General features: G+C 42.8%; 28 protein-coding genes across 69 annotated transcripts; 14 read left to right on the forward strand and 14 right to left on the reverse strand.

The window, feature by feature from the left end:
• Positions 1-41,831: 41,831 nt before the first annotated feature.
• LOC117216372 (transcription factor Sp3-like) lies at positions 41,832-43,971 on the reverse strand. Its single transcript, XM_033463032.1, has 2 exons — positions 43,039-43,971; positions 41,832-42,966 (listed from the first exon to the last, which is right to left on the reverse strand). The coding sequence occupies exons 1-2, from the start codon at positions 43,096-43,098 to the stop codon at positions 42,088-42,090; spliced, it is 939 nt and encodes a 312-aa protein (XP_033318923.1). The 5' UTR covers positions 43,099-43,971; the 3' UTR covers positions 41,832-42,087.
• A 7,990-nt stretch (positions 43,972-51,961) lies between these two features.
• On the forward strand, positions 51,962-55,894 carry LOC117216554 (endoplasmic reticulum resident protein 44). 2 transcript variants are annotated; one of them, XM_033463326.1, is made up of 7 exons: positions 51,962-52,250; positions 52,740-52,821; positions 52,911-53,066; positions 53,160-53,460; positions 53,656-53,703; positions 53,984-54,279; positions 54,359-55,894. In XM_033463326.1, exons 1-7 carry the CDS (start codon positions 52,194-52,196, stop codon positions 54,703-54,705), a joined length of 1,287 nt encoding a protein of 428 aa, XP_033319217.1. In that variant the 5' UTR covers positions 51,962-52,193; the 3' UTR covers positions 54,706-55,894. The 2 variants fall into 2 exon arrangements, with proteins under 2 accessions (XP_033319217.1, XP_033319218.1); XM_033463327.1 differs by lacking the exon at positions 53,656-53,703 and having other exon boundaries at positions 51,966-52,250.
• A 1,159-nt stretch (positions 55,895-57,053) lies between these two features.
• LOC117216555 (neo-calmodulin-like) lies at positions 57,054-141,248 on the reverse strand. 7 transcript variants are annotated; one of them, XM_033463329.1, is made up of 9 exons: positions 140,564-141,248; positions 117,484-117,510; positions 88,462-88,503; positions 73,727-73,972; positions 68,668-68,701; positions 65,754-65,855; positions 64,246-64,381; positions 64,019-64,167; positions 63,703-63,734 (listed from the first exon to the last, which is right to left on the reverse strand). In XM_033463329.1, the coding sequence occupies exons 1-9, from the start codon at positions 140,600-140,602 to the stop codon at positions 63,703-63,705; spliced, it is 807 nt and encodes a 268-aa protein (XP_033319220.1). In that variant the 5' UTR covers positions 140,603-141,248. The 7 variants fall into 7 exon arrangements, with proteins under 7 accessions (XP_033319219.1, XP_033319225.1, XP_033319220.1 ...); XM_033463328.1 differs by lacking the exons at positions 117,484-117,510; positions 140,564-141,248 and adding an exon at positions 93,599-93,685 and having other exon boundaries at positions 57,054-63,734; XM_033463331.1 differs by lacking the exon at positions 117,484-117,510 and having other exon boundaries at positions 140,564-141,247.
• On the forward strand, positions 77,160-82,861 carry LOC117216557 (troponin C-like). Its single transcript, XM_033463336.1, has 5 exons — positions 77,160-77,294; positions 77,625-77,643; positions 78,655-78,798; positions 81,222-81,470; positions 82,567-82,861. Exons 1-5 carry the CDS (start codon positions 77,292-77,294, stop codon positions 82,593-82,595), a joined length of 444 nt encoding a protein of 147 aa, XP_033319227.1. The 5' UTR covers positions 77,160-77,291; the 3' UTR covers positions 82,596-82,861.
• Positions 141,249-147,122: 5,874 nt separating the features above from the next.
• LOC117216280 (broad-complex core protein isoforms 1/2/3/4/5) lies at positions 147,123-203,445 on the reverse strand. Of its 17 annotated transcripts, none has more exons than XM_033462882.1 (7): positions 188,593-190,245; positions 184,694-184,895; positions 184,331-184,522; positions 183,277-183,859; positions 182,833-182,880; positions 157,509-157,784; positions 154,141-154,313 (listed from the first exon to the last, which is right to left on the reverse strand). In XM_033462882.1, exons 2-6 carry the CDS (start codon positions 184,877-184,879, stop codon positions 157,522-157,524), a joined length of 1,272 nt encoding a protein of 423 aa, XP_033318773.1. In that variant the 5' UTR covers positions 184,880-184,895; positions 188,593-190,245; the 3' UTR covers positions 154,141-154,313; positions 157,509-157,521. The 17 variants fall into 17 exon arrangements, with proteins under 17 accessions (XP_033318769.1, XP_033318767.1, XP_033318773.1 ...); XM_033462881.1 differs by having other exon boundaries at positions 182,833-182,892; positions 188,593-190,244; XM_033462867.1 differs by lacking the exons at positions 154,141-154,313; positions 157,509-157,784 and adding exons at positions 173,196-175,086; positions 201,276-203,445 and having other exon boundaries at positions 182,833-182,892; positions 188,593-188,938.
• A 34,610-nt stretch (positions 203,446-238,055) lies between these two features.
• Positions 238,056-308,224, reverse strand: LOC117216625. 5 transcript variants are annotated; one of them, XM_033463496.1, is made up of 10 exons: positions 307,829-308,224; positions 307,361-307,524; positions 298,395-298,582; positions 294,271-295,437; positions 289,721-289,820; positions 286,560-286,722; positions 250,360-250,548; positions 243,226-243,415; positions 242,556-242,848; positions 238,056-242,491 (listed from the first exon to the last, which is right to left on the reverse strand). In XM_033463496.1, the coding sequence occupies exons 4-10, from the start codon at positions 294,509-294,511 to the stop codon at positions 241,940-241,942; spliced, it is 1,728 nt and encodes a 575-aa protein (XP_033319387.1). In that variant the 5' UTR covers positions 294,512-295,437; positions 298,395-298,582; positions 307,361-307,524; positions 307,829-308,224; the 3' UTR covers positions 238,056-241,939. The 5 variants fall into 5 exon arrangements, with proteins under 5 accessions (XP_033319387.1, XP_033319386.1, XP_033319384.1 ...); XM_033463495.1 differs by having other exon boundaries at positions 307,361-307,607; XM_033463493.1 differs by having other exon boundaries at positions 307,361-308,224.
• Positions 289,814-293,419, forward strand: LOC117216626. Of its 2 annotated transcripts, none has more exons than XM_033463499.1 (6): positions 289,814-290,705; positions 291,366-291,704; positions 292,440-292,637; positions 292,696-292,774; positions 292,839-292,906; positions 293,027-293,419. In XM_033463499.1, exons 1-4 carry the CDS (start codon positions 290,325-290,327, stop codon positions 292,744-292,746), a joined length of 969 nt encoding a protein of 322 aa, XP_033319390.1. In that variant the 5' UTR covers positions 289,814-290,324; the 3' UTR covers positions 292,747-292,774; positions 292,839-292,906; positions 293,027-293,419. The 2 variants fall into 2 exon arrangements, with proteins under 2 accessions (XP_033319390.1, XP_033319389.1); XM_033463498.1 differs by lacking the exon at positions 291,366-291,704 and having other exon boundaries at positions 289,814-290,105; positions 290,176-290,705.
• A 1,780-nt stretch (positions 308,225-310,004) lies between the features above and the next one.
• Positions 310,005-324,991, reverse strand: LOC117216494. 2 transcript variants are annotated; one of them, XM_033463212.1, is made up of 16 exons: positions 324,560-324,991; positions 323,798-323,936; positions 323,495-323,628; positions 323,130-323,370; positions 322,919-323,035; positions 322,113-322,342; positions 320,804-321,013; positions 319,376-319,619; positions 318,634-318,908; positions 318,231-318,552; positions 317,498-317,974; positions 316,346-316,476; positions 311,581-311,732; positions 311,208-311,470; positions 310,458-310,751; positions 310,005-310,374 (listed from the first exon to the last, which is right to left on the reverse strand). In XM_033463212.1, the coding sequence occupies exons 2-15, from the start codon at positions 323,931-323,933 to the stop codon at positions 310,471-310,473; spliced, it is 3,213 nt and encodes a 1,070-aa protein (XP_033319103.1). In that variant the 5' UTR covers positions 323,934-323,936; positions 324,560-324,991; the 3' UTR covers positions 310,005-310,374; positions 310,458-310,470. The 2 variants fall into 2 exon arrangements, with proteins under 2 accessions (XP_033319103.1, XP_033319102.1); XM_033463211.1 differs by having other exon boundaries at positions 310,005-310,751.
• Positions 324,992-325,739: 748 nt separating this feature from the next.
• On the forward strand, positions 325,740-327,170 carry LOC117216501 (partner of Y14 and mago). The gene is made up of 3 exons (XM_033463222.1): positions 325,740-325,899; positions 326,173-326,269; positions 326,346-327,170. The coding sequence occupies exons 1-3, from the start codon at positions 325,869-325,871 to the stop codon at positions 326,869-326,871; spliced, it is 654 nt and encodes a 217-aa protein (XP_033319113.1). The 5' UTR covers positions 325,740-325,868; the 3' UTR covers positions 326,872-327,170.
• Positions 327,171-327,334: 164 nt separating this feature from the next.
• Positions 327,335-328,579, forward strand: LOC117216500 (GATA zinc finger domain-containing protein 1). The gene is made up of 3 exons (XM_033463221.1): positions 327,335-327,902; positions 327,981-328,183; positions 328,263-328,579. Exons 1-3 carry the CDS (start codon positions 327,627-327,629, stop codon positions 328,474-328,476), a joined length of 693 nt encoding a protein of 230 aa, XP_033319112.1. The 5' UTR covers positions 327,335-327,626; the 3' UTR covers positions 328,477-328,579.
• A 353-nt stretch (positions 328,580-328,932) lies between these two features.
• Positions 328,933-330,994, reverse strand: LOC117216502 (AP-3 complex subunit sigma-2). 2 transcript variants are annotated; one of them, XM_033463223.1, is made up of 3 exons: positions 330,510-330,967; positions 330,051-330,434; positions 328,933-329,250 (listed from the first exon to the last, which is right to left on the reverse strand). In XM_033463223.1, exons 1-3 carry the CDS (start codon positions 330,576-330,578, stop codon positions 329,128-329,130), a joined length of 576 nt encoding a protein of 191 aa, XP_033319114.1. In that variant the 5' UTR covers positions 330,579-330,967; the 3' UTR covers positions 328,933-329,127. The 2 variants fall into 2 exon arrangements, with proteins under 2 accessions (XP_033319114.1, XP_033319115.1); XM_033463224.1 differs by lacking the exon at positions 328,933-329,250 and adding an exon at positions 329,343-329,649 and having other exon boundaries at positions 330,510-330,994.
• Positions 330,995-332,725: 1,731 nt separating this feature from the next.
• Positions 332,726-336,542, forward strand: LOC117216499 (beta-1,3-galactosyltransferase 1-like). Of its 3 annotated transcripts, none has more exons than XM_033463218.1 (5): positions 332,726-333,087; positions 333,736-333,976; positions 334,537-334,802; positions 334,874-335,145; positions 335,225-335,648. In XM_033463218.1, the coding sequence occupies exons 2-5, from the start codon at positions 333,736-333,738 to the stop codon at positions 335,646-335,648; spliced, it is 1,203 nt and encodes a 400-aa protein (XP_033319109.1). In that variant the 5' UTR covers positions 332,726-333,087. The 3 variants fall into 3 exon arrangements, with proteins under 3 accessions (XP_033319109.1, XP_033319111.1, XP_033319110.1); XM_033463220.1 differs by having other exon boundaries at positions 332,727-333,087; positions 333,736-333,919; positions 335,225-336,542; XM_033463219.1 differs by lacking the exon at positions 332,726-333,087 and having other exon boundaries at positions 335,225-336,542.
• A 978-nt stretch (positions 336,543-337,520) lies between these two features.
• On the reverse strand, positions 337,521-339,577 carry LOC117216498 (G patch domain-containing protein 4). 2 transcript variants are annotated; one of them, XM_033463216.1, is made up of 3 exons: positions 339,414-339,577; positions 339,253-339,324; positions 337,521-339,073 (listed from the first exon to the last, which is right to left on the reverse strand). In XM_033463216.1, the coding sequence occupies exons 2-3, from the start codon at positions 339,299-339,301 to the stop codon at positions 337,644-337,646; spliced, it is 1,479 nt and encodes a 492-aa protein (XP_033319107.1). In that variant the 5' UTR covers positions 339,302-339,324; positions 339,414-339,577; the 3' UTR covers positions 337,521-337,643. The 2 variants fall into 2 exon arrangements, with proteins under 2 accessions (XP_033319107.1, XP_033319106.1); XM_033463215.1 differs by lacking the exon at positions 339,414-339,577 and having other exon boundaries at positions 339,253-339,407.
• Positions 339,578-339,817: 240 nt separating this feature from the next.
• LOC117216495 (peroxisomal targeting signal 1 receptor) lies at positions 339,818-342,949 on the forward strand. 2 transcript variants are annotated; one of them, XM_033463213.1, is made up of 8 exons: positions 339,818-340,133; positions 340,440-340,815; positions 340,910-341,354; positions 341,439-341,982; positions 342,054-342,222; positions 342,300-342,457; positions 342,521-342,688; positions 342,765-342,949. In XM_033463213.1, exons 2-8 carry the CDS (start codon positions 340,468-340,470, stop codon positions 342,802-342,804), a joined length of 1,872 nt encoding a protein of 623 aa, XP_033319104.1. In that variant the 5' UTR covers positions 339,818-340,133; positions 340,440-340,467; the 3' UTR covers positions 342,805-342,949. The 2 variants fall into 2 exon arrangements, with proteins under 2 accessions (XP_033319104.1, XP_033319105.1); XM_033463214.1 differs by having other exon boundaries at positions 340,445-340,815.
• A 62-nt stretch (positions 342,950-343,011) lies between these two features.
• Positions 343,012-348,734, reverse strand: LOC117216493 (Hermansky-Pudlak syndrome 3 protein). Its single transcript, XM_033463210.1, has 3 exons — positions 344,806-348,734; positions 344,601-344,715; positions 343,012-344,530 (listed from the first exon to the last, which is right to left on the reverse strand). The coding sequence occupies exons 1-3, from the start codon at positions 348,028-348,030 to the stop codon at positions 344,349-344,351; spliced, it is 3,522 nt and encodes a 1,173-aa protein (XP_033319101.1). The 5' UTR covers positions 348,031-348,734; the 3' UTR covers positions 343,012-344,348.
• A 407-nt stretch (positions 348,735-349,141) lies between these two features.
• Positions 349,142-350,378, reverse strand: LOC117216504 (borealin). The gene is made up of 2 exons (XM_033463227.1): positions 350,251-350,378; positions 349,142-350,154 (listed from the first exon to the last, which is right to left on the reverse strand). Exon 2 carries the CDS (start codon positions 350,152-350,154, stop codon positions 349,288-349,290), a length of 867 nt encoding a protein of 288 aa, XP_033319118.1. The 5' UTR covers positions 350,251-350,378; the 3' UTR covers positions 349,142-349,287.
• LOC117216505 (leucine-rich repeat-containing protein 51-like) lies at positions 350,334-351,573 on the forward strand. The gene is made up of 3 exons (XM_033463228.1): positions 350,334-350,515; positions 350,878-350,951; positions 351,041-351,573. The coding sequence occupies exons 1-3, from the start codon at positions 350,376-350,378 to the stop codon at positions 351,520-351,522; spliced, it is 696 nt and encodes a 231-aa protein (XP_033319119.1). The 5' UTR covers positions 350,334-350,375; the 3' UTR covers positions 351,523-351,573.
• LOC117216503 (cyclin-L1) lies at positions 351,516-355,166 on the reverse strand. The gene is made up of 4 exons (XM_033463225.1): positions 354,828-355,166; positions 354,543-354,727; positions 352,491-353,075; positions 351,516-352,407 (listed from the first exon to the last, which is right to left on the reverse strand). Exons 1-4 carry the CDS (start codon positions 355,056-355,058, stop codon positions 352,161-352,163), a joined length of 1,248 nt encoding a protein of 415 aa, XP_033319116.1. The 5' UTR covers positions 355,059-355,166; the 3' UTR covers positions 351,516-352,160.
• A 543-nt stretch (positions 355,167-355,709) lies between these two features.
• LOC117216367 (polycomb group protein Psc-like) lies at positions 355,710-366,781 on the reverse strand. Of its 4 annotated transcripts, XM_033463027.1 has the most exons (7): positions 366,093-366,781; positions 361,611-361,762; positions 361,440-361,530; positions 361,243-361,346; positions 360,617-361,041; positions 359,887-360,318; positions 355,710-359,820 (listed from the first exon to the last, which is right to left on the reverse strand). In XM_033463027.1, the coding sequence occupies exons 2-7, from the start codon at positions 361,723-361,725 to the stop codon at positions 356,776-356,778; spliced, it is 4,212 nt and encodes a 1,403-aa protein (XP_033318918.1). In that variant the 5' UTR covers positions 361,726-361,762; positions 366,093-366,781; the 3' UTR covers positions 355,710-356,775. The 4 variants fall into 4 exon arrangements, with proteins under 4 accessions (XP_033318918.1, XP_033318915.1, XP_033318917.1 ...); XM_033463024.1 differs by having other exon boundaries at positions 355,710-360,318; XM_033463026.1 differs by lacking the exon at positions 366,093-366,781 and adding an exon at positions 365,491-365,834 and having other exon boundaries at positions 355,710-360,318.
• Positions 366,782-373,501: 6,720 nt separating this feature from the next.
• Positions 373,502-386,395, reverse strand: LOC117216578 (polycomb group protein Psc-like). 2 transcript variants are annotated; one of them, XM_033463378.1, is made up of 4 exons: positions 386,346-386,395; positions 380,685-380,825; positions 379,620-380,221; positions 373,502-379,396 (listed from the first exon to the last, which is right to left on the reverse strand). In XM_033463378.1, the coding sequence occupies exons 1-4, from the start codon at positions 386,359-386,361 to the stop codon at positions 377,624-377,626; spliced, it is 2,532 nt and encodes an 843-aa protein (XP_033319269.1). In that variant the 5' UTR covers positions 386,362-386,395; the 3' UTR covers positions 373,502-377,623. The 2 variants fall into 2 exon arrangements, with proteins under 2 accessions (XP_033319269.1, XP_033319270.1); XM_033463379.1 differs by lacking the exon at positions 386,346-386,395 and adding an exon at positions 382,695-383,823.
• A 1,132-nt stretch (positions 386,396-387,527) lies between these two features.
• Positions 387,528-391,841, reverse strand: LOC117216577 (116 kDa U5 small nuclear ribonucleoprotein component). The gene is made up of 8 exons (XM_033463377.1): positions 391,824-391,841; positions 391,297-391,567; positions 390,970-391,241; positions 390,210-390,898; positions 389,907-390,136; positions 389,108-389,826; positions 388,435-388,715; positions 387,528-388,109 (listed from the first exon to the last, which is right to left on the reverse strand). The coding sequence occupies exons 2-8, from the start codon at positions 391,540-391,542 to the stop codon at positions 387,604-387,606; spliced, it is 2,943 nt and encodes a 980-aa protein (XP_033319268.1). The 5' UTR covers positions 391,543-391,567; positions 391,824-391,841; the 3' UTR covers positions 387,528-387,603.
• Positions 391,842-392,337: 496 nt separating this feature from the next.
• Positions 392,338-397,958, forward strand: LOC117216579 (ras-related protein M-Ras-like). The gene is made up of 4 exons (XM_033463380.1): positions 392,338-392,499; positions 392,771-393,092; positions 393,220-393,536; positions 393,641-397,958. The coding sequence occupies exons 2-4, from the start codon at positions 392,903-392,905 to the stop codon at positions 393,728-393,730; spliced, it is 597 nt and encodes a 198-aa protein (XP_033319271.1). The 5' UTR covers positions 392,338-392,499; positions 392,771-392,902; the 3' UTR covers positions 393,731-397,958.
• A 2,741-nt stretch (positions 397,959-400,699) lies between these two features.
• Positions 400,700-481,345, forward strand: LOC117216528 (transmembrane protein 132C). Of its 3 annotated transcripts, XM_033463287.1 has the most exons (11): positions 400,700-402,004; positions 451,889-453,002; positions 461,080-461,223; positions 467,004-467,259; positions 471,505-471,648; positions 471,720-472,553; positions 472,856-473,294; positions 474,013-474,458; positions 475,179-475,459; positions 475,558-475,846; positions 475,918-476,109. In XM_033463287.1, exons 1-11 carry the CDS (start codon positions 401,908-401,910, stop codon positions 475,969-475,971), a joined length of 4,098 nt encoding a protein of 1,365 aa, XP_033319178.1. In that variant the 5' UTR covers positions 400,700-401,907; the 3' UTR covers positions 475,972-476,109. The 3 variants fall into 3 exon arrangements, with proteins under 3 accessions (XP_033319178.1, XP_033319176.1, XP_033319177.1); XM_033463285.1 differs by having other exon boundaries at positions 400,702-402,004; positions 475,558-481,345; XM_033463286.1 differs by having other exon boundaries at positions 400,703-402,004; positions 474,124-474,458; positions 475,558-481,345.
• On the forward strand, positions 437,004-439,003 carry LOC117216533. The gene is made up of 2 exons (XM_033463292.1): positions 437,004-438,056; positions 438,420-439,003. Exons 1-2 carry the CDS (start codon positions 438,027-438,029, stop codon positions 438,924-438,926), a joined length of 537 nt encoding a protein of 178 aa, XP_033319183.1. The 5' UTR covers positions 437,004-438,026; the 3' UTR covers positions 438,927-439,003.
• On the forward strand, positions 439,652-443,300 carry LOC117216536 (phospholipase A2-like). Its single transcript, XM_033463293.1, has 4 exons — positions 439,652-440,477; positions 440,921-441,080; positions 441,978-442,136; positions 443,041-443,300. The coding sequence occupies exons 1-4, from the start codon at positions 440,303-440,305 to the stop codon at positions 443,117-443,119; spliced, it is 573 nt and encodes a 190-aa protein (XP_033319184.1). The 5' UTR covers positions 439,652-440,302; the 3' UTR covers positions 443,120-443,300.
• Positions 448,872-451,377, forward strand: LOC117216532 (phospholipase A2). Its single transcript, XM_033463291.1, has 4 exons — positions 448,872-449,124; positions 449,478-449,637; positions 450,538-450,696; positions 451,165-451,377. The coding sequence occupies exons 1-4, from the start codon at positions 448,980-448,982 to the stop codon at positions 451,241-451,243; spliced, it is 543 nt and encodes a 180-aa protein (XP_033319182.1). The 5' UTR covers positions 448,872-448,979; the 3' UTR covers positions 451,244-451,377.
• A 147-nt stretch (positions 481,346-481,492) lies between the features above and the next one.
• On the reverse strand, positions 481,493-482,787 carry LOC117216531 (39S ribosomal protein L16, mitochondrial). Its single transcript, XM_033463290.1, has 6 exons — positions 482,748-482,787; positions 482,612-482,680; positions 482,372-482,529; positions 482,166-482,297; positions 481,999-482,109; positions 481,493-481,907 (listed from the first exon to the last, which is right to left on the reverse strand). Exons 1-6 carry the CDS (start codon positions 482,785-482,787, stop codon positions 481,692-481,694), a joined length of 726 nt encoding a protein of 241 aa, XP_033319181.1. The 3' UTR covers positions 481,493-481,691.
• A 937-nt stretch (positions 482,788-483,724) lies between these two features.
• Positions 483,725-486,689, forward strand: LOC117216530 (cyclic AMP-dependent transcription factor ATF-2). Of its 2 annotated transcripts, none has more exons than XM_033463288.1 (7): positions 483,725-484,108; positions 484,267-484,360; positions 484,448-484,593; positions 484,650-484,975; positions 485,056-485,272; positions 485,358-485,694; positions 485,769-486,689. In XM_033463288.1, exons 1-7 carry the CDS (start codon positions 484,058-484,060, stop codon positions 486,170-486,172), a joined length of 1,575 nt encoding a protein of 524 aa, XP_033319179.1. In that variant the 5' UTR covers positions 483,725-484,057; the 3' UTR covers positions 486,173-486,689. The 2 variants fall into 2 exon arrangements, with proteins under 2 accessions (XP_033319179.1, XP_033319180.1); XM_033463289.1 differs by having other exon boundaries at positions 484,451-484,593.
• Positions 486,690-487,587: the final 898 nt, after the last annotated feature.

Below are 487,587 nucleotides of genomic sequence, written 5' to 3' on the forward strand. Positions count from 1 at the left end.
GCCGGTAACTGCGGTAATTGTCGGTGATTAGAGGAGTCATAATTACCGGTCCACGTATAACGTTACCAAGTCCATTCATTCTCCGCTCGATTCCTCGCTGTCTTTTCTTTCTCGTTCCTTGCTCCCAAAGCTGCCGAGATTCGTCGATCTTTCGCCAGATACAATGTATAGTAACTATACGCGATACATTCGAAATCGTTCGATGGCGTGATCGTTTCAAGCATCTTTTTGTTCCTCGAAACAAATATCTAATTGGAGCTTGCATTCGTGAAACTGCGAACTGTATGCAACGAGACGGTCTGACGGTCCGACGTAAAGAAACGATTTTCAGACTGTCTCGGCCGGTTCCCACGTGCAGAATGAAGGAACAATTAAAAGATACTTTAATAACACCTCGTCGAAGTTGCCTATTATGGTGCACGCGAGACGATCGCGTCTGGCCCCAAGGGCCGAAAACTCTTTCGAGTCTCGGACGGCCGAGTCTAGCGCAAGATTTTTTTCAGTGACGAGGGTGCTCAGTCATATATCTCCCTCGTGGCACCAGCATGAGTTTCGACGTTTGAACGGCCCACGAAATTATACGTCAGAGGCGGACTTTTCAACGTTAGGTTTCAGTCTAAGAACAAAATCGCGTACGTTCGTTGACGAAGGGAAATACTTCGATACTCGGCATTGACAAGCGCCACCTTAGGCTTTTCCGATCCTATGATCCTACAATTTGTATAATCACATAAATGAAATTACCGATCTTCCTGATTAAATTTCTAATTAGTTCTAATTAATAATCATTCTCATATACTCTGATACTCGGATATCGTATTAACGTTTACTTCAATACGATAATTTTACGTAATATCGGGTTCCGAGTCCTTGCACGATGAATATATCTTTAAGAATATAATAAATGCAGTATAAACACAATCGACGATAGTTTGTCGACTCTGAGATGGCGTGTGTATCGAAGTGCGTGCCATGAGAAGCGAGATGCGCGTCAAGATATGTCGAAAGCCATCATGTAGCTTAAATACCACACGTTCGTAATTAACCCCCATAACAAGTTACTTTTCTTTCAACGTCAACGATCCAAAGATCGGACTCAACACCTACCGTGGAAAACCACAATTACCATCATAACCGTAGGAATATCGGGGCGAGCGTATCGTACGTGTCAATGATACCGCTCAATTTCCACGATAATTAGAGCCGATACGTGAAAGTACATGGCAGTTACATTCCCGCGAGAGTCGACCCAATTAGGTATCGATCTTCTCGATAGATATGCCTGCCCATTAACTCCTATAGCTTCTATAACCGTACGAGATGCGGCTTGGATAAAGTGGCCGGCGTGGCTCGGCTGCTTTAGCATCTCAATTATCGATCTCACGGATGTACGTTATCAATCACTCAACGTGTCACTGTGTGAAGACGATTTCCGCCGCGGTTTCATCGCCAGTCAAACTGCCAATTGCTCGAGAACACGGAATGCCAGCCGAATACGATAAAACCAGCGTGGCAAAAGCAGAGATAAAAAAGAGCGCGGATAGACACACGGATAGAGACCATAATCGAGAAGAAATGGTCACAGATAATTATAATCGCAATAAGGGTTAGCTGCGTGTGATTCGACAATGATATCGGATAATTCCTTCGATAATTAGATACGATAAAAGCGGCGGAGGGTGAATGCGCCGAGGTTGGCCGATGCGAGCACTATGCGTGCAACCAACAGACCAGATACGAACGAGTCGTAATATCGTTGGCTCGAGCAAAAAGGTGTTCTCCGGTCGTCTAGCCGGTGAATTACACGAGGCACGATGCTGTTAGCGAGTGTCGTACGAGCTGGCATCGGGATCGGAGCTCGTCGTTATCGTCGATGGTCAATCGATAAGGAGGCTGCTAGGACGCAGCTGTTTCCACCGATCACGATCCATCCTTAAACGTTATTGGCTGATACAGCTGCCGTTTTTAACTCGTTGCCGATTCGTTTGCTCGTCTTCTTCCCTACGTGTATATAACCTGTCGCGAAATCCTCTTTACGCAATCGATACGGGACGAGAAAAAGGGGAATGTTCTCGAGAGCAAGAACGAGTCCCGACGATTTAACGTATTACGATAAGAGTCTATTCGACTAATAGCGGCGTTTAAGCGAATCTGCCCGGAGGTCGATGCCGATAGACCGCGAGTCGGTGAAAGAAGAATGGCGGGAGAGAGAGAGAGACTCGTGACGTCAGTGGTACATGCAAGATCGTCCGGTTTACGAGCCGGGGAGATAGCACGGAAGACGAAGAACACAGAGAAGAGGGGAAAAAAGTAGAAAAAGAAACGAGACAAGCTGCAGGGAGGAGGTAAAAAGCGAAAGGCGCGAGAAGGGGAAACATTATCCTCCCACGCAGCTCGGGACGGACCTCGAAATTCCGCAGATAAAATCGGCGGTTCGCTCGGCCGACCAATATATCCATAATGGCCGCCCTCTCGGCTCTATTTCCAGTTCGATCTACGCGCCTTTCGTCGGTCGATAACGATATTTCGAAATTAGAGACCGGCCGAGATGGAAAGCGAAGAAAGTTCGACGCCAGAAAAGAACTTTGGCTCCGCTTCCGAAAGGTATCGGTTGCCGATCCGGATCAAATTTTCCAAGTATTATTGGCAGCAGCGGTGGATCTGCGTTGCGAAATTTCCGCTTCGACTAATCGTTCGTTAATTCGTCATGCTCCTCTGATAAATCTTACGAACGATGATTTTTATTCTTCGTTTTTATTCTCTACGAATGTGGGATTACGATCGGTTACTCGTTTCTTTCGTAATTCGAGACAATTATTACGACAGCAAGACGTGTTCCGACACTTGTAAACGAAGCTGTGTACGTTTTACCATTACCTGTACCCAGGATGTTCACCAAATTCCATCTTGATCGGCCATCGGTGCCAGCAACGCGATCCAAAACTTGGAAATCGACTTTTGTTCGGAGGTACGTCGCACACTGTGGTCGTGGTAATAACGGGGCGTTAATGAACGAGGGAATGAGCGATAATTAGAGATTCGCACGGTGCGTTTCCGCGTGGAAGGCGGCTCGGAGCGTCGCGATCGAACCGACGACCGAGCAGAGACCTTTCGCAGCCGAAAGGAAAATGGGATCAGATAGCAGCGAGGCCGTTTAGTATGCAGCGATGCATTCATATCAATCGGGGCATGCATATGCAACATCCCGTCCATGCTTTGCCGGCGCGGACTTGACGCGTGTGCGACGAGGAAAGAGAGAAAAATACCGACGCATAAATTTCGTGCGTGTAGGCATGCGTGACCGTGCGATTGTTAATCGTCGTCGTTCGATTACCGAAATCGCGAGTCGATCGACCAAATCGAGGTCGCGCTACGAGATCCAGTTTCTTCTCGATACGCTCTCTTCTGCTTCTTTCCGCCAGACTTTTCAGAAATCTGAAGATCTATTCGTTTATTCGGCAAATCACAGGCGCAAGCTCTGTGCGGGTACAAGGAAGCAAAGGAGTTGCAACGATGAATAAGAAACGTACGACGAAGAAGAGAAAATAAAAAAGAATATAAATACATAAGGAAGAAGATGGACGAAGGAAGTTACATTATCAATGCCGATCGATTTAATTTATGGTAATATCCGGAGAAGAGATCGACTCGTTCGGAGATACTGTTTGCGTAGTTGCATATACCGGAATCATATAAAATCGGAGATCGTTCGCGAAGATGTTAACCTGGAAGACCAAAGTATCGTGAACAAACGCTGAGATTAATTCGTCGAGGTAACAGAGGACTGCCAATGTGATTATAAGTCCATCCAATGACCAAGTCTTATTATTGAATTGCGTATTTTTATACACTTACGGCAAGTTAAAAAGTACACAAGTGTCCAGAATGCATATAACGTTTAAAGTAATATTTAGAGGAAAGTTGAGATTATTTAGTGTCTACTTGTCGCAATATTTCATTTGGAAGCATCTAACGACACCAAGAAAATAATTGATTTTCGATCGCTCATTCGATGAAACGATTGATATTCGATCACTTAACGTGGATTGCGTTTTACGAGAGGACGAATAGAATTTGGTTTGTTCGACGAGTTCCGCAAAAAGCTGAAGAGCCGCGTGGTTCGCACGCAATCGCAAACTGCGACATCCTGCATCGCTCGCGGCTGTAATTATGTTGTAAGTATTTCCGCGAAATATTGCGTGCGAGACAATTTTCCAACGCGTTCCTCTGTAGAATTCTTCGACTCGACGCTAAGGAGTCTGCATAAGACGCGTCGTTGAATATTTTACGTGGACAAATCAGTGGTCAGGTTGAAAGTAGTTCCCGGGAAATCTTTCTCGTCGTGAACGGTGAAAAAAAAAAAAGACAACGCGACGCTTCGTGTTGGAAACGATTGATCCACGGGTTTAACCCTTCTCAACCCTTCTCAATTTTTTTCCCCTCTCTTTCTCTTTCTCCGTCAATTCGTCAATTCTACTTTGTATCGCGTATTTCTTTTTTTTTTCTTAGACGAACTCGTCGTGTATCTTCCCGGATGCGTTGCGATTTCTGCGATAACGCAATTTCGCTGGGTCTCGTTCGAGTGGCTCGCGATGGCGCTTAACCGGCGAACCATGCTATATCATTCGTACAGGCATGAATATTCACGGGCCGGCACGTATGTATAAATATGTGCCGACGTTTTGCATACCTGAGTACCATAGTTTTCGTACCTTGCACGCCGGAAACGCGATCAACGATCAACGAGTCTACTAATTGGCGTGACAAGAAGTAATTGCGAACGATAATCTCCCGCGTGTTTATATTATCGATCGAAATCTAACTTGATTCCGTATTAATAGAGAGATATTTTAAAACCTATACATACTGGCAACGACACAGGCTGTGGCAAGGTTGATTTACTCACCGGCTGAAACAGAAATTACGTTAAATTAGTATTCTGAAGGAAATGCAAACATTTGTCTTATTACTAATTTTAAGTAGACATTAATTTCAATAGTAACTTAAACAAATATAACTCAACGCACTCGATAATATTACTAGTCGTTAAGCAACGTGTTAACTCTTTGCACTCCGAATTTTATTTTAATTTCATTACCAGCAGCTGCCAACGCTTTTAAGTGTTTTGTTTAAAATTTACGTTAACTACAAAATAACACTATTTAAAATTTATTTTAACTACAAAATAAGACAATTTAAATAAATAAAGGAAGAAACAAATCCAACCAAATATCAGTTTTATTCACACTATTGTCGTATTTTGTAAGTTTTAAGTGTATGATATATCTTGAAACAATTTCCAGGATACAATCCTGGTTTTCTTTCGCACGTTTCATAAAAAAAAGCTGAGACTGAAAGAATGTGGGACTCGACAAAAGAGCTGCTGAGATAAAAACTGATGTCGAGTTACGCTCGACATAGGAGTGCAAAGTGTTAAACGTAAAATCGTCAAAGTAAAATGAATGAAAAAATTCCAGTGCTCGAAAACACCAAAAGCCTGACTTTCATATATCCTTCCTTTTCTCTCTACACTTTATCCTTAAAATTAGCGTTGCGCCAGAGTAACGTTGGTAGCTAAAAAATGAAAATAAGTTGACCGAAGAATCGTCTGTTACTCGCTCGAAAGCTAAAACGCTTAACGGGGATATCGAGCCGGCAGTGGTTCAAGTAAGATCGCTTCACGGTATTTTTCTCTGCAAATCCCGAGCAAAGTGTAGCGAAAGCTGGGTTCCTCGGTCGTGGACGGACGAATGGATGGAAGGGCAGAATGTGTCGGGGTCTCTCGTTGTGCAGGAGAGGGAAGCGGGACCGAGAGGGGTGGCGAACGTTCTAGTACTCGTACGTGTACGTACACGTAGGAAGGTAGGTGCGCGTAAAGTGTACACAGGCGCGGTACGATGCGGCTGGTAAGAGGAAGACGTGATCGATGCCCGTGGGATGCGAGGGCGTTCCTGGTGCGGGAGGCGCACGAGACAAATGGACGTCGCGCGTCTCCCGACCACGCCTTCCCGCGGGAGAAGAAACTCCGTTGCGTGTACCCTTGCCTTTGCCTCGATTCACGATGCCTTTCTCGAGCTCCTGCGTCCCGACTCGTCTCGTCTCGTTACCCAGCTGGGGGAAGGTAGAAGCGAAACTGCGCCAAGGGTAGTCTGCGCGCGGTAAATTTTTAGCTGGTGCGCCGCGCCAACGCTCCTCCCGGGATAAATTCCGCGCAATAATTCCGCGGTTTACGCGACCATGTTCTATCTCGTTATTCCTCCAAGAGTAGAAAACGGATGCGTCAGTGAACCAATTCCTGCCGTTGGAATTTTAGTCGTTAAAGGACCAAGCGCTTCCTCGCCGGTTTAAAGGGCAGCGTTTCTGGAAGAGGTTTCGGAGCTTTGTTCAAGAGCTTTCAGGACGGAGGGTCGATGCGGCGGTGCTTTTACGGTAAATGATTTCCATGACCCTCGAAAAGCGAGGAAAACGTCGACGAAATTGTTGAAACGTTCGTATCGAGTTTGCTAAGTACGTGCAGATTTTACGGCGATTTACGATAATGTCCTTTGGCAATATCCAGTGATTTCACGATTGGTTAGTCGAATTGGATAATCGAGTAATTCAATTCGGAAGGATCCTATTTGTTTAAAATGTCGTTCGGTTCTGCAGAAATAAATTTATCGGGATATCTCCTGAGGTGGCTCAAGCGATCAAATCTTTTCTCACTTTACGAGAATACGAAACAGCGGATGTGATAGAAAGCAATGAAATAAAAATTCGAATTTATCGACGTCGCGATGGTTTCATTTGCGTTGTATGTATTACGCTCGATCGCAAATAAATACAGACGACGTATGTATTATAAGTCACGTGCACCGACGATACGTTACATTGCACCGAGAGATTTCTAAACATAGCTGGACTTGTCAGCTTGTTATTCAGGCACACGATGTTTTCGCGATTTTTCTTTTACTAGAAGAGAGCCGGAACGTTTCTTGGCGAACGGCACACGCACGCCGTGCCTATAAATAATACTAGCTGGCGAGTACCAGTCGAGGAAAAATGGAGGCGAAGAAGGAGACTCGCACACACGGGGAAAGCTACGATATTTAAATTCAAGCAAGCCACGACGAACTACAAACAAGACGAACGTCGATAAATATTCAACGGGCCCAGGAAGTGAACTCGGACGATGGTCGTCGTCCCTGCGGCTACGTACGTACGTACGTACCATTTGCTTGCCGAATCGACTGCACCTGCGACGTTCGCACGCGTCGATTCTCCAAAAACTGACGCCATTAAATCTTACGTAGTGACGTTCCTCCATTTAAAAACTCTCAATTAACCAAGGAAACGCAAGGTGAACGTATCTTTGCTCGTCAAATTTCATCGATACGAGTGAATTATTTCGTCGTAGTTCCTTCGTAATTGACGACGTATACTTTACGGACATTTATGTATTTATGGGAAATGTAAAGGTGCACAGATGTATGAAATATATAACACGCGAAAATAAACAAAGCGTGCATAGTAAAGTATTCGACGTGATGTAAGAGGGACGAATTTCTCTATAGATTCCATTTCTTCCATAGACTCAGCAGCGTTTTACCACGAAAATATGAATTTCCATACGCTTTCTCGGTTTAACGACGAGCAAAAATTTGCTCGGTGGAGGATTTTTGTGAATTTATCAAAAATTTGGAAACGTAAAAGCGCGTAGAGTATGTGTAAGAAATATTCAACGAATTGCTGGAATTCCTTCTAATAATCTTAATGTTAAAAACAAGATCGATGATTAACGAGTTGATCAATGGTAATGGTAATAATCGAAAAATGAACGACACAACTCGAAAAGACATCTTTTATAAAATTCCCATGATAAAGGGACAAGATTTTGTTGCAATTTTTCTTGCATGCACGGCTTCCTTAGTAACATCGAGACGGCGTGCTTCCTACATATAATTTAAAAGTATAATATTGTCCTCTAACAAATTGTTTCTAGAGCAACGATATCGGCCGAACGATAACGCGCGGTATAATTAACACGGACGTAGATGTCAGATCAATAAGATGAAGGTGTGCGTGTCGTCGTCATGGGGGACGACAAGGGAGAGCCGGAATTCAGAATCGTCGCTGATATCGATCGTCAATCCCGCGACAGGGGACGCTTCAACGAAGGAACACCGTTAATTACTTCCGTTTTCGCGAAAACGTGTCGCTATTAAAGCGGAGCCTTTCGAGGGTCTCCAAACTTTTGGCTGAACGTCGTAAATACGAGAGGGTACCTCGAGAACCTGGTTCCCTCCCTTTTGCATCAGCCTAAGGACGAATTGTCTCAATTAGTTTTCCTGCCGCGAATCCAAAATCGAGTGAAAGAAGAAGCAGCAATTATTCGGAATAAGGTACACTTCGCCGATTTCGATGGCTTTGGAACGTATCGTCCAGCTTGACAATTTCTGCAATTGTTTCTTATACGACAAAAGTTGATTTATCAGAACCGAGAAACAATTCGCTAGAATTTAGCGTAACTAGAATTCATATGGTAGGAGCTCGATGATTCTGGATGATGATTGATGGAGTGATGTTTCGTTTCATATAATATTAGATCGGTGCATGTAAAATGTCGTTTTATATAATAAAATTTTTATTGCTCGTAATTTCTCCAAAATATCGTAGATTCAAAAAGTTTTAGAACGAAGCTGTTGTAATTTCCTTATTCATACATCGTTTTGAGATAATTTGCGCATTAAGAAAGTGCTAACCTTTCCTAAATGCAAATTTCACGTTACCAAAATTACCTTACCTCTTCCCAAAGCTGCGTTCGCGTAAGGAAATCGCGCGAATATTCTGGTCGTGGATTAATGTCACCATAAGTCTAAATCTTCTTAACGTCGAATATACCGATTTATAATCTTTTTCGATATGCTTGATAATTAACGATAGGACGAAGCTGAATCGTAAAAATAATATTGACAAATTCAAACTCCAATGAAACCACGTTTCATATGCTAATAAGAGTAGAAACCTAATAGGAGTTCACGTTCGGATAAGGAAGGCTAATTAATATTCCAGAAGTTCGTTTAATAAGGCAGCAACTAAAATTCGGTTTAAATTAAATCGAGTTTTAGTTTTAATAGATAGGTACAACTGCTACAACTGCGTGCCTTAGTTTTCAAGATCTTCTAAAAAAAAATCTCGATTAAATTCCAGTTAGAATTGCGCTACGTTGTTGTAGATGACTGTCCGACGAGTAACGATCGAAGAAGCGATCACTCGAAGTTGAGGGAAAAAGGAAGAAAGAAGCAGGATTCGAATTTCGGTTCGTTCAACGTGGGATGAGTCGTAAGCTTGGTCGACAGTGAGACACGTCGTTTACAATGGCAGAGGAGGACGCGTGAGACGCGTCAAAGTTGCGTACCATTGACCGGGAGACCACCCAAAGCGATGGTCCCGGACGAACACCGACTATCATCGAGGACGGCTAACGATAGCGAAAACCTGTCCTAACAGCGGGATCCGCGAGATAAGGTGGTGAATGCAGGTGTTTAGCGCTCAGCCAGTCATCGCATTGTCATTACTTACGACTGACACCGAACCCAGTCAACCCTGGGAGTGGTACGTCGCTGGACTCCGCGGGTGTCGAACACCCTTTTAAAGATCGACCATCAACGACGGTAAACGAGAAGAAAAACCTTCGTCTTTGGACAAAACGGGAAGAAATTCGCGATTTTCAACATTGTAAATGTCAGTACGCTTTCGGACCATGAAGCTTCAAGTGGTCAAGTTCAAGTGGTTTGTACCATTTGAAATTAAATGACTTGATTAGAAGAGGATGAGAGTAGAAGTTCGAAGAAATATTTCGAATCAAGCAAATAATTAGATAAAGAATTGATGTGCACGAAGATTAAGAACCCAGTGTTTTTAATATCTAAAAAGGAACTGGGATTTCTATAGACTAATTTACGAAACAAGGTGTGTCGAAAGATTTACAGGCGCTTGACGGGTCGAAAGCACCTGTGTAAGTTGAATAGGCACGCGTGTTCCACGCAAGTCGAGTCATAGTTGAAGAGAAGAGTCTTCGATGGTACAACGTGGGCTTGTACGGTCGTCGAGACGTTCGTTCGATAAAGATCTCGATTCTCGCGTACTTCGCTGCGTGGGTTCTTGGTTTTTCATGGCTTTTCGAACCGGATATGCAGGATCGCGAGTAACAGTTTCGAATAAAGCGTTTTCGCTTAACCTAAGCGAGTGGGTACGACGGTACATAGGATTGGAATTTTTTCCTAAAAAGTCGTCGAAATAAAATTGTACTCCAAGCAGATTCCCAAGCAGAAGTAACGGATTTATTCGTTTAATTTGAGGAGGGTTGTGGTATTCCTTTGATGCAGCGATTTACGTGATTTACGATAGCTGGTATTTTTTTTTTTCATGCCTCACGAGCATCTCCAGTCCAGCGTGGGACGATAATTTTCCATAATTATTCTGCCACTAGTGGGGCATGCACGTTAGGGACTCACTAACGAGCTTACGTCACGAAACGAACGAATCGACACTACGTTCTTATACCGTTACTACAGAAATTGCTTTTCGTGTCAGTGGGACAATTACTACAAACACGTCCAGAGACGATCACGGCGATACGCATATGGAAGTAACGCGAAGAAGCATCGTTATCAGAGAAACGTTCCCTTCTACAGAGAAAATGTCCACGAGATGACCAAAAATCTGGCAAATCTCGCTGTTTTATCTTTAATGCGTCCAAGGATTTACGCGCGATCGGTAATGACGCTTTTTGCCCTGACAACGACTGAATTTATTAAGTTCGTCACGCGTCATCATCACTCGGCGATTTTAAAAGAGAATTGCCAAGGTTGAGTGCAAATCACCGGTCATCGAGCTCACTCGGATCGCGAATTACTTTGGTACGCGTGTAGCTTCCACAGGATCGCCTCGACAAACTACCTCTAATTGTCCGTGTCTAACCTGAGTACGCGTCAAGAGACTTCCTTTTCTCGCCTGAGGGATGCAGATTAACTGCAATTTTTCGGAAACTTCTATCCGTCTGACAAAGATCGTATTGCACAATGTGGACTTAAACCCGCAGCATATAGTGACATTATGACCAGATTTCATGGTTCCATGTAAATACATATTTCGTAGTGCGTATTCCGATTTAAAAAAAGAGCGTCAAATGTTGGAAATATACACGTGAAATCGTGAAATTGGCACAAATCAATTCGTTTAAACTGTTCGTACACTTAAAGAGATACTGAAGTATTAGGTTGTCCGAAAAGTGTCTTTCTTTTACAGACGCGTCTTTTCCAACATGAAAGCTAATCTGTCGAACGTTGTGATCTTTATTTTGATAGAACAAAATGGGTCATACGGTAATTCGATAAAATAATATAAAACGGAAAATGTTGTGCATCCAATATTTCCTTATAAAACGAAAGAAACTTTTCGGAGGACTTAGCTCTCATATCTTCTTATATTTTCGGTTATTCTAAGATCATCTACAACCATTGACAACCCAGCGCATAACTCTGACAAGTCTTTAAATTCGATTTTCTCGCGATCAGAGCTCCCAGCGCGACTTTATTCTTCGTACAATTCGATTTTCATTTAACTTCGATTTAATTCGATTTCCATTCAAATTTTAAGTCGAAGAATCCTTCTCACTTCGATTATATCACGAATATACACGAATTTAGGCGTACACCGTGTACGATCTTGGAAAAGCAACGAACGAACGCGAAGTGGACGCACGCGCCACAGATGCGTATATATAAAACGTGTCCCGTGTCATGCTCGTGCCCGTGCTCGTGTGTACGCGTGCGTGCGTGCGCGTGAATAGCGTGTGCTCGATGCGTCACGGTTCTCTGACTGCGGGCCACCACGCCCATCGCGACCGCACTCGTTCGTCCATGACGCGGTGCAAAGACGCCGATGTCGGTCGTCTTGCATCGCAAACATGTCCAAAGGGTGGATGCACCCCGGTGCCAGAAATACGTGCTAAAGAAAAATCGCCACGCTTCGTTGCCGGGAAACATCGGTGGAACGTCACGCGTACTTTCAGCGCCGTTTCCACCGAGCAATTAGATATTTTGTTGATCGTATTTTACAGCGAAGCGGGAGCGAACGTTTTAAGGGACTCGATACTCGAGCGAATCTTGCGGTTTCGAGCCGTTGAAGATCCTGAGAGAACGCGTTAACTTCATTCAGCGACGATTAGAAGCGTCAGACCGTGACCAAGAAGAAGAGAAACTGTCGACGAACACGCACGCTAGACCGTAAAGATACGCCATGGGAGAAATTTTCCTTTTTCATCGGCAGTGAAATTTATCCGAGTATTTAAAGGATGCGATTGGAAATTACCCGACCTAACGGTGGAAGGCGATTAAAACTCGATTGAGCCATAGAAGTATAGGCTAAGATAAGGTTATTTGTGTCAGTAGGATATTTGAAATAATTAAAAAATAATTCAAGCAATTTGCTTTGCACTTGAAGGGTTCCTAAGAAAGATGACTCTCGTCCATGTTTTTCCTTTTACAGGTAAACAAAAGAGTACCAGAATATCGTTCAATTTAAGATATTTGGTTATTATTTTGTAACAGTTTAATATATCATTATTTAAGATAAAAAAAACACATGAAATTGATGGAAAAAGTGCTAGACAGGATATTTCAACAAAGTATATCGAAGTTCAGCTAACTTAACCAGCTAGCTGTTTTGACGAGTATACTCGTCACGAAGAAAAGGAAATATTTTGTGTTATAACATGTCAGTAGTAAAATTAAAAAACTAAACAGTCACTTCGCTACAGCTTAATTCTATCTTATAACAGCCTCATATACTCTGTGTTTAACGAGTGTACTCGTCGTTGCTTGCTTTTTCCCGACACACTTTAGGTACGCGCTGTTCAAAATTTTCAAAGTGGTCGCAACAGCTAACTGGTTAAATTACCATATCTCACCCTACCGCGATAAAACGATGCGATATTTCTTAAAGTACACAATATTCTCTCGCTCCTTCGTCATTATATTAAAGACCAACAACGCCCCATAATGTACAACAAACAGCATTTATTCTATGCAAAGTTCAAGGTTCGATTTAAAGATATCAAAATCTACCTGCCTCGTCTAACCGTAGCTTATCCCAGCGTGGTGAAACGATGGAATATCTCGCAATCGTATCGAGATTTATCTTCGGCCGATCGAGCGAGCGAGCGAAGGCGGAAAACGAGTGCTACGTAAGATCAAATACCGGGAGCTCCTTATCCGTACGCGCGTGCACGTTATACCGGGGCAGGAAACTCGGAATCAGAGATCCCGTCGGATGGCGATGGGGAATAATTGCGCGTTTGCGCTCGTTGCGGGAGGAGGATTCCATGGCCGCCTCCACGACTCCCGGTAGTAATTATCGAATCTCTCCTCCTCCTCCTCCTCCTCCACCTCCTCCTTCTTTACCCTCCTCTTTTGCCCTACTCGGTCGGTATGGCTCCTTCGCCCCTTATTTCTCTCCGACTCGTGTATTATTATTCGGTGTGTGCACCTACTGGCTAGCTAAGCACCGTCGGACTCCACGGGTATCCAGCATCGGTACTCTTCGGGCCATCCGGCCTGGATCAGAAGCCAGTCTGACACGAAGATTACTGGAATTAAGCCTTTAATTCCCAAGCAACGCGACTCTCGCTCCAACAACCAATCGCCTGGGATTTTTTTCCCCTCGTGCCCCAGCACCGTCCGACCAGATACATTCTCAAAGTGTCCGATGCCAATTTCGATGATACATCGTGCGTGCAATCGTTGTAGATAATCGTACAGCGGACAAAATTGTAAAGCTGGCAAGAGAAATGTAAGTACATTTGTCCCTCGAATTTCAAACACATTGAATCCTAGTAATTGCGTAATATGTTCGGCGGTGTACGATTGATTCGACCGAGTTCGCTCGCACTGTAATGACGCCAACGAGCTGGATATATGACAATTTAATTGCGTAATTGGCAAGTTCGCGCCAAGTGGAGCTCCACCTTCTTGGGCAGGGCTCCTATTGGTACTGTTGCGTCGACGAGAAATGAAACTGTCCCATCGCTACAAATCGATCGGACGCCGTATCGAGATCATCGACGATGTCTCAATCGAGAGGAGACCGCCGGCGATAATATCGATCCTGTACCACGCGCTCTATTAAAATTTCTCTGCAAGGTGACAGGTAACATTTTCGCATCGCCTCTGCTCGTTGCTAGCGATTAAAATGCAAATTAGTGCTCTCGCTTGTAAAAATACTCGAACACTGCGATATGCTCGGTTAACTCGTTTCTCGGAAGACGCTACGATCGTAGTCGTGGAAAATATCGCCGGTACGATTCAGCGAAGAGTAAAACACAGCGAAAGTAAATCTTCCATTTTCTCGTGGATAACTTTGCCAGTTTCTGTTGATCGTTCTATATCCGCGTACTAGCCGTATCCTTTAATGGCTACACTATCGTGCAGCGTGGAATACCAAATGAGACTCGGTATACCCTGGAAGTCGACTACTATGACAACTTGGTTCGAGTCTGAGAAATACTAGCAGGTGTATGACGAACTAAACTACAGACTTTTTAGCCTACTTCGAGTCTAAATACGATTCAGGATTTAAATGTGCATGTATTACCATACGCTTCCAAGAACAAAGTGTCAATTAGACACAGAGTACAACACGGAATATATTATTCCCTTCGTTGCTTACGAAATGTTCGTCAATGCTGAAACTTAACCCTTTGTATTCAGACAAACTTTTCTTTTTATCAACCCGCCATTTGATGCATCGCAGTTGTGTCTCGCCTTGACTTTGTCGCGGTCAAACTGGTAAAATCTACTCGCGATACGTTCACTTTTAAGTTCGGACAAAGAGTAAGTGTTTTACGAACACAGGATCTCGTTTGTACAAAAAGATCTTACCGCGAACTGTGAAATGTGTGAAAGTGGGAATGAACCACTTGAAATTGTTCTTTTCATCGTGTTATTTCAGCAACGCAGTATTATTAATAGCAAATGAAATATTTTTATTCTTCAGATCGATTAGCAGGCTTGTTAGGTTTACTTCGACTCAGAAACATTCGCAGGTGTATGCCGAAGAAAGGCGGTACCTTTTTATCCCACTTCGACCCCAAATACTGTTCCGCGGTTGGAAACCTGTGGAAAAACGAGAAGCCCACGCGCCAAAATTTGTATCTTTGGTCGGATCCTCGTACCGCCACCGCAACCTTTGGTAATTACCTTGACAGAGATACCGATCTACCGCCCCGAGGAACTCGGGAAATTTTTTCAACGAAAACCTACCACAACCACCACCCAGGTTGCCCCCGTGTTCGACACAGGCCCGGAATGTTTCAAAAGCTACGTACACGTTTCGACAATTTTTCTTTTGCGGAATACGAAGTTATCTCGGTCGTTTCAGAGTAGGTCGAATATAAAAAATAAATGCATTCGTTTTGCGATGACAGCTCGATGCGCGGTGTCTGCAGTTGGCCAGTTTTATTGCACATAAACGCATGTTGCACGATATTCCGAGCGTCGAGGAAACGCAGCAACGTGTCATCAATGATGTTGCGACGATCGTATGGTTATCGGGCAGTCTGTAAATTTGTGATTCCCGATGGAAATCGCATGACGCTAGAACCGCGTGTGCTTCGATTCCAAAATTGTTGCGGCGATGTTGTTGCAACGAAAAACGATATCTCGAATATGATTGCACGATGTTCGGTTATCGAGCTTCATCCCTCGCGGCACCTTTATCCCTTCGAGGATTAAATATTTTGTACGTATCGAGAAAGATTTATCATTGTATATTATTTGTTTTCTACGAAACTATCAAATGGATTTTTTCCACCTATTTTCAAAATTACCGAGTTATTTTTTCTCTTCGATTATTTCAGTTTAATATCGTTTGTTTCTTAGACATCGATTCAGAGAACGTCGAAAGATCAGCAAAAATGGACTCGCGTTTGTTCCGCGTGTCTTTTATACGTCTCAGTACAAACAAGTAACAAATACACCGACTATAACTGCACATATCATGACTCTTCACAGATTGATCGTTTCTGCGTATTATTTTTATGTGTCACGAACGTGAAAATTAAGGGGTTGAATAAATATTTCCGTAGGATACTCGGGTAAAGTAACTACAAAGTCTGGAACATTAAAGCAAAGGCCCGTTTCGAAATATACGCAATATGTCTCCTTGTCCACGATACTTTTCACCGCTTGTCGCAATTGCAAGTAGCTAGAACTGTCAGTGTTCGAGCTTAGTCATTTTTACTCGAGGACAAAGTCTCGTAACGTATTATCTGCAAACTGCAATTGTTGATCGCGGCCGGAAGTCACACGTGACGCATGCATTTTTTTTCCTTGCGGCAACCTGGTCGCCGTTGACACGGGGTATTACGTGGGCGTGTAAAGTTGGCGATACGTGGGTCGCGAAACTTTTGTGGGCCGTACAAACGAAAGGAAGCGAACTTTGCTCTTCGTGTCGATCGTATCACCGTTAATTTTCTTTCATCCTCGATACTCCTCGCTTCAAACTTTCTCGTGCATTTATTCGACCGCTCGTTTCGCTGACGCTGGCCTTATCTATCCCGCAAATTGTTTGATAGTCCCTTATCACGATCCGCGAAACGGAAATCCCATTTGAGACCGATCAATTAACGCGAAGTTTCCTCGACCCTGTAACCACCGATCGACAAACCGGTGACTTTGTTTCGCTCCTAAACCAAACGTTAAGAAAACCAACGTTTAACATCCCCTGGGGACACATTAGGGTGGCAGAGAAAGAGAAAGAGAGAGAGAGAGAGACTGAGAGAGTAGATTAGGGATCGAGTGCTTACGACTCGTCCCTTAATCGCAACCGGAGTCAATATCGTCGCCAAATTCGAGCTCCATTGGCGCAAATAGAGTGCCTATAAATAACGAGGCCACCCCGAGTGTTGTGATTATATTACCTACGTCGACGAATCGAACAGGCGAGGAGAGAGAGAGAGAGAAAGAGAGAGAGAGAGAACGTACGAGCAACGACGATACCAATGACGCCGCGAGGCTTTCAGGATCGTGGTGAACGAGGAAACGCTTTGTGGGTAGGGAAAACCCGGGGGAGTCTGTGGTAGATTAAATCTCCGCTGGTTAGCGTTTGATTAAACTTGGGAGTGAGAGCAATGTTAATGCTTGGTCTGCGCTTGATTGCGCGCCAACGAAATTGACATGGCGAGTGCGACACGCGTCGTAAAACAGAACCTAGTTTTTGATTTCCTCTTTTTTTTTTCTACCCGAGATTCGCTTTCGTGTTTTATGGCCGCGTAGTTTGTCTGTCACTTCCACTGAATTACAGCTGCAGCTTGACAAAAATTCTGCCTTTCCCATCGAACGAATATATACTCGCCGCTAGTTGCTTGGCAGCTGTATACAAAGACGTAACAGAGAGTTGTTGGATGAAAATATCGTACGCCATGGTACACGATGTTTCTACCTTTTCAACCTACAAAGACGCTCACGGGCGTGCGTCCACTCATTCATAACGCCTTCGACAGATTTGTTTAATTACTTAATTGCCTGCTTCGGGCCGGCCGATACATTCTGCCAATGTAGCTGGCGCTGGCAGATGTCGAAACCCTTTGGGCGAAAGGAAGAACGAGTACCCGTCTTATCTGACGTCCCCTTGGAAATAAATTTACGCAACGAGCGTTCAACGTGGACGACATCGGAAAGATACAACCGGCCAACGAACGATCTTCATCTGCAAGATGGAATCGATCACTCGCGCACCAACGACAGCCACGCGATCGAGCAGTCCACCGCGCGTCTTTTCCTGCTCTCAAATTGAATCGCAGTCGATATTAACCTTCTTGAGGAATCGCGCAGTGGGGAAGAAAAGAAGAAAAGAAGAGAAACACAGTGGGGAAGAGTTCGAGTCGGAGCGAAGGGCCTCACAATTAGCGCATACATCACTGGTTGAGAGGCCGCGAGGGGTTAGGAGAGGGCCCCGTACTGGCAACCTGTTATTATATACGCGGCCCGAAATACGCATGTATCACTCACGCACACACGTTTTCGCCGTGGAACACGTACGGCCCGTCGGTGGATTAATTCGCACGCGGCCCGATCGCGAACGACGATGGGAGGCGCGCCACTTGTACGACGAAACTCGATTTACGACCGAGGATCTTCGTCTTTCTTATCCTTAGCCAGGATCCTTATCGTAACACGTCTATGCGCGATCGTCCCTATCAATCGATAAGCGCGAACGTTTGCGAAAATATTCCGCTTTATTTAAATATCTCGCTGTGGCCAACGACCGTTTAATTAATATTTAGATAAACGTCCGTGGAAATGATTTATCGAGATAGTAACGCAAATCGATGTACACGTGTAAATCAAATAGACGAGAAAAATTCGATCGCGTAGGCTGCGAAAATCGCGCGAAAGAGATATCGCGTAGAGGTATGTGTATCGAGTCGTCTAACATTTTAAAAGAGGAAACACCGCCGGATAACTAACGGCCGAATCGTTGGCCGATTAATAGCAACATTTTTTTACGGATACACGTAATTGATAGCTTCGAATAATGAACGTTCGTGTGTGCGATCGACTCGAGAGATACGGGCGGAAATAATTAATGCGTCTCCTGCGACATTAATAATCGATGATGCAATTGGAATCTACTATACAATGATCGTTCCTGCGAACTGATAATATTTCACCTATGGCCGGTGTACATTAAAGAAACTTCAAGTAATTCTCGTGTACGGCGTTCGCGATTTCGAAATACGCATTTTATCGCTAGAATTATCGAGTTAGTAAAAATGTCCGATAATTTTCTACTGTTGTAGTTAATACAAACATGGAAATGTCTTTAGTAATATCGATGATTAATGATATTCACTTTCATTGAAACAGAAATATGATTTACATACGAAGGCCATGGTTGAAGAACGTAGCAAAATCACATTCTTCTTATCTTTTATAGAAGAGCAAGCTTTAGATTAAATCCGTAGAAGAGTATCTTTAAAATTCCATTCCATGTCACCAAGATCTACATACTTGATTTATTAGAACTATGCGTACGTTAAAGTATTTCTTGCCTTTGCCTTCCATAAAACTCCTTCAACTCATCAATTATTTTTAAAAGACATTCCTAACAGCTTGTTTCATTTCCATTTCTGGAATTCCCAGACATATGTCATATTAAAATTCCATTTAATTATGAACAGTGACATTAAAGTCACAAAGTAAAGAAAAATATATTTATTACGTCTTCCTCTTGTGATCTTCGCGTACTTATTGATCCTCGTCGTATCATTTTAATTCCAACTAACTATGAACAACGCATTTGTATGAGCATATGAGCGTATTAAAGGACACTTCTAACGTTAAACGTGGAACGAAAGAAGAAAGATATTTTTGGCAAGTCATTGGAAGAAGTAATTTGACAAGGATCGTATCATAAATAATTGATCGGCAGTTCAGGTATTAATAACAGCTACAGCATCCAAGTACCGGGATCGTGTCAAGGACCACCCGCGGCGAGTTGGCCCGACAATGCCGGGGACAGACGACACGACACAATCAGGGACTCCCTGTTCCGTTACCAGGCTTGCTAATAAATTATTAAAGGGACACCCTCTGGAAGTGACGTCGGAATATTACGGTAAGAATGAGTGTCCCGTTTCTCGGTGCTGCTTCATATCGTACATAGCGTATCTTTGCAAAAAACTTATCTCATCCCGGAGACTGAGCTAAATCCGTGGCTCGTTTCTTTTTCCATTTGCGGAAAAATGTAGTAACCCTGACATTACGGCGGGTTCTTGTCAGCCGAACATAGCGCTACATAAAGCGATCATAATTTTCGCGTCTGACACGGGCAAGATTAATTGCCGTATTAATTTTGCTCGTGTATATTTTTCATTCGAGCTACGTGCTTGTGACAGGTAATTAAACAGCATTTAAACCTGGCCACGCTAAAGTGAAAATTGAGAATCTCGTTCGGCTATCGAGTCTCCTATAATAAGAGATTTTCGTCGATAAGAGGCGTGTTTCGCGGGAAACCGACCCAACTATCAGGTTATTGTGAAAGTCGTATAAAGTATGTTTTAAGTCGTTCACGCACTGCCGATCAAAGAATATTAGAACACTGACTCGTTATATTTTTTAGGAAATTTATAACAGATTTATATAGTGCGAATGAAATAATAAGTAGATTTCAGCTAACTGGAAAATATAACTGTGTCTTTTAACTGTTACTTCAACCATATTCGCATGGTATTTGAAGCGTTTCCGTAGCGTTAAAGTTAAGTACGATAAAATTTGGAACGCCATATTAACCGTGAGATAATGCCCTTTCCTTTGCCTCTTCGTCTTATCGACAGCGATATCAAAACCAACCTCATTATCGATCCGAGACGGGCCCTGCCTTCTCGAAATGCGTGCTGCGCGCCGCGAACTATTTACAATGAAAGTCCAAAACGCGGAAACACAATAGACACCGGCACGCTTGATAACGCGGGGCAAAGATTTGGAAATTTTTTCCTCCTTGAACCAGGTTAGAAAAGAGTGACTCGCAGTTGGTAGTGGAAATATCCAATAATTCTTCGTCTTTACCTTGAAGTAGAACGTGTCACGATAAATTTCCAATAGCTTGAAAGAGTTCATTTTCCTCGTATCGAACCCACGAAAAGTCACTTTACAAATGCACATACTCATAAGCAAAGAATGAAAAATTCGTGTCAGTATATATCGGATCACAGTACATGAAATAATTACGAGTTACCTAACTAACGATAATTATCGCGACTTTCATGTGTAGCTAATTTCGTGATAACGGCACGTGTCGTTATCTAAGCCTGTTGGAAAGTGTGCGCAATTTACGCAGCGCTAATTCGGAGAAGCTTCATTAGGCCGACCTCGAGGCCCGTACTTAGACGACGCGGGGGGTATAATCATAGTTTAAATTCGGCTCCCATCCATTGAAAATCAGTGGCTCTGACCCGCTTCGCAATCAGGATACCGGTTAGGGAGATGGTAGGTGGGGGCTATCATGGGGCATTTGATCCGCGGCGGGTCATCAATATTGCATGAGGGGACCACGGACGCGCGTACGATCATGCCAAATGCTGGGAATCAAAATAGTGACGGAGTTTATAGTTCGAGAGAGGGAACTGCTATTCCCCTCGTTGGTGAGCACGAGCCGGAGTCACGTTGCATCGACACATGCGGAAGATGCACCTTGCAACGAAAAAAATGTCACGACTTTGTGCCTCGCTGGGGGCTCAATTCTTTATCCGACTTCCTTTCGATTCCCAGTTTGACTCTTTGTCTTAGCCTACGTAAGATCTCTTATTCGTCATATCGAAACTGGAGAAAATCAAAGTTCTATCGTAATGGTCGGTACTTGCAAAGAAACTTTTAATATTTTCTTGAATCGTAAGAAATTCTACGATAGACGAATGCTATTCTTATCCTAAAGATCGTCGGAAGTGACCTAAAGAACGTACAAGAATTAAATTTCACAGGAAGGCGAGACTCTCAAAAATACTTTACGTACTTTAAAATTAATTACCAGCTGTGTAAGAGTCGAATGATTGATGCCTTCGGTTAATCAGCTTAACAGGAAATCGCAGAATACCGATGCGAATGTGAGTCTTTTAATACCATCTCTCTGTTCTCTTAAGCAAGCCAATCCTCGGAGGTACAAGATTTTACGAAGAGAAAATCAAAGGCAAAAAGAAGGGATGGGACGAGTCTCGAGAACACGTTCGACTCGTACTTCATATTACGGTACGATACATCTGTGTGCGCACCGAGTCGGCCACCAAGGTGGAAGGCTCGCAAAACGGACGTGGATGAGACGCAGAAGACTCGAACAACAAGAAAGAGAAGCAGAGAAAAGGAAGGAAGAACGAGTATGGGAAGAACGAAGAAAATAAGAACGCAAACGAAGCCGATATTCTATACGAGCGGAAAATCTTGAGAAAATAAAAGGGAAAGAGACGTACTTGAACGATAGTCGTATCATTGCTGCTATCACGATGGTGGAATACGAGAACGTTACCGAATTTCCAGCAATATCGTGCGCTCGTACGTCGTCGGAACGCATTCGCAAAGTCGACGCCCACATCGAATCAGTCGGATCGAGAATCGACCTGCTTACCCTCCATCTTCTTCATCGTTCTTCCCTTCCTTCGCGTTGGACGCAATGGCGCGGCCTGCGTGGTATACGTTCCTTCTTAATGGCAAATAAAGCAGGTGGAGTGGAGCGGAGAACCGCTCGTGATTGCCGGATTAATTGGCTGTAGCGTGGATGCAGCAGTAACGGAGAATGTACATGGCACACGGATTATTATCCGTTCGTTCGACGAAGAGTTAGTCTAAACGTTTCTTCCGCGCCTTTCCTTCCTCTCTCCTTCTCTCTCTCCTTCGAATCATCGACGAAGGATCGGCGAACGATGGAAAATCGTAGGCTCACCCCACGCCGAGGCGTGCAAGTCCGCGATTACGAACGATTACAATTTTTTCTTATAGAATTCTTGCCTTTTATCGCGGCAACCGAACGGAACTCGAACATTTTCTGGCTATTTAATTACAATTATAAGAAGAACGAGCTGCTGAAAGCACGGACGAACGCGTAATTAGAGGCCATAATCGTGAACGAAGGTGCTAATTGAGACTCGATTGTTAGACCACGAACTAAACCTGCTACATTCTTCTAAACATTTCCCGCCTAATTATATTTTCCTAACGTTAAAAAGTGTTCTTCCGTTCGGACAACTTACGAAACACGATTCGTCGTTTCAATTTTATACCAAACATATTACATCGTTACGATAGCCTTAGTGTTTGCTGTTATAAAATCAAAGGAAGATTGAAATACAAAAATTCGAGGACCCTAGCAGAGTTAACATTGTTTCCAAATCATTCGCTTTTGTTATTTTTAATCCAATCTTCGAAAGAATAATGTCGACGAAACCACTGGATGTTAAAGCACATACCGTGTCACCCCTGGTATACCGAGAGCGGAGGTACAACGACGAACGAGGGATGAAACGACGTTGAAGTGCTGACGCGGTAACCATCTTGGTTTCCCTGAGTGGCACTGTCGGTAAATGCCGCGGGATTCGAGGGTGAATGTGAGAGAGGAAGAGCTGGCAGCGAAGGAGGACTCGATTCCGTGGGGTGGAGAGAAGGAGGGTTGAAAACGGGAATGGTTGGAGAGAACTGTGAGCGACGTGACCGCAGGAATCGATGCGGACGTTGTGGAAAATCGTGCGCTCGGATGCTGACGCGGTGTTTCCGTAATTCGCAAGTCTTTCACGCGACGTCGGATAACCGTTTTATATTATCGTTTTCCAGCGTTGCTTTCCAATCGCCGAGTTTACCCGTATCTCGAGATCCTAGCATGAGACCCAACCGTCCTCTTTCTGGTGCACCCTATTTTAAGATCGTTGTACACGTTAGAAAGGAAGGAGTGAAGGAAAATAGTGGGTCATAGAAGTAGAAAACCGTCGTCTGGCTGTAACTAGCCGAAGAGAAATCGTAGGAAGAGCAAAAGTGCAGAAACGACGTAATAAATGTCCCTTTTCACGGTGGCGAGCGAACACGCTTATTCCAGAGGGGAGCACGCGATCGAATTGGCGAAAAGAAACAAAAAAATGAAAATGCACTTGAATCCTTAAGTGATGTACAGCAGCTCCGCCACGGCAGTCCACTTTATCCTCATGAATTTCATTAACCGAACATTTATCGCCCTCGTATTTTATTCTACAAGCGGTACGTCGAATCGATCAGACTACGGAGACCAGATAAAACCGGAGTTTTATGTAACTTTTTTTGGAAATGTTCGGTTACACAACCGAAGCAATCTCGTTTGAAAAATCTCGTGCGTGAACTGCTTCCAAGTAAACGCGAACTTCGATCGGCCAATTTATCATTGCAAATGAGAACTGTTCCCTTAGCCAATGACCATGGCAATTTCGGGGACGTTAACACGCTTAACATCGTTATCATGGCACATTAACAAATAATTGTATCCGCCGCCGGAGGAATAGGAAGATAAACACTCTACAATGAGTAGATATAATTATTCGAAAACGTTTTGCAATTCTGATCCAGGCTAGTTATATCAAGCTAATAACAAGTTGCGATCGTAATTACGATATTGAAGCGATTATCCAAACATCAAGCCCTCTATATATAAAGAAAATAATAGTATAGTGTCGCAGATTTACGTGGAATTAATTCAACAACCATCTTTTTCATTGAGTTATTATAATTTTAATTCCCTGTTAATTTTAAACAACTTCTTCATTCGAGCTTTCTTTCATTCCAATTTTAATTTTCAGTTTTTCATCCCGACATTGTCTATGATTCTATCGTCGAGGGATCATTATTATGAGATAATACACGATTTTCAAGATGCGCGTCTTTTGATTGTTACGCATGAATCTTAAAACTTTTGTACAGCCTCATACACATACCGAAGTTCAGGAGTTCAAGACATAATCGTCAAGATTAATGATGCTACACATTAGTTACGCTGGCATCTATCTTTTTACGTGTCGCAATATTTACTTTCCGATCCTTCGTCATTTATCTCAATCATTCGATCCATGTCAAAGACAAATTGACGGAAAATTAAATTACACGTCGTAAAAAGTTTTTACAGCCCTAAGCGTTTGAAAGTAACGATGAGGTAGTCGTAGGTAATTACGAACACCGGTAAATACCCTATTTACTTGTTAACCTCAAAAAAAGAAAAAAGACACGGTTAAAAGATCACACGAGCTTTGCTTCAAAGTTCTATTTCCTTTCCTGTTAACTCCGAACAACATCCGCTAACGTGCTCGTCTTTCCTGCGTGTTCCTGCACGCAGAGATCTTTTATATAATCCATCGATAAAAAAAGATCTAACTAGGAACTGGTGTTCTATTTACTATAAGACGATGATTGTGTAAAGGTAAAAAAGGCGGATAAAATAGAAAAAGAAAGGAAACGAACGAGCAATAAAAATAAGTATTTCCGACGCTCAGAGGCCATACGTCCCTAAGCATCTTTGGCGCCATGACTCAAGGTCGTGGCGCCATGGTAAGAAATCCGTGGATCGCGTGCTGAATTTAAGTTTTCGCTGGTCTATGTGTATGCGAGACTTTAAGACATATAATAACGTTATTTTCTGTCGGCTCCTCGCAAAGAGTCACGATTCGTTGGTAGCTGTGTTACGCGGAAGCCTGCCAGCTAAACGTTTCAAAAAGGATTCGATTGCCCTGTTTTCCTTATTTTTGCGTTCTTTTCCGCTTACTCGATTTCCAGCCGAGCTTGATAAAACGGACCTAGCGAGCCGATGAACGTAGAGGAACGGGCGATTTCCTCGAGACGCGTTTTGTTCTCACATTCGATCGAATTGAAACGAGCAAACAGAGATTACATTAATCAAGAACAAGGTAATCTCATGTGGTTCGCCGCGAAGAGTGACCGTTCGTTCGCATTCCCGTTTCTCCAAGTATATATTCGTTGGTCGAAAAAAATGACTGCGTAAACCAGTTCTCGGTGGCGATAAAGCTACGACTCTCCGCAGAAATCGACAATTAATTATGGTTCGGCTTATCGCGAAACGTTTTGAGACGAGCATTCTCAATTAAGTTTTCACCGAGAGATCGTAAGCTGATACTAGCTACGGAACTTCCTAATTCTAATATATATTTTTTTCGTTATTTCTAAACTGTTACTGTACGGACGAACAAGTTTCCGAGCGATTAATCTCCAGTGCTAGGTCGATTAACCCTGCAATTGTGTAATCAAACTGATCGCATTTCCTTCTCTCTCTCTCTCTATATATATATATCTATCTTATATATATAATATATTATAATACATAGAATATTAGAATAATAAATAAGCGTTTTCCCAGACGGAACTTCTATCTCGCATCATTTGCATGTTCAGTTTTTACGTAAAACAAGCGCTGGCACATAAATTATCGGGTAAACAAATTACGCATATCTCCGCTGCAAAGTACAGTGGGTGAAAAAAGTATATGTACACCTAGTCTTTCTTCGAATAAATAACTGTTTCCATTGATAGTTTCGATTATTAATATTTGGTCTGCATCCTTTTAGCTTGTATAATGGTTTCTAGTCTTCTTCGCATAGACTCGATCAGTTTCTAGTTCAATTCTTTCGATATTTTTGTTCGCACTTGGAGAATCTCTCGCCGTAGGTCGGTGCTGTTAGATATTTTTCTTGAAAGTAGCTAGAACCTGGTTGTACAAATACTTGTTTGATCCACTGTGTTTCAACCGTTGTCAATGACATGCACGAGTCTACGAACATTGTTGTATTCGCGTGCTTCGGTTATCGCAATTCTATTCGTTTATTATCTTAAAATGTTTAAATTTACTGGCTAATTATTCCACGAAGTTACATTCGAGTTACTCAACAATGAGCAGTCGTATTCATATTGAACACACGTGGATGTATTTCTGAAGGGTAAACCAATTGCAAAAATGAATTATTATCGGCGAAAGATAGTCAAAATACAGAAAGTGCAACATTCTTGCTGCAAGCAAACAGAGACATAAATTAAAATATTCAACGTTCCTTTTTTTTTCTTTTTCGCTCGTCCGAAGTGCCCGTGTTTGCAAACCTGTTTCCTCGGGCAAATAAGACGAAATAAGATCTCATTATTCTTAATTACGCGTGTTGTAATTTGCGGTATAATTAACCTCAATTAAGCTCCATAGATCCATATGACATTTCCAATTAAAATACAGTCGTACATTTTTTACTTACCCCGCAGTGGGCAGGTCTTCGAAAACTCTGTGTGAATTCAACCCATTCGCGACACCGATTAGGCCAAGCCTTCTCCAACGATTTCGATTTCAATGTAGGATACGACGATCCTGGTGCATTCGGTATCGTGATCGATCTGACGAGCGCGATTATAATCATCGTGCGTACGTGTCGCGCGAATGGCACAAAGCTCGATACACGACCGATCGATCTTACAGGAACGTGCGTAGCATCGAGAAATCAGTTCGGCCATGAATCGTTAGGTCAATTTGCGTAATGACTGCAATCAACAGTCCTTTTTATCCGATTTTACAATTGATTCAATATAACCAGTTGACACTTCCTGTGTGTTTGCGAAGAAAAAGAATGACAAATGATTGGAAATAATAGGTTCGACATTCACATTGTTTCTATTAAATATCACTCCATTATGTTTATAACTCTTATAAGTAATTAAGATAAATACTATATTTACTTGGAAAAAATGAGATAGACTTAAAAGATTATTAGATAGATTACGTTAATGATTCCAGTTCAGACCTACCATATACTATTATAAAACAATAACGTAAAGTCACTTCGACTTATCGCATATTTATTTGATAAAAAAAATTACTTATACAAGTGAAGTCTGCCTTCGTTTATAAATAGACTGCGATGTAATCCGATACAGCCTATTAATGTATTCGTGACAGATTTAGGTATGCAAAATGCACAAGATACGAGCAAACCATAAATGTATATGAAATATTCTAAGTATAACATCTTTTATGATATTTACTGAATGAAATGGATCTCTGTTCCATTTAAAAAATACGTAAAATATCCAAAGTTATATAATATCTAACGCATCTCATATTCTACGTTTGGATTCCATTTCTTCGATTCTCCGGGAAAATAGAAATTTGCATAAACGCTCGGGACCTGATGAGGAGCTGTATATCGGAAGCTTTTTATTAAGCAAGCTTATCGAAATAGGAAACAAAGATTTAGTAAGGAAATCGGTGACTGCAATGGCGTGAAATTGCACCGAGCCAGATCTGCGGCGGAAGTGGATATCTGCAACGTACACAACTGCCGCGTACAATTACCTCGTTTTCTACATGTTGCGCGAAGAGAGGAACGATTTCTAAACGGACTGACGTTGCCACGAACCAACGGAGGAGCTAATATGCGCGCTACAACTAGCTGTACAATCTATGTACGCGTGTACGAGCAGCACGCTGGGTATTAAGTAGCGGTATTTACGAAGCCACAATTATCCCCGTTTTCATGCCGACGATCTCTGGAACGGCGAAGGTTCGGACGTGGACTACGTGGGAACTTCTCTTCCAAAGCTAGTCGTGCGGGCTGCGAAGTAACGATTCTAACGCTTGCTTTTAGGAAACGCTACGAATACCCAAGAGAGGTGGCCTTTTAAGATGGTTCGCGTGAAAGCGTTCTGTACAGCCGATGCCTGATAATTAATCAAACACGTTTTGTCTCGAATTAATGGGAAACTTATCTTTTTTCTGAGAAACTAGGTTTCGCCATGGCCGAAGAAATTTGTCAAAAGAATTTTTAAACGATCCGTGATAGGTCGGTGGATAATCGTGGGATAATTTCCGACTTGTACGAGTTTCGTGGAAGAAAGAAATAGCCAGCGAACATGAACGGATTGAAAAAGTCACACGAAAGGATTTAGACCTCTCCGTCGGTTTAATTTGAATCGTTTCAAGGTCCTCGCGATAGAAGAACACGCGATCAGGTAGATTTTTCAGACAGAGCGACGAATTTCGTGTCGGCGAATGTTTAAACGGTGCGCACGTTTAGGTGGATTATTCCTCGCGAGCTAAGTTTAGCTAGACGGAAGAAGGTTTCTTTCTGTAAAAAGAAAGAAAAAGAAAAGGAAGTAAAGAAGAACACGGTGATCACGAAAGATGCCTGGTTCGACGAGTTGCTCAAACGCTGAAATTCTTGGTCAAATAACGCGATAGGGACACTTGTTGCCGTACTATGAAATCTCAGGAAACACGCTAACAACTCCATGTGTTTTTGCCGGTTACGAACGAGGGTACAAAGTTCGCGACACGCACTCGACAATCAATTCTAGCTAATAAAGTTAGAACGTTCGAAAGAGCGATCACCTGGTTATCCAGTGTTGTTATCTGCGCTGTTATCGGCGCCGCGAGCACTGCGTCGTTCGTATTTGCATTGGGTCGTGATTAAGAGAGGGGCGGACTGAAAAACTGGCGAAGCTCTTTTTACATGCGGTCAACGCTCCTTCGCGCCCTCCCTTTCTCTCGTACTCCTCGTCACCCCGGGCATCTTGATGTCATTCTACATTCCCCGCGATGCGGCGAGTAATTAAAACGTAGTCAGTGCTATTTGAGATCCCTCGACGGTGATTAAGCTTTCCTAACTGATGCACGTATGCCCCGGCCGGCGAACTGTCCTGCATCAGCCTATCCTCGTTATTACGTCCACCTGAAGCAACGAATCCTTTGGTTATGAGAAAGCTCGGCAAATCCGCTCGAGCCTCTTCGATCGACCGAGTAGAGACGTTTTAACGCTGGTTTCGCCAAGTGATCCTTTCTTAAGAGACGGATAATCGCTGACGAGCTCACGATCCGTGATAATATCTGCCAGACGACTTTCTGATTTTCTCTCCCTGGCCGTTTCCCGTAATTTCAACTGGGTTGTTGTACGAGATCGTTAAGAGGCTAAGATCGTCTTTGTTTTGCGTTAGCCAGCGCGATTACGCGGAAGACGTTCGAGGCGCTAATCTCTCCCGTTTCCGGAAAGGGGATGTCAGACTCGGTTGAAGATATGCTACGTCGCCGCTTTGTTCAATAAATTCATTGCGTTAACCAATTAGCTCGGAGCGACAACCTCTGAATTCCAGAAATCCAAAGGCTGCAACCCGACGGTTGCAAGTCTTCCCGGAATGCATCCTCGTAACGAGACATCAAGCTAATAATAAACGACTGTTTGGCTGCGGCGAAAATAAACTATACAGTGGCTGCGATAAGCGTTGCCACATACCCTTATTTTCCAAAATGCTGCTTATTACGTATGTAAATGTTCGAGTAATTATCATTTATTTAGGTATAGATTTATGAGTATTCGCGGCTTCTGATTAGATATATTATTAAAATTCTAACCGAGGTATAGAAAGGAAAGGGCAATCTTGGAAAAGGTGGCACGTATTTTAAAGGAAACACGAAGTTTCGACAGACCCACGATTCCCGTACATTCGATATTCGGCCAACGTATTTAGAAAATGGCGGATAGCGTGCCTTGGGCCTGACGATTACTCAGGAATGAAGGGATACCGGTATCGCCACGCCAGAAACACGATCCAGCTGTAGCAAGAGCTGCTGGCGCCTTCCACACCCACGTTTTACGCGTGTGCGGTGTTCTCCAAGCGATTACGGAAGTCGTATCACTGCCATTTGTACCGACAAATTGGATCGAATAGAAAGCGGCAAATTACCTTCGACACGCTAGCTCCGCAATTTCGAATTTTAGCCGTTCTTAATTTTATCGGGGCAAGAAAGAACGATAGCCATCGACGCAACGGGGACGCGGACGCCAGTTTCTCCGAAATAAATCTATTACGTCCGTGCCGGGAACGAGGTTGCCCCGGAGAACGCGAACAACTTCAGCATTTTATACGCGTTACTGCACACGCGAATACTTTATGCACGTATTACGCGGAGCGTAATGCGAGTTTTATTGCGGTTACGCGTACTGCCACTTTTCTTACGGTGCTTCGGGCGTACCGCGAGCGTTAAGCCAAGTACCAAGAGAACTCGGCTTAAACAAAACGATGATATACTGTGCCGAACGATATTAAAAACTGGCAGATGTTGATGTACTGCGCGAAAATTACCGGCTGTCGTGTCCGCGGTATGAGTCGCGATACTTAACCACCACCGATGGGTAATGCGTCATTAATTGAATCGCACGTAATTATGTCGAATTGTTGCGTAACTATCGCCATTATCGATGAAAAAGATTAGACTAAATGGACCTCGAGCGGGTTAAGCTAATTACGTTTCGAGTGGATCGCTTCAAAGTGAATGGAAAATCGAGATAAACGAGAGAAGAATGAGAAGAAGAAGCGGTGGAAAAAAAAAGAGAAAGGGGTCAGAGATGGCGAAGAAGCTCACGGTTCTCGTGTATGTACGAGCTTACGTGCCGTTTCCGAGATTTCCAAGAAACCAGCCGGAAATGACAATAAAAATAATCACTTCACAAAACTCTGAATCCAGACTCTCTCCAGGCCGTATACCCGTTACCGGGATGCGGTAATGACACCTAATTACTTTCCACCGCTCTGCACAGAGACTTTGCTCGATTTCGAACAGTAGCGTCGCTAATTTGCACGTGGCCGTTGCGTTAATTAATTCGAGCAGGCGAAACGGCCAAGTTGTCGCGGATGCAAACGCGTACGGAGAGTCTACCGCTCGTAAAAAGGAATGTCGGTCATAAAATTGCATAACATCGTCGAGAGAACAGAACCTGTCGAACCGTATTTCTTTCGACTCTTCCACTCTCTGGTCCGAATAACTTTCTACTTCTTCAATCTACGCACGCTCGTCGAAAGATCGTCTATCGGTTGTTGGTCGGATCCAACGTAAAACCGCATTAACGACGGGAAGAGGATAATCTTTCCACCGTGGGTTCGTTGTTGGAAAATGATCGACATGCTTTTCAGTCTCATCGGTTTAATACGGTTCGCGAAGGAAGCAAACGATCGATAATTCATGGAACGTTGCAGAGTCCGATGACACGAATTGATATGGTGGCGCGATCGTTCGTCGATTTTATTTATTTTACACCGATCCCCTTACACGGGAGTCGATGAACCGCGAGTTTGTATCACCAGGCGCCAAAAGCAACCCTGTTCAGATTTTTTGCATCATTTTCAATGGAACTGTATGCTTGAGAAAATTTCTTCCGATCGCGCGAAAGAAGGGCAATGCGAAAAATGAACGTCAATGCATTTTTATTCATCTAATTTCGATGTAACTTGGTAGCTGGTTTCTTAATAAGAAACGGCCACGACATTTCAGGGGTGAATGTTACGCTCGATCTCTATTTTACTTTCCCGTCGTTTAACGACGATTTCCAAAAACTTTTCTTGTTCGTCAAACCTGGAGTAACAATTGAACCTTTGTACATAAATACTTACTTTCGCTGGGGCAAAGCGACAGTGCTACTGACGGGCCACCATCTGCGAAATTGCTTCTTGTCGTGGCCCGTCCTCTTCGTTAAGGTCGCGGTCTCACGAGATACACTTAACGCTTTTCCACGAACTGGACTCGCCGCGTTCGCGAACTCGGCCAATTTTCGAGCTGGCTCGTTCGCAGATGCGCGTCTTTCAAGAAAATTCCGTAAATACGTCTTTGTGTCATTCGGCGATTACATCAGTCGACGAAAGCGAAAGAAAAGAGCAATGTGCGTGGATTGGGATTTTTATGAAACCTAGCTAATAAGGGACTACAATCAGATATCGCGTTTCACGACAGTTTCCACTATCCTGATTTTCCTGTTCCCTCCACGAATACAATTGTGCGACATGTGCGTCATAATCACCTAACGATTATATTTTGTGTCTACTTGTTTTTCCTCTCGTCTATCGGTCTCCATTGGTAATTTCCTTTCTGCTGCTAGTCGTGGGAACACGATGGATCGAATCGACAGACGCGAACAGGTTCCGCGATACTTTTAAAAATTATTCCCCGATGTTACATTGAATTCCAATTGGCTATAGGCTAAGCAAGAAACTCGAGGTGTTGTATGCGACAAAAAACTACACTCTCACAGTCCAATACTTCTAGTACCATGCGAGAGCGGTTGAGAAAAAGAAAATGGGTAAATAGATGAAGTATGTTTTTGCCGTCACGATAAAATTGTAAAATTAGGTCTTCCCGTAATTACCATGACTATCGTTACTTGTTTGCGATATGTATATGTGTCTGTGTGCATATGCTACTTTGTTGAAGCAGCCGGTCAACTGGTCAGGCAAAACGTAAACGACAAAAATATGCTCGTTTTTTGCAATAATTCAATACACGGTTGTACGATACAATTTTAATTATTAAAGAGGATAAAAGCGGATTGCACTCAGTGATAAGCCGAAGATTGACATTCTTTTCATTCGAACGCTGAAAACATCATCGTTCCCGTGACAATTATAAAGTCAGAAAAGCTTGGTCGTTGTGGAAAAAAGAAAATTCTCCGATCCACGTTGCTTAACGTGGATTCTTTCTCGTAACTGGTGCGAACTTAGCTGCCTCAGCGATTATCGCGCACTACTGGCACGTCCAGTAATTATCATCGGTCGTTTATCCGTATCCTCGCTCCGTCGAGATTATCGTAGCGTTGGCCGTTTCGCGAAGCAACAACAGCAGCAACATCGAAGCAGACTGCCGTTTCTCTGGATATTCTCTGCTCTCCGTTCTCTCTTCTACGGTTTACCTCTCTCTTTCTCTCTGTTCTACGCTCGAAGGATCCTGGAAGGATCTCGGAAGGCCTCGTGGAGAGTCGGAAACTGTGCTGGCTGGCACACACGAAGTCGAAAGAGGCTTCGCAGGTAATTGCTAGGCCGACGGGTCGATAATGAGCCCTGGCTTCGGGGAACCGATTACACCCGGCCCAAGCCAAAAGCAAAGTCAGAGCCGAGAAGCAGAGAAGAAGAGGACGAGGACGATCGAACGGAGGGAGAAAGTTAAGAAGAAGGGAACGAAAGAACGGGAGAAGAGGGCGAGTTCCTACGCTTGAGACGTTTTGTTCAATCCTCCATAGGATATACTCGCGGTTAATCCCTTCGGGGATTTTGCGTAATCAACTGATACGTGTGACTTGGTATTTGGAAGAAAAGTATTTATCTGAGAAATTTTGAATAACAGCTGCGATGTCCATCTTTTGCATCATTCGTCGATTATAGTATTGTCACGTTATTATTCACCGTGATCTTTACGAAACTTATTCGACAAACATAAAGAAGAAATCGAATACTTCGGAATGTAGAAACCTGTAGAAGCTATTTGAAGAAATTTCTTATCGAAAAATCCGATTCTAATGAAATCTTTCTTAATCTTCGCCGCAGATTTCCAGAACAATACATATTTATCTACGTATTTAACAATAATTCAAACGATCAATTACCACTTGCCATTGTAACATGGTGTGTGTATATGACACATGTCAGTTGGAATATAGGATTTCTGTATGCGGCCCTAATTCAATGGCCAGGTACTGTAATATATTATACTTGGCTCCTGTCTAAGTTTAGCAGCCGCTCCGTTATACGTATCTTCATTTTGTAATATTGTTGGGAAACAGTTAAGCGCCACGATAATCCCGGGGCATCAACGTGGAGCAACAAGCTGCTCGATGAACGTCGATAACGGAACAAGTAAGTATAACGGTCGAGAAACGCATAGAGGATAAAGGAGTTGCATAGGGAAAAGAGGAATAAGAAATTAAGCGATACAACGCAAAAACGTATCAGCACGAAGGGGGGTTTATCCTCGGTGAGAAAGGTAGGGAAAAATCGTGACTAATAGCTAAATTATCAGCGACAAGCTGTCGATGAGAGGTGAAAGACGAGGAGAAATGGGAGGACAAAGAAGAAGAAGAAGCTCTTCCTGTATCGTGCGATGAAACCTGCCTAGATCTCTCGCTACCGGGATGAGAGGTAGGTGATCTAATTTCCCGCGCAGTCGTGCAGAAAATGATCCAGGCCGCGATTACGAAACGGCTTCCAGTCTTCGCCGGGGGCAACGAAGGCGCCGTTTTTACCGCTCTCTTTTCGTTTCCATGCACCGTGTGTAATAATCGCGGCGTAGCGTTATCCGCTTCCCGTGGAACAGTCGCGCCGTTCCAAATACGCGGAAAATTATTAGTCGAACCCGTGGCACGAAACGCTTCGATGTGACCTCGAGAAGTTCTAAGCTCTAGAAGGTGCTCTTGTTTACGCGCTACTCCGATCCAAATGCATCCGACGTCAACCATACTCCGTCATCCGATACGTTAAACCTTCATCGCATTGCTACTTCTTAAGGATGTTCGTGTGCTAAAACGTTCGCAAGATAATTACCTTCGCGCGTCCACGCTTTTGTATCGGCTTTGAACGTCCTTCAATGAATAGATCTATCGACGTCTATCTATGGAATTAGGGAAGAACGACAAGGTACTCGATCGAGGATTCGATTACTCGATTCGACTCGGTTATCACCGCGGTACGATAAATGGAAAACATCTGGCAGATTGCTTTTCCTTCGTGTTGCGAATTTCTTAATCGTCCTGAGCAACGTATTCCTTGTAATTAGAATTTGTTGAATAAATTCTGCAATTTATCAATCAGGTATTCGAATGAGAAATATTTCGAACGATGTTCAGACTCGTGCATGTACAATATGTAATGAAAGGAGGAATACACGAGGAGTACGCGTTTGGTACAAGCAGCGTGGAGGCCGCGGTGATGCCTTTTTCGTGGCCTCGAGGGCCGCTGGTCCCGCTATTATCATAATGAGGTAGAAAACGTAGATATTAACGCGAGGTTAGTTAATAGTACACTTATCCGAGGAACGCAAATAGTTGGTGGTTGAGGAGGGATTTGCCTACTGTAGAGAAATTTCTTCCTCCGCGATAACTCTTTTCTGTTCCTTTCCTCTGTCCCTCGCATATCTTTGAAGCAAGGCGGCCGTAAATCAAAAGTGACAGAATCGGATTCTCATCTGCATAATTCGCTTATTTTATTCCATCCACGCGCTCTCGCCGAGCCGTAAATGTTTGAAGGCTCATCAGCCCTTTGCAAATTATTAATCTCGCGTATCCTATTACGAGTAGAGGGGTTGATTAACTTTTCGCCATTTCCTCTCGTTTCTCCCTAATTAAAAGTAACGTCGTAATAACATTTTCCGTGTATTACCTTTTCCCATAACAAATTTCCCGGAATATAAATCGTATTTTTGATTTTCGTGCAAACGTGTTAAATATGCAACGTAAACAGATTAGGCGGCAAGACCCTAATTCAACGTTATAGTGTTATCGTGTTCGATCGTCGTTTGGAGACCGTGTTTTTTCAATAACGACCAGCGAAACTACCCGTGTCTTCGCCGTCAAAGAAGTGGACTCGATGTCTTTATTCTCTCGACAGTGTTGCATAATCTGTAACAGCTGCGGCGATTTGCTCGGTGGTTGTCCGCGAGGTGGATCGTCTGCATCTGGTGCCACAGTCCGATTTTTTAGCCGGTAGGCAACCGTGCTAGTCACTCGAGAAATGGGCAGACCGAAATGGAGGATACACACACAGTTGGATCGTGGTGATCCGGTGGCGTTTCGCGCGCGGCAAAACAGGGAGGTGCCAATTTGCAGGTGCAAAGTTCACGCGACGCTCGGGGTAAACCGCTAATGAGGGTTCGAGTGGTACGTGTGCGCGACGCGTGTAGATTTTCTAGGGGGCAGGTTAATTACCCCGCTGTCCTGTATTATGGCGTGTGCTTTTTCGCGTCTGTTCCATTCTATAATTCCTGCCAGCTTGACAATGTAACCAACAGTTATTTAGAGCGATGCGGTTGTTGTCAAATGCTTCAAAGTTGCGCGTTCGTTCTCTCGATTAATGATAGCTCGTTAGTCGTGCAACATTATAATTATACTTCCCTTTTTTTTCACCTCTGGAAGCGACAATCTATGCGCTCTTTTGCGGATCGTGGAATTTTAAAGTGTCGTAAAATGTAAAATTTAAACCCTGTTATTAACTTTTACGATGTCGATAAGAATTACAGCGTGTTGTAATAACTAACAAAGAAGAAAACTTTGTCCGTCTAAAAAAGAAAATCGTTTTGTACGAGTTTTACGCATAGTTATTTATCCGTTGGTTCAAAAACAATTTTAAAAACATTGACATGTAATCATAACGTTAATCATAGTTTTAATTATGACATCAGCTATTTGTATAGAAATACATAGTATTATATTTCTGGATCGAACAAATCGTTTTCTTTGCCAATTGCGCTACATTCAGGTATTTCATTTAGCTATTATCATAACAATTGGAGAACCGAAAGAATGTAATTATTACGTCTTTTGCAACGTAACCCTCAATTATAAGAACACACTTTATATTAGCATTTCTCAAGTAAGTATCATAATTTATCGTTTGTTAGAAAAAAAAAGACATATTGATGCTTCGACGAAAAACATTGCAACACATTTCCAGCTTGTTCTATATAACTATAATTATGATATTATCTCAAAGCTTTATATTCGTCACAATGCTCTATTAAATAACTACCGATATGTAATTGCAACGACGAATACGTATTAATTACAAGGTTATATAGTAATTATAAACTTACTAGTTGTAAAACTTAACAGTTTTCCGCCCCTCGTAACACACGCCCCTCAACAATGAAAAAAGCTAACCCCATTCGCGATGAAATAAACAAGAATACGACGAATAAACAAAATTTTAATTCAGGAAATAAAAGAAGTTGATATATATTGCCTAGATTATTTAAAAGAAGGATTTCTTGGCCGTAAGAAAGGTAAGATCTTTGATTCCTGTAACTCGTAAGAAGGGAGAGCCGATACCACGGGTACCTTTCCTTTTACTCGTCTCTTTTTCCTGTCGGGCTTAGCATCCCTAGTGGCGCCTCTCTCAGGATATAAATTAATTAGATTTGTGTGGAGGTGTGTCAGCAAAGTGCCGGCACTGTGTTTCTTGCCCTACGACTGTCTGCTCTGCCGCGCATTTCAACTCGACCGAATGGCCTACTCTCCGCTATCTACAGATAGTTTCATAACCCTTCGAATATATTTATTCCTTCGCGTAAAAGTCCAGCCGGTTTCCTTTAAATTAGTCACGCTAGTATCTAATCGACTCTACTTCGAATATCTAAAATTCGTTTATGCACCTAGTCATGAATTATTAAAATATAGAAAACAGTAGATATCCACGTCCATTTTATATCGCCATTATGTTTAAGTCAATGATAACATTTGCAAATAAGATATATTTTACAAAAGCGACGCTGGAGGTAAAATAACCTTGCATGGAATTCTTACGATGGAAATTTATCAAGAACACGTGTAACACCTTTGAAGCAACGTATACGTCGACAGGTAGGTCTGAGCATAACGCATGATGTATGGTGGGCGTGAAACGGGTGTAGCAACATAGTAACGTTTACTATATCGGCCAGGATTGTCTAGCGGTTCTCCAGACGAATTCGTGCAACCAAACCGCAGCTGTAGAATTAACTTTGGCGATACCGCCAATATCGATCTTCGCTCTAACGATTAAATCTCGAGAGAGTGCCTGGTCCCAACAAAAGTGTAACGTTTCACGCTTTAACAGGGATAAATAATGGAAGAAAACACGATAATAATTCCTTTGCATCGTATTGTCATCGCATGCATTTCCCTCTCGATAATTATCTGTCATCAAATAACCCTCTGTCAATCTGTCATTAAATAACCCTTTATGCTGAATCGTTAAACGATGAGGGCATTAAATCATCGCGTCGTCGTCTTTTCCTTCTTAGTTTTACAAGCTTGTACTTGTCATAAGTCACGAATTGACACGATACATGCGTAGAAAGTGTGCAAAGAGTTAGAATGGGATAAAGGGACGTACAAATGTCATTTATTATGCATCATTTCGAATAACAAGCGCGATTAAAGTAAAAGCGAGAGAAAATATATGTACGTGGGTAAATATCGTCGATAAACGGATGATCGATGTACCTACGCGGATAAGTTACCCGCTTTATAATACGTTCACCGTAATTGCAAGCTTGTTTTAACAATTCCACCTCTGTACACGTGTCTTAAACGATTACATAATAGCGAAAAATGTTAGAACACAAGTAATAAATTGTAATAATCTTTTGAGTATATCTTGTGACTAAACTAACGTCAACGTTTATAGTAATAATGTGGCACGATAATCTTTTAGCCATACAATGTATTCCAAGAAAATTCATTTTGTAAATTTCGACATACTTATTCTAATTTATACGAGAAATATCAGCTTAAAAAGATTAAATGTATTGTGTACATTCCCGTTCATAAGTATTACGACACTTACTGATATCGTATAGGACGCTATAATTGATACAGATTATTAGAGAAGAGATTAGAATGCCAGGTTTTTATATTCATGCAAGATAATCATTTAAAACACGCAATTATATTTACAAGCACTAATTTGTAACTATTATGAGATAGCGATGAATAAAATATTTTTTGCCCATCACAATTTTGTGATCTAAATCCCACGAATATTCAAGTTCAAATTAAATCGAATAAGAAATTCTAAGTATATCGAGCATCTGAATTTGATTTATGAAATCACTACAATAAACGTGATAAGAGAATCGATAAATTAAATTACTGATGGAAAGACGCGATAAACATAAATGATAGAAAGTTCGTAGTATTTTGATAAATACGTTTGAACAGATTACTATAATATCCGATAGTATCGATAGTATCGATAATAATCTTTATATAAATATAAATAAGAATAAGAAATAAGATTTCAGAAAGTATGTATAGTAAAGTATATATTTGGTTATCTTAAGTGTCCTAATACTTATGAACAGGACTATATGTGAATGGTGAAATAAAAACTCACGTTTATGTTGCCGAGGTGTGTTGGAGGGCTGATACCCCTGCGGCTTCCGCCGCCTCCGACCTCCGCGTCCAGCTTGCCGGTTCGACTGACCTCGTGGATCCAAAAAATGACGACAAAAAGCGTGGATGCGGTTCCGTTGATCTTCGTGTAACTACGTTTGTTCTTCAGAACGGTCTGTCTATGCGCCACTGTCCACACTGAGCAATAAAGAACACTATGTCACAAACTTGAATCACTAACCGGTTAACAGAATACGGAAACATTCTTTCCACGAGTCACTGATATATCGTGCCACTGCTTGTGTTCAATTGGACGAGAAATTTTCCACGTCGCCCTTCGAAACTACGAAGAGGTAATATCGAGCCAGTAAAAACAAAGTGTGCGTGGCTTCTTGTTTACAACGCGTGTGTTTTAACCTCACGATGTGTTATTCGCAGTTTAGTAAACACAGCGACTACGACACCGAACATTTCTCAGAATTCGTGCACTAATTGGTTAACACCACAACAGAATTGCGAGGAAATCGGATAAAGTACAGTTCAGGGTTACCAAACACGTAAAATTTATAACGAAGCACTGCTCGTTTGACATTTACCGACATGTTTGCGAGATATCGATAGATCGACATAGAGGCCGCGTTTCGAAAGGTTTACGACAAATACGAGGGTTGAACGATTCAAATAGCTATACACGCGATCGTGGCTCGATAGACAGCAGCGAAGCGGTGCGAGAATCGCGAAACAGATCGGTTAAGAATCGAGACCGATCTCGGTTCGATCGGTGACATGCGCGCGGCTACGAACCTGTTCGTCCATTCTTCGCCCCCTCGACGGGATTAGCGCGTGCATTCGTCCGGTAGCGATGGTGAAAAGCGAGCATTCACGGATATGGACAATGACGACGACGACGACGGCGACGAGTCGGCGTGGTGCGTGTCCGCCTTAAGGGCCGTCCGTTGCAGACGCATGCTCGCGGCACGTTGCAGCCTCTCGCACTGACCGCGCGTAACACGTAAGAGAGAGCTGCGTACCGTGTACTTGTCTCTCTCTCTTCCTCTCTCCCTCTTCTCCTTAGAGGAAACTGTGCAGCTTTGTCACGCTCTCGACAAGCCGTTCAGCTCGCGCGTGTGTCTCTTTCTTTGGCGATCGGTGCGCGGTTTTGCCGTTCCTCGTGGTGGTCGCCCGGTTGAGAAGGCGGTAAACAGGAGACACGGGTCTCGTCACTCTGGACTCTGTTTGAATCTCTTGCGTACTAACTTCGCGGCTATCCGCGGTACTCCACGGCGAACGTTGAACGCGAGCCTGGAATTGCCGTGGCGCCACCCCTCCTCCCCTCCTCCCCTCCTACCCTTCCACCCATCCACCTGATCGTCTTCCTTCGTGAGTGCCACACCACGGGGCTTGTGTTGCCTCCTCTGCCTCGTCCCTCCCTATTTTTCCCTATAATTTGCTCCGCGGCTGCCTCCTTTTTGTTTTATTCCATTTTCGTGACCCCCCTTCGCCCTTCACGCGCCCTCCTTCGGCCACCGTCTCGCTTTTCTACCTCTTGAACCGCCTCTCTCTTTCTCTTCTGGCCATCTAGCTTTCCCTCTCTCGCGCTACTTCTACCTCTATCATCGCGTCTGCCTCTTTCGCCTCTACCTCTACGTGCCAGCCATGAATCCTTGCCGGGGCAACGGGGCTACGGGGCTACGGCGCGCCGCCCCTTTAATAGGGCTACGCGGGCTTTTTCCATTCACAGTGCAGCCATCTCTTGGCTGGAATACGAATGAAACAACCCGTTACAGTACCGTACGTGGTTCAAGGATTTCCCCCAAATGCCACGAAATTGCCTCGAAAACTTTTGAATGGGAAAAGTGTCGCGTGGCTTTGTCACGGATCTCACGCATCACGTCCAAAAATTATATTTTCCGCTTGACACAAAATGTAGGTCTCTTCGTTACGTAGAGTTGATCGTTATATTCGGGGTAGTTTCCGTGAAATGATTTTTTTTTCTTCACTGGACCACTTGTCAGGTAGAAAATCATCGAGGACTGCGAAGGGCTGGATTCTGAAGTACCTACATCGTATTATGCTCGTTGGGTGGGATTTGGGATGTATCGTATGGCAGGAAGATGTCAAGGAGGAACCTGATATACGACAAGGGGATGATTCGTTATTATGTGAATTTTCACGGTAAATCGAGGCTTCAGTCCGCATAAAATTTACTATTGGCTAGCTTTAGATCGTGCAGCGGTAACGACTGGTATCGTCGAATTTAAAATATCAGAAGGTACAAACCATTGTTATTATATTATTTTTGTTTATTCCGATTACACAATTTAAATATAGATCTACGATATGTTCTGTACAAAAATATATCGTTTTTCTATATACAATAATTAGTATAGTAATATATACAACAGTAAGGAACTGATCAAACGACATTATTTACAAAGAAGGACACAATTGTGACACAGAGCTGAAAAGATGACTAACCAAAGTGATAAACCCAATACTAAATGTAGACTGCGAAAAAGTAGATTATTAGAAAGTATCAGATATTGTCCTTTACTCCTGCTCCATCCTATTAGTCACCTTTCCAGTTTTCCCTACATTACCACGTAGGAATTATATAGATAACAAACGTCTACGTACAACAATTGTACAAATCTATAATCCTAAATCATAGTATATTGTACTCCAGCCGGAGGATACAAATTCTGTTCAGTTACAGCGGGCGACGAATTCTCTTTATTCGACTCCGTTTTATTCGTAGAACTTCTCCTTTTCTGGTTCTCGTGTGTTTTCAGATGTTTTGTCAAATGATCGCTCCTCATGAACCTCTTTTCGCATACAGGACACACGAATCTCTTTTCGCCAGTATGCGTTCGGAGGTGACGCTGCAATTCGTCGCTCCTCGTGAACCTTTTGCCGCAGAACAGCCAGTGACAGACGAAAGGTCGTTCGCCGGTATGCCACCTCAAATGCGCCTTTAGATGAGAAGTTTTGCCATACACTTTACCGCATCCTGAAACGTGACAAAGGTGTTGTTTCTTGCCGTCGACCCCAATCTGAGCTGCGCCGTCTGTTTGACAATTTGGACATCTACATCTAATACATTTTCTGCCAGATTTTCCAGGATCCTCCGTATTCAGGAAGACATGTTCAGACGGCGGTGTGAGAGGCCATTGATAAGGCGGAGAGTGATTTTGTGGACTGGGTGGTAGATCTGATGGACTCGGCGGCAGTGAATAATGTTGTATCGCTGAGATATTCGTGAGCTGAGGTTGCGCAAGATGAGTCTCTGTTGTCCACGAGGTCGTACTGGTAGCAACATTTGCCATCGTGTACGCCGGCGGCGTTAACGCCTCCGTGATTTGACCGTGGTTCATGGATCCAGAGTACCAGTAGCCCGATTGGCTAGTTTGATGGTGATGATTACTGAACGTCGGATTGTACGGTTGATAACGAATATTTGAACTTCTGTAATCGATCCCAGCAGGTTGGTGCATCGGCATTGGGAGGCTGGACATGGGCGCCATCGTCGGCATGCACATCTATAACATAAACAAAATATGAATAATTGAACACTTTATAAAAACCGTATTTGCTAAAAAAATTCAGTTTACAGTATCGCTTCTTGTTCCTAAATGTTGCAAGCGAATACTCGAATAATTTGATGATAGCATGATGCAGGAGCGGTCACTTCTGAATAAACGTTTTCACAGAACTGATCGAAAATAATCTTCACGTTTGACACTAGAATTTCACCGATATGATACGCTATATTTCCACGAATGCGTTGTCGCGGACCTGTTGATACTGTATCACTTGTGCCATCACTTCACTTCCTGGTATCCATGGTACTGTCCTTAGAAATGATATTAAAATCCTCTGCTAATTTTGGATAATCGTATGGTGAAATGGAACACAAGGTATTTCCGTGATTTTGATCACTGCCACCACGCTCGAGTAGAACAAAAACGAAAATGAGAATGAAAAGAAAACTGAGAAACGCTGTATCTGGCGGATCGAAGCGTGCGCGGCTTCGAAGGCTCGCCAGATAATTGCCGGTTGCCCGTCGTGTCGCCTCGGTTTTAATAACCGAGTGGACAAGGAACTGACGAAGAAGGGAGGAGGCTGAATGCTCTGCCGGGTTTTCTATGGAGGTGGGGATAGACCCCAGTGAATCTCGCAGCCTGGTGCGCATGCGCCCTCCCCTCCACTCGCTCATAAATCAACCCTGCGGATAGAGGATCGAGGATCGAGGCTACGCACCTTTTGTGGTCGTCCCTGGGGGCTGCCTTATGCCACCGAGAAAAGTCTTCGTGAATCCTACCGTATACTCTTGAGACCATCTAGTTTCTATGGTTCGCCATGTTTTACAGTAGGCACGTATAATTGTTTATTTCTGATGGGCAAACTCGAAGAAGACTATAGATGTTTTCTACGTAACCTGATTCCATTCTTTCTATCTTATCTTGTTTGTTTGCATTTATCCGTTTTATTTTTATATACCTATAACATAAATTCCGTGTTATATCAAATATTGTTAAACGAGATCGCTAATTTGGTTGGTTAAAGAAACTTTCTTTAATTCTTGAATTCGTTCACGTAGTTCCAATACCGTTCTGGCTTTTTTCGTACTGCACTGCTTAAATAGCAATCGACCTCCAGGTGAAATCATTGCTTCGACCGCCCAAGATTCGAGGAGCAGTCGATCTGCAGGGTAATAATTATCGGTAGAAATGGTAGGAGGAATAAGCTTAATCGTTCAAGTTTAATTAGTGGATAAGGAATTTGGGCTTAATTAGCGGTCCTGCGTGCCGACGTCTCTCCGTGTCGAATGCGATGCACGTTGTCGCAATTATATAATGGCAAATTGTCGGACACAGAAGTCGTATCTTACTTTATATAAAACAATTATATTCCGATGAAATCATTCAATTCTTGAATTACCTTTTTATCAAGTCCATTATCCTTTTGCCATTTTAACATTTACATATTGACAATTGGTAACAGCGTAGGGCTGTGTTGCAAAGAAACTTGCGCAAAGAAATTGTATTTCTTCAGGGAATTCACAAAATCATTCAACTTTTCAATTTCCTTTTCAACATGTTCGTCATGCTCGTGCCGTTTTAACAATAATTGAGAGCGACGTAGGGTTGTCTCGCAAAGAAACTTACGCAAGGACGACGAAATTCTGTAGAATCAAGTGGTTGAGAAAATCAAAGCGTTGCACTTAGATGAAAGAAGTCAAAGTAAAATTTTTACGGTATTTAAAGGTTCTTTGACCGCGTTGAATGGAGGCGGACAAGATTTGCAAAGACATATCAAAGCGTGGAGAGACCCGCGACGACCGCTCTGATGCACGGAAGCGCGCGATAACGAAGACCAGTTTCCTAAGATCTCGGTGCGCTTTGTGGTTTACGTCGTACCATAAATCTATAAAAGGTCTCAGTCAGTGTTGGAAGACCGCATTCATAATACATCGTATCAATTGTAAGTGAGCTATGTGAGCTGGTCAAAGTGTCGGTTTATGGTGGTCGTAAAGCGATTATTGGCAGGACCACGTGATGAAACTTTTGCGTCACTGGTCACTGCCAGGTATATATAATGATAGCTATCATTATCACGCTTTGGCGAATGTACAATGCCTACAGGAACCTTTTGCAGGTACTGTGACAAATCTGCTGGCGCAAGAATGAGGACAAAACGTTGCACTTGGCGCGTAAAAGATAACTCTCGCAAAGAAAGATATTTTCTAGATCTGTTGACCGACCCGCTGTCTTCTGTCAACGTCCTATTCAATCGTTTTAAACATAGGTACGGTGAATTTTTATCGAATAATCTTTCCTTGACTTCCTTAGAATCTTGTTTATTCAGCTTCAAAGGAACAACTTGTCTCGATGGTATCGATGCTTTTGTCAGTTGACGTAGGACGTTGTTATCTACGAGAGTAACGCGTCTCTCCAAAACAACATAAATTTAAACCAAATACCGAATATATTAAAGCTTTATCGCGAGTCCATAGGTCCTTCGCTATTTTTATACGGCATTCGTCCAACTTTGATGAAGTCTCCGCAACGACATGGTCATGTTACAATGATATTAAATGCATGAGCGATGCGTCAGACGCATACCGGAAAGAGATTATTAATTTCCGGCGTCGAGGAAACATTATCTGATGTCACGTGTACAGAAAGATGCCAGGCCATCGATCTTCTAAAATATTTTCCAGTGACCACAAGCAGATTCTCTGGGGACTTGTCATTGTTTGTCATATTCACAGAAAGCATCGTATTGGCAAAAAGCATAGAAATTGAACAGTACTGTCTGACATGTGTCCAACCGAATGCTGGTGAAGTTATAACTGCAATATCATCGTAAATCTTGTGGTGATGTCCCAGTGAAAGAACAAAAGAGAGGACGGGAACACCCCGAACAACCCTTTACGTTCCTTTGCTCAGGCTCGCTATTGTGCCCTAATAAGCCGCTTAGCATCGTAGCTAGAAATAAATTGTTCTACCAGTAAACAGTACTCCCACGTGAACGATCATCCCTTGAGGACGAGAATTTTTCTAAAAATTCACTCTCTCTCTCCTCTCTCTCTCTCTCTCTCTCTCTCCCTCTCTCTCTCTCGCTATGTATTTATTCTGTATTCATGCAAAATAATCGATTTTTTCCTGTGTACATTTACAAACAACATTTACAAAACGGAACGATGAGGTTTACACGCGAAAATGATTAAAAATTCAAACGATCGTGTATCACTCATTCATTAAAGCTAACACATCGCTCGAAAGAAATGTTTCATTCTTAACTATTTTTTGTACTTCATTGTTCGCAAGGATTTGCCATTCGATCGTCTCTTTTTTTCAATTGAAATATTTTCTCAATGGTAGGTCGACGTGTACGAAATGTTCCTTCAAATAAAATTTTAACTTCGCGTAGTTTCTTGAAAATATTTATCAGCGAGTAGTATGATTGAAAAATTCTTAAGATAAAACTACTGCAATTCTTTTTTTAAATAATTCACGCATCAAAAAAATGCCCAAGTAGAATGTCTTTAATCTTCTATGAGCCCGTTCTTTCTGAAATCCATGTTTCACGCAAAATTTAATGAACACTGTTGGCCTATCAAATTCAAACGATCTTTTATATTCGTGAACCTAATACACTATTCGATATTTTTACTGTCGATCACCAAAGAAAGTCGGACATCTAGTTGACTTTCTTGAAAATTCGGTTCTTAAACTAACGATCAAAGGAGCAATGATCGAAAATGCAACGTGGACACAGTAGTGTGTGTCCAATCGGTAAACGGAGGGAACTGCGGGGGTGTAAAGTACGCTTTGTGCATTCGTTGGAACGTTCGATGTTTCTGCGAAAGCCGCGCATTTTTAAGAGACATTCAGAAGCGATGGACCGATGCAAATCGGAAGGACGACGCAGGTCAGATTTCGCTTGTCCGCAATAAGAACTCGCTTGTCCCCGATTTCTTATATTCTCTTCCGAGATTTATGCCCGTATGTGAAACAACAGCTTCCACTTCTTTTTCTCGATATCGATATTTTTTCTCCACTTGTCGATCTCACGAAGAATCGAAATGCTCGCGCGAGTTTAAGAAAATAACGACACCGTTATTTTGTACAAAGACCTCCAGGTAAATCTCGATATATTTCTTTTTGGGCAATAATAGTCTTCGACGCTCTTTTGTAAAAGATTAAAGGCTCGGGGTAAGCTATCGCGAGCTACGAAATTTAATATTCTCGAAAAGGAAAGGCTTTTTACATTTTATTACAATTCATAAACCAAATAACCGTATACCATATACAAGAATTAATGTTTATTTCTACCAAAAATACTTTTTTTCTCAATCCCATACAAATCCGAATGGCACCTACACGCTGAATGATGAGTGGAAGGCATTTTCCTGATAATGGCCTGTTCGTGGAGACGTCATTAGGAATCGAACCTTTTCTTTCTCGACTACGGGCCAATTTTATACGCGATTTACCTGACCGAAGGAGGCATCATCGGGATCAGCAGGTCACTAGTCTTGACGGGTTTCTAACTTATGCTCGGATCTGGAAGAAAACATAGAAGAGACGGTATAGGAGAAAGGAGAAGGAGAAAAAAATGAAATAGACGACGGCGAGGGAAAAACGAGAAAGAGAAAGAAAGAGACGGGCCACGTTCCCCGACAATAGACCCGACAATGGAACTAGTCTTCGCAGCTAATGGAGCGAGACTTTGCAGTTTTCACACGATGATCGGCGTAACGTGGTCGCTCACGACTTCTCTGTAAGAGAAGAAAGCCCATTTGAGACTGACCAGGATCATGTAGCTTGCTGCAGAACAAGATTAGTCGGATCTATCTCGCAATCTGACATATAGCTGATAATCGGGTTAGGATTACAAGGTCCTAAACAAGAGTCTAGACTTTACCAAAGATCTGTAAAAATCTTATACGTAAACAGGCTAATTCTAACAACAGACAATATTTTCGTATGATCTAGCTACTGTTAAATATTTGGATAAGTATGTCTAATATTTGTTTATTTATTATTAAGTAGTCTATTCTTGAAAGAATGGATCGATTCTAATAAGTTCTTACAATCCGATTAGTGTACGAGTTCATTGTGGTCTGCTCAGGTTCAGACAAATGGATACCAAACAGTGCTTCGTCATTAATCACTTGACGAAGAGAGAACGATTTTAGTAGCTTACAAGGAGGTTCTTTTGGTCGCGTTACGATAATCATTTATTACGGATCGTTTGCAGATAGACGCCGATAGATTATCAATATTGATATAGATAAAATAGGCTGTAATCGAAAATTACAACTGGAGTTACAAGAGTATTATTCTCTCAAACTCACGTATTTTTCTGATATTGTAGAAATCATAACGATTTAACATTGGAATAGGTAATGCCAAAATTGTCGATCAAGATAAAAAGTGAAAATATGTATGCAACTGAATTATATGCAAGGAATGAAACAATTATATTCATAAAGAAAGAAGAGACTTAGAAATGTAGGCAAATTTACTCCTTAAAATATTTCATTTATTTGTTTCGCGCGTTGTTACTTCCAACCCCAGTCCACCCCATACTTGTTTCCAAATGATCAAAGATGCCGAAAACGTATTTTCGTGGGGACGAATTAACGATGTGCAAGGTGCGAGAACAAGAGGAAAGCATGTACCTGTCTCAAAACGACGATCCCAAGTCCATAAATTTGTGCTTCGTTCTAGAGACGGAAGAATCGAGCTGTAGGGGTCACTCACGGTACTCCCGTTCGAAGGGAATAACACCCTCGTCATAATACGACCTGTTGCGTTTGAGACGAAGAAAGAAGGAAAAAGGAAAGAAACGGCAGAATAAAAACTAGAATCAGGGAGCAACTTCGGGGTACCATGGGACCCGTGAGAATATCTACCGTTCAAAGGGAGCCGTCACATTATACGCGGATTCATTACGCAACACGGCATTTATGATCGCGCCGTACCAAAAGAGCAGTTGTGTCAGTGCACAGGTCAGAGTTGGGAAAGTTGCAAACGACTAACAGAAAGTTTCCGACCCATAAAGACGGAAATTATGGTGGAAACGACAAGGGGTGGAAGAAATATTATGAGGCTATGCAATTAAAAAAGGGTAATTTTTCGAGAAAACGATTGAAATACGATAGGAACGAAGGATTCAAGTGTACATTTAGCAGCAGTCCAGAAGCCAAAGAATTAGCTGGTCTTAGAAACATTTGCGCTGCAGTCAAAGTGGCCAGTGTAAATTTCAAAAGGGACACCTTGGAGGAAAGCGACGATAGTTGAAGAAAAAAATGAGTCGGCGTTCACCCTTCATCTTTCACCGATAGATTTTAATTAGTAGGCCACAAGTCCTGGTTTCTCTATTGTCTCAATCGTGCCGACCGACCGCTTTTGTTGCAAGGATGCAGGTCAGGGGACGATAGGCGAGGATCGACGAAAGTTAAAAAAAGAAAAGACAAAATTCTGAACTACGACTGACTGAATATGATTTGTGTGCCAACCTCCGGGAACGAATCAGGAGAAACCCAAACGACTTCGGATGGCCGGACTGATCAAACAGTCTAACACATCCGTGTACACCCCATGTCAAGTCAACGAGGAATTAAAATGGATAATTGCTTCTTTCCAGAGTAGACCCACGTTGTTCCAGGTAGGATCGTAAAAAAGATTTGATATAAAATTAACGACCTCGCAGATATGCCCTGGCTTCTTGTAGATCTTTTATCCCTCCAATTTTATGAACGGCTTACCGAAGAAAGGTTCTTACAATTGGTAGTATTACAGTAGAACTCCATTTACTTATACTCATGGCAACGAAATGGAATGGTTCAATGGTTTAATAATTAATAATTAATTCGGCTATAAATATTAATTAACTACGAATTTATCGCATGAATTTATATCAGTCGCGAACAAAAAGTACAGTTAATAAAGTTTCCCAGTTAAAAGAGCAATGTGTGTCCAAACGAGTATCGTTCTGTTTAGGGAAAATTCGGGACATTTTGTCGCAGCAGAAGTCAGTGCTGCCCACCGGAGTTACGTCGTTTACCTGTTTAAGTAACGAGTTGAATATTAACGACTGGGGCTGAGTACGAGCAAAAGGCAAAAAATGCTTAGTAAACTAATTTTTCAAACGATCGCCTCGTGTCCTTTTCTACATGTTATTCGGCTGGACTCTATATGCGGTACGTTTATATTATATATGGTTGGAAAAACATTTGTAAAAATAAAAAAATTAAAATAAACAATTGTATGTTAAAACTGTATATTAAAATAAATTGTATTTTATATTTACATAAATTTATTTTATTTCAATATCCTCCCTTCTACCCCGTTTTTCTACGAAGGGGGTCATCGCGGCTGCATCAATAGTCCCGATTTTAAAAACGTTAATTCGGCCCTGGTCGTGTCAGTTTTTCTCGGAAAAGAAATATTCGTCGGATGCAGAGTCCCTTGACGCATTGTGTGGTTTTATCTTTCAACAGACTCGTTTGTTCAACTAGTATCCAGCGGTGCAGCAGATCCAGTATCAAAGAATGCCGGCAAATAAGTGTCGCCGTTACGCGTTAAAGTTAATCACGATCTACATTAAGTCAATTTGTACAAACACTCATGCTTATACCCATAAAAATGTAGAGTTGAAATTTTTTACTTATCGCGAAAGCTTAAAGAAAATTCACCAGCAACTGTTTGACAGGCTGTTATGGACGTGCGGCTGGTCTATTCAGGTACAAGATTGACATCGGTACATTCGAAATACATCCTGCAGAGAGGACTAAAAATGTCGGCAACGCAAAGGCTCCTATGAATTCAAAGTCATTCCGACTGCCATTCTAACAAAGCTATTGACGGAAACTTATGTCAAGCGACTGCGTCTAACTATACCTGATTTAACTGCGTTAAACTAAGTCAGATATGTCGACAAGATTTCATCACATCAGTGCAACCTGTGTTGTAGCCAGTACAGCTATAAAATAAATGCAAAATTAGGAAAATTGGATTTTATTGTAAATTATGGTTAATCCGTGGTATAACCATAACGGCAGTATAAACAATTTTGCTACGATCTTGTGCAGTCATAAACTATTGTTCAAGCAAGTTCCCGGAGAGTCTTCGTACCAGTTCAATGGAAATTTAGTCGAAGACCGAAGACTCACCCAGCTGTAGTTGAAATTTTGTCGGGAAATAAGAGAATCTGTGAAGTCATGGTCGTACAACGAATACTCGGCGAACGTTATTGTCACTTTCTGCGTGCCCAATTTTTATACGGGGATTAGGAATATACGATTATTTTAATCCATTTCCGCAACGAATCCTGTTATGTATGTTTGTTACGGTCGAAAGAATAGTTGACCCTTCTTTGGGATGCGGTTGTCAAGGAAAAGAGTAAATTAAAATGTTTAACCAGTTAAAGTTTACAAAGGGGGAAGATTCTAAGGGTTTTATATAAAAGATGCTTTCAAGATTTTCCATAATCTACTGAATTTATCTTTCGGTTTACGATATAAAGTGTTTTTAACTTTCAATTGATTTTTGTAAATTAACCATCTGATTAAATTTTGTATAAATAATGTATGGAAATTTTACAAAGTTTATAAACCAGTAATTTTATAATAATATGCATCATATAGTTAGAAGTACTTTTCGTATTTGCTGAAAAATATAAGTCATATAATATTTTTGTATGAAAGAAGAAACACATACGTAAGAGAAATTAAATGCGTCACATATAAAATTAGTTTTCTGTGTAAGCACTCATTACTAGCATTTTTCTATACTTTTTAATTCAAGATTGTAGGAAGCACAAGATATGATATCACGGTAGATTCAAATGATCTAGAAACTTTTAATATAATGTGTACGAACGTAGTAAAATACGATTGGTCAGTTTATAGGAAAATATAACAATGCTTCCAACAGTACGAAAAGTTCCTAGACGCATAAATACTAGGATACTAACTAGAGAAAATGAAGATAATGAAATAAGAGATTAGTATTGAAATGGGACACAATGATAGCAGCTAGCACATTAAACGAAGAAACGAAACAGGCATAACCTTGACATAGAGAATTTATGCGATACCTGTGCCATCCCTGTTGAATCGATGCCTCGAGAATATTTTACTAGGCATCGATGTACCGCAAATTCGTGGCATTTGATACATAGACAGCTGCTTACTGATGGTTATTCAAATAGGTGTTGCTTGATCAAATTTATATTATAAGATCATATCATGTTGGTCTTCTGTGATATTTTGGATTTCAAAGTACTTATATTTACTTGTTTAATGGTGAGTATTAATCAAAATAATATATCGTACTGTCTTAAAGGAACGGGTACAAATTTTTTGAATACCGCTAGGAATACGCAGTGTGACACGTATTTAAGAACCTAAGGATTTTAGAAAGTCCATTTCCCGTTATCATAACCCATTATGTTTGGTATTATTTTAATGTCATCGAACCTAATTTCATTGTTTATAAAGTGGTATAACCTGTATACATACGCATAAAATAACCTCAAAAATTTATTAAACAAACTTGCTGAAACTATGTACAAGTATAATAATTGTACATATTTCTTATGAGTGATTCAAATTTTAAAAATACAAGATATAATGTACGAAAATCAAAATCTAAGGGATTATTTTAATAAATCTTTTCCAATTTGAACTACCCTATATATATCATGTGATATATTACGATGTATATTTCGATGTATCTTAAGATTATTATATAAAGTGATAGTGTGTATAATTATAGAGTGTTGTATCTTTTAGACGTTTTTGCCAAACAATTTAGCAAATAATGCAAACGAAGGCGCGGTATCTCTCACTCAACAAAATATCGATATGACGCTTGGTAAGTTGTTTCGATAAAGATCTAAATAAAAATTTTTTATAACTTCTTACAGCGGCGAAAATATTACGATTTTATATGGCGTGTTTCAGCAACAAACGAATTGGTATTAATAAATTTTTATGCACAATGGTGCCGTTTTAGTAATTCGTTAGCTCCTATTTTTGAGGAAGCTGCAAATAAAATAAGAAATGCATTTCCTGAACCAGGAAGAGTTGTTATGGCAAAAGTAGATTGTGAAAGAGAATGTGAGTAGAATTGAAAAAAAATAATATACATATGAAATTAAAATAACTTTATGTGTATAGAATTTATTACAAAATTAAAAAACTATTTTCTAGCTGGTATTGCATCAAGATTTCACATTACTAAATACCCAACTTTAAAAGTAATAAGGAATGGTCAACCAACCAAACGAGAATACAGAGGTCAACGATCAGTAGAAGCTTTCGAAGAATTTATAAGGAAACAATTAGAGGATCCTATTAAGGAATTTTACGATTTAAAGGAATTAACCAACTTAGATGATAAAAAGAGAATGATCATTGGATATTTTGATAGAAAAGATGTTCCTGAATATGGGATGTTTAGAAGGGTTGCTACTAATCTAAAGGATGATTGCCAATTTCATGTTGGGTTTGGGTAAGAATCCTAATGCTATATACATTAATGCTATATACATTATATATATATATATATATATATATATATATATATATATATATATATATATATATATATAAGTGATTCGCATATGTTGACTCTTGTTCTCCAAGGAACTCTTTTTTAATGCTTCTATAACATGTGTGTAATTATTCTATTCCTTTCTCTAACAAGCACATGCTCAGCTCAGAATTGTGAAATTGGGGAACATTTTCACTTTTTGTAAGTAAAATATTGAGCATGATTTAGATGACTTTACCTTTAAATTTTTATTCACAGAATTGTATTTTTTCAGCATTTTCCTCTTTTTTCCCCCTTTTTTCTTCTTTTATGTTTTAAAAACCTGTCCTATTTCTTTGTGTTAAATTCTGCATAATATATACATATACAAATGTGAATGTTTAGTAACCTATCCTCCAAATATTTTACTGTATAATCTTATTTGATAAGTATATACAAATTAAAATACAAAACAATTTTTAACTGTTGGGAATACAACTAGGAATGCAAGCAGAGCTATGCACCCTCCAGGAGAACCTATAATTGTCTTCCGATCTGATAAGGCACTTTCTAATGATGAAGATGAAACATACCATGGAAGTTTGAATAACTTTGATGAATTAAATGTTTGGGCACAAGAGAAATGTGTTCCCTTGGTGAGGGAAATTACATTTGAAAATGCTGAGGAATTAACAGAGGAAGCTTTACCTTTCCTCATATTGTTTCATGCTCCTAACGATGTTGAGAGTGTTAAAATGTATAAAGATGTAGTAATGAGGACATTAATTGATGAAAAACGTAAGTAAAGTATTAGTACTGATATTTAAAAAGGTAATACCCAAGTGATAAGCAAATACAATATTTTATCTTATTTCAGAAAATGTAAATTTCTTAACTGCAAATGGGGTGAAATTTGCTCATCCTCTCCATCATCTAGGAAAGACTCCAGCAGATTTGCCTCTAATTGCCATAGATAGTTTTAGACATATGTACCTGTTTCCAAACTTCCATGATATTCATATAGAAGGAAGATTAAAGGGTTTCCTACAAGATTTATATTCAGGAAAGTTACACAGAGAGTTTCATTATGGGCCAGATCCTAGTAGTAATGAAGTACCACAAGTTGTTGGACAAATTAAGGTGCCTACATCCCCACCAGAATCTACATTTAAGAAACTAGCACCTAGTAAAAACAGGTACACATTACTCAAGGATGAACTGTAATGATAGGTTTAATATTATTCAGGATATTGAGATTTCTATAATTTCGGTTATCCAATTTGTTAGTTATTCACAGTTATTTACAGTAATGGAATCCAAATTTGATGTATTATTAAATTGAAAACCTAATCAATGTTATAGTAGTGATAATATCTTTTTTAAATCATTTATACAGTATTGTCATAAAATTAGATGCTTATTTGGTTTATTTTAAATGGGGAAAAGAATTTTCGCGGTCAACATCATATTAAGAATTTCAAAGAAAGAATATAATTCTACCAAATGTTATATACAATACATTAAAACCCTAACTTGTAAAAAAAATTATCCACGATATATATAATTGGAACCTTTGTACGGGTTTCATTGCAGGAAATATATATAGTAGATTTTATTCTATTTTTACATAACATGTGCGTTTTGTATCATGATTCTTTCATTATTAAATATAACAAAAAACGGTAATAATTCTTAATCGAACTACAAATCAACGCCAAAGATCTAAGTATCTCCCAGTGTCAATATTCGTGTAATAGATGTTATATTTCAACTTGCAACGCGGTTTATAGAATATCGTTAAGAAGCAAAAAAGAATCACCTGATTACAATTAATGTAACTTTTGTTATAATCAAATTTATTATGTTTCTGCATTATTGAAAGTGTTGTTGACACCATGGCTGCTATAACGGTCTTTATTTCGTATCATTTCATACTTTTCAGTTACAAGATTGATCTGCAGATTAATTCTCAATAAACGATACGAAAGTAATGAATCATTACACTTAAAACGCGATTATCTTTTGATACGTTTTCATCACTTATCACGAAGTACTTTCTAGCACAACGTAAAATCGCAATAAGATAGTTGCGTGTATGTCACAAACGCCGAATGAAACGCACGGGAACATTCGATCGCATTAGATTTTCGATAATGCCGCGATCTCGGTATAGAGCGTGAGTGAATGCAAATTTGAAACCCATCATTTCATTTAGAAAAAAGAGTCGCTTTTTGCGTAAAGTATTTTAGAATCGACACATCGACGATTTTTAACATTTGAAGTACTTGGATATGAATAAAAATAATAATATTTCATACGATATAGCATTAAGATATTATTAAGAAGCTAATTTGTATGGATGATGGTATTAACTTTTCTGTTAATAAACAATTTCTAAGTCAGACATCTAAAACTTCTGTTTAAATATCCCGTGTTGTGCATCTTCTTTTCATATACTTTTAGCGTATTCTACGTAAAAATAGTGAAGGGAGTGGATCTCAGATAAACATCCATTATAAAATGGCTGTATTTAGGGGTAACTCGATACATGTATTACATTCCAGCAGTACACGCCATCACCATTTTATGATGTATTCTAATCTTACAGTACATAACATTACACGTAACATGATTTCATACAGCTAACACCATACATACTGCACTCTCGCCACAATTTCCAGCGCTTCCATTTTTTTCCACTTTACGACGAAACGTGAGTGGAGCAAATCTGATTAAGAACCATCAATCGCAGGTACCGCAGGTAGAGAACAAAATACCTTCTATGAAGATATAAAGGAATATTCGAATAAATGGTCGTAGTAGATTGACAGTAAAGTTAAAAGACGTATAATAACGTTTTATAATAACTAACTGAGAATGTTCTCGTCTTTCATGTTACAATGTTCTTTTCTTTCTATTCTGTGATGGCAAATTTTACCATCCTCTGAATGTTTTAATCAAAGAATCTTCATAATAGAACTTTTTTAATATGAGCTCGAAATTAATCACTGACAATGACACTTTAAAAAGATCAGGGAAATATAATGTTCTCGTAACTTTAGCGATAAATAATAGCCACCTATCTATTAGTCGTATAGAGGTACTCACTCATTCCTTCAATTTAAACGTAAATAATATTTACAGCAGTAATATTGTAATGAACACCACGAGAAATACATTAGTTGTATTGTACGTGCACATTCCTTGTGAGCACTCGCGACGAGATTTAGAGAACAATAGTAATTGTTATAAGTGTAATATATATATATATATATATATATATATATATATATATATATATATATATATATATATATATATATATATATATATGTATAATATATAATATATATATCCTGCTGCTTATAGAGACATTGTAAAGATAATGAAGTAATCGAAGCAAACGCAATATTTACAATGAACGAATAATGCACTGTATAATAATAGATCTCGCTTGAGAGCACGTTTCGTCATAACATAATAATAAGCATTCAGATATTTACTCTAGAAAAATAACGTTATGAACATTCCTTATCGGATGGGAATTAGACATTACAAACGTTATTATAACATTTTTCTAAGTAAAAATATAAATATTCTCATTCACAGTGCGATATCTCCGGTGTAACCTCGCTTGACTTAGTTTTTACGCTATTTTTTTTCTTTTTTTTTTTGATACATCTCAAAGATAATTTTCATTCTTATTACATCTTAACGCATTTCCACGCCGTATCCTCTATCCTCTAAAGTTATTTGCACCCCACGAAGAACCAAAGACCTATCGAATGGCTCTCCCTTTAACTTGCTTCTATATTGGATATACACACGTATATTCGTTTAACTAGCACGACTTGTACTCGTGATCGTTTAATAAAGTAATGAAAGACATTTTCTTATTACAATAATTATTCTTGACCGTCATTGTGTTTGGGTCGGAGTTCCAACGATATATTGTACTGCCTAGCTGCAATGCTACTATGTTAGCTCGCTTTATATTAGGCGAACTGAAGAATACATACGATAGCAGTAGCGAGTGTACGAGGGAAGAATTACAATGCGTGTAGTACCTGGACACCTAAGGAAATTGTTTTAAAATTTGATTCTTCTTTTCGAAAATTTCAATTTTGATCGATACGGTTCGTAAACTGAAGATCGAATAAAATAGATGTAAAAATCTATCTTTTTTGCTGTTGTAAAAAATTCCTTAGATGCCTCGGAATTAACGCGTATAGATGGTAAGGCTTTGCGCCTATTTCGTATGCAAACATAATGTTGGCAAATCAAAGGATTCGCGATGCGATGATTGAGTATCATTTGGAAGTCTCTGTCATTATCTCTGACACTTTGATTAATGTCATTTGCTCCTGACCGTTTTTTATGTACCCTTTAAACGATGGCACGTAACGAACTCCGAACCTAGGAAAAGCGTTGCACGATCATGCAATTCCAAATCTTCTCGATCAAGAAATTCTCTAATCAACGAATCGTGAATCTTCCGGGCTTCAACGATGCAATCGGTATCTAAACGCTTCGATTTTTATAATTTTTTGCGAGTAATGCACGCAATCGGTTCACTTGTCTTTTTTTTTTTTTTATTTAAATCATTCTTCATAATCTTTCTCGATCTCATTGCGAAGCGCGGGTACTTTTACGTCAGCCAATGGATGAAAAATATATATATTTAATTACACTAACAAACAACCGATCCGAGAAACCGCCTCGTCGTAACAACAGTCCGAATCTCTCGAGTACAACGACTTACTGTTGCTTATCAAGATACGAGACGGTCTCATGACTAGTACAACATAGTTACACTTATTTAACGATTACAATTATTATACACCTAAGTTAATGAGGTTTCTTTTTTTCGTATCTAGCAATGTACATATATTTATTTGATTACCTTTGCATCATTCAACTCGTTTGATATCAACTAGTTTTCGTTTCCCCTGTTCTTTTACGCGGTCCTTGATCATTCTTCATGTGGCTCCGGTTTCACATTGTTCGTAAAAAGCCACAAGCACGCGTTCCTTAAGTTCGATTACGGACATTGTTTATAATGTACTGCGAGTATTGAACAAACTTTTTGAGAAACTTTAGCAAACTTTAGAACAACTGGAATCAACCAAAGCGAAGGACTCGAAGAAATGCATAGGATTTTAGGAAGAGGACAGATGAAATTAATCCATAGAATCTGGATCTTTGAGATTCTCTCGATCTTTCTGAAACAAAGGGATCCTATGCAACTCTCGACTATAACAATTTTAACTTCGGCTGTATCAAACCTCTATGAAAATGTTACGGTTCGCTCGCAGTCTACTTCCGACGTAAACGCAACTACTCGTTTAAAATATAGACACATGTTCACAATATAAATTATAACACACAAGCGTATCTATTTCGAACATCTCGTGTTGCCACGCCATTCTCAAATTCTATTAGTACCATAGGATCGATACGAATAAAACAAGCAAAGATAAATTTTTTATAATTTCCTAAAAAAATTTGTCAAGTATAAAATGAAGTGGAACTTTTACAATTATTCTTAGAATTTTCGAAACGTTCATCGTAAAACAAAACACGGCTTATTCAGTTAGATTAGTCTTCGAGTATTTCTCTAACGTGTCGCGGCTCTGATCTACAGATTTACACGACCACGATTAGGCGAATCAATATTTCGACTTATCGGGTGTTCAAAAAACACACAGAATATCGTCGTTGAGCGATTTTATCCGGAAATAATTTCGGGTAGAAGTAACACACACCCTCAGAGGACACAACGCAATCAGCAGGTACGCCGTACAACTAAATCCTACGAACATCCTCCAACTTCGAATAGTGCAGATTAAAATGAAGGAAGACTTGCATATTCCTCTTAAGGACGATTTATATATAATCAATTTAACGCATAATTGCCGTCTCGCGACGAATACAAACGTTGCCGGCTCGTCATTCGGACGCATAATAACTACAATGAAATCTGCCAGCAGAGTAGGATGATATAATATGATATACAATTTGTACACGCACGTATACATTGATGTTAATGTAATATAATATATAGAATAGAATATAACGCGATGTAAATATCTGGCTCGAAGAGTATTCTATAAAAATACTTTTCGGTAATCATGATAGGGTTGGGCTGTCTGTCGTTATAATACTTGTCGCCACTCCCGCGTGAAACAAATATTTTAACGCTTAAAAGCTATCATTGATCAAATTTAATGACCATGCTAGTTTCTGTATCTCGCAATGTTATTTATAATCGTTATGAACAATAATCTTTTCCCTTTTTTCGTCTAACATCGAGTAATCAAAAATTATCGATTTACTAATTTGTATCGTTGAATTTATTGATTCTTAAAATAAAAAAGATCTACAAGGGTGAAATTTTTCTTTAATAATAATAGCTTTTAAGGGTTAAAGGCATATCAGAAACAGCTCTGTACTCGGAGGTTTAATCAAAAGGATTTCTTGCATAGTGCGATTTGCAAAGCGGAGTTAATGCATCTTCCGGGAGGGGGAAAGTAGGATATTTATTGCCACAGAGATTTATGGCGAGATAAGTTCGCAAGTAAAAGAACCGTACAGGCAATCAGAGACCTAGTGAGACCGTGAGTGATCTGTATTAATGAAAGAGGTACCTATTACAGCGCGCGTGACAAGTGTGCGTTTAGTGTCGCCTTGCAAACTGAAAACACTCCGAATGGAGAATTGCAAGTTTCTCTTTTATTCCATGCCCGAACCAATGTGGCGATCGACCCAGCGATCTCAAGGTCTCTGATTCGGCTACGATTTTTGGGAGTGATATATACAGATATTGACGATTCCTTGTACTTGTGTTCAGCATTTGTTGATATTCTTATAGATAATTTTCCTCTAAGACGGAAAGTCGAAATAATAACTCATGGGGTGCAGTGAAATTTCGTGCATCTCATAAATCCAAATGAACCGATCCATTCGTCGCAATCTTTCAACAAAAATATCATATAGTCCGTGAAATAAGTGTATAATGAACGAAGTATGTAGAGAAGTTAAAAGGGAAAGGATTTGAGTGTTTGCAAAATAGATGTAACAGAAAGTGCACTGATTCAAGTAGGATAAAAGTATAATAATTGTAAAGGAAAAAGATCGACAATGTTTAAACTAAACAGCACCTTTCTCGTAACTCCTGCATCATAAAACTTCTCGTTTCTCTATCATTTCATCCTCGCTCTCACCCTTTCTCTCTCTCTCTCTCTCTCTTTTTCTTTGACAATCTTTCTACAATCTATCGTCTCGGACACACGTGGCAAAACGTAGGCCTTCTCTCGAGGTAAATCTCGAATAGCTTCCTTTAATAAAATCGTTAAAGATATTGTCTTCGGGACGTTATACATTACTATTTTTTGTCGACTTATAGAGCTCTTTTTATGTTGTAACTGTCGAAGCGTCTTGTTTTATGTTTGCATGTTATAGTTTCCTTATATCCTCCTTTTTGCAGTTTGCATAGTCCGCGGCTTTTTCAATTACGTTGTGCGTAGCTTTGCATCACGCCAATGTCAGACGGTTGAAAACGTAGATCGAACGTATTCAACCCAGAGGAGCTTAACTTTCATCGGCAATAAGGAAAGATGAAAGAGCCGAAAAGGGGAAAAATATTAGACAAAAATGATGAAACTTAAAATCGAAGCAATCGAAATGTTAAGAAGCTGCAACGTTTTATGAAAATTTCCCTTTTTTATGGCAAATATTAATCTTTTCACCGTAAGGCAACGGCATGAGGCAGCCAAAAAGGACGATCGCATAATTAGGTAAGCACATCGAGTTCTCTGAAAATAACCTTTCCCAAATTCTAATCGCGTTATATGGTGTTCGCAGATCTGTAGCTTACCTACCCAGCGGTCGAGCCGAACAACGCAATGTAACTATATGCGTGTTACTTAATTAAAGAACAGAATTTATTGTCTATCTCTATGTGTATGTTGTGTGTACGTTTGTGAAATCACCGCTTCGTGTGACCAACGATTACCAACGATAACAATAGTAATATTCGCATACCATCCTTCGACACGCATTAAGGATAAAACGAATCACCTTTTGTAATAACACGCTTATAAGAGCTCCCCTTATTTATTTTATCCCGTTTATCCGTATCTTCCGTTTCAATGTTTCGTTTATGTACACGCGCTTCATTTTTCCGCGCTTCGACCGACCAACCGATATTTCTTTCTCTCGCTCTCTTTCACTCCTATTTCTCGCTCACTCACGCTCACATTTTCGCTCTCTTTCGTTCTGTCGCTCTTTCTGACACTAATATTTGTTCTTGTTGTTGTATTTTTTTTAAAACCATAAAAATATCAATGCCAGTATACCACCGACGTACGTCGCTAACGTGTATATGTATATATAATATATGTACGTACGTATGTATGTATAAGTATATACTAAATATATATATGAATATCCATAATAACGTTACTTCAAGTATTTCCGGTAGTAACACCATGTATAGGTATATATAATAGGTATGTGTATAATGCATCATTTATTAGGTGTACTTCCTCTATGCGCTAATTAACTATCCTGTATCGCGATCTACGGCTGTGGCTGTCCTACCTTAAGGATCTAAAGGTGCACGACGTAGTACAGTTGGCCTGTGGGTGGGTGAGAATGTCGAGGTTTCAGGCGGACGGTGTTTGGTATAGGAGAGCCGACATGGGTGAAAATCTAGAATTCGGGACTAACAACAAGAGCGGTACACTCACGAGATTCTCAGCTCTTTGTTCGAGCTTAAAAAAAAAAAAATGAAAAAAAATGAAAAAGGAAAGAAGAAACGAGAGAAAAAGGAAAATGAGAAAGATTTGGTACAAAAGTTTCTTCGACAAAATTAAGGATCGAGGAATCCCTACGATTGGTGTTTTACATTTAAGGAAAATCCGCTACTGTTGCTTTGATTCTTGCTTTCCAGCGACTGTTTTGGCATGTCGCCATAACATGCGTCTAAAAATTCTGCCATCGAGAGTATATCATCGTTAAAACTAATCTACTTGCCAACGACACTCATCTAAATTTGAAGACAGATCGTTATAGAGCTATCTCGCGTCGAGTCCCGCGGCCAGAATGTTTATGACAATTAATGTTTAAAATCCGACTCGACAACGAGCCGGGAGGATTCGTCTCGTTTACAAGCGAACCTACAAAAATTGGAGGAACAATACCGATCGAACGACAGAAGTGAAGAGGAATGACGAGTTACTCGATCGTTTCACTGTGGTATTCTTCGGTATTCAAAAACTTCGCTACATTCCAATCCCGGCACACGTCCATATCGATCGAATGCGTTACGTTAAAATTGTCTCGACCGATGCACCCCTCAAATATCAAGTTAGCAACATGTAGCAAATATGTCCCAACAGCGTAACTTCTTTTGATGTAACGAACAAGACGACTTCGGTCTAATACCGTTTGTACTTTTCGATGCCACGTATCGCATCAACGTTGCGTGCGATTCTACGGTACAATTTTTAGGCCATCGATAGCGATTCGCTGTTGAACGAGATCGTCATGCCAGTAGTATCGTGTAAATGAGATCGGCGAAGGATGGAGAAGGATCGATTGATTCCTAACAATATCAATAACGACGTTGTATAGCATTAATAGAGAGTATAGATAGTAGGTAGGTAAACGCTAAACGAAGCTCAGTTGATTGTTTCGGGAGCGAGCACCTCACTCGTTTTCACGTATAATGTCATTTCGCTAACTTATACTTGTAAAATTAATTCGAAGGAGCGAGGTGTGTATGCGTGTATGCGTGTACAACTGCGGAAGTCACATTGCTGTTTCCTTTACTCACACTCTCTCCACCTTTCTTGCAAACTTTCCACCATCGTCAACCATCGCTCATTACTCCATCGCTCGAGACACAGTTTTCATCAGTCTTCCGATATGACTTACCCTCATGCGGGAAAAGAGCTGCGAGCCACGTGAATCGATTGAACCCGGGCTTGCTCGTCTTCCTTGTCGAATCAAAGATACATCGATATTTTATATTTTATGAGCTTCGAAGAGTTTTCAGCTACTTTCCCACATTGTTAGTTTCACGACTTTTCATCGACGCCTCCGATGGCGGAGTTCGAGAGGATGACCATCTTGTTACGATTTCGGGGATTTGATTCTATTCTTCGACGAAGACTTCCGGCAGCTGGATAGCTTCTTGTCCGATCCATGGCCATCGAACTAATTCTTCGACGTCAGGATTGTCACAAATTCTGTGAACACATCGTGTCTTTGCGAGCGAGACGATTTCGTAGACGATAAAATTGAATTCATTTCAAAAGTCGATGATTTTATGATGAGTCATGCGATATATTACGAATATAGTTTGTGGCCATCGAATTATATTTTCTGGATACAATAGGCTATACATGCATACACGTACTACGTTAGATAAATGGCAGACTGTATTTGATTAAATATTTGCTAAGTAGATTTAGCTAGATACGGTAGAAAACGAGTATGAATAGCTTGTTAATATCGAAGGAGAATAAATTACCTTCATAGTTCACCATTCCGTCGCCATCCAAATCCGCTTCTTTGATCATATCATCCACTTCTTCCTCCGATAATTTTTCTCCAAGATTCGTCATTACGTGTCGCAACTCCTTCGATGAGATCAGGCCGTCGTTGTTTTTGTCGAATACTCTGAGACACACAAGTTTCACTCTTAATATTCACATAGGCCTACAAGAGTATTTTCAACCTTCTAGAACTTTGAAATACCTGAATGCCTCGCGTAATTCGTCTTCTCCATCGGCACCCTTCATCTTTTTTGACATCATCTGCAGGAACTCGTTGAACTCGATGGTACCATTGCCATCTTGATCCACTTCGTTCACCATATCTCGTAATTCTGTTTCTATAAAATCAGAAATCGGTCAAATATAAAGTTTCGTGAACGTTCTTTTGATACCAAGAAGTTATCTCGTTGAAAAATTTAAAATAATTGCTGATATTCTCAGCATGATGGAATAAGCATATTATGAAAAATAATCTATGTCCAAGCTTATCATCGAATAAAAATCAAGTGATTCTACGAGAACTAGTTTTATTAAGGTTTCAGCATTTCACGATTTATATACAATTCTTCTGTAATATAATTATAACTTATAGCAGTTACGCAATATGACGAAGAACGGTTTGTTAGAAAAGTTGAGCAATTCCAGAGTAGCCTTTTGTTTTCTTAAAAAGAGACAAACATAGACATAGATCATTCGTGTTCTAAGCTCTTTAATTGTCGCTTAAACGCGACATGCGATTTTCTCCATGTCCTCTTTCTAATTCCTGCGTGTAATGCATTCATCGTCGTCTCGTGGAAGACATTTAATTTCCCTTGTAGATCCGGCGAGGAGCGGAGACAGAAGAACTCGACGTGTAGTTAATTACTCGCGTCTGCACGTGCGCCTAATCGTTACAGTTTCTGACTTAGGATCGGCCGAAAGGTAATTTTCCCTAAGCTCTTGTCACAGCCTAGTTTTCGGGAATTCTACCATTTAACTCTCGTCGTCTTTAGAAAACCTTCAAACTGTCGCCCGGGATATTAATTTAGCAAGAACCGCTTTCGAGAAGTTTGCGTTACGCTTCAAACTCTTCGTGCCAGCTTCGCACTCGTACAATTGACAAGCGTTTAAAAACCACGTTACTATTCCTAATATTAAACGTTCATCAAGAGCTAAGTGCTATTTTATAAGATATATTGCGATGATAGCGGGATATATTAGAATTAATTGTCCCTAGAGTTTTGTTCTTTTTAACATATATCGAAACATGTACCATCACGAAAAAATATTTTATCATTGACAAGATATATTTTAACTAGAAAATTGCATACCATATTTTATGTTATGTTTTATATAAAACTAGAGGTTGTAATACACGTGCTGTACCCCACTGTGATAGAAAACTTGAAACGATACAAATGAAAGAAACTGTGAAGCGACACATGTTGCTCACACTTTGTATTTCGCTGCTCATAATGTCAAAACAAAACAGTCATTGAATTGACTGTATAGAATTTCATGAAGCATCTTTTTGCGTTACTAGCTAATAGACAATACAGCGGTTGGGTTGGCGGTTTAGATTACCGTTATATATTTCGGCCGCGAGTGGATAGCTTTTCGTCAGTTCGTGGCTTCTAGCCAGATCGTGTCTACCTTGATACACGTGGATGGCACGTGGTTGATATTGTACCGAATATTTCCATTCTTCAAATAACGTAACGATTCACTTACCAGACGGCCTCTGTCCCAAAGATCGCATAACCACGCCAAGTTCCGCCATAGTGATAGTGCCATCTTCGTCCTTGTCAAAGAGCATGAACGCTTCCTTGAATTCTGAAGTAATAAATCGCGCGTTAATTCGTCGTTGATGAAAATTGATCGATCATCGTTTATCAAACGATCTGATCTCGATCGTTTTCCCTTCTTAATATTAAAACTGTCAGCGCAACCGAGAGATCAAGTGTCATCTTCGACGCGTTGCATTTCTCTTTAACAGATTCAGTTTGATTGAATCGAACGTTATACATGCTTTTAGTCTCGTTTTCCTACGGCACTTTCGAGATTGGAATGCATCTGGAATTCAGTTTTCAAGCACGAAAATAATTTCTCTCTCCCTGCCTCTCTCTCTCTTTTCCTGCGTTTTCGATGCGACGATTTCTGTAGAAATTCCAGGGGTCGTCCAACCGAGCCGTAAATAACGACGGACGAAAAACTTTGGCGGAAATTTGGCAATAAAACGATATACAACAAATGCTTTTCCCTGTCGTCGTATTGTTGAGAAATCGTGGATTTAGATGTCTATTAATCAACAGCGGTCTGTATGTGTATGTACGTGTGTATGTTCGGTCACGCGTTACAAGTCGTGCAAAGCTAGCTGAGATCGCGCGAGCTTCGGGCAAGTGGCCAGCCACGGCGGACTCGTCGGAGATGTTATAAATTTTCACAACGTCCGGACCGGGCACCGTGTGGTAAAAATGTACGCGCGACAAGAGGGTCGTGAATAGTTTACGAGTCTATGCGTTCGTTAAAGTAGTCTTGTTTGATTCATCAGCGCATCTACGCGAGACAATGCTTCCATCGCCATTGTTGCGCGTTTACCTTTTATCCGACCCATTTCGTCTATTTACTGTCCCTTTCCTTTCTCGCATTCATTCATCAAGAGAGTGTTTGCCTCTGGCTCGATACACAGCCTTTCTATCTGCAGATGACAACGGCATATCGAACTTCCACATTTTTCTAGCGGAAGTTGGAAAATCAGGAAACTCGAAGGACGTCGAAATGAAAGCAAGCGTATCGCGAAGCTAAACACGAGCGACCGTGTTCCTCGTGTTATTTCTTCTTTTTTCGCTGAATGTTTGTCAAACAACAAGCGGATTTAAAAGAGTGTCCTCGAATCTCGTGGATGTTAATGCACATCCTCGTCACCGATCAAAAAACAGCTCTGTGGTTCTCTTTAGCTCGTGCTCTTTTTATTTCTTTACGTCGAAATTAATTAGTTAGATTTCTTCGAGGACCAAACTTTCCACGAACAAATTTTATTCCACGTCTCCGAATCTATCTGTTCGGGTAAAATCGTCTTCTTGTCGGTTGTATCGTGACTAGCGAGACACCCGATATAAAAATGGACCACGAGAAAAACCACGATCGTCGTCTGACATACCGATGGAATCCAGTTTGGGAAAATGGAGTTGGTAAACGTCGGGTTCGCCGTTTAATTATAGAGCGAGCGATTGCTCCGTTAGCTGCACGATAAATCACGCGAGGAAACAAATACGTATCACGATTCATAAAAGTCCGGCAGATTATAGCTGAAGTAGGCGAGAACGTGTATGCAGCCGGCAAATAAGAGTTTCTAGACGTCGCCGTTTGATCTTATCGTTTGCCGCATAGATCGGTCTGCATTCACCTTGCGTTTATCACCACGTAAACACCAGACGATACATTAATGTGCATAAACGAGTGGGCAATTTCTCTTTCAGTCGTTTCCCAGGCGCCGCAATCAACGATATCTCGCTCGCGTGCCATCGCAAAAAATTCTAAAAGCTCCTCGTCGCCGAGGAATCAACCACAAGGCCAATGATCGCAGTCACGTGAGACCAAAATACGATCTTTTATGCAACACGTACCAGCTCGAGTGACAGGATATGTACTTACGTAAGGCTACTTTCACAAATTAGACCCGTGGCTTTATACAGTCTACCGCTCATAACTATTTGCACACTTTCGAATTACTGTGAATACGCGATTAAAGAAATTGCTACATCGTCTTCGTTTAACGCGATTTCAAAATCGCTTTAAAAGACTCCGTACACGTGTATATGACACTAGGATTAGATACAAATTTCGTTCCGCTAAAACCTTCCTTGACATTTATCCAAAAGCAAGTCGATTTCTTAATCCGAGGGAATTTGTATAATTACGTCGATCCTAATTAATAACTAGGATCCGTAATAATTCGTTTATAAAAGCTAATACAAATAATAGTAAAAAATAAGATTGATGAAAGGACTAAATTAGGCCCGGGGACGAAATTTGAACCCCTTGAAATATTGGAGGTGCGGAAACATATCGTCAATAGTAATTGGAACATACGAAACGAACAAGAGCAGATTTAATTCAGTCGTGACACGCGAATGTACGCACTCCTACTATATACAGATAAACTAAACTACATTCTGATTCTACAAGAAGGTAGCAGTGCTTCCAGTTATTAATTTGCGAAAATGAGGAAAATGTGGGCATTTTCGAGAATTACGAACGACAGCATAGACGTAAAATACTTCGGTACAGATTAATTTAATAGCCGTGTCACTCCGAGGCAAGATTAAACCACGCTTTTGTATACAAGCGAGTAATTTTTCACGTTCCCTGGAACGGAAATCATCAACAGCTTCTCTAATTTGTGAAACGTCGAGTGCCGGGGAAACGCATTATGCGTGTGAAAAACTCCGTTCTACTCGTTAACGTACGGTACGTTCACAGACACTTGAATTCTCGGTTGGAAAGTTTTCGAAGCACGATATTAAACGAACGAGAATATCTCTCGCTTTCACTTTTGGTATTCAGAGGTACGAAGCGTTAAAATCATTTTACTACGCGATAAGGAAAGCGTGAATGGTAAAGTTGATATCGAAGATCCACTTACCGGCCACTTGATCCTCCGTGAGTCCATATTCAGACTGAAAAGGAAAAAAAAGACACGGGGTAAGTTAAATTAGAGGATCGTCAAAGTAGTTTACGATCCGGTGGCGTTTATGTTTGATGTTAATTGAATGATTAACACGGTTTAAACTTCAGCGTAATGTCCCATCAAAACTTAATATGTACTGGTGGCAGCCGCCATCGCATGTTGTACTCCTGTTTGCAGAATCATACCAATTTCAGTCGAAGTATCATTAATTTAATCAAATTAACGGCGGCATAGCTTCCTCCGCGGTAATTGCCGTATTGGCTTATTAATTTTTTCTCGAATCGTAGTGCGTAATGAGATCGGATTATAGAATGCCATTTGATTCGTCAAAATGTCAATCAACTGTTTAAAAGTATCAATCGAGAACTGTCGAATAGAATACAGGAAATTTCACATTCTAAGAATCATCGTACGTAACGCAATTATCAATAGGCCGCGTCAAATATAATATTAGAAATTTTATATTTCGAATGTCATCAAAAAGTAGTTCTATCCTTTTTATCTTGTTTTTTTTTTGGTGATAAAATCACATTTTGAAGGAATTACGTTAAAAAATGGCTGTCTTTTCTCACAAAGTCGAAATAAGGTGGTTCTCGTGACTTGAAAGTGGTTTGCTGTTTTTCTTGTCTCAAACCACTTTCATGGCTATTTTTTTCGTCCATAGTCTCCTTTCTTGCTGACTTCTCCTTATTCTAGAAGGACTATCTTATGTGTCCTAGTATCTTATAAATAAAATAACCTATAAGAAAGAAGTGATCTAAATATGAAATATTTCATAATTAGATTACTACTGGGTATCTATAATATATTTGGAATCTTACAAACACGATGTTCGGCTCATAAATATTTCACTCGTCAATTATCACTCGCAAGTAAATATATCAGCAACAACAAAAGACACAAATAAGTATGATAAAATAGTAACAAATGCGAAAAAACACGTCAAATTTACACAACGCGTATACCGTTGAAAGATTTCGAACAGAAACAAGATAAAACGATCCTACCACATCAACGTAAGATCGACTTATGAAACACAACGTGTGCCGTACTAAAACGAATGAGTGACATAGTCGCTTATAGCCGCTTGAAAGATATTCATCTGTCAGATTTAAAAAGATAGCCCCATTCCATGTTAAGTGCACTATTCCATATTAGAAAGATTACCCCACATTTAGTCGCTTTCCTCTAATGAAAGTATCTCATAGCTATAAAGCCAGCCAACAATTTTCGGTTCTTATACAGCGACTATAGTTCAAGTGGTTACGTTGCTTTTAAGCGTATGTTCGATCAAGTAAACATTGATAGGGGTAGGTATAATTCGCACAATTAACAATCCTGTCCTAACTAATGGCCTGATCTGCAGTAATACCATGCTGCTGGCTTATCCGCCTTCTACAGACGACTGTGCTCCGACATTGTTAAATCAGCATTAATAGACAGCAGATTAAGGAACATATGCCGTTAACTCGATTAGAGGGACATTGACTTAGCAGCAATTCTGCGAACCGCTATCAGCATCCGCACGTTCATTCTAGTATAAGTGACTTTGCCAATGTAAGGCCGTTTATGCCCCAAATACAACTTGACAGAGACTAACGGGTTCGCTGAACAGAATAGTCGAGAGAAATATTTCTTTGTCTGCGTGTATCCTTTGAATCGTTTCCTTCGCATCGTACTTTACTCGATTCTAAACGACTTACAATTAGAATTACATTTATCAAAATATATTAAATATATAAGAATGAATTATTCTATTGATTCACGTTTACGATTATAAACGATTACAAATTAAAAAGAGAGCAATTGCAAAAAACAAAATGTAAAACGAGTATACATTGTTGAAAACAATTAGATGATCGTCTTCCGTGCCACTTTGACTTTTATAACAATTTCTCGAATCTGTGCATGCTTCGTTTGTTTCTCCTTAACCCCATCCCTAAGGGATTGCATCTGGACTGTGTATCTCAACAAGAAAGATCGACCGCAGTCTCATTTGAGAAATAACGCGAGTACTTAAGCAGATGAAAATGTTCGACGCGATTGCTACGTGCTGAATATAATCGCTTTACGATGCGCTCGAAGCAGAAATCCCCCGACGCTTGCGGTTGCTACGGTCGTCTTAGAAATGGTTTCCACGAACCGAACGCTAATGAAGCACGCTATAAGCAGTATGGGTCAGTTAAGCTCGGTTGTAAGTTAGCTACCGAGTGATTTACAACTACAGTCGAATCGACGATGTTGCAATTTTCACCGAAATAAACCGTTATATTCGAAATATCCCATACAGTTTTGCCAGACAAAGTAAGATCAGCTGCTCGTTCTGTTTCGCGACATATGGTTTCGCATTAATTGAGAATTCCAGGACGAACAGGTTGTCTATTCGATATTCTGGAAACGTTCAGCGATGTCACTTCGAAATGACTTTCACGGATTACGTTCGTGGATATCCTCGGTAATCGTAAGCACTGTGGGACAGGAGAATCTGTCGAATGGACCCGTCTTAGCCGAAAGCTCTTGCTTCGATGCTTCGAAGCTCTTTCGAAGCAAATAGAGTCGGTATTCAACTGGGTCACGTCCTTTTTCAACAGTTCCGAGAGCGGTTCGCATAAACTCGTGAAAAGTCAGCTGGATTTTACGAGTGAACGTGCCTGCATTTATATATTTACCCGACTCCTTTGAATTCTGCGCCGCCGACTCTAACACGCGGCTAATAGATAACAGTTCGACAGATGCGATTTAATGCAAAGATAATGCGTGTCGAATGCTATAGTTGCGACGTATCAAAAGTACATTGAACGTATCAAAAGTAAATTCAAGTATACGATCGATCAGAATAATTTTTTAACTCTGTTTCATTCTTTTCAACATTTACAATGTCGAACAAGCTCGAAGAAAATGCGATATTAAGATAATAAGTTATTCCTTTCCTGAAAACTGAACATTAATTGCGTACTTGAGCGATGAAGTTGAGAAATTTGCAAGAAGTGGAGCGGATCTTTGATTTCTGAGAGCTTCGTTATTAATATGTATTACTACCCGTTCCAATTCCGTGTTAAAGATTTTCTTAGAATACTAATAGTTCTTTCCTCTCATTAAAATGAAAGCAAGATCGAAGCGTAATAAATTACAGGATCGCAAGGTTCAAAGCGTAGTTCGAATGCAATCGTTACTCACGCTTATTTGTCGAATCTGACCATCTATAGTACTCGTCAATCTTCGCAGTTTTCCATAGGCGGTTGTGTACTTTTCTTCCGCGTCTGCCATATCGAGGACGATCACGTGCACTAATTTTACCGATTAACACGATTACACCTGGCTCTGTACAAGGCACTTTTTAAATTTACATTTGTCCCCGACAATGGACGTGTTCCGTGAACGATGTTTCGTTTTTTCAGATTCTCTAAAGAAACTCTTTAATTTCACTGGTGCCTTTTAAAATAAGAAGCGCAGAAACAAAGCCTCGCCCAAGCTTTTTCTCGTCGCACGAATAAATTTCCGTCTCTCGCTGCGAAGAGGCTGCCACGCGTCAATCGAACTAGCGCGACTACAGGACCGAACACAAATAATATTTATGGACTAGCGAGCGGTAACGTCACCGCTTGTTGGTGCTGCCGGGTCCTTCGTCTCGTCTCGAATTCATTCTGATTCTCCCCTCCCGAACGACATGTCACGTGCAGTCCTACGCGAACTTAATTCTCTCCGCAGTCAACTTTTCAATACGCATCCGTGATAAATCATATTCCGAATGACAAACGAGTGGAGTAGAGTCAAAGACCTCAAGCTGGCCATTCGTGTCAGCTCGAACGAACCACAAAACTGATACTCGTAATTATCTACGGTCGTATTATTCGAGTTAGGGCAGAGTGCGAGCTTTTCGACAACCTTCGGCTGTTTTTAACTTGTCAGTGGACTCCGACCATTGGTTGGCAGTTCTTTCCTTGTTTACTTCGCAGTCCATCCTTTTTTCTCCTTCGTCCTGTTTCGTTAATGGCAAGTTGCTCGCGTTGGTGGCACAGTCTGCCAAACGATGCGCGTTCCCGAAAACACGATTGTCGAAAATGGGGAAGGATGTATGCTCGTTCGTAGTCGCGAAGGCGAGTACCTTTACGCGCGACTCGCTTTACACCTGTTCGCGATTGCTCGACTAAAAGGACTCTAGTAACGCTGGTTGCCAATAGTAAGGCACGCCTAGTCTACTGAATCAACAATGATTTAAACGGACATCGACTGCAATTACAGAGATGGCGGCAAATATTTTGCAGGATCTAACTTTGGACGATGTTGGTCTTGCATAATCGGACTGTTACAGTGTTCCGTTTGCCAATGAGAATCAAGTTTCTTGAACTCAAAATAATGCCTGCCTATTATCCACAAACGTAATCGATATTTCGTTAATATGGCATTTGTCTTTTTCCACGAAAGTATAGTTTCTCGAGGAAGAAGGTGAAAGTGTCTGATACTATTTCTGGGGCGTCGCGACGAAAAATCACGGACACCCTGACCTGCTTTGTCGCACGTGTGAATCTCTTAAAATGCAGCCGCAATGGTTATTTTTACGGACGTTCCGTATTGATACAAACACTGGCGCCCCGCGTTTGAAAATAACGATACACGAAGGCAATTTAGATAATGGAAAACTCGTTCCGCGTTCTATTCGATCGTATCTCTTGCGTCAATGAATTAACCTTTGCTTGCGACACGCGCGGATGTTAAATGACCACCTATTTCTCAATTCTATCTGCTTATAAATAAAAGAAGATCCACATACAAGATACGATAGCGTGATAGAAATACAGCTTTTTCGACACGTTTTTCTTCTACGACCTGTGCTACCATCTAATGGAGGAGGAAGGTCTAGATCAGACGCGTCTAGTAGACGACAGTCCGTTTCTACTGCACGCTGTCTAGTCGGTATTAGAGTAAAACGAGGCGCGTCCGACTACGACTACCCGTTTCTACTGCAGCTGACGCTTGCAACTAAACGCTCCGGAGAGAAATTATTCTTACTCACCAGATTTATGGTGACGATAAGGTCGTACTGCTGCCTCTGGCCCTTCTTTTTATTCTTGCCAGTCTTCACGGAAGCTGCTTTCGGCGTAACCTTAACCTGTCCCTTTTGAGCAGAGGGTTTCTGAGCTGGTTTCGCTGCAACTTTCGCACCAGGCGCCACCTTCTGCCCGGCTGTCAATGGCGCTTTTTGACCTGTCGAGCCCTTTTGATTCACATGGCCTACTCCATCTGCTGGTTTGTTGCGAGCCTATTATCGGAAATAAAACACCACTGTTAGATATCTTGACTATCGATAACAAAGATACTTCTATTGGACGTGTACCGCGCTTTTCTTCCCACTTAAACGAATCGCTGGAATTTCGAGGGTAATCAAAGCGCAGCATCGTTCGAATTGTTCCGCTCAGTCGTACCGAACGGGAATTAAATTATCGGGAAGCGAGGTCACGCTGAAATTCATCTTCTTCTTTTTTTCTCGCTTTGCTCCGCGACTTTTAAACGAATGTTATTACGTGCTTATATAATTCCTCCTCCGGGTTTAATTACTCGGACGTGTGAACAACTCCCGCATCGACCTTCAACTGGACTGCAACGAGAGCAATCGCGAGAATATTCTGTGGTGAATATTCTCTTGCTGAAACAGGCGATATAATTAGAAGGATCAAAATTCTGTAGAGCATCGGCTCGAGGGACAGTCTCGAAGACGGTCGTTGGCAATTGCGTTTACTCGCGGGGAAACACTTCGTGAATTTACGAGCTCCGCCAGGACGCGGACAAGATGAACATTAGGAATTGCAAAATAACGGTTGTTTATCGAGCACACAGTTCGCTGTTATAGCCAAAAGCGAAACTGGGCCATCGCTGTTCACGAATCTCTTTTGTCCCGTTCACAAAGTTATCTCTGATGCCCTTCACCTCTCTATCTACCTTTCCGATCTGTTTATACAAAAATATGCGGACTGCCCGATCAGTCTGAATTTTTATGCGTTCACTGAAAAATCTCTTTTCGAGACAGAACTTCTCGCGAGATGCAATCGATGCAACTTGCATATACATCAAAGTCGAACTATATGGAGCGTCTTTCGTATCACAGATCGAGCAAACCGTGATTCGTAATTATTGCAACCTTTTGTCCACATTTTACAATTAGTCGTTTAATCTGCGAACAAATCTGTCTCTCAGTCTTTCGGTGAAATGATTTAATCGAAAAAAGGTTTTCCAATACGTTCGGACGTTCGGATAGTTGTGGCACAGAGGTGGAAAATACGGGCGACGGCTAACGAGAAACGAGCTCTGGAATAATCGAGGAGTCTGCAATTCTCTCTGATCCGAATAAAAATTCGTTTTTTCCCGCCGAGATAAAAATCTAAAGTCTCAGGATGAACAATATCCTTAATTACCGGCAAAGAATTCGACTAAGCGTCGAGTCAACGTTTCGAGGTCGAGGTACATCCCATGCCATTGTTCTCGGATTTCTGCTAATGACACGCAATAGAACGATCCATGGTACTCTCCGAGATTTCGATCATCGGCGCCAACGAGTCTTGCCTTTAGTTTCTTGCCCGCTTTTCCACTGGGAATTAATTAGCTGACGCGTTTCCGTTTATCCGTTTGATCGCAACATCTCGATAGGAATTCATTCCCTTTGTTCCCGTTTTACGCCCTCTAATAAAGATCGCCGGCGTAACAATCGAGCCAGCAACGATTGATAAATACGTACACAGACAGAAATGATCGCCGATGGTACAATCTCGTTCGAAAAACCTTCGGGGAGACATTGCAAGAGCGATAGATCGAAAACGGATCGAATCTGTAAATCGAATATCGTCGTTATCGCGGAATAAACGGACGATAGGAGCCTGCAAACTGCCCCTTCGTTCCTGTGACGAACAATCGAGCAGATTCGAATCTCTGGAACCAAGTCGGATTCCGATGGCGCGGATGTCCGCCAGCAGAAAATAAATCGAGTTAGTTGATACAAACTGCCGATCGAGCTACGCGTAATGCCCCATCGAGGCCAAGAGGAAGAACCTTGGTCACGTTAAAAGGAAGCCGAAAAAAATCTGGGCTACACGATCATTCAGAACGAAAGGTTGAAAAACCAAAGCTGAAATAAAAATAAATGTAGAAGATTCGCCGAAGAATTCAGATATTTTTTAATAGATCGAAGAATGTGAACGATCCATAGGGACCACTTAACGAAATGAAAGGCTTAACGCAAGTTCGTCGACCGTTCGCCCAATTACTCGGTAAGGTAGGCTCAGGTATAAATATAGAGCGACTCTCAATTGGTATTGGACATTCTAAAAATATCGCCAGTTTATTCAAATAATAATTCAGTGGAGAGATGGCATGCCCTGCGTGGGTGGGACTGACAAGATAATTATAGCGTTTGCCGTCTACCGCGTTCTTACGAAAAGCACTATATCACTGGCGAGGGCAGACCGAAAAAACGCAGTAAGAACTGCACTTTGCTACCGTTTACCATACTCGACGTGAAATAATAAAGTTCTTCTCTACGATACGATGCGTCAGGTTACACTGTTACGCAATCTTTACTACAGGCTGTTATACGTCGACGAAGAACGATAATAAATATCATTGGCCGCTGAATGAATTGTACCATGAATTTTAACGAGAGGAATTTTAATCATCTTCCGGTCGATAGCACAACGTAGGTCGGATACAATTTCGTTTACTGCCCAATTTCGTTCGATCGCATAAGGCGCCAGTATCGGATAATTCTTTCGAAGAATAATTCCATGAATTCACGAGGTCTCGAGGATATTAAATTTCTTAGTAACCAGTAAAAAGAATCGGCGATATATTGCGTCGGACGATGTGGTGGTTGAATGGAAAGCAGTAGTATCATAGTCTGGAATGTTTTGAAATAGCAGCACCCCCACTTCTTTGCACTGGCTGCCGCTGTGTTCTCGGCCGCCTCCTCGCAACACGTTCGCGGTCTACGAAAATTTTATTGCTTTTTCCCTCAAACTTTTTGGCAGGCCTTCACAACCATATAGAAAACAATCGTATAACTGTGATTTAAATAATATTCCTTGCGTTATATATCGCGTATCCTACATTCTATCGCACGTAGTAAATTTTTTACAGGGAACGCTTTAACGCAAATAACACGGATAACCCTGTTTTTGATTTCAGGCAGTCTCGAGTAGTTCCATTTGATCAGAACGAATGAAATATTTTTCCTCGTAGACGCGCGTAGAAATTTTGACGTAGAGGAACGCGCAGATGATGGACATACGATCGAACACTTTAGGGTGAATGATAGACGGCCTTGAAATTAGCGGTGATTTCAATCATGTTACTTAACCGTTTACACGGCGAATCGTAGGTAGCATTATAGCAGTGAGAATTGGCGTCGTCTGTCTGCGCTGTGAGAAGCTGTGAATTTCGATAGTTCGCAGGAAGGGATGAGAGAAATTCTTCACCTCCCCTACCATGCGTTCTAGCTGAGCTTATAAAAGATATCCAGTGCGGATAAACCATTAGTGTGGAAGAACGAAGGGACACACGCATCGTGTTCAGTTTGCTTGAAACCGTCGAAGATGGTTAGTCAATTTGTTAATTTAGTGGGGGAGAAACGAAATCGCGGAACTTAGTGACGTTTGTTGCATGGGCACGCATTGATTGGAGGATTCTGTATCGAAACGGCAGAAAATCGAGCAGTTTGGCGCAACGCCAGCGATTCTATGATCGATTTTCCATATCGGAAGTAATTGACAGACAGAGAATTAAATCTCCAACGAGAAACTCTATCAAAATTCGTTCGATCGGCCTGCCGTTTCTGAAGTGAATAGGATCCAGTTAGCGAAAAGTGCTTCTCTCGTGTATCATCAACAGTGAAACTGTATCGAAACGTTATTTCTTCTTTGTTTCAGGATGACGAACAGCTGAAAAGTAAGTAAAACCGAGCAGGCGAAACTTCTCGGCCGTAACTGGCGAAAATGAAGCGGAACGGAATTCCGCTCGCACAAATAGACACTGCGCATACAGCGCCGGCATTTCGTTAAATCCCAGACGCGTCAACAAGTATGGTTTATTCGTCGAAAGAAGGTCGAGAATGTTTAAGATTTAGGTCGCAGCTGGTCTGTATTTTACATTGGCGAGGCATCGGAACTTCAAAGGACCATTTCCCCTTCCAGTGTACGGTTGTTCATTAAGATTTGTCGCTTCAACGTGGCCAGACCGGATTACGAACCTCTGCCAAATCGAATCGATTTATCGCGGCGACGACCGAACAACACCGTAGTCCATACGCGAGAATTTCTTAAAAATGTTACACCTCCTGTCTTCTCGTTTCCGCCCACGCTTTTTCCCTCGTTCTATCCACAGAGTTTCGGAACGCGTCACGGTACTACGTGGCGCTCCGATTGCGCAATCCAACTCTGTATCGCGAAATAAACCGCCGATTTACTTGGCCTCGTTATTTTAATATACGCCGTTGGCATACCGTGTAAATAAATACAGCTAAGTAAATAGAAGCATCGATGCCTTTCGATTACGCGTCCAGAATCTTTCAGGAGATGTGAAAGATGCCTGAAATTTTGTTCTCCACTCCTGCATTCAACATACAGTAGCTCACGGATGTAACGTTCGTACGGTACGAACATTCGTAGAAACCTCTGATGAATTATATTACGTGTGAAATTTCATTAGCACTGCAATAAGATCTGATTACAGATCAAACAGAGTTTGAAAGCTAGAAGATATTTGCTACAAATATATTTAAAATTACACAAGTATATAAATTACCATTATATCGACAAGGGAAAATATTCAACGAAATTAATTTGTACACTTAATTTCCTACGGTAATCGTATGAATACTTTCAGCTACTGTACGCCAACAAAATAACGGCGAAGTAAACGATAAGCGATACAGAAGCAGTGATTCGTTATATTTTACAGTGCTCAGGAGAGCCTTCTCCATGTTCGATTCAACGAAGTCTGGTCGGATCGAGAAGGAAAAAGTAAGAACAATCCTCAACACCCTAGGGCACACTTTCGACGATCACGAGCTCGAGGTGCTACTCAAACAAGAAGATGAAGAAGGTACTTATATATATATATCGCGATTTTACGAATTTTTACGTAACGGGCATTTGGGACGCAGCAGAAGTTCCGATTCTATTGCATTTTTCGCGAGCTTCATAGCAATTTTTGGAACGACATTGGTACTCCGCGGATCGATGCCTTCGTTCGACCGAACGGGGCCAAATAATTCATGATATAATGGCTGAGAAAACGGCGAAACACGTGTGTAGGTAACGAAAGCTAAGTGACGCGAACGCGTGGAAACTTTTCCCAGGGCTCGGCGGTTTCGGTATTTGTTTCACGCAGCGTTTAAGTTTTCCTAATCCATTTTAATGGCACTGCCTATACCCTAGCCCCTATTTCTGTGCCGTCGTTTCTGGGCGATTGCTTGACGTTATGGACTCGTACTAGAGCGAAATAATCGAAAGAGACTACCTGGCGATAATTTCCTCTTTTATCAGCAGGCTTATTCAAACGGCGGATATCATACGTTGATATCTACGTTAAGATTTCTTTTGACTAGTTTTTCAAAAGGAAGAATGGTCCCTTTCAGGATTTCTACGGAGATATCTTCCACCAAGTCTCGTCGTAGGCTCCTTTTTACAGCAAAAAAGAATTGGGTCGAGGCGGAGCTTCCTCCTACAGCCTACTTTTTCGTATTTCGCTATTCGCGTATATATCGAGTCACCGCCGGAACAAATCAGACAGTGCGTCCCTCAAAGAATTCTTATCCACGCGTGCATATCCGAGAGAAGATTCAAAGAGCCGACTAACTTAAAAGTAGTGGCCGGCCTTTTGGTCTGGCATTATGGAAACGAATTACACTCTCGCTGGAAAGTAGTAAGACGCTTATAGAACAACAAAGTAGAGCTGAGAAGTTGTTAGGAAATTGTTAAAAGCTCTACGGATTATTGGTGGGAACATTAGATCGTAAAGAATTTATACCGTTGGATTGCAAGAAGAGTAAACTATTTAAAAACTCGTTCATTTTGTTGTATCTATAAAAATTAACCTCCGAGTGATATTAGTACGCTAAGTATGTCTTTAACGTGGCAAAGTGTCCAAGGTGTTGCTCAAAAATTGTAATGAGCAAAGTTGCATGTCTTTCATCAACAGATGTAAGTTTTTACCCAAAATCACGATATGCTGTTTAAAAGCCTATCGGCAGTCTCAATTGCCAACGAGCAAACTCTTGCAACAAGCAATGAAAAAAAAAATATTTGCAAATTGAATCGTTGCACGAGGACTTACGTTAATTGTATCTCGTGCAAATAGAACTTGGCCAGTTCCCTCCCGGTTGCCGCCACGATACAGGCAAAAGTTGCCGAAGAAAGCCACGATCGAACTATTCCAGCCACCGTGTTTGCCTCTACAACGTTCGAACGAAGTATACTCAACCGTAACGTCGATCTGTGACACCAAGTCACCCGAAAGGAATTGCTTTAAGCTCGTCGAATTGCCTCGGAAATCGAGACAATGCTCGTGGCTGACATCGCATCCTTTATCCTAGCTTTATCAGCACGCATTATTATGCAGATATCGTTCGCTCTGTACGATTGTACGTCGATGTCGACTCCAAATACTCTGTTTATGCTAAGGGATGTTAAGGGCTTCGACCGAATGATTTATGGTACACGTGGAATAATTATTGTTTCTAAGAGATAGAAATTTAGTGCTTTCGGATGTCGGATGCTATTCATAATTAAACTGGCAATTATACAAATTTCAGTGTCAAATCGACGAAGGGAATCAAATTTAGATAGAGGTTCGTTTTATCCATTGAGAGTTGTGACTTTTTATTCGTTGGTAGGTTTTCAGATATTCCAAAAGATATGTTTACAACCTGGAGTCTCGAAAGCTACTTTCCCATAGCCAGTTCTCGTAGATGAAAGTTAAAAGAATTTATGAATTTGCGAAATTTGATCAAAATCAGCGTGTCGTAATTAAACGATGTTCTCTGTTGGCAGTGATTCATCGAATATCAACTTTCATTCTAGTTTCTACGTATTTTTTCAATAGCTGGTACTTTGTCATAAAACTCGGAAGAAGGCAACCAACGATCACCACATGCAGCTCGAACGTTGCGGAAGGTTGCATGAAAGTTCTATGAAATGAAAGTTGCTCGAACTCCCGTCCACCCCCATAACAAAAGAGACCGCCGCTCTCTTTTCTCTAAATCCACGCCCACAAACTTAGTCGATCGATGAGAATTATATTTCGATGACCGATATAAATTTGAAATTTATTCCCGGCAAGCGTTTGGAAGACTACCAAGTATATCGTGTCGGATATTTTTCCATCGATGAAAAAGCGACCGCGGAACGGAATCGGAAAGGAGGCTGAGAGAAGCTTGTTTACACTGTCGATGAATTGCCTCGAAGGAGAGAACAGTATCTGGAGATGGATTTTTTTTTTAATCGTGGCCTGGGTTGGGCTTTCAGGCAGCGGAAAATTAGATTTCGACTCCTTCTATCGTGTGGCCTGCCACTTCCAAGAGGAGGACGACGAGGCCCTGCAGAAGGAGTTAAAAGAGGCTTTCAGGCTTTACGACAAGGAGGGTAACGGTTACATTCCAACGAGCTCTCTCAGGGAGATCCTCGCAGCTCTGGATGATCAGATAACACCTGATCAAATGGACGGCATGATCGCTGAAATAGATACCGACGGCTCTGGCACAGTTGACTTTGACGGTGAGTATCACGTTTCCTCAAATTATCCTATTCCGTCGTTCGCGTGCCCCTTGACACAAGAAACGTTACATCGCGAGTCAAAACTTTACTACCGCTACTTGTTCCGTACAATCGAACAACTTAAAAAAGTTAGATAAGAACTATCCTGTTGGTTTAGACAATTTTTCTATCAAAATTCTGTCGAAGTTGAGGGAATTACTATTGCAGCAACGATTTCAAAATAATAGCACCATTAGGAGATTTAATACGGGGAAGTGATTACCAAATTTGTAAAATTGTTAGCCATAGAATGTTTTAATTACACGTGATACTTTTTTTTTTTTACAAAAAAAATCTGCCAGTGCGATTCGAAAAAATGGTTACGATATTGGCAACGTGAACTTTTCGACTAGCTTCTCCTATCTATGGAGCTCGTTACGATGGCTTGCACGAGGGCTTGATTAAACCTTGAACGTCTTAATACCAACGTTCCAAAGCTTCTTTCAAAAAACTGCGAGGAGGCCGTATAAAGGATCAAGGATACGACCTACTTGCTTTCCAGGAGAAGCATTTTCTTGGCGCTGTGACGAAATGAAAAGGACTACCTCGCAATAATATTTCGGCTTATCCCGCGTCAGTCGACCATACGAACTCTTACCGAAAATAAGATTTGTAAAGAGGTATCAGCTGAACATGATCTCTCTCCCTTTCATCGAACCAACGTTCTTGATTATCTCTGCTGCGTAATTAATTTCTTCGATTATACCGAAAGAAATACGTAATGGAAAGGCATCCGTCAATTTTAAAAGAAAAAGAACATTCTTTAATTTTTAATGTTACCGCAAAGCAATTCTGCCGACGTTCAATTCAAATTGAACGTAGTTAATATTTTTTATCCTTTAGTTATTCCCATTCCCCTCATACTATAAAATATGAAGAGTAGAATCGCATCGAAGTATTTATGACCGAAGTGTATATCATCGTCAATCTCTACAGCGAAGGAAAACAAATTTTAATAGCAAGTGGATCAAAATGGAATTTTTTAATCACCACACACGTAGCATCGTTCGACTACATCGTAGCGCGAAAGCTAATCTTATTAATTTTTGTGTTGCAGAATTCATGGAGATGATGACCGGCGATTAAGCTCCACCAGAAAATTCACCATCTCGCGTGAAAGGAACGCCTGCATTTTCTTCCTACGATACTCTCATTAATCGTGGACGAGGAGCTCTCTCTCTCTTGAAATTGAAATTCCACGGGAGAAAGTCGGGTACACATTATTCATTTCGGTCAAAAACGAGCAAGGGATCAACGAGACTTCATCGAACATCATTTTTTTCCCGCGCGTTTGTTCACTCACAGTGTACCGAAATCATTAAGTATCCGATTAAACGTTGCCTTTACCGACCTCACGAGAAGACCATTTTTATTCCGCTCCAATCGAAAACGGCGAAACGCTATTCGAGTTTGTTTGATACTCAACGTCAAGTGATCGACGTAAGTTATAGCAGCACACAGGAATCGGTGAACGGCCATTATTCTTCAGTTCGTATGATGAATGGACATCTGCTAAACCGTGAAACCGATTCTTTTTAAGGTTCAGGGCTCTCTTGCACAATTGAACTAATATTATTAGCGAGATTTTACAACTCATAAATCACTAGCATCGATAGATCTTCTTATATAACAACAATAAGCTTTATAATAAATCGTATGAAATTTTACAACCAAGTTTCACGTGTGACAAATTATCCTGTTATTCCACGTGAGATAGAAATTTGTAAAATTATAAAGAAACAATTCTCTAACCTCTAACCTGTGGCTTATCGATTCGCTAACGTTATTAGCTGATAGATTATTGTGCAAGAGGACCCGAGTCGCTTAACTTGACCGATCTGACTGAGGCCCTGCTGAACTTTAATAATTCGCTTGAAAGCACGTCCACTGAAATGACAGCGCCTTTTCCAAGTATAATTCGCGTGTCATAACGTGTCATGGCACGAACAGGTCGTATTTCTAAATTTTAACCGACACCCGTTAGATACTCGTAGCTCGACGCGCCTAATAATTTCCTGTCTCCTTAAAAGCGGCAAACTTGTATGGGATATTCATCAAGGATCTCCGGCGAGCAAATCGCTGAACGTGCAGTAGGATCGTGTTCGAATTCCGTGAAGGCCACTTATTCGATCAACTCGGGCATCGACTTGCTGCAAGGTCGAGGTCTCTATACTTTATAGCTTCGCGTTCTGCATATATCAGCCGGACTATCGAGGTTATACAGTATAGGCAATGGATACGATTTCACCGGTGTTTACGATTACCTAGCATTTCGAACCTTTGGTTTTTCCAGCTTGGAAATTGGTGATGGTAGACTGACCTTTACGGGCTACTCCAAATGAATGATATATGAAAGATGACATTTGCAGTGAGAGAAATTGAAGAGTTCATTGTCAAAAACAAGCCTCGATCCTTTGATCTTTTCTTCGGCTGTGCATGCCATCTGAAATTAAAATATCCAACAATTTCAGTTTTCCATTAAATCGATTCATAAATCATGAAGTTATGAACTTTGAAAAGTCAACAACCTACCGTCATTTGAACTACGTTTCCTTCAAGCGCTGTTATCAGAGTAAATTACGTCGATACGTGTGAACGCTTAAGAAAACATCGATTCCGTATACTTTAAAATAACTATCTTACCAGTAGGAATAGCTCTGTTCATTTGAAAAAAAGCTATTACGACAGGAAGCAACTTTGAAGGTTGTTTGTATAAAACCAGTTAATTTTCGTTCGACAATAAGTCAGGATATAGATAGATCCCACCGTATGTCCTATTTCTGATAACCAGAAAGCGTTACGTAATTGACGAAGATCGTTTTTATTAGGAGCCACCGTATTATCATAATCCTCGATAGTTTCTCATTAAGAAAGCCAATGTAATAGGCATCAAGACAAACCAATGGAAACTGAGGTTATAGACGTCAGAACAACGAAGATAATCTGGTTTCTTGACAGAGCAATTCTGAACGATCGATCTCGAGATCTGGAAGTCAGAATTGTCTTCAAAAGATTGGGAAAAGCGTGAGAGCGAGGAGTCGAGGATCCGCTGAGAACGTTCAGAGACACCCATTGCCACCCGTCACTCATGCTCCGCTTTCAGCTTTTGCCCCTTCGACTTCCTTCCTTCCATTTTAGTCGGCTCTCTCGTTCCTCTCTCCACACAGGACTCCACCACGGCTCCAGGTCCGGCCCCGGCTGTTTCACCCACTCAAGTTTTGTCCGAGTGTTTGCGAGCGAGACCCGGAAGCCGCTTTCAAAGGATCAATAATTGGGGCCGACTGCAACCGTCCTTGAAAAGCTATAACCTAGCTAGTAGCTGATCCGGAGGATTGGTAGGTCGCGTAAAAATATATCGAAGATTCAAAGGAGCGATGCAGATGTATCGACGGGCATCGAAGGTGGTTCAAAAGCAAGTCAAACAAGGCGGAGCTACAGTGGAGGTTTGGTTATCCGGATTTTTATTCTGGACCCTTCGTATAGGCAACCCACAGAAATTTCATTCTCAAATCTTTGTCTCTTTCTGAGAAACCTTCTTAATATTTGACTGAAAATTGGTTGCACGATTCAGTAAAATATCGAATCAGTGTACACCCATTTTCTCTGACTTTTTCAAACCCTAAAACGGTAAAAGCTTAAACGTGGACATAAACAATTCAGTTTGCGCACATAGGATTGATACGAAACAGGAATAAAAATGTTTCAACAAAGATGTTACAATTTCTTCTAGTTTCTAGTTAATTGATCGTTTCTTTAATATGTATTCTCCTAAATCAATTCTCCTAAAGCGAAATTTTGGTCAAGTCGACTGTACTACGTTTGCGTACATTTTTTCGAGGTTAACCGAAGTTAAAGGCGGTCGTTGAAAGCGCTTGCGAACGTTTAAAGTTCACGTGAAAATCGTTTGCAGCGCGTTTTGCTGCGAAAAAGCGCCGAGTCTCGTTACACGGGGCAACAAAAGGAAAAATATAATGTAACCCTGAAGAGCAATTACAATAAGTGCGACCTAGATTGTGTTCGTATACCTCGGACGCCGTTACGTTTCTATTTTCAGTGTTTTATACGACTTTTCCACGTCGCTGCTCGCCGAACGACGTGTACTATTTCAAAGTGAAAGAACATTTTTGTAGCCAGCGTTCACGGGTGAGCAGTCATCGAGGCGTGAAGAGTAGCAGTCGATTAAATCGTATCGATAGATTGACGCGTGTCATCGAGAGTGATGGGTATTCGACATATTCCCGAGGGAACAGCCCCGGTGTACAGCAGGTGCCAACTCACGGCTGTACGTTTGGTTTATCAAAATTATAGAGGGAAGCAACGTTGGAGCAACGTAGAATGAATTTCCAGAAACGCGTTTCAATATTTTGGAACACTTAGCGAGAGCATTACAGTAATCGTCGAGTATGTCGGATTTACAGTGGCTCGTGAAATTATCCTAACAGTTCTAGAAATCTTTTACGAACGTGTGTATTATGCGCGTTATACGAAACAGTTTGATATTTCATTAGCGCTATAACGAGATTCGACTATCACGGTTATACTAATTAAGTTTGAAAGCAATCTGAAAATGTACATATTCTAGAAGTTACGAGAGTACTGCTTGAACTCTGTTCGTTGCTTCATTCATATAAGTGAACACTATAATAATCACGACTCGTGTCTCGTAACTGTTTCAATCAAATTTCGAAACACTTTATATAACACTAAATGCTTATATATATATATATATGTCTATCGTTAGAATGTTCAATGAGGTTGAAGCGATGAGCATCGACAAGAAGCGCGCAAATACCGCGCGACAACGTCGGAGGTAAGTGTAAAGGCTTGTACGAACAGACGAAGAGAGGAGGGGAATCGAGTGAATAAACATGGGGATTCGTGACCTTGGAACGTGTCACTGCACTTACGATACAGCAACTAGAAGTAGGTGAATGCAATTAATAATTAAGGAATGGCCACGACAACACCGACGACGAGGGTGCAGGCAAGCTATCGATCGTCCTTCTCAACCCGAACCATCCTCAACCCAAACCTACTGCCTTCCCGGCTACATTCAAAGACTCTTGCCGCCAACTCTTATTGCTTTTATATCCGAGACGACTACTTGTCGAGAAGGGTGCTCCGAACGAGGGACCTAAGATGCCATTCACCCGATTTTCTTCTCTTAATCTACGATGCCGGGGCTTTTTCGGGCCATTTGTTTCCAAAAGAGATCTCTTCCCGCTCTCTCGTGAAAATGGGTTTGTTCGAACGACACCGGCACCCGTATATTTTATCGGGCGAAAGGAATTCGTTGCCCTGCCGGTTTCAGGCTTCACGGAAACGATAGATCGGCCCAGCCGTGGATGAGCCATGAAATGCACCGACAAATATCGATGACACCATCGACGGTATACCCTTGTTCCGCTTTAAGCGGTTTGTCGATATTCTTCTCTCAGTTTCAGTAGCAAGAGTTTCAGATTCCAAATTGTGAAGAGTCGTTTCCCATTCGAAATGGAGCGACCAGGTATCTCGCGAAGATTCGATTCGCGTCGAAAAGCGCAGCCGTGGCACCACGCCCCGTCGCTCGCATTGCAGTCCAGTATTTCCGAGATAAAACGATTCCCGTTTAAATAGCTCGAAGAGGCGCGGTTCGCGTGATTAATATGCAAAGTCGAAGAGAAACGCTACGGGCGGACCGACTCATGACTGAAAGTCGAGGCAAGAATAAATTACGAGCCAAAAGAGCGACTGGGAATGAGAGTAAAAGGCGTTAGTCAAAGACTTACGTCCCCGGTTTCTTTGTTCTCCGAGCTCTCAATCTACTCGAGAACATCGAAAGAGTCTTTCGAGAAAAATTATGTAATTGCTCCGCCATCAGAGCAATTGTTTTAAACTTCGCTCTCGGGGAAGTAACGAGCGCATACTACGGGATTAACGCGGCGTGTAAATCACGATGCGTCGCGAATAAGGCCGCGAACATACGGAGCGACGAAACAAGTAATGGCACAGTTAATGCCGATGTTCCAAATGCCAATCTCGCCGTTCACTGCTTGCCGTATGTTCACGACCTAACACACTCCGCGTCGCCGACTCGAGTCGTCCGTATTGAGCAAGGCGACGCAGAGTCTGAGAAGTTGAAACTCGCGTTCGTCGAGAAACATCCAATTCTACTTGCAAATCGAGCGCCGTTGCACAGTCATGTCGCAATACCGATCGGATTATTCCTTTTTTTTTCTCCTCTATGTACTTACGTTAACTCCTTTTATAAAGATCTCCCGGCGAATTGTGTCAAGAAGAAGAAGAAGAAGAAGAAGGAAAAGAATGAGAAAGTGAAAGAGAAAGAGAGATTAAGAAAGAGAGGGGATGCACGAATAGATCAGTGACCTACGCTAAGGCAGGCGAGTTAGACATGCATGATCTACTGAGTGGTGTTCGGTGAGGAGTATCATATATATACATATACGTAATAAGTATAGAAAGGGTGTGCGTGTGGGCGGCAAGCTTCATTCACCATTCCTGCGGCTCTGTGTGTAGGAAGACAAAACAAACCGTCAACATGCATGTACCATACATGACCGTGTACTAAAGTTGGATATTTATCTGGAAAATGTGATTAGAAGGGTCTTTAAACCATGTCATAGTCCAGCCTAATGTTTACACTGTCCCGTAGTAAAGCGTTCGTTTATAGTCGATTAATCGCGCAACTAGGGCCGACCACGCGTTTATTCGTCTCGCTGTAAACGTTAATCGGTACGACGATGATCATGATCGTAGTAATAGAATGTAAACTGGACAGTTTAATCGTCGTGTTCCACGAAATTGGAACGCGAGGATCGCGCGCACTCTACACATCTACGCACGAGCATGTAGTGTCTAGATTCTAAGTGTCTAGCTATTTCCAGCTAAAAGTAATAGCTAGTAATTAACTAATTTCTCAGCTATATGTGGATTATGTCATTTTGGTATGTACCTGGCTCAGGCTTCTAAAGCTACTTGTACTGGCGCTGCGGGCCTGTAAACACAAGTACAGTACAGGTCACCAATCACCACACACTGCAGTTGGAAAAGTACAAATAGAGATATGCTATAGAATATAGATACATAGAATAGTAAGGTGGTTACATATAACATGGAATGGTATAGAGAGTAGAATAAGAGTATGACTGTGACAATTTGCAGAGTTACGGGTACGCGCGTATACTTTTGGGTCAGTTTGTTGCGTTACACCTAGACAGGGGAAAGAACGTTGTTACGATAAAAATCTTTGGTTCGACGTGCAAGCAGGGAAGATGTCTTTGTGACAGAGCTAAACTTTTCAGGATGTCTCTTGTAATATACCGAATAATCTGTAATTACAAATTACTGGTGAATTGCTTGTTGCGTCCAAAAAATGGTCCCAAGAAAAATTAATTGGTTTCGAAGAAGATACGATCTGGTGTTATTTTTGTAAATGGTCACGTAGAAGCCATATAATAGTCATATAAATAAAATTAAAACTAATTGCAGCAGATTGTGTCTTCTCGAAAGCATTCGATCGTTTTTCCATACATCAAATAATTTAGGAGTAATTTGTGATTATAGATTGAAATAAGACATTCCATATAAAAGGTATAAAGTTATTTCTCGAAATGGAATCTTCCCTGCTGGTACAATTACGTGAACTGAGCTCGTGGACATTTGTCAAATTCGCAAACACGGTATCATGGTAGTACAGCGTATTAACAGCAGTGCACACTGAACATATACGATAGCATAGCGTGGGTTCTCAGTGTTGAACAATTACGAGGCCAGTTTTCGTGTTTTTCACAGTCATATGTAGCTCGTTTTTCTGTACAATCAAAGCGTTTAGGAGAAGCGAGAAAGATAGTATCTCGTGAAAAAATAGAAAGTAAGTGGTTCGTGTCGATCGTTTCGTGAAACGTGTGCAGATTAAACTTGCCGCGTACTTGCAGCGTTTTCACCACTGCCGCGTTCTCCGCATGAATCTCAAACTTGTGAAAACTGTCGCACGCGTTTCTTCCTGCCAGTTTCCTCGATGTTTACGGGCCAATTAGCTTAATACGTGCCTTGCGACCGATCCCAATTCTGATAATTATACCGTCCTTGATAATAAGTTCTCGACCAAACTCAACAGTATTAATTTAACTCCAAATATCTTTTACGATGTAAAACGTTACGATATGTATATCATATCGCTCTAGTGGCGTGCAAATGTTTTCGATCGGACGGATCTTTCACTTTATAGTCCAAAAGGGGCGTCTAAAAGAATTTTAATTAATATCGAATCAAAGAATACGGCGAATAAAAAAGGACGGTAGAAGATTAAATTTTCTATGAATTTGTCTGTACTTGCTTCGTGGCAACTTACGCTGCGAATATAAATCGCAGATAGTATGCACGTATTTTTCGTGGACAGTTATGAGCAATAGTTTCTCTCGTCTCGGAAAAGAAAAAGCGAAATAAGAAGAAAGGCAACGTTTCGTTGCCGCGACTTACTCGGTTGCTCGAGAGTTGGCATTGTCGTTTTAATTGGACAGCGGTTTCGTTCGTCAAAGGTAACGAGGCGGTACGCGCGACTGGTGAAAGACTTAATTTGCTGGTTTTACAGAGCTCTCGATTGCATTTCTGCTCGATATGAAACCTTCAGAATACCTTTTTAAAATAGTGTCCTGTCAAATGAGTTAATTGGATCGTCGAAACGCAATTAATCTGCCCCATCTGTCCTAGTAACGAAACGACGAATGAGATTTTAACGTTCGTATCTTTACACGCTTATTAACTCTGTGAAAATCGTAGTTTCATTTTTCCTTCTTTCTCGCTCTTCGTTTCCTCATTCCGCAAACATCACCATTCGTTTGTTTTAATTTTTATCTCGCGAAGGTTCGATCATTATCGTCACGAACGTCGAATATTTTATTTCACAGCGATAAGACGAAGGGTAGATTGAAAAGATTTCTTATTTCTACGTAATATCTAAGTTTCGTAAAACAATGAAATCGTACATATAGTTTCATAGAATAATAACAAATGTAATTTAAAAAGTAATAAACGTGTCTGCACGAAAATATTTACACGAAAAAAATCGTGCCAGTGTTCATTGTGTAACGATTAAAATATTCATAAAAGGATTTCACATTTATCCATAAAATTATCGGAGTGGTCTGTACAAGATTAATTTTTAATGATTTCGGGTTATGTAGCCAGTTTCAAAAGCACAAAGTCGAACTCGTTCTCGAGCACGAGTTAAATTCGACGAGTGTGACCGATCAAAGAGCAATTACTCAAATCTTTTTCAAAGTTGTTCCAATTAAAGTTCTGATAGAAAGGGTCGTGCGTGATGGTTATTCGTCTGGTAAGTAGAGACGATTGACATTGAACGCTTTAAGATTCAACCTGACTAGATCTTACGAACATCACGTAATTAATATTCGCTTAATTATCGGAAAATTGAAATGCGCTGATTAATAACGTCATGTCGAATCGTACGGTCGAGAAGCATTTTGACATGTGCCGAGTTTTATTAGTCTTTTATTAAACTTCGTCGATACATTTTAATTAAGAAAATAAATAAATAAAAGAATAACTTTATATACACGTGCCGTTTGAAGTTTTATTAAAAAGTGAGCAAACGTGAAAAAAACCGACCCACGATACTATCGATTTCTAATAGTATTCATTTGGTGCTGGAACAAAATGTCTTGGGCTACTTTGTTACTCTGATGCACACTATATTCGTTATTCTCGTAAACGACATTTTCAGTGTATCCTTTGCAAAGATTTCTTAACACTCTGCTTTTCGCGTAAATCTACTGATAACTTCAATCAGTAGCCGATGTTCGCTTAGTAAAAAATTTCAAGTATACTTTACGTAACGAGCGACTTGCGCGTGATATCAACGTAGTGTCACCGGACATTACCATTCGGTCTGCATTTGACAACACGTTGGTGCAACCGGACGTGAAAGTGTTAATTATTCTTAATTATTCACGAGAAGCTCATACGTGAAACTCGTTTAACTTCGAGACAGGTCGGAGTTGTTCAACAATCATAGCCCACCGAAGTCCATAGATCATTAGAATTCCAGTCAGCCGTAAATGTTCGATAATTGGATATTCGCCGTGGGAGTCAGCGATGGACACGCGGAATATTTTCACGGATGAGCCGAGCGAAAATTTGCAAAACAATTACGCAACTAGGGAATAATTTGTGGCGCGTGCTACGTGCCGTGTCCGACACGAGCTGCTACGAATAAATGTATCGCCAGCAACGTTGTTAAATAATTGAATTATTAACGACGTCTCATTTTACGTTCGCTTCTATGCGAGCCGCTCGATAATTTGTTCGCGTTGCTTCTTTGAAAATAGACGCGTGGGATCCCGACAGTGGGAAAATACGTATGTATAGCGCGCATATAGAGTTTCTACAAGCCGATAACACGAACGACAGTAAGTTACGGCGAGCAAAACGACCTAGTAACGTAAACGAGACATAAACGAGATAAAATGGAAGACGCCACCCCGTCGAGATATGCCAGCCTGGTTTACACGTTGTTGAAGGCTTTAGGGCTTAGCGTTTTCAAGAGGATACGCTGGCTAATCCACCAAAAAGTCATGCGGAGAAACTCCGATAAGGCCTGATGCAGACGAGCGGCTTTCCTCTTGTGCGAGCACGCACGGTTATTGGAAGATAAGCAATGCGCTCGCAGTGACAAAATGATGCCCGTTAACAGATGCGCGACAGTCGTGTACCTACATATAAATACACGGTGGCTACGAAAAGTATTCGTACTAGTAGCATTTTGATCTAAACTCTTCCGAGTTGTCTACAAACTGAGAATTAAGAAATTAGCGACATGTCTTTCCTGTATGGTTTTTATAGACAAACGTACTTCATCGTCAGCGCACGATATAATTGCAATGGACCGTTGAAACACGGAAAATTCACTCGTCTGCGTCAAGTTCAACCCTTAACTGTTATCCTTGGCTCATATAAGTAATTACAATTTACATTATTTAATATCAAAATATATATCATTTTAGATATAGTTCGAGAAAATGAAACACTTGAAAAATAAGTACTTTACTGCAACGATATCGGTCAAGGGTTAAGAATACTAAGAGCCACAGCTGTCTGTAGATCGGACAGTGAAGAAATCGCGTTTTGTGTTTCGTGTCGACTGCCGATTTTTCGACAAACTTACAAATGATTGGCATAACGCTGCCAGTCGTCGATAGGCTCTTAATTAGCGGCGACAGCAGGAAGCGGAAAAAGGTCGAGTATATTCGAAGGGAAGAGCACTTGAACAACGGGTTTAGGAAAAGTTCGTCGTCCGGCAAAGGGCGGATTTAATTTCCGGTCCTCGATAGGACACAACCTCGTAATGAACTTTCTTATCGTTCTCCTGCTTGGCTCTGACTCTATCCAATGCCCATTGGTTGCGGCTGAACTTTGAACGGTTAGACGGAGACCGCCATTTGGCCGCATCTACGTGCCAAAGACGATAACGTTCGATAAGATTTTTTTTTTAAATTCGTCTGTAATTTTTCCTCCGACGCGAGGCCTACTTTTTTATCTCATTCGCCTAAATGTTCTCTTTGCTGTTCTAACCGCGTATCGTTTCACCAGGAATGACGCGAAAAGCTCGGAGAAATGAGAAACATTTCAACTAAACGTCGCGAATTTGATACACGGTCGACTTCGTTGGTATGCACCCTATGCTCGCAATTCTTTCGCACTGTTCGCTACGTTTTCCCTGTGTTTTCAATGTTTGCTTTGCTTTCTCGCTACTTTCTATCGTCAATTGTATTCAGGTAATACGCAATGACGAGATTCATGCGGACGATATGTGGCTCGAGTGCGAAATATGACATGCGAAATCCGAAGCTTTACATTTCGCTGATTATTCTCTTCCAAACTGCAAAAGATTCGATTGCGATTCTTTGGACAAAAAGGTTCTGATTATTTGATTCGATCTTGTGCCATCAGCTTGTTACGTACATATGTATACTACCGTCCAAAGTTCCTGAACACACGTTTATCTCTGATCAGATGTATTTCAATTACGTAATTAAGGATAAACTGCAACGATAGGATCACGTGGATATTACCTTGCTCCTATTTCTTGGCGCGAAGTCTTCCTTGCTGGCCTTCCGCCGCTTGTCTTTCAGGATCATTCTCGCCGCAGCGAACGCCATTCTGCCGATGCACTTTCTTCCGTCCCTTTAGCAATTTCGAATAAGGAACACGAAACTCGTGCTCAACGATTGATCACACGCGATAATGCACAGCCGAACACCAGTCCTCGTACTTACGAATTAAATTTCCTTTTTATTTTTATTGCTTTTTTTCATCACACGGATTATCGTTGAATTAACGAGAATTTACCACTACGATTTAATCGACACGACATACGTATGAATATGTATACGTGAATTGAAATTCGCTACGTTTGTACTACGCGATATCTACATGACTCTCCTTCCCTTCTCTCCTCGTATATATCACTAGACTATAACTAATATTGACGTCGTCTTCTCGGGCCGGGCGTCCTTGTTGTTGATTCTTCCCTTTGCTTATTCTACTCGCTTCTTGCCCGGTTTCGATTTTTCTTCGACTGGTTTCACACGCGACCGGTCTCGAGAAGGCGAAAAGATCGCTGAACACTATCGTTTACGATTTTGAGGATAAACACAGCCAGGGGTTATCGCGGATTGACTAGATTCAGCTTCCTCGTCTTTGGAGTTTTATCGTGAAATTGACCGTGCGGTGTAGCGACGCCTGGCGTCGCCGTCGGTGTCTCTGTTTCCTGTCGCTTCTCGTGAGTAGCTCGTCGACGGGCTCTCGCGGAAGCTCGACGAGGACATTTGCCTGTCGCGATGTCACCGTTATTTCCGGTGGATTCTTCGTACACGACGTTTCTTCGATAAATATACGCGACGTTTCTTCGATAAATATACGCAACGTTACGCTATCTCTATCTTCCACTTCTTTCTTCTTCTGTTTCCTTTTCTTCTTGCGCGTATTATTCTCCTCTAAACGACTACATACCAGGCGACACGAGCCGCAACTGATGCGTCCTCATGGCTCGATCGATCTGTCATTAGTTGCTATAATTATGGCCATGGATCTGAAAAGAAACAGGTTCGTTGCGGACGACTCGCCTACGTGTCTCGATCGATCCTCGAACGATGTTTTCAAACCCAAGTAACGAGGTGCACAGCCTGCCCGTTTGAATAATTAAACACCCGCCATCATCTTGTCGGTCATTTCGTCAGGCTATTTTCGCGCGGTCGCCCGTCTAAAATAACCGGAAATTATGTCTTAAAAAAGGACTTAACTTTCTCTCTGATTTGTTGCCAGTGGACGTTAGCCTCGATATGGCTCAAGGACTAAATACAATCAACAAATGATTATAAAATATCGAAATAATTACAGCTAGCTGTTTCATTGAAAGTGGCCCAGTGTAATTGCAATTAACGTTCGTGATAAACGATTTATACACAAAGCTCAGAAAGCTTTTTGATCAGACCACGTACAAACGATGATCTCTTCACCTGCACGGTTGTTCGTTTTTGCAGGCAAAACGCTCGAACCACCATATAACGAAAAAGAACGGCTCAACTCTTCAGCAAGGCGAGTTTTTGAAGAGGCGTCGACAAGCCCTATTGGAGATGACGAGAAACGAAAGTAGAATGGGCCGTGTTTGCGTTTGCTCTGAACCGCGAAACTTTTCTAATTAAATTCGTTCGCCTAACGCCTCGATAGATTTCGCAGGGGAACGTGAAAGGCAAAAAAAGGAAATCGAGGAGAGCTCGAACGAAACCTTTTCACACCGTATGCTTCCGCGTTTTACACGAACATAAAGATTCCGTGGAAAAACGTAGCGTCAGCCACTTGCGTAAATCTTGCGCGCGCTTTCGACCCTTTTGCCGTAAAAAAAATTCGGCTCATACCAAAAGCCCACTCGTCGTAAGAGTATAAAATATTTTCCTTTGCATGATAATGGCGGGGCATTACACTGCGTATAATTTATCCAGTTATTTACAGAGGAAAACTCGCTAGAAAAATCCGTACACTTCTGCTCGTAAGTATCAGAATACATAGTGGTTTTTTCATTTAAATTCATTTGTAAGGCTAACGAGAGGCACGCGATGAATTAAAAATCATACTTTTATAATTATTCTTCGAACTTTCGTAATTCTCTAACCTAACTCCTATTGAAATCTTTTCATACAAATTAAATGCACAACTTGGAGAAGTTTTCTTAAGATCTGGCTCGAAGTTTGGTATTAATAAGAACAACTGCAATGGAAAAATTAAAATAACACGAGTGCTAGAAATATCTAAATAGCCAAAGTAAGAGAAACATAGCGGATATAGGCGAGAAGAAATTTAAGCACAGACAATACCGATTAAGTGATTTAGAAATTCTCTGAATAAGTTCCAAGAATGTAAAGGTACGAAACATGGTATTTTAATTATAGGTTTGCCTAAATTTGTCGACGACAGGATAAGGCCAAAAATTGCTCTCGTATTTCTTCTCGTGACGCGTGTCTTCCGACCGTTTCCTGATGGACAGCGAATACTTCTTCGTCTCCGGGATTCTACGAGTGATACATGACTCCTGTTCCACGATTCCGAGGTATCGCGTTTAAATCGTCCGGTTCGCGTAATTTGCGTTTTGCTCTAACGAGATGAAAATTCCACGATAAATTCACATCTCGAGCAAAACATGCCACGAAAATGGAGCAAGTTTAAATCGATGCAACGGGTCGCGTTATTCGTGCCTAAAACAGGGCCCACCGATGGTAAATCATTTTACCTTGAAAATTCGGCGCTCGATATCGTTCCACTTGGAATTAATTTCCATGAAATTCCATGTATCCGTAAAAACGTTTTTAGAAACGTTCAAGTACTTTCGTGATCTATTATATATACGTATTCCTTGATGATCACTTATTGCAGAAGATTTCTCAAACAACGTTTCGCGTTACGTTAAATAACGAGATGCGATATTGGCGCGAAGCGACAAACGTTTTAAAAAGTACGTACGATAATACATCAGCTAATGACGAGGATAGAATTGAATGGCGTCAAGATAAGAAAGCAGAAAGCTCAAAGTACGACCTCTTACGATTATAACGAGATGATATAGTACCTGAGGAATAACGTAAAAAGTCCCGTTAAAAAGTGCTATCCAACGGTGTGCTGTTACAGATTACCTTTCGAGGTGTGGCCGTGCAACGTACGTCTGAATCTACTTAATCGATTCCGCGTGCAAACCCAGCTGCACAGAACCTATCGAATTTTCTATAGAATATTCCGAGCGAAATAACTGCAACGAATTTTGTCGAGATCGCGTATACAATGTTCGTTTAATTCGTAGTCACGGTTACTCGGTGCACGTGTAACGGTTAAATAAATTATATCCTTTATCGATTGGGCCATTGTAATCTAAAATCAGACACGCGCGAACGTGTTTCCGCGAATCGTATCTGATCCGATTTCTGTCCTGTATGACACGTCAATATCGACAACGTGTACGACATGTTTCACAAAAAAAATATGCTTCCACCTTTTATAAAAAGAAAATTTCGGCTGTATTTCAAACAGACGAATCGTTCTTCCAGTGATTAAAAAAAAAAGAGAACATTCAGGAATATTCCCATCATTTTCTTCCGCGTTATTTTTTCCAGCAAGTTTTCTCGTTTTTTTTTTTTTTTAGTTTCGACGAAGTTTATCGTGGAGAAGAAAGAGATTCGATTTCCCCCGATGAAACGGCAGATGGTAACGATAGTTCGAACGACAGAGTAATAACGTCGATAAGAGCAGCCCATTGAAACTCCAATGAGATTTCTCGAGGATCAGTTTCAGTGAAAAATTGCAATTTCTGCTTGTCCAGGGCTAACAGGTTCTCGGGGAAGCGAACGATTTTAATCGGATGCGTGTATCGACCTGGACGAGAGTCATTTTCCTCTCGAAATCAAAACAACGGATTTCATCCTTTTACGTCTCCTGGAAACGTATCGGACGTATCTCGCCAACAATTCCTTCCGATCCATTGCCGATTTTTGCTCCCCTTCTAACTAGATCGTATCCGGGTCATTCCGTTCGATGACGTCCACGAAAAATTCGACAGCCAAAATGAGGGAACCGATACGATAAATGCGAGCGACCAGCCGCGAAATCGAATCGTCGATAACGAACTCTCGATGCACAGGGATCTTCCAGCAATTCCGAAGATTATGCGCATCTCGAATGGGAGTCTCGTTTTCAACGAACGAAAAATTATGTCGATTTTGAACGAACGACACGTCCACGAGGAAAGATTAATCTAACAGTGTGGCCTACTTCACGCAAAATAAAACAACGATATATTTCTTTGTAAAAGAAGACGGTTCAATGCTGTTTACGCGAACGCCGATAAACGTGATCGACGTCCCCGCATCTCCTATCGCGAGGCTTTTGATTTATCATTCGAAAAGTTTCGACAGTGTGTCCTGAGGGGTAAAAACGAACACAGTGAGAAATCAACGTGTTTCGCGATACCTCAATGTGCTTCTAATGAGAACGTATTGCCGTGTTATCTCGTCCGAACGATACAGACTGAATTTACAATTAGTTGCTACTCCTGTCACGAGCCGCTCGTTTCAGGCTTGTGTGTCGTGGCTGACGTTCCGGCCTCGCCTCCGGCGGAAGCTTAAAACTCGATTAAACGACTACTGATGCAATGTCAATCGGACGAGAAGCCGCGGAAACTGGATTAACGTCTGTCAGTGTCGCGTTGTTCGCGTGCATTCGAGACCGAGCGTCGCGTTAAATAAGACTGACAATTCGCGAAGAAATCGAAAGGAAAGTACAGACAATGATCCTTTCAGTTAAGTCAAAGACAATGCTGATAATTCCATCAGGCAACTATAACGATCTCTATACTGGTATTAATTAATCAACTAATTAATTTTCAACAGCTCTTCCAAAGAGTCCTTGTTAATTTCTATCTAAAGCTTAATACTACGGAGACGCGCAGGTTGCACATACGAAATTTATGAAAGTACACGAAACGTGCACACAGCACGGTGCTTGTTCTAATTTCTAATATACCGTACTTTGACTCTCGCGATATCATCCTATTGCAACGCTTTTAAATTAACCAGTAAGAGGATCATCTATAAAATAGGAGAGCGCGATAGTCTATCCTGCGAGTAACGTGAATGGTGACCGAGATCGGAAGGGCGTGACATCGGATAAACGGTAGCGGACGTTACCATCCTTTCTACGTCGCGTTTACATCGCAAATTGTCGTGCCCATTAACCTGCACCAGCAGTTATAAACCTATCGTTGTAAAAATAGAATCGAACCCGATGTTCGATGGATGTTTCAGTTTGTTTTTCAGGCGTCCGTATGTCTGGCGATGAAACAGCAAGTGTGTATGCACGTTGCTGGTATGCAGAGAAATGGAGTCACTAGGCTATCGGTGGCGTGGCTCGTTGTTTAGGTTAACAGCCCCTAGTCACGCACGACCGAACGGATCGCGGCTACATCGTTCTGGATACACGTCCACTCTGTCCTTCCTTTTTAACTCGCTTTATCATTCTAGATCTCTGCGTAGCCCAATGGCCACGCCGTGTCCCTGGCTTCGATCCGCCAGACCCGCTGCCACCAGCGAATCAAATTGCAGGACACGGGTCTTCACCTTCCGCTGTGATGTACCGGTGATTAAAATTCCTCGTTACTGCGATCCTTGGCTTCGTCTCCCGCCGGGACTCGTCGTTGCAATAGATTTTTCGCTGCAGACGAGCTACACCCGTACGAGATGGCTTAACGTTTCATCCAATCCATCTTCCTAGAAATTGTGCGGATGTAGGCCGTATTCTCGGTATTCTGTGCGCAGCTATCTTCCGCTTAAGCATCCACGTACGAGTTTCCAGTACTATAAACCGATATTAATTCTTTACCGGGAACGAGAAACGTTGTAGAATTCCCTCCCATTAACTTTCTAATTAAAAGCAGGATTTACAAGGAAGGATTTATCGAATATCCGGGAAAAATTCATCCGTGGGCACATTCAAAATTGATTAATTATTTCCTAGCATAAAACGTCCCATGAATTTCTTATCGAGGAAATCAAGGTTGAATTGCTTCATATATAATTTGATGTTTGTTCTCTTTCTATAATCGTAATCGTAGAATAAAATAATCATGGGAAAATATTCTTCAGAAAACGGAAATATCTTCGAATACAGATTTCGTGGTTAGTAATTTTGTAATATACGTTTATAACACTGCCATTTATAACGTTGGAAAAATCCTGTCTGCAGAGCTAAAATCCCGAATGCAAAGGATTGATATTGGCCAAACGCGATCAACGACATTGGCTATCTTAATAAATACGAAACAGTATAAATCGTATAGACAAAGTTGCGGTACGCTCAGCGTTTCATAACGTGCATAGTGAAGATTATCTGTCAGAGCTTCGGGGCATCGATGGGGTCACGTAGTTGGAGTTCGTTAGAGCGTCTAAACGCAGGGTTGGTTATCGGAAGCCAAGGATGGCGAAACTTCCATTAACATTGCTCGAATTATCAATCTGTAGCGCTTTCATTAAGCTTTCGCAGTTCGGAATCGACTTACGCGGAAAACGGTCACTGGAGAGAATCCTTTCCCGAAATCCTATCTTTCGTGCGTCCCGGTCCATCTTTGTTACTCCCGTGGGAAGTTGGTGTGGAGGTAGTATTGATCACTCCCATGCTGCGCCCACCTCCACCCTCTACGTCCTCCGACCTCTGTTTTCCATCCTCCGTTCTGCATCCTCCGTCCTTTATCCTGCAGCCTCTTCAATCTGCCACCTTCCACGTTTCGTCTTCACGCTCTTCGTCCCTTTGTTCAATCGTTATTCCTTGATCCATCGTATCTTCCGCGAAATAACATCTTACGAGAATATCTACGAGATGTTTGAGAAAGTTGGGCTCAAACCTCGAGAAGAATATGTAGCACACATCGAAACAAGCAAAGGGATCTTAATTAACACGGGTACGAATGTTAACGAGTTTTAAAGTTGCAAGACGTTTTCAACTGTGAGCTTGCAACGACATATTACAACTTTTCGCCGTTAGATTAATTATGTAATAATTAATTATGTAATCGTACTTTGATATCGCTTAATAACAACGATAGAAGAATATATAGTTTATCACTTTGGGGTTGTAGCGTTCGTGTGCATGTATTGAGTTATTCGCCAGTTATTTGTCACTTTTACATTATTTAAATAATGGTTCTGCGAGGAAACGCGGCGGAACGTATGTTGAAACGAATATAAAGTACTGTAAACGGAGCTAGTTAATACCGTATCGATGAAAACGTTTCGCAATTCCGAAGCTAATCATGCTTGAACGTTTATTGAAACGTTTTTATTTATTTCGATCGATACTAGGTATATCTTCCTGAGGTTCGATCCCAAATTTTTAAAACACCCTATATAGGCATCAGTCTATTTTCTGGTTCGATTAACGTCTCAATTATGCGGGTGTTAAACCAAAATCAAGCGGAATTAACACGTCGGATTCTCATCTGACGTCATGTTTTTCACTAGACCAGATCCGACAAGGGAACATCCGGTAAAAGCTGTACCAACCGGCTACCCATAAAAGGGATCGTCCTTCTAATAAAAAAAAAAAAATCTGGTAATCCCGGTCTGAATGGCGGAGGCAAGAATTTCGCTGCTTTTTCGCGTCTGGGCTCGCATTTTTTGTAAGCCGCCCCCGGCACTTCGCAACCAACAGCGTGGTGCGCGCACGCTAAATCCCTTTTTCCGGGGAGAACTTTTCACACAGGCTGCCGTGACTGTGAAAATAGCAGCCGTTTCGAATCGCTGCGAATATTACGCCGAGGATGGAGGATTAACGGCTCCGAAACGGCAAAGACTGCTTTCCGTTGCGTAATCGATACACCACTGTGCGATATCGTTTTGCATTTCCATAGCTCGACCGCCGTGATTTACGATACCCCGATTATTTCCCATCGGGATGAACGCGAAAAACATCACTCGTTGTATCTTTTAAACGTTACTTCCGAAGTTGTATGACGCTCCGTTATTTCGGCCAAGATTCAACCAGAGTCGCAATCGTTGTTTCATCATTGTTCAAGGCTTGTATAATATATATATATATATATTTGTGGTATGAGACAGTTGATTTATGGGAATCGTCAGCGTGGAACAGACTGAAGAAACGTAACGATGCTTACGACACTGGATCGTCGCCAGACTCGACGCCAGGCCACAGACGCAGAATTTCCGCGCTACGTATCAATGTACGATGTAAATGAAATCCTCGTTCACCTTGAAGGGGATGAACAGCGCTTGTTCCACGAGTAAAAAAACACCAGAGCCAGAACCCTTGACGTCACGTCAAGGAAAATTGTATATGTCTCGAAGATTGCGATCGAACATGAAGAAACAATTTGCTCGCGAGTGTATTAAAAGTAACACGCTCGAAGACAGTGCATACCTGTTGCCACGTATAAGCTTGCTGAGATCAAATTTCTTGCTATTTGTATCTTCTCGTGCAATGGAAGAATGACACGTTTCGCGATGTATCGGAGATTGCTAAGCTATCAAAAGCTACGTTCAACTATCAAAGTTACGTTTAACTTCTCCAAACGCCTGCACGTAGTCCTGCGTTTCGCAGAGGAGGCAATTAACCAGCTGAATTGCAAAGTGGTACTTGATGATCCTTTGAAATTTTAATCAAATAACCTAAGAACAAAAGCGCTAACATAGCCGAAAATTTAGATACAAAGAGGTAAAGGTTCTCCTACATTAGCACGATTTGAGTATTCGGTGATATTTAGACAAAGCGTGGGCCTCGATTGTTTGCCCTCTTTCAGGCGCCTTATGTAGCCTAATAGCCTCTCGACTTTAATCCAGCTACGCTATCGTCTATGAGTATTTCGACACTTCCAAATTATTGGGAATATATAAAATACAGTTGAAAGAAGCACGCATATATTTCTACGATGAAATCATCACTGCTAATAAACCCTTTTTTACTACGTACCAAATACAGTAATGATTTAAATGTAATTATATATATATATATATATAAATTTTACAAATTCGTAGCAATTGATAAATTCCATCTGTAAAATTGTGAAAGGTAATTCTATAACGTACAACTCGTAATTTGTTAATTTACAGTATTGTGTGTAACTTGATAATTTACTAATATATTATTAATGAACTAACAAGCTACAAAATATAATTATTTATTGATATAATAATTATACAATTCTCTTCCATAATTTTACGATTCTACGCCAACTAGGATAATCGAATAATAGATAATTTGTAAAATTGACTTCTAAAATTTCATTTCTTCGATTATTATCAACCTTCTACTAATCCCATATAATGATCCATTAATAGTGCTAATAATTATTCACGCGTATCTTCCAAAACTTCAGCAAGAAGTCAGTTGTGTAAGAGATCCCTGATGACTAAATACTTCTAGACTTTCACGTAGATCAGGACAAGGTTCCTCTCTTGGAAGGTTGGCATATCCAGGACGAAAGAGTGACGGCTCGAATTTGGGGCAACGTCTTCGACGTGTCAGGCCGGTGTCGGCCAGGAGGAATCTCGCGAACGGTCGCCCGCTCCGGAATATTTACCCAGCCGGGTTTACGTGCCGAAATCGTGCACGTGCGTACGCGTGCGCACGCTACCGTCCAGGTTCACGTCCTACTTACGATATCGAACTGCGGAAGGGCAGGGCACCCCGCAAAACGTTTCTGTCATTCACTATTTATCTGTGCACGCTCGAGCGGACGCGTGTTTTCGCACGCCTTTGTTCCGCCATCGTTCTGCCTTCGTTCTGCTTTCGTTCGTCAAAGGCCTGGTCCGCGAGGGAAATTCCTCGGGAAAATCGTTCGACGGTTTAAGTGCCAGCGAGCAACAGATTACGGATTGAATGGGCATTCGAGAGTAATCACGATAATGAGAAGGGATCCGTTCGATCGTCAGCCTGAAGGTAAGGCTGGGATTGTCGGCCAAGTAATTTTGTAATGTCTGTCGCGGTGGAAGCTAATGACGAAAAGTACGAATGGTAGGTTGGAGGGTTTGCTCGTTGAGAAAATAATCGAAATAATTGCGCCAATTAACGATAGGCGCATCTCTAGCAGAGCAACGGCGTAATGCTTCTGGGAGAAATTGCTCGTCGAAGAGGAGAGGCAGTTGAACGATGGCCAAGTGCAACTGTATGGCTATCTCTGTTACGGAAAGAGACTCTGTAATCGACTGGAACGTAATGGAAAGGGTCGCAACACGGAAACAGCAGCTCTGGAAAAGCGTTCACCCATTTACTAAGTAAAGAACTGGAAAGCTTGACGAGACAGTCTAATCATTCGGAAACATCCTGGGAGAATGCGTTAATTTTCGGATCTTCGTGTCTTTCGGCGGTTGAACAGAAGTATTTCAACGTGAAATGATCGACGAATGGAACAACCCGATAGATTCGAAACTATGTGTCTTTAGAAAATAGTAGAAACGAATAATATCAGTTTAGTTTTTACGTCGATATAACTTGACTAATGTTTTATATTTTACGTGAAAACGACCCTAGCTTTTTGAATTGTCCTCGGCGCAATCGTAGCGATCGTATGGGTTTCGATTAGATGAAAAATCCGAGTTGTTGGTCGCGTGACTGAATGGTCGAGAGAGTTTTCGTGCGCCACGAAATACGGAAGAGACGCGGGACAAGCGGTCAGGGGTCCGACCGGCGAAGACGGTGCAGACAACGAACGGAAAACCGGGCAGGAAACGAAGGGGTAAACGACAAGGAGATACATCGCGAGGAAACACGATTGTCGTTGATTATCTGAATAAACCGAGCCTATTTCACGCGAGTCGGTCTCTTTCGGCGAGCGATATCCGCCCAAAAGCAAGATCGCTTGAAATTTCACCGAGGTCGGTCGCTCGTTTATCGCCACCTGACAACCTTCGCGCTCTCCTCCGGGAATAACGAAAAAAATCCTTTCAAATCGCATACCAAGCTCTCGGGAATATCGACGTATTCGTCACTCGCGCCACTTCTATTTTCTCCGAACGTGATCTCGAGAACCTCTTATAAAGAACATCGCGTTTCGTTCGTTGGTTTATCAAGACGCCATGAAATCTTAGAAGGATGCTTAGGATCCTTAGAAGGAGGAGGGATATTATTAGCTCCCTGCTTTCCGATATATTAAACGAGATTACTTTAATTTTAGAACGTTACGATTAACACGAAAGTCATCAAGATACTATAACTTAGGATAAGATCGGATTGTTTGAATTAATCTAATCGTGGTCCTTGCATAGAGTAATCAATCTTGCGTATCATGCAAACAATATTACTTTATCTTTAACGTAATCGTGAAAAAATGAGAAAATTCTTCTTCCGTTTATCGTAGCCACTATATCGAGCCATAAGTTCCTTCTTCGAGAGCGAGAGTTCTTCAGATTTTCAAGTTATATGGCTTGATGTCGCGTGAGACCGTCTTTCAGACAGTTGACTGAAATATCAACGACATTTGTCAAGCAAGCGGAATATTTCTGCGAGAATTTGCGAGCCGTCGACGTAACAGCTTTACGCAAATATCATTTGTCAGAGTTTCGTTTCACGACTATGTTTCATGGTCTCGCGTGAACAACGCTCGCGTGTAATTGAACGAAGCATGAGTCGCTTAAGTCCCTGCGATCTTATTAGGCTCGTTTCGTGGCTTAAATACCTAGAAACCAAACGTTTTTTTTAGAAATACACCAACAGGCTGCACGGATTTAAACGTTAAAAACTTTTCTCGTCGTTTCTCTCCTCGTCAATAATTCCCTTCGACCAAGATCATCGTTGAAAATGGAGGAATGTTATCGAGGGTGCAACGACTTGGCGAACAATAAGCCTTGAAATCTCTTCTCCCTGTGACCGATCTACACCAACCCTGTGTTGACGAGAAATAATAACTACGTAGCCTGTCTGTCAGAAGTTTCTAAAAATAATTTGCTATCGTGAATCACTTAGACCTTCGAAAATGATAACCGTTGGCAAAAGAAGATCAACCCTTGCCACTCACGCGACTATTACAGTTCGACTAAATCGATATACAAAGTATCTCGATAACTATATAATAGACAGAGGGGTATTTTTACATGAAAAAATAAGCTGATAACATAGAAGATAGAATTTGTTCATACGTCAACCTACATTTCCTATGTTTTACGTTAAGGTCGATTACCTCAAAACGCGATCAATGACCATCGTATACGTTTTTCGCGTCGACACGTTACTCTCTAGATGCTTATCTATCTGCTCGATCATATTGCCGAATAATTAGAGTCCTGCAACCGCAATTTCTTCGCGGTTGTTCCGAAGGCACTGTGCGTTTCCCTTTCGTCGTGACAAAATTAATAGCCGTGATCGTTTAGAAAGTGGATCTTTCGCACATGACACGAGGAATTACTCTCGCGATTTCGTTGCTACTGGTAGTTGCTATTTACAGAAACGTATTCTGTTCGAGGGCGTCAATTTAGAAACAGGCATAATTGGTAAATTGAGGAAAATTATTGGAGGCGCGCGAGCTTTAACAACGTTCGACACGCAATACGGATATTAATTGCAGTAATTTGAGCGAATGGGCAACAGGTTTGATCAGTGACTGGTTCACTTTCGTCGTGTGGTTCCTCGAAATGGAAAATGCGTCAGACGATTAGCATCTTTTTCTGTGCGTGGAAATTTGAAGAAAATGACGGAAGGAACGCGACGCGATAAGATAAGCTAACACCCAAAGTCGTTTTATAGGTTTACGGGCTTCCATAACCTGGTTATCGATTCGCCGAGCGAAATGACAATGTAATATTTCTTCGCTCTGCACTGTTCTATTCGGCGTGCACGTTTTAACATAACCTTGTTACGTGATTTCGTAATTCGTCGATATTACATGTTATCTAAAGCAGCTCACGAAAACATTCGAACAAGTAGAAAGTCATATTTTTCATAGATATCATAAATTAACGATTTAGAAACCTAAGAATAATAGATTTTACTGCCTATTATATGTATCATTTCGTAAACCTACCATTTAGTTTATTATTAATTGTATTGACATTTTTCTATATTTCGAAAAACTTAGAAAAATATTTTATCTAATCTGAAGAACATTAATCTGATCATAATTCTGATTCCATTTCTAATTCAGAAATTAAGAAATCTAAAGATAGGGACGAATACGATTTAATCACACCGTAATATCCTATTATAGGTAATTACGATGATCACGAGCAACGAAATCATATCAATTCGATTTATCCGTAAATTAGTAATATTTTATGAAATATGAACAGTTATCCGGATTATAGAGAATTTAATCATGACATGCCACATTCCAGATTCAACCTTTACTGTGAATTATTAATTCGTCACACTTTGACGAAATCGACGTGCCGTTGCAACTGTGTATAATACAAGAATACTATTATTAAAAATCATCGATGAAAAATCTGCGGTTGTATAAACCGTCTTTCGTGGTCACTAAATCGTACGGCCACGAGCTGCCCGTAAATGACAGAATATTATGCGATAGAACAGCCAAAAAGTTTCCAACGTCGGAATTCAATTCTGCAAATGCATACTTCCGTCGCTCGCTTGTGAACGAGCGTCGCGGATACCAAGGCGAAAATTTCAATCGGAACACTATCAATCTTGCGCGGACGTGGTTTTATCGTTCGTTCGCAGGGATGCCTGTATCCCTCTGATTACACCTGTCGCGCGTCCGGATTCATAACGTTCCGCGTTAAATGCACGCGAACGTGTTTTTCATTCAGCTTTTTCAAGAGCCGATCTTCGAAACACTTTGATACAGCACTGGCAACAAATCAGCATTAACAAAGAGCGAGCTCTGGCGCTCGTTCGAATCCACTACTGTGATTGAACGCGCCGAGTCGATCGCCTGTGCAACGTAAAATGGTGAACGTGTGGAATGTTTAAGCGCCCGGGCCAGACGACTGAATAATAGTCGGCCACTATTATTCCGCGAAACGAGACAGGCAGCACGAGATCCCTCGTTATCGAGTGATCCTGCTAGGTATTCCGTTTCTCAGGCTTTCGAAATGTACCTTTCGATCGGAAACACCGGTACAGAAATGGTCCAGTCATTGGACTGGACTTTACGGCAACGTTAACCTCGACGATCGATCGTATCGATTTATATAAAGTACCGTAAGGTTCGAAAGAAACGTAGGGAACGTGGATTTCGGGAGTAGGATAGAAGCGAATCTGTCTAACTTTGATCTTTTCTACAGTGGTTAAAATCGTTTCTACGTTAAGCGGAAACTATAATAAAAGCACTAACAGCTGTTTCTACCGTCCGATTCCGATATTTTTTTTATCATGTGGATGAAATCGTTTCTACATTAAAGGAAAGTAGCAAGGACTGCTTCGTTTCGTACTTTTCATTTATTTTAGGAAACCAATGAAATGCAAATCCCGGTAACAAAGCGAAGTTTGCTGTAAAAGAATTTTACCTGTTAACCGGGCAAACTCGTTATTCAGATTGCCGGTTTTTCAGACACAGTGATCGAAGAGCTCGTAACAATACTACGCCTAGCGAGTTTTAGGTTTTCACTACTGGAATGCGTTATTACCTAAAAATGACAAATAATTGACAAGGCTTGCTTTTCTTACGAGTCTCTTAATTTCTTTATTTATCAATCTAATATTTGCCAAAGATAGATCATATTATATTTTCATGTGCGGAAATTAAAATCAATTTAATTGAAATTAATACGTTTCGATTTAATATTAGGAACGTTTCTGGTTAAGAAACGAGCCGGTTAACAGGTTAAGCCTTTCTTCGATCGACAGTCTACGTATTGGGAGGCGTACAGGAAGCTCGTCTTTGTCTCTGATTGCAATGCACGTGGTCATATTTAATCATGTTATTTAATCTCGTGAAAGAAACAAGTTGACCTTGCGTGAGACATCATGCATACGTCTAATTCAATTGGCCAACGGACAGCGGCGAGAAAAGCGTTTGTCATCGCGTTTCACTTTGAAAAATTAATCGAATGCGTATACGACACGAAAACGAAAACAATCGTCTAATGAAACATCGCACACCTTTAAAACAGCGTTTTCGTTATTAACCGAATTATTAATAGCTCTATGAATAAGGCGTAGTTATTTGCAGGATTGTTGCCGGCAGAAGAGCTAATTTTTTATGAGAAATTCGCTGCGGAAAATTGAACGTGTCACGCGTATATCACGTGTTACGTTGACACAGGGGAAATCGTCGACGAGCGTGAAATTTTGAAGCCACCTTTTTTTCAAAGATTCACGCGATTCCACCTCTTGGAAGAACAATTCATTGAGGAACGTTACGAAAGAATGGGAACCATTTAGAAGTAGCGCGATAAGAGATTCAATTTTCGGTCAACTAAACGATCGTCAACGATCATCGGAAACTGCTCAATGGAACTTCGATGAAAAGTACGTTTCTAAAATTTCACCAAAAATTCGTTGAAAAGGACCGAGAAAAATGACAGGTCGGAGGAGCAAGTAGTACGAGTCAACGATTCGTACGAGTGGGCAATCACGCTACGAAAAGAAGCACACGGTGCGTGGAAAAAAGTTTCCAATAAACGATTGAAACAACCTTTTTATCGAGGATTTTAGCGAAGAAAAAGACATTCGATGGAGGAAATCCATTTCCTGCGGAACGAGAAGAGAGAGGGCACCTTACTTCCGAAAACCGTCTCACTCGCTCGACGGGACGTCGATTCGTTTCGACAAAAAAAAAAAACGGTCCGCGCTTAAGGCGGCCACTTAAACGGCACAAAAGAAACCGCGAGCACTTGTTCCCGACCGAGTCTACCTCCCTGGAGACTTTCAGAAGCTGGTGATTGTCACGGAATCGGCCAACGGTACCCGCCATTTTTGACATAATCACTGAGAAACTGCCGGCGGATGGATCGTTCGCCGTGGCTAGTGCGTCCTTTTTTTACACACTTCCGGGAAATTCCATTCTCGCCTTTCTGTTCGTTGGCCGTTGCCTCGAAAAAGCTAACTGAACGAGCTTCAAGGTCGTGATGGAGATAATTCGAAGTTGGTGAATCGGACGTTGTAACAGGGGTCGAGATGACAGAAGATCACGGAGAAAAGATCGAGTCGTTGAAAAGGGGGTGACTGAAAGATGAAAGGAAATAAAGTAGATAAGAAATAGGTTGAGAATAGGGATACAAAGGATGCAGTTTGACAGAGGGGGGAAAAAAGTAACCGCTTGCGGACTTACGTGCTCGATGGTAGGCAGATGGGCCGTGACTGACACCCCCGGTGCCGCCACGCGCCCCTCGCGCACCGACTCTGCGATTTCGAAGACAGTGCGCAAGCTCGAAGCCCCGCACGACCGCCACGATCAGAGCTTCTCCGGAGCTTGTCCCGACCCCCGAGAGCATCATCCGTGTTGGTCTACGGAACCAACGACCAATGTGCTCTAACGTGTATCTTCTACGTTTACGTACGCCATCCTCAGGGTGAATGTCTCTCCCTTAGCTTCCCACTTATCCTCGTGTTTTCAACTCGTGTCCAAACTACACGTTATCTCGTGTCAAGGTACATAATCGTTATCTCTGTCAAGATTTATCTTCGTATGGTTTGAAGGGCATTTAGCCTGTCCACGGTTATCGTGTCAAGCGAAGATTCTCTGACTAAACATCGTCCTCGTAATCTACGTTACCGAATTCAGGCTCTTATAGAGTTTCATTGAACCAATGCTGGGATCCATTGACGAAGCACTTCTATTTCTTCCTGAAATAGCTTCGAACGACACGCTGAGAGGCAAATTATCGGTGACAAATTTAGTAGAAAAACGTGCACGACGTTGGAGAAAACGTTGTCACGTTGCGTTGTAGCGGAACGTTCGAAATTCCACGAGATTCCATTCAATTCCAGGGCTCGCTACGTTGGATTTCTTACGAGCCAATCCTGGAAGATCTATCGAACGTAAAAATACGCAGCGGTTTGTCTTTATTGCACAGCTAGGGATCGATCGATCGATCGAAGCGGCGTAGTCGTACACTAGCGTTGTAATTTTGCCCGGTGATTTCGCTTCATGGGATCGGAGAGCCATGTACTTCACTGTGCTCTCGCTCTAGTCGAATAGTTTCCGCTTGGAAATTCTCATTTTCGAAAAATATGGCGCTGACAGCGGCTGCGAGTGACGTTCGTCTTCGACGAACACGTGAGTCATGAAACAGTTGCATGCAACTATTACACAAACTGTTTCGTAAGTATCTTTAGCTTATGTCCCATTTCGTGATTCTGTAATATCGATTGATGGTCGTTACATCGTTTATTGATGAACAAATTCTGTTTCGCAACGATGAAAGCCAGATAATAAACACAAAATGCGTAATACACGATGCTAAACCAGAAATTATTAAACAGTGCTTCTATGTGAAACTAAATCCCATTTATGTACGCGTTTATGGCAGATCTAATCTCCTGTCGTAGTCTCCAATTTATATACGTATTTCAACCTTGCTGTGATTTTAAACGAGGATATGATAGATAAGAAGATGGCACGCGAAGGTTCTCCAAAAAATACGTCTACGAATATCTGAATACGACATACTTTCGAGAAATTTTGAACAGCGAATTTCTCGAGAACGAACCGAGGTTTTTGACCGAAATTGGTATTTTATATTGGCAGAACATGACTAGTAAGGAGGTGTAACGCCGAAAAATTTCGCTTATACTGCAAATTCGGAGACACCCTGTATCGATCTATTGGAAGCAATTAAAAGGTTGAAAGCCAGGTGGGAAGAGGGGGATCCGTAAAATTTTACGCCGCAAGGTAAGAATTCGTAAAAGCAACGCGGCTCGTGATCTTTGTAGCTTTATAATTTCTCCTCGAGCCCCTGCCAACTTTAATTACTGTTACAAATCAACAACCCGGGCAGACCTCGGGGCTAAATCTTCCACGTAAGCGAGGGATTGTGTATGACTAAGGATCCGACGTTCCAAGAATTACGGCATCTTAAAATTCTGGAGAATCTGAGAAGGGAGGCTAGCTGCGTGCTTAACGACGGCTCGCCACGTTACGAAACGCTTGTTCCATTTAAACCACTCTTTTTCGCCTGGTAAGTTTTTCCATCGACCAATTTGTCGACGTTAGATCGTGGAACTAATTGGGATTATCGCGAAGTTAAAACGAGTTCAATGGTAAACACGTTTTCCCTCGTGATTGAGAGATTTTCGTTTAAAGGATAAAGTCTCTGTGGAGAGGAAAAAAAATATACAGAAGAGTATCGGCTGTCAAAGGACTGGCGTGTTAGCGGCTACGAACTGTCCTTTCGTGCTGCTGAAACTTTTGTAAAACTTCCTTTGGAAACTATTGACAGGTGCCACCGGCGCGTTTGCCTGACGTACGTTACACAAACGGTCTCGAAGAGCCACGAACCTCTCCAATGCCATTATTCCCCGACGTCGAATGAAATATCTCTCGATTTCCTTTTCTCCACAATACTATGGCGAAACAAGTAGAATTCAGTTAAACGTCAGTCGATGTATCGGAATTTCTGACGCGTTCCTTTCGCATGTTGTTTAGCGCGCACGATTTTAATCATCTTTGCATCGTGCAAGCTTTCAGACGCTTCATTGTTCGTACATGTAACTACAATGGCTCACTATTCGAACACTGATCATAGTGGTATTTAATATCTTTTCCCAAAAGGGATTGTTTTCGAGATATTTTGGTGGGAAGCTTACCAATGAACGTTCTCCATAGTAAATAGTAAAATATCGTATAATATCGTTACGATTACTAATAGATAATTTTAATTTATAATCTGGTGATACCATAAAAAAGAAATAATTCGTCATTAATCGTATGCTTTGATCAAATTCGCATATTTTGATTACAAATCGATCAAAGTGTCCGGATACTTATGAGCGATGCCGTACAATATTTTCCACGTATCGACAGAGACTTTGCAAAGAAATGACAAAGCTCTAGAACGAAAAGTTTCATCCGAACATAACTCTTGGTTCGTATAATAATATCGTATAATATTCGTATTATATAATAATTCGTATAATAATGATCCTCATGGTAGAAAATATTGATAAATATGGTTGGCTCGCTATATCGTCGAATAAAGTCGACGTTTCGCGACGATACAGCGAGCTGTCGCAACTCGGAGAACTTCACCAGCAACACTGGCGAATTTGTATTCGAGTTTGGAATCCATTCGCAACGAGGTTGCCTTGCTGACATCAATAGAAGTCGTTTAATCCTTGTGAAAAGGGACGTTGTAAGGTGTCATTTTCCACGTGTTTGCGAAATTGAATGGAGAGGGTGGGATAAAGAGGTGAGGGAAGTTTCTTCATTTTCCTTCGACCTGCTCATCTCCTGACCTTGATTAAAGGAAAGTAAAGCAGATAGCTCAGAGAGCATCACGTTCTCGGGGATAATCTGACCAAAGCGCTTGCTCGTGCTTCGTGAATCCGAGCGAATTTGCATGCTTTTATCATCAGCGCGGCGGGAAACACCGGAGAAGGCAGCAGCGAAATAAATACCTTTTCGCCCCTCAGCATCAAACATTAAAACGACTAAAGATCTGTGTCGAAATCTGCCTCGAGTAATACGAATATTCCCTTGACGAGAATATTGCGATGTTGATAGTAATAGTTAGAGAGACAAGTCAAATCCGATCAAAGATCAAACCAGCGTAATTCATACAATCGAATTATCTATCCTTTGTCTTCTCGAAGACGACTGATTCTATTTACGTAAACGAGGTTTGTAATTAAAGCGTCGTTTACGAATTAACCCATCGATGATACGCCCATTATATTTTCACAACGCGTAGGCGCTGTTCCAGCGGGTCAACTTCCGCTGACAACTTCTCTCATGAATCTAATCCGAGAATCACATTGGAATTAAAACGCCTGTTTAGCTACGAGAATAAATTTCAAAGCAGCGAAACAACAAAGATGTCGGTGAAATTAACTATTAACTTTCCTATTCCATTCGCGAGGCGTTTACGTAGAAACAATGGCTAGGGATACTTTTACGGTTTCCGAGAGATTACAGTAGAAAGCGAAAAATATTAAAATTGGGGATACCAGTGGATCATAAACTCTTTCACGAATTGAAAAGTGGTCGCTTTAAACTACCTCGTTATTGTGGAAAATAAAATTCTCGGCCACGTACTCATATGGTACGCGGTAGAGCCCGTACAACTTCATCATAAATTCAATAAGAGTGTGGTTAAACCGAATGCAGCTGTGTCTTTGGGAAAAAAAGTTTCGTTTATCTAATCCTCGGATAAGATGAATGCAACGGAACGTACAATTTTTATGCTCGCAATTGATACATTAATATTCCCTTGGCTTATACACGTAACAATGTGCAGTGCAAAATGATTACAAGAGAATAGAATCAAAGGTAAACGGTCTCTCAATTATCTGACGTCAAAACCACTAGTAATTCTCGCTCGGTGTAAGATTATTGAAATACGATACAATTCCCCTTTTCTAAAATAATCTCTCTTCTTCTCAACAGGCAATTAAAATATTAAAAGCAAATAGCGAAGTTTAAAGTACAATTTATGATTGATATACAAAATATATCCCAGACATAAAATCGCAGAGACAGACAAATACAGTGATTCGTTAAAATGTTTGAACATGTATATGAATAGCTTTTGTGCATATATTGTATGCACGATTGTAAAACATTTTGATACTTTATTAACAGCGTAATGAGATACGTCTGTGATGCCTGTATTGGTGGAATTCGAATGAACCTAAAAATATATATAAAAGCTACATTTATTGTAAACATATATTTAGACATCTTGTTAATATAATAAATAATTGACCGTTTAAATATGTATTTATGTAATCTCGATGAAACTCGTTTCGATTCAGACTTCACCAATACAATGACAATAGTCTGGTCTCGTTATAACGTTAACGAAATATCGAAATGTTCCGCGCAACACGCACAATACATTCGCGAAAGGTTTCTACAACTGTTCGAATACTTTTGCGCTTTGAGAATTCGACAATTCGATCGCGATTCTAACGCGGAGTAAACGGTAGAGATTCCTCGCGAATTCTAATTGACCGTTCGAACGACACCTCTGGAAATTCTATGCATGTTGAACGCGCAGCTTTCCAATAATACCGGTGCCAGCTGCGCTTGGAATAATAGCTCGGTGTGCTCCTCGGAATGTTCTTTCTGCTGCGCCGTGCTTCTGGTGCGCTCCACTAGCCGCTCGGATTTGAAGCCGCGATAAGAAACTAGGAGAAAGATCACCGGCCCCGCTGATTTATACGGCGTGACTTTATCTAAGGAGGCACGCGAGTCTTCGTGGCGTTTATCAAAAAATTTTTTTAGCCCCGCAAAAAGACGATCGTCTGGCTCAACGACCTAACGCAATTCGGCTCGAGCGGTTGCTCACTTTTTCTCGCGTCTGCCCGCCCGATCATGCGAATCGCGACGATCGCGCGCGTGTATATCTGTTGAATCACATGAAGAAGCGCGAGACCATCGTTGAACTGACCTGGCACGCGACCTTGGCACGGAAACGCTTTTTCCTCTACGCAGAAATGAATATTTTATGTCGAGCGACACGGTGACAGTAGTATTAGCCCGCGATGGTCAGACGACCGCATGGTTACTACTTGGCTTGGTATATTCGTACGATCCGTTTTGTCCAATTCAATAGAACAAAATGGATCATATCGTAATGTTCTATCAATGAACGTTCTATTGGTTTGGACAAAACGGATCATACATAATTCAGTAGAATAATATAAAAGAGAAAATGTTGTGCATCTATTATTTCCTTATAAAGCGAAAGAAACTTTTGGAACAGCCTAATATATACACTTGGGACAAAAACAAGTGGGCAGATACTGGAAGTAGGTATCAATGAAATTTAATCGAACTAGTAGTACTATACTTTCATACATATGGTTAGCTTCTAAATATTACACATCCTTATAGTGCATAGGTTATTTAATAAATAATTGGAATTGATATTTAGTTTTATGTATGGAAGCTGTATTCAAGAGAACTTTATCGATATCTATTTCTACTACCTGTCCATGTATTTTTATTCACGACTGTATTTGATTGCATTCTTTTGAGAATATAACATTAATCGTATTATTTACGTTTTCTCGAATTCCATCGACTGTCGCATCGACGCATAAATGTTAGGTAAAAGGAATACAGGTTAAACAGAGCGGACCTGTATCGACTTTTTCAAATCGATATGTAATAAAATATCTGTGACTCGTGTCGACAACAGTTATTTGTATAACATGCCTGTCGATAGTCAAGTTCGTTGAAATCGCTAAATTATCCATGGTGATTTTCCGGGAACGTGAGCGAACACGAAGCAAGTACAGAGAAATACGATCATTTACGTTCTCTATGTATCGATAGGAAATTTATCTCTTTTTCATTTTGTGAAATTTGCATACATTTCGTTTCAATCTATATATGTTCAATTCTACATACTTAAGCTCGTTAACTAAATACACGATAAACCTGTCATAGAATCTCGCGTCTTACGTTCTGGAATATCGAGCTTGAAAAAAATCAGAGTGTTTCTTACGCCCTCTGCGATTTGCTACTAAGGAGTGCAAGGGATATATTTAATTCAATCGTCGAAAAGGATAAAAATGGACTTGCCGTCTACTGAACATCGTGGACCTATCGCAGGACAAGTAGTTCATATAATAAAATCATACCGATTCCTCTTACTATTCACAATTTTTCGCTTATATAATTGTAGTTCAGGCAAATGAATTTAGTCGACAGAAGTTTATTTAATCGAGCACTAACTGGTTTTGTTTAAATAAACGAAGCGTGTTCAAATCGCCTAATTAAAACCTCTGAATGGTCGGTATTTGTTTTCTATGGATAAGATTGTATATTTTGATTAAGTCTTCCTGCTATTATTAGCGATTATTAAGCATCGGTGCATGGGAACAGCCTTCTTGAGGTCGCATGAAATTACTAAACATATCGTCAACGATCATGGCAGGAAACTAGTAAGGAGTTCGGACGATAAATACGGCGCAAGTAGTGTAGATCGAGCAAAGTACCGACGCTGTCGGTATACCATTGGACGGAGCTTTCCGACAGCTCTGTTGTACCGACTACAAGCGCATCGAGCTTTCGCGTGAACTCGTAAAGTTTCCAAGAAAAACTAACTTACCGATCGGATTACTGCTTCATCGAGCGAGCGGCTCACTTACCTACAAAAGAGAATGGTTTAGGGTTAAAAAAATTCTGCTCGAACTTTCTCGAACTTGTTCTTGCATCGCACTAAAGTGGCGTTTCGTGGTACTAACGATAGTAAAACGCATCGAACACAAACGAGACATGCGGACTAGGTGAAAAATGTTCATGCATCATCGAATTTTTCATGCTGTACGCGGGATCAACGAAACGTAATCTTTCTAATTCGAGAGACACATCGGCGAGTCGGAGTAACTCGTCGATACGAAATTGCCGATTTGCAATGAACAAAATCTCCAATCACCCTACCGTTTTTTTTTCTTTTTTACTCTTCTTTCGCGTGTTAAATTTGAATACAATTTGAAAAGATCCGAATAAAACGTAACGCAAAAACACTACGCATTCAGTGTTTCAGCTATCGCAATAGGTGTCGAATGAAAGCGATCTATCTGTAAACAGTCTTGCTAATAGGATATCTCGATAATGTTTAGTTGATAAATAGATAATTGATAATGCTAAGAAGCTTTGTTTCGCTCTCTACTAACAGCGAGACAGGGATGAACGTCTTGCGACGTCTACGTAACTAAGTAAGTGCTACTGATCCCCCGAAGGGACGCATTCTAGCTGAAAGAGACTAACAATAAGATAAACTATAGACGCCTAAGGTGTCTTTGTGCAGAGAATTTGGAATTTTTGCGTGGAAATTTGTACCTGCACGACAGCCGGCCCGCGATGCGCCTGTGCAATAGAAACACAAGAAAGAATATTATACAGACAGGTAGAGATAGAATCATAAAAGAGAATGGTATGTATGAATGCGTGTTAGAAACAGGAAAAGACCGTGAGAAAAGACAAACAAGTGGAAGGATGTCGATCGTCTGCGCGCGGCGCATGCAGAATGACCCAGCTTCTATTCTTTTCCAGTTTTCAGTTTGTATGTGTAAAATCTCTAAGAAATTCTGAACGTCGTCGTTTCTCGAACAAATTTACATACGCTAGCTCACGAGAATATTCCAATTGTTGGAAAAATCTTTTGTCAATATATGTACATTATACGAAATATGTACATTTCGAAATTTCACGATTATTGCACCATTATAATTGATAATTGGTATATCGAGTACAGTTTATGGTCCAATATATTTTTTTCAGATTATGAAAACGTATCTCGGCAGACAGAAAAGTTATGACTCAGTTAACTACGAAATTGAGTGGATAATGTTTTTAGAAGTTGAAACGCATAATCGTGAGAAAGAGCATAATTAAGTTCGAGTTCTCGAAAGACCAATTTACAAGTATCGACATACTTTCGTGAGTCATGTAAATTCGTCGAGACATCGGCCTCTGTTTGGAAAATCGCGTGGCGTCCTTAAGATTCTGTCTTTCCTGCAAAATTTGGCTGACAAGCTCGCAAAGTAACGCGAAGGAAACGCGACGCGATCTTCCGAACTTTCGACTACTCCACATTTTGCCTGGATTCGCGGTAATTGGATAAACCGCGAGCCTTGGCCCGCGTAGTTAGTGTTGGTATGTCGAAATAGTACGAAATAGTAGTGCGCACGCGTGTTCTATTCGAGATTGGCTTGTACATGTGATGCTGCATTGTCTATTATATGAGACTGCATGCATACAAATGCAGCCAGCTGACGGGGTCGCGTGAATCACCATAAATGCAAGGGAAAATATGGTCGCCGTTTAATCCCGATAGGATTTTCAACAGCGTGGCCGACGTGGTTGACAGAGTCGTCTAGTTCTTTGCTGCGTTCAAATCTCTCGAATACGCATTTATCTGGTAGTCCTGTTAATAAAAACAAAAAAAAAAATCTTTGGAAGCAGAGAGGCGTGGAAAATAAGCGAAACATGGAGCGAAAAGAGGCGCTGATAAAAGTGTTCATATTTCACTGCTACTCGTCTCGTCTCGTCTCGCTGAAAAGAGAAATTTTTCCGGTATCTTGATTAACTTCACTTGAATTTTCTCTTCGACCCATCATTATTCAGGTTTGCGCGCGATTACCAATGAATCCAGCGATCAACAGGAAAGCCAATTTACTTTCAAAGCGGACGTATTAGCCCCAACCCTCTGGCGGTCGTCGAGATTAAAATGTAAAATCGCGCTTTTATTTGCCCCAGAGCTCGTGAACGAATCGACTGGTCCAATAGCTATACAATAAGGGGTATAAAAAAAAGAGGTGAAAAACAAAAAAAAAAAAAATGAAGTTGGTTCAAAAAGCGACCCTATTTCCCCGCTAACGAAACAACTTTTTGAAACACATCGAACGGGACACACTCGATAAATATCCGCGTAAAGGAGACCGTCATCGAGACCGGCCTAGAAAAAAGTTTAGTCCGTGCAAATCAACTGATTTCGTTGTTCCTGATACCGTAATTACTTCCAGCCGACTACCGGTCGCTTGACTTCGTTCCATTGATTTTACGAGCCGCTTCATATCCGGGAATCACCATGGAAACCGGCTGATGTCGTTTCAATGGAAAACCGAGGCAAGATACACGATACCCGTACGACCATGAAATTTCCGTGTGACGCCAGTCGGCAGAGCGCGAAATCTCGTTCAACGGGGCAATAGGACGAGAAAATTTCGCGAGACGAGCAAAGAAAAGCGACCCTTAACGCGCTCCTTTCGCATTTCTACCACGTTTTGCGCTCTTGTCAAGGAAATACTGAGTTTTCTCACATCAACGTTGTACCCGTGAAAACGGAAGAACGAAAGAAACCCGAACCCCCTTTGCCTAAGAACGAAGTGTAAAATAAAAGACTTCGGCTATCAAAAGGAATCTATCTGCGACCATGGAAGGTGGAAAACACGAAATGTCTTAGTTTGCCGGACTTGTCGTGCACGGGATACGTGTTTCGAATCGGCGGTGAATTTATTGCGAAACGAGTTCCGCGTTATTACCTTCCGGCGAGCTTTCTGGTGTGCTAGTTTACTCCGGGGAGATGGGGAGATTGAGGGAAGAGAACGCGATCGCGGGAGAATGAAAATGAATCCCAGCCACGAGCTTGTTTTTGTTTATCGAGCTTTCGACGTTTCCTCCCTGGTAAATCCTACCTTAAGCCTCGTTCGGATTAGTCGAGTTACATTGTTTCAGCAAAGTAGTGTTCGAGCACTTTTTGCGTATATGTATATCGTATGGGTTATACAAAACACTTTGAAGCAGCATTGTAACGAGACACAATTATACATAAAGCATGAAACTAATTTGAAAGAGTATATAAAAGCTACAAGATAGTTTGCTTCGGTATATGTTTCGATTACGTGAACTCGAGTTTCTTAACTTCAAGTTGCTTTCGAATTAAAGCAGTTAAGCTTAATTAAAGCAGTTCGTTCGAATTAGTCGAGTTTCTCGAATGCAAGAGACTCGACGATAAACAACTAGACTAACGAGAACAAGGGTAGAAACTTGAAAAAATATTTCGATTATAAATATATTAATAGTCGAAATAAACAAAGCAGCTTCAGGTTGTTTGACGTAATTCGAACGAGACCTTCTAGCGAGATTTAAAGGAAGACGCGCAATTTCACGTATTCCCTTTGTATTCGACGTTTCGATCGACGAAAGAGAATTACAAGCAAGTGGCTCGGTCAAGAAGTAAATTCTCACCATCAACCGGCTCCCTTGTTCGCGCAAACGAAATTCTTCCGAGAAATTCTCCCAAATAAATTGCGTTAAGGGAGACCCTAGAGAGTTGCTCTCGACTTTGGGATTCCTTCTCATGGAATTATTAGCATCAGTTCGTTAGTAGATGGCGCGAATCAAGCAATCATCATCGACTATGGCGTTCTATGGTCGTTATTGGATCACACTATTGTCCAGTAGAAATTGCAAGAACGGAGTCATGGGGATCTGGGTCATTTATGTAGGGCAGGTAATGTCAAGGGTCGCGTGCGAGTTCCAGCTCTCTCCAGGCTTTGGAACCTTCTCAGACAAAATTTCCCATGCCCGTGTCTTCGCGTTTTTCCGCTTTCACGTTCCCTCGTTCCTCTTTTTCCCCGAGAATCTTCAAAGAATTTCGACACTCTACTCCGTGCATCGCTAGGTATGTACATTCTCGCGCAGAACTTTCACGACAGGTTTAATAACGAGTCTCTTAGAGACATAACCGATCAAGTAGTTGAATTTTTTCGAAATTTTTTAATTTCATTATACATGAACATGACTAACGTTTGACAATGAAAAATAGTCAATTTGTCCTGAATATCAGCTATCCTAATAACTTTGAGCAGTGCTGCACTTCTACGAATTCATTTGCTGCAAAAAGATAGAAATAATAGTAGTAAATTGTAAGATAAATTGGAAGGAATAATGTTTCTAGCGTTGACACTTTTTCGTAATTTTCAATTTACCAAATCGATCAAAATATCATTTAACTTGATATTTTATGCAACAAAAGAAGTAGGCGCTAATCCATTAACGTTTCATTATCTACATCAAATGCTGGGGTTTTATTAACCTTTTTCACGGTATAAATAAAACGTGTAAATATAGCGTAATAAATTTCACATCTTAAAGGTCGTCATACGTAACATAATTATTAATACTTATTTCCTGCACAACGTTAAGAACATGCATTTTATATCGCACTACAGAAATACTAGAAAATAATGATTACTCTCTAAATTATTCATTCTGAATTCTTCTTCGATTGACCGCTATCGAAAGATCGAAGATGAAAGATTTTCTAAGATTTTTGAATCAGAGTGTACTTCTACTTTGCCGTATGCATTTACCATAAAGATCCTTCTACGTTTACCTAGATGCATACGAAAAGGAATTTTATCCTATCGAGCGAAGAAATACGACGTCTCCAGAGGGCCAAGCAATATTTCAAATAGAATTCCTCGTGTTCAGGAACAATATTCGATAATTGATACACGACCTTGCGTGCGAAACTGTGAATAATAATCGTAGAAGAAAAAGAATATTTATAGTCTACTGTTTTAAAATGTGAATGGACCGCGCGATTAGCAATTACGCCTGGCAAGTGGTAAAGTCAACCATAAAGCGGCTGTCTATTACAAAGTGCTCGACGACCGATACAGAATTGCAGAGTCTCCTGTACCTCGGCGAGGCGGTAACTTATCCGGCAAAGTTTCAATTTCCTGTCAAGGATCGATACAAGGTATAATACAACATCATTTGTCCGGTATATTCTCCAACGCTCGTACTTCTTAATTGTCATCGCCATGGGACGAGAATTTCGTCAATAATTCCACATAATTTGTCTGCATTCTGAATCGTCGGAACATGAAGATACTAGGAAATTTCTTTTAAATGCCCGCCTCCCTATTTCGCTTGGAAAAAGCTTCGTCCGACCTCTGCAAACTCTCGCTCTGGAGTAGATCCACGTAAGTGGTGAGAAGCTCGACCCTTTCTGTCGGCAACGCGATTGATATTTCCTCGAGTGTTCCGTTCTGTTTCTCCAAAGCGGTGAGAGAAAGCTTATTCCGGCTAGATTGCTTTCCGTGACCAGCCCGCGAGAGCTCGTACATCAAAATCCCGGCAACTTTCATCGACTCACGTGACCGCAATTATTTATCCACTATTCTCCGACACCTCGTTCGATAGGATGTTGCGTAGGTCTTATAAAACGGGATTGTGTAACTTCTTATCGGTGCGACCTACGCATGCTGGTGTTTTTAAATGGTTGCCTGATCGCAAAAGGAAGTGATCGTGTACGTCAATGAAGAAATCGAAGATGTAGAATGGAATTTTTTCATAGGGCGCTCCGTTTCCGATAGAACTGATTTTGAAAGTTTATTTCATATACGTCGTACACACATAAGAATTGTTTCTATTATTTCCTTCTGTAAATTTCGTTTCCAAGAAGATAGCGTTTGAGATAACGTTCTATTGGGTTGACAACTAGGTGTCGATACCACCTAATGACGAAATCACTTAGTTGTCAACCCAATAATTAAGAATTTCTCGTAAGCTTAAAGAAACAAGAACTAAGCGATACAAAGTGATGAGAAAATATTATGTGTTTTCGAACACAGCGCGACCCAACGAATCTCGTAATCGTGATATCGCGTAATAATTCCCAAGTCTTTGTGTCGTCCTTCCGTTCGGTTCTCTGTCTTGTCGCGATGGCGTCTCTCTGTACTTGCAACTACGCCCTTAGTCCACTGAAAAGTGGAACAGCCACTTTGTCAGTGTCACCGGCCGCACATAACGTTGTGCAGTTAGATATTTATCTAGCCTCTACTCGATAAACGGCCAGAGAAGTCCGTCGTTAATATCGTTGCTGTCCTTCTACTTGTTCTATCGTTACGCTGTTTCTCATAGCAGCAGCCCCTATTATTTCACAGGCTCTGGCATTATTTAAACATAATATTCAAGACACGATTCTTTACAAGGTCTTTGTAAAACTTCCTACGAAAATACTAATCACTAGTAGAGAAAAGTAATTTTTCGCACGAGTTAAAAAGATTCGATCACCAGAAGATCAACAATGAAAATTGAGATTCGAGAAACCTTCATATAATTCTCCTATAACTGTAGAGAAGATATCATCTTCCCTTTTCAAATAAGATGCTAATCCACGTCACCTTGAAATATCTATTCACCGCTCAACCATTATCGTTTGCCACAAATTGTCTCGTTCGCTTTAATCCCCAAATCCATCTGAGTTGTAGCTTCAAGCATCGAAGTATGTATGTATATTTCGATTGTTACGAAACATTCTGTATTACGTTTAAGCGGAAGTTGTTTAAAACTGATGGGAATTGCGTTGAAAATAGAAGCCACGAATGTCTAGATCGATGAAAGCTGTGTTTAATTCAGCGATTCAGCGTTTAGGGGATGTTCTCATCGAAGTTTCGTACGTTTCGCGTTATTAACGCGTTCGTTGTATCGTGCATGCATTTAGGCATTTTCGTATGAAAACATCAAGACAGACTTTTCAAATGCTGATCGTCGATTGTTAGTACTTTCTAATGAAACTTTCGTAGAATATCCTTCGTGTTAGATAAAAATGCACTAATTACGTTCTTTTTTTCCCTGCCAGATCGAGTTTGCGATTCGTTAAAACTCCTTCGAGAGTTTCAAGGGTTTATTAAAGGAACGAACAAAAGTTAATAATCTCCTTGATGACTTTCACCGTGGCAAACTTTTCAAGGGAAAGGAAACAAATGTCTGTACGCGTGTCAAGTTACTCAGCTTCCGTCAGTCGCCGACACGTGTGACTGGTTCCCCTAGCAACCGCTCGATGCCCTGGGTTTCTTGCTATGGTAGCTTGATAACTCGCTGAAACTTCATTACAAATACGACGGCAAATGAGATTGAGCTACGTAGCCTTTGCTTCGAGACTTTCAAACTTGGGATAAAGGAGCCGGGGATACAGGATCGCTCATTGGTTTTGATAAAATTTCTTATGAAAATAGGGAAACAAAGTTAGATAAAAAATGAACGTCAAGAAATTCCGAGAAACGGTATGTGTCAGGTTATTCTTATATGAGATTGTTGGTTATCAAATTGTGCCGTTTATCGTTGAATCTATGAATGTTCACGAAATTGTTTGAAAGCAAGCAACTTTTATATTTGAAGTATTTTGCTAGACCTAATGGTTTGCGAAATATTCCGTGAAACATGTTTCCAACCATCCCTTGGGCGTCGTTTCAATATGAATGTCGGCACGTAGGAAAAAATACGTGTGAAATATTTTTACGAGTACCACGTCATGAATAAACTTCGCTAAAATTCGGCAATTTGCACCCAGGAACATTTCGGCCGACATAAAACTGTCCAAGTATGCTGTTTGAGAGAAATTGGCTTCATTTCGCGATTCGTAGTCGCTATTGAAGCATCGTCGTTTGACTAATGACCGCGCAATTAATGCGCTTAATGATCTTTTCCAATCCTCGTGGCCCTTTCGAGTGCTTGCACGGCGAGCGAACTTCCGAGAGTGTTCCAACGTAATTTCCAGCAATTACGCTGTTCGTTTCGCGCCGTTTCTTAAACATCCGAGCAGTGAATTTTCGTTTGAAAAATACGCGACAAAGCGATGCACGACTAGCTCGCAACATCGTTTAAAGCTTTCGAATCCGTCGGCTGACGTTTATTATCGCCGCTAGATAGGAACTTTTTCGAGATTTACCGAGGAATTTGCAATGTTTCGAACGAACGTAATTTCCGTTCCACTCTTATTTTTCTTTTCGAGAATAGTACGTCGCGGTATCGCGTGGGCAAACTGGAGGATCTTGCTGGTTGCTCGCGGGAAGTAAAGCAGAGAACAAATATTACGTTTAACTTCGCCAAAGAGCTTCCGTGTATATTTAAAGAAGCTCGACAATTCTAAGTCTATCAATTTATAACCACTCCAGCGGTAAAACTGGCACAAGCTCTGACAACATAAACGTTCCGCTTTCGTTTTCTTGAAAATCTGGTAGCGAACGATAACCGGAATAACACTCGCAGTAAAATATCAACAATACTCGCAGCGCGATTATATTATTTTGCACGAAAATCCTCAAATCCATTGGTACAGTCCATAAAATATTATTTCGTGTTTCATTTTTATCGTCCATATCTGTTGGAACAAACTCTCTGTTAAAGAAGTTTGTGTCTGAAGATTTGGTTGACGCTCCTGCTTCGTCTGACTGCGACTGTACGATTCTACTTGTACCTGTTGTTCCTATTATTGTCTCAATTCTATCCACGTATATTTTTATTCATAAGTGTCAGACAATTAGAGAAATCCAAATAATCGTAGAAAAATATATATGCTATACAAAAGGGTGTAAAATATCCAAAGTAGAATACTGTTTGAAATATTCAACGGTTAAAACGAATCTTTGCTTCGATTATGCTTTTTCACTCGTATGCAGGATTCCCTGAGTTTTCATTAGTTCGCAGCCTGTTCATATCTTTCGCTGATTTCTGATCGATCGATCACTTTTCAAATAACTTATGCTCGATTATCGTTTGATCGAAGATCAGCAGGTATCCCGCTACTTGTCGCATCAATGAAAGATAAAGTATCATTGAAGAATTTCTCGTTTCGAATCCTCCATTATTTGAAGCAGTGGTAGAATGAATAGGGAAAAAATTCACTGGTTGGCTTCATTTTTTAGCGGAGACAGCCAACGAGACAGGTGGCGTCATTAATCACGGTGGTTCCGTAGGAGTAGGTGTCGTGGCGCGAAATTAATTTTTCCTCGTATAGCGAGCATCCCATCGATAAAACGAGATCCTGACCGGCGAATTCAGAGGAAAAGGACGGTCATTTACCTGGATAATTCGATCCCCTGTGGGCGGAAATAAAGCACGGCGCCAGTTAGCAGCGGAATGCCAAAGATTCGAGTAGGACGCTGAAAATGTGAGAGATCGCGCGATATAGGCCTAGCAACAGGTGGGATGCACTTTAGGCCGCATACACGAGGGACATATAGTCACGCAGAATTGGACATTAGTCAAGTTATTTATACGAATAACGTATAAGCGATCGCATTTCATTCGTTACTCGTTCATTCATAATTCGCTTGCAATTTCTTAATCCTTTATTCGTTATTCGTTCATTCGTTGTACTGTAGTAAGCGTAATCTGCCGATTAGCGATACCGATCGAAATCAAACTGTTCGAAAGGAACGCTAACAGGAAGGAAGTGCCAAAGTTCGAAGGGAACTGTTTCTCAAGCATGTTCAGCTCGCCTTTGATGTAACTGATGTTGCCGATATTGCCAAACTCAGGATTACACGCATCGATACATCTATCAGTGCGACGCAGACATTCGCATTCATGTGTGAAATAGACACTGCTGGAATTTAATCGTTATTCACGAATAATTTTATACAGACAAAAAAATAACGAATAAAACAAATTTTGTATATATATACAATATTTGACATTGCAAGAACCAAAAAAGTTGAATACGTGGTCCGTCTGGATTAAGCCGCAGAGGCTCAGGTTGCCAACCAAATATTCCAACGATCATGCTGCATTCTTCTCTGATTGCAATCAGCTTTCAAAAGTGGAATCTGACTACAGCCCACTTAATACAGGGTAGGTTGAAGTCACCCGGTATAAACTCATGGTCACCGGAATATAGGTTAACAACCTCAGTAACACGCCACTCAGAACTACCGCCTCTCGAAGAACTACTTGAAAGCTTGAATCTATGGCGACGGTAAACGCTGAATCCGATCAGACCAGGTTCCGCATATGAAATACCAACTTGCAGCTATGTCTCAACAAGAACAATAACGTCGCATGATTGGCGAGAACGAGCAATCGGACGACGCGAGAATTACAATTAGCGCGAGGATCTCTCAACGTTCTGGTGGTACGCTAATTTTTTAATTATGCGTAACCAATACTACGTACAGTACGAATATATGTACTACTCGTCTTTGAATTATCGTTCATACTATGTAGCACAGATCTTCGATTGTTGCAAGACACGTTGTTTAACCACGTTGTTTCATCTTGCGAGATTCTGACATTTATTTTTGTTCTTCAGGATCGAGAGCAATTTGAACGTAACGCAAACTGGTTTGGTTTTGCCATCGAAGCTACTTCTGCCAAAACGTTTAACGGTAACGTCGGGGTCGTAGGAACCGAGCAAAATGGGGTCCAAAATATTTCTAACAAGGGACATGTCCGACTGCGAGGTGTTTTCTTCTAGATCGAAGAAGATCAGGTTGCGCGATCTTCAAATCCTCTGCGCGATTTCATCCATGATACTTTCTTCCAGGTTCTTCGTATTCGACTCGAGCTTATTCTCCCTAGCGTTAATATTCTGCAGTGTTGTTTAGGACCACGATGTTTGACGGAATAATCATGAAATCATCTTCGATTATTTTCAATTTTGAATTGACGGTATCGCTGCTTTTATTCAGCAGATTCTTGTTAATGTCAGGCGAAGGCGTCAGTGGTTGCCGGTTTTCCGTAATCGAGGAGCGTGTCTGCTTGCCGTGGGCGAGAACAGCGGACCAGGAATATTGAACCCGAGTGCTATGAAATTCCACAGGAAGAGCGGTTAACCGAACTTACGATAGAAGTTACGTAGCCTTTGCATAACAACTTTTTGGGAGGTGCCATAATGGAAGAAAGAATACGGTAAGGAAATGATAGCCACTGGCGGAAACTTGAAAATACATTAAAACGTACGATGTAATTATACACCGTCAGACAAGAGTCGCGATGACAACAGAATCGAGCGTACACAAGCGAGCTTCTAGAGAGAAAATTTAAACGAAATAGAACGGCGAATAAAATATTTAATAGCTCGTGACCATGTCGGCCAATTGGACGAGAACTGTCACTAGTGCACAGGTGCCTCCAAACGTAACGTGGAAAGCCAACAAAGCGATACCAACAACCCAGTGCAATAAAAGAGTGCAGAATGTAGGAGCACAGAATAACAGGCCCGTACAACGTCGACGACGAATTATTCACGAGTTATTAACGTACAACAGATATCTTTTTATTCGTTATCTTTTTATTTCTTATTCGAAATATCTTTCGCCCAACGCTGCAGTCACGCAAAGCTCTCTCCGTTGAGATATCCAGACTAGCAGCCCATAAGCTTGCTCCATGCGGTAACTTCATCTTTCTCCCACGTACAACGCACTCATACACGAGTGCTAGAGTTCCGCCCATTTTTGTAGACACGCAAATATATCCATGTCATCAACGAAGGTTAATTACGAGATTAATTAAGAGATGACCTGTTTCACCTTGTTCCTGACCGCAGCGAACCGCCGCGGCTGTTGATTATTGCAGTAGAATTGCAACAGCGATGAAATTCTCTTTAATTCTCTCGATACCCAGTTGCATAACGTTTTTATTTACTTCTTTGTTGTATCACTGTGTTAAATAATGTGTCTGTATAGGTTAGGCTGAACGTCCAATCTTTTTACGAAGCTCTCAATGGAATTGTGTTATACCTGATATTCGACTTACTTTGAGCTATAAAATCTCTCTGGCCTCGCTTCAATTTCAGCCCACATGCACCCATCATCTTGCAAGAGACACGTCCTACGTTTACTATAAAATCTTCTTGACACATTTCCGTAAGTCTGTGTGCAACTTGCAGTAAACGCCACAAATCCTCGAGGAACAGGCCGTTCCTTTGCACGCGTGCATAATTAAAAGACAGATAAAGGTTTGCTCAAAAAGAAGCGAGAAATGTTTCAAAAATGAGTGGAGGAAAGCCTTGACACCTTGACAATGGTAAACGGTTAGTATCCACGCGAGAACGTGACAAGCTTAATTGTTCCTCGCGCCTATAGTTGTGAAACATTGACCCGCCTCGTGAATCTCGCTTCTTCAAACGAACGAAAAGCGTAGCGCGAGTATCGTATGAATAATTTTTGAATTTACGTGTAGCCGTGCGCGAGAGCAATTTCTTTCTTAATAAACCGTCCAATGAATATTAATCTGGAACCTTTGCTGGTCGAAGCCACACGTGCCGCGATAACACTGCACCTTTCGCTTGTGTATATCGACGTTGCATGCAAATACGCTTCGAAACGCGTACAACAGAGGCGACCGGTATTAAAACACGCGGTAATTTAAATGCGAAATGACGGAGGCTGTTGTGATGCAGCTTCTGGTCACCTCCAAGTTCCTATAAATCCAGTGAATAGAAAGGCGGAAATTAAACTCGATCGTTGGAAAAATTGATATCCGGTCAGGATATCGAATGAAGCGAGAGTAATTTCAAAAGACGATTGCGCCTGTATTACCACTTCCGCGCTCTGCACACCCTTTCAGTGTTGATCGGGTAGCCACGAATCTCGTAAGTTAAGAAAGTTTCATCGAGGAATGCTTCAGGATTTTGGAATCAAATTATTGATTTTAAAGGAACAGAAATATGTGGTTCGTATGATACAACAATTCAGAACACGCAGTAAAGATGGTAAAAATTATTTGTAAGCGTGATAAGAGAATATGGAATTAAGAATCCGATAGTTGGTCAAATTTACTAAACACAGTTTTCAAAAACAAAGTTTTATTCCATAATAGAGAATAATGACGAGCAGAATTGCGCCCAAAAATTTAAGAGAATGACGTATCATAATTAGAATTGTATTTTGTTTGAAGATATATAACAAACAGCCAATGTGTCAATGAACAGTCAACTTTAAAATATTCACAAGATACAGGATGAACGCGGCTCTTTGCAACGTGAAAGAGCGATAGCCGTAGGCCAAGTTCTTCCTTTGACTTTTTCTTTCGCTGGTCCTCCGAGTTATCTATTCGCCTCTCGTATCCCCGGGAGACACGTCGTATGCGTCCAACGATATCGATCCCATACAACCATTAACATACCATGTATCAAGGGCTCCTGGCTAGTATACAAACCTGCTATTGTGATGTTTCTACCCATGAACAGGTCGAGACAACAAACGTTCATATTTAATGAACACCCTAGCCTCACGGTACACATCGATTAATTAGGGGCACATACTTGGTAACTAACTGCTACTATCAGTTTGGGAGCCCTGAAATTCTCGGCTCTGGTCAGCTAGCGAATTGAGAGAGTGAACACGCTACTCCCCAAAGGATCTTCGCAGGAATTGATCTATAAATCTTCTAACCGGGTGAATCCATCCTACGCTAATCGATGGCAGTCGGGGAGGAAAGTATAGTAAGGAAATTTGATGCAAAATTGCACGACATATTGGAAGATTATGGATCAAGAATCTTATGCGTACAATTCTGTACAGTTTTGCTGTGTAAAAATTCTGAAATCATCAGACGCAACGATAAGCAATATTCCTTCTTTTTTCATCTGTTTTTACTCTCATCCTTTCGTATTTTTATTCGCAAGAAAAATGGAACCCCATAAAAGTTTTTATGGGCAAACTAATTCAAGTTTTGTATAGAAATAAAGAAAATATTCTTCCAACATTTTTGTACCAAAGTATAAAGCTTATATGCTATATCCGAACTGCTCCAAGTTCTTTACAGCAATAGTGGAAGTATAATATTATTTTAAATATAATAAAATATAAATATAAAATAAAATATTCTTCGTAAACATATTTCAGTGAAATCTATCTAAAACTACGCGAAGACGATGTTTTTCTGCTCCAGTCGATAAATCCCAAAAGAAACACGTAATTCAGTTTGTCTCCGAGATTTGTTACTCTAATTACGCTAATGCAGATGGACTTGGCGCGACAAGATGTTTTTCATGTCGCGATGTGTATGCCCGATACACGCTCGCAAACCGCAGTGTTTAAATCTTCCACTCCATTCTTCTGTCTATCACTGAACAAAATATACAACGAATTTGTATTTTTGGAGAAACTTTATAATTCATATGTATTACTAAATTTGCAAAGCTTAACGAACGGTGTACACGCGAATTGCGTTGCTTTAGCCATTTTCTGTAAATCGTTAGCGCGGAAAATGGAGATTGCAAAGGCCAAACGCTCGTCCAGGTAAATTTAGTACGGTGGCTAATTAAAGCAGCGCTTTCAGAATATCAAAGCTCGACTCGATGAATTAAAATGAACGAAAAGTTATTATTCGGCACCGACCAATTATCCGATTCGTAAATTTCTAGGTCTAAGTAATTAATAAATCTTCATAAGGAAATATTCAAATATTCATCTTTAGAAAGTAAACATAGCGTACGTAATAAGACAAGATCGTTTCATCGAAGACCTGAGAAACGAGAATCCAGCTGAAAACAATAATTTCCTACGCACTGAATATCAACGTATTAAAACATCGATAAAGTTAAGCAAGCAATACGCGCAATCAATATCACGCACAACTAAATTGTTTGTTTCTTTATTTATGCAAATACGTACAACGTACAACGTTTAAATTTTAACGGTATAAGCGGGGATTATCTTGGGTCTCTTAGCACAATTTTTCTTTACATCGCGCGCAGAATTCGCTCAGCGATTGAGTGTTCTTCGAATAATGGAATACATTTCGGGCGATACAAGGATGCTTTTAGCTCTGCACAACGATTACCTTTCTTTCTCTTCAATTTCACTTCGATAAAGGCCACCCAACGATAATTTCTGTTATCCCATCAGCATCGATCGGCAAAGAAGAAGAAAATGGCTAGAATCTAGACTTCCTAGTTTCAAATAGAAAGAAAAGGAAAAGGAAATGTATGAATTGGTGCGAACTATCCAGGGCTGATTGAGTCTCGGATGAAAGAGTCACCTACACTGTATCACCAAGAATTGGATTTTGTTCTCGAGGGTAAAGAATACGCGAAACGAATTGCATGCCCTGAGGAGAATTCCCGGCGGATGCTGTTAATCCTTCGCACGCGGAATACCAATTGTACTGTCACGATTTTTTTTTAGGATATATTTGTATATAAGACATCACACAATTTACAAGTTGGGAATAAAGTTCAATAAATAATAATAATAACAACAGTTTTGCGAATGCAAAAAATGAAAGAGCTACGTACAAATCGTACGAAGATTTACGATCTGTTGATGTGATAATCCTTGAGCCACAAGAATAAAGTGTCGATTTATAGCTTTGCTAGAGACAGCGTGTCCAACATTGGAAATCATTCTATCGTTTGATGTTCGAAAATTAGATGTCGTTTCCAACGACCACGTTTATTGGATCCCTCGTATTTAACCCAGTATTCGCGTTATTGTCAATTTATTGCTGCAATCGCGCTCGCGAGTACAACAGATTCGACAACGTTTTAATCCCCACGCATATATCCGCGACTATTTGAAAGCAACATTTGGATCATGGCCGCGATCAACGAGGAATAAAACGACCCTGCTAATATTACCGTGTTGATATTATTTCAAAATGGATGAATAAAGCTGTCTGGACCCTATAATCGAGAGGAAAACGCGTGGTTCTGATTCCGCGTACAAAGGAAGCAATAGTTTGAACGAGCTACTAGAACGTTTACTTTAACGAGGAAATCCTATTACCGAGAAGAGGTGAATTACGAAGGACAAGATGGATGTTGGATTTAAAAGGAGTTTTACGTAGATATATACATACAGATTGGTGGATAAATTGAATGTAAAACAAGACGATCGAAGTCGTGCAATATTTAGTCAAATTTAATTGAATTTATTTCATATATCCGAGCACGATAAGTAACAAAAAGGATCACAGGAGTGATAGACAGTAAATAAGATCATTAACAATTTCTAAACTCGCGAACACGTTCCATCGCGGGAATAACGTTATTTTTCATACGAGGGGAAAACCAAAATGATATTTGTACGGTTGCGTGCGTTTCTGGCCGAGATATCAACAGCGTCGGTTTTTTATGAATTTATTTTGAACCTATGAAATGCAGCCATTGCCCCGTCACTGTAATTCCATCTCGCTCAATTAATATGACGAAAAATAGCAAATTTTATTTGGCGCGAAATACAGCGTTTCCATTCAATTTGCGGGTGTGTCCACGCGAAAAGATAAATTGTCAACGGGGTGTCTTTTTCCAGATATTCGGTGTTGTCTGATGCTTGTCTGATGCTTGACGCGTGCAACGGCTTATTAAAGCAGTTAAACGCATAACATCGAAAACTTTCATGTATATATTACTATGCAGGTTGTACAAAATATTTTAAAATTTCATTAGCATTGTAATGTCACGACTGTACTAGTAAAGTTTAGAAAACTAGTTTGAAAATGTATCTGCAATTTATAAATATATATTCAATAAACACGAGTCATCTCGAACACACGATAAATGATGCAAATGGTCCCATTGAATATCGAGGCTTATTAGTGTAATAGACTATCGACGATTGGTAATTATGCGGCGTACAGGAAACGGCATACGCGTGTTCAATCGTCCTTTGCTTTTCGGAGGCTCAATTATACTGCCCTTTGACCTTTCGATCCTGGAGGATTTCCCGAGCAACGACGACGTGACGTTTTAAGGGCGTCGTGGCAGCCTAACGATGCACGGGCAATATTTCTTAATACCGACGTTTTCGGTTTTAATGGGGACCGACGTGGCTCAAGCTTCCACACAGCATTCACATCCTCTCTTTTCCCCTCGTTTGTCATAACGAATTCTTTCACGAAAACAAAACATGGCTTCTGGTAATTTTCTCGTAAAATCTCGTCCGGTAAAATTGTTTCTCCGAAACGCAATAACGTTTCGACCATTCAGGAAATAGAAGGTTATAGATAAAAACGATGGCTACGTTTCTCCGTGTCGAGTAAAAGTAGACGGTCGTCGATCAAATCGAAACCCCTAGAGAGCCGCTTGGCAAATATTAGAAACTCCTTTTATACAGACGATCCCTCGTTCCATGAAACTTTATGGAAGCCTATGGTATATCTCGCGAGTGGTATTTTTGGTTCTCTTTTTCATCGAGGATCACGACTTTCATCGCCTCGACCGATAGCGGAAAATACGAGGAACGATGGCGTGGATCGAACGATCGTGAAAAGAATTTCATATACATGTAGAGTGATTCCTGTCACCTTTGCCAAGATAAGATGGCAAATCTTCGATTTCTCCAAATACTTCAAAGTAAAATATTCTTTCTGTTGAGGTTATTCGATGTGAGAAAACATTCGAACAGAGAAAACTCGTGGATAAATTGTAAGGCAGAAAATATATTTAAATAGAAGTGTAATTATAAGTAAAAATACAATTTGAGCTGGTCCAGATCCGCAACGCTAGCTGTGTTACCCAATAACTGAAAACCCCGAAGCCAACGTCGCCTGCCTACTGTTTATGGTCTGCCTTCGTCGCAGTCTTTTGTCTACGCGCTGTCGATGGCTTCAGTGTTTCAGAAAACTAAAAAGACCAGATGTAGAGTTTTCTTATAAGTAGTGATCACTTCAACACTTCCTATAAAAACCACTGTCACGTGAAGAAGCTTACGGTAGTCTTTTGCTACACCATTGGCTGATAAGCGTGCGTTTAGTATTGCGAAATCGTTTGGTCAAATAGAACATGGTAATACCTCTTTTTCGATACGTGTGCAACGTGATTGGAGCGGAAACTGATCGCAAGGACGACTCTGAAAGGCGCTTTAAGCTCCTGGGAATTCTCAGAGAGCTATGGGGGGCTTTTCCCCAAAAACGAAGAAAATATCCGACGATACGAACACGCTGGGATAAAGAAGGTGATTTCGAGTCTAGATTTACTGGCTCTTCAGTCCCTTCGTATTTATTCGCCATCCGCCTTTCCAATTTTACCGCGTGCGTTTAGAAATGGCCGATGTTTTCGCTGAAAACCAAGCTAGGCTGAATTCAGCGGTTTCGTCGTGGTTATTCGAGTCACGAACACTGCGCCGTGTGAATAGCGGTTAAACAGAAGGAATGGAGGTCGGGGAAAGCTTTAGGAAATTTTTCCAGTGTGCCGGCTTTCCGTACTGTCACGTTCTCATTTCCATAGCTAGTAAATGGTTATATTCAGGCGATCGCACAGAGTAATCCGGAACGAAGATCGACAGCCTGGACAATCCGATTACGCAGTTGCGTGACAGAACGCGAATTCACGGTTTGACTATCGCAGTTTGATATACGCGTGTTAGCGTTCTGTGCGAGTTCGAGCGCGAGTATGACATCCGTACGGTGGTCACGTTTCACTCTTGAACCTTTTTCGCTTTTAATTCGAGAAGAGACAAAGTTGTTTCGAGTTGTTTGTTAATTATTAAAATTTTTAAGGACATCTTGTTTGAAAGTATGGAAGACTGGTAGGGACTTGTATGTTTTTGGTATAGTTCAATAACAAAGGTACTGTCAATTATACAGGTTGCCTTGTAATTGGATGAATATTAAGGAAAACGACGATTCTGCGTGATAGAATGTTTAAAAAAATCATTCGAGTGTCTGAAACTGAGCTGTTGTAAATTTGTAAAAGTTCTATGGAAGATTAGAAACTGGTCGTTTCATCTACTTTGAACAGTTCTAGCGTTAAATAGGTAATGTGAATGTATAGCCTGTTGATTCAGCGAATTATGAATTCATCATTAATTAGTACACTTCGGTGAAATTCAAATACAATTACTATAAATCGATTAAAGTGTTTTAATACCAATTAACGGCTGTGTATATAAGTTCCTTCACGATTAATCAATGGCAAACTAATTGACGATACATTTTCATATTATTTCTGCAATAAGCACTTTCCACAGATGCATACCGAGGTCAATTAATTTCCTCTTTAATTGCATGATGTTGCACGGCTATAGAAGGTCAATATAACATTATCCGTGAACAGTGGCGAAGCGGTTGACAGGAGAAACAAACACGGCTGTGTCAACCTTGTCGTAGCCACGTCGCCAAAGAGGAAATGAAATTACTCGTAGCCGTTTAAAAACTACCCGTTGCTGGCGACGTTGAAAATTAGTCTCAATTTTCCACTCTACGCGCGATTAAACGAGCGTTTTCAAGGTGTCTGGCCTTTTGCGGAATAAAGTCGCAATATATTCAGCGAACCCGACACTCGTGACCATCGATGTTCAACTCCGCGCTCTTGAAACTAATTTAACCGTGTACACGGTGCACTTGCGCGCACACGTTTGCCAAAGCGTACGAGGAACAGTGGAACTAGCCTGTTCTGGTCAGACTAACGAAAAGCAGATTTCGTAGCGCAGTGAATCGACGATTGGAAAGTCGTACCAGGGCAATTGCATGGAGAAGAACTGTCATAACCGGGACAAGCAAGGATCACGAGAAACGCTAGATCTTACCAAGGACGAGTATACTGTTTTCACGAGGAGATGAGAAAACTTCTAAGACCAGTTTCTTGTTGTCGTCTCGCTAGAGACAGAAGACCACGAAAGATGGCAAACGAATTTTATCGAATCTTCGCGATAGTCGTTTCCTCGGAGATGCCAGTTTTCTACGATTTCCATGGGAAACGTAAACGTGCATTCGTGGAATAAGTTATAAGTGGAATGGAAAAATAAAAATATCGGAATGGAATCGCGCATATTGCTGTTCATAATTACATGAATACTTTGGTTGATTGATAAATTGATATATTGTAGATATACAATACGCGAACATCGCTAAGATATATGAATTTCTGAGAAGCTAATGATCAAAGCAAAGTCGTACAGAATTACAATTGGATTATTCGATGAATTATAATTACAAAGTAATTCAGTTACATCGTATTCAATTATATTGTAATTCGTAATTCAGCTTCACCATTCGATTAAATTGCAAGACGACTCGTAATCGCAATTGAACTTACAACATAACTTACGTTTACTCTGCATCAATTACAACGTAATTTACGTAATTACAAGGTAATCGATTTACTAGTTGAAGAACAATGTAAGTAAATTACGTAATTAAATCACATCATAATCCAATTAGCACACCAGTGGATCGAACGCATCATTTATTATTCTCTTACGAAATCAACAGATATACAGTGACTTACTCAAATATTTTTTTATCAAACAATGGATGTTCCCCATATTTTTGCATACTATATACGCTTTCTATGCATTTCTGCACCTTTTTCTAATATATGCAAATGAATCCGCAATTTACTCGTGACATACTTTCGACCGTTAATGTATCTACTTCTGCCAGTAATTTCATGATTGTCCCTGAGATTCGATTCACGTAGGCGACATTTTTCCAAATGGACTGAAACTGCTCGGCGAGCTATATGGCCTCCTAAGCATTTCTATAAAAAGCCAGGCGGAAAAAGGCTCGTGGGGAAGAAGTTCCTCTGAATTTTGGATTGTTTGTACTATGCCTGGAAAATAGCTCTTTGTATTCTACCACGACTCAAAGGGGCCGGGATGAAATGAAACGAAGTTTTGCGGACGTTCGTGAACTCTCTTTGTATTTTATATGCGTCAGGTGGGAAAAACGGTCCTCTGTAGAAAATATCTGGATAATACTGGCGCTCGAGGATTCGGCTTTTGGAAAGCAAACGAAACGCAACTCGTGAAATCGAAGACGAAAGAAACGTTTAACACGTCCTTCCTCTTTCTGTTATCGATCGTTCGTTCTTACGAACAAAGGGATCGGCTAAACGAGTTTTTCTCTTCTATTTTTTCTTTTTTGTCGACTTGACCCAAAAGAATGCTAATTTGCCAAAAGTATTCCGGTTTATCGCGCTGTAGAGGAAAAATTATTAACTAAGAGACGTTGCAACGAACGACCTTCCATTTGAACGGAGATCACGTTTTAATCTCAATCTCGATTTGAGAATCTAGATGCGAGATCGTGGTTATTAAAGGGAGCAAGATTACAACAGTAGAAAGTTATTACAAGTCGAATTTCGAGCCGTCACGTCGAATTTACTCCCATCGTATTACGTTACTGCGTTTTCCAATTTAATTGTCTATCCTGGAGACAGAATTTCTCAGAAAAAGATCTAAATCCAATGAAGCGAAGCTTCCTTCTTTTAGGGACAGGATTACCAAGTGCAATTCCGCCGAGAAATCTCACCAAGATGTTCCATTTTATTTCACGTATTTCTTGGAAAATAATTGAATCGCGAATTAACTTTCGGCTGGGTTAATTATGCAGATATTTTCTCTGTATTACTTTCTAGGTCACATTTACGCATAATCATTCTGCTCGGTTATATGGGTGATTTTATTTTTTCACATAACGATTATCTACCTTCAACTTATACCTAAATATATCCTACATAGTTAATTAAAATTGAATCGATATGATAAAAGGACTAAATGACTTATTTTTATGTAATCATGATTCCGTCTCAATAAACATAAACATTAATAGTATCAACAATATCTGTACGTTGCGAGTAATTTTTTTAAAAAAGATTTAGTAGTTCTAGTGTTAACTTAATTATCGCATAGATAACTTCTCAATCGGTTCTTTGATAATCCATTAAGAACTAAACAATGGTTATAATGATATAAATATTTGAATTTCTTTAAATTCTTTTGATTAAAAGATTATGAAATCTGCGTCACGAAACAGCGAAGAAAAAAATATTAAGCGAATCTTTCAAATATCTTTCACAGTCACAATTTTAAAAAACGGGATTTGGTAATTAATTGCAACGGGTTGAATAAAACTATAAATGGAACATTGCGTTAATGCAACATTGAACCATAATGGATTACTTCCTATACAATAAAATATTCGCCGTTTGTAACAACAGTGATACAGACTATACCGAATGACTGTTACATCTGATGATACACGATACAGTAGAGCTCCATTTATCTAAACTTGTTAGGGGACAAACAATTTGTATAATTGGAGCTCAGCAATTATTCCAACTACCTGCAATGTTTTGTTAACCAGGCTCGGATAAATGAATCGAACGAGCAAAAGTTAATCGGATATTGACTAAAATTTTGTTCAGATAAATGAAGTTCTACCATATGTCGATGAGATTTCCTTTCAACATCGAAACAAAGCAGGATTCTACAGGTTGAATTCACGATTTACGACAATAAAACGTACGGCAAACGAAAGTATTCCAAAATCTTGCAAAAACCTTTTACATATTATATGAACATATTATATGAACATATTATATGTGTCGTACAAAACATTTTGAAATTTCATCAACGCTGCGACTATAACAGAGTCGACTATCGCGATTCCATTATAAAGTTTGAAATCAATCTAAAGACGTATGTACAGGTTACAAGAGCTTAGTTTAGCTTAGCCGACGATGTAGCTACTATACATTTTCTAGCTTCTATACATTTTAGAACCGACATAATCACAACATCGTGTTTCGTTATACTGCTAATGAAATTTCAAAACCTATTATGCAAAAACCGTACAGCATGTACGTAAAAGTTTTCTATCGTGAATATTCAAATACTTTCGTGGATCACTGTAACCATCTCTCCTTTCTCTATAATACTCTGTGACTCTATACAGTCTATGCCATGCGTTTCACGTAAAACCAATTCAATTTCGCGGCGTTCGCTGCATCAATTAACACGCACAGTATCGATGCTGGGCGCTTCTATTTCGAAATAATATTCCTCGTAATATCAGACGTTTCAAGGATAATTGATTGCCAAGTAACATTACGTAAGACACGGCGTAGATGCTACAAGTAATTTCCTATCTTGGAATTCCGTTCGTGTCGCGTTCAATTCGTATCCGCTTGCAGGACAAACTCGAAGGATGATTCTTCGGGATTCTCGTGTCCCGAGTTTCGTGTCGAACTATACCGATGCATCGGTAATACGAATCACGGTTGAATATGCATCCGAATGGAATATGCAACGGGAATGTCGCTACGAGCGTATAAATCAGTTAGCTCGGGTGGATTTGCGCGCGACCGAATTCACGCGTACAATGCTGGCACGAATTTTTGCCCAGTACATTATTTACGATATGGTGGTAGGATATCCACGCGGGTAACTGCCACTCTATTTCATCAACGTGACACTCTTCGTATTTTCGAAAATAAAACCAACGGAATAAAACCTATCCTGCTATACTCCCACTCGAACGGAACACCAGGAAGATTCAGCGAACCATTTCGCGATTGAAACCAGGTTCAGCGAAAGTGAACGTTTTATTTCTCATAATACTACGTCATACGCGTTCAGAGATACGAAAAATGGGAATCTGTCGAGAACCGGCAACCAAAACTTCCGCTTTGTATTCTGTGCACTCCACCCTTATATTTCAACCCTGTTGTGTATCACGACAGAGAAACGTTATTTAGACTTATTTATTTACCCTTTACGTATTCAACTCAGAAAGAAAATTTAGCCAAATCCTAGACAAAGTGACGAAACATTCGAACCTTCGAGAACGCCTTGGAAGAACTGACAGGATATCAACTGTGAATTGGCGGTCACGATCGTTTCCGTCTCGAACGATAAACACAGAAAGGATGAATGAAAGCGTAACATTCACTTACCCGTCGCATGACACGCAGAGAGAACGATGACGTCTTCATCTTGGTGGTAATCCTGGCAGGCGTGTGCGGGATACGTGTGAACGCTGGCGTTAGCTATGGCGATGCTCGTCGTCGGTTTCCTCGGCGACGTGAGATCCAGGTATGAATCCTGCCTCCGAGTTACGCAGGGCACCAAGGACGCAGAGAGAGTTCCGTTGTAGAGTGGGGGAGACACGGAGGAGGCTCGTCCGAAGAGCCGTCAGGGGTGGCTCGAGGCCACAACTACAGGTGGTCGCGCGTTGTTGCTGGACCTTCCCGCCGATGTTTCGTTACTCGGTATACCGTTACGCACGTTCGTGCATAAGTGAGGAGGCGCGGGCGCACGAAACTACCTGACCGGCCTCGAGAGACGCAGAAAAGCTGAGAACAGCTGGAACGATTCTTCTCCGCGAACCGATGGTCTCGATCTTTCGTCGCTAGTCTAGGTAAAGTTACGTGTACAGCCCGCGAGATACTCTGACGAAAATCTATTCTGGTCGAGGAACGTTCCAGAGATTCTTCGATACGTACGACGAAGAAGATTCGAGTAAAAGAGAAACGTATATAGAGAAGAAACGCGATGACAAGAGGACGTCGGGTGGACGTCGAAAGATGTACACGGAAGGACGTTGACGCGGCTCTGGCCTGAGTTGCGTCTGACCGGCTGTCCCGTCTAGCTGGTCTCCGAGCAGCTGTGGTGGAGCGAGGAAACCAGCTCGACGCTTCCTCGCGCACGCTCGTCGCGACGCCATAGCGGCGAACCCCAGGGCCGCGCCTACTTTACGAACGCCTAGACCAGAGAAGTGCCAAGGTCGCATTTCCAAGGCCGCCACGACCGACCATGTACTACGCCTTCCTGTTACCTCGATTGTTTTCCCGACTTGTCAAGGATTTTCCATGGTTTCTCGCGTGTGCTCCGTTTTATATTCTCTAATGTGGATACTCGTTGCTAAGAGTGTCATAACTGTTCGTACAGTTCATATCTTGCCCTTTGCTCACTTCTTAATGGTGCGAGGTTTTTCTTGAAGGATACAAGCCACGTTTCCTTGGGAAAGTCCGTGTTCGATGCTTTAAGAGCAGCCTTGGAATTATTCTTTCGCTTCAATTGCGCGCAAACGGTTAAGAGGATGAGTCCATGGTCGGCTAATACTCAACCGCTTCTTTAAATATTTATCAAGCATTTTTACCGTCTTGCTAACTTTACGACCAAGCTTTATCGACACTGCTTTAAACGGCCAGTCCTTCGATTGACTTTGTTCCTTCTCTTTTATATGTATTTATATTTGAGAGATAACGAACAGCTTGCGGAAATAATCGTGCAAGTATTCGGAAAGAGAACGATCGCGATTCAGAATGAAATACGAAAGAATACGGCACAACTTGGATTTATTCGTATTAGATTCTCGTTTCGACTTGCGAGGAATCCGTTTCTCGTTTACGATCGTACGTTGTTATACGTTCGACGATCGACGAGCGATTGAACCTTCTATCATATTGATTGGAAAGTTCCTGTCGTTTTTGTCCTTTGTTTTGATTTAACCGAAGTTTCTATTACATAGTTCGTCTCTACTATGATATCTATCACTGTTTATGATAGTATTCGGTTTATGTATTTGGCAGTCATTTATTTTACTGTTGTCGGATTCTTCATTTTTATTATTAAAAAGTCGAATAATTCAGAACGAACGATTTATAAAACAACGAGCATGTTTAAAAAGTTTCACGATCATCTTCCTTGAATTGAATCACACGTTTCTTTATATACCAATCGAATTAGTTTTTAATTTCCAACATAAGAATATATACGCTCTTATGTAATACCTTAATATAATGATATATTGACGTATTTTCTAATACTATAGATCATCGAAACTATCCCTTTGCATAGGAAAATGACAGTTTTGCGTCATTACGTCGCCGTATTCTTCGTTCTTCTTTTTTTTCTTAATTCGAAGCCTCCTCGTCTTTCAAGGTAATAAGAATGTTAACTGGGCAATATAATGAGGAATTCTTTTCTTAATTAACAGAACTCAGCGTGTAAAAGAGGAAAAACACGCGTACGTGACCCATAAATGAGCCGCTGGGGATCGCGTTGTACCCCTTAATTAACAAGCTGCACTTAATCAGTCACCAGCGTATGTTAGTATTCGTGACATGACGTATGATGAAAATTACGAAGGTCCTATCCTCAAGGTAGAGAAAACCAACGATGCAATTGCCTGCCTGTGTATATGAAATATTCATTTTCCTCGAACCCGCATCTCCCACGCACAACGGTGTCCTTTTCTTTCTCCATATTTTATCGCCACGTACGGAATGCGCCATCGGGAGAAATCGATTTTTCCTATTAGATTTCGTTATTCAGTCTCCATTGTTTCCTCTGTTTCGTAGATTAATCCCTTTTCGACAATATTTAATTACCTTTCCGACTATATTCGATCACCGTTCCGTTCTTTCGCGAGCGGGATACGTAACGTAATGCTATTTTAGAATTGCCAAGCGCGCGTTGTTCTTTACGTATTTCACTATGGGACTCGGAGATAAATTGCATCTGCTGCGCGCTGCACCCCTCATGTGCGTCACTGGTTGCGCGGCTCATCGTGTGCAATATTATTGATCGGTGATTTATCGAGGTGGGCTTTTCTATTTCTACGCTCCGATCGAGAACCGGCAGTGTAACATCATCTATCAGAAATGTTATTCTTTCTCTTACGAGTCCCATATTTCACGGAAGTCGTTAATAAAGAAATTACGCAGACAGGAAAACGCGAACTTGCGTACTTGCGAAACTCGCAGGCGGTAACAGGTGGAACGAAGGTGAGGAGAGTGAAGTGGCTGAAAAATTAGATTAGAGCGTGATTAAGGTTCTCTTTTGCTATCGTTAAAGATTTATTTCATAATATTACACCAACAACTATTATTGAATTTTTATATAATAATAATAATTAATAATAATAATAATAATAATAATAATTAATAGATAATAATAATAATAATAATAATCAATAATCAATTAATCAATCAATGATAATAAAGACAATAATAATTCCATTTTTTTGTTTACTGCATCGAAAAATACGAATGAACGCTTACATACATATATTAATTAATTGCAATGTCTTACAATTAATGTAATAATAGCCTAAAGACGCGACGCGCATTAGAAAATATTTCGACATTATCCGCCATATATATATATATAATTTCTTGTATATATATGTATATATTGAACTATATATATCATTTCTTTTTCTCTGTTCTCCGTTCACCGCTTCTTTTCGATTTGAGTCACGATCGATCAGACGCGGCTTCGCCTAGTCCCCCGATCGATAATTGCATTCATTCTTCTTCTTTTTTTTTTCTCTTTTGTTTTTTAGCTAGAACGCCTCAGTTTATCCTCCGTTTCTCGTCCGTCGTCAACACACGTGGAATGCTCGATTGCGGCAAGTTCGTTGAACCGGTCTCGCGTTCGAAATAATATCCCCTAGTTAATAATCCCGTTTTACAGCGAAAAAATTCACAGGAGCGCAGTTTACGAGCGAAGCGTCCCTCCGCCGAAATTTCATATATACTATACTACGTACGATAAATACACATTGATCACCGATCGATCGGTTTCTTCATCGTCTTCGCTCTTCTTCATTTTCTTCCCTATTTTTTTCCCCATCTTCCCTTTCCGTTCCCGTCGCGTTCTTCCTTCTCTTCCTTCGTCATTATCTTTTTTTTCTTTTTCTACGCAAGAAAGACAAGAGGTACATTTGTTATAATGATAATCAGGAAACGAAGGTTTCCCGGGGTTTGCATCCACAGACGGCGAAACAACCGGGCGGAGAATTCAATCGAATACGTTTATATATATATATAATATATCTATTCATTTATATATATATATATATAGATTTATGCATTACGCGATATATTATAATATCATTAATATGTGGAAAAAGAAGCTCGTTAATCGTTTACGGAGCACACTGAAGAATTGTATTATTTTTTATTATTTTTTTTTTTTCGTCGATTAATAAACTGCAAATTTATTCGCAATGTTATGTTACACGGATGGTATAACGGCGATAACGGAACAATATATATATTTCATTTATTCATTCATTTATTTATATATCTATACTTTGCATTCTGTAAAATATAATAATACGGCGACTGTTGCGCGCTCGCGGTATACGCGCGACGTTCCCATACACCTACGACTTTCCTTCATTCTTTCTCGATGAATCTCCCGCGATTTTCGATCGTGAATATTCGCGTTGTTCTTTCACGGTTACGTTGACAGTTTTCATTTCTTCGTGTTCTATCTGTGAATCGACCAGCGACCTGATCGAACGAGGAACGACGCGCGTCACCCTGCTCGCATTAATACCCAGACAATGTAGTGACAAAATAGAAGACAAGTAAGTACAACAACTATTGTAGCTTAGATGAGAATCTGTTATTGCCGGGCCTCAGACTCGGAACGTTTCCATTTCCGTGACTCTTGTGTCTCGACTATTCAACGGAGGCTCTCCCCGCGTAAACTCTTTCTTTCTTTTTTTTTTTTTTTTTTTGTTTGGCAGTGACGTGTCTTGCTTTGAACTAACGTACCATTAGCGATTTTTACGCGTCTCACAGTTCGACGCCCGATCGGATATCCTTACGAACGATGTCTTTCCTTTCTACTTTGATTTTCATTCATCTTCCTCGTTGGAAACGAAACGAGAAACGAAAGGAAAGACACACTCGGCTGGGTTACAGTGAATTTTCTGTAGGGCTGCTGCTTTGGGCTTTCGATTGTGTCGTTCATGTTGGAAATAGTAAAAAATGTACAAGAAAGCCTCTCAGCGACTGATATAACGACGGATAATAAGGTAAGACGCGTGTTAAAACGAGCGTATGCGCGTTTGTATGTCTGAGGCCACGGCAACTGAGGTATTTCTGAACGAACGCACGCCGTGTCGCATTTCTCTCTTCCTACACGCTCGACGAACAGCGGCGTTGCTTACAACGGAGGCTCGTTTTCTCTTCCATTCCCTACGATTAAAACGCTTTGTTCTTCCTCTTCATTTTATTTTTTTTTAAATCATTTTTTTTTCTCTTTTTTTTCTCTCTCGTACTTTTGATATCTTAACTACCGGAATCATTTCCATCCATTAAATCGAAGACATGTTTTATGTATTTGTATTCGTTTTGTACTTGTACTGTTCAGCAAGGCAGCGTGTTGCACTTTGTTTACAATTACAATTATAGTCGGGCCGTGATTGTCCACGAAAGATTCCACAACGTCGCGAATCATTTTTTTTTTCTTTCTTTCATTTTACTTTGCCTTCCATAAAGATTTCTTTCTGCGTTACTGTTTTTCTCTCTCCAATTTTTTATTTTTTTTTTTGTTTTTTGTTCGTTTTTCTTTTTCTCTAGGTCATGCTCCGAGTGAAAGACGACGGAAGTTGAAATGACAGATTAAAAATCGAGCATAAGACGAATAATACGGCATACATCTCGATGAGAGTGCACAATAACTATGACCAATCGTGAACGGTGAGTCGAAAATTCGCTTTTGGCGACACACAGTGTGCCGACCACGTGATTCGTTCCGGAAAACGAAAAGAAGATTCGAACCGAGGAAAATAGTATAAAGTATCACTTTCTCTATATAGATGCTCGCAACACGTGGATCCTTTTGCGCTCGACGACCCGGTCTATCTCTTAATAATTTATGCTTCGTATTTGTAAATTACGGGACTAAAATTAACCTTATAAACGGATGGAAACCATCGACGCTTCGTGATTCGTGACAAGGAAGAAGTAAAAAAAAAAGTGCTAATGAAAACAATAAAGAAACTGAAAAAGCGCGAGAAAACGATAACGTGTGTTCACGATGTGTGGGCGATTCGCAACAGGTCTGAAAGTTTAACGCGACGCAGAGCTTGTCCCGTGTTTCTTACGCAACACGGTGCGCGCACACATCGCGATCGATCGACATTTAAAAAAAAAAAAAAACAGGAAAGAAACAAAATCTGAACGATCGTAACCGCGACAGAATCAATAATAAAAATAATAAGTCTAGTGCTAAGAATTATTATTACAATAATTGCAAGAGTAATAATAATAATAATAGCAATAATCAATGAGTAATATAATAATAATAGCAATAATTGTGATAATGATAATAATAATTAATAATAATAATAATAATAATAATAATAATAATAATAATAAGTATCCAGTAAGTTCTCCTTAACGCGTTGAAACAATCACTCTCGAAAAAAAATCGCTGTAACAAATCGGAAAAAAGATTAACATAAAAATAAAACCAAGGAGAAACCTTACAAAATAGGCCTATATAATATTTTATGCGTGTTATGTATGTATACGTACATATCTGCATATATATATTTATGTACATAAAAAGTTAACATAACGTGCCATCGACTCCTCGTCAAATATATCGTACATCGTTCTTACGTTTTTTTTTTTTTTCTTCTTCTTCTCTTCGCGAGCTAACTAATGATTGAACTATCCCTGGTAATCGATTGATTTCTTAATGTTCGTAGTAGTCATACCGATAATAAACATCACTGATAACGTTGAACAGGCAAAAAGACACGATAGACAGAATTTCTGTGATAATACGCGGAACAGAAGGTAAAATGTGGGGTTCCGATGATATCGAAATGACACGAGGATCTGCATCTATATGAGAATACACTCACAGAGACGATATGTAGAATCAAATGAATCGATGATATTCGATGCCGTTTCCGTGTTGCGTGTTGCAGACCGAGTTGCAAAAGTATGCGCCATTGAAGGAACGAACAGAAGGAGAGTTGTCAACGATGAAGAAAATGCTCACCTCCCTCGACTTTCCCAGTTACCAACGCAGATAGTATTTTCTTTGAAAAAATTCTATGTCTCACCGAATATCGTTTTGCATTTCTGATATCCATAAAGGCGACGCCTTCGTCACCGTTGAGAATTTCTGTTCGTTCCTTCGATACGAATCGCGTTACACGGCACGTTCTACTTCCATCGCGATTTCTTTCGCATACGCATTGCCCTTTTCGCTCGACGTCGGCCCTGATGATATCATCGACCCGTTTCTTTCGTCGTGCTTTTACATCCGGGACGGTTGATGAAGAAACTTATGAATAAATAAGACCCAGAAAAATATCGCCAAGAAACCAGTCGATGATTCTCGGTTGCTTCTGTCGCACGCATCGAAAGGAGTGGGGCGTTTCGCAAATTTGGCAAGAACAAACTGATGCGTTATTTCTTACGCTGAAAAACGGCGGGAGTCATTCAGTTTTTTCTTTACGCTAGTTTTCTGTTTCTTTTCTCTATGTCGCATTTTTTTTCTTTTTTTTTTCTTTTTGTGTGTGTGTTACGGTGTGTTTCTCGTGATAGGAATGACAAAAGGGGCGCACGCTACACGAATCGTATTAGTGTTACATGATGAGCGGAGGTGATCAACCGTTGTTATCTTTAATCCTAGCTTCTCTTGTAAATGCAGTATTCACTTAAAAATGACGTAACTTCTTTTCTTAATAACTATCGTACAGTTAATTATCGATAGACAGTAGAGATATCTTTTCATCATCTTATTCATTTTTTTATGTTTTTGCAATTTTCCCCTTCCGATAAATTTAAAAACTTTCGTAACAATTAATTTATACTTAAGGTTTTGTTAATATTAATTATGGCACAATATAAATATTATATTTAAAGTCTTTTTGAAGACATAATAAAAATAAATCTAAGTAGTCTTTCTCCTATGCTCGACGTTATTTTTTTCGCCCATTTCTTCTTTTTTTTTCTATCAATTCATCATAATCATACATCCCTAAGCAATTTGTTTAAATTTTCGATTCGAAGATGCGTTTCTTTATACTTTTCGTTTCTTTTCCCTTCGTAGTTCCACTTTTTTGTTTTTGATCCCCCTTTTGAAAATCATACAAAAATTTCGTTTCTTTTTCAACCGAAACCGAAGAATTTTCGTACCAAGAATAATAATAAGTCGCGACGCTTTCTCGAACTTACGCGATATCTCAGACCCTCGAAACTATCGTTTACCTTCTTTAAGAGGAAAAACTCGCAAGCTCGCTAATGTATAAATACTTTATAGAACGATCTTGCGACTGTCCGAAAAGACAGGGAAAACATCGATCGAAAATCGATAAAGTTTCATCGTATCTTCGGATTGTACATGCTCGAGGTGGGTATCGATCGAAAGTCCGAGAAGTTTTCACAATTTCCCGATGCTCTTTGGTAAGACAATATCACATGATCAAGAAAAAGTTTAAACCAATCGAAAAAAAAACAGCCTAATCAGTCGATTTCTCCCTAAACGGTAGGGATTACAAAAAAAAGTCTGGAAATTAGTAAAAATAAATTTCACTCCTTAATTTAAAACGTCCGCGTTTAAAAATTATAAAAATCAGCCTTCTCGAAAGTAAATTCTCGTATCAAAGTATTTCGTCACAGCGCCAGGAAATTAACTTGAGCACTTGAGCTGCTGGCTCAGATGCGATACAACTCGTTGATTAAACGAAAATGAAAAAGAGTGACAACTAACATAAAAAACCTCTACTAACGTTTGCGTATGAAGTTCAACGGATCTAACGGTTCAAACGGAAGCTAGAATCTACGTATGGTTGTTGCGAAAAATTCGTCGAACTTGGCGTGGCCACGAATCGTAAAACGATTCGTAACTACATTGATTTGTACTCGCCACGTGCAAGTTCCACGAGTTTTCCTTTACAATAAATCCGGTTATTCGGTAGTCAGGGTTCACACAGTATAAAAATTCTGCAGAAGACAAGTCGGTTGTGTTTGTTTCGTCGATTGCGATTCACGGTCGACAAGAAAAAAAGGAAGTGCATGATACAAACAGCGTTTTTTTCTCTTGAGACAACAATAACCACATATCGTCCGCGCAGGGACGCAAAGCCTTTCCAACGTTCAGTTCATACGATCGCAGTCCATTGCCAATATGATATAATGCCTATGCCGGTACCATTTACAATATCCTTTTCCTCTGCAATTCACGTCAGAGGTACACGTTGCTTATCGATATATAATATTTACACGCACGAGATATTAGAATGCAAATAAAAATAGATAGTTTAAAATATTTTCTTTCTTACCTCTCACACCCGCTCTTTCTCTCCCACCCTTTCGTTCCTTCTTTCACACCCATTCTCTCATTTTCTGTTTCATCGTCTTCTTCTCCCACTCTTCCGCTCTTTTCTTTTTCTCCATTTAGAACTCCTTACGTTTCTTCCCTTAAATAGCATACGAGACGAAAATCCATGCATTAAAGTTCGAAAAAGTTCTTCGATAGTATCTTGTATAATATTCGCTTTAAATCCTAAAAACGATTAGTGGTAGTAATAATGTTGGTAATATTCGTTTCTCGATAAGAAGATGCGACGCGCGGCTAACTACTATCCTTTTCTCGATTCTCGTGTAAATAGTAGAAGACCTAAAGTTCCTTGTATTTTTTTTTTTCTTTTTTTCTTTAGTTCGAAGACGTTGGCACATTGGAATAGATTTTGTGTGTGTATGATATACTTATTACTTCTTCTTCTTCTTCTTCTTCTTTTTTTGTAATTTTTTTTTTTCTATTTTTAAGATTTTCGATTCAACACCGTGTCAGCGTACAGTGGGTCGAGTACCCTGAAGAGATATGTTAAATACCCAGACACTGCGTTTCCCTCGATTTCTCGACGACAGCTGATCACAGGGAACGCGGTATATTTCGCGCGGCATCGTCGGGAAACCCGATTAAAAGCCTTTGGTCTCGCTTAAAAACAGAAAACAAAAAGAAACAAGTAAAATAATCGCACTAACAGTCAAATCCACTTTGGTATCGTACCGATTCTTAATTCCGAGCCAATAAGCCCGACACTTTTTTCTACAGACGGGTTTTCCCAGCAAATTTTCCAACGATGCGCTATCAGTTCTTCCCCCGTTTCCCTCAGACGAATTCTTTTCTTTCTTTTTTTACTTCCAAGCGGATCAGCGGTCGTTTGGACAATCGCGAGAGTCCCGGCAGCATCTGATTTTAATCTTCTCGTTATTAAAAGTCTCGGCTTTTCTCCTTTTTTCCTTTACAAATATTAACTTACACAACACCGAACATCGACCTAATTCCGTATACTTCTTGTTTTCTTCATATATCTCTAATATTTCTCGATCTAGTATACCCAACTGAAGGACATCACAGAATTTCCCGATATCAATTAACCAATTATGTAATATATATGCAATTTGCACACACGCCGGCAATCATAATGTGGAACGTAATAGTTTTTTCCTCCCTCCCCGTGTTTTTTTCTCTTTTTTTTTTAACCCTCCCAATTCTTTGTTCCCCTTTTTATTTTGTAGCGCCAAATACATCTTGATACTTCGCGTTCGATATATCACAGAATTATAAAAAGTTTCCAAAATGACTAGGATAATTTTCACTAACGAATTATCTTTAAGCTTTTCCCGAGTCGAAACGAAATTTTAGGAAAGCAAAGACGCCCATTGTAAATCCCGCCTCCTTTTGCGCGAAAGGAACGTTTCATCTTCTTCTTTATTTTTCTTTCATTCTCTCACTCTCTCTCTCTCTCTCTCTCTCTCTCTCTCCCTCTCTCTCTCTCCACATTATGCTTTGACCGGCCGCCGAAAAACCTCTCCCCTCTTTAAACTCTACAAATGTATACGTAATTATTTTAAAAACTTCCATCTTCGGAAGACACCTAAATCTAAAATCGTATTTCTCATTCACGGTATACTTCTCGTTTCGAAGATATGTTTGGAAAACTTGTTCTCTCGTCCTATAATTTCCATCTTTTTCTTTTCTATTCGTTCGTTTCTTTTTTGCTTCTTCTTTTTCCCTTGCGCGCTACCGTCACTAAAACCCGAAAGGACGCGTGCAATTTACTCTATTCCTCGCGTCTCGCTAAATATTTCCCTCTTTTCATTATTCCCCCATTACTACGGAACCTAAGAATTAGACGTAGACGTAATTTGTTTTATCATTTTCCTTCGATAATTTGTACTTGCTCGTTAGTTATAATGACATTTCTTTTGTTTGTTTTTGTTTCTCCCTTTGTAACCATCTTATACATGATAAAACGTCATGTTTTCTCTTTTTTTTTCTTTCTTCCTTTTTACACTGAGTTCTAAAACCTGAATACGTTGCACGAACAACTTTTTTTAGGGATTCCGTTTTTTGCTTGTACGTTCGTTTGTTATTTTATTTTTTAACATAGCATGGATGCGTGTCGAAGATTTAAAAGAACAGGGCAGTGTTCGACAATCTCGCACAAATCGTTCCTCGTACGCCACACTGCTTTTCATCGTTTCCATCCCCACCCCACCCCGTGTATCTTTTCTTTGGCCTAATTAGATCCCCTCTGTCTTTTTCTAGATTCCTTTCTCGTTCGAACGGCACGACCAAACGAAGAGAAAAAACGAAAAAGATCGAGACGGAAAGAAGTTGGTCGCCTTGAATGGAGAGCGCCGGAGTGCACGTTGCGTCGTTTTCCAAGACGAGCCAGAACCGTATCCCATAAAATTTACCCCCTTACTCGTAATATTGCACATTCGCTAATTAGAACGCGTGAAACGCGAACGAAACGAAATTAGAGAAGACGCGAGAGCCTGCACTGCCCTGCCCGCCGTGGGTTCTATCTACGTCGAACTAACTCCGTTTTTCATTTCTTCCCATTCGTTCCCCATTCTTATAAAACCTGAACAAGAGAATATCATCGTTATCAATATCGTACGAATATAATATATGTACAGTTCAAAATATTACTTTTAAAGAGTTAAAAATATAGTCTGTAATTTGCGCGCACGACGGACCTGTACACGTTTAAGAGCCCATATCTAACTTCTACTTGCACTTTTCTAACGACTCTCCTCCCTCCCTCCCTCCCTCCCACTCGCCGTCATCTATTCCTTCGTCTCCACGCGAAATTTTCCTCTCTTTATCCAATCCTTTTTATCCTGCTCCGCTCGGCTTACTTCGTTAATTCGCTATACTCCTTCCGCCCTTTTCCTGGCAACCCCAAACTCTTTCCATCCCCACCCACCACCACCACAAACTGACCGTTTCTTGTCGCTTTTCTTTCAATTAGCGGCGTTTACTTCTCTTTCCCGATTTCCGAAATTTGAGCACATATTTGTAGACTTTTTAATTGATTTTCACTTAGGCCTAAGATCCTCGATCTACGATTCCCAAACACTCGTAAACCTTCACGCCAACAACGAAACTCTTGCTCGTTTATATGCGCGCGCCTAAACTAGCGACAGAGACGTACAAGCATAATCCACGCACTCTCTATTCACGCAATTTCTTCACCATATTCTTCGCTCAATCACCATCTCCGTTCTTCGCTGCTCTTGCATTCTCCGTGCTTTCCTGCCGCGCGATTCGAGATCGCCGTTTCAAAACCCTCCCACCTTCAAAACGACCGAACAGATCTTGTCTAGCAGGGTAACCGCTGACAAGCTGATATTTGAAAATTGACATGATTCGTGGGACTGTTAGGGACTCGACCGAACAAACGCACCGAACAGGCAATACCGCGCTTCAAAAACAGATATCTACCATTCCACTATACGTCTGACTATTCCGGTCTGTTCTACTTGCACGTCGCCGAACCGACTTCTACGTTCTCGTTTTTTCCAGAATTGATATTTGCCTGTGGGAACGTTGTCCGGTGTCATGACCCTTGACGACCAGTCCCTTGATAGAACGTTTCAAAGCGTTAGTCGCATTCGAGATCTCTTTAAAATCGGTCCAAGCCTCGGCGTGGCTGGAATCCGACGCAATGGAATGTATTCTCAGCCCGCGCGCAACGACAACCTTCAATCAGCCGAAAATTTTCTCAAAACTACGTCTCAGTCGATTCTCTTCTTTCTTCTTTGGATTAATCGCAGTCTTGACTCGAGGAGAACTACAAAACGACGAAATACGGAACGTGGAGGAGGGCGCCGATCGCGCAACTCCCCGATGGAAGAGCATGGGGGGAAACCGGCAAAGAGAAGCCGATCCTTTCGACGATCGTCCAATTAGTGGTATTCGAGGTGAGCCTTTTCTTTCGTCCACGATCCACGCGCTTCGTACCTTCGAACTCGTTCTTCGATTTACTCGACCTCTGTTTTCGAACGTGTATCAGCTCGGTAAGCAGGAAACGCGCGTTTCGTTGCTCCCTGATGCATCCAGATGCGTCGCAGCGTGTCTTGGTCCGCGAAGATCGATGACCGATCGCGCATGGGTGACGATGAGCGACGAAAAATCGCATGAAGACGAGAACCTTGACGATAATGATGAGTATGACGATGCAGAGAGTCCGGGACGGGGAGACTGTAAGACGGTTCCGACATTTTCATTGCGGCTGCTGCTGCATCTGAGCCTGTTGCATGCTGCCTATAACGTTCTTAATCGTCGTGTTCCTCAGCAGCCTCTTGAGCATACCGCTGGAACCACGATGCTGCAGGCTCTTGTGCGTCGTGAGTGAGTTCTTCGTGCGATACCTACGGTTGCAGAACTCGCAAACGTAGAGGGTGTCCGATTGCTCGTGCTTATCCTGGAAATGACGCTTCAGGGAGTAGTAGCATGAGAAGTTGCGACGGCAGTACGGGCATTCCTGAGGCTCGTTTATGCCACCCGCCGTTGGCGGTGGCATCCGGTACATGGCAGAGGGAGGCGTCGACGGTGCTGGATGCATCCCGTTGCCCGTACCTGAAAATCGTCCATCGCTCGTCAGAAATATTTTTATTTGATGGTCGTTCTTCACCATCGTGCGAGAACGGAATCAAACCAACGTAGGTAGGTTTGAAAATCTGAATTATCGTAATTGAAAAGATTGCGAAACAGTGAAGAGACAGCTCCAATATATAAATTGAATTTATTTGAAAACTTTATTTATTTGAAAATTATATACCGAGGGAAAAAATATTCGATGTTTCAGTAAATTGTGCTTTTAATCTTGTTCGTACGATACCCAAAGGATTTTTCTGTCGTCAGATTAATAGATAAACGAGTGTTCGAAAGCTTTATATTGAAAAGAGCAAAAGTTTATTGCTAGGAATATTAATTGACTATGAATTTATAGCACGCGATACTAACCTTGTTCGTATTGTACCCGGAGGGTTTATCACCAGGCAGATTAATAAATTAATTAACATTCGAAAGTGCGAAAGTTTATTTTACTACGAATATTAGTTGACCGTAAATTTATAGTTCTAAAATGTTCCAAAAATGTGGATAGATTTTTATTGATTTTCACTTGATTCTCGTTGGTTTCTCTAAATTACTGGAAAGTGGAGCTGCCCTCTTACTGTAACAGTCTCTCTAATTCTCGAGTTTCTAAACATACTCGAAGCCCGATGCTGTTCTCGTACGACGGTGCAAAATACAAGTTGATCCCTTAGGATTTAGTCTTCCTCGAACGTCCGAGGGAAAGCAAGAGGAGAAGGTTCTCACGAATCGAGAAAGATCGTACATTAAATTAGCCAGGGATTTCGACGATAAAATTGCCGTCTGTAACGATGTATTCGTAATCCTTATCATCGTGCGAAAACAGTTTTATCATTGGTATAACTTAACAATCCGAGTAAAGGAAGTTGCGGATACGCAAATCACGACACTGTTCTCTCACGATGATACGAATTACAACTCAGTCACTTAGGGTTTAATCTTCGTCGAACGTCCAAGGGAAATCAAGAGGAGAGAAGGTTCTCGCGAGTCGGAGAGGATCGTACGTTAAATCAGCCAGGAATTTCGACGTTAGGACGACCGTCTACGACGGTGTATTCGTAATTAGCTGGAACCTCGAACGTTCGATGCAATTCTCAATTAAAGTTGTTTCCTTTCATTCTCGAGACGACCTCGGCTCGGTTTTAATTCAACCCTAGCAGCTGTCTCGGGATCAATTAAGGATTAGCACAGGTTAACTCTTTCTTTCTCCCTCTCGAGGCAATTTGGTGCTTCGCCGATCGATATGTCGGAGTATACCGGAGTATATCGGATGGAACTGTAAGCGATCCATGCGATTGAAACCATCGTTAATTCACCGTGTTGCAATTAGTCGAGTGAATTTGAGACGAAGAGGACCAAAACCACCATGCCAGACGCGTTGTGTTTACGGAATCTACCATTCAGGTTAGTTTCAATTCCATTTTCTGTTAGTTTCCCGCCAATGAAGTTAGATCGCAAGAGAAATAAAAGATAAAAAGACGATAATTAATCCGACGCTTCAGAAGTGCTGGTAGTCGTGCAATAAAACTGCGTGAAACAAGCTACGAATTACCTTCCCGCGATAACGCACGCGTTTCCTCTCTAATGAAAATGTTTGTGCGTGCAAAGGGCTGCGCAGTCATGCTCGTACGCCCGTTGGTTAATGATGAAAAAATCAATACGCGCTAATTCCTCGCGGGCTGGCGAATGAAATTAATTTTGTTAGAAAAAGAAAAAAAAAGAAGAAAAAGAGATTAGTCGGGATTAACGAAGCTATGGACGCGAGTGTGAACTATCGTCATGCAGCGATGCAAACGAACGAAAGGACGATTTCGTGAAACGTTTGACTTCTGGAGGAAAAAAAAAGAGTTCAATTTTCGACGATTCATCGACGATCGATCCACCGCACTGAAAGCTGGCATTCCGTGTTAGGCATCGAAGCTGCAAAACGAGCATTAAACGACGGTACGAATTAGCATGCATATACAACATCAAACATCGAGGAGCCACGACGAAAATAAATAGGGTACATGAAAAAAAGAAAAAAACTTTGTAAACCCAAAAAAGGAGAATATAGATGTAAAAGCAAGCGGGAACGACCACGTACAGATAAACAAATTGACTTCCACAAAACGTATAAAAAAAAAAAAAAAAGAGAGAGAAGTGAAACGGGAGGAGTATGGTGTGGGTGGTGTTAGTGGGAATAACCTGAAGCGTAATTACATCCTGCTGATCGGTCGTTTGGTCAGTGAGACTAAAAAACTCGACCTACTACTCGTAATTGAAGTGTAACCCCATTAAACGTACGATCGGCCAATTCAGCGATCGTCTCTGACTGTTCGATCCGACGATCGGCATGGTTCTTGTGTCTCCAGCGTCGTTACGAATGAAGGACGAGTACTCGACGCATCGATCCCGAGTCACCGACACAGGGGGTATAACGGAACTGCGAATACCGGAAGAATTCGATCGGCGACCGTACGGTACCGAAGAGAATGAAGGACGACGGGAGGAGAAGAAAGAAAAGCAGTTCTGCAGGATAAACAGGACGGAGGGAACGAACGACGCTGGGACGAAAGCTTCGAAATGCAAGAAGAGGAGGTAGGGAAGTAGTAGTAGTAGTAGTAGTAGTAGTAGTAGTAGTAGTAATAGTAGTAGTAATAGTAGTAGTAGTAGTGGTGGTGGTGGTGGTAGTAGTAGTAGTAGTAGTAGTAGTAGTAGTAGTAGTAGTAGTAGTAGTAGTAGTAATAGTAGTAGTAGTAGTAGTAGTAGTAGTAGTAGTAGTAGTAGTAGCGGTAGTGGTTGTGGTGGTGGTGGTGGTGGTAGTAGTAGTAGTAGTAGCAGCAGAAGAAGAAGATGAAGAAGAAGAAGAAGAAGAAGAAGAAGGGTCGGTCCACGTGGGAGTTGAGACCGGTTTCTCTGGCATGCATTTTCTGCGAGATGAAGAAGGAACGGAACTGTTGTACGCGGAGCCGAGGTCGTATAGCGAACCGATGATTACGCGATTGTGACCTGCGCGATCGTTCCAGCGGCGACGTGGTAAGGTTGAACCGCCGTCGAATCCAAAGGCTGGTTGATAGACTCTGTGGAAGTGATAAGAGAGATAGGAGAAATAGGAAAGGTTATCGGTTGGTAAGAAACGCGAGAAAACTTCCGCGAGAGATCTATGTGATGTATGAGAGAGGTACGTGTCCCTACCTTATCTAAACCTTCAAAAGAACTTAATGTCAATGTCGCCGGGTCTGCTCTTATGATAGGTATATATGTGGGTCATCAGGGAGTTACGCGAGCAGTATACCCGCTCGCAGATGACGCATCTGTACTCCTCCTGTCGCTCGGCGTGCTTGTCGGCAACGTGGCGTTTCAGGGATGCTTTGCTGCATAGCACCTTGCCGCACAGCTGGCAGGTGAACAGCTTCTTCGCTGACTGGGTGTTCAGAGAGTTCAAGGTCAGCCCCGTCATAGAGGTGAGCACTGAAACACAACAATGCACCTCATGCAGCTGCAACCCCCACACTTAAACCCTATCTCGTATCAAAGGATGACGCAAGCGATAAACTCTTTCTCTCTGTTCATCACCGTCCTCTTTCTTCCCATTTTTTCTTCCTGCTCTCTAACATTTTCCTCTTTCTTTCTTTCTAAAATTCGTCCCTTGTTATTTTCAATCTCTCTTTCTCCCTCGCTCGTTCTCTGTTCGCCCGTGCTCGTATTTTCCTAAACGACGCGGTAAGTTCAATAACGGGTAAGTAAAACGTGGAACGTTGTCAGATGGAAATGGATATCGCGCGTATTAGGTGGGTTCGTTTCTTTCACGAGGATGGAAAATGTAAAAAACATGTAAAAACGAATCCGATCGTTATACCGAAAGATAAATGTCGGAAAAGTCCTTTCTTCGATGATGTCTTTTCAAATCTCGGCCCCGTCTCTTTCTCTCTCTCTCGCTCGTCTTTTCTCTCTCTCTCTCTCACTCACTCATTCTCTCTTTCTACACGTTATTGTCACGTTTTTACAAATTATTCACGGATCAGTTCTAGCTGTCGCATTGTACGGCAAAAACTGTCAGAATTCAACGTTTCCTTTAGGCTTTTTAGAACGTGCCTCCTTACATGATTCGCGCAACTTTTCAACAATCGCATCAACGTCTCTGCGATGCGATCACCTTCACGATCCTTCGTATTTCCGCGTACCTCGTGACCCTCGTTGGCATTCTATGGAAGTCCCGGCCTCGACCCACCCTATCGTGCGCGCGATGCCGTTCATTTTAAACGTCGCGGGATTAAACGGGACCAAGATTCGAAAAGGAAAAACAAGGCGAAAAGGAAAACGAAGTGAAACGAACCCAGAGTGCACATTCGATATAGCGAAAGAAAGGGGGGAGGCTCTGGGGGTGTGGAAACTCTTCCGACGACGTTTCAAAATGGCTGGTCGCCTTTCGGGGGAGCGAAGTAAGAACTTTCAATGGCAGTTTTTTCTTCGAACCGCTGACGAACCCACCGCGAAACTAAAGCCTTCAACGAGGGTTAAGACGTACACGCGCGCACACAGAGAAACAAGTAGAATGACTCCGTGTCTCTTCAGCCCTGTTGGCATTCCGGCCGTCTCCTTTGCGACTTTATGCATTTACGACGTATGCAATTCAGATAAGAAGATAGAGATGCAACGAACGAACGGATTGGTGGACGAACGAACGAACGAACGAACGAACGAACGAACGAGCAAGCGGGCGAGCCAGTGAGGGGTAGATTTAGAAAGAGAAAAAGAAAAAAATAGGGACGGAGAAAGAAAATGTATATACTGTACTGTACTGTACTATACTATACTATACTATACTATACGGTTTGAAGAACGAAACGAAGCACAGACACGGAAACGAATTAAGCGTTAATATAAGAAGGCGCGCGGTTCATTTGTAATGGCCGCGTGCTCGTTAATTAAAAGAGATCCGGTCAGACGGAGTCACTGGTGTAGCGTTGTGCGCGATGCAACCTATGCGCGTATGGCTATATAATACAAATACCGTATCTGCCTTTTTTTTTCTTCCTTCGCCCTTTAGCCATCGAACGCGAATGGAGGCGAGGCCAACCCCTTCGTTCAATGCCTTTGGCTGGAAAAAGCTTTTTATCCAATTTCTCGAGCTACGTCTCGTTAAACTTCAAGCAAAAGAAATTGTGAACAGCCTCACTGATGAGGTCGGTCGGAGGATTTCGATGGAAGAGAGATCGTGAAACGTATTCGTACACACGTACACGCGCACGCAATCGTGCACACATATTCACACGTACGCATACGCACAAAAGACGCTCGTACAGAGCGATAGAAAGGAAGGGAATAATACGGGAGAAGGTTGTGTGTGACGTAGATAAACAGAGAACGGGTTGTACAAAAGTTGCGTAGGCAGTCCTTTTTGTCCGATCTAAAGTATATATAAGAATATATATATATATATATATATATATAAACACTCTCCAATCATTCTAGACAGATATGTACGTACGTATAACGTATGCTTCGTTAAGGGTCACGCCTTCTGCGTGAAACTTGACGGACGTGAGGAATTAAATAAAATTAAAAAAAATGTAAAAAAAAAACGAGAAGAGAAATAATAGGAGACGACGAGAAGGAAACACTGAGCATTCTGGGTGACACTTAAAGCATGCAATTCGAAGTAAACGTAATAAATGCGTGAGCCTGGCGAGCGGCGTGGCGGCTTAATCGTTCTCTTTCCTTTTTTTTTTTTTTTTTTTGCATACTGTGAATGGCCCTCGTTTCTCTCACGGTCTCGATCTTGTTCAAATGGATCGAGAATGCGCGTCGCCTCTTAGATTGCCTTTTGGCTCCAACATCTATACTTTGGTGCTGTCGTGTTCTCTTTTGCCACGATGGAAAAATGCGAAAAGTTTTGTATTCTGACTTCCGAGGAAATCAACGTTTCGCAGGAGAACAAAGGCACGCGTGGTTTTCCTCGTTCGAGAAACCCTTTTCGACCCTTCCCGCTGCTGAAGAATCGTTCTTACTTCGATCTCCACACACGACCATGCGCCGTCTGCGATATTTCCGAAGCGAGACGGACGTTCACGTACGATTACGTTCCTACGTTCACGTGCCACGTGAAAAGAGGATCGACGAAAATGCGTGAACGGAATCGGACCCGCGATTTATCGAACGATCGTTGCCAAACGATCGGTAGAATTCCGGTTCGTGTCGGTTTTCCCATTGATACAGGCTCGAACGTTCAAATGTCGTAACTTACCTTCCAGCTGAAAGAAAGAGGCGTGACACAATGCGTATCGTTTAACAGGTTCAGGTGCGGAACACGAACGGGGTTAAAGGAGTGAATGTACCTGCCTGGAGGCATGAGACCGTTGTTATCGGTTTTGTCACTTTTCGAGGATGTGATAGGTGACTAAAAACGAAGAAAAAGAAAAAAGAGAATACAAGCGAATTATTAAACCAAATAGTACATTTCATATTATATAAAAAAAATGTGGTGAAAATATATTAAGATGCATTTGACATTGCTTAAAAATAAAAATAATAATAATAACTATAATTATAATAATATAATAATATTAATAATAGTCATCAATAAATATATATTATAACCAGAACACCTTGGCAGATAACAAATAATAAGCAAGCACGGTAACGCTCGACATTATTTCGCTTAAGAAGAAACGATTTGTACCCGAAACGGAGTCGTTACCGGAAAGAATTCAGCCTTTTTTTTTTTATTCCATGTTCCCCGGATGTTTTTCATGATGTTTCGAGCCTATGGCACCGGTTGTGTTTTATTTCTCAATACAATTTTACATATCTGACGAATTTCGAATAAGCTCGTTTTTTCTCAGTGCTTTGCTGCTTCTTTCTTCGCTCTATTCCTCGTTCTCTCTCTCTCTCTCTCTCTCTCTCTATCTCTCTATCTCTATCTCTCTCTCTCTCTCTCCCTCTCCCCATTCTTCCTCTCATACTCGGAATACTCTCTATAACTCGGAATTACAAAATAATTCTATTCAACGGTATCGCGATGTGTATCGTTCTCGCACAGGTAATGATATCGTCGATGGTATATGTCTGCTCAGTATCCGTGGGTGATCGCTAATTTAATTCTATCGTAGGGTAATTGAACGAAATTACGGCTTACGTTATTATTTAAGAAAGCTGGTTGTACGAAACTGCTGCTTGCTCTCATGTCTGTATTGTATAATAGCTGCTTGCGTTAAAAACAGTACAAAAAACTCAGAGAAAAAAAAAAGAACATTGTAAGATCCTACGGTCGCTATTGCATAAGTCTACGGGATAATAATTACAAGAAATAAAAAAAGAGATACAGAACCTAGACGTGTGTGTAACTATGTATATAAATGTGCCTCTTACCCATGACCATAATTAAACAGTAGTAGTGTCTGTGCGCTAAAAGCCTAACGTGTAAAAAAAAAAGAACAAAAAACGAGAAGCGAACGAAGGAAACGTGGATATGTCAGATACAGAAGCGATAATAAAAATTAAAAAAAAAAGATGGAACTGTGTGTGTCCTGCCAACGAATGAATATTAAAATACGCGTTGCGCCGATTCTGTTACATATGTACCGCTTTTCCCATTCACTCATTCATTTCTCAGTTGATTCGAACTGCTGCGGTGCCCTGCCAATCTGATCGCGTTCATGCTTTCCCTCTAACCGTGTTATAACTTAGAAATTAGATACTTTTAATTAACATTTGTTTGGTAACATCAGTCAAGAAACGTTTAAGATCAGTCCAATGTAGAGTCGACTAATTAGAACGATAAAAAAAAATAGAAGAAAAAAAAAGAAAAAAAAAGAAAAAAGGAAAAAAGAAAAAAGATAAATCAGTCCAATTCAGTCTGAGACTAAAGCGTGTCGCGGATGGCGTTCGGATGGCTAACTACGATGATAGCAATCAGGTACGCGTCACGAGTTTGTCCCCGGTGTCTCAGCTTTTCGAATTCATCGTCGAACATTTTTCGTCTCTTCTACTACGTTTTCGTGAAACTCCATCCCTCGTCTACGCCCCTTCGATGAAAGAAGGGGCTGAAACAGCAGACGTTGCCAAGCGCGACACGTTCAATTCAACAATTCAGTCTTTCGAGGTTCGAAATCGGCTTCGAACGATTCATTTTGCACTGGCCAATCGTTAAAATTAGTAAGGAAGCACCTTCGCTCCTTGTCTTTGCGCGGGTTTCGCAAGGCCAACTACAGAGCGCGAATTCCGAGAACGGCGTGTATTATTCCCAACGGGTGACTTCGCGAGCCGTCGGTATATAATCATAAATTATTTAAAACCACAGTAGCACGGTCTCTTCATAACGCGTTAACGTAGAGCGAAATTAAACGAATGATAAACAAAAAAAAAAAAAAGAAAAAAAAGAGAAAGAAAATACTCAAATAAACTTCTACTAATATATAATTTGCAGTTAAATATTCATTCAATTTATATTAATTTCATTAATAATTTATTATTCTCATAATATAGCGCCGACCGCGGATCGGAGGGCGAAATATATATTCCGCAATTATATTTGGCCATTTTTACAGTAGTCACAAATCAATTTCTTTGAATAAATCTACTAGTTTAAATATTATCAATATCAGTTCTTTCCCCAGTACTGACTACTATAAAATTGTGTTCGTTACTCTCGTAATTTAAAGCTTCGTTCTTCCTCATTTCCTCTTTCCAACCAAACAAAGAAACACCACACTCTTTCCCGACATCGTTCCTTATTCCCCCACTCATTTGTTTGCATAAGAAAATGCTCGGCGTCGAACGTACTTTCGGAACTCTAAAGAAAATTTGCTAAAGCGATTTCCCATTTTTTTTTTCTTTCTTTCTTTTTTCTTCTCCCACTATCCATCTCGCGTCCATTTCATTCGTCGTTGAACCTCACCATCAGTCATAGAAACGGAAATCACGAGTGTATACCACGCCGAAAATACGAACGACGCGGACCACTTAACAGAATATAACCTAATTTAAATTATCATAGCCTATCTAACGATGTACAAGTGTTGTCTTCGTGTTTAACGTGTATTCCATGTTCATCGATAAGTATATGTATATGTATATCCAGCTGTCTATGTCAGTCTGTAAATGTCTCGAGTGTTTGCGCATACGTGTGTGTGCGTGTGTGTGTGTGTGTGTCTGTGTATGTCTGGCTATGTCTCACGCCGTTTGTACAATGATGCACAGTGGTAAGTTGTAAAATATATCGTATGTGTCTATGTGTGCTCTGCGAATTATTTTGCGATCGATCCTCTACAAACGTCGACGCACGACGGGATCTAGTCTGTCTATATGTTTATCGTTCAGGACCCCTCGAATCCTTCCTGACGCGCGAATTATCGTTTCAGACGATGTACTCATTAGGTACACGGGTTTCACTTTTTTCCAAGAAACTCTCAGCTTTACCTGATCGTACATTTTATTTTCCATGATGTCGCCGAGACTCTGTTTATGAGATCGTAACGAAATGGAAATAAGAAAGGTGGAAGGAAACGATGTAAAAAAAGCATCGAACGTTACCGAATGATCGACAAAATATGTATCTGAACGATCTCGTGATCATCAGGAAGTCCTCGCGAGATGGCTTATCAAAGTTCTACTAAAATATAGGTATATGCTATGTAGTCGGTTATATGTATATATGGCTATTATCGTTTAGTATATAAGTAACCTGTCAGTGTTAGTGGACCGTGTTTCCTCATTTCTCATCCCTTCCCCTATCTGAAAACCGAAGAGGTGTTTAAATTCGCGACACGGTTTCTGCCGCCTGGAAACGTTTCCCATGAAACGGTGTCGTCATCGCGGCGCCCCTTCTCCTCCAACCCTGTCATCCCCCCTCGTCTTTCCTCCGTTGACGCGCGTCTTGCCGCGATAACGCAAGAAAAAGAAAAAAAGAAGAAGAAAATTCGAAAGGTACGAGTAAGAAAGTAGACGACGTAGGCACGGAGCGGAGAAGTGGCAAAGAATCAAGTGTATGCAAATGAACGTGCCAAGGCCGCGAGGGTGAAACACGCCTTCCTTTCCTGCTTTCCTCGTCCCTCTTCTTCTTTTGAGTATTGCGAGTATAGAAAAAACTCTCGAGAATGATTCGAAAACACGATGATATCGGATATCAGCGAATTGTGTGTCGAGATGACGCGCGACTTTACGGAACGTACGATGAAAACGAAAACATAGAAGAATTAAGAAGAAGAAACGAGTGGTGTGCGTTGCGGTGATGAAAGATTTAACAGCGAAAAAGGAAAGTGAAATTAACGTTCGATGCTAACGACCACGACAACGATCAATAATAGTAATAAAAATGCAACTATAATCGTCCGTATATAATAGTCATAAAAAATAATAATATTTAATAAGATAAGGTACTTTACGTAAAGCCCGGTATATAGTATTTAAATGAATATGTGTCTGTGTGCAAGGTACCCCTCTAAAGCATTTTAATATGGAATGAATATATTAAGATAAAATATATATATATTATATTATATTATATCAATATATCTCCTGTCTCTCAGTGTCCGTCGCGGAACGAGGACGAAATTCGTCGCAGAGGAGAACGTACGTACACGGTCCCCTCCACCACGGGTACCCTGCCACTGCGTAACTTTTTTGTCATTTTTGTTTACTTTTTACAACCGTGTTACCATGCGATCGTTATCGATCCGCGACGGAGGTTCCCCACTTGTGCTTCATCCGCGCGTATTTCCCCTGCCCTCCCCCCAAAACTAATTATTCCTCCCCTCTGTAGCCCTCCCTCAACAACTAAACAATTAAAAATTCTCGAGTCTTCTGATTAATCAATATTTCGTTTACAGTCTTGTCGAAACGTTTCGGACGTTTCCGCCTAAAAGTTAGTTGGACGATGGTGTCTCCGACACCTGGAAGTATCTTTTCTTTTCTTTTTTTTTTTTTTTTTTTGTTTCATTTCTCTCCCATTCCTTTGTTGCATTACATAAATCTAACTACTGTATAGCCTGCGATTAAGCCGTGTATCGGTACAGAATGTCGTTTAAGCGCGTCTCGAAGACGAGTCGCGCGAAAGGACGTTGCACTGAACATTTGCCGTGTGATCGGCCCGTTCACGGGAATCTAAACGATTCGCGTTTGACTCGACGAGCCGACGATTCTGCGAAGCCGCCGATATCCTTCGAATCATCGCCAACGTACGACCAGACTTGGTTTTTCATCGCGAAACCCTCGGTCAGTCGGCTGACCAACTCGCTTTCGTTAGGCTCTCGGGCGATTCGAAAGTTTCACACAAGTATCGTAGAAAGATCCGGAGAGTTACGCGGTATAAAAGTAGACGAAAATAACTATGCGATTTATACTAATTTTTCTGCAGCACTACGCGCTGTAGAACATACACGATCACCGTCGTCCCCCAATTTCCTTCCAAGACTCCGCGATATAGAAATTGCAAAACTGATCAGGGAAAACGGCAAATCCGAAGTGTCGTCGTGGCAATCGTTTTAGATTCGTCGAACGTGCGTTGAAGATGACTCGAATCGATGAAAACGGGCATTCGCAACGCTGAAACAACGAGCAAAGCCTCGACTGCGGACGGGACGCGTCCGGAAGGTTGATTCTCTCACAAGCTTCCGCGACTATGTTGATGAAAAAGATTCGTTTCGATTCTTCATCGAGAAACCGAGGAATCATTTCGTATAATGAGAATAATCTCACTTCGTAAAACGCTTAGCCCTAACAAATTGATAACACGTTAGTCCGGCCAAAGATGGAGGCCAAAATTTTCAGATTTTGTACGTTTCATCGTACGGCCGTACAAAATCTCGCCCGGAGAAGTTCAACATTGGAACTCGGTGAAAATATATCGACACGTGTCGTCCCGTAAGGTGTGCACTCGACTGCCATGTTGGAATAACAATCGCCACGTTCATCATGTTCGTCTGGAAGCACTGATTTTCTGTTTCTACGAAGTCAGTCTCTTTCGATTTCCATGATATATCTCTCTCTTCGCAATACGGACGTCTCTCGGTCTCGCTCCATCGACGAAGAAGCAGCGTGCGCTCGTCGCGAACAGCATGCACGCGCGAAGTTAAAACTCTACTACGTTACACTTTCGTCTCCACCGACATATCGCCTTTTTCTCGACCGATTAAAAACTATCGACCCGAGATCACGTTACTGGTCCCATGTATCGCAAACGTTAACAGACAAATCGCCGAACTAACGAACACGTCGTCGTCGTGACGACTAACCAATCGATAATAATTAACAACTAACAACAATTCCATTTACTCGCGCGGCTTGCAGCCGTGAACGACGAAAAAAGGGACAATAACAAAGGCAACGGTAACGCGCGTTATCGAACAGACGCGGAAAGGAAAGAAAAATGAGAAGAACAATCGCGATCCTTCGAGCGGCCATGCTGTCGACAAGTTGATCGTTCTCATTCCTTGGAGCCCCCACAACGTCGTCCATTGGCACCGTTTTTTTCCTTCCTTCGTGCTTTTTCTGTCCTTCTACTAAGCTCGTTTTACAGTGTTCCTCGGCACGATGCGAGCATAACGCGACGATAACCGGCTCTATTTCTGCCTACGATGGTAGATGCTCTTGTGATTGTTCAGACTGTTGAGCGTCCTGAACACCTTGTGGCAGAGAGCGCAGACCGCGCTATTCAGGGGCTGAAAGTGTTGCTGTTCTTTGTGCCGTTTGAGGGTGAGCTTCGTGGAAAGGGTTTTACCGCAAACGTCGCAGGTATAGCATACACCCGGTGGCAGCAGTGGGTTGCCGTGTAACGGGTGCGATAATCTCATCGCGAGAATCGCCGACGGTGGGCCTGCTGGACCGTCACCGACCGATTTATTATTATTATTATTTTTTTCATTTTTCGCAAACGAACGAAAGGGAAATGCCGATTGTTTTTTTTTTATTGTCGTTGTTGTTAATCGTTATAGTTATATAGAGAATTAGCATTCAAGTGAATAAGGCGATCGAAGGTTAGACAGAGATGGAAATGAAAAAAATTAAAAAAAAGCAGCGTAATACGAGAAAGAGTTAAATAGAATTTTTTTTTTAAGCAAAGAGTGAGAGAAATGGCAAAGAAACAGTGAAAGAGCGAATAAAGTAATAAGTAATAATGTAGAGTTACGGAAGAATTAAGAGAGAAACAGAGAAATATATATATATATATAGAGAGAGAGAGAGAGAGACCAAGCACCATTGTCCGTTATAAATATCGACACCCAATTAAAAAGAAAAGATATTTTCCGTTACGAACCAATATTTGTGGCGTAGGAGGAGGCACACGGAGAGCCACGTGTGTGGATGGACCCCCAGCGCAAATCCGTGTTCGTGAAGGTAGCGGGTAGGTACACACAGAACAATGACGAACCAGAGCCGAACGTATAGCCGAGCGAGCGGGACCGGGAACAAACAAGAACAAAGATACGACTGCCATTAATATCACTGGACAAGATTAGTGTACGCTGATGGTATTCTTTAATGCGCAGGGCCGGGGGTTGATGAGGGTGGTAATGTGTGATCGGTAAGGCTAAATGCGGAATTCGTTGGCGTTCGTACGAGGTATGTAAGGTTGAAAATTAGGTAACATCAGAGGAAAACGAGTAGGAAAGTGAAAAGATTGAAGAACAAGTGTATATTCGGGCTATTTGGATGGTATTTGCGTAGGATGGTAAATGCAATTTGATGGTAAGAAGGTGACAGATTGGAGGATACACGATAAGGAAATACAGATGCATCGAGGGGCCGCCGATTTGCACGTGGTGGCAGCTATTTCGAGGGTTGTTCAACCTCCGGCCACGAGAACATTTAATTTAATTGCGGCCGCTCGAAATTCTTTTTCTCCTTTTCCGTATGATCGTACCGATCGTAGAGAGAAAGGTAGCTCGTGGCTCTGGTTTGTCATTGACCATAGGTAACGCGACGATCGAAGGATCGTCGCCACCGGAAGTCGGGATTCTCTACGAATCTCGAGGCACGGTTATCGATGCGCGTGCACGTTCCTGCGCGGCCCTGAGCCGTGACTGAGTCGAGGTCTCCGCTGCATTCTTCGAAGCGTTTTCTTTCTCGCTCATAACATTCCTTTCCTGTACGTTCAATGGCCATATACGCGAAACAATCGAAGGTGAAAACCTCGATAATATTTGCGACGACGCGACGACGCCACGACGATACTCATTGTCAGCTCTATACTCTTTTGTCGTGTCGTGTCGTATCGTGTCGCGTCCCGTCGTACCGCGTCGTGGAATGCAACGGAGAGGCATCTCGCATCTTTCTAGGTGGAGAAAGCGAAAGGAAGAAACACGACGGCGATTTGTTGTCAACAAGCCGAAGGACACGAGAAAAGGCTCCTCGTGTTCGTTCTAGGGCAAAGAAAGATGGAAGTAACGGCGAATACAGGCAGTGCAGAGCTGGCGCGCGCGTCCTCGGGACTGGCACATAACGGCGTATTCACGACGGTCTGACCCTCGGTGCTGTGGAGCGTGAACGCGTACCCATTGACTCGGGGACGGCCACGAGGCACCTCGGGCGGCGAATATACGTGTCACGGGGTCTGGGGCTTACGTAGTACGGTGGGGTATGCGTGTATATGGGTCGGCCGGAAGCGCACGCAGGGCAACGAGGTGTAACGCGGCCAAACAAAACACAGAAAAGAAAATATAAAACGCAGCCGAGGTTGCATAATAAAGCCGCGAAGGTTAACGAGACGCACGACGTTACCCGCGTGCACCTTTCTCCGATACGTGAAAAATAACAGGGGGCCGCTCTCTCTCAGCGTACAAAAAAGAAACATTTTATTCATATAAATAATCATGGATAAATTCGAAGAATAATATCAATATAATAATAATTATCATTCATTATCGTAATGCAATAGTAATAAAGATAACAGATCGTCGACGATAAGTCCATTCGAAAATCTGATTAATCATAGTTACGAAACGAGAAAACAAGGATACGATAAGCGTATACGTGTGTGAGTACTATTGGACGTACGCTATCCCCGAAAACCCGATAAGAGAACAATAATAATTAAAAAAAAAAAAAAAAGAAGAAACAAGGAGAAGTAACAATATTAGAGACTAAAAAGAGAAGAGAACAGAGTATGTATCGTATATGTGCGTGTGTGTACGTATTTATAAACTTCTATATATTCGTGTAATTACGTTCGTATCGATAAATTCAGATATAAAAGACTTTCTTATTTACATGAATACGTACGCACGCGCCCTCTACGGCGTCTATTTTCGTTTGAACAGAATTTATATGTAGATTCTACGTAATAGGCGACGCAGTCTTCGTCAAGAATATTCTACGATCGAAGTCGATGTTTTTTTGCGCCAGCTTCGATTCCTTTCGAAGGGTGAATAAAAAACGCGAGAGCTATCACAATTTTCATCTCGATATCGCAGTCGCAAAATAACAAAAAGGTAACCATTAGATAGAATTCTCGCGCTAACAATAATCGTCGAAAAATCCAAACAAAAAAAAAAATAGAAAAAAAAGACAAACGAAGTATATTAAAAATAGAAACGCGTACCTTTGTAACAGAAAAACGAGAAAAAAAAAGAAACCCATCCGAGCGATCGGTGAAACACGTCTCGAACGTAGAATAAATTAAGATTAATACTAAATTGTAACCGCGAACGATGCCACCGTTGCGTTGAACCAATCGAAATCGACCGAGCGAAATGCAACCGCTAATTTAGCAATCGACATTGATTGTCTCGACGGAATTGTTCTCCGTGGTGAGTAACGCGCGTGATGCCGATACACATCGTTCTTGTTGTTTCCGGTACCGTTACAATTTCCCAAAAATTTCGGCGCACGTGTGCAACATGGGCGGGAGGAAGGAACGAAAAAAGCGTTTCGGTACTTTTCATTGCACCACATCCCGTAAGAACGGTATATTAAGTAACTTTCCTTTGGCTGCACCTTAAGGTACCTCTACACGTATTTCGATCGTCACATTCGTCGCTCTCTTGTTAAAGGAGACAGGTAAGAATCGCGTGCGAGCGGAGCAAAACGAGCAAGGTCGTTCGTTGCTGTTCTCAGCCAGTTCCTTCTTCTCGTTCACGAGTCTGGACGGGAAAAGGGATGAGAGAGAAAGAGAGAGACAGAGAAAGATAGAGAGACAGAGACAGAGAGATAGAGAGAGAGAGAGAATGAGAAAGACGGAAATAGGATGAAAGGAGACGGGCGATCGCGCGTCTAATATCTCGTCAACGTTCTATACGTAGGATAAGCGAAGAACATTACGATCATTAACTTACGTTACATATTATTAACTTATATATAATATATTTTCACGTTTTTGTACTGCGACTTTCCTCGTAACATCGTGCCAGGCGATACTCGCGCGACTACCCCCGATAACCACCCCTCGTAAACTAAGTAATACAAAAAAAGACTGAAAGGGGACGCTTTTCATCTTTCCTTCTTCTTCTTACGAAACGGAATAGTTAAATAAAGAAGATCGAAACAACGAGAGAACTCACTCACGAATATGGAAATCCTGACGTTCCGAATCGTTTTTGCTCGACCCGAGCACCTACCTACTTATATACACTCAACGTAACATTTATATGTATATATATATATATCTCTTTGTAACCTTAGTAGAAAAATTAAACTTCTCGCGCGATTCAAGTGCTTCGAGGTCTAGCTTCATTTTATGTATTTTTTTTACGCTTTTTGTTCATTTTTTTTTTATTTTCCTTTTAGTCTATTTAATTTAAAATATTCGTCCGCTCGAACGAAAATACGAGAAACTATAATATAATAACAGTATCGCCTACTATCACATGATCTTTCCCGCGACCCGAATTCAAAGACGACATTTCCCTCGACATACAGCTCCTACTTCGTGGAGGAGACAAATGCGACATCAATGATCCACGGTAGCGCTAGAGAACGTATGCAAAAATCGACAGCCTATCGTAAGTAAATATCATATCTCGTAATGAAAGAAACGGGACGCGTCTAGCAATCCTACGACGATATTGCCATGAAACCGATATAACGTAAATTGGACCAGTGTGTAGAGGAGATTCTTTAACGACTCGTTTACGACGTGTGTGTACGTTAAACGTTAGCCGACGAATGTTTTAAACTCTCGTTTTGACGGCGTACTATGATCGTCGCACACGTGAAACACTGGCACCGTTCTCGATCCCTAAATTCTCGATATCTCGAAGAACGAATATCGAGAGACAGAGAGATCCAGAGGACCAAGAAATCCATCGAAGGTTTCATGGACCTCCGGCTCTCGTTTATCCCAGTCGCGACTGTTGTTGCTGTTGATCCTGGTGCTGTTGTTGCGGTTGTTGTTGCTGAGAGGTAACTCTGTCCGAGTGTTCTCTCTGCTCTCTCTCCCGTTCGCGCATCTGTTCCATCTCCTTGCGTTGCTGCTCGTTCTTGCTGTGTTGCCGATGATAGATGCTCTTGTGGTTCCGGAGGCTGTTCAGGCTCGAGTAAACCCGCTTGCAGATGTTACAGATCGGTTCCTTGCTGGGCCTGGTGTGCACGTTCTGTATGTGCCGCCTCAACCGCGTTAGGGAGGTCAGGATTTTGTTGCAAGGCTCGCATCGAAACTCATCGGACGCGCCGCTGCCGGCCAACTGACCTGGCGGCAGAACCAGACACAGGGGTTACTTTTGGTTTTGTGCTCGAACGTCAGGTCGGACGTAGGTCGGACACGTTAACACGGAACGAGGAAACCCGTTCCCCTCCGCTCTAGAGTCCTCTCTCTAGTCACACACATCGCGTGTCCCGCGATCCTCGTCAATTGTTCTCTTTCACTCTTACACCACCATCTACCACCTTTTTTTCCGAGCCGAGAGAGAGAGAGAGAATTCGTGCGCCCTTCTCGATTAGTCGCGCACATTGCACCGTCACCCGACCAAGCCGTGCTCAAACTGTCTTTTTTTTTTTATTTTTTTATGTTTGTCAATATTTTTGCGTTACTTTGGAACCACGTAATTATGCTTGCAGGTGCTACCCAGCATCTTCATCGTACGCCCATTCTACTTTTCATCTTTTCGTTATTACATTTTTATTGGACTTTTTACTTTTGTTATACACATACATAGTGGTACGGCGTGCGTGCTTTCCGGGGAAAGTACCTTCTGCTAGCGCGTCGTCTTACCATTGTCACCGTTTTCTACTTCGTCCATTCGTTCTTTTCGACGCGTGTCTTCCGGCGCAAATTCCTCGAAGCAGCCGCTTTCGTCGCGTCTTCAAAAACTCTAGGAAATAACTAGAAGAACGTTTTCAAAGATCCTTTCCGATGCGGTTACTACGTCGTCACGTGCAACTGGAAACAAATATTGGAACGAGATCGCTCGTTTGAAAATTTGGTGTTAACTGTGAACCGCGTCGTTACACGATGACAATGGCCACGACTAGATTGCAGAAGGCTCTTTGCCGGATCGGAAGGCAGCGTGTGCCGTACCGTTTTTCATCATTCATCGTTGTGCTCTTTTATTTTGTATTTTTTTCTTACTTTTTTTTTTTTTTTTTTTTTTTTTAGCGCATTACGATAGTAGAGTGCAAGCAATTCCAAGATTCCAGTGAACGATCGTGAGCGATGACGTTAGTGTTTTCAGAGCACCAGAGATGTATCCATGTCGATGCGTATTATTTACAGCAAGACAGAGCAGAGTAGATCTTGTAGGTATACGTGTGTGGATATATATATACAAGAGTGTGATATTTGGTCTAACGGAATGATGCGATGAAGCGAACGTTTGGTTATAATATTGATCTCTGTTTCAGCATAACGTATGATTCGCGAACGAGCAGAAGTCCTATCAGAGGGGTCGAGCTTCTTAACGACTCATCGTTACGTGCCACGGGTTGGTAATTATCAGTGAAACAACAATATTTCATTCCATCGAATTCTCCTTTATTTTCTCAATTCATTTCTAACGACATTCACGCTATTACTATGGGGCGACAGTTACGTTTCGCGCGGTTTACCTTAGCGTAACTACGATTCCGCGAGCGATCGATTCGTGTTGGCGGTGTATAACGCGGCAAGCGACGACGACGACGACGTTGATCGTGTCAGCGAGGCATACTATAGAAAATGAACGGTCGCGATCGTGAGTCCGTGCATGAGAAAGGCGCAGAGACGAGGCGAGGGGTGGCGGACGGAACGATACGAGAAACGATACGAGAAAACGAGTCTCTCAACCGTATCGGTACCGAAAAATTGTTTTTCAAGGTTCGTAGATAGATGGGTTATAGTCCAATCGACCGATAAATAGATTCGTCCTTGGTTCGAGCGTTTCGCGAGATACCAGCCTCGCGTTTCGTGCGAAAAACCACTCTGCCGGCAAAAATTCGAACCGACGACGTGTTCGCGACTCTATTCTGGCTCGATCGAGAGAAATTGCACAGCCACGCGATACGCCCATCGATAAATATACCAGCAGCTAATCGATGGGAAAACGCTACAAGGTCGACTCTATCGTCGGCACGGCGATGAACTACCCTTTTGGCTGGATCTCTGGGGTAGATGAGGAAGAGCACAGTCGTACCACAGGAGAGTGGTATCGATTTTACCGTGGAAAGACACTCGCTCGAGCCATGAACTTGGCACGAAACTAGTCCAGATGGCGGAACTTATTATTCGAAGGGTGCGCGCGTAACGCGACACGATCGACTGGCAAAGGAGGAACAGAACGTTCCGCGTGAATTCTTTGAGGTAACGCGTATGCATAGGTTTCGATTCGCGACTCTCTTTGGCGTGCATCGAGGTAACTCGTTTTACGATCAGAAGACTAGGATTAATATTATCTCGGTAACGCAAGCGTTTCAATCGAAACGAAATAACGCGACTACTCAATCAACGTGGTACTTATAAAATTATCTAAACGATGGTCGAACGTCTCTTTGCTTTCTCATGCAACGAGGAACGACGATTAATCGCGTTCCAGAAGGTCGTACGGTTCTGCCGTATACTCTTCTCTTGATTCCGCGTCTCTTCGTGCGTAGATCTCTCGGGGCAAGACGGAACCTCGACGCAAATTCGGTCACTAAACCATGGATGTCGGTCAATACGTGACCTCGCATTGTTCCTCGTGTTCCTTTCGCTCTTTTCTCGCGTGGTACTGGCTCTTGTGACTGACCAGACTGTTCCTCGACTTGTAGCTTCTACCGCATTGATCGCAGGAGAGCGACTGCGGTACGTAAAAATGCGTGTCCGCCAAGTGCCTCTGAAGAGACCACGCACGAGAGAAAGTCTTCTGGCAGAAGCTACAGTAAGTGCCGGTGATCGAACGGCTCGAGTATTTAAGTTCCTGCTCGACCTGAGTTCTGGAGGCGTCGCGAAGTTTCGACGCCGGTTGCATGTTACCATTCTGCGTTAGCCAACGAAGATCGGCAAACGGGACAGTTTCGTTCAACGTCGTCCTTGGTTGCTGGTGTTGCCTGTTGTTGGTGTTATTGTTACCATTCTGCTGACGCGTCTGCTGACCATTAGCATTGTTGGCCGAGCCTCGATCCGATTGCAGATCGATCTGCTCGTTGAGCAGACAGGACTCGAGCTCGTCTATCTTCGGCGACAGAGGTTCCGACTTGAGCACGATCTGCATCTGATCGTTAATGTCGTCTAAGAGATCGATAATGGGCAGCTCCTGGTGCTGCTGGTGCCCCTGCATCATCTCGCACTGACTAGTTGCCGTACTTTGGCTCGATTGGCCGGTTAGCCGTTGACCGTCTCCGTTGGTAGCGGACTGCCAACCCCCGTCCTCCTCGGCGACCTCCCGGTCTGCAACCAAAGAGGAGGGGGCTGAGTCCATCGAGATGTCAAGCGAGATGTTCACGCCGATCGATTACCAGCGGATTCACGAGCGCGACGATCATCGTCGGTTTGCATGGCAAGAAAACCGCGACCGAGAGATCACAAAACGGATGGCAAGAGAGGGATGACGCGCGCGCGACAGGCCAAAGAAAAGAAGAAATCAAGAGAAACGCGGCTCGTTTCCCGACTAAACGGATGCGGACGCTGTTAATCGTTCGCCGGCTAAAAGGAGGCAGGAATCGTAGCGGAGTATCGCGAGCAACACGAAGACGAAGAACTGTGTAAAGAGAGCGAGAAAGAGCGATCGGGGTAGAAGGGCGAAAGGAGGGTTGAAAGGTGGACTAACGGAGCTGAGGAAGGTAGGGCGAGTGTACATTCATCGTCTCATAAAAGCCAGTATAACGTCCGCGAGGATGAGATGTCGATACAACGAGAGAGCAGCAGTAGTAATAGGAGTAAGAGTAAGAGTAAGAGCAGGAGCAGGAACATAACGGCGATGCTTCTTCTTTGCGGGATTTTACCCAGCCGGTTACCCTAGCAACGGAACCCCCCACGTACGACGCTCCTTCCCCCGTTTTTCCGTGGTGCCGGGAAGGGGATATATACCTAGGATGCGTATTATTCTTAATAACCCCCGTATGCCGTTGCGCTGTATTATGACTGATGTTGACTCTAAGCGCGGAGAGCCACGGCGATCGATAGCTCGCTACCACCGCGACTATGAGAAACAGGGAAAGAGAGAGAGAGAGAGAGAGGGAGAAAGAGAGAATATACTACGACTAAGGGAGGGCCAAGGGGTTGTAAAGAGGAGAGAGAGAAAGGTGAAGGAGGATAGGGCCGAGGGATCGGCGGGGAGAGAAAAATCTAAGTAGCTTCCGGATTGGTTACGCGAGTCTTACGAACTTTTGAAAGAGTTACGTGGACAGTGGTGGGGACGAAGACGGGGGCTGCGAAGCGAGGAGGCCGCCAGGAAGAACTACCCTCTCCTCGACCGCGGCCCTTTTTTCATCCGATGCGGTTGCGCGTTTCACGAAATCAGTGCGATCAAACGATAAGTCTTTTCGGATATCGGATCCTATTTAGTCACGGAGAAGCGAACTTCTTCTACGTGAACGAAAAGGACGAAGGAACGCATCATCTCGCGCCAGTTAATGGGACGTCGTCGGAAAATTTCACATCTCTGTAGAATTTAGGAAATTCATCGAACAGACAGAAGAGATATTCCTTTACGCCGCGATCTAGTTTCTATATAGAGAGAGCACGGCCGCGTCTTTCTACAACGCGACGAATTGCACGGAACGTTGATCGAACTCGGTACCGATAAGAGGAGAGCCGGCGGAGAGGAGGCGGCACGAACGCACCAAGCCAATTTCTTCGCGAGATACGTTCTCGCACGCTGCTGGGCACTAGCGGCGAGGCACGAAACTAAAGTGTCTCAATGAATTAAGCACCGCGACCAAGTAGACCTTCACCTTGTCTTCGAACCGTGGTGTTACGCCTCTGCCACAGATCGCGAGAGTCGTCACGATACGTAAACGAGTTTCGCCGAATTTTCAATTCCCCCCCGCGAACAAATACTCGGATGAAAATTCGTCCTGCGAGTCTGTCGTCGACCGTGTAACCGGTTCTTCGCCTTCCTCTCCCCTCTTACGTAACTCGCGCGAATTTGCAAAAAGTCAATGTCGAATTTACCGAGGGAAAGGTCAGAGATGCATCCGAGAGATGCGATGAGTTCGATCCGACGATCGGTCGAGAGACGGAGAAATTTGTCGGAAGAAGCGTATCGTTTTGGAAAGTGTTGCAGAAAAAAAAAAAGATCCGAGCCATGACAGCAAATGATATAGAGCGAAAGTGTAAACGCCTCCCTCTCTCCCTCTCTCTTTCTTTCTCTCTGTCTCTCTTTCTGGCTCTCCTTCCCCTGTCTGGCCCGTTCCTAGCCCCCCTGTCATCCCATACTCTCTCGTTCTCTGTTGTACACTCGTCTTCGTCACACCCGCGCTCACTGTTGCGCAGTTTTCGAGGTCACCTCAAGTTCATCATCGATAATAGCACAAGGCGAAAACAAGCAGCTAGACCTGGGCGTCCCCGATAAGTACATACTACAGATAAAAAATTCCATCGGATTTGGTTCAGAACGAACTTTCGTTTGGCCTTGGGAGGCGCCGCGTACGCGGCCGAAAGTAAATTGCCAACGCGGATCGTTGGCTACCGAAACGAACGACAAGAGGCAGAGAGGAAAGGAGACGGCCTGAAAGAAGAGAGAGAACGAGCGAGATGAGTAAGTATCGAGTAAATAGACGTATGCAAGGCGGACTCGCGGACGTCACGTAAGCAAGAGACAGACTTTCGCACACCATCGGAATCGACAACGTCGACAGATGGCAGCATGAATTCCGTGTTTCGCAAACAGGCCATTAACAAACGTTACGTAACCCGAAATTTCTTTCCTTGGCTACTATGTAGTTTGCCGATTCGATCGAATATGAAACGCCCTGCCCCGTTCCCCTTCCCGTTCTTCGGGCCACGTCAATCGCTTCCTACGAAGTGACGAAGCAAGGATTCTATTCGAAAAACACGAACAACAAAAATCCTACGTGTAATCCTTCGAGCTGTGGAACAGTCGATGCGCGTTCCGACGAACCGTCGTTTTCATTATCGAAACATCAGAATACCAAAGTACATACGTGCAAACTAAAGAAGCTGTTTGCTCTACATTCTACGTATTATAACATTTTTATACGCTCCATCAATTAAATCCAAGCCTGTTAAGATTCGTATCACAAAGATTCGCATACGACGAAGATGAAATGTAAAATCTGATGAAAGGAACACTCCAGTACTTCGATATTTTTTGCGGCCTGATTTTCTTCCAATTCGTCGAAACGGCAGTTCGTCGGGACACGCGTTCGTTGCAACTGCAGCCTAAGTCGTTGGTCGAGCATTTCGCGGGATCGACCGAAGCGTGGACCATCGCTTTCGTGCGAAGAATTCGGTCGGCCATTAAAAAAGGCCGAAGGAAAAACGAGGCGAGGAAGAATACGTGGCGGAGCGCGGTATGTCCGGCACTGAGAACGTCCCGTGAAATAAATATTTGCTCGATGCGCTGCAACGCGCCCTCTGATACAAAGAGACAGAGAAAGAGGATAAAGTGCTCGACTCCAGAGCTCGGCACCCGCTATTTTTATGCGGCCGGGTTTTACAACAGGTTACCGCGGATGCAGGCGTTCGCGGAAAAGAGCAGAAAACGAGAGAAAATAAAGGAAGAAAAAAAAAGGGGGGATGAGGAAGGCGGGGGTGAGAGAAAAGGGAGGGAGGTGGAGAAAAGGGAATCGTGACGGTGGCGGGACCGTGGCGGTAGTCCCGCTACCAACACCGCTACGTATCGGCTTTTTAAACAATTTTAGTGGCGAGCGGGAAACGGGCTAAGAATATCTAGGCCCGGGGAAAGAATTTCTCCTCTCTTTGCGATAATGACATCGAAACCGGCCGAGAAACGCGGGCATAGACGCGCGCGGAGAGAAAGGAGCAGAATGAATAGATTTAAAATTAGACCGCGATAAACGCATCTTTCTCCGAGTGTCGGTCGCTCTATGCAAAACTTCTCTCTCGGGCACACGCTTTAAATAAATGACAACGAAATATATTGTACGCGCGCGTATAAAATGTTATATACAAGAGATGCTCGCGCATCGTACAACGACCTGCCTTTGGAAAAAAAAATAAACGCATCGATCAGGTCGCACAATTATTTTAATTTCAAATGTTACGGCGTGAAATTCATCGTTTCGGACAGCGAAAAAAAAAAAAAAAAAAAAAGAAGAAAGAGAAGAGACAGACACAGTGTGAAAGGTTAACGCGATCGATCGTATAATTTTCATTGTTTCGCACGATTTCCTCTCTCGCCGATCTATAATATCGTGCATTCATAACGACAGTATCGATGTAGCAGAAATGACCGTATACCAGAAAGTTCGAGAGCAAAATTCGTTTGGGAATTTTTTTCCGGCGGCCTCGACGAATCTGCCTAGAAACACGCGGACCGCCATATGCTCGCAGCCGGCTCTGCGCGGAATAAAAAGATCTTAACCGTGTGAGTACAGAAGAGAGGCGAAGGAACAAAGAAACTCGCGCTCTCGTCTAAGGCTGATCGCTCGACAAGTGGTCGTACGTTGTACTTTCTATCTGGCACGATTGTTTTTTACGTAACCAGCCATTACGAATTAAAGATGATTAAGGAACGGGCGCTGTGCGCGCTATTTACAAGACTAAAATTTCACTTTATCTGTGTGTCGAAATGATAACGCGTTTTCTAAATTGATCTACGAAACTTCTAGACCTTGATCTTTTCCCCCGATTAACTTGCACGATGTTGTTTCATATGTCGAAACTATTGCTATTATCGCCGGAACTATCAATATTATCAAAAATCTGCTATCATAAAACACCATCGATCGTCGAAACGAACAAGCGGAATAAAATACTCAATATAATCTAACGTAGAAACAAACACCTATAAAATCGAGTCAGGTGTGCCGTGCGTTCTTTCGTTTTAATTTTAACGCAAACTCGCACCGTTCGGTTGCCCGTCGTTTAACAAACGAAACGGAGTAGGTGGAAAGTTTCGCGGGACCGACGACCCTGCAACTATCTCTCGGCTGAAACCTTGCCAAAATCACGTCGCTGCAGTTCGTTCGGTCGAACAAGAAAAAAAATTGTCCGTCGCAAGCGGGCATACGCGCGATAGATAGGAACCGACAAGCCTTAGCCGAGATAAAAACTGCGAAAAAACAAACAAGCATTCGTCGCGTACGCTGCAAGTGACCGATTAGAGAGGCGTGCTTGGCTAGAAATTTTTCAACGGAGAAATTTTCGCGGCCAAGAACGATGCGCGCTATCGTTTTTAACGGCACGTCCAAACAACTCGTCTATTCTTGCGTCGAAACGACGTAACGTTCTCTGCTTATTCGCTGCGCTTTGTTGTCTCGCGAGTGCAGCAAACCGAAATGTACAGAAGCGAAAAGAGTAAAAGAAAAAAAAAAAAAAGAAAAGAAAACAGAAAAGGAGGGGGAGATGACTTTCTGAAAAGAACGGACTGACGATCACGTCGAGAGAAAATACGCCGTGTTAGGCTCCGGGTCGAACAGCTTCGCGAACCAGCCACGTATAATTTAATGTGTCTAATGATTCGCACTGCGCCGCAAGAACGTGAGTGGCGTACCAAGGTCGTCGTATTTTTAGTTAGGCCAATGTTTAGTTGGCCACGTTGGTCGGAGATAGAGGGACCTTGAATTTTGCGGATAACATCTGTGGTCTTATCGACGGCCCCTGATAACTTTTTCAGTACTAACCTAGTATAAGCCAGTCGTTCAAATATTAATCGAGGAGGCGGGCGAAGCCGCACCTGAATTTACTTAACGACACTGTTAGAACGCATTTAAGACCTTCTCCTCTGACGATCGCGAAACCGAAGACGACGTATCCCCATGATCGACGATATTTTTTTGTTTTCGTTTGTTTTCTCGTTCAGATTGCGCGGCTTTCGAAACTTTGGGTATTTAAGCGTTTACGATCGTGATACCTCTGCGATCGTCGTTCGTTCGTCTCCATGGTGAAAAAAAAAAAAAGAATAAGAAAATGGCTACGTTTGTCTAATCTAGCAGATAATGCATCTTGCTACTAAAACGAGAACACTTCGTATTCCTTCGGCAAAGTCGAGTATGTTGAAACGTTTACCGTTATTAAGCGAGTTTACCGTTAACCCCCGCCCCAGCGAGCGCGTTCGCTCCACGACCCCCCAAATATGCATAGCGTACAAGCGTGACGTACAGTAAAAAGAGAGCAAATTGTCCGTCCCAGCGAGTGAGAAAAAATGGCCAATAAGTCGGCAGATATACCGTAATGACGTTACCATATGGTACACGCACGTCAGAGTCAAATGTCTCTCGAATAATATAAAAGAGTGTGACAAAATTGGACGACCTATCACATCCTCTTTCGTAATTGGAAACGAACAAGCTGCAAAGTGTCTCGTGACGATGTGTTTCACGATTATAATTACGTACAATTACGGTGTAATTGCGAACTTTTCAAATTGGTAATACACGATAACGTCTGTAAAATATATAATGATAAAAGAAAAATATATTTTATAATTACGTTGCTCGATATATATATATATATATGGTAATATGCGTATATGTTTACATGTGTAAAGAACATATAAATATATATATATATATGTATAATATTCGTAAATATAAAATTATAAGCAATGTCATAATGCTGTCGTATCGGCGATATCGCGGCAGCGGCGTGTTTTCCGTTAACAAACGTTAATGGGACGACAACATTGATACAAAACTTAACGATGATTTGGACAATACGAGCACGGCACGTATACATATATATGTATATACATATATATGTATGTATATATATATATATATATAGAATGAAAGATCAATCGTCGATAAAAGTGACATTTGACGCGATTCGCGAAACTCAAAGTATTAATAAATCGGTAATACTTTGGCAAATTTCTTCGAGGATTTATTAGGTGTACACAAAGAGAACAGTCTGTCGCTGCATCGTTACTCATTAACTTCTTCTGTACTTTCTTTTGCCTTCTTTTTTTTTTTTTTTTGTTTTAGATCTTTTTCTTTCATTTTCTACTCTTTTATCGTTTCTTTCTATGAAGAGGGGTCTTTTCGATCTTACTTTCTCTTTTTTTTCATTAAACATGGTAGAGATTGCGGCAGATACTTTGTACAGTGATGCCAAACAGTGATGGTTTCTTTCATCGCTTTGTGCCAATTAGAATGATCGTAGCGAATTCGACGAGTCGAAAGAACGAATGTATCTGCTGTTCTTTGCCTGTAGTCATCCGCGGAGAGCGTCTCCGCTCTATAAAACGTATCGGCCGCGTGTAATCGCGGCATGTTTCGTTCTAACCTGGAGATACAGGGAGCAAACGAGGCGCGCGATTTAAACGGATTTGCTCCCGGTTTGATTTGATCGAATGGCCGAACGTTTATCCATTCTTCTCCGAATTTTCAGTAAACGACGAAAGATGAAAGGCGAAGCACAGTTAAAAGAAACAAAAGAAGTAAAAACGGATGATAGGTGAGCAGATAAATCCCTTCTAACGTCGCGAATTCGTTGATAACCGCGGGAACGTTATGACATCATGAAATGCAAATGCAAGGTAAATGGTATCATTTAAGTAATGATGATATCAATGATTTTTGTAACGCATGCCAATTAGAAGAAGTTTTAATCGTCCAAGCAGACAGTAGTGCTCTTTCACCGCAACCAAATAAAAAAAAAATATATATATGTATGTATATATATAATATGTATAATCATTCTTATAATTCGTGATTTGTTAGTGTTTGATATAACTGCACAAGTCTTTTAGTTACTTTATATTAGAGCGAACCGCTACACCGCAGACAAATGCGGCCACGATGTATCGACTGTCGATAGAAAATAATGGAACAGCATAGAAATGCCCTGTGAAAAATCAACAGAAATCAAAGGTTCAAGTCAACCCCAAACAGGATCGTGCGTGACAGATTTCCAGAACGACCATACGAACCACGATCTATGTATATATGTACACGGGGTGGGGGTTGTCCACTTCTCTGTCGAGTCCTCGATCGTTGATATTCTAATGATTTTCACTAGGGCAGAGCTAATAGCAAATATTCTTACCTTGCGAAGTTCCTGCCAAGTCCGGTGGTTGCAACCCGTGGCCCAATCCTGGAAATTTCACTATCGTCACACGTAGCAACGAACATTCTTTCGCACTATCGACCGAACAACGGCCTGTACGCAACATCGCAATTAACAGAGACTCGATGGAAAGAATCTTCTATAATCGTCTTCTAAAACTACTTTGCTTATAAGGGGGGAAAATATGAAAGGAAGGATAAAGAAAGAATAGAAAAAAAAGAAAGGGTGTGAAATAACCATATCAGTGTCCTGTCGAGTTTCGAACGCAGAAACCAAAATAGCCAAAAATCACGGGAGGGAAAACTATAAAAGGCAATGCAAACGGGGTTAAAAGGAAATCGTGCTCGATGCGTGTGTGAGGGGTAGACGATGAAAATTGGTCAATGCGTACAGGCCCAGTAGAAACGCGAATGATGTACGTACCTGACAATGGTGTATGCTCCGTGGCTAGCGCTGCCATACTGAAATTAAAGCTTCCAGGCGTGGGGAAGATTTTCGTTTCGGACAAAAAATTCGGGGTGGACGTGTGTTCGGATTCGGCCTCGTGCTCGTTACTGCTGGCCGACGCGGGTGGCCGGTCCGACGCCGCAGCTCCAGAATCCGACGAGTCTTCGTTGTTGCCTCCGTTACCGCTGTTACCACCTGTCAGCTCCAACGGCTCGCACTTGATGTTGTCTTCCAGGGGGCTGTTCTCCTCGTGCACGCCGTTACCCTCGACCTTGCTCGACAGATGGTTGTTCTTCACCATCGAGAAATCCGTGGGAGTAGCGTCGTTGTTGTTGAGAGGCGGCGACGGCACCCTCGGCTTCTTCGCCGACTCATCGTGCGGATCCGGTGTTCGTCTCTCGTTCCTGCGTATCTGCGCTCGACGTAGCAATTGCTGCACGGTCGTCGGTGTCGGGGTTACTGGTGTGGGCGGGGAACCACCCCGGGGGAAACTCTCTTCTGATTTTTCGTGAAAGGGAAGGTGGTTACCACCGGCAGCCAACGCGCGTACATGGGATAGCTGCAATTAAAAAGGAAACAAGAAAAAAAAAACAGAAGTAACGAAAAGGAGCATCATGCTCGCCGGTAAAACGGTGGCGGGTTGTAAGGTTGAAAGAGAAAAGAGTAATCAAGGGAAGAGATCGTCGACGAAGAAAATACTCGATATATCGCTCGACGGTACCGCGCATGCCCGCCAGAACACGATCACGATTGCTCGCTTTCTATTTGTAATGCAATCTGGTTATCTTTGTTTGCTTGACCTAGGACAATTATGGATTGGAATCAAGATGGATACACGTTCTGCACCGAGATAAGGTGTTCTTTAGTTAAAAGTCACGTCTCTATCAGAGATAACATTCAAAGCATAATCAATTTGCGAGGTACCGAGGCTCGATATTACTCGGATATTACATATGGCCGATGGGTTGCTGTGTGTTCCACGAACGCTAGAGAAGAAAATAGCAAGGAAAACGATCGGAGGAATGCTTACCTCGTCCCTGTCTGTTTGGTCGGCTTGTTGCGTAAGTCCCGATACCCTGAGGACTTCGGCAGTCTTCAAAAAACTGCTAAGGGAACGCTGATGCACGTTCACTTCCCCGTGATAGATGAACTCCACCAAAGCGTGCAAGTCGCTGAACGCTACGTCTTGAAGTACTATCACCGGGTGTTTACACGGTGTGCTCTGCAAAAGGGCAAGCAAGGAGGAAAAGAAGAGACGTTTTCTTGCAATGGTTACACAATGACGTTGCACTCGATACATCGCTGGTACGGTGACAATAAAGAATGTAGATTTATACGATGGATCGGCGCAAAATCGCGGAACACAGGATCAGATACGATGTCTATGTCTTACCTTGAGCAATTCTCTAAAATAGGGACTGCATGCGGAAAGTACGACGCGGTGCGCTTTGAGGCTTTTGCCATCGCAGGCCAATGTGACGTCCACAAAATCTTCATCGTCCCTTAAGTTTTCAAACGCCGACGTTATACTGCTTTGGTAATTGTTCCATCGCAGACAAAAGTGTTGCGTATCTACCATCGTTATATCTATTCACCTATAATCAGAAATAATGTACGCTATTTAAACCAGCGAAAGCTTGACACTTATCTTATCGCTTAATAAAATATGCCTTGGCTGGCCGAGTCTCGACCAAGCAACATTTTATAACGCGAAATCTAAGGAGATTGGTCCGATTCGAGATGCGCGCCAGCGTTACGAATATGTGCACCAACGTCGGCCAGGAAACGAAATTCGAATGCCGAAACTTTCTAGTTGTGCACGATAAATCGCGAGTCGATAAGTCTGCAGGTCGATAATTTTTGATAACCGCTATTTCGAAATAAAAAGTACTGTTGCAAAAAATAAATAGGTATGTCGCGAGCGAGAATCGCGCCTCGATCTTAACATCTCTCTAAAACGAGTACGTACGATTCAGACGAAACAGAGAGAGAAAGAGAGAGAGAGGGGGGGGGGGAGAGACAGAGAGACAAAAATTTGTCTATCCGTAAAAGGATGGGCAAAGATTACATAATATTTCGGTATCGACTGATATTTAACCAGCGTGTTTACCATAGGTGTGGCATTAGAACAGATGTTAATTTCCTTACATTTCTCGGAGCCACGAAAACTTATATAACTGGCGAATTAATACGCAGATTCGTTTAATAGGGACGAGATGGACCAGAGATGTCGTGCACGAACATATGTTATTAATTCGAATGGAATGAAAATACGGGAACGTAAACGTTCCCGTTGCCGCGCGTGAGCTGTAAAACGACACTTTGAAGTTTTGCGGTATTTTTACGTGGCACCGAGGAGAACGCGAACGACCAGAGAGAAAAAGAAAAAGAGAGAAAGAGAGAGAGAGAGAGAGAAAGAAAGAGAAAGAGTCTAGTGTACCTATATTCCGAAAAGTCAAAACGGTCTTTGCAGATCTCGCGTGCAAACGGGAATATGTATGTGTGTATCATCGACGCGTTTCGCTGGGCGAAACCGTGCGAAACGAGAAAAAATAAAATATCGTCTGCACGACGTCGAGAGTAGAAGAATAAGAATTAAAGAGTGCATGGCGTAAAAATAGAAGCGAAGGATTACACTACTTTTTATTTGCACCATACAAGAAAATTAGGTCGCCAAGCTGGAGTGAAGCCAGAACATACGATTAAATAATTCTCTTCGCCACTTATAAAAGCGCAAGCATTAAATGTATGCTGATAGTGTTATCTTAGCAAAATGATAAAAAAAAAAAGATCTTAAAACAAATTTACAGTGCTCGTTGCCCGCGCCGTATGTGTGTGGTGTATCGCCATGACAAAAGCTTCGATATAGAACGGAATTAATGATCGTCGATTGTTTTTTTTTTCTTCTGTATTCTATAACGCGTTATTACGATAAGAAGAAGTATGGATACCGTATACTATTTTACAACGTTTCCGTTGATAATCGTATCGCTGATTCGAAAGGTATTTTTGCGTTGGTCGACTCGCCACTTCGAAGAAATAGTAATTAAAGTACACACGGTCGCGCACAATAGAAACCGTACACCGACAAACCGGTAAATAATATTATGCCGCAATATTTTGGATACGCTCCAAACGATTATCGCCGCTAAAGTAAAAAAAGAAGCGAATAATTCCTTCTTCTTTTTCTTTTTTCTTTTTTTTCTTTTTTTCTCGCAGATACACGTTTATCATAAAGCCCGGCGCGGCGGTGCGATTCGGAAACTGTTTTTAGACTTTTTAAGTTCGCTATCGCACACTGCTAAATTTATATGTGACGAATTCGAGATAAGTTTCGCAGTGAAAATCCTCGCAGCAATTTTGACGATAGAACTCGACTGGGACGCGCGCCGATCTAGGCGAAAACGCCGACAAAAGAAACTTATTTGCTGTATTACGATATACGAGACACACGTATTTTCTTTCTGGAAAAAAAAAAGAAAACAAAACACCATAACATTTTTTAACGTTTCTTCGGGTTAAACCGTGTGCCACGATTATCGGGAATTATTCGCGAGAACGCGATCGATCGAGGATCGACGCGCACAAGCACATTTTTCGAAAACTGTCAAACGATTGCGGCGGTAGAAGCGAAACCGTGGATCAGAGTGAGAAGAGGATAAGACCGGTGCACGTTATACGATACCTTTTCCTCAGCGATCGCGGCTAAACGGCAGTTACGCTTTTCGTATTTCTAAGGCACATTCACCACACATTATCCAGAAAGTAATCACAGTTCGAAGAAAGTAGATGCGTTATCGCGAAAGCACACCTATCACTCGTCATGCCGCGTAAGCTAATGACCGAAACAATGAGCCGAATTGAAACGCTCTGCGTTTTATCTGCACAACGCCACCTCGCAAAAAAGTGCGCACTTCACAAGTTCGCGAAAAAGTCCCCTACACACGGCCACTAGTGCTGCTTCGTCGTGGCGGAAAGTCATTCTCGACGGACGGGTCCGGAATCGACGCCGGTCCACGACGCGACAGCGTCGTCGTGTTCATTCCTCGCGCTCGATCTTCGACGAGCACGAGCAAAATCTGCGATTGGCAGAGAGATTATCGATCGATTAATTTAATCGGCGAGGACGCGTGCGAAACGTGATCGAGTTGACAAGACGGTCGCGCGTCAAATGATCGGGGAAGGCGTAATTTAGCCGGCGGGTAAGAATGCCGGAAGGAACGAAAGAGGCGGTTAATAGGAAGAAAAAGAGGAAGGAAGAGAGGAAGAGAGGAAGGAAGGAAGGAAGGAAGGAAGGAAGGAAGGAAGGAAAGAAGGAAGGAAGGAAGAAAAGATGGAAATGAAAAGACAGAAAGAAAGACGAGAAAGAAGAGGAGTGCGAAGGAGGGCGCGGGGGAGGAGCGGCGTGCGGTTTCGCGCGTGCCACGACGCGTACACCGAACAAAAGAGGGAGAAAAAAATGTCAAAGGAGAGACAGATAGCGCGTTAGCCGTCTCTCGTTCCCTGCTTTCAACGGGCAGAGAATGGCGATTCGTCGATGCTGACCGAGGAAATCGGCAAGGATCACATGTCGCGCACCGTCACAGAGCAAAAGCAACGAACGAAGGAACGAACGTGTGCGTCCAAACGGAGAAAGAGAGACACGTAGAATAGAAGAACCGCGAGTCGTTGGAAAAAGCGGAAACGTCACGATCTTCGGGAGGAGCACGTTGGATCGCACAGCAGTCCACCGGTGGCCTCTTTCTCCGTCACATACCGTGCGAACTAACCCCCGAAACGTCACGTCACGACTGTGCAGCTGTGTGCCTTCGTCGACGCGGGCGTACGTCGCGGCGCGGCAGCGAGGCCGCACGAAAACGTACGAAAAGCCGGCGATCGCCGGTACGACGAGCGAGAACGACCGACAAGAGGGAGAAAGACGTATCGTCTGACGAAGAAAGACGTCCAGAGAGACACACATACACACGTATAAGCGTGGGGAGGCACACACAGACAGGCACACGAACGGATGGACAGACGGACAGATGGACAGAGTGACACACAGGCAGAGAGGGACAAGAAGAAGCGGGAGGAAAAAAGAGAGCGGGAGGACGAGCTGAGAAAAGATAGGACGGAGGCGTCGGGCAGATTTTGTCGGGAATCGCGAAGTACGCGAGAAGAACGCGTCTCGAATTTTTGCCACCGATCACGTTCTTTTTGCCATACCTACGACGAATGAGTTTTCTACCGATGTACAAAGTAGAAGAGATCGTGCACGCGTATTCGCGGCCGAGGAAAGGTGACGAGGTTTACCTTGCGGCACTTGTCGTGTTAGACACGTCGCTCACGTGCGTTCCGTTCCTCCTGCCCCTCTTTGATCGCGATTCAGAAGCGCATCCTTCGAGCGCAGGCTGCGCCGCTTTTTCACGCGCTCCGCTCCGCGCTTCCTCGCAGGCTGCCGCGTCGAAAAAGAAGCCTCGAAGCGTAGCGACACACGTGTCCCTTGGGTACGATCGCGAGGTCCGCTGCGTGTTATCTCGAAACCGATGAGCGGAGAGAATCGACCGTGAAAGTCGGCAACGATGACAACGGCGGCGACGACGATGATGATAGTTGCGGTCGCGCGCGGCAGCGACAATAGCGGTATAGCGCGCGTTGCCTAAAAAGCAACCACTCTTTTCTCTTTTTCTCCTGGTGTCTCACTCGGTCGCGCCGCGCCACACACACGCGCCCGCGTTCGATCTGTGCGAAGACGAGAGGAGAGAAGAGGGTTGTGCCGCGAGAGGATAGGCCTTCAGGCAGCGAGACACGAGGGGAGAAGTCTGGAGCTCTGCTCGGCGATACAACGCCCAAGCAGTGGCACACTACGCGCGCGGGTCGACGTCGTCGCGGAAAGAAAGAAATAAAGAGACAGAAAAGGAGAGAAAGAAATAATATTGGGAGCAGCGAGAAGAGAGAAAGGGACGAAGAACGAGGGGGAGGGGAGGTGTATCGCGTCTTTTAATCCATCATCGTTTTCTCTGTCCGGTTGGCTCGTGTGCCGTAAATCGTTCCCGCGAAATACGAAAACACCGGCAACGCGGCTGTCAGAAGCGGCGATCTCGCGGCAACGCGCGGGAATTTCGAACCGGCTCTCGCACGCACGACCCACCTAGCCACGTGTTTCTCTGTTCGGGATGCAGGCAGCCACCGTGACGCAAATTGCCGCGCGCTTCACTCCGGAATGCGAAGCCTCTCTCGCCGCTGCGTTCCACCGAGACACCACCACCACCTCCACCACCACCACCACCACCAGCCAGCATCAACCACCACTACTACTACCACCGGAGCCCGAGCGTGTAACCCGCGCGCGTGGATTCGCGGATGATCGCGGATGATCGCGGAGACACACCAACCGTTGACACGTCGTGGAACAAAGTCACTGTCACGGCGGCGCAACACGTTCCGCGAGCGCGTTTCGAAGAGGGAGGTGGAGCTCTCGTGCGAGTACGAGGGTGGAGTGACGGAGACGAAAAGATAGCGACAGAGAGAGGAGGGAAAAAAAGTAAGGTGTGCGTAACGTAACGTAACGCAAGGTAACGTGTCGCGTCGTGCCGTGTCGTGTCGTGTCGTGTCACGACGACACCACGAGCCGAGAAGCACCGAGAGTACGGCTGCAGCTCCCGAGTCTGGTTAGAACTAGCGCAGGGGGGAGGGGGGAATGTCGCCCGCCGACCGCCGTTATTCTTTATCGGAGCATGAGACATCTGTCGTAATAAGTGCGGACTAAAAAATAGTGCGTACGCAGAGAGAGAGAAAGAGAGGGAAAGAGAAGAGAGTAACGGAGAAAAGAGCCCGGTGCCTCGATGGTGGGGAGAGCTTTATGCCTGTGGTCGCATCGGCCGTGCCTCCTCTTTCACCCCGCTGTACCCTTGCCCAGCCCACCTCTTTTCTCTTCTCTTCTTCTCTCCTCTCCTCTCCGACTCGCTCGCTCCTTCGCAACCCCCCTCACTCCATTTTTCTCTCTTCGTCGCACTCACGACTCCCCTCCCCCCCCCCTCAGTTTCTCTTCCATGGGCTCACCCCACTTTACCCGTTAGCCCACGAGACGAAAATGCGCAAAGCTAACGACTTCCAATTAAAAGCGCTGGAGCTGGAATTTTAAAGGCGCCACCACTGCCTACTTCGGTTCGCGCGCTTCGGCTACACCGGATTATCGTGGATAGACCGCCACGCCGCCACGCCGCCGCCCCGACTATCCGCTTCCGACTTCCCCGATACCATCGTCCTAATCGTCATCGCCGCGGTTTGCAGTTTCCTGGCCGCTTATCGAAATTTCCTCGAAATACGCGTCCCATTATCCTATGAAATTCTCGAAAGATTCGATATCCTCTCTACTGGTCGCGACTCGCGTTGTTGCTCTTGTTACCTAGCTCGTCGATAGCTCCACAAAGATCGAACGAAAACGCCTATCGAGTTCCCCCGTAATCGTTCACCGATACGTATGATACTTTAACGAGGGACAACGCTTACTCTCCGTCGACTAGATAGTCTAGCCATCCATCTATTCGGCAGCCGGCCTGTCTCGCGATCCCTCCTGCCATCCTGCTCCTGCTAAGCTCGCGCCCGCAGCTACTACCCCCTCCGCCGGCACCGTAGGCGACCCCACTCGATTCGCCCCTCAAAAAATCATTACGCCCTTCCGCGGGCTGCGCATGAACGCGGTTTTAATTCGCTACTAGAAAAGTAAAATGTAAACGCCGTTGGATGAGAGGGACGAGGAGGAGGGGGTGGGCCGAATGGGAGTTGGTGCGGGCTTAGGAAGGACGAGGGGACGAGAGAGCGAGGAAACGGGCGAAAAGGGCGGAGGGGCCGACGGGAGAAAGACAGAGAGAAAAAGAGGAGGGTAAAAGCTGAAGGAAAAAGCGAACTACGGAGCGAGATAGTATGAGAAAGATATAGCGGAGCGAGAGAGAGGAGAGCGAAGTTTCGCGGACGTAGTCGAGGACGAGGCGAACGAGGACGAGGAACGCGACGACTGTGAGAGCGCGACGTAGGACAGATCCTTTTTCCACTGCTGCGGCGGAAAGAGGAGGATCGGAAGAGAGAGGACGACGGAGAGATAGAGAGGGAGCCGGGAGAGAGGAGGATACGCTCCCCTACTTCTCTAGGGGTTCCATTGTAATATTTATTGATTGGATTCCTAGGAGCCAAAGCTGAGGGCTGTGGCACCTATACTTCGACTAGATTGCCTAGAAATGTTTCCGTACGCTCGGCGAGAAAGCCCGTTTTCCCGATTCTCTGCGTTTTCTTCGCTCGAGTCAGCCGGTTCGGAGAAACGTTCCACTGACCTTGGTCGAATAATTCACGGCAAATAGCCGTGAGCGGGATGCGGCTCCATCGGTTACCGAATAAATTCCATCCGTGAAAAGGACGCGCTCTCGATTGTTAATTTCCACCTCTGGCAAACAAAAAATCGAAAAAAAAACGAAAAAAAAACAAACACGTGGGAAAAAATCGCGCGCACGTAGACGTTAATCCTTTTATACCGAAATTGATTCAGTGGCAAAATCTATCTAAATAAAACGCGTTTATCCTATCGTGTTAAATCGTGTCTGAAAAAAAAAAAAATCGACTGGCCAAACAAAATGAATCGTGGCCCGCGGTCTATTTTCCCGAATAAAGTAGCTCCGCCGAAAGAACAGCACGTTTCTCGCCGGATATTTCATTTTTTCTTAAAGGCCGATCGCACGGACCAACGGAAACCGGGCCAAACGCCAAATAACGAGCGAACGATCCAGAGAAAAGGGCCCGGTAAACCACGTCGACGTTATTCTCATTCAACGATGCGCCATTGAAGCAAACGAGTACATCGCCTTTTTCATCCCCTCCACGATCTATCGGTGAACGATACGTCGAACGTTGTTTCCTGCGGAACACAGGAGTCCATGAGTCAGTTGGCCTTGAACGCGTATATTCAGGATACCGCGCGTCGTTCTTCCATCGCGTACACGACGGCTACACGCTTTCGCGTTAGTAAAATCGAGGTTACGCCTGAAAAATTAATGAACTCCGCGCGAGAGAAAACATAAGGAAACGCCGATAAATAACGGTGGCGCGTGCTGCGAGATCGTTTGCGCGCTAACGAACGCGTGATGTGTTCAGTCGTTTGCCGTGAAGAGAAGCGTCGCCGCGTTAAACGCTGAATCGCAGTAAACGTCGGCCGTGGATAATGCATAATAACGAGGAACGTAAACCGGCGCGCTCGCGCGCTCCATCGCTCGGTCGGACGAGCGAGGTCGGGTGTTGTAGTTTGCTCGGCCGAAACGTAGGGAAAATGCAGATGTTTCGACCGGTCCTTCGTGGCCACGTACACACAGTTTCGCAGCTCCACCTGCGTTAGATTCGATCGCGTGATACACGATCCTCTCTTTGTCTCGCGAACGAAAGCCTTTACGGTGTGTGCAACCTTGCAGGTGCGCGCGAATTTCGAGGACGGTTTCCGAAGAAGAAAAAAAAAAATCTCCTTTCCCACGTTCGGAATCGATAGAATTCTGGCATTATTTATGTCGACCCCGATTCGCGTTACGTATCTTTAAATATGCAGGGGTCAATATTTTTAGCAAGATTCGCCAGTTTCAGCAGCGCAGATCCGATAATTGGGTCGAAATCAGAGGATGACTCGATTCCCATCGAGAACGGCGAACCGATGCGTGTGTCACCTGGTGATGTGTGCCGTTGTTCCGAGTTCAAGGCTACCCATCGCGGAACACTGGACCAAGACATTCCTACCCTGTAACCGCCCCTACCGTCCCACCTTTCTTTCCCTCCATACCAGTCCACTCACACGCATTACCAACTCCCCACCAGCGTACGTCACGCGTCTGCTTCTCCATCGACTACCCCTCTCTGACCCCACACCCTCGCCGTTTAAGTAACGAGGTCTACGAAATCATGATGCTCTGTCGTCTTGCCCCTGCGAGATATTGTTCCATGAAAAAAACATTCGTCGATCGGCCGAAGAAAATATATATATCATACAAGAGGACTATTTTAGACTTTGGAAAGAACCGCCGGATAATCGAGTCCTTTGTACTTGATAGAGCTACGCGGTTGAACGTTTACGACCAACGTTGCTCAGAATTTTTCCCCGATATCCTTCCCCGCCGATAGCAACAGAGAGCACGTCGAGTGACTGCTCTCCGCGTTCTGCCTTTTAAACGGATCGCTTTGTCGCGGCGATTCAGCCGGTCGCCAGCGAAGATCTCGATGTTCCGCGATTAACCCTGCACCGTTAGACCAATTAACGAAGGGCAAAGACACAAAAAAGAAAAAAGAAAAAGAAGCCAGAAAAAAAGAAAAAAGAAAAAAAACAGGAAAGAGAAAGTCATTTGTTCGTGCTCGTGGTGCCTGGTACACGAGGAAGCCTCAAAAGCGCCCTTTTCGGCAGGTTTGAACCCCGGTGTGCTCATTAACCCGGCGCACCTGCCAGTTAACGCGCTTGCCAACAACCGGCGCATGAATTCGTCCCAATAGACAGAAACTGCAGCGATAAAGAATATCATCCTCTTTAGGCACGACCGTACATGCGTCCTAAATGCACTCTACACACGCGAGGCTTTCGTGGGGGGTGAGGTAGGTAGCAGGGCAAGAATATGCGGGGTCTAGCCTTTTTCTCTCTTTCTCCCTCTCTCTCTTTCTCTCTTGTTCCCTTTCTCTGTGTGGGACTGCATCGTACGTACCCTCTCCGCCTTTTTCCTTTCTCTCTTCTCCTCCCCTTCCACCCACCCTGTCCCCCGGTTCCCTCCTTTCCATCACCTCCCTCGTTCCTCATCCCTCGTCTCTCGCTAGTGTATTTCGTTCGAACCGGTACCCTTTCCCTCCCTCCTGCTGCATTCGCAAACATTTGGTGGCCGTTGACCTCGAACGGGCTAATCCGCCGGCAGCCAAACAACCAATTATTTCTTTTCATCGGTATAGTCGTGCTGGCCGATACACCGTGAAACGTGGGAATGTGTTAGGAGCCGACGATGCCATCGCCGCGTCAGGTGAGAATTGCTCGGTCAATTTCCTGCGATTCTACCTACCTCGGATTCGTTTATAGACAGACACGTTCGAAAAGCGACAAGTATTTAAAAGATTAACGACAGACCCTGCTTACTCGACAACGCACATACGGATTAGTTACGTGTACGTGTACCGTTGATAGTTTATTTTGCAACGTCATTGCATCCCGGCACGGATGTTCAATGATACGGTATCTATAGCTTCGTACGAGGTGTTAAGAGCGATTAGCAAAAAAAAAGTAGCGACGAAGAGTCGAGAAGAATCGAGTAGAATCGAGGAGAAACGTGGAGAATCACGGAGAATGGAAGAGCGCCACGCGCCAGAAAGGGAGGCACATTTCCCTGTCTGCCTAGTAATAGACGCGCGCTACTTGCACCGCGGCCTAGTGCGTGTCTATTCCGATACTGTCCTCTTCCACTGCAACTACGGTTAACTATTGCTGCACTCGCGCTACTGCAGTCGGCGCCGATAGCTGCGTCATTACTTCCACTGTTCGTACGGCGCATCTCTAAAACCGCGTACTCTAACGATTCCAATTTAACTCGAGAGTACTTATTTAAAACTGCATTATCTCCAAGAGATGATTCCTATTCGTACTACTTCGATAGATCCTCCAGTGCATTGTTTGCATACTGGAAAACTCGGCTTAAAATGGTTTTCGCTAAAAATACCGCGGCTTCGCGGGTCAGGTCGAAATGAAATCCGTCCATTCTTTTTCGAATCAAGGCTAACTAGTCGAGCGATACAAAATTTGCGCTCAAGACGTGTTACTTTTCCCAGGTTGTCCCCGGCTCCGATTTGCCGACCCACTTTTCCACCGCGCGATTAATTGAGACACGATGATCCAACGAATATTTCTGTCAGCGCTTAAAAATACTGAAAATAGGTCACCGCCTGTATTTTTAATTATACCGCAGACGACTACGTAGACGATGTATCCGTCAGCATCCGTGATCCTTTCTGATTCTCGACTCGATCGAACCCGCGGCCAGAGAACAACGAGTCCCATTCGATTTAAGGGATCGCAAAAACGCGAGATCGGTTTCCATGGAATCCCGGAAGCGTGTCAGCTTCTCTCGAACGGATCGGGGAAGAATGGTCAGAGGGAATGGGGTTTCGGGCCGAAAGCAGTTCTTGCACCTTCGCCGGGACCGTTATTCTTCGAGGCGTCGGCCATTGAAGCACTCCGGAGAGAAAGGGTCAGGAGACGCGAACTTTTTCTTCGGGTCGCTCTGTAAATGGCGCGCGTTGAACTGCCAAGCAACGACTCGCTGACAAAACGCGGCGAATAGGCCAACCGACGAGGCAAACCGCGCGACCGTGACATTTTTTTCATCGAGGCGGTTGTGGGTGTGCGCAAGTGCACACATGTGCGTGTGGCACAGGACGAAACAAAGAAGCAACGAAAGAACCGCATACGACCGTTCGCATAAATACCCGGTGGTGACTCTCTCTCTCTCTCTTTCTCTCTCTCTCTCTCTCTCTCTCTCTCGTTCGCTATACCCTCGTCGATATAACTTTGAACGATCGCGTGAGACATATGATTCGTCACGATCAGCTGTGGCCGCACGAATTTTAAGGTGTCGCGGACCCAGCGGAACCATTGTTTCCCTCTAACTCGCCGGCTGTCAGTTACAATACGCGATGGATACTGTTATACCGTAATGATATGCGCGCAGCGCTAATTAATCGGGATTCCATGCGACATCCGGCCGCCTTTACGCGGAAAGAATTTCTACCGGTGAAACGTAGAACCGACGCGTCAACCTTGACGCGTGTGTCTTTGATTTTTGCCAAACTTTTCCGTCTGACCGGCAGCGGCGTCGATGTTTTTTTGTCGACAGGCGCCCCGAAAAAATCGCCGCTTAAAAACCGACACACTGCAACGACACGGTTTCGATACTGAAAGTCGATGGACTCGATGGTTCGGTGTTTTGAAATTCAAATTTTTTTCCATACTTGAGTCGGCTACACGGTGGACGCGCGTCCGCGAAGAATCGACGCGTTCTTTTTCCTTTCCTAATCGCTCGTTTCGACGAGTATAAAGTTCATTCTCGTCGGTTGCCAGATCAACGCGTACATTCAAATGCATGTATATTCGCGAACGTCTCGCCAGTGCTTCTCATAATGGGCAGTGTTTCTCTGTAATGTACGCGCTAGGAGACTGGACGGAGGCTCCGTGATGAATTTCAATGAGCAGCCACGCGAAATGCATAGTTGCCTAGCAGCAGAATCTGGCCGCGATAAGATACAACGCAGACACTCCTCCCCGCCCGATCGTTTTTTAGAATCGTATAATCGAATAATCGTGTATTTTTAATCGGCTCGTAAAAAAAGGAAAAAACTTCTCTCCGTAGATAAAGAAATGCAATCGACAGATCGGAGAATTAAAAGAAACGAAAATTATAAACTACAAACCGCCGTGTATTTGAATAATCGTGTACAATTCCCGGACGAGGATCGTAAATCGCGAGGCAAAGGCCGCCGTTAAATCCTCGCCGAGGTTATTCTAGCATCCGGTTCGCCTAAATAACGTATTCAAGCCGGAGTCTAATTTCACAGATAACACACAGCCGTCGTGTAATCTAGTTACTAGGCGTCTAATCTAATCGGTCGATTCGGATTATGTGCATGCATACCTGCGCGTAGACAGTGTGCGTGCGAGTACTGTCGAGGCGAAAAATTTCGATCGGTTCCTAGCTTCGACCGTGACTCGTTTTTATCCTTCGGAACGAACGTAGCAGAGCGTGAGTCGTTCGTTAAATATAATTAGATGCTCATTTTTATTTAAAAAAAAAAAAAAAAAAAGAAAAGGAAAAGCCTTCAAACATGGACGATCTCGTATTTGCGAGAGCGTCGCGTCTTTGACGACTTGCGACTTTGTCACCATCCACGATTACCCCGCCATACGAGAAGTTCTTCGTCTTCTCCTCCCTTCCCTGACGGCAGCAATTAGACGTTTATTTTCGCGAGCTACGAAAGCCGGCCTTTATCTCGTCGCGTATTGTTTCGTCCCGATTATCACGGCGGGAAATCTCAACGCGTAATAATCGCTATCTCTGCTCCGTAATTCGTCCTCGATAGAATATAAATCGACGCGGAACGCGACCGTGTTTCCTCGACTTCCTGTTTCGTAATACCTATCGCGGCCAACCCTGTACACGCCGCTTATTCTCTCGGTAAACTTGGTAAACTATAGACGACGACGATCGATTGCGGATCGCCTAACCGCATATCGATGCACAGAGACGAATCGAAGTCGGAACAGGACGACGAAACGGAACGAAACGCACGGCGGCGAATTGTTGCGGTGAAACGAGGATGTAGGTAAGCGCGACGATGGTGTCTTTGGTCGAGATATAGTTTCGCGCTGGAACTCGACCAGAGAGAAAACGGGAGAACCGGAGAAGAGAAAGGGAGGAATAACGGGTGCGAGGAACGAGCGGTACCCTCCGCCGTTCAAGGAGAATAAACCGTTATCGGAGGATATACCCTTTTCCAGGTGCAGGTGCCCGCCAAGAAAATCAAGAACGCGTTATCGCCACGGTGGATCGCGAACAATCTCGACGCCATTATAATTTTATCCGGAACTAATTCACGTTTCGAGCGTGTACACACATCGCGCTCGATGCCTGTCGAAAGTGGAAAAGTTGGGTAGAAACTAAAGGTATTCTCGTGCAGTAGCACGAGAAAGAACGAAGAGCAACAGATACCTCAGTGGATGAAGTCGATCGAGTACCGGTTTTGCTCTGGGGGCAAGCGAGTCGAGCCACGTTACCCTGACGTGAAGCGAAAACCAGGCCAATTGCAAATTGCGGGTGTAAGCAGCGATATCGCGTAGCGTTTAGCAACGACAGATTACTTGTCCCGATGCGTTATTGTTTCACGAGCGGACGAAAGGGGTTAGAGGGACGAGAAAGTGTAGATTATTCGAGCGAGCAAAAGTGTGTCGTTAGATCGGTGAGAATAAACTCGTCGAAGCGGGAAACAGCGTTTCGAAATGGCGCGAAGTGGTACACGCTAAACGAAGCATTTTGCCGACTCATCGAACGTCTCGTTTCGAACTAGCGGCGGCGGGTTGCTTAAAAATGGCATCGAGTGCACGGTCGTTCGTTGGATTGGTGAAAAAATCCGATGCTCGTTTGCGGGACGAACTCGTTGAAAAGGCGGTTTTGCCGATAGAACGACGAGTGTGCCACCGTGGTTCCTCCTCTCGTATTTTGCGTCGCATGAGTTTTGCACGCATTTATACGCGCCCGCGCGTGTCTATATACGTGCATGTGTGGCTGCGACAAAGAGTGCGTAAGCTGGCGAGTGCGTGCGAGCACGGCTATGTACGCAGCCAGGAGAGAGCACCTGGGCATCTATGCGTCATTGTGGACGATAAAAAAAGCCGTAAGGCTGGCATAACGCAAGGAGAACGTCGACAAAACAGCGACGCGAGAGACTAGTAAAGCTGGTTTGTCTTTTCCCTCTTTTCTACGGCCGCTCCAAGTACGCCACAATAGCGATCGTCGACGCGTTCTCTTTCGACTGTTTTTGGTTCGCTCGGTCGTCCACCGATCTCTTTCGGAAAGAAGACATTCTATCGAAAGTATTTTAGGAGCCTAACCGCGAGAAACGCGATCCTTCGATGACATATCTCTGTATCTGTATCGCGAAAATAATTTTCAAGGCGAGGAGGAGGAGGCCCGAAAGGCGAAAGAAAGGAAACTAAAGAGAGAGACGGTAAACGACAGTTTGAACGTTTCGTGTAGCATCGTCGAAGTCTGTGGAGATCTAAAAGAACGGAATACGAAAAAAGGACGGGTATCCTTCTAGCGAGGACAAATTCGATGAGCTCGTAGGCGAGCGCCGAGAAACCTTCAAGGCTCCTGGATCATGGTTCCAAACTCACGTTCAAGGATCAGCTTTGTACAGAGGAATTTTTATTGGCTTCGTCTGACGCGCGCATAATATACGCGTGCAAGTGACTCGGTGAATTTTTTTTTCAGAAGCCGCGTTCAGCGCGGTTCACCGCCGAGGGAGCGAAAGAGAGAGCAAACGAGATACGCTTTTTTATTTTTTACCACGTTTTGCCTCCCCTCGCCTCCTTCTCTCTCTCCTTCCCTCTGGTCGCTCCATCCCTCTCCCGGTTTCTCTCCACTCTCGTCACCCTCGCGTTTCCTTCTTCTTTCCCCGCTGCTCGTTCGGTATCGCGAGATCTATTTATACCTAGTCGGTCGGTGTTTTCAACTTGCAGCGGCATCGTGTAACAAACGCGCGTCGCTCGTAAAAATAGGGGATCTGCACGATACGTTGCACGTACAAGAGTGAAGAGGAGATGGGAAAGAGAGAGAGAGAGAGACAGAGACAGACAGACAGAGAGAGAGAGAGAGACAGACGAAGACGGACGAAGGAGAAAGAGAGAGGAGGAGCGGGAAAGAGCGAGAGAATTCGTGAAGCGTCCGGAGAGTCGTGCGTAGGGTCGAAACGACATCGTGAGAGCGCACCTCCATCGAGGTTCCTCTCTTTCGACGTTACAGAGAAATCAAGGAGAGGCGGAAAAGAGGAGGACGAGCTGTGGCAGCATCAGCAACGACAGCAGAAGGAGGAGGATCGAGATCCGCGACGTCGATTCGATGGTCGAGTACCAGGGAACCACGTAACGTGACGGCGTGCGATCGTAGAGACTCGCGTGGCTCTCTAGATCGACGTGACCTTGCGGATGAACGCTGGATTTCCTAGTACGATGATTTTCGTTCGTTTTTCCTAATACATCGTGGCGAGAAGCGAGAGAGAGAGACCGATAGCGTGCACTGTAAAAGCGAATGATCGCCGCGATCGCGCACGACCAACTCCGCTTTAATTGAATCTGGCCAACGGGTTGGCGATTGCTTTCCGCTCGCGCGCACACGGTAAAGAGAGAGAAGGAGAGCATCGTATTACGAGACGTGGAATTTTTCGTGAATGAACATCGGAGAAAAAGAGAGGAAGGAAAACGAGCGAGTAGAGCGGAAAAGAGACGACGAGGTGTGGCGGAGTGCGAGATGGAAAGAGAGGATAAGAGAACGAGAGGGAGAGCGGTCGGTACGCAGGAGCGACTAGGAAAACCGGGCAAAAAACACGGAGAAAACGAGAGTGAACGAGGAGCAGGGTCGAGCTTAACGTACGTACACACGGTACTCGTAACACGCGGGCCGGAGCGGCGTGCGCGACAAAAGGATCGAGGCGCTCGCAGACGGATTACGTCATTTCCCAGGCAACCTCTAACGTCTGGCATTATATTCGTCTAGCGATCGTCTAGCCGCACGGCAATCCCTCCATGCACGGACAAACACGTTACTAACTAGCGCCGCTACGCGCGTCTACCTTTCACGGTCGCGCTGCTCTTTACACGCGCTATTCTACGTTATACATGCCGTAGTAAGTACGTATCTGTACGTACTCTAGCGCGACGGGTTAACTAGCTGCGCGTAGACACGCGAAACGTGTCCATGAACACCGACGAAATCGTGCTTACGATACATTCTCCACTTGGGTGCCTGATACGTGTGTTTGCGTGAGTTTCGCATACACGCAGACACGTTCGAATAAATGTGCACACGTAGCCGCGGGAAACGTAGGCACATGCAACGGTCGCGCGCACACCACGCGACGAACAGACACGCGATAGTAAGGTTTCGGTGGTGTGCGTGTACGCGTGCATACTATGCGCGCGAACGCGAACGCGAGTCGCGACACACACGCACTTCTATCCATTTCTCTCGCTCTCACGGACACACGATCTGTCGTTTCCTCTGTGCCACACGCATACACGCATTCTCTCTCGTTCTTTCTCTCACACAGCCGGTCGGTTTGTCTTTGTCACGCATACGCTCTCTCGCTCGAACGTACTATCTATCGGACGCGTCTCTCGCTTTAGAAGCCGACAGGCGGCCGAAGGCCACCACTCTCAGCTGTGGACGTACCTTGATCGTTGAGCGCGAAGTAAAGTGTGGGGCTCCTTTGCCCGGTGTCCTTGTCGTCGATGCTAAACCCACCGTTTGACTGTCGGATGCGACGATCGCGACGAGCTAGCCTTCTTTTGCCGTCCTCCGCTGTCCGTCCTCTCTGTGTCGATTTCTGTGTGCCTGTCTCCTCTCTCGCCGTCTCCCGAGACGATCCACAGACCGGGAAGTCTGAATTCCGCACGAGATTCCCTAAGCCACGCAATCGTCGTTCGTGGTCTCGTGCGTTCCGGAGGATCTCGGGGACACTGGTAGGTCCATCCTCGTGAAAACGACGCACGACCAACGTACCACGACAACTGATCTCGTCGTCGTGCAACTCGCGCGTTCAAATTCTCCTCGTATGTGGTCGACAACGTGATTACGTCGAACAACGCGCGAATCCACACGAATCGTGTCTTCCACGACAACAGCGAACGCGAACACAATCGAAAAAAGGTGTCGTTGCTTTTTCTCGGTCAACCGTCACATCGGTCTTCCGTTTCTCCTTAGCTGGAAAACCACGCCGTTTGTTCCTGCCTCCGCGATGCAACAAAAATACAGACACACTTATTACTACTTTTCGCTGGCTTCCTCTTTTCGATCGTATCTCACTTATCCGTCCTGTCTGCTCGCATCAAGACGTTCGTCGATAGTGGATCTTGCACGTAGTCGAAGCAGTACGATTGATCCAGATATATCGATACACGCGGATGTCACTCGCGGCTCCGAAGGACGAACGGGTCGAAGAAGACACGTCCGTGATGCAGCAAATCGTCGTAGCAATCGTCGTAGCAATCGTAGTGTACGTAGCGTAACACCCGTGGTCGCGTATCACGAAGAAGGATGATCCGTTGCCGAGGATTTTCCCTTCTCTCCCTTGTTCAGTGTTCGCGACGTGCGACGTGTGCAACTGTGAATCACCGTAAATAGGTATCGGCGACGATTCTCATCGACGCTCGAAAGACGTCCGACTATTCACTGCTGTTCCTTTTCTTCGATTGTTCTTTCTTCTTCCGCGTTGTGTTGTCGTCGTGGACGGAGATAACGCGCGAACAGAAAAGGAAAGGAAAAAAAAAAGAGACGATCGACGTTTACGCACTCCCGTGTGTGATCTTCGAAACGACGATAACGTTGCGGCCACGAAACGCGCAAAATGTATGAATGATCGGGCGGACGAAGATCGACGAGATTTCGAGGAAAAAGATCTAGAACGATGTATCGACGAACGTAGGATCTCTATCGTTGACCAGTAAGGAAGGATCCCGCGGTAAAGTATCCGGTATTATCTTGCGGGACGACACCATCGAGCGAAGGACCAGCTCCCTGCCGCTTCTTTGGGACACACCGGGGGACTACCTAGTCGTAGAGTGATTGGGAACGCGACTGGCCAAAGCACTTGATTCGCGCGCGGTTCGGTTTGCCCGTTGCTGCGCCTCTCCCGTGCAGTTTTTTCGGCGGTCTCGTGGTATGCGTGCATGCGCGTGCATGTATGTGTGCGCCCGCGCGCTCCTGTGTGTGTCCCTCGGACTTTTTCTCTCTTTCTCCTTCCTTCTCGTTCTTCCTGTCCCTCTCTCACTCTCCTCGGTGTTACACACGAGCGTGTTTCTTTCTCTGCACGCGCGCGTACCGGCTTAGCTCGCGCGCTCGTATTCTCTCGTCCATACGTCTGAATTTCCGTAGGTGTGCACGGTTCCTCTCTCTACACGCTAGCCGCGTGTCCGTGTGCGCGTTTACGCGCGTCCTCTCTCCGCGTGTATCTACACACGCCGTCGATGATGAGATCGTGTGTGCAAGCGTGACGCGGACGGTTACACGTAAGTAAGTAGTTGCGTGGCTGCGTGCATGCGAGCGTGCGTTGGTGCGTGCGTGGTGCGTGGTTCGACGTTGTCGTCGTCGTCGTCGTCGTCGCGTGGTGTCGTCGTCTTCGTCGTCGTGGTTGCCGTCGTTGTGTGGTGTCGTCGTCTCTCTACACGTTGGCTCGGATCCGCTCTCGTCGGTGCTGCGTGCGTGCGCGCCCTGGGTAGGCGAGGGTATAGTTACCGAAATGTTAACCTCGTGGAACCACTTTTTATTGAGTGTCGCAAAATTCATAGGAACCTCGCGAAACGAGGAGAGGGGCAGTGGCCCCCGTTCTCTCTCTTTCTCTCGGTCCGTCCCTTTCTTTCTCTCGATTTTCTCTACGTTGGCGGGGTTAACGCGTGAGAGGGGCGGCAACCCCCACCTATGCTCGCGCTCCTGCCCCGCGTCACCCCTCCGACTACACTCGACTACCCTCCTCCTCCACAGCCACCTCTTCCTCCTCCTCCTCCTCCTCCTCCTGCTCTTCCTCCTCCCGCCGCCGCCGCCGCCGCCGCCACCACCTTCTCCTCCTCCTCCTGTGCCTCTTCCTCCTGCTCCGAGCAGCCTGGTCCTCGCCAATTCTTTGGCCCCACCACTTCCTCGCTAGTGGTCCCCCAACCCTCGCTTTTGTCCCTCTCTCTCTCCCTCTTGCCCTCCTCGCAACTCCTCTTTCATGCAACTCTTCGTTCGTTCGTTCCCCTCGCCCGTCTCTCGAGTCTCGACCGTTCGCCTGCCCTCCCGTTCTGCCTCTTCGTCTCTGCGTTTCTCTCTTCGTCACCCCACACCCCGAACCTCGACCCCTGGCCCACGTCTCTCTATCCGTGTCCGTTTCTCCGTCTTTTTCTCCCGACTGCTTTTCGCGCGCTTTTCCCGTTCTACTCGCCACTGCCTGCACCCTTCCTAACCCTCTCTCTGTTTCGTTTCTTCCTCATCCTCCCTTTCCCCTTCCTCCCCCTACTATTCTCTGCACACCCTTCTTGCCGCTTCCTTCTCTCTCGCATCGATCATCCGTCTCTCTTCGTCCTTACCGCTCGCGCCGCGCGATCTCGCTCTCTCTTAAGCTCCGTCTATCCTTTTCCCTCTCTCACTCGCACCCCTCCTTTCCCCTCGTCCTCTACTTCGAACCCTATCGCGGCATTTAGCCGTACATAGCCGAATTTACGTACGGATTGCTGGACATCAAATAGTCCTGCCGATTTTTCCGCCGAGCTGTACGACCCACGGCTCCTCGCAGTTACTCGTCCAGTCGACGTCTCTTTACCGACCGATCCTGGCCACCAGTTTCCTCCCATCTCTCCACTTCCGTCGAAGAACGTAAATCCATCGGCCCAGTCATCCAAGGATATCCGATCGAGATTCTTTTTGTCGTCCGTGATTTCTATCGACGCGCGTCGCTTTAGCGCCTCATCGAACCGGCAGACGCGGTCGTTTTTACAAATGCATCCTCCAATCGCGTTAACTCTGTGTTTTGTAACCAGCCTCGTTTAATCCATAGGGTATCTGCCAGCCTTGTAATTCCGATGCATCTGTATCAATAAGCTGCAAGATGTTTACTTTCGCCCGGTCCCATAAACGCTTTCGCCTCGAAGCGATAACACGTGCATGAAGATTCGCGTCCTTCGATCGAATCAACGACGCGATCGACGCTCTCGTTCTAATCGTTTTCGTCGTGAGACCGAATCGCGATCGAGGTATTTTATCGCGCGACCAAACTTCGTCGTGGCTTCGCTCGAATTTAGGCGGGCAGCGGTTATCTGAACGAGGATGCGCGGCATCGTCGCGCGACCGATCGTTTCCCAGAAAACCGTACTAAACCCGATCAGCGTCGACCTCAATTACAAGCTTCTTTGCGGATACAGCGAGGTCAACCAAGACAGCTACTTTACTTTTAAAACGCTAATGCAACGATCCTGTCTGGATCGAGTCGATCATAAGCTGCAGCTGTCAAAGCGACGATTTTGCGGTTTTCTTTTCTAGTCGGTTCCTAGATCCACGTAGCAGTTCGTGTAACTTCGAACGAAGACGTTCTCTTCTAATGTCGTGGTCTCTTTGTCCCCTCGAGCGTCGACAGGATCGTCGGCAGGTGCTCCACGCGAGACCACGACTATCTCGAATTTCGTTTATGGGCCGATCCGCCTTCGAAGCCGCGTCCAGCCGAGTCCCAGAGCCAATTAATATCTTGCGGGTCATTAGCGAACTCCCGTTCGTCCGTCCTTAATTGACCGTCTTCTTCGATCACAGCGTGTGCACTGCTACGAACACGTATTTACGAATCTAATTGGCGGGCAAGATGCATGCGTTCACTTCGACTCGAGGTCGAACGTTACCCGTACACCCGGTCGCGAAAAACGTCTTCATTTTTTTCTTACATCATCGTATTAACCATCGTATTAATCGTCGTATTAACCATCGTATTAAACATCACGACGCTCGTTAACCAAGAATCTGTCCAATCGTCACAATCGTCACGTGGTTACGGCACCGCTTCTTTTTCTAGAGCATTTGCAACGTCGATTCCTTTCTTTCGTTTCGCTCGTGTTAACGCGCGGTGTAGTTTTCTACGTATCGCGAAAAAGAAAAAAAGAAAAAAAAAAGAAGAAATGAAAGAATGCGGCGTTCGTCAGTGTTTGCGCATGTGGCTGCGACCTGGAAAAGAAACGGCTCGTCGTCGATAAAAAGTTACCTCTGCATCGGGTAGATATGTATGCCATTTCTAAAAATACCATTTCTGAAATAGCGTTTTCGGCCGCGCGTGCACGTACACGTTCGCAGAAATCGCTCGTGCATCGTCGTCGCTATGTATCGGCTATGTAGCACGTAGCATCGTGTTGCGGAACAATCGCTTAATGTACGAGCCCGTGAACGGAAGGATGAAAGGAAACGAGAAAATACAGGAGCGGATCGAGACTCCGAGGAGTCGGATACCTGCTGGCTCTCGGGATCAAACGATCCCGAAACTCGCGTACGATGACTTCTAATCCGCGACTCTCTTCCACGTTCCGGCTTATCGACTTTCGTCCGCCCCACGAATCTTCGCAGCCATCGACTTTCTTGCGGTCTGGAAAGGTAAATCGAGCCGGATCCCTGGTCGACGAGTTTTCGAGCGGCTGCCGCCGAGTTTCGTATTACCTGTGACCGAAATTCGTTGGTTAAAAAAACGATGACAGTTCCGATGGCGAGAATTCCAGAATTCAATTTGTACGATTTTGCACCTGAACACGCCAGGGTGGACGAACGAATCCTCGTGCTTTCGTCGCCACCGCCGTTCCGTCTCCTCTTCTAACCGGTTAATCCGTCTTTCTAGAAGTCGCCTATTATCGTTACGACGATGCAGAATTAAACCTATCGCTTTCCCGTGTACCGGTATATTTGCGGTATGACTAACACGCATACGAGATAAGATTATCGTCTTGCGCTCGTCGAGATCTCTGTTGCCTAACGTGCCCTTGCGGTTAGACGAGCAATATTTTTTTATTGCTTCCAGGAACGAATTCAGACGTCGGTCGTTCATCCATCGATGCGTCATTTTTTTTCTAGAACGAGACGAATTAACAAATTCTCTAATCTCCGCGGGTTGTGCTTCCTCTTTCTCTCTATCGTACGTGTACGCCAGAAATAAAAAAAGAAAGAAAAAGAAAAAAGGAAAAGAACGTACGCCCGTCCCGTCAACGCACATGTGACATAAAATTGGTCGGGGTTGGATCTTTCCACGAATCGTCGATCCCTGCGCGTACGATCTCGGCAGGGATCCTTGACCTGACTCACCCGATCGGCCAGAGTGAAACGAACTTCTTCTCGGAGCGTTTCTCGTGCATAAGCTACCGTTGTCCCGACGTGAATGAATTATAAATTATAACGCGGTTGCTCCGGTATCGCTCCGATCCTCGCCAAATAAATCTGCCGGTCGCCGTTGTATGACGGAATAGGATAATGTTGCCGAATGCAACGGGACGAGGTAGGTAGAGAATTCGACTCGCGTAGCTCCGCGAAACCGGGGCGTGAGTATGGTCTCTGAAAACTGGTTCCTCTTATACGCTCGCGCCGATCCACGGTCTTCCTTACTTTCTCGTCTTTTCGCTTTTCCCCTCGTCGATGATTCCTCCTCTCGCCGCATCTCCTTTCAGGGAAACGAAACGAGAAAAAATAACGAACCCATGAAACGAAAGAAACATACGAGGAACGAGTTAATCGAGCCGGCCGAGGCCGAAGAAAGGGCAAGATATTGCTTCTATTTCTTTTAGAATCGTGCGTCGAAAGGAGGGGAATGGATGCATCCTAGACGTGGTTGCATCCTGCTGCGTCCTTGAACCACCGAACACATCTAGCTTGACGAACGCATCGGCTTAGGATCGCGGCGCCTTCAGGCAACACACGGTCCTTCGCACGGGCCTTGCTAGCAGATTGGACATCCTGCGAGTTTGCTAGTCGACAGAGGGCCATGAACCCCGAACAGGTTGCCCCCTTGGACGTTCACCTCCTGTGCCTCCTCGACACCCGTTCCCCTGGCCCTTGTTCTTGCTCTATCTTCCTCCAAAGGGTCCGTTCGCCTCGGATCCCCCCTCTCTTCTACTCCACGTTCTACCACCATTTTTCTGGCCAGCTTCAAAAGCTAGCCACCCTGGCCCCAGGGACCCGTGTTTCCCCTCTCCTTGCCTGTTTCCTCGTCCTGCTGCCGTCACCTTGCCCCTCGCTTCTTTCACCGACCAACGTGCCAGCTTCGCCTCTTACCCGTGAATCTACGCTATATTCACGCCACTCCGGTGTTAGATAATCTTTCGTGTTAAAAATCTCGCTGGCCCTCGTGGTCCGTGCTGCGAGATTCCTCTTCGGCCTGATCGACGGTGTTCCTCGTTTAAAATAAACATGCCACCATTTAAATTCCGGATTTAGTTCGAAGAAATCTAATTTCCGGATTCGATCTTTTCCTGAACGTGCTTCCTCCTATTTTCTGTTCTCGTTTTTCCTTTTCCTTCCTTTTTTTCTTTTTTCTTTTCTTTTTTTTGCCTTATTGTTTATATTTATTTTTGAAGGATCACTGGAACGAATAACGAGCAGTAATGCTAATTCAATCGTTACACATATTTTCTCTCGTAAAATCGACGCGGATTGCGAAAATTGGCGAACGAATTGGAAGCGGCGAGAAATGGAACGTTTTTCGTGTTTTTTCGCGCGACGCCCGCCAATCGTCGCGCCATCGAAATATTTTCGAAATTCTTCGGACGCGTGCCGGCTCCGACAGGATTTTCGCAACACCGCGATGGCGACACGTCGTAAACGGTGGGCAACGAAAATTGCTAACGTATTCGCGGTATGCGTTTGCACGCCGCAAACAAGAATAGGACAGCGTCTGTTCGACGAAAACGATGGTTCCCAAAAGGCTGTGAATCAAAGTCGACGCGATCCCTCGTATAACGTCGATTATGGGCGATTTGTAGTCTCGAATGCACGGCTACTCGTATTTCTCGTGTACCTCGCGTCTAATATTACCGCGATCGATCGCACGCGACTGTCATTCATCCATGAACCTGGACACGGTCGATTTAAAAGTCGCACGTCGACTTTCGTCGATCACTTTGGCCATCGATGAACGTAACAGCGACGAATGTTAAAGTTTGGGAACCGCTGGACTAGAATGCAGCGACTCGTCTAAATATGCACATAGAGAACTCTGTTAGGCAATCGCGCGCGCCTTTCCTAGAGCTTCAATTACGCTGACAGTTGGCGATTTCGCTAGCTCCTTGAGTAAGGCGTTACAAAGGAATACCATACAACCGTACCAGCGCGATATAAGTTATTTGTATGTGATCGTGCGCGTGCATAAACTACATACCGGCGTTTGCAGCGGTTGCAACGTCGTCGCAGCAGTCGAGAGAATGGGAAACGTTCAATGAAGAAATAGGCGTTCGAGGAACTGGAACTGGACCTCTTGTCGCCGTTTTAAAAGGTTTATTACCAGCTCATCAGATTTGGCAATCGAGTTCGGCCGAACGATGCATCACTGTCACTGTCACTGTCACTTCGCCTCAATCCGCCTGTTTCCTTGCGCCGCGCACTCGTTACCAACCATCGAGCTCTCTCGCTGCTCCATCCAGCAACTTCTTGCTTCCTGACCCTTGGCCATTCAGTGAAGACGCCGGTCGTTGAACTTCAGCTACGTATTTGGGACGAGCCCTTCTCACCGAACATCACGCTCTGTGTATCGATATTAAAAATAAATCCCTGCCCCCCTTTTTCCATCCTCTCTTTCTTTCCTCTCCGTTCTTGCCTCGTTTCGAGGACGTAGATTTCACCGATCGAGCAATAATACAATTATTCTTCTATTTCGTTTTTAGTTTCGTTTGCACCTTGAATATCGCTTAAGCGACTGAACTATCCGCGCGCAGCCGGCACAAGTAACGTCTAGAACCGGCATTGGATTTCCAGTAGATCGTAACTGTTACGTCTTAACATACGCGGCTGCTCCTGAACACCTTTTCTACTTACGCTTCACGTAATCTACGTTTACACGTAGATGACGTTTACATGTTCCCAAAATTCGAAATCTGCGCGACGATCCTGCCGTACGTAGACGCGCGTACCTTGCAGCTGGGTTCCGCGAAGCTCGTTCGAAATTCATGGAACCGTGCAAAAAATCTCGCCCGATTATCTCACAAGATCATCTATTTAACTCTTGGAAATATTCTACCATCAAAATTTACGGTACATCGTTTTTTAATCGTTTTCGTGTTGTACCTTATTTTTTCGTACGCGGTTTGCGGTATCGAGTCGAAAAGCTATGACAGGCGGTAAAAATATGTATCAACGAGTCAAACTTTTGACGCGCCGAAGCAGGAAGCTCTGCTGGCGTCCTAGCAATTTCGCTCGCTGCAAAAAAAAAGAGGCGAAGAGAAAAAGAAAAGAGAAGGAGAGAACGAGGATACCGGGACCCTAATTCACGATGCGGCTCCCAATTATATGCGTGTGCATTCTAACGCATAATGAAGAACCGGAAACGCCTTCCCCCTGCGTTCGTGATTCGAGCGAATTTTTGTGCACTCTATAGACGAGCCCCGTCGCTTAACCGCATACGTTCGAGTTAATAAATGAAACGTTACGGTCGTAACGAGCGCCGGATATCCGATCAACGTAAGCGTCCATTATAATAGCAACAATTGTAATAAGCTGGGGTAGTTTCGAGTTAGATAATCTTTCGACTTTCTACAAAATCGACCGAACACAATCGCGCGGCATCGTCAAGATCGCAAAGCCTTCGCCTCGGTATCGTCATTTAGCATCGTGGTCGCTACGGTTTTGTAATTAGGAAATAACGATGGCTCGATCAAAGTCCGATTTCAGCTGGTTCGTCGGCCAAACGATAATTGACGAATTGTGATTTTATTTACGAAAGTGGAGAAAGTCAAATTTTAAGGAAATGGCGGCACGCGTTCGAGTATCGTGGATATTGCTTTCGCAATTAGGAGATCGAGGTAGCCATTTGGTTCACAGCCAACTTCAGCTGTTTCGAGCTTTATTCGCCAAGGTGGAAAAGATCAAATTTTAAGGAAAAGGAACAAAATCGAGCAGTCCCTGTCTGGGTATCGTGGATGCTGTTTTTGTAATTAGAAGATCACTGTGGTTCGATCGAGGGGCAACTTTAGCCGGTTCGTCGGCCAGGTGATGGCCTGACTCGGACTTTATTCACGAAGGTGCAAAAAGTCCTGTAACCGCGTGCACCTTGAGGTAGCGGCGCAAGTTTCTACAAGTACGTATCGTGCATATTGCGCGTGATTGGCTGAATGCAGCCGGCGCGCGACATTAAACACGACCTCGTGCACTACAAAGCGGGTAGTGGAGCAACACAATCTGGCAAACATTCATCGGATAAGCATGAACGTTCGGCCCGAAGCCGGGTGATGCAAGACTGGTTATGAAATCGCTGAAACGGGGCCCATAGAGGCGCGCGCGATTTTTAGACTTGTTTGCAGATTTCGCGACACCGTTGCATAAATTACGCACATAACCGCGCTGATCGTTGTAAATTTGCGACGATGCCTAACTCCCGTTTCCATGCAACGATCGGCGTAGACGTTCGTTCCCGGCCAAGCTTTACGCGAACGGAACAGGTTCGTGAATTTATTGGGAGATTCACTGATATCTCGACTTTCACCGAAAAGCTGCGCATCTCGGATTTGCCTGTGTTTCTTCTCTTTTTTCGTTCTCTACCATCGATACCCGCGGCAAGTCGACGAATTTACCGCCTGTCGCGAAAACGCCAACCAGTTTCCTATAAATAAGGTTACGTGGAATGTTGCAACATTCGACGCAACGGAATGTTTACGAAAATTGATATTTCGTCGTGTGCTTCCTTTGCGATCGAGCACTTGCATTATCGAACGGTTTTTAACGGCATACGACGCGAATCCGTTTCCTCGCGAAATTCGTGAATCATTTTTCTCCATCGTATCTGTTCTTTCCTTTTCCTTTGAACGAACGAGCGAAAAAATGAGGAAACGAGACAGGGACAGCGTCAGAGAGGGAGAAACACAGAGAAAGAGAGAGAGACAGAGAGAGAAAATGAGAGATGGAATAGCAAGAATGAAAAATAGGATAAAAACACCGATGGAAAAACGAGCACCACATCACGGCATAAGTTAACCCGCCAAATCGTGTACACAGCTTGTTAAATTCACGGACGATGAAAATCTGCCTTCTATATCGCGTATAAAAATCGATGTTCACGGTTAAACGTTTTAAATTTGTTTCACGCCAGACGCTTTTTAATCCAATCGAGTTTTTCGCGGTCGTGTTTTTATTTTCACGCCACGCGAGATCATCTTCCTTTTTTTTCACCTCTCGCTTTTCAGCTTTTTTCCCCGGCTTTTTTGCTTTATTTCTTCACCACCGATCAGCGGTGAAATCGGACGAAAAACATTTTCCGCAGGATGACTATTCCGAAGTCGATTTCGATCGATCGGCCGCGGCTGACCGCGATTATGTGATTGGACAGTGCGTGGGAACCCCTCTTCCCGGACGTAAGTGACTGCATAATGGACGATTATTATGCGCATCCTTGCAAATTTCGTCAGAAACGTTTGTTAAACGTGGCCGTAACGCGTATCGCGCGGCCTACGCGCCGTGCAAACAAACCGACGGATATATTTCGGCTTAATAATACGATGCGGTAGATGTAAGATAGTTATAATTAGGTGTGTACTCGGTCTAGCAACGTGCGAGCTTACCCATGTGAACTTCCTTTACGCAGTTTTCGGCCATACCCGAAACGTTAAGCCGTTGTCGGGACTCACCGACTATTCTTCGCTTCGTTGAACATTCTTACGACCGGCAACGTACCCTATCGACCGCCGCAAACTTTCTCCGCGTCTATGCCGTGGTACGCGTTCAGCGAGAGAATCTTTCAATTCATCGATGTTGAGTAAAGATATTCGAGTCAGCGGGATATCATGGACAAGATAAATTTGCCTTACGATCTGTTGAATTTGATTAGAAGCAAGTTTAGAACAATCTGTGTTCGATATATTTGAAAATAGGTTATTTGATAGATTGTAAGCGACGGCGATGTTCCTTTACGTAATGTTGTTCCAGTCATCTTCTCTATTGCCACGCAGTAATAGAATTATAAATCCGACGGATTTGCTAAATTGCTTCGAGAAATGTCAAATGGCCAACAGCTGCCTTCCACAGCTGCGGCCCGAATGACTAAAAAGTTGTAGGAAATATATTTCTAGAAATTAATACGTTTCCAAGATCTACGTTCTTTATGACTTTGTTACGCGCGAGTTGTTAGCTGGACACGCGGACATCGCGCGCGTCAACTCGGGTTAATCGCTACCTGAGAAAGAGCGGTAGACAGCAGCGGTTAGCTTCCATTCCCTCCCAATTTTTTTCTAATTAACTTTTAATTATCTCTGTAGTCTAGTTTTTTCCCGCCACCTCTTCGCAAACTTGAAAATTCTGCAATTCAGGTGTTAGCCCTATCCCTCGATTTTTCACCGGTCTTGGAAAATCCAAATCTGAAGGTACGTTTTCACGTGGCAGTAAATCGTCACTTTTACGCTACATGTCACGACTTTTGTCGTCGTAAAAACTAAAGTCGCGTTGCCGTAGCATTGCATTCGCTTCGTCTTACAGTGTCACGACAACGAAAGCCGTGATTTTTATCGTCACGTGAAAATGTGCCTTTACGCAGAGGCTTGTCAGTCTATAGTCTGTCGTCTACAGTCTATCGATCTTATTAGAAGCAATCAATAGCCAGTAGAAATACATACGTTAATCTGAAATAATCGTCACTGTCTCGTAAGCGAATTCACGAATCGAACTCGACGAAGTCCACGCCCTAACTAGCTCGCAAACCACCCCGTTAAATCACGATTGCGACGCGCAAACATTCTCGTCTTCGATATTTTTCCTCACTGGGCTTAAAGTGCGCTAGATTTTCTCACTCTTTCGTCGTTGCATCAAAGACAGTAGCGTGTCATATAATAATGCGATATAAGTGGTACAACGAGCTTGATTATTCCGTGTAAAGCTTAAAATTAGACCTTAAGATATTGAAAATTTGATCAGCCGAGTAATCTTATTCGATTCTACTTATAGACGTTAAACTTTTGTAGTCATATCTCCACCCTTCGAACGATAAGAATACAACGCTGGCTAAGCGAATTCCGTCTATGGTGAAGAAATAATTCAACTTTACCTCGACGAATAAAATATAAGCCGGAACTCCCGCGCGGGAAATCCGAACGAGTGTTACGCGTGCCTAGCAACTAACCTGTGTCGCAGCAAGTCACGGATGCATGGAATTTTTCAATAGACATAGCAAAGGGAAGTTCTATGCATCCGCGAGTAACGTCCCAGGATGAAAGGGGATCCTGGAATTTCCCATGTGTCGCACGGTGGTCGACGTTCCGCGTTTCCGCGCTTATAACGCCGACCGAGTTGCCACTTTGGACCGATCCTTTCGTCCAAGAACGGTCCGGACATTAATTACCTCTGGTCGTGTGCGTAAAGGCGATCAACGACCGTGCTTTCGATCCTCTCTCGAAGCGTTCTCGTGGTTTCTCACGTGAGTATCGTAGCGTGCTGAAATGAGACGGAACGGACGCGAAACGTAGCAGAAATCGAGATTCGTTCTCCAGAGACTTAAAAACGCCAAAGGATAGAACTTAATAGGATCTTGGTTGGAAAACAGAATTTTACCCGGAACCTGATGCTATTTTAAGCCGACCGGTGTTGCAATTAAATTCTCAGCGCGATACACAGAGTGCACGGAGAAACGCATCGGTCAAGGTAAACAGGGGCGTTTTATTATTTGCGCGGCTACTTTGTTTGCGAAAATTACGTATTCGCGCGATGATCATTGTAGCACCGTTACGTAGTCCCCGGGGGTGGCGGATGTAGCCTAGAGGGGGATGAGAGAAGGCGGGGTTATGGGGCAAGAGATGAGGCGAGCCGCGGCAGCTCGGGGACGGGGATGGTTGCGCGCGAGATCTCTGTTATTTTAACGTTTTTGCGAGGTCGAATGGACAGGTACCGTGCTAACCAATTCGTTTGCTGGCAACGTTATAGTTTTGTTCGAGTGGGCGGATGGGGCGGGGGCAGATCGAAGTGTTATTAATGCTGGTACGCGCGGCGGGAGGCAAACAAAAATAATTAATATTTATCATTCACGATTTCCGCGTGCACGTCCAATCGGAACGCAATATTCCCTGGAGCGGACGCGCTAATGCAAACGCGCCGCGGTACCATCGAAAATTTCGTTCCGTAGACCATCCGCGTTAATTCGATAATGCTGATCACGCTCGACGGCGGATGGCTCGCACATTTATTTCGACGCTCGCGCACTCCTCTTTTTTGATAAAATTGCAAAAATATAATGCGCCCGGCTCGTCGATAACGCGCCACCCGCCGAAACGAGATACAGATCCGGCCACCCCTTTCCCTCCTCGCCGCGCTTCGCTGATCCTATAATCACCTCCCGATTTAAGCGATTGGCTTTTTGAAAAATTAAAAAAAAAAAAAAGAAAAAAAAGATAGGGCTGTTCTCTCGAACGACCGAACATATTTTTCCCCTCCCGACTAGCACCGCCGTTAAATCCTGTACAACTGTATTTATACGTTCACGAAATCACCTATGAGGATCCCTTCGCCCTTTCTCCCTCTCTTCTTCGTTGTCGAGGAGACGATCGTAAACGTATTCGTAGATACGGATCAGCCGCAACCACGAACGACCACCTCATTGCCGAAGCTTGTGGGAGAACGCGAACCGACAGGATGCAACGAAACAATTGTCCACGGGAAGAATGGAAAAATTTTTTAGCACGTTCACGAACCGTGACCGGATCGAGCCAAAATTCACGGCTCGAGGATCGGTCCTCCGTTTCGTCGCGCCGCTCTCTCTCTCTCTCTCTCTCTCTCTCTCTCTCTCTCTTTCTTCTCCTTGTTACCATCGCCAGATAGCTGCATAAAGTGTACGTACGGGTATTCGCAGATCAGTCAATAAGTAACGGTCATCTTCGTTTTCCTTCAAGCGTGTTCTCATAGAATTTTCCATCCGATTTCCCGACACTGTCTTAATGCTGCACCCTTTACCTCGATATCCGTATTGAAACGATCCCAGTCACACATCCTTCTTCCTTCCTACATATACACGAAGATCGCGCGATAATCGACGTGGACCGTAAGGTGGATTTTTTCACCGTTGAAATTTCTGTAACAGAATTTGCCCGCAACAATTCTGTAACTGCATATATCTCAAATTTAAGTGCATCTATTACGTAACACTGCATGTCTAACACAGCATAATGCGCGTTTGATTGATTTAATCGAGTTGACACACTTGCTACCTATACATCGACAATAATATTATACCTACGTAGGGCGCCTCGTAGCTGTAAAACTACCCTAAAATTGCCATTCTTTTCACGATGTAAGAACATCTTCGAATTAATTTTTTACCCGCTGACCAAGACTTTTCGAAAGACTACGCGAACCTGCGTTTTCTCGTAACGCAAGTGTCCTATTTTTAACGGGGCTGGATGTAAACTTCGAATCAGAGCGGGCGGGCGGGCGTAGCGCAAAGTTTTCTGCTGCAGCGGACCGCTCTATTAATACACTAGCGTGAGTGCAAGTAGCATCAGCCGGTCGCTACTATTTTTTTTTCCAACCATCGAAGATCAAGAACCCGTTAAATTCGGCGTAGTTTACAGGCTGAGCGTAAGGCTTTTCCCGGCCACGGGTCACGGCTATTTCTTTCTCAAATCAAACATTCTGGAAATAAAGTTTGGCCATTCTGCGAGACCGAGCCTGGTGCACACGCAACGCGCGTGTACCAGCACGCAAACTTCTCCGCTTTGTAGCGTGCACGTACACGCTTGTGCAGCCCGTGTGCACTGTGCACGCACGTAGCACGCCTACACGCGCACGCAGTATAGTCACGCACGCTGCAGGGAGTTCGGCCCTAGAGAGATTAAGGCCGTTGCACCGGAACCCTCGAAACACTCGACTTGCACGACTGCGCTACCTACTGGCTACTGGTTATCTGCCCCACAGACCATTCGATGCCATTCAGCCGATTTTCTTCCACCGTTTCGATTCCTCAATTCTCATTCTACCTCGGCGATGACGATCGAGACCGAGAACATTAGGAAGATTACCATTAAGGATCTCCGCTGTTACGTTTATCAAAATTCTAATACGAAATCCTATTATTTGTACAGCAGGTAGAAGTGATACGGTAAAATAGATCAATTTTCTTTAGCCATACGAACACCCGAATCATTAGTCGTTATTAAGATTCGAATACTTTTGAAAGAGAAAGGAGGGAATAGTTCCGAGTTGATATGAAACTCGTAGAAGAGTTTCGAGGTCCTCGCTTCTTTAAAAATTATATTTTTAGATACTGGAAACCTGTCGAATTTCAGCTTTCGGTTGATTCTATTATCACTAAACCGTGATCACTCGTATAAATTCGAATTTTTATGAATTCTCCTTGTATAATTAAGAAGACGAAACGTAGACAGAAAATTGTTCCACTTACTACATTTCGTTACGAGTACTGCGTCTTAGCATGTTTTCCCTTCCTATCGAGCAATCTCTGAACTTCCTGTCCATGCAACGATCGTTATATCGTCTCCGCTTACAGCACGTCGAATCTGCGTCTGTTTTCCGATTAGAGTCGGACTATTGCGAGCCATTGCTTCGATCTATCGGGAGTCGTAACGAAGCGATTAAGGGTAAGTAGAGAAAGTCGTGGGATAGATGGTCGTCCGACGACTGGCACAGTTGAAAGGATTAACTTTTGAGATAGAAGGACTACGCATCACGGCCGGCGAAAGGGCGAGCTGCGTGATTTCGATTGTCTCCTTACGTTACTACTTGCTAGATCGCGCGTCTTACCAGCCTCGTTGTTTCTAAGTGGCTAAGTCAAGTGAAGTAAAGCGAACATCGAAGGACGAGGGCAATGCACCAGAGTCGATGCACGCAGGGCGGGTCTTTCGCGGGCAGGTGGTCCCCGGCTCAAAGAACTTTTGTCGGGGCGTTGATCTTCCCGAGCACGGGCTACGAGGAGCAGAGTCCCTCTCGGTGAGTAAAGACACCTCTACGCGAGGACGTTAGCGCGAACATGATTTCTTCGCAGATCCGATCTCACGTTGTACGAGCAACGATCTTGGAACGGTGTTGGAAAGAATGCCATTGAAAACCGGCGAACGATAATTATTATTTAATTAACTAGCTTCGTTTACAGGTGAGTGGTTTTAAAGACGGGTCGTTATTTAGCAAATCACACGTTCTTCTATTTCTCTCGTAATATTGTCCTGGCTGTCGCTGCTGTTTCGAGTATTTCTGCTGTTTTATTATTATCCAGGTTATTAGATTCCAGAGACAGCGACGTCTTCCCGAGACGTCATTGACTTTGGATCTTCATTCTTCTACCGGTTTCCCTTTTAGTCGCCTTTTACGACACGCAGGGATTACGTTGAGCCTATTCTTCTCCCGGACTCACAGGGAGTCGATAAACCTTGCAAAAATCATTCTCGTTCTTTGGTTGTTAATAAAATTTCGTAGATAAAATTTCGTCATCTCGAAGTTGTTGGAAATCAAAGAATTAACGAACGTAAATTCGTGGCGATACAATACGCCAAAATGTGACAATTGGTTCGAATTTTGTCAAGGAAATGGTCAATCAACCATGACTTTGCATTCGCGCAAGATAGCGATACAAGAATTTGCGAGAACTATTTTTATGAGTTAACGGCTGCCCGCAAACCCGTTGATCGAACATCGACGAAGTTTCGTACGAAATTCGGAGAACCTAAAATCTGAATCGAAATGTGGAATTAATTGATAACAAATACGATAGAAATCTGATAACGCCTGCTTATAATAATGAATTTTTCCACGGATTTCGACGTCTGTGTTTTACGTTTGGCGATCAGCTCTGTAGCCCATGTATTAACCACAATGTGATTCGGATAATTGCACGATTCTGAACTAGCTTTCGGTAATTTGCTGTACATCCTGATACAGTACATCCTGATTGAGGATGTTTTTTTCGCAGATCTCTAATACCGCGTCGCGTATTCCATTGGTAAAAGTCGATCAGGCTTGCTTTCGAATATTCCTACGCCGCCCTGTTAAAAATCGGCCGATTCTCGCGTGAAATTCGAAAGCGTATAGCAGACAGGCCCCGGAAGGTTCTATGTTCCCCGAGGGGGCGTTTTATCGAACGAAAGTTGCACAGTGAGCATGGGAAGGGGGACGAGGCATCTTGCAGGAACGTCTTGTGTAACGACGTTACGCCTTCTCCTCTCGAGGCACCATAGAGCGAGCTGTGCTGCCTTCCGTCCTCGAATCCGATGGAATAAATCCCTTCGACCGGTTGTGCACTTACGTCAACGTAACTGCGCCTTGCTATCGCTCAACGCTAAATATTTATCGATATCAGTTATTATTCTGGATCAGTGTCCGACTCTATACGCCGAAGAGGAGGAGTATGAAAGAGAAACGGCGATTTATGAAACTTCGAACTACGTGCATAGACCTAGAGAAGTTTCTGTCTATCAAGCAGTCTATTGGTTCCAATTGCATAAAGCTAGGGAGGGACGTTTCATCTGCCAAGTGGTCTATCGATCGTGAATTGAATAGAGCTAACGAAGTTTTAATTGTCAGAAGATCTATCGATTCAAATTGCAAGAGAAATTCTGTCTGTCAAGTGGTCTATTAACCCGGACATCTTCAAAGATTTACGCTCGTGTCTTCTCGCATCGTCTCGATGCACGCGTGTCGCTAAATCCATGTGATTGCAACGCGTGATCTGACGAACTGTCGTTCCAACGAGAACGTCGAAGCGTTCGAACACGTATACAGATTCTTACGAGTGTGTGTACACTTCGGCGTCGGGAAGTTTCATTCGCCGGAAAGACAGTTCGTCAAAGCACGCGTCCAACGTAACCATAGCGTAAGAGCTAGCGGTTGATTCGCGAGTTCGTCGGGTCATTTAAATTCCGTGGTCTCGCCAATGGCGAGCCGTTGCGTTGATCTGCGCGAAGAATGCGAAGTCGGTTGAAAAGCTCTCTCGGTTCTCAGGAGGAATCGAGGACGGGCCCGGCGTTCGAAGCCGAGGAAGGCGAAGAGGACGGCGGCAAGGGCTTCGTGCTAGCCGTAGTACACGAGGGCATCGTATTGCATGCACGACTCGCTGCTAGTAAGCCGAGACGATTGCACGGAATGGAAGAAAAAGAAGGAAGAGGAGAGCCGAACGAGGGAAAGAGAGAAAGAACGGATGGAAGCGGAACGCACTGTGGCTCGGTTCGACGCGGCGCGGCACGGCCTCAAGCGAACCGAGGAGCCAGCCGAGGGGCCAGGGGGACGGGTAACGTTGCCGAAAACCGACTAGCGATTGCATTAAATAGAAGAAGCACGATGATTCCTCCAGCGGTTGCTCGAGGAACGTCTGAACTCCTCGTGGACGAGTAGAGCGAGCGCGGAGGGGCTAGAGGGTAACGAAGAACCCACGATAGGGAAGAGGAGCACGGGGGTATCCAGAGGATGAAAACGGAGGCGGTGGAGGAGGAGGAGGAGCGGAGGAGGAGGCCAACCAAAACGGCCGGCCGAGGGGAGAGAGGAGCCTCTAGAAATTAGGTTGTTGCACCGGGCCATGGGTGGGAGAAGCCCAAGGCCCTTGTTACCTTCCCCTACGTGAATTTAGGCCGTTGCACTTTTCGGCCCGGTATGGTGGGGGGCCCAAATAGGAGGAATGCGTTTGGTGGGGCACCGAAGCGCAACGACGAGCCACGGAGGGATAGCGCATTTAGGTGCAGCCTCGATTCGGAGAGGGGACTCTAGCAAAGAGACAGGGCCGCATCTGGCTTGCAATTTTTTCTTGCGTCGATTTCTTGCGGAGCCTCGGTCTCCTTTCTTCCCGACGTGCCGGTTTTCCGTTCGATCTCGTTGTATTTTACGCACAAAACTACGTACACCGTGTATTCTATTTCATCGAGTTCGCTTCGCAAGAACGATTGGAAAATACCGGTCGAACGGTAAATAAATAAAGAAACGTAAGATGATTCTGGTTTCTTCTTTTCTAATTTTTCCGAGAAACGGAGCAAAGTACGTAGGAACAAAGCGTCTAAACAGAACGTTATCTCGTTTTGAAAGGCTTGTACTTGACACGTTTCTAAACGGAACCATGACCCGTTTAAATGGCCCACATAGCAGGCCGTCTGGAAGTTTTCATGCAACGAGTGGCCAAGGCGTGGCTTCGCGTCGATTTCTTGCACTCGGAGCGTCTGCTGTGTTTGATTAGATTCGTCGCTCGAAACAGAGAGAACGCAGTCACGAGTGTCATAAGAGAAGTCCCACGCGCTCTAACGGACTCGGTCGCTTTATCGTCGAAAATTTATCAAACCGCAAGGAAATTTCAATAACACGGCTAATCGTTATCTAGTATGCAGCGTGATGCCCCGCGTCGCTCCAAATACATAGATACGAACAATCTTCAGACGCGACGAAATTGGGATACGTATCTTGCATTGTCCAGAAATAGCTGGATTTTCGTACCAAATACGTAGTCGAACTTGTATCTTTTTCTCGGAACTTTTACCCTTCTAACGTTCAATTTCTTTTCTACCAATCCTGCCATACATACAACTTAGCAAATTAAGAGACGTTAGCAAAATGTGGCAAACGTCGGTGCGTGCGAAAATACGGCAGAAAAGTTATAGAACGATCGTAGGATCTAAGAGGAGGATGTGGGAAAGGAGGAAGGTTGGAACGGCAGCAAGGTAGCAAGAAGCAGCGAACAGGGTCCGGGCCAGAGAAACGTAGCCCCGGGAACAACTTGCATTTAGGCCGTTGCACCTAAGGTGGGGTTTGCCCACGCTGGTTCTCCGATACCAGCGATCGTGCAAGTGGGTATAAGTTATATACCTACATGCCTATTTGCGAAGAAAGCGGGCAAGTGGACCTAGCAACTAGAGGGGAGCGCTCGGTGAACTGGCTTTGGGAACTGCATATACGAAGAGAAGGGAGCAAGGGGAAAGAGGGCCAAGCAGAAGCAGCAGCGCAAAAGTTAAAGCAGTAGAAGAAGGTGATCGCGATGGTCGATCGTAGTGGTAGTGGTTGGCTACGAGTACCGTAGCGTGGTGTAGAAGTTCGAAGCCGTTGCACTTGGGCCCCTCCGTCTCGGTCTCTCGCATCGGTGCGGGCGGTTAGAGGGACGAGGAACGGGGCACCGATGCATTTTGGGACTATTTGGCAGCGAGAGACCAATGGTACGCTTTGCAGCACGGGGGGACAGGGGTTGGTTACGGGGTAGGGATAGCGATGGCCGTTCAATTCTCTCTCTACGCCTCTCTCTTGCGAGTTTTCAAGCAACTCGCTCGTGAGAAGACTCGTGTCGCTACGAATGTCGGATGAATTTTAAAATGCCGGAGACACGTGGAAATCTCGAGGCACTGGTTTCGGTTAACAGCCTTCGATATCGTTCGACATCTACGGATCGAAGTTGCATCGTGTTTAGATTATTTCACTCCGTGTTACACATACCACGTAGTCTCGTTTTTTTTTTTTTTTTTTTTTTGGCATGGTCAACGTCGTTCGGATTTAGTTGCTTCGAGAATAGGAAAAAGTTAGGAGGTACGGAACATTTTCGCGGTAACTTTCGATGCAACGGGAAAGCTCCCATGATGAGTTGGAATCGCGTTGAGCCCATCGCTAGGTAGGGGACCGATCGTCAAAGGGAAAGGAGATTCGAGTACGCGGGGCCGTGGCAACCAGGAGAAGATGCCTAGCAACGCTTTGGTGGGGAGAATTTTTGGTGGGCGGGGGCGCGAGCCCGAGGGGAAAGCCTAGCATGCATTTTAGGTGCACGCTCGGGCCCGACCATCGAGGAGTGGGCCCAACGAAACGAAAGAAAGGAGCCTGCACCGATGGTGGGGGGTACGTAGGGTTCACGGGAGGTTTTCGACTTCTTTGGCCGCAAGAACGCCAACTAGTTTTTACAGTGGTTCGCAAATTTTCGTCTTGGTCACGGTACTTTGCGTCTTTGCTACACCGACCCTATTCCCCTTTCTTTCGTATCGTTCTCGATCGCCATTCTTTCGATCGAGTATCAAGTTAATTTATCAGATTCCATTGACGATGTTCGTTTAGCATCGCGCAACGCCACGAAGACTCACGACTTTTTATGAATTGCGCGCGAAACCAATCTCACGTTCGCGATCAAAGACGATCGTTTTCCATGGTAAACGATAGCTTCCCGCAAAATATGACGGGATCCAGAGTGCTGCCGTCGAACAAGGTGTTTCGATGTTCGTGACACTCGATATCCACAACCCCTGCTTCGTAGGTACGCGATAAACCGGCGACGGTTACGCGATTTTCGTGAAGCTGTTGGCGCAGCTGTCGCGTCACGCTTTGAGAACGCGTCTCGAGGAAGGAGGAGAAAAAGGAGTAGAAGAAGAAGAAGAAGAAGAAGAGAAAGCACGAGAGATACGTCATAGGCGTACGAATTTTATGTAGCCCATAAAATTCGAGAACAACAGGCGTTCGTTTTACGCGGCATTCTTTCCTCCAGAGATTTGATCGTAGCCATAGATTTCTATCGGACCGATCGCTTACGTCCAAACTTCCCAGCCGCCATGTTATCGGGCGAAAAAATGGCGAATTTCGATTGCATCGCCGCCGCGTCTACATAAAATATGTAACTATTCGCAAATTCGACGCGTGATACTTTCAACGTGAATTTAAAATCGTGTCGCCACCGGGTGAATATCAAGCGAAAATTCTAAAGCGACGCCTTGAAAAGTGCGCGTCGAATATTTCCGTTTCCGACAAAGGATTTATTGGTTTGCGGGGCGGAGAAAAGGACCGATAAAACGTCGTCGCTGAGCATCGAAGACCCGGTGTTGACCACTGGTACACGCTAATTGCCGCACACACGCCACCAAGAACGCGCGTGTACCGGTAGAAAACCAACCTCTACACGCGAGTCGGGCGTTATCCGAGATTCGACCGCGGATATAAAGCCCGATAAGCGGACGTCGTAAGCTTATGGAAACGAGTCGGTTGCTCGAACCTGTCGCACCTCGAATATAGCCGACAGTTCGTGTGCGAAATTGTACAGGGAAATCGATAGACGGGGCTAGACCCTAGACTTCGAGTATAGGCAAACATCGTGCAAGAGTCTATAGGCAAAGAAAAAAAGCATTCTTCGTAGAAACTCTGATAGAATGGAAAGTCAGCACTGGTAGAGTGGCAAGTGTAGCTTTGATACCGAAGAGAATCGTTCTCTTGGACAAGTGCACTGAACGTACGATAACGTCTGTGCAATTACACTTGCCACTCGGTATCGAGTAAGTGCAGGAAGAGCACTCTTTTCGAGAGCGGGTAAAGCGTACCCTTAACTTTTTCAAAATCCTTTCGAGTTTCGATGACAACGCGTGGAAGGATCGATCCCGTGCAAGAAATCGAGTTGTTCGATAAATATCCGCGCTGAGTGACGGACAAACTCCTCTCCCCTTGCTTTTTCCTTTTGTCTGGCCTTCGAAAGGGCGGGTTTCTCATTTCCTCTGTCCGGTATCCCCGGCATTCGCGCTGCTCTTACACTCGTCTCCTCGTTCTATCGACCAACTCGTTCGATTGTACGTTGCTACTCGAGCTCGTTGTATCGTCGAGCAACCTACCCCAGCCTTAGACCCACCCCGTTCGCTCGGCTTTGCTCGGGGAACCGATACTGACGTAGGTGTTTCGTTTGCCGCTCGAGCCACAAGTGGTGCACCTTGTTGCTCGCAATCGGAATAATAGCGGCTTGCCTTTGCCGCTGCCAACGGGACACCAGAGACCGTTGTCTACCCACGAACAATACTAGCCTAGATATTTCTGGAATAATAAAGCGTGACTTAACCAGCCACCGTGCATGTTCCTCTCTTTACGAGATCAAACAAAATTCCGATATACGTGTCTCGTCTTATCCGACGAGAAGGAGAAATACATTTGGAAAGAACAACTGGTAGAAAACATTTTTCGAGACTCAACTTTCGAAATCGTATAATCTAACTGCGAATTAGTTGGTAGGAGAGATCGTGTTAGAACACGCTAACCAAGATATTCGTTTAAAGTTCGTTTCCTTGGTCTTCTCTCTCTCTCTCTCTCTCTCTCTCTTTCTTTCCTGTTTCTCATCGTGCCTGATATTCGTCTTCTTCTCTCGGCATACTCTGTTCTCTGTATCCCCTCACAGCCGCTCCCTAGCCCAGGAGAGCGAGTACAGACTCCTTCGTAAGGAGGCCATATTTCATAAGACTCACTGCTTTCCTCCGGCTGCTTTCCTTTCCTCCTCCTTCTGCGCCGCCGCCTCCTCCTCCTGGTGAAGCCGCTGCCGCGGCGGCTGCTGCCGCTGCTGCTGTTCCAACTCCTCCGGTTCTTCTTTCCCTTTCCTTTTTCCTCTTTCGATGGTCGAACGGTCGAGCCAGTGGAGCCCCGTGCCGCTGTCAGAGTTTCTAGCAACGCTTGCGCGACCCATTCCCATCTCGTTTTCCCCATCCAATCCCATGGCCGCTGCCAAGCTCAGTACTGCCAGCCGCCGATGTAATGTTTCTTTTATTGATTTTGCGGCGACCCGCGGAAATTATACGGCCCATGGATGTATGCACGCCCTGGCTCGCCTCGTCTCGCCTCGTCTCGTCTCGTCTCGTCTCCTCTCGTCTCGGTTCGACTCCGTTCGCGCACTGGCTGCCCGGTTGACTGACTGCTGGCTTGGCAAGCACGCCGTCATCCCTGACAACGATAACGACAACATCGCCTTCTCAACGATACTTGTTCCACGGTGCTTCGGTCGCTTCCGGTTTCGCGGTTCGCGCGAACGACCGATGCGAAAACACCGTGCAAATCGCCTGGTTTCTTCTCTTTTCTCGCTTCGATTCCTGGCCGCACCATATTCGTCGATCGAAACGACATTTCGTCGAACCGATCGTAAAGAAAGGAGAAACCGGATAGCTTTCGGGTGGGCGACGTCGCGCGTCGACGTCGATAGGTCAAGGACGCTCTCACGGTTCTCGAGGTCAGGTCGACAAATCACCCTTTCCGGGCCGAACGTCCGTGAAAAAAGAGAGAGAAAAATAGGGAGCGATCGGGAGAGAATTCAACGCCCTTCTGATTCTCTCTCTCGCCCATCACCGTTCCCCTTTGACCCTAAAAAAATACAAATCGCACGACCAATCCCGGTCACCATCCCGGCGTTCGCCTCATCGGCCACGGAATTACGTGACTCGCCTTCAACGCTCGGATAAACGGCCGGAACATATGCTGGAAACGGTCGGCGTGCCACGGGAGACCCCTTCATCTGCCATTTGACCCTGTCGCGACGATTTCGAGCGGACCGTTTTCGAATCGTGAAAAGTTCGATGGACCAAACTTGATTTCGCTTTAATTAATTGAAACATATTTATTGAACCGATCACTTACACGAATTGGCGGCAGCAACAATTAATGATTTTCAGTCCGTGTCCCGTATGTATGCCTCTCGAATCAACGACGGCCCGTTAAAATTAATAAAATGTGTCTGGTGAAACGGCGAGCGCTCGCCATTCCATATTGTCGGCGAAAAAATGGATTTATCGTTGCCACCGAAACTCCACGTAACGAAAAATACGCGCCGCGTATATCTCGGATATCAAACTATACGAGGATAACGTACTCGGGCCGCGGAGCAGCGAATTGGTTAGATTAAGAGCCGGCTCGACTACTAATTGCCTGATAACGGGCGTACAAACGCCACGATCATAGCTGACCCTCGCGTTTAGAGGAGGCCGATCAATCATTCTGGCTATTTACGATGCGTTTGCCTTCCGTCCTTTACCCTGGGCTCTCCCTGCCAACCTTCAAAATTCTACGCGTTTCTCTTTCACCGTCTTCCGCTTTCACCGACTCGCGAATCGCCTGCTCGCGCCGTGTACACGCGCTGACCGACTTCCATACGCATTTCCACCGAGGATCTACGATAGTTTTTTTTCGTAAAAGAAGAAAGCCCTACGTCCGTCAAGCTAACAGGTTCTCGTAAGCAAATCCGTTCACTGTAAATTAGTTCTCAATAGAGAAAAGAGCAGAATTGCGATAAATATCATGGAATTTCAATGACTAAAGTTATGTCACGCAGTGGGATTAATAGAGAAACAGTTAGATAAACGGACGGCCGGTTGGCGATAGGGGAGAACGGGGGTGGAAAGGTGAGAGGTTGGTCGACCACGTGTGTCGGTGCGTGATGCTACCGGCGTCGGTACTCCGGAGCGTACGTGACTCTCGTTTTCGCCGGGTGCCGTATAGAAAGCGAAAACGGGCTCCTACCTACATTTCGCCCATTCACGCAGAGAGCCCGAGAACGAGGCTGGAGGGTGGCCGAGGGGCGCGAGGAAGGCTGGCAACGGACGGCGAGGGGTAGTAGCGAAAAAAGAAAAAAAAAAGGAAAAATAAAACGACGAAGGAGGAAGGAAAAAAGCGTAGAAAAAGGGAAAAAGCAGGACGCTGGTAGGCAAGCAGCGGTGCCACTATCGGCAGCGACGCGGCGAAAAAGGGTGTTTTGCGGAGAGACACCGAGCGTACGGTGAACCGTACATACTAATAGGCAGGCGCGCGTACGGATACGCGGGACGAGCTCGTGCGTAGGCTACGTTTGCAAACGGATACGCGTCCGCTCGAGGGTGGTCGGAGGGGAATCGCGAAAAAGGGTGTAGGTTCGTCGCGGATGAGTTGTAGGGCAAGGGATACGGTGGGGTGGAACACGCGACGAACCCGTGGAAGAAAGGGAGAGAGAGAGTTACGAGAGCGAGGAAGGACAGAGCTGAACGACGCGAGAGGTAAAGGGGAACTAGAGAGCGAAGAGTAGAGGAAAGAGAGCGGGTGGAAAGAGAAAGAGAGCAGGACGGGCAGAGGAAGAGGGTGGAAAAGCGAGAAAGAGAGAAGTTGAACGCGGGGTAAAAAGGGTGGCTAGGGGGCTGGAACGAGCGGGAGCGGGATGGGTTCGTTGCCAGGGATGAAGTACGTAGGTATTGATCTATTTAAAGCCTAGAGTTCCAAACGAGGTCCTTATTAAAAAGCGGAATGAAACAAGGGGCGCTTCGCCCCCGCGTCGTCTCCACAACCCTCGTTCTTCCTCCTCTCTCTTTCCCTCTCTCGCACGGCACGCCTTTCGGTTTCTTCCTTCTACTTTCTTCTTGCGTTCTCCACGCTCGATGCTATAGGGTCGGCTTGCCAAGCAAGGGAGGAAAGTTGCGTAGAGAACTGGTGGCAGACATTCGGCAGCCCTTTGGATCTCTCTCGAGTGCCCACCCACGAGTCGAGAATCGTTGCTCGTGGGCCTCCGCGGCGCTTGTCGTTGAAAAATCTTTCTTCCTTCCCCTTCTGTTCCTTCGTCGAGCTAAGAAAATAGGCCGACGATTAACGACACCAACTCTGTTCCCTGGTCTTTCTTCTAAACGGAAGTCACCCTTCGAGCAGCTGACTCCAACTCCGACGCTCGTAGCTCCTTGTTGAGAACGAGTAGGACAAACAACGATAGGAAATCCGCGAAACCGATACCCTATAAAGCAAATAAAGGAAAACCAAGGAAGGGTGGCAACGAATCGATACGTCGGAGAACGTTCGAAACGAGTTCCGAGTTCGAACGATTCGATAAAAATCGTGGATCGCTTGGGACGGATGTTCGCGAGGATGATCGCCTTTGGGGCGCTACGGCATCGAGGAGACGCGTGTTTCGGCTGTCCTTGAACCGAATGGGAAAAAACGGAGAACCAGCAGGGTGGAGCGCGTTAGGCCTGGCAACTCTCGGTCGGATATAAAATTCAGGAGTTTAAAGCATTTTAGTATCGATCCTCGTTTTTAGTACTAGACGCGAAACTCCCTCATCGGCGGTCGGCTGGTGGGGATGTACCTGGACCACGATGGTGGGAGATTCAACATCCCTCTGGCAGCCAGCCCCTGTCGCGGGTTGGCTTGCCAGAGAGCGATGCGTAGTTACACTGGCTGTATAAGTGTGTAAATGCATAATAAAACTCGCGCGCTGAGCATCAGAGAGACGTAATTCCTGCACCCCTGATTTTACTAAAGCGGCAAAAAACATGCATTTCCATTTGACGCGTTTCACCCCGACTGCCTATCGCGCTAGTTCCGACCACCACCCTTTACCTTCTCGTGCCACCTCCTCGCCCCCTCCGAAGCCTCCGGCGTTCGCGTAATTCGATGAATTTCGTTTATAAATTAACATGACCATTTATAATAATTAGTCGCATTACCGTAGAAAGTATATACCTATCGTTATTTTGCCGTAACAACGAATGCATTTCATAATTATCTCGACAGTTAAACAAACACGGAGGAGAGGTCTTTCTGTTTCTATGATAATTGCGTTCCCTCTCCTCTTGCCCTGCTGCCATTGCCACGCATACGCCGGTGCTCGGTTGTCGGGCTTGTCGTAAATATTCGATTAATAAATTAAACCAAGGAAAACGACTATTAATTGCGTTCGCTCGGTATCGACGCAATATCTACGCGATAAGCGGCGGCGGTCCGATATCGGACGACACGACGCTTCGAGCATCTGAAATAGCCGGTTAATCCTTACGTACGTCCGACGAATCGATGAATCGAATTTACTAAAGCGGTTACCGAGCGTTTTCGCTTTAACCTTTCGGAAAATCGGGAATTTCTCGAAAGAAGCACAATTCCGTGAGTAAGCCTTTTGATCGAGTTTCACCGGTTGTCCTTACAGCCGAAAGAAACGATAATCGCTACCGGTTTTCACGAAAGAACGCATCTCGTGATTATCGATAATCTGTCGTCGGTTTCGCGCGCAACTTACGGCACGTTGCGTTGGTTGACTGATGGTTCGTGGTATTACCGTTCATCGGATCCTTTTCCAATCGGGTGTAAAAAGGATCTCTCCCGGGACGGAGATGTCGATGACACCGGTCGACAAGATTTTCGCGCGTTTCTTTACGCACCTACGCGAGATACACGCACCGCGAACCAACCCTTCCCGATACCGTGAACCGCTTTCTACCCTTCCCTTCTTGCACGCATCGATGACCGTCGAACGCGTTGCGTTTCTCCCCTGGCCTGGATTTATCTATTAATAGCGGAACCTCGAGCTTTCCTTTCCTGTGCGTGCGAAGGAGACACGCGTTTCGATGGGCGGACGACTAGAAAATACGATGGACGGTCGCCTGCGACGATCGAACGATTCTCGGCAAGAAAAATATTTTTCTAACGACACCCCTTCTTCGTTCGCGCGATCCCTCGCGGCAGATTTCCTGCATAAATCGTCCACGGTTACAACGTACGAGTATTCTCGTCGAAGAATATACGATAGCCGGTACGGTGCTCGTCGGCTATGGACGTTCGCGTAACTTCCGTGAAAACAGTGAAAATAGAAGGTATACCGCTCGAGAAAGGAAAGAAGCTGTTTCCGTAAGATTCCATGCTGCGCAAACACACCGGCATTCTTGGGAAATTAGTTAGAGAAACGCGAAAAAAAGAAATATATATATATATATGTGCATTACTCGAGACTGCTACGGTGAAAGAACGTCGAAGGGGAGACGCAGGCAGGCAGGCAGGCAGGCAAGCAGGCAGGCAGGCAGGCAGGCAGGCAGGCAGGCAGGCAGGCGACGAAGTTGCCAGGGGTAGCTAAGAGGCTTCAACTTTTTTTTTTCAACTCGTACCGGTGGTAGAGCACGATGCGTATATTCGTTGCTTGCTCATATCGGTGCCGCTTTTCCCTCTGGCATTTTCAAAGGCACGCGAACCGACGCGTGTCGGGGAACCTACGAGTGGCTCGTCCTCTCATGGACGCCGCGTCGTCGATCTTACCGCGACTCCGATTGAAAGCGTTCCCCGTAAATCAAAGGCTACGACGTTTCGCGTATACCCATAACTCAACTTTGGCAAAGGAGGAAAAAAATTGGCGCGAGTGTTACTGCGATTCCGATCGTTTCGCGATATCGGACGGACGCCGGGGATGGCAAACGATGATAACGAATGTCATTCGACGGGTATTGTTGCGCCCGATGCGCGCGTGTGTAGGATCATCGGCGATCTATGCGTGTATAAATTACGCGACCGTATGATATTCGACGGAGAATGGAAAAGTTTGCAGAACGAAAGAGATGAGACGCGACTAGAACCAAATTCGACGAAGAACCCTCTGCCCGCGTAGCCGACTTTTTTTTCCTCTCTTTTCTTTTTTTTTTTTTTTTTTATTTTCTGAAAGCTATAGGTATAATCGAGCACCGCCGCTTCGACGATTTTCGCGAACATTACACGCACCCGGTGTTGGCAGAGTCCTTTTTTTAGACGATCCTGTGCACGTAGGTGTACGCGTACATTATATTTCTGTACGCAGGGAGAAAATTATGCGCGTAGGGAGGAAAAGAGAAGGGTAGCTCTCGGCATCTCGGTGTGCTCATGCATAATTCAATCAGAGTTAGACTAGAAACGTCAATACAGCTCGCAGATTATTTCTTTTCCCGGGCTGCTGCGCTCTCCCGCCTAGTCTTGTTCTTTCTCTTTCTCTCCGGCGCGTTCTACCTTCTCCCCGCTGTTGCCGGTCCAGAGAGAAGAGGAGCAAAAGCGAGAGGGGAAAAGAGATTTCTCCTTCTGGCGCCTATCCGCCACCCCTCCCGCCGCGCCACCCCGCCCGTGCCGAACCCTCCTCCATCCCCACCGCTCTTCTTTTATATTTTAATCAACTAATTCTGCGCAATGCGTACATTTATTGCGCCCTTTCGGTCGGCGGTATCCGCCTACCCCTTCCCGCTTAACAGCCCCGGCTCGCCGCCACCCTCCGTCACCCTCCGCCCGTGGTATACCATCCCGCGTTTTAATTGCAAATCTCACCTCGTCCGCTGATTCGATGGGATTTTTTCGCTGCCGGCCAATGAGAACGATCACGACCGATGCCGGCTTTTGGCAAAGTCAATTTTTTGTCGCTCTTCTTTGCCCCCTCGGTGCCCCTCTGCCACCCTCGACACGCCGGTTATACAGGCGGACCCCCGTTTCCACCCCCTCGATCATACCTGGCTCGCCTATCGCCAGGAAAAACACACCGTTGTTTCTCTTTATATCCCCTCGCCGCTGCCCACCCGTCCGACCACCCAACCGCCCATCCCAACCACCCCCCCCCCGCTCCCGTTCACCATCCTGCGATTCGTAATATTGTTAATTAAATGTCGTAACTCCGCTCTTTGTGTTTCACAGGGCATAATGATATTAATTATCCGTCGCGACTCGTTCGTTCGTTCGTTCGAACGAGTTCCGATGCGTAAAGCCATTATTAATCGGATGTTAATAAATAGCAAGCGGCGCTAGCGGAGAAAAATTTCTCGGCCGCTATGCCTGTTCCGACGAGAAAAGGAGCGAGAGAGCCTTAAAAAACGCCATCATCTCTCACCACGTTCGTCCGGCCAATATACACGCGTACGTGTAGGCGCACATCTCGTCGTTTCTCCTCGGGAGAGCGTCGCCTACTCTCCCGGAGAAATCCAGCCTGCGGGGAGGGAAAAAATATTGCATTACCTTCTACGCTAATAGTTTCCTTTGACGGCCCATCAGCGTCTGCCTTTAATCTAGGCGGCCACAAAGGAACTCATCCTTCACCCTCTCACGCGCCCGCGCTCTCGCTCCCTCTCGCACTACCCTCCGCTCTCACTCTCGCTTTCTCGTTCCTCGACGTGGAAGCGCGTGTACGCGTAAAGTACGCATTTGTCCGTGATCCGCGGCACGCCGCGCGCACGCGGTTGCTGTCAGTGGAAAATAGCAAAAAAAAAAAAAAGAAAAAAAGGAAGGAAAGAAGGAAGTAGAGGAACGAAGAAAAAAATAGAAGGGAGAAAGAAAGAAAGCTCGCGCGCGAGAACCGACCAGCGCGCGACGAGAATTATCGCGGAGGTCGTCCTCGGTTGCTGACGAATAGAAGAAGCACGTGGGGTGAAAGGGGTAAGGGCATGTCGAGAAGATTCGAGCAGGGCAAGGAGCGCAGAAGGGGGTGCTAGAAAAGAAGGGAATGGGACAAGGAAGGAAGGAGAAAGGGAGGAAGAGAGGCCGTTTTTTAAACACAAACTCGCTTCGGCACCGCGAACCTCTGTGTTTTACACAGTCGAGGGTATGTTCTCCTCTTTTTCGCGAGCCCTGCACCGTCCCACCCTCTCATTCAATAGTACCACCCTCCTTTTAGCCTCGGCTTCTCTTTTTCTAACCGAGTTCCGGTATCTTTCTTCGACTTTCTATTCGCAGCTCTCTCTATCTATCTCCCTCTCTCTGTCTCTCTTTCTTTCATAGTGCTCTAACTCTCTCATCCTTCGGTGATACGATTTCACCCTCTTTCCTTGCCTTGCCTTGCCTCGCCTTGCCTTGCCTTGCCTTCCCTCGGGCATCGGGATCCCTCCCACCCTCGAAGCGACTACCTTTGCCTTCGGCTAAAGAGGGAAATGAAAGCGAAACTGTTCAGCGATGCTCTCACCCGACGTTGTGTTTCTCTCTCTCTTTCGGTCCCTCGCGCGGGCTCTCGTCTCTCCTTTTTCACCCTGTGTCGCTCGCCTCTTCGTATTCTCTCCCTCGACGTGTATCTCTCGCTCGCTCCGACTCCTACTCACCCTCCCTTTTCCTTCCTCCCGTGTGTCAGCCCTCCTCGTGCCACCCTTCTAATTTTTCCACCTCTTTCACTAAAATTAAAATCAATAGTAGCACCACGTGCCCGGGGACCCCGCCAGGAACACCGCCACCCTCATCAGCCGCCGCGTCCCTCGAACCCTGAAAACTGCTTCGAAATAGTGCCTCGTATCGATACACTTTCTCTCGATCGTCGCGTGATTTCACCGACGTTCTCTCTACATACACAGCGCTCCGCTCTCCGTCCTTTTTTTCCTGTTTGTTGTTTTTTTTTTTTTCCCTCTGCGCGCTCTCGCGTTGCTCCTTTTTTTTTCTCACCGCGTCGCTTTCGCTGTGGAATTTCGTTAAAATCCGTTTGGCAGCGACCGTGAGCTGTGGATTTAATCCCGCTGTAGCCGCGGTGCGTATAACGCGAAATATTATTGCATACACGCGATCGAAGAGAGGACAAACCGCCTCGATTCCGGAGCCGCGAAACGGTCCCGGAATCACGGAAGGATAATCGGTGTACCTGTTGTACTCGCGTAACGGCGACCCATTCGTTAAATCGAAACGTTTTCCAGCGGCACGTCGGTGATCCGATTTGTTAGTCAAATTGCTTCGTTCTGGCAGAAATACTTTCTCTCGATCTTGCCTCTTCTTCTCCTCCTCTGTTCTTCCTTCTCAAATTTTCCTCCTATACCTACGCGTAACGGATAGCTCGAAAGACGATCAGACAAAGAAACTCGGATCAAATTGATTACTTCCGATAGACTCAACACGACCACACAACGTAACAACGAGCATACGTATTGGTCGCAAGCATCGTACGTACAAAAGAAAGGCTACGAAAGCGTGACGATGCTATTTCTGTTCCGTTCCGCTAATCGCCTTTCCAATAGCACATGCTGACAAATGCAGGTAAAAGAACGTCCGATACGATTGGTCGACGAATCTTCTCTTCTCCTCGACTTCTTCGTTTTCCATTCGACCTGCTACGTAACGTTTCGTCGTCGAATTCGAGTTCCGTTACGGTCTCGTCGTTATCCCGAAACGGGAAAAACGGATCCACCGAGGAGAGAATAATCGGGGTAAGTGGTGTCTTTAACCGGAAACGGAAATCCCCGGTCGAGGGCCTCGGGCCGACTACCTCGGTGCGCCGGACGAGTAACAGGTAAGGTTCGATCCACGGTTAAAGCATACAGGTGGCCGAGCACGCTTTCATCATCCTTTCCACGTGCGACCGTGTGTGCGAGCGTGCGGTTGTCCATGCCGCGAGTCTGTGTCCGTGAGGCACACGGCCTCGTATGTTTACCAGCACGAAGACGAACACACACGACGGAGAGCGTGTCCGCCATCGGATAAGAAGCTGCGAGAGGACGTCGACGAGCGATGGGGTTGCCAGCGACGCCGATGGTTACGTATCGGAAAACCCACCCCCGGTCGACACATCCGGCGAACACAGACGGTTCCGTTGCACCCTTCCATCCCGAACGAGAGCGAAGGAATTTGGTCGAAGGGTGGAGAGGACAGCCGCTTGAACGACAGTTATTCCGTTCCCTCAAGATCGGCGACCTTGTGTGTCCTGTTTGTAAACAAGGGGATCGACGACGAGAGGGTGGCTCAATGGAATTCTTTTGTTCGATTTCGATCAGGTGTCGCATCCATCTACGAAACGCGGATCTAAGTTGTATAATACGGACAGCTGCTGGTCGCCCGTTGGATTCTTCGTAGACGAATTCCGTTGGTCTCGACGTACATTTTCCACATCGTTAGGACGTACACCGGGGAATTAATCGTGGAGTAAGGAAGCTTCTAATCAACGTAATTATCCAAGTAACAGGCCGATGGCTAATCGACTGCCAGCTGACTGAACCCATCACTTTGGCGTGCCAATCGACAACGATAATGTGTTTAGCAAATAATATGTCCGTTTTGTGACCATTGTCCGGTTCTACGTAATGGTCGTGCTTAATTAGCAAAACCAATTAAAATAATTAACGTAAACTCTAATTTCGTGTCGCGTATAAATTGGCCGGTCGTTGATGTATTAAAACGGTTACGAAATGTACATCGAGAATCGCGACATCGATATTATTGAAAATAAATATTCCTCTCTGCCAATTTGTTCGCGTTTGTCCGTGCACCGCGTGGGAAGCAACCTCCGTCGCTCGGCGCGCTTTTTTTTTCGTTTTTTTCCCTCCCTCTGTTTTTTATTCCATTTTTCCCGTCTATTTTTTAATAATCCCCCGATACTTTCTCTGTCGCGCATCGATCAAAATCCAGCTGACCGAATTAAATCGATTTCGAGTTCTGCCGCGACTGACTGCCGTCCCAGTTCCGTGTTCGGTTTCAACGTAGAAGAACGATCGATGGGAACGAGCGATGCGATCCCGAAAGTCGTTCCCGTTTCGCTTCTGGGCACGTTGCCGCGTTCGGTGTTGTTTCGCCAAGGATGACGTGGCGAATGCTTGCGTCGGTGGGCAAACGACGATTAACAACGAACCGTCCCGCGGCAGCGACGCTTCCAAAGCGTCGACAAGGACGGATCGCGCTGTCAAAAGCCATTCTCACGGCAAGTGCAACGCGCGTCGTTCTCGTTACGAGGCTGAGCAGTGCCGTAACCGGTGCTCATACTTTTCACCCGGCTGAATCGTTTCTCCGGCACCCCTCGCGACCATCTCCTGCCGCCTCCCTCTTGGTCGGTGCCTATCCTTTTATCACACCCCTTCGCTCCTCTGTCGATTCCCGCGGCAGCGCCACCGACCTTCCTTCCTCTCTCTCTTCCTCCTTCCTCTTCTCTTCTCTTCTCTTCTCTTCTCCTGTATTCCGGGATGCGAGCGTGCCGCCCCCACCAGCGCACTCCCTACAATGCGATGGTGGTATTGATTTAAAAGTACATTCGTGTTTTCATAATGCCGTATCTGTACCGACGCTCAAGCGCACCCTTCTCTGCCCTCCGTCGCCCCGCGCTCCTCTTCTTTCTCTTTCTTTCTGCTCGTCGTCCTCTCTGGCCCACCTCCGTGTCTCTTCCCTCTGCGTTCGACTCGCTGCATCCTTCTCTTCTCTCGCTCGTTCTCTCCGCCCGCTGTCCCGCTCACCCTTAACCTCCTGTTTAGCCTCGCTCTCTTGTCACCCACGCGTAGATATGAACGCTCCCGCCCTGCGGCCACCCCTTTTTCCTTCTATTTTCTATCTCCCGCGTTTCTTTCCGTCTTTGTCCATCCCGACTGCCATCCCGTTCTCTCCGTCCTCCTTCGGCCGGTCGTCGAAAGGACGACACGAGTGGTGCGATTAAATCCGCGTTAATCGCCGCGCCCGATAATTCGATTTCACGGGTAAAAATAATTGGCCAAGAGCGCGGTGCCGTGCGTCGGTGGGCAGTCCCGTTTCGCTCCATTCGCGGCCTGCGTCAACCTCGCGGATGGTGGGACGTCGGTGTGAAAGTTCGTCGCGAGTTCGTCGGCCGCTGGCCAGGCGAGATCGTTGCTCGCAAGTGGGCCGATTTTTCCTTCGGCATACGCCCGCTTCGGTCGTTACGGCCCATCCTATGTACCCGATAAACGAATGAAGCCGTTGGTTCTTCCCACCGTGCGAACGTGTCTCTCGTGAAATCGTCTTAGCGAGAATGATATTGCAAAAAGATATGGAAATTAGCGCGAAGGTCCCGACCCTGGTTACGACAAAACCACCCGGAGAACTCTCGCGGCTGCGGCTATAGACTTTCCACAGTTCAACCATCCTGTCTCTCGCTCTCTGCTACAAACACCTGCCTCGTTTTTGCAATCGTCTTTAATAAACAGCAATTATGGTCGCGCGCACGTATGCCTTCTGCGTACCTCTGCCTATTGCTCTCCGGTGGACCCCTCTCACTTCGTGTCTTTCACGAGGTAATTGGCCTCGCCTTGGAAAAATTATCGAATAAACGGCCATTATCGATGTCGTTTGAAATTTTCATATGCCGCTGTTCCTTACGCCTTTGTTAACGAGCAAACTCGCGTATCGTTCACTAGCAATTTCTTTTTGTCTCTGTCGCCTCTATCGAGCGATTATATCTCGCGTCGATACGCAGGTCTTTCGTGCTTCGAATCATCATTTTGCTCGTTATCTCGTTTGACGCATTAAAGGAAAAAAAAATTGTACCTTCGAAATCCCCCGATCGACCGCGAGAATAGAGAGCCAGTATTTGGCGGCTCCTCCCACACGCGATCGGAAAGGGTTGTCGGCAGATGGGCATTGGTGAATTCTAAATAGCGGAAAAATGGTGGGGATATATTAGCGGTTTTTACTATTGATTACCGAATTAAAAACGCGCATGTATAATTCAGTGATATTTTACGTTTCGCCAGATTCACCGTTGGCGCCGCCAGCCTCGCGCTTCGATCCTCCTCCTTTAACTCTCTTCCGCCCCCGTGCAACGTTTTATCAGTCGAGGCGTTCGCTTTCAACCCCCGTTAGGTGGCGCGTAGCGTCGAGGGTGCAACGAGTAAAACAGTTCAACCCTCGGCTGCAGAACTGCTACTAGGTTGGTCGATGGTTCGTACTGTCTTTGGGGATGCGCACCCATTACGATCGATTTTTATCGGTTACGCGTTACCGACGCGGTGTTATCTTCTGTGGTTAATCGCGGACAAACATCGCGCATAATATTAATTCGAGAAATAAGTAGTATTTCGATAGAACGAAACTGTGAAATTAAATGCACTTTAACAAAATTTGTTGAAATAAAGCACGGAAATACTTGAACTGAAATGGTCGATCAATCAACTTGCCACGCAAACTCACGATGACTCAGGGTTCGTGTCCAATGGTTTATTTTGCAAAATAAATTGACATATACAATGTGGTACTTTAGCGAAAACGAATGTCCGTCCACGCGTTCGTTCTAAAGGACTTACATATGTGTTTTCAGCGTACAAATATGCAGCACGATGGACAATGTTCCTTTCGGACTTTATTTCGATCCACCCCCGAGGAAGGGGCCAGAGGATTAAACGAAGATAGGAGCGGTGCTGGAAACTCATACGAACGAGAAAGGACTGAAAATTCATGAATCGAAAGCTCAATATCATCCAAGCCCAAGTGTTTTTTTTTTTCTTTTTTTTTTGTTTTTTTTTTTTAGCTAACTGCTCTCTGTCATCATTCGCAGCTTAATTATTACGATTCGACTTTAATTGATCATATGGAACGGTTGTGTGTCAGGATCTCGAAGATCCGCGTCTCGCTTAATCGTTAATTAAGTCTTTATAATTACTTCTTGACGAGTCTCTACGAGTAATTATCTCTAAAGTATCCTTGCGAAATGATGATGCGCGATGCGATAGAACATCAGAGCATTACGTCGAAGAACGGAGAATGGAGAATGGATTTTTCCTTATAAACTTGACCTCGCGTCGATTTTCAAGCGTCCAATACCTTCTATACCTTGGAGATTCGTGTTTTCCCTTTGACGCGACCCATCTTTCACACACAGACACACACACAGAGGACGCTTTTAGAGCGGTCGAAATCGGCGCGAGGGCGACCTAAATAATCGGTCGATCAACCGCTATGCGACCAGCTACTTGCGGTGTGAATATTTCTAGAAATACGCGAGACATTCAGGTCTTATATAAAATTTATAGTTGTCCACAGTTAGACCTCTAATACCATCTAGTAACAGCCACACGAGATTCACTAAACCAGAAAACTAGACTTACTTCGTTAGCGATGTAAAAGCGAGAGAGACTCGGCTGGCATAGGAGTACGTATGAGTCGTGAAACGAATCGATTCTGTTCGGGGATCGTGTGTGAGTATGATTAAATCTTTAAGTTATGGTACTTAATCGCTAAATATGTGCTACACACTATTATCTTACGTGGACCGGTGATTACTTTTCGATGAGGGGATGTTTCGTGTTATTCGCGTTTATCGGCTCGGGCACGATAATGGCTTCAAGTGTAAGAAGCGCAGATGCATCTTAGAAACAGAGTTTCGTCATTTTTCAAAGTGATATTCATTCACGGATTCCGGACCTGTGACTTTTAATTTTTATTTGAAAGAAGTACGAATACTATATCGATGTTAATTGTACGATTATATCGATTATATGAACGTAAGAGTGTTGCAATTGGTCGAGTGTTAATTAAGTAGTATCCTCCGAAAATGACGAAAATTCTCACTTTCAAAGTACAGTTTAGGGGGACGTCGATTCTCACCGGAAATGTAGTGGCGCGCGAGTGCCAATGAGGCGCGACGAACGAAGAAACGAGGACGTAGGAGCGCAATGACTAAAGAGAAAATCAGCAAGCTACATCCTCGTCGCATAGATCCATACGCAATAGCACCATATTAACAACAACGTTCGCACTATGTAACGGAAGCGTATAAAATCTGAAATATTGGTAACGCAGCATTTGCTCGAAACGTACAGGTAATAATAAGATCATCGAGTATAGTCGTTTGGCATACGTTCATCGAGTTGCCCTCGAGAAACCTTAAGGAACTATTTTGGCACTAGAATCCACGTAACGTTAATCTTTAAGCCTCTTTTCGACTTCCTCGAGTCGCGAACCTCGTGTTTAACGTAAGTATGATTTACCGATACAGTGTACTTAGGAGCGTTTACTGGTTCTGATTACTTCCAAGTAAAATCTTGCGTACAAGATCTACTAAAACGACCATCGTCCCCGAGATTCGAAACGTACCAATGTCTAGAAATTTCAATATCGACGTTTTAGAAGAATTTAATCCTGCCATCTTCGAATTCTAACTTTCAACCCCGCTTTTACGTGGATAATCGAAAGTATTTGGAATATTAAAAAAAAAAGAACCCTCATCCGCTAACTTAAGGCCATAAATCACACGCATCTCGATAATCCTTTTTAACTTTTCTTTGAACTTAAAAAGCTACGATACAAAATGCCGATAGAGAATTCTTAGACACGATACTTGATCGAAACTCGAAGACCACGCTCGAAACCTTAACATCTACCAATCTGGACACTTAATAGCGTTCCACTTACGATGCTTAATTATCTTCTATTTCGTACGTATGTTCTCGGACAATAGAAAATTCTTAACAAATCTGGTTCGTTTGTAAAATTGTTTTAGTCCAACGGAATCTGGCGGTATAACTCTTAGAATGGTTTACAAAATTCGACATATGTATTCGTTCTGTGATACGGTTCTCTTCTCGAGTACACGTACTCGCGTTAGAATATCATGAAATTCCCTCGAAGATTCTCTCGATCGGGTCGATGAGGAGGCTTTCAAAACTTCACTGGGTTATCGACGCTTCGAGCCGCGCGATGAGACTCTGCAGGGGAGAAAGCCGTGCGTGGTCAGACAGGCAGACGGATGGCGCAGGAAGAGGGACATAACTGGCGTGTACTTAGCAAATCACTGCCACCCAGGACGGTTTTCCGTCTTTGACAATTTACGCCAGCAACGTTTCTAAATATCGAAACGCACCCCTTTCGTTTGTCTATCCAACTCTATAGCCTCCCATGCTCTGAACGTGATTATCTCTTTCAACCAAACGACACGCTTTTTGTCTCGCGATAAGAATACACGCGATACGAGACAAGGACCCTTTTAGAAAAACAATTCCACCAGGTGTAACGCGTTTCTCGACGATGCGGCGAGCGGACGACTGTTTGCAGTATGCGTCGCGGACAACTGCGGTGCTCTATTACCCGATGCGGTTGCGGTTGGCGTGCACACAGAGCCACGGACGCGGAATCCGCAGCGGCGCGTCGAGTTCGTTAGTCGACGATTGTTCTCCGCGGTTCGTAGATCCTCGCTTTGGTAAATTTAACGGGCGGGCAGGGTTTATGGAGCGCGCGGAGAGAACAGAGAGGGAGAATTGAAGAAGGAAACGGACAAGAGCGAGAGAGAGAGAGAGAGAGAGGAAGATCGGTGGGAGAGCGATGAGTTAAGGGCTGGAAACTGGAGAGTCATTAGGATATATTGTCAATTCCAAGCGCCTCTGCCGGCAGCGACCTATGAAGCACAGTTTCCCTTGGATACGACCAATTTGCCCTGGTCACTCTATCAACTTCCACCGTGCTCCAGTCCTCATCGATCCGTCGCCGCGATTTTCTCCCCCGATGATTTTATCGTAGGCAAACCCAGACGCGACATCTTTTTATCGCTCTGTCTCTGGCCGATCCTCTTTTTGCTGCGGTATGAGTTCTTCGAGCGGCACTGCTACAGCGAGCTGGGATGGCTACCTGATGGCTCGGCTGTCTCATTGATACCGTGATACTTTTCTGAAAGCCTCGTCTAAAATCTCCTGGAACGTCCCCGATGAGGCGTCGGTGAGTTTTGGCGTTGATGAGATATCTACAATGACTTTCTGTTGGACTTTTCGTTAAATAAAAATCGTTCTCGACGAGGGTGGAAGCATTGTTCTCTGATACCAAATAAGATTCGCGACCACCCGTAGCCGCTGTTTTGATTTGGCTCTGTGCGAATACTCGGAAGAAAATTTCTCTAGACGTGGAAATTTTTGTAGAAAATGGTTATCACGCGGACGAGCTTCGACTTTAACGCGTCACGTTCGACGCGAGACTCCACTTACTTTGTCCACGGTCCTCGAATGGGCAATGGACATCTCTCGATGCTCGTTCGATGGTTCGATGTTATGCTTTGAGATGTTTTACGATAAAGGCGCGGCACACCATTATCTCCATTAACTTTCTTTTTCTTCGATAGGACTTACTTCGTTTTGTAGAAGCTCAAACTTCGGACTTAATCCTGGGAGTATGCTTTTAGTGCTGGTTTTGATCTGACTGTAAATGTCCAACGACTTCTTCGGCTCCAGGTCTAATTCCAGGGTCTCCTCGATCAGTCGCGGTGGAATGCTTCCGCTGCGCTTATGACTCGGCACAAAGGTGCAGCTTTCCGGCTTCTGATTCTTCGGCCTGCCTTCCTTGTGCTCCGGTGTTAGGGTGCCGTTACCCAGCTTCCGCTGCTGTTCCTGAAAAGTGTCTTCCTGGACGTCGTCTTTCAACAACGCTCCGGTTATCACGGGTTTATTGATCTCTGATTTTCCAAAGTCGTTGCTCAGCGCTTTCTGCTCCATAATCTCCAGTTTATTCGGGGTGGCGCCATTCACTTGGAGGTTGGGATTCGAGCGAACCGTGTCTGTGGAAATACTGGCATCCGTTGAATCCTGCTGGTCCATCGATCCTCCGGAACCCTGGGAAACGTCCAGATTGTTCTGTTTTCCCGTTATCGATGGCTGGAAGGAAGAAACACAATGTTCCATCACGATTTTCCTTTTCTCGCTTAAAATCGTCACTTACGCTTTCCTCCGCATCCTTCTCCATACTCGACGTTTTCGACGCGTTCAGTAATGCCTTTTCGGTGTCCGGCGACTTATCAAATTCCACCCATTTCGACCCTCCCTCGAGTTTCCGAGATAACGTATCGGACTCGTAACTACCCCCGTACATCGGGTAACCCAGATGGCCCGCATCGTATTCCACTTGATTTCCATAACGATAGCTGGGATTAACCGAGCCCTGGCTAGAGATCGAGAGGTCCGACTGCGACAATCCTGTATTCGTGCTACCGAATAATCTTGCGTTCTCGAACCCTGCATCATACAGGCATACTTTTTACTAAATATTTTCTTTTTACAAAATTTTCTTCTTTTTTAAACATTCTTTGTCTACAGTGGCTGCAAAATATATTTGCACATATCCTAATGTTCTGCGGCGAAACGCTTTTCCATCCGATTCTATATTTTCTATCTTTATACTACTGAATTTTCGTAGTCGTACGAATGTACGTACCTAAATGATACGAAATTTAATATATCTGGATTTAATTGATCAGCGTTTAAACGTCATAAATTGTAACATCATCCGTTATAACTTATAATAGATACAATGGTGTACGAATACTTTTTGCAGCGACTGTAGGTTTCTTTATGGCGTACGATAACATGGTTGTATTATGAAAGCAACGTACCTGGCGCTTTATCTTCTGGAATTTCTTCTCTGTGGACCAGAGCCTGCTGATCGGTAACGCTGGCGGTCATGTCATCGGTGGATCCTTTGTTAGTCTCGGTTTCCTCGTTCTGATAGCTGGGTTGCACCTCGACGACGAACGAGCAGCCGTTATCTTGGTACCTGCGATTTTTATTATCCTCCACCGTCACCTAAAACGCGGAGACGAGCGAGCTTCGTTAACTTCTTCCCGCGGCTCTTTTCATCAAACCGCGCGTATACGGCTTCTACGCCAGCGAAGAGAAAACGTTTATTGCCCCGTCTCGTAAAAAAAGAAAGAAACGAGGAATAAATACGTGGCGAAGTATTAATCAACGGTAGGGTCGTTGAATTCGCTTGTAGGGTGAAACGAAAGGGCGGAAGGGGCCAGATCGTTTGACGAATGATCGTGTCATTAGCGGGGTTCGTTTTGCCTGCTTCGCAATCTCACCTCGACCTTTTACTGCCGTTTCAACGGCGCAACATGATCAGGCTATGCGGCTCAAAGCACCCCGCAATTACGAGCTCGATGCATCATCAGCTGCTTTACTTCGGTTATCTATTCAAGACGACAAAGAAACGAACTGCCAAGAATAAGAACACGTTGAACGATTCTCTCGATCTGCGTTTAGATGTGATATTCTATAAAGGGATTTCTCACGAGCCACTGACGCTCGCGTTTCATGCATACTGACGCATTTATAGCCGTATAGCGGTAAACATATCCTCGAGTATTTATGACAAACGTAGTCCTTTCTTCTATAAGCGACTTTAAAATATTGCGATAATTCCGAAAGCAAGAGAGCCGTTACGCCGACGTCGCGAAATTCAGATCAATATCAGAATCCAAATTATCCGACATTTTGTGCGAAAGAATTGACTCCAACGATTTGAATATACATATACGAGATATTAATTATGATTCTGATTACAATTGAGCAATGTGAAGCAACTCGCCGTTGACAAGCGAAACGAATGATTCCGATATCCAACAAAGGCAGCGTAGCGTATTCACGTCAGAACTAGGAAATTAATTTCCACCGTATGAATTTCCTAGATGATGTTTCTAGTTTACTCGTAGTCTACCATGGCCGTCGGCCGCGGATAAATGCAACCGCGATCAGAGTTACTCGAGTCGACGGACCGCAGAATTAGTTCTCCCTATTGTTTCCAGTCTCTCCTATCCCGACGCATTTCTCTGTGTTTCGTTCACGACTCTGGGCGTCGCAAGCAACGTTTCCCCGCGGGGCACGTCGCTCACGCCTTCCGAATTATCGGCAATGCCAGAGAGGAAACGCATCTTCGAACTCGACATCGAAAACTGTACATTTTCTTCTCGCTAGCCGATACGCCTTCGACTATCCAAGTCTCGTAACCGAAAAAATACGCTATCGTTGATATGATTTTGCTTTTACGATACATAAATTGTTACAGGAGCAACGTATCGTTTTATTCCTACGAGCTATTCCAAGAAAACAATGTTCTATCCACGCAACAACCTTAGCCATTGCATCGACGATGGTTCGCGATCGATAAGCTTTCTATGTAGGTTCGTGTCGTTGAGAACAGGGCTGCCATTTGGAGACGCGTGACGCCTTTGATTTCGCGGTTACGCTGTCTAAAGTTTCACCCGAGCGATCCAATTACCGAATCCCTAGGCAACGAATTACTTCGACGCGTGATAAATTCTAATTAACCAAAAGTGTGTAAAGCATGTCAAAGTTTGACCCAGATTCTGCTCCGTGGCTTATAAAGTAACCGGAATCTGGCAGATACGTCCCCTATCAGGAAGTTACGGTTACCCGTCATCTCGAGGTGGTTAATTTAAAAGATGAAGGGGGCGGTTCCATCGAACCAAAGCGGCGAGCCTTTTAGCCACGTACCACGTCGCATTTGCCTCGCGGGCGTTCATCGAGAAACTTCCGAGAGTTTCAGCAAAAGGAAGGAATCGGTCGTACCGATAACACCTTTGTCCTACCTCTTTGAAGAGGACAAAGAGACGCGCAAGGGTAAGAGGAGACGCAAAGTGGCTTCTATTTCTCGATTCCTCGACGAAACTTGCTCCCAGAGGCATCGTATAACCGAGTCCCGAATCACGTACTTTTTCACCAGCCCTCGGCAAAGTGGTGACTCGCTTCAGAAATCGACTCCGTCAGCTCAGATCCTACGCGACGGATCGACCAACGAATCGTCCACCAGAGACGCCACGTAGGTTTCCCGATGACGCGTGACAGTAAGTACTGGAATCCTAAGGATCCGTCGAGGGAGGAATTAGGAAGACATGTACAGTGGCCTGCGAAATGTTCTCAATGCTTACCATAAGGAACTTTCATACGAAATATTGTGAAATTTCATTAGTGCTACGATGAAACGTCGATCGTCACGATGATATCGGTCAACTTTCAAGCGATCTGACGATATACGTGCTGTATAAAAATTACAGAACGTTTACCGCGAACATGTTCTTTATTATCGGTTGCTACATAAATTTTGTTCGTGGTTTCGTTTATATAGAGCATTCATACGAAACGAGGACATTTTATTCTACGTTTTTCGATCATTTCCTTGCGTAGAATAACTTTTTACTGATTATTTCCTCGTACGCGGTCAGTAATCGATCGAGTTTACGCAAACAAATTTCCAAATTCGATTTGATCGAGAAGAAAGCACAGAACAAATATATTTCGTGCTCTCGATTTGTTCTTTTCCGTAGAATCTTGCTGCTGATTGCACCGCATTTAGTGGCACACCTTGTATAGGAGGGACGTGTTTGAGAACAAGGAGGGGCGTGCCACGTGAAAAGGAAAATGGGACGACGTCGCCATTCGTTCCACTTTAAAAGGATCTCTCGAAATCTCAGGTAGAAAGGTGGAACTCCGAGCAGCTAGGGCCGTTTTCGAAAAGCGAAGTGGCTAGAAACAGCCATAATTCAGGGATTTGCACGCTTCCGCTTCCGAGTAACTCGCGAACACTGCCGGGGACTCGAGGCTAACTTACGCTCTGTCACCGTAAGTTCCCGACCTAGTACAACTCTGGTTTCGCTTTGCCACGATTATTAAAGATCGTATTTTACGATCCATCCAGCGATCACGCAAACTTCTTGTTTATCCGGAGAGAGAACGGAGAACACGCAGTTGCAAATTGAAATGGAAATCCAGCGACGAATATGTTTTTAGCGAGGAAACTAAAGGCGTCAGACTAGTGGAAGTATATCATCGACGATATTATTTCATTACGATGTTGCACGTATAAATATGTATTGAGATCACAAGGGGAACGCTTCGCCGAGAATTTAATCTTCCACGTAATAAATTAATCGATGCATAATAGGGTGCGAGATTACCGATCACGCGTTACTGATCCCGGATGCTCTACTAAACGGATGACGCGTAGTTCGTGTCCCTTCTACCTGCTATTTATACATCGGCTGCTAGTTAATAACCTTTTATAACCCAAATTTTTTTATATCTCTCGAGCGAGATCAACGCGAGCGGCGTTAATTGAAACTAATTATTTTTCTCGTCGGAGGAAGTAATTAAAAATCGACGAATTAAACGAAAGCGCGATGGGAACGTTACCGGGAATAATCGCGGGACGCGGTGTTAATTGCAAAGTTTCGATCGAGTTTAACGAAAGAAATTGAATAACATTTCGAGCATAACGTTGAACAGGGCAAATGGTAATGGCAAAGCAAATGGAGACATTCCGGTGTCCAATAACCGTATCAGGAGTCTCGAATACGTCTAAACTTTAGATGCAATTGCATCTCCGTGGAAACTCTGTAGACTCGTGATGGTAATACAACGGGACGATTCAACGAGGTATACGCTAACGTACGTACGCGACAGTTAATTTGTCGAATAAAGTTCAAATATCTTCGGCGACGATGCAAGCCAGGTCACGGTGCACCTCTTTAAGGATGCATTTAGTTCTTAGATGGCTCGAGAAAACGAAGAGTTTCCTTTTTACGCGGAAACTGCGCGCAACTCTGTGAATAGATTGACCCAGATGAAAAAGAAAAATTTAAAGAAGACGAGTTCGTTGGTAAATCGACTGTGCAGTATCTATATATTTTTGTACTCCACGAAAGATCGTTGACGTCATATTTCTTGATATATACTGTCGTTAGAGGTAACGGGGAACCTGTTTATTTGCGCAACGAGGAATATATTTTAATTAGAAATTAATACGTGATTCACGAAGAGATATTAAGCGTTGCTTTTAATTAATAATTCATCTTTAGTTTGCGTGTTGTAATAGAATTTATTTGTGCCCCTTCTTCCCCTCTTATACTACGGTTTCTACCTGTGAGAAATAAATAGAATAAAATATTTCAATAATATTTTCGAGGCAATAAAATACGTGATATTTTAAAAAGTCAATCTCATCGCTCTATTCGGCGTGGTGACATCCGATATAATGCGAAAGAAGGCAACGAACTGGATGGCCTTCGAAAACGCGCTTCATTCCAAAGACGCGGCACTCGTAGCCTCGATAGTGTGAGTATTTCTCGAATTCTGAGGGTATTCCACGCGACCGAGGGTGAACACCGCGACTTGGCGCCAGGCCAAGTATTACGTCCAAGTATCCCGAGCATCCACCCCTTGAACCCTTTTTCGTTTCCTGTCCCCCTTCTATTTGTCCCGATCCACGAACAAACGCATCGCATGGTTTTTACATTCCTTTAAAGAGGAAGTGCGCTAAGGCGCTTGTCGTGGCTGAAATAACCAACAGCACAACGGCTCTGTCTGTTTGTTCGTTTGTTTTGTCTATCCGGTGTTTTTTCTCAAAGTAGCTGCTGCTTTGTCGAACGTAAAGCCGATATTGTTGGCAACGTATCGATTCTTACTGCCTTAGTCTGACAATAGACGTCACAAGCCAACCCCAAAAAGTCTTTCCTTCTAACTTGTTTGCCAGCGGATCAGATTTCTGACCCTTGCATTCGCCAAGTGAAAACGAAACGTTTCACCGGTTTATCGTCGATAATACCCTTGAAGTATCCGCAGTGATAATCTTCCCATTCTTTTCGCCGATACCGTTCGATCGTATCTTTTTATCGTCGCGGAAGCACGAACATTCGGCTCTCATGTAGCTACGTGTCCCCAGTCTCGGCGAGTTAATTTCGTTTATCTGTCGATTAACGGACTTGCTGTCCGTGTGCATGTTACGAAAAGACTTATCACGGATTTAGGGATTCGATCATGAGATCCACAGATTCGGATCCACGCCCTTTCGTTGTTCGATCGCTTTCGACGGCTTAGGTCGCGCGCACTTTGTTCGTGTAGTTGTGCCGTCTGGCACGAAAGAAAGAGAGTTACGACCTAAAGACGTAGGGACAGGGAATCGAGAAGAAAGGACAGAACTGAACCTGGGAAAAAATTTGTCCATCGACGTAGACACCGACGACACTTCTCCCATTCATTTCGATCGATTCGATCCACGAGATGAAATACTTTCAAAAGGAAACAGATTCGCAACTGGTCATCCTGTAAATATCCTGCTGGGATTACGTGTATCTCGCAAACGGTGTTTCGATGAAATTACACCGATATCCAGGTAAGGGGAGTAAAGATAGTCGAAGCTCTGACCCAGCGGATTTGGCGAATCCCTGGCAAGATGAGTTTCCACGGATAAGTCTGAGCCGGTAAGTAGGACGATAGGCGGAGGCGAAATTGCCTGGTAACCTTCGACCTTACAGGGCCGTACGAATCCCGATAATTGCGAGCCTGTTATCCCTGTCAAAGAGGAGCCACCGGCTGACCCAGCTGCGCGAATCTCCGGCTGGCAGATCGATTTCACGATGTCGTGGCCGACTCGCTCGAACAAAGAGAAATATTAATCCTGTATGGCACTGATCCGGCATTCGGTTAACCGTTAGCGCTTTACGTCGCGTGGGTACGACACAGAAAAATGCGATAAACCAACGTACTGTACACTGATCGATTCGCACGAATCGCGGATCGCTCGATGTTTTTATTACGAGATAAAAGATACGAATTCGCGAATCTTGATAGAAACGAACACACGCGTACTAGGCGATCGGGTCAATTAGTTTAAGGCAACGAGCTATCGGCTGGTTTTCTCCGGCCGACATGTCAATTTGTCAATTTGTCCACCTTTCCGCACCTGTTGCGCCTTTATTGTACATGGGATGCCGATTACTCGGTTCCAAAGACTTTACACGTTACCAGCAGACGAATCGAAAACCTTTGTTTCCTCGTATCTTCGAAGATCGACCGAGTTCTGGAACAGCCAGCTGTAAAGGGATCAATCGATGTTCGTTAGATTCTCCGGAGAACCATTTCAGACACCGACTACCCGTTTGTTGCGAAAGCTTACGTAGCTCCTTGAACAAACCATCGTTCATCGATTTTTACAAATTAATACTATGACCTCGATTTGCCTGAATCGATTAATTCTAAAAGACTCGAGTAATCAAACGAAACGTTGTCATCCTTCGTATGAAACTGTAACTGCATGAAATATAAGAACGTGTTGCACATTGTTACATGTACAGGTTCACAAAAATGTAATACGATACATGTTTTAAAATTTCATTACCACCGTAACGAGACTCGACTGTCGTTATTAGTTAAAATTTACAGAAAAATTACAGGATATTTAATTAATAATCAGTAAAAAACCTGGGGTATATTTAAAATACATATTCATATTCTTTTGCTACGCGATATTGTTCGGAAAATCGAAATCTTACCGTATTTTGTTTCTCTTGGAAAATTAATTAACAGGCCTTTTGTCCCTAGTTTCGATCAGCTTCACCTTCCACCAGGATTAACATACATTTCCATTATTACACGGACCATCAAATGCACCTTGCAATTGGTTTTGTCTATTCTGCCGTGCGGATCGCTAATGATGCAACCTTCCAATTATCAATGAATTGCGTGTAATTGGATCAGCGGAAGAAATCCTTTATCCGTCAACAAAATGGAATCCCTCCTGCCCCTGTACTTCAACCGCGAAATAATTTGGATCGATGCAACATCAACGTCGACAGAATGCCGCGAATCGACCAGTATTCTCCGAAATACGATAACACGCAACACTCTGACATAATATTTGCAATTCTGTCGTTGATGATCTCTAATATACTCACTGCTCGTTCCTCCGTCTCCACGATGAGATGATTATTCTTGAGGGTGAGAGTGATGATGTTCCCGTTGGCGTTTTTATTGGTATGATTCCCCGGAGGAGTGTACTCCACCGGAGTGGCGCTGGCCACGTTTACTTCCTCCATGACCTCGGTCTCGCAAATGTACCTGGGTCTGTCGAGGCCGTTCACCAGCTGAAACCAAAAGAAAAAGAAGCTGAGATATCTGCTGCCCGTAGTCTCTGTGCGGTGGAACTCCATTTATCTGAACTTGTCACCGGACAAACAGTTTATATAATTGGATTTCATACAGTTGGGGAGCGTCAATTTCCCCCGTCCCACCTCCCACTGTCTATTGTTTTCCGTTCACGTAATAGGTGCTTACGTTCAGACAAGTGAACTCACCAGCGAAAGTTCAATTATTCGGACGTTAATTTTGTTCGAATAAATGAAATTTTGTCAGTACATTCACGTAACGTTACTACTAGTATGATAGTAAATGAGAGAAGTACGACCATACTGTCAAAAAATGCAACTGTCACGGTTGTATCATCGACGAGATAAAAATTCTACTATATACGTACCTATCGTTATGCATATATCAAGTAAAAAATCGATTTTTTTAGGATCCATTCTTCGTACATCTGTCGTTAAATCATATAAAGCAACAAAACCGGTCGATCGAGTTGGTGTTTTCTACGAACACGTAATCGCGTGGGAGTACGGTTGCAAAGTAGCAAGGTTTACGGACCGTGCTTCAGTCAGAGTCCGATTAAAAGTTTTTAATCTGAGAATTTACAGCGGCGCGAGCTTGACGCTGCGCGGTTAGCTAATTCACCGAATCTACGCTGGATTTACGAGCTTTGCTCGGCTAAGCAACCCGTTGCTCGAGGCGTTAATCCTACTTTGAAACCGCGAGACTTCGATTTTCGCCATCGCGTCGCTCCTTTCCACGCTGGAGAATTTTTCCGCAGCTGAAAATGTAAAAGTGGGTCAACATCTGCGACATTCTATCGGCTTCTAGACACGAATGTACGTTCGTCACCCTAGTTGATGGATGCATACGCACAGCCTCCGGTTTCATCGAGCCACAATTCCCGGACTGATCCCGAATAACGGAAGAGCAGTTATCTGTCAAGGAAATTGACAGCGAAACGGGACACCCGGGCCGCAGTTACCCCGCGTTCGTTTCCTTAGGCGTCCCTCCAAGCAGAAATCCATCACTCGCTTCCCTAACAAATCGAGAAAAGGGAGATTCATCGAGCAACGTCTGTTCTTTTACGATTTTATTTCTATTCGACTCTAGCGAGGTGTTCGCCGAGGATAGCCGGTAATGGGCGTTGGGTGACGCGACAAGTACGACGCCCGATAAGAACAGATAACCGGAGAATGAAATATCAGAAGGCACGCGAAACATTCAACGGCTTCGTTGCAGAACTGTCGATCGCGTTATCGACGGATCAAGCTTAACGAGGAGCGCTTATCGCGAATAATCTTTCCGTAAAGGGCAAATACTATTGGAGGAGTGTCGTTTTACAAGTGAAAATTCTCTTCTTTTCTCGTCTTTGCAACGTTGCAAGAAACGTCTACTGTCAGCAGATTTTTCTCATCTCCGCGACACTCTAACCGATGTAACGCAATCACTCATATTCCCTTTACGAACAATCTTTTGTCGTCTTCGTTTTCCCATAGACTTCCATGACGACGTTTCGTCCGGTTAGAGGCATCGAGAGCGTTTTATCTACCGCGATATTCCCGCGGGTTGCGACCACGCATAGAAAATGCGAGGAAACTGCGCAGCCGGCGTATCGATAAAAATTTAATATTATACTTAAACTCGACACAGGAGATGTATAGTCGCTCAAGGAAGTATTTGATCGCTTATCGTTTTATGCGCGTATTGTGTGCGTGTCGTATAAAATATTTCGAAATTCCACTGTATCGCATTGTTATGTGGCACGACTATCGTGATTATGTGGGTAAAATTTGAAATGTTCCCTATAATACGTACGATATATTCCGAAAAGAATTCGACGAATACTTTCGCGCGGAACTGTACGTGTTTCTTTTATGCGGACAGTCTCACGATTGATTTCCCACAAAGTGCACATCCTCTGACAATTTTCCAAGAAATATTTCGATCGAAACATCCTGTTTTCCAAAAGCGGATACGCTATACGATGCATCTCGCGTCCCGAGCGGTTCTTTGTCTTCAGGACGGTAGTCTTGCCAAGCGGCGTAGCAGGGTGCGACCCCATTCTCAACCCTCCCGATCGAAGGCCTGATTGGTTCATTGCCTCGTTCGCCTCTCGATGATCGTCACTGATTTAGAAAGGGTGAACGCCGGGGCACGTTCGAGGGTTCGTTAAAGGGACGACATCGAGAGGGAAATTATTTCCGGCCTCTCAGTCCGCTCTTAACTACTCCTTTATTCCGATTACGACGCTTAAGGAGACCGAATCTGTCAAGCAGATATCTCGTCTGCTTGGTATCTCTCTTCTAAACGAATTACCATTTTGGTTCCAACGAAACAGAAATACTTTCTGTCGTTAGGAGTGCTCGACAGAAACACGAAAAAAGCTGAAAAAGAAGAGATTGGAAGAGGATTGCAACTAATTAAGGAGGATGGTCAACTAATTGGCCCTTTCACCATCGATATCGTGTACGCAACAAGTACTTGGTGCTTTAAGACGTTATTGATTAATCAAATGATAAACGTGATCGAAGACCACAGGAAACGAACGTAAACATTTTTGTAGACTTCCCCGATGTCGGTATCGTACCGATGTCTAAGATGTGCTTGGTATAACCTAATTGCAAAGGAGATTTATAATCGGAAGATAAAAACTGTCCGATAAATTACCATCATTCCATCTTCAAAAGTAGCCAATCGTGAGAATTGTCAATTTCTAGAGCATCGACTCGGCTCTTCCGGAAATATTCATAGAAATCGCGTCGCGTCATGGGAACACGGCGTGTAAGGTAGGTTTGCCTGGAAATTCTTATCTCGTTCCTCTATCGTTCTTTACACAAGTCTCGCTCGGAATACATACCGATATAGTTCGTGGAACATCGCAAGGAACAACGTTCATCGATCGGGCGAATTCTCGAATTCGGGACGAGACAACGTTCCAGAGAGTATAACCCAGTATCCACGAAAGTGGTCTTTTCATTTAAATAATTGGTAGATCGAGTGTACTGCGCTTCAAGATGAGTCTTGGTATTCAAAAGGTGCGTCGGAAGATAACACGGTGCTCGAGGTTGGAAAGCTCGACACACTCTCGAAGCGGTGTCGCGTAGCTATCGGAACGAGGGCAAAGAGGATCGCGAGAAGGAGGAGGTAGATCACGATCTGCCGTCGGCCTCCGTAGACAATCAACGCGATTTTGTAAAGATCGAAAGCACCAAGAGTGGGGAAGATTCCTCGTTACAAGCAACCGCTACCTCCCTAATTGCCTCGATGGAGAATCGGGCCATCTGTCTGGTCGACGTCCACGCAGTTAGCGTAAGAAAGTTAGCGCCTATGAGCCGGATACGCAGCGGTGATTACGAAGAAACTCCTCTTGTAAGAAAGTAGCCCGACAACCAGTAATTTACCGGAAATTTTCGCTACAATTTTATCGACACGCGTATCGATTTTTGACCATTACCCAGCCCTTATTCGCGGGAGTCGCAAGCTCCGCTGCTGGCGAATCGACTTCGGGGAACTCGACGAGAGAAGGGAACCGCTTCGAACCGGGTACGTATCATCTTAATTGCCACCACGTACCGGGGCTCGTGGATTAATGTGATTAAACCTGATTACACGTTTCATTCCGACAGAGCTGTTAGTTCGCAGCCGATCTTAGCTTTTCGTTTTAATTGCTATCGGATAGTTATCAACCTGAAATCCCCGGTATGCGGACGAGATACCAGCTTTATTCGTTTACCCGATTAATGGGATGGATATCCCTTTAGGGTGCAGAATAATGAAATGATACGAGTATCGTAATTTCACCAGCATCCGGACACTCTTATCTTAGACGAATACTTTCCATTTTATTCTTCTTTTACTGTCGCCTGCTCGTTCCGTTTGCCGATCATTCGTAGCTATACTTCGCTATTGGAAGTTCACAGAGCCGAAGAGTGACACAGCAGCGTGCCCTCTTGCGTTTGCAATAGTTCGAGCTACGTCTAATCGTAATGCTTTGTACATTAAAAAGTTTCGATCTCGTGCGTTATTAAATGAATAATAAGAATAATAAAATTGCTGGTAAAAGATACGAGGGATCGTTAGCTCGTTACACAACGTTTGAAAACTAAAGAAACGGATTTCGTTCATCGCGGATGCGATTGGTCGGATCGATAATCAGGCGGATTTACGTAACACCGTATAAAATTTCGCTGCCAACTCCTTCGTCTCCGATTTAATTGCGATCAAACGATTATCGATTCGGACAGCGTTACGCCAAGCGAGGATACACAGGGCTTGTTCAGCGATACCGGAATTAGATTTAAATCGTAATTATGTAATAGATGTCGAGTTGTATCGAATTGCAGTAATTGTCGATCCGACGATAATTAATTCAGAGCGTAAACCGAACTGTTATCAAATTAAAAATGATAAATAGATAGATAGCCTATAACGATTCGCATATTTTGCTACGGTTCGACTCGTTATCCAGCGTCGTTGGCGCGTTGGTTCGTCTTTCGATGTTACGTCCACGTTATCTAATGCGGGGATAAAAAATCTCGATTCACGCTCGTACACGACGTACGTTACGTGGTTCACGACGTACACAAACCTCGAATACTTTCACGCGCGTCTACGAGTTCCAGACAACGACCTCGAGAAGAACGATAGAAAAGACGATAGTTCCTAGTCACGCTCGGCTTGGCTAGACACAGGCTAGACGTAGACACAGACATAAATTCCTAGAGTGGTTGGCCAAGGTTGTTTCATTCAAGCGAACGCGTGGCTCGTCTAGCAGGCTTTGAATCGCGATATCACCGGTCAAAGGGACCGACCGTAGGAAACGGTAATCCAGAACAGCACGACGACACGTTACGATTACAATTTCAGATCGCGTCGGCCGCCTCTACAGCTGGCCGAATGAGAAACGAAACCTAGGCGCACTTCTTTGCATAACAAGACCGTTTCGGTGATCGGCCGGTTAACCGTCTAACATAAGTGGAACGTTCCGAACGTAAACGGACGAACGTTAGTCCTGGAAAAAAGAGACAGTGAATTGGTTGCATTGAATTCGCTGCGTTTAATGCGTTGCATTGAATTGGTCGCATACGTTGAAAAGAACTGGGAACGAAATCGGCGAATTTCCACAGAAATCGCGTGTCGACGAGTTCGTCTGTTAGGATGGATTTAGTTATCGGTACCGAAAGGCAGCACTACACAGGTGTGCGTGTGCGTGTGCAGGCGCGAGTTTGAAGCGCGTGTGCGTGAACGTGCGTGGCTGCGGTTCGAGTGGCTTGTGCCAAAGGGTACTGACCCTGACCCAAGGGGCATTGCTCCTACGGTGCGTTTCTCCCGTTCCTTTTCTGTTAGATCGCTCACACCGGCGTAGCGACGGCTTAGTAACGATGTCCGGGCATCATCGGGAATCTTTTTTACATGGATGCTAAACGGCTCGACCGACAAACTAGTCGACGCTGTGCTCTCGGCTCGATTCTCCTCGAGACCGGCAGAACGAGGAAGCGATCGACCGCCACTCCCGACCACGCTCTCCCGCGACCAGTTCGATTGGAATGCTCGCTAAATGTTCTCCACGCCTTCTGGCGATCTTTCCGCTGGTAGAATCGAACCAATTTCAATTAACCGGACGACCGTCGGTGAATAGCGTTCCTAGAATTTTTCCTCGGTTTCTCGTAGTTATATCCTTCGTGTTTGTTTAAATGTGTTTTTCAAATATTTTCCTCCACATTGCTCCGCTACGTTTTTATAGTTCCTTCGTCGAGCGCTTCTCTCGGACATTCTTTTTAAACATTTTTTAAATACTTTCCCTATGCGTTCCTTTGCAACCAGACGTTGCTTATATTTTACAGACGGCACACGAATGTCATAAAAGCGTCCATTTTAAGTCTAAACACTCGGAAAGTATTATCTGCCGCAAGTTTCGATTTATATATGTACATAAAAATAATTTTTATACGACACCGGCCATTTTTCAAGTATGTATAAAATACGTACGTACTGTACGAGTTACGCGATTGTTATCGCTGGATGTTTAGATCACTTAGATCGCGGGACGAAAATCACGTTTCCAAACATCCTCCTACGAAGATACAGCGTTGAATCGCGGAGAATGGAGTTCCATCGAATTGAGGACAAGCGATCGCGGTCTCATCCCATCTTTGTTAGAAAGTATTCGAACAAGCGAGTCGAAAGAAGAGCATAGTCCAGCGATTCGCGTTCCGATTTCTCGGTGGTCGTTCGCCTTCCCCATAAAAGGTACGGCTAAAATCACTCCCCGAGCCCCTCGTCTCGCGATCCTCTCCCTTCCAGTACGTCCTGTAGACGTACCGTCAAGAAAAGGATACCACGTAGACGAGTTCTGGCCAGCCGGTGTCCCATATACCAGGCCTTTCACCTTTGCCGCGAATCGGCGAGTCGCGCGAGCCAGACTACCATCTTTCGCAGCTTGGTCCGCGTGCGATTTTTTGCCACGTATCTCACATTGAAATTACTCAATGGCGTCCCATTGAGACATTCACGAAAAACGTATCATTCGTAGACAATGTACGAAACGTTAAAAAAGTCCATGTTACGCGTTCCTTTGACTCTGCGGATTCTATAGAATCAACGTACTCGACTTTTTTCCACGTGCCTCGCGAAACAGTCGTTCGACGATGCTTCCAAGAACTGAGGAATCGGTGGAAAAGGTATTCCCCGTAGACGAAAGACGAAATCTTGTTCGAATTACTTGTTCCCTTTGATTCGCCAAATTCTAAAGAATCGAGACGTTCGAGAAGTTGCAACTTATTTCGCTGCGATTTCTTTTAACGCCGTTCTCGCCAGACCACCCAAGCTATTTCGTGTTTCACGCGTATGCACGCTCTCGCGACGTTCAACAGCTCGCCAGTTCGAAGAATGAAAATAGTCGAGACAGGCATTCGACGGGTGAATGAAGTCACGCGATAAACACGATCGCGTAGGCTGTAAACATCGTGCTTTCGAGTATTCAGAAATCTTGCGGTTTCTTGTTACGCAACTACCCGATCGATCCATCGATCGTTTGCAGATCGTCACGGTGATTGTAAACCTGCTGCATATCGATGAAGAAATTCAAGCTGAAAGGCGAATAAAAATATTTTTACAGCGTTGCTAGGATGCGACGCTGCTAAATGCGAGCTATTTACGATTCGACTGTCGATTTAATTATTACGGTTACTATACTATGTTTTATGCGCAAAATATCTATCGGCTATGCAGACCGTTCAATAACAGATTAATCTTCTAACTTCGATAATTAAGCGTCAGACGATGTTAGCGTGCGGAAAAATTTTTCGCGGTTCGACGTCCGTTTTAAAACACCGTACGTTGTTACGTTATCTCAGGTTTTCGTTCGAATACGTCACAGGCAGACTATACACGGTCACTCTAATTCGGCCTTGAGTCTAATCCTCGTCGTTGACCGCTGGTCACAGACCCCGACTAACGTCCGTTGCAAATGGCTCTCGTTCGGCTCGGTTAAAAAATTCGCGACGCAGCTCCGAAACTATCGTAGACAGCCATTCGAATTCCTCTCGAATCTGGTAATTTTTTTTTATCGCTCCAGATTACGAGAATCTTGTACGAGAAAACTTTCAAGAATTTTAATTAATCAATTGACTCGGTCTCTGTAGTTATTCTCGTTATACGCGAATATCGAATACTAAGTGCTGGGAACAGTGGCAAACGAATATTTCGTGATCGAAAGTTCGAACGAAGAATAGAAGTGCCGGGAAACATATTTGTTATCAGTTAATAATGATTTCTAGGAAGCTAACATACTCTGACAAGACACAACCCAGTCGTAATTCAAACATTACTCATCTTCTCAACGGGGAAAATCCACCGTTTTATGAGATATGTAACGCTACGTTAACGAATAGAATAGACGCTTCGAACTGCGATGCAAAGCATATTTTATTCGCATACAACAATTCGATATAAAACCCAATCTGGCAGAACGTCCGAGTGGACGACGAGAACGCGATACTTAGTCTGACAATTAAACGCGAAAATAGTTCTCACGTGGAATTGCTTCGACGACGTAGTGGATTTAAAAATTACTCTTTTATGAAAGGAGCGAAATGTGACTCATCGTGTTTCCCTACCAATAGCCTTTTTAAATATAGTGATCTATAATCGAGCATTGTTGCGTCTATAAATAATGATGAGAGGAAAAAAAAATAAAATTTTTCACAGTAGAATCATCATTGGATTTAAAAGTACGGTAGAGAAACGATATTTTCGTTCGCATTCCAGCCTGCAGATTCTGGCAGTACGCGACGTCTATTCATAGGACAAGTGGCTTCTAACCCACGTAGACGGTCTCAAGGTTCCCGATGCTAGTTCAAGGCTAAGAGATGCCAAGCGGAAGTCTGGCACTGATGTGTTAGGAATACATCAAGAATTAACGTGTCCAAAGCGTTCTTCCAGTGGATGGGAACGCATTAGACGGGTCTGGTTGGCCAGTTGCGCGGTAACATAGGTTAGTGACACTGTGAAGGTCGTGCCTAGCACAGACAGACTGGGCTGAGTCAAGAGGAGTCGAGAGGAATTGAGTCATAGATCGTGACGCGATCTAATGGCGTTTACGCCAGCTGCTTAAAAATATGCATTCGGTCAGCCGATAGTTTCGCGATTCTCGCGAAAATACCACGCGTTAACGCGATTGCAACACGATCCTGCAAGAGCCCGATGGCCTCGTTTTACCAACGAATTAACAAACAATTTTGTTGTTCGAGAAATTTTTCAGTTATTATTTACCTACTACGCGGTCGATTGCAATTTCCAGGATTCGTGAAGATCGGGCTCGTGATATTAAAAGTTTCGCTTGTTTTCGTCAAAGTGGCTCGACTGGAATTTTCCAACGTCTGATCAAACGCATCTACGGAGACGGTGCGGCGTGTTAATACGCCCGCTATCATTTGGGAATTTCCTTGTTTCGCGACACGTTTCTGCATCCTGCGCTCGCGACGTTCCGTTCGGAATCTTAAATACGATTCGAAAGCGCCGCATATCCCGACGCACGTTCCAGTTAATTCCATTAAAAGTTACGCAAATGCTTGACGTGTTTTGATATCCAGCTTAAAATCAGGACGCGCTATTTTATTTCAGAACGCGAGTTTGACGGTCTGGATTCGTTCAATCGCGACTTAAGTGGTTTAATTTCTTCCATGTTTGATACGGCTCAGACAATGAGTCAATTGATGCCAGAAAGAAATAGATTGAGTCACATTCGACGTGACTCACGAATTCGACCGCTAAACATAGAACTTTAATTTCGTATCGGAGTAACAATCGAACAAGGAAACTACGTGGAACCTGTCGCTGTCGTTTCGTTCGTTAATTTATTCGCTCGCCTAACCAAGTAGCTCGATTTCGTCGAGCTACGTTATCGCGTCTCGTGACTACTAGAGACTGGTTTCCTGGAAACGCGGAAACGTCGGCGTGATAAAGTTCGGTCTGGTGGTCCGCATAAACGTCGGGTTTACGAGTACGCAGACGAGACTGTGCAAGTGGCCGCAAGATTAGACGCGTCGCAAACGCGCCTCGATTGCTTAGTCTGCGAACGAGTGTTTACGTTACGCCCACGAACAGACTCGTCACGGCTCATGGCTGCCCGCCGAACGTGTCTGACCATGATCGTCCACCTCCCCGATTCATCACTCTACTTTCGAATTTCTCCTCTCCTAACGTTGCTCACGGCCAACGCAGCCAGCACCGAACCGTTGCAAACGTTTTAACCAAATATTTTGCTTCCTGGAACGTGCATCTATAAAAATGCCGTCACTGCTAGCTAGACTAAGTGTAAAGAGAAACGAAGGAAAACACGCGTATGAGAAAAATCTCGAACGAGGAGAAATATTGATCGAACCTTCGAAGTTTCTCACCCTACTAGGCGAACAAATTGCTGCGATTGTTTAAAGAATGCAGAAGTAAGTTTAAAATGTTCGTATGTTGGACGCGAAAGTTCGATATAAAAATATCTAATTTAATATTTTAAAGTTTCGCGTCGATGCAAAGAACTAAAGAGCGGAAACCCCGGGCGGTTTTCCGATATCTTCGCTACAAAATAACAAGAGATGTATAGTCAAAGAGCGTAGAAGTTAGTTGGAAGATTTCACAGTTCAAACTTTCGTATACATTTCAACGCCGATATATTCAGTTTAAGATCGTAAACTTTTGTATAAATTTCCAGGCAGGAATATTAAAAATAGCGGTTTCGTGAAATTTCTAACGAGAAATGAAATATTCTTAAAAAAAAAAAAAAAAACGTGGAAACGTTACGTTAAACTTTTGGCAAAATTCAAAATAAATGGCGTGCAACTTTACGTAGAATAGAGGATTTTAAGAATATAGTGGCTGGACGGTGACGCGATGTACCTCGCAAATCGCGTCTATCGCGATCGCATTAGCAGACTCCTCGAAAGTTGTTTCTCCCTTCCAGCAGTGACGTGCTAGACACTCAAGGATAAGAATCTTTATTTAACGACTAGTTTTTTACCAACACCGTTAGAGGTTACAGACGGTCACACTACTTTGGAGGACGTTTGCAATTAGAAGGAAACGATCTAACCCGACTCAAGACTCCGACATCGGAGATAATCGAGCTATGTTTACGAAGAGATCGTCGTTCGAGCGTACAAATTTGCACACGATTACGACATTTCTGCTCGTTCATATTCGCATTTTTGATTTTTAAGCTTCGAAGATGAACGTTGGGGTACGTTCTAGCGGAGAAAGATTGTTAGTACAGATTAACTTTTATATCGAAGATTAGATAAACTGTGTCGTTTGCGCCACAAGATAGTGATCGAACTTTATTTGCAGGAGTCGCGGATAAGTAACGAAGAAACTCGATACTTCTTTATCGGAATTTCTAATTAAAACTACGAGCGCAATATCGCCAACGGAATCGCACCGATTGTCGAAACAAATTCCAAATTATCAGCGAAAATTAATTGCGAAAGTTTATGCAATCGATGATTCGTTGAAAAATTGCATCGGCAATTAATTCCTTGAATCGCGTAACGAACGAACGTTGTATTCGTTTCGACTAATTTGTTGAATTCCGCTCCCGATTTCCTGGAAATTTCGCATTGTTTGCGTGGATAGGATGGCGGGACGTCGAGCGGCCCACAAGATTCGCTAGCGTAGTTCGTGGTAATAGACGGACAGAAAAAAAGAACCAAGGCCGTCTCGGGAGGAAATAATCTTGATTGACTAGAATGAGCCGGCAGCCTTAACTTTTGCTTTCTAATGGTAGGGTCGCAGACGGTCGCTTCGAGCTAGCCTCGTTAGAACGATCAAGGATCCTTATTATTCCGGCTTAGTTGCGCAACTTTGCCGTAACGCTCGCCCGAACACCGGTTCTGACCATTACGTAAGTGTCTAAGCAAGCCTAAGAGGCTGCAAATGTGGCCCCGCAATGGCAGACCTTAAATGCCAACTGGATTCTTTGGCTAGCAACGACAAAGTAAGAAAATAACAGACGTTATTTCGCCTTTCTTTTATTCATACGTTTGCAACTCATAGCCTCGAAAAACGGAAATCTGACGCAATTTATATCAACTGTCCGCGCGCACATGTATTTCTTTCATTTATCCTGGATACATTAAAAATATTTTCCACCAGTGGAAAATCCGTATTCGTTCTTCGCAGGGGATCGACTTTTCGTTATTCTCGCTGCCAATATCGAGTCTCGATCACGTTCGTTCTATCTTCGTGACGCATGAAATATGGAGGAACCATTCTTCCGCGCATTCACCGGCGTCCCGCTATTTCTTTTCATCAAACGATAAAGAGCCGCCGTTGAATATCTGAAATTGTACGGTCAACGGTACGGGCTTGACAATAAACGTTGATTAATTAATTTAGCCTTTTTCTCCCGGCGTATTTCGTTAACCAACACTCACAGAGCTCCGTGAATACTTTCGAGTTATTGAAAAAAAAAGAAAGAAAATATCGCCGTCTAACGAGTCTGACGGAAACGAGTCTTTTACGAATAAAGGACTCGTACGGCAGGCCAGTGAAATTGTTGCTTAACACACTTTCCAGCAGCCAAGGACGGTACAACGGTTTCCGGCCGTGCTTCAATTATTAACTGGAACTTCCTTTGTGAGACCCGCTCCATCTCGATTCCTACGTTTTTCCCCAATTTGCCGTCTTTTCGGAAATTTACGAGATCAGCCGGTATACGAGACTGAACACACAGAACGACTAGATAACGCGGAGGAACAAAAGACCGCGAGCCAGGTCTGGTTTTGAATTTTAAAACGCAGAGAAACGTCCGGCCGACCGGTTTGCAGTCAGAAATAAAGAGGTAAACAAACGGACGGAAATAGCGTGCCAGGTTGTTCCCATTACCATTATTGTGAGAACGTAATTATTCATTTCGACGTTTCAAAGGCTGGCTTATCGTCGCGTGAAAATAAAATCGGCTTTGATAGACCGCAACGTTCAACTCGCGCACCATGTCCCATAGCAATCGCTTTCACCGCAGAATTTGACACAATGTTCCGATAATTTTCGCATTTCTCTAAAAACTACAATTTTTGCCGCGACTCGTTTGGAATGCAAATTTGATAAAAGCAAATTCCGAATTCATTCGCTTTGATATCTGGCGGATGCGACATTATTCGCCGAGCACGCGTCAATAACCGGTTTCGATAAGCCTCAACCATATTTCTCGCATCGTTAAAAACAATTATCTTTTTGTTATAAAAAAAAATATGTGTAAAAGTAAAAGATACGATCGTGCGACTAACGTTTCAATAAACGCAAACGATATCGACGAATACCCATTTACATTCTATAACTGTGAAATGTTCGGTCGTACAAAGGATTCTTTTTTCTTTGTTCCGACTGACTCACGAAAGTATTTGAACACTTACCATAGAAATCTTCTACACGCTACAAAATATTTTTATTCGTATTTATTACACGATACATTTTTAGTTTTCTACGACGCACACGATATATCGATAAAAAGTTTCTACGAACGTTTAAACGCTTTCATGAATTATCGTACGTTTTTGATCGAAACGACTCGAAAGTAGAAAATGTACCATCTTCGTGTCAGTGTAAACGAATTACCAACACTCCTCCTTTCGTTGATCTTGGCCGACTTTTCCACGGTCGCAGCCAGCTGTCAGTTTCGTTCTATTCCGGTTCTAAGGCAGATTCGTGTTAGGAACGCGTCGATGTATTTCACGACTCCAGCTTGACCAAATTATCTAGCCGTACTCGCCACGACTGAAGGACGTCTAATGTTCCTGCGGGCGTCGATCCACGCTCTTCGAGGTCGTTTTCTAATGGCGCAACGTGGTATATTCATTATCAAGGTCCGTTGAGAGACAATGACCTCGTCACGGAACGAATCAAGGTTCACCGTGACCTGTACAGAGAGCACAAATGTTTTTTCCGTTCTCGTACAAGCGCCATTATCGCCTAACCTAAATTCCACGAGATGTTGGGATGTCGGGGAACATGCCTTTGACGCGTTTCTGATCGTCAGACTTCTTATTTCCAACAGTGACTCTCCGTATCCTGTGATACGTGCCCGTTATCTGACGGGAGAAAAATCAGGACAAACTACAGAAACGAATCATTTCGTGCCGGTTTCTCTTCCTCCATGATCTTGTCGTCTGATCTCTCGAAATGCTAGTTTAATCCTCTGGAAGCTACTGCCCGTCATTCGTCTAGCATCGTGCTGCGATTCGTAAGGAAATTCTAGGATTACAGACTGCGAGCAAATCCAGAGGCGAGAAAGAAAAAGAATTTCTCAAACTGTCGTGACCGTGTATTATTTTTGTCGCCGGTATTTCAAGCTGTCCAACGTAAATCATCTTCGCCTCTGATGTTTTCCCAAAATTTCGCATCTAACTCGAGAAGCTACCGATAATAATCAAAAGGAAAAACAGCTCACTACGGGGAAAGTTGGTGACGAGTGAGTAAGAAAGTTCGTGATAAACGCGTCCCTCCAGCCTCTGATCGCCTATGTATTATTCCATAGAAACTCCGGCGTTAAAGTTCCGAAGAAACATTGCTAACACTTAGCAAATTCGTCGATAAAATATAGCGAGACGGGCGTGAATAATTAAGCCATGACCTCATGCCAGGAATTGTCAGGGAGGATCCGGCGTGGCGCGTCTTTTTTTAGCAACCTATCAAATCGCAATCTGGCTTTCTCGAGGCCTCGTTAGTAGAAAACCGGCTAGTAACTCGGATAGAGGGAACTTAGTTCTCCTTAGTGGGCCGCCATAAACCAGTCGCCCGTTATGCGAGTACACGTTGCGCCGTATACCGTTAGTATACAGAATAGTGGTAGCACAAGCAGTCGGCCAGGTAGTGCGAGTATTATGCCCACGTCTCTCGTATAATACCCAAAAGCAATCTTCGTCGGAGAGGTCACCGAGACAAAGACCAAAGATGGCCCGTCGCGATATTCCGCCGCCAGCTTTGCACCGTCCACGCCATTATATCCTACTCCCGGATGGCGAATCTCCGATTTCTGTCCAGGGAAACCGTTGTTAACCCCCTGAATATCGTCCAACCCCTTTGACATCTTCCTTATTGTCTTCCTTATAATCGACCGCTTTCTTCTCTCCACAGAGGGAACGTCTTAAGAAAGTGGAATCTGCTCCGTATATCTGCTGTCTTATACACGCTGTCTCCTATGCCTTTGTATTACGTAGATCAATCAGTAAGTAAGTTTTCTCCGTTCTCCAACTTCTGCTTTTAAAAGAGCAATATATTCGCCATTGTATCCATTGCTGGTCAGAAATATTAGGACATTTAGAGAAAAATAAGGCAGACCCTAACGAATCGTTGGGAAATTATAAAAATCTCGTTTAAAGCCTTCGAATTCGTATTATGTTCGGTGCAGCGAAAATCTCGCCAATTATATACAGTGTCCCAGCAATCGCGATACGGATTACAATATTTCGATACGACAGTGGCTGGAAATCACTCGTACATGAATAACGAAGCAGAGGATGCGACGTTAGAATGGTGCCGGGAAATCGGATGCAAATTCATTGAAGACGCAATTCATAAATTAGTTGCTCGTTACGGCGAACGCTTGCAGAGACTAACAAGGAACCGTGTTACGAAGACGTAATTAAATGTAAGTTCACGCGATCAATAAAACTATTTTTTCAAGAGTCAGAGTCTCTAATAATTTCACCACAGATTTATCGCGACACTTTGAAATTACCGCCGCTAGGCAGAGAAAAGTTTCTCCGCTCAATTGGTGAGATAACAAGACTGGATAATTCTCGGCTACGTTAAGAGGAAGAAAATTATTGCGAGGAATTGGTGAGAGGCGGCCCGAAGGAATTTATGCGGAAACTAATGAAAAATAGAAGTACGACCAACCAGAAAAAGAGAAAACAGAAGCGTTAATCTGAGAATTGCTGTGTCAGAGACGCGGCCCGTTGCTGCATCGAAATGAGTTTTTAAATTAAATTTTCAAACATTGCCCGCTACGTTGTTCGCCTTCCGAGGAGCTTTAATTAAATGACACGGGCCGTGCTGCAGTTGCCGATACTGCGCTTGCTTTTTCCACGCTTCCTCTTCGCGTCTTTTTGTGCGTAGCGCGCGGTAGTTCGAACAACAGTTGGTCCCAAAAAAAGGCGGATGAACGATGGTTTACAACGGAACACGTCGAAAGACACAACGAAGCGATCGAGAAGCGAACAACGATGGTTGGAACTCGTCAAACGAAACGAATTTGGCATAATAATTTATATGCGTGATAAACGAATCGAGGATAGTAATAGCCTTCACGAAAATTGAAGACGAAATCGTCCTTTGAAGACCTTGTTACAAACCTATTTTATCAGAGCTTATTACATGTGTATGTAATTTTAAGCTTGTTTCTTTCTTACACTAGCGAAATCTGTTAATCTGTTAATTATTATCGACGATAACAATAATAACATGTAATAACAATAGTACCAATTATTATCAAAACTAACTGCAGCCACGAGTTGCCTGGACACATTCGAACGAGAACACGGAGAAACGGAATGGCATTGCCGATGAAAGTGTATTTAGACGATAAAAAATGGTACACTTTTCTGAGTGCAAAAATTCAACCTGTCGCCGTTCTTCGATGACGCGTACCACGTCAGAAATAAAAAGTAGAAACGGTGGCGATTAAACAGTTTGTCTGTGACAGGGATCGAACCTGTCGTGTCAACTCTTTAAAAATATCTCGAACGTCGTTTTAGTCGAGTATAATTCGACAAAATATCTGTGTGGAGGACACTCCACGTTTTCGATGCGTCGCTCGATGAGTGGTGCTCATAAACGTTCAACACGGAGATTGATATTCATCGAGAGTTCTTGAAAATGTATTAAGTTCGTCGAACGTTAATCCGAGGCTAACCAAACTATCGTTTAGAAAAACATCTGGTAAATTTAAACAGCGTGCATTTAGGCTTCTAGTTGCACAGAAACTATAGATCTAGAACAAAGACATTAGAATCGTTCGAATGACTTAATTAGACGAATCTATTTCTTGAGTGGAACGAATGCAAGCACAGCTGCGAACATTGCATGTTTTTCTGAATTTCGAATGTTCCAACGAAAAGGAAAAGATACTGATTTTTCGTAATCGCATAGCGAAATAGAATATTCTGAATCACGTTCCATACAAACAAACGACCACGCAAATATACCACATGTTCGGAAATATGTTAAATACTTATCATAAAATATTATGACGCGATCAAATTGACTTTTATAAGATATAACGAAGAGACTGGCGTTTATAATTACCATATCTCGTAAAGTTATTCTTTTACTTGGTCTTTATCTTCGAATACTTAAAATCCTAAATTGATAGGACGACTTCTGATATTAATATAACCAGCAACATTTGAATTGCAATCACATGTAATACGGTAGAACCTCGCTTACAAACAAAATTTTAATTACTGTCACTGAATTAAACGAACTCCTGCCGATAGAATTCATTTATATGAATATTAACTCGTACGAAGAACAAATCACAATTACCGAAAAGGATATTAATACGTATCGGAGTTACATGAACTATTTATCTAAATGGTAAATGGAGATCAACTGTACCAAATGTAGTAAACAGTAAAATATATTACTGTGTTTTTTAAAATGTAATATGGATAAATTGTAGTTTGGTGATTTCAAAAACGGCAATAAATGTCATAATTGTCAATTCGTACACTTTGATCAAATTGAAATATACCGTTACGAACCGGCAAAAATGTCGCAATGCCGACGAACGATAGTGTACGTACTCGGAACATGTGATCTATAAAGCGTCTGTGTCGGTACGGTAGCGGAAAAAGAGTAAGAAGGAGAAGCGTATCGTCGAACTATAATGAGCGGTGTTCACTGAATTGGCTACTAGATTTATTTTCGGGCCGCTTTTATTATAAAGGTCAAGCGAATTCGCTCACGGCGAATCGGCGAATCTCTCGTTCGTGTTTTCTCGAACCGCTGCTCCGCCTCCTATAAATGTTGCATGAGTGTCCAAAGCAACTGGCATTAATAATTTAAGTCTCACGACGAAAGGAACGCGGACGCGCTCGTTTGGAACGTCGCGAGCACCGTGAATGAAGCTTCTCCGGTTCGTTGGACCATCCAGAGAGTTCAGTTTCCCCTCGGTTCTCGCGATTTTAGTCCGACAAATTATGTCATCCCTCTTTGTGAAACGCCCTTTCTCTCCTCTCAGTTCTGTGAACGCGCGTTAAAATAAATTTCCGCGACCCTTCGCGATACCTGGCCTCCGTTTCGTATTCCGAACGGCGCGCATGCAAATGGGCCCGATTCATTTGGGGTAATCCGCGGAACTCCAGCGGTCGAAATAAAATCGTTCCCTGACGCGATCGTGCGTAGACCTGACAATTTTCGAGGACGAGCAGCGTCTCGCGATTAGATAACGGTACGAAACGGAAATTCTAACGCGTGGAGAACGAAACACGCGCAAAACAGTTTCAAACTTTAATCTCGAGATCGATCGCGATGTTATCGTTTGATTTTCGCTTAGAATGAAATTCGAAATGAAACGCGCTCCTAACTTTCTCGCGTTTGAATCGCAGCTCGCGGTATGAAGCTGTTGTTTCGATGAAGCCACGCGTAGAGCGCTAGTCTAAACGTCCGTGCCGGCAAAATACGTTTCGCAGTTTGGAGTCTCGGCCGGGTTGTTTGTACGACGTCGGTCACTGAAATAATATTGACATAGTACTGGCGAGTGGACAGAGACTTCCTTGTGGTTCGTAGTCGAGATAAGTTAATCTCTATCATAGTCTGGAGCGGTTCGCGAACGCATGGCAAACAAGCGGTGTTATCGCGGCGCGGCTCCTACGTCACCCGATAAACCAGACTGCGCCATTTCGCTCTAAAAACCTAAATCTGCGAGCGAATAGTTCACGTGGCCCGTTACATCTGCAGTTTGCTCGCGGAATGGCGGCGTCGCGCGAATCGATAACGCCGTTTCCCATTTTTCCGCCTACAAAAAGAATTTATAGCTCTATCCGTGAACGTCTGTTCGTGCGTTTTCGACGATCGAAACTGGCAAATCGCTCGTTTCAGCCTAGTCAGATTAGTCACGTAGCTGGAACGAGAGGTGACAGCAAATGGCACCGGCAATGGTAGGTAGGTACGCGCCCATCGATCCAATGAATTTAGCAAATCGAGTAGTCGAACTGTCGTCTACTACCATCATCGACGTGCGTGACATTTCGTCTTCCGCGTTGTTCGAACACGGTTTCGTGTACAGTCCAGGGTCCGCCAGGAGCCCGTGAAATGAAAATTACGAGGGGACAAGAGAGTGGACCGATGCTGCAATAAAATACGAGAGGGCTATAATCACGATTGGTGCAAGATACCTCTAGTCTGGTCGCGACTCCTCCGAGTGTGAACACGCGCGCACACATCGCCAAAACTTTTTCTCCTTCTTTCTCTTGGCTCCCCTCTATCGGCCTCCTCCGATATACCCCCCTTCGAACCAAGCAGATTTCTTTCCTCTCTCGTTTTCATTCTATACGCTTCCTCCTTCCTCTTCCTCCCCTGCGGAGAGGAACTTTTTGTCTTGGCCAGGTTTCGTGCCACCGCTGCACAACCGAGCCGCTGCATTTCCGTCATGCACGCTTCGTGAATCCCGTCGAAACAGCGTGATTTCCTTGGGCCTCTTTTTCCCCTCCCCTGGGCCGTGCACTCCATCGTCGAGAGGAGAAGGCATTGACTCCTACCGAGTGGATCACGAAACCGAAGGAAGGAACCACGATCTAGAAGTCGTTGCATCTGCCCTCCGGTTGCTTTTATTGCATCCAACACGGCCTCCGCGATTCGTTCCTCTTTCTTTCCAACGGACTATCGCGTTGCGTCAGACATTAAGGGAGCGATCGTTCCTTTTTTATCCGGGTGACAATTGCGCGCAATACACGGCACCGGCGAATTCCCTCGCTCGTCTAATTTGGCTCGCAAGTACGCTTTAATCCGTTGGTCTCCTACACGACGAGAGGCGAGAGGCGAGAAAACAAGGGAAGAGTACAAAAGGCGAGAAGAAAAGGCCCGCACCGGGTAGATCAGCGAAATCCCGAACGGCGAATCATAATTTCCTCGAAATTGCGCGACGAGATAAGCGAATCGTATACGCGGATACTTATCGCGAATCCCCTGTAAAAAGGAAAAAAGAAGAGGAGAAAAAGGAAATTCCTCATTTCTCGACATCGGCGCTGGCATCAGTGGAACCGGCAGCAACAGCAGCAACATCACCGGCATTACCAGCCCTCGTCCTTTCCCCGTATCTCTTTTGTATTCCTCCCTCCTCTCTTTCGTCTATCCGTCTTCTTCTTTCGTTATCCGGGCCGACTCGTTCTATCGTGACTCTCATCCCTCCGCTGAACCGAGCAAAGAAGTTGTCTCTCGGTTCCCAAGTCGAGTTATGCCTACACGAGAGGGAACAACTACCGCGAAATAACCGACTATCCGAAAGAGCCGACGGTAAATAACTATAATTTCTTTTGGACCCGGCTACATTCGGGGGTTGAGTAGGTTGGCCAACAACACACGTACGACGATAGAAGGACGAGCAAGAGGAGGGAAGGGAAGGGGGGTCGAAGAAGTGGCTCTCTCTTCGCGCGGCGAACCAACGAACGGTCAGAAGAAGAGGAGGAAGAAACGCGAGGAAGAACGGGCCAAAGAAGACAGAGAGGAAAAAGCGAAGGGAGGTGAGGAGATGGAAAGAAAAGAGAGAGAGGAGAAGGAAACGACGGAGGCGAAGAAGAGCGGTTAGGTCCGCGAGGCTGACCAGAAGAACCAGAGAGGTGGAGGGGATGAAAGCGGGCCCAACTGAGTGCAACGACCCCTTCTGTTAGGTCAGCTACCCCACGGACGAAGCAACGCGAGTGTGGACCGGACGAACGGACAGACGGACGGGTGGTCGGCCGGACATACGGATGGACAGATGTACAGACGAATGGACAGTCGGATGGACGAACTTGGAGAATCGTGTAATCGCGCGACCGGAGTAACCGCGATGCGTTTCTTCGCGGCCCTCGCGAATTGTTTCCGATTTCCAACCACACTCGGTTCGATGAACCGACCGTTCCAAACTCTCTTCTGTGCCATTAATATCGTTAATCGTACAGAGTGTTAGAAACAAGGGTCTCTGACTCTTAACCATCGTTGTAATTTATCGTAGTCACCGATAATCTTCACGTTTTCACGATTTACGAGTATTACGTATTGCTCAAGTTTCGCTACTTTGCGAAACGCTTTGTGTATAGACGAATTCTCGCATATTAGATCCGGCTGTCTTAGAGTAGAGAAGTTGACAGTTATAAAAATATATTTCTGCAAAATATTTCCATATTTTTCATGCTTCCATCAAAGATTCGGGATTCGGGGCAAACGGTTGGCGAACACGAGGGCAACTTGTTATCGAGTTACGGATTTCTCGAATCTATGCTTCGAGACTGAAATGAAATTTTCGCATGTAAGTGGAACAAAGAGCTCGCCGAGAATCCTACTTCCCGATATACTTATTGGTTTCTGCTCGACAGAAGTCGAAGGGACGAAACTATAATATTGGGAACAATAGTGGGATCTATCAAGAGTAGGAAACACGGAATACAGAGTCGCAATGCGAGAGAAACGCGGTTGCGACACGATCCAGGGATCGATAGCCTCGTATTTACCTACGTTTCGTCAGCTGCGATCTCGAGCTGCGGTCTGACCACGTCGATAGTCGCGACTCAAACTACTTTCGTTGTTAGGTCGAACTGCTTTGGAAGCGAAACGAGTCGCATCGTTTAAGATCGTAACACACTTGCATAGGATGTATTTTAATTGCGATGACAGAACAATGGGCAAAGTGTATAGAATTTTGACAGGGCCCGCATAACTTTCTTCGTGAATCATGACGACCGGACCGTTCGAATATAAGCGCGTGCCTTGAAAGATGCAAGGCCACGTGGCACTTTCGTCCTAACAATGCGCGGACAAGTATGTCGCATGTTTTAACGAAATAACAAATAAAATAAGTCGACAAAAATTCCAACGTCGCGATGCAACATTCGCATAAACATGAGTAACAAAGTGTTCCGTGCCTACGTATTGCTACCAGACGTAATCTTTCTGCAGGTATGTCTTATGCCACTTGATTCGCAAAATTACGACGCAATGGTTTCACCCATCGCGTACTAAGTAATAGAGAAATAACTTCAAGCGTTGTATTTAGAAATAAATTGGTCAAAAAGCTATTATACCGTGTCTGATTAAACATCTACCCGACTCGAATCATTTTCTTTGAAATGCATCGTCAAGACGTTTAAGAAATGAATCCTTTGTTCCATGTGGAACATTTGTTCTTAACTTATCCATGTATAAAAATGTGCCTCTTCCTTCTACGTGATATCTTTTATGTAACTAAAAAGTTCGTCTCATAAATAAAAGAAAAAATGAACGCTTCCAACGACGCATCTGCAAATGGATTTAAAGGTGGCGAATAAAACTGGCTGCAATATTAGCCCATTGGCGAAATACCCGCTCCTTCGAACGTGACTCTTGATGCGCGATATACGCCACGTTAAATCCTTTTAATACGAACGTGGCCGCGCGCTGCGCCCATGTAAACAGGTGTACGGAACGGCGGCAGCTCGAGCGGGTTGCATCCTTCCGAAAGAGAGCAGCGCAACGTGCACGGCAACGTGCACGCCAATTTGCACAGCTCTACCTTGTACATCGTTCCAGCTTGCGCAGGACGAGTAATCACGAGAGCTGCATCCTTCGCGAGATGCGCGCGTACATCGATCTACGTTGCATTCTCTCGCGCATTATCTATAAGCTTCGCTATAAAGACACAGTTGGCAATTATCGATCGCGAGAATACAGCGAAGAAAAAGTTCGTTACGTAACGAGTTTCCATAGGATAACCGAGCGTGGCTCGGCATTTCGCATTAAACGTAACCTGCACGGTGCGTCACGCGTCGTGGCCTTTGCAACCTCCTGTCACGCTTTGTCGAGTTTATCGAGCCGGTTGATACCAATCGGCTCGTTACAGCGCGAAAATCGATTAGCCACGATCAGCGGGGATCTGTTGCTTTTTCGTCTTGTCTCTCCCCTGTGTCTTCTTTCTCGTTATGTCTTCCCGTGTCTGGCTACGCAAAAAAGTCCGACCCGCGGAGAAATTTGCGAGGCTACCTCCGTGAATTTCGAGATCCCCAACAACGCGTGCCTGCGTAAGATGGAAAGCACGAGACTGGTCGATCGTCTCGACGATCGTTGTCGGAGTCCGAAACGTAGAACGATACTCTGTCGGCGTAAAATTGTAAAATAACGCAGCTCCGAACGTAGGACGAAGAGCGCGATGCTACCGTGCCGGTCGTGATCAACGTGCTGTGCAGTTGCAACGAGAAGCAGCTATGAAGAGAAAGGAAGTGGGGGCACCGATGGCAAGGCGCCAGATAAGAGAACTCGCCGGATGAAAAAGTTATAAATAAGCGTTGCGTTCGACGACGTGTTCGTAGCTAATGCAAATACACAGCCGTGCTTCTTCTGACAGTGATCGCAGCCGTCATTTTCGTTCCTTTATTTATCCTGCAGGATAACAAAATTCTGACTCGCGTTTGGCAATCCGATTCACCGATTCGATGTAATTCGCCCCACAATTGCAGATTCAACGTTCTTCCAACTAAACGATCTTGCCCATCTCGCGAGCGAGGCAAACGGATTTGAAAAACTCGCGCACCGATGCGTCGAGCGCGATGCTGCAGCTTTATTTTTGGGAGAGTTTATATCGTGCTGCAGGATTTTAATAATAGGCGGCGGTCTATGGGCGGGGTCGAGACGAAATAGTGCTGGCCGTTGTAACGCGAGCGCGTTCCTTGCTCGAAATAGTAGGCAACCGTGTAGATCCGCGAACCACGGCCATCCATGGCGTTATCAAACATCAAACATATGTTTGCAATCTACGGTACGGCGATAATGAAAACAGTTCCAACGCAGCGTGGAAAGTTTTCGGCCAGCTACAAGTTTTGACGCGCGCCTACGTTCTAACTTCGTTTCTGGTATTGAAAGACTGTCGCGTCGGTAGGGCCTAAGTAGAACCGGACGTATAAAAATTTTACGAGCAACGCCTATTGTCCTCCACGCGAAATACCATGGAGAACGCTGATCGACGTTTCATTACGAGCCACGCGAATCTCCACGACTTGCCGAAAAATACCACAAAAAGAGAAATTCCACAAAATCTTGGGAAGCAGTGGGAAAGAATAATAAAAGCGGAGGAGCACGGCTTATTCGCAAACGGAAATAACTTTCCCGTATTCGATCCAAAAACAGTTCCTTCGAATTTTATTTCCGTCTCGCAGAATCGTTTGCCTATCAATCGCGACGGTTCCCGTGCTCCTTGCTCCGTCCGGACGGGACGATCTGCTAACCAAATATTTTTCGAGCATCGTACAAACACAAATACGTCTATGGCACATAGCATATGTATGCAGACTTTAAGAATGTGCAACGAAAGGATACTAGATAGAATCACGAGGAAACTTGATCCTGAAGGGAAATTGATCGCTGCGTTGCGATCTGTATCAATCGGAATGAAGAGAAATTGGGACGCTTTAGGCCGTGAGCAACCGATTAAAGTCTAAGGCAATTGCAACGGTGGCCGGAGGTCGATTGCCAGTCGGCTGTGCGTAGTCGAGCGTCGAAGTCGAAGGCGATACCAAAGTCAGGAGCGAAGCTGAAGCCGAAAACCAAAGGCAGGGAGGCAGAGAGTCGAAGCTGGAGCCGGAGTTGCAGCCGAAGACGAAGTCGCCTAGCAGGGGCTAAGCTGGTAGGCCTGGCAAGGGGGTGAAGCGGAGTCGAAGGGGGCAAGAAACTGTCGGTGGGCGGCGTGGCATCGGGCGACGGCGACTGCCAGGGCTCCCGAGGGGCGAGAGGAGGCCACCAATGACGGCAGTATAGGGGCAATGGAGGGCAACGCACCCAGTCAGCCTTGGCATGAATTGAGTCTAGCAATGCGAAAGTAAGGTTAGCAGGCGCATTAGCGCCGCGTCCAGCTAGTTCTCCCCGCTTGCAGCCAAGTGCATCTCTCCGGAGTGCCGGCCCGTCCGCTTATTTTACCGTGGTAGGATTTTATCTCGACCCCGGACCCCCGAATCACCGCGTTCTTGGGCCGTGCGGACGAATTAACCGAGGGTTCCAACGTTGTCGATGCCGTCCAGCCGGTGGAAAAAAGAATCGCGAAAAGAAATTTGTCTGGATAGGCAATTTCGACAGTTGAGAAATATCCCTCTATCCACCCGTTTCTCGCGGGTCTGACAGAGAAACGAGTCGCTGCTACTACGTTGGCATGTAGCACACCGCGACCGTAAAACCACAAAACCCGAAGCTCGGACTGGCAGGAGTTTTCCAAAGGAGCTTATCGATCCGTCGATCGGATTTAATTTCGTCCGAGTTTACGCCTTCCATCGATGTGAATCGACGCGAAGAAGGATATCTTGCGCGATAGCCTAGCTTCCTCTGAAGCGAGTCCCTGTCGCGTGGAATTAAACTAGTGCACGAGAAAGATAGGATTAATCGACATTTTCGCACCACCGCGTGTCGTCGATGAAGAGACAGATGCTCGCGTTTTCGTAAAACATTCGCGTGACTCCACCACGGAAGCGAACCTGGTAGCGGAAATAATTACCCTTATTTATCTTACAGTTACTCATACAGGCAGTCCCCGTAACAATGTACCATATTCCCCCGAAATTTGGCCGAAAATTACAAAGCCAACAGCGAAAACCGTAGTTCCTTTTAAAGATGGATTAAAATTTCGTTTGGAGAAATGGTAACAACTTTTCTGTCGATCTTGCACTATAGGTAGACCTTGAGTAATCGCCACAAACGCGTTGCAACGGAGCCGATAAACCGTTCGCTAAATCTTGCGACATCTTTGCCTCGCACTAGGACATAAATTATTCATGCTCGTAAAAATCTCAACCTTGCGATTCTTGGTGAAATCCGTGGCGGCAATAACGAACCGGACGTACCATAAATTTCCACGAAAATACCTTGACGTTCTTACGTGAACACGGGTCATGGAAATTCGATTGGATAGGAAAAGATTAAATCTGTTGCGAAGTAAAATTCGCTAGAGAGAGGGCCGAAGAGATCGTGCGAAGCTGCATAGCCAAGCTGGTGCAGCCGATGCAGGCGATCGTGTCGGAAAAAGAGCTAGAGGCATGCAGGAGTAGAAACGGGAGGGTGGCGGGGCAGAGAGGTAAAGGAACGGAGAGGTGGTGGAACGGAGAAAGAGGAAACCGGAGAGAGATAAGAGCAGATAAACAGAGACGGACGAATAGCGACGCAAATGAACGCTGGAGAGGAAGCGAGACGGCGTGAATGCAAGTCGAACGAGGAACGAAGTGCAACGTCCGGTAGTGGGGGAGCTAGTTGACGATGGTGGGGACGGCGCGCCGCTTTTGAAAAAACCGCAAAGCTTTAAGAAGGCGCGCGGTACCCCCCACCCTCGAGTACTACGCGAGCAACTAGCGGCAGACATAGACAAGCCTCGCGCTTACTATTACTGGAAAATAGTTGGATCGAAGTGGTCGAGGATCGTGCTGGAAAATCCTCCAAGAAATCGATCCATCGGTGAAAGTGTTCTGCGCGCAGCCGAGGTCGGCCGGTTTTAACGGAAGAACGTTTTCCGATTCGTCGATCGTTCCGTGAAAGATGAGATTACATCCGCTCGGCCACGATCGCCGTCGGAAAAACGAACAACGAAACGAACGACGATGCACGCATCGTCGAAACTCTTCGATGGAAAATCCAGAGGGAAAAAGCACTCTACGTTCGATAGAAAACCGCGCGAGGAACGTGGCAATCGAAAATCGGGCAACACTTTGTTAAACGAAATTTTGGAGATCGTCGGACGTCGTTCGTCGTCCAAGTGCTGTGTCGTCGATTGGAAAATTCGTTTCGCTCTGGATTATTTTCCGCCAATTCCTACGCGACGCTATTTTCGCCGACAATTTTTCCCATCGACACACAGACGAGATCGAAACGAGGCAGAAACCGAGAGTACCGAGAGGCAGAAACACTTTGTCCACTGAGCTTGATCAAAAGTGGCGACTGAGAACGCTACGTCCTCGACGATGTTGACGCGGACCCATCCTTGATAATCCTCGATGTGCTGCCACGAACGAAGGGACTTCGTAGAAATCCAATTACCAGCTTTGGAATTGGGCACGCACCATTGTCACCCCGAAAACGTCACGAAACTCAACCCCGCCGATGTCCAGTCCGCAAGAAGGAAATTAAATTTTCCGTATCTTCGTGGTTCTGCTCGATCTTCGCAACTTATCGTCGCGAGGAGACTGCCTCTGGCAAAGAAACGAGAAATTGTGTTTCGATGATGAAGTGCGCGACGGTGGATATCGTGGACGATTTACCGCCACGATTAAAACGCGAGAATATTTCCCAATCGAGATAGTATTTTTTCCAGTCATTTGGTAACGCGAAATTTATTAGATTCGCGGCCCAAGTAGAGAGATTTATCGCTCGGTTGTGCACGTGGCAATCGTTTAACGACGTTGCATAATTTATATCGGCAGTTTTGCCTTCGTATTATAATTTTAGGGGTTGAAGAGAAGGGCGGGCGCGTTCGATTGACGGGTAATTTATTACGTGACCCAACTTCCTGGTCACGGTGTTCTCGAAGATCGAGTGTTCAGAAATTGCTTTTTCGCGTCGTTGTAGTGAAAACGAATTTCTCCCTTCTTAACGAAACTTCTCCTTTTTATATTCCAAGTTCTTTCGCTCTTACAAAGGCCAATGGTCTCTTATAATACGCAAACTTCGTTATTCTGTGCAAAGTTCAACGTTGAATTTTAAGATGTCCAAGCACAGGTGATTCGAATAAACTTCCCTATATTTGCCGGAGCAAGAGTTGGTCAGAAGACGCCTCTACCTCAACTATAGCCTTATTCGACTTTCTTCTTACATGTAGAGGCCGTGCCTCGCGTAGCTCACCGTAAAAGGTCGTTTACTTCCCCCCATATGGAACCTTTTAAAACCTGTCCGCGTTATTCGATCACGATCATCGCGCTCTATACGGTCGATATTCCTCGAAGCGATGAGACGTTAGTGACATATTCGAGCTTTGATGATTCTCTCGAGCCGAAAGCTTGCGGGCTGAGCTTTGTAAACTCGACGATTGTAAAATTATTCAACGGCCTGTGTCGGTTCACCGCGCGATCCGCAATTGCATTTAGACAGGTGGCCACGTTATGACATGCCGAGCCTGTAAACCGCTTACCCTGGGTGGCGATACGCTCTCGGAGCACGTGGAAAATTGGATCGGGATCGTACGTATGCAGGCATTGTTAACATAACTTGCACGTGTGTCACGCGCCCTGTGTATGTTGGGCGCGTCTCTCGCACGTACGCTTGTTCAAAGGTACCGTCGGAGTCAGGGTTTTCGCGCATAACTAGCTCGAGTTTCCATAGACGCTTTCCTCAAAGCGAAGAATACTCTGTCTCTTGAAAGCTCGATAGTGTTTTCTCGCCGATATTATTTGGATTGTTATTTCTGGTACTATCGACGTTTCGATAGAGAACGACGTTGCATTTCCATGTTTTCACGTTTCTTTCGTCCTTTGTATTTTTCCTTGAAATTCAATTCACCGGAATAGCGTTTCAAAAATCAACACTCCAATTTGATCGTACACACGAGAAATCGTCTCGCGTCGAGCACACTGCGATAAACGAGTCAAAGGTTTCGAAACCCTGGCTCGGTATTCTTTCGCTGGAATTCTTCACCTGAGGAACCATGTCTTCGCATCATTTGCGAGATTAAAGTGCAGTTTCAAGCACCTACCATGGCGGGCCGAGCCTGGGCCTGTGCCGTGCACGTCCGACAGATCTAATCTTTTATCGTGGCACGTCCCGAAATCTCGGTAATCGCACCGATTCTGCCGACACCCCACCGTGCCTACAAACCAGCTAACCACGTTTCTTCGTCCTTAGGATCGCGAGTGCGAGTGCGTGAAATTTTATTGATTAGTTAGCCAAGTGATACGAAAAGTCCCGAAGATAAGAAATAATAAAGAGTATCTTTCTATTTGGTGCGCGAATAGTTGCGCAAATAGTTCGACGAATTGCAGTTAAAAGTGTGGTGAAATGTGAGTGAAGGAGTGAAACGTGTATTACGAATGAAAGAAACGCGCTTCAAAGGGGTTACATAAAAAAATAAGAGAAATCGAGTTTGCCACATAGGTGAAAAATATAGTATGTTCATGTAGGACGTTCGCATTCTGCGCGAATCTACTGTATTGCCATTTATCGCCTGAAACATGGACAGAGGTAAGGCACTACCGTCAAATAAGGAGTATACGATGAAAAATAGAACGAGCAGCTATGAACGAAACTGCGTCATTGATTAGAGGACAGTTGGTAGCTTCGTAACAGCGTAGAAATACAATTTAACCAGTCAGATAACATCTTCTATTTTCTTTAGGGAGCGTTTGCCCGTCCAAAATTGCGAATTAATGTTGCAAGGGTTAAAGAAGTAGGTCGAACGAGAAAGAAAGAGGGATGGCTGTGATTAAACTATCAAACGGGGCCGTAATAGCCTTCATACGTCAAACGAGATATTGGCTGACACGCTTAGGTAGACACATTGTCCTAAGATGATGCGAATCTTCCCGATCTACCGTGAGTCCGTGGAATCGACTATGTAACTACGTTAATGCGAGTATAAATTCACCGCGGTGATCCTTTAAAACGACCCCGGCAATCCCGTAATACCTTTCCTAGGGAATAGAGTAAGATAAGGTTATTTGTGACGGTAGAATATTTGGATCAAATTTACCTTGTAATTTATCAAACTCGATTCAATTACGAACAAGTTTGAAGCGAAAAACGTGACAAGCCACATTTTCCGTCTTTTATAGAAGAGCAACTTTGAAATTCAATAGGTTTATACGTGTCGCATCAGAATTATCTTTCCATTTAAATATAATGGAATTAACATACGACATAATATCTCGCCATATACAAATTCAATTACATTATGCCAACTTTTACATTTTACTTTTTTCAACATGTCGAAGTTTAGCTCACTGAAATAATCCTACTTTATTCCACTCCATTTCCTTTGAATCTGACGCAGCAACCTCTCATTCAGAATTACTCGAAATCGTATTTTCAGTTTGAAACAAACTTTTGAGAATAGCTTTTTTAAAAGCCGTCCGACGTAGAAGCAACGTTAACGATCGAAAGGCGAAAAGTCGAGAGATTTGTCCGTAAATGGGAGTATCGCGTAATCGATTCTGGTTAGAACGATGCTCGAATTTCCTGCATGCAAATCGAATGCAAGCCTGAGCCGTACGTGCCAGACGAGGATGCCCACGTTGCTTTCGACCTGCCAGACCAACTGACACATTGGAGAAATCAGTGCACCGTAGACTGTAAATCCGGCGTCTATCCAGCGACAGATCGTGGTTGCATCGATAACTATTCATAGCCTCAAGTTTCTCCTAGCGATTGTGATCACTACGTAGTAAACTGACTCGGATTACGGGACGTTTCTAATTGTTCGTACGCTAGCGTGAATAGGCACAGAAATAATTAGATTCTGTATCTTCCGTCAGCAGAGGGTACGTCAGTTTTATCTGAAATAAACCGACGAAGCAAACAAACAAATTGACTATGAAATATTTGTACGCGAAGAACAAGCGCTTAATTGCTATGATATTCCTGAGCCTAATGTATCGCACGATCTATGTTGCAAGGCCATAAATAATAGAGCGCGCGGAAGATAACGCCAGCATGTAACGAAAGCCGTGCTTAGATCCGCATTTAATGAGTATTTATCGGTATTAAAACGATTACACGGATTACCAAGCTGCATGGTTCACGAGCAATTATACGTTTTGTCGTAACGATCGAAATCCGACGATAAAGGCCGAATGAATTAACGAAACGACGAAGCATGTTCGGCAGGGTGAGCTCGAAATATAAGGTTAATATAAATAAGTCGATAATGGTAAATCTACAAGAAGTATTACTCGTAATCTGGTCTAACGTCGTATAATTTGGCTTCGAATTACGAAAAAGTCAGGATAGATAATGAGAGTGCAAGCTGGCTACTTAGTAACTCGAGCATTAGAGAATGATGCACGGCATAGAAAGGAGTGCGGTGAGTGCGCGTCGCCATCTGGCATGCATTGTACGCGTTTCTGTGGATAATCACGGGCCGCGGTGTACTTTGTGCAAAAGCGTCGTTTCCATTCTTGAATGCCGCTCGTTACGGATTTGCGGTCGCAGCCTCGTTTTCTTCAGCGACTCGTTTGGTCCGCGAGCACACGGCACAACTCCGGTCACGATAATATTTTCGGTAGGAACGCGATGCGGTTTATTCCCCGTTTCCCTCTTAGAGAGCTTAGAAAGAGGTAAATTTCGATCGTTTAGCGAACGCCAAGACCGAGAGCAAATATTGGCACGGGCCACCGACAAAGAGATTTCGACTTAAAGATCAGAAAAATCGCGGCCAACTGCGAGCGACGCCAATGCAGCGGGTGCCCTTATGCCCTACGGGTTTCTGCTGGGCGGGCAAACGGTGGCAAAAGGGGCGGACAAAGTGCTTCACAGCCGGTGAACTTTTGTGGTCCGCCGCGGCCACGTAAGAATCGAGGACGATGTCTTTTCGTTTCGCGTTTCGTTTAAAAATGCTTGGGGGAACCACGTTCTTCCACTGCGAGATGCTTCTTTCATGATTTTCCGACAACTCTTCTCCGACCTCGTTTCCGATCGATCCGATATTTTTCCTACTAAATGTGCTTAAAAAAAAGTCTTTTAAAACTTAGATAAAAATAATAAATGTATTTTTGTTGATATTCTAGTTTCCATGCTAGTCGACAGCTGCAGAAGTGAATATTTTGATATATTTATATAGTTGCGAAGACTTGTCAAATCTAAAGATACAACATCTTTTAGAAATAGCTCATTCTTCGAGCGTACATGTTTCATAAGGCAATGCTACGAACGATCATTAAAATATTCATATCCTTTTTTGGTGCAGCATTTCGCATACCCAAGAACGAAGTAATTTTATTTTCTCGAAAACCAACCCTCGTCGTTTAAACTAGACACCTTTTAGTCAAGAAGCCCTCCTCTTTTTCCTTTAGTTGCCCGCGGCGTCGTTTTCGTTGTCCGATCTGGTGTGCTCGTAAAGCGAGGGGAAGAACACCGACGTTGCGAAAAAAGCGAGCGTTGAGCGGGCAATTTCCCATTTCAGCTGGAGCGCCACATTTTCCTTGACCCCGACTACGTAATGTCGTACGTCCATTTACGTCCCGTACAGCGATTCGCATGAAAAACCAAGTATTCCTGCCTCTCGTTAGATTCTCGAGTCCCTTTTTCTAACACCTGCATACGTTCTTTAAACGCTAGCTCTCTATCTCTCTGTTCGTAGAAATTGCACCGCGACAAGATGCTACGTACAATCCCAGTGAACTTGTCGAAGAGAGTAAGTCGACCGAAAAGTTTCAGAAACTTCGTTCCTATTTCTACGCGATCGTTATACAATAAACAAACAGACGATGTGTTCTCGCGTGTCTTCCGTTGGTAATCTCGATGGGCCAGAAAAAGGAAAAATCTTTGAACTAGATCGAGCACAACGTTGCAAAAAACGAAGTGTCGCTTTACGTTCCGGTTGGCGAGCGGCGCGCGATTAAACGATACCGAGCAGGAGAGAAGCGAGCTCGAGGTAAGCGAAACACACACCGACAGGAAAGGTGGTTCTCTCGCGCAACTCATCTAAGCACGGTGACTGTTATCGAGCACGCGTGAAATTAAAATCAGGTCACTGCCGCTGACTGCCACCAGAACGACCGCTCTCGGTATTTTCAGCCCGACTTGAACGATCCTGCTTTATATACGTGTGTGATCGCTTACACTGGTCGGGAGCGGTGCACCGTGTCACCGAACGGTCGATAAAATTAATGGATAGCACTACGTATCGTAGACGAACGCTTTTTCGTGACGGTCCATCGAACAAACTATTTGAGTCAGCGCCAGTCTCCATATTTTGTTTCTCGATATATTATTTGTCGATGTTGAAACAGAATAAAGCTGAAATCGAACTCATTGATTTCCACCTTTCTAATGACGTTTCCTTCGAGAACTGGGTCAATGAAATTTCACGCAAAACAACTTTTGAAACATTTCTCTGTAAGAAACGTTTACGTATAAGGTTAAACGTCACCGCTGAAACTAGTCCGTATATCAAACGCTCTTTCAAATCCATGCTTTTAGTTGCGAAGCTCCCTGGAAAATAAAAATTCCCTTTAAACTTTCCAGGCCAATAATTTCATGAAAACAGGATTCCGAAGTGTGTATGACGGAGTCGAGATTTCATTTCACAAACTGCGGAACTGCATCCGGTAAAGGGGTTGCGTTTCAAGCGTCGTTGTGAACCTTGAAAAATGCCATTCGTGGCCTCCATCTCATCCCTACAAAGTACGCATAAGCGTTCTAATTACCCGCCAACTATGTTTCGTAATTGATACTCGCGGTTTGAAAAATCTACAACCTATAAACCCAATATTTTGCAATAATGTACGTATATTTAATATGAAAATCAAATAAGAAGGCAAACATTGAAAATATAAAATAGATCGACGGTATATTGAATCTTGAAATTGCCCCTCTCTAAAAGATGCGATCCTATGTTCTCAACAATGGTTCATAATGATTTTTCAACCTCGTTTAACGAAGTTTTTCAAAGTCGCGAGTCGTCTGGTGGAAAAAATCCATAAACGGATCATTCAGTGATATAAATGTTTGAAACTGCGGAAGAAGATAAGCGGAGGCGTCGCAGACATGAAAAGTCATCGTAAAGGGCGGGACGGTTGATCGTAAAGTTGAAACGAGCCGGGTGTTCAACGACGCGCGAGGCCTGTGCCTGCGAGTCATTTGACCCACATTGTTCCGACTTAAAGTCGATGTAGGGACCAGCGTATGTTTGCAATAGCCGCAGAGCGGCTACAGCAACGAAGCATCGTGTTCACCGTTAAAAACCGAATGCAAACCGCAACGACGCGACACGAAGCGACGCGACGTAGCGTAGAACCGTCCGTAGATTTCGGTTCTGATCGTGCGCCGTTTTTGCATATTCGATCGATGTCCGATAGGAACTCGTTGCATTCCGAACGAACGGAGCTTGTGTCAGCTGCAGTCGATAAATGGTGGCGCGTTTGTCTCCTCCGCTTTCCACGTTTCTGGACTATGCTCGTCACCAATGCACTCTTAACGCCGCGTTGCTTTCAAATTTCCAATCGATGTATCTCCTTGTCGATTCGTTCACGTTCAACTTCACGATCCATGAACTTTGACACAGATCGATAAATATTAGGTGTCCTCTCCTCGCATTTCAGAACGCACCAACCGGACGAAGTTTACGCACATTTCTTATCGCGATCTCAACGTTAATTGATCGACGCAACGAATGTGTACGCGGGTTCACGAAAATATTCGAACGCTTGTGGAAACTTGTTCCGGATACACTATACGTGTCACGCGAAACATTTCGACACGAACCCGAAGAAGTACATAGAAGTTAAGATATTTATTGGAAACATACGTATACTTCATAAAAATTACAATGTTCTTTAAGCAGTTAATTATATCGATTAATATTTTAATATTTTAATGAGATCATTTGTATCGCTAATTACATGTTTAACCATTCGCAAGTCTTCATGAAGTGTATATTCGCGATACATATCCTTTAACTTCTGTGTACATTTTCGGATTGATTTCAAATTTAATCAACGTGACCGTGACAAATAGCCGTCTCTCGTTATAATGTTAATGAAATTTCAAAATGTTTGATAAAACACGTAATACGGGAATAGAAGGTTTCTACGAGTGTTCGAATGCTTCGACGCGCCACTGTACGAGGGCCAACGATCTGATCGACGCCTGAGCAATGAAAACCGAACGAGCAAAGTGGCTGCAACGAGCGGGCAGAGTTGGGCGCTAACTTTCGATTGGATTTGAAAGCCGGCCAAGTTGAAACCGACTTTCCAAATTCAAGCGGAAAATGTTCGCCAAACAAGGAGATACGCGAACGAATTCGCGGCGGGATTTATCGAGGGCCATTTAAAATATCACGATCCGCGTAAACGGGAAGAAATCGGCTTTTAAAACAGCGAGATTTCGTTTTTAAGAGGGATTTACTTTGGCCAAAAGGACCGAATGCTTTCTCCGGGGGCGAGTGTTTTCTTAGAGATACCAGGCCGCAAGCTAAATCGGAGATAATTACGTGGCCGTGCAAACTTTGAGCATAATCGTAACGCTTCATTCTCGCCCAACTTCGCGTGCGTTTATCTGGAATATAATAGCCAGAAACCGGAAGGGATTCGAGCTCACCCCGCGAACATTTCTTCGAACGTTTTCGTTTGCTGATTAATGGAGTAACCGGGGCGAAAAATGAGATTTCGCGTCGACAAAAATTCGCGTTGTTTCCGATACGAGCCAAAAAAAAAAAAAAAAAGATAAAGATATTCCTCTGAATGCCGTTGATGCCGCATAATGGGAAAGCAATGTACGCTGCGTTGTTGTACGTGTCACGTCCACTCGCCGGGCAACCAATTCAAGGGAAAGTCCATTATATTTTTTCCTCCCATTCGCTCGCTACGAGCCGACACCCCCATCGTTATTTTCAAGCTGAAGTATTTGTTAAACCGTCGCGTGAACTCGTCAGTTTCATCGTGTTTTTGTTAAGGTTTGACGGATTGATTCGCGTCAACTATCGATCGATAAGGAAAGATATAACGCAACAATGTAGAGATTGAAGCAAGCTGTAAAATATCGTACCACGATTAGGATATGAATGTCATAATTTAAATGTTATCACACGCCATGAAATTAATATAATATATCGTTAATATAATATAACAAGTTAATACGAACGACATAATATATTAATATGATAAAAGGACAATTTTAAAGTCCGGTATCATATGAAAACTCTCAATCAATGTTATATCTAAATTCTGCGTCGTCTCATCGTATTTTTAAAGCGTTAAAGATCACGTACATCGCATTATCTTTTAAATTTGCCTGCATAAAGTTATTGTAACTTGGTTCTATTGTTGAAGCTCGTCAAGAAAAATGAGCCTAAAGTCAGGAGACAGGTTGGACCGAGATCAGCAGCAACTGGAGCGTGAGAATTCCGTTTTCCACGCTCGAGAACGTGGCTTGGTTTTCTAGCGGGTCGAACACGTTTTATTTATTCACCGAGCGCTGTCAAAATTAGCATCGTGCGCTACCAAATTATCGACGGAGGATCGATTTCCGAACGCGTCAGGGACACTTCTCGGCCGAGCCAGGTGTGTTCACTGACCTAAACCCTGACGATCCCTTGAAAATTGTACGGAACGAAGCTGGTGAACGCGAAGCGACCGGTAAACGCATGCATCTAGATAGCGGCACGTAATATACTCACGTCCTGGGCAGACAGAATCCTCGTGGCAGACTGAATGGTCGTGCTTCCCGAGTGGGGTCGATGATGCAAGGATTCGGCGGTATTGTCTCGAGAGTACACACTCCTATACCAGGGCAATCCACTTGAGCTGTCTCGTCTGTTTCGATATTTCCTCCACACGTGCCTGTGAAACAGAACAAAACCTCGTCCTTCTCTCAGAATACTCGTTCCCTATTCGTCAGGCTCAACTATGCTTATTCGTGTTTCCTTCATTAAGAGGCAAAACTTTGAATGTGACTACCAGTTCCACTTTCACACGCTTTGAAAACTGACAGAGATCTTTCCATTTTCTGGAGAACATTGCCATTTGGTTAGTAAATACGGTCCTCAAACTAAATTTAACTTTTAGTTTGCGATTATTAGACTGTGGATGTTTATGCGTTTAAACGAGCAGGGAATACATATAATACGAAAAACGTAGGAAAAATAGAAAGTGTATTACTCGTCGAGATAATTACTTGGTGAAAAGAAATCGCTATTTCATTTTGTTTCTTCAATTTTGCTCGTAAAATTATAAAGTATAAAAACCTGCAGTCTAGTAATTAGCACTTGGAATAGGAATTTGGAAGCCATACCGTATTCATGGCGCTTCAGAAGTACAAGAAACGTACGTTTGAACTTTTATGTTGCAGAAAAAGAACAAAAATATGTACAACTTTCCATAATAGAGTTGATTCAATTTATATGCGAGCGTTTCTATTTACACGCTCGCTACTATATGAAATGTCTTTTGTTCGAAGTTTAAATCTGTCAGGTTAATATCACGCATTAAATTTTAACCATGTCAAAGAAAAAATCTTTTATAAATAACGCGTACCTTTAAATTTATGATGAAAGTCTCAATCTTAATTACTGAATAGTGAATCTTCACGAATAATATTCGTCTGAATTTCTTATAATATGAATTTAAATTCGGAAAAATTATCATTAAAGTCTATGGAAATGTAAATTTAGCGTGAAGAATTAAAAATATCTCCTATTCCATGAAAAACAATTTATTAATGTACGAGCACGAACTACTTTAAAAGATATTGCTACGCTAAGAGATTGTAATACCTTCATTTCAGGATATTCCAAATTATTTAGTCATTTCATAGATTTATAAAAGCAATTTTATGTATATAAAGCGTCAGGGACCTTACTTTTGCTCAACCAGACAATAATTTAAATTGATATGTATTGAAGAGGGAATTGATTCCTGTAATTCAATGTATTTAATGGAATTTCTCGAGCTCAATGTTGTCATTTTATTTCAGATAAAGCAGAGCACATTTTTTCATAAAATAGAGAATAAACTAAAAAAAAAATACAATCGCCAGTCAGTAATTGAATTCCCGGTAAAACATCAACTAAAATCAAAGTGTAAATCCAAAAAACAATATAGTAAAAAGAGCTTCGAGTGCAAAGGGTTGCGGTCAAATATTTTTAAAAGGGCATTGTTTCGACCGTATTAAATTAAAATAAATTTAAAAAAAAATCAGAATCACGCAAAAATCAATTGACCTAATATTTGCGAAAGGTTCAGTTAAAAAAAAGAAACGAAACGATCAGAGAATTTTCGAGTAGCAATGGACGTATCTTCGCGAATAACGTATGAACTACGTGGTGCAACGAAAAAGTTACAATACTTAGCAATGAAACAGCCCTTTCGAACAGTTCGACGACTTTCGATGAATCAGTGATAAACATTGATTTTAATTAGTAATCATTTTCCCGCGTTTGAACCGCATTCGTACGTTTTAGTCCCTCTGGTTTATTTGCATAGAACGTAATGGCAATTATTTCGACAGGAAATCTCGGAATCGTGCCATTATAGTATAATACAATTTCCATTGAAACAAGACCTGGTTGCACGAGCTTCGAAAATAATTTGAATACATCTACGAGCAGTTGAACAACTGTCGAATAAATTGTTCTCGTTCTACTGAATAGACCGGGCATAATCCTCCGCTCGTGGTCGTAATTTCAGCAATAACGCAGGATTATTGTTTCCTCCCTTGGCTACGACAAAAATTTGCGAGTTCCTGCACCCAGACAGATCCGTGAAATCGGTTTTTATTGCAAGGATGGCGTTAACACAGTCACGACGTAGGCCGGAGTTAATTTTTCGGGATCAAGAGATCCGGTGAAACTAGCGCTATTCTATTCGCGTATAGTCTACGCGACGATTCCACCGAGAGCGGAGTGAAATATTATCAGCTAAAACGCTGAAAGTCCACGTTGACAATACAATCTCTTACGCGGAGTATTTTAAAAAGTTGGGACCAAGCTCGAGGAACGTATCTTTTCGCGGTTTATGTTACCTCGATGGAAACGATAGCCTTCGTTGACTTTGCCCGAACGTTATCGCCGACGCATTGTAAATCGGGTGCAAGAATCGCGTGGGCTTAGATGTCGATACATCGTAAGGGATTAGAGATTACGTGGCAGCCAAGGCGACAATCGATCAGCCCGTGAATTTCCTACGGAGGTAGGTGTGATAGTAGCAATGGTTCGACAGTGATCGAGTCGCGTGTGACGCGCACATCGGCTTTGTCTTTAATTGCCCCATTAATCAACGTGGAGGCTTTCGCTTTCGCGGTATAGCCACGAGCAGAGTCGTCTTGTTCGCAGTTATAACGCGACTGACGCTGTACCGTTAACTTATTCGCTGACTTAACGGTTTTTCTGTGCTGCTCTTTGTGCGGTTAGATGCGGATCTCGCCTCTGTCCCTTAACGCGATTTCGCGTGCACGCGATGCTACGAGCCGACTGCGTTGCGAATTTAGAGACGAAGAAATTGCACAAAGCGTATTGTTGCGCAGGTGTCCGCCTTTTCAAAATTGGAACGTACGAAAGAATATTTAAATATAGAGAGCGTGTTTCACCTGTCCTCGTGACAGAGCGTACTCAATTAAGATAATCTTCGGTGCTTTTAAAACTATTCCACCGATGAATAAAATGCAACACTGTAACGTATCGAAAATTCTCACCTTTCTCTCCTTTCAAGAGTACACGAGTACAGCTGTTTGCGCGATATAAAATCTCCGACGATAAGATAGGAAAGTATGGTTAAAGGAACGGGGCAAAAGTTTGCCGCACTTTCCTAAGCATACGTTGCGAGACAACCATGTTTCTCTTACCTGACGCCGAAGGCGATTCCCAGCGCGACGATCAACGGCAGCAACGTCGAAATACACGCTAGAAAAACTGTCTGTATATCTGAAAAGCCAGCGAGTATACCTGGAAAAATTATATTCGTTAGGATAGTACGTGAAATCATGGTGTTTTAATCGGTCGTAAAAATTAAGTAATTCGATTTAACCGATACGCCGGGTATTCGTATCGTACATTTCGGTCATGGCCACTGCGACTTCGCCAATTAAAATATACGAAGCATACGAAACGAGAGAAATGGACGGATGTACGAGTTTCCTAACAGTGCGCGAAGCGCGTATATTCCCCTAATTACGACGGAGAATGTCCCGAGAGAGCTACAAGATGACGTCTATGTAATCTAATCGATGAGTAAGTTTGCCCGCCGTTCTAACTGATTAGCTTTTCCATTAAAATTCATCAAAGTAAAATGAACTTTAAGGTTACAACCTTAATTCCTAATCTATTCACCAACCTAACCCAAACTGCAACGTCAACGATGCATCCCAGAGAGATAAGCCTATCGTCCATCTCGCTTCCATTGACCCTAAAAGTTATGATAAGCGGACAGCGTCGAAACTGCTACATACAATGAGCGAGCGTTCGGCGAGAAGATCATCACGGAGGATCGTCGAACACGAGAAATGGATGAATTGCTATTTCCGAAAGCTGGCGTCGCTTTACAGAAAGTCACCGTGTCTGTGGAAGAAAGACACGCGGGGTTATTTGGACAGCGAGTACAGACATCGTGCTTATAGTCGCATTCATCGAGCCATGGAGTTGCCGGGGGTGACTTTCGTCGAGATAGTCTTGAAGATTCGCGAGATGCGCCGCCTCTACGTGAACGAACTAAAAAGGTTGCTGGGGGCCAAGTCGTACGGCCATTGTTACGAGATCTCGCTACCATGGTTCTACAATTTGCATCAATTTCTCTACCCGTACCTGGATTACGACGAGGCAGTGGAGTTGCATGTTCGTATCGATGAACTCGTTACCCCATTAGCATGAACGGTGGCTCGACGGTTTTACCAATAACTTTGATGTAGTTTCTTGTTACGGGGCTCCGCATCCAGACGTATGCCGTGTAACGTTTTTAATCCTCCGATTACAATGGCGCGGTCGATAGATAGAGCTGATGCATCCACTGGTTCTAACGGAAAGTTCCGATAAGCCGAGATGGATTACGTTCAGACGGATAAATTAAGTTGTATTCTATCGAAGCGTTGTGCATGAAGAATATTAATGTCTCGCGATCTGTGTACTCGATTGTACTCGCCTGTAGTAGAAAAATTTATTGCAAAATACTAATTTTTAAACATTTTGATAATTTGCTAGTAATCTTTCGCGACCAACAGGAGTGTACGTGTACGAATTTAACGAAAGTCTCGGGTAATATCGTCCAACAGACTCTCGTAGAAAAATGTCGACGGGCGCGGAGAATAAGAGAATTTTTTAAAGTAAAATACGACCTCTGAAATGGCTATATACGAGGATTCTTGTCGCGGAGCCTCGTGCACAAGTGCAAGATATAAGTCGACGGTTATAAATATTTAGAGATAGTTTTCCTATTCCGTGCAATATTTGCGCTATTATTTTCCCCCGATGAAACGATTCGTCGTCGGATTTCCACAGAACGTAGACGAAACTTTTGCCAAGAATGAGAACTGCAGTTGCTTCCGATGCCTGATATCGAGTAGAAATACTCGTATTCGACATTTCTTACCGTCTAGCACACAACGAACTATCCCTACTCTGAATTCGATTAGTTCCCCTGCCGTCTCTTTGCCAGAGGTCAAGACTCGCCCTCGAACTTGCCCTCGCTCCTGCAGCCGAATTTCCTATACTAAAAAACAACTGGACAGATTTCCTTCCCGCGCAATCTGCACAACGATCAGTAGATGCACTTCCTGCTGCGAGAACTTGGAACATCATGGAGATATGGCTGAGAACGAATTAAGGGACACGCGAGAGGTTGATCGATAATACAAAGTGTGAATTTATTTAGATAAGAAACAGGTCGTAGAAGTTTATGCAAGTTCATATTTTGAGGTAAATGCAATCGAGAAAAAATGTATGCGAACAAACGTTTGTTTTATTCGCCAAATATTATGAAAGGTATCGAGGATGTACCATGGATATTTATATATAAATATTTTAGATATAAATCGAATTTTTAGAAGATGTACTCTGAGAGGCAGATTTTAACATTTAATATTTAAACGGCGAAACAAACAATTTTTTAATTCTATTTCTTTTTTTCTATCTGATAAAAATATAAATTTGCATAAACGTCTACAGTGTAGCGGTATGTTTAAAAATGCAATTTGACTAAGAAGCGGAAGAGTCTCGAGCGAATCGCTGAAAAATTTAAAGAACAGCAAGAATTCAAAGAGAGAGATAGAGGGAGACAGAGAGGGAGAATGCTGAAAATGATCATTTTTGTTTTATTTCTATTTATTATTAAATATTATTCTGTTTATCTTGTTTTATATTTAACGAATAAACGCACCTGCCTGTAATCCGATATTTCCACAGAAATAAGAAATTAATCCTTCTACTTACAATTTAATGCGCAGAGATCTGAATTGATTGCTAGTGTAATGAAAATTAAACTAATTATCTTATCGACTTGCGTTACTCATAAAAAGCAAGGTTTAATTGCTCTCGAAGTTCTACACAAATACAGAAAACTCGTTATTGAAATAGGTAAAGTGTCACGAATTTACAATCTGCGGATTACATAGCACAGCATCGAGTGACGATACTTGCGACACTGACTCGGATCAGTTGGAAACTTTCTCGATGACTGTGACACGTTGTCTCAGGAAGTTGGATAAACCGCATGCGCTTAAAGCGCAAGCAGAAATTCAACAAATCTTGGAGAATATGCTGATAAAATCAAAGGTAATCAAATCATCGGCTATAGAAACTGGAAGTAATTAAAAACTCTCTCGTTTTACAGAACAATTCCCCGAAAAGGACTCGTTTACGCGAATCGTCCTACGATTTGTGATAAAACGTATTCCAAGATCCAAAGCAAGGTAAATTTACAACTTAAACATCTGAAGAGCTATCGAGTTAAAAATACCTGGCACATTGTTTCAGATCCAGCACGGAACGTATTGAAGAAATCCAACTTTCGATCGCCACCTCCCTCCGTTCATGCATAGCAGGTAACTCTCATAAATATTACAAAAAATCCTGGTGGCATGAGTAGCTCGAGGGGAGCATGAATATCTAACGACAAAAAGCTTCAATCGGAGACTGAATTTCGTCGTATATCATGATTCTAGCGCGCGGATGGTATCGATCCGACTTTGGTAGACCGCAGCGTTATGATTAGTATTCAGCGAGTGTCGCAGTCGGCCGGTCGGACAAGGACGAAGATGGCAAGATTTGCTCTGGCAAAACGGAGGATGCGTGCCACACAGCCTGTCCCTGATAACAGGTTATCCTTTGATCGAACCCCCTCTCGCAAAAAGTTCACGTTCCTGCCGTTATTGCTACTAAACCGAAACGCGATCAGACGAAGTCGCGTTAATCCTCAAAGCGAATCATCGATTAAGGGATTATCAAAGGTTGTATCGAATCTCATTCACCGTCGACAACGAATCGACGCGTTGGCCTGGCTTCGAGATCGATTACTCGATGAAAAGAGTTCCGTTCGGAATCTTCAAGTTTTATAACGCGACCTCAAAAAAATCGACGTACTTCCAACAACTCGAGCCTTCGACTTTACAAGTGGAAATTCTCGCCAGCAATTCGCAGCAATTTTTCATGAAAAAACAAGTTGGTGAGCGGCATGGTAATAAATCCAGAGGGCTAGCAGGATTAAGCTTCGCTGGAAACTATTTCGCGCACCGCGAGGCAAAAGGAACACTGGAAAACCCGGAGGTCTGTGGATAGTCTAACGAGCAGTCGAGAGGACCTAGAACGAACGGCCAACATTTAGTCCAATTCTCAAAATCCCCTTGATACCCGATGAAACAGGATTCGAGTGTGCTTGGTCGAAAGACCTCCCAACGCAATGACTGAACGACTCGCGACTACCTGCCCTGTCTCTCGGCGCGTTTCGAATGAAATAATTGTCGCAACAGTTGAACACTCTCGGCGACATTTAACGCGGAACATGTCTAATTCATTTGAAACTGTGGTACGCCGCTAACAAATGTCGAGATCGTTTGCAAAGCGCACCTGGTTGCGCTAAACGAAGACTGATCGAACTTCGCGAATCCTGTTAACACGTGGCTTTTCGTGATCTAGCAGCTGCAACACGAAATACGATTTTTATCATGGAAGGGACATCAAAGCGAATTCCATCGTTCGCCAAGCGGAAAGGACGAGCAAGGAAAAGGGGTAAGAGAGAGAGAGAGAGAGAGAGAGGCAAAGGCGGACAAGGTTAACGGCGCAAGGAGAAATAGTCGAGGCGATTGGTAAGTGGCGTTTCCGGCCGAGAGCGGCGTAATGCAGTCCCATTAGGTTCGGCTTTGACCGGTATAACGCGCATTAACCGTATTCACAGGCTCTTATTACTTACTGTGATCGAGCTCGTCGTGTTCCATGAGGTAGCCGGTCGCGTTGTAGATGTGATGGTCGGGTTTAGCGGTACTGGTGACCGCAGCTCCACCCGTTACTGTCGTGGACGGATTAGTCGGAATTGCTGTGCTAGCGCTAATCGCGGCTGCGACCACGCTAGGTGGCGACGAGGATATCGTTGATACGAGATTCATCGTGCCCGTCGAGGTCTCAACCTCCGTCGCGTTCAGTTCACTCGTCATTGTTCTACCGTGAATGTCCAACCCTATGCTCGCATATCGCTTCTCTCGAAAATTTACGAGTCGAGTATAACCGCAACGCAGTTATTATTCCAAGGCTTACCGAACGGCGCTAACACGAGGTCATCGGTTCGATCGATCGGTCGAGACGGTCTGTCGTCCGATGGACGCGATCCAGCGTCCAATTTGCAATTACTATTCAATTTAGATTTAAGCTACGCTGATTAGATCGGTTCGCCGCACGACAACCTCTTCGAGTTCAGGGATGCAAACGAACTCAGACCGAGTCGACGGACCTGAAATCGAGTTTCTTGCCACGCGAATCCGGACTTCCGTGCTTTGCATCTCTTCCACCGGTTGATAGGCGAAACCGAAATACGCGATCCGAACACAATTATAGCTCGACCAGTGTCATTCAGCCTGAACTCCTTCAAGACTACCAGCTAATTGGATTCACCGACGTTCTACCAACCAATTAACCAACGATCGTTCACACCTCGGTACACGTACAAACAACTTGAATTAACGAGCTTCTACGATACGATCTACCAATTTCTACGGTACACCGATAACGTATGGAATGTCCCTGTTCGTTCAGATCTATCAGGACAACGATCGTAAATAGTTATTGTACGAGAACGAAGGAAACCTTCGCAATTTTTAGCCGACCTGTCGGTGATTTCTCACCCCTGACTGGCTTTCGCGAGTGGATTAAAGCCGACCAAAGGAAGAAATCCTGGCAACGGGAATGAGAAACTTATTTGCTCCTTGTCTATGTTTCCCTCTATGTTTCTCTCTTCGTGAAGTCAGCAGACGATCGTTCCACGGTTCAATTTCACCGGTGTAGAAGACGATTTTGTTGGTATTTGTTAGCAGCCAACCGAGTGTCGCTCATTCTCGCGCTGCTTTCCTCCCGAGAGAACCGGCTTCTGAAACAGAAAAAAGGAAGTCCTTGTAGTGGATTGCCCGTGTAATTTCATTTCCTGCGGGGGAATTCATCGACCGTTGTAAGATTACTCTCGTAGCAGTTAGGGGGAGGGGCGTTAAAGGGCGCGTTTCGAAGGAACCGTACAATCCGTCGCGCGATTCCCGAGACCGTCTCGACTTACGGTTTACGGTTTACGCGCCTCCGTCGCGGCGACTTGCTCGGTCATTACCGTCGTTAAATGCGCCATGCTCGAGAGAAATCTTTTTCAAGGTCATTTCACGTCGGTTCATCATCTCTAGTGTTTCTGTGTCGCCTCCATCCTCCTTTTATCGTCCATAAAGTACCATCGAGACACCGTTTCTAGCTGCTCTGCGTCATTACCAACGCCATTACCATGCTTTTTTCTTTGCAACAGTCGTTGCATTATGTAACGATAACTATGAAAATCGCATGGGCGCTGTATGATAAGCCTGTGTATAGTTGAAACAGGAAATAAACTCTTAGGTTTAAAATTACAAGACTTTTAAAAGGAAACAATAGATCGAGCAAGTTTGAAAAAAAATGTTTAATCCTAAGATCAAGTGGAACGTGAATTTCGTTTAAATGGGATCGATTCGGTGTTCCAAATTATAAAATTCCTTTCCTGTTAAGAGCGAAATGTATAACTTATGTTTTCCCCGTGTACTCTTCGTATCGAATAAATTCCATGAATGAAATTCTGTAATACATATGAAACACACGACTGTCATATTCCACTCCCACGCCAGCTTCTGAACCCCGTCGATAAATTTCGAAGCTTCCGGCACTCTTCATCTCGGCCCACTTCCATTCACCCTCTCAAATCTGTCTTTGTCCTCGTGACCATATCTCTCAGCTTCCCCTAGGCTTCTTTTCCGCTTTCAATTCATCTTATAAGTTCTCTACGTAAGCATCTACGAAATATTTTGAACGAGAGTAATCGTGGTGAATCGTGTGAGGAAGAATCGCGCGAGGAACACACGCAGGACGAGCCTGATTTTCCGCTGACCACGCTGATTAGTAATAAATCAATTTCGAATTCAAAGCAGCTAGGGATAGACGATTTTGAAATATATCGTCCTATAATCACAATAGCTTTTCGCAACGCGAGCATACCCGATAATTAAACTTGGCCGATAGTTAGCGCTGCATTGTTCCGCTAACAGTTTTCCGGGCATGCAGTAATTATTCATAAGCGTAAGTTCGTAATGAACGTATGCACGCGCGTTCTCGGCCAAGCTTGAATTTCGGTCACCGTAACCAACTTCGGTGACCCTCTGTTTTCCAATTTTCAACAAACCTTCGTTTTCCCACCGTTCTCATTTCGTGAACGTTTCGCGCAATTTTCACCAAATTTTCACTAAAATCACCGACCGTTTCCGGAACCGTGAAAAAAAAAGCGCAGTTGCTACGGAAAATTGGCAGAAATTGGACTTTCTTCGACTAATAGAAGTTGGAGAACGAAAGGAAAACCCTCGACGCACAATTTCATTGGATATTTAATATCGATAATTGGCACTCTATGTCCGTGGCGAAGCATCGTTAACACGAGCCATCGGTAGTTCGAACACGACTTCGCATTAATTGGCACGGCGCATTGAAATTGCAACTGCAGTGCGGTTGCCTCGAGGACACTCCTGCGAGCTCGGAGGCGTCGTCGCAGGATACAACCGCCCGCCAGTTCGGTTGACATCGTATAACGAACTCGAGTTCAAGCTTAACAACGTAACGTAACAAGCAACACAGACGAGATTATTAATCGAATTGAAAAGCGATTCCGTCGACTTTCCAGCAAAGTTACCGTCATACGCGCGTGGCTTTCTTTCTCATCTTTCCGATGAATGGCCGAAACACCGACCACGGCTAATATATCAAACTTCTGGGTATGAACGTTCGCCGATTCAACGAGAACAGGGGAGTAACAGCGATTATGCGACGCCCTGTGTATTTTCGCGACCTCTTTTATCGTCATCCCTCATTTACCTAGACGCGCGGAAACTTCCAAGAATATCCGATGAACGTGACGTCTTCGGCCTGGAAATTATTTTCCAGGTAACAGCTCCTTGTACAAACTATGACCGAGTCAAATTACGTTCAGCTAGAGTACGTTCGTGGAAAGTCTCTAGCGTACTAGCTCATCGAGGAGCGTTAGAGGGTAAAGAGGATTCAACGTGCAAATTTATGGAAGGAAAAACGAAATATTCTCTTTGTCGCGGCGCAGAGGAAACAAAAATTTCCGACGAGCAGCAGTCGCGTAATCAACGGGAACGTTGCCTAGCTTGTCGCAATCAACGGTGAAATCGCGGAACCGCAGAAACGTAGGTGCCCGTGAGCCGAGATTTTAATGAAAATTTACATTCACCGCCGGTGTTCCCGGAATGCCTGTCAGACTCGGTGAGTCGTGCATCTTCCCGAGAAAATCAGCTTAACTCGGTTACCGTGTGGGAAGAAGATGATTCGCGATGTGGTTGCTCGTAAGTGGACCAAGGGTCGAACAGGCGGGCAAACCGCCTTCGAGATTCGTTCTCTCGGTTCGACGAACATCTGGCTGTTATGGCGGTTTAGTAATTCTTATGTAACGCGGCTTCCCCAAGATCGCGATGCCGATTTGCATAATCGAACTCGCCCGTTTGGTCTCTCATGCTGCTAACAGCTACGCCAGCTAAACGCAGTTTCGGCATCTGCGGCGTTAATAAGAAACTTTCTCGGCATTAATTCCATTAGGTTCGTTTAATCGACGCCATGGCAGCGACTTTCGTGACTGTCTGTTTCAACGGCCCGCGCTGAAATACCGATCGGCTTGGCCTAAGAGGTCTAGGTAAGTAAATACGAATTTCTAAGGGCACCAGAAGTCGTCGACTCGTTATTAGTTCATTACACAGCTAGTTAATTTACTCCGAGTCTATCGACCATTGCGTGGAATAAATTTCGCGAGCTTACCCGCTAGGAAGATGGCGAAACATTTTGGACTTTGATCTTCGATACTGCTCCGAGGCAGGAACACGCTTTATAATTAACTTTTGCCGGAGTTCCTTTTGCATCTCGAGTTTCAGCCGACGCTCGTTAGTGGACGGAGAACGGCACTCGCCTCGATTAACTATTTCCTTGTCTGACACCGATCGGTGAATCTATCATTGAAAAAAATCTTTGGTGTAAAGCGAATTTTATCTGTGAGTTATAGCATGATATGATAATGATAATTTTCGGAAAGAGAAAATTCGATGATTTTATAATTATCGTCTTGGCGATCGATCAAATTGTTGGTACGTTTAATCAGCCGACAAGTTTTTGATCAATCGCCCATCGTGTTACTACACAAGCTACGCGCCAAATAACGAATGATCAATTAAATTACGCGACCTTTGCCAGTTTAATAGCCCTAATTACTAACTTAACGGACTCAATGCGCTCTCCTTGTACAATGAAAATCACGCTTGTACGGTCGAGATGAAAGCTGGCTCTAGTCGATAAATTTCTGGCAAAGCATGCTTATTTAATCGTATGCATTTGTAAAAAGCTCGCGCTCATAGAAACCGATCAACCGATCAAAAGCAAAGCAGAATAATGAATTTCGTTAGGCTATTTGGCATTCTATACAGATTCTGTGCTATAGCATAGTTAATCAATTGTGTAACCTACTTGATAATATTCTATATACTGCACTATTCAATACGCTAAAATAAATAGCCTGTTAAACGAAAAATACAAACTTTTGCCATTTTGTTGGAAAAATAATGAATTCATTTTTTCTACCTATAATACGTATCTCTCTGTAATATGGTTCTTTTCCAAGAAACATATTCATCACGTTTGATTCGAGGAGTATGAAACTTCGAATGCACTTTATTCGAAACATGAAAATCTGAAAAGGCAATGTAACGATCGTTTCTACTGACTGAATAATTCGCTTCGACCGATATTAACCGAAAAGAAAGTCGACGACGAACTGGAATCCGAATCCCAGCGGATCGAGAAAGTCACTGGTGAACAAAGGGCGCATCATCTAGCCCAAGCTTCTATCTTGTGGTTGAACTAACCCCTATTCTGTCCAAGTAAATGATGCGGAAACTCTGAAGCCTGCATAAGGACGCGCTCTCCTGAAAATGCACCCGAAAATGAAGGCAATTTACAGCCACGTAATTTGCGAATGTCCGTGGTGCACCTTTATCTAATAATAATGAAACTTTGGCACCGTCTGCTAATAATTGATCCTGCATTTCAATTTAATCTCAACGTGTAGGAACTTAATATACATATAATCTGTATGCTATGTATATATACAATATACAACCCTTCGTGACAAAATTTCTAGCAAAAATTGGTTCGATTATGTTTGTCGCTGTACATAGGCTATCTGTAAGAGTTACGGTAATATAATATCGCGACCCAATAATTTTCCAACTTGAATGAGATAATACGGTAACTTTGGAAGGTTCTGATAATTTTCTAAAATATAGCTATACAAATTTACTTAAATTTCCATACGTATCTTGAGATCTCTGGACGAGAGTGTAGTTTCATAAAAGTCCGATGCTCCCGGTGGACAAATTTTCAACTTCTTAATATTTAACACACAGTTTTCATGGACACGTCAAACTCGCGAAACTTTCTCACAAAGTTTTCGTTTATTTCCAGTGAACCAAGTCGATCGTATATCTGTTCGCCGACGTGCCTGTTATCAATGATACAATCGCGTTTACGGCACTGGAAAATTCTCCGGAGTAATATTCCGGCAGAATGTTTCGCAACATTGCATCGCCCGTGGCGCAGGATCCTGCCGACATGGTGATTCATGGAAGCGGTTGGTCAAAGGGCAAACGAACTGCTTACCGAACTGAAAATTTATATATTCGAGATACCAGGACTATCATAGGGAGGGACGCCTGAGAAATTTGTTGAACGATCGTCGAGGGTTGACCGGTCCCTCGTTTCGCGTACCATAGAATTTGAAACAAGCATTACTTTCGACCTTGTCCTTTTCTTTTATGAAAAGTAAAAAATCGCCTACGGTAAATGAAAACATAAAAAATTATACTCTCTGTCCCTCGCTTATAATAGAACTTTCGTCGAAATATCTTTATCCTTATCCTTATTCTCAATTCAATCTCTTTCTTCCGTGAAAGCCAAATATCGTTTAAAAAACCACGAAACGATCGAAAATTGTTCTTTGTGTTCCTTACTGGTAATAGAACCTTCCCCAAAGTAACCGTTACTTTTGATTCAGTTTCTCTCTACCATGAAAACCAAAAATCGTTCCAGAGATAACCGAAAAAAACCGAAGATCGTTCTCCTGACTGGTAATAGAACTTCCGATGTGTTGGATCGAGTCGACGTTCCAACTGGCTACGTAAACGAGCCTCGAAAATTCCCGTTCCGCTCGAGCAAGTTAGATCGCTATCGAATTCCGTATAAGCGACGCAACAATGCCGTAATGTTTTCCCATGGAATGGCGATAAACGTTTTATAGACGAATACGTGTAGGATAAAAAGATAGAGGGACAAAAAAGATAAAGAGCAGAAGAGAGACGGGGCAGAGAGCAGACGTATCGAATAGCGTTTTTCGCGAGAAAATGAGATTCCCAGGCTTTTCTACAACCTGTGCGAACGTACTGCCTCCATTTCCCTAGCCGATTCTATGTTTCAAGGCGCTGAACGTGTGAAACGCACACGCGCAGATGCGAGAACAACTAGGAAGTTGCCAGTGGCAAGTCGAAACAATTCCAGAGAATATCGATCATGAAATACACCGATAAGATCACAATGGAGTTCCGTTCGAGTGGTTTTTCAAAATTTGTCAACCGTAAATTCTTGGAAAGCGTATTCCGAGGTGGAGATGCACGTTACCAGTTGTCTTTACGATCGCCAGACCCAGCTAGGGGTAGGTGGGTCGAATCCCCAGAATCGGTGCGTAATTTAATTAAATCGCGTATCGTCGGACATTCCACGGTCTGGTCGTTGTACAATTAAACATGGTCTAACGAACATCGAGCGTAGAAGGGATGCAAGGTCGACCCTTTTGGCGAATCCACGCTGGCCTAACTTTCTGCTCGATAAGATCCTTCGATCGCTCGTTCGACTTTGAAAGACCAGCAAGAATAGGCTTGGCTACACTAGAGAATGCCAGTTCTTCGTGTACACGTTATTTTTACGTTGTGTAATAGTAAACTGAGATTCTCGAAAAGCAAATTGATCAACTCCATTTTTTATTAGTTTCTTAATTTTGTTACACAAGTCCCCTATTATATTATGTAATTAATTAACCTATATTATGCAGAATGACGGTGCACGTCGATATCGCTAAGCTCTTTCGATAAGTTGATTAACGAAAACCCTGGAAGAAAGCATGTTGGAAGTCGCGGCTGATCCGCGAACGTATCTCAAGCAATCAGGCTATCCACGCTAAACAAATTTTGTTGCAGACGAAGACTAATTACGAAAATCTAATAAGATCAAGTGGTATATCGAATTATGGTTGTCAGGAGGAAATCAAGCCCAATTACTTGAATTCCCTGTAACAGAGCCAAAGATAGCGAATATCTGATCAGGAACATTCTACACAATTTAATCTAATATTATTAATGAGATTTTACAAGTCAACGAATATTATACGAATATTATATTATTACGAATGGAATTTTACAATTCTCTTTCACGATAGATATAAATGATGAATTATCGTGCAGAAATTAATTTCGACGAATTTCACGTTATACATCGGATCATGTAACAAGCACGCTGTAATCTTAGAAATTTCGCTTCGTAAATTAATTGAAAGCCGTAAAATAGTTCAAGGTTCGTGGTTTAAAATAACCCTCGCATTGCCATTTCGATCTCATAGAAATGCCTAGGAGGAACACTTAGGAATTCGAAGAGAAATTCCTGCTAACATTCCCAAGCATGGTACACCTTTAAGAAGACCTCGTCGCCTAATAGAATGAAAGACAGCGCACTTTGTGCTTGACGAACGTTTCCGTGGTAACTTACGATTCGATTGGAGGAGGGGAATAGACTTTCCGGTTCCGATTCTGAAAATGACGAGTTGCACGTGCTTCGTGCACCGGTGGAATCTTTCTGTTGGGAAATTCGCCAAGGTTCGTTAGCTCACTCAATTTCAACGAAGACCTTTTGAAAAGCGTAACCGTGGTAGTAGTCGCTTGTTACAATAGTCGCGTTCGATATCGCTCATCGTCGATTGTTGTACGGACATGGAATCGAAGGCGACGCCTGCCTTTCTCTAGTTTCATAACGCCTACAACGGTTAAAGAATAGCTGGCCTGTCTTCGATGCAACGAACGAAGAGACAAAAAGGGAAAAACATTTACAACGTGCAAGGAAAAGCAAGTATCGAGATAAGGAGAAACGTCTCTGGAGAGACTGTTTTCACCGCTATCTTAGAGATGGTGGCGCTAATAGAATTCTAGAAGCTGTTAGAGGCCCATTCAGCTGGTTGATGGCCTCCCATTGAATCGTAACTTCTTTAAAAACCCAGTAACGCGGTCTTGCTCCTTCCAGCGGAGTTAAGGATCTCTTAAGACGTTTCGCGAAAGCAAAGGCGCACGGTTTTATACGTGGAATCAAAGCGATCGAATTAATTTACGTGCCAGCATAATAACTAAATAATTAGCTCAGTGTCCCTATCCAAGAAACGTTCGCGCGACGAACAACGACAACTCGAGCTTCAAAGCGAACGCCGCGTCGTGAAACAGAGCGTTTGACACAAGCTGTTAACACGTGTACGGCTTGCCAGACATACCGACCAAGTCTGTCGATGTACAGGCAGCCCGCAAAGTGCATGCGGTGCACTGCAATGCAATATCTCGGCGATGACTTTAGGAATGCACGCCACGATTCTAGGGAACGTATAATACATATTTCGAGTCTGGATGTTTGACTGTTGCAGAAGTACGGGAAAATCGTCGACGTTTACCCAAATAGAGCACCAAATATTGATATTAAACGCATCAAAAGCAAGACAGCCACGCGAAATACGAATACCAAGAGAATATCTCGAGAGGAAATAAAACGTATTAATTAAATTAGTACCGGGAATATTAACGATACTGGGAAGAGAACGAGGCAACTGTCCTCTGTTGATCTATTACTCTACTTTATTTCTAATTCCGTAATATTTCTCTGAAGCCGTCAATCTCCGAAGGAGTTTAAGACGTTCCCCTCCCCAGACAGCAAAGTTGTTCATTAATTACTCGAGCCGGTTAATTACAGAATTCCTTTCCGGTGTACATCGTCGTGGAGCATCTCAGGCGCGCAGTAACCGGCGAACGAGTCTGCCGAGATTTCTCCCGGACTAAATTTTTCCCGTGCGCTGACACCATTAAACACCTTGAAAATAAATCAACCTGACCCGTAAATTTCCGCAGTTTATCGCGTTCTTTTTATGCAACGACTATTAAAACAAGACTTTGAACTTTTTTTCTCGCTTCTGCTTCCTTTTTTCCTCAACGTCGCGAAGCACGCGCAGTCGTCGTGAAAAATATCAATCGAGGCATTTTGAAATTTTTTCGACACCCTCTACTCGACCAAATATGTAAACGAAGAGCGAAAGTGTCTCTTGGATGATGGTCGTTTTCACGTGTCGAGCTCGTTCTCGCAACGAACGCCGTGAAACGGTCGCTCGGCCGGGAACAGGATAGAAACGGACGAGAGAACGTTGAACACGCGACGACCACTTTGAAAATCATCGTATAGCGAGAGAGTGGTTAGGAGGGGTCAAGGGGTGCTTCGCTGCCGCTTGCTCCAGTTAAGTCGAACTGCTGACTGTACCACCGGGTGACGATCCGACAGATGCTTCTCTACCATCAAAAGCTCTCGTTTTTCTACCACTCACGAGTCTCGTCGCTTCTTTGGATTCTCCGTCTACGTCGAGAAATCTGTCTTCGAAACGATCCTCGTTGGAGACGAGCGGAGATACATCCATTTGAGAAACGTAAACGTTCCACTACACTTTGGGGTGGCGAATGATAATAGAGAGAAAGTGCAGGTCAAGGAGTACTCCTCTCAAGAGCTGGAATGCAGCTCGCCGCACACCAAAACCACCCTTTCGATCCTGTTTCCTTGTCCGGCCACTGACACCAACTTACTTCCAAGCAAATGTTCGATAATTCCTTGGCCAGCCTCTGTTTGTGCCACGCCTTGCACGGCTGAACAGAAATTAGTGGCAGGTATATAGAATCTTGTAGTTGTTGCTAATCGCTAAACGTTTCTCGGCGTTGTAGTTTCCAACTACGCTGCGATTTTGCTCGCGAATAAATTGAACTTTGAACGTTTAACGTGCAACGGTAGTTCCCAACCAGTGCATTGTAAAGAATCGATCTCGGCTACTTTTCAACCTTTTTTAACAACGAACAAATTAATTTCCTACGGGCATCCGGCGCCGTTGGAACGAGCACAGAAATCATAATTGATTCGACTAATTTATGAAAAACGTCGGAGGAAGCGAATGAATTCATAAAGCGCAAGAGAGCGTGGAAAACGGAAGGAGACAGAGAAAGCCAGGAGAGAAGATAAGAAGAATAAGAGAGGGAAGCAGGATAGAGCTCGTTATTATCCTCTGGAGACAGCCTGCGGAATTCCTGAGGAACAGTTTCACGTACTGTACGGCCACAATGCGAGCGACACTCAGCGCGTAAAGCCATTATTATTATTGGCGTTACTATTGTTCCATTTTGTTCTATTATGCCGCCATTTGTGCTTCAAAAGTACCGTGAAACGGTTGCGAGCAGTAGAACAACAAATGAATTCTGACATCTATCTCCGTGGGCGGTTCTTGCTATTGGAAAAATGTCGTTTGTTTAAAAGCCCGCTGCAATTATTTGCCGGTCGATCGCGTTTGAAAATCGGTCCGAAAACGACTCGACCTCGAGTTGCTCTCTCTATTCGGGTCAGCCATTCGGTTGGCAAATGAATGGTTGAAATATTCAAAGGTAATCGCCACGCGTGCGCCAGCCGTGCGCTATTAACATGCGAAAATTTATCGCAATCCCGATCGAGGCTCAATCCGTTAGTGGATATAACTGATCGGTCTTACGAAAATGTATAGCTCGGTCGTTTGTATTCGATATCACCGACCTAAGCACCCTGCCAGGCAAAACTTCCCATTTGACGAAGACAAATGTGTATTTGTGTGCCGGACAAAATTTCATTTCCAAGAGTCCCGAGGATATTGGCACGGACTGCTGTAACTACTTCGTAACTTTCCTCCAGTTCAAGTTATAAATAAAGCGATCGCATCGTTGGAGAAATCGATCAATCAACGGGAATGCGACTTATCGTTCGTTAAAAAATTATATTTCTCGGATAATAAAAGAAGAGACTACGTTGTTCGGATGCGACGCAAAGGAAATTACGTCGGAGACGGTTAATGAAAAAAGTAGGAACAAACTGTAACCTTTGTTACGCGATCAGAGCAGCTGAACTCTGTAATTCTGTATTTTATGTCACGGTAAGTTGTTCGTCTGTGTTACAGGTTTTTCCTTCAAAATGAAAATCGACTTAAACATAAGAGACGGTAATACGTCAAAGGAGTAAGATGGAATAAAGAGCACGAACATTTGCCTCTACGTTTACACCGCTGACTCAGCGTGTCTGCTCCGTTTCAAATTCGTTGTTGCACAGAGAAATTATTCGCTTATCGAGTTACGTGCCTTCGGTATGACTGCTTGTGTCCCACTTTCGTTGCAAACGGCATTCGATTCGTGAACGCACGGTTCCTGTCGGCTACGCGAATCCGATTATCCTTCGTTCGATCACTCGATAATTGCGAGAGATCGCAGATCGGTGTACGGAGGGAGACGCGGACGTTCGAAAATCAAGCAGACAGTCGATTTATGAAACGAATGACGGAGAACTCGACGCGACATCAAGCATTCATCGGTGCATCGTTTAATCGAACGATTGTGGAGCGTGACTGGCTTTGGTCCGGTTAAATTCGACGGAAAATAGCGTCGACGCGAAATTAATCACGGCTACGATACCTCGTTAACTTTTCTGTGTTCAAAGTGCCGACACAAGCTTGTAATTATCTCTTTGCCGCGCAAGGAAATAATACTAGATATCGTTGTTGCGAAAATTTATCTGTTTAACACCCTACCAACAATACGTAGAGAATTATTCGAGAAGAACAGAGAAACAACCGAACCATTTTTTCCACGAACGATACGCGTTAATCGCTCTGTTCCTGCGAGATTATTCAGATTTCGTCCGGATTAAGTTCTTTCTTTTCTTTTTAGCTGGCATTCCTGGATGAAATCCATGAACGTGCCAAATCCGGAAGACCGGATCTCGTATATCGAAGAACCAGCATGGGAGTACAATGTTCGGGAGAAATACGAAGGTCCGGAAAAGGTTCGCCATAAATCAAACGCATCGATATTGGCGTTGGTTTAATAAATGACCGTAAAGCGTAGAAAAAGGGGAGCACAGTTCGTTCCCCTGTATTTCCAGCGTATCTGAGACACGCTATATATGATTTACATGAGAAATCAACGCTATCACGGATGCTACTGGTTGATCAGAACGTTTGCAAAATATCCGATATTGCGACAAAATACATTTTATCCCATCGCTTTCAACACTACTGCTCGATAAGCTCGCCTTTCTCTCTCTCTCTCTCTCTCTCTCTCTCTCTCTCTCTTGAAAGAAAACAGAAAATTTTAGTACGAATAAAGAAATTAACGTTATAAGTAATAATCATCGATCAATGATTATGCATGAACGCAACGACAGCTTGGCGAAGGGTATGAAAAGTTATCTGAAACGGAAAAAGCAGCAACTGAATAGCAAAGTAGTTCACAGACCGTGATAAAACTCGTTTGAAACTCGTAAAATGATTTCCAGTCTAAGTTTGATACAATTTGCATATGCAGTATATTTCAGTAACGTCCTCTCACCTTTATTTCCAATACAATACCAGCTTCGTATATGCCTCGACTTCGGCTTTCAACTGCAACTGCACCGCCAGTTTCTACGGCGACCGATTTTCCGACGATTAAGTACATTACTCGTAATGACGGTCCAAGGGGTTCAAAGGATGCTCCGCCGTCCTAACCAGTGGCTAGAAGTGGGGAATGCGCTATTCTCTCGAGGGTACAATCGACAAAACGGTTCTCGCGGAATTCACTACTCCATCTCGTACAACTAGCCAACAATTAACGGTATATACGGGCGTTCCGACGTTTAAAAATCAATGCCGGATTCACCGTGTCCTTCGAGCTGGAGCAAACGCGCGACATACGCGATATACGCGATCTAAGATCAAACGTCGATACGCCACCGTTTCGCGTGAAAGGTTAGAAGAAAAACGTACAGATGGTGCGAGCTATAGACACACTGCGACGCAAAAAGCTACGTTTGCTTACCAAGTTACACGCGTCGGGACCTCCGCATCGCGCACCATTATTCTGCCAGTCGTCGCTGGATCACCTATCGCACGGTAACATACTTCGCAGATGCGGTAAACGCGAATATTACAAACGCAAAGAAAATTTTCACTCGTCTCGTTATCTACCGCGACTCTCGACACCGTTCTCCTTTTCAATTCGACTGGATCCACTCGCCAGGGATTCTAAATTCTCGATGGAACGTCCTACAACGTATTCGGCTACGGATATCGAAGAGGCGAGTGTATCCAAGACGAGATACAACGAGGTAAACGCGGATAAAAACGACACACCTCTGTGCCAGCGACGACAGAGTTGATGCGGACCGCGGAAGGGAGGCTGCGAAACTGAGATGAAACCACGGCGCAACCCCGGTGCGCGCGCGCACCAAAACCACCCCCGGAATACACGGAAGCAGCCCGGCCGAACGAACACTACCCCTCGTCCGTCCCCACTTAGTTCTCTCCAGGACTACCACGACGAGGACGACGACGATGCTCCCGCTTCCATTTTTCCTCTGTCCCGCTCCTTTGTCCTCCTGCGTCTTCTCTCTCGGTCTTCTTCCTGCCGTTTGATCGCGAAACATCTCCTATACGAATCCAAGTCTTTTTAATTTTTATGAACAATTTTATGAACAATATTTTTTTGTTATCTTTAACCGATGCATCCTTCTCTGTAACTTTGTCGACTTTACGATACATCTTTTCTTCTCGCTATCTCATTGCCGCGCAATCTTGATCGATCGATTCGCCCATTAGCAAGTGGTCTGTAGATCGAAACAATTTGAAGTTAATTGCGAGGACACCACGGAGTATAGTATCAAACTATGGTTCAAAGTTGTTTGGAGGCTACTTCGAAACTGTAGATTTATATATATATAAATCACCACGAATAACCGTTCGAAAAGGAAAGTAACGAAGAGTATCTCGATTGACGTTAAACGTTCACGTAACGAGAAAACCGACGTGACTCGTATGCCGAATGTTCGAAATTTGATACTTTGGATTCGTACACAATAGCTGGTCGTGAAAAAAGAGAAAAGAATAATACAACGAACTGGAGGCTTTTCGGGCCAGTGAAATTCACGCGATTAGAGCCCACGTGGGTAAAGCTCAATGACTCGTCGATGATGCTACAACAATGTTGCTCATTCCAACGACTTTAATTGGCAATTGCGAGGCTGTTAGCAAAACTGCGCTTTTTTGCATCCAGTTAATCGAATCGCTCTCTGGTAGAGAGCCTTCGCCTATTTCCAATTATCCGCGATCCTCACGTTAAATCGCTGACTGACCAATACCAAACGAACTTTTTCCTACTTCGTCTCGTAAGAATAATTAGAGACCTTCTGAGCATCCTAGATAGCGCGTATGCGATTAAACTCTCTACGAAACCCGTATAAATCGAATATGTATACAATGATATATGAGAATTTAAATTAGCACGTATCCTGTGTATTGTCGATAGTGTACGTAATTACAAGAAGGAGGATGTAAATAAACAAACCGGAAACATAAACGAAAAAGCAGGAAATGAAAATAAATAAAACGAGGTTGTAAGCAAACACGCCAAATATATAAACAAACAAAGAAAAAAGGTGAATAAGTGAATTTTCTAAGCGGAACAAGGTCATCGACGCATCACGATCTTCGTATGAAAGTTTATTTTCCATTCGGTGTGTCGCATAAAGCGGCGCGCGATTAAATAATCCCGGCGTTACATCTTTTCACAATTTAGGGAGCATGGAAGTTTGGACATTAGATGGAAACCAAGAGACCGAGTACTCAGGAAAGCTTCTCCGAGAGGAAACCTTGCCGGGGCTCTATACTGGCGATCCTTAATAAAAATGTACGGTCATGGAGCGTAACCGTAGGTGGTGAAGATTGATGAAAGTATAGAAAGGAAGGACGGTGTGTTGCAAGGAAATTTTTCTTTCGTCGAATTTGCCAAAATCAGTCGACGTTAACCCGGATCGCTAACGGAATTCCAATCAGCCTGCGGTTCTCTTTAATTAACGAAGGGTCAGAACGAAAAGTGGCAAGAGCTAAACGAACGTAATCGTTCTCGGGCATAGATTAAAATTTAAGGCGATGTTCTAGTTGCGCGGAGTTTCACAGCTTTCCCTCTCTCTCTCTATCTATCTATCTATCTATCTATCTATCTATCTATCTCTCCATCTATCTCTCCATCTATCTATCTATCTATCTCTGTAATCATTATATACTTACGAGTCAACGAGACGCATTCTCGAAACACGAAGTTACCCGTTGTCTGCGAAAATTAAGTTCCCATCGCGTTTCATCGAAGAGCTGAACAAACGGCAAAGCTCGATACTACCAAAGCTCTACTAAATATCTTCCAAGGGAAACATTTATTTGACGGTTGCAAAAGCACGAAAGTCGTGTCGCGAGCTGTTCAGCGGCGCTTCAAGAGCTTGAAAATGTCGGCCAAGTGTCAAAATCGATGAACATATATCTTAAAAGCGATGTATCCGGAACAGGAGGAGCATCAGGCGTATTCGCGACGTGCTGAAATGTAAAAGCGATTCCACCTAGACAATTTCCACCGACTCGCCTCGAGATAAAAAATTCATTTCCCTGGAAGCACCTACTACTTCGAAGGAATCATTCTCGCGACTTCGCCACGCAGTTTCTTCCAATACTTTCGTCCGTTTCCAAGGATCCTAACAGGGCGTTGCCGTAATTACACAGCCTCCTATTCAGAGTTGCCTCGAGCGTATCCCAAGATGGCAATTCGTCTCCATTCTTCGACTCGGAACGGTCCAACTTCCTTCGAGCATCTTGCGTGCTCCACGTCGGCGATTCCTCTCGGCTTATCATCTCGTCGAATTTATTTTTCTCGATATTACCATCCACGCGCAAGCTAGACCGACCCGGTGAACTTCCTGAAATTGAAAAATCGATCGCCGTATTGTTTTCACGGCGTTACCAGGTTCCGTTTCGAGAAAAAAACCAATCTCGCGCTGCTGGTAAATTGTTGCCACGTTCGTATTAAGCAATCGAGTGCCTCGAAACGAGGCGGGAGTAAATCAAGTGGATCGCGAGTCGGGTTAAAATAATTGACTTTATAAAGGATGGTAAATGGAATGACTATTTCAACATAAATACAGTGGCTCGCGAAAAGGTTGTCTTCTTTGCCTGTAGTCTTCGTATGTACGTGTAAGATTCTATACATATATACAGTTTCATATTAATTTCAAATTTCACCGATATCATGACGATACGAACGCGTCATGTTACACTGACAAGAAAATTCCAAAATATTCTATATAAGACACAGAATGCATACCTAAAACATGCCACTGTATTTCTAGAATATATTATATCACAAATAAAATAACCTTTGATAGCGTCCCATATTGGGGCGCGATATTTTCTAAGGCTGATCGTGCCTGCGATAGAATCGATCGAAGAATTCCAGGAGGACAACGAGTTCGAGTCCCAGACGTTACACGGACGTCGTCTTCTCAACGCGTTACGTCTCACAGTGTCGTGCATCTCCTGTATCTCTCTCTCCAGCTGTTTCTGATGCTCCGCGATGATTCGCCGCTCGCGATATCCTGGCGACAGACGCGCGGCGGAATCCAGGAAATCCGATTCCGGTCTGAAACGAACAAAACGGAATTCGTTATACATCGAGTAGCAACCAAAGGAAACCACGCCCATTAACGACTCGTTAAAAGCGAGGATCTTCTTAGACAGACGGAACCGTACCTCGGTCTGTAGACTTGAATCGGTGAACTGGATGTATACAAGCAGGTGGTCTTCTTCGAACGACGAGAGGATTCTCTGGCCACACGTTGCACCATTTCCAACACGGCCACTTGCTCCTCCCGTGGCAAAAGAGCGGCGACTTCTTGCAGAACCTAGAGAGAAGAAAAAGTTTCGTACTGACTTTACATCCTATCCACGATTTAGCTCTGCACGTCTGGAAGATTTCAAGGAATAGGATAGCCTCCGAGTAGATAAAACGAAAAAGTATTTCCCCGTGTTTTTAAAACACTGCTGATGACGTTAAAACAGCGTAGAAAGGTTCCTTTTATTTAACGAAAAATTCGTTCTTTGCTAAGAATCTTTGGTAACTTCAGCAGCGCTAAAATTCCCCTTTGTTCGATGGTTGAACGAGAGGAAGGTGGTGCTCGGCAGTGGCGCGTAGAACCTGGTTCGGCGGTAGCTAGGATTAAACTTAGTTTCGAAGCGCAAAACGCATTTTCCATAAGCATAAGGGGGTCCCGGTGAATCGGGTTGTCGCTCTTTAAGTAGAAAGTTACTTGGCACATGGAAGACGGAGACGAGGGGCAGGAGCCAAGAGCTCCTCGGTGTGCAAAACGCGCGAGAGCGCTCCGGGAAAGTAAATACGTGTCCATTTTTTCCCTTTTTATTCGTCTTCAGTGGCTCTGGAAAAACATACATCCGGAGTGCCAGAAACACGAGCGAATCTCTCTTTTTACTCCATCTTCGAGACTGTTTCGTGCATCAGGTTCGAACGATTCCTCGGCAAAATCGTTGAAAAATACATATGAAGAATCGCTGACGACCCGGGCGTAATCCAATCGAAAGATCTTTGCAAACAAGCCCGCGATCCGCCAGCGAAAACTGCTTCGATTTCACGTAGACTGATTGGTACGACAAACAGAATGAAAATTTCTCACAGTCACGATCTGGGGGGAAATTCCATGACAACATCACGACGCACGGAGGGGAATCGTTCGCGAGATAAAAAGTTCGAATGTATCGTCCAAAGGAAAACTTCTTTCTGAAACAAAACTGTGCACAAGAATGTTGGAGAGATCGATTTCCATCCAAGCGCTAACACATTCCCAAAAGGCTACCACGGCAGAGGTACACGCAACCGGAAATTAGTTGAAATGGAAACACATGGTGACCTCCGAAGGTCCTCTCTTCGCTGCTAGGAACAAACAAAGCGAAAAATACGAACGCGCACTTTCATTCTTCTCGATTGCGTAAAAGTTTAACGATATTAATTCAAGAAAAACTTCTGTGATCATTCGAGTTTCATTCGTTGAAAAAGATCGTCGAGGACTCTACGACGAAGTTATCGTTACCTCGAAGAAACTCACGATCTATCGTAATAATAACGCAAAGTCGAAGAAATATCAAACCATATCTTGCGCCGATGTAATATTACGAAATGAAATATGTAATAGAAAAGCATATCTTCCTTTAGGAAAGTCTGTCACCCGATGGACAGAACAAACTTTGAGGAGCTTTGAAAACGTTAAATTCTCTACTTACTCTCGTGGGAGATACGAACGAGGAAAGAATCGAGTGTCGTTTATTTTGTTCGAAAGAACAGCTCTAGACGCCGATGCCTCGAACGATGGGGACGTTAATCAGGTAAGTAGGAACCGACTCGGAACCTCTATAGAAGAATTCCGCTCTAACTGTACCATTCTGTACGCGACGGGGGAATTGGACAGAGTTTTATTGATCTTACGTGGAAGTCTCGCTATGGATGCCGCAGATCTGACCACTTTTGAGGCAGAAAGCATCCTCCAAATTGTTGAAATCATTCATCCTCGAATTCTTCCGTTATAACTTAACATTCCGATTAACAATGAAAAAATCTATATGAAATTTTATTCTAAAAGAAAAGCGAAAATATCGTTCGGTACGATGAAAGGTAGGCAGGTTATTTGGTTCGACTCATGTTACTTCACCCAAAGAAAACAGGATCGAAACAATTTCGCAGTGAATGACGTTAGTCGTGGAAAATAGGATCCCAGGACGTCTGACGAAGAATTTCGTCGGTGCTGGTTTATCGGCCAGGATATCGACCAAGGAGGATTTTGGTCTAACGTCCACCCAACGCGTGTAAACTCGTTGACACCTATTAAGCTTGGTTTAACTCGATCCTCCGAGCCCTACGAATGCTGACACGTTTAAGGTTCTCTGGAGACTCGCTAACCTTTAAGAAAATCCCTTTGATCCTGAGGCGAAATCTCATTGAGAAAGTACGCGGAAACAGGCGAGCAGAGGGAACGATTCTCCTGACGGACAATAAAAAAAAATCGGCCTTCGTAAGTGCGGGTTCGTAAGTGCGGGTTCGTGTCCTCTCATTTACAACTCTATCGCTCATCTGTTTCCAGGGGAGCAAAGTGCCTTCTGTCTAATTACCCCCTGAGTTCGATCGAAAGTTCTCGTAATAGCTCGGAGAAAATTAAACTGTCGAAGACATATCAGAATGTCATTTTGATAGATTGATAGATAAACGTTCAAAGAAGTTGGAGCTAAAATTACATTGCAATCGTTAAAAAGCGATTAGAATTTCTATTCTGGATTCGTTTACCGGAACGTCTACATCTATCCTTTAACTGTTCTCTCTGATTTTCTCTTTACAGTCGTCTATTCGTTCATTGAATAAAAGACGTTACTAGCGATCGACACGTCCAACAAGATATTTATATCATTTGAAAGCTGAAAGAACTGCAAAATGATCATATATACGGTAAAATGAACATTAAATCCAGAAGATACGAGTATAGGTAAGAAGGTATGTAATAAGATTCATACTACGGATATTTCCAAGATAAAGTAATTTCCTACGTTATGGGACAACGCATGCGATGATACTTTTTGACAGTCTATCGATATCGTTTGCGAGAGCATCGTTCCCATCGCTACCTTTATGAACGTCGTTGTGGCAACAACCTTCTTGTCGTTATTACGGTAACACGATCCTTTGAAGTAACATCGCAGCCCGATTTTATGATCTCTCCGTAAACCGAGGTTTCACTTCGCAGTTTCTCGTCGCCGGCTTTCCCGAAGCATTAAACCGGATTTCAAACTGCCGCTCGAAAATGCAAGAAAAACGGAAGTCGTTTTGACGCGGGCTAAAAAGCGGACCCGTTCGTAAAACGCGAACGTCTTTTTAGCCGTCCCTTTGATTACGCCCGTTTCAAATTTAATCTTAAGCGTAGACATCCTGGACGAACGCGTTTTTCCCAGCTGCTCGTTCTCTCGAAATTATTCTTCATGTTAATTAACAATTACCGTTGCGCGTAACTGTTTACGAATAAACGTTGCTTTATTAAAATTGAAAGAGTAACACGATCCAGAACAAAAGCTGATTTCTCTGCGCCACCGACGACGATTTAAATAATTTGTTATAATCTCGGTCAATACTGTAATCGTATAGTCGGATGTTTCGTGTGAAATTTAATAAAAGGGCCGATTTAATATACACGTTCCATTAACTCTTATTTGCGCCCCGATTAAAAGTCAATTTATATTCGTCAAAGATTTATGCGAACGGAAAGAGGAACACAAGAGGGGCCGGTCTCTTAACAGCGACGTGTGAGCGACGTTTAATTCGCGTTGTCAAGGAAGAAGCCTCCTGGTGAGAGATAACCCTTCGTCATACATATATACATATATACGTACGCGCACATACGATCACGCGTTGCACGCGCTTAAAGCCTTACGGAACTTTTGGCTCTTTCTCGCTTCTCCCGTTACAACAACCTTTCGAATTTGATTCGATCCTCCCTTTCTTACCTTTAATCCTGTCCGTGAAAAAGCATTAACGACCGATTCAATGGCGTTCTACCGGCGCGAAATTCATAAAGATCGGCGGTTTTTCTATCTAGGGTAGCTGGTCTTAACACGGTTACCAGCGTCGCTATTAAATCGACTGAGACTCGATTATACAAGCGGAGGATAATGGGCCGCCGCGCGTCAGAGAAGAAGCGGATCGTCGGAAATGGCGGAACTCGAGCAACGAAATCTGCAGTTCCTTCAAGTTCCGCCTCGATATTATTGTCGCAGAATCTGGTGCGATTCGACGTCGTTCCAACGTGTTCACACGGCGGACACCCCTGTGAAATTACTGTCCTGGAATTGCCTTCGTGCACCGGAAATCCGTGCTCGTCTAATCTAATGAAACTGCGCGAACTGTGTGTAATTAAGCTGCCTCGCGTCTGCTGCGCGCGGAATGAAAGCTGAGCCGAAACTCCAAACCGAGCAAACACAGTAGAACGCGAAGGACCAGGAACGCAAGTTTCACCGCGGAAATTACTCCGACAAATAATCGGCCATCGAACCTATACCGCATTGCCGTATGATATACTGGTCAAAACGCTTGCAACTGCCACCGGCGTTTGATTTACATACGTTCAAATTGCTGAATTGCCCGTACGACAGTACAGAAATTCGGTACTTTGAAATATCCATCCTGCGACGTAAGACAAATTTCGATCGAAGGATTGCTTAATCTCTCGGCGATATACAAATACGAGGAACTTCTTCGACTACCTTTCTCTCGTTGCGGTAGTTTATTCGAAAGCTTAAACTGTTCTCGATATGTTTGCGAGGACACTGCAGGTTGCAAAAATATCCGAAAATATCTAGAACGGAGAATGTTGAGTTAAGTTAAAGCGGACACGAAAGTTGAGGCAATAAGAAGAAAAATCACGAAAATACGAGAGAGGTTGTAAAGTTTGAAAGTTAGACAACTCACCCTGAACTTGCCGAGGGAGACCATGGCGGAAATCAAATCGCCAGGACCACGATGTCGAGCTCGCGATCTGCTCATCGACGCGACGTATGTCAAAGGGCTGGCATCCCTCAATTCCGTGTGTCCTGCAACCCCTAACGAAAATATTGATTTTGCGCCACGTACCGCATATACGTAACTTACGTAAACGCTTCTGTGATCCGGTGACCGAACATCGAGACATGGACCAGAAATTTGCCTACGTCACCGAACGGCGACGTTGATTTAAAACGCGAAGCCCAAACCGCTCTCTCCCCAGCAACTCGCACGGTTGATCTATCGCTCGGCATTTTCAGCTCGAATTTTACGTGCCCGCTACGTATGAGATTCTCTGGCGACGTCAACGTAAATCTTTGTCTCTTCCGCGCGTTTAGCCTCGCTCAACGAATGACACTGCTCTTCAATTCTTAATGCCAAACACGTATATTCTATGCACGATCGTGGCTAGATAGGGCTACCATACCGTGGAGAAAAGATTTTGTTCGATGGCCTTTCCAAAGCTGAGTGAAAGGATTTCGGCTACTACTATCCTCTGTCCAACAATAGGGATAATTTTAAACTTCAGTTGAATCACGTTCGATGGGAACAAAAGATGTCAGCAGGAAATAATGCTCACACGAAAATCTCACATAAATCTTTATCAAAAGAAGAGCGAATATTTTTTTGTTTATTTTCGTGGTTTCCCAAACAAAGCTTTTTACGCGAGAAACAAAAGCCCCGCGAATGACGTATTGGAAAAATTGTACAGAAATGGTTTCGTCCGGTTCTACGGTATCGACCTTTTTCTCTCACCGATGCGGCAATGGCAAATGCGAATTTATACGCAACACGGAAATAATTAATTTCACTCGTTTCTATTAGCCGTAAGAATATTAGACTAATGTTTTCCAACAACCGTAACTAGAAGTTTCACGTGAAAACGGAAACTCACTCGAATCACGGTTGCGGCTCTAATTAATTCTCGAAACTCGAACACTCGGCCGAAATTCGTTATTACTGCGTGACAGTTTCCGCGAGTAAGATAGCGAATTCTTGTACCTATAATGTATACTACTCCGTTTACTCGTTTATAAATTCGATGGAACAAACCAGTAAATATCTTATATTTCCTCTAACCTTTCTTTTCAATCGAGGCAATAGATCCTTGCAACTTTGATAGAAAATCAAATAGCTCGCTGATTCTGTAATGTATACTTTTCTTCCTCACGATCGTACTGACACTCCTAGCTTTGCTCCACGTGGAGAACGAGCTGAGGCTCTTGTTCTCTGTGAAAGTTAAGTTGTATTTAATCGCCCTGTCTCTGGGAAGAAAAATCAGACGCAGAGAATTCCCCGAACGCTCGATCATCTTCGTCATATTTTCTGCCCAGCGCCAACCCTTTGATAGATAGTCCACGATCCCGTTAGCAGGTGATATTTCCTCGCTTATCACAGATTTACAGAATATCGATAGCGATTGCATCTCGGAAGCATAGACCTCCTGTCCCTTTTTCCAAGACGTTGCACACCAACCATGTTCGTGAAGGCTGTTGAAAAGATTGTTCAGATATGGACGTAGAATAGGCTCGAGAAACTTTCGATCATAGTCCATACCTTGAACAATGAAACATACTTAAAATTAAAATAAAATTTGGTATTTCATAAATAAACCGTGGATATTCGTGCAAATATTTTTATGAACACGACTAAAGAAACAAAATCTAAATAGAGATTTATTTCACCTACTACGAGTATTTTACTTTGGATATTTTATATATTTTTGCACAGCATTCTATACATTTTTGAATCTTGAATTTTTTCATAAATGCACAAACACTCACAGTTTATTCACGAATAAATATATTCCTACCGAAGTATAACCATTGTAAAAGTATTTTGGTCATTATTGGAAAAGATTCCAAATCCATATTGGCTGTTTCTCTATCTCTTGCGATAACATCGATTAGCAGTCCGACCGAATAATCGAACTGACTGCTCGTATTGCAATGTCTTCTTTTCTTTGATTCCTTACGATGATCGTTCATTCGCAGCTTGCGACTCGCCATCGGATAACTCTGGTTCTTGGCCTGTGTTAGAATTAATTTCAATAGGAACACGAGATTCTCCACTTGTTCCGTCATACAGTAGGATAATTCCGAGAAATTCGAGTAACTATAGTTGTCCGGGTAGTTCTATCAACACAGAAAACGAGTCTTTGTCATACTATCGGGAGCTGTAACAAGCAGCAAGCTATCCTGTCGTGGAAATTCTACCTGTAACAAAGCGTTCTTTGCTCGTACAACTTGCTCTAGGATCATGCTAAAATATTCCAACTGTTTCTGGCTATATCCGTAATCCTCGTTGGACGTTTCTCTGGGCAACGCGGCAATGATATCTCGCCATCTCACAATGAGCTCATTCTCCATAACGTCTAGAGGTCTTGGTACATCACGTGTCATAGAGAAGGAACGATAATGAAGAGTTTCCAAGTAAGATTCTAACAATCGATGATCAGAGACGTAAGAGTCCTCGTGATACGCCATTCCTCCTTCAAAATACAAAGACATGAATTCTATGGGCTATGGACTATGAATTATATTGAATTCAAGTCGCGCGCGTCCGTGCTAGTAAATTTTCAAGCGTCTTAATTAAATTACGCTACGATTAAATGATACACATCGTTGGACGTAACAGGCGTGACGCGAATAAACGGGCAGCCGGTGAGTAAAGCGCGATGAAAAACGGCGGTTCGATCGAAGAGTATCATCGAACAGCTTATGAATGCATACAAATTGTCGATACATTCAACATTCTCAATAATGGTACACGTCGTTATCATCGCTAATTAAGAATTTCCATGGAAACCAGACGAGCCGCGCGTGTCGCCGAGATATTGATTGTTATACGGAAAATAGCAGCAAAAAGAAATCGGAGATTGGATAGAGCGAGCTCGACGAAAACAACACCGGTTCCATTCTTCTAACACACTTTTTTTTTTTGCTCAAACTGAATTACCTCTCGCACATTGTAGCATCACGTTGCAGCGCGGATGAAAGTAACACCTCAGGCTCTGGCATTTCAGAGCAGCGACTAACTCGTCCAACGCTAATAGAACATGACACGAAAGGGTATCGGGCGCCCAGCTCGTCAACGGATCCGGTCCTGTTCTTTCTAGAGCCCATCGGTGCACAGTTCTCAGAATGTGTCTGGAAACTACTTGTAAGCGATCTGGAGGCGAGGGGCCGTTTTTCCATCCTGCCTGAAAAAATTTCACTCGTATTTAAATTGCGAACTTTTATGCATTTATGGAGAATTTAAAAATGTAGAAATTTGCGCAATTTACGCATGATATGCAAAAAAGTATGTTAGATATGCGTAGCATATAAGCATCGGATGCCTTTTAGCGTTTTTGACAACCGATATATTCTATTATGATCTATATACATATACATATTACTATTAAAAATATTCACAGTCTACCCATATTTATGTACGAATAGTCATTGTTAAAATAAGAATGGCGATCAATAAAGCGCAACGAAACTAGTCCGCAAGTAGAGGAAGGAAAAGAAGGAAACTTTAAAAATCGATTCAACTTTTCTCATTACGTATTCATCGACACGCCGCCGATTACTGCAGTTTCGAGAGGGCAGATAAATTATTTTTAAATCCATAAATTGTTAACAATAACATTTTTATTAAATAGCTAAGAACGCAATGGAGTGGTGTGAGAGAATAGGTGGATCTCAGGCTTCAACGCTGGAGTAGAATCTCTATCGTGAAAAGAAGAAGGTAAGGAAAAAAGAAACTGGTTCGTGTCAGAGGAGGGATGGCTCGTATTTCAGAAATAGGCCAAAGAATTGAAGATCGCGTGAATGCAAGCTCGTCTGTGTGCGGATACGATGCACCAGCTAGATGCACGTTGAATTATAGCAGAGACGTCGTGTAAAATCAGTCGTTGTTCCCCTGCGACAAGTGCAAAGGTATGATATGCACCTAATATTCCCATAGATGAAAACGTCAAAAGGAACAGACCAAGCTCGCCTTGGAATATCTCTAAGACGATTGTCGCCAGCGACGTCCAAAAAAGACAAATGATATATCCAACTGAGTTATTCAAATGTAAAATCCATCGAGACAAAGTGTATCTGTCGAGAATGCAACTGGGAATCGGATTTAAAATATTGTATGCAACATCTTGTAAAACAGAACAAAGTAGGGATATTTGAGTCGTCTCGTCTTCAACGTTTTAAAATTCTATATCTTGAACTTTGCATAGAATAATCAAACTTGTATATTATAAGAAATCATTAGTCTTTGAGGGAGTACTATGTATTTTTATATCTAATACGAAAAAAATATAAAAAAATGGAAGAATAATCCTGTCGTAGAACCAACGAAGCGGTAACTTGCAAAGTATTGATTGATCGAAGGATTGATTACCTTTGGTTTCATCGGTAAATGCAAAGTACGGCCTTCGCGCAGCTCATATAAAATTTCCAAAAGCACGGCTTCAGTGAGGGCTGGTACACTGTCGGCGGCATAGTGTTGACTCATAATTTTCTCGGCTGCCGGAACACGTACTCTCCAGAGAGTTGCTCGGTTCTCGCAACGTGCACCGGAATACGGACCAACGACTACCGCGTACATCCCCTGGAACAGCAGCGACAAACAGATGACGCGAAACAAACGAATCTGTCCATTTGGGCAAGAATATGGAAATTGCCTAGCCAAAATCAAATCTTTCACTCTCTCTCTCTCTCTCTCTCTCTCTCACACACACACACACACATTTACATACATACATATACTGTCGAAAGTTCCGAAGCGAGACATTACAGGCACGTATACTTGGGAAAAACTCATTTGCCTTTGCTTTTCCATTAACGCATCAATCGTATAAAGTGGCACCAGCAAACGAGTTAATTCGTTTAAATGGTTACCGACTCTGTTACGTTCGCGGAATCAAAAGGGACTCGCGCGGTGAAACGATATACCAGTCTCTCGTTCATTAATTTAATTTACCAGTGAATCGGTTGAATCGCTAATAACTTCAACCAACCAAGGATTTACCTTGCGGACCTCATGCAAATCGATGTTTCAAGCAATCCTCGTTTATACGAAACAAGCGTTACATCGTCGCGTCGGTTGTGCAGCACTACGTTGCACGAGCTATGCACTCGACACGCGTCACGGTACACGGTAAACCGATAGATCGTTAGAGCGTAGCCAGGAATAATAAAAGATCTCGTCGGCACCGTTTGTTGCGGAATGCAATACTTAACTCGAGATAGTAGCTCCGATGAAAAGTGTGAAACAGAATTTGACGAGAGCACTCGAGACTTTTTGCGAGAAGGCATCCAATGCTGCATATTGGAAACAAGTGCACTTAAAGCACCTCGTTCAAGAAAACCTGCGTTTCTATTACCTTATTTTCCACCGATGAAGAACGCATAGTTTTTGGTTTTTAAAACCTCGTCGATGATTCCCGCGCTATTTAATAATCGTTTATCTACGAACGATATAATGAGGATAATCAATGCTCTAATTACATGACGCGTGCGTAGAACGCGAGTTAATAAACTTCACTTTTCGATACTTTTGTATTGATGAAATGAAGCGGAATAAGTGCCGACGCGATAACGAACTCAAAACTTGATGAACAGGTTACGATCGATCAATACGGTGTAAAAATAGAATCAAAAAGCACGCAAATTGATATCGTAGCACTTATTTTTTTATATACACGTACACTTTGCGCTGCAGTGTAATGAAGAAGAGCATCGCAATGATAGAGAGGTATCCGTTGAGGATAGTCCGCTAAAGTGGGCCACGACGACACTCCGATACCGATTAGTAGCCTGACTTCAACTTCGCGAGCTTTAAATTTATCCAATCCGATTCTAAGCAGTATCCCTCCGGAATCTTCGATCAAGGCCACTCGATGATTCCTTGGCTCTGGTAATGGTCCGTCCGAGACAGCTAGAAACAATTACACGATCCTGTTATCTAGGGAACACTGTTAAAAATCACATCGTTAGCTACGGTTATTGTTTCACACGAGACTCGGCACGACTTGATTTATAAGATACTCCTTAATACGGTTATACGGAAACTGGGCATGCTTGCTGGGTGCTCGTTATTCTAAATCCCTTACAGTCGTTATTAAGCAACTTTGCTCGAGCGCCTTGTCCTGATTTATTGAACGCTCGGTATATCGAATTACCAAGTTACTTCGTACATCAGTTATTTAGTACAAGCAGAGGCTAACAGGGACAGAGAATTAAGAATGAAAAGAACGATTAAAAGAAAGCGAAAACGAGAACGAATCGTTGAGAATGGGTTTGGGGACACGCGTAATGCCAAGATAATATTACATTGATAAGGAGCACGAAATGGAGAATTGGATGAATAATAACGAAGCGATGAATACTTTATTCTTGTTTATGGTCCCTCGACGAGTGACTCTTGTCGACTGCGTTGCATAGAAAGAATTTATCGCGCATTTCTATTCTCCTTAAATTAACAAAAGCGTTTAAATATAATTTAAAACATTACCTGATCCGTAAAATATTCGACAGTGGTCCGGTTGCTTCAATATCTTGTCGAGGATTTCAGCATCGACCACTTGACCAGGTGAAACACAAATTCTGTCATTCGTTTGATCTCCAACGTCTGAAACAGCGACTCCACATTTGTCCCTGTTTAATTTGTTTAATTACTCTGTGAACCGTTCCGCAAACTAAAGAATTCGGTAGATACGAAATACCTCGTTTAATAGCTGTGGCCAATAAATTTGCTAATTTGGCTTTTACAAGATCTCTCCTCAACCTTCCTGCGACATCCACGTACTCCCGCCAGACTTCCGCCCCAACGCCAAGCATCTTCAGCCGAATAAAGCCCGGTAGAGAGGCATCCTCCTCGACACACACCGTCGAGCGTCCCTGCTCGGGACTTACACTCGAAATCGACAATGCATCTATCCGCAGCAGATATTCAAACCTACCTTGCTAAAAAGGAAAAAAAAATATAATTCGAAAGTATTGGTACTTCTTCTTCCTATGAGGTTTACCAGCTTCTCAACTTCACGTTATGATTACAATTCCAGAAATTCCGATTTCCTCGCCCTTTTACCTTTATTCGTCGAGGTTCGTTTAATGAAACGAGAAACATAGATGAGAATCTTCGATCGAGATTACCAGCGCTTCGCATCAATCGTTGGACCAATCTTTCCACGATAGCTTCGATCGCAAAAGCGTTAGAGGAATCTGTAACAAATCCATTCGATTCGACACTCGATTGGTAAAACTCTGGCAGCTCACAATTTCCTCTTGAATTCAATATTTTTATTGTTCTCAACGCCTCCACAGACAGAATCTCTCCATTGTTCGCCGAATCAAAGAGTAAGATTTATTGAGAAACTGGTTAAGCATTCACCATTCTGAGCCTCGTCGACCAGTTTGCGAAAATACGTGTTCAGGTTGCACAGCTGACCCTTGGTGAAAGTAAGCTTCGTAGTCATTAATCGAATGCTGCCCTTCTTGCACGATGATCCACTAGGTGTGCAGCCCATCCTCTTCCGAAAAGAAGACAACTTATAATAAACAGACATTTATCACAAATTTGATACATCGATCTACAAAACTATAGAACAATCAATATTTTTCAACTCGAAGGAGGAAAGGAGGAGAACTTGAAATATTTTTTTCGAAGTAAAATGTATCGTTATAATTCGTTTTCTGAATCAATCAGCATCACAATGAAAAGCAGGGAGTTAATCAAGAAACGATGCAATAAATTATTACAAAAGATCAGTATTTCGAGAAAAGGGTTTCAAAAAAATTGACAAACACAGACTTATGCATTCATTTCCTCCATTATCTCCTGCGCCTAAATAATTTACCGAAATAATTTATGTAGGATATTCCACAAAGATGCACACTCTACTTTCTCGACAGATTATATGCACATGCGTATTTCTGTCAACTTGTTACATAATTTTACGTTTATTCATCGTGATAGCAACCCTTTTCTGCCCGTTGAATCTTGCTCGGCTCCCTTCTAATCGTCTCGGATGACTCGTCTTAAGTAACATCAATTTAAACGTAAATATATTCTAAGGATTTCGCAATAATGTAAGGAATATTTCATCACACGCGAAGACAAAAAGATTCGCTTCATTTTACTTTCAGTACGTACCTTCGAAAGGACGATGAAGTCACAGGCATAGATTCACGGCAAACACTGAACGAACACTATATCACGGAGCAAAGCCACCGAGTGACGTTTCCATTCCATCCGGAAAGATATTGACACTCTGCGATCGTGACCATGTAAATGCACCGAATGCCAATTATTATTCAGCAGATCGACTAACAATACCATCACAGTGTTCGGCCACCGGAATTACTTCCGATCCTGATTGTGTGTGCTTGACTTCCGCTCCGATGAACGTGTATCCGTTGCTTCCTATACATTATGTTACCATTACAATGTTTCCTAACTACGCGTACAGAATCTTCGAGTTCACTCTATGAGCAATAAAAAATAGATCTAAAATTGTTAAATCACAGATCTATAAATCATTATATATTGAAGTCACACCTACATAAATCATAAATCATTTTTTCTCAAATATCTTTACGTTTTCGTTATTTTACTATTATAGATATATAAACTATACAACTAATTTCAAGAACTTAATCGGAATCGTAAAAGAATATAAATAGATAGTCATCTTACGTAGCTGATAGACCTTATCTGTTCTGTTACATGCTACAATACTATACATACATGTATAATTTAAATTAACGCCTAATAAAAAAGAATAGAATTTCTAATAATATATTTTTATTATAATAATTACTACGAATATATTCTTATAGCAATTAAGTCATTTGTCTATGTGCCTGGCTTAAAAATTTTGCTCGCTACTGTATGGTTCTTTAGATTCAATTGTGAATACATAAGCGTAATGACGACTCTGATCTCATTTATAAAGTTTCGGTATGCAGTTTATTGTATAATCTGTATAATCTGTATAAATTGTATAATCTGAAAATCATAAATACAGATTGTAATTTCAAAACTGCAGAATATTAATTCTTGTGTTTCAAATACATTCTCCAATCGTAGTCAATGATTATGCTCGATGCTGAATCGATAATGTTGGAAGCGATGCCAAATGGTAATGGTTTGTTAAAATAATATCCCAGCTTAATTATGTTTCTGAAGATTAAGAAAAATTTCCAGTTATCCCCAACTAGTATTTCACGTGCCCATATTCGCATAGTTGTGTAGCAATATTTATTTTAAAATAATATTAGAATAACTATATAGTAGCGACATCTTACAATCATATGGAACTATACATGTATTGTTAATTTCAAGACACATACTATTTCTCAAGGGTTGAGGTCCTCACGATCGCAAAATGGCACGCGGATAGTAGGAATTATTAAGAAATATAATAAAAAATATTCACGGCGAACGATCGTACTGAATAACGATGGCGTCGGCTTACATTAAAGATGAACGAGGTGATAAATTTCGTTTCATTCAATCGTTTGATTTATTTTAGCTGTTGCACTATTTATAACCTGCAACATGTAAACAACCATTATTTCATAAAATTTAAGTCAAGCTCTGATACTCATTTTTTTTTTAAATCATTAATAAATATTAAAAATATTTACAGTAAGATATGTGCGATGTTTTGAATGAAATTCAATGATGTTAATGTAACAAAGATATTTAAAAGATAGATTCATGTTAATTCATAAAATTCATTTTTTATTACAAATTTTTTATAGGTGGAACATTCATCCCGGCCAGCCAACGTCCTGATGGTACATGGCGTAAGCCACGTCGTGTGAAAGATGGCTATATACCACAAGAAGAAGTTCCACTGTATGTAATAATTTATAAAACAATACTAAACCATTCTATACAGATAATATTGTTATTATCACCATTTTTTTTCCAGATATGAAAGCAAAGGCAAACAGATAAAGAACAAACCTATGTATCCAATAGGTGCAAGTCCAGAATTCATAGCAGAGCATAAAGCTAAACAGGAAGCATTACTAGCAGCAAAATCTAAAACTATTCCTGGTGCTCCAGTTAAAACAGAAGTCAAAAAGAAGAAGAAAAAAAATAAAAATAAAACAACTGAACTTATAACAGAAGAACTGGCTAAAACTATACTCTCAGAACCAGATCAGAAAAAAGAATCATTATCGCAGAACGGTAAACCACAAACTAACATAAAGATAGTATCCAATAACCAGACTTCAGCATCTAAACCAAATGTTTCAACTCAATCTCAAACTTCTATATCAGATCCACAGAAGAGGTTGAAAAACCTCAGAAAAAAGGTCAGAGAAATTGAAACATTGGAAGAAAAGATAAAAAATGGATTGTTAAAAAATCCAGAAAAAGAAATACTTGACAAATTGGCAAGAAAAGCTGAAATTTCGAAAGAAATAAAACGATTAGAAGCAAGTCAATAAAAAGAGGGAGTTGAAAAAAAATATATTTACATAAAAAAATATATTTACAATATATTACATAAAATATCACTTCATAGTTGTACCTAAGCAGATGTGTGTTTTTCAAATTTTAAAAAATTTTAATATGATCTTATGTAATGTCACAGTTTCATCCTCTTTATACAGTGAGCTAATAGCAATATAAAGATGTACATTTATATACAGAAGATAAAAATTAAATATTAATGAGAATTTAGTATGCTATAATATCACTATGTGAAAGACCAATCAGATTTAATAAAAATTGTTTTTGCATATTACATGTTGTTATTTATATCATCAGAAATAAATATTATGTCTATAATAATAAAATTCATTTACATTTCTTAAATTCCTAACTAATTTGATGAAACTTGAAATACTAGGGATTTTATATGCTGGACACACTGACTAGCTTTATTTTCTCAGTAGCTGCTGAAATTCCTACAGTGCAATATTCTGTATTTGCTGTTTACTGTATATAATCGCGTCTTTTGTACTTAATTTGTTACGTGAAAAATGGATAAACTCCTATAAGCGTTTTACTACCTTTTGTCTTTGATATATTCCCATAGATGAAAGCTTGTAATTTTTATTCAGTACAATATCATATCCAATTAAAATGATATTTAGTGAAATTGAAATGATAAAACGATTGAGACGCAGATTAAAGCGAACGGTTGACGGTTGACTATCGATGGGTAAATAACTAACAAAATCGAATTAATTAAAATTCGATGCCTCTCGGCAATAAACCTGAATGTGTCAAGTGTGGGACTCGAGAGACCCCACTTTGGCATTCAACCGAAGCCGGTAATCTTTGCAACGATTGTCTTGAAGAAGAAAGAAATTCAGAAGCGAGTTCAAACGTAAGAAACGAAGATGAGGATAAAGGAGGTCTGTTAAAACCTACCAGGAGAAGTACAAGGATTACAAGATATTGCAATTCTAAATCAGTTCCACATAAAATTATACCCAAAGGGAAAGGAAGAAGAAATTTGTTCAAAAAAACTGTATGTTTCTTGATCCTCTAATTACTGCAAGTATTCCAAAACGAAACATTATATATTATTTTATTCCCTTATTTTTAGCCAGTCAAGGCACCAACAGCTACAGCAACTCCTGTTACAAGCAGTTATGTATTTTATAAAGGCACTTATTTTCAAGTAGGTGATATAGTTTCTATGCAGGATATTGACGGAGGAATTTATTATGCTCAAATTCGTGGTTTACTCACAGATCAATATTGTGAAAAAAGTGCTGCTGTCACTTGGCTCTTGCCTACCACTGCAAGGTAAATTATTAAAACTTATGATAATTCATTTATTGTTCATAAGGTACCAAAGTAGTAAAATTATATATTTCATGTTTAGTCCACCACCTGATGAAGGATTTAGTCCTGAGACATATATTATAGGACCAGAAGAAGATCTCCCACGCAAATTGGAATGTATGGAATTTGTAATGCATGCTCCATCAGATTATTATAAATTAAAAAATACACCATATCCCCCACCACCTACAGAACACGGTACTGGATATATCTGGACTACACTCAGAAATGAAATTGCTACATGTAAAAGATGAACTTTTTAATTCAGTTGTTTAGTTGTTTTTATGTTAATATTTTGGTTTCTTATGTACATTATGAATCTGGTAGAGAAAAATAAAACAAAATAATTGAAGTATATTTATAACTGTTTAAATTTTTAAAAATAAAATTTATCGTGAATATATATTATTGCAATATTTATTACAACTTTGCTTGATACAATATAACATTATCATTTAATACTATCTTTGAAAATAATAGAATGGAAGTGTTCAATAATGAGTTAACATTAAATATACTACTTTAGATATAATAATGAAAATGCAATTTCATAATATTACACTAGGTATGATAATACAATCTCTATAAAATATAGTATCAGTATTTTTAGATTTATAAATTTTTACCTTCTTTCATGTATTGAATTTAATACTTTCAACACTCCAGAGATCCTTATGTTTAGCTACAGATACAATTTTTCAAATTTCATGGTACAAATCCTCTTCTTTGAGAATCTTCATTGTTTAACTCTGATACTGTTGAGGTGAAATGTATGAAGAATTTGTGGACAGTATTGGTGCATTCTCATTCACTTGAAGAGAGGGGAAAAAAACCCTTGTAGTATCACTTGCATTTGGGATTGTGGTTGAAATCAGTCAGCTTGGAGCCAACGAAGTAACGGCTGGTCAGAATTTGAGATCTTTTATAGCTTGTGGTAAATCAGGCAACTTCATATCCTTTATCTGTTGTGGTATGTTCATATTCTTGACAGCAGAAACAGCACGCGCCGGCGCTGCTGTGATTCCTGCCTGCACATACCATATGGATGGAAAAAATGGAAAATGGAGAAAATAAAGGATTTTTGAACATAAATTAATTAATAGAAGTAAATACAAATAAGTAGCTACGCAATACACATTTTATTCTTAGAGCATAGCGACGTATACATTTGCATTAAGGCACTATTTCCGAGCAAACATTTACAAACGACTTAGCACCATCATGCGTGTTATGAGTATTTATTTTGTAAAGCTACGGAAGATTTATGTTTTGAAATTCTTGGTGAAAAAAAAAAGATCACAGATAGATTACACAAAGGAATGAATGTGTACAAAATGATCTGATTTTTACTGCCGATTTACTTAGGGAGGGGGCCCCAGAAGGACAAACGGACGAGGTGAGCAAGATCGTCCTGATTTGTAAGTTCCCTAAAATTCATGTTAGCTCAATCAGTTCTACCACCATATGAAACTGCACTACAAAACATTCCGACGCATGCAGAGCTAACGAATAAACTGCAATAGGCTGTTAACTTCTTCAAGCCCAGAAGACTTTTATAAGAAATTGAATGCCTTTTTCTTTATCACTTTATCTTACTACTTAAAAATTTTAAGAGAATAAAATTTTATTGGGCCCAAAAAGTTAAGGGATGTTTGCATAAATTAGTTATTACAACTGTGACTTAGTAATTTAAACTTTATCACAGTGTACTGCTATATTATATATAAAATTTGTTATCTTTAATATTTATGAAATATATAAGTAAAGCTTAAACATACAACACATATATTGATGTTTCTTAAATGCCAATTATAAAAATATTACTTACCTCCTGTTTTTCCAATTTATTTTGATCTTCAATTCTTGTAAGTATTTCAGTCATATTGGTTTCTAAAACCATTCCACCCATCACTAATTCATTGAGAATATAATGAACTTTGTCTACATGAAAGATAAGGTCGAGTTCACATACATTTTCAAAACATTTATCCAATGTTTCAACAAAAACTTGTATCAAATCTAAGATTCCCAATTCTGATTCTGAACTATCAACACAGAATACAAAATATAATGTAGCATAATGCCGATAAATTAACTTATAATCGGATCCACCAATTAAACTTCCACCTTCTAGAAAATTACAAACATTATCATCTCTCTTCGAAACTAATTGAAATGTTTCTTTTATTATCTGTTGTTGCATATCCTCATTCTGAAAAAAAAAGACACAGTCTATTGAATTCTGCAGTAGAATATAATAACAAATTATAACTGTTGTTATACTTACAAAGTATTGATAAAATTTAGAAAGTCTAGGCTTCCCATGATTATTAAATACTAAAATAGCTTTAATCATGATTCACGATCAATTAAAAAAATAAGGTCTAATTTTATTATTGAAAAAAACACAGATGTTTCTTTCATTCGTATAGAGGTTAGTTTCGAACGTCAAAAATGTACTTTAAAAAAAATAATTTTTTTCCAACATTGCATTATTAAGGAAATTCATACTAATAAACATTTAATTTAAGAAAATAAATATTTAAGAAAATTTAAGCAACTAAATATTTCATTTTGCAGCTGTCACTGTATTTATGCATTATTTATAATCATTAATTTAAAAAATAACTTAGAAATTATAGTAATTTTATGCAATGAAATAACGTCACAATAAAGAGAAATTTTTCTACGTAAATATTTCTCATTCCATGTGAACACTATACTATTACCACAGACAAAGTATAGATTAGATATACTATTCAATAACGAATCTTTTGACTCAACTCTCTGGATTCCCTTACCATTCTAGTATCATTCCCAACATTATCGATTCAACATATTTCAAATGTACTGTAATATTATTTGAATTGATAATACTATTTCTAAAATCTTTTCTTTATTTGACTTTACTGATTCCTAAAATAAAAAAGAATGTGTTCTCCGAGTACATTCGAAACAACCCAAGGACTGCATAAAAAGATAATCGCGATCACAGCAAACCAGCTCGTATTATTTGTTATATAATTCATAATTATACCATATATATAATGATGCAATTAGTAATTGTATATCAAATAATGATTGTCCAGGTCTCACCGCGTGGAGGTTGCTGTGAATGGAAACCCTCCCTATCCACGACCCATCCACCCTCCTTTTACGCAAAAAAATTTAATATCAAATTAAAAACATTAATTTATAAGCAAATGCTTCTTTTAATGTGCGTTTGCAAAAGTGTTTTTCTATCTCGTAACTTTAATTTACTAAATTCACATATAAAATAAGAAATTTTCAAAATAAATCGCGAAGAGAGCCTCGACACCTAAAATTAATTAATTTTCAATAATTTTAACCATCAGAAATACAGTCAAAAATAAATGTATAATAAACCAATTATTTACAATAATGAAACCAATTATAGTGAAATAGAGTAATAATAGAACCCAAATTCTGCTTCAAAGACCGATAATATGAGCTATCGATGATTGTAACTTGTTAAGTACACAGTCAACGATGAAAATAAAAGAAAGTTTCTTAATTTTACTGAGATTATAATTAATAAATGATTAAACACGAACATACTATTTAAATGAAGCGGATAGAAGTGTAGAAATGTTGATGAAGTCGAAATGAAAGTACTAATAACAACAGGGTAACGCTCGACGAGACAAATCTTCGCTCCACGACATTCAAGAGTACAATGACACCTCAGAGCACGATTCTCCGCGAAACTACGCATTCGAATATTTCGCACCAATAGCAAAGCTCCATTTGACGTGACAATATATTACGCCAATAGGAACAACGTTCAATTTCATTTGAGAATATTCTGCACCAATAGGCACGCTTGATTTGACTTTGACAATAAATTTCGCCAATAGGAGCGTTCGTATATACAAGCGCGCGCAAATTTAGCGTATTCAAACAGTCAAATGGATGAAATTAAGGAATAGAGAACGTATTTAAGACAATGTTCAGTAACAAGTACGAATAAGATTATGTTCTTAATGAAAAGCTTTTGTTTCATCATAATTTTATGTTTATCATCAAGCATAAAGGGTAAAAATGGAGACTGAGAAAAATCTATCATAAAACAAAGAATATTATAATTTGTTTTTAACAACATAACGTTGATTATTCAAATTGTTTAAGATAATTAAAGATTGTTGTTTATTAGACTTGAATGTTAATAATTGTTAATATGTTAAATGTTAATAGAGGTTGATATTTTGATAATTTGATTTTGATATTTTGATACATACGTATAAGTATGCAAATTTCATGTGGGGATGAAACAAAATAAGATCTTTTTGCACGTAACGACGATTCTAGCAAATTCGATAATTAGACTGATTATAATTCCTACATCCACCGCTTTAAATCATAGGGAGCATGTCAAAACCTCTGATTTTTTACGCAATCGGTATTTCAGAATATATAACATAACAATATAGCCCATAAGATGCCAAGTCTCCATACCACAGCCTTAGTAAATGTCTGTACTCCGTTTGGTCTGTGTCTATATCTCGACTGTGCTGTTATAGTTGTTACCAGAGAGGAAATTTCCTCTCTACTGGTACAGTGCAATAATACAGTGCAAAACAGAGAAATCAAAGTAATTAACACTAGGTGGAACTGCATTCGCGCGATATCTGACAAATGACGAAATGACAAGCTATTTGGATTCAAGGTACAGTCTAAGAATCACGAAGATTTGAGTAGAAGCTTTTTCTTTTTTTTTTATTTTTGTCATATACTCTAACGTGAAATTTCTGCGATATGTTTTGATAAATCGTAAGTACGATCTTACGACAGAGGTAAATGGCGAGTTGTCAAATGCAGCGTAACGCAATCACCGCATTTCAAAGGTAAGGTTGTTTATAATGTATCCAACTGAAAAATTGAATTTTTGGTTTTATGTCAATATTTAGCAATATTTATTACAGTTTATAAAGATAGATCAATTTTGTATCGTACAAAGTAATAAGTAATATACATTTATTATATCAATATTTTACACTAAATTTATATTCGCTATTGATGCATCTATGATTGAATTAAATTGCTACATTATTTCTTAACTGATACAATTTAGGACATTAAGGAATGTAACTATTAATAATTTCATTGAAATAATTTTAAAAAACCTGACTTATGACGATCTATGTTGTAAAAGTGTTTTCAATGTTTGAGACCATAACATTTGATTTATTACTCCATTCAATTTCAAAATTGACATTTATTTTGTTTCATAATATTATTATAAATGTTACCTATTTATTTTTCAAATAATCATTATCATTGAAAAATGCATATATTGATAAAGTAGCTCTTATGCTTTTGTTAAATAAAAAATGATATACAGAGGATCATCTTGATTGTTGACAATCAAATAAGATAGAATTAAATGAGTAAAAAATTAATAAGGTAAGACTATATAAAGAAAAATCCAACATTACTTATTGGCCATCACAATATTAATATTATATATTTGTATTAATATTATTTGTTCTTAGATGGGCAAATCGCGACTATTGCCATTGAAATTGCCATCAACCACCAATATAGTTAATAATGGAATAGTTAAAGGAAAGATATCATTTGTCCGAAGATTAGCAGTAGGATTTATGATCTTAGCTACACTTGGTTTAATATATGTACCAGCATACCATTCAGCTCAAGGCCCATTTTTAGGCTTAGGTGAGACTCCATCTTCTCCAAAACACATTGGTGTTTCACATTTGGTAGCCTCAGTAGGTATGCATTCACTAACATTGCTAGAGCTTTTGTTGTGTTATAAACTAACAAGACTTGATATGTAAATCTACTTTCACTCTTCTCTTTATAATTATTTGTCAGTTACAAATTTAAATTCTATGGACTATAATAATGTAAGCTTAAAAAATACTGTAAGAATTACATAAATAAGTATAGTTTATATAGAACATATTTACATATTACCTACTATCATATTAAATACCCAATGAGTCAAGGATTTTTTTTTAGAAGGGAAGGAATTCTTTTTATAATGATAAGTAGTAGGTAATTTATTCAGTTGTATATTCATGGGAATTCATGTTAGAATTAGCGAAAAGAAAAAATAAATTTGAATAGTAGAAAAAGTATCTGCAGTATACTTCAATCTTCCTTTTTCCATCCACTTAATGTAGAATGCTTGAGTGATGCTATAATAAAATAATTATTTAATTTTATTAAGCATGCATATGAAGTCAAAGCTTAAGGAAAAGAATTTCATGAATACAACTTTCCTTATAGAATTAAGATAAAATATTTCTGTAAATATAAATAATTTACAGCGCAATTGCCAGGATGGGCATATAATACTTCAAGAGATCTTTGTGTATATATTCATCCAGAAAATACAACTTCAGTTTTAAGTCCTAATGATATATGTTCTTCGTCACCATATCTTTTCATAGTTATTTGTTCAGCTGTTACAAATATCCAAGCTCGAACAGCTATAAGAAGCACTTGGGCTAATAAGAATAATTTAGATAATATATATAACTCGACTGTAAAGATAGCATTTCTTTTGGGACAAAGTGATAATGATACACTTAATGTATGTATTTATGTGTAAAATTTCTTAAATGAAAACTGTTACAACAAAACCAATAACAAATTACATTACAGAGTATAATAGCTGAAGAAAGTCATCAATACAATGATATCATTCAAGAAAAATTTTATGATACTTATAATAATTTAACATTGAAATCTGTAATGATGTTGAAATGGATAACATCAAATTGTGGCCAAGCAAAATATCTCATGAAAACAGATGATGATATGTTTGTAAATATTCCTAGTTTAATGAAAACTTTACAATCAAAGTCACTAACTGATACATTGTTAGGTTCTCTCATCTGTAATGCTAAACCTATTTTAGATCCAAATAATAAATGGTAAGCAACATACATATCATAATATAAATATAAGATAAGAATATATAGAAAGAGAATCCATACAAATGTGTTTAATTAGGTATACACCAAAATATATGTATTCAGGGAAAATATATCCTAATTACTTATCTGGTACGGGGTATGTAATGAGTTTAGATGTGGCATTTAAATTGTATCATGCAGCATTAAGAACACCATTACTTCACTTGGAAGATGTTTACATTACTGGTCTCTGTGCAAAACATGCAAAAGTACGACCTGTAAATCATCCTGGATTTAGTTATGTTCCACGTAAACTGGATCCTTGTACATTAAAAAATGCTATTACAACACACAAAGTAAATGTGTCCAGTATGTATGTTATATGGAACAAATTGAATGATACAAGTCTCTCTTGTAGTAATCATTCTCATATTGATAAGAAATCAGTTACATTAAGCAGAAGTGGTAGAAACATTGGATATTATACAGTAAAGAGAAGACCTATTAACAAATGTGTTTAAATTAACTAAAATTTTTAAGTATTAAACCTGTTATTTATTATTGATTTAATATTTATTAAAACAAAATTCTCGATAAGTATTATGATAATTATAAAACAGAGTCGTACTAAAATTATATTGACGAAGAGAACTTTTTTTAAAGCTACAATAAGAGAGATTTGTAATTGATGTTTGAATAAAAGTTTTACAGACTATTTTTCCATATGAATAGCAATAGTTTTTAAGAAAAATATTGTCAATTAGACTTGCTCTTATGAGTTAACTTCATTTTTTATGTAAAAAGATCTAAATAATTCGGAATCTTCAATGATGATATCTTATTCAATTTAATATAATTTTAACAAAAACTAGAAAAGCAAAACTAGAAAAAAACTATATAAAACATGTTACAAGTGTATTAAATTACACTCTTTGTCTAAATTGAAAGAATTTCACTTTGATATTTTCTCACAATTCTAAGAGAATTGTTATGAGAACATATGTATATATACATGCATATATTTTGCTATTTGTACCTATTGCCAGTAAGTCTTAGTAGTTATTTCTTTAATAAAAATTTATTTAGTTTAAAATTTGTTCAATATTATAAAACATTGGTATATTTTCTTATACTCAAATATTCTAATTATTTTAGTAATCATTTGCGTAATTTTAAAATTCGCCGCTTGTTATTTATTACCTATACATAACACTATATACAACTTAGTAATTTTAGTTGGGACTATTAAAAGTAGAAAATTCATCCATCCAATTTTGACTGTATGTATTTTGTGCAAAATACCATTGTTAGTGTCGTATTATGATATTTACATATCAACGACACATATATTTAACTAGTATGAATTTGATGTAGCCTATTGTATGCTGAGGATATATAAAATTTTGTAAAAGTTCGTTATAACGTATTAATTAATACTAGTGATATTCATAATAATAATTACATTTCTTGTACTCCAACTAATCGAAACGATTACCATTTTATACGATATTTTAATGATTATGGATATAAAAAAGAAATACATTCCTTGCTAATTCTAATGCAAAATGCATTATTAGTACACCAATGTTTAAATCAATTATTAGCTCAATTAAGTAATACGAATTCATACTCATTAAGCTTGTTGAGTGAGATTCGTTCACTAGTGAAAGCAAAACTAAGATTATTAATGACTCTACGGACTATTCTAGTGGCCTTAGAGAAAAAGATCTTGTTTTATTTTATATAAATATATTGTTAGAAAAATTGAACTTTAAAGTTTTTCTAGCATATTACGAAATTTGGTGCTATATAGCAATTAATTATACGTTCGCCGGATGTACTTTTTTACAGATCATCATTTAATTTTTATGAAAATTAAGTTTTACATAATAGTAAAAATGTATTTTTGAACATAAAATCGATAAAATTTAATAACAAATTTTTATTAAAAATATTACCACGCTTGTTGTTTCTTAGATGGACTGTACACAAGTGCATACGGTATTGATACATACGAAAATTTAACGATGCATTTATCTTTACAAATTTATATATACATATATATATATATATATATATATATATATATATATATATATATATATATATATATATATATATATATATATATATATATATATATATATATATGTATATACAACTGATTTCTTACGCGCGTCTATTAAATTGTCAAAAATTTGTGTCCATTAATAAATTGTATAACAAAAAGAAAAAAATATTGTTAAGGGTATGAAAAACGTATTCTTTTTCTAGTTTTCCTCTCATAAAAAATGAAGAAAAATCAACATTTGTAGCAAATTATTATTCCATAAAATTTTAATAAAAAATACCATATTTAGAAAATTATGTTTAGAAAATAAATACACAGTAGATATCTTATACGTATTACGACATAATTATTGTATGCATAAATATTTATACACAATTATTACAAATGATTTTATAAGTATATGTGTATTTAGGGACAATATTCTTTTTTAAAATTTGTTAAGAATTTAATTGCCTCTTTTTTCCTTTTTTTTCAAAACTGGATCCCTTTTAAAATCAATACTAGATAAATTCTCTAATCCTTCCTTTAATTCTATTTTGGAATATTTTTTTGGAGCAGATTCTTCGGTATTAAAATGTACAGCCTCTAAACTTTCTGTTAATTTAGCTAATTTAATCTTTTCTTTTTTATGTAACTTTGACAGTTTCTTTTTCTTTATTTTAGTATTTAAATAATCCACTTTCTTTTTAAAGTATGCATCTGATATATCTGGAAGTGTCTTGGTTGTATCAACTTGCTTTACAGCTAATTCATTACAAGAAAGTTCTGTTTGAAATTTGATCTCTAATGTTTTAATATCTTCATCTTTAATCAAAGGTAAGTCATTTTTGTGTGATCTTTTAAATTTCTTTGCTTGAGAACCATGCAATTCATCTTCCCATGTATCAGTGATATTAGTGAGATTATATTGATTGTCTTGATCTTTCTTCTTTTTTAATTTATTCCTCTTCTTTTTACTTTTTTTTGTTGGTGAAGATGTACCTGTATATTCGTTTTCAGTATGATCATTTACTTGATCCTGAATGTTTTTTTTAGCTACAGAATGCACTACATAATTTAATGTATTTTCTTCTTTTTCAGCACTTTCAATATCACAAGAAATTGAACTTCTCTTTTCTTTCTTTCTTTTCCTCTTTTTACATTTTTCTTTATTTTCCCGTTTTAATTCTCCTTTTACTGTGGCATGTATATTTCTTTCATCACTATCGCTTACATTACATAAAATATTTAATTGATGACTTAAGTTATTTATAAGTCTTCTATTCTTTTTATTAGTGGTTTTACATCCTTTTGGAATCATTACACTTTCAGTAGAAGTCATTGGTAATACTATGTTTTCATCATTAATCTCTTCATATTCATTATTATGGGATATGATATTGTTTTCCAATTTTGTAGTGTTTAATAAATACTTTTCTTGTTGGGCAATTCTTTTTAATTTTCCATTTAATTGTAATCCATGTCTGGCTCCTTTATGGGCAGTTCTACCACCACATAATTTAAATAACTCTTCATCTGTTAAAGGAACATGTTTGATATTTTCTTCAATATTTTGTTTTTTATGCATATTAGAACTACTTATCAGTATTAAGTTGCCATTAAATAATTTAGTAGTTTTAAGAAAATTTCCATATTTAGATTCATTTTTATTTAACTCTTCTTTAGGAAGATCATTAGTTGTATTTTCTTTTGAAACAGATATTGAAACTTCATCAGTTCGTGATTCAACTTTGATACTACTAGCTGCTTTGTTAAAAGCATGTTCCCACCAATTATTCCAATCTGTATCTTTATATCCCACTCCTGCTGTATCAAATTTTAATTTTTGTTTTAAAGGTTCTGTAATGCCACTTTCATATTTACCTAAACCTTTACCTATATCAATAAAATATGAAAAAACATTTACAAACGTGTATTACAAAATTTACATAACAAATTTATTTAACAACGAAGTACACAAATAAACATTTAAATACATAATACTTTAAAGGTATTAAATGTAATAGTTATAATATAACTATTATTATATCATAATAATGCTTGTAAAATCATACCTTCCGTCCAGCCATATTTCATAAGCTGAGACTTTGCAAAGTCATTCATGTTTAAACTTTCGTTACTATAATCTTATATAAAAAAATGTCATTTAACAACTTACAAATACAGCACAATTTACGAATGATACATGTTTTCATTAACTAGAAGCAGAACTTACCTAGTGAATGAAAACTATATTATTTGCTGGATATTCTGCATATTGAAATTTCCATAACATCCGTATTGTGGCGCTACTGTACAACTGTGAGCTATTATGCGATTCACAGAAATTTTGTCCAATTTTAATATCTAAGGAATTTTCATAAATATTTTCTTTTTTAATATTTTTTTTTTATTATTTTAACATAAACATTGCATTATTAATTTGGATTTCTTGCTCTTATTTCAATAATATTTCTTTGTATAGTATCTTTTATACATATTATTTATATGTACTTTGTTAATAAAAAAATCTTGAAATGAATATTAAACATGAAATGATGTTATCATTATTTTTAGGGATTATATAATACTGTTAGATGAACAACTTTTATTTAACTAAAATATATTAAAAATATATTTTAGTACTGCGTATATATCATATACTACATAAAGAGGATGCTCAAGTCTTCAGATAGATCTGCAACTTGTCCACGGTTTGACGTTCGTTAGCCAACAAACACATAAAAAATGGCTTTATAATACTCGTCTTGTCTTAACGTTACGTTTGCCATGATAATACACCATTATACAACGAAATTTATTCGACTTATAGTACCAATATTGTTCGATGGCAAGGAAATGAACAATTTCAAACAGTAGATTTGATGAAACACATTTAATATCTTGTAACAACATCATCGGAATATTTAATTATACATATTAAGAACGAAACGAGGTTTGTGAACTTTATACCTTTACCAATATTTGTGATATTTTACGAAATTTGCATTCATTTCTACTTTTATATAATATCATTGGATTCTAATGTTGCATAAAAAAATTTTGCGCAAACATTTTATCTCAACTATACCTTTATTCGATATTTAATATCGAATAAAATAAATGAAATTAATAAGCATCTTACTTTAATTGATTGAATTAATGAGATTAATGTTGTAGAATTATTTTACTATAATGTTTATAGATATATTTCATGCATTATTACTTTTTATTTTCAAAAATAACACATTTCTTTAATCAGTTTAGGTATATATTGATATTATAAAAAGATGGCATTGCGTGAATTGGTGGAGGGTGACTGCGGTGGACCCAGTTCTTTAATTCGTTTAACATCACATTTTGTACGTGATCATGGATTCAAAGAAGAAGGAATACGTCATCCTTTTGATCACGGGGAACCTTTCCAAACTTCAGATTCAGACCAGTTAGTTAAACAATTTTTAGAAGAAAATCCTTCATGTCCTCAAACATTTAGAATGGATAATTTATTGCAAGAAATGCGTGAAATTGATCAAAATATTCATCCACCTATAGCAGCACCAGGAGTTGCTCAAGAATTAACCAGTTTAGATACAGCTTGGGCAAATCAATATCTTGAATCAGGACGTCATTTTAATGTAATTCTCATTTTATCATTGGAATTCATATATTAGCAGCATTATAGTATAAAACAAATATTTATTACAAATTTGTATTTTCTAATTAATACAGGAACACCATGCCGATGACATTTGGCATCATGAGATAGAGCAGAATTCAAACATTATAACTCATCAAAAACATGAACTTGGATTAGGACCAAAATGGGCAGAAGAATATATAGAACATAGCAAAGATACTATACACAATAACATAAATATGGAACACCCAACAGAAGCAATAGAAAACAGTGATAATCCTAACTTTGAATATTCGAAGTTTATGAAATTTATGAAACAGGAAGGAGATGTTCCCACAAAAAACAATGAAGAATCACTGCCAGATGTTCAGAATACAAGTAAAGACTGGACAGAACAATATGAAAAAGATAATCAAAAGACTGAAGACAAAATTTCTACCAATAATAGTCAAGAAAATGAAGTGACAGCTAAGATAGAAGAAGTAGCTGCTGCTAGTAATTGGATAGATGAATTTCAAAAAGAAAATATTTCTTCAGGTTGGTAAACATATTAGTACCAAGTTAGTATCTGTAACTAATTCTCCTTATAGACATATTTATAAAAACAAATTTTTATTCTAGAGACAGACAATTATGAATCTACATTCTTGAAGCTTCAAAATGAATGGGAAAAGATTTCATCATCTGGGGAACTATCTTCCAAGCATCCATGGCTTTCAGAATATGATACTTTTTATGATCCATTTAAAGATTATCAATTTCGTGAAGAAAATCCTATGAAAAATGTTCCTAATGCATTAGAAGAGGGTAAAAAAAGATTGAAAGATGGTGATTTACCAAGTGCTATACTTTGCTTTGAAGCAGCAGTACAACAAGATGAAAAAGATTCAGAAGCTTGGTTACTTCTTGGTAAAACTCAAGCTGAAAATGAACAAGATCCATTAGCTATTTCTGCTTTAAAACATTGTCTAAGTTTGGATCCTATAAATAGTGCTGCTCTTATGGCACTTGCAGTTTCATATACAAATGAATCTTACCAAAACCAAGCATGTGTAACACTTAAAGAATGGTTACTAAAAAATGAAAAATACAAGCATCTATCAGTACGAAAGGCTAGTAGTCCTGAGCAACAATCAAAATCCAATGTGTCAACTATTTTGTTTAAGTAAGTAATAATAAGTTTAACAAAATACACATATATAGAGTAATATCTAATATTCTTCTTACTTTTTCTAGTGACGTACATGAAGAAGTAAAAGATCTTTATATTCAAGCTGCACGAATGAATCCGTGGAATGAAATAGATGCCGATGTACAGTGTGGATTAGGAGTCCTTTTTAATTTATCTAATGAATATGATAAAGCTAGCGATTGCTTCCAAGCAGCGCTGCAAGTACGCCCTGATGTATGTAATAAATTAATCTTTTGTAATGCGTATTAGCAATTGTTAATATATTATCGAAAACGTAATATTTTCGGAAGGATTCTAGATTATGGAATAGATTAGGTGCAACTTTAGCTAATGGTCAAAAATCGGAAGAAGCTATAAATGCGTATCATCATGCTTTAAAATTATCACCTGGATTTATTAGAGCTCGTTACAATCTTGGAATTTCTTGCATTAATCTTGCTGCATATAAGTAAGTAAAATTTTTACATTATGTACAGTTTTTTACATGATTAAATTATTTATTTTTCTACAGAGAAGCAGGTGAACATCTTGTAATAGCGTTAAACCAACAAGCTGCTGGTCGTGGAGTTCACAGTGAAAACTTTTCACCGAAAGCGATGTCAAATACCATTTGGTCAACACTGAGACTTGTCGTTTCGCTTATGCACAAATATCACTTAAATGAAGCTATAGAAAACAGGTATGGTTAATAAATACTTCTTAATAAAAACTATTAAATTTCATTATATAAACAGTGGTACTCTTTATTATTTCAGAGATCTAACAAGGTTGAATAAGGAATTTGAGATTGTATAAAATATTGTTGACTTCACCTGTTAAAAAGTATAAAATCTTTTTAACTTAGTGTATAAGATATCGTAAAATAAAGTAATTAAAAATATTTTTCGTAGTTGAAAAGTGTACATAAAAAAAAGGACATTAAGAAGATGCTGTCATATAATTTCTTTGTTATAAGAAGGGTTAAGTTACGTATATTAGATGTCAAAAAACTAATTTGTTGGATATGTTTGGTAGATATACAACTTTTTATTGTTTTATCTTATATAAATTAAAAGCTATTATACTATAATAAAATTGTTATGCATTTAATAAAAATTAGTTAAAATAATTGAATCCCTGAGATAAAATAATTCAATAGAGAAAAATCGGCAATATCATATGTAAAAAAAGAAATGGAACGAGCGATCCTGAAACAATAAAATAATTTCCATCCTTCTTTTCCTTTCTTCCTTTAAATAAATAAATAGCATTATAAAAATATGATTACATAATAAAGAAGCATTCTGATATGAGTTACAGCTATGTATTATTTCTTTATAATTTATAAATATCATAGATCACTTCTAACATAATTATATTACATTTGTAACAAAGAGAAATTAATCCTAAAGGCACATTAAAGTTACATATAATGTAACATTCAGAAAGTGATGAAAATACATTATAGGATCAACAAATATAATAAAAAGTAACTACCTTAGCAGTACGTGATTTCCTAAACACATGCCACCCCGCCCTTAGCGGTTAAAATATAAACAATTTTTAACAAATTCTTAGAAATATTCAAACAGCAGTCAAAAATACAATGATCGTTACTACAAAATTTCTTAGTTCAGTGTACAAAGCAATCTATTACGTTAAATATTATATATAACATTGTAAAATTTTAATATCTATATGCTTGGTTCTCTGTATAAACTTTTCATAATTATGATTCAACTATTTCATTAGCTAAGGGAAAGATAACATACGTCTAGATATAATACAATATATCTATATAGAACATTTCAACAATCAATAATAGGTGAATTAATTTTATCTATAGTATTTGTCTTTAGTTTCTGACAATTTGTTATATATAATACAACTTCTTATCCATAAAAAATCTTGTGCACGACCAAGATTTTAATCAAGATCGAGCATTTTAAATAATTGCATTAAAATAAATATGTACTTTTAAAAATATTATACAAATGATGAGTATATTCAATAACGATTTGTAAATTTATAGTTATATTCAATAAGAAAAAACACCTATATAAATGAAAAAAGTGTCTGAAATGTGATCACAGAGATAGAAAGTCACTAGTTACGTTAAACGCCAAGTAATTTTAAGCAAAAAGTTATAATTTATGAAAGTCGTGCCATATGAAAAAGTATCGTTTTCAACAAATTAGATTAAGTACAATTTGTTTCGAATCTATTTTCTCTAGAATGTATAATTTTCGTGCAACAATTTTTTGTTGCATTTAGATCATATGTTTTTTTTTTCTTTATAATTAAAATTGGACCTATGCTATCATCAAATGACGATAAAATTGATCAGTAGAAATTAGCGCTCACAATTTTAAAGTCGATAAAAGTTGTTGTCCAGTTTCTATTATTAAAGATTTAACATGTTCAGCGTGCATAATTTGATTACACATTTCACTGCATTTTTGAAATGTTATTACATCATCTTTTGGAAGAACACGATGTAAACTTTTTAAGGACAACGCATGTGGTAGATAATTCAAAATTGCTGAAACGATAAAAAGTATATTATAATACAATTTAATATACTTCAGCATAAATATATCGAAAAAATTTACCTTTCATAATTTGCGTGTATAAACACTGCAATTCTTGTCGAGAGTTCGATACAGCAATCCTATTTTGCGTTAACTCAATTAAATACTTCCATTCAGAATCTTTAGTATACATGTCCTAAATTTGTAACACAATTTTATGAAATTCAATCATAAAAACAAATTGAAAATACCGTAAAAGTAGTGGATTGAAATATATGGTATTTACCTTTGCATATTGCACAACAGCTTGAGGACAATTATCCATTAAAAGTGTTGTTGTTTCTTCAGTATTTTGAATGCACAACGCTTTTAAAGATAAACTGCCATCAATCTCTTGTGTTTCAAGAAATTGCTTAACTTCATATAAGCACTCATTTGGTATAAAATCACAAGATAATACAGACTGTAATTTAAACAATTCCGTTGGTATAGTTTTTTCAGAGTCAGTCTTATCGATATCAGCTAAATCTTTTAGATCGCTCACATTCAAAACTTTTTGATAATCTTTCGCATACGGTGGCATCCCGTTTAGATAATGAGGTCTAAACTTCACAAATATGAAGTTATCATAATTTTCTTGTACGTTTTCTTTATTTTCTATTTTGTACACTTTTGTTTGTGTTAACTTGCCTAAGTATGATCGTACTAATAGCTTAAAAGCTTCAACCAAAGCGAAATCCGTACGTATTTGATTTTTATTTATAACAGACGAATCTATAATCAATTTTGTACTAAAGTAGTTGTGAAGATATTTTTCGAGAAATACTTGTAATGTCATTGCCGCATTATGCCCATCTCGTCCTACTCTTGATGGTAAATATTCTAAAAACACCTGTATAATTTGATGAAGAGATAGGATTCCATCCTCTTCGATTAATTGTATCAGAATTTCAGCAAAGGTTGAATTTTTCTGACGCATTAACGTTCCAGCGAAATCTGAAAACGTAGGAATCATTGGACTTCTCTTTTTCATCGCCGTCATATCAAACAACAGGTCCCAATGTTCTAAAACTATTTTCTTGACACATAATGCTGAGACTGGTTCAAGTACTTTCTCTGCTTGTTCTTGTTTTTCAGCTTGTATGTATAAGAGTGCCAAAGCTAACTTGACTAATTCGTCCGTTTCATATAATAACAAAAGATGTATTAGTTTTTCTGTAGTATATTCTCGTAATACGGGACTACTGAAAATCAATTTCATTAAGTCTGGTTTCTTTAATTTACATATTATTTCTACAATATTAAATCCTTGGAACAAGGCATCTGCTTCCGGACCACTTTTCATCGTGAAAAGTATATCAGTCAAAAACGTAACGAGACCCGGTGCATCTTGACTCGATTTCCTAGATAATACTTCTGAAGGTTTTAAACCCGACATTTTATAATAGGGTATACAGAAATCCCAATCTGAGTCATATTCGGAACGAATATAATAGTCTCCAAGCAGCGCGCATGATTGATTATACAAGTTCTTCAATTTCAATCCATTTTTATTTGCGATATCATCAAATTCATTAATGTCTGAGCAATTATACACAGCGTCTTTAGCTAAACGTATCAAAGCATGAGCTTCCCCTAACAAATGTCGGTATGTGCTAGGACTAGAAGATTTATGACTCCTCGCTGCGTTTAAAACATCATAATACAAATTTTCCAATTTAGGTAAAATTAAAGAATATAAAGTCCAAGAGTTTTCTGCTTTGGCTAAGAGGATTAGATAATTTTTGCTATGTAATAATTTCTGTATCCCCAGAAATGGCCTTAATCCTATTAAACAAACAGGCTCAGAAACACTAGGGCATGTAACTCTTACATTTTCTATATCATTAGACATTCTAGCAACATGATGAGATAAACGTAGAGTGTAAGATTCAAGACCAGCTTCAGTCAATGCATGCAAAGCAGTATGCTCCAAAGCTACATGATTAACAGGTGCAGTAAATGGATAAGTAGTTAAACAAGTTGCATCTGTAGGATTTGAGCTAGTAGCAGAGAAATGATAAAGATATCCTTCTTGCAGTGTGCATAAGAAGCAACTTACGCCCTGCAAATATGTATATTTATCTGATCTGAGGATTGATTTTTTTAAACAAGAAGTATTACACTCCTTCCTCATGTATAATGGCTTCAATAAAGAGCAGCTGAACAGTTCAGAACTTCCATCAAGTTTATTATTAGCTGCCATTACTTTAAGAGACAATAAATTTTTTATTGTATAATTTTCCGACCATCCTAAATCAGGAGAATTCGTTTTAATTATAATCCTTATTTCTGATGGGTTTAATACGAAAGGACTTAATGCATGCCCAGGTCCTGCTCTTTCCAAACTTATAGATGGTAAATTTATAGTCAAGGGTTGTGAATATCCATCTATAACTTCTTGATCAATTAATCTTTGTAATTCATCCCTTTCATTATACACTAAATGATCCAAATTTATAACAGTGTCATTATTATTAGATTTTATTTTTCTGAAATCTCCTGTCTCCAGTTTACTCCATATACTTGTTTTGGAACTTCTATGCCTCCTACCTTTAAATTTTGTACTTGTTCCACTAGAATCATTGTTTTCTGATACAATAAAGTGCAGATCTTGACTAGAACTTTTACATTTTGAATTTATTCCTTGCAATATTGTGTTATCATCTTGATTAGTCGTATTATTACTGTTTTCCACAAGAGAGGAATCAGTGGATATAGATGTTTTATCAATAGATGAAGAGTTTGTGGAAGTTAGAGAACTCAATTGATCAATATCTTCATACATTGAATTAGTCAATCGAAAAACACATAAATTTGTTTTATCCATAATTGATATAAAATCTTCAACAATTTCCATGTGTGTAGGAGAAAATGAAAAGCCCAAGGACCATGGTCGAGCCTCAAAATCTATAAACTTCATCTTTGATACTTGCTGTGTTTCAATTTTAAATTCATGTAAAATAGCACTATTTCCGGAAGCCACTAGGAGGTTGCCAGTACTTTGGCAGCAAGCAATGAGTGTAGGTTGCACATTTAATGGCAACTCTATCATTTCTAAGCTATTCAATGGTCGATTTAAACTTGGAGTAACACGCCCAGCTATTCTAGCACGCATAGGTTGACTTTGATCTTTTACCATAGCCCAGTTAACATAAATTCTAACAAAATTATTAATTGTTTTCCCTGTATGATTATTAATGCTTGCATCTCTAGATAATTTTGATTCTAACGTTACAACATAATCTTCTTTGGTACAGTGCACCATTTGATTAATCATATCAACTGTTGGAAAAACCGTATGTAGTTTAATATCAGATATCATCAATTCCCAAACTTCGACGCAATGAGTTGACAATGCTAGGAGTAGCATTTCATGTCCAGATGCATTTGCTATACAGCTTGCAGTTGGCTCCTCAATTTGAGTGATATTTTGCCCCAGAAAATTATGTACTGTGATTACACGCACCATGTTGATTTTTGTGCTAAAAGAGCTCTTTAAACATACCTATCTTACGTATGAAAAAAAATTACTATATTTAATTATAGTAAGTTGATCACCTTTGCAACTAAATTGAACATGAATTCAAGTTAATAATTATTTTGTTCAAATCTGATATAAAACTTATACTTTTTTACATTACTACATGATGTGATCGAACAATATTTAAAGATATAAATTAGCATAAAATTCGTTGAAGGTTATTTTACATTTTTAAACTATTACTACACAAGTTACTTGCAAAATATGTGACAGAATAATAAGTTCGTTGTTTTTTCGAAATTTTTCAATATCAACGAGATATAATATATAGAATTAAGCGTAAGAAGATATCACCGAAATATCGCTTTCTTTCTGCTCCGATTAATAGGTATATATCTTAGACCGTCCAAAAATCCGTGTTAACGAACTCAATGACGCGTACTTTGACATTTCTAATTCATGTTTTATACATTTAATACCTTCATTATGTGACAAACATTGAATATTGAAAGTGACAAATTACGATAAAGTACGAGAAAACCAACTAACGTCGTATGGAAATGAGCACTACGATATTTTATACATGATTTTGTACAATCTAAAAACACTACGAATATCACAAAGTAGAAGAATGCAAATATAGCTCGTTCGTTTGACAGATCTTTTAGTACGCGCATGTACACTAATGGTTAGAACATAATCGTGCTACATACGCGCTCTACTAGTTCTTGCCCGCCAAATGTGATAAATATGCTGTTTCGAAATGTAGGATAATTATAAAATATAAAATGCAAAAGAACTCTGTCCAGAAATAGTTAAAAAAATATAAAAACGAGTAATCTAAATATTAATTTTTGTAACGATTTTTAAAATATATCCTATAATGAATTAGATACAGTCAAGTTACAAATCACAATTCATCTTTTAATTTTTATTACATAAAAAATTATACATATACATGCATTGTTATCATATTAATCCGATTTTAAGATATCAATTTTCTTAATCTATAATATGTTATATTAATATGTTATAAAATTATCATTATCATAAGGTATAAAAAGATTGTAACAAATGCTAATCAAATATATATTAAATGAACATATAATAACATTTATTTCATTCGTTACTTGCAATAAAATTGACACAATCCACAAGATACTTTGATCTAAAATCAATTTCATTGACACGCAATGACAATGCAAGAAATGGACCCTATAAAAATCTACCTTATGATTATCTTAACTATTTTGTTGAGATAACTTTCTCAATGTGATTTTTTAGAGTTTCTAGCTGTTTCATGGTTTCTGCATCTAATGTAGGAATGTGTGACATACGTAAACCATCATTAGGTAATAAGGACATAACATTGCCATTACGCAAAGGTACATTAATGTTAGCAATGTCTTCTTGAATAACCGCAGAAACCAATAAGGGGCTACCTTGCATGCTAAGAACCATTTCTCCTTGTCTTGGACGTCTTAATACATTTAATGGTGTATTAGGTTTTATTTTTGGAGTTACAAGATCAAATTCGTTAAACCCAGGTTTTGTAGCAGCAGGAGTTCTAAATTTATCGATTTTCATAGATATGTTGTTGATATGCTCCTTCTTTGTTATCTTCCTTATAGTTTCTAGGTTTATTTCACTAAGCTTCATTTTACTATTTCTTGAGGTACTACGTGTTCTTCTAGTAGTAGGAGGTGCGACTTTTCTAGCTCTTGATGTACGCGTTGTCGTAACACTTTCAGTAACGTATCCATCATCCGTCCCGTTAGTAATTCTTTTACCAACTTTCTTTCTTTTCTCCGTTGGAGCCAATTTTAGTGAACGGTCGTCGACGGACGACGAAACTTCATTACAATTTTCTTTCTCTTCGTCAGCCTCGCGATTGAGTATCTCGCCAAGTGTCATCTGTCGTATTTCAGTCGGAAGCCGAGATAAGGTAACATCAACAAAAGTTTCAAGACCTTTTATCGCCATTTTTGATTCTGCCTCCAGCTTCGATATTCGCAAATGTGCCTGTCGTTCAAAATCTTTGATTAATAAGTCACTTTCTTCTGCAGAGTGCTGTTCTTGTTTTGGTTTCCGAACATGTTTTGTGCGTGGCATCTTTAGCAGGCAAAAAGTAAGGGATGTAACCAAACTGCTTCCTTGCTTCTTCTATTACACGTGGTTTATTCAAGCTTAAACTAAATGTGAGCTTACATATAAATAGTATTCACAAATTCCTTGTTCGTCTGATTTACATTAAAATGTTTTCAATCTAGCTTACCGCCGTTAACAGTTTATAATTCAATAGCAATGATTATAAAAAAGTACAGAATGACAAAATGGTTACAGAATACGTACAAAGAGCAACCTGTCGCCGTTTACACGTATTACATTCTATGTGTTCAAAAATGCACTTCAATCAGTGTACTCAGTTTGATTTAAATTACGTGAAGAAAAAAACCCGCGTCAAATTTCTTAGGTTGCGTATTATTTTATCTCTCACAATTATAAGCTGTTAAAGTAGTTAAATTTATTCATAAAATTACATAAGTAATTGAAATTATTACTTTTTGTTTTAAGTTATATACATAACGGATATATGATAATAATTATTGGATAAGTGACTATCTATATCAAAAATTATGGAAACAAGAATTTTAGATGAAGAATGGAAGTTTTAGTAATGATATTAAGAATTGGCAAATAATTTCAAGTGAACGTTTTGCATATATTCTTAATATTAATATTGGCATAGTTTCTCAAAAATTTGTCAAGACCTTATCATTCAAACATTAAAATGGACACTACTATGTATTATGAAAAACCACTTTCTGATTATAGACGAAATGAACGGCAAGAGATGTTGATAGCTGCTCCATTAGACTTGTCATTCAAAAAAGCAACCACAATGAATGGTATGTTAGTAATATGATGCATTATTAAAATGATATATTTTCTGAATTGAAAGATAATATTAATAAAAATATTTATTTTGTTACAAAAGAATTGGCAAATAAACGCCCACAAGCAGTACGAACGGGTAAAATTCCGTTACGAACAGCTGCAGATCGTTTTGTAACATGTTCCTTGTGGTTAAGCAATAATTCATTGACATCAATGTTCGGATTTGAAAATCTTGCACAAAAGCTTCTCGATGATCCATCGCACCTTAGTTGGCTCGATCTTTCTTTCAATGAGATAGAACAAATTGCTGATGACATTACACATTTTCCGAATTTAAAAATTTTTTATTTGCATGGAAACAATATTTCGGATATAAATGATGTTGTAAAATTGAAAAAGTTATCAACTCTTAAATCTTTAACGCTACATGGAAATCCCATTGAAAATCTTCCATATTATAGAGGATACATCGTTCACATTCTTCCACAATTAACAACGCTAGACTTTTCAGCGGTACTATCAACTGAGAGGAAGAAGGCAGCACCGGCTGGATTTTACAAAATAATATATGGTAGTACATGAATATAAAACTTTATTTTCAAGTTTTGTATTAAATACACGCCTTCTTAAGTATCATTACTTGTAATATTCTTTTAAAATGTACCGTCTTCCTTGAGGTACATGTGACTTAACGCACACTCTTAGAAAAAATTTATTTAAAACCTACTATTATCATCGTTAAATTAACTCAAGATACCATACAGTAGAATCGATTGTTCTATTTAAATTGCATTTTAATCATTTGCATCATGGCCCTACTTAAGAGGACTGGTCCCTATCACCGCGTGCGGTCGATCGTAGGTGCAGTAAATGACTTCCGAATTCTTTATAGAGTTTATCGAAAATTTACTGCTCAAAACGATTGGTAGACGATGTTACTTCGCAAACATCGCACCTTACATTCTTTATAACAGAGGAAAAAAGTAAAAATTATTTAGATTAAAATGGAAATAAAAAAAGAGCAGTCGCAGTGCGCGTAATAATCCGCGCTTGGTGATAGAAGACAGTCGTCCGATTGCGTAATAATCCGCGCTTGGATGCAAATGGGTTAATCAACAGAGGTAAAAAAAGGCCCCGTATTATATTACAAATTGAATATAACTTGTTCACGTAATTGCAATATTCCTTTTTGTAATATACATGATGATCTCCTCATACATTCAATGTCGTCTGTGCTTACTGCGATGTTTACTTGATTTTTCTACATCTCTATCTCGTGATCGACTACGTGATCTATAACGACTACGTGATGATTTATGACTGCCAGATCGTCTTCGCTGAGCCTTTTTCGGTTTTCGAGATCGTCCATGACTATGGCTGCGAGATCTGCTTCTACTATGTTTCTTTCTCTTGGAATGCTTTGTTCCTTCACCTCTAGATGGTGAAGTACTTGGTGATTTTGATCGCCTAAAATAAGGAAAACACGATTTTAATTACGATAATAATTACATTTTATTACTTTATTTTCTCATTCTTTCATGACATCATACCTAGGTGACTTTGTTCTTTCTGGCACAGCATGCGTACCACTGCGGCTAATGAATCCACCCCAGGCATTATGATGTTTAGGCAGTGGTGGGCTAGGTGTGTGGCTATCTACATCTCCACTTCTTGCTTTGGTTCTTGCTTCCTCGTATTGTCGACGAAGTTCTTCTACTCGTTTTTCTAACTGTTCCGGTTTAACACGGGGTCGGAAATAAAGTCGTAATATACGACGGCAAACATCTCTAATAGCAGATTCATTAACTTTAAAAAGAGAAAACCAAGCAGGTGAAGTAGGTAAAGGTAATTGTAGCTGTCTTGCTCCCAAATATACACATGCACAAGCAACAGTTTCTGGTTGATGTCTTAAGAACACATCAGACCTTAAAGAATCATTCATATAATTCCAACATTGTTGCATTAAAGCCTGATTTTTTTCGTGTCCCAGTACTTGTAAATACATAACAATAATTTTGTGAGGGTGTTTTACATGGACGCAGAAACCTAACTCTTTTAAGACTCTCCTTTCAGATTTAATTACTTGATTCTTCAGGGCTACATAATTTTGATCAAGTATTACAGGTTGTATTGGCCTAAAAAGAAGAACAAATCTAGTATATTATTGTTATTCATATATCTATAAAATTTATAGGAAGAAACTGGGGGAGATAATGAGGAGAATGGGGGTGAATGAGAAGTTAACTAGAAGGATAGAGGAGATCCCGACACTGTTTAACATCTATGTAGCAGGGCTGGAAGAGGAAATGAAGAAAGGGCAAGTGGTATGAGACAAGAAGGTATGGTCACTATCATACGCGGATGACATTGTATTGATAGCGGACAGAGAAGAGGAGTTAAAGGAAATGATGAAGAGATTTAAGACATTCCTAGAGGAAGTGGAACTGGAACTGAGCACCGAAAAGACGAAAGTAGTAGTGTTTGAAAAGAGAAGGAACAAGAGGAGGCAAAGGAAATGGAGATGGGGGAAATAAGAACTAGAATTATATATAGAACATATTCAAGACAGAAAAAGGAGGGCAGCAATTGCGATAAAGAAGACATGGAGCGTAGGAGAAAGGATATTTAAAAGGGATTACAAGAGGAGAATGAGGATGTTTGGAGCACTGGTAAAGAGTGTAGCGCTCTATGGAGCAGAGGTGTGGAGATGGAACATAGAGGAGAGACTGGACAGGGTAAAAAGGAGATACGTGAGATGGTTGCCAGGCTTAGACGCAACAACGCCAAACTACATCCTGAGAGAGGAGTGCAAGATAGAGGAAATTAGAGAAAAGGCACTGAAAAGAGCAGTAAGGTATGAGGAGAAAGCTTTGGAATCGAAGAAGGAATTAGTGAAGGAATGTATAAAGGAGAGAGAAAGGAATTAGGGAAAGGGCCAAGAAGGGAAAAGAGCAAGGAAAAGAAAGAGGAGGTTAGAGGAGGTGAGAGAGGGAAGGACTCAAGGAGAGGCAGGAGATAGACAAGAAAGGATGACAGCGAACCAGATTATAGAAGAAAGAACAGAGGAGAGGGAGAAAAGGATAAGAGAATCTAAATACAACAGATACTACAGAAACAGAGCGAAAGAAGGACTACCAAAGTACCTAGAAGGAAAGATGAAATGGGAGGACAGAAGTATGGTAGCAAGATTTAGATGTGGTAACGAAACCAAGGCAAGAGAACACTGGAAAGATGAGGGAGAAAGAGGATGCAGATTATGCAAAAAAGGAGAGGAGGACCTGAAGCACGTAGTAGAGGAATGCGAGATTACAGGAGGATCAAGGAACATGGGGGAAGTGCTGAAGGAGACTGCAGAAGGACTGACAGAACTGAAAGCGATAATAGCGAAGAGAAGAGCAGCAGAAGAGGGGGAGGAACGACAGGGAGGGAGCACAGCAAGGAAGCAAAAGCCAAAGAAGGATAAGCGTTAGATATAAGTAAAGGCAATATAAGAGATGTAATTTGGAAGTCGTCCAAAGCCGAAAGGCACGAACTAAGATTAAATAAATAAAATAAAATATATATAAAATTTAATAACATTAAAAACAAAGAATCATACTTACTTTTGACTGGAAACTTGTTTTATGTGATTAAACACATTGATAACATCCCTGATACGTCTCGGGGCCTCTTCAATTTTACTAGCTAAACAAATACAACCCATTGCAGTTGTTTCCATATTATGTCTAACTAACGATTTACTGTAATAAAATCGTTGGAATATTACTTGCCCTGTGGCCATTGCGACCTATTCAAAAAGATAATAAAAGTAGAGACTATGTGTTCCAAGGTTATAGAGGTTATGGCGTTTACAAACATTTTGTTTATTTGTGAAAATAATTACAAACCTGGGGTAGTTTCAGTAAAATACCAGCAGTCTGTATCAATTCGCATCCTAATATCCTTAGATCGGTTTCAGTTTCTGCATCCAATCCGTCTAAATGCGACGGCGTCGAGTTTAGTTTTTCATCAGGTAAAAGACAATTTTGAAGTGTTAACACGATTTTTCCATGAGCTTTCGTATTAACAGTTACCGTATTTTTTGCCGGTATCGTAGAATTTTCTTTTGCGTTACTCATTTCAACTTATACTAATTAAACAAAGAAAAAGTATAGTAAGTTCACGCACTTGCGGTGAAAAAGGTTAGCCTTACATTTTCTCCATTACCATACTTCCGACATATAAGGTTAAACCTATGTGTGTGCTTATTTCAAGAAGTGTAATTCATATAGAATTCGCTTATTTTGTGTCGCTACTGTCGACTTGTGGTAATCAACCAAAGTTTTATTCGACTTTGTCAAGCATTTTTATTAAAAAATACGTTTCGTATTATTTTCGTTATAATAAATTTACAATATATAAAATTCACTGAAATATCTATTAAATTATTTTATTTCTGCTTTGGAAAGTTTGAGATATAAAGTTGCAGAACCGCGGGTATCTTTAAATCTTTGAAAATTCATAAGTTATGAAAGTTTATAAATATTTTAAATATTATTTGTTTATTTTTCTGTTGCAGGACAATTACCTCGTCAGTGCTATTATTGTTCTACGAAAGCAATATTCACCGGGAATCGGTGAGTGTCTTTTTATATCTGTACGAATATTGTAAATATTCAATTCGATCATTACGCGACGCCATGTTGTAAAATGCCCGCGCAATTATGAAGTATTTGATACGCGTATCACGTTCGGTCTTCGGCGAAGGGTAATAAATAGAACTGTAACGATTTTTAGTTTAAGTATATAATGATATATTCTTTTGTTATTACATGTCAGTTTCTTGTCGTTTAAAAATCAACATGCATGCAATTGTGTTTTAAAATTTGAACGATGTACATTCACACGAATTTTCGATCGATTAAAATTGAATCTTACAAAGTAATAGGATTTTGCGCACATCTTGTAAGGACGACATATCAGCGCAATAAATATATACATATAAGGAAATAATATATATAATATAATACAGTCGCATAACATAACAATTATTATACAACATATACATAATATCAACTCATAGTGAAACGTAACGTACGAAAGTAAATAACGAAAGAACAACAGCATAGATATCATTCATACGTTGCAGAAATAATTGTATTTAGTTTCTTCGACTTCTTTTCTTTCTTAATTTCGGTCCCTGTGTTTCTTATTACGTACACGTTTTATAATTGTTAAACGAATAGGAAAGCAAGTTCGGTATCGGCTATTCGATTTTTCGTTGTGCTGATTAGCTTTGAGTTTCACCTAATCAATCATTGAGTTTGAATAATCGAAAATTAAAATCTTGACAACAAATTTTTACACAATTGCGAGGTACTTCGATGAACGTTCTGCTTTCGCATAATCATAGTGTGGACCGAAGTAGGAACAATTTTCACATTAGAAATAAAATCAATCTACGAATAATATCAATCATATTTGACAAACATATTTTTGTCCATTAATCACTTAAAATGATATTTTTAGTTGAAATCGAGCGACTCGTGGAACATTGTTGTTTCGACAAAGCAACTACACATATGGATGAAATTTCTTGAAGGACGTATGGCCTTAAAAAATTTGAAAAAATAAAATTTCCAGCATCTGTGCTGTATTTTCCCTGTATTGTACAGCATGCGTATGCCGTATTCCCCTAATAAGACCTTAAAGCATTTCAATTATTTAGAAATTGGTACTCATATCCACGCTAAGAGTCATTCGATAACATTACATTGGTATCTGGCAGTGATGTAGCTGATGTATTCTTCGTTTAAACAGGAAGTGTTCGATTCATCTTTAAATCAATGCTTGTATTTACGATGATTCGGTAACGTCTGTTCGAGATTTCGATGACACTTCGTTATTTAAACGCGTTGCATCGTTACACGCGAGTTGGCTCTCGACCTTTTCCGATCCCTTGCTATCCATTTTATTCTCTGATTTGATCGACGCGTTCAAACTTTTCAAGAAGTTGCCTAAGTGTTCCGCAGCTATCGGGTTATTTGCCCATTCGTTAGAAGGAAACGCGGCTAGAAACCTTTTTTGAAAAATCTCCGAAGTCAATTGTTTCGTGGCAGGTTGCTCGGTGGAAGCTTTGTTTTCGTTATCGTTCGTCGAGTCTTCTGTGACGTTATTCTCAACCTTTGTCGAATTCTCCGATGATTTGACCGTATCTGACGTTTGTGAGGGAGAAGGGCATCCTTGTTCCACCGTGGTGCAGCTTTTGCTGGAAGGACTTTCGATAGTTACCGAACTAGAGTCTGGACTAGCAGGCGATTTGCTACTCGATACCTCCGCACCTGCGTTGTTCTTCTTCGTCGGACTCGGTGCAGGTAGATCGTTGTCTATTCCATTGGAAGCGGTGTTCATATTATCGGTATGACCGCTGGTAGTTTCGTTAATCGTATTCGCGTTAGTATCTCCAGGTGGTGGCGACGGAGAAGCCGTAGATGATACTCTTGGACTGGCTGCTTCGCGATGAGGCGTCTGCCGTGACGAATTGTCCGGTTCCTTTCTCGCATCATTAGTAGTTTCCAAACTACAATTACGAGTCGCTTCAGTAGACGTTTTGTTTTCGTTGTTCATGTTGCTGTTATTGGTAGCTCGCGGCGGGTATCGATTGTTAGATTCCGCGGCCGACGAGTACTTGGTTTGGACGGACAATTGTTGACCAGACTCCGTGGAGTCGAGAGATTCGTTACCGCGAAACACAGGTGTTTTACTAATCTCATTCGAGACAGATTTGTTTATACACGTTGATTTATCGTTCGATTGTTGTTGTTGCTTAGTTATCGCAACAGCCAAAGGCGCCACAGACGATCTTACCGGTTTTACTGGCGCGCATTGGGCAGCTAGATGACTTTTCCCGGATACATTAGCGTTCATATTTCGATTATCGTTGTTAGATATGGTGGAATTAGCGTCCGTCCCTCGAGGTAGTCTTAGCCTCGCGTCTGTCTGAAACTGCTGAAGATTCGGTGCTTGGCTCAAGGCATACAGACTTTGCAGACTGGGAAAAACGGATGAAAGATTTGTGTTGTACCTGCTGTTGCTTAAAGGACTGGAGAATCCAGGAGCGTAAACTGGTGTTCTCGAAGGCGTTGGAAGCGGACAATCGTTCACTCTATGCGCTGCTGGAGTCAAAGAACCTGGTGGCGCACGATAATATCTATGGCCACCAACGAGCGTTACAACTTGTCCCTGATCCGAGATATTTGGCATTTCTCTGATCGTCGGTTTTGCTTTAAGTTTCGTTACTGGCTGTGGTATTCTTAACGGGTGTATGTCCATCTTCTTCCCTCCGCTGAGGTCCAAAATGTCTCTCGATTCCTGGTCCCTTTCTCGTTTAGCGGACGACGCTTGCCGTTGTTGGTTCGCATCGCGTTCCGATTGCTTAGGCTGCCTTGGTTTCGACGGTGCGGGCATTCTAATCTGTCCCGTCTTCAAGGCTTTCAGTACTCGTGGATCGACCGATCTATCGTTAAGAGTTATACTGGGACTGACTTTTCCCAGCGTATTCTTTCGATTATCTTTGGAATCATTTGGTTCGGTAAATCCAACATTGTTCGCGGGTGATTTTGGCGCTGTCAGAGTTATACTGAGGCTCGCAGGAATGTTCAATCCGCAGCCGTCTAATATATTCCTTGTGTCGTTGGAAAGTACCGGAGTCGGCGAAGGTTTCGTACTTGGTGTCGTGGGTGCTCGACTAGGACCAGCTTCTCCGACTATGTTCGCCCGTTTCACCGAAATAACGTGCTCCATTGGAAGTTTTCGAGGTGACTTGGCGTTGTTTTGCACGACTGCAGGCGGATGTACTTGAGTTTGCTTTTTCGGCACTTGGCTCGAAATATGCTTCCTTTTCTTGATATCGAAGATCGGTAGACCTGGCGGACATTTCCTTTTCACAGCTCCCGCGGGAACTACCGGTGGGTCGTTGGAAAACGTATACACATCCATCTTCGCGGGATTGCTATTTACGTTGATGTTCATACCTACGTTCGTATTCTTCGAGTATCCAAATGTGCACATATCTACGTCACTGCACTGTTTATTTGCATTCACTCGCGCGTTGCCAATTCCGGCCATAGTTGCAACCCGTTTACTCGCACTCGCAGCGTTCCCACTCGCATTTACCCCAATGTTCTCGTTGTTGCTCTTATTCTTTGAGTTCTCATTTACATTATTCAAAGTCTCTGTCGCTATACCGTCCTCCTTCTTCGACGTGGCATTGCCCTTCTTTCGCGTCTCATTCGTCTCATTGTTGGCATTCGCTTCGTTAAACTTAGAGGAAGACTCTAAAGCCATTTCGGATGCTGACTCTCTGGCTGTCAACTGGAAACCTTGGAGGAACTGTTTCTTCTCCTGCTGTTCCCCTGGTTTCTTTTGTATACTCTTTAACGCGTTACTGGCCACCGTCTTCTCAGGGATAGATCGTTCCATGAAAGTTACCCTCCTCTTTTGTTTCTCCTGCTTCTCTGTCTGACGTTTCTCTTTATCTCTGTGAAGCTGCTGAATCACTAACGAATCAGTGTTATCTTTGTCAACCTGACCGCAATGCAGTAACACGTTGCTGATAACTTTCGGCTTGTTCGGACTCGAATTGTTCGGTGTACATTGCTTCAACGTGATCTTCACTCCGTTCGAATTCTGACCATTGCCTATACTCACGACACTAAATTCTGGATTCGATGGTTTCGTTTCGATACTCCTAGCACTCTGTTCTTTCGAATTCCAACTACCTGGCGGGCTTCTTAAGACTTCGTACCTTCCGTCTGGATTCTTCAATATTTTGATAGGTGTTTTAATTTGTTTAGTTTCGCTATCTGACGTGGACGTGGACGTGGACGTGGACGTGGACGTAGACGTGGATGTTGATGTGGACATGGATGTTGACGTGGACGTGGACGTGGACGTGACTGTTGACGTGGACGTGGACGCGGACGAGGCAATCGTGTCGGTTGCCGTCGTCGTCGATGTGCTATTTGTCGATGTTACAGAAACCGTCGTCGACGTAGCGCTTGTCGACGTTGTTACCGTACTCGACGGTTGTTCCTCTTTACTAGTCTCTTCCTTGGTTTCATTCGAGGGCGCTTGATGACTCGGAGAGCGCGGTTTCTCGTTCGAGACTTTGCTCTGATTGTCCAACGCAGGTTTCTGCTCAGTATCGTTCGAAAGCTCTGCTTCCGGCTTAGCTTCGATGCCGTTCTCAGGATTGTCCGAGTTATCGTCATCTCGTGTTACTGCGTCAACGGGAGGCAAACTAGCACCTAAACCTGGTGTGGATGGCCTGTCATGAGGAGGTGCCTCTAACCTCTGCTCTTCCAACGCTACTCGGTAAAAAAATCGCATCGGTGCGTTCTAAAAATAAAATTGTCAAACGTTAAGAAAGAGTAGTGGAAATATTCGTAATCGAACTATCCAAAGGATCTTTTGAAACGTTTAACACGTTGCCACGTGACACGCTGGCTTCTCACAAGTGTTTCATCGATATAGAACGATGCTTTAATGCTTTAATTTGGTCGAAGCGACTGAATCGAATTTCGTGTACCATCGTTTTGTACCTTGAGCACATTTTTACATCTTGAGAGAAGTGAATTTTACAGTGTGCCAACCAACGTGTTAAAATATTCGGTAATTGAAATTGGCTGTAGTTTACCCTTTTCCACGCGTAAATGTAAGCGACGTCCATGAGGGTCCAGTGTTCCGGCAGCGGGGCACGTCGATGGCAAATTTCGATGTTGTATCTCGTCATATCGACGCTGTATTTCAAAGCTAAGAATTTCTTTAAATGCGCGATAGTCACAAGTGCCGGACACTGAAGGTAGCGCCTGTTACTTGTTGTATTTGTGCTGTGATTGCCGATGCCGTTGCTATTGCTATTATTATTACCGTTGTTACTGCTATTACTTTGATTGTTAGATGCGTTCGAGTTGTTGGTGTCGTCGTTAGTGCTAAGAAGGATGGTCAGAGGATCTGCCCCAGGCGGTAGATATTCTAAGCTTAAGCTAACTGCGTCTTCTGGAGCGAAGATCAACCTTCCGCTCACGTCTTCTCCGCGCTGTTCCGGTGTCGCTAAATCCGCTGTATAAAACATTTACATATTGAGATAATTTCCAAGAAATACAGGATGCGTAAGTATAAAACGTGAGACGTAACGCGCGTGTATTTAAAAAATCTTGGCGGACTTTGATACGGTTTTGCAACAAGGCTACGAATTATTTTAATTCGCGACGCTATTGAGATACACGCGCGACATAATCGAATCGCAAGGAATAGTCTTACCATGTTCAGGATGTTTTTTGTAAAATTCTCTTCTCCTGCGCATCTCTTTGTGATACAGTCCGGGCACCAATTTGTACACGATATCTTGCAACGCCTTGTCCGCTCTGAAAATAAAAATCATTCGGTCAAAAAATAATGCTCGTGGATAGAAAATTTGGAGATTTTTGAATATCAAGGCCAGTCACGCGGCAATTTACTTGATGTTCGGCTTGGCTTTGTTGAGGACATGTTTGCAAGAAGGACAGTGAGCTTCCCTGTTGAGATGCTTGAGGATACAGCTCCTACAAACTGAACAGCGAAAAACCAACGTATCATTATCCGGAATATGATGCACGGAATATGATTCCAGTTCGATTAAATTTACTTACACGAATGTAAACACTCGACGACGGTAGTCGCGTCTATAAGATATCCTATGCACAACGGACAAATAAGGTAGGGGTTCACCTCGCGAAGATACGTCCTTTTACCCATTCCCGACATTTTTCTTATTGCGCCACCGAATTGTCGGCGATAGTACCTGCAACGATAAACACAGTTTCATGTAATACCTTCGACACAGGTCGACAACGTGGAAAAAGCCAATCTCGTGTCTATCCACAAATACTATAATTCGGTAAAATCTTAAAGGAGAATCTTGGTCGTGTAAACAGTTAGTGTGCGTATAGATCGCCTTGTCGACATTGCCTTTCCTCGTCATCTCGAGAAATTAGAATACCAAATGCGTTACGTACTTGTCGTGCTCGACCGTTTTTCGAAAAGCCAAAGTATCACCAAAAATGTCGATCTCGATACAGGCGAAAATTTTGGCTTGAAGCACGAGGGAAGATTCGGTGTAAAGGATCGAGTGAAACGTACGTGTTTGAAAATATTAGTCGCGAAGAACTTTCATAAAACATTTTGGTACTTACTGCTAAGCGGTACTAGAGCGAGACACGGTCTAACACGATTAACACGATAACACGACGAACGTTATTGTATCGATCGAAAGCGATCTGAGGATGCAAAGTATAACAGTTGCAAGGTATTTAACGCGATATATAGCTTCAGATTCGTTTCAAACTTTACCAATATAATCGCGATAGTCGGATCTCCTTGTAACGCTGATCATAAGAAGTTGCTACAAGTGTTGGAATACTTTCGTAAGCTACAGCATGTGTAATTTTCCCTCGTTAAAATGCATCTCGCGCGTTCTTCCTCGTTCCTTGATCAACGAAACAAATGGATTAGAGTCCCGAACGCGTATTTATCGTTACGCGCTAATCTCCTTCGAAAAGTATCGAAGGAAATCCTACATCCGTGATGCTTTTTACTCGGAAAAAAAAAGAACAGGGAATCTTGGTTATGTACAAAAACTGGGAACTCACGTGCCTATACTCTAACTCGTACTTGGAACGACGAAACAAATAGATTAGAATTCCAAATGCGATATGTATTTATCGTTATGCGGTGTTTTCTTTCGAAGAGCAGCTGGCTCATCCGTGAGCGACGATAACGAAACGCTCACGACGATAATTCGCTAGTTTTGCAGATAAATCGCATGACATAGGAGACGGTTGGGCCTTGTCACAGTGTTTAGCCCACTTTCCCGAAGGTTTCTCAGGTAGGTAGAATCCCGTTGCCTCGTTCTCCCCTCCATTTAGGTTTCAACCACCCGTAGGTATACGGGTGCGTTTTATCCTCGTGCTTTCTCCCTGCTTCGAAATTCGTCCTTTCGGTTTTTCCACTCGCCGACTGACGCGCTGAAACCGCCAAACAGCAGCCCCTTTCCACGCGAATGAAACGCGTGTGCACCCTGTGCGTCGAATACCTGCACGTATTGATCGAATATCGTGGTATTTCGCAGAGAGGCAGCGATAAGTCGGTTAGGCGCTATCGCTATCGTTGCCAAGAAATTAGCCTCGCTCGTTTCCAGATCGTTCTGCGAATCCTAAGCGTCTCTTGGCCGGTCTCCGTGTACGAACGAGATCTCGAGAACGGAACGATACGGCGGAGAATTACGTTCAATTCGTAACGTTGCTGGTGATCGCGCTTGCCACGGCGAATCTACGTGCGTTAACCTGTTAAACGGCGTGTCTCCTAACCACGAGTTTCTATAATTACGTTGTTAAAAATTAGCAGCCAAACGACGAGCTGAATCGGAGATACATTGAACTGTAACCTTCGTAGGTAAAAAGCAAATCTAGATAAAGATATTATTCGAACGACGTGCCAATTCGTGTTGCCCGGTCAACAAGTTAACGACGTCGTTTCACGAAGTCGTCACAGAGATAGAAACTAAAGAGGATCTTTAAAAATTCTCCGAGTCTGTTTCTCCCGTTTTATCTCTTTTTCTGCCAGTCTCGTGCGGATCTCCTAAGTTCTCGTTCGATCATTCACGTTCGTTTGCGCTTGGACACTTTGCTGCGACTATTCTCCGAGTGCAGCACGTGTCGCGAATGTAAGGGACGCGCCTAAGTAAAGGCCTGTACACAACGATCGGATCGATCTTCCAAACCAGATGTTATTAGACCTTTCCGAGTTTCGAACGACCACGGTGTGTTCGCGAAGGAGAAAGATCGTAAATAGACGAGCATCCATTCCATTTATGCCGGTGGATATTAATTAAGATTATTTAAATAGCGAATCGGCCCGCCTTGGCTACACGTCACGCGTTCTGCGGTGTCTAGTATATCGGTGTCTATTTATATCGAGCTGCTCGGTAAGAAGAGAAATTCTCAAATGGCGTCGCAAGTGGCGATAGCAAGAGGGATAATATCGCCCCGAATCGAAACTAATATTCGACGATGATCGTGAAACTTTCACACAGCGAAGGTAAAATAGACGCGTCGACGATTTTAACGCTGATGTTTGCCATTTCGAGTTTCGAACGTTCTACGAGGTGTATCGGAAAGTTTGTGGTTTTCCTCAAAGTTGCAGGATGATTGTTTGTCACAATCGTTCGACGGACGATGAATTTCGATAAATTAGAAATTCTAAAACTAATTCCAAGATGTACGAATACATTTGTTCTAAACTTACACGAAGAATCAATATGTATCGATACAGCATGATGCAATACGATGAATAATTCACCGTTGAGATGCTTCGATGGATCTGTGCGAACTGTACGCTCGTAATAAATATCTCGTGACAATATGATAAATGATAAATCTCGTGTTCTATATAGGTTTTCAAATTCGCTTCAAGCTCGTCCGTAGCATTCAAATTTCGTTTGAAAATCAAAAGGTTCCGAGCAGAGATTAAAGACGTTATAGTAGGTATTCTTAAAAGGAGACAAACATGATACATTTTTACAACGAGCCCTTCGATCGTTGCGATTTACGATACTACTACGAATCTTTTTCGCTCTATGAGATATTTCATACGAAGATAAGAATACTTGCGCGCTTCGTTCGTCGAAAGACCTTTCGAAACGTTCTTTACCTTTTTGGTACTCATTTCGCGACACGTTACACGTTGGTAAGACGTGCTAGAAGGAGTAAAACGAGGAAGCTCGTTAAGAGATCGTTCTTCCAACGGAATGCACACGAGCGTGCCCTCGTTTTGGATCTCTCATTTTCTCTTGCAAAACTTTAGTTAGTCTTATCAGGCGTTACGCGCGTTACAGATTAGACCCCCAGCTGCTCTCCGATCCCTCTATCGTCGCTTGTATAGGCTCGTACCCCGAGAAAGGAGAGTAGGGAGACGACGACCCTACTGTACGGAAGACCGTGATTCGAAGTAACCTAGCGACCGTCTACAGAGATCGCGAAAGAAAGGCATTCGATCGGCCGGCCGGTCGTCCAGGGAAAAAGAATTCTATCCTGTCGAAATATTCGAGGCTCGCGAACGTTCGTCTCCCTTTGTGAAATTCGTCGTGAGACGCGGTGGAATCGAAAACGATTGGGCAATCGCATATTTTCGATCGATTTGTCAGCTTACACGATAGGAGTTGCGTTGGATCACGCGACGGTACAAAGTTTCTAATTGATGAACCGCGAAACGGGAGATTCGAGCAAAAGGTCTTCGAACTTGATTTGATCCGTCGCTTCGGCAGGAATTTCCCGCCTATTGTTCCCGTTGCTTTGGTATTCCGCGTTTCACGGCGATCTGGTTGTCGAGGCAGCCAGCTGATTAATCAGTAGAGACACGTTTCCTCGTGTATCGTAGACGACGGAGGGGTTCGCGCGATCGCAAATGCGACCGTGCCGCGACGAAAGCGGCAAGACGAGTTTCTTTTTTCTCAGTGAAAAGCTTTACCGTTACCTTCGATTTCGGACAATAGCGTACTGCTAGGGTCTGGTGTTCCAAAAGGCGGGCAGAAAAGTTGGCGAATAGGCAGACGGAACAGGGAGCCGATACTTTTCTCGCGTGCTAGCTAACCGCCTGAGAAACCGGCGATGTTCACCGAGTCGATGTTTATTCCATCGTCGCGCGTATCGCGAACGCATACCGAGCGATTTCGTCGAGGACGAAAGAGGAGGCAGCGCGAATATGAGAAAACGCATAAATACACGAGTTGGCGTACGGGAGCAAGACAACGCGTGCTAGTCGAAGAAAGACGGAACAGCCGCAAGAGGATAGAAACGAGGAGAGGGGCAAACGAGTAGTAACCAAGAGAAAGGGAGGGGAAGAGCGAGAGCGGGACAGAAAAAGAGCGAAAGGAGGGAGAAAAAGATGGAGGAAACCGCACTCTCCGTCTCGCTCTCGTATTTTCTTTCTTGTCTCTCCGTCTCACTCGCTCCTTCCCCTCCCTGTTTCTCCCTGTTGTTTCTCAGCATTCAACCGGCGAGTAGGTCTACATGCACACAAACGTATTTGGTGGAAAGCGCTATATTGGGTGGTAGAGTGTGCGTGCGTGTACTTACGTGCGACCATGCGAGCCGTATGTGCGGCAACACGCATACGAGAATCGGAGTAGCTAACGCTATCCTCTATGGTAGTGGAGCATACTGGCCGCGTACGTACACAATGCGATGCCGTATCGTTGGTGGTCGAACGATAGCGTAGAGGAAACGCGACGTTGGTACTAGGTTCGGGTGCGAATATCCACTTTTTCTTGAGTCGAGATGCGGCTTGTCCAGGCAACAACGGCGACGTCGCGTGCTCGATCTGTACGCGATTTCGCGACGTACGATCAGCTTCCCTGGCATTCGAGTAAGCTCTCGACGGGATTTACTTTCACCTTACCGCCGACCGTACACACCAGCCTCCGAAACTACGACGGCACAGGCCTGATCAAGCTCTCGGGGAGGGGAGAATGGGGAAGAAAAATAGTCAAACGATACGATATCGAGCAGATCTGATCACAACGGCCACGATGACGACCACGACCACGACCACGATGAAGACAACGACGATGACGACGACGGTAACGACAAGGGCAACGACGAGTACACTACTAGTCAGGAATACGACCAGTCCGTACAAAGGCGCCGCGGAACAGTGTGCGGCGTTTTATGGAACTAAACTGCGGAAATGAACGACATCGAGCGTAAAACGATCGCAGCAACGTACAAAACACCGAACTGTATGGCGACTCACGCCAAACTAAACTGAAACCCCGAGTAGGATATGCCCTTTCCCCTCTCATGCCCCTCAATGCCAGTCCCTGCATCCCTTTGCCGCGCTCCCCTTCTGCGCTCCATCTTCTCCCCCTCCATACTCTTTCTCTCCTGTCCTCCAGGCTCTACACGCTCCTCGCTACGCCTGCCGTTTCGTTTTACTCGTCTCTTCTCTTCTCTACTCTTCTCCCTCTTCTCGTTTCTTCTCCTTGTCTCGCTCCCTTGCTTCGACTCTTTTCTGCCCCTTTGCGAGTACACCGTGTCTCTGCTCGGCTGTTCGCCTCGCTAGCCTCTGCCTAGCCTGCCTGGCCCGTGCCGGCTTGGCTCGCTCGACTCGTCTGCTTTGCCTGCCTGTCTGCCTGCCTGCCTGCATGCCTGCCTGCATGCCTGCCTCGTTGCCTGTACGAGTCGTTTTTCTCTTCACTCCTCTATGCGCGCTTCTGACCACCCCTCCTCTCTCTTACGGAGTGGTACGTACCGACACTAGTGCACTACACCGAGCACACCGACGAGTCGACTACTCCCCCTTCACCCCATCGAGGATCGCGTCGCGTTACCAGCCGGGTTACGAACTCCCCTCTATTCGTACACCGATACCTCACCCTTCTCGTTCGCTACCCCTCTCTTCGTACGTTCTACGCGTTTCCTCCTCTCTTTCTTTCCGCGTATCTCTCTGATCATTCTCTTTCGTTTTACCGCGATCGCAGAAACGACCCCCTGGCTCGCCAGCCCCGAGTCTTCGCCTCTCTTCTTCTTTGATCGTTCTCCTCTGTCTCGTAACCTCCAATTACAGCGCGCCAGTAACGGAAATCGGTACTCGAGACTTCGAAGCCAGATGGATTTCCGCGTGTGTTTGAATAAATGCGCGATAAACCCGTTTACGTTGGAAAACCAGTGTCGGCTGGCGTGCACTCGCCGCGCTACCGACCAATGGGCCACCAATCCCCCGGATAAAACCAGATAGATTACGAGGAAACCCGTGGACTTTTATTACGGATGTTAATTTCACGAGCGCCGAGTGTCATGATACGTTGGTCATTCCAGTTTCGAGTAGCCGGTATTTATTTCATTTTAAATTTTCCGCGAGATTTTACGACGCAGTGTCCATTTCCGATTTGTAAAAATACCTGTCTGTCTTTTTCCACGAAACCGTTTCTATCGCGAATCCCCGCGTGCACGTCGATCACGAGCGTTCTCGCGTTTGTCACGGCAACATTTTTCGGAAGATGCGCCAAGCGCGCCCAAAATTGTTCGTACCTAGTATCGGTCTTCCATCGGTTAAGAACTTTGAAATTGCACGTCGTTAAAAGAAAAAAAAGTGGAACAAAGCGCGTTGCCTGCCACGGGACAATTTTCCTTTAAAAAGTGACGAGTGTTGTAAAATGTCTTACTAATCCTGCTCTGGCTGGATTAACAACCCCGTCTCCCGACTTGATGTAAATGTTAAAAGTTTATTTTTTTACTCACTCGTCGAAAGGCCAACAGGTCAAAAAATGTAGGAGAAGGTATAAGGTAAAAGTTGTGTACTCGACCTGGAAGTTTGAAAGGAACGGGATGGTTTTAAGGGACGATAGTTCTACGAGTATGCAGAGGAAAATCGCAAAAGGAAGACTGGTTTACACTTCAACAACAGGTATGGCAATTGACGAATAAATGGTCCTATACCGTTTCGTGCTACCTGGGCCGGTAATAAATTTACTCATTCAGCCTGTCCAGAATTAGCAGTACCGTTTACCTTGGGCCATTGTTGCTTACCTCCCTGTAAAAGAAATCCGAGGAATGTTTGTCTCGCCACGATGACGCTTACTGTGCTGTAAACTCCGCCATTTTGGTACCTTCCGGAAACAAGCGCAGGTACGTCAGCATCGTAATCTAATCTAGTTTCTAATCGTAGCCAACATTTAATCACGCGTCCGTTCCCTTTCTTATCGTGTCGAAACGTCGCAGGCTACCGTTACTTAGTGTTCGTGCACTTTCGTGCGACTTTTCCAATTACAGCAAAACCTCGCTCGCATAATTCGTAATTTATATAATTGGAATTGTCATAACAGAATCCCACCGATTCTCTCGACTACTTATGATACTTCGTTCGCGTAATAGGACTACACGTTCGAACGAGCGAATACTCGCCAACTTACATAGGCGAGTCCGTTTAGTCGGCCATTGATTAAAATTTCATTCAGATAAACGAAGATCTACCGTATATACAAGCGTTCGACTTTGATTCTTCGGACTTGGGCTGTTGTTGCGATGGATAGAGTCAGAACGATCGAACGTCCGACAGATTCTCGCGCATATAATTTGGATCTGTGGATGCTTCGGTCGTGAGAACGACAGTTCGTCCGAACGTTTGTTCTCTGTTAATAATCGTAGCTTTATTCTTCGATCGGATATCATACACGAAAACAAAGGCATTGCCGTAGATGACGAAAGACAAAGTTTGGCTCGCGGAGGTCTCGAAGGACCGAAAAGATTCGAAAGCAAACTCGAGATAACGGTATAGCTCGGTCCGATCGGCTGGTTCTTTGCTTGTTTGGTCTAACAATTTGCGACTTTTCTGCTCCGGAGGGTCAATTTTCTCACGATGAACGAAGGTTCGAACGTCGGCATGGAACAGGAACAGGCGACAGGTCATAAATTATCGCGAACACATGCAAATATATCGGTTCTAGAATTGCTTTCCCATCTGCGTACCTAAGTGTCCGAATGCGAGTCTTCGTGTGCAAGTACAGCGTACAGATCTCCGTGACGTGCACCAGCTCGCTATTTGCACGTACGCCGCGCTTGCGCCGTCGAATAATCTTTCAATCCGCCAACGCTTTCGTCTCACCAGGGACACCGGTAGACGTCACCTTCCTCGAGATCATCGTTAAAAATCCAACGACGTTGGCCTTGGAAAAATGTATCGCTCGGCAGCAGCGCGTAACAGTTTCGGCGGATGATCGGCGATGATGTCGGTAGCAGGACGATGTGAATTGGCAATATCGTTAGAACGAATCGCCAACGATTGGAGATCCGATGATACGGGTGTTGAAAATAAAATGGACGAGCATCTTGTGAACGATACACGCGGAAAACGAACGTTACGCAACGTGTTACGAAAGAGACTGGAGAATTCGGCTGGTTAGATCGATGAGAACCAAAATGGCGGTAATACAGCGGTAGTCGAAGAGCTGGTTTCGTAAGTTGCGAACGGAAGAGCTAATCGTTTGGAAAGTTCAGAACGTAGGTACGCTAGTACGATGTATTAGGACGAAGCCGGCGGCGTCGTCTTTGTCGAGCATTCAATGCACCGTGTCAATATGCATAATTAATCTCTATGCCGAACAATGAGTACGTTCGCGTTCGTGCACGCTGCATCGATGCGTTGCATCGCCTATCCAGCGAAAGAAAGATTCCACCAACTGGATGTTACGGTACGCGAAGGTTTTTAAATTCGCGGAGGGTCAAGGTTCGAGAAGTCCGCGAGGCAAGTCGGATGGATTCCAGGGAAGAGATCGCCGGTGAAAAACCGATGACGAATCTCGGATGACGAGGAAATATTAATTACGGGCGTTTTTAATTACACCAGTCAGCTATGAGGCAACTAACAGCATACTCCCACCACGGCAATCGACCTTCCAATCCTGACACTCCCTGGGTGTACTTTAAGAACCGTTCCCCCTTCTACCGCTCCCCAAACAGTTGGAGGATGCCGACAAAAATATTCGCATGGTGCGTGTGCGTTCCCTTCCCCTCGATCCATCGAGCCCTACAGATCTCCCCTCTGGCATACATGGTTCGAAAACAGCGGCCGTAGGCTTCCTCCCGAAGCTTTCTCTGGAAGGATCCCTTGGAGGGCTATCCCCACCAGGAGTGCTTGGACGGATGGTCGGTCGTTTCGCTGTGGAACGCGGCTGGAATCACGAGCGAATGAGACGCCGCTAGATGGGCTCCGTAGCTGTCTCTTCCTTTGATCCTTTCTCCGCTTCCTCGGCTCGTTCTTTGTCGATCGTTCCGCGAATCGTTCCCTTCTTCGTGCATAGAACCTGTAGGTGATACGTGGGCGGCCCGATCTCAACATTTAGTCGGAGGATATACATTGGTATACGTATACAGGATCCCCAGTGAGCCTGCGCTGCGTTATCGGTCGATATACGCTTTTGGGAAATTTTCCACGTGTTTCGTGGAGCCGCGTGACGCCGATTCTCCTTCGTTCGCCTCCTGCTACTCCACCTATTTGCGTGTGCCGATCGAAAACGAGTCATTAAGGTTCTCTGCCACTCCCTCGTGCAACGTTTCGCGAACGAGGGCTGCTCTATCCAACTTGCCAGCTTTACCATATTGCCGATTTAGCAAAATCGTTCGTATTCCGCTTATCTTTGACTTAATTTCACCTCGCGCCAACGATCCTGCCTACAACCGTAAATCGTCGTAGACATCTCGATTACCGATCCTACGAGTAACATACAGTCACCTTGCTGAAAACAGCTCTTTCGAAAATGTTTTTCACGAAGACCAAGAAAACGATCCATTGATCGATTCGTTGACGCGTTCGAGTCCGCGGTAGGTGCCAGCGCCAGCCTGAACGGCGGCATCCTACGATCGCCTACGTGCAATCCTGTCGCAGACGGCCACGCCGTTTCGATAAACGGCCTACAAAGCCGTCGGAGGGGACGGGCCGATGCTTACATTCCCTGGAGCCCCTCCTGACATCGACTGTACGTGGGTACATTATTCATTCTCTACTACATTCGGCAGCAGGAGGGTGCGGACGAGTGTGTGCGTATCCCTCGTAGTCGATGACACGACACGCACTCGCGTCCCGTTTCTATGTGTGCCGTTCGTATAGATACGCGTGTACGTTTTCTCTCTTTTCCGACGCATCTGTCTTCCTCTGTGCCACCCCTCCCTTTCCTCCGTGTTTCTCCTTCTTCGTCTACCCTTCTACCTATACGGCCATCCTTCTTTCTCTTCGTTTACATCCGATTCATACCGTCTCGCTTGCGCTTTCCCCGCTTTCCTTTTTTTCTCTATCTATCCTCCCCTTCTTATCCCTCTGTCTCTTTCCTTCAGCCGCCTCTCTGTTCATCCACCCCTCGTCGGGTATTTTTCGTTTTCTTTCGCCTCTCTCTTTCTCTCCCTCCCTCCCCACCCCCCCTCTCTCTCTCTCTCTCTCTTTTGTCCGTGTTCGATGCGAGCTTGTACGCGCAAACAGAAGCCAGTAAAAGGATAGCTCGGTGGGACGGAGGGCGACAAGGGCAGGCCGCGACGAAACGGCAGGATCGGTGGAGGGATCGAAGAGGTGGCGGCATTAGTGCGACCGACCGGGGCCACAGGGTGCGAGAAGAAAAGGGGGAGACCGAAATCGGAAGAGCATCAGGGAGAAAGAAGGAGAAGCGGGTTATTAGAGAGAGAAAGATGCGATTACTTCGATAGGCTGTAGCACACGATGCGCAGGGACAGGGTCGGATAGGTCTCGGTGATCGTGCCATTATCCTCCACGGGGACCGACCTTCCGCCTCGTGTACAAACGGCTCGCTCTAGGCACGCTCACCCCTCTTCACTTCCGACGCTCACGACGCACTTCCCTGGGGGAGGTTGTAGCCAATCAGCGGTCGAGTTTCCGTGGCCCGCGGCCGCAGGCTGACTCCACGTCTCCCGTACCTAATGTAGGTTGTCGAAGGTAGGCATCCTTTGTACCCTCCTTATCTTCTTACCTTCGTTCCCTACCTCCTACCTGGGCCGAAGGTAACGAAGGTCATTTATAGGACTTCGTACAGTATTCGCATCCTCTGTCGCTTCCCTCTTGTGGTTGGATCGACATACCAAAGTATTCTTCCAGGTAGTCGATATAACTTACCAGGGTGTTATACCTTTTTCAAATCCCCCATTTCCGCCATTTCACCAAGGTAATCTCTTCTTAATCATTTTCGAGGATCGTTTATGGAACGCTCGGTCATCGTAATTACCAAGCTTTCTTGAGCCATTCTACTTATTTCGTTCTATTGGTATTCCCCGATATTTTAAGATATCATTAAGATTGTATTAGATCTTTTTTTTTTTTTTAATAACGTTTATTTAAACCAAGACACAATTTTAATACATTTGGGTATTCGCAATAAATTATGAATTTTGGTAATGATGGTACCAAAGGTACCGATACGCGACGGTACGACGTAGCCATGCTATATTATGTGTCGGCGTTTTACATTTTTCGTGTTTAATACAATCTTTGGATTTAAGCCGCTGGGCAGCGGAGCTTTTACGTGAATTTTGTTTTCATTTGATCTTTTCTGCTCTGAAAACTTGATCGCAAAACAGGACGCTTCGGTAGTCTACTTTTTGGAGATTGCATCAGATCGGTACTCGGTTAATCACTCGTTTTCTATCGTATTGCTATTTACGAACGATTATATCGTTAGTCTATTTTTCACGTTTACGATGTTCCACCAGCTGCGTACTTACCTCGCTCGAAGGGCTGCTTGGTTCCATCCGAACGCAAAAATGGCGTGTATGTGGAGGAGACATCGAATTAACACTCGTATCGTGAACAACTAAATAGTTCGCCCGTCTGTCTTTGCGTAATTTCTAAATCGCGTTTAATTGAACGATAAAACTCGCTGATCTTCGAAGTACGTTTCGAAGTATTATTTCGTATAATCCACGTACTAGTTGCGCGATGTTCAACAGGGTAACGTTAAAGGAAGAGGACGAGGTAACACGTACGCTTGTTTATGATTATACACATCACGATTTATTGACGAGCAATGGATCGTACACTTCATGTAACATGATTCTCAAAAACAATTTTAACAAAACATCAAAGTAAACGCTAGCTAATTAACGATAACAAACATTGCCGGTTACTATTCGTCGGCAAGATGTAAGGCGACGTTTTTAAACGCGCACAACCTCGCGATAATGACATGGATAATTAGATACTCGAACGATCAATGATATTAGATATATAAGTAGGTAGTAAGTAATATACGCGCTTATAGCCTGGGTTATTTCGCTGACTTAATCTACGGTAATTTTCGATTTTCTTCCTGTCGATTTTGATAAAACACAATACGCACGCCGCTTCGTTTACATGTTCCAGTCGCTTAAAAGTTCGATCATAACGCTCGGGTGGCGCGCAACGCTTGAAAGAAAAATCAGCAATCCTAGGACCGTTTTGTAAGCGACAACGGAAAAGTTTCGTAAAATGTCAAATCAAAGGTAGAAGATGGAGAACGAAGAAGGTTTGAAATATTTGAACAACTGTATTCTCAGTGATTATCGATGTTCTTTGTTCGATTACAATTCACAGCTTGTTTATTATGGAGATACTGTATTGCGTTATACGTTTAATATTTATGAGAATGACATTGATAATAACTGCGTCGATTACTTGTATACTATTTCATGGAGTTACCGTGGAAATATTTTCGAAGCACAACCGATTACGTTTATCGTTACAATCCCTACAGTTTCCAAACAAAGGTTTCGCGTAATCGCGACGAACGATAGACTTCGCGATGTTAAAATATAACTTGTTCCGTTTTCTTATTAATTTCGATAACTTGCTTTAAAATCTGAAACATTCGCATATAAGCTTTTCGATCACAAACACGCGATTTCGTTTCCCTTTTCCCTCTTCTTTTCTGACATCCTATGCTTACGATACGTCGTCTGTTTATTTTCTTCCGGGGGGGGGGCACATTAGTTTCAAGAAATGTCCTCGAGATATTCCAAGTTGGAACGAATTCTTGATCCCTCGTCGTGGCGCAGCTATCTATTCTTCTGCGCGTTAAAGTCTTTCCGAACTGTAACTTTAGATACGATACATAACGGTTCGTGTTGTTAACAAGTACACGATCGTTGCTCCAAACAATGGGTTAATATTTCAAGTAGAACTTACGTAGGTATAGTCACATGGCAACTATTCAACTCTTGCAACAAATCAGATATTAAAATCTTCGCAGTCTTCGTGGGCTACGTTAATCGCTTTCGTAAACCATCGGTTCGAACGAACATTGTCTTACTAGTTGTTCAACGTGGGCATTTTATAATTGGCGGATCGATGGATAAAATTACGATCGATCGTGATGGTTGAACGTAACGTGATTCCGTTTAAAAAGGCCGTAGAAAAATAACATGTAAAAATCTGGGTCCCTTTTACTTCGCCGTAAATCCTAACGAACTGTGACTCTAATGTAATCCTCGTTTTCCTAAACTGGCAGTTCTTTTTTTTTTTTTTTTTTTTTTTGATTATTAGCTAATTCGAAATCGTGTGGTTCCCTTCTTTTCCCAAATATCGTCGACCACGCGTAACCATGTAACTAATTGATGCAAATTTCCTAAGCGAGATTCGAACGTCCGACTTCGCCGCGAATCGTGGGTATCGATATTCTCCATTGTTTCTTCGCACTCGTTGGCACCGTTCCCCTATTTTCAGTATTTATCTCGACCAGACGTTTAAAACTCTTACTTTTACATACCCACCTTGACTCTCATTCCACCATCGACATACATCTTTTTTACGCAACGTGTACGCTCGATCGATGTGCAATACCGGAAACGCTGAATTATATTCTGATCGTTCGAGTAGGATTTGGATTCCTAGTAAACGTTTCGTTTAAAATTTCTTTGAAATCATCGTGTTCATCTTTATTGCTGTCCTTGTACGAACAGGAGCAGTCTGTACAAATTCCGATACAGCATTAAAAATCGCCATATATCACGCACAACGAGCTCACAGCGCACTCGATGCTATTCTTTATCCGAATGTTTTCAAAAACCGCTCGATCGTATCGATCTCGGACGATAATAATACCTATAATATATTATTCGTAAATCAGTAACAGCGATATGAGTTTATACGTCTTCGTAGAATAAAAACTCCCTTAATATTATAGGATACGACGTACGGGTGGTAGGTACGTATTTTGCATATTTAAACTTCCAATTCAAAACGGTACACCCCGATACGAAGAATCGAGTGTACATTACAAAGATTTTACAAAGCTCCTCGAAGCTTCTCACCTAATATTTTTAAAGGGTTGCCCGTTGTTATATGTATTACTAGCATGTTCCCTTCTTTCTTTGTTTTTTTCTTTTTTTTCTTCTTCTTCTTCTTCTTCTTCTTCTTTTTTCCTTTTACCAGGAAATTATAATCGGCCTTCTATCGCAATAAATCGCTCGTAATATATTATATGATAATAGACGATAATTAAATTGCACTAGTACATTGCACACGTTCTCTGGCGTTCTTTGGCATCTCTATGAAGTACATATTTCTCTAAGGTTCTAAAAAAGGAACGACAACACGTGGGGACGAGAAAGTTTATCCTTCATCCATCCGCCGTTCCACTCTAACCATTCATCCGCTATCCTTGTCTCTACATCCCTTAACCATACGTTATGCTACGTCTAATATATCTCTGTCAGGCGTTGTGCCATTGCCAATAAAGCGGATCAGCCAAATTGCCGACTCTTTCCGCAAATGAATTTGTCAGGCCTGGCCACAAGTAGGTATACTAATTTGCATTTAATGGTTGATCATAGACAGACAGACACACACATACGTACATGCATTACAAACATACCGCCGTTGTTTCTCATTTGAGAGGGAAAGACACAGGGTAACACGTGTGTTATTCGTTTTGTCGCTATTTTCTTCTCTTTTAATGTAAAACATTCTGTACCAGACGATCTTCTTTTAGTCTTGTTCATTTTGAAAAAAGTATCTAATAGAATATATTTACTCGCGCTGTATTAAATGTCACAATCATTCTTTCACTTTCACCTGTCGAGCTGCCGCTCTAGTTTATGCTACCGGGTGTACCATGTGTCTTCACACCCACACGAAACTCATCACGTTTTACGAAACATTATAGGAAGCGGGGCAAAATATATGGTAACGTACAGCCTTTGGATTGGTCACGTAGGAATCTTATTTCCGTAAGAGCGTCTTCTAAATCTAATAATAGGAAGTGGTAATATCGAGCGATTTGGTCAGCATCTCTGATCTTAAGCGGCTGTTTAAATGATATCAGATATCACGAAAAATAACGACTCAGGCTATTACAAGTACTTTGAACTTTACGCGAGAACCAAACCTAAATGTAACTTTGATCTCGCGAAAATCCTGGAGAACGTGGTCGTTTTTATTGGCCGATTCGATGACACTAGGGTCGGATCTAAGTCTAAACCTCGAAATTCCATTTGCGTTTGACGATACGTTCAACGTGGAAGTAAAACTAAAGTAGAAGCTCAGAAAGTAAAAACTGTGCAAGCTGTGACCAGACGATGACGCTGAATGAGAAAACACATATTTATAGAAGGATACGTTCACCTCGCGGTCGATTATTCGTATAATTATCTGGATTCTGAGTCGGACACTCGGATGCAACGTAATGGCGGTCAACATTTCGTTGCTTCACTTTACTGAGATTCAACGAATTTATTCAGTTACTCTTTAAAGCGATTAAGCAGTGAAACGCTGGCTGGCCGCCTCGCGGCGATCGGATTAATATTAACCCAACCTAATCTGACAACTAAAGCCAGCCGCCGGTTATACGTAAAGAGAAAAATCGTTCAAAGCGATCGATCTTTGTAACACGTTCGAAAATCATCGGAGAGGACGCTTCTCGTCGACAACTTTATCGCTTTAGCTGCAGTGAACGAGTGCATAAAAATAAAATAAAAATAAGATCTTTTTCGCGATAGTTTGCTCATTCTCGGTAACGATTTTTAAAGTTGGACAAAAGTCAGAGACACCGACCAGATTGTTGGCTATTACCATAGGAAGTGGTGAAAAGAATGGAGGATACAGAGGAGGATAGCTCGTACTGTTAGCGGAGAAAGAATTACGGTGGCTGTTGCGAGGCAGAATTGAAGTAACTGACTCTTTGATTCCTGTATTGCGACGCGACCACAGCCTGAGGATTAGGAATGTGCCTGATACTCAAGTTTGGTTTGATTTTCATTCCGAAACCGGAGATTCTTTGATGAGGTTGCGGTATTCGCAGAGCGACTTTGCTGGCGAGGTTGGCAGAGCTGAGTACCAAAGGATCGATCGAATTCTCGTCGGTGATGCAGCCGCTTAACAGGGACACAGCCGCGTCGGAAAGTGTCACTAGATTGGAGTCTTGACCTCGTCGTTGCTCCAAGTCTTTCGCTTTTCCTCTTAGTAAGTTTCCTGTAGGGATCGATGGTCGCGATGGCCTTGGTTTCAACAAGGACAGGGAACAGGATGACGATGACGACGACGACGACGACGACAAAGAGGACGAAGGTGAAGAGGACGACGAAGAGGCAGGGGACGAGGAATAATTACCGACCGATAAATTCGCAGACAGATCGAGAACGTTATTGTGAACCGCTCCACCGCTGCTTAGATCCAGTGGGATCTCGTATTTGGAATTGTTCGGTTCTAAAATGGCGCTCGACGTGGCAAACCCGGAAGGCTTGGCGACGCGCAGTGGCGCTAGTGGTGGCGGACCTTTCTTTTTCGGAGGGGCGCTGACCTGAATGGGCGCAGCATGTTGTTCCTCTTTCGTCTTCGACATTGTTTTCAACGCGTCGCGCATCTGTTTCTCAGCCAACAAGCTTCTCACACGATTCGCTTTACTTTCGCGCAATTGTTTCTCGAGTTTCTCTCTGTTCAAGTTATCGATCTTCTCCCCGTTGTTTTGCACGCGTTGCTTCGCTTTATCCCGGAAATTGTCGCTGGCTTCGTTCACGGCTACCAGACCCAATCTTCGAAGAATCTCCTCGTCCTTCTTCGGACGTTCTGGTTCGACCTGTTCCACTCTTTTCACGATTTCCGGCAAAGTTTCTTCCTTCTTCGACGATGGTCTACAACTCTGCTGTATGCTTCTCTGATCCACCTTATCGACCGAGGCGGAAGTATCCTCCGTCGGAGGAGTAGTTATATTTTGTGCGACTCGAACGACCTCGTCGGGTATGCTGTCTATAATTTCTTCGATGGTCTCCTCTGTCTCTCCGAGGTTCTCTTTCGTAACTGCACCTTCCCCTGGTGCCACCAACGCGCCTGTCGATCGTTGCTGACTTATCGTCGTCGCTTTGATCTTTTCTCGTCTAACGGCTCTCATCTGCAGCAATTTCTCTTTTGCCTGGCCGGTCGCGCTGCTCGACGTGATTCTCGGTGGACACGGGGTCAACCGAACCTTCAGTTTCAATAGATCCTCCCGCGGCGTGGTGGTGATCTCAGCGATCACTCGTTTGTTTCGTCGTTTCCTGTGCTTGTGGTGTTCCAGCTTCGTCAGGTCTTTGGTCTTGGAACTCTCAGGTGCGTGATTGTTTTGTATCGGTACGAGATTAGGAGTCCTCATAACCGGAGTCACTTTGCACCTCGGTTTCTTCGCCTTCGGTTCCTTGTCGCGTTCCAAATTGGTCTTCAAGGATCGAGGGGGTACGTTGCTGCTTTCTAAAATCCTACGAGCCTCGACTTCGCACTCCTGCGGCGGCTTGGGGCTCGGCGGTGGTGTCGGCGGCCTCTGAATATTTTCCATGGTCGCGGTATCCTCGGTCGTTTCGTCGTTGAAGGAACTGTCGCTCGATTGAGGAATAATAGCCTCCCGGCGCGTAATGCGATAAAACAGCTTCATGGGTGCTTCCTGCAACGTCAAAATTATCGCTTCCCCTATGGTATCTTGCAGCATCACGAGAGTTCTAAATACGACTGACGCAATAGGAAATGATTATGACTATCGCGAGGTAGACGATCGACCTCCATCGTGCGACCATGAGTTACCGACGAACACGATGCGAAAGGAAAGTAAATTATGGGCTCGCTAAATAACAGGGCAGAAGGGGTAAATGATAGGGGAAGAAACTCACTCTTTTCCAGCCGAATATGCAGGCGAGGTCCAGTAGAGTCCACGATTGGTCCAGTACCATCGTTTTCGTGCTACTGCGCCGGTTCTCGTCGCTCTTCTCGCAGAGAATCTCGATTTTGTTGACGATCGCCCCGTAAGAATTCGCCTCCTCCCATCCTCTCTTCAGCATCAACAATCGCACCAGATGACGAACCGTCACTCCTGCCGGACACTTGAGATACCGCGTGCTTCGAACCTTGATCGGCTCCTCGTGTTTCGTTTGATCGGTATTGTTCGCTCGGTGTCGTGACCCGACACGGTTCTCCGGCTCGCGAGCGACCGCCTCCTCTTCCGGTTCGTCGAGCTCGCACAAGCTCAGGCTGACGAAATCGTCCAAGGTTAAGTCTAGAGCACCCAATGGAAGGGCTAAAGGTGGGCATTGCGGATTGACCAGCCGGAAATGACGCCTTCGTTCGAGCTCCGACCGGAAGAGGCCGGGTACTACGAGATACACCAGTCGTTGTAGCTTTACGTCCGGCAAGAGCGGCGGAGACGTTGCGACATTGCACACGGGACACGCTCTGGCACCACTGCTCAACCGTCTGACTATGCAACCTCTGCAAACTGAGCATCGTTCCACTCGTACCTATTTTATATTCCAAACGTGTTCTTTCCGATGTTTAATTACGCTCGTTCCATCGCGAACGCGGAATCTTTACGTTCGAAAAATCTCTATTCGTCGGGAGAATATGAGAACGCGCGGAACGAACAGCGCCAGCGGTTAGTCACCCTTCTCGAATTTAGCCACCCTGCCGGAGGGGCGGACGAAGCGGATGGACTATTTCACGCACGCGAAGTAGATACGGCCGTTGGAGGCACGGCACGGTACACGCGTCGTTATTTCGCGTCGTCACCGAACGATATTCATCGACGACTTCGCTACGTTATAGCTTTTTTCTCATGCAAATTAATGTTAACGAGCCGATGAAACGCGAGTCAGATGAGCGAAAATCGTGCGATGACCGGCGACGAGTAACGAGATGGGACGAGCGTTACTACGGAACACGGAATTGAAAGAAATACTAACAAGAATGTAGACATTCCACGAGGGTCGTTGCGTCTATGAGGTAGCCTCTGCAGAGAGGACACACGATATGTTCGTTCAAGTCTTTAACCAGCGGCTTCTCCCTCTCCTTTGCCTCCATGTCGTTAGTCGATTCTGAAACAGCTGTGCCATTCGGATTGTTAATCCACGGGACCAAAGAGCAACGATTAGATGCTTTTTTTAAATTAACTGCGCAGCTTGCTGTGGTCGCCGTGCACGTCGCACGGAATCATAATTCGCGCTTGCGTAAAAAATTTCCACGCATTGTCGCGATTCGTCGTACGCGACAGCGAGTCGAATCGGTGATCGCCGATCTGCGGCTTATCTAAAATTAAATCGCGTAACGTTACGCGTTAATGTACCGACGTGCGCGATATCGATGCGCGTTCTAATAACGGTCGGAGGATTCCGAAATGCAGGTAGCCGCGCGCACTAGCCCGAGGGGGGAAACACACGCACGTAATCGCGTTAAGATACGTTCGAAGCAGCGATTTCCATTTACGCGAGACTCGTGCGTACCGTCGATATATTTAGAATAATGAAATATCTCGTGAAATGCAAGGGGGGAGAAACGAGTTACGCCGGGGCTTTAAGGTCTATCTCTTAAAGGGGATGGTTTCTCTTCCCTTTCTCCTATCCGTGTCTATCTGTGCAACGATATTCGATAATATTTTCGACCAGATGGTTGCCACGTACGGTCTCGTTCACGACGAACATGCGTGAGACGAGATTTAGTCGGTATCGCGCGAGCGAATCTGATTTCGCGCGTGCTGTGCTCTCGCGAACGGTTCGCGCGCGCGCGCCAGCGCTACGGCGCTGCTGTAACAGCTTTTCGCGAACGGCCGTTAACTGGTGGCTAACGAGGAAGCGGCTTCCTATCAAGTTTCGTAGCCGTACGATGGTGGGAGATTTAGCAAGATTTCGTAGGCAACGAACGGGAAACGCGTTTGTCGAAGTATCGCGCGACGAGCAACGAGATCCTCGCGTGAAAGGTATACTTGACAGTGAAACCAGCTTAGTCACGCGATACGTCGGCTTGGAAAAACTAGGTTTTTAGAGCTCCCGCGTACAGATCTCCCGCGCGACAATAACAGAGGCCAAGTGTCACTGCGCATGGCTAACGAACTCGAAGAAAGGAGGAAAGGCTCGACCACCTGCGTCGACGACATAGTCGACGGCTCCGTGTTCGTGCAATTTCGCTCTGCGAATGATCCGTCAAGGCCGGGAACGCGACAGAAAAGAGGTTGGTTTACGAGGAATGGCAAGAGTAATGAAGAACTTGGAGGAAAGGGGGAAAGAAGAAAGAGAGAGAAAGAGAGAGAGAGAACGTGCAAGCGAGGGGCAAAGAGAGAGAGAGAGGGGGGGGAGAGAGAGAGAGAGAGAGAGAGGAAGGACGAGTAGAAGGGCTTCTGCGTTCGAACTTGAGAAAGGTCTGGCGCCAAGCGAGCAGAGAGAGAAAGAGAGAGAGAGGGAGACCACCTAATTCGTTGATCGCCGTTGTTACGGATCGACGCGATTCTCCAGAGAATCGCGATCTTCGTTCTTGGACTTGGAAACGTCCGCGCGATGCCGATCACGTCTCGCATGCTCGCGACGAATCGTCACGAGGCCACGGCTGATACGATCGAAGGAAGAAAGTAAATTGGACGGCGAGACGGTAAAGAGTAAACGGGAGGAGAGATATAATAGAAAGAGCGGCGATGGAGAATCGCGAGGGTAAGCCGTCGTCGATAGGAGCGTTGCCACGGTAACATCGGTGGTTCGAGCGTTTTTGCTGGAACGTCGACGTATACCGGTCCGAGAGAGCACGGTAGCTATTCCAGGCAACAGGATCTCGCGGGTAGAGCATCGGCATCGCGGCGAGCAGCGGCAGTGTCCTATCTTCGGCGGAGGATCGCGAGTACCGAGCGTAGTACGGGCTTGTTGGTCGATTCACGCGACTACCATACGTTTCGCAGGGCGGTATACAGAGGCTTACGTGTAGGTGCTTACCAGCGTAGCGAGAGAGATGGTCGCCGTGGCCAGCAGCGAGCTGCCGTCCCGGCTGGCAGCGGAACGTAGCAGCGGACGTGGCAACGACGGTGTTCTTGGTTGCCGTATCGCTTCTCGCGGTGCAGCGGGCGAAGAGAGGTGGCAACGCCGCTCCGTCCGTCGGCGTGCGGCGCCCCGAGGCTCTCTCTCGCGATAGCGCGCTCGTTGTCGTCGCTCACGCCGTCGCACTCCTCACCATGGTCGTCACGAACCCGTGACCGCGAGCAATCCTGATAACTTGCACGCCGCGAGCTACGTACCATCACGTCCCTGCTGCCTGCGAGCACAGCGCCGCGCACATGTCCGACGATTTCGACCCGATTCTCTCTTTTTCCTTCCCCCTTCCTTCCTTCTTTACTTCCTTCCTTCCTTCCTTCCTTCCTTCCTTCCTTCCTTCCTTCCTTCCTTCCTCCTTTCCTTCCTTCCTTCCACGCTCTACTTCCCTCTCTTTCGCTCCTCCACTCGCTCTCCTCCGTCTATCTCTCTCCCCTTGTTCCTCCTTTCCTACGTTTTTCTTCTTTCCTCGATCGTTCTTCCTACGTGTTTCCGTCGGCCCTACTCGCCGAACGAACAGAACAGAAAACGAAACTCGATCGCGCCTTTGTTATCCTCGTGCACGACTTTCTTCCTCGATCCACGTCGTAGCCGTCGTTGCCGCGATTGTCCCGTCGACGACGTGGTTGTCGATCGACCGGTGGGTCGACAGGCGCGCGCGCGCGCTCTTGCCCGTGACGTTCCTTCTTTCTCTCGCTCTCGCTCTCCCCTCTTCGTGGCCTTTTTCTCCGTCTCTGTCGCTCGATCTTCCCCTCCGCGCTGCCCTCCTCCTCCACGAGGACTCACGGGGTCTTGTCTCGCGACTCGACGTAACGTAACCGCTCTCTCTGGCCACGACTCGATTCGGTGCACTCGGCCGACTCTCGAACGAGTGCGACGATGCACGATGATATCGGGGATCCGGTGGCGGCGGTGGCGGCGGAGGCGGCGGTAGAGGCCAACGAGAGAGTGTGTGCAGCGGTGGCGCCGAACTGCGGCGGTAGCCGCTGCCACTTTTCGATACGGTGCGATTAGAACGACGCTGCACGGAAACGACGGGAAGACACGGGCACTGTTCGTATCGACCCCGCCTAAACCCCGCCTCGCTGCGACGGAGCCGCACGAGCGACGCCGAGCGTCGGCGAGCGTCGACGAACCAGCCGGTTTCCTTTTCCGACTTCGTCCTTTTCGGTCGTTCCGACCTTTCCTCTTCTTGTTCAACACCCCTTCTCCTCCTCTTAGTACTCCGCTTACGTTTTCACCTTTCGCATCCCTCGATCGTCGGATTCGTCGATGAATTCATCGACCGATTCGTCGATCGATCGCAGTCCAGGCGAAACCGTTCTATCGTCCAGCGTTCGCTCGCAAGCTGCTAAAGAGCCAACTGATCGATTCGAAGCTAGATCGACCGTAGATCGTCCCGCTTTTGTACACCGACGCGCGAAAGCAACGGTTCGTACCCGACGTATCTTCTTCGCCCCTTGCATCCGTTGTTCGCGAAAACGACGCTTTCTTCGTCCGCTACGAAGCAGCGGTGAATGCCTCACCGGAGATTAGGACGCTCGAATAAACCGAAACCAGCGAGTTTTCGAATCGGAAAGGAACGCGATCGAAGTATAGGTACGCGCGTGTAATCGGCGCGAGGATCTCCATGGACCGTACGATGTCCCTTTCCATGTCGCTCTAATTACCAGATGCCTTTAATATGTTACGATCACGGTACATTCGACGTAAAAAGCCGCTTTCCAACAGTTACGGATCGCCATCCGTTTCCTGTGAAACATCGTAGGTATCTACAGCGACGAATCTGCGTACGACAAATACGTACGGACGTGACGGTGGTACTGCGTGCTAATAAATATGGGACACCGGTAACGAAGCTGCTTATTAAACGCGTTCGATCAGCGATTCGTCGAGGCCTCCGGTTTCGTAACTTTGGCCTGTGTGTCAAAGAAACGAGGCAGTCGTGATTGGCAAACGAGGCAAACGTGGCTGCGCGATCGTAAAGGCGTTATTCTAGTTACGATAGCTACGCATACAGGCACACCGTCTGCCGATAACGCGCTACGAAAGTCACCGAACCGTATTCGAGAAATATCTTGCGCACCAACAGCGTGTCGCCCGCCGGCAGATCGCACGCTATTGTAAATTTAAATTGTTGCGCTATTTATAGAACGAATAACCAACGAGATGTCCCTGATTGGCCGCGCCGCGTACTTTTCGCGCGTTTCTCCGATTCTTTTCATGACCGATTCTCCCATCGTCGCGCGTTTTCTCGCACCATCTTCCTAGACGTTGCTCGCGTCTATCCGACTTGGATAGAACCCGACTTTAATTTTCTTCTCAACGAAGCGTCGTGAAAGGGCTTCGGTGTCGATTTCGGCGATGCGGGCTCGACGTCTCGAAGAGAGAATTTAGTCCACGACACGACGTAACTATGGAAAATCGTAGCGTCATACGAGACGTGGTTAGACGCTCGAGGTTCGTAGCTCTCGTTTTTCGGTAAGAGCGTCGACGATTTTTATTCGAAAGTACGATTTTAGCGCGAAAGTCGAGCGAAAAGAAGCACGGTTATGCGTGTACACCAGCGCGAGTACAGAGCAGAGGGGGAGAAAGAGAGAGAAGTACGAGAAGTCGACTGATCGATCGGCGGCGACGCGGTAGACCGCTTCATAACGACATCGCCTTGAAAAGAGACAGTCGCCGGGCGAACCCGGTTTTGCGTCCATCGAAGCAGCACGACTCTCTGGTCGATCGACGCTGATGGGCGGACGAATGGGCATGGTTATAGTTGGTAAAATGGCGCCAGGCTCCGTCCACTTTGACCACCCATACGACTGTGCGCAGTTGCGGCTCCGCCTGCAAACTGCGCGCGCTGCCTGCCTCGCACTTGTATCTTCCGTCTCGAATCTCCGACATACGTTTATTGTTTTAGCTTTTTCGCTAATTTCTTTGGCTTTAGATTTTTTCTTACGAAATTTCGTCGGAAAATAGCGATATTTTTGGAGAGGAGAAACGGACGGCTTCGATATTTCACGAATAAACGATAAGCGCTTAAGAAGCGAGACAGTCTCGTCAACGTACGAAATGGGACGATATGCTGCACGCCGGGACTATTTCGTGAAGCTTAAACGGCTAAGCGGTTATGATTACAGCGGATGCGTGTCCTGACAGTAAACGTTCCGATGAACTCGATACGTCCAAGTAATCGATATATACATACTATATAGATTCCTACGAGTGCACGCATTTCTTCGCATATTTCGTTCGTCGTAACGACCATTCGTTAGATAACACGTATCCGCTGCGATCGTAACCTAACTTTCGCGATCCGATGGTTGAGTCATTTTCGACGCAGTAGGCTTAGCGCGATTCAACGTGTAACTTGCAGTTTTAGCTTTTACTTGCTCGGCATTGATAGCGAGACGATTCAACAAATTTCAAACTTTCTTTTATCGAATAGAAGTTGTACGTTGTATTCCTAGCTTTGTCGGTTTGCAAGGTTTGCAGCAACAGTGACTCATTCTCAGTTATTATTTTGTTTAGTTATTATTTAGTTTAGTTAGTGACATATCTTACCTACGATCGGTCCCATGATATTGTTCCAATGACTCACGACGATTTCTTTGTGACCTGTGTTTCTTTCAAGACAGCGTCTTCTCTAAAATCGACAGTTTTGCACTTACACCGCAATCAATGGCAAGCGGCGATATATGCTTTGTTCTTCTTTGTCCGTGTAACGAAGATATTTGTGAGAGAAAATTGTACAAATTTGAATGTACATACTGAACATGTGGGTTCGAACTGGACCTACTGTTCTACTTTCTTACGTACGTAATTCGCGATTCGTATTCCGAAGGTTAATACGATAATTTTCACTGGAAAATCACTGATTACTCGGAAAGTCACGTGAATAACGTGTCTAAAGACTAAACTACGTATCGAATGCTGTCACGACGGATCAGCTAGCTACACCTATCTATATGATATTTAACCTCCTGCCCTATAATTTAAGTTCCGAATGCGGCCAAGAGAAAAAAATGTTTGTCGCGTGTAGCCCGAAGAACGTACGTTTTATGCTCGTGTTGTTTATGTTTGGCCCGAAGGACGTACCACCTTTTTCGCACGTGTTCTTCGTGTTTGGGTCGAAGTCAGTGAGCCGCGAGTCTAACTCGACGTTGTAGGTTAAGGGATTCAAAATTTTCCGTTGTAATCTTCGTTTTGCATTTGTTAATTACGATACTCTGTCTATATCTATGAGTAGAATCGAATCGTTTATCGAACGTCGATACCAATAGTACATTTGAGTGTTTTAATAGCAGATGGGAAAACGTATCGGATATTCGAAGAATATTCCCAAAATTGGATAAACGAGTTGGATTTTGTTTTAGACGTTAAAAGGAGTCGTAGTTTGATGTTCGGTGGATCTATTTCTGAAGAAAGTAGGTGGACAGTAAAGCTTTGTCCATATGTTGCGATCTACTTTCGAATGCGGCCTCGAATGTGTTCTATATACATATTTTAACAGTATACTCTTATTTATAGTCGTATAGTTAGATCGGGCGTTCTTTATTTTATATTGCAAACAGTTCGTACTTCGTAACGGCGTTATGATACAGGAAACGCGTCTAATTTTTCACGAGTTTACAGCAATTTAAGAATTTTGAATGGTTTTTTTAAGGAAGTTTTACGTTTTTGCCAATAGAGCATTGGGATATGGAAATGGAATCAGGTGAAAGTGACAAATCGATAGACACGCGGTTTTCGTATAAAATTAATTCTTTAATGAAAACTTGTCGTAGTAAAATTATACAGGAAATTGCTTTATGGTTATATTTTATAACGGGTAATTCAATAGAACGTCCTGTCGGGCTAATTCCAGTAACATAGGATCGTCGAAGAATTTGTTGATAGACACGTCTTCCGAAAGTCCCTTCCGCCTCCTTGTCTTCAACATAAACTCTCTAGCTAAGTGCGTAGCTGGCTGTGGCTCCAGTGGTCGAATAGTGATGCTTTTATCTAATGGATCGCCAGGCACGATCTGCCAATGATGGAATACGGACAGGCAGAACGCCTGACCTTGCGTATGGGTTCGCAGGTCAGTCTCGAATCCGAAACTATCGATTGCCGGAATGAATGCTTTGATGGTATACAAGGGACTTCCGGGAACGGGAGCGTCTTGAGTCACGTGGCCCCTTCTTTTAGCCAGCACGGTATAAACTGCTGACACGCAATCCGCAGGCGCTTGAACTTCGACGAACAAGTAGGGTTCCATCAATCTGGGCGTTGCCATAAGGAAGGCAGAATAGGCTACCCTTCTGGCCGTCGGAATTATCTGACCACCTGTAAAACGAAAGAAATTAATGTTGTTCGCAATAAAAAAAGTGTGGAAATTATTTTTCGTCGCTTCACGGAATCAAGCGGTGTCGGAAAAAAATATTATTGACTGATTAATAATAATTAATTAACAATAGTAATACGGTATATGCATTCTGGGCGCTTTCAAACTTTGCTTAAAAGGTAAGAATCACGCTCGATTTCAAATATTTTAACGTACCTCGAGAAACAAAATATTGAGAAATAAAAAACGAAACTGCAGCACTCTTCTTACTCCAGTGCCGTTTCGAACGCAGTCCCCGAGATAACAAATACACAATACAATACATACCTCCTCGATGAAGAGGTTCTTGAGCAATCACGGCGTCCAGGATTTTGAACTTCACGTTTCTAATCGGTTCTTCGCAGAGAGGACCTTCTCGCGTACCCCACTGGAAACCCTGAATGATGGCGTCACGGGCGCTGTTCAATAGCGTCTTGTCCACTTCTGATGGCAAAGTGTCGTCGACCAGAATATTAGGACCCGTGGCGTCTGGACCAAACGCCCATATGCTTCGCGCCGCCAATAAATCCCAGTCGTACTTCGTCTGGAAAAATTCTCCTAGACGTTTTCTGCAAAGACGAGTACATTTTGTTTTGAGATTTTTGGAACTTTCGTGGCTCGATACCGAAGAACCCAGACTTGCGTGTACGAACCGTGTTTCTACTCCCTATCAGGGTCGATCGACCCTCTCTGATGAACCTATATATCTGTGAAGCCTGCATTAACGTACTATTCTATTTTCTATATCGACAAATAGGCTGCGGATATTTGTGTGAATTTATACTTTTATAAGCACAACTAAAGAAACAGAACCTAAGCGAAAATTTAATTTCACCCACTAAATACGTTGTAAGGATATTTTATACGTTTTTGCGCACTATGCGCATTCCGTGTATTTTTGCATTTGTTAACTTTCTATAAATGCGTAAAAATCCACGATCTAGGGAATTTTTCTACTTACTTGTTCCACGTGATTTTAACATGTTCTGCCTCGATGTCTTCGGCCAGGCCTCTCTCGAGTGGTTCGGCGATCATCGTCAACTTGTTCCGTTTATTGGGTGTCTCGGCGAAACACTTGAGAGAACTCGTTTCTACTACCGTCTCCGCGAAAGCAACGACCGGGTCTGCTACTTTTATATCGATTTCCGAATACATACGACGCAGGTCGTGCATCGCGCAGTCCAAGTACAGTTCACCGGTACCTAGGACCACGTGTTCGCCGCTTTCCTCGACACGCGTGCCCAGCAATGGGTAACTTTTATTCACTTTCCTCAGGCCGTCTAACATCTTTGGTAACTCTGATGGATTGACAGGTTCGACCGCGATTTTGATCACGCTCTGAGTATTGAACTTCAATGGTCGGAAGATATGTAAGTCGTCTGAATTACTGAGATCGGTAATGGTGCTCGTTTTTACGATCGGCCTGTCTATACCTTCGATAAGTACCCAGTTGCCCGCGGGAACTCTGTTCAACTCGATCGAGTAGCGTGCCTCGCTGATCCACAACCTTCCCACGGTTAGAACGCGAGAATCTTCTTCGTCGGTACGCGAGTACGCTTCACCTAATACGCGGACACGTTGTCCTGCCTCGAGTGTACCTGACATTACCCTTCCGAGGACCACGAATAGAGTACAGTCCTCGGTAGGATACATTTTTGTGCTGTGAATCATTAGCCTGCCCTGTAAATATCGTTTCCGTGTTAAAATCTATGTGGTAGGACACGAAATACTCGTAGTGTAAATATTTCGCAAGTACTAACGTCAGGATCGCAATTGATCATATCCTGCGCGAGAGACGAATCCATAGAACCTGTGTACACGTGTTGAACTTTGACTGGTGCGTGTGACTGAGGACTAGGAACGTGGGCTACACACATATCGACTAATCCGCACATGTCTCCCAAGAAACGCGTGCATACCAATCTCAACAGAGGTCTAATATTCATTTTCATTTCTTCTGATGTTAGTCTTATGCCTAATTCGTCCAGCACTGTGGAATTAAGTTACAATATTATTTCACGTTGAACGAAATCTACTAGTTCAATTTAGAAATATTGACTAACCATCGGGTAAAGTTGTGTCAACATCGCCAACAACTTGCGCGAAGATCTTGTACAATGGCTCGAGTATGAATTCGATAAAGCTGCGCTGTGCGGTATTGTGTGGCGGTTTTTTCGTAAATTTCCGTGTTTTCGAATTAAAGTATATATCTCCCCATAGTCGTTTCGAAAATTCATTGGCGTTAAGCGAGGGATGGATCTTAGCGTAAAGCGCCGCGAAAGATTTCAGGGTGAAACAGACGTTGTACTCCGAGCTCGCAAAGCACACGTTTCCGATAGCAGGTGACACGAAAGATGGATTTTCAGAATCCGAATATAGCGCTATCAGTCCATTAATTTCTTCGATGATATGTCTTAATTTATAGTACGCGTCTAAGGGAGGCAATTTTAATTCGAGGATCAGTCGGTCTATCTTATTTATACAAACTGTTAACGCAAGTTTTTCCTGAAGCGCGTGTTTTAGTAAACGTTCTGTGTTCAACATGACGCCTTCGGCGGCGTCGACGATCAGCACCGCTCCATCGGATAAACGTATCGCCGCTGTCGCCTCGTCAGAAAAATTTACGTGACCCGGAGTATCGAATATATTCAAAAGGTAGGACTTTGATTTTACGTCTTGCAGTAACAACGTCACGGGTGTTGCTTTCGTTGATACCCCTCGCTGTTGCTCGGTGAATAATGTGTCGGTATACCTAAGAACGTAAATATTATGTACTTTTTTGTTTAACTCTGAACGGCGGTTATTAGGAGTATTTATGAATACCTTAAAGGTTTTTCGTCTGTTACGCTGTGAAGATAGGGGTGGGTCTGTCTCACTAGACAATCGACTAAAGTAGTTTTGCCGTGATGTAGGTGACCAAGTAGAACAACATTACGTATAAGGTGAGGCGCATCCATCATATCTGCTAAAAATTCTATGCTATACGTTGTCTCTGGTAGTTGCTGTTGTTTTATTTGAAACTTTGGTTTTCGTGTTGGTGCTATCAGTGGTTTATCTAATGGTTGTGCATCTTCTTCTTGTACCAATGTCTCTACCTATAACGTATTTTAATTAAATATATATTAATTGTCAATTAATTGTTCAATTTACCTCTGGCCCATAAACTTCTAAAGCACTTGGATAATATCTTTTATCTTCGTGCAATACAACTGCCATGGAATTTCCTTGCTCCGATTGCTCTCTAACTTCATCTCTGTCTTCTTCCATTTCCTCATCGGAGCGTTCTCTGTCTTCTGCATCGTCTCCAGCATTTCCATATTCATTTTCATCTTCGCTATCAGAAGCTAAATCGGGACCAATATAATTGCCAAATTCATCGTATAGATCTGCATCCATGTTTATTCTCTTTTTTATTTAATAACTGCAAATATAAAAATTACACATTTTAAATATCATTGATCATTTTTATATGGCATAAGATTTATTTTTTGCCATATTTTTCGTTGAAATTACGTTAATCATGATTGTTTACAGGCGGTTAATTCGAACATAACCTTAAAATCAATGCCAACAAATGATAGACTGTAATGATGTTAAAAACTATAATAATCATTAATAAATTTTGTTAAATTTGCCTTAATATTTACAAACAGTAAGTACTAATACGGTATGCTTACCAAAATTAATATTATTTGACTAGGTGCACGGAAATGGCTAACCAAAGTTATGACTGGTTACACGGGATAAAAATACATCATATAAGTAACGTTATGAAATGAGACACATATGGGTGTTTTAGCGATCTTCAATTATTAGATCAACGGTACCAATATAAAAGTTCACTAATTGTTTCGTATAAATTGCACGTGTATTATTCGTGTATTATCGTATATACACATTTCATATAAATTTGTACGAAGTAGAACGAAGTAGACTACGAGGGAGTGTAAAGTGGCTTGCCAATATAATAAAATGGACCTTTCACTCTTTTTAAAGTGTATATTCAATATCCTGCGACATATTAAATGAATATTCTCAAATCGACTAAGCGAAGTCTTAAGGATTTCACATTTACAAATAAGAGCAGGTTTTAATTGAAAGTTACATTTCCATTTCTGTATTATTTTGGGTCAAAGATTGTTGGCACCACTGTAATAGGTGTGATAATTGCAAAATATGCCGCTAGGGTAGTTATATTTCCGCGCATGGTCATAAAAGTATACAAGACCTATTGTATACGCTACTACGTTAAAGCTTACACAAACATACTTTCCACATTGAAACGAATGTTGCGCACAGTAACGCAGATTGACAGCTGGGAGAACGTGAAACAGGAGTGGCAGATCATGTAAGGTGTGTACTTATTTCATTCAAATATAGACTACATTGCGATAATTCAACTGTCACAGTACAATCTGTAAACTCCTAATCAAACCCTGGGAACTTCTCATCTAATTTTGTCCTATTAAGTATAATTGACACACCCGTTACATCGCGACCTCTCTAGGATAGCTTTCTTAGTTCTCGTGTTCATGTAAACAAAACCATTACAACAAAAGCTGTTGAATATTAAGAAGCAACACGTTGTGAATTTCGTCGGTTCGATGTAAGTTAACCGTTTCAGGGTACTCTAGTCGGAGAGTGAGACTTGACAATTCACGAGCAGACGCGCTGCTAAGAATACATTAGAAGAGTTGACAGGATAGGCAGAAGAAGGCAGGGCAGCGGGGGAGGGGGCGGGAGAACAAGAGGCGGTATGACACGACCCCCTAATAATGACAACCTTATGACCTTCAAATTGGTCGTGGTTGGTGATGGAGGTGTTGGAAAGAGTGCACTCACCATACAATTCTTTCAAAAATTATTTGTCACTGACTATGATCCTACCATCGAGGATAGCTACATTCAACATACAGAGGTAGACAAACAATGGTGCATCCTAGATGGTGAGTCGAATTTAGTTGCTTTGTCGCATTTAATTCTGCTATCTGCTATTTTTGTGTTATGCTTAGTGTATCGCATTAGGCCTACAATGCACTCTTGTGTGTACAAAAGTTTATTTGTACCTAACAGTGTTAGATACAGCTGGTCAAGAAGAATTCAGTGCCATGCGAGAACAATACATGCGCAAGGGTGATGGGTTTTTATTAGTATACTCTGTGACTGATAAACAATCTTATGAGAATATCATGAATTTTTATACCCAAATACTTAGGGTAAAGGACAGAGACGTATACCCTATGCTTCTGGTAGCCAATAAGGTCGATTTGGTACATTTGAGAAAAGTTACAGAGGAACAGGGAAGGGAGTTGGCTCACCGCTTGAATATACCTTATATCGAAACTTCTGCCAAAGACCCACCATTAAATGTAGATGCAGCATTCCATGAGGTAGGGGACCATAAAAATAGATAAAAGAAGGAGCAGGAAGATTATCGTATATATAGTTGCACATGGGTGAAAGTAGCTAAGGGATTTGAATAATTTTCTTCTAGGTTGTTCGTATCATCAGAAATCAACCTCCAGCTGAGTTGGAAAAGAATCGGAGGAAACGAAGACGTTCAGGAAAATGTAATCTTTTATAAAGCCCTAAAAATATTGAGTGAGTATTGGGGCTGCGTAATGATTACGAATTACCTTTTTAAAGGGTCACTTTTTGTCATAAAAAGTGAAACGCACCTGCCAAAAAACAAAAAAAAAAGACGAAAAAATGGGTCCTCTGTCCTCCATCGTATATAGGTACATGTGATTCGTACATTTTTCTTTTTTCGCCGATTCACGTATGAGTTCATAGTATTAATAAGCATCGATCCCACCTTTGTAACATAAGTGTACAGAATAATAAGGATAAGAGATGCATCGATCGAAAAAGAAAAAAAAAAGATACTATATGTCTCGGAGACGCAATTAGATTTTTTAAAAAATCAATTCAGTATCAGTTTAAGACTTAAAAGACCGAAAAAATTTGTCGGAGTTATCGACTGTTCATCATTATGATAATATGAGACCACGTCTCAGTACGCGTGTATACATCAATTTTTTACCATTGACAAAACACTATGGAATTGAGCGTTTTTTATTGCACAATGCATAATTCTATAGAAATCTTTTTACTTCTTCACGTAATAAGATCATGTCATGAAATGACTATAATAGTTTCATATATTGACTCAGCTCCTATTTTAGACAGCGGTAAAAGAAATTATAGCTTCAAGCGTGTTTATTTATTTATTTAGGTTAAATGACCTTTTATTTACGTGTATGATGATGTATGTATTTCTTGACAGTTTATTGTTTGCTCGAGTCTTTCCTATTATATTTGTTTCATTGAATTGACGTACAGATTTTTAGTATATTTTCAGTCATTGTCTTTTTGTAGCGATGTAAATAATATTCGGAAAAATGAATTCTTTAACAATAAGTTTCTCTTTCTTCGGTAAATATACCATTAGGTATTTGGAACCTAATGAATATCTAATAAATATTCTGAATCAAGAATGAAATATTCAACGTAAGGCAGTATTGCCTTCGCTATTAGATTATTGGCTTTGATATTTATAGAGGTCTGATATAAAATATTTATCGTGTTTAAGTATTCAAGTAAATATATACAACGCAAAGTATTGTGTTTAGCTAATTGAAGTTGAGAAACATAGTGTATTATTAAAAAGAAAGATATACAATGAGCAATATACATATTGCTTTTGTAATGCAAGCAAAACTTGTCTAATGTCGCGAGAATTTCTTTTTTTCTATCGATTAATTTAGTTTCGAACGTTCGTCACTCTATCAAGTGCAATACTCGAACTTTGACTATGTCAGACCTTCTTACATATATTTAAGAAAATAATGCCATGGCCTACTTTAGTATTTAAATGTGAAAAAGGAATGCGTACATTTAAGAAGCGCTCCAATTGCGTGTGTAAGTGAAATTTAATGTTACATGTGAATGCAAATACCAAACAGTGAATTATTTTTCGTGCTTATACAGACTCGAACGTTGCAGTCTATATCGTGCATAATATTCGTCTTACATCTTCTACGTACTCGATACGGTACTCGTACGGTATTCGCTAATGATAAGATTATCAACGAGGACGTTACAACGTGAATGAAACTTTCTCGTTTGATTATCTTCCGTTGGTGTACGATAACACTAAGTATTCGTTTGCAATGTTAATTTCTTTTTTTTTTTTTTTGTTCGTTGAAAGGTTCAGTTCACGGTTCGCAAAATAAAATATATTCGTAGCACAATGAATATTTAATTCTTCGCTATATGTTAAAGATAAGTACGCGTTGTTTGTAGTGTACATGGCGCTGTGGAAACACAAAACGAAAAGGCGGTTTAATTGCTTTAGACGTTCTTTAAGAAACTTCAACGAAGTACTCTGCTTCGATTGTCTTTATGATTGCGACACAACCCTTGAAAATGTAATATTCGTTTTACTTATCGAAATTCGATTCCAGTATTATATTTTGGTGTACGCACAAAGTGCTTCTCCTATACGTAGGAACGGTGTGAAACTCAGCAGTAATATATTACGATACGTACGCACAAGATGTGCACAAATATCTTGGCGTCACCGATTAATTCTAACAGTGAAACATATTTGCCTTGAGATAAGAATAATTTGTATTATAAACGATGAAGGTTAACGAAGGAACGTGGGGTAGTTGCCGTAATGTAGAAAATCCACTTCGACATTCTCTAACGATACAAAAGAGATGGTTGTTGTATTTTGTGACCAGTCGAACGTCGGATCAGAATAGGTCTGATAGTATTCTTCGTTAAAGAAAATTTTACATAGGCGTCGTTCTTCAAAGTGCAACGAAGTATTAGAGAAAATTAAAAAGAACTGAGAAACAACGTATGTATTTTGCTCTATCGATACTTTCGTTTGCCAATGAGAGGTTCATAAATTAAGAGCGTTATTTTAGCTAATCTATTCTCTTAGATTCGGAGAAAGCTCAATGCGTAGTTAAAAACTGCACTGCACGAGTAAACGATTGTACAAATTTTACCGAAACGTTTATACGACACTCTAAACTTATGATTCCGTTACAGTTTCGGTATGAAATATAACCGCGAATCGTATCGTTTTGCATAAAATTTGCAAATTGTAAGCGATCGTACGTTACTATTATGCATTCACGAAATTCATCGAACGTGTGGGCAACCGAATTGATTTCTTTATTGCACGCGTACGTATTGTTCGCGTGATATAATACGGGTTATACATGTGCATTTCTCCCACAAGGTGAAACGAATCACCGCTTCGTTTAAAGCCCGTTCATTTGGTAGTAGATTTAGTAGTTACATCGCGAATAAACGTGGACCATCCATCTCGGTCGATCGATTGGAAATTTCTACGTCACAAAACAGTCATTACAGAGGAACATCGTGTAGATCCAATTAAAATTAATCGAACGCGATGGTTCGATGCCTCGCTGGTTTTTAGCTGATATAAAATTATTATTTCGTTTCGTAAACGCTGTTTCTATCAATGGATTATATTAGATTACGCGAATAAAAAGATTTATACGTTAAGAATCAGACTCTATATCGAAAGATTCAAACAGCAATTGTCGTTGTTATTTCGAAGCTGAAAAAGGAAACAAACGAAACGAGGGAAAAAAAACTGTATAAATACGTGCACATTGTGAACATTTTTTAGACTCAGGATTTAGCGTTCCTCGCATGTTGTAATAATCTGAAAAGCGCTACGTTTTTTATCGCCGTCCATGAAAGAGGATCGTGATTGAGCAGATGAAAATAGAAACTCTCCTATTGTTTCGTATGCAACGTGTACGACAATTAAAAACAAGCACGATGTCGTATATCAAATTGAATTATAACATGCAGCGAATATCGTGCAACGTTGAACAAGGGAAATCTGTAAACGCAAAACTCGTGACGTTAGCGTGCAAACTTTTAGGTCATTTAAAAAGGGAAGAGTCAAGAGGATTAATTATGAAATAGTCAATACGTTGAATCATTGTGATACTGAGGTGGAGAAATCGCAAGACGTAGCGAATGCTGTGGTTGTGCGAGCCATCGAAGTCAGTTGGAACGACATTTTTCTTTCGTCTGTCAATGGAAAAGGCGAGAATTTCGAATTTTCATCGTTGGCAAAATTGGGAGACGCATCGAAAAGAGAAACACAGGCGAATGTTCTTTACAGAAGGAAACAAGCAACGATATCGTTTAATTAAATTACTGTTATACAAACGAACGGAGGAAAATTTTGGGAAAGTCCCTGACTTCGTTCTCGTTTCCTCCCAGTGTTTGCTAGTCACTACATTCAAATACCGCACGTCAGCATAGCTACTTATTATTAATTTTTTTAATGGAAAAAAAAGAAAAAAGAAGTACCGTATAATGGCACACAGGAAACAATGAACTACATGTAATAAGAGAGTTATAGGTTTAAGATGAAGTACGATCGTTTCCGCCGTTCTTGTCCTTAGATAGCGACGAAAAAAAAAAGAAAAAAAAGTATATATATATTTTGAACAAAAAATAAAGAACGAGTATTCCTCCTTAACGATAGTTATATACGAGCGATGTCGACACAAATACAATTATATATGTAAAAAGAAAAATATGTATGTATGCTACATACGCGTACATGTGATATACGTGTATTCTCTGTATGTGTATACAGAGCGTGGGCGTATGTGTATTTTCTTTGTTGAACGAACGTATGGATGAGAATGCGTGTGTGTTAATCGTGCGTGTCACTACTTGTGCAGGTCACTGTATGGAGTATACAATTGATAATAAATTATGGACACGCGTTTACGAAAAAAAAAAGGAAAAATCAATAAAAAGGAATCGCCTGGCCTATCAATTTTATGACCCGAAATCAATAGGGATAAACGTTCGTTAAGATGGAACGAATGAAAAAGCAATTCACCTTCGTCGATGAAATGGATTTATTGTCGGAAGAGTCGAACACCGAAGGGAAGAAGTTTAATTACGCGGACAGACGCGACGATTTTGCTTGAAATTGGCCCTACCTTGGAATTATCCGAAACTCACGCCATTTTCTACGATTTAAGAGGACTTAATGCTTCGAATCGTTCCCGCGTAGTACAACGGAAATCTCGAGATTTGCTTTCGAAACGACGCGACGCGATGTCGTCTTCTCCTATTAAGCGCTTTCAAAAACACTCACCGCCGTTGGATCGCTTTAATTAACGCCGATTACGTCGTTTCAATCCGCGCGTTAACTTTTATGCGTCGATGATAATTTCCCGACTGCGTACAGTTATTTCGTTCACCATGATATTGCGTATATTCGCATCGTGCGACCATGAGTTATCGTACAGAATAATTTACGCTCGAGGATTCCTTTGATATCGCGTCTGTATTCATAATTGACGCGTTAGTTTCGTTTACGCGGCCACCTCGTTTGTTAATTATTTATGCGTTCGCTAGAAGCGTATCGTCAAATACGAAAATTTGTAAAATAACATAGAGTAATTTCGTTAACGTAAATCGCAGCATCCCGAAGTGTGCTAACTATTCGTGTTTCGTTATACTAGTTTGATACATGTCGCTGTCGATAAGACCATCCATCGCTACATCGATATGTATTAGAACATCTATTCTATTAACAAAGTTTAACTTTGTTTGCTACTTTAACGATTATAACGTAGCGGCTTGTCTTATAATATAGCGCAGTCGTTGGTTTTCGTATATTTAGATGAAAATACCGAATAAGAGACGATCAGAGATGGATTTTCCTGAACTCTTTATAATTCAGTATGCTTTCCTATTAAATTTTTCATTCGAGTGCTTCAAAGCTCCGATAATAACAACTCCCGTTGTTTTAAATTCTTAGAAAAACTGCGCTAATTACTAGATGATCCAATACACACACACACACACACACACACGTTGCAATTGAAATAGTAGATTTATACTGAAACAAGTAGAAAATAACAACGATAAAATGCATTCAATTTACGCTACACTTTAGAGATGTTCTAATTGAAACGCTATAATATCCGAGAGCGTATCAAATACTTTTTATAAAGCAACGTATTGTACGTTTATCGTTTTACACAAAAGCGCTTGCAATGAAATTTTAGGTGACAGAGGCAACCGGCTAACCAGGTAATAGGAGAATAGCCAGCATCGTGTTGGAGATCTTCTCGCAGAAACTCGTCCGATTCGTCAAGTACGTGCAACGGGTAATATCGTCGAGTTCGGTGTAATTGGAAGCACAGTGCTAGAGTGCCGTGTCTCGTTTCATTGGCCGTGTACAGCAAATTACATTGTACGTAGATATTGCGTCTCTTCAAATTTCCGAGCTGCTCGTTACAAGACGTTCCCCCTAAACAGATCAAAGGATGCGACCCGAGTGGGCTGCCTCCGTTGGGAGGCAGAAAAAAAGCATTTGACCGTCAAATGCGCAATGCTTTCGACCGGGGGATATACAATTGATTAATAAACGCCTCGGTTAAACAAAAGCACCCCGCTGTGCGTTTCGAGGCTGGTTGTTAGGTTCGGTTCGGTGAGGTCGCGTGCGACTAACTACGACTCGACGCCATTGTCGCGGGGGCAGCAACTCACGGTTCGATAGTTGCAGGAAGATAAAATCAGAACCGATTCCCTTTGTGCCCGTTCTTTTGGGTTGGAATACCATCTTAGAAAATGACCAGGAAGCTTGGTGTCCAGGAGTCGAACATTCCGGGCCGTGTTTTTCCTTTCACGTGGAACTTTATTCCACGTGGAATAACCCGCTTGATCTCGGTTCGGATGCTTATCCGACCTATAGATCTCTTTCTTAAGTCCGGAAGGCGTCGAGTTGTTCTCGAGATTGAATCGCTCTACGGTAGACAAGCCAGTATCGAGTATCGATCGTCGAATAAAACTACCGGCAGACGTTTACAGTCCGTATCACTGGATTTGCCTATGCCAACCGTTCGAGGACCATCGCTTCTCGTATTCTTCGTGTTCTTTCGCGGAAACGAGCCCGTGTGCTGGCAATCCGAGCCGCCGAGTCGTTGTTCCGTAGAAAACGCGAAAGCACGCCGTAAAGTACATACCGAGAGCGTAAGAGACTCGAAACGTAACGACGACGTTGCGTCGAGCGTCTCTCGATTTTACTCTCGTAATTTCGTTTATCTTTCGTCTTAACGTTTAACCGATTCGTTGTCTCCTTTCCTCCGACAGCTTATATTCCGGTCGTACGTTTATTTTTATTACGCGAGTCGCCAGTTTAACGAAAGCACTGGCGTAACGCGTCGTTGCGTCAGCACCGACGAATCTTCCTTTTTTCGTACAAACGATACCGCTGCGTACGATAACGCGTTATCGGGAATATCGCGGGATCTCTGGTTGCTAGTAAACAGGTTCCGTGCAACCGCTTTGTCTTTGTTTATGCAATCGTCCGTCACGCTGCAACTTGTTTGCCGCGTTACACGTTTCTTATCCGCCTGCGATAAGCATGCGTATTTTTACATCGATACTTATCGCGTTGAGAGGGAAAAACGCTTCCGCGAACGAATATCAGAACTCGTGGCAGCGTTTCGTTGCTCGTCGAAGGGGAACGAACGGTTTTACTGGATTCGTGGCATCGATACGGTTTACGCGACTCGTTAGCTTATCGAGAGAAACGTCTCGCCGTATATACCCGGTGCCGCGAGCCGCGCGTCTCCGATTCGCCGAGTGAACAATTTCGCAGTAAGAAGGAGCTTCGTAAACGAGGCGAACGAGTGGGTCTGGTCGTTTGTTTACTCGTGGAACGCGGTGCGTTGTCGAAGAAATACGACAGGTCTCTCGACGGAGGGTAAAAAAGGGGAAAAAAGACGTCCAAGGCCCATCGAATGGTTGAATTGGCATGGAGCGTAGGTATAGCTGGTTCGACGGAGCCGCGAGCGTACGAGCTAAAGTGCGCGCGCAGCAACAGTAGGATCGGCTGTAGTTGTATGGTAGTCTGTAGAGGGCAGGCGCCCCCTCCGCATCTCTCCGCGTCTGGTCTGGGCCGCAGAGCGGCGCACCGTGTGTCGAGCCGAGCCGAGCCGAGCCGAGTCGGTCAATACTCCGGGCAACGCGGTGGTGAGAGCACACGACGACGGTCGCCCCGTACTCGTGCACGCCGTCACTCGGAAGCGGCGACTCTCGGTACAGATTCGTGTCTTTCGTGTCTCGAACGCGTAATCTCCGCTCGTGCGAGACTCGTGCCGAGCGTCGTCCGGAAGGGACGCCAGCCGGAGGACCGGCCGATCTATTCTCGCCGTGACTGCACGCGAACGGACTACGCGTATGATACGTACACGCACGCACACGAAAGCGTAACACAGGCACGAGAGAGGAGGACACGCGTGCGAGAGCCAAAGGCCTCGCGCATCTCGTCGCATCTCATCGTATCACATCGTCGTTCTCCTAAAGATACGCGTTACGAACCGTCTGCCCAGTTGGCAGCCTCCTCGGCTCGAATCAGCCGCGGCTCGCCTCTCTCCTCCTCCGCGAATACGACGCTCGTACGATGCGAGCCTGCTCCGTGGGAGATTCGTAGGAAGTCGAAGGACAGTGCCAGGACACGTTCCGCGCTGGTGAGGCGACGCGACACGAGACCGCCGCGGGTCTCGGGTGTTTCATCAACTTTTCCCTCCCTTACCCCGCCGATAGTGTGGAATACGCGGACAGTGGGTGCTATTCCGTGCGACGATTCGACGAATCGACCGTGAATCCAAAGCAGAGAAACTACGTACCTGATCAACGACATGCGACTATGAATCCCGGACCGTGATGGACAAGCTCGCGTACGCAGCCAACAACTTCCAGCTACGCCTCGCCGGCATACTCATGGATATGTGGATATTCTTCCTGTTCGTTGCCATCGCCGGTAAGTTCGACTCTATAGTCTCTTCTTCTTTTATTCTCAACTTTTCGTCCTCTTCTTTACCTTCTTTCTTTTTTATCATCGTTGCACGTTCCATTCGATATCCGACTTTCTGCCGAATTCGAAGAGACGATCGGCCCCCTAACGCGTCCTCGGTGTATCGATTCGACGAGTGGCTCGCAGCGTGACTCGGTCCGCGTGCTGTCACTCGACGTGTCAATACGCATTACGTATGCACAACAGGCACGTGCAGCACGCTGAGTAAGTGCGTGGTATCTGTGCCATGGTTGAGTCTCGATTCATTCAAGAGATCGGGGAGAGGGAGAATCGATGCCACTTTCGTTCTTAACCGGTAAACGTCACGGATATTCCGTTTTTGGAGCGATTCAAGGCTGTGACGCGACCGAGTCGGAGGAATCGAGTCGGACGTGTCGTAAGAAAATATCGTTAGAGAAACCGGTATATCTTGAAACGCGATTCCTCTTTTGTTAGCCTCGTTCTCTTTACGCCGATTACACAGCCAGAAGTTGTTTGTTTTCGCTACTGTCGGAGACCTCGTGGGGTAGGCGCCACCGAGTATTCCAGTCTGAACGACGACGATGTAACATCACCGTAGGGGAACCACGATACAACGCCAGATGGTTGAATTTCTCAACGACGAGAAAGAGGATCGGGAAACTCCTCTCTGTTCTTTCCTCTTTTATCTTTGTCTCTTTGTTTTCCTTTCCTGTTGCTCGCCGTCTCGCTTCCACTCGATCTATCAGTTCCTCTACCTTACGAACTACTGTGTTTTAACGTATCCTCCGCGTCTTCTTCTTTCACGGCTCCTCGCCTTTCCTCTCTTTCTCTCGCAGCTTGGCCTTCTCGATCGTCGTCGAGTTTCTCTCGTCTACTTCTTCCTCGCAGCCGGTTTTACTCGTAATTCGCCGCCGTCGTCGTCGTCGTCCCCTTCCCTGCCCTTTCCAATCGTATCTCCGGTCCGTGCAGTCGGAATCACCCTGGCGTATACCCTCTTCCATTTCCTCGGCAGGGTTCGTCGGTGCATTCGTGCGTGAAGATCGACGGAAACGGGGGTAACTATCGGCGACTGTGCTCGTCGAATCTCATTTACGATCGTGACGGTTCGAGGAGAGCATCCCATAAAAGCGCTGCTCACGTACTCGATACCGATTTTACCTTCTAGCGTCGCGTCGCGCCGGCTCGTATAATTGCTGTTCGTGCCGAGCCGGTCCGATCGCAATTCTATCGCGATTTCCAAAACGATCGAATCGTCGTCGTGCAGCTTCGACGCTTTCTCTCCGTGGCTCTCTGTCCGTAAATGGAAGCCACGCAACGTTCCGTTTCTGTATTTGCACGAACCAGGCGCCGGTTAAAAGCCCGGCCTTTGATAGCATCGCGTCTGATTTGGAGAATTTTCGCGAAAAAAAAGAAAGAAATAAGAAAAAAAGAAAAGAGCAGCAGTCTGCTGCGGTTTCCCTCGGCCCGGCAACAGCCGCGGCGATAGTCTCTCGTTTAAACGCCGTGGAAATGTTTAGCGGAAGCTGCGGAAAAAATATGCTGTGTACGATATTTCGGATGCCGTGTTTCGCTAGGCGGCTTTTTCAATGGCTGCGAGGAAGAGACGGTTCGCTGCTTTCGCGGTTTGTTCCATCGTTTCACAGAGGCGAAAAAAGAACGCGCGTCGCAACGGATTCGCGATCGTTGATCGCTTTTCGCGTCGCGTGCTCAATGGAATCCCCTTTTAGAAATCAGGCCGATCGAAGCTCGCGCTATCACGCCCAATGAATACGCATTTTCACCTCTGTGTATGGCACTATGATGTTGAGCTCATCGAGCAGAAACGCGTATCATACTTGAACGCTAAAGTACCGTTCAAGTTCATTTTCGATACTCGAAAGCGAACTCGAAGCGGATAAGCAGTCGGTTGATTTCGTTCGCGCGCTCCACTTCTCTACTCCCTGCCTACTGTAACTCCGCTACAGGAAATACGTATCGCGATTCTTTTCAATGGTTCTCTCGTTGTATCAGTCGCGCTTCACAGATAAGCTTCTGTTTCCTCTTGTTTTATAGATATTAGTTTTCATTCATGCAACGTTTACGGGCTCGTAACGAATCAATTACCGTTGCAACGAGTTCCAAGTCGTATTCGAGTCTTCTATCGTCTGAGAATTCTACCATGCATTATTCATCGTTCAACGGAACTATTATTTGATGCATTTTATTCGCGCTTATTCGCTTTTCTCGCGCTGTTGCACCTCTGTACGAACGCATTCGCCGTATTTATCTTCGTCGTCGTAGTCCGTCTCATCGGTTCGAAAACCAGCAATTTCGTAATGTAAATTATTTTACTTTGTCTTTGGGAATTGGACACTTAGGTACGTACAAGGACGCGTTTACAGAGCGCTTCAAAAACTTGGGAATAAACTTCGGCTACGTGTGTAGTTACCGTTGAACACAAGCAAAACGATCTTAACCCATTAAAGACCGACAGTTGCGTAAACGCCACATGTCGTTTGTAGTTTCTTTTCGGTAGATTCGTTCTTTCGTGAAAACTCGATATCCTTTTTCCTTGTCCGCGACTACTTCAAGAACTCTGACGAAATTGACGTATTTTATTATAATCACTCGGCCGATTTATTTCCTTTTTTAATCATAGAACTAGCGAACATGCGTCTGATTTGTATCGAACTTCTGCGATGTATCTACTATACCCACATTATACTCATTTTTTTGTCTTATCTCGACGATTGCTTCTTGAAACAGCGTGTAGGGATAGCGTTCTTCGAGTTTCGTGATTTTCTTATCTGCAGCGTCGCATCTGGTCGAGGGAAGTTTCTAAAGTTTCGCGACCTATTTTGTTTCTCTCGAAAACGCTCGTTTCCACGATACCCGGAACGACGATTCTCCGCGTCTATCGTTTCTACGCTTCTTTCTGTTTCATTATACGTACTAGCGATGCTTCATACTTGACTCGCGGCACGATCTAGGAATTCTCATTACCTTCTCGTGGCACGAGCACATTCATCAGGTGTCAAATAAAATTCGCGCGAGCCCCCCTTACTTAAAGTTTAACAAAGATCTACTCCTGGCACAGGTACATAGCGCTGTTATTTCGCTATCGTAGCCGTTGAGATGAATTAAGAACGTCCTACTCGGAGGAGCACGGTAATCTGTTATCTTTGTTGGCCATTCGAACTCGTCCACCTAGCCACTCGTTCTCTACTTTCACTTCCAAACTGTAGCCTACGATGAAGTATTCATTGTTCTATATAACGTCAACGTCTCGTAATATTCCGCATTAAACTCTCAAGTATCTAAAATAGTTAGGAAATTTGCCATTTTCCAGCCTCGGTCCCATCGATCCGATTTTCTCCCCTCTTTCGGTAGTTACAAAATCTTCCACCTATGTTTTATCCTTCCACTCGATTACTTCAAACTTTTCACTCTTCCAAGTGGATTTTAACCGTTTTGGATCCAGAGATAAGGAGAAAAGGAGAGAGAGAGAGAGAGAGAGGAGCCTGATCTCGGGAACATTTATCTCGCCGAATCATTATCTCTGCGAAGACGTCGTCAAGAAGATATCGCTCTTTGACGATTACGTGATTAGATTAGATTTGGATATAATAGATTACGTGATCTGGTCGAGATATAGGCGAGGATGCGAAATCGGGTGGACGTTATTTGTGCCAGGCTGCCAAAGCGTCGATGTCTGAAAAGTTTGATCAAGTTCGTATAGAATCACGTTTTTTAACAGTGTCGTAACTGCAGAGAGATTCGTAAAGCCTGTGAAATATAGCGTCATAAATATTATGCCATAAATTTTATCATTGCGAAACGCAATTATTGGAATTTGTTTCGGTATGTATTTTCTACGTCTGATGCTAAAAATGTAGGGAACCTTGGAGATGATTATTTTTCGAACTTCCATTTTGAATTATATATCGTTTCGTTACGTGATCAAAGGGTTAATAAATCTTTTTTACCTTTATTCGGCATGTAGAATGTTTCAGTTAAATTAAGCTTTTCGCTACATTACCTTTGCTATATTTCCTCAAAGGAATATTTCTAAAAATATTTTAACTAATATTCGATACGAGGCCGTGACAAGTAAAAGAAGACAGTACGGCAAATAATCTTTGTTACATAGTTACGCGATATTATTTGAAATTCTTTGAAATATCGCTTCTCGAACACAGGGCGAAAAATTTATTTACGTAAACATGTTAATGTACCCGAAAGCTTTTGCGTACCATTGTATACCATTTCTGTTCCGATCTGCGAACATACCCGTGGAAATCGAAAATTGAACTTTAAATATTTAATTCGAGAATTCGCTATTTCCGATCCGCGATAGGAACCAAAAGATTTTCTGCTTTCTTTGGTCACGGTTATCGACATTTTCGAGAATTTTATTTCTTACTCCGGTTACTCTGAACTTCCCATCGTTGCTCTGATCCGCAAATGCCATTACACAAATCGGTAATTGAACTCTAACTAACTAAAAGAATCAGCTGTCTTCGATTTTCGAAAGAAACGACACGATTATCTACTTTATTTTCAGAGTCGCATCTTGAATCTTTTACTCTTTCGTTCAATTATTCTAAACGTTTCGTCGCCGTTCCAGTCTGCAAAAATTCCTACGAAAATCACTCTAAGCGAACAGTACAGAGAGAGAGAGAGAGAGAGAGAGAGAGAGTGAGAGAGTGAGAGAGGAAAAAAGAAGGAAGCGGAAGGGAAGCTCGATCGACCGTCGCGTGGCTATGGTGTATGGTGGTTGGCTCCTCTAAAAATTTCGCGACACATGGTAGGTCGTCTTGGCAACGAAGTCGAATGATTTTACGGGGTCTCTGGTGGCAGCTACATCGACCGTTGTAACGAACTCGAATGAGCAAGGGAAACAGAGAGGGAGGGGGAAAGGTAGGTAGGTAGGTAGGTAGGTAGGTAGGTAGGTAGATGGGTAGGTAAGGTAAGCCAAGGGTTCTGGCAAACTACGCGGAAACCTTGTTGAGAGACAACCGTATCTCTTTCTCTCATCTGGAACGCGTATCCTTTAGAATGCGAGAAGCAGGTGTTCCGAGCGATACGCGCATTGTCCTCTCGCTTTTTATTCTTAGAATTGCTCCCATCTGTACGCGATATCCACCCGCTACGATAATCCAGACAGCTGTAGCTTTGTACGCGGTAAAAGTGAATATTTCCGTCTTCTTTCCGCAGTATGTTGTCGGAATATACGGTCTTCCGTGGGACCAGATTTCCCACTTTTTTATTCATAGGGTTAGCGAGACGCCGCTTTCCTTGAGCACTTTTGTATCGCAAGATCGCCGAATAAAATCGTTTGGAACACGGTGCCCATCCAGGCTGTGCTCCAACAAACCCTTTGGAATCGATGGTTACGACGAGACTCGGTGAAATCGAGGATACACGTGGCAAACGTGGGAGGAAAGTCGAAAGTTAAATATAATAGCGACTCTCTCTACCTTTTCCGCTTTATTTGAAATCGATCTCGGTTCTCTGGCCACGAGATATCCATATCCGATTCGACGAACGCGACCAGTGGTATCGAATGGCGGAATGCCTTTTTCCTTGCTTGTCGTATAAACGTTTGGTTGCCGTGTCGCGGATTTCGCACGGTCATCGCGAACAAGCGGCTGGCAGAGCTGCCGTTTCGTATGCATTCCCCGAGCTTGTTATCCGGCATCTAAAACACGTTTCCATTCCGTATCCCGCGCTTCGTCTAATCGAATTAACTTCTGTATCGCGGCGAGCTCGTGTTTGCTTATCGATTTCCATTTTCTCCTGTCGCGTTCTCGCGTGCGACCGCCAAGCATCGCGCCGACTTTTTCATTCGTCCGACACGGAGTGCGAACCGCGAGCACGCGATCGCGTCCGTCAACTTTATGGCCGTCGCGCGATAATTAATGCGCTCGAACAGCTTAACGCGCACCGATTCGGAATTTAAATGGGAAAATTCGACACCGACGAATCCGATGTCACGCGCTGCCGTATTTATCGCTGTCGAGATTGAAAAGCACCGCAAATTGATGAAATTGTTTTCGATGGACTGTTTGATCGCGGTGATCAAAAGAGTCCATCAACGGAACGATGAAACGAACGACAGCAAGGAAACCGCTGTTCGATCTCTCGTCGTTTCGCCCCGTGTTCCGGCCAAAAGCGGCCTCGATTCTCGCCGCGAATAGAAACGCGCACAGGCGTCGCGGTTCTCTAGAATTTAGGCGAAAGGACGCATTTCATCGTGTCCGCGATGCGACGGCTGTGAAATTGCACCGGCGTTACTTTTGTCCGCGTAGAGGAGCACGTACTTCGCAAAATTTTCGCGCGGTGGTACGGCGCAGTTTCGCCACCCGCAGCCTTCTCCAACACCCACCAACCTTCGAGAAACTTTTAAGCCGTGCAACCCACTTGCGCCATCCTTCCTTCTTTCTTTCCTCCTATATACATGACACAGCCGAATGGGGTAGTTCTCACGGTAATACAACAAACCGCTCCATTGCCTGGTTCCGCGGAATTGCTTTTCGCCTGATAATCGGCTGAATTTGATTCGACGAGAACTTGCTACGAAACGACTTTTCTTTATCGTGATGTCGTTTCGTTAATTAATCGAAGGGGAACCGAGCGGCGATCGATTCCTTTTCGTTCGTTCTACACGGCCGATACGTCCGATTTACAGCAAGTCCGAGTTACGCTTCGAGCGTGAAAAGGACAGAAATATCTCGGAGATCGAACCAGTGCGCTGTGACGGATTTGAAAATGAATCGATTGGCCGCAAAAGACAGCCGTTGTTATGGTTACCGGCAGTTATACGTATATTCCTGGTGAATATCCGCGCTAGATCGAAGGCACGTTCTTTCACGACGTTCACGGCCTATCGAAATTAAGAGCATCCGCGTTAAAATAGACTCGTTCAACGGCGAAGCCTGGCTGGATGCGGTTTTGTACCGGGCAATTGCTAGGAGACGCGTTACGTTCTATAGGTTGGCTCGCCAACGCGGCGTTGCTTCTTGGCTCGTAAAGAATCGCTGGAAGAATATAGGTCGAGCGCTAGGGGCGTCTTAGGCACATACCAACGATGCTTCGTTCTATTGAAATGCATACACTTTTGCTGGGCGACTTAGGTTAAAGCGTCTTATGCCACTGCAATCGATCGCACTTGACTCCCCGTGTATACGCATCGCTGTATAGAGCTCGAAATGAATCTGGGTCGCCGGGGACAGCCATCGACCGCGGGTTATTATCGAAAAACGAATACGACCGGACATGTAAATTTTTCTCCGCCGAACGACCGATCTTTTCTCCTCTTGTACCTCTGTTCAGAGAGCGAACGAGAAAGTCGGTCTCGAGTCGGTGCATAGGGTAATCCGATAAATTCGATGATACGAGCCGTTCGAACATAAGCGATAAATTCGCAAGAAACGAATATAGTCGTCGCGCCGGTTTAATATCATCGATATCAGTCTGCGTAATTAACGTTGTTAGAATTGGTGACGTGGACGTGTACATTTCGTCTGAAACGTAAAGATAGTTTCCACGCGGACATATTCTATTTAAAAATTGTTCCTCTTAAGATGGCAAACGTGATTTACTATGTTTTAACGTGAACTTCGAACGTAGATCGCCTACAAGTTGATTATAATCGAATTTGTATAACGTGGTTCGGTTTGACCAAATAATTCTGCACAATCTTACACGGTGGAAATTAATCTTACGGCTATTGTAGCGGTCCCTGAGCGACGAGTTTCTCTACGAATTCTAGACGTTGCAATCAGCTTGCGTTTAGCATAGATACGAACGAATTTGCCGGATCGAGGATCGAACGAGGCTGGAAAGTCTCGAGTATTGGCCAACAACGTTAAATCCGGCAATCAGATATACCGTAGTTATCGCGAATGTTATCGAACTAACTAAGTCGAGTTACATGGAATCGCGGAGCTTCGTTCCGAGGCTAAGTTTCCCACTCTGCCGGTTTGTATTGCATCGAACTTTAGAACGCGTGGCAGCGTCGTTCTACCGTGACTGACAAGGAGAGGAGCGGTGGCGTGTTAATCCAGGAATTCTGTTCGTAGATTTTCCCATGGAAATTTTAGATCCGTTCGTTCGTATCGTGGCAGCCACGGAGTAACGCGGTTTCAAACATCAGAACGATATGCATCGCACGATCCCGCTATTCAACGATGCGTAGCGACGAAAATCTGATTTGCAGCTGCGATATCTTTTCGCGGTCGTTAATAGAAACGCCTATCGGTCGACGCGTTTCACCGACCCCGTACACGATTCCGTCCGATTGGATTTCCCGATGTTCGTCTACGCGTTTGCTGCGCGTCGCGAGAACTCGAAGCGCGCCAATGTATATAACGCGATATTAAACTGGAGCTGAAACAGCGTGATTAACCGTTCCAGTTCGCGGCCATAGATCCACTGCCGATATCGGGTGGCGGTGTTTGCGGTAATGTTACCAGTCAGATCGGCCTTTGATACGTTCCGCTCGGCCTCCGTTCCGTTCCATCTTTTAGTTCTCAAAGTGCGTCCACCGACAGTATCAGTCACGGTGTCGTGATTTTGGTTCACGGCGTTGTTTTACACGCGATAGCGTAGAATTCAACGTTAACGTCGTCACGGCCGATAGTTCCGCGTTTCGCGAGCCTGCGCCTGTCTTCGCGTTTCAACGCGCGATAGCCAGTTTCGAAAAATCTTTCGCGTCCAAATACGTATCGGCCGGTGACGTTGATTTACAAGCGAGTTCTCGCGCGCGGCCGTCACGTCGCCTCAAAATTCGTACAGCCGGCGGTTCGGTCTCGTGCTTCGTGCCGGTGTTAACGACACCGGATCGTAGTTTCGGGCATGGAAAACAGCTCGCGCGCAACGCGTACACCAAGCCTGGTAACCGAGTTACTCGTTGCACTACGCTTGCCGGTGATACGAATTACAGGCTTGCAGTTCCATAGACGTGCACGGCCTGTATATTACCTCGTTAACGTAGCCCCGAACTTCGACGTTAACTCCTACGACCAGACAAATCTGTACGCTCCACTTGTTTCTCGACACCCTATCGGATTTACGCTTATGCATGTATGTAACTATAATTATACTTAGGTCGCGCGAAAGAGGAGATTGTCCTTTAACCGAGCGTAATTTCGTCGGATCAATTTTTCCGCCCCTTGTCGTAAATTGGTGCGCGATACGACGGCGTTTCGTGCGCTCGCAGGCCGTGGTTCGTTCAGGTCGCACGACCCTGACGCGAGTTCGATCGGTGCCCCATCTTCGTTCCCTTAATTAATCGCTATAATAATTAATAATAACAACGAACACTAGGGTTGTAACTCAATTAGCCACGGTAATACGGAACAGAACGGCGCATCTTGAGTCACGCGAACAGCATGTACATTATCTTGTTACCGTGTCCTCGAAGTTAGCGAGTAACTCGCCAGACACTTATACGAGCGAAGTTGCTGGCGGCCTGCGCGACCTCCTATTTCTTAGCCGCTTTCGCGGGCTCGCCAACTTGCCAGTTAAACAATAACGCGATGAATTACCACAGCGTGATTATTGCGTTTCGACGATAACTCGTTGGCCGCCGCCGTGGCCTACTCCCTCGCGAATCTCCTGCAATTTCAATTGCGAAAGTTGACGCGAATCACCGGGGAATTCGCTCGCGCATCTTGCCAGTCTGCAGAAGTTACCGCGTCCCGGGGATATACATCGAGAGTGATTCTACTCAGAGACGTGAAAAGACGCACACTTTCGTTCATAAGCGTTAAGTATTCGAAGGTAAACGCGTGTTTGTTCGTCAACTTTAAGACTGTCGAGATATCGTTCGTCGTAATGCCACGATACCGTTTTTTATTCTAGTGATCATCAGGTATAATTTCTATACATATTTTCAGATCGGTTTCAAATTTGACCGATATAATCAGGCGAGCGACGCATCGTAACACTGTCAATGAAATTTCGATACGTTTTATTACAACGCGTACGGTACGCGCATAGAAATTGCCTGCGACAAGCGTCTGACTCGTTTCACCAACCGCTCTATCTTTACGTAAATTTTATGCCAGATAATGATTCTTAAGTATCGTTCTAATTATTCCTAGGGTTAAACTGACTTCCTGTAGACACGATAAAAAACTCTGATACTACTTATAAACCGGAGCGTTCGCTGCTCTCGAATAAAAGCTTGTTTCGTGAGTGGCTGAAAAAGCGTAGGCAGTAGCTGCAGCAGCATCCTCGATGATGCGACGGTAATAAGTGAAGAGAAAGAAATACGAGTTGAAGCTAGTTTCTCCCTTTCTTCCGAGCCATTAGTCAAGTCGAAACAGTCACCGGACACGTATTCTTTCTGATGTATATTGTAGCTGCTATGTAGAACATCGATTGCGTACTGTAAGGAGGGAAAAGCGGAAGACATTCCTAGTTAGTATACAGCGTTATTTACATATTACACACGACGCATAAAGTAGCGCGAGGCAGGCTGTGCATTTCATTCTCTTGGCTGCTTTATGCGCATCCTTGGCGGACGTTGAACGTACAGCGCTGATGTGTCTGCTGGCGATGAAACGAATGATCATCTCGCCGTCACTCACGATGAAAATACTGCGTTAACACTGTGGTGTACTTCCTACGCGATCGGTGGATGTTGTAACAGCGTATGCACCGCTACTACGCTGTCATTCGGGACGTAAATGGAACATCGAAAATAGAGCTTGCAGCGTTCTACGATTAGCAAACGCTAATGACGCTTCTTGATCGAATTCAGCGATATTCTTGCGAATGGCATGGGCGGGCGATTTTAGATGAAACTTGATATCACGGGGCAAGATGATGGATTTGAAACGCGAGATATTACCACTGGCGATTCGTGCGTTTGAATAATGTACATCGTTCCTGTAACGTCAATTTTATCGTGGCGTAATGATTTTGACATCCTGTCGAAACCGGCCAAGTATTCCGATATTTCAGATGGATCATACACACGTACCAAAAGTCCTAGGAAATTCTCCATCGTTCGTCAAATTTTGATATTTCATGTAGATTATACGTTTGAAATCGTATACATAGAAATCCTCCATATACTTTTCATTCTACAAAGCTTCGAGTTAAGCGACAGTGCTTTATAAAAATACATGTTTATCGCACGGATTGTTTTGTCTAATTCAGAAGCAAACGTAACGAGTCCCAGGATTCTTGTTCTATCTTCCTCTCCAAGGCTTAGATTTCGTGCTTCGAATCGTTTTTCTCACGCGATAGCTACAAAAATTTCGTCCGAATCTGCTACCTGGTTACGCGTCTTTCGGAACAGTAGTCGAATTCAGTTTGCCAAGCATCTCGTAGCTGCACGGAAAGCCTTTTTCCAGTTCTCTTTCCATCGTTAGGCGTGTTTCTGAGAACGACGCGGCACGATGGAACGTGGCGCGAACACTCGCCTCGGAGTTATTCTTCTCGCGAGACGTTTTATTGGGCGATCGCGCGTCAAAGCAAGTTCCGCCGCATGGGTCGGGTTAAAGCGACGCGGAGGCCAGCATCGGTGATAAGAGCGCGCGAGGGCGAGCCAGGGAACAGCGACAACTCGTCGTCGTCGTCGTCTGTGTTGCGAGTTCCGTGGGACACTCGAGACGAGATCGCTGGCTAGCAGTCGGTCTCGCGAAAGGGGATGGAAGCGAGTGCCACTATAGCGTGGCGAGTGCCGACGGCAGTCCACTCAGACCTCTCCTCTCCTCTTCTCTTCTCTTTTCACCCAGCTCTCTCGTCTCCCCTTCTTTCTCGCTCTGCTCTCGGAACCAGGCTCTTTCGCGAGAGATCCTCGACGATCACACGATTATATTGTAAAATGTACGCGACGTCGTTTTGCGAGCGTAGAGCGTGGAAACGCGCGGGCGCGAGAACTCCACGAAAGTCGATCCGGCGAACGTGTCAAGGAGAAAATTAAAATTCCCGAGGGTGCTATTAATTCGAGGCGATATCGCCGTTGTCTTGGCTTCGTCGTCTCGCAACGGAAAGAAGAACGAGGATATTTGATTTTGTATCTAGTTCGCGCGTCAGATGACTTAATCTCGTAACAGTCCAGCAAATTTGACGAAATTCGTCCAAAAGCATCAACAAATGTTTACTTTTCTTTTTTTATATATATATATGAAACGTAGGGATTGCCGCGACAAGGTAAAAGTAAATTCGAGTAAACGAACAAAAACCGAACTACAATCGAGCAGAGTAACATCATTTTTCGAACCGTGCTATAAATTCATAGGCGAATAATATTCGCGGGATTTGCAGAAAATTTTGTAGCGTTTGCAGCGAACTTTTCCGTTTTCGATCGTAAAACCTGTGCGTTTATCCTCGTGCGCCAAAGTGCGCATTACCGTGACTGTCACCGGCCAGATTGTTAAAGGCTGAATCAGAAACGGATTTAACGTGGCAGATTGACTCGGAATCTGGATCTCAGATGGAATTTTTTAATTAAAGAGTATATCTAATCGGACGAGATTCCGATCGAGGGGGCTCGTGTCGAATTCCAAGGGAAAAAGTTTTTTAATATGCCAGGAAGGTTGATCGGCAAGCGTATTCGAACGAGAGAATTCCAGTTCGAAAAGTACTTAGGTTAAACTCGATGTATGATAAAACGTTCCACTAACGGCGGTCTCGTTATCATAGTTTCGCGAAAACTCGCAAGCTTGTTCCCTTAATATGTCAGATCGTATTAAAATTTCATGGAGCACGCGTATCGCGGGACACGTTTGCAGAAATGTAACCGGCGGTATTATTTGTTAAAGCGCGCAAAGCCGCATCGTTGCACGTTGAACCGTTTTAAAGTTACGGAATGCATAATGCAGGCCGTCGCAAACTGCTTCGTACCGGGAAAAGTGGGAACATCGAGCTCGGGTAAACGACTGGTTTCCAAAGCGGGTACTGGTCAAAATCTCCCTTTATTCGAGGGGAAAAACGTTACGATGTACGGTGGTAGACTTGGAATCGTTCTCCCTAGAATTCAGTTGGTCTTCGTCACAGTCTCTGGATTAGTGGGTTATCCTGTGTTATTCGACTGGTTTAACTACGCTACGATATTTAACACCGTGGGATCTGGCAAGTTAATGTATTCGGAAGAACGATGTTGGATATTACATTTATAAATAGATGGCGGATTTTTATTGCGTAATACGAGGAAATACGTAAGATGCGTAAATTATAGTTCTTCTTGTGATATTTGGTAGAACAGTTTCCTATCGACGTTCATTTAAATAATTTAATCATAAAGATACGAATTTGCATAAAAATCTATCGCGCCCCATTCGTAAGTAAAATAGTGGAAAATTGGTATACGAAAAAGTAAATTGTCATTGTACACCACGTCGTCGATCTCGTGTTATCGGGAATTAGTTCACAGCTTATCCGTGTGTAACGATGTACATCTCTCTCCTATATAAATAAGTAAATAAATAAATAAATTTCACTTCATAGAGACAACACGGTGAGGCAAAATTGCAATCAAATCCCCTGTACAAATCCTATGAATTTTCGACTAACGATTTATGGACGGAGTTGAAAAGTCCCAGAGAGCGTTATACGACGGGGATTCTCTTGCCTCGCAATTCGCAGCCCTGAGTCGCGTTAATGACTTCTCCGGCAGAGTTGTGTTTTTGGAAACACGCTTGTTTCCTGTTCAACGATCTGCCGAAAGTTGCGCCGTTAATTCCCCCGGCCGGATTGCGCGAGAATAAAGCACAGCTTCGGTACTTTTATTGCGTTTTAACAATCTAACGGGCCGGCCCTTTAAACTATGCAGAAGAAAATCCATAGCGAGGTCGTAGGAGAGCGGCCGCGGAGAACGCTCGTGCATACGAATCGATACTTAATATCCTCCTCATCGAGCAACTTGAGAATTTAGTAATTGGAACGCGTGCTTCTGTGTGCACAGAGCGCGCGGTTATCAAAAAAGAAAATCACGAACGAAATAAAAATCGGTTTTTCAATTTCCCTCTCGACCATACTCCATGCTTCTACAGCTTTTTACAATTTTTCCTTTTACATAGTTTGCCGTGTTATCGCGAGTATCGACCGCAAATATACATATAGCTATGGTGGCGGAGTGCGGTATATAAACAGCGGCGGAATCTTGGAAACACGGAAGCCAGGAATCTGGTGCACGATCGTGTACGTACTAAACGTGCGTGCGTGTGCATATACACGGATATATAGGATGGTTAGGTGGAAGCGAGGGCGGCGGAACTGAGAAAGAATGACAGAGAACGACGAAGAGAACCGCGCGTTACGTGTATAGGTATGTACGGATCGGCAAGGAAACAACCACACAGAAATACCGCGTAGGAAAAATGCGGCGGGGATAAAAAGGGACAAAGACGGAAAGAATAAAGTCAACGACAACGCGCCTTCCCGGGATTTTACGATGCAGCGGTACACGAAGCGACTTGCCAGAATCAGCTAGCTTTTCGGTTATACGATAATTGAATGGTACGATGGAAGGGAATCGCGGTGTGGATTCAGAAGTCCCCGCGGGTGCTTTAATTTCTCGGTCTTCAAGCGCAGGGATCGATAACGAATAGAACGGTGAAATCGAGCTGAGCCGAGTCGAGTCGAAATAAGTACGAACCGCAAACTACCTACCTACCTACCTACCTACCTACCTACCTACCTACCTACCGGGCACCGTTACGCGGTGAGATCTTTAGGTCGATCGAATGAGAAACGAGAAACGCAACGTGGATTTCGCCCGCGGATTTAACGGAGAGAGAGTAGTTAAATTAGTTTCATCGAAGTTGCTGTATGCTTTTATGACGCGTTATGGCTTTCGATGAATTATTGTACGGTGCTTTTCTTGTTCGGGAACAATCAATTATCGCACGATAGACACGCTCGCCGCGATACTCCGGGGATCGATGGGTTCTTTCTCTGCTCTTTCTCTTCCGCTTTGTTCCGTTCGAACGGCAAAAACCACAAAGGTGGAATGGAACGAATCGCGACACAAGGTTCCTCTGATTCTTCGCGTCGTTCAATGCTTTGATAATTGCTTCTTGCGAGCGCAGTAATTGCGCGCTCCGTCTCCACGGGATTGTACGATGTTGCACGTATTAGTACGTGTCAAGAGTGCACGCTGTTGTTGCGGCTTGTACGGTAGATTACGGGCGTACGCGTTGGTGTGTGTCGTCACTGTTCTTGATTCTCGTTCCAGTTTCTGCTTCACGTTCGTTCGTACATTTGCACATTCCACGTGACATCTGTCCAATATCTGGCCGGCTGTACGCCTCTCCCTTTCCTTTTTTCGATTTCAATTCGGCTATTTTCTCGTTTCCATCCGACTCCGTGATGCAGACGTAGACGATGATTTTCGGATTTAAAGTACGTTTTACAGTGACGATCGATCCGCCCGGATTTCCAACGTACGCCAACGATTCACTTCTCCGAGGTATACGAAAATGTTACGCTTCCTCCGTGCTCCGGTCACCGATACGATATTAATACGTCGTTTCACCCTTCGTCGTTCGGCGAATAAATTTCCCGGTCGTCGACTTTTCGAAAGTTCCACCGGGCTTAATCTAAAGTTGTCGAGCAACGACAGACGTCGGTAAAATTAATCGTGTGCTCGGTGTGTCGAGGAAACGATAGGAGAAGGGCGCCGGGCCTCGGCGTCTTTCAACTCCGTCCAATTAACTTTCTCGCGGAAGAAACGCTTCTCTTTTCCTCGGTATACGTCGTCCCTTTCGTTATGAATACTTCATTCGCCGGAGTGTTCAGCATTCAGGCCGGAAAAACAAATATCCGACTGTAAAGTCTGGTCTCTGGTATTCCGGCAGTGATGCTCCACGAAGAGACTCCATTTCTCGAGATGGATACACAGGAGGACAGTTTCCGTCATTCTGCATTCCATGCATCGGACGGATTAAGTTTGTGCACGAGCGTAGACTGCCGGTTCGTAAATTGCGCTGATCCGGCCTGGGCTGGTCTTTTCTCCTCTGAAGATCATCTTCCCTCTTTTTCCATCGCTCCGTGCCTCTTTCCCCGGGGTGTTGCAACCTCTGCCGAACTCTTTACGCTCTGCCGGGGATCCCTGACAACCTTCAACCGTTGACCTCCCGTTAGCTTTTCATCGAATACCGTCGCGTCTGGAAAATTAAATCAAGCCGCAAACGAGGCCTCGTTAGGTTTGGTCACTCGCTCGGTTCTGGTCCACTTAGCTTCGCTGTACGGCAAGGTACATGTAAACACGCTTCCGACTTAGCTAGGGCTTTCAATGCAAACAAGAAACACCGGCTAGCACATTCGGACGTGGCTACGATATAACGAGCCTTTACGAAGCCTGCAAAGTATCCTCCAAGTTGGTCGGATGCTAACGAATTTAGATTCGGATGTGACCCGCTTTTCACGTCGATAATTTGTTCTCTTGTCAGCGGCCGATACGAACTGCACGGAAATATACATAAACGTGTTACGTAGCGGATTAATTGACGTGATAACGAGCAATAATTGAACGAGCCCGATTATAATTAGCCACCCGTTACTAATGTAACAGCTTGATAATTCGCGTGCGTTATTTCTGCACGCGATACGATCCCACGATCCACGTTGTAATTATTTATCCATCGATCAGATCGACCGATGTAATCGGTTAAGACGTTAACGCGACATTTCTTCGTATTTCTGTTGCTTTCGCGATACGAGTGGCCAACGCGCTCGCTGTACTCAGCCGCAGTTCTCTTCAGCGACGGAAGCAACATTATCAGTCGAATGACTCCGTGTCCTGAAAATTAAATCAGACGTCGAGAAGATCTCGTTAAGACCGGCTGCCTGTTTATACTCTCGTCGCATACACGTACATATTGAAATACATATTACATTAGTCTTTTATATGAGATCGGTGCCACGGGCTGCGAATGCAGAAATACGTCGTTTCTACAGAGGCAAATGTTTCGAGCGACAAAGCGCTACGAATACGTTTCGAAGGCGTGCGACTTTTCCGACGTCTTTCATTCGATGACTTCATCGCTGGTATTCCAGGCTGACGCCAGAGCAGCTACGTACATATACACGAGTTGAATATGAGGCATGGTGTTAACGAACATACTATACCCACACATAATTAAGTCGCACATTCCATGCCAAGGTCTCCGAGTACACGACGATAGAAGTACACGAAGAGAGGATCTTGCAGGCAAATTCAATAGTGTAGAAGGCGAAGTTGCGTTTCATCGACTCGTTAACGAGGAGGTCAATTTTGGTGTATCGCGGTAATAGAGTGCAAACGTAGTTGAACTCGTGTTCCGCATTCCTACGTTTCATCAACCGTGCAACGTTACGCGTCGCGTCGTCGTGGCGAATGTTTTCGTTAAGATATGTCGGCTACGCCGTGAAATTGATTAAGATTGCACGGGAACACAAGTTGGCGACGTTAAATTACTTTGGCAAGAATTTCTCGAGTAATGGGACGACGCATAGTCGTTCCAAAAATGCTCTTGATGCGATATATACCGACGATGCACGGAAACGCTAATGGCGTTCACAGGGACGATAAGACGGGCTACTTTTGTTACGAACGTAGCCATATTCCCTTACATTATCGCTCTGTCATTGCTACACGATTCCATATTATTTTCCCGTGGCGTTCCGTGCCACAATAGCAGGATATTTTATTTCACCGCGATACCCGCCGACGTATTTCTCGTCTTGCGAGTCACGTCCGTCACGGCACAGCGGCCCGCCAACCCTCTCTAAGAGTCGTCTAGATATTATCCGGTGATTGCGAGCTTTTCACCGAAAAAGGCTTTCCTAGCAGGAAAATTAAATCAAGCCTCAAAGAGGGCTTGTTAGAACGAATCCGACACGCCAACGTCGAGATACCCGCCTGCTCTCGTCTACTCGTACACCTTGCAGAGGTGATTATACACGCCAGATCTTGCTCGAACAGAGGGAAACCTCTTAAAAGTTTACTCGTTCTATCGCTTTTGGCGATAAACTTGGAAATAGAGGGACAATTTTTTAACGCGTGAAATGTTACCAGACGATACGCGCATCGTCGGGAACGAGATAGAGAAGCGTATTTTTAACGGTAGTTTCGAAACGGGGGGAGGGGCTGAGAGGGAAGTTAAAAAAGTATTCTCAGGAAAGTCTTTTTCTCGCGAATACAGTAAAGCGACTGTAAGTTAGAAGCGGGGGCTTTGCGATTCCCCGTGTTCATGGAACTTGGTCGCAATTCCGAGTTGAATGGAACGCCGACCGAAAGTTGGTTCGGTTGTTTTAGAAACATCGTGTATATTTATATATACGTTTTGTCTGTATACATGTACAGTACGTACGTTGTATCTGCGCGTATATGCGCGCTTCCGTGTCGGACAAAATATTTCCGATAAAACGCTTTACTTCTTCCTCGACCGTTAGCTCGCATCTGTTGCGTTCGTGTTGGAGCGAATAAATTGCGAATCCGGTATTGATTTTGCGCGCGAAGCGCCGGCTGAAAAGAGGAAGGCAAAGAGACGACGAGAATAAAACGACCTCCGCTTCGCCTCTATTAATCGGTTTACTTTTAGAAAAAAAATAGAAATTTACATCGGACCCTCTCTGCCACGCTCCTCGGACTCGCGTTGTTTGCGAAGCCGCTTCTACCCAGCTCGATGTCGTTGAATTATACAAGCTAAGAACGAGGAGACGCGTCGCCAAGATTTGCATTGCTGGCAGTTCGCGCGGTGGCTTGCGAAATGTGCAGCTTCGACTCGTTCGCTCGGTAATTTCCTCGGAAAAGCGGGCCGCGTCGGTGTCGACCATTAATTCGCAAGAAGAAAGCAACACCGGTTAAAACAGTCTCCGCCCGTTGTATCGTGTAACCGCGTCAAGAGACTCGTAGCCGGAACCTAAAACGTCAGCCCAGGATACGTCGAACTGCCTTTCGTGCCCTAGCGACGTCGTAGGCGGGACACGAAACCTGGACGCGTGGATACCCACGAGCGTGTGGTCGTTCGACGACGCCAGCAAAAAGGTGATAACGGAACGCAACGAATCGTCGAGGATGGTACTCGACCTCGAAAGAGATCGAGGACTCGAGGGAGAGAGGTGACTTACGGTCGGGGAACTCGAGGTCGATCGGAACTCGAAGAAAGGGAGTTGTAACGCGACGTGGAAGCACGATCCGCTGAACCAGCAGAAGGAGATTCTCAGCTACGCGGAGTAAATGACGACGACGCTCTGGTTCCGGCTGTCAGCATCTTCTTCGCTCGTCGCGGTTCTGTGCCCCTCGAACGTTTCCTTTCTCTCGAATGAAACAAACCCCATAGGGCGTTGTTGCAGAGCCACGAAGGACAACGCCGGGCCACCTGCTACTACACACAGTTTTCCTGGTAATGCTGATGAAGCGTCTGCCCGTCAATTAGACGCAATTCCGGCAGCAATTAGTGGAGTTACCGTCGACCGAATATCTTCCAGCTTTTTGCCGGACCGCTCGCTCGCTCGCGCTTCCCGTGGATACCGCATTTTTATTTGCGCTCCGTTCTCTATGGCGCTTCGTTAGATTCATTCTCTTCGTCTCTAATAGATGGAGATTCTCGTTCATTTTACCAGGCCACTAATTACGGTGAATTGGAAAAACCGATGTTTACTTGGAATTCCGATACAGATGGTTCGCTACGCAACTTCCTTTCCGGCGGAATAATCCGTTTTAACTGGAATTGGCTGGAATGCCTGTTTGAAGTAAGCAAACAACGAGACGCGCCACTCTTTTCTTTCTTCATAACTCGACGGAAATCATCGATATAGCGACCCTTATTCCATCATCGGTACAGGAAACTCGTATCGGACTGTAGCAGAATAAAATCGTACACGTACGTTTCCGCAACTATATTCTTGGTACATAGACGTAGGTCTTTCGTGTTCGACCTAGTTCTAGCGTAACGCCACGTTTCGTGTGTCTCGCTATACGTGATATATTTAAATAAATTGTTTCTCTTAATTTTGAGCGTTGAAAGATGTTACACGAATTTTTTCACGTCGTTCGTTGAATGGTATCATCGACTGAAGAACGTATCAAACGTAAGTGATTCGCGTATAAATTGCCACTTTCAGCGATCTCTTTCTACCACTTGGATTTCACCATTTTACGAAATCTAAGAAAGTCGAAGCATCCGCGACATTCTGACGAATTATCGTTCGATCCTTAATAGTTTAAAAATATACAGCATCGAATGGGTTTGCTGATACGTATGTGACCACGAAATTCAGCGACTAATTCACGGCTATCATTGGCACTTCTAGCTAGTTCACCGGTAGGTAGAACGTCCGCGGGTTACGCTATGGCGATTGGTGCGTACATCGCGATGAGTATAAATTGCGTTGAAAGTGCAGTTAACCCGGATAACTGAGGCTGCTGTGTATAGATCGGCTCGTAAAGCCTCTGGTTCGTGTGTCGCGTGAAGCGTGAGCTCGCTGGTGCGAATAAATGCGCTCGCCGTGTAGTGGCACGCAAGCCGCACGCATTCCACGTACGAAGGCGGTTTCGCTGCGGCCTCGTAAAGCGAAATAACGAAAAATTGCAGCAGCTCGCGCTCTCTTTTGTGCGAACTTACGCGTGGCGACTCGACGAGAATAACTTTTCCATATTTCACGAGTCAACGTGAAGGAGACGTATGCACGGTGCACACCTTACGTGCTACCTATGGCATTCAATTTCACCGTCGTACCAGCGTTTCGCTGACGATGCGACGCTATACATTTTCGTTACATCGTTTCGCGATATCGTACACGTCAGATTCATTGCGATCGAATTGGCTGGCTGCGAGACGAGCAAGCGTACGTACGAATAAAGCGGATATTATAGTCGACGCGGTATTCCGTTTAATCGAATATAAATGGGAATTAAATTTTTACGACTGGGAATCGCGACCGCCTCCTCCGTTGTTCCATTGTATAAAACCAGGGCATGCCGTTTTTCGTAATGTCGTAATAGGGCCAGCGAACTGCCAAACGGCCATAAGTCTGTGTCGCTTTAATATCGTTCACCGTGCAACACTCTCGCATCCTACTTACGCGGATATCGTGCGCTAGTAATGAAAATGCCTAGCAGACCGCCGGTGATTAACGTTCGAACGAAAATAAATCGTGCTTCCAGTTTTAGAGTAGCGGAGCACGCGAGACGAGACGACCGCTAATATTTCAGGTATCTTTTTCGTTGAGCGAACAAACGGCGGAGCGTATATCAATCTGCACGGCGAGAGAGAAACGCGGTCTCCGCTGGTCTCTCGCCCTTTTGCAATTCTATTCGCGATTCACCTACCGGAATCCTCTTACCGTTGTCAGCCATTGTCCGACGCGAAACTTGGTTCGATCGGTTCCGACCTCGACTCTCGCAACGCCGGGAATTCCTGCATTGACTTAATAACGTCGCTGCGTGTCGATCTATATTCAAATTGGCCGAAGGAAATGGGCGGTTCGAGCTGTCCGTAGCCCGAACCGTTCCACCTATCGTTCGAATACCGTTTCTCGATTTCCTCGGGGTGTAACTGCGTTACAAGCCGCCACGCGCCCGTTGCTGCAAGAAAATTGATCGAGCAATTACGCGAACCGGGCTACTCCTGCCCCTGTTTATCCGATTATCGGATAGAACGGACCCGACAGGTCGATACCCTCGACTTATGTATTTCCGTTTTACGACGAAAATAATCGAAACGGAGAGACGAGACCGTCGCGAAATCGCATCGATCCCAGCACGATTGAATAACCTGCATTTGCCAAGCCGATGTGCCAACTTTAGCGTAAAACGACCGCTCGACCGTATAAGCTGGCATTGAAACCACGCTCTTGTTCGCTCCAGTGGAACCGATGATCGATCATAGTTCCCACCATCGCGCCATATTGCTGTCGTTTCTTGTAATAAAACACGGATATACACACGGATATACCGCTGGAGAAAGTTCAATCCGCATTCTTCGCGGACCACTCGCGATTAGATATCTCGTGCGATATGACGCTCCTTAATTGCTAGCATACGTGTCGAAAGGAATCGCCGTCTTAGAAAGTAGAATATCCCTTGATTCTCGAGGAAATGCCTCCACCAGATTAATGGCCAATTTCCCCCTCACCACCACCCTCCACCCACCCAACACCATCCCTAAATCTCGGCCGTTTTCTTCCAGTAGAATATATGTATCTATCTACTTAGGTTACCTATATGTATACATATGTATAGCCGGATTTACATACATTCCGATGATGCTCCGCATCGTTTCCCTCGTAGGTATCAAGTACTGGTTCGAAACGTTGGGTTACATACATGGTAAGAGAGTAATGGAACTCTGGCATGGTTGCAAACTATCCATAAGGGATAATGAAAGCTTGCGAAGCGCCACGCATCGGTCTTGATGAAACGTGCTTTTCTATGCGGATATAGGATATTTAGCTCGTTTATCTAATTCCTCTATTTCGTACATGGAACAACGTACCATTAACGATGCGTAAGGGAAAATATACGATACGTAGGTTTTTCTTTCATTTTCTTAGTTTAATTTCGATTTCAATTCATTGCCATTAGCTTGGATAATTTCAATACAAACGAGATTTATACGTTTCGTGCGATACCTATTAAGGTTTAAAGATGTAACTGTAAAAAAAAAAAAGTAAAATAAACGGTGACAAATTCACGCAGGTTTCGTAAAAGTTGGTAAATGGAAATTTGTTGAACGTGTACGTCTGTGGTATCAGAGAAAAAGTCCGATCGCCGAGTGTATTTGTGACGTTACGTAAGCGGTTAATTGGATCTGAGAAAGAGAATTTTGAATTATAACGATACGAGACGAGCGAAAGTATGGCGCTACTCGGATTAGTACGTGCTAATCTGACGTATTAATGGATCATTTAGCAGTCTCAGGAGATTACTCGTATCGCGTCGCGGTTACGTATATTTACCTTTTCATTTAGAATGTTTTACTATTGAACATCGATATCAATGGCGCGGCGTTTTACCTGAGTTCGTGTATTAAAGTATGATTCTTTAATAAAAATACGTTGAAAAAGAAACGATATCGTTGGAAATTTTACGAGGAATAAAGCATTCAGTTTATCCATTATTTCCACGCGGTGGAAGCGTCTCTGCCCTTCGACCCGCTTAAACGTTTTAAAGCCTTCTCTATCTTCTCTCTCTCTCTCTCTCCCTCTCTCTCTCTTATTGTTATCGTTCCCGGCTTTATTGGTTCTTGAAATTAAACTTCGAAATTGCGACGGTTCAGCTGCGGCTGAGTTATTATCGCTGGCCTACTGTTCGTCCAATGTTCTCTTTGCTCGTTTATGCATCGTCTATAAGCTTTCGCGCAATGTGTGTAGAATTGATCGATGACGCGTCCTCCAGCATGCTCTTCGTCATTATCCACTATATAACGTACTGCTGTACGCTCAACTTTCCAGGGATATGAAGTGCGTTTCGTAATCAACCCGTTGGCGTCAAATTATCTCTGTCCACGGCAATTAAATTTTCCTGCAGCTCGGACTGAAAGTTTCGCTGTTAAAAAAAAGGTATAAAAATTTGTCGACGCGACAATCTAAATATTTGAAATTCCTAATCGTTTATTTAACTCTTAAATATCGATCGCAGTGTTATTTCGTATACAGAAATGGAATTAGTTGGTAAAAATTTTGTGTCAAATTATCCTTGCCCAAAAGTGGAAACAGCGTTTCTCTCGCTGTTTTTCAAGTCGCTGTCTTTTCATGAAAGTATCTATCGATACGACAGTGCGAACGACTAAGGTTTCAACTCGAACGATTAAATCTTGAGATGACAATCTGTGCCGCGGCAAAAGTCCTATTGTATGTATCTATTTCGACGCTATCTTCCATAAGAAAACACAGTAGAAAAATAGCGGATTGTACCGACCATCCGCTTTCGTTAATCAAACTTTTAGCCCTTGGCTTAATCTTCGTGCCCGAAAATTATGTTTTTCTGGAACTCGATCCAGAGGAAGAAGTTTCTCCATCGGAAGAAAATAGAAAAATTGTTATTTTTCTTTCATAAAAATATTTATCAACGTAATAGCCCGAAACAGCAAGATTTCGATTCGCTGAACGTTTAAATCTTGGAAACGAATCTGTGCGTCAGCCAAAGTTCCATTTGATTTTTCGATATCCGACTGTACCTTGTATGGAAAACACGATAGAACGGGGAACTGTATCGGTCCTTCGGACTTGCTAATCAAAAATTGTCCTCTTCGGCCCGGAACTGATAACGATCGAGGGATTGGTCAGTGGTGGAGGGAATAGGATTTATCGCGGAAAAAACGCAAAAGAGTCCGGTGGAAACCGGTCACGAGAACGCGTTCGTTACGGTTTTATTTGTTTCGGCTGGGGCAGAGGCGACGATCGATCCTCGGCGGCGTCGCAGCCGCCGTCGCCGCCGCCACCTTCCATCGCCTCTTTCTCTTGGTATCTCGGTGACTTCGACTCGCTCTACCTACACCAACCTAATCGATACTCGACCCGACTCGTCTCGATTCGACTATGCTCTCTTTCTACGGCAAAGACGATGACGAAGACGGCGACGACATCGTCGACATCACCGCCTCGGCCCGAGTCTTCCATCGAGCTTTTGTGTCTCGCAGGCGCTATCTAATCGCTTGATCGCGCTTCGAAGCACACCGGGATTCCGCTTGACTTCCCCCTGTTGACCTTCTGCTTCATCCCCCGAAGACGTCGCGTAATTATCGAACGCAAACTGGATGCGACTGCTAAGGATAACGCCACTGAAATCCCTCCTGTCGTTCCTTTCTTCGTTTTTCCTACTTTTTCGCAGGCGACGACGTCGATTCGCTTATCGAGATAGATTTTCCAGCGTGTTTTCCACGATGTTTTTATTCGCCGTGGCACCGCCAACACACCGAATTCCCACGACTTTGCTTTTCCCGGTGGCCGGTTAAAACGGATCCCGTCGCTAAACGAAAAGGTTTCTCGGACACCTGGACAGAAATTTCCTCGAGGAGCTCTCCACCGTTCTTCCGACTGATGCACAATGTGAAACGGCAATCTCGTTTTCCACGTTGGATGCGCGGATGATCAAAGAAAGCGGTAGACTGCTTCGCTGAAAAGAATAACGAAATTGCAATTTGCAATTTCATCGTCGGACAGAGCGTTGCTCCCGATAGAAATATTTAAATTGGAACGAAGCAGTCGTTGGATATCGACGTTTTAATTCACCGATGGAGCACTCGAACGAGTCATTTTTGACGACTCGTCGTTTCGCTCCTCCCATGGTCGTCCTGGTTTAATTGGACGACATTACGTAAGGGCTACCTAATGCGAGCATCAAGATCGCCGCCTCTCCAACTCTAATGTGTTATGAATTATGCACTCGAGGGTTAAGTCCCTCTTAGTCCCTCGGCTTACTTTGACGAGCCTCGCCCTCCTCTTGTATCATTATACGTTCAAGTAGAATTACCAGCGTCGTGCCGCCCGCATTTCCTAGCACCACGGTTATTGCATAATTTCTCTTGCCCTGTCCCTTAAGCCTTTGAAGACAAACTCGGAGCGGTTTACGCGAAACACGCCTAACGGCGTTGTGCGTTGTTCCAACACCCGACCTATGCATTTAAGCCTCGGCTCCCTAAAAAGAACCTTCGCCTTTGGATATCGTAAAATACGTCATTCAATGGACAGATTACCCCGCATTATGTGTTTTCCCGCATACGCCGTAAAAGACACTAAAGCAGTCGGATTAATTTGGTTCGTTTGAACGAAGCTTTAATACGTATCTTTCGCGAAACATTTATAAATTACACCAAGACCGGAAGGAGACTCAACATCAAGTCAGGATTGTATCAAAGCCTGAAAGAGATCTGAAAAGCTGCGTGAAAGCTACGACACATTTTTAGTAGAACCATAGATTTTACGCAGATCGTATACGTGAATTACGTTAATATACAGCGTGAGTATCTCTAACGCTTATCGTACGTTCAGAATGTCTATTTTTAAAGTGGACCAATAAATAAAGATCGCTTCATCACATTCGTGTCTTTGCACCGTACCAACGAAATTCCAAAGTGTTTTGCAATAAAAGTTTTGCCTGATAAGGCGATAAGCGCAATTGAAATATTCGACGATCGTAACAAGCTTAATCCCTTTTATCATCGTCTCGCGTCTCGTTCTCGAGCAACGAATCCATACTACCGACTGGTCTCGTTCCAGGCTGTTGAACCGGCCACCATCGGGCTGTATCCATCGGTTTTCTTTATTTCCGGCCAAGGAATTACCGTTCCCAAGAAAACGTGCTCGCGAGACTTATCTGGCAGCCGCGTGCACAAGTTAGCGTGACGGAAAATGGGTGGGTGCATCTATTTTCGTTCGCCGGTCACGTAACTACTATGCGGACATACATTATGCGTTGCTACTCGAGGGTATTCATCGAGGTTGCGGCTTACACCTCTCGTGAGCTCTCCCGGTAGCTCGCGTACACATCGACGTGCCTGCGTAACAACGTATTTCGTGGTACGTAGGCGTCGGAAGTGGATGCGTATTACGCGTCAAGAGTTGCGGAGAGTTTCGCCTGTCTCGTACTCTCTATCTGTCGGAAGTAATTACACGCCACGTACCGTCCGATTGCCAGGGAAAAAGTTGTCTCTTTGATTTTTTACACTCGACCAACCGCATCAACCGTGCTCACGCTACAGCTTGCACAAACGATACATCTTAATGCGTCATTCTTGCCACGGATTATCAATCTTCCCGTGACCGCTACGAACCCTTTGATCGGTGCTTAACTTTTTTATAAATCACCGCATCGATTTCGTTTCGTCGCATCGCGTCTCGGACCGATCAATCACGCGGCTGTGTTTTCATGGATGAAATATCTCTCTATTTTCCAATGGGTTATAGCGCATTACGAAAGTATTCCAACGCTTATCACTGAAACTGTCCATTTGCGGATACGGTCTCACCGATACGCCGGTTGCTAGAATATGTACTATACGCAATAGATACTTGGATCAAGCGGATTTATCCTCCCATTCCTTGCTACAATGTTGGAACATCTCATCGAATATGCTTTCTGACGCTATGTACGCGCTCGTAAATTATACGTTATTTTATTATATGCTGTACGCGTGTGATCGTTTAAACGCTTGTTCGTATCACGCTTGGTATTAGTATGGTTTTACTAACGCGTCAATAAAATAAGATAAAGTTAAATTAAACGAGGACCGCCAGTGTCGTAGAAAATATTTCGAAATTTCATTAGCATTCTAATTAGACAGTCATGAGAGCAATAAGGGAATCAAAGTTGTTGCAGAATTATAAACTTTACCAATACGAGCACGACAGCCGAGACTCGCGACGATATTAATAAAAATTCAGAATATTCCATATAACGTAATATATTCATAAAACGTATCTGCGAGTATCGAAATACTTTCACGGACCTGTGTGTGTGTGTGTGTGTGTGTGTTTGTGCACGAGCTTCTTTCGCGTGCTTCGTGGCGCATTTATGCCGGAACTTTCATATAGAATGACATATTACGCGATAAGAATTTGCCAGCGCCAATTCTTTCTTCCATAGCCAGGATAATTTATGCTATGATAATCGAGGTAATAAACGACAGGCAAATAAAACTTGTGGTTCGAAAAGTTTTCCTAGATTTTGACGATCGCTAACTCTGGCCAGCTAACTCGTTGAAGATCTTCGATTAAAACTTTTTCCACGATCATTTTTTCTTCTTTGAACACTCCATACGGTGTAAATCTTTGATACCTCGACGAGTCGTTTTCGATCGTGGGTTACGATAATCTTTGCTCGCCGGGCTTTTTGATTATTCCTCGCGACGCTTCGCACGCGTCATTCACCGGAAATGCGTTGGATCGTGCAGAATGTTCGTGGCATTTCCGACGGCGCCAGCTTTCAACGCTTTTCACCTGGCCAGTAAATGCTCGGCATACCTCTACCCACCTAAAAATCAACACGTGTCCCACAGGCGCACCCCAGAGTTGGCCTCTGCACAAGTTGCCCGTACTTTTATCGCATTGTGAAACGGTGGAGAGCGAGAAATCATGAACAGGAAGAAACTCCGCTTTCGGTATCTATATCGTATCGCGCGAAAGTCTATGAAGAAAACAGCACGAGACTGCGATAAAATTGCCAGCCGTAGAATTTCTTTTTTAACCCTCCGGAGATCGCGTTTGATCTGACAGAAACACCTGGCACTTTTGTCGTAAATATTTTTTGATCGTTACAGCGTACAAATAGTTGACGAAATTTTTATGTCGCTCGCCGATTAATAACTCTTTCAGCATCTACCGTAGAAAGCTTTTTTATCATGGTGTCTGAGTGTAACGCGAAATGTAAATACAAATAACCAGATATTTATTATCGCGGTATAGTCGTAACGATAGCGGAGAAGAAAATTATTGTCATCTCTTTCCCCCGTTCCACCGTGGAAGAACGAGTGTTCCGATACTTGAGCGATGATATACAGCTATAGGTAGGCCAGTTATACCCATAAATCATTTATATTTCACGAGTACTCTTTTGTATGAAAAATTTCTATATCTCGAAGAAGCAACGAAAGGGAACCGTGACCTACGACGAAACGTTTAGTATCATGACCTCCGCGAGGTTAAGGAAAATCCTCGTTCGTTTTACGCGCACCATATAGCTGACATTTGCCAAAATACGTTGCACGATCCTTAGGAGAGGAAATGGTCGCGTGCATATTCCGTAGGTTAGATATTATCGCTAGGAACCGGGCAATATTCAGAGTGACAAAGTACGAGGAATTAGGGACAGGAAGGTAAAGCAAAGCACAGCGGAGTAGCGCTCGATCTTGATAATTTGACGAACAGGCAGCGAGGTCAAAGGACGATATCGATAGGCTTCACGAGGCTGATTATTTTCCCGATTCCGGCGTATTCAGCGCGGCCGCTATTAGTCTCTGGCAGCTGCGATGCCAAGGCCATTCCCAAGGGACATTGGAATTGCTTCCGCTCGTATTTGAACTGGCTTTCGATATTCATGCGGCCGAAATGAAGGAACGGAGCCGTATATATCAGGGCCGTGTACCTTCGCGCCGGTTGGTTCCAATTGTTCGCGTGTAGAGGTGTCCTTTTTCTGTGCTCGACGCCGGCTGAAGAGCCCACTCGTCCCGATCGATCGATTGGAAACTATTCCCGGCCATTACGCCGGAGTAGTCACCAGTGGGAGAAGGACGACTTCACCGGGGGAGGCCTGTTGCCACGACGGAGACAATAAACGAGGAGAAAACGCGCGTGGCAAGGGGCGGCGACCATCCTCTCTCCCTCGTTCCGCTGAATACGAGTGATTCATTATGCATCCGACAACTGCAAGATCTGTGCAAGTGCAACAGAGGAAAGTACGTACGCGTAACAGAGCGACAATCACGGTAACGATGGCCTAATAATGGAAACAAACGGTAGCGAATCAATCGGGGCCATTTTAACGATCGATGTGCCTCGAGGGTTGCGACTGTTTCTTCTTTTTCTACGCGTCGATCGACCCGCTTCTCCACGTCGATTCCCTTTGATTCGCGGATGGCTCGTTCCTCCATAGACCACGATACGGATCTAACGAGGCATAACGGGTAATCGAGTACGAAGAATGACAAGTGCGTTCTTCTGTTCGTAATTAGCAAGACACCTGTCGTTTCTATCCCAATCGTGACAATTGATCGAACGTACCAGGAAAACGAAGATTGGGATCTCGTGAACGAGCATATAACGAGTATATGTACGAAGAGAAACAATTCGTTGAAGCTGTTTGAATGAATTAGAACGATATAGTAAAATTTGATAAACGTAGTCTCGATAAGATATTGTACAGGGTGGTTGGTAACTGGTGGTACAAGCGGAAAGGGGGTGATTCTACGCGAAGAAAGAAGTTGAAAATATAGAATAAACATTTTTTTTTAATTTTTCCATCGAGACAACGATCTACAGTGAGATCCCTTATAACGAGACGTGATAAAGTGCACGCGTACCGAGCGGAAATTCAAAGTCGATTTTCTCGAAAACGAAGCCTCGAACGAAAAATTTTTATTCTATATTTTCGACTTCTTTTCGCTTGTACCACCAGTTACCAACCACCCTGTATAACGAGTATATGTACGAAGAGAAACAATTCGTTGAAGCTGTTTGAATAAATTGGAACGATATAGTAAATTTTGATAAACGTAGTTTATCTCGATAAAATATTATTTAATAAAAGAAGCATCTTGTAGGAGCAGGTCGTTTGCTTTCGCTGGTGTATGTCTTTGTGTATGTATTTTGCTCCGTTTATTTCCATCGAGTGCGATAAATCGGCGTTTCCTCGTGTAGTTCAATAAATAGACGAATCTTTTTTCATTGAGTAGGAGTTTTCGTTGGAGATTAAAAATTCAACGCATCGCGCACCGGCGATGTTCGATATAACAGAAGCGTAGGAAATTTAAGCGGATAAAAAGTAAATGTCTATTTTTCATCTGAATCGATTCGCCTCTCGGTATTTGCGCTTTCGATGGCTTCCTTTTTATCCGCGATATGTTTCTAGTTGCATAGGTAAATAGTAAATACGTTTCGCTTGGCGACTATCTAAATGGAATATTGGAGAAAAAGAAAATTGAAAGGAATAAACGAGTCTCGTGGAGACAGTGAAAAAGAAAAGCGTTAAATTACCATTTCCAGTGCAAACAAAATCTCAAGAATCTAAATACCGAGAAACGGATGGCACGTGCTTAATTTAACATTCCCGGCAAAGTACATTTTTGCATAATTCAAATACGTTTCTGACGCGAATTCGAGAAGCAAAAGTCTCCGTGGAAACGCGTTTCAAAGAGCTGCCGCTGTCTGTCGAGGATTCAATCCGGCATAGAACTATACAAAAAACGGTTCTTTTACAAGCAACATCAAAGCATTTGGGACGGCCGAGCTTGGCAGCAGTCTCGGTCGAAGTTGAAACTCTCGCCGCCGTCAGAACCAAAAATTCGACGGTAACGATTTTCGAGAGCGTAATATCGAATCAAAGCGCAGACAGTAATCGGTCGTTCGTCGATTTTCTGTCTCATCAAACATGTCAGATATTTACTGCGCGGAACAGATCAAGATTCCACCGACGTACCCGTACGTTATAAAAGAGTATGCGAAAGCCGCCATTCGTACACAACCGTACGATCTTCTGCAATGGACTTGCGCTTATTTTCGAGCCCTTGCGAACAACGATATTCCCCCTGTCAAAGTAAGTGCCTAACCTGTTCGTGATTTTCCTCGGATTTTTTCGTTTTCTCTTCTCGAGAGACGTTAAAGGACCTGTTCCGGGTGATGGGGGGGTGAAAGGACGACGCAAGAAGAATACAGGGGATGATAGCTAAGATGGAGAAAAATGAAATAGGATAAGGAACTCGAGCAGAAAAATCGTGGTGCGCGTTTAATCTCGCCGGTTTGTCTCGTTCGAAGATAAAGCGAAACGTGTGTCGCTGACGTATCTTTTCTACATCCCTATTATCTTACAAAGGGATGATTAAAGTTTATTCCAACGGACGTTCGTTCCTTTTCGAGTGCTTGTTCGAGCAGCCTCGTTAAACGTAATCTTTTCTATCGCTTCCATTGTACGTTATACGTTTAAAACCCCGTCGATCCGTATCGTATAATTAAGCGGATAGATAAGTAAATCAATCCTCCGGCTAAATTTAATTATTCAAGTTCGGTTAATGGCATTTCGTTTGGTTTGCATGGCAGAGTTCGTTTAATCAGTCTCGAAGCAGCGCTAAGAAACGTGTTCCATAGGTTGAATCAGATTTTCCAACACAATTAAGAATTTCGTACCAAGCGCGATTAATTCTCGTTGGCTTTCGAGCACGGTAACTTTCGTTAACTTTCAATGTGTTTCTGCCATCGTGGTACAAACTGGCGAAAAAGAGCGATTCTTTTTACGAAAAATTAAGTGGAAAACGTAGAATAAAGATTTACGTGCGAAGCATCGGATCGCCGTGATTTACCGCGATTTTTATTGCAACGATCGTACATGTACGAAGATCGTGAATCGAGGCATGTAAATTGAAATATCGATCGACTCAGGCTCCATCGAGGGTCATTAACAGCGTACAAATTTTTTTGTTCGATAGGAATTTATCGGGATTTTGTCAATTCGTTCGCCTAGAATCTAAATTTCCCAGATTTAATTGCGATCGGTTCGATTAACCAGCCAGACTGAGGAAAATCGATTAACTCGGTTAATCGAAACGATCGCTGTAAATTAATCCGCTCGGTGGAGACCGCTGGCCGTTTATTGGCCACCTCCAACGCCCACCTTTTCAGGATTTTTCTTTTTTAACGTTGATGCATTATAGACGACGTCCATGACCGGACGCGAATAGAATCCAGTTATGGGATTCCAGCCTTGAACTATCGGATTTCCCTATTTTCCTAGTTTCTTCTCTTAGGATTTTTTGCTCGCGTCGAACGACCAAAGTAATCTCGGCCTGACATAAAGCATCCACGTCCGTGACCCGAAACAATACTCGAAGGATTCCGGTCCGGCCGAGACATTGCTCGTGCTATTTTTACACAGGGTGTATAAATCTCAATCTTTATCTCAACAAAGACGTTTCCAGTAATGCTTATTTTGTTTCCAGAGAGAAAGAGAGAGAGAGAGAGAGAGAGACATGTTACGATGTCCGTTGGCTAACACGTTATAGCTTAATAAATTCGTCACGTACGAAACTACAACGCCTACCTAAATGAAAACACGTAGTTACGTTAAAAGAAAATAAAAGTGATCTTGAAATCTAGGCGTTCGCCTAGATAAGATTTCCGAGCTTCGTAAAATAAGCTGTCTCCTTCGAAGCATGTTCTACTTGTAACATATTTTCCAACGACCAATAGTTAACGAGCTAACCGCGCGCAAATATAAAATAGATCTCGTGCAATCGCCTCTATATCGAGCTTCTTGCCTTACTTTCTCTCTGTTGTTTTAAATAAGCGTTAAGCAAACGGTTATTAACCGGCGGGAACGAAACGGCGTTGCAAGGTCGAAAGAAAATTTTCACCTTCGATCGTCGCGTTTATTTCTGAATTACTATCGTGTTTACACGCGATCCTTTAACGGCCTATGAACCCACGCCTTTTCTTCCGCTTGCGTAAAAGCGATCGATCTGTCGACGCCACAGTCGTTACAGTTTACAGTTTACGCTTTACGTTAACTCTGCGTGATCGAGTTACGGACATTGCCTATGACTTATCGTCAATAACGTAACGTCCCGAGCAATTGTCCGGTTGGTGATCATAGATCGTTAACCTTGTGGTATATTTTCTTAGGAAAGATTAGAGTACCCTCCCTTCAGCCATCCGTCGGGTATCACTCCTGGCTACCTGAAGACCCTCGTGAACGTGTTCGGTCACGTGGAGAACGTGTGCCTGAGAAGGATACTGTTAAGCTGGCAGGGCATCTCTTTACCCGAAACCACTCTTTTGCGATTGTTGCTGGTAGGCAAATTTTTGCCCGAGAAAGAGTGCGACTTTTACAAATTCCTGGCGATCGCTTGCGGATTCTTGGGCAAGGTAAGCCGTCTGGCCTGAAAATAGCACCTCCCTGCCAACATTCTCGTATGAAATACCTAAAATAGAGCGTGCCTATAAGCCCACCTCCTCCTCTAGCGTGTGATCTTTATTGCGTCCTAAGAATAGTATTTTTAGACCAGACTCGTTCATCGATTTAATAATCTCTTGGTACCAACGTACGTCTCGTGATTGATGAAGCAACAGCGGTTTTTATCGCGTGGGTGTATCGGTATAAGCTGGCATAAACACAGGCACTTTTTTAGCTCGGTCGGCGAGATCATAGTTTTTACCGCAAGGTCGTTTATTAGTCTAAAATAATTATATCTCTTGGATCCTCTCCGCAAAAAAATTCTGTGGTAGAAAACGCGTAACGGATAGAGATAGTTCGATCTTTCTTTCGAATTATACGAAACGTTGTCTTATTAATTTATCGGAACGATTTACAGCGTGCTTATGCTCCAGACAAAACGTTCGACTCGTTAATGAAATTTTTCTCCGCCGTGAAAGAGAACGTTTCTCCGGGCGTTTTGTATCAACGGTCTTTCGAAAATACATAAAATTGCTGCGGACGAGGCACGTTCCTCCGCCATGTATTTAACTCGCCGGACCTTAATGCGAATCGATGAATCATCGTTACCGGCTGAATTAAATTAATCACTGGCCATTGTTGCCGGCTACCAATTCGCGCCGATTCACCTACATCCTTTGTGACTTACCCCCGCAGAATCTATTCGAAACGATGATATACGTGTGCGAATTGCTGACGGAGGAGCCAGAAGGCGGCTCGGCGATGATACCCGTGCGAACCTTCGTCCGCCTCTACGAGTATCTAGCGATGCTCGATTGCAGCGGCGAATGCCCCTATGTGATAATGGAAGATGACACGAAGGAGATTTCACCTCCCAGTGAACCGTCCACCCTTACCAGCACCTTCGACTCTAGACTGTATCTTGTGCCATCCGCAGTGGAAGAGGTAAAAAGCGAATTTACGAACGCGTTTACATCGCGGATGATATTCATCCAGCGTGAAAGAACGGAGAATTTATGCCGCAGATCGTAACGCTTATAACCTGCATTAAACATTTTTATAGCGCAAAGATCTTAGATAGTACGTTGATCTAAATTATTTCCATTAGCAACAATCGTCGTAAATAGCCGACGTTCCTTTCGCTTACGCGGCGATGATCATCGATGACGGAACTTTCTTTCTTCGGGTTACCAACGAGGTAAAATCAATTCGTCGATGCAAAATTCGTTTTTCGATCGATTACTCGAACACTGGTTTCGTTAGAAATTATGGCTGTTTACTCGTTACTGGACAAATCTAGACGTATCACTGTCGCTTCGCTATGAATCATCGTTTGATTCATCAGAAGTGGAGATTTGCCCTACTTTATTCATTAGCCACTTTGGACATTCGCTTCGACTGGGATACAGACGAAAACAGTTCTCTATTCCTTGCGCTGTTCTTTAATCAGTCACTCGAAAACTAGGTTCGTCGGTAGCAATGGCCGTTTACTCGTTACCGGACGAGATTACACTTATCACTGTGTCTCTCCACTACGTATGAATCATTCATTCACTTGGACATTTTGTACGCTGGTCGCTTTACACGTTCGCTTTTGCATGAAATACGAGTATGGACGAAGACAATCTCTACGCCTTTTATCGTGGATGAAACATTCGCGCGTGAAACGTTGTAAAGCGTAAGTTCACGTTAATCCCATTTTTCATCGAATCGGAAGTTCGATTCGTTGGTCGATACGCGAGTGCATCGTTTAATAGAGAGGAAAAATGTAGCTACGTGTGCGTTGTGTGGCGCGATGTACAATTCGGTCGGAGATTATCTACTGTGGTTCCCTGTAGCTTATTCGGCGAGTGGCGAATCATTTTTCAGGGTATTCGGCATCGGTCGCGATTAATGGAACGGAAAAGGTTGCGAGAGCAAACGTGGCACTCGACGAGCTCGTCGAGTGCTTGCCCGGCAATCACCAAATATAATTTCGTTAATAACGCACCGATGCAAATGGAATCGCCGCGCAATCGAAACAGGACCAGAGAAATAATTACTCGATGCGTGGAACCGGGTGTTTCAGCGCCCTCGGTAAACGGCGAATCGCGGATGCGTAGCGCAAATTTACAGAACGTACTGATTGTAGCATATTTTAGCGGAAACGCTGCTTTTCCCTGCTGTGAGTCGAGTTAATTCAGTGAAAATCGATCGGATCCGAAGGCAGAGGGTACCGATACTCGGCCAATTAACGCTTTTGCCAGTCATTTTTCTCCGTTCTCTCTCGTTCTCCGACAAACATGCCACTTTTAATCGAACTCCCGTCAGGAAGAAGAATCCGGCAAGCTGGATGTTTGTCCGTTTACTCCCAGCGAAAGTCGATCTTCCGGGATCTTGCAAGTTTTGAAGGATTACAGCGGTGACGCACGACCTTCCGAAGTTGACGAAGCGCAGCAGGAGGTCGCCGTTGCGGCGCTAAAAGACCAGATCGACGTCGGATCGATGGTATCGGAGAAATTATCGGAGAAAGAGGTTCGTAAATAAGCGGAACGTATCGGATCGTATAAAAAATACGAGCTGCGGATAAAAGCGCTACTTGGTTTAATTATGTCGCGGTAACGAATGTCGAATCGCGTGGATTGGATAGCTGATTTTCTACCTCGGAGGAGCGTTGAAAAACCGTGTCCCTTTAATTTCGCTTCGGGAATGAGTTTACTGTTTGCCCGTCGTTCGTTAAACGTTACGATTTTTCTCTGCCAGCAGACCGAATGGTAATCTTGCAATCGTTTGCCGACCGTTCGGTGTTTGTTTGACGACTGAAAAAAACAATTAATCGTTGATGCGCGGCTGATTTCTCTGGCATTTTTAATACAACGTATCGAACGTTTCGTTTAGCGAGAAACGAAGAGCGAGAGTCGTGTTAACGTTGGTCGCGATTCGTCGCAACCTGCCGTTCCTGACAACCATTTCTTCGACACGGACTACAGCGTTTACGACAGAGACTCGTTCCTGCATTACGGAGAAGAGGATAGAGGGGAGACGACGGTGTCGTACGAGGAAATCGATGACTACGAACCCATCGGGCTCGAAAATATCCTTCACGGTATTTGCGAATGTCTGGAGCCTGTTCGTGAGACGGTACGCGCCCCGACGCCTCCGCCACCCGACCCTTTCGAGGGGTTTCTGGAAAGAATGAAACAGGAGGTAGACGAAGGCCGTCTCGAGATGCGTTTTCGAGTGGAGGGAATCGGTCCACCAGTCTCGACAAATCGCATTACAGCTGTGAGTCTGTGGCTGTCAGACTGTGCTCGTCGCCAGGAAGGGCTGGTTGGTCCGCGAAATATCAGACATTTTCTTTGCCCCGATCTCGAGGATTGCCAACACGATAACAACGTGGATTGAATGCGATCGATAGCTTGCACCGTGAGAAATATATCTGTCACACGATATATCCGTAGTTGAGTGGTCGCGATCAGCTAAAGAGAGTATGTACATTAATCCGATAACGTTGAAATTCTTGTCTGGGTTCGTGACATGTTATAGCGGACCGCGAAAGTAATTTGAACATTCAGCAGGGGACATTTTTTTATGAATACGTTACATGAAACTTTTTGAAATCTCATTCGCAACACGACGAGACAGTACTATCGTGATTATAATATTTGTAAAATTTACAACCGACACGGAGACGTGTATAGATGATGTTCGTTACAAACATATATTTGGTAAAAAAATTAGCTCCCATATAATAAATTTAATAAAAAGCCAGCATACAGCATAGTCTTCGAGATACGTTTATGGAAATGACCGTACTAATTATTGTTACTTACTAATGTGGTAATAATTGAACGTTCAACTATTTGGCGAAATGTATTCACTTAAAAAGTATCTTGTATCTTCTACACGCTCGTTACGAATTTTCAGATTCGTTTCAAATTTGATCAATGTAATCGTCATAGTCGTGCTTCGTTACAGCGTTAACGAAATATTTGAAACCATTTTGCGTGACCCGCGTAATATGTTCGCGTTAATTTGATATCGTTGAAACTTTTGTCTGCCGATGTGACACAGAAAGAGACACGTGTTGCTGGGACGTCTCCGCTCGTCCAGAAACGCGATACACGTACATGCCCCTGTTCACGTTCGTGATCCGCGATTCGAACTAACGAATAATTTACGTTGCAGAGATCATTAAAATATATAGACGGACGAATCGTGCGCGGCCACCTATAAAACATCAACGTGTTTCGACCGTTTGCGTTTTATTTCGCGCCACGCAGAGATAATAACCGTCACGAAACGCACGCAACACACGCTGTTTGACTTTTAACTCGGTGCATAAATTACGGCTGGTAACAGTCAAATTTATGCACGTTTCGGGCCATTTCAAATTCCTTTCGTGATACGAAGTTTCGTCCAAATTCGTCGCATTACACGTTCGCTTCTGTAATTGGTTTTTCGGTGTTTTAAAAATTTTGTTGGTCGATTATCGCATGGCCCGGGCGTAATTTCTAAGAATGAAAACAATGAAACTGGACCATAAATGGAAAACACTTTCTCATATAAGCGTAAGAAACAGCCTGCTGTGCAATTGTATTCCGAACACTGTTGGAACTTCCGCTGGACAAAATTTGGAGAAAAAGTATTTCAAATATTACTTAAAAAAATTCTGATCGGAAGGAACCACTTTTCCTTCTGTTTCTCGGTATTTTCTCGAGTTTCTGGGCCTCCACCGTATTCTCCTTCGTTCGTTTTCTGGCTGTTGTTCCACGTGTACCATGCAGGTCCTTGGATTGTCATGCGTTTTCGCTCTCTGGCTCTCTTCCCACGTCTCTGTTCGCGCACTTCAGCCTATTATGTTCAGAAATCCCGATCCATTTTCTGCTACTGAAATTAAGGACGGACTGTCGGAGAGATGGTTCCCTTCTTACAATTATACTAGGATATTTCCAGGTAAAGGCAAATGTAAATTTTATATTTTCTATGTGCATCATGGATGCATTCACTCACAGTAAAAGATCGGTTTCGTCTAATACGAACATCAAAACTGACCAAGTTCAATTTATTCCAATAAATTGAACGAGTGTACATGTTAGAACAATATTTCAGAACACGCACGATTCTCATTTTCAATTTTTGAAGATTTTGTCAGTAAAAAGTATTAAAAGTTCCTATGCACAGGATGAGTGGGTAAAAACCAATGGCGAAAATAGTTCGTTATCTACCGACTTTGTCAAGAAATGATTACACTCTTTAACTTTTATCTCAATAAATTTCATCTCGAGCATATTTTGATACAGTCAATAGATAACGGGTTGTTTCTCTTTTTACCGACTCACCCTGTATAGTCTATTGGTTATGGACGTTCTCCATGTTATTATATTTCCTTCCCGCAGATACATTATGGTGCGGCATAGGTAATATAGCAAGTGGACCGAATCAGTTAGGACGTTTAAAATCAACAGATGCATGTTGCCGAACTCACGATATGTGTCCCGATGTAATTGAGGCTTATAAGAAGAAACACGGATTGACTAATCCCGCCTTTTATTCCAGGTTTTTCCTTAACGTTCTTCTTATTCTCCGCGCTTTTGCCGGAATTCTTTCTAGCGCGAAGCCCACGGCATCGGTGCCAAACCAAAGGGAAGTTTCTTTTCTAGCGCGCTCGTGTTTCGAGGCAGACGTTCGAAATTAATTCTTCTTCCTCGGGGCGACGTTGTTTCTCGTACGGGGTGCACGATTTTCCTACAGTGTCGCACGATTTTCCTACGGTATCGCACAGAGCGAGACTGTAACGTTGGCTTTCAAGCCTGACGCGGACAACATCCAAGCCGTTAAACGTTCTACTTTTATCATAGAACTACGCGAATGTTAACGAGCGCGGTAATGCCAGGTTCGCGTGAACGCCTACGCGGAATTTTCGTCCGGAATCGACCAAATGTCCAGTATCCAGTGAGAAATTGCGCACGATTAGACATAACGCTATGCGCGAATTGTAGGCGTGCCTAGCCGGTTGCTACCTCGTATGAATCATTCGCCGTGCATATCGAACGCTAGTCGAGTCAAGATGAGAAGCCGGAATTTGTATCTCGGTTACTTTTCCTTGCAAGCTGCTCCTTGAAACTCGGAAAATGAAACCCGTCATCGAGCAGTTGCGATCCCATGTAGAACTTTCATCTTGCAGACATACTATTCCATTTAAGTAAGTTTCTTACTTTTCTAACCGAACCGTGGGTGCCATAATACGTAGGATCATAAGGTTCCTACTACTATTTATTCGATAGATATGAAAATACATGAAAATTTTTAACGACTTTTAGAAATAGCTTATTCGCTATGAACTAGTTCGAGTTAAGTTTCGAATGTTCCTTCGACTGCAAGTGGTTAACTGTAAACGTTTCAATAAGCATCAGGAGACGAAGATAAAAGAAGATTTGGAAATTTGTTCAACAGGTTAAGTTGCGACTGCGACGAAAAGTTTCGTCAATGTCTTAAAAAATCGAAAGACGAAATAAGTGCCAAGTTAGTAGGATTCGCCTATTTCACCGTATTAAGAACGCAATGCTTCCGAGTGGATTATCCTATCGTGGACTGCATAGAAAGATCCTGGTTGTAAGTGTAATTACCGTTCGATACGGACTAATGATTTTTTTCTCGTGAATTTCAGCGAAAAAAGAACTTTTCATTCTCTTGCACGATAATTTATGAAATAGTAAAATCAATGGAACAGAGAGAGTTACAATTTATATATTATCGATCTCATGCTGAATTGTGCAATTGCAAATCGAATATAAGGGCAATCGAATAACTTATAGATTTCATTATTAAAACTATTTTATCATCGATCTCGTTACTGTCACACGAGCATTTATTATACAGGGTGGTTGGTAACTGGTGGTACAAGCGGAAAGCGGGCGATTCTACGCGAAAAAAGGAGTCAAAAATATAGAATAAAAATTTTTCGTTCGAGGTTTTGTTTTCGAGAAAATCGACTTTGAATGTCCGCTCGGTACGCGTGCGGTACGTTATAACGGATCTCACTGTAGATCGTTGTCTCGATGGAAAAATTAAAAAAAAAATTAAAACAAAATTTTTATTCTATATTTTCGACTTCCTTTTTCGCGTACAATCACCCCCTTTCCGCTTGTATCGCCAGTTACCAACCACCCTGTAGATTAATATTAGATACATAGTATTAGTCCAATTGTGCAAGAGATTCTAGTTATGTAACGAGCACCTATGTACAAATTTAGAACAATATGAATGCTATACTGTCTAGTATACAGAATAATTTATACAGAAATGCTCAGAAATCGCCGCAAGAATACCCGATCGAGTATATTTCCTCGTACAGTCCAATGGACTGGATTATGAAATATACAAGAAACAAAGCACGCTCGTATCACGCAATCTCGCTGATCTGTCACAAATACAATACATATTCGTCTAGCAACGAAATAATCGCACGGGAATACAAACTACAGTCATCTCAAAGAGAATCTTCTTACAATTACAGTTTGAAACGTTGTAAGAAGTACCGGTTCGATACGAAAGGCCAGAAGAAGTATCAGTGGTTCGATTTACTTGAATACTAATCTTAAGCACGATCCACAAACGACATCGAATATCTTCAAAAAAAAAGTCAATATTGTAGAACTCAACTTGTAACAAAGTTGCAAAATAGCAGCATAAGGATATAAATGTCACACTCTATCAAAATTACGATATGACGCAGATATTCACAGGCTAAATAAAACGTTGATACAACCTTCTAAATTCACAGGATAAATTTGTTCCTAATATCCCGTCAGATCGAGGATTTATTAAGACGATAGGAGAAATGCGCGGAAACTAATTTTGGCTCTTGACACATTCACGTCCGTTGGCAACAACGTGTTGTCAAGTGTTAGTGTTCGATGATACCACGTTAGTATCGTACGGAAGTCGACCTTTTGCCTAAACTATACGAACTTGGAATTTTTTCGCAAAAAAACACCGGTTACTGATTGAAGTCATTAATAAATTTACGCGGGCGGCGAGGCGCTTATATAAGCAGAAAGTGGGTGCAGAAGTGCTGCGCATGGATTTTCACGAGACTGTTTGGCTATTTTGGATATTCATAAAAGTATTTTTAACAATATTATACAAGATATCTGTTTTGTTATCGATGTTTTATGATTATAGATGTTTTATTATCGATCAATTCATATTCGCGCACGTTGAAGATATAAAGATGGATAATAAAAAATTACGAACACATTCGCTACTATCATCGATGGAAACAGATCGTATTTTGTTTCTTGTACTTATGTACAATATATTTAATAATACGATGTACTTTTTAGATCAGAGTACGAACATTTTGCTTAATATGACGCGGGAAACGAAAGTGCCAAAAAAACGAAAAAGAAAAAAAAAGGAAAAACGAGAGGCTGTAGTTTATGCACGAGATTAATCGAAAATAATGTGTTATATATTGTATGTGTATAACCAAAAGATAATAACCATCACGAACCGCACGTAACACACGTTGCTTTAACTTGTAGATAAATTTATGCACGTCTCGTGCCATTCCACATTCCTCTCGTGATTCGATCATTCATTTCAAATTTGTTCCATCGCATGTCCGCTTTCGTACTTACTTCTCGACGTTTACAAATTTTATTGGCAAATTATCGCATCCATCGAACGTAATTTTCACGATCAGTGGCGCTGAAACTGGGTCGTAAATGGGAAATATTTCCTTATATAAGCCTAAGCAATAGCCAAACGTGCACTTGTACTCTGTTCATCGTCGGAAGGAACAGCATTTAGCTCTGCTTTACGGCATTTTCCGAGTCTTTGCACCTCCATCTTCTTTATTTTCGCCTCTTTTTCCGCCTGCCGTTCAACGTGTACCGTGCGGATCCTGGAATTGTCGTGCGTTCTCGCTCTCTGGCTCTCCTTCCACTTCTCTCTTCGCACACATCAGCGTGTTATGCTCAAAGATTTGCTGACAATGAAATGATAAAACCATCGGAGAGGATAATATTCCTACGTACGAAGCAAATTTGGACTTTACGCCGTGGAAGTGCATCGCGGAGTTTGCATGCACCGTGAAAGATCATTTTCGTCCAAGACGGTCAGCCAAACCGACGAATGAACAAAGCAAAGCCAGTAAAGTACATTTACATACATTCGATAAATTCGGTGGATCATCCTGACGTATTCGTGTTCGTTAGAACAACGTTCTGTCGGAACACGCATTCGCTGTAATCGTGTCCCGATAGAAGAAGAACAGCGTCACATGGCTACGATAGTTTTCATCATTTCCGACTCTTGGGAATTTCGTGAAGGAAGCTATTCGTTATTCGTGTTCTTATATTTCCTTCCGCCAGCAACATTATATCGCGGATACGGCAATAAATCAACCTAGAAAACGGGGATGTAAGGGATCTAATCGTGGCACTAAACGCAGATTATATAATTCCACCGTTTGTACCAGCTTCTTCCCAACTTTGTTCTTCGTCCTCTACGCTTTTCTCAAACTTCTTTTTACCGCGATGCTCGCGGCATCGGTGCTGAATCAGAGAGACGTTTCTTTCCTTGCGCGAACGCATCTTCAGGCAACCGCTTTGAATTAGTTGTTCTTCCTCGGGATAGCGGAGCGATGGTTTTTCTCGCAAGGAATGCACGATTTTCCCGGAGTAGATGACAGAGGAAGACTGTAACGTCGCTTTGCATATCATACGCAACCGACGTCCGCGTCGTTCAACGATTCAACTTTTATCACAGAAGCAGGCGAATGTTAACGATCGCGGTAATACCGAGTTCGCGTGAACGCCCACGCGGAATTTTTGCCGGGAATCGACCGAATGTCCAGTATTGAATGAGAAATTAAGCGTTTAGGCGTAACGCTGCGCGCGATTTGTAGGCGTGCCTAGTCGGATGCCACCTCGCGTGAATCATTCGCTGTGAATGTCGTACTCTGGCAAAGTCAGAATCAGAAACTCTTCGTTGCCCGTTGAATTAGTACAGCGATCAGTTTCTTGCGAGATTCTTCCAGGGAAATGGGAAATCGTACTCTGTCTCGGGCAACCCTTTGCAATCTTACGCATAGAACTGCTATGCACGATCCATTTCATTTGTTTCCTTCTTTTCAATTTCAACGTACAAAGCGTTTCTTTAGGAATATGATACACAGCAGTACGAAATGTCTATTATTTATGCTGAAGATATCGGGATACCTTAAAGTTTTAAACAACTTTTATTCGACTGTCAACTAATTGGAATTAAATTTTAAATGTCCCTTCGAATGCAAGTGGTTAATCGCGGACGTTTCAATAGCAACGCGGAACGATGGAGAGTTGATATAGAAAGATAAGTAAATGGAAAATAGGATTGGACATTTGTACAGCGGGTTAAGTTGCGACTGTGACGAAGAGTTTCGCCGTTGTCTTCGCAATTCGCGGGAAACAATTAGTGTCGAGCTAGCAGTAGAAACGTATTTCACTTTCGTGTTAACGAAATGCTTCCGACTGGATTATCCTATCGCGCTGTGTAAAACCAGATCCTTGATGCAAGTGTAATTATCGTTCGATGCAGACGAACGATCTTTTCTCGTGTTCTCATAGACGGCACGAAAGGTTAGCGAATAGAGCGCAAAACATGAGAAAATAACTGTTTATTCTCTTCTACAATAATTTACCAAATAGTAAAATCAGTGAATTAAAAAGTTACAATTTCTATGTCGCTGATTTATCCTCGGGAATTTTACAATTTCAAATAAAACATGGAAATAACTTATGAATTGTAGAATTAATTTCCAAAATTTCATTTGCCTTATCATCAAACTTGATAATCAACTTGTCACAGAAGAATTTATTACGCGTGACGATCTGTCGCGAGTATTCGTCTATCAAAGAAATAATCGCGCAGGAATTTCCACTCAAGTAATTTTAACGAGAAATTTCTTGCAATGATCTCTTGCAACTTTAGAGGGCAGCTTCTTACGATTACAGTTGCTTCGAAAAAGTACCAGTGGTCCGATTCACCCGAATACGAATCATAAGGACGATATCGAGTATCTCGGAAAGGATCGGTATTTTACCTCAAACTTGTAATAAAGGCGCAAAACAGTTGCATAAAAATAAATGTCGCACCCTATCGGACGTACGACATGGCGGAAGCGTTGACGAGCGAGATAAACGAGTTTCTTTCGCGCGCGTAGCTCTCGTACGGAGGGGAAGAATGGTAAAAAAAAAGAAGGAAATTACATGGAAACGGGAGAAGCACACGGCAACGAGCGAGTAGCGCAAAAGATAAGCGAGCAGAGTTGAATTGGTCTCGGCTTTCCGCGCGTTTTCCTCCATTTTACGCGAGAGGGTGTGCGGGCACCTGGCGCTTAGTGGAGGATTTCCCCGGAAATTTATGTCCGGATCGAGCGCAGCCGCGCCACGCCACGAGCCACGCCACGCCTCGCCCCGCCGATTTACAATTTCTCCCGCTTACCTGTGTGAACTTTCGAACGCGGATAAGTACGCGAACTTTGTTTCAGCGAAGGAAATATTCTCGAACTACGCTTTATCGAGACTGTCCCGTGTCTCTCGACCAGTCCGGCGAAACCAATTTTTTCGATTTATGGAAGAAACGGAGTGCTGCCTCGAGCGGCTCGATACTGTAATGCCATACTGGCTATACTATATTAGGCAAATGACGTGTATCTGGGAAATCGTTGATATTTCTACACGACTTTCCACTCGAACTTTTATCTGGCAAATCTTTATCGGAGCATCTCGGCTTGGAACGACAGATTCCCTGGTGTAATAAGCTGGACAGCGTCGGTGCTTGCGAGACCGAATCGAACGATGTTTCGAGCTGCTGGACTCGCGGGCACAAAGTGCTTCACCGTGTTCGTTTCTATGTTAATTTAACGCAGCTTATAAATTCGCAGAATTACTCGCTTTTAATATAAACATGCCGCTATATCGAGGATTTATTAAGGCGCGAAGGAAAATGCGCGGATTTTATGAAACTAATTTAGCCTCTTAATATAAGCTGAACGTGTATGCAGAAGCGTTGCACATGGATTTTGACGAGACTGTTTGGCTACGTAGGTCGTACACGGGCGAATATCTGTTCGAAGTACGTTGAAATATTTGGAGCTCGGACGAAAAAACATGATAAATGTACATTTGAAGATCACGCCGGGGAATATACGAAATTAATTTTCATTCGCTACAAGATAAACGTGTATGGGGAAAATGTTGCACACGAAGTTTGATCGGACGTTTTATCGAGATTGCATAATAAAGAATATCTATTTGATGTAACTGATAAAGATCACGATAAATCTATATTCGAAGACTATGTAGGATAAATACGTATAGTTGACTTTCCATCTACTGTGTCGTTTGCTGGCTAAAGAGAAGTATTTTAACACGAAATGATCGAAGAAGAGAATAATCTGATAGATTCGAAGATACAAGACCTTTGAAAATTGGCGATAAATAAATGACGCTTTGTGAGAAACGAGTGATATTAATTTACTCGTTCAACTTGATTAATATTCGACTGTACAATTAATCGTATTAATATTTTTGAAATGTTCAAGAAAATGATCGAAACGCGTATTCTATCACAAAATAGACCTGCCGTGTGCAAACATATATTATGTTATAAAGTTTCCCAGAAAACCTACGATAAGATAAAGTATTTTGAAGAATATAATAAAAAATATCTATAGTTATTTTATTGACGAGTAACATACATTCGTGTACTTTAAAGATACAAATCGATAATAAAAAGTTAATATCGCATAAAATTACCAACACATTCGCCACCATAATGGATGCGAATGAATCGTATTTTGTTCTTTATACTTGCGCGCGATATATTAAATAATGCAATATACTTTTCGGATTAGATTACGAATATTCAGGAGCGAATGTGTTAAAAGATTAAAAAGTTGGAAAATCGTAGTTTAGACACGAGTTTTAATCGAAAATAATGACCTATATATTCTATACGTATAACGGAAAGATAATGACTATCACGAAACGCACGCAACATATGCTGTTTACCTTTTAACTTCGTGCATAAATTACGTCTGGTAGCAATTAAATTTATGCACGTTTCGGACCATTTGAAATTCCTGTCGTGATTCCAGCATTTGTCCAAATTCGATGCGTTACACGTTCGCTTCCGTACTCGCTTTCCGGCATTTTAAAATTTTGTTGGTCGATTATCGCGTCGCGTGGAAACATAATTTCCACGATTAGAAGCAATGAAACTAGGTCGTAAATAGAGGGTGCGCCCTCATATAAGTCTAAGGAATAGGCAAATGCCCGCTTGTACCCTGACCACCATCGCAAGAAATCGCTCTTCGTGCTGCTCCTCGGCATTCTCCCGAGCCGATTTAGGTCTCCACCTTCTTGATCTTTGATTCTTTTCTGCGCCTGCTGTTCCACGCGTACCATGCGGACTCTGGAGTTGTCGGTTTTCACTGTCTGGCTTTGCCTGCACGTCTCTGTCCACGCATTTCAGCATATTACGGTCAGAGACGGCTATCCACTTGCTGACGGTGAAATGATAGAAGTATCGGACAGGATAATATTCCCAGGTAAAGGCAAATTTGGACTTTAAGGTTTGAACATGAGTTTTTCGTCTACGTTAAGGCATTTCATCGACAGTGAAACATCATTTTCGTCCAAGACCGAAACCGACGTACGAACGGAGTAAAGCCAGCGGCTACGTACTTTTAACGAATCGAATCGTCTGACGTATCATGTGACGGATCATTCTGACGTGCTCGTATTCGTTAGCAGAAAATCCCGCGAGAACGCGCATTCATTGTAACCATGTCCTGATAGATGAACGACGTCACATCGCTATTGTAGTTTTCCTTATTTTCAATTCTGCGGAATTTCGCGAAGAAAAATGTCCTATATATAAGCTTGTATTTCCTTCCACCAGGAACATTATGGTGCGGAAACGGTAACATAGCAAATGGAACGGACGAATTAGGGTCATGGAAGCAAACGGACGCATGCTGCCGAACTCACGATATGTGTCCCGATATAATCGAGGCTCACGGCTCTAAACACGGATTAACTAATTCCGCTGATTATACGAGGTTCTTTTTCCAACTTTCTTCTTATTCTTCGCGCTTTTCCCGCAGTTCTTTTTACCGCGAAGCCCGCGGCATCGGTGCTGAACCAGAGAGATGTTTCTTTTCTGGCGAGGTCGCGTCTTGAGGCGGCCGTTTTTAAATTAGTTGTTCCTCGAAGCGATGCCCTTTCTCGTGCACATTTTCCCCGGATAAAGTCTCGAATATCAGTTTTCCAACTAGAAGGCAACCAACGTTCGGGTCGATTCAACGTTTATCGTAAAACCAGCCGACAGTGTTAACGATCGCGGTAATATCGGATTCGAGTGAACGCCCACTCGGTATTTTTGTCCGGAATCGACCAAATGTCCAGCATTCAATGAGAAATTGCGCGCGATTAGGCGTAACGTTGCGCGCGACTTGTAGGCGTGCCGAGTCAGACTCTACGTCGCGTGAATCACTCGCTGTGAATATCGAACTCTAGTCGAGTCAGTAGCAGAAGTTGTTGCCCGTCGAATTCGTACAACGAACAATTGCTCGTGAGATACTGCTGGGAAAATGGGAAATTACACTCTTTTGCCATCTTACGTAGAGCTGCTATCGACGTTCAATTTTATTCGATTTTTTTCCAGCTTTAATATACAGGGTGTTTCTTATTTTTCTAGTCAAACCGTAGGAGCATAATACACAGGAGTATAAATTATCGGTTATTATTTATTCTAAAACTAGAAAAATACGCTTAAACTTTAAACAACTCGTGAAGATAATTTGTGGTGTATGAACATGTTGAAACTAAATTTCAAATGTTGCTTCCACTACGAACGATTGATCGTACACGTTTCGAGAAACAAAGGGCAACGAGAGTGAAACGTTGATACGTTAGAACGATGAGAAAATGCAAGATCGGATTTGAAATTTCTTCAACAGGTTAAGCTGCGAGTGCGACGAAGCGTTCCGCCATTGTCTTCACAATTCTGGGGACACTGTTAGTGCGGCGCTTGTAGGAAGAACTTATTTCACCATCTTAAGAACGCAGTGCTTCCGATTGGATTATCCTATCGTGAAATGCAAAGTCAAATCCACCATGTAAGTGTAATCACTGGTCGACGCAAACGAATCATTTTTTCCCGTGAGTTGTCTCAAAGGGCGGTCAAAGTTAGCGAACAAAGAGCAGAGCATGGAAAAATAACTTTTTATTCTCGTGCGCAATAATTCATCAAATGGTGGATGAAAAAAATATGCTAATGAAAAAGTTACAATTTCCACGTTATCGATTTGCTTTTTGGAATTTTACAATTTCAAATGAAACAGGGTAATGGAGCAACTTGTGATTCGTAGAATTAATTTCTAAAATTTCATTCGCTTCATCGTGAAACTTGATACTGAACTTGTCACAGAAGAATTTATTACGCGTGACACAGCCTCGCGGATCTGTCACGAGTATTCGTCTATGAAAGAAATAATCGCGCAGAGATTTCGACCCAAGTAATTTTAACGAAAACTCTCTTGCAATGATCTCTTCCAATTTTAAAGAGAATCTTCTTACAATTACAGCTTAAGACGTTGTAAGGAGTACGAGTTGGATACAAATGCTCCGATGAAGTACCAGTGGTTCGACGTACTTGAGTACTAAGGAAAATGCAACAGACCTTAAGAACGACATCGAATATCTTCGAAATTATTATATTGTAACGATATTTTACCTAAACTTGTAATAAAGTTGCAAATTGGCCGCATAAAAATAAATATCCTAGCCTATCAAACTTACGACATGGTGAAAAAGTTGAATTCCTTTTACGCGCGTAGCTCTCGTACGGAGGAAAAGGGTTGTAAAAAAAGAATGAAAATTACATCGAAACAGGGGAAGAACGACGAAGCGAGATGCGATATATTTAATAATAATGCGCTATATTTTCAAAGTTAAACCATGAATATTTCATTTCTGCGTATATGATCCCGGTAGCGAACCTATGAAAAAACGTAAGAATAAAAAGCAGAAGAACATAGTTTAGACACGAGTTTAATTAGAAATAGTGACCTGTATGTAGCTATATATATATCACTATATATTGAACCTTCCATACACGAAGTGCTTGGCAAAGTTTGCAAGTGCTCGATCGAGTGGTTGTCTTTCGATCTCTGATCCAACGTAGCTCTTTTCGCGGCATATTTTCTCTCCGTCAAACGTTTATCCGCGGTCGTGTTAACCGCAAGCCTGTCTCCATTCCTAACCCTTATCCATTCGTCGTTACCAATTTAAATTATTGTTTGGTTTCAGACGTGGCTGCCTCGGTGGAGGTTCACTTCGAGAACAAGGATGGGGGATTTTTCTTGAAGCACATACCGAGGCAATACTATCCTGTCCGAGGGGATTCTATCTCGTCGATATCTCCATCGACGGGCACATTATCTAACGGGGTTCTGTCTCCACCGCCAGGCTCCGTACTCTCGAGAGACAAATTCACGGTGTTTCAGACGAGCGAGCCGGTGTCCGTTCGGGCGACCTATGGGCCATTTAGCACGAAACAGACCGTACCGGCTCGCTACATAGTTCCAGATCCGTTGGACGCGTTACCGGGCCCGGAAACGAGGCGAAACCTAACAGCGGCGACGATTCTGGACGCGCAGGAGTTAGGTGCGCGTCATCTGGACATGTCCGCTCATCTGGTTGGAAACAGCGTGCCTCGTGACTCGCCCGTGCTAAGAGTGCTCTTTCACGCCGGAAGCGAGGCAGGCGGAAGGCGTCAGTTGCTTCTCGCTCGACATCAAAGAGTCTGTGTGGTCCTGCACGCGAGCTTGGCCGCTCCATCGAGGAGCACTGCCAACAGGAACAACAACGGCAGACCCTATTCCTCTTCCTCGTCTTCTTCTTCTTCCTCTTCCTCTTCCTCTTCCTCTTCCTCCTCGTACTCCTCTTCTTCCTCTTCCTCTAGTTCTTCGTCCGCTTCCGCGCTAACGGCAGCGTGCAGCCCCGATGGAGAGAACGGAGTCTGTTTGGCGCAGATCACCATACCAGCCGATTGGTGGGCACCGTTACCTCCTCCGGACGCTTCTGGCCGGGTCAAGGTCGCCAAGAGCCTGCCCAGGCTCGTGCAGGTAGCTTACTCCGTGCTCGAGCCACGAGCAGAGGAGGCTGGCTCGCCTGACAACGGGGCTGGCTTCTGCAGGCCCAGAGTTCAGATTCAACCCGTCACGCCACTGGGTCAGGTACCTCTGGCTCCGAACCGGGCCGATTACAAGGAGCTCAAGGCCGACGATTCGCTGACACTCCTGGTGCCCCACGGGCCCCTTTATCCGAGGTCTCGGTTACACGTTCCAGCGTTCCTGCATCCGTCCAAGGTTACCGATCCGAGACAGGAAAGGCCACCGATCGTGATCGCTGTGTATCTCAGGTGAGAGATCGTTTCTTTGCTAGTCCTTGACACGAAGAGTCGTCGATTTGATCAGCACGCGGAAATTGCGCTTTCGATCGTTCGAGCAGTGTATTAGGTTGCCCGAAAAGTGTCTTTCTTTTACAGACGCATCCTTATACAAACACGAAGCCTAATTTGTGATCTTTATCTTGATAGAACAAAATGGATCATACGTAATTCGGAAAAATAATATAAAACGAAAAATGTTGTTCATCCATTATTTCCTTATAAAAAGAAAGAAACTTTTCGGACGATCTGACATTAGGTCGGACAAAGGGCGACCGGTTTTTGGTTGTGCAAATTATTAGCGTTAATTACGCAGATGATGAAAGAACGTAGTATAGGTAGCAACGATTTGCCTACATTGTTTCGAGGAATATCCATCGAAATATTCTCGAACAATTTAGCCGATTTGAACGTCGTGGAAAATGTCTGGCGAGTGCATATTCCCGCCTCACCACTGCATTATCCGATTTGAAGATAACAATTTTGAATATTTGGCAAAATAATGAGAACGCGAGGTTTCAGATAACTGAGCTGCGAATTGCTATTTATATGTGCAACACCTAAGCTTGGTCAGTGAATTTTATTATTACAACGTGATCGCGTCTCCCAAATTTACAGAAAAAAATGAAACGTATTGAAGCGGTTCTAATCCAATAGCGGGGGGTTGTACACGATGGGGAAGGTGGTGTTTCATTCGTTAACTTCGCTGAAATTGATGTTAAAAGTGGGCTGGCAAAATCTAAATTTGAAAAAAGCGACTTACGTTATAAATGGAACTTGATAGAAGGAAATAAAACACGTATAAAATAATGTGTAAAAAATATACATTTAACGCTCGAGAAAATTAGGAAAAATTTAACGAACAATACGACCGTGGAATACGGAACGCAGAACTGTATTATTCTGTGCCGCCAGAGTTTCCTCTATATCAGGTGGATTACCGCGAATCGCGATGAAACTGCATTACATCGTAAAGCGGTTAAAAATATTTTAAACGTTGAATCTCGCGGCGAGAGACGCGGTTACCCGTTCCATCGGGAAGTTAGTTACATAATAGCGAATTAGCGATAACGGCGGAGCTGTTCGAATTCGTTGCGTTTCTTTTGTACGTAATTACGAGCCGTTGGAAAAGTAATTACGAAAAAGACGAAGCACGTTTTCGCAACAGAGAAACTTGCCAGACGAAACGAGCAGCTCGAGATCGCGCGTACAGTTTTCGTTTCTTTTTTCGTTTCCTGCCCGTTTCAAGTTCAAGATAATCGCTGTTCGAACATACTTGCCAACTTCCATTCGATTTTTCCTTTTCCTCGCGTTGAAAATACACCGATGAGATACGGCGAAGATTCTGCGAACTCCTGAAATTTATTTTGCTCGCTCGTTCGTCCGTTTTTCGTCCACGCGAGCGGAACTGTCTTAATGCACCCCTTGGGGGAGAGTAGCGGGAGTGGCATGGAAAAAAGATCCGGAACGGAGAGGAGGAACAGGAATTTTCTAATTGGATGAATTGTCAAGCACCTCGCGTAAAGTTACAACTTTTCCATTGTTAGTAAACTCTCCAACAGTTTCCTGCTCCTTGTCACCGACGTTTCGTTCGTGCTCGCATAAGCGATTCGCGAGTTGCACCGCGGCAATCAGGCTCTTTCAACGATCCTATCGTGACCCCTTTTCTAACTCGACATCGTTGCTTGATAATTGCTATCGAAGCTGACTCGTTGAAAAAGCCTGGTTAGATTCATGGACCAGCCAGACCATGGACCTGATTCTATGAATACAAGAAACAGTCGCGCCTTCTGTTAAAGTAGATGGGAAAGGGGTTTCGTATTGTACACGCGAAACGATGCTTCTTAAGCCGGATTCGCGTGCATGTATGTTCAGGAAAGTGTAGATTTTCAAGAGCTCTGCTTTTGTGGAAATCCATCGCTTAGATCGAATCAATTTCCCGCAGGCAATTTTTTCATTTTCAATCTCTCTCTCTCTCTTTTTCTCTCTCTAAAAGGTTTCTAAAAGAAAACCCCGGGCGCATTAAAATGAAACGCGTTTCGACCGATATGCGAGAATAGAAATTAGATCGTATCGAGGAATAGTCTGGTGCGAAATTAGTTTCAGCAAGACGATTCGCGCTCTGGTTGGGATTAAGCATATCCCTTTAACGAGAAATCAAGAGCGCTATCTTCACTCGCTTAGAAATTCGATTACGGAAGGAGTTTGCACACGCGTCCTTATCTCGCGTGATAAAAGAATTTGCGCTCGTGTCCTCGAGTCTTATCCGAAAAACGTCGATTTATTTTATGTACCGTGGCCTCGACACTTTCTCGAGGAATCCTGCTTTTATTTTCACGATATCGGCTTCCAACGTCAGCCAGGAATTTTATATAATCGGCGCCCGCTTGCGGCTACACGTTTACAGCTGTTGCGACCGCGATATTGGCCAAATCCCGTGGTTCTCTCGAAAATATCGTGTACGAGCAACGAAACCGTATCCAACCGGCCGTCTCTCGGTTTCGATCATAATTATCGGCCGAATTATCGGTGACACGTTGATGCTTAATCGAGCGAACGTTCCTCGCGATGTACCGGTTGCGCAATCGGCCGGGATGTCGCGTTGTTTCGTTACGGGATCGATCGCCAGCCGTACCAGTCATTGAATAAATTGTGGCCGTAGCCCGACACCGGTCGTTCGTCAACGCGATCCGGCAAGCTTCCCTCGCCTGTCGAGATCGTCCCGATACCAGCCGTTTTGCACGTCGCCGATTTGTATGTAAATGCCAGTCGATGGCCCCGCGGAAATAACTTGATTCGGACTTGTAATTGCATGGACGAAACGCTTGCTGTCATTCCGCGTACCGAACAGGGGGTTGGTTTCGCGTCGAGGGCAAACTGAGCTCACCACTGTTCCCTTTTTGCGTGGACGTTCCTTTTCAAAAGCCGGCCAATTCTCGCTCTCTCCCTACCGGCGACTAGCGCGTTTACCCTTCTCTCGTCAGGGACGACTAGCCTTTTTCTCTGGCGCGTGAATATCGCGACTAACCTGCCGCAACCTTTCGTAACCCTAATTTCCAGCCGACACGAGGTTAACTTAATTAAGTCGGAGGGTTCGTTTGCTTCGAATAATCGACCTCGACCAGGTGTAATTCGATTTGAAAAAAGACGAGCTGCTGTTCTCGTTCCCCTTGGCCAAGCTGAAAACTCTCTATCGATCTCCGCAGCGTTGATGTACGCTAGTACGAGAACGGGGCCGAAGCGGAAGACTTATCTACTCGGTCGGCAGGCACACAAATCGAATCTACCGCTTGTTTTGCATCGTCTATCGAATTAACGAGCGCTTTGTCCCTTGACCGGAATCGTAGCGCCGCTAGATTCTATTTTGTATCGGAGAGACGGTCTCTCGATAATTCACGCTCGCGATTGTCCACGTCGTGCACACCGGTCGCACGTATCGATTTCGCTGCGCCTCGAACGCTGCAAACGGTTGCGTTTTCCGCCGCGTATATCGAAACTATAAAGGTAACGTGGGAACATTAGAGCACCGTAGGAAAAATGATTCGTTCCAATTACAGTTCTGCTCGCGTGCTACAAAAAAGAAAAAAAAAAAGAAGGATATTACCTGACCCCAAAGCGGAGAACAACGACGTAGAACAAACGTTGAAAATGTAGCTGCGCATTTTCACCCGTCGGAGAAATAGCAAAACGAGAAACACGCGACCGCGTAAAATTCCCTTCGTTGCGTTTCGTCGAACTCGCAAAAATTCCCTATCTCTCGCGCCCTCGTTTCCACGGGGATAATGTTTTTGAATTTCTTTTTCTGCCTATGGGATACCTCGAGGTTGAGGATTTCAACAGAAAAACATACGTATCTACGCAAGATGTTCCGCATAAGTTACAGCGCTACCGATGTTGCGGCTACGTACGAAAACAAGTCGAAGGTATTCGATCAAATTTTGTCGTATCGCCGCTGAACATGGAACGTAGCAGCTGATAAAAATAACATTCCTTTGGAAAATAAGAATATCTATCGATGTTTCTCGCAGTCGCTGTAACCGCGAAGACGCGCGATCTGCCGATATCTTTCTATCTTCTATCTAATCAAAATCACGTAGAATGTATACGTTTAGCTGTAAAGTCAAATAAAAGCTCAGTTTTAGTTTCAAATCGTTAAACTTGCCCGTAAGAATCGAACAATGTGACTTATCAGATTTTGCTGCTGTAGCCTTCGGGCTAAGAAAAACTCACGGCGCCAATCGAGTTCTCGTTTCTCGCGCGGCGAACGAAGCCTCCACAAACGAACCGCGAACAACGCGAGCAGCTATTCCATTGGTGGCGCGAAGGCGAATCGGTTGGGAAGAGAAGAGTGCATTGATATTTATCCGACGTGGCGTCGGATAGACGGCAGCTATCCTCGCGCATCGTAACTTCCCCGTAACACCGACCTCGTGACCCGGTCACGTAACTGGAGCGTGAATTCTCGGGAGCGAAGACTCGGCTAGAACGTAACCAAGCCGGCGTCGCGACGCCAGGCAAATGTCCTTTCGAGTGGCCGCGAACGACCAGCTTTTTTCCCTTTCGTGACGGAGCTAGCGATCGAGTCGTCTCGACATTTGCCACGTTCGATATTGCCTTACCTTCCTCTTCTTTCTTCCTAACTTCGTTTACGGATACTCGCCTGTAAATGTTTAAACGCGTCGTTCCGTCGCCACACGAACTGCAAATTAACTTACTTATTCATTTACGAGTAATCCTTTTAGGTAGATGTAGGTATGTGAATAACGTAAAAAGATACGACGTACAGTATATTGGAATCCTCGTAACTCTAAGCGTTGTGGTGTATAAGTCGCTTTACGAGTCGAAATATTAAGACGCTCTGTGTCAAATTATTTGTCATGAATTTAGATGCGTTATTCTACCAGCGGAACTCGAGTTCGCAAGAAGTTCCAGGTCTGTAAGTGTATCATCTGCAACTTCGAGGTAATATGCAACTCGAGATATACGCGTATCTGTACAACGATATCGTTACAATGAAATATCGTATCACAAATAGCAACCGTCATGCTGCTGATACGCTCGAAGACCTATTAATGAATCTTGAACGCAGAGCCGCTTATACCGATAATGTGATTCATAAGAGAGGTTTGATAAAAAAAAGAAACAATTGGCTTCTATAGATCGCAAGTATCTTCTGCGAACGATAACGCAAAGCGTACGAGATTATAGTTATAAGATATTGTACAATTTTTTGTTCCTCGGCTCGTCGTATTACGTATGTCATATCACTGTACTCGATTAAAAAACACGCTAGTCGCGACAAAGATTCTCATCTCGATCCTTGTACTTGCACGAGAGAGAGGGTACGCTTTCCTTTGATGACCGTGGTCTCGTTTAATTACGACGCGGATTAATTATTTTTTACGAAAAGGATTAGGTGGAGGGGCACGAGATTCGCGTGTAACACGCCGCTCTTCTAATTAAAACGCATTAGTGGGCCGGCTCGCTGCCACTGCCATTAATCCGCATAAACCATTTTCGGGACGTTTTAATTACGCCCGCTGTCGACGCAGTGCGTAGATTTCTCGTTATCAACGTCTCGATATTGCGTCTCGTAACGCGCGAGCCAGTCTCCTCGGAGCCGATCGTTTAAAATTGCAATCTTGGCCAGCAAACTGCGACGCGACCACCGCCACGCCGGATGAACGATCTCCACATTTCTGCGGCTCGGCTGAACACGAGGGTCTTTCACGAGGCGCGTTATTGCCAGCAATCGTGAAACGCTACGCTATATCGCTTTCGAAAAGCACGCGAGAGAAATGTGGCACCGCTCTCTTTCGCAACGCGAATTCCTTTGATTAATTTTTATCGAATCCTCTCATCCATCCGGATATCTCTGTATTATTGATATTCGCCATCGTCACGTTCCATATATCTTTGTTATCGCGTTGTGCCTCGCGCTTTCGCACAGGATGACCCTCGACCCGTAATCGAATCGGACAGAGCGAAAAATATTTTTCAAATATACAAACAGCAACAGCCGGTCGGAGGTTTTGCAGCGGAGGTGTTACCGTGAACCACTCGCGTTCGAGAGGCACGTCGAGTGGATGATCGACGTCGCGCGCGATCGCTCCCGGGGAGTAAAACGCGATATATATAATAGGTCGCCGTTCCGAGGCAAACGATTTGTCTAAACGGAACCCGCACCCGTGAATAGCCACCTTGGCCGACCATATTTCATCGTGCCCGAGAAAATTCAATTTCCAATCTGGTACTTTGTAATCGCTTGGGATAAGCGACGCCGCGGAAACGAACGACGAGGATTCCGCCCGTCTTTCCATTTACGTGCCGTACTAGATAAATTTTTTTTGTCGCGAAATATCACTATGGGAATACCGGCCGACACGAGACAGAGACACGAAACCTTGCACGAAATTGATTCGTACGAGAAACTCTGGTCGATAAACGATGTATGCGAGACGGTGGATAATTTATGGAACAGAGAGATTCGATGACTGTATGACGGAACAAGGTTGAAAGTTTGTTAAGTATAAGCGAATTTACCTATTAATTTTCCATTAGACAGGCGTATCGCGGCGAAATTTCGCTATTCTTTTCCTTTTATTTTCAGACATAGAATCTTTGTGTTGGCATCCGGTTGAAGGTACAGACATCGATTATGTATTTTTAGACTATGATATATTACGTCGATGCGACGCGCATTCACAGAGAGTTTCGCGGTTCATTGAACGCTGCACCGAGTTCAATTCAGATTTGACCCTAAGGATTCTAGTAATGACATGTATATGAGGTCGTATAACGAGTATTAGGTTGTCCCAGAAGTTTCCTTCGTTTTCTAAAGAAACGATGGATTGCTTGATATTATTCTATTGAATTATGTTTGATCCATTTTGTATTCCAATAGAACAGATTATATTGTTTCCTCGTAAAACGAAAGAAACTTTTGGGACAACCCGATATACATCGTTGACTGAATATTCCGTATACCAGATAGTAACGATCTCGAACGTTTCTTCGAACAAGTACAAAACAAATTTATTACGTGAGCTGATATATAAATGAAGCTTTCTAGGAAGAAAGTGATCTTGATATCTAGTGATTAATTGTTCGGAGATATGAATTCGTAAAGATCAGTAAAGCGCTGACTAAGATGTTTTAAATTGTGCAAACGAACCAGGATCGTCGTTAAATTAGCTTGTAACAGTGATCAGTTATCTAGCATCTTGCTTGTAGAGATTATGCTCGTATAATTTACCGGAAGAGTAGAAATCACTTTATACGGACGAAAACTTGGATCGTTTGGCAAACATAGAGAGTCGAAGCTGCGACAGGTTTTGCGTTATGCCATGGCAAACGAGGACGTTGTTGAAACGACGGCCAAACTCAGGGTTGAAAGTGTGCCGTGTGTTCAGGCCAGCAGTTAGACGCGATCGAACGGAAATCCGATACGTACGCACCAAGGAGGTGACGCTTCGTTTGCAGTCACCTAGGATAATTGAAAGGACCGAAGGGCTGGAAAAGTTGACGATGTGTGCCCGGTCGGTCGCATTATTCCAAGGAGTTGAGCCGATAATTGCCGGGCTGTGCATCGATCGCGAGCACAACGTGCCTATGGTTATTGGAAAAAGTAGCTCCACGAGAATTATTTCACCCTTGAACTCGTCCGAAGTACCGTATTTTCCGCGTTCCGACGTTTCCTTTTTCCTTCGCCTTCCGTCGTCTATTTTTCCTTCTCTCCCGCCTCCCTACAGCCTCGATGCTGATTTTTTAATTGCCTCTTCTCTCCTTTTTCCTCGCGGTTTCGATGGAACGACCGGAAAACGCTCTCGTTTACTCTGTCGTTTTTCCGTTTACATGGCATTTTCAAGCGACTGTTTGGCCACGTCGCGAATTTCGATGGAATTTCGCTCCGACCAATCGGATTTCTTCCTGCTTTCTGAATAACGTATTCTCTTTGATTCTCGAACAGACGGCGCAAAATAAACGAAATTATTCAGCGTTTAATATCGTTTAATATCGCCGTTGATAGAGATTTCGATGAATGTTACAGGGCCAGGGTGAAATCTGGCGTGAAAATCTTGGACGCCTCGTCCAGTAATCCCGACTGGATCGTCGACAGCAAGATCAACGCGAAGAACACGATCGCTACGTTCACTGCCAGGCGAAAGGAGAATGCTTCGCGATTACCAAGCGCGTAAGTACGTCGCTATTTTTGCTTTTCGTCATCTTCATTCGCGCTGTATTCTATCACGAAGATGGGACGAGCGATCTACGATGACTGGGCAAAGTATATCCAAACGTAAAAGTTTTCTACAGGAAGCGATCGAATACCTTCGTAAACCGCTGTAAGGACTGGGTGAGAAATGAAAATTAATCGAGAGACACGTGTACTTTCGTTTTATTGCGGGAATATTCCAAGAAGAGAAATACCGTAGAAATGTACAAGCGCGTATCGATGTGCGAATCAAAATGACGCTCACATTAATAAAACATTTACGAACGATATTAAGAACGATAATACGACGAACTTTATCTACATATGCCTATCTAAACAATTGTTACGTCGTAAAATCTGCTGAACAATATGCAATAAACGGAATATCGCGATCTACGACGTTCCTTTTCCTCGTAAACGTAATGACATTCGCTGTCTACGTGTCTCTTCTCCGATTCTTCCTCCTTTTCTCCGTGTCTCCAAGGATGTGCGAAAATCGGCTTCTACGTTGAAGGAACCTCTACATGGATTCTTAGAGAGGTTCAGCAAGCTGTAAAGACTACGGTTTGTTCTTCTCCTCGGAAGAGGATTTGCTCACCGTATCATTGTCCTGTCCATCAACTTCCCTCTTGTATTTCCTCCTGGTGCACCCGCTATCGTCACCGTCGTTGTCGCCGTTATCGTCGCTGTCGTCGTCCTTCTTCTTCGATTTCTTGTTCCTCTTGCAATCATCGTCGTCACTATCGTCGCTGTCGTCGCTGTCGTCACTGTCGTCGTCCTTCTTCTTCGATTTCTTGTTCCTCTTGCAATCATCGTCGTCACTATCGTCGCTGTCGTCACCGTTGTCGCAGTTCTTCCTCCTCAATTTTTTCTTCTTCTTGCAATCATCGTCGTCACTATCGTCGCTATCGTCACTGTCGTCGCAGTTCTTCCTCCTCGACTTTTTCTTCTTCTTGCAATCATCGTCGTCGCTATCGTCGCTGTCGTCGCAGCCGTATTTCTTTTTCGACTTCTTCTTATCGTCTTCGCTGTCGCTGGAAGAGCTGCTGCTGCTGCTGCTACTGCTGCTGCTGCTACTGCTGCTGCTACTATCGTCGTCGTCGTCGTTTTTCTTCTTGGTCGATCGTTCCAGCCTTACAGAAACTTCTTTTTCTCCCTCGATCAACATCTCAGCCACGTCGATCGCTTCTCTCTTGGCCTTTCCGTTCACGTTCCTGGTTTTCTCTTCGTCGCTGCTGCTGCTGGATTCTTGGCTGGACGAGTCCGTAGATGGCTTCACGGTGGCTGTATTTCCCTCTGGCCCAAGCGGGCTCTGTTCGGCCAGTGGATACGCTTCGATGTAGATCATCGAGGCCACCACAGCGGACAGAGCGACGATTATTAATGCACTGGAACGCATGTCGTACTCGCGAAGATAATTCACCGGCTGAATCCGCGATATCGAACTTGGCGGCTCGTCTGCTCGCGGTCTTATATAGCGGCACTAACGGACGCCTGATAAGCTCGAGATAGAAAGAAGAAGCGACGTATCGGAAGAGCAGTGGTACTCATGGGAAGCTGATAGATCACTGGACCGGCCGAGATTAATCCGTTATTGGATTATTTCAGTATCGCGATACAGCTGCGACCCAATATTTCTCGCAAACGTAATTCCAAGTCGTAGTAAATTTGATCGCTTCTCCAGACAGTCGTTCGCCTTTGTTTTTCTCATTTCTGCACGTACACACGTTCGCGTTATTTCGAGTAACAAGCTTCTTGTAAACTTACGTAACGTATCTTTTTATACGCTTCGATATTTTTATACGTGTTGCGTTAACCTCTTGTACATGGAACCTTATTCCGTGTATGAATTAAACAAATATGAACTATAAAAAAAAAACTCACGTATCGACATCGTGCGGAAGCTATCTTTGCTCGTCGAACAAACGTATCGTGACGCGTCCAACATCTTCGCATTCCGCACGAAAAATTGTTCGCACGCGCGAGACTAAAAATATAGCAGCCGTTCTAGGAGATAATTTTCTCTACAAAATATGTAAAATCAAATGTATGGATGTGGCAGCGTAGACGCGTTTGCTTTCGTATCCGAACACTTTCTCCAGTGCACGAAGTTATAGAGATACCTGTTAGAAGCTGTTGAAAAAGCTAACGCATCGATACGTATCGATGGAAGAATCATCTTTGCTCCTCGCGTTTCAAACTATTTCTCCGTAGCGCGAAACGAACCTACCAGCATCTGTTCGAGCAGGTTAATCTCGAAAGGTAATAGGGTTTGGAAATATGCAAATGACACCATAAAGGAACGGTGGAAAGGCAAGAGAACGAGGTGAGACCGTGTTTGGCGAGAGTCGGAGAAAGATTTTATCGCGGTCGAGAATCGAGGCGCGAAGCGTTCGTTTCGGCGTAGTTTGGGCAAAAAGTAAAAGTAGTGAGTATCACTGTATATTAGATGATGTTATCGCATCTAACCCTGCGATGCTCCGATTTAATTTCCTCCCCTTTGCCCCTGTACTGCTTCTACGTATTCGCGGCTTCATTGGAATCAACAGTTTAGTACTATGATATTGGATCATCGGTCGTGAAAACGCTAAACACGCAACATCGAGACCTATGCTCTCGATAAAACGTATATAGAAACCTTGCTATCGTTACCAAGAATCAAACTCCATCTCCACTCTTCTTTCGTGCATCAGCTTTTCTGCTAATTTTCTTACATTGCGTTTCATTTTCAAATCCAATCGTGTTCGCGTTGTTTTCGCCTTCCACCGTTCTAAATCCCATTCTTTCTTCTACGAGACACCGATAAATCTCCTAATCTTTCGCTCCGTTTGTTTTTGCTTGTCTCTATCGCGCCATGCCATCCGGAATTGCTCTCGAATCGAAACAAAACGACGGAGTAGAAGACGCCAAGATTTTTCTCATAAACGAGGAAAGTGAATGAAAAGGATCAGAAACTATACTATTCCTTAGGACGATAATTGAAATAGATAGGCGAATAATGTACAAAAAGTGGAACGATATAGTGGAATCTAAAATTTATCATTAGTCAACACCCACGTGGGTAAAGTTTGAAGATATTTACATTTAGCGCGAATATACAGGGTGGTTGGTAACTGGTGGTACAAGCGGAAAGGGGGGTGATTCTGCGCGAAAAGAGAAGTCGAAAATATAGAATAAAAATTTTTCGTTCGAGGCTTTGTTTTCGAGGAAATCGACTTTGAATTTTCGCTCGGTACGCGTGCACTTTATCACGTCTCGTTATAGTGGATCTCACTGTAGATCGTTGTGTCGATGGAAAAATTAAAAAAAAATTGTTATTCTATATTTTCGACTTCTTTTTTCGCGTAGAATCACCCCTTTCCGCTTGTACCACCAATTACCAACCACCCTGTATATTTCACAGAGATTACGAAAACATTCAAACATTAAATTATCCACTATATTAATAAACCATGATATTCAGTGGCACTATATTTAACATTTGTTATACGTTTAAATGCACAGTATACTAATTTCTCGCCAAACATATGTTTATAATAAATATCTCGCAATTTCCATATACATTTTCAGATTCGTTCCATATTTTACCAACATAATCGTGACGGTCGTGTCTCGTTGCACACGCTAATGAAATTTCAAAATGTTTCACATAACGCGTACAATATGGGCATAAACGTTCTCTATGGTTTTTCAAATATGTTCGTGAACCAGTGTAGCTTACATCGAGCGTAGAATATTATTTTGCGCTCTCGAGTATTGGAATTCTCATCAAGACAAATCTCTTTGTGATTTCGTAGCCCGTAAACTTCGAGGCATCTCAAGATAGACCGTTCTTCTCTTCAATTTGTGAAAACTGATGGGAAGCACGCTTGTTCCGAGTCGTAAATCCTTCGGTAATAACCGTCTGTTCCATGGTGATCCTTGTTCACGGTCAAACGCAGACGGATGGGTCGTTAACGCGTGTTCGACGGAATCGTGAAACGCCGCCGACTTTGTAACACAACCGTGTTGCGCCTCGCGTTACGTAACACCAACGACTTGTAACTAGAAATACCCTCGACGCGAGTTACTCGTCTCGCTGATTGTTCGGCGAAATCCTCGTTAGTTCCACGGAGCTTGAGAAATACCGGCTACGAGGACGCTTTAACGTAACAACTTACCCACGTCCGCTTCTCTAGTCAGGACTGTTTCACTGTGGATGAACTTCCACGTTTTACGCTTGGTTCTTCTTCTGTCTAGTTTTGGCAAGTCTTATTCGTTAGTTACCTCACGGGTGTTTGAGTTTGCCGCTACGTTGAGTCTATCGCACACCCCGCCGGCCATAAGTATCAGGACAACTAACTGGAAAATTTATCTATCGAGAATTCTAACAAATTTTACTTGGTCGTTGCGATTCCAACAAATTTTAGTCTATTTATTTTTTACTTGTCTTTTATATTTATTATTACAAATTAAATTATTACCGTATCATACGTTTTGTGTGTGATACGGCGAGGCACGCGCGATGAAAAAAATGACAGATTTATATTGAAGTATCTAGAAGATGGATAACAGCAGTGGAAAATATCAATTTATATAAAATATCATCGTGTTTGATGGTTCCCTAAACCTTTGCGCTGCAATATGCCTCGCGAGGGGACATCGTAAATCTAGCAAACAACTCGGATTTCTCCTCTGAGGGAACACGACGAGATTACTGACGATTATGTAGCAGGAAATTACACGAGCCAAACATTTTTATGAAATATACCTTCCCTCCAAAGTCTCGTTTCACGTTGCACGAAAAAAACAAATATAGAAATGAAATGTATACTCAGGTATACGTAAGAGTATGTTAGCTGGTAGTACGAAAGTCTTCGCAGTGATGTCGGTGCTGTGACACGGCGACGATATAGAGCGTTTCTCTTCTCAGAAATTGTTTCTGTTTCGTGATGTAACGTAATTTCTATGATGTAACGATACTTCGCTATCGCGGAAACATACACGAGCTGATTATTGTAGCATTGTAAGAAGAATACTTGCGAACCTGAGGACAGACCGTATTCGACAATCGAACCACACGTATCGGATGCAATTTTCCTCTCTCGTTTATTCAGTTTGTAAAACAGTGGAAAAATGAAAACAAGCGAGAGTTGCGATATAAGCGGCGGTGAGTTAGATTTAAACGTTTATGCGGATATTGCAAAAACTATGTTACGAGAAAGCAAGTAATCGATGCGGAGAGAAACAGTACAGTAGCGATAATGACGATGTCGCATTCGGAAGTAAGCGAGTGAATATAATTTTGGTTTTCGTTATTTTGTAAGAAACGTGTGTAGACGATCAGCCGGAAGTTTCCGAATGCAAAGGGGTAGATTAGTGAGCAACGTTCAAAAAAAAACACCATCGTGTAATATCACAGATGCGATAGACGAGTCTAAAAATAAAATTCTAGAATATCAAGGGAATCGCCAAGGTGACTAAACAAAATCATTGACCGACAGACGAACTTCAAAGGGAAGTAGATCGGTATCCCGGCTCGCGGCACTTTCATGAAAAACTCTATCTGCCATGGCTGCGTCAAAGAAATCGGTTCTGTAAATAGTTCAGCCCTTCTCCAAATACGCTCGACACTCCGTGGACGTTGGCGTTACGCGAGGAATTGGGGCGTTTCGGATATAAACGGCTGGCGATGAATCTGACTGGCATCGGGCGGCTAGAATTACTGTCGGGAAACAATCGGGATCCTGTCACTGGGAACGCATCTTTGTCATTTGCAGATCGGCAGAGGAGATCCTGACGATGCTTCTGGAGGCGAGCGAGGAGGGGGTGGAAGGGAATTGGGACGGTGGTCGAATCGTGTGGAGCGTACGCTACGCTTTCGACAACGGCTCTCAGCTAAATGGGATGGATCAACAACGACTACAGCAGAGACAAATGCAACACCATCATCATCATCACGCGGAGAGGCGAAAGCTACAGGTTCGCCTCGAAATACAGAAAGACGACATTCAGGCCGTGCTGCCTATATCCAAGGTGAGCTCTCTCACGTGCGCAAAGTTTGCCTTTCTAGCGTTTTCTTTACGATAACGTCGAGATAATGAAGATTACTCGACTTTGACCGAGATACGTTTCTACGTATTCTCTGTTCTATGCTAGGTAGGAACGATACAACGTCGTTCTAAATTAAAGATCTAAGAAGACATTTCCATCAACGTACTCGTACTTGCAATCGTAAGTTTCTCTACGAACATGCAATAGCTACAGAATGTATGCACGCGTACCTTTATTTTTCAATCAGGTGCCTTTTCGCCAAGCTGTACGTTTCATTTTCTTTTCTAATTACACGAATACGAATTTTAATGCGCTTGGACCTAGTTAATCGGCGAATCGTTATCGCGTCAGATCACCTAAATTCGAATTCAATGAATAAAATTCATCGAAATTTCAAGATGTTTCTACAGATTTTTACGCTTGTGTTTCTCAGGCCTCTGTATTCTTTTGGAAAGTAGTACAAGGACAGTTTCAACTTGGCACAACAGTCTCGAATGGTACTCAGTCACTATGGCTGTCCAATAATCTCTCAAATAACACGTTTCGCCACTCGGAAGTATAAATTTTAATTTTCCCCTGATTTTACGGCCACTCTATATCGTTTCCATCCACGGTAACCTTATATTAGCTGCTTAAGCTCGTCGAGATAAAAACCTTGTCTTCCTCGAGGGGGATGAGACTGTAAGCCGGGGAATCCTGAATCACCGCAATGGTGCGTGCATATCCCTGAAGCCTGGTTAGCTACGCCACGAAGATTATTCAGCGTCGCGTGTATTCTCTAACAAAATCTCGACGACGAACCTCGTTGCCGCTTTGTTGTTCGTAAAATTCGATTGGTCACAAGAACGTTGGGTGTTTGTGTTTGCGATCCGATACGCGCGGTCAGAGGTTGGAGAAACGGTGGCGATAAAGAGAGCTTCCTGGTGCAATTCCTGTCGGGGGACACCATCGAATACGTGCCCGACGATTTTCATTCCCGCCAACTGTGCCTGGAACGTGCACCCGGAATTCCACAGCGGAAACTACGATGGAATTCCACGAATTCGCACCGGTTAAGAAATAAAAGAATCAACCAGATGGAGAGAGAGAAAAAAGAGGGAGGAGAATGGGGCGAGTACTAGTCTCCTACGCGAACCAATATCGGTACTCGTCGAACCGGCACGATTTTTAGACCAGCCAACCCTCGTTTTCTGTCCTTCGACGTATCCGCCGCCATTCTCGAGATCTCTTGAAAAAGAATCCGCTAAGTTGGCCGATAACCGCCGGCAAAAGTGCCGATCGATACGGACCTGTACGTGGCATATGTCCTCGTGATCCGTTCTTTTTCTTTTTTTTTTTTTGTAAAAACGGAAGGCGTTAGAGGGTGGAAAATACGACTTCGGTTACAGAACTTTGCAAGAAATAATAATGTACTTTACTTATGTAGCGTAATCTTCTAGTAATTATAGTAGAATCGAGAAGAGAGCGATCTGTCGTGAAAAAAGTAAATCAGAAATCTGGAATAAGATAATTTGCGAGAAAATGGAATTTGATAATTTATCGAGCAATGTTAACCGAACGTGTTGAAACTCTGTTCCGTAGAAAATGAAAAACGTTATTCTATATTTTTACCTTTTTTTCCCCATGTACCTATTCGTCATTTTTTTTATTCGTTTCGGCACAGAATTTTGGAGCACAACGATGTTTAACACGTGGTTGTTCCATTTTCTCTACCTAACGCACGCGTTTACACAAATCATCGTAAAAGCATACGTGCTGTAGCTACGGAATTGTAGCTGATATAAAAGCAACGGTATAAATGTGCGACTCCGGCGGCGAAGTAAGGTTTCGATGCCGTTGCGAACAATAAGTCGCAAGAAATGACATCAGTCTCGTTACTTTTCTAACACAGCACGTATTTCGCCGGGTGACAAAGAGAACGAAACGACAGTCGCGAAATTTAGTTTCTTGCGCCGAGAGAACGTCTCGAAGTTAGTATCTGGGTATTGTCGTGATATAGTCTGAGACTATGTCGTTGATAAACTAATAATGGCACGCGGGTAGATTTCCTCTTGGCAAAAAGACACCGCCATTAACTCGCAGCTCTCCGGCCAAAAGGTTTAGCGATGTAGTTTTTCCTCGAGATAAAACAGGGCACGTCCGTGTCCCCGACTGGTTTTTATCACCGGCCTCCTGGTGATACGTCATTCGGAGAAATTTATTCGATTTATTCTCGGTTCTTCGACCGAGATTTTGGAAGCTTGGCGTACCGAGGTTAATTGATTTCGGTGTTAGTTGCTTTAACTTCGCCGCGTTTCGGCATCGATCCGCAACTCGCGAATTAAACGACGTGAAATCGGTCAGTTTCTAAAAGGGGGTTAGAAGGCGGGGGGTGGATGTGCGCTGTGTACACGACAATCAGCAGGAGATTCGTGCACGAGCTGCCTAATTGATTAATTAGTTCGTTAATTCGCTTACATATTCCTTTGAAAGGCTGGCAGAAGGGGCAAGTTGTCGGAAGCTTCTTGATTATCCGTACTCTAATTGCTCGTTGCCTCCGCCAGGCGGAAGGAGGGGAAGTTTTTAATTAAAAGAGACACCCTCGTCGTCTGTTCGCACTCGGCAAAGCTCTGCCGGTCCGGCTTAACTCTATGCAGCATCTATGCCGCGGCTGCTTTTCGCGTAGCTGGCCAAACGCGAATCTCCACGCTCGTTTAATCAACGAAAAGAAAATATTTTGGCGGAAGGCCGACGACGGTACGGCAGCCGGGCCGGGCGTATAAATATTTAGGCCACGAGGATAAGAAATGCAGCCTGGTTATCCAGGAATAGTAGCTCGCTTCGGACGACTCGTGCCCTTTGACGCGGTGCAGTACCTTGATAATGCATAACTAAATCTTGTACACGGCCGAACAGCAGAACGAAGCTAAGTAGATCAGAGATTCCTGATAAAGTTCGGTAGTTCGAAGCCGACTAACTACTCGACTTGGTAGAGAAGAGGTTACGCAGAGTTGGCGGAGTTCCTTGGAACTTTGGCTCTCCGTGACCGGATAGCTGCGTTGCGCTCGATGTTTGTTTTAAACGCAGTTCCTGCTTCCACGTGCGGTCACGGATTTCTAAAAGCAGCTTCCATGACGACGGTTCAATGAGATTTTGGCTGGAACAAAAGGGGCGGCTCTGCTGGAATTCGATCGCCCAAATGCTTTTGTTATCGAGACGATCGCTAAAATACCGTAACTGGCACTCTCACCCTATCTCGAACGACCGTAGCAAACTCGCCGATGCGAAGGACGAAAATAAATCCCGTGGGTGTTATCCGGACGAATTTTCCAGCGAGAAAATTCTCCTACGTTAAATGGAGGATTCGTGCAAGCAGGAAAAGCGCCCATACGCTTCCAAGTCTCGATTCGAAGTCGCGTGAATCGAAAGAATATCGATGACCGGAGGGAACACTTTAGAAGAGAAAGTCCGATGAGCCTGTGCTATTCGGAATGCACTCAATGGCAGGTTTTTTGCGCTCGCCTAAGATCGAGCTTATCGATGCCAACCAGGGGCGCGGGTTCAAAGATATATATACGTATATATATATATATACATATATATATGTATGTAGGTGGCATGAACGCACACGTAGAACCGAAGACAAGCGGGTGTAGGTGGACGGATAGAGAGCCGCTCGGGGTCAGAGATTTAAATTCCCTCGCTGCAATATCCGAGTCGTTTGATGTTCCTTCCAAAGGGCAGACTGTACGGAAGCCAACTTGGAAATGGCTTCTCGTGCACCAGGCTGCTCTCGTCTCTCGTCCTGCCGTCCCCTTTCCCACTGAATGGCCGTTCTAAAGTACACACACCGCCAAGGAATATGATGTACAGCCAACACGTAGAATAACTTCCATAACGATACGGACTACACCTCTGTGTACGTGTGCGTGCGCGTGTGCGTGTATACCTGTGATACAGGCGCGTGTATACATATGAAATGGTGGAGCAACGCTGACGGACTCGTCTAGGCCATCGAGGAGACCCTTTAAAAGCTTTTCCCTCGACTGCAGACCGCGACCATCCGCGAAACTTTTCTGACAGCCCCGCTCGGGAGCAAACAAAAGCTTCCAACGAACAAGGGACGATCGCCGTTCGCTAATACGACCGAGCGACTTTCCTAAATGCAGTTGGAGAACGCTTTAACAAGATCCCCGAGGAGTCATAGAGGCAAAGGCGACGCTTTAATCGAGTTCATTTTCGTCGTAGAACTGGGAGGTGATGAACACCGCGGTGTTGACGGGTCGCCAAGTGTCCCAGGGGATGAAGGTCTTCATCGTAAGCCAGGCCGGAACCGTCGCCGACGTTACGCTGCAATCCTCCTGTCACTCGGAGGACGAGAGTGTGCTTAAGGTACGCGACTTTCCGTTTCCAGCTTTACGAGAAGAATCGTTTCTGACAAGGTGTTACGTGTTGTGTTACAGGTATCATCTTCTTGTAGCAGCGTGTACGTGGACGGCACGGAGATACGTGGCTCCAGCAACGCGTCAGTTCTCGTTAAGTACGGCACTTACACAGGGCTGGCTAAATTCACTGTTTGGATGCCGGAATTCCCTTTGGAGATGACCGTGGCGGACACCAGATTAAGTCAGATTAAAGGCTGGAAAGTTCCCGAAGAACACGCTGTAGGGGCGAAAAGCAAGCGTAGTCTGAACTCCACCAATTCACGTTCCAACGAATCCAGCACGAAAACCAAAAAGAGGAGCGCCGCGGAGTTGGAGGACACTTCGATGGACATCGAAGACGCGGATGTGATTTTGGAAGAAGACGAGCAGGAGGAAAGATTTCGAGGAACCGATAACGGATGGGATACGATCAATTCTATAGATAGGGGATCTTCTACCAATTGCAGACTACGATTCCAGCAGAGTCCTATCGAAGTACACGCGAGATTCCTGGCCACCGACCACGATTCAGGAAGAGTCTCTTACTTCGTGAATCGTCGTACCTGGCTACGAGTGACAGATCTGGTGAACGGAATGCTTCGAGTTTCTGATCCCAGGATCGCTGACCTGTTACAAGGGAGAATCGTTCAAGGTCGTGGAGTGGGTAGAACGGAGGTGCAGGTTCTTTCGCCGATTACGAGCAAAGTAATCGGCGCGAAGGAAGTGCGAGTGGTTAACGACCGTGTGGCGGTCACCAGGTTGTCAGTCAGAGTGGTGTCTGGATTACAACTCACTATTAGTCCGGACACTGCTATAGAAAATGGATATGTCGCGGAGACGTCGGTGACGAGGAAGCTGACTGCTCAGTATCAGGTGAGGTACATGTTTCTCTTGTTAGCGTAAAATATCTATCGAGTAAGAGATCTAGCTGCGAGGAAGAAACGATCGAATTTCAATAAGAAAATTCGTTATTTTCCTCGTTAGGGATTTCTATGCAGATACATCTTTTCGTTGATACGATTAACGAAACCGCAGATCTATTTCGTTCGCTAAATATTAGAAGTAACATTTGTGATTTGAATATTTTCTTGCATTTATTTGAAAACAAAGCTTGCTACGGATATTTTTACGCGGCAATCGGATTATAATCTTTCGCATTTCTGCATCGAACATAGGAGGGACTGCTGGATATAGACGTGGAATTTTCTGACGGTACGAGAACACCGTTGAGAGAAATCGCTGTGAACGACTACCACTTGTTAGTGGAGAGTCTAGACCCGGAAGTGGTGGCATTCGCTCCGATGGTCGCTTCTCATCATCCTCGAGTGATTGCGGTCGGCGAAGGGAGAGGCGATTTGTTACGAGTCAGTCTTCAATTGGCCGACGCCTGTCGTCTAACCGGCAGGAGGTCTGGAAAAGGATCTCAAAGAGCGACCGCGGCAGCCCTTGCCAGCGCTTCCGCCAACGTTGAGGTGGACTTTGCCTCGAGCGATCTTCCCAATCGACCCGAGTTCGTACAGAATGACGGAGGTGGAACGGTTGGCTCTCATCATCACAGAGAAAGGAAGACCAGCAGGGGAGAGATGGCACCTGATTTGCACGACATTCTCATCGGTAAATAGATCCAGTTCTCCTTCGTCGCACGCTCTCGCACTCTTTTTCTTTTCGATGAATGCCACTGTATATTTTGGTAGCGCTTCACGTCCTCTAACTTCCATCCATTTCTATCTCCGCCAATCTCGAAACTTAGCGTAAATCGTGTCGTTTGTTTTATTATTGGTCGTCCAATAAGTCCGTGTCGCGTGATTAAAACAACCGAAACGACGAGTCTTATGAAATTTAGATCAGAGCTAGTACCTGAGAGGAGAAGATCAGCGAATAATAAGTATTTTGATTTCTAGATAAATGATCAGGGATAACTATTGTAACGACCAAATAGCCAAAAAGAATAAACTGCTCGGACTTATCGGACGAACAGCGTAACAGCTTCTTTCGCTTTCCATCACCTTCCGTTTCTTCGTTTGAATCTCCGTTGCTCGTCACTTCGCCATCGCTTCGAATCTTCTCCATCGCTCGATCCTGTATCGCTTAGCGAACTGACGGGTCCAGTGAGCGTGCGTACGAGTAATATGCGAGAATTCTTCGACCTGTCAGCTTCGACACGCTCTCTCTTTGTCCGTGCATGACGCAAAGCATCGATGTCGCTTTTCTGCAGGCAGCTGGTCGCGCGGGAGGATACGCAGCTAGCCGGGAGCTGCCTCGTTCTCTACTTCCAGTACTCGTTTCTCACTCTTCTCCTCTCTCTTCCTGTCTCTTTGTTTTTTGTGCAAAGGGCTACCGCTGAAAGACGAGAACGGGCACGAGCACGAGCACAAGCACGAGCACGAACCTTTGGTGCAGGCACGGCAGCACCGCACGGCTATAGCTAATGGCATGTCTTCAGGAGGAATGGGCGGTGTTGGGATACGGCATCACGGAGTAAACCGTGTGAGCCCACTCGAGATCGGAATGTACGTCCTTCTGGCAGCCTTCTGTTTCGCCATCGTCGTCTTCCTCATCTCCTGCGTGGTCTACGCGAACAAGTTCAAACTGCAGCCACCGGATTCTCCGCTACCCGGGTCAGCGCTTCCGGTACTGTCAGGAGCAGCCAGGGCCAGAGCAGCCGCCAACCAGCTGGCATCGGGAAGAAGACCTCCCAGAGAGTCTACCACGAACGCGCACGATTGGGTCTGGCTGGGCAGAGCCACTCTCGAGAGAGCCGCTTGCGGACCGCAACAGGTATCAATGCTATACATTTTGACGAGTCTGAAGGTCGTCGTCCACTGTGCGATATCATAACGCGTGAACGACGTCGAATCAACTTGCACGTATTCGCAACTATCGCTTATTCGATAGCATAGCATCGATGCGACAACGATCTTAAATTATTTACACGTCGATACTATTTGCCAGCTAAAGCTGTCGAGTTTGAGGGCTGAATTTCATACGTTACACAGGCATTTAATTAAAGGGGATATTTGGATTAAACAAACAAATCAATTAAATCTACTGAAAAAATTGGAATTAGATATCTACGTGAAATGAAAAATGCTGTTATACATGGAAAGTCGAAGCTCGCAACGTTTTTCCAATAATTGGACGAGTTTAATGATTATAAGTAAGACAGTCAATGAAAGTAACAAGAGTTTACAGACAGTCGATGAAAATAATATCGTAATATGGCAGGCACAATAAATAAGAGCGGATATTTTTGATGATTCACAAGAAGAACCAAACTTCCTGGAAAGGATCCTTCTTATTACCTGTAGGGTCGGGAATAAAGAGACAGAATAGAACGCCTACTCGTGAACTATTTATAACACAGTCGCTGCCAGTAACAGCAAGATAACGATGTTATATCGTTCGTGCGCTGTGCTGTTATTCGGGCCACGATCTTTAAGCCCCTAATTTTTTCAGCTTCACAAGCGAATCGAACTAAATCGACAATTTGTGTTTCAGGTAAGAGTGACTAGTAACCCCTTAGCTGGCGAAAACGAGGGAGAAGCGAGTGAATTGGCAACTTGTTTCGACAATCCAAACCACATCGAGCTACCTTCGGCGGGACAGCGTAGCAATGGATCAGGGCCGATAGATACCACGACTTATTGCAAGAGGGACAAACTGCCACGAAACAGTTTCGCGACGAAGCCCGTAACGAAACCACCTACGGTGGTATCAGGAACTACAATCGCTACTTCGACATCTATGGCTACGTCCACCGTGGCATCCGCACGAAACGAGTAATTGTTTTATTTTATTTTATAGGAGAGCAGAAGGATTAGAATCTAAATGCTTTCTGTCGCTCGAAATATAAAGTAACTGGTTTATCTTAACGTAGCAACGATGACGTCCCACCACCCTTACCGCCGCACGGAATCCCCGTAACCTCGGCGATGGCTTCAACGACTGCAGCTGTTCCCGTCGGCGCAACGACCAACAACAACGGCAACGAGGACTACAAACCTCCCGTACCACCACACAGAAACACAGGGGTGATCGTACGACTACCGGAAACACCTAGGAAACATCGTCACAGAGCTTCGAGTAGCAGCGCGGGCGCTCATCATGGGAACAATCAGCGGCACAGCAAGCAGATTCACCATATCAAGCCACACGGTAAAGCTAGAGTAGGTAGTCCGAAAGAGAACGACGCGGAGGAAGAGGAGTTTGTGGAGCTAGTGACTCACGATGACAACAGGCATTCGAAGGACGCGAGAGCCAGAGAAGTGAAGAGGGCGACGATCGTCGGTAATCCAATGTTCTCGTCGTTCTCGACGAACGCGATCGCCTCGTCCATGAACATGTCCAGCCCGACCGTGGCCTCATCGTCCTCGTCACCGCCTAACTCGTCGCCGTCCTCTACCGCTTCCTCTTCCTCGTCCTCTTCTTCGTCGTCCGCGTCTTCGTCCCACGAGCAAGAGGAATCGGTGGCGTTGGACGACCTGAACCTGGGCATGGACTACAATCAGATCATGCAGTACTTCGACAACTTGAAAGAGTCGAACGCCTAGGTGATGGCGTTCGGCCTTGAAGAAGGCCGAGTAGTCAAGGTCGATACGAAACCCCGGAACCCTCGTTGAGACTAAACGGCATAGCCGGATAACGAGCTCGGCCGCGTTCTCCGCTTCCTCTTTCGCCGCGTAGCACGTTCGCAATGGAGAACCAAAAGGGCCGAGCTCGCGCCGTTCGAACGACGCTCCGGACGTTTCGTATTCTAGGCTATAATCTAGTCAGCTTCCTAGCAGCACATCAAGAGTATCGCGCAAACGCATGGACACGAGACACGTTATACAGACATACATACACAGATACATATGGGCAAAGAGAGAAAAAGATAGACGCGAGAGAAGCAGGTGCAAGCTGTAAGAGGCGCGCGTATTTCCAACGCGAATTATCGCGAATCGTACAATACGCGCGACTTCTGCTTGTAATACAGTGTACGCAAGGAATGATACACGCTCGAGAGCACACGAACATTCGTATATGTATACACACACACACACACATATACACACACGCAGAGGCTTTAAAGATGCGATCGCCGGTAGCCGGGGTGGTGTAGGTAGATCGCGCGCTCGATTCGACCAGCTTTTCCTTTTCTCTCCTCGACGATCAATCGACCGCCGATCCTCTCTTCCGCCTCCGTGCACTATCGATCTCTCGCTCAAGCCCTTCCCTCACGCCAATCGAACAAACCTCTTTCCCTCGTTCCTGCCACGCGACAGGGCATTCACCAAAAAGTGGCCGGACAAAAACCGACTCTTTTGTCTCGAAATCGATCCTCGGCTTCGATAGCGACGTTCAAACCGCACGAATGCCTCGTCTTTTTTAGTCGTCTTTCCATACCTTTTGTGTTCATCCGTGCTCTATCTATCGTCGGTTCCTAACGATAAAGATAAAGCTTCTCCTGATGTTTTTCCCTCAAGGTTTTTCTGCTATTTTACCCGTTTTATTTCCAAGTATTCGCTGGCGCTCGAGTCTTCCCGACCGTAAATTCCAGTCGTGGGCCGAGATCGATATCGGAATGAACGATCGTCGGGCACAGGGCCATTTACTCTTTTTCCAATCTACATCGGGGGAAACGTAATATTTATTCGATCGTCCGTACGTCATAATGTTTGTAAATTTTGCTTTGTAAGACTGTGTACATATATATATTATATATATATATATATATATATATCGCGACCTAGCGCATGTTAATTATGAACTGTAACAGATTACGAAGTTACATTTGTATGGCAAAAACTCCATAGAGCAAACTAACTCGCATATCTAATCGCTCGACGGAGCCGAGCGAAAACGCGAGCACGGGCCGCGTGCACCTTTCTACCTATCGGCGTTTCCCGTCTATTCTAATCCTCCTCGTTTTGTACGGACCTTACCGAATCGCTCTCTTCACGCGAATCACCTATTTGCCATGCGTACTTTAACCTGTAATTTTCCACACATACACACACGCGCACACGTACACATACACATACGCGCACGCATATATAGACTTATCTAAAAACCATGGAAAAATCAGAGTTTCGTCCAACGATGAAACAACGTATTCTGAAACCTCCTTAACTTGTTAACCGGAGAGTTCGAGCAGACTCAATTTTCTGGAACGTAACGATCTTTCGATTTATAAATATTCTGCCTTTTAATGCGTCGTATCGTTTCTGCTAAAAATAAGTTACGTCACATTTATATTCGAAGATTACATGGGGAAAAACACGATGAGTCCATTCTTGCTGATAAGTTCCATTTTTTTTTCGATTGCTAAACAGAAATACTTTAATTAACGCGATACAATCGGAAAGGGGAGCCGCGTTGCAAAACCAACGGCGCAATTAATTAATTACGACCGTCAATGGCTGTCAGTGTTTCGCTTGTTTCACTCGTTGAAACTTTTCTGAAAATATTGCGAATCTTTCCGCGTTGTTGAAGCGAGAACGAGATCGCTATATATAAATGCAAACACGCGTAACACGGTTAAACAGAATTAATTGCCAAGAAATGACCTGCTTAACGAGTTAAGGAAAGCCGAGCCGTGTAGATTATTAGAAGATTTGCGAGCTGCGAAGTGGGAAACGCTAATCTCCTAGACGAGCTCGCACCGGCCCGAGACGCTGCTCCGGTATCGCTTTTAATTACCATTCAACCCATCGATTGGATTCCGCAATTGTCCTCGTACGTGCCACCGATCGCGAGTGCTCGTTTTAAACGCGTCGCGAGTCAAGGCACGTGCTTCCCCGCGTGAATGCGAGCGTAATCGCATCTGTGCCATCGTTAGTTACATCGTAGAGACGCGTCCCTCGTCCATGTTCGTCTATACATATACAAATACACGTTTACACCCAGAGAGAAAGAGAGACTGGAATGGAATGAATCTGTATGAGAGAATATGAATGAATGGATTAGAGAGATATGCAAATGCAAAGTACACGCACACCTTATAGCCTTCGTTCTTCCGCACTGATTTGATTTCCACTTGCGAATCCAATCGCACGCCTCATTCTTCCCTGCGATCGTCAAAGATCATCCAACAGGCAAACCCATGTCCGAGACTAATCATTTTTTACTCTTATCAAGGTCGATAGAAATGGATACTTAAGAAAGGAAGAATTTTCGTGAAATGATTTTCCTTTAAAAATACGATGGAATTCGTCAGCTATTCGTTGGTACGTAAAAGAAATAAATGAACTTAGTCGATATCTGACTAAGCTAACCCCTGTTATACGAATGTATATTCTTATAACGAACGTGCAATTATTCGCTTGTATCGCGAATAAATTCTATATGAAGACTACCGAGTCTTTTATAGGAGAACACTGTCAAAGTTCGATAGCTTGATAACAACGTAGGAAACAATTTTCCTTAACGTGGGTTGCCTGTATGTAAAGGATCATCGAGTTAAACGAAACGATTAAATCTTAAGGCGAACAGCCAAGGCGCGCAGGAATCGCAGCAATCCGATCTATAAACCAACGGATCCCTGAAGGGTCGCTCTATCTTATATAGGCATTTAAGGACTACGTGTCTAAGTATGTATGTATCTGTAAGTTGTGTGTTAGCATGTCAAGCGTGGGATATAGTGATGTAATGCCGATGAACACAATGAAAAAAGAGAAAAGACGCTCGAGTCGGCGTTGAAAAGCGTGGAGGCGCGTCGACGTGGGCCACGCACGTTAACCCTTTGCGATCTTACGTCGACTAAATAAGAGAATTATTTTATTAATCGTATTCTCGTTAAGGCCTCTACATTTCCTAATCGATCGTCAATAACGTTTATTTAATTAACTTTCGATTTCTACTAACATTCCTTCGTCTTTCTTTTTTTTTTTTTTTTAATTCGTACATCGTGTCGTGAACGAATGTCCTTACCTTTAAAGATAACTGCAAAGGGTTAAAAGGTGCTGCAGACAACGTAAGATACCCCGCCGAGAATCTAGTCTTATAGCGTAACTAATGCATTAATTAATAAATACTAATAAACGCGAAGCGCGATCTACGTTGCCTTTCGCCTGACTTAAACGTATCCTCGAATCGTCTGGCGGGTTGAAGTGGCGTCGTTATCGCAGCTCTGCCCGCGGCCATCCTTTCCTTTTCCTTCGAGGAGCATCGAGAGACGACTCTTCGTTCCCGAGATAGCGAGTCGTTAAAACGAATCAATCATATCGAGTACCGTGAGTGAGAGACGCGCTAATTACACTTACTTAAACGTATGCCAGGGAATCTCGTCCTTCGGACGAGACGAGAAAGGAAAAATGGACGAAAACATCCCCGTAGGACGAGGAATCCCCCCGCGCAGAGCCGGAAAAAAATAGTATTTACGATAGAAAATAGTGGAGAGCTTGCGAAGCTGTTTCACGCGAAACGAACGCTGTTGAATGTTTCGCTTGCCGCGATGTTACAGAGAAAAAAGAAAAAAGAAAAAGAAAAAAAGGAAGAAGCGAAACCGCCCCCCGATTCGCCGTTAAACACTATCAACGTACAAACGATCTTACAGTTACTATTTTTTACTTAGAATACTATTTCCTCCAGCTCTGGCCACGGCCAAAACATTGTATATATATATACACGCATTTCCTTGTTTTCTCGTTCAAAAGTCAGAAAAATGTAAACTCGCGTAAGAGAAACTGTGTGACGTTCCTCGGCTCGCTTTTGGTAACTTTATCCGTTCGTTCGATCATTTTCGAACGCCTTTCGTGATCGTTTTGCGATTACAGAATGGTGAAAGTGAAGCTTAAAGCACGATGCAACTCATAACGCCGAATTTTATAATATACGATACTATCTCCAGGAGCTTTGTTTGGCGCAAACGAAATCCGCACGTCCTAGAGGCGGAAGCATTCTCACACAGGGGGCACCCTGTTTAAGTCGAAACTGCCGGTCTCTCTTTTCTCCTTTTTTTTATTTTTGATAAGTTCCCACCGATCAGGGAGGATTATATTATAAATATATAAATATATATATATACATATATTGTAATAGAATATCGTCGCAATGCTGACTCTGCATTCACACACATTCCTCAGACACGATGTCGCTGTATCTACGTTAAGTGTGATAAATGCGGATAAAATAGATAAACGATTGACGAGGCGTCGACGGCAATGACGGCGACGGCGACGGCGACAAAACACGACGAGGACGGCGATGACGACCGCGTCCACGACGACGATGGCAATAATCGACGATGCTCTCGCGAATCACTATCCTCTCGCTATACACATATCTATTTATCGTTCTTCTAGCTGGCACGGATTTATCGTAAAATCCGTTACCAAGATCATTCACTTTGTACTTATCGATTAGTATGTATATTTATTGTATTATGAAAATGATTATCTTTAATCTATCACGATCATAATCATCGTTGCTGTTATTGTTATTGTTATTGAGATTGTTGTTGTTGCTGCTGCTATTGTTATCGCTGTTTTCGCCGCGTTTCGCCCTGTCGTTTGGGGTTGCCGTCGTGGTGGACGTCGCCATCGCCATCGGCATCGGCGTAACCGATACGCTAATTAAACAATAAGATACGACTATCGCCTACTCAATGTACAATATGTAGTATTTACCTGTTGTTACCACCAAACCGTCATCAAAGATATATAAAATATTGTAATTGTAACACATCGGTATTGCTCGAATTCTACTTCAATCCTATCCATCGTTAACGAATACACGTACTAATTCTAGTTACACAAGGTAAGTAATGGCGCGTTATACGTCGAAAATGGATTCTTAGAATTAGACGAAAAAGAATGAAACGAAAACGATAATTCGTATACTACGATTTTTATTTGTTCCTCATTTATAGATATATACTTGATTGATATATAATTCGTACTATTCTCTAATAAAGATTGGGTATAATATAATGATTAAAAAAAAAGATAAACAAACACGAGAAGACACAAAAATTAAAAAGACATTTGAGTGTTTTAAGCAGTGTATATTTACAGCTATATAGATCTTAAATTAAACATACTCGTTGAACCATCGCTTGTCATATTTTGAGATCCATTTATGACAACCAAGCATATTATTCTGAATGATATATTTCCAAGTCCATGGGTTTAGATTTTCTTTTTTCATTTTTTCCTTGTTCTCTGCCATTTTGTCCATAATTTCTTGATTAACTGCCATAGCAGTACATGGTAATCTTTTCGCAATATTTTTTAAAACGCGTTTAACCTAAAAAGGTCATTTGTAATATCGCGTGCTATGTCAAAATATTAACAGGTCGATATCAGGTCGAAAGGTTACGATAAAATTTTGTCAATACCTCAAAATATTCAACCTCTCCTCCAACTTCTATAATAACTTGTCCTGCTTTTACTGGAGTAGCATAATGATCTATACTTCCTTTACCAGCACCCATCCGTAATCCATGGCCCTATATTATGTATAAGTTAAAATTAGCATCTTCGAATGTTATTTCATATCCATTACCTTCTTAGTAATAGGTTGCCAAGGAGCAGGTACTCTCCAAATTGCAAATACTTTACTGTAATCTACATTTCTCAAAATTGTCATACGGATCATTTCAAAATTGTTATGTTTCAGTCTGCCACCACCTGTTGCCTGAAAAAAATTCACATCTTTATGTTTAATCAAACACATATATAGTCTTTCAATTTTACTGTTTATTCGTTTACTATTATGCCATATTGTCTGTGTAAAAGGGTATTATGATATTCTTCTGGACCTCGCATTAGCCTCAATCTTTTTTGTGTTTTATAAGGGCGTATTTGAGGTGGATACTGAGGTACTTTTGGCATAACTTTGAGCTTCATACGACTAGGAAATTCAACATCTATGAAGGATAATTATTTATTAATAATATGTATACACATATTTTTTGTTCTATTTTATAACAAATTAATCATTTCAAATACCACTAAAGTCAGTTGGTAATGCACAAGATTTTACTCCGGCTGCTGGTACCGACTTAAACACACAATGTGCTATAAAATAATGCAAATTAGTAAAAACGAAATATTTTAGGAAGGAAATAATTGTAGTAAAACTTACGTGACAACAATAATGTTGAGATTCTCCTACACACTTGCATCTTCACAACGGTTATACAGGCCCTACTCCGTTAAAAAATATTTGATCGTATTTGCTTTAAAAAATGTTATGTTCTAAATTTTTTAACCTCAAACTTCTTTCTGATTGTGAATATTGCCTCGGTATTTAAAAAATAGCACCTCCGTTCAAAATTCTAATATATTTGGTATTGTAATATTTCCAGTTTGTTTAACACGTTTCTTTTACATTGTATTTTTCATTCATAATATTGTTAAATGTAAATACATAACCACAACACAGCATGATAATTAACTAAAAAAGATCACCAACCTATGCACCACAAATAACACTAGACTCACTTTGGAACCACAAAGAAATCAAACATGATTTAAAAGTAATCGTAGAAATATAAAGATCATAGACAAAGATAGAGTACACAAGTCATATGTTATCGTGTAAGTGGATACGAACGGCGATGGAAAGAGAAAACGATAATGTTTGAGTATGGTGGATGCTGCAAGGATTTTCAACAATTAAACGCTTTGTTCATTTGCAAAATAAGATTGATTTATTGACTGCAATTTGCAAATTTACGATAATCGTACAATTTTACAATGAGTTCATGATTCTCTGTATAGTAATTTACGTAATTGCGTAATTTTATCAGAATTTGATTCCGTTGCTTGATGGAGCTAAACAACTCTGCTTTTGTAAAACTGGCGATCAAAATGTTATTCGTTTTCAAATCGTCATTAAGCGTCTACTTTCCGTAGACCCAGTACGCACATCTATTTCCACACTTCTTCGTGTATTCGCATGTTACTTCCACTAAAATCATCGGAGAAAAAATGTGTGTATAGTTTGATCGAAAACCACCGTTTAACCCAAGAGACGGTAATACGTGGAGAGTACTTTTAGTTGAATTTCTCTCATGCCATTAGCAACCTCCCTATTCATCTCTGCAAGCAAGTAGTAAAATGTCCCTAGATACAAATTATGCAACCTACCATCTGCCGCTCTATCTTTTTATAATGAAAGACTGTTCATCTAACGTTGAAACAGCTGATATGAGTCGTTGTGTCAAAACATTTTTGGAAACTGTGTGTATTGTTCTTTTCCACGTATTTGGTTCTGAATGACTTGGAAAGTATAAAAGAACCAACACTAAGCAAAAATATGTATGATCTATATAAAAGTGTCCAAAAGAATGGTGCCTTCTGGCGAATCGTGCCGTGTCACAACCTTCTAGGCTTCATTTTTCTGTTATATCGTACCACCTGTGAACCGTTGCCATAAAATAGTGATTAATAATGGCACACAATGAGAAAATTTTTGCTTGCTCCTCATCCGGTTGCAATATGGTAATGAAGATATTTATATATTTATGTTAAAAGTAGTAAACATTTTGTTTATGATTATATTTCATTATAAATTTGTAATTCTTCCTTGTATTAAAAGAAGAACAAGAATTTCTGATTGCTTGAATATATCATTTAATCATATTCCACTTATTCTACAGAGTTTTGCAAACGAGGACCAGTTATCAGTTCATAAGAAGAAACATGATATGATGTTAAATCTTGGAAATAGTTCCAAGAATGGCAGTTTTGTTGGTAGGTTGCAATTGAAATAAGTTTAATCATTGAATTATATTTCAAACATAGAGACAAGTAAATAAGAGATGTCTATACATTTTGCAGCAGATCAAACACCAACGCCAACACGTTTCATTCGAAACTGTGAGGAAGTTGGCCTATTCCAAGATTTACAAAATGTAAATCCTTTCGAAGAAACTTTTAGGAGGGCAGTGGAGTCTGGGAACACTGGCACGCTGGCAGTACCAGAGGTAAATGATGAAATTAAAATAAATTTCAATATCTCATATTACAAGTATGTCTCTAGGCTGGAATTACGGATGATACTTTGCATACACCGCACATATTTCCTCACATAGCCGACGTGCTGTCTACTAGCAGTCAAATGTTGTCAGAAAATTCAGTGCAAGAATGTGGAAGCATCTCGATCACTGAAAAGAGCACAGAAGAAAAAACTACCATTCATACTGAAGTTTGCAGTACAGTAAAACTCACTGAAACGGATGAACAGAACTTAATGAAGGAAAAGTTAACCATCGAACGAAATGTGACCTTAACAGAAAATGTTATCGATCAAGTTACACAAACGCCAATAATGCCGAAAGTTTTACAAGAACAACCTAGTCCACAATTGTGAGTAATTTTTAAATCTTCTTTTCATCCAAAATTTGAATGTTCTTGCACAAATGAATAAAAAATATATTCTTGTAAAGATTGATTAACGGCGAGGAGGTACAACTACTACTAAAAACGGCAGATGGAAAATTAATGCAACTCTCAGCAATTCCTGTTTGCGATTCTGTTGGTACAACAAACGTGCAGTCATTGAAGCAACAAACGGTTGTCATAAAGACGGAACCACTTTTGCAATGTAATACAAGATTAGAGTCCAAGAATCCAACGGTTTCTACACTATCTTTAGCGAAAATGGTATTTTAATATATTTAGGATATACTTCAATAAAATATTTTAGTTATCTCGCTTTTGGAAAATAATATTTTTCGTATAATTATAGAAATTAAAACAAACACTAACGAAAAGTTCACAAAATTTAAAACCGAATAGCAATTTCTCGAAAGATGAGTTAAATAATTCAAAAAAGAATAGAAATAAAACGGTAGAAGATCAATTGAAAAAGAAAGAAATTCTCGAACGTAATCGTGCTAGCGCGATGAGGGCAAGAGCTAAAAGAAAAGCGTGGATACAGCAGCTGGAAAGGACGGTTACCAATGTGAATGAGACCAACGTGGCTCTAAAAATGGAAATCAAAGTTCTACGAACGGAGGTTGCTAAATTAAAAACGCTTCTATTGGCTCACAAAGACTGTCCAATTACAAAGGCGATGCAAAAAGGTAATAGAATAATATGAAAATAATTACTCACTATTTGTTTTATTTTTTATTTTATCTTTTCATGTTATTTACAGGAAATGGTATAATACTTGGTCCAAAAATAATATCCGTAAATTCTGATACTATAACAAACCCAGTTCCAGTAGCATCTGCGATAAAAAGGACGACCTTCTCTTCCATGGAAGTGCCTATTACACCGAAGAAAAAATTATCTCTGGCAGTCTCGAAAAACCCTATAATATTTCCAAAAGTAGATTGCAATACAAATTTATCAATTCCTAATGCTACGTTAATAAAAACAGTACCTACTTTAAAAATTATGGGTGTCGGTCAACTATTAACAGAAAAGGAAGAAACGAAGCAAATTTTTATTGTACAAAATCCTATGAAGAAAGTGGAGAATCCTACTAGGCAAATAATTCAAATTAACCCTAATTACGAGATTGATCAGAGCGCGTCAAAGACTAATGAACCGTGAATGTAATTTATCGGACACTTCAAAATTTTGCTCAAAGGTATAAAAGACAAGTATCGTAAATAGTCGTTAAACAATTTCAGTTATACTAATTCTCCGTGAGGAATTGGCGTAGAATTACGAGCACGCCGTAATTCGTAATTGGGTTACAACTGTTTCAAATTTCGCGCGTTGCGGTTGACAGGAGTTCGGCGGGTTTCATACTACAAGGCGTAACGATTCTCTTTTATTCACGCGATATGTTTGAACTCATTTAGGTTTAAATCAGCAAACAAGAGAGGAGAGAACAGAGGTGCTGCATCGATACTATTATTTCATAATAGGTAGGGCAAGAGTATCATCCCGGAAATTTTCAATTTTCACACAGTGCCTGTCGCGTGTATATCTGCGGGTGCGTCTGTGAAAGAAATCATACAAGTATTTATCTATTATAATAAATAGAGTATTTTTTCTGGTAATGTTTTTTATCCACTTTGTTTTACCTGGTTCCATCATTCTAGAAAAATATATTAATTAATGATTATATAATTTTATTGAATAAATTTTATAAACATTTATTATACAGTAGGTTTCCTATTCCCTTCCTGCCGGTTAATCCGAAAATATATGTATATGAATTATTTATCGCTTGTTAATAAAAAAGCAAAAATACATATACCTACATTTATCTATTGTTTACATGACATAGATGTAAAAAGATGAATATATAACACATTAGTCTTATAAATTAATTTCGTGCCTTTTTACATAACTTAGACGTTTATTCACAAAATACATCTCATTCTCCGACATAGCTATCAACGTTGAGATACAAGTGGTTTTCTATGCCAAAATACCTGGAAAACGTAGGAAGCCAGGGAAAGGTTTTGACTTAACGCATACAGACGACAATCGATTACATGTAAATGTGCGGAATTAATTTTAACATCTGCTACTTACACAGAATAATGTTTCTTAAATATTTTTTTCTTTTACAAAAATGTTGACAATTTTTCCCTTTCCTTTACATTTGTTTTTTCACACAAAATGACGCCTAAATTTTCTAATCAGCAGTTCAATTTTATTAAAAATGTGTCAAACTTTACTGTTCATCGAGGAAAAATTATACAAAATTTAAATTATGAAGTTTTCCCAATTGATTCCACAGGTTTTCATCCACATTTAGCGTTGCAAGAAATCTCACGATGATTCTGTGACCCTCGGGCCCTTATCAGTTCTCCGTCCAGTCGTCTAACAATTCTACACCGGACAGGAGAATGATAAGGGGCTTTGGGCACGAAACGCCTCGACACGAGGCTACCGAAAACTTCCTTTGCCGCCTGGTATCCAATCTTCTCGTGATTTCCTGTAAATTCTAAAAAAGAATATTCTTTTATATGCTTCTCGAGCATATTACTATCGTCAGTTACCCTCTGGTT

Source organism: Bombus bifarius, unplaced genomic scaffold (genome assembly GCF_011952205.1).
Source record: "Bombus bifarius isolate JDL3187 unplaced genomic scaffold, Bbif_JDL3187 scf7180000010271, whole genome shotgun sequence".
Classification (NCBI taxonomy): Eukaryota; Metazoa; Arthropoda; class Insecta; order Hymenoptera; family Apidae; genus Bombus; species Bombus bifarius.

What these genes read in the sequence shown, in the direction of transcription:
- LOC117216372 (XM_033463032.1), bottom strand. Translation starts at nt 43,098, where the DNA reads ATGCTATCATCAAATTATTCGAGTATTCGCTTGCAACATTTAGGAACA. An exon ending in TAGGAACAAGAAGCGATACT is followed by an intron (nt 42,967 to 43,038) that starts GTAAACTGAATT and finishes TTTATGTTATAG; the next exon opens with ATGTGCATGCCGACGATGGC.
- LOC117216554 (XM_033463326.1), top strand. Translation starts at nt 52,194, where the DNA reads ATGTTGGTCTTCTGTGATATTTTGGATTTCAAAGTACTTATATTTACT. An exon ending in TTATATTTACTTGTTTAATG is followed by an intron (nt 52,251 to 52,739) that starts GTGAGTATTAAT and finishes TGTATCTTTTAG; the next exon opens with ACGTTTTTGCCAAACAATTT. An exon ending in AGTAGATTGTGAAAGAGAAT is followed by an intron (nt 53,067 to 53,159) that starts GTGAGTAGAATT and finishes ACTATTTTCTAG; the next exon opens with CTGGTATTGCATCAAGATTT.
- LOC117216557 (XM_033463336.1), top strand. An exon ending in CAAACAAGAAGATGAAGAAG is followed by an intron (nt 78,799 to 81,221) that starts GTACTTATATAT and finishes TTGGGCTTTCAG; the next exon opens with GCAGCGGAAAATTAGATTTC. An exon ending in TGGCACAGTTGACTTTGACG is followed by an intron (nt 81,471 to 82,566) that starts GTGAGTATCACG and finishes TTTGTGTTGCAG; the next exon opens with AATTCATGGAGATGATGACC.
- LOC117216555 (XM_033463328.1), bottom strand. Translation starts at nt 93,685, where the DNA reads ATGGCGTTCGCTGCGGCGAGAATGATCCTGAAAGACAAGCGGCGGAAG. An exon ending in TTTGGGACAGAGGCCGTCTG is followed by an intron (nt 64,382 to 65,753) that starts GTAAGTGAATCG and finishes CTGATTTTATAG; the next exon opens with AAACAGAATTACGAGATATG. An exon ending in CGGAATGGTGAACTATGAAG is followed by an intron (nt 63,735 to 64,018) that starts GTAATTTATTCT and finishes ATGTGTTCACAG; the next exon opens with AATTTGTGACAATCCTGACG.
- LOC117216280 (XM_033462867.1), bottom strand. Translation starts at nt 184,879, where the DNA reads ATGGTAGATACGCAACACTTTTGTCTGCGATGGAACAATTACCAAAGC. An exon ending in ACCAAACAGACAGGGACGAG is followed by an intron (nt 183,860 to 184,330) that starts GTAAGCATTCCT and finishes TTTTAATTGCAG; the next exon opens with CTATCCCATGTACGCGCGTT. An exon ending in CTTGGCAGGAACTTCGCAAG is followed by an intron (nt 175,087 to 182,832) that starts GTAAGAATATTT and finishes CTTTGGTTGCAG; the next exon opens with ACCGGGAGGTCGCCGAGGAG.
- LOC117216626 (XM_033463499.1), top strand. Translation starts at nt 290,325, where the DNA reads ATGAGCGAGCGTTCGGCGAGAAGATCATCACGGAGGATCGTCGAACAC. An exon ending in ACGAGGCAGTGGAGTTGCAT is followed by an intron (nt 290,706 to 291,365) that starts GTTCGTATCGAT and finishes GGATTTCCACAG; the next exon opens with AACGTAGACGAAACTTTTGC. An exon ending in AATTAAGGGACACGCGAGAG is followed by an intron (nt 291,705 to 292,439) that starts GTTGATCGATAA and finishes TTATTGAAATAG; the next exon opens with GTAAAGTGTCACGAATTTAC.
- LOC117216625 (XM_033463497.1), bottom strand. Translation starts at nt 294,511, where the DNA reads ATGACGAGTGAACTGAACGCGACGGAGGTTGAGACCTCGACGGGCACG. An exon ending in ACACGACGAGCTCGATCACA is followed by an intron (nt 289,821 to 294,270) that starts GTAAGTAATAAG and finishes TAATTTTTCCAG; the next exon opens with GTATACTCGCTGGCTTTTCA. An exon ending in GGATTCTGTCTGCCCAGGAC is followed by an intron (nt 250,549 to 286,559) that starts GTGAGTATATTA and finishes TTTTGGTTTCAG; the next exon opens with CTGGTGAACGGCCTCGACAG.
- LOC117216494 (XM_033463212.1), bottom strand. Translation starts at nt 323,933, where the DNA reads ATGGGCTGCACACCTAGTGGATCATCGTGCAAGAAGGGCAGCATTCGA. An exon ending in ATTTACCGATGAAACCAAAG is followed by an intron (nt 319,620 to 320,803) that starts GTAATCAATCCT and finishes AAATTTTTTCAG; the next exon opens with GCAGGATGGAAAAACGGCCC. An exon ending in GATGCTACAATGTGCGAGAG is followed by an intron (nt 318,909 to 319,375) that starts GTAATTCAGTTT and finishes TGTATTTTGAAG; the next exon opens with GAGGAATGGCGTATCACGAG.
- LOC117216501 (XM_033463222.1), top strand. Translation starts at nt 325,869, where the DNA reads ATGGCGTCGGCTTACATTAAAGATGAACGAG. An exon ending in TTACATTAAAGATGAACGAG is followed by an intron (nt 325,900 to 326,172) that starts GTGATAAATTTC and finishes AATTTTTTATAG; the next exon opens with GTGGAACATTCATCCCGGCC. An exon ending in CCACAAGAAGAAGTTCCACT is followed by an intron (nt 326,270 to 326,345) that starts GTATGTAATAAT and finishes TTTTTTTTCCAG; the next exon opens with ATATGAAAGCAAAGGCAAAC.
- LOC117216500 (XM_033463221.1), top strand. Translation starts at nt 327,627, where the DNA reads ATGCCTCTCGGCAATAAACCTGAATGTGTCAAGTGTGGGACTCGAGAG. An exon ending in GAAATTTGTTCAAAAAAACT is followed by an intron (nt 327,903 to 327,980) that starts GTATGTTTCTTG and finishes CCTTATTTTTAG; the next exon opens with CCAGTCAAGGCACCAACAGC. An exon ending in CTCTTGCCTACCACTGCAAG is followed by an intron (nt 328,184 to 328,262) that starts GTAAATTATTAA and finishes TTTCATGTTTAG; the next exon opens with TCCACCACCTGATGAAGGAT.
- LOC117216502 (XM_033463223.1), bottom strand. Translation starts at nt 330,578, where the DNA reads ATGATTAAAGCTATTTTAGTATTTAATAATCATGGGAAGCCTAGACTT. An exon ending in CTAAATTTTATCAATACTTT is followed by an intron (nt 330,435 to 330,509) that starts GTAAGTATAACA and finishes TTTTTTTTTCAG; the next exon opens with AATGAGGATATGCAACAACA. An exon ending in ATAAATTGGAAAAACAGGAG is followed by an intron (nt 329,251 to 330,050) that starts GTAAGTAATATT and finishes TGGTATGTGCAG; the next exon opens with GCAGGAATCACAGCAGCGCC.
- LOC117216499 (XM_033463218.1), top strand. Translation starts at nt 333,736, where the DNA reads ATGGGCAAATCGCGACTATTGCCATTGAAATTGCCATCAACCACCAAT. An exon ending in ACATTTGGTAGCCTCAGTAG is followed by an intron (nt 333,977 to 334,536) that starts GTATGCATTCAC and finishes AATAATTTACAG; the next exon opens with CGCAATTGCCAGGATGGGCA. An exon ending in TTAGATCCAAATAATAAATG is followed by an intron (nt 335,146 to 335,224) that starts GTAAGCAACATA and finishes GTGTTTAATTAG; the next exon opens with GTATACACCAAAATATATGT.
- LOC117216498 (XM_033463216.1), bottom strand. Translation starts at nt 339,301, where the DNA reads ATGAATGACTTTGCAAAGTCTCAGCTTATGAAATATGGCTGGACGGAA. An exon ending in GAAATATGGCTGGACGGAAG is followed by an intron (nt 339,074 to 339,252) that starts GTATGATTTTAC and finishes TTATTGATATAG; the next exon opens with GTAAAGGTTTAGGTAAATAT.
- LOC117216495 (XM_033463213.1), top strand. Translation starts at nt 340,468, where the DNA reads ATGGCATTGCGTGAATTGGTGGAGGGTGACTGCGGTGGACCCAGTTCT. An exon ending in CGCTGCAAGTACGCCCTGAT is followed by an intron (nt 342,223 to 342,299) that starts GTATGTAATAAA and finishes TATTTTCGGAAG; the next exon opens with GATTCTAGATTATGGAATAG. An exon ending in AATGAAGCTATAGAAAACAG is followed by an intron (nt 342,689 to 342,764) that starts GTATGGTTAATA and finishes TTATTATTTCAG; the next exon opens with AGATCTAACAAGGTTGAATA.
- LOC117216493 (XM_033463210.1), bottom strand. Translation starts at nt 348,030, where the DNA reads ATGGTGCGTGTAATCACAGTACATAATTTTCTGGGGCAAAATATCACT. An exon ending in CTGTTGTGCAATATGCAAAG is followed by an intron (nt 344,716 to 344,805) that starts GTAAATACCATA and finishes TTACAAATTTAG; the next exon opens with GACATGTATACTAAAGATTC. An exon ending in ATACACGCAAATTATGAAAG is followed by an intron (nt 344,531 to 344,600) that starts GTAAATTTTTTC and finishes TTATCGTTTCAG; the next exon opens with CAATTTTGAATTATCTACCA.
- LOC117216504 (XM_033463227.1), bottom strand. Translation starts at nt 350,154, where the DNA reads ATGCCACGCACAAAACATGTTCGGAAACCAAAACAAGAACAGCACTCT.
- LOC117216505 (XM_033463228.1), top strand. Translation starts at nt 350,376, where the DNA reads ATGGTTACAGAATACGTACAAAGAGCAACCTGTCGCCGTTTACACGTA. An exon ending in ACCCGCGTCAAATTTCTTAG is followed by an intron (nt 350,516 to 350,877) that starts GTTGCGTATTAT and finishes TTCTGATTATAG; the next exon opens with ACGAAATGAACGGCAAGAGA. An exon ending in AAAAGCAACCACAATGAATG is followed by an intron (nt 350,952 to 351,040) that starts GTATGTTAGTAA and finishes TTGTTACAAAAG; the next exon opens with AATTGGCAAATAAACGCCCA.
- LOC117216503 (XM_033463225.1), bottom strand. Translation starts at nt 355,058, where the DNA reads ATGAGTAACGCAAAAGAAAATTCTACGATACCGGCAAAAAATACGGTA. An exon ending in TTTTACTGAAACTACCCCAG is followed by an intron (nt 354,728 to 354,827) that starts GTTTGTAATTAT and finishes CTTTTTGAATAG; the next exon opens with GTCGCAATGGCCACAGGGCA. An exon ending in GAAAGAACAAAGTCACCTAG is followed by an intron (nt 352,408 to 352,490) that starts GTATGATGTCAT and finishes TCCTTATTTTAG; the next exon opens with GCGATCAAAATCACCAAGTA.
- LOC117216367 (XM_033463024.1), bottom strand. Translation starts at nt 361,725, where the DNA reads ATGTCGGGAATGGGTAAAAGGACGTATCTTCGCGAGGTGAACCCCTAC. An exon ending in CGTCGAGTGTTTACATTCGT is followed by an intron (nt 361,531 to 361,610) that starts GTAAGTAAATTT and finishes TTCGCTGTTCAG; the next exon opens with TTTGTAGGAGCTGTATCCTC. An exon ending in ACATTTACGCGTGGAAAAGG is followed by an intron (nt 360,319 to 360,616) that starts GTAAACTACAGC and finishes TTTTATTTTTAG; the next exon opens with AACGCACCGATGCGATTTTT.
- LOC117216578 (XM_033463378.1), bottom strand. An exon ending in CGTGGAATGTCTACATTCTT is followed by an intron (nt 380,222 to 380,684) that starts GTTAGTATTTCT and finishes AACGATGCTCAG; the next exon opens with TTTGCAGAGGTTGCATAGTC. An exon ending in GCATATTCGGCTGGAAAAGA is followed by an intron (nt 379,397 to 379,619) that starts GTGAGTTTCTTC and finishes TTGACGTTGCAG; the next exon opens with GAAGCACCCATGAAGCTGTT.
- LOC117216577 (XM_033463377.1), bottom strand. Translation starts at nt 391,542, where the DNA reads ATGGATGCAGATCTATACGATGAATTTGGCAATTATATTGGTCCCGAT. An exon ending in TAGAAGTTTATGGGCCAGAG is followed by an intron (nt 391,242 to 391,296) that starts GTAAATTGAACA and finishes AATACGTTATAG; the next exon opens with GTAGAGACATTGGTACAAGA. An exon ending in TGATCAATTGCGATCCTGAC is followed by an intron (nt 389,827 to 389,906) that starts GTTAGTACTTGC and finishes CGATATTTACAG; the next exon opens with GGCAGGCTAATGATTCACAG.
- LOC117216579 (XM_033463380.1), top strand. Translation starts at nt 392,903, where the DNA reads ATGACACGACCCCCTAATAATGACAACCTTATGACCTTCAAATTGGTC. An exon ending in ACAATGGTGCATCCTAGATG is followed by an intron (nt 393,093 to 393,219) that starts GTGAGTCGAATT and finishes TGTACCTAACAG; the next exon opens with TGTTAGATACAGCTGGTCAA. An exon ending in TAGATGCAGCATTCCATGAG is followed by an intron (nt 393,537 to 393,640) that starts GTAGGGGACCAT and finishes ATTTTCTTCTAG; the next exon opens with GTTGTTCGTATCATCAGAAA.
- LOC117216528 (XM_033463285.1), top strand. Translation starts at nt 401,908, where the DNA reads ATGGACAAGCTCGCGTACGCAGCCAACAACTTCCAGCTACGCCTCGCC. An exon ending in CCGCTTGCGGACCGCAACAG is followed by an intron (nt 474,459 to 475,178) that starts GTATCAATGCTA and finishes TTTGTGTTTCAG; the next exon opens with GTAAGAGTGACTAGTAACCC. An exon ending in GTGGCATCCGCACGAAACGA is followed by an intron (nt 475,460 to 475,557) that starts GTAATTGTTTTA and finishes ATCTTAACGTAG; the next exon opens with CAACGATGACGTCCCACCAC.
- LOC117216533 (XM_033463292.1), top strand. Translation starts at nt 438,027, where the DNA reads ATGGTATCGGAGAAATTATCGGAGAAAGAG. An exon ending in AGAAATTATCGGAGAAAGAG is followed by an intron (nt 438,057 to 438,419) that starts GTTCGTAAATAA and finishes CGTTTCGTTTAG; the next exon opens with CGAGAAACGAAGAGCGAGAG.
- LOC117216536 (XM_033463293.1), top strand. Translation starts at nt 440,303, where the DNA reads ATGCAGGTCCTTGGATTGTCATGCGTTTTCGCTCTCTGGCTCTCTTCC. An exon ending in AATCCCGCCTTTTATTCCAG is followed by an intron (nt 441,081 to 441,977) that starts GTTTTTCCTTAA and finishes TTTGTTCAACAG; the next exon opens with GTTAAGTTGCGACTGCGACG. An exon ending in TGCATAGAAAGATCCTGGTT is followed by an intron (nt 442,137 to 443,040) that starts GTAAGTGTAATT and finishes TTACAATTACAG; the next exon opens with TTTGAAACGTTGTAAGAAGT.
- LOC117216532 (XM_033463291.1), top strand. Translation starts at nt 448,980, where the DNA reads ATGCGGACTCTGGAGTTGTCGGTTTTCACTGTCTGGCTTTGCCTGCAC. An exon ending in AATTCCGCTGATTATACGAG is followed by an intron (nt 449,638 to 450,537) that starts GTTCTTTTTCCA and finishes TTTCTTCAACAG; the next exon opens with GTTAAGCTGCGAGTGCGACG. An exon ending in TGCAAAGTCAAATCCACCAT is followed by an intron (nt 450,697 to 451,164) that starts GTAAGTGTAATC and finishes TTACAATTACAG; the next exon opens with CTTAAGACGTTGTAAGGAGT.
- LOC117216531 (XM_033463290.1), bottom strand. Translation starts at nt 482,787, where the DNA reads ATGCAAGTGTGTAGGAGAATCTCAACATTATTGTTGTCAC. An exon ending in ATTACCAACTGACTTTAGTG is followed by an intron (nt 482,530 to 482,611) that starts GTATTTGAAATG and finishes TATCCTTCATAG; the next exon opens with ATGTTGAATTTCCTAGTCGT. An exon ending in GGCAACCTATTACTAAGAAG is followed by an intron (nt 482,110 to 482,165) that starts GTAATGGATATG and finishes TACATAATATAG; the next exon opens with GGCCATGGATTACGGATGGG.
- LOC117216530 (XM_033463288.1), top strand. Translation starts at nt 484,058, where the DNA reads ATGGCACACAATGAGAAAATTTTTGCTTGCTCCTCATCCGGTTGCAAT. An exon ending in GCACGCTGGCAGTACCAGAG is followed by an intron (nt 484,594 to 484,649) that starts GTAAATGATGAA and finishes GTATGTCTCTAG; the next exon opens with GCTGGAATTACGGATGATAC. An exon ending in TACAAAGGCGATGCAAAAAG is followed by an intron (nt 485,695 to 485,768) that starts GTAATAGAATAA and finishes TGTTATTTACAG; the next exon opens with GAAATGGTATAATACTTGGT.